The following is a 576,716-nucleotide window of genomic DNA, read 5'->3' as shown; positions in this document are numbered from 1 at the left end:
AGATTGGTGAGGAGGGTGATAGTGGGGTCGTCTGTATCGTTCCAATGGAGGTTAAGATCTCCAAGGAAGAGATTTTTAGAGTTAGATATTGAGGATTGTGTCAGAAGGTTAGATAGCTCATCAACGAAGGGTAGAGGGTCTCCAGGAGGGTGGTAGAAATTATGTAGGCGAATTGGTTGGGAGCCTTGAACTTTAAATTCAGCTTCGAGATATTCGAAGGTGGAGTGTTCGGAGTTATTAACAAGAGAGATCTGAATTTCGTCTTTGAAGATGAAGGCTAAACCACCACCTATTCTGTCATGTCTATCTTATAGAATATCCTGGAGGGAAGAGTAAGTCAAGGATGCTCGTAGAATGATCGTTAAGCCAGGTTTCCGTTAGGAACGCAATGTCGATGGATTCACTAAGGATAGTTTCAGAAATTTCGGTGGCATGTTGGACCACGGAATGACAATTTACAAGCATGCATGTGAGAGGTTTGGGGTTACATTTGGCAGGAGGGCAAGAGTGGATGGTGGTTAGTTGAGGAGGGGGTCTGGGAGAGCCCAGAGAGGGGACTTCTCTTTGTCCCCAATATAACAGGGATGTTGGAGTAGGGGGATAGAAGATTATTGATTGGAGAGTTGGGGCAGTAGGAGTTGCATAGGTCAGTGAGGTCGGCTAGGGAGAGATGGCTGGAGGTGCGGAGAGTCTATGCAAACGGCAGTGGAGGGGAGTCGTTCTCCAAGGTTTGTCGTTAGAGGTGTTTTTTGGGCCAGTCCAGTGGGCGTTGACCCGATAAGGGAGGGTTCTGGTCCTATGGGCATTGAAATCTAATCTAAGACGAGAAAGATCTCTAGAAAATGTGGAGATGACCCGTTCAATGTTGAGTATAGATTGGGATATAAGAGTGAGATGGGACATTATCGGAATGGAGGGGGGATGAGGGTGTTCAGTATTGGCTTGGGAGGGGGTTGTTAATAGGAATTGGTGAGAGGGCGGAGGTGGGGCAGGAGGAAAGCTACGGTTGGAGGGTGAGAGAGGATGTGTGACGGGGACAGGAGATATGAGACCTTAGGGGGCGAGGGAAGTGATGTTGGGAGGGTATGACTGGTAAGGAGAGGGATATTCTCAGGGGTAGGGGGCGATAAGTATTTCTGTGGGTGAGAACAGACTTTCGTAGGGGGAGATGAAGGGGCCGGAGGTGGCATAGAAGTGGAAGGGGATACATGGAGGAGAAGAAGGCATTTATGTTGGAGTAAAGGAGGGAAGGCAGGGGGTAAGGAATTGGAGTATTAGGGGAGGGGGAGGATGGGATGTTAGAGTGCATGGGGGATTGGGAGCATGGATAAGTAGTGGGGATAACAGGAAGAGGAGAGGTCTATAGGGGGTGGAAAAATGGAGGGCAGCGAAGGAGTGATGTAGGCAGGGGAGATATCAGTGGAGGGGGAGAGTGGGGTTAGTGCATGGAAGATGGTGTAATCTGTAGGGTAGGAAAGGGGGGAGGGGGGTGTAAGATGTAGGGGAGAGACCGGTAGGGCGTTGTGTGGAGGAAGGGAGGGAGTGTTAGGAGCGGATTTGTAAAGATCGAGGGTTAAGGTACTGAAGCGGTGTTCAAAAGTAATGAGGTAGAATTCAGCAGCTTGGTTGCCCGTTTTAAAAATGGAGATCTCTATTTCACCAGGAAAGTCAGATGAGGAGGTGGTAGATAATTTGAAGCCATAGGGAATTTTAATTGAGTAGGTGACTAGGAGATGTTGTAGGAAGATGCTTTTCCATTTGGAGGGGCATTTAGAGTAAAAGATGTAGGTGGTTTTAATGGTGGAAGTGAGGCTGATATAATTATCAACGATAAGTATTTCCTGGTTTTGGATGAGTAATTTGTGTTTAAAGTTTTTCTTGGCGTTTTTTGATAGATTCGGGGGGTGACCTTCTTTGTGGGTTGCCGTTGCCAAGGATTGTTGGTGCTCCAGTCGGACACTGGTCCCTCAGCACTGGACATCCTTCGTGGGACAGCTCGTATCCAGCTCCTGGTCGTCCTCGAAGTCTCCTGGTCCCCATAGCTGCAGAGTCAAGCACTCCATCAATGCACCTGAAGCACCCAACATCGGTGGGCATTCGTCTACCGAGCCCCTGGTTACTCCTGAGTGACCCAGACTCTGCCCCCTCTGCTTTCAGGTACTCTTCAACAAGAATCCACCTTTGGATTTCAACTGACACTTGTCTTCCTTCCAGCAGCAGCTCTCCATTGGGTTCGACAGTTGTTTACGACGCCACTTCAGTCCTATGCACCTGGCTTCTCTGGGATAGGTAAATTGGGTTCCTCGGTATCCATGGGTGGGGTGGCTCTCCAACCTTCTATCTTCCATGGAGTTTCTTCAAAGTCCACTGGCAAGGGTCCTTAAACTCTAAAACACCAACCCCAACTTTCCCATAGAATTGTATGGAGCAAGCGGACGTGTTCCCACACTGCACCCGTCCTTTTTTGGGTCCCTATCTACTCACCTTGGGTGGTTCCTTGGGGTCCTAGCGATTCTATGTCCTTTCGACACTGTCTTGACTCGAGTCGTTGTTCTTATACCATTTTCTTAGTATATGGTTTGGTCCCCTCCTGGAGCCCACTGTGTATTAGTGCTATTTACTGTCATTTCTGTGCTTAAGTATTGTGTGCTTTGTGATTATCTCCATGTGGGAGATACTGTGTCTTACTAGATAGTGTTATATTAATAAATACATATTTTTATAACTACTGTGTAGTTCTCTTTTCATTTAACCAATACTATAAGATTGCATTCTGGTAAAACAAGCTGCTTAACATTCCTTCAAGATTAAGCCTGAAGGCTGCTCTCCAGAGCTACCACTTGTATAGCTTTCTAAAGTTATCTTTGACCTCTTGAATCACCGTAAGGGTTGTTTGGACCAGTGCAAGGTGCCCACTTTTATTAGTGGACAGCATATACCAGGCCAACTTTTCACTTTAGTGTCCAGCGGTTGGGATTCAAGCCTGCATTGTTTTACCTCATAAATCTTTGCATTGATTAACTGAAAAACCACTAGTACTAGGTGCATATAATACTAGCTTATAATAATTAAGTTCTACTGAACTTAGGGTCTAGCACACCCTTTCTCCAACCTCAAAGAGTTTAGTTCCCACTAGGCTAGGTAGGTGAAACACCTTTCCACACTTAGTATGTCTGCAAAAGGAGATGCCAGTGGCTCTCTGCCTTCTAGATACAGTGAGCTTTTGTTCCAGGAACTGAAAGCCCTGTATGCCTCTAGAAAGTTGAAGACAGGGAGGATTGCCAACAATCAACGCCTGGTAGAGGTGTTACTTCTAGATGACTTAAAGAAAACCCCTGGGTCAGATGAACAGGAGAGAGTGGGTGGGACAGGGAATGAAGACAAGTCAGGAGGTGACACCTTTTATGACCTAGACTCTAACCCTGACCAGGGAGAACCTGATGGTACTCACCTGGATAACTCAGATCTTCAAGAGGAGAATGGAAGAGGCCATGAGGCTCCCCTCTTTACTCCTCCTGGAAGAGTGCAGAGTTTACCAAGGAGATCTAGATCTCCCTCTGCAGAGTCTAATTACTCAGGACAGTCTGTAGGGACATCTGTATCTAGCAAGAGGGACCACTCTTATGAAAGGGAATACCAAATTCTTGAACTTGAGAAAGCTAGACAAAGGCTCAGGCAAGAGCAGTTGGCCCTTGATAAAGAGCCCCTAGAAGTCCAGAAAGCTAGAAAAAAGTTGGGACTAGAGTCCCATTGTGGCAGCAACAGTGTCCCTAGAGTTAAGGACATTCCTTTGATAATTGGAACCTGAGCAAGATTGTCGCTCCCTACCATGTTGGGGATGACAGCCACAAATGGATATCTGCTTTAGAGAGGGCCTGTAAACTTCAGAGGGTCCCTTAAGAGCAGTGGGCAGCTATCTTGTCGCTCTTCTTGGCTGACAAAGGTAGATATAAGCTCCTCATTAATAGAGAAGAGGATGCTGACAATTATTCATTTCTGAAGAGTGCTCTCATTGATGGGTTTGGCTTAACCACTGAACAAGACAGGATTAAGTTCAGAGACACCCAGAAGACACAGAATCAGGACTGGGTAGACTTTGTAGATAGTGCCATTAAGGCTCTGGAAGGCTGGTTGCTTGGCAGCAAAGTGAATGATTTGAAGGCATTATACAATTTGATTATGAGGGAGTAGATCCTTAATAATTGCCAAAATCAGTTATTGCGTCAATACCTGGTTGACTCTGATCTGACTTCTCCCCAATAATTGGGAAATAAGGCAGATAAGTGGGTCAGAACCAGGGTGAAACAGAAAAAACAGCACAATGGTGGTGATCAAAAGAAACAAGATTCTAAACTCCAGATAAGGGTGGGGACAAGGGTAAAGATCAAAAACAGTCTTCATCAGGGCCCCAAAAACCTGCCTCTGGGGGGAGTCACTCTCCAACAAAGGTAAAGGCAAAAAGAAACATTGGTGTTATCTCTGTAAATAGAAGACCCATTGGACAAGAGATGCTGATTGTCCAAAAAGGAAAATCCTCCTACCACCACTGCCCGAAGGCAACTGCGCCCCCTAGCACAAGTACACATGGTGGTACAGGGATCAAGGGATTACTAGGGTTAACCTTGGGTTCTGAGATGGGTTCTGGTAGTCAGAACTTCAACACAGGCTGTCCTTGTCTGTGATGGTGGCATGGATATTGCCACCCTATTTGTCAGTCCCGGTAATCTGGGCAAATAAAGACAACAGCCTTTAATCACTGGTGAGGAGGCCATGGCATACAGGGACATAGGTGCAAGTGTCACTATGGTGACATAGGATCTTGTGGCCCCTGAGGGGTGGGTGGTGGTGATTCTTACTGCTCGGTTAACATATCCCCCGTCTAGTGCACTACTGTGTGTGACGTTGCTAGGGAAGGCAAGGCAGAGGCATCAAGTATATATCATGAATATTACTTCTCGTTAAGTACAGTCAGTTGTGGGTTGTACATGTGATGACAGACACTGCTTGCCCCTGGTGTGTACACACACCCTTTGACAGCTCACAGGTGCCTTTTTTAGCTGACAAGGCCTCATTGAGCAGACTGGACTGGCAGAAGAACCGGGGAGGAGGCGAGCAGGCACCAGTCACACTGTTCCTTGGCAGAGGTGCAAGGAAAACTCTCACGAGTGCGCTTGATTGACATAGTTGTATGAGGTCGTTGATCTCGAGAAGATTGGTGAGGAGGGTGATAGTGGGGTCGTCTGTATCGTTCCAATGGAGGTTAAGATCTCCAAGGAAGAGATTTTTAGAGTTAGATATTGAGGATTCTGTCAGAAGGTTAGATAGCTCATCAACGAAGGGTAGAGGGTCTCCAGGAGGGTGGTAGAAATTATGTAGGCAAATTGGTTGGGAGCCTTGAACTTTAAATTCAGCTTCGAGATATTCGAAGGTGGAGTGTTCGGAGTTATTAACAAGAGAGATCTGAATTTCGTCTTTGAAGATGAAGGCTAAACCACCACCTATTCTGTCATGTCTATCTTATAGAATATCCTGGAGGGAAGAGTAAGTCAAGGATGCTCGTAGAATGATCGTTAAGCCAGGTTTCCGTTAGGAACGCAATGTCGATGGATTCACTAAGGATAGTTTCAGAAATTTCGGTGGCATGTTGGACCACGGAATGACAATTTACAAGCATGCATGTGAGAGGTTTGGGGTTACATTTGGCAGGAGGGCAAGAGTGGATGGTGGTTAGTTGAGGAGGGGGTCTGGGAGAGCCCAGAGAGGGGACTTCTCTTTGTCCCCAATATAACAGGGATGTTGGAGTAGGGGGATAGAAGATTATTGATTGGAGAGTTGGGGCAGTAGGAGTTGCATAGGTCAGTGAGGTCGGCTAGGGAGAGATGGCTGGAGGTGCGGAGAGTCTATGCAAACGGCAGTGGAGGGGAGTCGTTCTCCAAGGTTTGTCGTTAGAGGTGTTTTTTGGGCCAGTCCAGTGGGCGTTGACCCGATAAGGGAGGGTTCTGGTCCTATGGGCATTGAAATCTAATCTAAGACGAGAAAGATCTCTAGAAAATGTGGAGATGACCCGTTCAATGTTGAGTATAGATTGGGATATAAGAGTGAGATGGGACATTATCGGAATGGAGGGGGGATGAGGGTGTTCAGTATTGGCTTGGGAGGGGGTTGTTAATAGGAATTGGTGAGAGGGCGGAGGTGGGGCAGGAGGAAAGCTACGGTTGGAGGGTGAGAGAGGATGTGTGACGGGGACAGGAGATATGGGACCTTAGGGGGCGAGGGAAGTGATGTTGGGAGGGTATGACTGGTAAGGAGAGGGATATTCTCAGGTGTAGGGGCGATAAGTATTTCTGTGGGTGAGAACAGACTTTCGTAGGGGGAGATGAAGGGGCTGGAGGTGGCATAGAAGTGGAAGGGGATACATGGAGGAGAAGAAGGCATTTATGTTGGAGTAAAGGAGGGAAGGCAGGGGGTAAGGAATTGGAGTATTAGGGGAGGGGGAGGATGGGATGTCAGAGTGCATGGGGGATTGGGAGCATGGATAAGTAGTGGGGATAACAGGAAGAGGAGAGGTCTATAGGGGGTGGAAAAATGGAGGGCAGCGAAGGAGTGATGTAGGCAGGGGAGATATCAGTGGAGGGGGAGAGTGGGGTTAGTGCATGGAAGATGGTGTAATCTGTAGGGTAGGAAAGGGGGGAGGGGGGTGTAAGATGTAGGGGAGAGACCGGTAGGGCGTTGTGTGGATGAAGGGAGGGAGTGTTAGGAGCGGATTTGTAAAGATCGAGGGTTAAGGTACTGAAGTGGTGTTCAAAAGTAATGAGGTAGAATTCAGCAGCTTGGTTGCCCGTTTTAAAAATGGAGATCTCTATTTCACCAGGAAAGTCAGATGAGGGGGTGGTAGATAATTTGAAGCCATAGGGAATTTTAATTGAGTAGGTGACTAGGAGATGTTGTAGGAAGATGCTTTTCCAATTGGAGGGGCATTTAGAGTAAAAGATGTAGGTGGTTTTAATGGTGGAAGTGAGGCTGATATAATTATCAACGATAAGTATTTCCTGGTTTTGGATGAGTAATTTGTGTTTAAAGTTTTTCTTGGCGTTTTTTGATAGATTCGGGGGGTGACCTTCTTTGTGGGTTGCCGTTGCCAAGGATTGTTGGTGCTCCAGTCGGACACCGGTCCCTCAGCACTGGACATCCTTCGTGGGACAGCTCGTATCCAGCTCCTGGTCGTCCTCGAAGTCTCCTGGTCCCCATAGCTGCAGAGTCAAGCACTCCATCAACGCACCTGAAGCACCCAACATCGGTGGGCATTCGTCTACCGAGCCCCTGGTTACTCCTGAGTGACCCAGACTCTGCCCCCTCTGCTTTCAGGTACTCTTCAACAAGAATCCACCTTTGGATTTCAACTGACACTTGTCTTCCTTCCAGCAGCAGCTCTCCATTGGGTTCGACAGTTGTTTACGACGCCACTTCAGTCCTATGCACCTGGCTTCTCTGGGATAGGTAAATTGGGTTCCTCGGTATCCATGGGTGGGGTGGCTCTCCAACCTTCTATCTTCCATGGAGTTTCTTCAAAGTCCACTGGCAAGGGTCCTTAAACTCTAAAACACCAACCCCAACTTTCCCATAGAATTGTATGGAGCAAGCGGACGTGTTCCCACACTGCACCCGTCCGTTTTTGGGTCCCTATCTACTCACCTTGGGTGGTTCCTTGGGGTCCTAGCGATTCTATGTCCTTTCGACACTGTCTTGACTCGAGTCGTTGTTCTTATACCATTTTCTTAGTATATGGTTTGGTCCCCTCCTGGAGCCCACTGTGTATTAGTGCTATTTACTGTCATTTCTGTGCTTAAGTATTGTGTGCTTTGTGATTATCTCCATGTGGGAGATACTGTGTCTTACTAGATAGTGTTATATTAATAAATACATATTTTTATAACTACTGTGTAGTTCTCTTTTCATTTAACCAATACTATAAGATTGCATTCTGGTAAAACAAGCTGCTTAACATTCCTTCAAGATTAAGCCTGAAGGCTGCTCTCCAGAGCTACCACTTGTATAGCTTTCTAAAGTTATCTTTGACCTCTTGAATCACCGTAAGGGTTGTTTGGACCAGTGCAAGGTGCCCACTTTTATTAGTGGACAGCATATACCAGGCCAACTTTTCACTTTAGTGTCCAGCGGTTGGGATTCAAGCCTGCATTGTTTTACCTCATAAATCTTTGCATTGATTAACTGAAAAACCACTAGTACTAGGTGCATATAATACTAGCTTAGAATAATTAAGTTCTACTGAACTTAGGGTCTAGCACACCCTTTCTCCAACCTCAAAGAGTTTAGTTCCCACTAGGCTAGGTAGGTGAAACACCTTTCCACACTTAGTATGTCTGCAAAAGGAGATGCCAGTGGCTCTCTGCCTTCTAGATACAGTGAGCTTTTGTTCCAGGAACTGAAAGCCCTGTATGCCTCTAGAAAGTTGAAGACAGGGAGGATTGCCAACAATCAACGCCTGGTAGAGGTGTTACTTCTAGATGACTTAAAGAAAACCCCTGGGTCAGATGAACAGGAGAGAGTGGGTGGGACAGGGAATGAAGACAAGTCAGGAGGTGACACCTTTTATGACCTAGACTCTAACCCTGACCAGGGAGAACCTGATGGTACTCACCTGGATAACTCAGATCTTCAAGAGGAGAATGGAAGAGGCTATGAGGCTCCCCTCTTTACTCCTCCTGGAAGAGTGCAGAGTTTACCAAGGAGATCTAGATCTCCCTCTGCAGAGTCTAATTACTCAGGACAGTCTGTAGGGACATCTGTATCTAGCAAGAGGGACCACTCTTATGAAAGGGAATACCAAAATCTTGAACTTGAGAAAGCTAGACAAAGGCTCAGGCAAGAGCAGTTGGCCCTTGATAAAGAGCCCCTAGAAGTCCAGAAAGCTAGAAAAAAGTTGGGACTAGAGTCCCATTGTGGCAGCAACAGTGTCCCTAGAGTTAAGGACATTCCTTTGATAATTGGAACCTGAGCAAGATTGTCGCTCCCTACCATGTTGGGGATGACAGCCACAAATGGATATCTGCTTTAGAGAGGGCCTGTAAAGTTCAGAGGGTCCCTTAAGAGCAGTGGGCAGCTATCTTGTCGCTCTTCTTGGCTGACAAAGGTAGATAGAAGCTCCTCATTAATAGAGAAGAGGATGCTGACAATTATTCATTTCTGAAGAGTGCTCTCATTGATGGGTTTGGCTTAACCACTGAACAAGACAGGATTAAGTTCAGAGACACCCAGAAGACACAGAATCAGGACTGGGTAGACTTTGTGGATAGTGCCATTAAGGCTCTGGAAGGCTGGTTGCTTGGCAGCAAAGTGAATGATTTGAAGGCATTATACAATTTGATTATGAGGGAGTAGATCCTTAATAATTGCCAAAATCAGTTATTGCGTCAATACCTGGTTGACTCTGATCTGACTTCTCCCCAATAATTGGGAAATAAGGCAGATAAGTGGGTCAGAACCAGGGTGAAACAGAAAAAACAGCACAATGGTGGTGATCAAAAGAAACAAGATTCTAAACTCCAGATAAGGGTGGGGACAAGGGTAAAGATCAAAAACAGTCTTCATCAGGGCCCCAAAAACCTGCCTCTGGGGGGAGTCACTCTCCAACAAAGGTAAAGGCAAAAAGAAACATTGGTGTTATCTCTGTAAATAGAAGACCCATTGGACAAGAGATGCTGATTGTCCAAAAAGGAAAATCCTCCTACCACCACTGCCTGAAGGCAACTGCGCCCCCTAGCACAAGTACACATGGTGGTACAGGGATCAAGGGATTAGTAGGGTTAACCTTGGGTTCTGAGATGGGTTCTGGTAGTCAGAACTTCAACACAGGCTGTCCTTGTCTGTGATGGTGGCATGGATATTGCCACCCTATTTGTCAGTCCCGGTAATCTGGGCAAATAAAGACAACAGCCTTTAATCACTGGTGAGGAGGCCATGGCATACAGGGACATAGGTGCAAGTGTCACTATGGTGACATAGGATCTTGTGGCCCCTAAGGGGTGGGTGGTGGTGATTCTTACTGCTCGGTTAACATATCCCCCGTCTAGTGCACTACTGTGTGTGACGTTGCTAGGGAAGGCAAGGCAGAGGCATCAAGTATATATCATGAATATTACTTCTCGTTAAGTACAGTCAGTTGTGGGTTGTACATGTGATGACAGACACTGCTTGCCCCTGGTGTGTACACACACCCTTTGACAGCTCACAGGTGCCTTTTTTAGCTGACAAGGCCTCATTGAGCAGACTGGACTGGCAGAAGAACCGGGGAGGAGGCGAGCAGGCACCAGTCACACTGTTCCTTGGCAGAGGTGCAAGGAAAACTCTCACGAGTGCGCTTGTGTGAAGAGGACCGGAGATGAGCCCACTCGCAGGGCTCCAGATGAACCGGCACGCTTGGCAAAGGCAGGACAGCACTTCTTCTCCAGTGCTGGCCGGTGCGTGAGCCCACATGTAGGCCCAGGGACTGCGGCTCTGTAGATGGCTGCTAGGTGTTGCCACGACATTGTGGCAAGTTGAGACATGGCACAGAGAGGCAGTGTGCGTGCTAGTGGAGGGGCCGTGCAGGCTGAGATGTCAGGCTCAGGAGCAGAGGCAATGCGTGGTACAGAGGGGCCGTATGCTTGCTAGCAGAGGGGCTGCACAGGTTGAGATGTTGGGCTCAGGAGTAGCAGTAAGGGTGCAGGACACCAACTTTGAAGGAGCGGGCACCTCTTCACAACTCACAGCTGGGCCCTCACTCTTGACAGAGAGCGCTGCGCAGGGCCACAGTGCGTCAACGATCATGCAGTGGCGGGCGCTGCAACTCAGGGCAAAGCACCGGCGGTGTGAGTGCGTTGCTGCACATGTGGATGACAGACTACCCTCATCGCCAGTGTGAGGTCTGCATGCACCTCGTGGCATAGGCCACAGTGCGTGACAGTAACCAATATGTACACAGAGGGTTACTGGGTCACCAAAGAAACCACAAGCGTCCACTCTGCTTTTATTTATACCTTTGGTCCATGCCCGGCCCTCTGGTTGTCTATATTAAACATTGTACCATAGAGGACGGGTGGCACTCGACAGCTACGTCCCTCATACTTATCCCAGTCATTACTAATAAGGTGGCTGCCACCTTGAGATAGGCTCAAAGTAGGAGGATTCTAAAAATGCAAGCCCCACCCAGCCAAGCTTAGTGCCATATAGGGGCTGGCATTTTCAGGATCCTCCTTTTTTGTGTTCTATTCGTCTGGGGTGAGAAATGCAGGAGGTCTTTGCCAGGCTGAGACAGTTTCTGTTGAGGTTTTTGTTACCTTCTCTGCTAGGCATTGAGCATACAATTACCACTTTGTGGGATTATTCAGGTGAATGAATTTGTTACTTACAGGTAATCTTCATTATGCCAATTAAGGGTCCTCTTCATCCCAGTCCTTATATATGAGGGTTCCCCCCCGACAGGTGAAGCAGGCTGTGTATAATGTTTCTTCTATTTTTATTACTTTTTTTACTAAATAATCCCCCCCTCACCTCCTCCTGTTATGTTACCATGCTGCAGAAAACAAAATTGAGGTGCAACCAGGGATGGAGGGAGAAGGGAGGGAGGGAAGTGAACTGAAATGAGGAGAACCACTAATCAGGATAATGAAGATAACAGGTAAGTAACAGATTCATTACCCCTATTGGGGTACTCCTCATCCCAGTTCTTCTATATGAGAATGTATCAAAGCTGAGCATAAAGTGGCACCACTCCATACAGATGCGAAACTGTTTATTGAAAACGATTACTTCATTGCTGTAGTAAGAACGTATGAACCAAAATTACCATCCACATCGTCAGAGACAGAAAGGCCTTCATTTTAATTAAGGTCTTGTGTGACAACCAGGTTGCCGCCCCTAGATCTTAAGCAAGGAAACTCGCCCTGCCTATGCCCAGGAGAGGGAACCCGCTCTTGTGGAGCATCTTTGGACATCAGCAGGAAGGAGCTTTCACACCGAAGAATATGCTTGATGTTAACACCTCAGCCCTATAGTGTTCTTCCCCCAAACTTTTTACCTTACTCCATTTGTTTTGCTGATCTCGTTTTTGTTGGCCTTAGGACTATGTGTGCTTTACCACTGCTAACCAGTGCTAAAGTGCACATGCTCTCTCCTTAAAAAATGGTAACCTGGCTTACACCCAGTTGGCACATTTAATTTACTTGTACGAACCTAGTAAAGTGGTTGTGCATATACCAAGGGATTGTAAATTAAATGCTTCTAGTGGACCTGCAGCACTAATTGTGCCACCCACTTAAGTAGCCATTTCAGAAATTTCTCAGGCCTGCCATTTCAGCCTGTATGTGCAGTTGCAACTGCCTCTTTGGCATGGCAAAATAAACCTTTTGCAAGAAATCATACTGTGCCTTCAGATTTTGAGAAAATTACTCAAAATAAGCAGGTTAGGTGTGCTGGTCTGTGACAGAGCCTGCCCGTCTGCGTGAAATGTCTGCAAAACAAAGTTACCAGAAGTTGCCTAGAGACAGAGTGCTCAAACCAATGAAGCCTGTAGGCAACATTTCAAGACATTAATACATTCTTCTCAAAAGTAAGAAATAACATTAAAAAAAGACTCATGTGGATTCAAAACAAATCAAATAGTTTATATGTTCAATCTCGTTTATAAACAAGGTCCATTCAAAACTTCTGATGGCAGCTGTATGTTGAATCAATCCCAATGAATTTCGGGTGTCATGCACCCTTCGTCAGGTGTAACTGAAAGAGCAATGTTTTCCGTTCATCTTTGGTGAATTGTTGCATATTTATACACATTGTACACTAAAGAAAATATCAGTAGCTGTACACATGGAGATGAAATCAAGACCAAGACGATATAAAGGCAAAAAAGAACCAACATCAAGGGAAACTGCTCACAGTATAATGCGGCTAGCTGCATTATACTGTGAGCAGTTCACCCCTGAAAGATTGAACAAATAAATGATTTGATTTGTTTTCAATCTAACCTGAGAATTGTGAGTAATTTTAGCAAAATCTGAGTGCACAGTATCATTCCTTGCATATTTAGGCTTGTTCTGCCCCCACAGGATACTGTGCACCACACCCAGGATGTGTTTTGAAGATATATCTCACTTAATCAATAATGCAGACACCAACGCATACACACAACAGGAAGCATCAGATATTTACTCTTTAATCCAAGAAACCAGGACCTTTGATAAGTCACCAGGCACAGTCACACTATTGTTAAGAATACATCATGAAGAAAGCAATCAATCAGCGACTCAATGCTACATCACTCATTCAATACCTCAAGGCACAACGTACACCCAGGGGTTTAAGAAAAGAACTGAAACCCATGTGCTTCAAATTTAATAAAAATGTCATGTCGCGTTGGTTTGTGATTTTAAACAAATGTTCACTGGATCTTATGTCATTGAATATCAAAGAATTTTCTATGATTTTGAAAGATTTATCATCTGAGATTTAGGACTTAAACTTAAAAACCCGATTGGAAACCAGGGTAGAAGCAGACACCTGGAAAGTCACCTTAGATGAAATCAATTAAAAGTTAGCATACCAAAGAAATTCAAGCCAAAAAACTTTGCAAATGTAAACGCGATACAATTGATTACAAGCTTGATGAGGTTTACACATGGGCAGAAAAATATGTGCAAAGGAGGGTGTTTACCAAATTCAATGGAGCCTCATCAGAGGAGAGCTCAGTATCTGACAGGGAAACATTGTCTTCTCATCATCCTATTACACAAATCAGTCAGACAGTGGAGAAAGCATCCACGGTTTCCAGAGATCCTACACAACCTAGAGTGTCTGTTTTATTGAATAGCCAGGCTGCAAATCAACCACCAGAATCAACTCCAGAACTACAAATTCTAAACGTAGGACCCGTAGAGGACTGGGCAAAAACAGGTTGAAACAGAGAAACACACTCAGTAGCCAGTCGAAAACCTAGTCATAAACATCTCATCCACTACATTGAATTCTCAAGAATTAGCTGTTCTCAACAAAGGGACCTCATTCATACCCACATATCATACCAACACATTGGAATGTGAAATAGTACTATTCAGGTTCCTGCGAAAACTCTGATTACAATACTTTTTTCATAATCTACCATCACCGGATACCACCATAGACATGAATATGAAGAGTTTAAGCCCAAAAGCAGCTTTATGTCTTCCATCACTCATAAAACACTGGATGTATTTGAATCCCTCATGGAGAAAGACCTGTAGAACCTCCAGAAGGAAAAACTTAACACAACAATAATTGAAAGTGTTAACCAGACTCAGTAAGAGGACAGACCTCTTTTTCCAGCCAGCTGATAAAGTGGGAGCACTTGTGGTTTTGGATCGCATATACTGTGAACAAAAAGTCAGCTCCATGTGATAGACCAGGATACTTATGTGCAACTTAAAGACCATCCCACCGAAGATTTTGTGAAGACACTTTTCACTGTACTCAATCAGGCTTTAGATCACAGTTGGATCACCGAACGGACTCAGAGATTTTTGCAGACGGATCACCACAAACGACCACCGCTGTACATGCTGCCCAAAGTACACAAAAATCTTGAGGATCCACCCTTCAGACCTATTGTGGCAGGATGTGGGTCGTTACACAAACCCATCGGCTAATACTTGGATAATTCTTTTACAACCCATCGAACAATCCTGGAGGTTCTACATACAAGAAACTACTGATTTTTGGAACGAATTACACTTGGTGCAATTATCTGATATATCAACACATTGGCTGTGTACTATTGACATAACAGCTCTGAATACCTCCATTCCACACCAAGAAGGACTCGAGGCAGTAGAATGGATGTTACTCCAGCTTGAAGATATCAGAGCTAACAAAGTTTTTCTCACGGACTCCTACATTTTAGCCTGTTCTACAGCTACTTCACCTGGAATGAGGACTTTTTTTTCCAGCGTACAGGGACGTCCATGGGCTTTTCTTGGGTCCCCTCGTATGCCAATATTTTTATGGCTGTGTTTGAATACCAACCTGTTTTTGAAAACAGGACCTGGTCCGACTGTTTGTTGATGTACCACTGGTATATTGATGACATATTTTTTATTTGGAGAGGTAATAAATCCACATTGGAAAACAACTACTGTTTAGAACACATGCAATCCACGTATCCAATTTACACATTCCGTCCAATATTGATTTTTTAGATGTCCATATCGAATTAATGACTAATGGTTTATCCACCAGTGTTTCCAAAAACCTTCTGACAGGAGCAATGCATTACATGTCAATAGCTTCTATCCTCTCCCCCTCAAACAGCATTTACCTGTCTCCCAATTCATGTGAATCAAGTGCATCACATCGGATTAGCAAGTCTATTTGACCACTATAGAAATGTTTTGCACCCAATATGCTCAACGAGGTTATCCTGAACATGTGCTTGATGCAGCCACACATCAGATGAGCACCATAAAATGTAAAACACTGCTACAACCGGGCACAAAGGTTTCTAAAAACAGGGAGGTGAGTGTACTCAAAGTTTCCACAAAATCACATTAAATTAAATGTTTTTTTTTTATTGGGGACCTGGGGAGGGGAGGCATCTCCCGTATTTATTGTACACTGATCAACAACACACCTACTTCCTTAGACCGACTGCGGGCTCGTTGGGAGGACTGCGTTGGCCCCTTGGAGGAGGAAGACTGGCGCGATACCCTTATGGATCCTAGAACAGTCACCGCATCCGATAGGCTGCGCCTGGTGCAGCTCTATTATTTGCACACTGCATATCTCACTCCGGAGCGCCTCCATCGGACAGGGTTTAGTTCGACCCCAGCCTGTACTAGGTGTGGTCACGACCCGGCCGTCTTCCTGCATATGGTGTGGGCCTGCCCCCTCCTGGCTCGGTTCTGGAGGGAAATTGAAGAACTCACCGAAATCCTGGGGTGGGAGGTACCCCACCGACCCAAAACGCACGCTCCTGGCCATCACTGATGGGCTGGATGGGTTTCGGAATGAGAAGGTGTTTTTGACTACAGCTATGGTGGTCGCCAAAAGAAACATCGCGGTCTCCTGGAAACGCCCTGAACCCCTGAGTGTCGGGCGATGGCGGACTGGGGTGGACTGGTGCGCCACACAAGAGAAAGTTATGTATGAAGCTTGTGGGTGTCCCAAGAAATATCGCAGAGTCTGGGGGACGTGGCTGGGGGGGGGGGGTCTAGTCATAAAAGGGGATTGTCTATTTTTAAGAAATTGCGTTTTAATACTGTCTGTAAGGTGGGTTGTACAAATTCCTATATGTAACCCTGGATTTTCATGGGGTAGTACTGAATGGCTGGTGTATTTCTTTGGTAAATCAATAAAAATTGGTTTATCAAAAAAAAAAATGTTTTGTAAACAGATGTTGGGAGTTGTCACAAACTAAACCTGATTTTAGAAATTTGTTTCTGGAAAAACCTTTATTTGCTTACTCTCGCTCTTGTAATCTCAAAGAGTTTCTCTCAGCTCCCAACAACAAACAAGAACAGGAATTTAAAGGTAGGCGTAAATGCTATAATTGCACCCATTGCGGGAATATGATCACAGGCAAGACACTGTCTCATCCATGAACAAACAAACCCATAAAAACGTGTCAAACGTCAGATTGTAATTCTGAGAAACTTGTTTATTGTATCATATGTCCTTTTGGTCTGGTCTATATAGGGAAAACAGAGAGAAAGGTGAAAATCAGAATTACAGAACACAAAAGCATGATCCATACCTAGAACCGCAATTCTAATTTGGTAGTTCACTGGTTAGATTATAAACACAACATTTTACAATTGTGATTCACAGTTTTAGAACAAATCACTAATAACCTCAACACTAATTTATCTACCACTTTAGCACAAAGGGAAACATTTTGGATTAAGTATTTGGATAGTTCAGCATCCAATGGGCTGAACGACAAAATGGAAATGTTATGGTTTTTTTTACAACAGAATGATACCTACTGAGTCCTTGGTATATAAATATTGGTTTTTGTTGTCTTAAAATTTATTATTATTCACTACTGCTTTTATTACCATTATCATGCTTCACTATTTGTGTTTTTCACCTTCTGTTGTTCTCCACTACAGGTACTATATGTCAGCTTATCAATGATGCCGATACCGGCGATAATGATTGTTATGAGGTTCACCAGCCATCTTCAGCATGGTTGATACATGTTTACATCCCTTGATATTTCTAAGCACATATCTGCGTATCAGATGTATCATATGATTTTTATTGTTGTCATTTATAGCGTACATTGACATGACATGAACAAAAAATAACATCGCTATAGGGTCACGGGGTCTGTGTTTCATGTCTATTTTTGTTTACGCAATGTCGGACATGTATTATAGGGTGGGTACCTAATCGGGTTGCACATCTTGACGAGCACAAGCGTGACCGTGAGTGTTTCTTCATTATCCTTATTTAGTAAGTAAGGGTTTCTATTTTATTTTTAAGGACACTTTTTTTCACATCCCACTACTTTTTATAGTCAGTGTATATTTTTACATTTCTGCATACTGTAGACCGTTTGGTCTAACAGGACAAACTCCCGCTTGGTGAATTCTGGGAGGCGTAGTGGCAGTTACACCCAGCATCACAAACTAGATTGTAAGTAATATTCTTTGTGTGCATGTTCGGATTCACGGAGCAGATTAATTGCCATTTGCTGACTGTCATACAATTTTTTTTTATCACATGCACGAGCACGCAGGTGGCTGCTTTCAAGTTGGTTTCTATGACCCGATTGTTTTATCAAGCTTCAGTAAGCTATCGCCCCCTTCATCTCACTGCGTCTTCACCATAGAGTAACTCCCTTTCACGGGTGATATGATTAGTTTGATTCACTTCATGCTCCTTTTTAATCACATGCACTTCACTCGTTTTTGACATGGGATTCACTTGTTTATCCTGTTTTCTGAGTGTGCTTCGTACTACACACATGCATGTTTTGTTATAAGCCGGCCACATTATACTGTGGTAATAGGTAGAAAATGCCTGCAAGGAGTTTTATTTAAAGAAAATTAATAATTGGTTGTTCCGAAATTATTTGAAAGGTGAGTCTAGTTAGATCATACACCCAATAGTCATCTGACTACACCAATTAATGAACATAAAAAGCACAAAAACATGGGAATATCTTTTGATGAAAATGCAATATTATTTATATAGATGAATCAAGTTAAAAAAGGGGGGTACAAATGAACAATAAATCATGAAAGAGGTACAAATAAAATTAATCCTTCAGTTCATGAAAATGACATCTATTCCAATGGAATCAGAAATGACATATCTCCTAATGAGAATAATAATCACTTGCAAACAAAAATTGTTTCGGAAATAGATGGAGGAGTCGACGTTTCGGTCTTTTAAGGCGTCAGTCCATCAGACTATCTTCAGGACAATGGAAATTGCAAATAAGGAAGTACCCCTATATAAACATAATACAATAAGTCACAGGAATGTAAACATCATTGCACTATAAATGTATAATAAAGCAATACAAGATACCTGTGTAGAACCAAAAAACTCAGAGTTATTACTCTTGTGACAACCCAATTGTACCAGCATATTATATTATATGATAGTTTTTGCACTTTCAGGGTGAAAGAAAAATAGCGTACTTCATGACCATCACCACCCTAAATTAAAAGGACATTGCTCAATAAACTGATCGTACTTACTTTTTCTAGTCAAACTCAACACGATTAATCCTAGTAGTGGAGATTAAGTCTGTGCCGCTTATATAGATGGCGAAGCTATCACTAAAAAATCAAAAAATATATCAGGAATTGATTAAACTTAGTGATGTCTACTTCATATATCAATAATTATTTATCGGTGAATTATTTAAAAACATACCTGATCAATGGATCAAGTATAGGCCCAATTTTAATGGCGATAATTTCCAAGACCGTCAAAATTAATGGCGTCAATGTCAGAGGGTGGTCATTCATCCAATGCCAGATTTGTCAATAATCTCTGCAGAATATAAAAACATTTTATATAGATGATAATGATAACCATACGTTATGTGGCTCAGATAATAAATACCACCATCTGTATTATAATTCTTAAGAATTCTGACATATCTAGATGTTCAGACTATAACTGGAAAGGAGTGAAACCTTCACCAAGCACATCATGGTTACTCATGTTATTTTAATTCTGCTGATTTAGATATTATGAACGTCTTGCAGATGTCCTGGCGAGCTGGTGATAGCTATTGGCAGACACTCTTAAGCGTGGGTTGATATCGACCACTTAAAACCAAAACGCATATGGTTACCCAATTTATTTAGAGCACGTAGCTAGTGCAAGGCTCTAAACGATATAGTTAAACACATTTAGCAATTTATAATTATAGTGGAGAGCGTACTAGCTGAGGATACATTAAGAAACCTCCAATTTGCAGTGCGTGAATGACGTAGATTATTAAATCTTAACATTATTGATTTATTAAAACATGCCTTGTCGTTCTTTTTTAAAAAAGAAATGTGTAAAATAACAATCAACTTCAGTGAACATCGCAGATTTGTATCAATGTGTGTTTACTGCCACCAATACACTTATCACAAAGAGACCGGTACACGTTTAAGAAAAAAATCTAACGAAATATTTCGCTGGACTCAACAATGATTGGCATTAACTCTGTGCAGCAAAATCTCTATCAAGTGCAATTCATGCGCGTTAGAATAGGAACCTTCATGCCATGCAAAATTGGCAGGACAAGGTAAAAAATAAATGTTAACGCTAGATAGCAGTGATGCACAATGAGTCTACTTACTTCCACAGGGAGAGGCGTTATCGGAAAGCGAGCGTCAATCCTTGAAAGCACACGATGAACCTGGGCTTAGCACGTCGACGTCTATTTGGGCTACATGAACCGGAAATAGACGCGTATATGACCCGGTGCAGAAATACGGGCGGACTTAGAGAGGAACTTATGACTAGTATGGCGGCCATTTTGAACTACCTGAACTTACACTGTCGAGATCTAATCAGTGATAAACTGTCACTCAAGGTACACTTTATTTATCATTCTTTTCACCAAAAATGTGCACAAAGCCAAAATAACACTAACGGTGCATTTTCCAAACAAATATAAAACGAACAGTCATAAGTATAGCATGTTTGGATTTGTAGCACAAATGTCAAAATCATGTATATTAGTGTCACATAAAACATTGCAATATAATATTAACAAGATAGAAATTACAATGTGCATGTATAATGTTTAAAAACACTATTGATAGGTGACATGTAACACATAATCATCTGTAACAGTCAACTTTCACTATCTAGTTACCTGTAGTGAAAAAATGAATCAGAGAACCATTATGTGGTCCCTGGTAATATTATCAATGACATGCTAAGGTATGCCATTCAGTGGCAGAATTCAGGCCCTCTTTGATGCTGTCAGCCTGACACATTCATCAGTTTTCCTTCAACATGAGGGCCTGATCTACGTTGGATTGTCTGATAGTGGGTTTAACCACTTCCAGTACCCACCACAACATGTCTTTCTCTGTGTGTTTTAAACGCACATAATGTTCGACAAGGGGTGCATTTTCAACCTTGCATCGAATCCTGGACTGATGCTGCAAAATCCGTTTCTTAATCATTTGCGTCGTTTTCCCGATATACTTAAGGCCACACGGGCATTCTATGCAATAGACAACGTTACTTGTGTTGCAGTTGGAAAAGGACTTGAGTGTAATCTTTTCACCATTTAATTCAAAAGATTGTAGATTTGTCGTGCTTGGACATGCTACACAGCTATTGCATTTGTAGTGTCCAATTACTGGTACGAGCTGTCTCATGTTATCCACTATGTTATGTTTGGATGTCTTATATGTATGGACCAACCGATCTTTTAAATTTGTGCCCCTTTTAAAGGAAAACAATGGTTTCTCCATCAGTTCTGGAAGTGCGGATAGAAGAGTCCAGTGTTTTTTGACTATTTTTTTGATACTATTCGTGGCTGGCCCAAAAGTGGTTACACATACCAACTGAAATGAATGAAATTTAGACAAAAGCTCACTATTGCCTTTCCAAATTAGAAAAGTGAGCTTTTGTTTAAATTTCATAGTTGGATCAATTCTAGGAATGCCAATTTAAAATTCACTTTGAATTCCGACAATCAGAGTATGGACTTTTTAGACATCTCGATAAAAGTTGGTGCTGACAATACACTTTACACCACCTTATTCACAAAACCAACAGCAAGGAATACCCTTTTAAAGTATGATAGTCACCACCCGCAGGCACAAAAGGATGGCCTTCCATTTGGGCAGTTTCTCCGCTTGCGGAGGAATTGTTCAAGGAGGGAAGACTATTTTGCTGAAGCGAAGAAATTGAAAGAGAAACTACATTCACGAGGCTACCCTAGTAAACTTCTTAAAAAATCTTTGAAAAGAGCATGGTACAACAATCGGGATTCCTTTTTTGCAGGTGAAACAGAAGATAACACAACCTCAGTTGGTATGTGTAACCACCTTTGGGACAGCCACGAATAGTATAAAAAAAATAGTCAAAAACAATGGACTCTTCTATCCGCACTTCCAGAACTGGTGGAGAAACCATTGTTTTCCTTTAAAAGGGGCACAATTTTAAAAGATCGGTTGGTCCATACATATAAGACATCCGAACATAACATAGTGGATAACATGAGACAGCTCGTACCAGTAATTGGACACTACAAATGCAATAGATGTGTTGCATGTCCAAGCACGACAAATCTAAAATCTTTTGAATTAAATGGTGAAAATATTACACTCAAGTCCTTTTCCAACTGCAACACAAGTAACATTGTCTATTGCATAGAATGCCCGTGTGGCCTTAAGTATATAGGGAAAACGACGCAAATGATTAAGAAACGGATTTTGCAACATCAGTCCAGGATTCGATGCAAGGTTGAAAATGTACCCCTTGTCGAACATTATGTGTGTTTAAAACACACAGAGAAAGACATGTTGTGGTGGGTACTGGAAGTGGTTAAACCCACTATCAGACAATCCAACGTAGATCAGGCCCTCATGTTGAAGGAAAACCGATGGATGTGTCTGGCTGACAGCATCAAAGAGGGCTTGAATTCTGCCACTGAATGGCATACCTTAGCATGTCTTTGATAATATTACCAGGGACCACATCATGGTGCTCTGATCCATTTTTTCACTAAAAGGTAACTAGATAGTGAAAGTTGACTGTTACAGATGATTATGTGTTACATGTCACCTATCAATAATGTTTTTAAACATTATACATGCACATTGTAATTTCTATCTTGTTAACATTATATTGCAATGTTTTATGTGACACTAATATACATGATTTTGACATTTGTGCTACAAATCCAAACATGCTATACTTATGACTGTTTGTTTTATATTTGTTTGGAAAATACACGGTTAGGGTTATTTTGGCTTTGTGCACATTTTTGGTGAAAAGAATAATAAATAAAGTGTACCTTGAGTGACAGTTTATCACTGATTACATCTCGACAGTGTAAGTTCAGGTAGTTCAAAATGGCCGCCATACTAGTCATAAGTTCTACTCTAAATCCGCCCGTATTTCTGCACCGGGTCATATACGCGTCTATTTCCGGTTCATGTAGCCCAAATAGACGCCGACGTGCTAAGCCCAGGTTCGTCGTGTGCTTTCAAGGATTGACGCTGGCTTTCCGATAACGCCTCTCCCTGTGGAAGTAGGTAGACTCATTGTGCATCACTGCTATCTAGCGTTAACATTTATTTTTTAACTTGTTCTGTCGATTTTGCATGGCATGAAGGTTCCTATTCTAAAGCGTATGAATTGCACTTGATAGAGATTTTGCTGCACAGAGTTAATGCCAATCATTGTTGAGTCCAGCGAAATATTTAGTTAGATTTTTTTCTTAAACGCGTACGGGTCTCTTTGTGATAAGTGTATTGGTGTCAGTAAACACACATTGATAAAAATCTGCGATGTTCACTGAAGTTGATTGTTCTTTTACACATTTCTTTTTAAAAAAGAACGACAAGGCATATTTTAATAAATCAATAATGTTAAGATTTAATAATCTACGTCATTCACGCACTGCAAATTGGAGGTTTCTTAATGTATCCTCAGCTAGTACGCTCTCCACTATAATTATAAATTGCTAAATGTGTTTAACTTAATCGTTTAGAGCCTTGCACTAGCTTCGTGCTCTAAATAAATTGGGTAACCATATGCGTTTTGGTTTTAAGTGGTCGATATCGACCCACGCTTAAGAGTGTCTGCCAATAGCTATCACCAGCTCGCCAGGACATCTGCAAGACATTCGTAATCTCTAAATCAGCAGAATTAAAATAACATGAATAACCATGACGTCTTTGGTGAAGGTTTCACTCCTTTCCAGTTATAGTCTGAACATCTAGATATGTCAGAATTCTTAAGAATTATAATACAGATGGTGGTATTTATTATCTGAGTCACATAACGTATGGTTATCATTATCATCTATATAAAATGTTTTTATATTCTGCAGAGATTATTGACAAATCTGGCATTGGATGAATGACCACCCTCTGACATTGACGCCATTAATTTTGACGGTCTTGGAAATTATCGCCATTAAAATTGGGCCTATACTTGATCCATTGATCAGGTATGTTTTTAAATAATTCTCCGATAAATAATTATTGATATATGAAGTAGACATCACTAAGTTTAATCAATTCCTGATATATTTTTTGATTTTTTAGTGATAGCTTCACCATCTATATAAGCGGCACAGACTTAATCTCCACGACTAGGATTAATCGTGTTGAGTTTGACTAGAAAAAGTAAGCACGATCAGTTTATTGAGCAACGTCCTTTTAATTTAGGGTGGTGATGGTCATGAAGTACGCTATTTTGCTTTCACCCTTGAAAGTGCACAAACTATAATATAATATAATATGCTGGTACAATTAGGTTGTCACAAGAGTAATAACTCTGAGTTTTTTGGTTCTACACGGGTATCTTGTATTGCTTTATTATAAATTTATAGTGCAATGATGTTTACATTCCTGTGACTTATTGTATTATGTTTATATAGGGGTCCTTCCTTATTTGCAATATCCATTGTCCTGAAGATGGTCTGATGGACTGACGCCTTAAAAGACCGAAACGTCGACTCCTCCATCTATTTCCGAAACAATTTTTGTTTGCAAGTGATTATTATTCTCATTAGGAGATATGTCATTTCTGATTCCATTGGAATAGATGTCATTTTCATGAACTGAAGGATTAATTTTATTTGTACCTCTTTCATGATTTATTTCTGAATTTATTGTTCATTTGTACCCCCTTTTTTAACTTGATTCATCTATATAAATAATATTGCATTTTCATCAAAAGATATTCCCGTGTTTTTGTGCTTTTTATGTTCATTAATTGGTGTAGTCAGATGACTATTGGGTGTATGAACTAACTAGAATCACCTTACAAATAATTTCGGAACAACCAATTATTAATTTTCTTTAAATAAAACCCCTTGCAGTCATTTTCTACCTATTACTATTTGATTTGCCCAAGCCTTCAAGGGTATATTGGGTTTACCCTACTTCTATAATACATTATACTGTGAGCAGTTTCCCTTGATGTTGATTCTTTTTTTCTTTTAAATGGTCTTGGTCTTGATTTGATTATCTTGTGTACGGCTACTGATGTTTCATTAAGTGTACATTATGTATGAATTTGTCCAAAAATAACTAGAAAAATGTATATATTCACAGAAAAAACCCAGAGGTTTCAGGGACGTTATAGTTAGGAATTAGCATTTAGAAAACCTTAGAAATTCACTGAAAAAACCACAGGTTTCAGGTACGTTATAGTTAGGCTGACATTTCACTTGTACAAAACCAGATAAATTCGGCCGTTATAGTTAGCTGAGCTAACTATAACTCGCGCCCCCGCAATGCACTGCTGATGATGTCACATATTACATCACTCATGATATGATATGGTCAAAGATATCACTGATGACATCATGGATGACATCTCAAATGACATCACTGATATCATCCAGTAACTGAGTGTTTCTGATAAGTTTAAGAATGTTATATATATATATATATATTACCTACTGGCGGTCGCCAGTAGGTAGTTATAGTTAGGACCACGTTTCCATAGGAAAACCTCAACATTCTATTTTGAATAACTTTGGCGCCGGTCGACGAATCCTCGCGAATTTCTCAAAATAGGTGGGGCGCTACGCTCCGCTCCTACCCTGAAAGTCTCGGGGGGATTCGTCAAGCGGGGGCTGAGATAAAAGGGGGGTCCCAAAACGCGTTTTTCCCATGCATTTTTCCATAGGACCTTTAGAACGAGCTACAGCCCGAACGGCTGAACAGAATTACTAGAAATTTGGCAGAGAGGTAGTCCCTAGGTCAAGGAAGTGCCTTTTGTAGGTTTGGTGTAAATCTGTTCAGTAGATTCTGAGAAAATAGCCTTTAAATCAATATATATATCTGAGCCCGCTTACGGTACGCTTACCGTACGCTTACGGTAAGGGTACGGTGGCGTGCGCGAGCGCGATTCTGATTGGCTCTTAGATCTTAGTAAACATTCGAATCGGCAGAAACCAGGAAGCGGCGTCCGCCATTTTGTCTACCGCACTGAGTGTTATGTATCAAACATGATGGCCAAAAACATGTTACGGGGATGTTTTGACAACTCCCTCTCACATAGTCATGTTGAGGGAGTCCCCAAACATCCCCCAAGAGCAAAAACGGCATTATTTTTTTTTCGGCAATTTCGCGGGGTACGCTTACCGTACGCTTACCGTAAGCGTACGGTAAAAAAATAAAAATAAAAAAAACACTATCCACACTTTCTCCACCCCTTGTGCAAATGGTGGCCGAAGGCCACCATTTGTGCATGGCTTATCAGAGCACAGAAATTTCCCAAAAAATTTCAACAGATTACCTATCACAAGGAAGCGCATAATATGTCCTCCATGTGCGCACGGTGCGCGAAGCGCATCGTGCGTACATGGCCCATCTAGCATAACGTGGGCACGGCACTAACTGCGTAAAGTGGGTGCGCGGTGCGCGAAGCGCACCGCGTGCTCACTGTGCGCGCACGGTGCGCGAAGCGCACCGTGCGCGCACGGAACGAACTGCGTTAAGTGGGCGCGCACGCCACGAATGGCGTAAAGTCACTTAGCATTTAAAAAACCGTACAAATTCACTGAAAAAACCATAGGTTTCACACACGTTATAGTTAGGAATTAGCATTTAAAAAACCTTGCAAATTCACTGAAAAAACCATAGGTTTCACACATGTTATAGTTAGCGGAAATTTTACTGATAAAAAACCAATGAAATTGCCCCGTTATAGTTAGTGCTGGCAACTATAACTCACGCGACCGCAATCTTCTGCTGATGACATATGTGTCTTTATGAAAAAAAAATATTTGTAATATATGTATAGCTAAAAATGTATGGAAGAAGACATGGGCAAATAAGTGTCTAAATACAGTATTAGCATCAGCAGAGGATTGCGGTCGCGTGAGTTATAGTTGCCAGCACTAACTATAACGGGGCAATTTCATTGGTTTTTTATCAGTAAAATTTCCGCTAACTATAACATGTGTGAAACCTATGGTTTTTTCAGTGAATATATATATATATATATTACCTACTGGCGGTCGCCAGTAGGTAGTTATAGTTAGGACCCTGTTTCCATAGGAAATCCGCAACATTCTATTTTGAATAACTTTGGCGCCGGTCGACGAATCCTCGCGAATTTCTCAAAATAGGTGGGGCGCTACGCTCCGCTCCTACCCTGAAAGTCTCGGGGAGATTCGTCAAGCGGGGGCTGAGATAAAAGGGGGGTCCCAAAACGCGTTTTTCCCATGCATTTTTCCATAGGACCTTTAGACAGGGCTACAGCCCGAACGGCTGAACAGAATTACTAGAAATTTGGCAGAGAGGTAGTCCTCAGGTCAAGGAAGTGCCGTTTGTAGGTTTGGTGTAAATCTGTTCAGTAGATTCTGAGAAAATAGCCTTTAAATCAATATATATATCTGAGCCAGCTTACGGTACGCTTACCGTAAGCTTACCGTACGCGTACGGTGGCGTGTGCGAGCGCGATTCTGATTGGCTGTTACATCTAAGTAAACATTCGAATCGGTCGAAACCAGGAAGCGGCGGCCGCCATTTTCTCTCTCGCACTCTGAGGGGGGGGCTGTAAACAAAGGCAAAAAATATATAAAGGGGCTGTTTAGACAGCGCCCATGCACATAGCCATGTTAGTTGAGTCCTCAAAGATCCCCCAAGGCCAAAAACGGTAAATTTTTATTTTTGGCAAAATTTCGCCGATTACGCTTACCGTACGCGTACGGTGCGCTTACGCTAAAAATTTTAATAAAAAAAAAAAAAAAACACTCTCTGTGCTTGGCATATTATTGTCATCACTTACAAATTAAATTTAACAGATTACCTATCACAAGGAAGCGCATAATATGTCCTCCATGTGCGCACGGTGCGTAAAGTGGGCACGCGGTGCGCGTAGCGCACTGCGTGCCCACCTTGCGTGTACGGCACTAACTGCGTAAAGTGGGCGCGCGGTGCGCGAAGCGCACCGCGTGCTCACTGTGCGCGCACGGTGCGCGAAGCGCACCGTGCGCGCACGGAACGAACTGCGTTAAGTGGGCGTGCACGCCACGAATGGCGTAAAGTAACTTAGCATTTAAAAAACCGTACAAATTCACTGAAAAAACCATAGGTTTCACACACGTTATAGTTAGGAATTAGCATTTAAAAAACCTTGCAAATTCACTGAAAAAACCATAGGTTTCAGACATGTTATAGTTAGCGGAAATTTTACTGATAAAAAACCAATGAAATTCCCCCGTTATAGTTAGTGCAGGCAACTATAACTCACGCGACCGCAATCTTCTGCTGATGACATATGTGTCTTTATGAAAAAAAAATATTTGTAATATATGTATAGCTAAAAATTTATGGAAGAAGACATGGGCAAATAAGTGTCTAAATACAGTATTAGCATCAGCAGAGGATTGCGGTCGCGTGAGTTATAGTTGCCTGCACTAACTATAACGGGGGAATTTCATTGGTTTTTTATCAGTAAAATTTCCGCTAACTATAACATGTCTGAAACCTATGGTTTTTTCAGTGAATTTATATATATATATATATATATATATATATGGTATATTGTCTGAAGTGCCCTTGCAACCTCAGATATGTGGGGAGCACCATCAACCAGGTGAAAATGAGGGTCCTGGAACATCAAAGGGCCATTGCCACCAATGATACAAACTATCCGGTGGCGCGGCATTTTGCCAGCCACCATATGAGGGATAGATCGTTGCTGCAGTTTCACTGCCTAGACCATGTCCCCAGAGATGTTAGAGGAGGGGATAGGGAGAAGAGACTCAGGAGGCTTGAATCTAGATTCATTATTGACCTCCAATGCAAATTTCCAGGAGGCTTGAATGGTGGGGAGGAACTTGTCGTACATTTAGGGACGTAACTGCTCTCTCTGATTAGTTGGGGCAATCATGAAAGTATTGAAAGGACTGGAGCAAGCATGTCATCCTGTTTGACAACAATAGGCCCATTCAGGGCGGTATATAAACAATGTATGACATGGTAAGGATTAGGAGAGTAGAGTGTAATATCAACTCTTCTCCACAGTCGGATCTTATCAATTTTGACAACATTAGTCATTCACTAGCCCACCCAGGGCGACATTTAGCTTTCAGGTCCGCACTAGGCGCAAGAAGTATAATGAGTTGAACAGCCCCCCATAATAATTACTGTGTAAATATGTACATAGCAATATTGCAGTTAATGTATATAATGTAAATGTTGTACATAGGATGCGCTTGAATTAAATTTAATTTACACTCTATAATTTTGATTGCATTTATGAGATGATTCCTTGAATGAACTTCGTATCTGAACGAGTAATGGAGTTTCTGAGAGTCTAAAACTGTGTCCCATAACATGTTCTAAGATGGCGCCCATAGATTTGTACTATGAACTTGTCCGTTTTCTAATTAATGTAAGAATCATGTGTTTCAAGGTCGCTATGACGATGGGGCCGCCGACATTGACGTAGGCAGGATTGCCGAAATGCATTTGTTGTGTTGATTTCTTTTCGCCAAATAAATCTGCAATAGATGTATAGTAACGCGAGTACTGGTCATTTCTACTTTGTGGGGAGCTGAAATATATATATATATTACCTACTGGCAGTGGCCAGTAGGTAGTTATAGTTAGAGCCTAGTTTCCATAGGAAAACATTTTTTTGTTTTGCCAATAACTTTAGCGCCGCTTGACGAATCTTCACAAAATTTTCAAAACTAATTGTTCACTCAGGTCAGCTCCTGTCTTGAAAGTTTCAGGGTGATTCGTCAAGTGGGGCCGAGAAACAAGGGAGGCCCAAAACCTGTTTTCTCCATGTTAATTTCCATAGGAAACTTTAGACACGGCTACAGCCTAAACTGCTGAACGGAATTACACCAAATTTGGCACAGAGATAGCTCTTGGTCCAGGAAGCAAGCTTTTTAGGTCTCGCCTGAGCCAGCGCGCATGCGCTGCTCTGCTAGGCTTATAGTAAGGACTTCTATCTCCCACATCTTTTCCTCATGTTTTTTTTCCTGCCAAAGGCTCGGGTATATCCTGCCGTATCTATTTCCAATTATCGCTTCAGCACTTGTTTACATTTGCATGTCTCGCGGTCGCGTTAATTGGAAACAGATGGCGTTCACTTTTGCGGCCATGCGTTTCTTCTTTCCTTTTAACTTTGATGCCTATTTCCCACTCCCATCCGCACCTCAGCAAAGTACTTGTTACTTTTTCTTCTGTTTTTACCTTCTCGTTGTTTCCTTTTCTCTTCACTTTTCTCCTTTCTACCTTCCCTTTTCTCTTTCAGACTGGATTTCCTCGTTTTCCGTTTCGGGTGGCTTGCTTTTAGTCGCGACTGATGCACTGTGTGACCGTGGGAACATCCTTTTCCTGTATGCTATTGAATCGTATTTAGCATTATTTTCCAAGTCAGGCTTGTTGAGTTTCGTGCCCTTACTCTAATCTACCCATGGGCGCAGACTTTTCCTAAACTAAAGATGTAAACAGCACAACTTGCAGCCGCATAGCTATTAGACCCCACCTTGCAAGGGAGGGGTGTTGGTAGGCACGGGGGGAGTATTAAGGTTCCAGAGAGGAGGAGGGGTCATGTGTATGTGGTTCCCTGACTCCACCTGGGGTCCTCACATGGTCATTTTGCCTCACTTCACGTCATTGCTTCGGAGATTAATCCTCAAACTCGCAGAGGAAGGAGCAACCTGTGCCCGGTAGCCCCTCCTGCATTCTGCTGGAGGTGCCCCCTGCTTGCATACAAGTAATTTCCTCCCTCGGTGCACACACTGTTCATCATTCATTGCCGAGGAAGATGAGTCCTATTTCTCCATAGATTATATTTTATTTATTGGGGAAGGATGTCTGTGCCTATTGTGACTCCTTTCCTTTTCTGTGCACATAAATACTTGAATTCCAAATGAACATTTCATTTATACACAACTACTCATTTAGCCTCAAGGAAGAGGAGTCCTACAGATTCCCTGTAACATAATAGCGGAGGACTCCTGTGTCAATGCAGACTCCACTTACTTTCTGCAGACGTCCACACTTTACTCTTGAATAGTTCCTTCTTTTTCTGTGGGATTTTCATTTAAACTCCTGGGAGATGGCGCCTGAATCCCCAGAGTTTACATTACCATCGGCTAGTGAGTCTGCCTCCTTGCTCACTCCATCGGAAGTGCTGGAGTGCTAATTCTGTGTAACCAGCTGAGGTATTTTACCGTTAGGAGACCGACACGCCACCTTTCCAGAGACGTGTCTCCAGGTTTGGCAGGGCCACTGGAATAATGGGGCAGAGAAGGGACAAATTACGCGAGAGGTTTTCTCTAAATCATGTGTCAAGAAATTGTGTGGCGTAATGTGGCACGTTATAGTAGTACTACTTTATTATCTTGCCGTTGTTATACTTGTTAACAATGTCAGGGCATAGGTTGCACCTCATTAATGCAAGTTCAGCTCCCAAGTATTGTAATAAACAACAGAAAGGTGACCAATAAGCCTTTGCAAAGGGCATTCTGCGCAGCCACACGTGTTGCTGCATTTTCAGTGACCTTTAAACCGCTTGTGCTAGAGACAATTTCTTTGTTTGTTAAAATCTGCAGATTATGCAGCAGATGATGGATTATGCGGCAAATGCGGCAAAGGTATACTTAAGCGAAAAATACTGCTGCTGCACAATCGCATAATTCAAGTGTTGGGCAGTGCCTGGTGGGTTGGTCCCACAGATGAGTTTGTGAGCCTGTTCTAAGGCCAAGCGGGTAGATTTTTACTGTTTATTTCTCTAATGTTAAAACAATCATTACCTGCAGCAAGCACAAATGCATGCGTTCTCCCATACTTTGAGAAATACACATAGAGCGTGTCTTCACAAGTTCAGAACTGGACAGATTTACAAATGTGGCCCACTTTCTAAAGCTCTCTGGTTTGCCAAGTGCATGTGCCTTATGAAGAAGTGCAGGTACTCAGTACTTGTTAGTACCGGTCCATTCTAAGCACTGCGCATTATGTGCTGATGCTGGATAAATATATTGCATTTGTACTGCTCTCCGGTTAAAATAGGGAGTTCCCAGCCTGTCTCAGATTCCCTCTGCAGCTATATAGGTATATATTGCAGGGTCTGCAAAAGTCATGTCCTCCTCAGGAAACCCCCAGGTGCCCGCCTTAGAAAATCCCCCAGGTGCCCTTGTGTTTTCCTGGTACTAGAGCACATGTCCTGGTTTAAAAAACGGCCCATTATGCACTATGCTTAATTTAACCTGTTTTTCATTGGTACATGCTGCCTGTACCTTGGGGAGCCAGCACAGATCCAGGCTGGCCGGATCCATGCCACATCTTCAGGGAGTCCTCTAAAGATACATTTCCATAGGTGCGCACTGACATGGGAACAGTCCACAGTCACGCACGTGACACTGGACCGAGTGTGCACAAGTCACTGGACAACGGTGTGCCGGCAGGGTCACTTTATCTGACTATGGTGAAGGAGAAAAGCCCGTGTTCATCCCAGTAAGTGCTGGTTCGTGGTCCAAAACCCATGAAGTAACGTGTTTACCATCCAGAAAAAGCGCTATGGCACCTTCTCGGGAACATGAAGCACTGCATAGACACAATGCACGGCACTGCACCCCGCTGCTCAGCGTCCCCTACCACAAACAGGATAGATCCACCGGACTGAGTGCTGAGGACACAACCCACACATACTCCCTGGTCGATACAAGGTGTGAGCTTGGCCATGTTGTAATGCCAACAACTCCTTTGTTCTCTCTCCTGCACCGCAACAAACAGCCGTCCGATACCCCTCCCCATTCAAATCCAGGTTATCATCTGTACCCCGATGGGCAGATTTATCATAGTGTGGCATTTCCCTTGAGTCACGGAAGGTAATGCATGGGCAACGCAACATTAAGTCAGATTTACCAAGCAATGCGAGGCCACCTTGCGTGCCTGTGGTGCTTGGCACATCTGGAGTAACGTACAAGAGCACAAGTCGCTGTCATGTGTTACTGTGCCCCAAGGAGGCATTCCATGGATGCAGCGTGGGTGTTCCCACGCATCCACCCATGAATTTGAGTGCAGTCCCAGATTTATGGTAGACCTGGAATGCATCAAAATGCTACGCCTTCCCAGAAGAGGTGTAATGAGGAGAAATATGTTTATTTGTCCTTGTTTTTTCCACTGTCTGCATGTGCTGCATTCTACAGCACAGATAGAAAGAGGAAAAAACCTCTGAGGATTGTTTTTGTGCAGGAAGGTGTTGCTTCCTAGATAAAACCAACCCTGCCTACAACGCAGGCACCCTTACACCACGGCATAAGGGTGCCTGAATCGGTGCGAGGCAGCACATTGTGCAGCAGTGCAGAGAAAGGACAGGAATGCAGCATATGATGTTAAATAAGGTGCATTCCTGCCCTCTCCCTGTCGCGCAACACAACATGGTGTCTTGCTGGTTTGCATGAAAATGTGATAAATCTGCATCTGATCAGTGGACTGCGATTTGCTTATGATAATATACTTAAGCCCAGATTTCCAAAGCCCATGTATTGCCACTGCTTCATGCAAGGGGGGTATGCAGCGGCTTCAGTGAGGTTTACTGAGCCACGTGGAGTCCCTTTGTGTGGCTCTGCGTGGCGTAGTGAATCTGGAGTAATGTGAGGCAGCGCAAGTCACTGCCTTGGGTTTCTCTACCCTGGGAAGGCGCTCCATGGGTGGAGGGTGGATGTTTCCACGCACCCACCCATGGATATTGTGCATTCCCAAAATTGCTAAGACTAGTAAACCTGGGAATGCATCAAAATGCCTTCCCAGGTGTGGCGTAATGGGGAGAAATATTTCAACTTATTTCCTCTTTCCTCATTCTGCCGCACATCTGGAAAAGAAAAAAAGCCTCTAAAGATTGTTTTTGTGCAGGAAGGTGCCCCTTCCTGCGCAAAAACAATCCTGCCTGTAACACAGGCACCCTTGCTGTGCAAGGGTGTCTACGTTGGTGCCAGGCTGCGCTCAGTGTGCCAGTGCAGGGAGAGGAATGTGCACAAATCTACTTGTATTGGCCATAAATTACCTCCATTTCAAGTTCCCCATAAGAAGTATGAATTACAAAATATTTTAGTACTTTTGCAAGATTCAGCCTGGTCCTCTGTCATCACTGCACACCACGGAACCACGTGGGGAGGAGGATAACTTTCCACCTGCAGCAAATACAACAAGCATTGGCATAGCCAATAGGTCTCGCCTTTAAGACCTTATAAGTGTTTAGCCATGCAACAGTTGATGTTTTTGCACCAAGGATATTGTGCTGCTTAACTAAATACTTATAAGGTCCCAAAGGCGAGACCTTTTGGCTATGCCAATGCTTGAGATATTTAAAGATTTACAGATATTGATATTTGAGAATTGTGAGATCTTATTGGCTGTGCCCTCCGGAGCACTAGCTTGCCTCTGATTGGCTGCCAACACTTCATACCAGGAAGTGTTGGCAGCCATCTTGGCCTCAGACCGAGGGAGAGGTAAAAAAGTAAGGAATACTTTAACAAACATAAAAGGGGGCAGGGTAGGAACACCCTGACCCCCCAGGCCCAAAAAAGCACATATTTCTTTTTTTTTTTACATTTTCAGCCGGGTTGTGCTGGGTGCGCGAACCCGGTCGAAAATGAAAAGAAAAAAAAAAAGCGCGGGCTCCTGCACTTCGCTTTTTAAAGCCCCGGGTGGGCCATGTCCCGGGGGCATTTCTTAATTGTGTAGCGGGGGCCCCCGCAGCCCCGGGGACCGCCACCTCCCTGGGGCTTTAAAGTATATGCATGGGGGATCACGCAGCCCCCCGCAGCTCCGGGGACAGCCACCTCCCCAGGGCTTTATTGAGGCCCCCCCAAGCCCAGGGGACCGCCACCTCCCCAGGGCTTAATTTAAATTATTAAGGTGTGGGGGGCTCCTGCCCCCCCACACTACCCCAGGGACCACCACCTCCCCGGTGCTCCAATTAAATGGACCACCACCTCGCCCACACTTTTGAAATGTAGGGAGGGGGGCCACGCGGCCCCCATCCTGGAGCCTTTGATGGCGCTGGGGACCGACACCCCCAGGCCGGCTCCTGCAATTTCCTGGGGTGCCCACCCCCAGGACATTGCTGTTTGCTATGGCAGGGTGGCAGCACGGCTCCTGCCCTGTCATAACAAACTCTGCTTCGGTTTTTGGAAGCAAGAGCAGTAAACCTGCTCTCGCTTACAAAAACCGAAGGAGAATTGCTTTTGCACAAGGGAAGCTGCATGTCAGCAGCTCCCCTTGTGCAAAAGCAATGCCAGCTCCTGCAGGAGGCATGGAGCCAGCGGGACCGTGGGGGCACCAAAGGAGAGGCTAAGCCCCGGGGGATGTGGTCCCTGGGGCCAGAAGTGGCCCGGGAGGGGGCCGCGAGACCCCTCCCCTCCCCTATAAGTAAAAAAAAAACATGGAAAGGCCGGCCCCAGGAGATGGGGTCCCCGGGGCTGTAATTGGCCTCTGGAAAGGGGGCCACGCAGTCCCGCTCCCCACATTTTTTTTTTTTTTAAACCAAGGCTGCCAGGCCCTGGGGGATGGGGTCCCCTGTGCCAAAAGTGGCCCAGGGAAGGTGCGCCACACAGCCCCCCTCCCATAAAAGAAAAAAAAAGAAACCAGCAACGTGCCAGATGCCTGCCCCTCCCTGCACCACCCTGCGAACGCGCCCCCTGGCCCGTTGTAAATTGGGGAATTCATTCCCCTTGAATACTTAGGGTCCCTGGGGGCCAACTACACCACCAGGTACCTCCAGTAAGCGGCACAGAGCTGGATTGTAGAGAGGTGGTCCGAGGCCACACCCCTTTCTACACCACTCTGCAAACGCGGGTTCTGGCGCACTGCAGGTTAAGGATGAGCTCCACTTGTGTCCTAAGGTCCTCAGGACACAACAGGACCTCATCGCCCCACCAGCAGTGTGCCAAGAGGCGCATTTGCAGAGTGGTGTAAAAAGTGGCGTGGCCTCGGACCACTTCTCTGCAATCCAGCTCTGTGAAGCTTACTGGAGGTACCTGGTGGGCTAATTGGCCCCCAGGGACCCTCAGTATTGAAGGGGATGTAATCCTCCAATGCAGAACACTCCAGGAGGTGCGCCTGCAGAGTGGTGGAGAAAGGGGGCGTGGCCTGGTATGAAAAGTTAGCAATCCTGCTGTGTGGGACTTACTAGAAGTAATAGGAGGGGTAGTTGGCCCCCAGAGTTGACGTTGGGGGCTAACTACCCCTCATGTTACCTCCAGGAAGTCCCACACAGTGGGATTGCTAAGAGGTGTTCGAAGGCCACGCTCACCTTTCTCCACCACTCTGCAAACGCGACTGCTATGTTATAGTTAGAAATTAGCATTTAAAAAACCTTAGAAATTCACTGAAAAAACCATAGGTTTCAGGGACGTTATAGTTAGAAATTAGCATTTAAAAAACCTTAGAAATTCACTGAAAAAAACCAAAGGTTTCAGGGACGTTATTGTTAGAAATTAGCATTTAAAAAACCTTAGATATTCACTGAAAAAAACAGAGGTTTCAGGGACGTTATAGTTATTTGGACATTTCACTTGTACAAAACCAGAGAAATTCGGCTGTTATAGTTAGTAGAGCTAACTATAACTCACGCCCCCGCAATGCACTGCTTATGACGTCACATATTACATCACTCATGACATGCTCAGTGACATCACTGATGACATCTGAAATGACACCACTGATGACATCATCCATGTGATCATCTGATGCACCTCCTCACACCCTAATAAAACCTTTCATACACCCACTCTAAAATACAGACTACCAATATCGAAACCATAGACACACCAGTAGCAGTTAGTACATACCCGCTCAGTGATTCATATGTCTACATCCACCCACTAACCCATGCAGTCACTCATATACACAGTCATTCATCAATACAGCTACTAATATAATCACTCATACACCCATATAGACATGCACACACTGCCACTCACCCAAAGAGTTACTCAAAAACCTAGTCACCCAAAGAATTATTTACACTGCCATTTACTCACCCATACAGTTATACATGCACCATGTCACTTATTCATACAGATACATACTGTCTTCAACAATTTCTGACATAAGCACACACTTATCTATGTAGCCACTGTCACAATCACTCCCTGTCACATATGCTCACTTATACGTACACCTATACATACACCCACTCACCGATACACTACCTAACACAAGCACTCATAAATGCATCCACCCAGTGAAAAACCCACTCGCACATCCATGCAGGGAGTCACACACCCCCTTACCCACACAGACACTCAGGCACCCATACAGGTTCTCAGACAACCAATCATTCTTCAATAAACCTTGACATATATAGATATAATGTTCTTGAAATTTTTAGAAGCACTCAGTCACTGGATGATGTAATCAGTGATGTCATTTGAGATTTCATCAGTGATATCACTGAGCATGTCATGAGTGATGTAATATGTGACATCATCAGCAAAGCATTGCGGGGCGCGAGTTATAGTTAGCGCTACTAACTATAACAGCCGAATTTCTCTGGTTTTGGATGAGTGAAATGTCCAACTAACTACAACGTCCCTGAAACCTATGTTTTTTTCAGTGAATATATATGTATATATATATATATATATATATGCCAAGGTGTATTGAAGAATGAGTGGGTGTATGAGTGTCTGAATGGATGATTTAGTGGGTGCATGACTGACTGTATAAGTGAGTGATTGGACGTGTCTTAATGAATGTACGGGAGAATGACTAATCTGTGTGAATGTCTGTATCAGTCTGTCAGTTGGTGTGTAAGTGGCTGCATGGGTTGGTGAGTAGCTATATGAGTGTCTATATGGGTTAATGATTGGTTGTCTGAGTACCTGTATGGGTGCCTGAGTGTCTGTGTGGGTGGGTGTGTGACTCCCTGCATGGTTGTGAGAGTGGGTGATTCACTAGGTGAGTGCGTTTGCGAGGGGCTGTATGGGTGAGTAAGTATGCATATGGCTGTGTTTGTGAGTGAGTGGATATCTCAGTGGTATATGTGTGAATGTGTGAGTACATATGTGAAAGGCAGTATAAGTAAGGGTTGGAGTATATAAGTGACTATATGTGAGAGTGAGGATTGTGAGAAAATGTATGAATGAGTGTGTGCTTGTATCAGTGATTGTATAAGAGAGTAAGTATGTGTTAGTATCTGTATGAATAAGTGAGGTGGTGCACATATAACTGTATAGGTGAGTAAATGGCAATGCGATTGATTCTTTGTGAGACTTACTATGTGTGTGAATAACTGTATGGGTGAGTGGCAGTGTGTGAGTGACTTTATGGGTATATGATTGCATATATCAGTGGCTGTATAGGTGGGTGACTGTGCGAATGAGTGTCTGTATGGGTGAGTGAGTGGATATGTGTACATCTATGAATCAGTGAGTGGGTATGTACTAACTGAAATTGGTGTGTATGGTTTTGAGAAGGGTAGTCTATATTTTAGAGTGGGTGTATCAAAGGTTACATTAGTGTGTGAAGAGGTACATCAGATATTAAGTGGATGATGTCATCAGTGGTATCATCAGTGATGTCATTTTGAGATGTCATCAGTGATGTCACTGATCATGTCATGAGCTATGTAATATGTGACATCATCAGCAGTGCATTGCGGGGACGCAAGTTATAGTTAGCTCAGCTAACTATAACGGACGAATTTCTCTGGTTTTGTACAAGTAAAATGTCAGCCTAACTATAACGTCCCTGAAACCTGTGTTTTTTTCAGTGAATTTCTAAGGTTTTTTTAAATGCTAATTCCTAACTATAATGTCCCTGAAACCTCTGTTTTTTTCAGTGAATTTCTAAGGTTTTTTTAAATGCTAATTTCTATTTATGCCTACATAGGTAGAACGTGTGCAGAAAGAGGAAGAAAGGCACAGAAAGAAGCAAAAGAAGCGCAGAAAGAGGCAAGAGAGGTACAGAAAGAGGAAGAAAGGTGCAGAAAGAAGCAAGAGAAATGCAGAGATAGGCAACAAAAGTCCAGAAACAGGAAGAAAGGTGCAGAAAGAAGCAAGAGAAGTACAGAAAGAACCAACAGAAGTGCAGAAAGAGGGCTACTTTGACTGTACCTTACAACAGACTCATACAAAGTAGCCTAATCACAAATCCTTCTCTCAAGATGTCTTAACCCTCACTTGTCTCTTGAAGGTTCACTATTAATCGACTGCTCAGAATGTTAGGCCTACCAAATATAAAACAGCAACCCTAAGCATATCACTGTTTTAAGTCTGACCAAGTTTGTGATGGTATGCATGTGTGTCTCTGCTTTTACCTAGTAACATGTTATATTTTAAAATAAACATACAAATACTTGAATACCTGTGTTTCAAACAGCATACTCTGTAAAAGTGTGTACAAAAATGTGTATGCATTTCTTTCTGATCACAATACAGGGCACATGGGTATTCAATATTATATTTGAGGAGGTCTTTAACACATATATACATAAGACATGTCTGCCTGTGCAACCGAATGACAGCAGAACTGAGAAGATTTGACCACCTATAGGAGAAGTTATCTGCTTTTTAAGCCTATTATGCATCTTCAGATGCATAATACATGTAAGAATACATGTACAAGTAGGCATATACCTCAGTCACAAGAGCATTCAGACCTTTAAACCTGACCGCTTGCACTTCCCATTTGAGTGCAGAAAGAGGTGAGAGAAGTTCAGAAATATGCAAGAGAGTTGCAGAAACAGGCAAGAGAGGTGCAGAAAGAAGCAAAAGAGGTGGAGAAGGAGGCAAAAGGGGTGCAAACAGAGGTAAGAGGGTAGAGGCATGCAGAAAGAGGCAAGAGGGGTACACAAATTTGCAAGAGAGGTGCAGAAAGAAGCATGAGCAGTGCAGAAAGAAACCACAGAGTTGCAGAAAGAGGCAAGAGGGGTACAGAAAGAGGCAAGAGAACTGCAGAAAGAGGCAAGAGAGTTGCACAAACAGGCAAGAGATGTGCAGAATTGGTAACGGGTGCAGAATGAAGCATGAGAGGTGCAGAAAGAGGGAAGAGAGGTGTAGACACATGCAAGAGAGGTGCGGGAAGAGGGGTGCATAAAGAAGGGAGGTGCAGAAAGCTTAATTTGGCTGCTGCTACTCCAATGTTCTCTACAAAGTCTTAAATGTATTGACTCCAATACTCCACCCCAAGCTGCACATGTATCAAGTTCAGTCAGTGCCAGGGACCCCCACTATACCATCTCCCTGAGACTATATTTTTGTGGGATCTAGTTACACAACTGCAATGGGAACAACACAGAGGATACTTTCTGAGTACTCCAACGTTGGCCACCTCCCACGCACAACTGATCTTGAAGCTCTGTTGCACATGATTTCCCTTCAATGAATGTTGAGAAGAACGACCTATGGGCCCTATTATGTATAGGGCGCACTTTGCCTGTTTGCGCCCTGGCATACCTTAAAACAGGTGTGCTGGGCACAAACAGAGAAAGTGTGTTCCATTACATAGAATGCGCTGCCACAAGGGCAGCCGCAAACTTGTGCTGCCCTGGGGGCAGCGCATTCAAGTCAAATATAGAGTGGCTTTGAAGCAAGCAGCCGCTCCATAGTTCACTGTGCAGGTGGCAACCCGTCTGCACTTTTAAAGGGGATTAGAGATCCCCTTGAAGGTGGGTTCAGTGAGTGACTGCACCCCCTGCAAGGGGAAGTCTGGGGAATCCATAGGACCCCCAACCCCCCTTCAGAGGGCTGCAATCACGGGACTCACAGACAGTGTGCTACCTGAGAGCTTCTTTGCCTCTGCGCTCACATCTGTAATATGCTGCGGGCGCAGAGTCAAAGTAATTCCCTTGTTTTCATGGGGCACACTCTCATGCAAATGAGGGAACACCCTCTTGAAAAACACTGTATGTGTGCCAGCACATTCAGTATTACAGAAAGGGCCACACAAGCGTCTGCGGCTCTTTCTGTAATACCAGGGCATGCAAAGCGTGCGCAAATGCCCATTGCGCCCCCGGGAAAATTACTGTAATACGGCCCCTGGAGTATTGTTCCTCCATTTTTGTTTGTGCAACCTTCCAGATCGACTCCTTCCCATTTTATTATGTGCCCCCAAAGATAATCCTGTTGATTGTGCTATTTATATTCTACATGAAACAACTAGAAAATATGGCAGACCACTCACAAATCTTCATGAAAAACATAGTAAAGAAAAACAACCTTATCTAAATGGGTCATCCCTTGATAACTTCTACCACAGTTAAGGGCTGGATGGCATTGTAGTACTAAAAAATTGACTGTATTATACAATAATCCCTCCTGTTACCTCAGCTTCATTTCAAGCACTCATTAACAATTGAATTCCTGATGGCTTCTCAAATAGTTGTATTTTATCGGCCAATTCCACAGTCACTGACACTATACTGCCTTCAATGTTACGTTAAAGTTTGCAACTCCGCTGACTGCTTAGTTCAACAAGGTAAATAAATGATCCCTAAAAGTGTGCTGGATTTTCTTGGAGGTTCTATCCACTTTAGAATTAGTTGCATTACCTCTAAAGTGCCTACAGGGAAACCGCCATCCTACCTGATCTCCAAACTCTGATGTTCTATAGGATAAAACTACTTTCTTCAGAGATGACCTCTTTATTGCTCATTCAGCCTAAATCCAAAATAGCAGCTCTCGCCTTTTCAGATAATGCTCATTGGCTTAAAATACTCTGCTTCGCACACCTTGATCAACCTTATATCGTGGTGTAGGCATCTGCATTGTAAATGGTCTCAATGTATTTGTCTTTTCTGAATGACACATTAAGGGTATTTCTTTTGTTTTGTGTATTTATTTGTTCAAGCAAGTGTTTGTTTAAAATGAGTAAGCAGAAAATGAGGTTTGAAGGAAATGAAATGCACTGCCTTCAAGAAATGAGTGGAAGTAAATGAGAATGTGAGGGGAGAAAAGACCAGAGCTAAAGAATAGGTGAATGGTAAGAATTATGGGTGAGGTAAAGTGGAAAGATGAGGGAATAAATAAAATGGTGGGTCTGAATGAGGCAAATAGTATAGGAGGCAAAAAAATATTAAATGATGAATGAAGTAATGTGAGTAGCAAAGAGGTAGGCGGGAAAGGGAGGAAGAGAGGAGAAGGAACCTAAAAATGTGGATTCTGGGGGCGAGCCCAACCACAATAGTTGAGTGGGCGTGATCCACAGAGGCTCCGCTGCAACATCACAGAAAGTCACGGCACTTAAGTCCCTACCAACTTGATTGGAGGTTACAAACACTGTAACCATGAGGAGAGTGAGGGGCACAGCAGGGGGTGCCTATTAACCCCCCCAGAACAACTAATTGCATAAGATTCTGTGCTGGCCTCTGGGAGTAGAGTGACGGCCCTGTCGTAGAGCTCACGACCTCCGCAAGCAGTGAGGCTCGCATCTGCGAAAGGATTCATGCTTCCCATCAGTCGTGGCTCACAATACTTGTGGTTGGGGGAGTTGGGGGGGACGGGTGGATGTTCGCACGAGTCCCACAGTTGGCGTTTTCCTGCTCCTGAACAGAAACAGGCATGCTCCCTACCCCCGTAAGCCAATCACAACGCTGCAATGGCAGCATTGTGATTGATGCGGACAGCACCCAGCCGGGCACCTTTAGGGAGGCCATGTTCTCTATGTAGGCTGCATGCAGCCTATATAGAGAAAATATAGGGTGCGCATGACTGGTTAGGGCCGACCAAACAGTCAGGGTGCTCAGAGTGGTGCAAGCCACACCTCCCAGACCCGCCCACCCACCCGCCCCCAACCAGTTATACCCTCCCGCCTGCCCCCAACCAGCCATACCCTGCCTTCTGCTTTCTCGCATGTGTGAGAAGCAGAAACATAAAATGGTACTTAAAATACCATTTTATGTTTCTGCTTCTCGCACTGCGAGAAAGCAGTGGTGCAACGCTCCTCTGCCCTAATGGAGGAGCCGCCCCTGCTCTCCATGATGCCTGGAATGCTGGGAGGTTGGTCGAGAGGGGAGGAGATTCCCATGAGATATTTACAGTAATGGTAAGATCAACAACATAGCAACGGAGAGCCCGCGATCCAGCCTTGCAGCTTGGAGCCATACCTGGGGGATTCGTCCAAGACCCTCACCATGTGAGTACTGGGGCAGCCCACGGGGGGGGAAGGACTGTGTAGCCGTGGGAACCCCCGAAGTACTTACCACAAGTACAGCAAAACAGAAGCTACCAGCAAGTGGGACCCTGCCTGACTTTAAGATGGCAGCTCTCACTGAAGGGGTCAGAGGTTCAGCTGCCTGGCCCTAACATGGAAGGCCGCCATGTGGTGAGCGACAATCACCCTGATAGTGACCTACGACCACAGGGCAAATCCGGTGACACCAACTGGCTGCTTTGAAGCATGTACCTAACCAACACGCTCCTGTACGACGTTATTCCGCCGCCTTTTTCCCCGCTTGGAATCACAACGCGGTCGTTACAACGCCCGCGTTGTGATTCCGCATACCATTACTCCGCAAGTCGGAAGAACGACTTGCGGAGGGGGGGCGCTGGATGTTGGAAAAGTATAATTTACTATTCCAACTCCAGTCTGTGCGGACACTAGGGAAGGTGTTGGATTTTAAATCCAACACCTCCCCCCCCTCCGCAAGTCGTTCTTCCGACTTGCGGAGTAATGGTATGCAGAATCACAACGCGGTCGTTGTAACGACCGCGTTGTGATTCCAAGCAGGGAAAAAGTTTTGTGGTAAATGTTGTTTACCCGCCCAAAATATCTCTCAGGGCAGTTCATGAAGCGTAGGTGCTAATACTCCCATGGAGCGAGTGAGAGGATACACGAAGGTCTCAACCTTCCTCATCGACTTCCAGCGCCTACAGAGAACACCCCCATATTCGTAGACTGGACTATGCTAGGGGTCTGGGGACTGAGCAAAGTACACCAAAGCCTGAGGGTTGATCAAGCCCAGCCCAAACATTGACAGTCTTGTGGCTCCTCCCACTCTTTGAAGTGTGCGGCTGGGGGTGGACACCAAGAAAGGAGATCAACTGTCAACAACAATGCGAGGGAAATAGCGGACCCCACGGCTGCGCCTCAGTTTCACCAATTGAAGGGCTGCTTCGTGCTCATTACTCTCCAGTTCCACTGTTTAATCTAAATTTGAAGGGACTGGCACCACCTGCTTGACACACTTCTTCCAAGCAATAGCACCTAGATGAACGACACTTCTCTGGCACATAAGTAGTAAAAACTTTCACTTCCAGGTCGCAGTCTCTGGTTGTGCATGCTGTCTTTATGTCTCTGAAAAAGCACCAGGTGAATAGAGTGTCTAGCTACTTCACACCAGGAAGACACAGGACGCCCCACTAGTGACACCTTAGAGCTCTCACAAAAGAGGACCGCATCTCCTCTTTAAGGGACTTTAAATGGGATCTCCAAGAGGAGCTAAAGGCTAATTTAGCCTCTTCACTGGATGGCCTCAAATCTGACATTAATGGTGCAAGAAGTAGACTCTGTGAGCACCCTCACTTTAGAGCTCAATACTAAAGTACAGGACCTAAAGCAATGAACTGTCCAGATAGAAGACTCAAACCAATTCTTCCATGCACAGCTGCAGGCCTCACGCTTAAAATGTGAAGTCCTCGAAAATAAATACTGCCGCAACAACATTTGCATCCGAGACCTGGACGAAAGAGCAGATGGTCCAGACTTAGAGGCCTTTGTAATGGGCCTGTTCTCAGAACTGCATGGGAGTGACCCGTCGAAGATCATGATCAATAGGGTCCATCGGGTGGACCTACAAGCACCTGGAGTGGCAAGCACGTACAAGCAGTACAGAAGAAGGAAGAAATCTCTTTTCAAAGCTCTACTTGCTTCCTTTTTCAGGATATAGCCCCTGCAACACTGGCCCGTTGGCAACAGTTTCAACCACTGCCAGATAAACTGAGGCGAGGTCACATCAAATATCGCTGAAACTACTGATTCGGACTGGCCTTTGACTTCCAAAACAAAACCCACCACTTTCCGGAATTCTCGGAGGAAGTGGCCCTGTTGAGCATCCCAACTCCAGAAGCCCAGCAGTTCGAAGAGGGATTGAAGTGCCCGAATGTGAGCTCTAACTGAAGTCTGGGCAAGGGACAATGGCTCTCCCAACGTCGTCCAAGACAGCAAAGGAAGCATAGAACTGCTATCGCTAACTTCCCTCTTCAATAACTTCCTTACCACGTACAGCCTATCGGACGAATCATCTGGCTACCAGCTATTCCCATTGGGGCTGTCCACCTCAAGGCTTTCCCTGACATTTGCTTCTCTCCTTCGGAGAGGTGGTGACCTCCTTGATATGAACATATGGGCTATGAGATGACAGATTCACATCTCTAAGTTTTTATTTCAATTACACACGCCATGCCTTGACAATATTATGCTTCTCTTGAATTTCACTAGTGGTTATTGACCAACATGCCTGATAAGATGTATTTCTACACAAACACTGTCTTTGGTTGGGGACTAGATGTCCCATTTTTTACTGTTTTGGGGTTTATGTTTATGTGTTCATTGGTACATGATGGAAAACTTTACTGGTGATGCGGGGGGAGACAAAGGTGGGAGTCAATGAAGAGAAATGTTTTATTATGGGGGTGGGGAAGAGAAGGAACACCCGAAGGGTGTTACACCCAGGGAGATGCATTGAGGTTCAATTAATCTTTTTTGCTCAACTTGACCCTATGTACCCCTGCCATGTAAACCTTAGTGGGCACCATCCCTTTTCAGTGGACTAAAAAAGAGATCATCCATTGGTGTATTAAAATCACTCCTAGAATATCGGACCTGTATCGAGCTAACTACCCACCACTCCTACAGCAACTAAAAGCAGACCTCAGGCGATAGGCACCAATTTATATTTCATAGCTCAGCCGCATACATGCCATCAAAATGATTGTCTTACCCAAGCATCTCTACCTCTTTCAGGGACTCCCCATAGAGTTAGATTGTGGATTCTTGCCGACCTTTCGCTCACTAGTAACATGCTTAATTTTGGCAAAATTGTAGAGCCCACCTACCATACAAAATGTTTAGACCATCGAAAGACTCAGGTGGTTTAGCCCTTCCGAATTTACATTTATATTACAAAGAAGTACAGTTGAGAGTGATCTCTGAGTAGTCGCAATGTGAATCAGATAAACATTGGATGCACATGAATAGAATGGTGGTGGTGCGATACATATGGGCTGTATTGTAGGAACCAAAGGCAGATCATCCCCCAGTGCATAATTGAGTACCCTAACAAAAATGACTCTTAAAATTTGGAATGAGGGGAACAGATCTGCAGAATGGCCCACTTTTCCTTCCCCTTTGTTGCAAAGTCATCCTGTGCCCTGGGCACCCCCCAACATTTTGTGGACTGGTTCCGGTGGTGGTAACTGACTCTGACTGACCCTGGGCTCTGCCTAAACAGGTCCAGGGCCAGTGCTATGCTAAAAGACACTTAGAATACAGTGAAGACACCTACATACACTAGGGTACACTATGGGTTGGGGTACCCCTGTGATTGGCATGACCTACCCTATAAGGCCCTGGTACATAATAGGGCAGGGGATAGGGCATTGCAGTTTAGAGGCCAGCAGCCCTTTCTGCACTTGCATGTGTGCACTGCTGAGCCTGAGGTCAGTTTAAAAGAAGTCCTGTTTGCAAGACTGATTTTAAAAAGTAAATTGTGCCCAAACTCGACTTTGGTGTTTGGGGCACTTCAAAATGGATAACCTACAATGTTTGGGTATATTAGGTACCCCCAGGGTCTCCCCTAGGTGTCCCAGGGGTGGGGGTCATGTATTTATAAGGAGGACCCTCATAAAAGGAGTTTTATATGCTCAGGGTTAAGTGAAATTGCACATTTCACTCCCCACATTGTGATTATGTTTTGCACAAAATCGACTTTGGTGCTAGGAGCCCTGTGGAGGGAGGGTCTGCAATATTTCTGCTTATTGAGAACCCCTAAAGTCTTCCCTAGGTAGACCAGGAGTGGGGGTCCTGTAGATATAGGCAGAGTACCTAGAAAATGTGTTTTTATAAGCCCTGGTGCTGGAAAAATGGCCTAGTCATGTTTCCCATTGCAAATCCCCTGCCACATAGGTTAACATGGAAGGAAGTTATTAACTAATAACTCTTGATAGGAGAAGGCTACAAGTACCATTCAAAGACTTCCCAGAATGGTATTAATAAACTCAACAATATGATATTGTTGAATTTCTCCTAAAATGTACATACAAGAAGTTATAAGACTTTCTTGTTTGTAAGCCCAGATTCAGCCTTCTAGTGGTCTGTCCTGATTGGTCAGAGTTAAGAGGATTAGCTAGGCTTTTTAGGTCTCACTGAGTCAGCGCATGCGCTGCTCTGTGAGACATTTTGTAGGTGGGTTTTAAAAGTGCTGCTACCCCCACGCTTTGGCTGGCCTATTGCTTGCGTTCACGCGAGCGCGCACGCGCGCAGCCGCCATATGTCTTTCACGTGCCATTATCGCGGCACCCGCGCTTCACTTTTAATGTTAAAAGTAAAGCGCGGGTGCTGCCATTATAGCAAAAGATCTATTTTTATACTTTTGCTATAATCGCGGCACCCGCGCTTTACTTTTAACATTAAAAGTAAAGCGCGGGTGCCGCGATTATAGCAAAAGTAAAGAAATAGATCATTTGCTATAATCGCGGCACCCGCGCTTTACTTTTAACATTAAAAGTGAAGTGCGGGAGCCGCGATTATAGCAAAAGTAAAGAAATAGATGTTTTTTTCTATTTCTTTACTTATGCTATAATCGCGGCACCCGCCCTTTACGTGCTGCGATTATAGCAAAAGTAAACATACTTATAAGCTCCCAAAAGCGAGACCTATTGGCTATGCCAATGCTTGTAAACAATATGCAATCATGAAAATATCTGGACTAAGAGTGCTCAATTCCTGTGAATACCCTGGTCATTGATAATACAACCAAAAGCCTTCACAAAGGCAGGCATTATATAAAAAAGAACATGCTGGGATTTGGAAGGATGGCTAAGAGCCGCTGTGCACCTGTACACAAACCCCTATTTTGAGGGACAAGCTTTGGTTTTCAGCAACTGATGTATTTAACCTTTGATGACTTATTCGATGAAAAAATAATTTCCGAGGCGCCTTCTGTCTTCCTCCTCTCCGAAGAGACTACAAACACTTCTGACTTGGCTTTATGCTCATTCACAAAACATTTTGAGGGGAAAGAATGCATTTGAGCCTCATTCCAACGCGGGCGTTTTTCCGTCACTCCCATTCACACATTCTCTCTTTCCGTGGCCCCCTCCCTCTCGCACAATGCGTGCCTATTAGCATCCAGGACACGCTAAAGCTCCAATTAGGAGATCAAAGGGACGCGGGGAAGAGCTGATAACAGACCTTATCATTAAGTGCGCAGAGAGCTGATCGCCGGACAACATTCTCCTCAGACAGGATTGCGCCGCCCCAGAGCTGCTTTAATATTTCACCCATTTCTTTTGAACTCCTTGTGCAGTTTATTTATCCCTTCGCGCACCAGAGGCAGCCAGCCTATGGTTGGTGTTGTTGTTATTGAGAAAGCATTCACTCCCCCGCTCACCCCCCCCCCCGCCCTGCCCACTCACCCCGTTCTAAAATCCTATTGTCTATCACGGAAGGAGGTAGGCTTGTCTGGTAGAGGGTTCTTGAGAGGGCGTGGGCGAGGTCAAGGGTCAGCTATCTTCTTCCTTACTGCTGTTCAATCTATCCTATCATGACAAACGACCCCCATGAGATATTTGTTGGTGTTGTTGAACAGAGGAAAAACAACCCCCGTCACCCGTCCTTCCCTCGCGCCTTCTCACATTCGCCTGAGAAAATTGTGAGGATTGTAAAAACCCAGTAGTGTAAGGATAGGATCTCAGCCTCGCCGTGGGAAATGAACCCCATAAGGCATTCTCTACTGGGGTGCTCCCAGCTGTCTCTAGGACGAAACCTGCAGGCTGCTGATAGCACGCATCATGCTTTTTTGCATCGGTGCGGGCATGTTGCTAACCCGAATACGTCAGGTACCTGACTAAAGGTCAGTGGTCGAAGTGGGCGGGAACGGCGGGGCACGGCGTGCCCCTACTTCTTAAATTCTAAAGAATAGGTTCCCCTACTTTTTTTATTTTGAACGTGCATCCCGGGACGTAAAAATTATCCAAGGCCTGCAGAGAAGGCTCGGCATTAGTGGCTGTTCGGGGACGGGCAGGGAGCAGAGAAGGAAAAGGTCTCCTTCTCTTGCTTCCTGCCCAGACAAGACAAGGAAGGTGTACGCTTCTGCTCTGCCACTGGCAGCTGCCCTGTCACCCACCCTCTTTCTTACCCTTATTCCCTCTCTGTCTGTCTAACTCCTCCTCACTTACCATGACTCAAGAAATGGTTCTCACCCTCTCTTTCTTCCTGTCGTTCATTTGTTCCCCTGTGAAATGGATGCAAACAATAAAACAACTTTTGCTGGAAATGCCGTTTTGACATTTTTATATTCCAAAGTGCAGCTTCGGAAATAAAAGGGTTCATAATATGAAAAATCAATAACTAAATAAAGCAAGATGGAGTGTTCTTAAAGTGGCCAGATTGGTTTTATTCAAACTCTCAAAAACATTAGCGTCACTTTACCGAGTTTGCCATACCTGGTTGATGGGTGGATTGGAAAACAAAATGTGTACGGCGGCTTTGTGTTCACGAATGTGGTCTTTTTAAACCATACTACTTACGTTTTGTAAGCATATAAGCAGTGGACATTGAAATGTGTCCTTTCTGGGCCCTGTAGTTTTCAGGCAAAAATACTCGTTGATTTCTGCATAAATGTAAAAGCGTTAAGTTCACCATGTTGTTCCTGCTTACATTTCACATGCTTTATTTAATCTTTCATTCCCTATGAGTGTTTGCTTTTTCCAGGGTGTTGTTACTATTTCCTTTAGGCAGCATATTGCTCTTGCCTAGTGCGTAATTTGAATTTAGTCGAATCTGGTTGTTTATAGCAGGTCAAATTGGATTGTAGTTGAAGGCAGTGTGAATTTCTCTCAGTGGGGCAGTATGGTGTTCAGTGAGGGAGCGGGTGTAGCACTGTGGGCACAGCTGCCTAATTTAGAACTGGGGAACCAGGTTCAGCCTTCATGAACAGTCCCACATTCCCATGCTAGACCTTACAAGGCCCCGGAAAAGCCATGGTGTCTTAGCACCAGCAGGTGGACCCTAGCAGTGGCAAGTGTGGGTTCACCTTGAAGGCTTGCCCACAACAATCCATACTGAAGTTCACCTCCAGTCTTGCAGGCAGGCCTACGAGGTAGCAGACCCTAGACCAACAGTGACTGTCACTGAGGTCACAGGACCCCTGAGAAGAGCCGTCTCTAGGGCGGTGCGACCGGTGTGACTGCAACGGGTGCTGACTTTGAGGGGGGGGGGTGGGGGGGTTGTAAATTATGGTTTTAAGAGCACTTGCTGCCTCCTTCCTGGCCTACAGCAATTTTCGGCAATAATACAAATTTCATGAAAACTCCAGTGAATAAACTTCTTCCTAGAGTGAGATCGGAGTTTTGTCTAGTGGAAGTTTTGACTCATGGAAAGATAGCGCAGAGGGTTAATGTGCCTGCTGCAAAGAAAATGTACCATGCCCATCACAAAGTGCACATATTTAAAATAGGTCAGTGGGTTACTGCTTTTGTCAGTAAGATCCTTTTGCTACTTGCAGTTTATAAGTTAAAATCCTAACAAAGAACAGTGAGCTATTAACTTTCATCTAAGAGCTGCATACAAACTGCAAGGTATAAACTAGAGCTTTATGTTTTTTTCCCTAAGCCTTTGATTATCCTAATGTTGCAAAAAGTGCTCATTTGGATAGAAATCAATAATGATTATTAAAGAGAACCCCCAATCATGGTATTAAGTTGTAAATTCTGAGTTTGGGTTTCTCCAGATCAATCACTATTAAACTATACTGCCTACTAATATGGTTATCATGTGACTCCTACACCTTGTAGTCCTTTGTCTTATGTAACATTTCCTATAAAGTGATTTACACACGTAAAATTGATTGTCCCTGTGTATATTGCTGACGACAGAAACTCCATGGCTCGGAAACAAATGGCTGTGCTTCCACTTTTAAGCATATTTGGGACATTCTGTGATTAGAAACATATCCCACTTTGTGAATTTATTTTAATGTCAATAACTCATATTAATCGTTAAATAATCATGTGTATCCATTGGTTGTATTACATAACATAATAAGCTGTCACTGGTCAGTGAAATGCCAAACAAATACTAAAAATTGGGATGTTTTGCCAATCCTGGCCACACCTCTAACTCCGCCCACTGATCCAATCCTCAGTTTATTCCCGCCCTCTGATTCTCCGCCCACAGTTCCCCTACTTTTTTTCCCCCACTTCGACCACTGCTAAAGGTATAGCAGGCGAAGCAAAGCTGGTGCTGGCGTCTGCTTGGAAGAGGAAGGGGGTGCCATCACTGTCTCAGTGGCACACCAGATTCTGGCAGGCTTACTTAAATAACTACAGAGACTTTTAGTACATTTGGGATCCCTTGGTGATACATCCCTCCAGAGGCCTGCTGTTATGTACATGCCCCACTCGTTCGAGGGCACGTTACCTCTTTTGATTCGAATAGTGTTGACCACTGCTGAATTAGCCGCGAGCCGGTAACCCCTCCTCTGAGCATGGTACTCCCACTGACCTGTCTCACCGCAGGCCATTTCCTACAATGCAAATTATGACTCACCCATGTACCTTAGCTTTCAGGGTTATTTGTTGGGGGGAGGTTTGGGGGAAATATTTGTTCAATGACACGAATGGCTTGACAGCAATATAAAAAGAATCTGTATTGCTCAATAGAATATTCCCTTACAGTAGAAACTGATCATTACAATAACTATTCTGTGACATGATGATGGGATTTGAGATGCATAATCTGCTGTTATCTGATATATGCATAAACCACTAAAGAAAGTTTTCACACAAAAAAGTGCATTTTGGACAAGATGGAGGGTTGGAGAAAAACAATGTTTTGTTAGTGAGAAGAGAGCAGGTAAAGATGAATAATGAATGAGACGGATCTGCAAGGTTGTTTTGGTCTGGTATGAACAAGGCTGAAGACCAAATATGAAGATTAAGGGGCATATTTATCAAAGGGCTGCATCACCCTTGCGCCCCACAATAGGGTGCAAGAGTGACGCAACGCTTAAGTTAGATTTATCAAGCCAAGCAAGGCCACTTTGTGTGGCCCTGCATGACTTGATAAATCTAGAGTAAAGCACCGCAGCGCAAAACGCTGCGTTGCGTTACTCTGCCCCAGCGAGGCGTTCCATGGGTAGAGGATGGTTGTTCCCACGCGCACCCATAGATTTTGACGCAATCCCAGATTTACCATTAGTGGTAGACCTGGGAATGCCTCAAAATGCTATGCATTCCCAGGGGAGGCGTAACAAGGATAAATATCTTTACCTCTCCTCGTTTTTTTTCTTTCCTTTCATTTTTGTGCAGGAAGGTGTGTCTTCCTGCACAAAAACAATCCTGCTTACAACGGAGGCACACTTGCACCATGGCGCAAGGGGGCTTGCACTGGAGCTAGGCAGCACATTGTGCGCCAGAACTGGGAAATGCCAGGAATGCACTGTATATAGTTGGATACGGTGCATTCCTGCCCTTTCCATATCACGCGTTACAATAAACAAATGATGGACGGAATGCTGACAATACAGACATTCTCCCCCAGTCAAGAGATCTGGGTTAAATCCATCGTTCTTTTGCCCACTTTGAAGACATGGCTTGGCAGTTCGGGCTGGACTGTTCCCATGAGGCACAGGGTCAAGACTGATTTGCATATGGCCATGTCTGAACTGGGGTGGCGTAGTGGGCAAAAGAACGATGGATTTAACCCAGATCTCTTGACTCGGGGAGAATGTCTGCATTGTCAGCATTCCGTCCATCATTTGTTTGTTGTAACGCTTTTCGCCCTAAGTGGGATGGGCATTCCCAGACGTGGGACCCGTGCTCACTACGCCACAGGAGTCAAGCTATCCTGGCTGATGACGGCTGATAGCCAGAAACCGGTCCTAGGATGCTTGATTCCGGTCCAGGGAAGACATGGCTTGGCAGTTCGGGCTGGACTGTTCCCATGAGGCACAGGGTCAAGACTGATTTGCATATGGCCATGTCTGAACTGGGGTGGCGTAGTGGGCAAAAGAACGATGGATTTAACCCAGATCTCTTGACTCGGGGAGAATGTCTGCATTGTCAGCATTCCGTCCATCATTTGTTTGTTGTAACGCTTTTCGCCCTAAGTGGGATGGGCATTCCCAGACGTGGGACCCGTGCTCACTACGCCACTGGAGTCAAGCTATCCTGGCTGATGACGGCTGATAGCCAGAAACCGGTCCTAGGATGCTTGATTCCGGTCCAGGGAAGACATGGCTTGGCAGTTCGGGCTGGACTGTTCCCATGAGGCACAGGGTCAAGACTGATTTGCATATGGCCATGTCTGAACTGGGGTGGCGTAGTGGGCAAAAGAACGATGGATTTAACCCAGATCTCTTGACTGAGGAAGAATGTCTGCATTGTCAGCATTCCGTCCATCATTTGTTTGTTGTAACGCTTTTCGCCCTAAGTGGGATGGGTATTCCCAGACGTGGGACCTGTGCTCACTACGCCACGGAGTCAAGCTATCCTGGCTGTTGACGGCTGATAGCCAGAAACCGGTCCTAGGATGCTTGATTCCGGTCCAGGGAAGACATGGCTTGGCAGTTCGGGCTGGACTGTTCCCATGAGGCACAGGGTCAAGACTGATTTGCATATGGCCATGTCTGAACTGGGGTGGCGTAGTGGGCAAAAGAACGATGGATTTAACCCAGATCTCTTGACTGGGGGAGAATGTCTGCATTGTCAGCATTCCGTCCATCATTTGTTTGTTGTAACGCTTTCCATATCACGCAGCGCAGCCAGGGGGCTTGCTGCGCTGCGTGATTATTTGATGAATATGCCCCTCAAGATATTGCACGCCCGTACTGAGAAGGGCAGAAGAGTACCTTTTTTTAAGTGAAACATTTATCGCATGGGCACTCTGAAGTCTTAACCATCACATTCCCATGAAAATCAGAACGTATCGCTTTCTTCATTCCTATTCAAAGCTAACATTTAACATCCAAACATATATTAACTTTTTGACTGTTGTAAAAATTCTTCTGAGGGGAATGGATTACAGCTCGTGTTTGTTTTACCTGCCTTTAAGTAACTAACTGCACTTTTCCTGATCCCCTTGGGCCAGGCTTGCTTACAATTGTATCTGCTGGTCCTGGTATTCAATTTCGAGCCATAGTGATTCATTAATTAGCTTCTCTCGCTGTTCTAATGCTTTTATTTCATTGAAATATTTCATGGATTCTGACAATGTCGTGATGGTCTCAGTGATCCCAAACCTACTGCTAATTATTCTGTTTTACTCTCTAGGAAGGGTAGATGCTCAGAGATACCCCATGTTCATGTCAAATCCAATGAATACACACTACTAAAAACTGGAAGAGGAAAGAGATCAACGGGAATAAGAGGAGAAACTGAGAAGGAGGGGTGGGGAGATGGAGGTTAAGAGGAAATCAAGTGTAACACATTGAGTGATAATGAGAAGGCTGAAGAGGAAAGCTGATATAATCTGAGGGAGATATAGAAGCAAACAAGCTCGAGGGACATCAAGGTGTGCGATTAAACCACAAAAAGGGGATAAAAGCAAAGAGTAGGAGAAAAAAAACAAGAATGTAAATAATTTGAGAAGGAAAGACGGGCAATTCACGGGAAGAAATACACAGAGGAGAAAAGAGATATATATTTCAGAGGGTGACGAGACAAAGAGAGGTGCCAGTGAGCATAATATTGGCCCATGTCCCCAGATGCTTAGTATAAACAAATTGTTTTACGTAATCTTTACTATTTGTTTTAATCATTTTTTTCGTTTCTTACTTGACTCCACTGCGGACGCTTAAACTGAATTTCTCACACTAAGCTATAAAAAGGACCTTTTGCTAGGGCAGACGCTCTCAAACTAATTAGCAAACGTTCAAGAAGGTATTCAATCTTCTCAGAGCCCTTGCGGAATTAATTTATGCACTGACAGTAATGAAGTGTGACATTCATCACAAATTGCACGGAAAGGAAGCAGCAGCGTATCTGTACAGTGCTTGGAAGAAAACTAAACACCTCTTCACTTTGCAGCCCTTAAACATGCTATTCGATGGGAAATGTGTCAGTGATGTATGGGGATTGACCGAATATTTCCTGAATATGTTTTTTTTAAATTAAAACCCTCATCAGTAGAAACTCTAGAGCGCCCAAGTTTAGGAATATAAATGTCAATCGTGTCTGCTTTCAAATACGTTTCAGGGAATTACCTGGGGTGGCAGTGAAGTTTCTAGTGCTCATTTAGGTTACGGTGTAAATAATAAAAAATTTGTGAAAAAACATGATGTCCCCACATTTTACTGGCTAGGAGGATTTTAACTTAACTAGTAAAAACACATCATTTTTACTCACTAGCAAAAGAATTGAATGGTAAATTCTGGCAAAACACGTAATGCCCACTGTTGGTTTTAACCGACAGATGTTTCACAGTGGCCCAAATGGGCACAGAAGAGTACTTTGGGGATAAATGGGCTATTTGACACTGGGTGCTTATGGAACACACTATGGGGCTCATTTATGAGAGCCCTGCATCATTATTGCACCACAAAGTGGTACATGCATGACGCAGGGCTCGCATAAAGATTTATGAAGCCATCCAAAGCCATCCAAAGCCATCCTGCGAGGCGTTGAGTGGCCTCATAAATCATGAGTAAGGTGACGTAGCACAAATCGATGCGTCACCTTACTCTGCGCCCGGGAAACGCTCCATGGGCGTTGTGGTGGGTTTTGACACTGCCCCAGTTTTACAAAGCGATATCAACCTGAGGAAGCATCAAATCCATACACTTACCGAGGTGAGGTTTAATGAGGAGAAATATGTTAATTTCTCCTTATTTTTCCTTCTTTCCATATGTGCTGCATCCTGCAACACACATAGAAAGAGGAAAACGCCTCGTAGGATTTTCTTTGTGCAGGAAGGTGTTCCTTCCTGCACAAAAACAATTCTGCCTGCAACGGAGGCACCCTTGCATCATGGTGCATGGGTGCCTACGTTGGCACAATGCTGCCAAAACGGCACAAGCGCAGGCAGAAAGGAAAGGAATGCCCCGTATTGCTTAAATATGGTGCATTCCTGCCCTTTCACTTTCGTGTAGGGCAGTGCAGCAAGATGCCTCGCTACGCTGCCCTACACCAAAATGCCATAAATTAGACCCTATTTGTCTGCAAAGGTTTGGAGATCTTATATGACTCTCACCTTAGTACCAACCCTGCTCCTCATGAACAGTCCACCCTGAACTGCAAGGCCCCTTTCAAGAGGGACCACAAGCAACAGCAGATGTTTTTGTCCTATTTGAGGCTCATCAGTAGGGTGTAGCATGATTACTATGGCACCGTGAGCATGGAACTCACTTTTGGGAACATCGGCTGGATTTAGGGAGACAACTGCAGCAAAAGCAAGGTGATGGATGGGATGCTTGAATTAATCTTAGCTGCTGGCAATTGCTCAGAGTTGCAAGGGTCACCAGAACAGACCAGTTCAGAGGTTAGCTAACCATGGGTTGCGTAGCACATCAACATTACCTACAACAAACAACAAAAGTTAAGAACTCAGCAACTGCTTCTAATGAAAACAAATAACTAAACAAAACCACCATGAACACATGAACAGACAAGAACCGTGTGGCACTATCCAATCCAGACCAAAGAACTGATCAAACCATCTGTCCTTCTAACTACATGGGGGCTCTTAAGTTAGCCATTATTAAGCGGGGAGGAATGTGGAGCATTAACATAAACCATTTTGATGGCACTCTCTTGGTAATGGTTTATGCATGTGAGTTTCTTCATTAGACGACTACGCCACCAACATTCCAAAAATCCCTCGCAACTTTGTGGCCATTATAAGAAAGCAGCATCATGACCTGTGGACAAGATTGAGAATGAATCCTGGTCACAAGAAGATTATTTTGTTGTAGTTGATTGAAGGGGGGCTGCATTCACCACTTTATTATTTCACTTACATATGTGACTGTCCAAGTATTTCAACAGATGCCACCTGTACTCACCCAATTGATGCAAATTCTTTATCTCCGCATTATACTATGCTGATGAAAATGTACTCAGTGACCTAACCCTGTACGTCTTCAAAGTGGCTTAGCTACCCTCAACCAGGACTCAATGAAGAATTACGTAGTAATAAAGTTGATGAATACACAAGTGATGACCTTGACAACTTTTGATTAGTAGTGACACTCATTGTTGTGGTTGAAGTCGGTAAGTTAACAGGCATGTCACAATAGTGTTATTTGAAATCACAAATAAAGTTTTAATGAAAAAAAGTCGTAAAAAGTGTAATTAGTGCCCAGATCTCTCCATCTGGGCACTACTAACTCCCTCCTAAGTATACTAGAGAGAAGCTAGAATTGAGTACCGCAAATGATCTTCGATCGCAGTCCAAGCAAGCATTAGCAAAGCCAGTCGGTATCGACCTATGCAAGATCAATTGACTTTGTCAATATTGTTTCAGCCATGTTTTACTACAGCGTCTCTAAAAGCAACGAGTGAAGCAGCAAACTGGATGGGATGGGGAAGAAGGGTGTGGCACTACAGGTAGAGCTGCCGTCCTCAGTACTTGGAAACCACTTTCGAGTCTCGGCATCAGCTCAACATCCTATTATTCTGGGCAAACCACTTCATCTCCCTTTCCTTCGAAAAATAAAGAATTTGAACTTGTGGAATTTAATTTAAACCTTATACCTTCGGGTCTAATTCATGCTATTAAAAAAATGCCAAAAGAAATAGTATGTCAATAACTGCGCAAGCAGCAGATTTGATACTAATTAACATTAATTAATCTGTACTTGGTCCATGTGCTCGCAAACAAAAGTGATGCCTCACATATTCTGCCAAATTAGAAGGCAGCATAGAAGAGTGATAAGGATGCCAACAAATGGTAAGTAATGGTTGGGCTAAAAGAAATTAAACACAAGAAAATGTCTCCATAAAGACAGTGCAGGCTGCCTACAGGTGATCCACATATCGAACCAATCCTACCTGTAAGACCCTCTTCTCTGATATGTTCAAACAGAACATCTGCAGTCCTCCAATTCAAGAAACAAATTCAGAGGAAGGTGTTCCTCATTCCAAGATTAGAGACTCCAGAACACTCTTCCACATCTTTTGATCGAAAATAGGAAACATCTTGCCTTTAGGAAAACACCTAAGACATCCGTCTTCAGAGAAACGTCATCCGTCTTCAGAGAAACGTTCTACATAGCGCCCTCATTTCGTGACACAACTGGTGCTCCAAGTGTTGCTATACTCACTCATAATAAGAACAATAACAACAACACCATTACTACTACTACTACTACTACTAATAATAATAATAATAATAACCAAGACTGAAGTGCCCCTTATTGTATTGCTGTAAGTTCTGTATGTTGTATTTGAGATCACACTTGACCAACTCCAATGGCTGTGCTTGAGCTAATTGCAGCTAAATAACCTTTGAATATATATCAGGCAATGCCTATTGGTAATTTGTGAAAGAACGAACATTTTAATTGGAGGAGAGTAGGGCTAATATTTATGCCAACAAAACAACTTACCCCCTACACTGGGTGAGTGGACTCTTGCCAAGCACTAGGATACAAATAATAGCTATAGTTTCACTAGCTAATCCCAGCCTTACAGCACTTGAGCTGATCAAAGGGGTGAGGAATGCCCTTGGATTTAGGGATTTACTCTTATCATGCACACGTCAGGGGGTAGTATTATTTCGCAAGCAACATTTATGGTGGTTTTGCCAGTGACTAAAGGAATGCTGTGGAGGGGGAGAAAATGTCCTGGAATTTCGACCAGGTTTAGTAAAAAAAACTAATTTTGTAGTAATTTCAGGAAAACATTTTCACTTGACTACTTTTCCAACTACACATCGAAAAAACACACAAAGAAGGTATTTGGACTGAGTAACTAAGACGTTGAATGTGGGAGCCTCGTGTTTAAAATGCCATCTAACCTAATTGTGTTTATCTTTGATTCATGCCTGTTGGAGATGGACTGTAAAATTTCCTTTAATCTGGTTTTTATCAAATATGGCGTTAAAATGACCTCAAGTGTGAATATAGTCACCAGGCTGCTTGGTTTTATGATTGTTTGGCAGTCAACATGCTTGGACAAAACAAGCGAACTAAGAGAACAGCGAGTGATATTTGGGAGGGAGGGGGGGGGAGCAGACCACAAACCATTTTGTTGTGTGTAAAAGGCTGCTTTATTGAAATAGGTGCACATAACATTAAACATCCTTTGCAACTGCCTTACAAAACTGAAAGGCTCACTAATACATCCATATACCTGACCCTTACCCCGCCCCGCCCCTAAGGTCCCCGAACCCGCCCCCACCCTGACATTACAATTTACACGACAATACAAAGCATTGCATTAAACTTATCCCCTTTAATTCTACCCTTCACTTAACCAACATCCTCTGCCTGCCTCTCTACAACAGTAAATCCGCAAACTTGTCTAACTGAACTTAAAATAACCTGCCTACCCTTTACCTGTCGATAAACCCAACTTCAACACTGACCAAAAACTTCTGCCAACCCTGGCAAACTTTCAATAACCCCACACTGCACCTGTTTCAAGCGACAATACATGCTACCCCTTGCTCACCTGTCCCAATGAAAACCAGCCAAAGACAAAAGGATAAATGAAAAAACTATATCCCAATAGAAAAAAGGTTGAGGGAGGGAGGGTGGGGATAAACTAAACTACCAAAACGCTCCCAGCCACCAGGTCACCAAACCTAAAATCAGTGGCGGCTGGTGAAGTTTGAAAGTGGTGAGCTGTAGGGAGCACAATGTGGGGTGTTGCGACATGGGAGGGTTAAGGGGCCATACCCCCATGCAAATGTTTTTAAATAAATGGAGTTAAATTGTGCATTTTTCATTAGAAGGCATCACTGCACAACTCAGTCGGTATCACTCATGTTTCTGTTCAAAAACAATTAAAGAGTACATTTAGCTCCATGAAGTGTCAAATGATTCTACAAATTAAAGCCTTTGCTGGCTCCAAGCAGCTTTTTCATGATTTCTACGGAGCAGCAACACCCTTCCTGACTTCCACGTCCTTGTCTTCACAGTGTAGGAGGCCCCCCTCTTTCCCTTACAGTCAAAGGCAAGTCATTAACCAGTCAGCAGTCTGAAAGGAATGCAGGCTGTGGGGAACATTAATTAATCTAAGGCCTACCCAGAACAGGCAACGGCCTGTCAAAAGCGTATTTTGTTCTTTCTACTGCTGTGTGACGAAATTACATGGGTTCACACTCTTAGACACCAGTTCTCTGCTGCTGATCCCTGGTCCCGAGCAGCCGTCACCGGCGTAGGTTGAGGGTTTCTACAGGACAGCAAGGAGAGTCGATAATGGGGAATAAGCAGGTCACAGAAGCTCCTGATGTCAGTCTCCAGGTGAAGACAGAGGGAAAAACAGCCTGCACAGCGCTGTGCCTGTATTTTGCTCTAGGCACACCCTGTACCCATGAACACAGGTTCATAGCATGCACACCTAGCACAACTCATTCACGGTTTTCCGAAAATGCCCGGTGCTGCTTCTATTTTTCGACACTGTACAATGTAGGACTGTTGGGACAAAGTGTGTCAGTTTATTCACATTTGGGCGTCCCTCTGCAACTCTTTGCTTGTGCCATGTGTAACCTCCCTTGGAACAACCCTCGGCAGTTCCACCTCGATCCTGTGACTTGTAGTCCTAGGCATTGTGGAGCTCCCATGCCTTCTCCCTTATTAGGAATGATGGGAATTTGGCATGCCGCGTGACCAGGCCGGTATGTACCTTGGAACTGAAGCAAAGTTACACTGCAAAGATACACGGGTGCCGAAGGAGGGAGAAATGTCATACTAAAGGTTTTTTGTTGCTTTCGGATTTTGTTTACCTTACACAGAGGTGGTAGCTCAAGCTAAGCTACAAGCTCCTTTCTTGAAACCTGCAGCAGCATAGTGACCACACCGTCATCCGCTTCAGTCAACACGCATACACAGACGTCACCCAAAGATTACACTGACACTTTATTTGTGGGTGAAGAACTGCTGCAGGTTTATTTCATACAACACAGTATGATAATAAAATTGGGTTATCTTACGGGCGATCCAGGGCAGGCAGCCCCTTGCTGCTCCGCCCGCCTGGTGAGCCAGCACACACGGTGGGTCGATGCCCGGCAGTGTGGCACATAATTATTTACAGATCATCCACTGGGTCACGTGATCTGTCTCCTACTCCCGCCCCTTCCGACAGGGGCGGAGCGTGTTGTGGCACACCCCCGGTTGGTCAGGCCCCCCAACCGCCCGAAGGACTAACGGGGCGCCGTCGCGGTCTTCCCAGAACCCCCTTCGGCTCCTGGACCTTGGCTCGGGCACCCTTACTGTGCCGGACAGGGGTACCCTTACTGTACCACCTGTCGCAGAGGTACCCTTACTGTACCCGTCTGCATCCAGATCGCCCTGTAACTCCGCCTGCAACGCAAAAGAAAACATTAAAACATTCCAACTAACGCGCTGTGCCTGACACGTGGGGTAAGTGGAAAGGGTGGGAAATCGCGTGTCCAGGCTGGAGCGGCGCAGGGAACAGAGGAGGAACTGGGCGAGCGGGCCTCCTAAGTAGGGGGGGGTCAATCCGCGCCCCCCGCCCCCAACGGCCCGCCTCCAGCTCCAAACTATGGGAGTCATACCTAGGTGGGCGTAGCCTCGCGCGCGAGGCAGCAAAGGGGAAGGCTCCGACGGGCGGCCACTAACATGCTGCCCTGCTGATGTCCCACTGCTTGGGACGCGGGCAGCGGCATAGTGACCACACCGTCATCCGCTTCAGTCAACACGCATACACAGACGTCACCCAAAGATTACACTGACACTTTATTTGTGGGTGAAGAACTGCTGCAGGTTTATTTCATACAACACAGTATGATAATAAAATTGGGTTATCTTACGGGCGATCCAGGGCAGGCAGCCCCTTGCTGCTCCGCCCGCCTGGTGAGCCAGCACACACGGTGGGTCGATGCCCGGCAGTGTGGCACATAATTATTTACAGATCATCCACTGGGTCACGTGATCTGTCTCCTACTCCCGCCCCTTCCGACAGGGGCGGAGCGTGTTGTGGCACACCCCCGGTTGGTCAGGCCCCCCAACCGCCCGAAGGACTAACGGGGCGCCGTCGCGGTCTTCCCAGAACCCCCTTCGGCTCCTGGACCTTGGCTCGGGCACCCTTACTGTGCCGGACAGGGGTACCCTTACTGTACCGCCTGTCGCAGAGGTACCCTTACTGTACCCGTCTGCATCCAGATCGCCCTGTAACTCCGCCACAGCTCTGGGGAGGCTACCGTCGCTGCCAGAGCCCCCCTTCCTCCCTTTGCTGTTATATGTGCCCTGCGATCCAGCTTAATGGGCTAAATTAGGGGTCCTGTTCTGCAACCCGTAAAAGACGGCATTAATGTGCAACTTTACACAGAAGCCCAGGGCAGACGAACAAAGGATGTCTTTTGGCCCCACTGCCGTAAGCTTAGACGTGACTGGTGTTCCTAACCTTCTAAGCGAAGCCACAGCAGATCGTCCTAACGTCTTTATGGGAAGATCTAGTACCTGCATATGGAGCCAGAACTGAACCAAAACTGAATTCCTCAATCCTTCTATTCCCTTCATATCCTAGCACGAAGGTTTTAATTTCCACTCTATCTACAAAGGTGATGTATTGATAGCGTCATGGTTCCTGAGTTGCTACCGCGAGGGTTGCATGATTTGTCGGCTGGGCAAAACATTTTTAACGCAACTGCTAATCGGCGCCGTTTATCATGACTCCGGATAAAGCCAATTTGACTGACTGAGCTGCCGAAGAATACATCTCTCAGCTCGGGGACCCAAATATGTGAATGATTCCCAACTCCCTGGCTCCAAGAAAGGCATGAGCGGGAAGGGCAACACCTAAATCTGTTTCTCAGGCTGGGAAATATGGCATTGGTAACAAGGCATGGTGAATTAGCCCCTATGGACCTGGAATCCTATTAAGATTCTTCAATTGGCCAAATTAAGTGCCTTCCTGGCTTGTAATTGTGTTCCCAACAGCTACATCCCAACAAGCAGGGTGAAGGTAGCGTGCGAGTCAGCCACTTTACCTACGTATATAAAGACAAGCTGACATCACGGGTATATAAATTTGTTTCCTTTCACATGGTATTATCCTATTGTGTACTGCAAACTGACCCATATCTTAGCAACATTTCCTCGTTTTAACCTTTCTACTTGCAAATTAAGTTACATTAAATTGGACGATAGAGTCTTATACTAGTCCCGCTGTCCATCCCAATCTTTTCTTGCTCCCCACTGGGCAGCGTATCAATTGCCTCGCTTGATAAATAGAAGCTAGCTTCGGACTTTATTGCTGCTGGAAAGGGTCAATAGGTGTGCCTATAGTCCTTGTTATACCGGTGTTGCTGTGCTATAGGTAATTCGTGGTGCCGCCATAGTGGCTTGAAAATGAAACGTCTATTTTATCAAATGATTTGTTGTGAGCCCCAGTTATGATTTCGTTCATATCCTCATAGTTGACAGTGTCTCTATCTTGCCAATACCTGGGGCACGTCCGCCATAAATGACGACATTACATCTGGCTTTTCCGCTAGCCTTGCCCATTAACCTGTCAAATGTCTGTGGAGGGCAGCACTTCTCTGGTCATGCTCATGGTCGCTCTCTGCTCTCTCAATTATTACTATGTAGCTGAGGGCATGCCATACACGGGTGTCTGGTTGAAGTATGCACAGGTCATTGACTCTCTCCCACGTGCAGTGCTGTGAACCGTTTGAAGTAGTTCATCAGATTCCGCCAGCCACCCCCTAGGTGGAGGCTTGCACTCCCAAACTTCTGCTCGTGTAACACCAAGCCCACCTCCAGTTCAGTGAAATTTAGTAATTCACGACACTGACAACCCCAGGGGCCAAATACTGGGCTGTGTAAATGCAGCCCGAAACCACCATGAACAATTCAGCTTGGAGTGGCTGGGCGTTAACCTAGGCTGGCTGAAGGCGAAACCTTTGACCATCACTCCTGGCAAGGTGTGCCAATGCAGGTAGAATAAAGAGTTATCCAGCCCTCCTTACTTCCTTTCCCAGTTCGACACAGGTCGAAGAAGAATGCCCCTTCCAGAAAGGTCATGGCCTTATCCCTGAAGCCTATCCATACAGCATTCTACCAGAAATCTACAGCATTGCTTTGTAAAGCGTTTTCTGGTTCCCCAATTGTTTGTGGTCGATAATGTGGCCCTGCACTGAACCTCAATCTGGCCCTGGCGCCTATCAAACCACAGTGACAGCCTCTGTCACCTTCATACAATACATAAACAAACCTCACAAGGTTGCAGCAGCGGCAAGCCAGGCTAAGTCTCGGTCAACCATGTCACTCCGTGCTTTCCCTGGCCTCCCCGTGGAACAGGGAGAATAACCTCAAAGATGTTAAGTATGATAGACAAACCCAGGCCTTCCGCCTGTCTCAAAACAGCTCATGCTGCTGCCTTTCCTGTATAGACTAAGCTGCCACTATGACTGCCGTAATTGCTTTTTCGGCCATTGACTCCCTACTTTTGCTTCCCTTCACATTGTATTACTATCCTATTGTTTACTGCAAATTGACCAATATCAACATCTCCTTGTTTTAGCCTTTCTACTGGCAATAATGACCTAGCATTCTTGGGATCTATCGTAACTAACCAGGTAATACAGGCTTAATGAATATTTTTGCAAATTAAGTTACAGTGAATAGGTGATGAAGTCTTATTCTAGCCTTGTTGTTCAATGGTTCATATAAACTCAAACCAAGATAAATATTGTTGAAATATTTCGGTTCATTCCTACTTTTTAATTTACTTATAATTAAAGTTTATCACCTGAAAACGATACCCACAAACTGCCCAGGCTAAAGCGCGGGGGATAGGTCTTATTGAGGCAACCCGGCCTCCTTTTGGTTGCAGGGGCTTGCCCCCCCAGTGTATATCTGGACCTGTTTCTATATGTTGCCTTCAGCTGATACTCCTGCAGGCCTAACCCTTGGCTTCGATGCCCGGCTCAGTGTGCTGATGGCTGGTGTTTGATCAAAAGCTTGATCAACCATAAAAATGTATGCCTGTGTAATATGTACCTTTCACGCACAGTTATTACCAATAAATTGTAACATGTATTAGCAAAAAAAAAAAAAAAAAAAAAGGGGGGGGCCAAGTACTCTTGGTGCTGAATAACAGGTGGTTATTGCTCTCCAACTCAATGGAACTCATTTTATCCATCTCCGAATGATACCAGGCTGGAAAGACCCACATGGATCAGAACAGTGGCCATGAGGTCAAACCCAGGCCATTATAATCCCCTAGGCCACCAGGCCCGACTCTACAATTTAGCACCCTTCTGGCACCCTTTGCTGTACACGTTGCACAAATGAAATCAGTATTGAAAGTGGGAGCGCTTAGCATAGAGCCAGTCTAACTACTTGAGGAACCATGAACCCTAGAGAAAAATTCTTGTGACAAAACAGGTGAAATCCTCTTTTTTCCTACGCGGTAACCCCCACGTGGAAATCCTCTCTTCAGCAATGCAGGCGTCTACACGTATCTGGGATCCAACCCCCCCCAAGCGATACACTAACATTTCAATGTACCTACATGAGCTGTATGACAAGCTGCACTCAATACCTTAGCATTCCTTATGGCAACTTGACTATTCACGAGGTGCACATAACACATTAATACTATTTCCCAACTACACCGCTCCTTACAAAGGGCAGAAAGTTCATAAACAGTCCATTGTCAGCTCCCCCACTACAGTCCTCCGCTCTATCCACTGAGCTATCGAAGGCTCATGAGAACTGAAAACAAACAAAGCCTGCATATCCCTCCACATCCTGTGTACAAAAGCGCCACCTTCCAAAACGCAGTAAGCAAGCAATAACGTAGTCCTTTAACAGGACTTAATTATGTATTGAGGGTTGCATGATGGTGTCTGCGAGAGTTTAGCTTTTTGCTAAAAGCAGCCGTGCTGTTAGTACGCATATGCATTGGGGGGCAGGCAATAGTAAAGCACACACCGCCCCCTTCAGGCCTCGTCAGCATCTCTGCCCACCTGTGTACCTAGACGCCAAAGAACATGCCCTGACCCCACCGGGGGCCGCTGGATGCAGGCGCTGCACATCACCACCTAGTCACTCAAACACATCCGTTCAGTGGCATTCCTAGCATCAAAAGCTGAAGGATGAAAGTCTGTATATGAAACATCGCATTCCAAACCCAAGGCCGCAAACCATGATCAATGGTAGTGAAAGAAACTCAGCGCTAGTGAGCGGGTCGTCCATAATAGTATAAAAGAAAATGGAAAATAAATCGTGACGCTGTCTGAAAAAACGGAACACAAGGTCAGCAATCCGCCCACCGACCGCTACCACAACTAAAGCAGACCAAAGGTAACATGCCCATGTACTAAAATAACTATCTAACGTCCCTGCGCCCCGCTGAAATACAATGCCCAACAAATACATGCAGCATCTTCCCCAAACTGCGGCGGGAATACTTACACTCCGCTTGCTATCGGGTGCAGCCAGTGAATGAAGCTTCCCGCAAGTAACGCGCTGATGCCCCCAGCCGTTAGGACGAACGCAGACCCAATGTGGATCAAGCTGCCCACCAGCGGAGCCTCCGAATGTAATCCGCCGAAAAACACACATAGCAGGCGCAGGCGTCTATTTCGAGACTGGATACCGTTCCGTTGCGCATTACTAGCGCCTCACTTGCCGTGACGATCACAGCCTGTAGGACAAAGAACAATTTAAAAACCTTCTACGCGAGGACACCGTCTTCCAAGACCTCTTTACGGACACCGATCCGCCCATGGCTCCATGCCGATTCCTGCAAGATAAAGACAGAAATAAAACTACAGCCTCCTACCGAGGCTGTTGTCCTTAAGGGGGCAGGCTGTGGGAGCGGCGAGCAAATCATTGGTGCATCTAATATGCCCACCAAGTCGTTTAGAGAGAACCGAGAGACTGGGGCCCTGATCAGACTATGGCCAGAACCAGTGTATACATAAGTGCAGAACGTACTCTCCTACATGCAGACGGTGACCAGTGCCCATGAAGGCATGAATTCCTCTGGCAATCTCTTGTTACGGACATCTAAATGACTGCACACAAACCAGTGCGCCGATTTAAGCAAGAAACAAATCTCAATACCAAACAACATTAGGGTGCAAGAAATATGCCCCATAATATGTCAATGCAAGGATGGTTCGGACTGAAGTGTCAAGGCCCAACACCAGCAAAAGTAATTAACGTCTGGGTGCATTTTAGCATGCCCCAAGATGTACCACAATTTAGTGTGGTCTAGGTGCCCACACATACCCCATCCCCAGAAACAGAAGTGTCTGGGTGTAACCCAGTAAATAAAAGCAGGGCTGGTTTGGGCGCAAAGCAAAAGGGCTGTTAGAGTTGCAGAATTGCTGCCCTGGCACCGGGAACTGCAAGAATAGATTGAGATACACTGAACATGCCCCAGCTCAAGTAAAGGTAAGCAACATAAGCCCAAAACATTACACTTACAGATGGTGCAACCTTAGATCCCCGACGGTCTGAATCCAACGATAAAACTAAAACGTATGCTATCACGGCAAAGACAATGCGTGCAGGCAGCAGGTCAGCATGGTAAACTAAATATGCGAACTTGGCTTTTAAATATAATGCTGCATACTGATATATCGCGACTCGAATCGCAGGTATTGGAAGTCAATCAAGCCACATATACATCACGGTGCCCAGTGACTGCCACCTCTCGCGCACCGAGGGGCCACCGTTCTAACTCTGGTGCATGTGGCAGGGGGGGAAGGACGCTACAGTTCGCAGGAGCGAGGACGCAGGGGGGGGGTGCGCTGCACGATCGCGGGTGTGCCCAGGGATGCACGACGCCGCCCGGTCGCGACCCGAACCCCCCGCCTGCAGTGGGCATCCAGCGCGGGCACTAGAGCGCTCCACCCGAGCACCGATCACACCCAGGCACGGGGAGACTAAGTGACTCGCCCCGAATCACATGACGCCAAGTCGACCCCGAGGCTCGAACCCTGGTCTCCCGCACCACGGCCGGAAATCTGGCCGTCAGACCCCAATCGCTCCCCACGAGTAGAACAAGCGGGCGCCCTATCGTCGCGGACGCGGTCCCGAGACTCCAAAAGCCCGCACCCGTATTGAGATTGAGGACCTGAGCCTCGGCCCCCCCACACGTTCTGCTCTTTATGCCTCCACTCCCCATGTAGCGGGAACTGGACCGGAAGATCCCGGAGCGCGTAACACCGCATCCACATACATATTTAGGCGCGGGAAGATCCAGTGACTTGCCCCGAATCACAGCATGCGGCCCCGAGACCTGAAAACACCAACCACATTGCCATTGAGGACCTGAGCCTCGGTCCCTGCACATGATCTCCTCTTCATGCCCAAATGCTCCATCTATCTGGAACTCGACCCGAAGGCATTGGGGCGCGCAGCACCGTATTTACAACCATATTTAGGCACGGGGTGGTTAAGTGTATTGCCCCGAAACACATAATGCGGACGCGGCCCTGAGACTCGCAAACACCAACCAGATTGCGATTGAGGACCTGAGCCTCGGTCCTTGCATATGATTTCCTCTCTATGCCTATCTGCTTCATCTAGCGGGAACTCGACCCGAAGGTATTGGAGCGCGCGGCACCGTATTTACAAACATATGCAGGCACGGGGAGATTAAGTGATTTGCCCCGAAACCCACAATGCGGACGCGGCCCCGAGACTACAAACACGCCGACCAGATTGCGATTGAGGACCCCAGCCCCGGTCCCCGCACATGACCTGCCCACCATGCCTACAAGCTCTATCTGGCGGGAAATCGATCCGAAGGAACTGGAGCACACAGCACCACCAATGGTCAATGTGGCACCGGAGAGCGGGGGGGGGCCTTCCCACGCACGAGCCAAAGGGGGGCTCACCGCGCACCAATGCTGCCCTCGCTCCATGGCGGGACCCCCGGCAGGCATGCCCCACGGTGCTCACACACGGGTGAAAACCCACCCAGAGCTACAACACTCCGAAGCAACCGGAAACAAAGACACAGGGAGGCTCCGGGCTCAAAAACCCCACCAGCTCACGCCGCAACAGCCCTCCGGTTGCAGCCCTTGGAAACGGAGGACATGCCCCAACTCATGGCTGGCAAGAGAGGGGCCACCGACGCTCACCACCATGCGCGCGATTCCTGGCAATTACACCGTCCGAGCCCACGCGGCGGGCGATGCCCCAGCACACAAACATCCCCCTTTCCCGCCACACGAACGACCCCGTGTCCTCCCAGCGCTGCAAATCGCGCCTCTCCTACAAGCCTGCCCCGCTCCATCCTCCCGCCACAAAACCCCGACCGCGGCGCTCCACCGACGCGCGTGTCCAGGCTGGAGCGGCGCAGGGAACAGAGGAGGAACTGGGCGAGCGGGCCTCCTAAGTAGGGGGGGGTCAAGCCGCGCCCCCCGCCCCCAACGGCCCGCCTCCAGCTCCAAACTATGGGAGTCATACCTAGGTGGGCGTAGCCTCGCGCGCGAGGCAGCAAAGGGGAAGGCTCCGACGGGCGGCCACTAACATGCTGCCCTGCTGATGTCCCACTGCTTGGGACGCGGGCAGCGGCATGCTCGCTGTCTGCTGTGGCACTGGAACTTAATGGCGAGCCTCACTAAATCTAGAGCGGAAAGCAGACCCCTCGAGTCTGCGCAGTGTGTCTTTAAACCACTGCGCAGACTCGATTTCTGTCTTCTTGCCTGCAGCCTCTACCACGCCCTTTCCCACCTCGTCACAGGGTGGAGTGAGTGGTGTACACTGACCCTTCCCTGCAATGAGTTAGGAAAGGGTGGGGTGACATGGGCTCCACTACAAGATTGACGTGAAGCTCTGGCGCTACAGGGCTTCAGCCAGAAGCGCCCCGGTCTAACTTTACCTACCACGTCATTAGGGGTGGAGATTATCCATGAGCTTCTGTCTTTGCTGAGCTAATGACCTCACGGAACCCCGGGCTGTGAGATCGTCAGCCCAGCAAAGGGTATTGGCTATGCAGGCACCAGCTTGCACAGAACTATCTCAGGGGAGAGTGCAACAGCCATCAGGCAAGCCAGCAGGATCGACGGACTCAAGTCAGTATAGATGTGGTGTTTTTTTGTAAGTAGTATTTTAAATAAAGCCTGTATTATTACTATCTCAAAATATGAATTTAGTTCCCCCAGTGCCTCGGAAAAAATAAAGGGGGCTGAGCCCCTCCGCCCATGACTAGAAACCACCCCTGCCTAAAATGGTGGCTAGGAGCCGGAGCCCAAAGCCCTTATAGTTGGGCTATAATTGGGCTATAAAACTAAGTAGCCCAATACAAACAAAATGGAGCATCGCTGCCCGCCCCCCTGCCCCTCCCAAAAAGCCCGGGAGGGGGGCCTCACTGCAGTTGGCTAACTCCCCAAACCCCCCATGCAGTGCAATCCCCCCTCAAAAAAACACACCATAAACACAGAGCAGTAAATGTGAAAAGAAATACTAATTCCATAAAATGCAAGTATTTGTAAATATATATATATATATATCACCAAAACCTCCTGACGAAAGAGCAGAGGCCACGCAGGGGAATCGTGGAAGCACTTTTATTAAAACTACGGCCTTATGCATTTCAGTCCAACCGGCCTTCTTCAGTGCCAAAGGAATGATGAGGCTGCCACCCACCGCATTATACAAGTCCTGCCATGTTTCCATTGGTGGAAACCCGCTCCACCCCCTTCAGGTAACTGCTCACCCATTCACAGTTCACGGAATTCTAGTGATCTGCAAGTCCCAAGATGCACTTTTGCTGAAGTAGGTGGTGCGTGGGGTCTGTACTGCCAAGTGGTCAGCGGCAAGCAGGATCGCGGTGTCAGTGAAAGCCAATTTCCTGTTTAGTTAAAATTCAAGAGCCTCCTCGGGTCCCCAAAACCGCTGCAGCCCCCAAGCTCAGGATGCGTTCAGGCGGGGGCAGAGATGGCAATCCACTCCGCCCAGCATGAAGTCAATGACCTCAATGCACCGCCCATTCTTCTCCCAAACTCAGAGGCGGGCTGAGACCATTCCAACACCTTGGAGAACAACACGAAACCGCTGCAGCAGGAACCAGTGATGTCCCAGCCAACTTGCGCAGCAGGGGCCTCTTAATCGCGTCTCTGGTTGACGTGTACCAAATCACCAAAACCTCCTCCTTTTAAAACACTGTAACCTCCGGTCACATGATTCTCAGTAACAATCGCAACTGAAAACAGACTAATGTTTACTATTCGCACGGGTGATTTTCTACAATTCATCAATCACCCCGGTTCGGAGAAGCAGCACAATTAGGTGCACATTATTCCCATAAAAAAATAAATTATAAAGGTCAGTCATAGATAGAAATAAGATAATTTTACCATCTCCTAAAGCATTTATGTTTTGCTTATTTTCAGTTGCTGGTCATTAAGAACTATACAACATTTCGATGAGGACTTCAGTTATTTAACAACATAAAGTGCAAGTGCAAAATTAAATTAAACAGGATGTAACCCTTACTCAAGGTATTTCTCAAGTATAAAACTAATTTCCGAATAATACTTTCACCCATTGTCCACAAGTAGTGAGTCATGTGCAAAACTGCGTACTAAGCAACTAGAATGAAAAGTGCAAGTGCAATACTTTTCCTTACAAATCGTCATTTGTTCAATGACAGTGATACTAACCAAGTGGCTTCATTCTCTAAGTGAAAAGTGCAAGTGCCTATTCCACTATGACGTTTATGTAAACATACAAATTACAGGTTAGATCAATAGTATAAACACAGTTAATTCACTGACATGGAGCTCATAATTTGACCAGATTCTCTCTCAGAGATTGGTTAATTTTACTATATGCTTGACTGCCTCATTTCTTCATAAATTCATAGGGTTCAAAAACTGTCAAATGCATTTCATTACATTGATTATAAACAGTTTGCCTCATCAATGCATGTGCTGATAACAAGAGGTTCCTTCATCAAATTCAAATTAATCTAAAAATGGAGCTCAACTAGTGGGAATACCTAGGTTCCTAAATGTACAAATAAATCCTCTTCTGAATTAAGACCAAATGGGATTTTGGTATTAAAAAGCAAAATGTATCTTGATTCCAACTGTCGCAGCCTTTGTTCCCGGTTCCCACCTCTTCTCATTTTGGCCACCTGGTCAATTGCAAAATGTACTAGATCATTTACAATGCCCCCATGTACTTCATTTACATGTCTTGCCGCCGGATAGCTCTTGTCGTTATTCCTCACTGCTCTCACATGTTGCAATATCCGCAAATGTACCGTGTGAATTGTGCTGCCCACATAGGCCTTGGGTCATGTGCATTGCAACATGTAAACAACGTAATCACTTTTACAGTTTAGGAAAGGTCTTATATTCCTTGGGCTTTTCAATAGGGGTGACACGACCCCTTCATATTCCGTCCTATCTTACATGCCTTGCACCTTGAGCATTTATAGAAGCCCGTGCTGGCCCTCAACCATCCTTTAACACTGCCTACTTCTAGGCTATTATTAACCAGATCCTGCCTCAAGGACCTGGCTTTCCTGAAGGTAATTAATGGCTTACGGGAGACTAGAGCACTCAATACGGGGTCTCTCTTCACCAGGTGCCAATGCCTACTTAGGCAGTCTCTCACCCTGCTGTGGTAGGCATTGCAACCGGTGATCATGCGTATATCATTCTTAGTTCTTTTCTCCTCCCTAGCCTCTTCAATGGGGTGCAATAGTGTTGTTCTCTTAATTTTACTCACTTTAGTTAGTGCTTGGCTGAGTACCTGAGAATTGTAGCCTCTCTGCATGACTCTGCTGGTAAGATTTTTTGTGCTAATTCTAGGGTTGATGTCTCACTACAGTTTCTCTTTATCCTGAGGTGTTCTGTGTATGGGATACTGTTCTTGAGTTTCTGGGGGTGGGAGCTCCTAGCATGTAAGATGGAGATCCCAGCCATAGGCTTTCTATAGGTACGTGTGTGTAGTGAATTGCCTTTAACATAGACCTCTAAGCCTAGAAAGCAAACCTGCAAGCTGCTGATGGTGTTGGTGAAGGTCACGTTCATAGAATTATTGTTCAATTGCCGGACAAACTGCTCGGCAGTTTCCCTTGTTCCTTCCCACACCAAAAAGAGATCATCTATAAATATCATCCAAAAGATTATATTGTTTTCCCATTACTCAGCATATTGTACCTGGAGCACCTGCTCCTCCCACCAGCCCATATGCAAATTTGCATAGCTGGGAGCGAAGCAGGTGCCCAGGGCATTCCCTCTCACATGTCTATATGTATCTGTGCCATACATAAAGAAATTGTTCTCAAGACATAGGCTCCCCATCTCAACCAGCATGGCAAAATGTTGATATAATGTTATGGATCTTCTTTTTAAGTAATATCTCATTGCCCTCAACCCATCCTTGTGGAGTATGCTTGCTTGTATATAGGGATAACACATCAAGTGTGATTAAGAGAAATGTGTCCCTCCACACAATATTCTCAATTTTCCTCAGGAAATCCCTTGTAGGCCGGGAGTTCTTTAACGAACTCCTGAAGAAAGTAGTCAAGGAATCTGGATGTAGGTTCAAATAGGCTACCTATAGCTGAAATAATGGGTCTTCTGGGGGGGACCTCTGCATTCTTGTGTATCCTTGGAATGAGATATAACATAATATAGGTGTTACTGGGTTGTCTACCTTGAGAAACCAATACTCTTCTTGTGAGACCATGCCTAACCCTCTCCATCTGGCTAGGTCTTTATGAAACTTATTCTTAATCTCTACCAGGTTACTGTTGGGAACTTTCTGATAGCATCTAGTATCCCTTAATTGAAGCCTAACTTCCTCGTTAGACATGTAAAGCGGCCAAAGTACCACGTTACCCCCCCTTGTCAGACTGACGGACTACTACGTCCTTCCGGCTTTTGATCTTTTGCACAACCAAAGCATATCTTTAGTCATTTTGGTTGTTCCCCTTCAAGAATCCTTCACTGGATTCAAGTGATAATGCTTTTTAGATCTTTCACCACTAAGTCTGTGAATACATCAATTGAGTCTTTGGGTATATCAGGGACAAAAGTGGATTTTGGCTTGAATCGGGTATTGATGCTATTGTAAATGCCCAACCCCAACATTCCGGTAGTGTAACCTACAGAATCAGGTAGTCCCATGTCTTCACATTCCCTCTCTAGTTGATGTAATTCATGCAGAAGGTTTAAATCCTCAGCTTCAAGGTTGATGGCTTCTCCCCGGTCTGGTTCTCTTTCTGTCCGTTTTTCTGTTCGATTGTGGAAAATTTCTTCAAATTTACATTTCTCACATATTTAAAGAAGTCTAAAGGGGTCTGGCTGTAATTGAAATTAGTTCTTGTGCAGAAAGACAGTCCTAATGACAATACATTCTTTTCGTCATCCGAGAGATGTAAGTTGGACAGATTGATTATGGTGGCTGGGTCATTGTCTACTTCCATCGGTATGAGTCCTTAACTTTGGAGCCCAAGCGTAATTCCATGCCCTCCCCTTTGTTTCTTGCGTTTCCTTGTTGCTTTTTTCATTTCCACTGGGGTCTCTGCTGGGTGCTCAGAGTCCTGTCCAAGTGTAAAAAACACAATTCCTCGATGACTGAAGGGGGTTCTTGTGGTTCCATGCTCCTGCTTGAGCTTCCAGCCCCATTCTCCGGTTCCGTGTCAGGCTCCGAGCTTACTTTGGGGCTGGCTTCCGAACTGTAATCTATGGTTGTGTGCCGCTCACGTGCTATTTTATCCTGTCCTATACTACTTGATAGTCTCTGACGACATAGGTTGTCAAATCGACGAGCAAAGGTATATATCTGACCTCTCTCGTAGTCCAACCTATCCCTGATGAATTCCGTGGCTTTCTGTCTCTAAGGGTCTGTTCACGCTTTCTTAATTTTGCATCCAGTTACTTTTCAAACTTAGTTAGGTCTTCCGGTTTCGCCATTTTGCTGATTTCTTTTTCCACTATTTTGATTTCGTCCAAGATTTTCTCACGGTCCTGTTTGGACTACTTTACTAAAATTCTCATCATATTGTGTGATGATTCAGGCACTGTTGACCTCCCACTCCTGTAACATTTCAGGATCTGGGTTTTCGAAGGTCGGGGCTATTAGCACTCTCAAACCCCTCGGACGACCTGAAAGAGCATACACAAATATGTCTAGAACGGAGAATACACCCAACGCTTCTTGCAGGCTATGTGCTCAGGAAACTCACCCTAAAGCACCCAGTTATTAGTTTCCTTTGAAAAATCTAACCTCAACATAGATGTATATTCTACAGTAAAACCTGTTAATATGAAGCCCGCCATTAACATCTTCCACCTCAAATGTCAGTTCCTACAAAATCCATAACTTTAATGCCCTTATTCTACTAGGAAGTCAGCATGACCTGTTTAGATCCTCAGGGTTCATCATAGAGATTGTTTTCATTGCCCTTTATGGTTACCCGCTTGCTCCTTAGATGAATGAACCACATTGTCAGAATATTTACTGATGCGGATGACTTCTAAATCCTCCATTGACTAGATACAAATCATAACGTCACGTTATCACATCTCAGATCCTAAAATGAAGTTACTTCGAACTGAATGAAAAAAGATAAATGTCTCAGTTTTCACATTTAGAAGCAATCTGGACCTCAGTTTGTGGGATGTTATTCTGTGTCCAATTTGAGGTGCACTGAGATACGGTGGAGGGAGCAGATGACCTTACAAGAAAATGTCAGAGGCCCATGATAGAAGCCCCATTTCATTAAGCTACAAGTATTTCAGTGTTCTGCACCTGAACAAACCTTGGAGAGATTGACATATCTTCCTCTTTGGCTATAACCCATTGTTAGTACAGCTGTTTTACCAGGCTTGGTTATTGCAATGACATTTATAATGGAATGCAGAAATTCCTGCTTCTGGGCCTTCAAACTATGCATTACTTCAACGCCCATCTAGGTAGTCTCCTAAAGATGAGCCATATCTACCCCTTCAGTGGCAACAGAACTGTGGAATTCTGTTCAAGGCTCTTTGCTTAAGCCACAAAGCAACGCGTTTCCTCCTGTTTTGGTCCCAGCAACCCTTCTCAGAGATGATGCTAGACATTGGGAAGACGAGGTCCAGAGGATGTTCTTTTTCCTTTGCTGCTGATAAGCTGTGGAAAGCCCACATGATCCCTATCTGGGTAAGCAAGAATCGCTGTGGTTTTTGGCGATTTCCTAAACCAAAGCTGTTCCCTAAGTTGCAAACAGCCTCCTTGACTGACAATGAACTGGGAAGTCACTGGGTGGTGATAGAGTGCTCTATTTGTGAATTTGTAGCATAGCAAAAGTAAAAAATTAGATGAAATTAGCTAAAATTTCTGTGATGGTCCATACTTCAGTGACCCTGTTCCCTAGGAGTCCTGCCTCCAGGTGCAGTAGCATTGGTAACTATCTCAGCTCTCCTGACCGACACTGCTGATTAGAACACGCCATCTTGGTTCCGCTTCTGCACCTCAGCCCCCTTTCACACCTCAAGACCCCACGATTATATCAATCTCAAGCTTGGGGTTCCAAAAAGTGTATTCAGCCTGTGAATGAGGATCTCAGACAACTCTCCCCAGAGGGTGGGTATGACACGCAGACACTGCCGGTACACTGCTTCAAAGATGCTGCAATCCCAGTCATTATCCCAATAAAAACAGTCCGAATGGAGCTGCCACCTCCACTGTAGAAGACCTCTTGATGCTATAGAGATCCTAAAATATGAACGTAACTGTGATAAACCCTAAGAAGTACAGAGGCACATGAAACAACAAAGTTTTAATAATTTTTCCAAAATGTGAGAAAATGATTCACTGCTTTAAACTGCAGGGGCAACGAATCCAAATGTCTGGACTTTTATATTCATCTGCTCTCCCACCTCATCGAGTGTGGAGAGGAAGCGCAAGGAGGCTAACCGTAAATTATGGGATAGTAAATATTTGGATAATATATTTCCCTGAACGAAAGGGACTGAATTATGGAAGATCCAACGTAATAAACATAAAATCTTAGAGGCTATCATCTAAAGAAACCATCAGCCGACCCCACCGACCTCAAGAACTACCGCCCCATCTCGCTGCTCCCGTTTCCTGCCAAAGTCATTGAGAGGACCGTCAACAGACAGCTGGCCGCCTTCCTCGAGACGAATGGATCCCTCGACCCCTCGCAGTCCGGCTTCCGGGCGAACCACAGTACCGAGACCGCCCTCATCGCAGCCACTGACGACATCCGAGCCCTGCTCGACAACGGCGAAACAGCGGCCCTCATCCTCCTGGACCTCTCCGCGGCGTTCGACACTGTCTGCCACCGCACCCTGGTGCAACGCCTCAGCAACGTCGGAATCCAAGAGAAGGTACTGGAATGGATCGTCTCCTTCCTCGCCGGAAGGACACAGAGAGTCCGCCTCCCCCCGTTCAGATCAGAAGCCACCGAAGTCATCTGCGGCGTACCACAAGGATCATCACTCAACCCCACGCTGTTCAACATCTACATGAGCCCCCTTGCGGCCATCGCACGCCAACACAACCTCAACATCATCTCCTACGCCGACGACACCCAGCTGATCCTCTCCCTCACCAACGACCCCGCCACCGCCAGAACCAACCTACACGAAGGGATGAAAGACGTAGCCGAGTGGATGAGGAACAGCCGCCTGAAACTGAACTCAGATAAGACGGAAGTCCTCATCCTGGGATCTTCGCCCTCCGCCTGGGACGACTCTTGGTGGCCCCCTGCCCTGGGCAGCGCACCCAAACCAACGGACCACGCACGCAACCTGGGCTTCATCCTGGACTCCTCCCTCTCCATGACCAGACAAGTCAACGCAGTCTCCTCGTCATGCTTCAACATCCTACGCATGCTACGGAAGATCTTCCGGTGGATCCCCACCGAAACCAGGAAGACGGTCACCCAGGCCCTCGTCACCAGCCGACTGGACTACGGCAACTCCCTCTACGCCGGAACCACTGCCAAACTCCAGAAAAGACTTCAGCGGATTCAGAACGCCTCAGCACGACTCATCCTGGACATCCCCCGACACAGCCACATCTCCGCACACCTAAGAAACCTGCACTGGCTCCCCGTCAACAAAAGAATCACGTTCCGACCCCTCACCCACGCACACAAAGCTCTCCACAACCAAGGCCCAAGATACATCAACGACCGCCTCAACCTCTACACTCCCACCCGCCAGCTCCGATCGACCAGCCACGCCCTCGCTGCCGTCCCCCGCATCCGAAGAGCCACAATAGGAGGAAGATCCTTCTCATACCTGGCTGCCAAGACGTGGAACTCCCTCCCCACCCACCTCCGCCTGACCCAAGACCACCTCGCCTTCAGGAAGCAACTCAAGACCTGGCTGTTCGAGCAGTAGCAGGCCCCCCCTCCTCAAGCGCCTTGAGACACTCCGGGTGAGTAGCGCGCTATAACAATGCTTGATTGATTGATTGATTGATTATGCATTTGCAGCCAGTGAAGCTGTCTGATCTAGATGTTGTCACATTGTCTAATAACAAAGAGGACTTTTGCCACCACTTCTAGAAAAGTTTGCATTCTACCTACAGCTTTTACTGGGAGGCCTAGATAGACTGCACTGCAGGAGCCTAAGTGTGAGTTAACTACGCTTGCCACCATTACCTCTTGTAAATTTCACACAAGTGGGATTTTAGACCTCTGCACCTGGGACAGGGACACCCTCTTGGCTTAGTTGTGGTCTTCCCACAGTCATCAACACAGAGCCCCTTAAGAAACACTGGATTGGTCCTTAGAGAACATCAACAGAGTGAAGAAATGGCGGGACTTATATGTTGTGCCACAAAAGGCATGCATGGATTTTCCTAACACCAAAGTTCCTACAACCACATGTTTCTACAACCATAATCTACTTTACTCTACCACCCCTTAGAAAACTAATTGCCATCAGCGCTGCTGCTATCAATTCAATGTCAACATTTTTTTGATTCTTTAGATCATAAAATATCTATAATATCCACCTACAAGACGAATTCATAGCACAGTCAGTTGTGATACCAATCAGTTAAAAGTGAATTTGGGAAACACTGTGTGTTCGAGGAAGAATTTCAAAGTCAACCTCCCATTGCATGCACAAATGCTGTGATTCAGAGTTAAGGTGAAGAGGTTGCATTGGTACCACCGGCCATAAGCATAAAGGTTCACTTTCAAGTTGGGGGGATACATGAGCCTCATCTTCTGGACTAATGAAAGAGGATAAACCATCCAGCGGCTCAAAGATAGTGTTAAAGTCCCCCGCAATTAGTTGCGGGAAACTAGCTGCTTTCGTGGCTAGCTAGTAGGCAAAGTGGAGTAATGTGGGAGATTCCTTGCTGCGAGGTGTTGAGCGATTGTAAACATTATATAGGTCGACATGGCATCCATTACTGCCCCTCAAAGACAAACCCAGGAGGTCATTACTATTCATTTCCAGCGTTTTACTATGAAACCTAGTATGTTCTTGACCCATACAATGAGACAATCGGATGGCGACTAGCTTTAGCTAAATGCTGAAATTGGAATGACCTAGTCTAAATGTTTTTTCTATGGGCCATGTTTCCTGAAATATGATTATATGATGTGTATTAATGAATATCCCACACTCAGGGCCCATAATTTTTCCCTTTAGACCTGCGATATTCCAAGACAACAATGAATACTCAGGCTCTAACCATGCAGCACTGGGCATAACAAGAGAATTGGGTAGGGAAGGCTGCGTTAAAGTGAAATCAGAGGGAAGTGGATGTAGAGGTGAATGGACTCAAGAGTTTGTGCACCTAAGATACAATGCGGTAGAGGTGGTAGTGTGAGTAGGAGCAAGGGGAGAAGGGTCGTTCACCACTGGTAATGTGTTTGTGGTGGTATAAGCACCCCCACTGCCTGTTACATCTTTGCTATACCCATGCATGTTTTGTAAAGGGTCTGCTTGGGCTGTCTCTGCATGGAGACTGCCAAGGCGTCAATCATTATTATCGAGACCTGAGAGTGGGCAGAAGTATTGCTAACTGGGAAAATGGCATTGCTGAGTTCCATTGTCCTGTTTTGGTCAAGACTTGCCCCGGTAGTCATTTGAAAGGAGAGGAGAAGAATGATTGTAAAAGGACCACAGAGGAACAATATCTATACCTGTTTTGGCGCCCCTTCCCTTGAACTCCCCCCACCCCTCCCCCAGCGGAGGTTGATTCTAAAGTCAGTATATTCCAGACAGCCAGTGGCAGACTTTGTTCTTTGACTGGCCTGTGGTTTCCTCGTGGTCAGAACAAAAGTGTGGCACATTAGTCATTATTGCCACATACGAGCTACAATCAGGGGGTAGATTAAGATGGCCCTGGCTAGGGCGAAGTTGTGGACTAGCTGTAGCTTTAGCTGGTTCTACGGGTGCAGTCTTGTGGTCTCTTGAATTAAACCTTCACGGAACCCCCATTGCCAAACCAACAGTCCCCCTTTTGTTGGTGGAGTTGAGGGAGGATTGAATGGTGATACTAGAGGTACCAGGGAGACAGGATGGATCGACCAGCCTGATGTTGGCCATGGGCTGTTGGAGGGGCAGGGTGCAAACTATGGGGTGGGGCAACAGCCTCTGCTGGGACTTCATTGGGAGCCTTATGTCCTTTTGTGCAGTTGTAAAGAGTCAGGAGCTGGGACACAGTGACTTCCATTTTGGTGAGTCTGTCGAGAATCGGGGATAAACTGGCAGATAAGTAAGTTGGGGGTGATAATCACGATCGCAGGGCTTAATGTAGTGGGTAACACCTCCCTGTTGTGCATCCCTCTAGTTGTCTCCTGTGACGCCAAGTGGGGTTCGCCCAGCTCCCCCATCTCCAGGTGTAAACGTCATTCTGCTAGAATGGTTTCTTTAACAATGACCCCCACAGCTCGCACCAGAAAATAATCAATGGCGGTGCCCTGGGCTGTTTTTGAAGGAACTTCCTTCTCACCTGGGAGCTTGTGTTTGGCTATTTCCTATGGCCTAGGATCAGTAGCACACTTAAAGCTTTAAGAGAGCACTCACCGCTTGCAGAAGGAGAAACAATAGCCATGGGGAGTGGCCCAGCCTTGCCTCCTCCGGGCGATGACGGTCGCAAACCTGGCCTGCCCTGGGGACGTCCCACCCTGCGGGTTGAGGCAGCAGGCTAATTGTACCCGATGGCGTAGTGATGAAGAGACCCCACCTCCTGGCAAGGTCACAACAAGCAGGGAAATCTGGGACCTGTAGTGCCTGACTGGAATGTGTCCATCGCTGAAGGGTGAGGTAGCAGGTTAAATGCGCCCTATGGCACATTGGTGAAGAGACCCCGCCTCCTGGCAAGGTCACAACAAGCAAGGCAATCTGGGACCCGTAGCACCTGGCTGGAATGTGTTGCTATCAATAGTGCAGCGGCACTGGGGCCCACGGATGTGTGAGTCCACTTCACCAAGTTAGTAGCCCTTTTTCCACTACCAAGCTAGAGGGTGGAGGGCATAATGTCCCTGCTTGCATTAGGGCCCCTGGCAGTGTTGCTACTCCACAGAATGTCATAGATGCACCCAAACAGGTATGGATGGACACAGAGCGATTAATTTCATGGTTCAGAAGATGCCATCAAAATGGAGACCTGCAAGTCATACTTCTGTTTGGGCAACATTTGCTGTTGCTTCTAACTCTTGTGTATAAAATGATGGTAGCCTAAGCACAGACATTCTGTATAGATCTTGTACGCAAATCCACATGAAAGCATGACAGTGTCTCTCCCTCAGCCGCTACCACCTTGTACCTGTCAACCATGTACAGGAAACATTGAAAAGGGAAGGTCGCCCTGGTGGGTTGATAAATTGGCTGCAAAATGGCTCAGGCACGCAAAGCATGAACTATCCACTGTGGGGTGGGCAAGACAGGAGTGTCGCAGTGGTCTGTGAGACCACATGCAAACCACGTTTTCTCTCACCAGATTTGTCTATTGGTGGATGTAGATCCGGATATATCTGCCTCCACATTCAGCAAACAGAACAAAAATAATTTTACCCGCGCCCGTCTGTGGTCTGTAATCTCTCTTAACTCTTTTATTGTTTTGACTTAGGCAGAAAGTGCATAAGGACCACATCATAATTCCATAGTTTTTTAATTTCTTCTCTTTTTTACTGCAAGTATTAGTATAATGAAGGCCAGTGTGATACTGTCTTCTATTAGAGTGAATGGAGCAAACTTACATCCAAGAGACAGAGAATCACTGTAATTAGCAATTTCGAAGTACTGGTCATAATAACTTTCTTAATAACAGAACATACTATTGACATCTTACTGTACTGTATTGGTAGATGTGACATTAGTCAAGACCTTTTGTTTCATAAATACAATTTTTATATAAATATATATATGTATATATGTGTGTATGCATAATATACTTATTTAAAGGGGCTTTCAGCCAGCTGTCTTCATCCATTGTTTTGGTGTTGTGTCACTCACATGTTGTTTCCATACACTACAGCATACAGCATGAGGAAGTGGCTCAGCCCACTTAAGCCAATGGCTAACTTCACTTTGAGTGACTGCTTTTTGCTCGTTACACAAGGAGCAATTCCACACACAAGAGAGCTCTGTTCAGGGCCTGCCTGAGTCCTGTAGCCGGCCTGCCTCCAAAGTGGTCGGTCTGAATTTTGCATTTACCCCGGTATAGCGCACTCTCCAGTAACCTTTTAGCGCTGTTGACTCATAAGCACCATCTTAGGTTTACTCTTCAAAAATTCATAACTCCGGTTCTACTTACTATTTTTGTTGTTTTGGTCTTGTTTTACTCAGATATTCTCTAATTTTCTTAACCTGTGCAGAGTTTTTTGTGATGTTTTCATTGTGTTACTGTGTGTGTTGCAAAAATACTTTACACATTGCCTCTTAAGTTAAGCCTGACTGCTCTGTACCAAGCTACCAGAGGGTGAGCACAGGTGTGGATCTAGCTTACCCTGACTAGCACTGTGGTCCCCTCTTGGACAGAGTGCAAACCACTGCCAACTAGAGACCCAATTTCTAACAACAACTCTTATCTATCTATACAACCCAATCTATCTGTCTATCTATTCAATATGATCTATCTAAACAACTTAAGATATCTATCTATACAAACCTATCTATCTATCTATACAAACCTATCTATCTATCTATCTTTACAAGCCTCTCTATCTATACATCATTTCAAGACTCTCTATCTCTATTTGTTAGAAAGGTTTATACAAATTTTTACGAAAAGCATTAGCGAAGGCAGGAGGTGGGCAGCCAGCACCAAATCAAATGGCTCTTTTAGGTCTGGTGTTAGCCCAGACCTTTTGATTTCACTAACATTATGTGCATAACATATTTACTTATAGGAGTTTTCAGACAGACTTCATTAATCAGCTGTTGTGTCATTCACATTTTTCATCCACCATCATGTGGCAGCGGGACAGCACACTTCAGCCACTGGCTAACTTTACTTTGAGTTACAGCATGCTGCCATTTTACAAGGAGCGCATCCACACACAAAGTAGTCCCCTTCTGTGTCAGGTGCTACTATGCTAATGCATGTTTTTCTAAACAAAATAAATATTTTTCACTTCATCCAGAAATATTTTTTTAGAATGATGAGAGCCCGGGTGCTTCTCCAACAATAAACATTTGGAGAAACCACGACAGAACAAAAGCAAGCCAGGCCTATTGGCTTTGCCAATGCTTGTATTATTTGTAATGTCCAAACAAAACACTGCATCAATAACATTAGGAGATACCAATTAAAATTAAGTAATCAACATGAAGTAAATGCAGGCAAGCAGTTATGTACATTATCTAAATACTCTTCCAAAGGATGTGCAGGAGAGTTGGCACTGCAGGGATCCACACCTGCCTGCTGTGTATAAATCTCTGCAGCAATTACTTAACCACTGAATTATTTTGTACTGCCAACGTCATGAGGCCTACACGTCTTTTATCTTTAATGTGAAATTTAATTTCTCACAGCATGTCTCTGACAGTTAAAGAAAATGTAAAACACGACGACTCAGGACTCAGAATGTTTTGAAAGGGGTAAACAAAGGAGCACTTAGCAGGCAATCACTTTAATACCGCGTATTTTAATCTAGGTAGTTTGATGTTTTCAAAAATTGCAATTTGTTGTTTCTGCAGGATTGCTACTGTGTTTATTTGGGTGTAGTGTAATTCAAATTACTAATAAACAGTGATGTATTCAAAACATCAGTATTTTTACTTTATGAGTTTTCAGGTTTTGTGTCAATACCAGGGCCGTACTGGCTGAAGCGGGCATTGGGCATTTCCCCGGGAGGCTGAAAGGGTGGGGGCCAGTTTTGCAGTGGTGGGAGCAGGGCTGTCTTAAGGATTTTAGGGGCCCTGGGCTAAACATACTTTGGGGGCCCTTGTTCAGAACAGTTTTAAGTTTATGATCCAGTTTCATCTCTTTCATGCCCTTTATGGGCAGGTGACTGCCAGTGCACAGGCACACTGGTCCAAATTCTTAATGCGTGTACATCTAATATCCAGGGGTAGTGATGTATGTTTGCAATATTGTGACACAGCAGCAGCTCACTATATAACTGCAAATAACCTCTGTGACACCCTCCAATTTCTCATATGTGAGGTTCTGTTTTGATCTAAAAGAACCTTTTTTTTATGAAAGTTGCATCAAACATAAACACACTATTTGTCTGAAAAATCTCTGTAATAGGCTCTCACACATTACCCACATTAAAAATAAATGAAAGGAAAACGCTTTTGACAACAATCTGTTTAAGAATTATTCAAGGTCACCAGGGCAAGACTCGCTCAGGGGGTCCCCTGAAAGGCTGGGGCCCTGGGCAAGAGCCCACTTTGCCCATGCCTTTAAAACATCTCCTGGTGGGGGGGCCTGTTTTTCTGCGGTGCTGCAATATCGCCCCCCAGGAAGAAAAGCAGCAGTGCTTCCGAATTGCACCCCTCTTCCCGGGGGCTGGTCCGACATCATTTCCAGAGTTGCTTTGGGTTCCCAGTCCGGCCCTTACAAATACCATTGACTTCGGCTCACATCAGACACAGAGAAGCACTAAGGGAAGCCGCTTTCCTTAGGGTAATCCATCGACCATGCCAAAGTGGAAGCCAGCTTCTGAGATCAGCTGTAAAACGAACGTACCCGATCCCAAACGCTAGAAAGAAATATGCCCCCGGACATCCATTCGGTAATAAAAAAAATAAGTGCCATAATTAGACTGCATTGGGCCCCTCATGCCCATATGTCTTGGTGCGACTGCACGTGCTGCACTACTAATTGAAACACCCCTGCCTACGCTCATCCTTTTCCCCACACCCATTCTCACCTCAGCCGCGGTGCGTCCATTGGGGCGTAGGGGCGTAGCCCCACCAGCCCTGGACCCGCGTTAAAGAAATAAAATAAATAAAGTTTTAAACTCGAAATAATTAATTACTTACCAGGCATTTACACGGCGCCGGGCAGCACCCGACTTTATCAGGAGTGTGCAGGGGGGGGGGGGGGGGGGGCGGGCCGGGCTGGCTGGTGATGTCTGTGTTTTATCCCCGCATGTATGCTTCGGGCAGCAACTTGCCCGAGCATGCGCACCCAGGCCGGCCCCATTAGCTAGGGAGGGGGGGGGGGGGGTGCAGGACCTGCTGGCGGCAGCGCTGGCAGCAAAAGGGCGACAGGGCGAGGAGTCACTGTGCCCTCCAAGCCAATCCTGGTGCTGCATGCAGCGCCACTGCGCCAGGATTGGCCGGTCACCGCAGGGGCGGGCAATCCATATTGGATGCCGAGAGCGTGACGTAAGTAACGGTCGGGTTGGTTCACTAACTTCACTCTGTCTCCACTCTCGACAGGGACGGTGTGTGTGCTGTGGCTACTGCTTGCGCAGGACCTTCATTAGTTCGTTGAATCGTTCCCATAGGTAAGATACAAGTATTTAGTATAATACTATATTGCTGAGGGCCCCCGCACATTAATATTGCAGGAGATGAATATTTCAACATATCAGACTGACACGTGGCTCTTTCTCCAGTCTGTAATAGATTAGTATGTGCGCAGCACAAACCATCGCAATGACGTGACCTTTTTGAGTTTTAACTTTTAAAATGTCATTTTCTAATTCTATCTGCTCAGAGGGAGCCACTTGCGTCTTGCTGATGCGGCCCTGTCTGCCGCGGAAGCGGCGTCCAGTCCCGGTGCATTGTGGGGCCGTGGCGCGCGGGCAGACTGTGTGAATCCGTGGCACGGGCAGCCGCAGACTGTGTGAATCCCTGGCGCGGGGTGTGTCCTCAACCCGGTGCTGTCTGTGCACGGCTTGTTAGCATCAGACATGACCCCTTCATGCCTCACTCATGTTATCTGGCCTGGCAGTGACATTGCATGCTTGCGGGAACCCCCCCCCCTCCCGACCCTTTAAAGTGTGAGACGACGCCAATGTACAGGCGATTGCTTAAATACCAACCTGTAAAATTCCTTTATTAACTTTTATTATTCCACTGTGTAGCAGCCCTGATTCATAAAGTGTTTTTTTTTTTTTTTACAAGTAAGCATGTCTTGTTCGCGAGTAGGTCACGTGTGGGTCGGTAGGAAGCACGACTATCACATAACAACGCTGTCATTCCGGCATCCGAATTCAAGAGTACTCTGGGTCGAACTGAAAAATTAAAATCGGGCCTGCTAAAAAAAAAGTGTTCACCAAACCATGAGGACTTTACCAGACTAGGGCCATGGAAGCATGGTTAGAGCATGGCAACTTATTCTTCTCTAAAAACAACCCCGAGTCCTGCAGCCCACTGGTAAACGTCAGCATGGCAGAAGGCAGGCCCTGCCATTAAACCACTCTGTACCCAAGAGAGGCTTCCATGACTTCATACTCACAGAAAAAGTTTTTGTGTATCTGGCTCATAATTACTACCAGGTGGAAGGTATCCGATCTGGAAAGTAGTCCTTCTGGGTCAAAGGTCACTCCCACAGGGCAGAGTATCTCAAAGCCCAGAGTTAGCCCCTCATCGGGGTTATAGGGGGCACCGCCACCTACTGTTCCGTGCCAGTGTGGATAGAGCTCGTGGAACAACAGGTAGCCCCGAACTTTCTTATAACAACATAGAATGGACCATCAGTAGCGAGAGACCCCCAAGGTGGTTTTACCTCCCAGAAGCCCAACTGTTTGCAAAAACTAATATAGAAAAACACATGGTGTTCCTGAATAATCCTTTATAGTCTCAGTGAATAAACGCGCCACCAGGCATTTTAAAATGGGCCCTGCATACTATCTGGGATGGATCGGAGCCCTGAAGGTTGGTCGCTTCCCCCAGAATGAAGACCGGTTGGGTGTTCGGCTGCATGCAGCAGCTTTGTTTCGCTCATACTGCTTTATATTTCTGCATTGAAAGCAGTCTGGGGTCCTCACCAAACAGAAGGATAAGACAGGCTTGCATTTACAAGCGGAACTCAGAGGCAGACCATCACAATGACTGGTAGTGCGCAAGGCTTTTCTAAATATTGTCTGCAATTTCTATACTATGCCAAGCAAAGAACTGCACAGAACACAGAGATACAGCTTTCACTTTGTGACATGCAAACTGCAGCATTAGGTGAAAAATGAGATGGAAGGACAAAGGACAATCTCCTCAAATTCAGCATTCTTGTGTACTTGTACTTATGCAGTTTCCGCCAAGTGCGTAATCATCTTGCTGGAGGGCCAGCTGAACTTTGGTTGTAGTGCTTTTTGTGATTCCACCCCTATTTTACCTAAAGTGAGTGACACTTGTGTAAATCAGTGCAGGGGTAGTTTCTCCTTCTACCACTGAGCGACCATCCAGCTCCCCAGAGCTAGAGAGGAGCTATATATATGTGACATTAACAGTGTGGCATGACTTCGCACTGCTGTGAGATACTATTGACATTGTGAGAATATACAACATTGTACCTTTTAGACAAAAACATACCCTCCCCGTGTTTATGGAGGGTTTATTTCTAGCTGTAAGTCAACAACTAACTACCAGGCATAATTAATGATCACATCCTTACTGTTTATCAGTAGGATATGAGTATATTTTGGATTACCAATTTAGACTAAATGTGACATTGATTTAATTGCCATTACTGATTTGCGTTCCAAGAAATCAAGGCTCTTTCCAGACAGATCACATAATTTACTGCAGAACAATAGATCAGAAAAAAAGCATAATGTCGCGTTGTTACTGCTTAGTCCAAAACTTAAACAGAAAAGATGACTTTGCCCGAGTAATTGTTCCGGTGAAATTTGACTCACGCTCAAGTAACTTTGAATGTTTGATGTTATTGCTGATTAAGGGCACTACATGCTAATATTTTATTTTAATATGAATTGTGTGCGTCCTTCTTTCCTCCTGCCCCAATACAATAACCCAGATGCACACAGTAAAGTTCATTGTGTCCTCAGGAGGACTGGCCCTTTTACTTCTGTTGTTACACGGTATGTCTTATTTAGTCTGTAAGCACTATTTTCTTTAATGAATTTCACCTACTGCAGGCACGATATGCTTTCCTGCAACATTCAGCGCGCACTTTCCAAGCAGCCCGGGACAATGGCGTCCGTTTCTTTGAAATGCAATAGGTCTCGCATTTACAGGACTTTGAGTTATTGGCATTGTAAATGACAATGCCTTTTATGTGTTAATTATCAAAACAGATAAATAAAAGGCATTGTCATTTACAATGCCAATAGCTTATACTCTCGCAAATGCGAGACCTATTGCTTTGCAAATGCTAGTTAAGAAGGACTGTAAGTCTGTTATTTCATCAGTGTGATTGCTTCTGAGCTGCTGCCTTTGTCGTCATCCGCCATTTCAAACTGCCAATGAAATTGAAGCCAACAGTCCCTCCTATGCTTCTAACTCCTAAACACATTTTGTGATCATTTTTCGAAGATAACATTTGCCATGGTGCAAATGTGCCTGTGCAGGCGTATGGCAGCAGTTTGTGCGCCAGCACAGGGGGAAGCACAGAGATGCAACATATTGTTGTAAATATGTCGCATCCCTGTGCTTCGAAAGTGACTCAGTGCGGCGCAGCCAAATGGCTTGCGACACACAGTCAATTTTCTTGCAAATCTGCCCCATGGAGACAATGATTCATACGTGTAAATCAGTGTATAGAAAATGTTACATAAGGCAAATGCGACTACAGGGTGTAGGATTCACATGTTATTCATACTGGTAGGCATTTTTAAAGAGTGCTTGGTCTGGAGAAGCACAAACTCAGGATTCAGAACATAACAGTGGTTAGCATTGACTTTAACAATAACAATGTATTTCCACCCAAATAAACCTTTTTAGCAGGATTAGGATAATGAAAGACTTGAAACAAACATATGTTTCTAACTTGTATCATGCAGCTTGCAAGCAGCTCTTTGATGACAGTTTATAGGTCACTGTGCTAGATTACGGTTGTCACTTATGAACTGCACAGTAACAAAAGAATCTGTGACTAAAGCAGTAACCCACTAACCTAGGCACATAAAAAATGTTTTTCAAAATGCATGGTACACGTTCTTTGCAGTAGGCATATTAACCCTCTGTGCTACATTAGATAAGTCAAAGCTGCCACTTGACACAACTCTCATCTCTCTCCAGCAGGTACATTAATCACCGACGTAATCTTGACACTTTTATTGTTGCTGGAAAACTGCTGATTCTACAAGGAACTTTTTTGTGCTTTTAAAATTACTGCCTGAGGACCCCCCTGGGAATGTGACCACAGTTTGGGAAACACTGCTTTATACCATTTATATTTGGGGTACTTGCGTGGACCTATGTGAAGTGTGTGTACAAAGTTCAGCTCAACCAGAATCACGGTAACAGCGCATTGCGCTGCCTCTTTTATATTCAGTATATTGTAAGACTGTTTTTCTTCCCCCGCCTTTCCTTGTTTTGTTTCCCTGTTTTCCCCTTGCTTGCCATTCGTTACTCTAGAGTCTTATTCAGTATGTTGTTTGTAAGACTGTTTTTCTTCCCCCGCCTTTCCTTGTTTTGTTTCCCTGTTTTCCCCTTGCGTGCCATTCGTTACTCTAGAGTCTAATAGAGTCGGAAGGCCGTAGGGGAAGACTGTGGACTTTTCTTCAAGTTCCTGACGCTCCTGCGGAACGAGCCTGGCAACCATTACACTGCTGTGCAACTTCTTCTACTCTTAGAGCTGAGATTTCCATGAGTCTTATAGTCTGAATTCAGCACCTGAGCATAATAGGACAGAATGTATGAAGCTCTGTGGTAATACTGAATAAGCAGCTACCTATGTTATGCCATCTATTAATGTAATAACTGCACTTTCACAATTGCTTTATTAACCTTCCTGCTTTCTCAAATTTGCTTGAAAATGCACGATTTTTCTTCTTTTTTTTCAAAATTTTCTTGGGGGGGGTTATCCCCCCAAACCCCCCTTTTGGGGTTCGGGATCGCTCGCTGCGCTCGCTCGCTACGGTGCTGTATGCTAATTCGTTTGCGCCCCACCACTTTAAAATCTCACCCACCGCCCCTGTCTCACCTGCGCACCATCTTTGGATCAGGGCTCATGGTCTTAAGACCGCAGAGCATACAATGGTCATCCTAGCCCATGGGTCTATGAAACAGCAGCAGAGACTTCAATGCACCAAAGTGTAACACAAGTGACATCACACACAAGTTTGTGCCCGATGACATTACAGGAAGTGCCATTATGCAAGCACTGACCTTGTTGAAAGCACAGGAAGTGACACCAGACCAGCATTGACCTTGCTGACTTCACAGGATCTTACCTTATTTGCCTCGCTGCTATCATAGAAACTGACATCACATTACCAGCAAAAAAAAACATTTAGTTAATGTTTCTTAAAAAGACATTTTCAGTGCCAATTACTAAAACACAGAAAAGACACAAGATTATGGTAGCAGGTGCGAAAGGGCTGATTTTAGTTGAGATCGCTCACTCCCTCTGCATGTGACATGTCTGTATAACATTCTGCAGTCAGCAAAATAATGCTTATAATTTGATGGCACAAAAAACACATGATAGGCCAGCCCTTGACTGCATTGGAATCTGGAGCTTATTTCGAGAAGAAGAGCACTGTGTTCAGAAAACAAAACAGGCAGGCCTACCATTAACCGTGTCAGGATTTGGCATACTTCAATGGTAGAACAGCACTCAGTATAAAAAGAAAATGACACTGCATTGCTAATCAGTCTAAAAACATGCCTCTGACAAATATTACACTAGCTAATCTGATGCTAAAGGTTGATTGTATACCATAAAACCTATTTCCCTACGCACGTTTATTTAAAAGGAGAGTTCTTACAATCTTATATGTCTGGCTGGACAAAAACAAAGTAACTTGTGTTTGGGTCTCATGTTTCCAAAATTTGGAATGTTTAATTTGAATGAAAGCTAGACCAGGGGTCACTAACCTTTCCTATAACAAGAGCTTCTTTTGATCAATGAAAATTGGCCAGAGCTACGTATGATTCTGATCACTGTTGATGTAGTGACTTAGGGCCTCATTACGATGGCAGTGGGACCGTAGGCGGCCTTCTCACCACCATCAGACCCAGCTTTACCGCCCGCTCCATTATGATGGCGAGCGGATGGTTGGCGGTCGGAGAGACCGACCACCACGGATCCAACGGGCTCCTTGAGCCCGTCGGAGGATTTGCTATCTCCCTACAATGGTGGCGGTGCCTGCCGGCCACCACCATACAGATTATGAAGTCCCTTCCTGCCAGACGTTTCATGGCGGTTTACCCGCCATGAAAAGGCAGACAGAAAGGGATATTGGGGGCCAGTAGCAGGCCCCCCTTGCTCCCTGGGCCTCCAACAAGGGTCCACTGGCACAAAGATAATACTATAATTCTGCCAAATACACTATGGATTATCATTCAGAGAGCAGCTTTAAATATGTTTTTAATTTTCATCCACATTGTTTTCAAACATCAGCATATCTTTCCAAGAACATCTGGTCTTTTGCACACACATTGTATGGCTGTTAAGAGTGGTCTTGAAAATTGACAAATCTGCATATGACTTGAGATTGGAGTCCCTCAGACTGTTGCAGTATCTATGTGTGTATGCATGGGACCTTGACATTGGTTTGGCCGGCTGCCACAATAAGGGTCTGGAGACATGTGGTTATGCCTTCTTCAATGTGGCTAGATCCTCTAAAGTACATACTGGCTGGGACTGCACTTCAAGGAGCTAACATACATATTTAAATTTGATTCACTGAACCAAGAAGGTTAAATGTGGACAATGAATTATATGTATTTCTCTAGATGTTATTTTTTCTCTAAAGAATTCAGGGCTTTGATTTGTTTTTAACAAGCACTAATTATCTGATTTAATTTTTGTGAGTTCAGGTCCATTGTAACAAATATACTCACATGGGAAAGCCTCATGTGAAGAGTGTAGGGCAGAGAGGATATTGGCCTGGTTGGGTAATTTATTATTTCATTTTGTTATTTAATTTTTAGTGAACTCTCTGCCTAAGTCAATGGACTATAGCCCTCCTGGGCGTGACTGTATGGCATGCTGGGTTTAGTTAGCTCACTTGGGCAGAATTGTTTATACTGTATGTCACATTACATTGCTGACCACAACATAGAAATTTAGCTCCAATTTATTTAATTCTAAATTCATTATTTTTATTAGGGAACATATTTAAATTTGATTATGTGGTGAATACGTAGTTCTAAAAATATAAACCTCGTTATGATTAAAATGACTTGCTTGTAGGCAATTTACCCATGTCGAATTAATTTTGTTAATTAAAAAAATATTGTTATGTATAATGAATGCTCTTTGCCGTTTTGTGCATCACACCAGGTGACTGTGTATGTAAGAACAATGGGCCAGGATAAGATTGCCGCTGTGTTAAAGTAGGAGAAATATTTGTTCAATGGTCCTCTGTTGACGTTTACCCTTTTTCGTTTGATCACATGTTTAATTACAATTGTCTGATATGACCCCGTATACCGTGAGCAAAGTCCTGCCTGGACTGAAACGCTTAGGAGCTCAGATATTACATCTTTTATTTAAGCACAATAGCTGGGAGTGCCAGCTCTTTTTTGACGAAAAGGATTCCTAATTTGTTTAAAAAGAGCGCAATGGGGGTCACGCTCCTGCCGAGCACCAGCGGTGGTTAGGTGCATTCCGTCACCTTCCGAATTTGTGTACTTTGAATGTCGCCAAGCCCCATGCTTTGCCTAGTCTCCATCTGTGTGTCTTGTTTTCGTCTGTCAGATGCCTTCTGACAGTGGAGTTTTTGGATACCGAGGCGATAGCCTCATTACTCCACATTCATTTTGAGTTTTTTAGTCGCTGTTTAGGTTGTCTTATTGATGTGTGACGCTTTGTCACAGTTGAGGTTGGATCACAAGGTCAGCGCTGTGATAGGCCGTGGGTTGCGGTCAATTGGGTTTTGCAGAAGTGTCTGCAAGTTTTATCGCAGAGTCTTGTTTTCGTCTGTCAAATGTCTTCTGATGGTGATGAGCTTTTGATGGCTGCCGCGGCGGTTGCCTTCTGACAGTGATGAGTTTTTGGATGCTGTGTTGTGTTGCTGTTTCAGTTTCACAAGGTTAGCGCTTCGATGGGCCGCGGGTAGCGGTCAAATGGGTTTGTAGAAATGTCTGCAAGTTTCCTGATCAGTGGGTTTTCTTTTTGATCCAATCCTTTGTAGAATGTCCTGTTTTGTTTGCGGAGATGGTTGTCCAACATCTCAACGCCTAGGTCTCTGTGGAGGTCTGCTGTTCTTGTGAAGATAGGAGCACCTGCTGCAATTCGTAAGTCCCTGCTCTGTAGTCTCTGTAGGTCTTTCTGATGCTGCGGGCGGCAGCCACTCCAAACTGGTGAAGCGTACGTCATGGTTGGTCGAATTATTGCGATGATTGCTCGCACCTTGCTCTGCAAGGGCATCGACTTGGTCTTCAGGAGTGGGTATAATGCAGACAGTTTTGTTGCTGCTTTCTGGCAGGTCTTCTCTATGTGGTTTCTCTATGTGAGTTTAGAGTCCAGAGTCACCCCCAGATAAGAGCTGCTGTTTTCCCATTTGATCTCTTCCCCATTGAGGAGGATCTGTGGGTCTTTGCCTAGTGTACGCTGCAGTGCTTTAAATGGGGAAAAATAGAGCAGCTGCTCATTTAAATGGGGCGTGTGGGTGGGGCTAGGGGCAGGGCTAAGATCAAGACATGCTGATACTTATTGACTTCAGTACTAGTTACAGCACGTACCAAAACACATGAGAAATGCGTTTCTATAAACAAAACAGGTTAACTCTTAACACAAAACGAAAGCCAAACGCGGTGATGTTTTAACATCTCCTAGTCTTATACTACGTGAAGTTTCCATACTGTTATTTGCTTGGCACAATCCTATATATTCCTGAAAACACACACACACACACACACACACACACACACACACACACACACACACACACACCACACACACCACACACACCACACGCACACACACAAACACACACAGACACACACACACTCTCTCTCTTTTATATACCTCCAAAGAGTTTCTCGATTCTCCCCCCTTTCTCTCACTTTTTTCCTCACACAAAAACACCCACAGGCAAACCAGTCACTGCTACAGAAGTCTAGCAGCCAATGCGCCTACTGTTTCATGAGTACCGGTACTTTACTTGGCAGCAGAGAAGTGCCTGTACTCAGAGTGATAAAAATAAGTTGTGCCGGTACTCAGTACCTGTGAGTACCGGCCCATTTAAAGCACTGGTACACTAAGAAACGTATGCGATACCAACAATGTGGACAATGGAGTTGAAGGACGCTCTGGAACTTGGAGCTGCATGTAACATGGGAGAGGAAGCGGGAACCACAGTGGTGAGTAGCATTTGTGCTGTTGGGATTTGTTCAGTACATGCTCATTACGCAGAAATGTTTTGGCGCTAGTAAAGGCCATGTGCGTAGATTGAAAACCGTGGATGAGGATGAATTTGTGGCAAGAGGGGAAACAGCAGAGGAGCTGTTTACAAACTTTGCAGATGGAGAGACAGAGAGAATGATAACAACAATGAACATTGGTATCTCACTGAAACAGTAAATTCCATCATTGGAAAAGTTGTCTAGACCGGAAGTCTCTAAATGGTGGGAGTCCAGATCATTACAAAAGTATGTGGAAGTTGAGAGGGTCCCAAAAGGCTTAAAAATAATGATAATCCCTAGTTATGAGTGCCCTAACCCAACACTTATTAAGGAATGGGCAGAGCACAACAATACAAGTTTCCAAGGAATGCTGAAAATACTCATGGTATGCAGAGATTGACAGGATGAGCCTGTTAAAAGAAATGTGGACCTTAAAAGAAAATATTGCAAAGACCACTGCTACAGAGACAATTTCTAAGCTTAACAAATAAATTCAAAAAAGGCTAAAAAAAATAAACATGGATGAAATAAAAATGAAAAAAAAAAAAGAACGTTTGACCATGACCGTCTAGACTATGACAGGGGTCAAATATACACGTTGGCAAGGCGCTTAGAAAACCTCAGGAAGCCAGGAAGTATATCCAGACTTGCAGATTACCAATGTTGTTGAAGCAAACCAGCCAGTGACCATTCAGAACTGGTGTAAGAGAGGACCCAAGCAGTGCAAGAATCATCCTCATATTGTTTTCAGTGAATCGAACTGGACAAGGCAAGAGGTCTCCTTGAATGACGTCAGCTCAGATACAAGTTCAGATCCGGATCAACCGAGTACCAGCAACGGTATGGATGTCCATCTTCAACCATCAATCTCAGATGAGTGTGAGTTTTTAACGTTGGCCAGATGGACCAATCATTGACTTGGGAGAGGCAGAGGAATCGCAAAAGGCAACAAAGAAGAGGGGGCGAAGGAAAGCGCAAGTATAGGAGGGTCCAACACAAGGCAAACACTGAACCTCATATGGCAATAAACTTGACAGGAACTACTCTGTCGCATGCAGAGTTACAACTACTGACTCTAGGGCTATCCTTTTGTCTGGAATAAAACTTTGATTATGTACAGTCAAGGGTAGATGTATACATATTCATTAGAAAACAAGCGGAGGAAACATTTTGAAGAACATAAAAGGAAAGGCCTTGCTCCCAAAATCAAGCCACGTAGTAATCCTGAGGATATGAGAAATCTGCTGGTGAGGATGAAGAACTCCATCCACAGCTATTAGATCTAGAAAAAGAAAGTAGTGGAAGGGGAGGAGAACCTTGAATCTCTGAAGTAATTGATAGCAGTTGATCTATCAGCAGCGGGAGACTCCCACTTTAGAGCCAAATCTTCCTTCGCACCTCCTGTGATGTGTGATAATATTAGCCTTTTTCAGAGGCGGAGGCTTTGGTAAAAGATTTGAAAATCTGCATGGTAGGAAAAAAATGACAAGGTGAACATCCAGAAACAGAAAGAGATCAATACATTGTAACAAAATTATCTAACAATGTTGATTGTGTGGTAAGGAAAGCTGAAAAGGGTGGTAATGTTGTCCTTTTGCCAAGGAAATGGTACATAGAGGAGGCATACCGTCACTTGAATTATGGAGTGTGTTATAAAAAAAATCACTATGGCACAATAGAGGTATTTCAGAGCAAACTTAAAGGCTGGCATTCAAGAGAGTAACTGAATGATGAGTTGACATGTTTTAAAAATATTACTCCCAAGCTTCCCATCTTTTATTTAATACTTCAATTCAAAGAATGCCACTAGACCTATCATTTCTGCGCAGTGGAGTTTTTTCTAAATTATTGATTTTTACTTGAGACCTTTTTTTCTCGAGCCTCCCATCGTACTTTATGGTTCAATTCTTTTTATTCTTTTAAGCCACCCTGCAGGGTAAATTTCCAGCAGTATACAACTTAAACATCTGGTCCACCAGGCTGGATCCCTGCATGTAAAAGTCATCAGGTAAACAAATATAACACTCTATCCCACTCCCCAACACACTCATTGCACGTCATGGCTTGTTCAACACAGTTATCAATTGGAATCTTGGGGTCACCCCTGAGCAGAAGTTACAGAAAGCCGCAGAGGATAACTTGCTGTTCGTGGTGGTGAGTGTGATTCTTTCCATTCCAATGATGTACCATAAGCGGTGGAGCCATCCTAAGTGGTTGGGTGTGTGTTTTGTTCCCCAGTGTGAGAGAATGTTTTGCATGGCTGCCCCAACGCAAGTCCAATTTGGCAACCTCGCAATGATTTCAGGGGGTAGGTGAGAGGATTAAGGAGGCCTAACAGTCTATAAGAGGGAATTCTGGGGAGCTGGGTGTCTAGATGACGATCGATATCATCAAGTATTTGTGTCCAATATGTCAGAGTCTGCGGGCTATCCCACAGCAGATGTGTCAGGGAGCCCGCCGTCCCGCAACCCCTCCAGCAATTCTTTGTTTTGGATGAATCAATCCTATGTAATCTCTCGGGTGAGGTACCAGTATATCACTACTTTAGCGAATGTTCCTGTGAGGGTGGTATGGCGAGCCGTGTGACGGGCTCTTTGATACATCTTCCCTAATCTATTTCGGACAGTTGGTTCCCGATCTCCCTCTCCCATCGCATTTGATTGGGCTTGTATGTGTGCCTTGAGGGTTGGAGTAAAAGGCATACAGGTCAGAGATTGTCCAAGGTTTTCGTGATCAGCCATTTTTCATAGGCCGTGAGGTGCTTCTGAGTTGTGGCCTTATTGTCAGGATGTAGAAGCCAGTGACTGAGTTGCAGGTAGTGCAAGCGTTCTGACTCCAGAAGACTAAAGTCTGAGTGTAGCTGTGTGGAAAGGAATCACCCCTTCTTCATCTATCATATGCCCCATGGAGCGGCAACTGGTCTGTCACCAAGCCATGAAGGCACTTGGGTTATTCCCAGGGGAAAAATCAGGGTTATCAAATAAGGGGGACAGCGGAGAGGGAAAGGATGACAGTCCATAGTGTGTACTACACCGATCAAAGGTATCAATAGTCACCTTAGTGATGGATGAGAGATTTAAGTTCTGGGGTGGTGCGGTTTCTTCAGGAAAGGAATCTTCCACAAGGCCACTGCCCGGTCTTGAAATAGCCAGTGACGCTCAGATTCATCCCTATTCCATTCAACCAGGTATTCTAGTTGGGCAGCGTGGAAATATAATTGGAGGTTAGGTATGCCCAGACCCCCGTCGCGTGGTGAGAGGTAGCTGACCTTTCTTCACATCCGTGGCTTCTTTCCAGCCCACAAATAGTGGTGGAATTCTGCCTGTAACTTATGGAGCATCCCGGTTGGAGGCGGTAAGGGAAGTGTTTGAAACACGTAGAGAATCTTAGGGGGGATAGTCATTTTAAGCGCTGCAGTTCTTCCAAGCCATGATCTCTGGAGGCGGCCCCACCAGGATAGGTCTAATTTTATGTGCTTATGTAGGGATTGGTAGTTAATATCTATAGTTTTCTGGAGACAAGGCGCTAGTTGGATGCCCAGATAGGGATCAAGGTCTTAGTCCACTGTATAGGAAACTGAGCTGTGAGTCAGGATTCTGTCTCATGAGATAAGGAGAGACTTAAGGCCTGGGACTTTGAGACGTTGACTCGGAAGCCCGAGGCGAGGCCAAACGCTTCAAATTCAGTGAGAAAAGCGGATAGGGCCGTTACTGGTCTGTCTAGGGTCGTCAACACATCATCGGCATAAAGGCCGATTTTATGTTGTTCGCCTCCAAACATTGTGCCAGTAGTTGCAGGGTTATTGCATCCCTCTGGGCCAGGGGCTCCATGTAAAGAGCAAAAAGCAGGGGAGAAAGAGGGCACCTCTGCTGTATCCAGGGGGCAAAATCTTTCAGCAATCAAGAAGCGCATCAGCACCTGTTCTAAAAAGGGCCAGTGGACACTGTCAAACGCCTTCTCGGCGTCGACCCTCAGGAGCATGAACTCGTCCTCTGTGCGAGAGGCCTTCTCTGTAATGTGCAAGACCCTTTTTGAGCTATCGCTTGTTTGGCATTGTGGAACAAAGTCTTTTTGGTCTGGATCTATGAGCTGACATGTAGGGGCCTAACCTAGCCGCGAGAATGTCGGTGAATAGTTTGAGATCCACGTTCAAAAGCGAAATTGGGCAGTAGGAGCTGCACAGCTTCCAGTTCTTGCCGGGTTTGGGGAGGACTGTCAAGAGGGCTGTCAGCATTGAGGTGGGGATAGCACCTTGGATCGAGAAGGAGTTAAATAATCGGGTCAGAATGGGAGCCAATAGGGGGCAAAACGTTTTATAAAAAGGAGTGAGAACCCGTCGAGTCCCTGATATTTCAACTGTTTCCGTCGAGAAATGGCTGTGATGACCTCCTCTAACCTGATATCTTGTTCCAGGGCCCCTGACTGCTCTGAGGTAAGCGATGTGATTTGACCTCCTTCAAGATAGGATGAGCGGACTGCCGGATCCAACTGCTGATCTGTTTATAAATCAGCGTAAAAGTCTCGGAAGGACTCAGCAATCAGGGCATCCTCTCTGATATTGGTCCCTTTTGTGTCTCAAGGTGAGCGAACCCCCATATTTTGCTGTCTAATGCGCAGTTTGTGAGCCAACAGGCGGCCGCATTTACTCCCTCCCATGTAGTAATTGCGACGTAGTCGAAGTGCTGAGTATTCTGCTTTGTCTAGATCGATGTTCGCTAACTGGGCGCGCGCACTTGTCAATTGCCGCCAGATTCTTGGTGCCCCCGTATGTCGATGAATGCCCTCAAGTTCCGTCACTCGCCTCGTCAGGGCATCTCTCTTTTCTTTACGGATTTTGTTATCCGCAGCTGAGGTAGCGATGAATTCCCCACGAGTGACCGCTTTTATGGCCTCCCAGAGTGTTGCAGTGGATACCTCGGGGGGAGTCATTCAACTCTAGATAAGTGAAGATGGCTTGCCCCATTTGTTTCACTACTTTGGGATGCAGGAGGAGTGCCCCGTAACTGCCACGAACATGTAGGACAGCGAGTGGGTGGAGAGTTGAGTGTCAGTGAGACTGAGGAATGGTCTGACAGGGCTGCCGGAAGCATCTCAACATCAGAAGTGAGGTTGAGGACTTACTTTGTACCCAGGAAGAGATCCAGTCATGCACATGTTTTGTGTGCATGTAATAGGTAGGAATATTCTTGAGCCTGTGGACGGAATTCTCTCCAACTATCGTGAAGGCCCATCTCCCTAAGTTCTCAGTGTCCCTCCTCAGAGAGTGCTTCAGTCTGCCCAAACCTGGATGTGGACCAGTCAAGGACATTATCTAGCACTAAATGTAATTCTCCGCCCACGAGAACAGATCGGTCGTGGCAGGAGAGGATCTCTGTGAGTGCAGCTTGTATGAATATTTCTTGGTCCTCGTTTGGAGCATAGATAGATGCCACTACTAGGGACCAATGCCTAAGGGTCATGTGGAATGTGAGGAGGCAGCCGTCCCACCTCAGCCACTTTAGTTCCTATGGTCACTTGGAAGGTATGTGAGAACAGGAGTGCAACTCCTGCTGTTTTGGTGCGTGTGGAGAAGTATTGGTGTGGAAAAGAGCAGGATCTGAGCCTGTGATAGCCCTCTGGGAGATGATGCGTATCTTGGAGCAAGTACAAATCAGCCCTGTGTTCTTCAGATAGGACAAAACCACCCTGCGTTTGATTGGGCTATTGAGACCTTTAACATTTAGGGTGATTACCTTAAGTGGGCGAGCCATTGAGGGAGCCAAGTGTAGGCGGAGCATTTTCAGCCATTGAGATCAAGTCGCATCTCGGGCCTGCATCAACGGCCCAGGGTCTCATAGGCAGTATGTGCGAGGTGGACTGTGTGTACGGTGAACGTGAGTGGATCCCCAATACAAAAAAGCCGTCCCACAGCTGTGTTAACCCAATAGAAGTAAAAAACATTAGGACAAAAAGTGAAAGCATAGGCGCTTATTTACAAGCCCCTTGCGCCACCCTTAACTCACTTTTCCCATGTTAAAAATTATGCAAAAGTAGCGCAAGAGGCTTGTAAATAAGCCCCTTAAAGTCTACAGTCCAAGAGTCCAATTTGGGGGTCGTGTTGTGGCCAATCCTCCCAGCCACCTCACCCTGCCGCCTAGCCGCCAGCATTGCTAATTGTCAATTTGTTTGCCCAACCACATTAAGAAGTGTTGGGTTTCGCCAGTGCACCAGGGATGGAGTCAATGGCAGCCTGCTGGCCCTTTGCGATGGTATCTCAATCTGGTCTAGTGAAACGTTGCCCTGGACTACGGGTGCACCAGCGCAGGTGTCCGGCGGCCAGGCGTGTTGGCGAGAATCGGGGGTCGGCATTAGCTGGTGTCAGATCAGTGCCTAGTATCTTGCATGTTTCTTCAAAGGAGCAAAGTTGGTGCATCCTTCCCTCCAGCCGGAAGATCAAGCGAAAGGGATGGTCCCAGGCATAAGGTATCCCCCATGTTCGGGAGATGAGAAGTCGCTGGTCTGAAAGCCCATCTCTTTTGTAAGGAAGATGTTGCCAAGTCCTGGTAGAGAGTGAGCAGCTGGTCGTGGAAGGTAAAAGGATGCTTCTCTCGAGCTTTACGTAGAATGTCCTCTTTCAACTGGAAGTCCTGCAAGCAGACCAGGATGTCCGCTGGTGGGGCTAAATCCACTCGTTGGGGGCCTACTCTGTGCTCCCAGTCAATTATTATCTCAAGAGTCGGGGGAGCATCTATCACGAAGTGAAAGAGGTCCGACACATAGCCCCTGAGATCCGTGCCTTCTATTTTGGGTGGTGCACCTCTGATCCGGATGTTGTTCCACCGGGACCTGTTCTCCAGATCGTCTGCGTGCACCTGTAGGTCCAGCTGCTGGTCCCGGAGCCACAAGACTTTTTTGTTATAGCGCCTCAATGTCTTCTGCGTATCTGGTGCCTTGGTCCTCCAGTGCGGAGACCCGATCCGCTTTTGAATCCATGTCTCTCCTAATTTCCAGGATGTCTGAAGAGAGGTCTCGTTTGACCTCTTGCAGGTCATCTCTAAGGGTAGTAAATAGGGATTCCAGGAACAACCACCGGGTTACGAGCTCCTCTGGGCCTTCTTCCTCCTGTGTGTGTTGTGTGGACGGCACAGAGGAATGCTCACTGGCCTGGCCTCCTGGTAGTCTAGACAGCATTTCTTTAAAGGTGTGATGCTTTTTGGCTCTGGCAGCAGCCATCTGGGCAGAGAGGGGACAAGTGCCCCCCGGGTCCGATTCGTACTGCTCTGTGGTGAACCTCAGGGGAGACTCCTGGAAACATTACCGCCTCTTGTGTCACTATTGCTCCAAGGAATACTCCGATATGCCAACTGATCAATGCTGAGGAGGGGGCCCAAACTGCTCCCTTGTGCCCCTCATTGCTTCACATGGGCCGATCCCCGGCAGGAACTACTAGAGGCTCCTGACCACCTACTGTAGTTAGAGAAGAGGTGTATGTTTCCCCTGGGTCATTGTTGCACCGCGGTGCACCCCATAAGCCACTTGAGCAGAGCTGATGGGAGCCCAAGCTATACCCCGTGTCCAGTGCAGTGTCCCCCCCGAGGCCGACCCCCTGCCTGGACCGCTTGGGGTTCTGACCTGATGAGGATGATGTTGCTGCTGCAAGCCCGGTGTGTGTTGCTCTTTGGACGATCCACTGAGGTGGGGCGCTTATTCTCCCTTTCGTCCCCCTCCCTGGCAGGGACGTTCTCTAGTGCCTCTTCGCCGCTGAATCAGCAGATATCGACTAGGCTTTCAAAGAGGGCTGTGGGCCCCAGCAGCAGCTGTGTTCCAGCGGACTCTCTCCAAGCAATGGGTGGGGGCCCCTGAGACAGCCACAGGGGCCTACCCCTCCTCTTCACCTCCCTCGATCCACCTGGGTCATGGTGAGTTCCGCCTTGTGGGGCCCTGTGTGCCTCTACTGGGCCCGGAGGCCTGTCCCAAACGTTGGCCCCGGACTGCTTCCAATGCGCTGCTCACCCAAGCCTTAGGCCTCAGGGTCTGCGGCGGTCAGAGAGAGCGGTGACTCAGCCCCCTCCAGGCGAAGCACAGCCAGACTGCCGACGTGTCCGCCGGGCGTGGACAGGCTGGAACTTCCTCCGCTGCGTTGCTTTCCTGCAGCCTCACTCTCCCCGCTAGTCTAGAGCCTCATGCGCGGCCTGGATCTGCACCCAGGCAGGTGCCGCTCCACCGCCTCAGAGACCGCACAGGACCCCACCAACGCACGTCCCACTGCCTCAATGTCAGCCTCCAGCCCGGGGCCGCACCACGAATCACGTCTCTCCCACAGTCTGACCCACGCTTCAGGATCCCGCATTGGCTCTCGGCGGGCACCGGGGCTCAAAACCGGGTAGTTAACATGTGATGGCTGTGGGAATTAGTGGCGGGCTGGAGAGACGAGAAGGTACGTCTCACTAGTTCGTCATCTTGGCCACGCCCCCTCCCATCCTACTGATTCAACTGACTTTCTGAAAAGAATCTTCGATATTAAGTGGGAGCAGAATATGCTAATGATGACACTTGACGTCACCTATTTATACACTAGTATAGACCTGAAGGATGGGCTCCCGGCCGCCAAACATTTCGTAAAGGAAAGACCAATCAGGTTTGTGAACATAATGCAATGCTGATTGAAAGTATTGAGTTTTGCTTAAAGAAATTTCTTTGATGTGCATATTTTGGACTATAACAGGTGACGGCGATGGGCACCTGCTTCGGCCTCAACTATCTGAATTTGCATATGGGCTGGTGGGCAGGAAGAGGTGGGTTTTGAGTAACTAAAAAATTGGACAAAACATATCACACTATGGGTACGATTCATTGATCTGTTTGTGATCTAGAATGGGGATACGGCATCAGTACAGGAGTTTGTTACAGTCATCAATAACAATAATTAGAATTTGGTATTTACTAGCAAGATCAGCAACACCTATAATGAATTTCTAGATGTGGCACTAACCATTGAGGATGGTAAAATCCAGACGAATATCTGCATGAAACCCACCTCAAACATGCCTCCAGTTGCCATTCTGTGAATTTAAAAAATAGTATACTGTACAGATAATACTTGAGAGCATGTAGAATCTGCAGTACAAATGAGAGCTTTAAAAATAGTGCAGAAATGACAAAATGATTCAGACACAGAGGGTACAGCAAGACGCTACTAAACACAGCACTTTTAAGGGCATCTACACTTAAACATGAGGAGGTACTTTTCAAGAAATACCCTGAGAAAAGACACACAAAGGAATAAGACTGTGAGAGTTATAACTGCATACAATATGTATCTTTTCTCAGTAGAGAAAATAATGCAGAAACACTGGCACCTACTAAGCAGTGACAATATAATTGCAGATTTGATCCCCACCAAACCTTTAATCATGTACAGGAAAACCAAGTCCTTTAGGGATAGGCTGGTGGTAAATACATCAGGAGTAGTAATACTGGGTGGTTGAAACCAAGAGCAGCCTTTTTTAGGTGCGATAAGTGCAAAGCCTGCAGCTATTAGAAAAATATGGCATCAATATCCACTCCCTTCTCATCAAAATTGAGACACACTTAACTTGCAAAACTGAATTTGTGGTTTACATGCTTAAATGTAGTTGTAACAAGATTATACATAGGCAGCACTCTCTTACAAGTGCACAAAATAGTCCTACACCACCAAAGGGCCATAAAGTACAGAGAAAGTATTTAACCTGTCGTACAGCATTTCTGAAAGACACATCAGCGGGACCTTGATCAGTTACAATACTGTGTAATTGACAATGTTCCAAGAAATCCAGAGGAGGCAATAGGTAAAAGTCTCGCTGCAGGTTGGAAGCAAAATAACTGTTGACATTTGATTTACCTGAACCGAGAGGGTTAAATGTGGATAAGGAATTATATGTATTTCTCTAGCTGTTGTACAGAAAGAAAAGCAAAGAGAGGCGATCTTTCACGCTCCCGCCAACACGGAAATAGTACTATTCCCGTGAAAGATCGCGTCCCCCCAAGCGTTTCTTAACCTTCGCGTCTACCATCTGAAAATTCTATCTATATTTTTCTACTTACCACAGTTGACAACTTAGTGTTGTTTGGGATTATACGAATGATACACTTCGAGTGCCTCCCATACTTCAGCAACTTTAGGTTTGACGAATTTCTTCATCAACTACGCAGTTAAAGAAACTATATTCGACCGCAGTACAGTTGTTTATTGCCCTGAGGAAGCCCTATTCAGGGTGAAACGCGCTGGCTGCATTGGTGCATTATTCTTTTGAACAAAGCAACTATTAAAATATCGTGCTTGACGACATTGAAGAGTCGGGAAAAATCCTTTCTCTCTTGCGGACCTTGGAGGTGGGCAACAAAGAATTCTGTGCCTTATAAAATCAGAGTGCATAGTAGGTTAGTGCAGCGTTAATTATCCCTTGCTGCCAGTCTCTCTCTTTCTAGTATTCCCCAGCTGTTATTCTATCTCTAAAGAATTTAGGGCTTCGATCGGTTTTCAACAAGCACTAACTATCTGCTTTAATTTTTGCGATTTCAGGACCATTGAAACGAATATACACACATCAGAAAGCTTGGTGTGACTAGTGTAGGGTAGAAAGGATATTGGTCCGGTTGAGCAATTTATTATTTCATTTCGTTATTCAATTTTTAGTGAACTCTCTGCCTAAATCAATGGACAATAGCCCACCTGGGTGTGATTGTATTGCATTCGGGGTTTCGCTAGCCATATGTCATATTAGGTTGCTGAACTCGACATAGAAATTTATCTCAAATTTATTTAATCCTAAATTCTTTATATGATTATGGAACATGTTCAACTTTGATTATGTGGTGAACACGTAGTTAGGCATTGTAACACACCAGTCCAAGATGGCAACATATTATTTGTAACATTAAGCTACAGCCGCAGGTCCAGTCCTGCTTCACTGTCTATGGTCACTTGTTAAGCACATATGATTGTATATAGGTGTTTGGTTTCACAACCACCCCATGCTTGAGCAAGGCTGTCAAAGCCGAAACACGTAGCAGGGGCTGGAGAACTCTTACCATTAAACTCCACTAACCTCCTTTTCAATGCGCGCGACTGTTCTGGGGTGTGTTTTTGATATGCATACATATATGTAGTCATTAAAAAAACAAACGTTAAAGTAATGTTATAGTTATGTGTTGGAATGAGACACGAGTTAATGTTAAGAAAAAGAAAACATTGAAATTCACCAGTTACAGTTTAGTCTAAAACAATAACTTGCACCCTCATCATGTACTGGCCTTCAGCCATCCCCTGCATACATTCCTGCACAAATAGCCAACACACATTCTCGTCCTTCAGCTGTGTGGTGTGGTGTGGTGTTTGCCAGGCCCTGGGTGAAAAGGCACGTTCATCTTATGGAATTTGAGCTACTTTTTAATTTTCGGTACCGCAGGACTCCTGTGAAAATCGCAAACTTTTCCCGTTGATTAACCTCTTCATGACCATGAGCCCCTTTTAAAATACAAATTTCTCGAAAAACTACTCAATTAATTTACAATAAATAAAGAAAAGCACACTCTCAGTAAAGTTCTAACTTTCAGCCAAGTTTTGTGAAATTCTGTTCAACACTTTTTTCTGTGTCAGAGAGCAGAATTTCCTATGGGAACTAAAGAGGGCATCAATGTTTTGAGACCCCCTTTTTTCTAGGCCTCCCACAAGACGGATCTCAAATAAAACTTTCCATGAAGGAGCCAAAGTGAGTAACCTTTTTTTTCTTTTGCAAAGTATTGTGCAGATTCATCGAACAGCACCAAATTTACTAAAGAAACAAACAATGCATTTCCTATCGACAATCAGACCTAATTACAGCTACACAAGCACTGCCAGTGTAATACATATATGTGTGTGTGTGTGTGTGTATGGAAACACACTTATGTGTATGGTGCAAGGGTGCCTGCGTTGCGGGGATGAATATTTTTGTATAGGAAGGGAAACCCTTCTGTACAAAAATAATCACAAGAGGTTTTTCCTCTTTGTATGGGTGCTGCAGAATGCAGCACACATAGAAAAAGGACAAGCATTTGCAATGCAATAGGTCTCGCATTTACGCGAGTTTCAGCTATTGGCATTGTAAATGATAATGCCTTTATTTATGTTTTGGTTTTTAAAACATAAAAAAAGTGCATTGTCATTTACAATGCCAATAGCTTAAACTTGTGCAAATGCAAGACCTATTGCATTGCAAATGCTTGTTTCTTTCTGGTTGATACCGTCTCTGGCTGATTACCGTGACAGGCATTAAAGTGGCCAACATTAAAGTGAAGTCACGCATTTATAGCACCTCCATAACTGGCCAGGGTGCTCATAGCACTGTGTGCCTGAGCAAACTGATGGCAGCACGTGGTTTGCACTGCTTGCGGCAGGTTCGGGGGCTGGCTCAGCTGAGCTTGAAGCTCCACAATGTAGCCAATTTACCCAACACACCAGTGGCACCAGCACTGACGTTAGGCGGGTCAGTCTGATTTTGCCCAATCACAGCTAGTGTGTAACACAGAGACACCCTTATAGGCTGGCTTTGCCGCGCTAGTGGGTGGGGCACTGTAGTGCAAACGTTTTCAAACAGCTAGCAGCTCCTGCCGCCGGCTCGCACCGTGCCTCCTATTGCACCGCCGGCACCCACGAGTAGTGTGCCTCAACTGATACTGAGGCTGCACTGCAGTCAGGCAGCCAGTGCAGTGCCATTATGCCACAGCGAGTCAATAGTTCTGGACCTCGTACAGGGGTAAGTCAGTCATGCAGCTGGCCGGCCTGCTCATCGAGCTCCACAGACCAGTAAGTGTCACTGTGGAGTGTGTGTGTGCAGCTCCAGCCTCAGCCTCGGAGTCTCTCAACTGAGGCGTGGCTTGCTCTGTGCTCCAGTCAGTCCTAATTTAATTTACTTTCGTTGTGTGTGCACTGCAGCCAGCAGCCCTGCTCCTTTGACTCTGAAAATACAAGGTAAGCAGGCGCCCATTGTGGTGCAGAATGTGAAAGGGCTCCTCCTCTTAGGAGTGCCTGTTAATGGGACCTCCCGGGGCGTGCTGATGATAGTGCCATGCTGTGTTGAATTAGGTTTGAAGTGCCGAGGGGTAATCAGGAAGGGCAAGTGGCCTCAGGATGACTATCACCGAGTTATATTTAAAGGCCCCTCCCAGCCAGGCACACTGCTGTAATAAACCAATCTAGAAGTGAACCCCACTGTCATTACAGCTGTAGGCCCCCAAAAAAGAGCACTTGCCCACCTGTTCAGTGTCATTACACATACACGCCCCAAATTGGAAATAGCCTGTCCCCAAGTGACATTAAACCTGAGAGGCCCCACACTTAACAGCCAGGGATTTCAACTGTTGCTAAAACTAAGGCCTTAGGCGCTTGCAAAAGGCTATACGCTCCTTCTCACTAAACAGAGCGTTGCAGCCAAGAATTCAAATGAAGATAAAGATGAATTTATTAGTACATAGTGTTTAAAGACACTGTATTTTCCATTGTAGCTGTAATATGTACCGCCACTATTACTAAGTATGATGTTATTCAGTGTATTTAACTACAAGCTTTGGCAAAGGCTTGTCTAACTATTGGCTTTGCCAATACTGTGGAGCAGCAGCAAAAAAAAAAAATGCAAAAACTGCGTGATGACGTGTAATCATCAAGGTTGCTGTGGCGGCCCAGTGTGATGACGTATGCACGTGTATGCCTTGCCTTTTTTTTTTATTATTTACGATTTCAAGATGTCGAATGTCACCTTTAGCAGTCAATTTATTTTTGAAAAAGACAGGTAATTTCTGATGTATATGTTTCCCTCGTCTTCATTTTGCTTGCAACAAAGTGTCACCCATAATCGCTGAATGCCACTCAGAATTAAAGTGAAGTTATGAAAATGTCATACACAAGCAATATGAAACCTTGGCATCTATGCGTCTCCGCTGATGCGGTCTGAAGGTGGCGTGGGGGGGGGGGGCTGTTGCGGCCTCTCTGCTGATGCTGTCTAAAGGCGGGGTGGGGGGCAGAACACAGCTGGGCTGCGAGGCCTCTCTGCTGATGCTGTCCGAAGGTGGTGGTTGAGGGGGCAGAAGAGGGCTGTGCTGCGTGGCCTCTCTGCTGATACTGTCCGAAGGCAGCATGGGAGGGGGGCAGGGGGAAAGCAGAAGGCTGAGCTACAGAGTCCTCTCAGCCGATGCCATCTGGGAGGGGGAGGCTGACTCGGGACTGTTGTGGCCTTTCTGCTCACGCTGTTCAAGGGGAGGTTGGAAACAACAGCGGGCTGTGTGACAGGCGAAAGTGAAAGACGAGTGCTTTCAGGCTGCCAAATGGTGCGCGCGCCCGGCACACATGCACAGTAGTTGGCGGCCTGAAAGCACTCGTTTGCACTTCCAAAAGTGCTTACTATAAGTCTCGCCAGAACAGCGCTAAAGCGCTGTCTCAGGCGAGACCTAAAAAACGAGGAGAAATAAAGATATTTCTCCCCGTTGCGCCTCCCTTACGCCTCCCCTGGGGAGGCGTAAGCTTTTGGCGCTGCCTCAGATTTACGATTTCTCGTAAATCTGGGGCAGTGTCAAAAGGCCATGGATGTTGCTGGGAACGCCCCCAGCAACACCCATCGCACGCCCCTTTAACGCAGAACACTGCGTAAAAGGGACTGATATTTATGAGGCAGCATTAAGCCACAAAAAGTGGCTCAGTGCTGCCTGATAAATATCACGCAGGCTTCTGCGCCACGGAACGTCACAAAAAGTGACGTTCCGATGGCGCAACGGGCCTCATAAATCTGCCCCAAAGTATTTAAAATCGATATTTGTTTGGCAATATTTTTGTCACCAATATCTTTGTTGGTGATATTTCATCATACAACCAGTGTAGATGAAAGTGTTCACGTTTGCACAGCTGTTGCTCCCTTTCTGAGAAAAGATTGAACGCTGCCAGCTACCAGTTGAACAAGTAGACCAGGATGTACCTCAGGAGGAAACCATTGGGGTCAGCAGCGGCAGACTCCTGTCATTGGGGCTACGTTATCATGTTGAAGTGTTGTCTCTCTTACATTGGGATATTCGTCTTATAATGATCAACAATCTAATAACAGTGTTTGTCTGCTGACTCCTTGCAAGTCAGGTGTGGCACAAGGGATGGGGGGGGGGGGGGGGGGGAGAGAGTGAGGGCTCACCGAGACATGCAACCAATGCCCTGAGAATAGAGCTATAATATTATATACCCAGGTTCTGTGGGACACAGAGCAACCCCATTATTTTTGATGGCTGAGAATAGAACCGACGCTGTTGCAGCTACATATGGACATGGGACAGAAATCCAGCTCCTCCAGCAAAAAGACCCTATAGTAATAGTCATTAAGGTCAGCAGTGGTAAGCAGCTATCTTTGGATTAGAGCAATCCCCTCAAGTTAGGTGCTGACCACAAAGGTAAATTTGTTTGAACTTGTCTGGTATTCCCAAGCAACTTGTTGAGGCCACAAATATGTCCCAGTGCTTTTCAACCAAGATATCCAAGTTTACAAATTTTTAGCATCCACCTACTAGTTTGGCAAATCCTAACATAACATTAGTATGGCGTATCAACGTTACCATGGGCCATAGTGAAAGCAATGAAAATGAGCACCCTCACTGCCTGACGGGTAGAAAAGTAAAGCAATAATTAGGGTTCAGTAGGCCCTTCAGGACTCTTTGCCCTGATGACACTGGACCTGCTGCACTATTAATAACTATGCCCCAGAAGAGCAGCGAGAACTTATCAGTTGTTTCACTTCATCGGGTTTGGAGCAGCGGTGTAGGAAGGGGGGTGGAGTGGCTGCGGGCCATCCCAGGTGTCATCATTGAGGGGGGTGACAAAATGGCAAACGTGTGTTTTTAAAATGAACAAATTACACTTGCAACTGTAAGTATCTTATTTTTCCTACTTTCTTTAAATAATTTCAAGAAGGGGGGGGGGGGGGGTTTGGGTTGACAAGAAATTCTCCGCACCAGGTACCACCTGACCTTGCTACGCCACTGGTTTGGAGCTCAGAAGACAAAGTAGCAACAATTGCCTGATCCTTTACCAACATGATATCCTTCAAAGGATCAAAGAAAGGATCCAGTCCAGACAAAAAACTGTGTGATAGTGTATGTTTACATCTTCTTGTTTCCATCCGTTGAACTTGGGAGCTGTGATGAAATAAGCTAGACACCAGCAGCCCCTTTTATATAACGGTGGATATTTGTTCTAAGTGCCCACTGGCCACAATCTCAGTAGAATCCTAATTTCTCCTTAGGTTCAACGTCTGTGGTCTACATTAAGTTTTAGGGCATAGAATTGTGGCCCCACATGGGGAGTGCAGAGCAGACGGCCACAGGAGGATAGCATGTTCCAATTTTACAGCAGAGACAATTTCCAAAGTTCCTGGAGGAGGCTGAAATGTACAGCCTAAACTTTGACATGTCTTGAACTGACATCACCAGAAGTAGAAGTATAAAGTTGAGGCCTTGATAAAAATGGCATTGCTGGAGGTTAAATCCAATATGTAGCACTGAGGAAGCAACTGCACCTTTAGGAAACCAGTTGACCTTTTGGAGCACTATGACAAAGCTATCACAATATCTAATAGACTCAGCTCTCTGCAGCCAAAAGTCACATTCAGTTTTCCTGTCTCTCTCCCTCCATCTCTTTCACTCTCTGTAGCCTGTTCAATAAGCCACTAATGCCAGGGTATTACTGATGCTAGACTGGAGCTGTGATCTGAAGGATACAGAGGCCAAGGAGCAGGTCCTTAACCAACTAAACTATCTTATTGGGTTGGATTCTATAACCTGAAGGTTTGTGACATGTTCTTACCTCTCCACTATTACCACTGCCTCAAACTCTGATTACAACAGGCAGAGTCCTCAAAGCGTGTATACATAGAAAGGGATGAAAGAATAGCTCACTGTTCTCAGAATTGCCCTCACTCGTATCGCGTGGTACTAGTACCGCCAGCCTTCCCAAATAATACCCCCGAGTTCGGAGTATAATTTCACAACCTAGAACATCCTACTCCATTTACTTTAATAGTCTTCACTAGCATGGGGAGGCAGGTCGACTCTGGAGAGGCACACACAATTTAGAAATGTATGGCGAAGGGTGCTTCACTGATAGAGGTACAATGGGTGTCCATGCCAAGAAGACATCTGGTTTCCTTTCCTGTTCCAGCCTTTAAAAAATGATTGTTGTGAAATGTGACAGTCTAATGAGTTGGACTGAACTAAACTAGACTACAAGCCCCACAATGCCTTGCAGTGGTACGGACAGGATGTAGACGACCTAACATTGTGATATAGAATCCAATTCTTTGGCTATTACTTCAGTGAATAGTGCCGAAGAAAATTGGCTATAAACTTTTACATTTTCAATATGAAAACACAATATTTAGGAAGACGGGAATAAAACATGTCCAACTTTAATGGAGATGTGCAGTGTGAAGTCATTTTGTTTTGGGCACCCATGCCAGCGGCACGGGCGGGTTTGCCTTTGTTTGGCGACATTTAAAAAAATGCGAGGAGTAATCTAAATTCATTAGGGGCAAGTTCTAATCTCTATTTCCTCTAGCGATTTTTAGAAAAAGATTTTAAAAATATAGATGCTGACTAATTTACCCGATACATAATAATGCAAAATGTTTTAAATAGCGCTTGCTGACATAGTGTTGTAGCACTGCAGAGGAGGGTAAGACACACTGAAATGATAACAAAAAAACATAAGTATTTTCGTCTCGTGCGTTTTATGTTTCCATGGTGCCGCGACTGATTCTAAGAATGGTTCCTTTGGGAAGTAATAACGTCTTGTTAGTACAAACAACCACAATCACTGCATTACCTTTTATATTCTGACTTTGTATTTTTACCGACCATTCACTCAACATATAATGTCTACAAGTATGGATGTTATGCGATTCCTACACCATTGTCTTCTGTAGTATTTCCTGTACATTGATTTAAACTCTTGTATGATTTATTGTGCCTGTGTGTGTGATGTAAAGCGCTCTGACACTGGGATGAGTAATGCTATAAAAAATACATAAAAAATGAGGTGATATTTAAATCAATATTTGACTAATTACTCAGACAGATAAATCTTGCATTCTTACAGTGCAAGCACATCCATTACACAGGGAGCTGAACAAAGTTTAAAAAACTGCCTCCAATAGTCTCTCTTAAGTATTAACAAGCTGCAAGCCTATTTTTCCTTCCACTATATGGGTGTCTAGGTGTTAGGCTCCAGCCAGGATGGTATTTGAACAAAAGGCGTGCTGACATCCCTTTAACCCCTTCAGCGCTCATGACGGAGCCACTCCGTCATGAGCCTCGAGTACCGTGTGCTCATGACGGAGTGGTTCCGTCATGCTGCGGCCGTTGGCCGCCGCTCCTCCCACGCTGTGCTGATTCCCCGCCTGTGCGGGCGATTAGCGCAGTGGGCGGAGTCATGACGGAACCACTCCGTCATGAGCACAGCTCAACCGTGGCTCATGACGGAGTGGCTCCGTCATGAGCACAGCGCCACCGCGCTGCCCCCAAACCCCCCCAGCGCTGCGGCGGAATTCCCGCCGCAGCGAAGGGGTTAAACCAGGCCTTCCTCTTGGCCCAGCTGGAAGTTAAAATAAGAATGTGCCCCCCCCCCCCACCCCTACGTTGTTGCTTTGTATGCAATGCAGACAACATGCAGGCGATGTGGAATTACGTCTTATTGTTGGAAAATCACACCAGGACAAATTAAGCATGTTTTATTGGGTCGGCCGGATCTCAGTTCCAGCCCAGAGATAGCTGCCGGAACGGGATCCAGTCTGAACCCCACTACTATCCATCACTGGACAGCAGTCATTCAATTACAAAAGAGTTAAGCTCATGACATGGGCCCGGTCTCTCTCGGTAACCCCAAATCCTCGCCACAAACCCCTCCACAAATAAATAAAAAGAAGGCTCCTGGAAGGCATTAACAAAAATATCTGAGTAAGCAGCATCTTACATTTGGACTCTGGTGCTATTGCACTGGCTGCACCACTGATAACTATGCCAATGCCTCTCCTCACACCCAGCCACTTGGCAGTGGATTCATTTGGTTCAGATAAACTGGTACTTTGCTAATCACAGGAGTGGTAAAGAACAAGTTGCTTACCTTTGGTAACGCCTTATCTGGTAGTGACCATTTAGCCACTGATTCCATACCTTAGAAGTATCCCCAGGTGTCAGACTGGATCTGCAATTTTTTCAAGAGCAGTACACCTGCACGCTGCTAGGTGGTGTCATTCGGCCACTTGTGGCGACGGTGGTGTAATCCGCACCGGAAGTGATGTGTGCTGTGCCTATACAGGCGCCACCTCCCTGACGTCAGTTTCTTTTCACAACTTTCTACATAAGGAGGCATGAAGCACACTGACCATTGGTGTGAAAAACAAGGGACCTGATGGGAGAACAGTCCTGTCTCTAGAAATCCATTCACACAGCAGGGAGAATGAGTGGGTATGTCGGCCAGTAAAAAAATATGCAGCTAGATAGTCTCTACCAGATAAGGCGTTTCCAAAGGTAAGTATCTTGTTCATCTGATAGACACTTCTAGCCGCAGATTTCTTACCTTAGAATATATACTCAAGCAATACTTCCCTCGGAGGTGGGTCTGCAAAACAATTTCACACCAAAAAGTCTGTCCTGCAGGACTGAACGTGCAGAGTGCCCGACCCAACAGACCTGACTGTCCAGGCAGTAGTGCCTTGTGAACGTGTGCAGAGACGCCCAGGTTGCTGCTTGGTAGATGTCTTGGACCGGAACTCTGCATGCTAACGTAGTGGTCGCAACATTTGCTCTGATGGAATGAGTGTGCAAACCCTCAGGGGGTTGCTTCTTTTCCAATGCATAGCACAGCTTAAGGCAGAGTTCGATCCATTGGAAGATAGTACGCTTCTGCACACCCTTCCCTTTCTTGGCTCCGACATACTTCACGAAGAGTTGGTAGTCCACTCAGAACTCTTTTGCCTGGTCAAGGTAGACCAACAATGCTATTTTTGGGTTCAGTCGGTGGAGTCGCTCCTCTTCCTTAGAGGAATGTGGCTGAGTGAAAAAGGTAGGCAGGGTGATGGATTGGCCTACATAAAACGGAGTGACAACCTTCGGAGGGAAGGAAGCTCTAGTGTGAAGGACAAGCTTGTCTGGGATGATGTTGAGGTATGGAGTCTTAGGTGACAAATCCGGAGCTTACTGACCCATTGGGCAGATTTTATGGCCACCAGAAAAGCCTTGTTTGATTGTAAGGAGCCTTTTAGGAAAGTTGTGTAACTGCTAGAAGGGAGCGCACATGAGAAAGGGGAGTACAACATTTAGGTCCCACTGAGGCATGATAAAGGGTGAAGGAGGGAAGGTTTTAGAGACCTTTCAAAAACCTATGTATAATAAGGGATTTGAAGAGGGATGGCTGATCTGGTAACCACAGACATGCCAAGATGGCAGAAAGATAGCCTTTAAAGGCGCCCAAACAAGAGACCTGCTCGGCAACAGAAAGAATAAACAGAAAAACCTGAGAAAGGGCAGCAGAAAGGAGGTCAACCTGTTTTTCTGCACACCATGCCACAAACTTGCCCCAATGGCCGGTTTATCCCGTCTTGGTGGAGAGACGCCTGGCTACCAAGAAGACATTGCAAACTACAGGTGGAAGGTCGAAAGCTGTCGACCTTCGCCGCTCAATCTCCATGCATGAAGGAGGAGCAATGACAGGTTTGGGTGGAGAACCCTTTCTTGTTGCTGCAGCAGAAGATCCTCCCAAAGGGGAAGCCTGATTGGAGGACCTATGGCCATGCTCAACAGCTTGAGATACCAAAATCTGAGCCCAGTCCTGTGCCACAAGGATGACTTGGGCCCAGTCATTTCTGATTTTCTTGAGAACTCTGGGCAAGAGTGGTATGGGCAGAAAGGCGTACTTGAGGCCTGAGCTCCACTTGAGACATAAAGTGTCTCTGAGCCATCTTGGAAACTTGAAAACCACTGACATTGTGAATTCTCAGCAGTGGTGAACAGATCTAACCAAGACTCTCCCCACTGCAGAAAGTGACCTTGAAGGCACCTCCGGATGGACATGCCATTCGAGATCCGTTAGTCCTCTTCAGCTGAGTTTGTCTGCCCTGGCTTTCATAGAGTCTGGCAGGTGTTAAACCACCAAGGATATGATCTGATGTTCCAGCCACATCCAGAGGCACAGGGCCTCATGACAAAGGGTCCCCGACGCCACCACGTCCTGCTTGTTGCAGTACCACATGGCGGCTGTGTTGTCCGTAAACACCTGCACTAACCTTCCCTTGATGGAGGGGAGAAAGGCTTTCAATTCTAGACAGATTGCTCAGAGTTCCAATAGATTGATGTGGAGTCCAGATTTGGCCAGAGACCAGAGGCCACTGATCTCAACCTCTCCCAGTTAGCCACACCATACCAGGAGGACACATCTGTCCCGACAGTCAGATCTGGTTGGGGAAGGAAGAGGGGTCTACTGCTGACCCAATCGCGGTTCGTTAACCACCACTGCAGTACCCTCTGAGATCTAGAACATGCTGGAGAGATCCCCTGATGCTGCGCCCACTGGAACTTCAGGTCCTACTGCAGAGCCCTCATATGCCATGTGTAACAAGCAGGATCAGTAGGCCATGAGGCCCAGAAGCCTCAGAGTCAGTCTCATAGAATCCCAGGATAGGTGTTGAAACATCAATATCATAGCCTGAATGTCCTGGACTTGCAGTTCGGAGGATAAGACAAAAACTGCAGTGTCCAGAACTGCTCAGATGAAAGGGAGAGTTGGAGAGGGACACAGACGTGACGTGAATCCCAGCAAGTGCAGAAGGTCTGGCATAGGCTGGAGGTGGGATACGAGTGCCTGGAGCAACCCTGCTTTCAACAGCCAGTCGTCGAGATAGGGGGAAGATTGGAAGCCCTTGATCGCCGAAGATGAGCTGAAACCACTGCCATCCCCTTGGTCAACACCCAATGGGCGCAGATAAGGTCTAAAGGGAGCACGGCAAACAAAGTGCTCATGGCCCACTGTGAACCGCAGGTACCGTCTGTGTGCAGGCAGGACCGAAATATGGAGGTATGCGTCCTGTAAGTCCAACGCTACCATCCAATCTCCTGGGTCGAGGGCAGACAGGACTTGAGGGAGCACAAGCATTTTGAATCTTTTTTCAAGAAGATATTGAGAGAATCGAAGTCTAGGCTAGGATTAAGGCCTCCGTCCTTCCCGAGCACCAGAAAATAGCGGGAATAACGAGCATGACATACTTCTGGCATTGGCACCCTCTCTATGGCTCCCTTGTCCAAGAGAGCCATCACTTCCTGGTGGAGTAAGGCGAGATGGCCCTCCCTAAATTTGTCGCAAGTGGGTGGTATGGGCGGAGGGGTAGTCACAAAGGGAAGGGAGTAGTCCCTTCAGACAATCTGGAGAACTCAGTAGATGGATGTTATCAACCTCCAATGGTGCAGGTAATGATGTATGGGCAAACTAAAGAGCTTGGAGGCTGTGGCTGCCGGTTGCGGAGGGAAGAGTGAAGGACTGGCCCGACCTGACCTCTGGCTGACCAACCCACAGGGTCTGTGAGTACCACCACATCCTTGGCCACGCAGAAGCTGGGAAGCTTGCGCACCATGGTGGGAGGGCAGATAGAGATGCAGCTTGAAGCCCCTTCCATGACCATGAAAGGACTGAAAGGCAGACTGGGGTTTGCAAGGGGCCATGGAAAGGCTCAAGGACCTGGCCATAGCTCTGCTATCCTTGAAGTGCTCCAGTGCTGAGACCGCCTTATCTCAGAAGGGACGGGAGCCATAAAAGGGTATGTCCATAAGCAAAGCTTGGACATCCCCTGAAAAGCCAGTCATACTCAGCCAGGCGTGGCGCCGTAAGATCACCGATGAAGAAACTACTCTACCTAGCAAGTCAGTTGTGTCCAGCCCACATAGCTGCGTTTTTCGCATCTGCCATAGCCTGGGAGAGTAAGGCCTGGGCCTCTTCTGGGACCACAGACCGCACCTGTGCAACTGAATTCCAAAGTGAATGGGAGTAACCGCCCAAAAGGCATGCAGTGTTCACTAATCTCAGTGCCAGGCTGGCGGAAGAAACATTTTCTTGCCTAAGGCGTCCAGCCTTTTGGATTCCTTATCTAGTGGAGTAGTAGGGAATGCACCAAGATTTACTTGGGAAGTGGAGGCTTAGATCACCAGGCTCTCGGGGTGCTAGGTGAGAAAACTGGGGTCCCCTGGGGAAAGCGATGGCAGTGTGCAATTGTCTTGTTCAAAGGATCCCATGTGCAGGGCTTTCACTAGGCCACGAGCAGGACATTCATAAGGGCATCATTATATGGGAGAAGCGGTTCGGAGAGGATAACTCCCAGTTGAAGCGCCAGTCCAGAACCTCAGCTGGCTGTCTCACCACCATTGCAAATGAGACTCCCTCCTCTGGAGCCACTGTAGGAGGAGAGACCAAACCACTGGCATCCCCCAAAACCTCACACCAGTCCATATTGGGGCCTAAGGGCTGGTATTCTTCAGGGTCCAGTGGCCCCTCCCAATCTTCTCCAAGTACTAGCCCATAGGAATAGGGCTCTGGCTCAAGTCGGCATTCGGTGATGCTCCTCTGGCTCCGTGTTGGTGTCAGGGATAAGGATGCAGACACACGCCGCTGGAAGTGTAGACAACTGGACCATCGCTGGGGAAGGTCAAGGTGGCTCGATTGGCGCTGGTCCAGATCCATCCGTGGATCCACGGGGCCTGACTGGCACCAAGGATGGACCGCCGCCGGTGAACCAGTAGGGCCTAAAGGTGCCCCAGCAAGGATGGACCGTCCAAATATGAGCTGCATGGCCTCATAAAACTCTTGGACTTGGGTGGTCGTGCCGGCACCCAGAAACTCAACGCGAAGCCATGCCTCAACTAATGATGCTCCCTCATCTTGTCAGATGACTTTCACGGACTAGGTGAAGTCAAAGACCTCTTTGACTTTTACTCTTCTTTTTTTTTTGGGACTTACTGGAGTGGGACAACTTTGAGTGCGACGAAGATCAAGGTCTCCGCTTCTGAGCCAAGGACCTTCTTAACGGGGATCAAGACCGTTGCGGCGTTGCACGTTCAATGGCAAGGAGCTTGAGGGATCACTTCCTCAAGGCCTGGGCTCCATGGAGTGACAATCGACGCAAGTCTTGGCCCTGTGGTTGCACTGCAGACACCAGAGACGGATGAGGGGCGGATGCGCCACCAACATTTGATAGTGACAGGTGCCTCAGGGCTTGAATCTAGCCTTCCTTGCTGACATCCCCGCCACACCAGGAGCCAAGTCTAAAAATACTTAAGACACAAAGTTACTAATAAAAATGACTGGGGGTAGCTCTCTCTGGATTGCGCTGAATGGTGCATAAAGAAAAGAACTGATGTCTGCATGCTGGGGTGGCGCCCATAAAGGCACTGCGCACATCACTTCCGGCATGGATGACGCCATGTGGAGCTGAATGACGCCACCTACCGGAGCACAGGTTTACTACTCACACAAAAAATTCCCGATCCAGTCTGACTCCTGGGGGTAATCCTTAGGTAAGGAATCTGTGGCTAGCAGTCTTTCAGATATGTGGAAACTTGTAGAAGGCTAGATTCAAGCCCTGAGGCACCTGTCACCGTGAACTGTTGGTGACATATCCACCCCTCATCTCTGTCTGGTGTCTGCAGTGCAACCACAATGCCAAGACCTGCGTCGATTGGCTGTAAAGGGATTAATATTTAACTGGTAGTTGGGGCCCTTAAAAACGGCCCAATAGGAGTTCATCATATTTTCAGGTGGTGATTACACACTCCTGGATTTACCAATACTAGGAGTTCTGATAGCTCAGCGGCGTGGAATTTCAGGTGGAACCTGGAGGTTCTCCTGAGAAATGAGGCTTAAAGGAAGAAGCTCTGCTGGAGACAGAAGAGGAGAAGAAGCGAAGCCAGCTTCAGGTTGTTCCGTCCCCTCACGAAATGGTCGCCTCACAATTGCTGCTAGGGATAGTCCACTCTTGCCAGAGTCTAGCACAGAGGGCACCTACCTGGAGGTAGCACCAACTCCACTTTTCAAAACAACAACCACAACTCTACCAGCTATCATGAAGAAGACACAAAGAGCTGGGGAAATATGTCCTCCTGATAGATTTGTGCGCTCACTATTTGTGCGCTCAAATCCTTCAGCAACCATACGAATTTGTGCACGGTTAAAAAGAGCCGTAGCTGCGAGTATGGCAGACTGCAGCAATGATGAACAAAGACCACATGGCCGTAAGTAAGCAGGAATTTTGAGACCAATAGACACAAAATTCAACAGCTTCCACAACTGTGATGTGGAATGCGGGTCAATCTGAGATATCAAAGCCAATCTGGAGCAGCAGTGAACATGACTCAACCAGCATTACTGTTATTTGGTATGAGTTGAAAAATGTGTGCAGCAGGTCGTATGATCAACATAGCGTGCTTGGGTGGTAGATGGGCCTCTTAGTAGACAGACCCTGAATGCAGGATGGGCCACTTAGAAGAGCCTGAGTGCAGGATGGGCCACTTAGAAGAAAGAGCCTGAGTGCAGGATGGGCCACTTAGAAGACAGCTCCTGGGTGCAGGATGGGCCACTTAGTAGACAGACCCTGAATGCAGGATGGGCCACTTAGAAGACAGACCCTGAGTGCAGGATGGGCCACTTAGAAGAAAGAGCCTGAGTGCAGGATGGGCCACTTAGAAGAAAGAGCCTGAGTGCAGGATGGGCCACTTAGAAGAGCCTGAGTGCAGGATGGGCCACTTAGAAGAGCCTGAGTGCAGGATGGGCCACTTAGAAGAAAGAGCCTGAGTGCAGGATGGGCCACTTAGAAGAAAGAGCCTGAGTGCAGGATGGGCCACTTAGAAGAAAGAGCCTGAGTGCAGGATGGGCCACTTAGAAGAAAGAGCCTGAGTGCAGGATGGGCCACTTAGAAGAAAGAGCCTGAGTGCAGGATGGGCCACTTAGAAGAAAGAGCCTGAGTGCAGGATGGGCCACTTAGAAGAAAGAGCCTGAGTGCAGGATGGTCCACTTAGAAGAAAGAGCCTGGGTGCAGGATGGGCCACTTAGAAGACAGCTCCTGGGTGCAGGATGGGCCACTTAGAAGAAAGAGCCTGGGTGCAGGATGGGCCACTTAGAAGACAGCTCCTGGGTGCAGGATGGGCCACTTAGTAGACAGACCCTGAATGCAGGATGGGCCACTTAGAAGACAGACCCTGAGTGCAGGATGGGCCACTTAGAAGAAAGAGCCTGGGTGCAGGATGGGCCACTTAGAAGACAGCTCCTGGGTGCAGGATGGGCCACTTAGAAGACAGATCCAGGTGCGATCATATTTGCCTGTCAAATGTATAAGAGGGGCATGTCGGGATCGCACAGATTGTGCTGCATCTAATTAAAAAGTTTGTCCCAGAATCGGACACATTTGCACGAGGCCTGAAGAGGTCGTCTCGGGTACGAAGAAACTGCAAAAATTATGAACAAAGGCAGGAGCTTTTGGGGGGAAAAGATCCTCCCTTAAGTGCAAAGAATGAATACTCAAAGAACCAAAAAGCCTTTCTGCATATTGGGTACGGACTCTCACATCTATTAGGAGGTGTCCCGGAATACTTTGCAACACTGCAGGGAATGCGAGAGTCAAGTAAAATGCAGCGGTCTTTTCACTTTCACGCTCTATTTACGGCTTGCATCATCCTAAAACATCTTCGTAGTTGTGGCGGGCAGGATGGAAGCCTGGATGGGACAAGCGGACACGTGTGAGTCTGGTTCTACAGTGCCCTAGGGAAAGGAAAGGAGGAATTGAAACACTCGGAGGAGCAGAGGGAGCGAGGACCAATGACTGGCACTGCTCGCGCTGAATCCTATAGTGAGAAGGCCTCAGGCTGAGTGAAGTCTGCCTTTCATTCTCCACGTGGTACAAAGATATCTGCTGTGCACTTTTTTAAATTTTATTTATGACAAGCATTCCTGGTGGTGTTTGAGGGAACAGCTCAATCGCTGTGAATTCCTCTGAAGAGAAAAAAGTTCCCATACTTTCAATGTTATTAGTGTGGTTCTAATAAACTGGTCGTTTTTGGGTCTGCGAAGTAGCTGAGTGGATGAGTCCATCGTCCAAAGCACCTTAACTGTGAGCAAAGTCCATCCTTCTGTTCTAATGAGTGGGTGCCTAGCATTTTAAGGGAAACCAGGGGCTTAGTAAAGGTTCCACAGCCTCTAAATACAATGAAGAGAAATGGGCCCCCTCTCTTCCTGGTTAGGGTAAAGAGAGCCCCTTTCACCTCTGGAATCCAGGGCCACTGCACCTGCTGCACCAATGACGCCACTGACACCAGCTCTCTCGGGTAAAATGAGCTCATATTCTTGCATAGCCCACGGCAGACAAGTATCTCTGAATGGACAGGTGATAAGGCTCCAGTTCAGAGCACGAATGCAGAGAAGGAAGCAGAACTCTAGGCAAGCACAGAACTGCCAAATCTGTGGTAAAGGACCTGGTTGAAGGAGCACAGGATTGATACCCACATAGGCATGGATTACAAGTGGGTCAGTGTTTACTGACTCCTGAGTAATCCCGTTTGTGCAGGGGTCCGAATGACGAGTTGGGCAGTACTTACCGCATCCGGTAATTACCGAGTGCATTAAATCTATCACCTTCGGAAAATGTTGGCAGATCAAACCTGGTGGAATTCAACAGTAGAAAATTATACAATACCGTGCAGATTTCTATACTTTAAGCACCAAAACCCACAGACTGTTCACCAGAAACACGAAATCGGTGTCATTGAGAGCACCTGGTGAATAACGTTCTGTAGGGCATGGGTATTTATCTGATTAAATAAATGCACCTGGATTCCAACCCCCCCCCCCCCCCCCCCCCCCAGTTAAGGGAAGAGATGTGAAGGAGGGAATATCTTCCTGTCCATCACGTCCTCATTCAGGGAACTGCCACAGCTCATTTCCATGGCTTTGTTTGTGAGAAAGATTATCTTGTATTGTAAATAATAAAAATGTGTACAGATTAACTAGCACGCCACACACGTCATTCAGCAAGTCGTGTAATGTCAAGGGGAGCAAATTATATTAAAGCATAGTCCTCTATGAATGTTTAATGGCCGACTGACTTAAAAATGCCACAGGGCCTTTGGAAAACATGCCAAGATAATTGAACACGTGAAATACCTGGGGCTAGAAAGGGCCTTCAAGGTTTGCGCTGAGACACTCTGCAACACAGCCTATAGATCGTAGTCCAGCGAATACCAGAGCATTTGAGCTTGTTTAAGCGAGAGTTGGAATGAAAAACAGTATTTCAAAACAAACTGCGCATAAAGCTCTTAGCGTTCGCTGTTGCTGCAGAACTTGCAGGATGTGTTTATTTACACTCTGAAGGAGTTGAATCTGTACATATGTTGGCATCCGCAAGCATGTGCCCGCAGATGGTGGCAGCTGCACTTGTCTTTCATAGCTTTAGTAGAAAAGGAATCCAGAAGGCTGATAATGGTGTTGCATTTGCAGAGGTCAGGAGGGCCCGTGCAATCTGTGGACCCATGCAAGCAAACCAATGAACCCCAGCACAACACACACGCACTGCACAGTTGTACAAATTCGGAGTCAAATACTGACTTTATGGAAGCAGAAAATATGATTTATTGAGTATATTTTACTTTACACATTTCTGGATTTGAAAGATGTCGTCAAAGATATGGGTGATCGTGGTTATTGATGCTGCGCGGGTACAATGGGTGTGTGGTAACCTCGCAGCAGCCTTACAAATGTCTACTAAAGGAACTTTTCCCAGATAATCAGTAGTGATTCCCTTCTTGAATGCGGATGTGCTCTAGGCTGTACATGTAGTGTACTCTTGGCGTTCGTATAGCATGCGTGGATACATTTAACATACCATCAAGCAATGCCTGCCATAGAAATGGAGTTTCCCATGTGAGGCTCTGCGAAAGTCATAGCGGCTTTGTCTTATGGATGGATTTGATCTAGTCAAAGAAATACATGAGTGCCCTCTTAACAACTGAAAAGTAAATTGCCCCTAAAGATGGGCAGGCCAATGGTCTTGTTTAAATGAAAAGGGGAAACCACTCGAGGTAGGAATTGTGTTGGTTCTCAAAAATCACCTGTCCCTATAAACCTGAATGAATGGTTCCTCTCTAGACAAAGCCTGCCACTCACTGATTTGATCTGCCATGACAAGAGCTGAATGCCACAAGAGTGAAGTGGTTTGAAAGGAGGACCCATCTTTCTGATGTAAACTACGTTAGGGTTCCAATCAGGTGCTGGAGGCATCCTTAGAGGAATGACTCTGATGTTGCCTTCCACGAAGGTCTCGATAACAGGGATTTTAAAAAGAGGCAAATCTTCCCTATTCTGGTTATAAGTTGCTACCAAGCCCGGATTGGCGGTACCCGGCACTGGTTCTTTTCCTGGTGGGCTGGCAGGGTGGGGACCAATTTCACTGCTGGTTAGGGCTCGTTCTGCTGCTGGGGGCCAGGTTGACTGCATTTTCGGCCTGCAGTATTTTGGCACTTAAACACAACAAAACAAATAGATTTAATGTGTGCCAGTCAGACCAGACTCGCTTCAAAACAATTTGTTTTGGGAACTTCATTGGTTCCCGTCTCCTGTAAGGTTGTCACAAGCAGTGCTGATCTTCATAGCTTTAGGGAGAAGGTGGGGAGGGTTCTGCTGTTGCGTGGTTCAGAGAGTCCAGTTCATATATGATAAAGACTCTTCAAAATTCAAATGTTTATTTCTTTATAATGTGATGGCTGCAACGCATTACGTTTTGGAGTATTGAGAGGCAATTATTAGAAGTGATTCTAACCATGAACTGAGAAACATTCAAGCCCCTCAGCCTGCTCTTCCGACGGTGCTACTAGCAAAAAAGAAGTAAATCGTCTTTTGCACCAATATGTGCCTGAGGTCTGGGTGTCTGAACCGACTCAGATGCCGAGTCAGAAAATACAGCCTCAGAAGTAATTTTTCTCCAGAAGCATGGTGTACCAAGGTTGTCTGACCCACGGTGGTGCTATTAGGATGAGGGGCATTGACACTTGCCTAATTTTCCTCGCCATGTATGGGATATGAGGTAGTGGATGAGAAGGGTACGCAAATATATTAGACTAGCTCATCAATAGTGATTTCCTCAAGGGAGTGTGGATGTGTTTACCTGGAAGCAAAGTTTTGGCCTTTTGATTTTTGCACAGTAGCGAACAGATCGATGGTGGGAGTGCCCTATTGGCAAAAGTGCTATTGGAGTACATGGGGATTCATCTCCAAGTCGTGGACTTGTTGATGAGCCCTTACTTAGCTGGAGAGCTTAGCTTAGCAAAGTCACTGTCTGCACCCAGCAAATACTTCACTAGGAGCTGACTGTGGTGCTGAATGGCCCAATGCTAGATGTCCTGGGCTAGTGCAGACAGATGGGGCATGTGAGTGCCTCCCTGCTACTGGATGTAATACATTGTTGTCATGATGACCGTCATTATGCGACCCATTTAGTCTCAAAACTATGAGAGCTAGTCAGATTGACTTGAAATATACGTAATTGCTAAGGTAACTGCTATTATGGCATCTGGGTACCCTGTATAGTCATGCGGCTGAAGTGTGCTCCACACCTCAACATTCAGTATTTCTGTACCTAGCATTTTATCATGGTTTGCTTTTCCTAATCCTATCACTCAGCCACAATATTCAATGGCTGCCCCTGCTGATGCCAAGAATTACCTCTAGTATGCCAGCACCAGCATTTTGCCATAGGTTTTCCCTTGTTCTAAGTATTCATTTCATTATTTCAGGGTCAGCATTTTGCCATGGTTAGCCACCACTATGCCAAAGATTATCTCCAATGTCCCAGCATTTTTTGCCCCAGTGCCTGTATGCCAAGAATTACTTCTAGCGTGTCAGGGCCTGTATTTTACGAGGGGTACCCTCCCAATACCCCAAGAATTACCTCCAACGTGCCAGCTGTAGCATGTTACTTTGAGTGACTTCCAGAATCATATCGAGTATGCCATTGGCCTGATTGCATGACATACGTGGCTGCATTCTGGACATCTCGAATGGTCTGTGTCAAGTTAGCTCAGAAGTCTTGTGGGCATGCTAGCAATGTTTTAGAGACCATGTCCTATAACGCATGGGAGTACCTACCCAGCAAAGAGCTGGCATTGACTGACCTAAGGGCAAGGCTAACTAAAGAAAACATCCTCTTCCCAAACCTTCAATTCTTTTTTTTACTGTTTATAGGGGTCATGTGAAAAGAATTGGGATTAATCATGTTAGTAGAAGGTTGTACTACCAGGGTCTCAGGTGTGGGTTGCTGCATAAGGAATGCAGGTCCCTCTGTTTGTGATGTTGTGGCACCTGTCTGTTCACAGGTGGGCAGGAGCGGAGTTTAGCCCAAGTGGGTGTTGATCAGGGCTTTGTTGAAAGGCAGTAAAGGTTTAGATGAGGTCTGTCCAGGCTGTAAAATATCTGTGAGGATGTTGGTGTTCACCTCAAAAGAAAGTAACTGTAACTAGAACCCCAGGAGCTAGAATGAAGACTATGACGAATGAGCAGGACTCTTCCATGTAAGTCCCAGAGAAAAACCCTACAATTTGTCAAGGGAAGTGTCCAGCCCACTCACATCTTGTATGCCCAGATAAAATTGTCAATATATTGTCAGGAAAATGCCTTCACACCATCACCACTAAAAGCTGGATGACTCTGCTCAGAGTCTGGTCCGAAAAGCTGTTGGAGCACTGAAGGACAGCTCCTAGACACAGTGTAGGAAAGTAGGATCTGATTCTATGGTCAACCCCACTTCTTGCCTGGTGCTAAGCTGTATTTGACTAGTCTGACTGGGATCCTGCTAATCAGGACCCCAGTCGATTTGCTTTCTCCCTAAATTGTTATGTTCAGTACTTAGGTACACCCCAGATTGGATACTGGGGTACCCTTGTAAGTCCCTAGTCTATAGTACTCATGAACCCAGGGCATAGGTACCCCAGAGGTCTCCCATGGGCTGAAGCATGTATTATGGCACCCATGAAAGACCATTCAAAATGGAACTACAGGCCTGCCATTGCAGCCTGTGTAAGTTGGTGCTTGCACCGCTTACTAAAGATATGGGTTTCCTATAACTAGGGTCACTGCACTTAAAACTTTTAAGTCACCCCTCTAGCAGGCCTTTACAATCCTGAAGGCAGGGTGCTTGGTTCTAAGTGAGAGGGTGCCCCTGCATGAGCAGGACACCCCTGCAGCCTACGGAGTCCGTTCTCCTGGGTTGTCAGTGAAGCAGCCACATACTAGATAGAGGGGCACCGCATAGTTACGTGATGACCATCTTGAAACAGGCTGCAACAAATCCTATCATGCTTTGTATAAAACATGTGGAATCAGGTATGATTCCAAGAACTGGAAGAGCCCTCCTTTAGGCTCTCAGTGTTCCCTGTACCAGCCTTCTTGACCAGGACAGCACAAAATTGTTGCTGCTAACCAGAGACACGATTCTGCCCTCCTGCTGCTGAAGCTCAAGCAGGGGAAGGCAGAATAGGCATCCTGTCACAAGGAGGTGTGACCACCTCCCAGACAGGATTTAGTGTATTGGGGTGGGGTGGGTGTGCTTGCCAGCGCCACTTAATCTGCATGAGGGGCACATTTGGTGTCCCTGTACATAGTCCAGTTCAAACCAGTCCTGGGAGCCGTTGGCTCCCGTTCTGGTGCAAAACTGGACAAAGGACATAAGAGCAACCTCCCACTGTCCAGACCCTCCCCTGCGAGGGTCCCCTAAACCTTCCCAACCCTTTCCCTAGGGTACTTAAGGGCTTACCTGGGTGTAGGTCCCTGGATTCGTCGTGGGATAAGATTCAGATCAGACACCACTTCTTCTACCGTCTGGGCACTCTGCACTTCGTTTGGGCCTGACTTAATCTCCCTTCCAGTCTGCTGCATCCTCTGTGCCTGTGTATTATACTGAAACCTTTCAAGGCCCGTGAAGCATCAAAGACACTTGAAGGAATAACCCTTGGAGTGAAGGATTCACTCCCCTGCATTCGCAGGCAACGCAACTAAGTTGACCGGTATGCTGAGCCTGAGCTCCTTCGGACTCCGTAAGGGTATGCAACACAGGTTATGGTTTTCCACAGCTCCCGAGGCCTGCCCTCTCACCAAGTTTGAGGACAGTCTCCCTCGTGGGGGTTGCAATAACCAAACCCCTGTGCACCGCGTCAACTTGCAGTTGCAAAGGCTTGTTGGCTTCCTTCCAAGAAGATGTTTGGGCTCCAAGTAGCCCCAACCTTGAGCACCTCTAGTGACCAGAATCTTCAGCCACACCGCATCGTGTGTATCGTGGCCTGCATCTTTTGGTGAGCTGCTTGAGGTCCTCGTGCGACTCAAGTGCCTCCTGCCTGTGGATCCACTTGAGGGTCACTTGTTTCATTTGGGCTCCCCTGATTGCTCTGGGCGTGCCCTGACTCCAATGCTTGTGGCTAGTCCCCTGGACCTTGCTGGTCCCAACGTTACTCCGTCTTCACTTCCTGCGTTGGTTAGGTTTGCCAAGGCTTGTTGGTGCTCCCACCGGACAACAACCCAGTGGCGTCACTAGGGGGGGTGCGGACCGCACCGGGTGACACCCTCACGGGGGGTGACACCAAAGGGCCGGTCCGGTCGGTGTGTCTGTGGTGCACTGCAACCGTCCGTGCAAAATGTTATTGAAACCAGCACCAGCAGTCCAGAAACCGAAACGCAACGACACACGCAACCTAACCTTCTATTCAGCAGGAGGTGCCTGTGCGCAGCACGCACTGTCTCCTGCTCCGCCGCGTCTGCGCGCCTCGGCAGTGACGTCACGTCGTCACTAGAGGGGTGCAGTCGGCGATGTTGTTACGGGAGGAATCCGAATCCCGTATGCGCATTGGGCCCCAAGTGCGCGTGACTTGGCATCACGAGGGACGAGGAGGTGAGGAGGTCTCAGGTCGGCCGCCACACTGCCACTATAATTAAATTTTATTCCAAGCAAGGATAACGGCCGCGCCGCTGGCCGCCGACCAAGGTAGTTCTCCCCCCCCCCCCCCCCCCCCCATCTGCAGTGCCACCAACTCAGCAGGTGAGTGGCCTATTGCCTATTCAGTGCAGGGCGGTGGGCGATTCCATGTGTTTCTGCGCTGTAGGTTCAAGCACTGTAAGGCATGGCATGGGTAAATAGAACCGGTCTCTTGGTGGGATATGCATTGGCATTGCCAGTACGTTACTAACTCGGATCCAGCCGTGAACCTATAAAAAAGACCCGTTTCTACCTCACATAACATTCTACATCAAAAATCAAATGTTCTGTTTCTCGCTGATGCGGTGGGGGCCTCCCCTATGCAGGCTCCGGTATCATAAACCCTGGGTCTCAGTGACATCAAACTGAAGCGCCTAATGACATTCGTTACCCATACCAAGGTTCCTTTCACAGACTTCTGATTCTAGCGCTGCTGTGTAATGACTTACGGAACAAATAAATGGTTCAGGGGGGTGGGGGCGGGAGAGACAAACGGAAGGTCAGTTCACGGGGTGGGGGGCTTGAGAGACAAATGGAAGGTCAACTGTATTGATCGAAGTCCATCAAAATACCACATCTGGATAGCATGCAAAAATATATTTTTTTTAATCAAAGAACAAAAGCAAGTCACATCGACATGTAGTCACACAGCACTCAATATGTGCATAGAACGTAACGACGCAAGCAACTGAATGGTGCGACCGGTGCCGCCGCACCGGACGCCAAGTTAGGGCGCCATTTGGAACCGACAAGTGCCGGGCCGGGCCCGTTACTAATTTTCATTTTCACAGGTCCACGAATAGAAGTCAAAGGAGGGAGGCTCCGTCATCTTTTCAGCAATGCCAGTGTAAAATATCACGCCATTTTATTATCTTAGCTCGTGCACCCTTCTCTTGTTAATTCTGCCAACCGCAGACATAATTGTTGTGATAAAAAAAACTAAAATAATAGTGCATATTTATACATAGGACTGCACGATATGTCTTAGACAAGACTTCCTAACCAGATCATGCTAGTTGCAGGAAAAAAACTGCTGAGTATTTGGGTGATGGCATTGGTAGCGCATGAATCCTAGAGCCAGGCTGCAGGCGTGCTGTAGCTAGCTAGCCCTGGCCTTCTTTGGCCGCCCATGGCAGTCCCTTATTTTGCCACCATGCGTACGGAGTGAAGAGCATGGGGGGAGGTGGGTGCTGGTGAGATATCCGGGTTGTTTGTTTGCCACGGTGGCCAACTGAAGAGCGGGGGAGGGAGTGAGGTGCCTGTCCCGAGCCAGCAGGTAAGAGCTCTCCCTCGCTCCGTGTGAAAGGTACTTCTGAGTGCCCGGCGTGTGCACTGCTCCATGTGCTTGTTTATTTAACAATTCATTCTTGGGCCAGTACAACCGTAAGTCTGTAGAACATGTTGGCAGGCCGTGTCCTACAAGTAATGCAAGCAAGGGCACTCTGTAAAGGACATGGTCAAAGAATAGGCCCTGCGAGTAATACCAAAAGAGACTGGTTACAGATCAGGTGCGATGTCATAGGGCCCAGGGACGGCTTTAGGGCGGTGCAACCGCACCAGGCGCTGACTTTAGGTGGGGACGTGTGTTTGCAAGTTAATAATAGTTTTAAAAGCACCTTCTGCCAGCATTCTGGCCTCCAGCAGTTTTCAGCAGTCAATAAAAATGTCGAGAACTCCGCGATTCATTTTCTTCCTACAGAAAGATCGGAGGTTTGTCTAGTGGAGGCTTTGAGGGTAGCGCAGATGGTTAATATGCCTACTGCAAAGAACCTGTAACTGCAGATCACAAAAGAACCTGTACCAGCAGATCACAAAGTGTGTGCTTCAAGTTCTCCAGACCAAGCGCTATTAAACTATACCTTATAGTCCTCTGTCTTACGTAACATTTCCTATACACTGATTTGCACACCTATGATTGATTGTCTCTGTGTTTTGTGCGTGTTATGTAAAGTGATCTGACACCCTACACTGGTATAAGTGGCGCTATACAACTAATTGTCTGAGCGATGGAGTGATTATGGAGACTTGAGGGGCACTGTTAAAGGGTGATAGTGTGGGAATGCATGGCTGAGGTGATCACTGGGGGGGGCGCCAACAACCATTGTCGCACTGGGCGCCACCGGCGCTAAAGCCGGCCCTGATAGGGCCAGTCTCAGAAGTTGTAACGCCCTTTTGTATTGCCGCATGGAAATTTTGAGAAGTGAGAATGCCAAAACCTAAGTCAGAACGTGATGCCTTGACTACTCTGTATAAAATTGTAGGAAGCTTTGTCGTGCTATATCTCCTACCATAACTGTAGGGACATGTCATGCCTGTTGACAATGCATCACATTTACTGGGGATAAAGGTACCGAAAACGGAGCTGGACGGACCTATCTCTGGTGTTGGCACGGATTACAGCAAATTAAGTGAAATGCACATGTATTTTTAATTCCAAATACACATTCTTTCATATACTCATGGATTGTCTGATGCAATGTTTTAACTATGAAAAATACATGGATTTTAATCACACCCAAACATATTAGCGCTACTTTACAGAGTTTGCCAGTGAAGCGGTACTTTTCTTGTCTTTTTTTCAACAACATTGTTTTCCATGGTGGGGAAGTGCACCAATCGTGGGGTACTGCGACGAGTGATTGATCGGTGGATTGGTAACTCTAAACCATGTTCTTACTGCTTACATTTCACATGAGGGTGGGGTACCGCCTGACGCCTTAGGGCCGAGTTGGCGCTATATAAAACTGCAAAAAAAATAAAATGCCTTTATCGGATTCGAAATGCACGACGAGGCACTTCTCTACATGTGAAAGTACACTTGGCCACAGAGTCACCAGTTGGATCCAATCCCCAAGCGCATTGCCCCCAATCCCCACAGCATTGCCAAAGCCAATAGGACAGGCCTCCATGTGATGAGGAGCACTCACAGTGAACCGGAGGAGATCCCAGGCACAAACAGCCCAACATATGACAACCGACAAATGCAGACCACCCTCCTACCAAGGGGCCTGTGCGACACAGTTGAGGGAACCACAGCATCCCAACAAACCCACGTGAACTAGTCTCTCACCTAGCATACAGTGCACCACACTGCTCCCAAGAAACGGCACTGCAGGAACGCCAACGACTGACAATGCTGCAAGCAGGCACCGCAGGGATGCCATCGACCCACAATGCTGCATGCAGGCACAGCAGGGACGCCAACGACCCACAATGCTGCATGCAGGCAGTGCAGGGATGCAAACAACCCACAATGCTGCAAGTGGGCACTGCAGGGACGCCAAATGTCATGAAAGTCACAGCTTTTGCAACATTGCTTGAAAAGCTGTTACAGATGCCTGCTGATATGTGCCTATGACGCAAAAAGACTTCTGAAATGGATCGGAATGTTTTAATCGCGACTCACTCATCAGCCTCATTCTATTGACTGTGACGTCTATGTTGTGGAAATTGGCATGGGGTGCTCTTAAACTTTACGTTGGCTATCAAGATGAGCCTCCTTTAAGCTCTTTGCTAATATTTTGCTAGGATTGTTGAGGAAAATGACATGGACATTGCAAAGATTTTTCCACTTCTCTTCCAAATTATTGGCAAAATCAAGTATTGTGAAGATCGAAAGAGCAGTGTGACGCAATGATTGACAAAGTTTGCCTACATTTACAAACGTTACTAAGGATTTTGTATGGTCCCGTTATTTGCCAACTGTGTCCACTGGCGGACTCGGAGCGGAGGAGGTCCATGCGGTAAGTCGTGAGGGGGTGACCCCATGAGTTACCCGCACCGGGTGACACCAACCCTAGTGACGCCACTGCAACAACCCCTCAGCATCGTTCGCGGGACAGCTCGTGCACGGCTCCTGGTCCTCCTCAGCGTCACCTGGTCCTCACAGCTGCAGAGTCAAGGTCATTGTCACCCATCCTGCAACAACCGACATCAAAGGGCATTCGTCTTCCAAGTCTCCTGGTCACTCCTGAGTGACAGACTCTGTCCCCTCTACTTGCAGGTACCTCATCTCGAATCCACCTTCGGATTCCACCGGACACTTTCTCCTTCAGCAGCAGCACTTTCCTGAAGTCCTCCACTGGGCTCGACGGCGGTTTCTGACACCACTTCACACGTATGCACCCGGACTCCCTGGTGTAGGTAACGTGGGTACTAGGGTATCCACTGGTGGGGTGGCCCTCCACCTTCTGTCTTCCACGGGGTTTCTTCAGGTTCCACTGGGAAGGGTCCTTAATCTTTAAAACCCCACCCCGACTTACACGTAGAGTTGTACAGAGCACGCAGTCACGTTCCCACTCTGCACACACTCTCCGAGGGGTCCCTATCTACTTACCTTGGGTGGTTCTGTGGGTCCCTAGCCCTTCTATGTCCTCTCGACATTGTCTTGACCCGAGTCGTGGTTCTTATATGACTTTTTTAGTATATGGTTTGGTCCCCCTCTGGGTCCACTGTGAATTACGTGCTATTTACTGTGTTTCTTTGCTAAAGTATTGTGTGCATTGTGTTTATCTCTGTGTATGAGATATTTGAAAGTACTAGAGTATTATAAAATATATACATATTTTTATAGATATTTGGTGAGGTTCTTTTCACTTAATCTATACTATAAGATTGCATTCTATTAAAACAGGCTGCTTTACACTCCTTCTGGACTAAGCCTGAAGGCTTCTCTCCACAGCTACCACTTAGAGAGCTTTCTAAGGTTGTCTAAGACCTCTTAAATCACCATAAGGGTTGTCTGAACTGGTGCAAGTTGCCAACTTACATAAGTGGACATCATACACCAGGCCAGCTTCTCACACATAGATAATGTCATACAAGTGTCAAAGTGCACTGGGCACTACTGGACTGGTCCTGGGATGCATCTCCGGCCAAGGTCAAGTCAGATTCGGTTTGGAGTTGGACATGCCAATGGGATATTAGTCTCTCTAGTGTCGGCAGAGTCCACAACTGGTGGCTCCGTGTATCTGTGGGGCCGTCGGATGCAGAAAATTCCAAGCATGGCTTCTTAAAGGCCTTAATTTGTTGTGGTGTATTCCACGGCTTCAGAATATCAGGGTGCATCGGAATCAGCTGTGGATTGGCTCCTCGGTAAGGGCCAAGGGGCGAGACGCGAGGGTCACCCTGACGTCCTTGCAACTTCTCAGAGAAAATTGGTAGGAAGGAACGAAGCCCGCTTGGACTTCTTGCACTTCCTTTTGGATTTGGACTTACAGGTAAACTTGGATGAACAGGTCAGTGTCCTTGTCTTCAATCATGAGTGGCCCTTGTGTGACTTCCTGTAGTGTTCAATGACATACAACTTGGCTTTGCCTTCCCAGATTGCCTTCAGATGCATCAGGGCACACCCCTCTTGCACATCTTGGGATCGTGACCCTAAATCAAACACCAGACACACTCCGTTTAGGTATCGCTCATGGACATCTGTTTGTGACAGTCCCTACAAGATTTAAACACTATAGTTTTAGGAAGGGACATGTTCCCTTTGACAGTGGAAAGATGTTTTTTTTAAATTTTTTAGAAGAAACATTTTGCAGCTAGGTCTGCATCCATGTCCGAAGTTTGGAAAGAAAGGAACCAACGCCTGCGCTAGGGTAGCACCTATATGCAGCTGCAGCCATCACTTCTGGGGTGGAACGGAGTGATATGGAGCTGCACGATGCCACCCAGTAGGGTGCAGGGAGCTAGGCTATCTTCCTGATCCAGCCTTGTGCCTGGGGACATTTTAAAGGTAAGGAATCTACGGTTAGAAATATCCATCAAAATAGTAAATACAAAAAAGCTCAGCACCTACCCAAATGTAAGAATTAGTTACAAACAATGTGATACAGTATTTGAATAGACAAATAACAAGTACAGGGGGGGGAGGGGGGGGAAGAGAGAGGGTATGATCGGTGTCTGAGGGATTGTCCCCCACGAGAGTCTGAAGATGAAGATTCCATCAAAATAGTAAATTAGTTGCAAATGATCAGTGTCAGATTCCCGTGGGCAAAAGCACATTTAACACCTAGAATACAGCTTTTGCTAAATGAGCCCTATGTGACGTGGAATAAGCTGCATCAGATATACTACGGTTAAAGTTTAACAGGCATGAATAGCAGTATAATGTCAACCAGATCGGGACTAATGCCACAGTAAACAAAATAGCTGCTGTCAATGATTATCTATTTTCAACTGGACTGACAATGTTAGAATATGTTTGATAACTATGGAAGACACTGATAAAGCATTTTCAGGACACTTCAGGGAAGCCAAATTCTGGGGTGGGCGAAAAGAGCAAAATCGGTCACATTTGTTTTTTACATGTGTTGTGGCACATGTTCCCATTAGGAGATGAGCACAAATACCACATGTGGCTGTGTGTTGAAAGGGCACTTAGAACAAGGTTCTACCCGCTTGAAATGGCCCTTGCAAAACTCTGCACTAGGAGTAATAACTAGCACACAATTAGGCGCACATATATTTGCACAATTCATTCCACATTTTCCACACAACTAATTAGCAGGTGCTAGTACACATCTGATACTCAAACATTTTTTAAGTAAGGGAGTTTTCACACCCCATATTACCTCCAAACAGAAAGGCCTTATCAGCAAATAGATCATGGTAAATAAAGCATACTGTGTCCCACACTGGACAACACCTAAACATATTTACATGAAGATTGACCAATGAAGAGTCTGGCATGGTTAGAAATTATGTTTCTGGTTGTCATAGGTATGCACCCTGTCCAAGCAAGAACCACAATCCTAGTCATGGTACGCTAGATACACACTAAAAGATAACCTGTGCTCACCCTCTGGTAGCTTGGTACAGAGCAGTCAGGTTTGTCTCAAGAGGCAATGTGTAAAGTATTTGCACAACACACACACACACACACAGTCACAATAAAAAACCATTAAAAGACTCTACACAGGTTCAGACAAAAAGACAATCATTTTGTAAATAAATCAAGACCAAAATGACAAAAACCCAATAAATAAAAGTTGAGATATGAATCTTTAAAGGATAAGTGTTTCTAGTGCTTAGAAGTAATGAGTCTATGGGGGTTATTTGGTCACGCAGGACTGGGTCAAAGTCAAAAGTTAAAGCCGCATGCGATGGAGCACAGGCCGGCTACAGGACTCACGCAGGCCTGGTGAAGAAAGTACCTACATGATCCTTAGTCGCAAAGAGATGCGGGGTGCAGACGAGCGATGCATTGATGTCGAGCCCGCAGTTGAGGTGATATGTTGATTTTCTTAGTGCAGTGGTGGTGATTTGTGGTTCCGTAAAATGAAGCGCCGAGTTTCTCAAATGCAGTTGAGGGGATGCATCATTCTCTCCACACTACTACTCCGGTGATGCGTCGGGCTCCCAAGGTGATGCATTGGTTCCAAGAGCGATGCGCCGATTCTACTCCTGCAATAGGGTTGATGTACCGGTTCTGCTACACGCAGACTGGAGATGCGTCGATTTTTCTGGTGCAATTATCTGGGTCCACACTCCAGAGAACCCGGCACAGGAGGAGGTGTGGAGACTTTGATAGTCATGAATCACAAGAAACAGAAGGCCGCAGCTAGAAGTCATGGTTGGATGACCCTCAAAACATATAATCAGCTGAAACCTCAGAGCTATTTATCTATCACCTTCAGTGCACGCACCAAGCTCTGCTTTTTAAAATTGAGAATGGGGGTGAACCCATTGACTTGTCATTTCCCCCAAATGGAAAAGAGACCATGCCCTGGAATCATGTCGGCTTTGTGCCTATCATAGGGAAGATCTAATGCATGTACTGTGTCCGTGTCCTAACCTCTTGAAGGAAAGAAGGGCTCTTCTACGGAGGGGCTGGAACGACAAGGAGGTCAGATCGTGCAGAGGCGCAGCACTGGCCTGTTTTGATCCCCGGAAAACCAACCTAAATTGTGCACTGGTCAGGTTTATGGACCATGCAGCAAAAAACAACTAGCGGAGGGGAACTGCTTAACGGTACCTCGGCCGGAGATTCAGACCCCTGGCTCATCGCAATAGCCGTTGAATAACTCTTTTTGCAGGGCAGCCAGGCACATGAATAGTTGTCGGAAACACCAAAACAAAACGACTAACGGAAGGGGAACGGCGCATAGGCTAGCTAAATCTGGGACTCAAAAGCTATTTCAACTAGGACTACAATTGCCCCTTAAATCCTAATGGATTTAGGGACAGTGCACTTACAATGAGAGTTTTGCAATCTGGATGCTGGGTGCTTTTATCTACAGGAACCGGGGTTCTTTTTAACACATTTAATAAGTGCGATATTTTTATTTTCTGTATTTTGCAAAGGTTTTATCAAATCATGCAATAAAGTTTTCTTCACACATTTCTTCACAAGAGACAAAAGGCAAACATACAAGTCCTTGAAGATCACTTCAGCTGCAAGGCAGATTCTAGCTCTCCCTCCGCAGGGTCAGAGATACACAGGCAGTAGGGCAGCACAGTAGAAAAATAGGCCTTCCAGGTCAGCAGAACAACAGCATGTCAGTCCTTGATGCATCACAGCAGTTTTTCTGACAGAGTCCAGTTGTAGGTCTAGAAGTGTCCGATTTGGCGGGGTCAGAGACCCAGTACTTATAACCAAACGTGCCTTTGAAGTGGGGGTGAATTCAAAGAAGGGTCTTTGAAGTGCACAAGTATCTTTTCTTCCTCAGTCCTGGCTCCAAACTATCTTTGGGGGGTAATCAACCCTTTGTGTGGGGTCCGGCCATTACCTTATTCAGATGAGTCAGCCCTTCCCGCCAAGGAAGAGCCATCAGAATGCAGATAAGTACTCAGACACATATAACCGTTCTGTGTTTATGGCTGCCTAGAGGGAATGGACAAAGTGTAGCTGTCACCCACCCGAGACATATATTGGAGACAGGCTGCAGGCACAGAGAGCAGTAAGAACAAAGAAATGCCCACATTCTAAAAGTGGCATTTCTAAAAAAGTAATATTAAATCCAACTTCACCAGTAAAGAGGATTTATTATTACCATTCCAAATATTTAAAACATGATAGAACTGCTACTCTCTAATCAGGAATTTCAACTTAAAAGTTTATTAAGGAATTCCCAATGTTAAACTAGGAGAGGAGTAGGCCTCACAGTAGTGAGAAACAAATTTAGCGGTTTGTCTCTACTAGGACATGCAAAGCTTAAAAGTACATGTTCTACCTTTTATTTACAGGCCACACTGCCCTTTGGGTTACCTAGGGTCTACCTTGTGTAATAAGAGGGGAGTTTAAGGCTTGGCAAAGGGTTTTAAAAGGGAAATCGAAGTGGGAGTAAGACTGTATACACAAGCTTTACAGTGGCAGGCCTGAGAAATGTTTGAAGGACTACTTGAGTGGGAGGCACAATCAGTGTTGCAGGCCCACTGGTAGCATTTTATTTACAGGCCCTGGTATATGGTATACCACTTTATAAGGTACTTACAGATAAGTTAAATATGTCAATAGTGTATACACTAATGTTATCATGTTTAGGGGAGAAGCACGTGCAGCAGTGGTAAAATGCTCTGAGTCTTAAGGCCAACAAAAAGATAAAGCAAAAATCTGAGGTAAGCAGGCAAAAGGTTTGGGGGGAGACCACCCTAAGGATGACAGGTATAACAAGCACGTTATGTGGAAACGGTACGTTTTAAAGCAAAGCAAGCAAGTGTGCATGACTAAAAGAGTTTGAGAACTCTACAGCAAGAAAAAATTGCTAAATCAGTAAATATTATTACATGCATGAAACACATTGACTCTGCACCACTGGTGAAAACTGAATAATATTTAAAGATCCTTTTACAGGCAAGCGCAGGTTCTGCCCAAGAAATTTATAGGGCAAATAGTAGCAAGCAAATCCGTCAAACAACTGACCTAGCTTACAATTGTGTATGGTAAAAAACATTGTATTTTTTAAAAAAGTTAACTATTACACTTCAACCCTTAGGGTAAAGCTATAACATTTCCACAAACAACTTTACTTTGTCTTGTTGTTTGACAGTGTATCAGGGTTGGCCAAAATGTGTGTACTGTATGACTTGGTTCATGGTGCTTACTAACCGTGCATTCGGGAGGCTTTCAATTCAAGGAGCCAGACTTTATAGTCAGCAGGCAGTCTCTGCTGAATGCAGCCACGATTACTCATCTTATTCACAAGTTTCTCATGATGAAAAGGGTCTGCAGGTATGGTTACAATCTAGTAGTCTACTTCTTCACAGTGCCACAGCTACACAGTGGAGTTTAAAAAGTAAGACAATGCTCTTATGCTTAGAAACATGGGGCCTCAGTCACCTTTCACAAAGTAAAGTTCACCACAACAGGAGTTTCTGCTAGTGTCACCAAGACAGGCAATACATGTCTGACATGACTGGGGTGCAGGATGGGGTTTGGTCCCTGAATAGCCGCATTCCCTTAACTGGTGAATACTCTATGGTCACAAGACACACAGGCCACCACTTCTGCATGTGGCTATAGGCAGCATATGGCCCCTGAAACATAAGAGCCCTTTTGACAAATGTAGCTAGAATAAAAGGAGACAATTTTAATGACAGCAATGAAAACTGCAAATGTCTGAACTAATTATCTTAGAGTTGAGGCTGATGTACCTGAGCCAGAACTATCAGGGCGTGATAAGATAAGATAATCCCTCTTTATAAAGTGCTCACTCTCAACCGAAGCAATATCCTGGGGCTGATGAAAGATGTGTATTGTTACCCAAACCAGTGGTGCTAATTTTATCATATTTGAACAGATTAAATCCTGAGTTGTCCTGCTTGAATTTAAACATGCAATCAGACCACATGCCTGCTCCGTGGAAAACTGCACCCACTCCAGGGACCTATGTTTGACTCCCAAGGTCTTAGGTTCAAGTTCATGTGGAGCCATTCCCGCCATTCATCATTCTGCAGTCAATAAAATGAGTACCACTGAGTTGTGTAATGAAAAATACTAGCTAAATGGCACAAAGAGATCTTTACGAATGCACATTTAGTTAGTAGTAAATAGAGGCTCCTCCAATCATATACTGCATCTAAAGACTGGTAAGATGCCATACAGAATGAATAAAGTAAAAATCATCAAGTGGAGTCATTCGAGGTTTAGCAACCACAATAATATCTTATGTTAATAACATAAGTTAATAACAACGCCTTTTGCACAGCGCCCAATAAATGTAGGTTCTAGGCGCTGTGAGTATGTGGTGTTACTATTACATGGTAAACAGAGGTGTTTAATGATACTCAAATCATCGACCTTCGAAGGATAAAAGGCTATGATGGTGCTGCCATCAATGCGAGGATGTGACCTGCAACTGCACAGCAAATCTGATGAGGCTCAAGGTCTTTACAGACATAGAAAGAAAGGCACAATACTGGTTGCCTCGAGAATCATCTGCTCATACATAGAATGAATAACTAAGGTCCTTGCCTGTACTCTCTACTATTACATTAGTTCTCACTGACTAAGGAGAGATGAGAGTGAAGCTGATGCTTTGTTGAATGATGTATTATCTTTCACATTTATGTTCAATCCAACTTGGGTGCTGCATCATCATGTCACCTCTTATACCTCATATTTGAAGGGACTTGAGCTTATATCTGTGGTGTCTCTGGTGTGTGTACACCGACTGAAGACATTGTAAAACTGCTGAGCCATCCCTGTGGGAATGGTTTAGACCAGGGTACAGCAATGCAAATATAGGGCTACCCTAGTATTTTACATCTACAACTACATAAAAACATCATGAAGACGGCATGCGGAGAACAATGCTTATTAAATTAGTAATAAGTTAAGGTGTGTCGGTACACATACCATCTTGTTTGCGCACCATAGAAAGATCTTGTTGTCTTACTCAATATCCGGGTTAACCTAGCCACAGTCAGTATAGCTGTGAAAATATGTCACAAAGTAAGCAACTTTACAAAGCCCTCAATTTGAGCTGGACCAGCTACAATATGGCTTGGCCCTGCTAGGCTCATGTACATTGTGTGAGGGAAATGGAGTCACCTCCAAAAGTATTACTTTTACAAAGGGGAAAGTGGGAAGCGAAACCAGAGTACCTCCAAACGTTGCTACAGTGTTAAGGCTATGGCCTTAGAGAACCCTCTAAAGCATGGTGTAGGTTCTACCTTTTGAAAGCAACAAGAGAACAATCATTATTGATTTTGGCAAGCACAATATTCATATATTTCCTGCCCCCAGGCACAGCAAGGCAGAGTGAAGAGATGAATAAGATCAAATAAGGTTTTCTAACCAAAAGCGTGAGAGCAAGGGAGAAAGAGTATCGCTTTCAGGATCCTTGAAGGACAATCTTTGTTGGACTCTGTAGACCTCATTCGGACCACTCCTTGGAGCCCCATGGACAATTTTGCATCCGTTCTGCAGCTCAGCTGTGTAATTTAAAGGAGAGAGACGAAGGTTGATGCTAGTTATTCTCATCGATTGGCTGCGTGTGAGTATCAATACTTGTAATTCCAATTGTGTAGTCTAAGTCGAGTTGGAGAGGATCCATCTAGTGATTTGATATTTTGATTTGTATGAACAGGAACACTTAATAAGGTACATAAAAAAACAAAAAGAGAAGACCACAGGGCTAGGAATTCCCAGCTTTTAAAAGCTACAGGCGGCAAGCTCATAGTCAATGAACCAAGAAATGCTGATTTTAATTTTTGCACTTTGAGTACTTATAAAAAAGAGTTTCAGTGTTTTCATACAGGAGTTTAATAGATTTCTCAGACAATAATACATTTATATGCCAATGATTATTACTTGAAGTGCTACTGATAAAACGAACACATACACAACACATAAAAAATTACTTAAAGGGCTTAAAAGCGACAGGCAGACTTTAAAGAGGAGCACGGGATTTAGCATGAACAAGTCAAATGAATCAGAAGAAGTAAGATTGTAAAATAATATTATTAGACATAAGACAGAAAAAAATCGCCTCTCCCCTGCTATTAACATAATGACCAAATTAATTGTATCCAACAAACCACCTACGTTTAGTTTCATAAATCTTTCCCTAGACAGTCAATCTTTTCGATTTAGAGGGAAAGTTGAAATGCTTGGCTAAACGATGTCAAAACCCTGAATAAAAGCAGCAGGGTGAATTTCAGGATGCATTATCAGTAAATAATGTTTATTCTAACCACAAAAGTTCTTCCCAGTATGAAAAAAATAACAATTAGTATCTCTTATACTCTTAACTTCACAAATATGCTCCAACATATTTCACAATTTGTATATCACTTCCTAAGAGATGTTACTGTTTGATATTGTCAAGATTAATACTTGAAAAAACCATGAAACCAAACAATGCAATGCTTAATTAGAAATTCTTCAAAACAAAGTTCCAAAAAATAGTTTAATAATCAAAATCATAGGAGACTAAAATTATATAAACCTTTTATTTCTAAATGCATCTAATAATGTTTATGCCGCTTAAAATAAAACTCTTGCGACTTACTGCAGGTTTCTTAATACACAAATAACCAGGTTAAACAGTAGCTCTGGTGAGCCCATACTTTTCATACAATTTCGGTGTATAAAGTATGTATGGCATAGGCTTGTACATACATGTACTGAGTACAAGGGTTTTGCCATAATGTAGATGAACCAATCTTCTGTAACTTGTAGTAGTGCAACACGAACGGAATTGGAGTGATTTGTGCATAATGACAATCTTTTTAAGTGTCTTAAAACAGTGTATTAGGTGTATTTAAAATTACAAATAATTACAATTCCGATTCCCTATATTGTTGTTCATGAACCTGTTTTTGGAACTTCATTTTGAAGATTTAGATTTTCTAATGAACGAGCAATGATGTGGTGATGAACTGCTTGGATTTGATGTGTTTTCTAGTGTGGATCATCACAATCTTAGTAAACTCCAATTGAGCTACCCTGAAAAATCGAGATACAAGTTGTAAACACTGTTTGGCACATTTGTAAAGTTAAGAATATAGGAGAATACCCGTTACTTTTTATTTTTAAATGTGGATAATAGGTATAATTCAATGATATAATATGAAGTGCTTTCTACTGTCTTGAAGACATTGAAACTACAAGTGTCCCGTGCTGTTGATGTGAGAAACCTACCACATTCGATTTGCACTCTCGATCTGCAATATCCAGCTTGGCAAGAGTCACTGCTGTACTGTTCCAGTTTTTTCCAGGTTGAAGAATGATCGAATGTGCACATACTAATTTAACAATTAGAAGAATCCTTCGGCGAACAGTAAGGCCACACAATAATTTGATTCTGTTGATTGTAGAGGCACAGCTAGCTTCCAGGGAGTTTCCCTCACATTGGGAGTTTGAAGGACGATTTTTGTAAAGTTCCGATAAAGGAACCAATAGATTACATATGCACTTGCTTCATCTGGTACGTCCAATATTGTATGCAAATGTTCATCAACCAAGAAGTGCAATGAAAAATGGCACCCATCCATCTTTTATCCAAGCCACTTGAAATCAATTATTTCAACTAATGTGACAATGTATCTGCAGTACTCATGGATGCAAAAAAAAAAAAAAAACTGCTCAAGATTGAAAAACGTTCGACTTTAGGGTAATGAACTGAAGACTTACTTATGGACTAAGGGAAGAACACTGGACATCAGTTAGGAAGTTTTTAGTTTAGGCTTTTCTAACAAAAATACATTTGATGACCACATACAATTGTATTAGATCCGTTTATCATTTCGATTTGAAAAAGTCTCTCGATGAAACATTTAAAAATATTTGCAGCTCTAAAAAAATACACTAAATCATTTACGTTTTAATTAGCTTTAAAATATAAATGCTCCTATTAAACAGTTTTTGTGCATTTTGGTTGATTCCTTCTGTGCAGAGTTCAGTGATGTTGAGTATGATCTTTGGTTACTTTGCTCCTTATTTTCTGTTAAAGAGACAAAAATGAACAAGTAACAATGAAAAACATGTGAACAGTAATTCAGTAAGAATCACATTCAACTAACGGCAATGCTGTGCAAAACAGATAAAAGAAGCAAGAGGTCACAACAAGAGTTTAAACATCTGCAAAATTCAGGTCACCGACAAAGTTTACCTTAGGGTAGAAGCAGATCTCTTCTTAGAACAGGCCATTCACCTGTTCTGTCACAGGATCCAAGTCAATATCATAGAAACATGGCCGTGTAGGGAGTCCTGGCATCGTACTCATCTAAAGACAAAAATAATCAAACAAGGAGGTAAATCATTCACTAGATACATAAATGTCGTGGTGGGAAAGCTTGGACCTAGACAGTTACAAACCAATCTCAGAAACAGTTTTAATGAACTATACTGACCTTATAATGTGCTATGGTCACACTGGTTCTTGTGGACACTGCCACACAATGGGAGCAATTAAGAGCCAAAATCCCACCACACTAAAGCAGACAATGCAAGTGATTACATACTGGGCATATGAATTAGCAAACTAGTAAAATATCAGACTATCTCAAAATGGCATGCCAATTTCCATGAATGTCCTGAAGGGAAATTAATCCAAGGTAGGAGAGAAGCAGGGTAGGAATTAATAAAATGTACCATAGCATTGCTTTGAGGGTATGTAAAGATTTCTAAGATGTATCATCTTATTGATTTAATCCAAATAGTTTGAATGATACCCTAAAAGAAGATTCAGCATATCTGATGTTGAGACCACCCTTAAACTAAACAAGTCTGGGATACAAGCAGCACTCCTTTGAAATCCTTTATGCAAGTGTGGAAGGGTCCGCAATATGCCAGTCTGCAAGGGTACCTTTTTTACTATTTTCTGCTCAAAAGTTTGAATAGTGGGCAGCATAATGTGTTATAGTATTTGACTATTATTGAGGGTATCTGGAGGTCTGAAATTGGAGCACAGCTGTAAAATAAAGTGTTTGTTCCTTTTTGAGTTCGACCAAAGTTGAAATCTTCTACATCACTGTAGTGTTTTTGCGGGTTGGAACATAGTTTACAATTTTTTTTTAAATAGATTCAGAACAGCCCATTCACCAGACAAACAATTGTTTAGTAGGTAGATAAGAGAAGTGAGTTGCATAGCTGGCTGAGGAGATGGCAACTCTGACTTCCAAAAGGAACTAGAAGGCTTGCCACAGATGTGGCCTATATCTCAAGAGGTATTCCAAACACAGGGGGTTACATGTGAGGTAACTCCTGGGGAGGAGATAGTCTAATAAAGTATGCGAAAGAAATCCACTTGCGCCTATTTGATCTGTGTCACGGACATGTTAAGTGCAAGGGGCAGTATGGAGGTCAATGATTTGGAGGCTGACTGCTCAATGAGCTTATGTCGTAGAACAGCTCATTTTGTGTAAATTGCAGGCAATGCATACCACTATCAATGGGCTACTGTAACCAGCCAAAACTGGGCAACTCAGGGTCCAGGGGTCAATCAAGGCTGTGGCCACAGTTGACAACAACTACAAGGATGGAGTGGCCCAGTTACCACCAGGAATACAAAGATGTGGCTACCTCTGGAAGATGCACTGGCTATGACATCACAGGAGAGGCACCGAGAACTCTAAATGCAACCAAAGGAAGGCATTACAAAGTATGTTAAACGGCATCAGTAGCAGAATGATTGCAGGACACTAGGCATGAAATACCTGATCTTGAGACTAAAACAGAACCCCACAGCAGTCTCATCCACAAGCTTTGTGACATGGAGCAAGAGATGCCAGGGAGTGCACAAAGAGCAAATACAAAACAGACTGGATGGAGGTAACCTGGGCAGCTCAAAGAATCATTCCAAGGAGGCCTGGTAGGGCGAAACTAGTCCAGGATGTACTACCAAAGCCAAGAGTTGTTAACAAAAATAGGGCAGTGTAAGGAGGCATTGATACAGATGACTGAAGTCTTCAAAGTGTATTGCCTCCTCAATTAAAGAAAACATGATCCTTACCCCCCTCCACCCAACTGCGAACATGTCCACGCTTTGGCCATGTTCATCATAACAGGCCATCGATACGTGAAAGGAGGCCCTTTCGAGACAGTCATGGAGGGCCTTTTTTTTAGAAAGCCCTGTATCTGCTGTACCTACAGGCTTGGTTTTCCCCACTTTGCTACTCAGGTCACCTGAAGTTATAAGGGGCGTCTTTTCACTGGTGTGACAAACTTGGAATAATATAAGCCCAAGTGATTCTAATGGGCTATTACGTCAGATATGAGATGAAAGCAGATGTTAAAAAGTATAAAGGGCTGTGTGTACCATTAGGAATCCTCCAGCATCAGACAAGAGGGGTAGTAAACACGCAATGGAAAAAAAAGTTTGCCCTCCAGATAACACATGCCATTCCGTTGCTGCTCATATAATCCCACTAAGCTATCTTGCTCAGGCTCCCTTAACAATGACGTCAAACATTCCTGACGCCCATACAATTAAAACAAAATTGTGATCTAAACCTAGTGAATGCAACTCCTGCTAAAGCGGTTTTCAAGGGAAGTGCAACTTTGAATGACAGAGAGCTTCCAGATGCTCAGGATGGACTTGCACATACCCGTGAGTACCCTTTCTATAACTTTAGGAAGTAAAGTGGCCAGTTCTTGGACTGTACTCCTGTCAGTACCTTTAACAATGCAATGTTTACTTGCAAATCCAGACTACGCTATTCCAAAGGAATTAAAACTAGTAATTTCTGTATTTTATAGTAAGGAATGCAGCCTCCAAGAGTAACAGTTTATACATTGCGCTATAGAAATACAATATACTTACATACATGTTTAGATGCTCCGCACAGAAACATTTCACCTCGGGTAAGGAAACGTATTTGTTGTAAGGAGGGCAAAGCAATCGATATGTTTATTAGGGTCTTCTGAAATACCAAAGCCTATATTTTAACTCACTACTTAAACAATTAAGTTATTTTCATCACTAATTTGAGAAACATTCCTGAGAAGTCTACAGTCAATGAAAGTGCCATGCTAAACGTGCGTTATCTCGAAGTAGATTGTCGCCGACATAGAATTAATTTGAAAGAAATAAAAAAGAAAAATTATAAAACCAATTAAACAGAAACACCACTATGCCAAACATGTGCTATTTTCAAAGTGTGAAATCCTACAATTACAATTGTTATGTCCATATTTAAGGATTCATTACACAATAATAAGCACAGTTTTAGAGTGCATGGTCTGAACTGAACATTTTCCAGGTACCGAAAAAGGGTCTTACTGTCAAATTCAATAGTACTTAATTTGTCGACTTCAAAGGATGAGAGACTCAATAGGCTGCTCAGGACCCAAACTGCCAACCTTGAAATTACACACTGATCTCTGCGGTAGATGCATTTGTAAAGTATGCTATTTTACCAGCTTCACATGCCAACTACAGCTCTCAAGGCTGAGGTACTGACCCTTACTACCAGCAGACTAAAAAACATAGGGGCCCCTGTTCTGAGTAACTTCGATTTATTTACCCATTTTTTCGGCAGATTTAAGCCCATTATGTCATACAATATTTAACATTTCGTCAGTGATATCTATAAATCCAATTAAACTATATATTTAAGACAGCGGTAGAGAAATAGAAGAGAGACAAAGTTCACTTTCACGGGGCTCCTTGTGAGGTGGGGGTCGCGGGTAACAGAGTACTTTGCCAACGCCTTAAAATTGTCCCTGTTAAGCTGCATTACATTTGGGCCTATGTTTGGGAAAGAACTATCAGGACGGCTGGTTGGAGATTCACGTGCTCGCTGGTTTACTGATACACGGAGAAGAACTCACCACAGGTGGCTTATCAGTCCTGTGCATCCACTCTGAACACATTAAAGGAAATTATAAATACAGTCACGTTTCCAAAAGCCTTCAAAAGCTCACCGTTCCGACTAATGGATAGAGGAACCCTGCCCCCACGCTGGCTCTGACGTCACGGATTGGCAGCACAAAGCCCGTGGGCACTCCTTTCCTCTCCGGGTCATGGGACAGCGACAAATGAGTTTTAGCCATGCAGATTGGCAGGTTTCCAAAGCCCTGGGGACAGGGAGAAGCAAAGTCCTCGACGTTAAAAGCAGCTGGGATTTAATTGGATCAATAAATTATTGGTCTGGCTTCGCTGCCCGATTCGTTAAAATGACAGTCTCATCTATAACTTGTGACACATTGAATGCATCTCTTAAATTAGTTCCCAAAGAGATTGGCAATTTCCAGAGCATCCACATAACAGAAGTAGAAAAGTGCAAGCTAAAGGTTTAGAATAAAAACAATTGAAGAATAACAGACTTGCGGCAACAATACAACAAAGACACACACGCTTCCTAAATAAAGATTGTCAAAAAATACCTTTCGTACATAGTAGTGGGTCAATGAACTGTTCAGGAAGCCCAAGTCCTTGAAGGAGTTACCGGCAGACATAAGACGCGCCCCCTTCCCTGAACACCTTCAAGAAGACCCTCAAGACCGGGCTCTTCGGCTGAACGGAGCTGCATCCCCCCTCCCCCCCAGTGCCTTGAGACCCTCACGGGCGAGTAGTGCCCTTACAACTCCCTGATTGATTGACTGGTAGTGTACAAAATACCACTCGAGCAAATATTTGGCAGAAAATCTGCTATTTTTGTGGCATGAAACGAAACGGCAGCTCCCTATTTGAATTTTTATTAGAATGCTAGTATGTAGGAAGGAACCCTCGATTAAGGACAGTGGCAGAGGGCCAACAATGCAATGTATATGTCTTCTGCCCAAACTTTTTGGGCCTGATTCACAAAGGTAAACTTACACTTCAGTGTAAGTTTAGGATTGTTTGGTATTCACAAAGGGATTTCGTGCCCAATTACAGCCACAATTTCAATACACTGACCACTGTCATACCTTATCAACACAGTAGTGGAAGTGAGCCCGAGAGAAACAAACCCTAGCTGTTGCTAGTAGATACATCTTTTATAGTCTTTAACTAATTGAACATTTGGATATATTGGGCCATAAATAGAGTTCAATGTAATGTTCTACTAGAACTAGTTCACGGATGTTGTCAATTCTTCTGGTTGCCTGTTTTACTTCTGCTTTTCACCTGAGCTGAGCATAGTTAAATCATCCAGTGGTAAACCACTCATAGGACACAGTTCCTCTTTAGAGGTTGACTCTGCTGTACATTGTTCTCATATACTGACTCAATGATCCTTTATATTTTCTTATGTTTTCGTTTCTGCCAGAGACTAATTTGGATCCAGACTGTACTCTGTGCTAACTGTAGAAGGACTAGTATCCCCCTTTGTATGACTAGCACCGGTCCCATCCGCAGCGACTTGTCTTTCGCTGTTTTTGAATGTCACTATAAGCATATTAAATATTGAAGTTAAGCTTTTACAAAGTACCTTTGCTGCTTTGGAGGCTTACATGTCAAGCGCATACAGTTTGATGGAGTCAAGATCTTCAAATTTGTAGTGTCTTTCATTGCTAATGATTGTGACGTTTTGAAATGCTATTGCATTTGCTTTTTGAGTGTGCCTTCAGATGCAAAAGGCCTTTCAAATGTAGCTTGTGGATTTTTGTGTTGTCTACACGATGAAGTGTCTTTCAGGGTCATGGGATGTTCTGCAGGCAGTGGCATAGCTAGGCCTTATGCCGCCCGTGGTGGCCCCTGCGTTTGCCACCCACGACAGCTGAATGTTAGAGCGGGGGCGGGGGGAGAGAGGCAACATCCCCCAAAACTCGTGCCACCCGGGGTGGACCCCCCCCCCCACTGTCTGCAGGGTGATGATCATCACAGTAGCAACCATTTTATCGATTATACTGTATAAGTCATCAGTAGATTCAAAGCCATCCTTCAGGGTCCGTAAATACTTAGATTCCTCACATGGCTTTAAACCTCTCCACTCATGTTATAGAAAACAAGTATCTAAAGTACTACATAAACCCATGTTTCTGTGCTTCATCCTGCCAGTTCAGTGGCACCAGAGGACAACAGCAAATTACAGATCTTTCTAGAAGAACCAGATCATCAGCTGTCTACATAAACAGAGTAGGTTGATTACAAGTCTAAAGCCGATAGGAAGATCCTTCCGTAACTTGAGTGGGGAGTTACAGAAGCGCTCCTTTCTTGGCTATGTGAATTTAAGGGTCCACAGGTTAAGGCAGAGCACCATAATGCAGTGTGTGAAGTAATATATTGCTTTAGTTGTTATTTCATTAACCATGGAGCGATACTGTGCACAGCATGATGCGTTATACACATCACCTTAACTATGCACCACACTTTTATGGGCAATCAGTGCGATCGCATTAACGGAGGTGCAGCCAAGTGAAATCTTGGAACCTTTAAAAAACAATCTAGCCTCTGCTTTTTGAATGACAGATTATCTGTCCTTAGACCAGGTACAGGTTTTTGCCATGATCAATGCTAAAACTAATAAGAACTGTGACTACCAAACATTCACTATTTGTTGCCCGATACGGAGGGATTTCTTTTATTCTTAAGAGATGCAGTTGAAAGAAGCAGGCAGGTGAGAGCATGTTTACCAAAGGCATCAGCGATGGCTCTAAATTCAACCTGAAATCCAAGTTGTGCACTATGTGCTCAAGAACTGGACACCTTCCCATTTTAAAAGACAAGAGACTGTGCTACCAAGATTTCGTGGGGACCCCCGCCATCATGCCTTCTGGTTTCAACGCATTCAGCATAAGCAAATTTGATCCCATTCAGAAGAGGATGTCTTCCCTCTGTTGTGTACTTATGTTTTGAAGGCTCCATCTAGACTTGGATACCCAAAATCCCAAAGAGATGCAAATTTGTACAAAACCCAATGTTTCTTCCTGCAATCTCAAAATAATTTCTTGAAATCAGAATGCTCACTATAAATGTGTTTCTCATCTTGGTCCTGAGGCAAACCCTGGTTATACACTCATTTCTTTGTATTTTAATTCAGGCTTAACATATGCAATGCTTTCTCTACAAGTGGGCAGTGTAAACTCCAAGAAAACCCCTTATTGAAAAATCTTTTGAGAACAATGCTGCCAACTCTTTTGAGGGCTAGTTTTCTCAGTGGGTTTTGTTGTAAAAGTTCCTGCTCCTCCACCTCAAATCGAACCAGACCCTAAAAAATACTGTCTGATCAGAGGATGGTGCAGACGCCGGAGCATTCTGGTGGTTGATTACAGTCACACCCATGCAAACATTTTTTTAAAATGTAAGACAATTAACTGAATGTTCCTGGCTTTTCACTAAATGGTAGAACTATACACAACACGTGTTTCTATACCAGATTCGTGGAGCTTGAAACAGAAGTGCAGAGTTAAAGAGTAACCACCTACCTGCTTTGTGTAAATTTCTACTTTTTGCTGTGCTTCCGGAAGGAGTTCAATATCGTCAGCTCCATAAATCTTCTGTGCAATAATTCTGATTTTATCTGCAATTGGAAGCTAAAATAAAAATAGAAAGTGGTCGTAATGCTTACTATTGGATTACCCAGCAATCCCTACAAAGCATTTGAGGATTACGTTGCCATGGACACAAAACTCTGTTATGATGCACGGAAATGCAATTATAGCTAGTGTAACTGGCTGAGAGTCAATGTGTTAAATGCTCCATGTCACAAAAAGAATATCATTACACAATTTATTCAGAGAGGAAAAAAAACACCAAGCATATGTATTTGAGCAATGGTGTCGCAAGCGAATACATTAGTATGCAGTTAACAAGGGTATTTTATTATTTATCAAAGGCCTCGTTGAACAAAGGATACTGTAAAAATGAGAACGGGTTGCTTACCCTGTAACAATGGCTGTTGCCCATTAAGCCACATAATGATTTACTGCTATTACTGGCAGGATCTTAGATCACGTTGTAGCAAACGTTAAGGTAAACCTAAATGGTTCTGCACATGATCAAACGCTTTCCAGCACAGGTTGAGACACCCTCTACTTCTTGGGCAAACAAAATGGAGTCCCTCACTTATTTCTCATCCCAGAATTATGCGGACCAGCTCAGGTCAAATCTCATAGGACCGGGGAGGGTTATGTGACTGTAGGACTAGGTATCAATTGAAAAATCTTTCTTACTGACCAAGTAATACCTTCTGTCCTGTGGTGCATCTTACTGGGATAACCACAGATTCTAGACACATATTACACGTGGGTTAACAAGGATTTGTCACAGGCTGGAGGAAAGTGGGCTTTGTCTTCTGCAGAAAATAGAAGAACAAAGCGGCAGCTATTCGAAGCGAGCCTCTCCCAGGTGCACGCGCATTAAACGGCCGAGTCCCAAGTGGGCTCAGCACACATCTTCAGAAATAGCATTTCCTGCCAAATTAGAAGCAACCAGATTTAAATAAAGTGGACGTTTTGTTACTTTGTACTCATTAGAGAACTTAAAAGTGCTTTGCATGTTGTACCCTATGGGTTGTATGATAGAAGCACGAATGGTTTTACCACACGTGCCTCTACCACAAATGCGTCTAACCACGCATTCCTTTACCACAAACGTTCGTGGTATAGACATGAATGGTAAAGAGGTATGTGTGGCTCAGGTCGCCAGTACCCCGCCTCCCCCTTGACTGCGCCCTAAAACCTACCCCAACCCACCAACACTAAAAACGACCCCAACAACTAATTCTCCTCCCACTGCCCTCAGGCGTAAAAACGCTACACCCTAACTTACACTAACCCCGACCCCCTGCGCTGTTCCATAAACTATCCCAAACCTTTGCACTGCCCTAAATCCTACCCGACCCCCAGCCCTAAAAACTACCCCAACTACTCATTTGTCTCCCACTGCCCTAAGGCCTAAAACCCTACACTACCCCGCCCTGTGCCATCCCTTAAACTACCCTAACCCCTACCATTGCCTTAAAATCTACCCCGACCCCCCTGCTCTAAAAGCTAACCCAACTACCCATTCCCCTCCCACTGCCCTAAGACCTAATACCCTGCACCCTAATTTACACTACCCCGTCCCCCGCACTGTCCCTTAAACTACCTCAACCCCTTCTACTGCCCTAAAATCTACTCCGACCCCCTCCCAGCCCTAAAAGAAAACCCCAGCCCCACTTACCTCACCGTGTCTTCCTCCTTCCATCTTCCAGCAGCTAGACTGCACACGGCCTTAACCACGCATAAGCGTGGTAGAGCTTGTGTAGTCAGCACACACGTGGTTCAGACCGCGGTGTTCCGACGGTTTCCCACCTTATTTCTTTATTGTAAATAAAATGAGAAAACTGGAACAGAATAAACATTTCTGTAAAATATTAAACGAGCTGTTAGTTGTAGGATTATTACCAAAAATGTTTTTGTTTGTGAGATTTGAATATCATACTGCACCCAAATTAGTTCAAATTTTCAATTTCTATCCTGCGTCATATAGACTGCACTTTCAATGATTAATTCCTTGAAAAATGTACTATCTCGAGCTTCTGATACGAGTAGGTCACTTTCCTTACAAGTGCATGAGGTTTATCATAGAGGCCACCGAAATGGTCCAATACGTTTCTCACTAACTCTGAACACCAAACATCATGATCATAATAGTGGATTCAATAAGATTAGTCTTCTTTAATATCTTCATGCATCTCCATCCCTTAATGACTTTACATGGAGAGTGCAGTGTTTCTGCCTGGACAATCGAGGATTGTGCATACAACCAAGCAGAATGATCCTGTGGTTTAGATGAGAATCATGCATACACAATGAGACAGCGAAGAAAAAGAGGGGCACGTCCTATTCGCCTGGAAACAATATAAAGTAACAATAAGAACGGGCCCTTGGAGGAAATGCAACTTCACTGCATCAACAGGCCACAAAATAAGGAAAACCCATTGGGGTTTTAGAGGAACCCTCATTCACCAACATAGTTGGTGGCATGATTGATCATCGGGTTCCCACCTAGGGTGCAGAGTGCATCCTAGGTGTGCTTCGACGCCTGATTATAGCTGAGCAGGTGTTTTTTTGTGACAAACGTGAGGTGAGTGTACAGGTTAAAAATGTCTCTAGGCTCCTCCTCCAAACTTGAAGTACTTAAATGCTTAGGTCCTAGGACAAGGTTAAAAAAGAATAAGGCGGATATCTTTAAGACAAATTTGGTCTGAAATATCCTGATGATAGTCTACATGTTTCAGCCTTTGTACCGTAATTAGATAGGCTTTCTTCAGGACCAGAAGTTATTTGAGGACAAAAGGCCTAGTGAAATTCTAGTTCACGCACTTAAGTGTGCCAACAATGTGGAGGTGATCCCGTTACTTATGTTTTTTCACCACATACGCTGTATATCAGCGCAGCTGTTAGATAGCAGCATGGATCTCGGCAGGGGGCGGTGCCTGTAGTCACACATGCATCAAGGTTGGCCACCCGCGTGGGAACCTATTGCGGTCCTGTGGCGCAGGATCCCGGAGATGAGAATCAGACATAACCTTACATACAGGTCAACAATGAGGATGCTGGACTAGATTGTTAGAGTAAACAGAAGTGTACTGCAAAATATCTAGGTCACGCAGTTCACTTATTGTAGTGTTATTATAGAAAATAAGGCTCCACCGGAGGAGCAACTAAGCTCTCAGGAGTATTTGCTGCCATGAACTGAAACATATTAAAACATTTTTCTTCAAAATCAACGATTCGTATTCTGTCCAAAGAAGGAAAAATACTATGACATCAGCGGTAGGCCAGACACTTCCTCACTAAGAAAAACATTTCAGTGGTATTGAGCTGTTTGTGTGCTGGCTCATCCCTGAGCCACTTTCTCTCAAGGAAGAAGAGCATTTAGCAGGGAATCTTCTGTGCTTGATCTTTATCTTGTTTATGTGAGTGAGGTGGCCTTCATCTACCCGAAAAAAGACTCCTTTTAGATTTCTCATCTCCTCCTCTAAAGGAAACTAAGATATGCACCCTCTGCCTCTGTGCATGCTTAGCAAAACCTGGCCCACTGTTACCCCAATTAACTTAAGGTGCATTTTTTTACAAATATCCATAGGCTTCTTTTCTGTCTTCCAAATTTAAGAGCCCCGTGTAGTGCTTGTGGTAGTACGAAAGACTAGACCTACTCTCCCCGTGTTCTTTGCAGGGCTCAAACCTTGAACTACAGTGTGCAAACAGTAGCAAACTATACTACAAAAATATTGACAAATATTGAAAATGATTCTTCAGGGATAAGTACCAATGACCATGTATAAATAGTGTATAGGATAATAAACAAAATAATACAACTAATCTAATGTTGTCTATTATTGTTGCCAGCAATTACAAACTACTTTCAGAATTGCAAGGATGCATAGTTACATTGGAGTAACCTTTGGTACAAACCACTGGCAGTGGGAAAGTAGAATCTTAATTAAAGCCAGAACATAGAAAATAATATCTTAGACCTGTTTTTCGTAAACTGTGGGGCCTGTTGGGAACTGCTTTTTGATGGGTCGAAAAAAGTCAGAGCAATAAATAAAAAATGCCTTTAAATTCTGTATTTAACTTGCCACATTTGCTGATGATTCAAAGACAGAGGTCAAATGTCAGGCTGCTATATTCAGTTAACATGGGGATTGGTGTTTAGTTTTCTTTCTGTGACTGCAAAGGGAGAGGAGTTTTTAAAGTGAATTATATGATTGTGTAGGATGCTGGGTTTTGGAATACATTACTAAATGGAAATACCTGTAAATGAAATGCAGACATCCAGCAGTTAGGAAAGCAAAAAGGAAACACTTTTTGTAATTCTCGAGTATGCTGGAAACAGAGATTTTAATAGGATCAAAACAAATCAATACAATTACTTGATGATGTGCAAATGATGAATATTCACAGAAACCTGATTTCCACACATTACCATTTGTGTGCTATATAGTTTTATCAGTCAAACCGTATGTCTGTGCAAATTTTGTGGCCATTTCAATGGAAATTATGCTGTCTGTAAATGACAATGCACTACCGCACAATGCTTTAGTTACATTAAAAAAAACACCTTATGTCCATTAAAGGTAGGTGGGTCTCTAAAGTTTGCTGTCCAAAAAAGTGGGCCATGGTTTTAAAAAGTTTGGGAACCACTATTTAGACTATAATCAGTATTCGTAAAAATAGTCTGAATATTGAATCTAGTTTGTCTAAAGTTCACACTGTATTGCTTAGTATACCACTTTTAGTTTTACTGATGCTGCGCTCCCTTGCAAACCCCAGTGGAAATACCAAATTTGCATAAAACATGCCCGAGGGAATAAGAGAAGACAAGCTGTGAACAGACTGTTCACAAAACATGGCCACCTGTGCGAGCTGGAGAAAAACAAAATCTGTATACAGTTTTTATAGTTTCGAACACTTCAAGTGGCTCTGTAATGTGTTAATTTTTATAAAACTCAGAAAATGATATTTATTCTACCACACATAACATGCTTAAAATTACTCACAGTCCATATTAGCCCAACACAGACATCACTATAAAATGTCAATATCTAGAATTGAAGGAATAACCTTCCAAAAAAATGAAACCGAAAACAGTATGCTGATATCCAGTTCAAGCATTACTTTCCTGGTATTATAGTTCCTTAAAGCCACATATATAAATAGGGAGAGAAAGATAAATTAAGTCACCGGTATGATACAGTTTGGCCAATTTGATGTCAAGCACGATATTTTAGAAAGGCAAATACTACTTACCAGTATGCATCTGTTCTTGGCATGTAGAGCTGCAGATCCACACACTAAGCATAGATCTCCATCTGGTGTTGGGCCCGGATGTTTGCACTTGTTTTTGTCTTGGAAAAGTCTTTTGAAGTCACGAGGTAGGAGACTCCTCCTTTGGATGATAGTGCGGGAGGTGGGTGGGCGCGTGTGGATCTGCAGCTCTACATGCCAAGAACAGATGCATACTGGTAAGTAGCATTTGCCGTTCGAGGCATATGAGCTGCAGATCACACACTAAGCATAGATTTTATAGAAGTACCCCTCCTTAGCGGCGACCACCAGTATCTGTTGCAGTAGTTTGAAATATTGTTTTGAGTACCGCCTAGCCCACACTAGCTTGCTGTTTTGTTTGCACATCTACACAATAGTGCTTTGTGAATGTGTGCGGCATAGACCATGTGGCTGCTTTGCAGATGTCATGTAAGGGAATGTTCCCCAAAAATGCCAGTGAAGCCCCTATCTTTAGGGTCGAGTGGGCTTTAGGGCGAACTGACAATGTGCATTTTGCTTTGTGATAGCAAATCTGTATGCATTTGACAATCCACCTTGCTATCCCAGATTTTGATATGGGTTTGCCTTTATGTGGTGGTGAGAAGGATACGTAAAGCTGTTTTGTCTTGCAAAAAGGTTTTGTTCTTTCAATGTAATAAAGCAATGCTCTTTTGACATCCAGAGTGTGGAGAGCTCTTTCTGCGACTGTTTGAGGTTGCGAGAAGAACACTGGCAACTCTACAGACTGATTGAGGTTGAAGGGAGAAATAACTTTAGGGAGGAATTTAGGATTAGTTCGTAGAACAACCTTTTTATGATGTATTTGTAAGAAAGGTGCCTGAATGGTTAGTGCTTGTAGCTCACTAACTCTTCTAAGAGAAGTGATGGCTACTAAAAAAGCAACCTTCCACGTTAAAAACTGTAGCTCAAATTTATGTAGAGGTTCAAATGGAAGACCCATTAGTCTTGTGAGAACGATGTTTAAATTCCACACAGGTGAGGGTGGTACTCTGGGAGGAAGTATTCTTTTGAGGCCTTCCATAAATTCTTCGATGGCAGGTACTCTGAAAAGTGATAAGTGTTGCCTATTGTGTAGAGGATTGATCGTGTTGTTATGACAATATATAACAAATCTTTTCCACTTGGCTGCATAGCAGGCCCTAGTGGTGGGACGTCTAGCCTCCTTAATAACATTCATACAGTCAGGGGGAAGGTTAAGGTAACCAAATTCTAAGACCTCAGGAGCCAGATCGCAAGGTTGAGCTGAGCTGGGTCCGGGTGTCTGATCTCTCCACAGTTCTGGGTTAAGAGGCGTGGGGAGAGGTGCAGTTTTTGGTGCGGAACCACAGATAGTTCCAGTAATGTGGTGTACCATGGTTGTCTGGCCCAAGCTAGAGCAACTAGAATGAGTCAGTGAGTGTTGCTGTAGCTTTCGCACCACCAATGGAATGAGTGGGAGAGGCGGGGAAAAGCGTACGCAAATCTGCCTGACCAATTCATCCATATCGCATTGCCTTTGGACAATGGGTGTGGGAATATGGCGAAGAAGCTTGGGCATTTGGCGTTTTCGTGTGTGGCGAAGAGGTCTATGTGTGGTTGGCCCCATATTTGAAAAAATGGTTGAAGAACTTGCGGATGAAGTTCCCACTCGTGAATCTGCTGCATTTGACGGCTTAACAGATCGGCTATGTTGTTTTGGACTCCCAGGACATGTTGGGCTAGGAGAAAAATGTTCTACGGTACAGCCCATCTCCATATGCTTTGTGCTAGATGAGAGCTGTAGAGAATGTGTCCCACCTTGTTTTTGTATGCAATACATTGCTGTCATGTTGTCCGTGCGGACTAGGACAGCCTTGCCTGATATTTGCTTTTGGAATGCCTTCAGGGCTAGGAATATGGCTAGTAACTCCAGGTGGTTGATGTGGAGTAATTTCTGTTGAGGAGTCCACCTGCCTTGCATGGGGTGATATAAAAGATGAGCTCCCCAGCCGGAGAGCGATGCGTCCACTGTCAGGACAATTTGTGGAACTGGCTCTAGGAACGGTGGCCCTTTGGAAAAAATTTTGGTGTTCTACCACTGCAGAGAGCGGCAAGTGCGACCGTCTACCAACACCAGATCTGTTAACTGACCTTGAGCCTGGTTCCATTGGCGTGCTAGGCACTCTTGGAGAGGACGCATCTGGAGTCTTGCGTGAGGCACCATGAATATGCAAGAGGCCATCATCCCTATGAGTTGCATGAACACTCGAGCTGGAAGAGAGTGTTGAGGCTGAAATTTGGTTAGAAGGGCTTGCATGCTTGCTATCCTGGCTGGACTGGGATAAGCGAGTGCTTTTGAGGTGTCTATTGTTGCCCCTAGTCACTGTTGTATGTGGGACGGTTGTAGATGAGACTTGTGTGGTTTACTGTGAACCCCAAGTCGAGGAGTAGTTGAATAGTGGCGTGAGTGTGTTGTACACACTGACTGTATGAGCTGGCTTTTATGAGCCAGTCGTCTAGATATGGGAAGACGTGAATTTGCGGTCTTCTTAGATGGGCTGCCACTACCGCCAGTCACTTGGTGAATACCCGGGGTGCTGCGGTGACTCCGAAAGGGAGTACTTTGAATTGGTAGTGTTGACCGTCCACTACGAACCTGAGATATTTCCTGTGAGCTGGGTGAATGGGAATGTGCAAGTAGGCGTCATTGAGATCTAGAGTGGCAAGGAAGTCGCCTTGTGAAAGAAGAGGAAGGACCTGTTGAAGTGTGACCATGTGAAAATGGTCTGACTGTATGTAGAGGTTTAGGGATCTGAGATCCAGAATAGGTCTCAGAGAGCCGTCCTTTTTTGGTATGAGAAAATACAGAGAGTAAACTCCTGTGCTTTGTTGGTACAGGGGAACTGGTTCTATTGCACTCTTTTGTAGGAGGGAGATGACTTCCTGTTTGAGCAGTAATAAATGGTCTAACGCCATTGGGCGCTAATTAGGTGGTATGTTTGGGGGGGGGGGGGGGGTTAGAGGTGAGTTCTAGACAGTAGCCCGATTGAATGATTTGTCTCACCCACCTGTCTGTGGTGATGTTGGTACAAACAGGCAGGAACTGTTGTAATCTTCCCCCGACTGGAGTGGAATGGGCCGGGGGGAATGGTGGGAAGTCACTGGGTAGGGGTGGAGGCAGAGCGGGTGTTGTTTGTCTTGCCTCTACCTTTGTTATTGTTGCTTCTGTAGCCTCCTCTTTGGTAACCTCTGGTGAATGTAGACTGGGTGGGAGTCTTATAAGAGGTGGAGGGGTTGTCAGAGGAGTTGCCTCTGGAGGTGCCCTTGTAAGAGGGACGACAAAAGGAACGTCTGGGAGCTTGCGATTGCAAGGCTCCCATTGATTTAGCTGTGTCTGTGTCCTTCTTCATCTCTTCAAGGGATGAATCAACATTAGGGCCAAATAAGTGTTCCTGATCGAATGGTTGGTTTAAGATGGAACTTTGTACTTCAGGTTTGAAACCTGAAATGCGTAGCCAGGCATGTCTACGCAGGAGAACACTTGTGTTGACAGCTCTGGAGGCGGTATTTACCATGTCCAGCACGCAACGAATTGAGGTGTTAGTAATGAGTTCCCCCTCTTGTATAAGGTGATTGGCTTTGTCCTTATATTTGTCCGGGAGGTGTTGCAATAGGGTTTCAAGTTGGTCGTAATGTGCCCTATCGTACGTAACTAACAGTGCTTGAGTGTTGGCGATACGCCATATGTTAGCTGCCTGTGAAGCGGTTTGTTTGCCAGAGGCGTCTAAGAGTCTGGACTCTTTATCGGGGGTGGAGCGTCCCCTGATGTTTGAGAGCTGTCCCTCTTTCTAGCCATTGGAGACTACAAGGGAGTCTAGTGGTAGGGGGCCCTTAATGTACGCTGGGTCTGCTGGGGCAGCCTTGTATTTTTTCCTCGATCCTGGGGTTAATAACCCTAGCCAGGATCTTTAAATACCTCAGGTGCATGCTTGGTAACTCCTTTTAGCATGGGCAGAATAGTGATGGACCTTTGTGGGTTATCAAAGGTGTCCACAAGGAAATCCTCTTCCACCGGGTCAGTATGTAAGTCAACCCCGTGGTATTGGGCAGCTCTATTTAGAAGCTGATGAAAACCCATTGTATCCTCCGGAGGGGAAGGCCTGGAGGGGTAGATGTCATCCTGTGGAACATTAGGGACATCTGGCGTACTATAATCGTCCCAGGGGTCAGGGGAATAAGGTGGATCCCATAGTGGCTCATCATCCGCACCCCTTCCTGTGTCATCATAGGTGTCATCATCATGATCCATTGGTGGAGGAGATGGTGTAGGAGAATGGTGTGGTGGGGTGGAGGTGGAGGAGGAGGTGGTGGAGAAGGGACCCTGAGGGGAGATGTGGCAATGTCCCTTCTTTTAGGTGGTGGAGCCGGCACAGGCGTATCCAATGGTCTCTTCTTTGCACTTAAGGTCAGCTGACCAGTTTTAGGGTCTTTTAGAAGAGTTTTCTGTTTAGGGTCTGGTTTAAATAGCTCTTCTGATGGAGGTTGGTCTTTCGGCGCCGACAGTTTCGGTTCGAAAGACTTGCGCGGCACCGACTCTGGAACGGTTTTGTGCTCCTTTGGCTTAGAACTGTGATGTTTTACAGTCTCTGTGGCCGCTGGTGGAACCAGGTGTCTTTTCGGATCCGAGGCTTTTTTCGGTTCCGAAGGTTGTGGATCCTAAGCTTCAGGGATCGGCTTTTTGTTCGACTCAGAGTGTTTTTTCTGAGTCGATGGGGCGGTGCCTGTAGATTTCGGTGCCGAGTGCTTGGATGTGGAGGCAGCAATCGGCAGGGAGGAGGAGGGCAGTTTCTTTTTCGGTGCCGGTGGTAGTCTGACTCGAGCCCGAGTCGCCTGAAGGCTTAGTAGGCTTCTTTGCCGGGCCTGAAGGCGGGGCATGGGAAGCAGTCTCTCGGTGTGCACCTGGGCCCGAAGGTGAAGGTGTGACCAAAGCCTTTTTCGATGGTGTAGGGAGGGGGTCTACGTCTCTACTTAAGACCCGCTGACCAGTAGTGATGTCCTCGATGTTGGAGTCATCGACTTCTGAGGCGCTGACTGGGCCTTCTTCGATGCGCTCCTGTTCAGGTGCATAGACTGCCTCCTGGAAAAGGTCATCGGGGATGGGCACCGAGGAGCAAGCCATTTTTCTTCTGGCTCGACGATCTCAAATGGTCTTCTTCTAGCGGAAAGAGGCACAAGCTGCACAGTCTCTGGCCTCGTGCTCTACAGACAAGCAGAGGTTGCACACCTAATGCAGATCGGTGTGGGGAAATTTCGACCCACATTGAGGAAATTTCTTGAATGGCGTCCTTTCCATGAGCCAGATACCAAGGCCCAGGTAGGCCCGAAGACCTTTGTCGACGACGGAATCGAGGACTTTGATGTTAAAGAGATGCGCGACGACTAGGGATCGCGATCGAAAACAATACCCGAGAAGGGTGAAGGATTGCGCGTCGAGAGTGGAATCGGTGACGGTTCCGAACTGGAGCGCGAGAAACACATCCTAGCCCGATGGCGGGAAAAAACAATCTGAATATGGAGCTGATACCCATGTGCAGTATCATCCAAAGGAGTCACCACCTACCTTGTGACTTCTAAAGACTTTTCCAAGACAAAAACCAAGTGCAAACATCCGGGCCCAACACCAGATGGCGATCTATGTTTAGTGTGTGATCTGCAGCTCATATGCCTCGAACATAGTATTTCTGCTTAATCCCTTTTTGATGCGATCCTTTGAAGTTGATGTTGGCTTTTGTGAAGGACATTAGTACTTTCAGTAATGAGGCAGTGAGAGACGTGAACTAAATATAAACCAAAGTAAAGGTTTCCTTAATGTTAAATGAACTGATGTGTACAGGATTTTGAAAAGAATGGCAAAGCAAGTTCATGTTGACTAGGCAAATGTCTTGTGATTAATGGAGGTTATAGATTTTTCAAAAATTTAGTCAGTCTACAATGGAGATCCTTTTTTGAGCCCTACGATGAAAATCAGGCACCAGGTGAGGAAATCCATATTCAGGCTCCTTTCAGTGCTTAAAGCACATTTATGAATGCTGGCTCTAGAAACTCCTGGCCTCAGAACTCCATCCCAGACCATGAAAACCTATTCTCAGGTATCCTACTAATATACTGTAGAGAGGGCCCACATATTGAAACTGCACTTTATGGGGCAATTTTTTCTCATTCCTCGACATGGATGAAGGAATGGTATTCTGAATCAAAGACATAGCATCTTAGCTGTTTTAAATAAACACCCCCACACGCTAGGAAAAGTCACATGATTATCCACCTCCGGCATATCACGGATTGCAAAGTACCACCAGGGATGCACCTATATACCTCAGGATTTGAATCCCTATGCTTTAGATTAATGCTGAAATGACTAGGAGTAGTGGATAATATGTTTTTTCCATAGAAATACATATGGAGCAGCCTGAGGATAAGCCAATGCTTAGGTTAATTAAGAAACCAAAACTACAAACAGTGGTAAACATGGTCCGTCAGGTACATATCAAAGTTCCATTTAAATTTACAACATTACCTCCACATCATAAAGAAATTTGAAATCACTGGGTGCCACAGACGCCCTCTGCACTGCCTCAGCCAGGGCGACGGCTCCTTTCCCTCCTTCCGACCAGTGAGAACATTTCACAGCATCGAAGGCTCCAGCTTCTTTGGCAATGCGGCAAACCAGGGCTAATTCAGCCTCGGTGTCCGATCTGTGGGCGAGAATGTGTTAGGCAAGAAATATTGGGACCTGCACAAGCAGCAATGGCTGTGGAATGCTTTATGTTCGTGGAAGGTCCTTCTGCCTCTGGTCACTAGTTAACCCTGTGAAGCGTCAACCAATGAGAGGGGGATTTTTTTTTTGATAATCAAATTTATTGTATTTAAAGGACAGCAACAAATTCAGTGGCAACAAGGCAGACACAATAGATACGCACAATACAGTTCTTAAGAATGACAGATCTACAAAAAAAGGTCTTGCGGTAGGTGGACCACCAGCCTATCTATATTCACCTATGAGAGAAACATTGCAACCTCAAGCCCGCAACAAATGAAACCATTTGCCCCAGATCCTGCCGAAGAGTTCAGGGCAACCTCTAGCCTCGAAAAGAGGCTCTTCTTGGGTACCGCACCAGTCCACCCCTCTTCTCCATCTCTGAACTGTTGGGGGTGTAGCTTGGGACCAGAGTGCCGCGATGTCCCTCTTGGCCACCACCAAAGCCGTACCCAAAAACCGTTTATCCGCCCGGGAGCCATCTAGGCCGTCAAACACCCCCAGGAGCAAGCACAGCGGGTTATGGGGTATCTCCCACCCAAGGGCCTGTGTGAGCTCAAGCTCCACCCCCGCCCAAAAGGATGTAAGGGCCGGACATTGCCATACCATGTGGTAGAAATCAGTCGGGGCTTGATGGCAGTGCGCGCAGGATGGGGAGGGCCGCAAGCGAGCTCTGTACAGGCGCGCGGGGGTGAGGTATGCCGCGTGGAGATAGAATAGCTGGACTAGCTGCAGCTTGGAGGAGGTCATCAGCAGCTTGGGGGCCATCAGGGCGTCCCTCCAATCCGCCTCCTCCAGGGGACCCAGCCACCCCCCCCAGCGAGCACGAATGTGGTCGAGGGTCGCAGGGCCATTGTTTACTAGGGAGCGATAAATAGGCGATACCCCCCCTCTGCCCAGGTGTCCCATCATCACTTGGGCCTCCAGGGGGCTGAATTCAGGGAAGGATGTGGGGGAGGGAATATGGACCTGGAGGGCGTGCCGGAGCTGTAAGTACCTATAGAATTGGGAGGAGTGGAGGGAATGCCGGTGCTGTAGGTCTGCAAATGATATGACATGGTCCCCCACCCAAACGTTACCCAGGAGCGAAATCCCTATAAGGTCCCACCTGCGAAAGTCCTGGGGTGAGGAAACCTCCGCAAGCCACGTTCCACTCCACAGGGGTGTCTGCCTGGTCAGTTTCTGGTTCCACCCTACATGCGGCAGCGCGGCACGCCAGGCCACAAACACCGCCCTGGTGACCGGGGGAAGATCTTGCGGCACTGGGCTCCCGTACAGGTAAGCTTGGAGCTGTGGAAACTCCAGTGCCCCGAGTTCCATTCTGTACGTCGGGTCGGACCAGCCGCCCGCGAACCAATCGTGGATCACAATGAGCCGAGTGGCGAGGTAGTAGAGGTGAAGACTAGTCACCCCCATACCCCCGTCGTACGGTGGTATGCGGCAGTGCGCCAGAGACATCCATGGCCTCTTCCCTCCCCAAGGACCCCATTCAACTCCCGGAACCAGCTCCCTGGGAGGTACAGGGTAACATTCTGTGGTATGTATAAGAAGCGGGGGAGGACCATCATTTTAAAAAGGGCACTTCTTCCAAGAGGGTTGAGAGGAAGAGATTGCCACTTCCTGAGGTCCGCCTTTGCCCTAGTAACTAAAGGTGTGATATTCAAGGCCTATTCAAGCTCCGGATGCAGAGCGATCCATACCCCCAGGTACTTGAAGGACTGCACGCGCAGGGGGATGGATGTTTGCCAGTCGAAGCACACACGTGAGGGGTGCAAGGGGACCAACGCGGATTTTACCGAGTTAACTGGAGCCCTGAAACGTGCTCAAAGGCCTCAAGAGCTTGCAGACATCTCGGGCCGGAGCCCTCGGGATCAGCCAAGAAGAGGAGAACGTCGTCCGGGTACAGGGCTATTTTGTCCGTCTGGGTCTGATCCCAGGTCCAACCCCAGATGAGGGGGTCCTGTCGAATGAGGCACGTCAGGGGTTCCATTGCCAGGGCAAATAGAAGCGGGGAAAGCGGACCGCCCTGGCGAGTGCCCCTCTGGATAGGGAATGGCTCAGAGAGCACGCCGTTGATTAGGACTCTAGCCCGAGGCGCAGAGTAGAGGACCCGGATGAGACGTCGAAACGCGGGTCCGAGACCCATCCTCTCCAGCACCTCCGCCAGATAATCCCAATCCACAGTATCGAAGGCTTTCCCGAAGTCTAGGAAGAGCAGGGCCAGATATGGGGTGAGACAGTTACAGTGGGCCAGGGCGAGGTGAAGGCGGCGTATGCAATGCCTAGTGCCCCGGGCAGGCATAAAGCCGCATTGATCCGGGTGCACCAGCGTCTGTAAGTGGGGGCGAAGTCTCTGAGCCGCCACCGTGGCAAAGATTTTGATCTCCGTATTGATGAGGGAGATAGGGCGGTAATACGCGCAGGCAAGGGAAGGCGGCTGCGTTTTTTAAGGACTACAATTGTGGCCACGTCCGTCTCCGGTGGGAATGACCATCTCAATGACATGGTTGAACAGCTCTAGCAAGTGCAGAACCAGAGTATCCCGGTAGGTCGCATAGTACTCCTGGGGGTAACCGTCTGGCCCGGGCGTTTTGCCAGAGCGCAAAAGTGAGATGGCTCCCTGTATCTCCTCTGCGGAGATAGGACGGTCAAGAGATTCGGAATCCGTCGGGGAAAGACGGGATAGGTGGGTCCCGGTGTCAGCCAATAGGGCCGCCAGGGAAGATTGGGGAGCTCGGGCCTTGTAGAGCTTCGCGTAGTAGTCGGCGAACGTGTGGGCAATAGCCAGGGAGGTGGCGCAAGGAGCCTCCTCCCTTCACCCCAGATCTCCGGAATAATACGGTTGGCCCTAGGATAGGACACCAAATTATGCAACAGTTTGCCATTTTTATCGCCCCAACCATACACGCGCACGACCGAGGAGCACCAGAGCATTTTGGCGGACTCCAATGACAGCTGGCAGATCTCGCCTCGGATCAGAGTAAGCTGTTGAGTGGAATCGGCATCGTTGTGAGCAGTTTGGGCGCCCTCCAGCCATGCCGCCTGAGCTTCCAGCCGAGCCAGCCGGGCAGATTGCTCCGTACGCTTTGCGTGAACCAGACCTCTACCCACCCCTCGTATCACAGCCTTGCCGGCCTCCCACAGGGTCCCAGGCAAGGAGACCGAGCCCACATTGGCGGTGAAGTAGTATTTCAGTTCCTGCCCGAGGGATTCAACAAAAGTCACATCCTGCAGGAACCAGGCATTCATCCGCCATACCGTGCGAGTGCCACTAAAGGAGGTACCGAGACGGAGAGAGACAGGGGAGTGATCGGAGATGCCCCTCAGTAAGATCGCGGCCCCAGACATCAACTGACAGTCTATGGCAGGTAGTAGAAGCAGATCGATACAAAAGTGCGTGTGGTGAGCCACTGAGGTGTGCGTGTATTGTTCCCTATGGGGGTTCCACACCCTCCAGGCATCACAGAGGCCCAGGGTGGAGAACCAGTCAGATAGTCGCTTTGCAGAGTACAAACGGGAAACCGAGGGGGCACCTGTTGTGTCACGCGAGGGCTGCAAAACCGCATTAAAGTCACCCCCAACCACCGTCAGACCCTCCGGAAGGGAAGCGATCACCGAAGTTAACTGACTAAGGGTAGAGACCAGGCTGGCGGGGGGAATGTAAACACACAAAAGATTAAGGGGGTGACCCTCGATCATGCCCGTCAGGGCCACGTACCGGCCCTGTAAATCAGATACAGCCTGCGACTAGGTAAAAGGAAGTCCCTTCCGGAGCAGTATGGCCACCCCCCCTGGAGCCCCGCGCGAACCCAGAGTGCCAAACCCTATCAAACCCGTATCTGGCGAGGAAATGACATTGGGAACCCAAGTGGTGCGTTTCTTGCAGGAGCAAGATATCTGGGGCGTGTCGCTGGGTGCTGCGAAGAACCGCGGTACGTTTGATCCGGTCCAGTAGGCCGTTAACGTTCCAGGAGAGGATGTGTAGGGTTCTATGTAGAGTAGGTGCCATTGTGTTGAATAGGGTGTGGGAGGGACAAGGGTTGCGCGGGCACCCCCAGATCCCAGGAGATATCCGAATCCGTGCCTGGGGCCGCTACGGCGGGGGCGCAGGGGCTGATGGATCTCTCGTCTACAACGAAGGCGGCTGTGCGTGGGTGTCTGCAAATAAAAACAAAAAACTGCGGCCCGCGGGCGGCCAAAAACAACAGGAACAGCCCCCCCCCCCACCCTATACTTCTGAACGTGAAGCATCTGTCGCCCTGGAAAGAAAACAGTGCAAAAAACAAACAATCTAGGAGCTAAGATAAAACGGTTAGCGAAAATAGGACATGGTGGAGATGGACCCCCCTTTCCCATACGGATACACATATACCATCCGTTGCCAGTACATCCACGACCACCTATAGTAGAAGTTGCACGAAGGTCCCGGGGGTAGGATGATCGTTTTGTGTGGGCCCCGGGACCAGAGTACCCCCCCCCCCCCACACCCCCCAATACAAGGGGAAGAAGGAGCATCAAGAGCTGCCCAGGGTCCGAGACCAGGTCAGAAACGGGGTCCCAACATCAGCAGTACTCGCAGGAACCTACTGCCCCTGCCAGAAAGGTTGAAGGAGCGGTCATAAACCGGAGGTTTAGAGGCCATTTAGGAAGTGTTTGATGCCAGAGCCTGTCATGCTGCTTCGTCGTCCCCAGAACCTTGGAGTGCTGGGCTCCTGGATAAGTCTGAGTCAGATATCGCTGGACGTAAGGCCTCCTCGGAGCCCGGCCCTCCGCTCAAGGCCGGCGGAGGGGTAGGTGGGCTGGGGGAAATCGGAGCCCCGGGGCAAAGTCCAGGCACAGGGCCGCTCAGACGACACACTCGGCGACGGGGATGTCCCCCTTCGACGCTCGTGCTTCCTGTGGGATCTGGTCCGACGTCTCTGAGGCTGCCGCGCAGTCAGGAGTGGCCGTGAAGGGGTCCGATGCACGGGGGAAGAGGCAGACCGGGCCAGGAGAGGCCGCTCCTCCGTGAGCCAGGTCCAGGCCGCCTGAGGAGTATCAAAAAAGAGCGTTTGGTTTTGAAAGAGGACCCTGAGCCGGGCCGGGAAGAGAAGGCCGTAGCGCAGACCCAAACACCGGAGTTTTTGTTTTACCTCATCACAGGTGCGCCTCTGAGCCTGCACCTCCCTGGTGTAGTCCGGGAAGACCATGACTCGGGTGTTTTGAAACTGCAGCGGGCCCCGTGCTGTGGCCGCCCTAAGATAGCGTCTCTGTCGGGGAAGTTGAGGACCTTAAGGATTATGGGACGGGCAGGAGCTCCTGGTGGGGGTTTGGGCGCCAGGGAGCGGTGGGCTCGTTGGATGACAAACCAGGGCGAGAGATTGTCCTTAGGCATCCAAGAGCGCACCCAGGTTTACACAAATGTGTCCATTCGACCCTGTTCCACCCCCTCCGGAAAGCCCACGAGGCAGAGGTTGTTGCGTCGCGACCTATTTTCGGCATCCTCCGCCCGGCGGTGGAGCTCCGAGGTCTGAGACCTAAGTTGGCCAATGTCGTCCTCCGCTGTAGAGAGGCGGGCCTCCGCCTCCGAGACACGAGCCGTCGCGTTGCTTAGATCTTGACGAAGGAAAGCCGTGTCGACCCGCACCTCACCGATCTTATTTTCGACAGATGTTTGCGATGCCCCTATCGCCTGCAGGATGGCTGTGAGGTTGCTCCCGGGGGGGACCCGACTCGCTGGGTGCCACACCGCCAGAGTCCCTGTCAGACGTGTTGAATCGGTCCATTTTCGTTTGGGTTTGGGGGGCCGAAGCCTGCTGGGTGCGACTCTTGCCCATGGCCACCAGTGTCGGATCCTATCGATTCAGGCCCGGTGGGCCACCAGTCCGCAGTGGAGGAAGGGGGGCCACCAGCACCCGGACCGTCGATACTCAGGACCGGGCGCCCAAGATCCCCCCCCCCCCCAGCCCCGGGGAGACAGGCTCAGCTTGACGACTCAGTGGCTGGATAGGCCTCAACTGCAACTCAAGGGCACCCCCACCCAGGCGGCAGTTCCAAAGTGCTGGGTGTTACCTCTAGGGTCTAAGGCACACCTCCCAGCTGGTTGGTCCGGGGTCCTGGCGAAGGTCAGAGCCGCGCAGCCCCGCGTCCACGGTCCCGCGGACTGGATTCCAACGAAGGTAGGCCCGGGGGAGCTGCGGTCCAGTAGGTTGAGTCCAAAGATGCCTGGGCCCCCCAGCGCACAGCCACGCCGCAGCGAAAGGGGTTGCAGGGAGCCCACTCCAGGTGTCACTCGGCCCCCGTAAGCGTCATGGGTGCTGCACCAAACCCTGAGAGGGGACACCAGGCCGGTCGACGCCGGGCCGCAGGATGTCCAGAATATGAAGGGGCAGCCTGTGGATTCGCAGCAGTAGCACCTCAGCCCCCAGGCAACGCAGGGAACAGCAGCAGCACGGCCTGGGGTCCGGAATGCAATTCTGGCCACCGCAGCAGAGTTTGAGGGCTAGGAGGTGGCACTGGTGTTGCAGGCGCGGCCCAGTCCGGCCCAGCAGTGAGTCACGTAAAGAGAGTGCAGGGCCCCCCACCCGGTGTCCCCGCCACGCAAACGCGCAGCAGAACCCTCCTCTAATAGCCTGCAGGTATGGCGGTGTCTTAGGTGCAGTTCACAGCCTGTAATTGTCCCAGAGGCCCCACCGGGGTGCCGCCGGACGGAGGTCCGGTCATCACACACGGGCCTGGGGGCGGTAAGAGAAGAAGCAAGCAGTGCTGGCCCGCCGCTGCCTGAGATGGCAGCCGAGTATCCCCGCCCTACCGCCGCCACCAACATCACAACACTACCCCGGCTCTCCGCAACCAGGGAACCGTCATAGCTGGGAACACAGGTGGCAGGAAGGCACCGCTACCGGGGCTCCGACCCGGTCTCCAGGGCCGCGACGCCAGGGAGGGGGGAGCGCCCGCTCCTGCTGCACCCCGCTGCACGATCCGGCAGCCGGTCCCCGCGCCCCACCTCCACGCTCTCTGTACCGCAGACCCCCGCCGCAGCCCGTAGCAGTGAACAGCGGGCGGGGTCCGCACCCGGGCGGCACAATGCAAGGCCGTGTCCTGGGTCGCCTGGAAGTGCGGATGCGACGGCACCCCGCCGCAGCCGGTGGAAGCGCCGCGGCGACCGGCCGCCAGGATTCACCGTTCCGGAGCCAGGGCGGATCCTGTGGGCTGGGAGAGAGAAGCCGCCATTTTGGGCCCGGATCCTGGTGAAGGCCGCCGCCGGGATTCAGGTGTCGCAGGCAGCAATCTGGATTTTCACCGCTCGTCTGGCAGCCCCAGCATGATCAGGAGCACTGGCGACAGGTAAGGGTGGCTGGATGTAAGCGGATGGCGACGGATCTGGGAGCGGATGATAGAGGGGTCCGGAGCACTCTGTGTGCGACCGCCATCTTAACGCTCCTAGCCACGCCCCTGAGAGGGGGATCTTACCCTCAACTCCACAGTGTTGAGTTGGGAAAGTGAGACTTGTTAATCCCACTCCACCCCACCTTGTGACGAGTTTGGAAAGGGTCATATCTGGGCACTTCAGGCTTAAACCTAAAATGCCTTGGGCTGACTTTATGAGTAATGTTGCCGTATGTCATCAGGGGAGGACCTTCGCTGTGGGAGGCCATGGCTTTGCCAGATTGAGGATAATCATGGCTGTGATAATTTCAGCCTGTCAAACCTTGGCTAAGTGACACGTGCATTAGCACATGAAAAGCACCAAGCTGCTTGCCTGACCCCACCATGATGGATGTTTTAGGTTGATCGGCGCTTAGAGCCCGCAGAGTTAGCCTGATAGGAACCCCCACTAGCAAAGACATTGAGGAAGAGAGTTACTTATCTTTTGTTACATTTTTTCCGATAGATGCCCTCTCACGAATTTTTCATCTACCTTGTGCTGGTGGTTGCAAATGGGGGAACAGCAGCACTTATTTTTGAGGGCCGGACCTATTTTTCATCTTCAGTCTCACCCAGAGGAAGATACAGAAAGTAGAAGTAGCAAAAAGAAGGAAGAGAAAGACAGGACAGAAGGACTCATTAAAGATCTATATATGTGAAGCTGTGGGTTAAAGAGACAGAAAGGCAGCAGTGGAATCAAGACTGGAAATACTTAGTATTCAGAAACTTTGGCATTAGGAGTGCTGGCAGCAGGCAGCTAATTAAAACTTTGGGCCTCTGCACTTATTGATTTTACATATTAACCAAAAGATAGATGGGTTTTTCAAACACTAGATCCAAAAAAATAAGGATTTAGATACGTATTGGGCAGATTTTTTATTGCCTAAGCTTTAAGAGCCAGTCATTTCTAGTGCTCTGATAAATAACATACTTTTTAACACTTTTGGACTGTAGTAAACACCGCCTCCTCCCCAATCAAGCCAAGATACCACTTCTATTCTTACTTTGCCAGTCACATAGTTGGTCTAATTTAGTGGTAACAGACATGCAGAACTTTGATTTTACAAATGACATGTTGGACTTGCCTCTTTTTGCAGGGTTCTCCCCAAACTGGTGGGAGATGGAGTGGAGAAAGGATGCGATGCACCTGGGGCTACCACCCCCCCACGAGAAACCACAGAGGCGAGAGACGCCTGGGGCCTGGCTCTAGACGCTGACAGCTGTCGTGGCCGCTGTTGGTTGTTGTACTTATGGACAGAGCTTTCCTTGGGTGGGGAACAGAAATCAGACCCAAGGGGTGGATTAGGCCACATCACTTTGTTGGCCATGGTGGTACCTTCTACCTACTGGGATGCAGCAGTCAACAACATAAAGTTAGGCATGTCACAGATGGGGTCCACAGGTGAGGAAAAGGATTCCCCATGGGTTAGCTTAGTGGGCCCTGAGAGTATAGACGGAGAGATCCAAATGAGTTCAGAGAGGCGTAGAACTGAAACATACCCCTGCAATAGCGAGACATGGTTTATGTTCTATTGGCCAAGCAAGGAAGCCAATCAAGGTATTGGTTAGTCTACCCTGGCTTTAGGCTGGAAGGGGGTGTGTTGGAACTAGCCCTTTTTGCAGGGTTATCCTTAAACTTTTTGCATTCCTTTGTCTATTTTCTGACCTTCTTTTTGTTGGCTTTAGGACTCTGGGCTCTTTACCACGGCTAATCAGTGCTCGAGTGCACGTGCTCTCTCCTTTAAAACATGGTGTGATTGGTTTGCACCTGTTAGGCATATTTCTTTACTTATAAGTCCTTTGTAAAGCAGTATCCCATATATCCAGGGCATGTAAATTAAATGCTACTAGTGGGCCTGCAGCACTGCTTGTGCCACCCACAGACATACCCTTTCAAACCTGTCTCAGTACTGCTACTGCAGGGCTTGCATGCACAGTTTACTGCTACTTTGACTGGGCATTTAAAACTACTTGCAAGCTTTAAAACTCCCCTTTTACTACATATAGGTCATCCCAAAGGTAGGCCATATGGGCAGGGTGTTGTGAAAGTAAAAGGTAGGACATGTGCCTTTATTGTGTGGAATGTCCTGGTAGTGACAAACAGCCTTTTTTTCTTCCCACTACTGTTAGGCCTACTCCTCTCATAGGCTAGCATTGGGAATTCCCTTATATGTGTTTAAGTGGGAATTCCTGATCTGAAAGGAGTAGCGTTGCAATGTTTGGTATGTTTAGAATGGTAGTGATAATTCCAGCTTACGTGTAGTTGGATTTCACATTACTATTTTAGGAATGCCACTTTTAGAAAGTGCAGAACACAAAACAATGAACCCGGCTCCGTACAACCGTAGACTCCTACTACTCATGGAGTAACAAACAGTCAACTCTTATCTGTCCGAATGGAATTTTTATTAGACCATGCCGGTTTCCTATTGATTTAAAAATTGATCAAAACAATTTTTTGGACTGAAAAAGAAACACAGACTTACACGTATATACAATTCACATTAACATACACTTAAAGGCAAAAATGGACTTAGACACTGTGAAAAAATCATTGGCAACAGCTTGCAACATAAAAGCAGCAAATGAATTCATACATTAATCTGATGCAAAACACATTTTTAGGAAAATTTACATCATGTACAAAATTTAGTAATAAACATGAAAATATCCAATGGTATGAACCACATGTGTTATTCCAACTCCAGCGTCAAAAGTGTGTCTGAATAGTATATCAATCCTTTATCCAATAATTTCCTTCAACTATCGCCGCATTCAGAATTAACTAAATGCCTCCCAAAATGCCAACCCGTTTCAAGACCCAGGCGAATAGTACTGGGATTATCATCAGGGCTTCATATAAATGGACCGGATAGTCTGTTTTCTAGAGATGGAGCGGCCGCTCCAGCTCGTTTGCTCCAAGAGTTTTTGGCTTTTCTGCCACTGGACTCGTTTATGTTACTGCCTACGAGGCTCCCTTAACACTTTGCCAGTATGAATTTCTTTACTGCAGAGTATGGGCAGGACTGAGTTCCTTGAAGACTCTTTATTTTTACCGCATCTTCACCAATTCAAAACTCTGAATGTAATGGACTTTCCTTTTGCTCAAATACAGGCGTGCTTTCCCTCACAGGTATTATTTTTCACTCAAAAACGAGAAGGAATATTCAACTCGTGCACCATGCTGGTTGTAACTCAACTCTGAAATGGCGAGTTGAGTTACAACCAGCTTGAATGTTCGTTACTCCATGAGTAGTAGGAGTGTACGGTAGTACGGAGCCGGGTTCATTGTTTTGTGTTCTGAACTTTTAGAAAGTGGGCATTTCTCTGTGCTTAAGACTCTTTGTGCTTAAGACTCTCTGCTTTGCAGCCTGACTCCAATCCATGTCTGAGTGTCAACTACACTTTGTGCACACTTTCCAGAAAGCCATCACACCGAAATGGTTGGGTGTGACAGGATTAGATCTGCATATTGATGGTCTTCCTGATCTGAGGGATCACACTTTACAATTGGATAGGCTGTCTCCTGCCCTCACACAAAGGGTTGATTTACCCCCTTCTGATGCCTGGAGCCAGAGCTGGGTTGAAAGGATTGTTGCACACTTCTAAATGTTATTTTGCAGTGCACCTTTGAACAAAGACAATTTTGAGTAGAAGTACAGGGGCTTTGACCCCATGATTTGAGACACTGCATGGACGTGTAACCAAAAGACACACAATTGATGGACGGAATGCAGAAAAAAATCAAAACATTCACCCCCAGTCAAGAGATCTGGGTTAAATCCATCATTCTTTTGCTCACCATGCCACCCCAGTTTGAACCTGGCCATATGCAAATCAGTCTTGACCCTGTGCCTCATGGGAACAGTCTAGCCCGAACTGCCAAGCCAGGTCCTCCCTGGACCGGAAGCAAGCATCCTAGGACCGGTTTCGGGGTTTCACCCGTCTTCAGCCAGGATAGCTTGATTCCAGTGGCACAGTGAGCCTCAAGACTGATTTGCATATGGCTGGGTCCAAACTGGAATGGCACCGTGAGCAAAAAAACGATGGATGTAGGCCCAGATCTCTGTACTGGGGTGAATGTATGACATTGTTCTACATTCTGTCCATCACTAGTTCTTTTTGCATTTGTCACCCCGAGTGGGATGGGTATGCTCAGACGTGAGTCACGTGCTCTCCATGCCACTGGAATCAAGCTATCCCGGCTGAAGAGGGGTGAAACCCCGAAACCGGTCCTAGGATGCTTGTTTCCAGTCCAGGGAGGACCTGGCCTGACAGTTCGGGCTGACTGTTCCCATTGGGCACAGGGTCAAGACTGATTTGCATATGGCTGGGTTCAAACTGGAATGGCACAGTGAGCAAAAAAACGATGGATTTAGGCCCAGATCTCTGTACTGGGGTGAATGTATGACATTGTTCTACATGTAACAAGACACTGCTGACTCCACAGAATGCACATTGTCAGAAGACCGCTGTGCCACCAAGAGGAACCGCCATTTGGACTGCCTACTTTGTTGTGCTGGTCTGCGGTCTACTGATTGCTGGGCAGTAAAAGAGTCTGCCATGTAGCTACTTGCCTTATGAGCTGGTCTGCAGCCTGCCTACCTCTCTGTGTACTCCAGTAATCTCCAGGGGCTGGTCGGTTGCCCCCTCTGCCATTTCCCCTCTCACCCTCAGTTTGTTGGGAGGCTTAGGGATCCAAAGGGATTCCATTCAACACCCTAGAATTTGCTGTGGGACATGGGGTGCACCCATGGTAATTTGACAAGAACTAGCACATGGTGAGAGCTTCATCTTTCAAGTATCTGTTGTCAAAAACTAACGTAGGGTGAGCGCTTCATTTTCGCTCCTTCACCGTTTGACGATCGGGCTGCCCATCGCCTGCCGCACTACGAGAACCCCCTCCATGGGGCCAGTCAGCCAGATAGGCATACCGAATGTTGCATCGCATGTCGAGACCCCCCTCAGAGCTGCTCCCTCTCCTTGAGCATGCTGGCTGAGTGACGCTGGAGGAAGCCTACGACGATTGCCAGTCCAGCCGACATCTCTGAGATGTGTTCCTGCGGTCATGGATTACTTTGTGGAGGTTGGGCAGCTCAGGGGTCACAAAAGGAAGCTGCAGGGGAGAGAAGGGTGTCCTGCACTTCCTTCGCGGACGGCACTGTCCTTCACAAGAAAGGCTGCATTTCTTTGTCACACTGATGGCGGAAGGACCAAATGAGGCCACCTAGGGTGGATCTGGTAGTTTGTGCCTTTTCCTCCTTACCTGGTGTAAAAGAGTTTGGGGGCACTTGATCTTTAGGTGGCATAGTGGGGTAGAACCTTGACACAGGCCCCCGATCGCCTAAGGAACTGGCCTCATTTTGGACATTACAGTTACACTGGTAGCCGGCTCACCGGTGCCCCTGGGCCCTACGCTTGGGGTCTAAATACTATAAAAAGCGTAACAGGAGCACAGGTACGCCGTGCCCTAAGGTTTCTAAAGATTCAGGTGTTTTGTTACTGAATGACCGTTACCGATATGCTGATGGTAATTTATATACTACTGGTGATTTATGGTGACATGTGATGACTCGTGTGTTGTTCATAATCTGAATTGCATTCCATGCCCTGATGTTTTCTAACGTATGTCGTTTTTATTCCTGCATGGTCAGGATAACTAGTACTGACTCAGGATTTGCATAGTATGAACAGTATTTATGATTCATGTTGTTTTGGTCTACGTTATGTACAATATACTATAGATATTTTTTTATATAATTCTGTGTGGATTCTCTTTTGTGATGTATTCATGGTGTTGCACAAACACTTTACACATTGCATCTCATAATAAGCATGACTGCTCTGCGCCAAGCTACCAGACGGTGAGCACAGGTTATCTTTGGTGTGCAACTTACTTGCCCTGACTAGAGTGGTGGGTTCTGCCTGGCTTAGGTGCACACCCTAGCCAACCAGAAATCCCAGGTCTAACACAACTTAAAAAAACAAAAAAAACTGTAAAAACTGTAATCGTAGGATGATACCAAAATAACTGTTGGTTGATGGTACCTACTGGATATTGGAAAATAACTAATGGTGTCTTTCTTGCCACGGCAAGAAAACAAAAACATCTCTGTGTAATTAATAAGCAGTATCACAGAAACGTAGCTGTTCAGACGCCATCTAAACAGATATATGGCACCACGTAGAAGAAACTATATCAGGTTGGGAGTCCAAGAGGGTTGGGGAGATGGTACAGGAAGTAAAGTGGAGGAGAGACATAAATTTAGCAAGGCATTACCTTTTCCATTTACAACACTCCTGATAAAGGATGCATCTTAATAAAATGTGTAGGGAGCAGATGAGATAGACAAGCCCCAAAGAGAGCAATGGCAACACAATCATGTCGCAGGTCAAAGCAGCAGACTGCCTCTGATGTCGCTTGGCATGCTGATGGAATTATGGTGCTCCATTTACTTACTTGAAAGCGTTGACCGCCACTACCACTGGCACACCAAACTGAGTGGCATTCTGTATCTGCTTTAGCAAGTTACTGCAACCTTTCTCCAGCAGCTCTAGATTCTACCAATCGAAAGAATAACACAAAATGTTAGAGTCATATAAAATGAAGACACACGTCCATCAAAGTAGCAGAATAGGTCGACCATTGTACAGCAAAGGAAAAGTCCAATAGAATGCAGGAACCCCCATAGGTATTGTTTGCATCTACTACACCACAATCTTTCCTCTAATTCCAAGTGGCACATTTCATGTTACGCAGTTTTTATATAGCATTCACCCACCAATTACTTGGCCTCAGTAGCGCTTTTAATTGCAGACACGTCAGCGTTGTAGGCTTAACTTCGAGACCGATCATTGTTAGGAAGTACACATTGGGTATAAAATTGCCCACCTGCTAATTAGGTCTCGCCTGACCCAGCGCAAGCGCTGATCTGGCGAGACTTATTGAGAGGGCTCCAAAAAGTGCTACCAGGCCAGCCTAGAGCTACAGTGCATGTGCGCGTGCGCCGCGCTTTACCGCGATTACTTTCACGGCCGCTTTGATGTTTGATCGTGATCGGGATCACTTTCACTTACAGGGCCGCATGGCCGCTTGGCATAGCCAATAGGTCTCGCTTTTGGGACCTTATAAGTATTTATTTATGCAACTGTTGCAAGGCTAAACACTTATAAGGTCCCAAAAGCGAGACCTATTGGCTATGCCAATGCTTGTTTTTAGTTTTGTTGGGTTTGCAATGAGCTGCTTCTCAATTTGCGCCTATTATGACACATGTACCTTGGAATACAAAACAATGCATCAATAGTGCATGTTAATTCCTAGTTCCAGATCTCTTGACTGGGGTTGAATGTTTTATTCATTTAGCATTTGGTCCATCATTTGTCGCTGCAGCATTTTCTGCCTTAAGGTGGATGGGTAAGCCCAGAAGTGGGCCCCTTGCTCGCTGTGCCACTGGATTCAAGCTAGCCTGGCTGATGAGGAATAATACCCCGAAACTGGTCACAGGATGCTTGTTTTCAGTCCAGGGAAGACCTGGCCTGGTAGAGCGGGCTGGGGTAATCCCATGAGGTACAGGGTCAAGACTGTTTTGCATATGGCTGGGCCCAAACTAGGGTGTTGTAGTGAGCAAAAGAACAATGGCTTTAACCCAGATCACTGGACTGGGGGTGAATGTTTGATTCAATCATCATTCCGTCCATCATTTGTTACTGCAGCATCAACTCCCATTCCAAAGGACACAAACATCAAATGAGCACCATTTGCTCCTGCAAATAGCAGTAGAACACAATACGCAATTTATGCATAGACTGTTGGAAGGAAACAAGAGTTGGCGCCTAAAACGAGATTACTGGGCATATTTTTGTAACAAGGTTAAGTCCATTCTAACCTTCAAATAGTCAAAAAATTGGTGCCAGGTGCTGCGCCAGAGCAATGTGCCAAACAATCTAGTCAAACAATAAAACACAGCGCCAATTATGTGAAAGAGCTAATGATATACAAATGACATGAATGTGGTCATTTGGACACTTTTCGATCAGTGCCTATAACGCAGTCTTCAGTTCCCTGAGGTTCTTGGCGCGTTTCTCATTTCTGGGGCAGTGTGAAAACAAAAACAATTCAAATGCGCATCAAATTATTCACGGTTCAGCGTGTTCGGATAAAAACAGACGGTTTGCCTTGCTTCCAGTTCCGTATAACATTTCGGTAGGAAACACAAGAATAGTCCGCTACCAAAGCTTTTCTTTTTTTTTTAATTTAACACACAATCACAGTATGAGTAAAACGAACACCGACAGCTCTCAAGCTAATTAGGCAAAAACATTAGAGTGCAATGCAGCTCGGTTTGTCTGCATAAACTCTGTGGGCCTGAGTCACACAGCACAAAGGCCTTTTCAGGTGTAAAGGAATGCTTATTGCCGAAAATGCCTTACCCATCAGAAATTACCATTATAATAAATATATTTGGAGACCCCGGGGGTCTCTTGGCGCTAAACAGAGTGAGGAATGATTCAGAATACACATAAGTGGCAGTGGCGGCTGGCTCGGATCGGCGGGGGAGAGGCGCAATTTGAAAGGAGTGTGTGAAGAAAAAAAATGCACTTACCTCTTCACAGCAACCCCTCTCCTCCGCTTCTTTTCCCGACGAGCCCCGGAACGGAAGCAGGAAGGACAGGGGATCCCATAAGCCAATCACGACGTTACTGTCACCACAACAGCAGCGTTGTGAATGGTCTGAGCACTATGGTTTGGCGCTTAGACAGGGACTACGGGCCTGTGCATGTTGTCCACCAGCCTGTAATACTGCAGCCTGGTGGAGAACATGCAAAGTGCTCATCATGCGCACTTAGAAAGTGCCCCAACCACGTATCCCCTGTTCCACGAGCAGCCCCACCTCGCAAAACTGCCTCAGCAGGGAAAAATAAAATTATAATACCATTGTGTTATCTTTTTTGCACTGCTGAAAAGCAGTGGGGTGATGCTCATCCGTGCCTTGGCGGAAGAGCCGCCGCTAAGTGGGCGAGCCACTGAAAGCGCTCACCAGCTCGACCCTGAATCCTAGCTCTGACTCAGCTCGAGGTAGTAAAGGCATAAACGATTAAGAGCAGAGGCTGTCTGGTGTTTACCATCTGCTGTAAGAAATGGAAGAATCCTTTTCAGAAGTCTGAGATAAAAATACAAGCTGAAACCACCAAGCATAAAAATTCTTGCCAGGCACATTTTGTTTTACTACTACGCATTTCTTCATCAAGACTCCGAAGAACTTAATAGTAGTAATTGCCACACAAGGGTTGGGATCATGTGAGCAGATCAAGGTGTGGTTGACCTTGTATGTTTATGAATGACCACAAACATGTGCCTGTGTGGGCATTCACAACTATAATCTGGCTTTTTCCTCACTCTAGAAATTGCCAAAGATTTACTGAAGTAAATGGCTGGAGTAACTCCCCTTCCAGGATGGGATAGGAAACCAATCACCTTCAGAGTTGGAGCAGATGCAGGGAGAGGGATTTCTCCACAGGGAACAATGTTGTCCCTCATTGATCAGTCTGTGAGTCTTTCTGCAGTGATGAATCTGCCCGATCAGCTTACTTAGGCACAGCACCGAATCTGCTTTATTCGTTGGTCTGCAACATGCCGAAAGCAGACCTCTGTTGTGTTAGTCACCATGCAAGGATAGTAGTGCAGCTGTCAGGACTTTTCTGCAGGTACTGGTTCGATTAGCGCCTACTAAGCCGTATCCATGGTGGATACAGTCACGTACTGCTCGTTTTCCATGTCCTTGCATACAGTTTGCCCCTGGGTCAAGGTTTACTTTAGGAAGAGGTATGCATTTGGTACAGGGACATTAGGACTAGGGGTAGGCCTAGGCCTAACTTATGCAATTTGAGATAACGCGATAATGTGAGATAACACAGAATTATGTGAGGAGTCTAAACCAGCATTTAGTGCTTTTGTATTACTGCAAAATGCACCCTAGCGTCCAAAATGGACACAAGGATACGCTTTACATTAAGAAAATAGTGCTAAATGGAACAGAGCGTGCATTTGTTTTACAGTGCTACTCTTATCTGTGTAGTATCAGAGCACTTTACATTAGAACAAACTATACAGAGCCAAAGAATCAAACATGTGTAAATATATAGGAATTGTAACATAAGACAGTGAAGATTACATGATATAGGAATAATGTCATCAATCCTAGAAGGCAGTATATTCTGGGTGTGTTTAGTATGAAGAAGCACTTACTCAGGATTTAAAAAGTAACACAGTGGTTGGGGTTGGCTTTAATAGGAAGAATGTTTTCTACCAAAAATAAATCATTTTAGCAACATTAAGATAATGAAGTCTGGGGGAAAACAAACTCCAATCTTTCTCTAGCAGGAACATTAATCACCAGAGTTAGCTTGACATTTTTATTGTTGCCTGAAAACTGCTGGATACACAATGAAATCTGCATGCAGCAGGTACTTTTACACCCATAAGTTGGTCCTAAACAAGCCCCCCCCCCCAAGCTCAGCACCAGATGCAGCTGCACTGGTTGCACCGCCCTAAATCCGGTTCTGGATACAAGAATGTTGGGCACAGGACATTGTCAAGAAAACTGGAAGGCCAAGGATTTTTTCCAGAGAACCAGCTAAACAAAGACGAGAGGGAGATGGGAAGATAGCCAAACGTCTACAAAGGTGAATGAATAAAGCTAGTGTCGAGATGTATTTGAATAAAAATGGCCGTGGCCCATTCAAGCAATAACCCTTTGGTGTTGCCTGATCATTCCATGTCTCACATGACCATCCAAGCACATCACAAATGTCGGTTCCAAAACCTCTACCGCCAGCTGACAGAGGATTTACAAGGCATCACAATAATAAGTGGTGCAATATACATCACACCCATAATTACCAGGCGCGATAGAGTTCACGCCTGTTCGGTAGGTCAAACCTACTAGACGTAAACAGGGGGAAAAGGCCCAGCAGTTATCAGGGCATGCAAAGTTTGGTGCGTTAAGCACCAACATCTGCATGTTATTATGCACAAAGTCATAACAGGTGATAATTTTCGCATTCGATAAATTCTGAATACACCGGTGGCAGATTTTACAGGGTACAGGTAATCAGACCCTAAACGTTTTGTTAAAAAATACCCAAATTGTGGTTTTTGTCCCAGTACCAGTAATGAATGACAATCCATGTGGCTGATACAGGCCCTGCTAAGGTACAAAGCGCTCCATTTTCCATTTCCAAATGAAAGGCAAAACCACTGTGCAGCCATAAGCAACACAGAACATTCAAGGGGGGTTTTACAGATGCAGATGAATCAACGAAAATTAGGGCACATCGCCAGAAATGTAAACACTGGAACACAGCTAGTTAGCTGAACAAAAACTGCTCATTACAAATGAACATTTCTCAAGGCTCATTACACATGTAAGTGGTATTTGCAGATGTATACACATTATGCAAACAGTTCTACAATTTAAGGAATGAGCAAGCCAGTATTTCTACTGTGTAAATGTTATCCTGAATTTTGGCTGTCTCCACAGAGGATTAACATTTTGTTTTTCAGGGACAGAATAATAGATCAGTAAAGGTGTAAACTGAGTAGTCTTTCTCAGATGTCGCCTTCCATCAGACATTGAACCTTGGATTGGGGTTTTGGGGGGGCGAAGCGAGGCGGATTCTTCTGTACTTTATTTTATTCATTGGGGGAAGTCAGTCACCTATGTAAGCACCGATTTTGGCTTTAAAATGTATGGCCATTTATTATTAAAAAGGACTGGTTGCCATTCACGGATGACGGGAGGGATTATATTTGAAAGAAGTCCTCCTTGTAGACAGGAGGAGGCAGACAGAGACCCAGCCCCATATCTATAACAACATACATTATAATATAATCACTCGGTGAGAGAAACACATTCATCAGTAAGGCAACACATACATGCGTATTTGGGCCTGTCTTGTCGACCAGATGAAGATGTACATTCAGGCAGATTTTCAGAATGACTAACAAAATAAAAGTAATCGGGGGGGGGGGGGAGGTGTGTTTTGAACCCCCACCACACCCCTCCGCCCCAACACATCACTGCAATCGCCCCGAGAGAAAACACAGAAATCTTTAAAACCAATACAACTTTTTTTTTTACACATTCAAGAAATACAAGTGGCCCTCGGTGGCATTAATTATTGGTAAATTCACGTCATACATACTCATTGTACACATCCTGAGAATCTCATTTTACTATTTGGTGGGTTCCAGTCCTAAATGAATATACATAAGTTTACATATTTGCATGCATGCACACTACATGTTAAGTCAGAACAACGAGAATGCGGCCTAAAAACCTGATAGCAAGACAAGGATTAAAAAAAAAATGCTGGCTGCTCCTATTCATTTCATAAAGCTTCAAAAATAGATACATCTAGAGTCTAATCAAGAAGCCTGCAATGTAAGCTAATTTACGTTTGAGTGGGCAGGAAGATTTTTATACCTTGAAAGGAAAAAGATGTGCTACCCTCCTCCTAGGCAACAGGAGATGTTGGCGGAGGCTCACTGACAGATTGAAGCTGAAGTCGTGCATACAAGAAATGTTGTGCCTCTAAAGAGAACAGCCTACGTACGAGTGTCGCGAGAAGGCGTTGACGTGTGGGGGTCTGTAGACAACAAGACGACTCCTGCGCAGGACCTGCAGTGATGCTACATTAAAATAGAACAGCCTACGCGATGTTGTTGTGTCCCCATCCTGCACTGCGTCAGCAGAGGACAGGCTCATAGCCAGGATGAGTCAGTCATCACCTCATGTGGACAGAAACGTCACTTTATTCATCTCCAAGAACCATGAGAAGATGGCCGAACGGAAGTGATACAGAAGATAAAATATATCCAAAAACAGAACACTGAGCACATTTCATAGCATGACCTTTAACACGCTACGCTCTACATTTATTTAATGTTGTCATTCTCACAAAATGAATAGTCTAACATAATGATAGCCCCCTTTCGCTTTCTCTGAACTTGCGGGGGGTGGAGCGACACTATGGGCCAGATTATGAGTTTGTCGGTCCTGGAGCGGGCTGCCACACTGCCTCGCTCCAGGGCCAACAAACTGCACTACCGCCTGCCAGATTACGGGTATGTTTGTGGTCTAGCGGGCCGGCGGCATGGAGGTGCAGTTTAAAGGCTCTTATGTGAGCCTTAAATTGCAACCGTGGGACCGCCAGTGCACGGTCTTGCACGACAGGCTGTTCAGTCCATGCCGTGCAGGAATGGGGTGCATGCACGTAGGGGGGGGGGGGGGGGGCACAAAATGTACACCCCTGCATGCACCCCAGTGCACAGGGCCCAAAGGTGGCCCTCTAAGGCCTATTTTCTTTCCTCACCACCAGCAGTTTTATGGAGTAAGGACCTTCTTGGGACGCTGACGATGAGGAAAGTTGTAATATGCTTGGTGGTGCCACAGGGCACCACCAAGCATATTGCAGCCTCAAGATCACTGAGCCACCGCCAGGGATCTCGAATGGCGTTCTGACCACCCTAGTTGTAATTGAGCAGTCAGACCGCGGGTGCAGCGGTGGCTGAAACGCCACTGCAGGTTTGGAAAGCTTCGGATCTCCAAACCAGGCCCTATTACTCTCCCCTCAATACTTTTTTTATTCCATGCCCTCGGGCGTCTGCTCCCTACACCTCATGAATATGGTTGGTTGAAGACCCGATGGCACGTGGGGTTGATGGTGTTCGGAAGGGGACTCCAGTTGGGGTTAAAGTGCAGTTGTTCAATAGAAGAACCTTGCAGGATGCCAGCTTCAATGTTGTAGGGATTGGAACTTGATGTCTTTTAATAGGCGCAAACCTGGAGGCCATATGTACTTTGTTTGGTGCACCCGAGTGGCTCCTGACCTTCACCTCCTTACCTCTTGACCAGCGCTATGGGGGTACTGGTGGAGCACATGCAATTTCACAGAAATGCATGATGAAGGAATGTGTGAGACTTGAGTTAAGCATGTGAAGTCTGTGATTGGAAAATAAGATTGCTCAAAGGTGTAAAAGCTTGAAGTGTATGATCTCAGTGATGAAAGCATGAAAGAGACTGCAGAGAAGATCTGAAGGTAAATGATGGAGGCATAAATGAGTCTCCCTAACGCCGAAGGCATCTGGTGACAGGAGAATGAGTAAATACACTGACACAGTTCAGTGATGGGTACTGACGGGGAAATAAATTTGATGCCACTATGCATCTGCTGTCTCACAAAAGGACTCGAGCAATCTGCCCAGCTGAAGGAGAGCAAAATGTACGTGTGTGCAGACTGAAAGCACTGCAATTCCTCCATTTAATATATTTTTTTTCATTTAAAATCGAAGTAAATTTTGTAAATGTATATTTTAATGCTATCAAACATAACATTTAATAAAAAAATGCAGGACTGTTTTTCTTTTTTTATTTGGTCAATTTTTGAATTTTGTGAGATATACGTGTGCCAAGGGCCCATGTTTCATTCATCCCAGCCACTGCGCCACTCGAGATGTATGTCTTTCAGGCAATTATTTACGTTTGTTCTGATGATGATCCCATTATGTGTCTAGAAGGGATCGAAACGTCGTCGACTTTTTAAACCGTGTATACAAACTTATTCATATTTAATTTGTAACGGTTTTTGGTTGTTCATTACGCTTGTTTAACTTTGATTATTTAGCAACAAGCTTTTTTGTTTTGCCTGATTGTTTGTCCTTTTATGTCTAATGTTCCATGAAGGATACAGGACCGTGTCCAACTTTATTCATGTGTCGCTGAACATTTTTTTTAACATAATTACTGATTAAATCTCACTGTCCGGCTGGACAGTGAATAAATAGAAGAGATTGCATTCTATATTTATTTCTACTAATATTGAGACTTATCAAGGACCATTGTTTTTGTTAAAAAGGGCCCATGTTTTGGCAGGTTTTTTTTCCAGGTTGGTCTGTTTTAAACAATATACCTCTCAAAATAAAATATTTGTGGAACTTGGCTAAAATGCAGAGTACCAGTTCATAAGAAATTGTATGGGGAGACTTTTAAAGAGGTCAAAACTATAATTGAATAATAACCCTTCTATGTTTAAACCCTGTTGACTGTACCGGCATTCACCACATTTTCAATGCAGGACAATGTCACTCCGACCTCTTTTGTGTGAAAGCCAATAGGCCTCGCCTATGGGACCTATAGGCTTTGTTAATGCCTTTTAATGATGCTGTACTGCATCCTTGACATCGGAATCCAAGAACACACACACTGATGCATCCGCTCCTTCCTGAGTGGAAGGACCCAGTCAGTTAGCCTGGCACCATACACATTACATGCAAGTGACCTCATATGCGGTGGTCCCTAAGGATCCTCCCTAAGCCCTACCCTCTTCAACATGTTGATGATCGCTCTAGCCGGCATCATCCGCTCTCACAAAATCAACATCTTCTCCTATGCCACAATGACACACAACTCGTCGTCTCCCTCACGGATAAGATGTCCAGTACCTGAAACAAGTTCAATGCCTGCATGACTGAAACCGCCCACTGGATGAAGACAAACTGTCTAAAGCTGAAAACTGACAATACTTAAATCGTGATCTTTGGAAATATCAAATCACCATGGGACTTCAGCCGTCAGCAAACAGAGCTAGGACCGACACGCACCCTCACCACCCACGCCAAGAACCTTGGGATCATCATCGACAGCAACCTTGACGTGACTGCTCAAGTCCATGCCATCCCTGCCTCAGCTTCCACACCCTGAATGCGGAGGAAGATTTTCAAGTGACTTCCAATCAGCGCCTGGAAAACCATCACACATGCACTAGTTACAAGCAGGCTGGAGTACAGGAATACCTTTTATGCTGGGATCAACAAAAAACACTCACCAGAAGGCTGCAGACCATCCAGTTCTCTGCGGCCAGAATCTCTCAACTTCACATGCCACACTCACATCAAACCACACCGATCCACACCCAATCACAAATGAGCCAATATAAACTTCTAACCCACACTTTCAAGGCACTAGATAACATTGGAAGAGCATACCTCAACAATCGCATCTGCTTTCACAGTCCTTCTAGGCACTTCCCTACGCCCGGATGTCTAATTGCGCACAACCCACGCATAAGGAAAACCAGATTCAGCAGTCGAGCCTTCTCCTACATTGCTCTTAACCTCTTCAGTGCCCATGACGAGATGGTCTCGTCATGGAGCACGGTTGCGCTGTGCCCATGACGAGACTATCTCGTCATGAACCCCGCCCGCTAATGTAACGCCCGGCAAAGGGCGGGGAAAGGGCGTGGCACTGAAGGGGTTAAAGTGTAGACTGACCTGCCGCTATAGTGATCTTCCTCCTCACTTCTTGAATTTTGCAGGAAGCTTAAAACCAGGCTTTTTAAGTAGTCCCACTAGGTCCTAGGTGTGGCTAGACTCACACCTGCTCAGTGCCAGTATACGCTCACAGGTGATAGTTTGCTATACAAAACTGCATAACATGGAAAAATAAGGGAAAAAAGATGATTGTGCCATTTTGTTGCTGCGCACCTATAAAATGAAATGTCTGGTATTTTTTTTGCCAACTCAGGTGGCAAATATGAAGAAACAAAGGTGCAAAATAATTTTTTTTAGATTGCAAGGTGGGGGGAGCAACAGGGGTGGGGTACAGATGCAACATGGGAACAAAGTGGTTGGGGGAAGCAACACTAGACGGTGCACAGAAGCAACATGGGAGAGCAGAAGGGCTTAACCAACAAAGGGTTCCGGAAGCAACAGAGTGTGCGATGGCAGGGAAGCAACGCTGAGCCCAGGGGTGGAGCAAACAGGCTAACTATGTGTCTTGCAACATAAAATGCGCAAATTGTGTAGGAAGCAAGACCTAAAGAAACGAATATAAAAAAATGATCTTGGTGAAATCCTGAGAATTTGTTTCTAAATTAATGCACTATACAGCTTTATATGAAGATACAAACATACAAAGTGGTTAGAAATACCTATGGCGCTTACCTCAGCAATATATTCCTTAGGCAAAGGGACCCCTGCTGTCACCTGAAAAGTATTGAACAGCCTTATTACAACAAATTCTCACTTCGATCAGCGATATAATTTTATTTGCGCTGCTCTGAAAAATGTATGCTTCCTTTTTCTCACCATACAAATTCCACAAATTATGTTTCATGGAAAATAAATACAGATCAGTAAAACTAACAAGTTCATACTCTTCCCCCCCCCAAAAGAGAAAGGCAAACATAAGTAAAATTAGTCTTGTGGCATCTCTCAAAGCACCTACCTTGAAGAACAGAATATGTATTCTGTCGAAATTCACTTATACCAAACTTTAGGAAATCTAAAGCATCAAAAGATGTTAAGGCGTCAGGTGAAGAATGAGGCTTACGACTGAGGGTCAGAGCCGGTAATTTTGTTGGAATACTTGCCTGTCAATGCAGGGATCAGGAATTGACATTATGCAGTAATCAAAAATGATTGGTAAACACAGACATGCAAAATTTTATGTGGAAGAGCCAGCATTTAGTATGTATTTTTGCCATGCTCTTTGGGAATATTTGGAATACAAGTTATTTTACCACATCTAGTAAATACCACACTTCCAAGGATATCGACTGGGGGCAGCAAATACCTCACCCAATCTGGAACACTTCTATTCATGGCAGGGGTATTTGATTCCTATGGTTTAAATCAGTTACAGTGCTGCAGAACCTTTTTTTACACAGATTTACTCCTTCCAATCATGGATATAGAATTTGTGGGGAACAGTTTTGGGCTGTTGAATTACTTGGATCCTAGCTCCTCTCTAACTAACCAATTAAAGTGCCAACACTTTGGGCAGATCTGACACCTGTTTTCCTTGCCAAAATTCCATCTCTGGACAGGAGACATTTAAAAACTGGAGTATTTAACTACCTTATTTGGGAACTGAGAGCAGAATAATTTACTGGAGAGTAAAATAAATTGCTCATATTGGGGAAGGGTTAGGGAGGAAGAATATTTTTAATCACGTAAATAATTAAAAATTTATTTTTAATTTTTAGTCCATCATTTGCTTTGTTTGCAAGTTGAAATTCGGGTACACGAAAAGACATTTTTCAACTTACAACTGCCATTCAGCTCAAGCAGCAAGAATAGTAGAGCGCCCCCTTGAGGCAGGCCACTGATCCGGACATACTATTTGGCAATCTGGTTGGAACTTTGGTGGACTTCTGTGAGTCTGTTATTCACAACGATCAAAATGCATTAAAAAAAGTATGGGAACTGTGATCCTAAGTCCAATGGGGCAGTCAGTTAGCATGGGGACAGGAACAAAGGTTTGGCTAAAAAGAACAAAATATAATATATAATAATATTTTGTTATTTAACCTTCACCAAACTGCATATTAAATAAAACACACCATAAATGAAAAATACATGCAAGTTAAAATAATCAGTGAGAGATGCACTTTTTAGGTCGAGCATTCAAAACCTCTTGTATATGCTTTAGTATATACTTATATGTGTATGTAGTTTGTGGGTTCTGGAGATCAGCCCTAGGACTTGTCTGCTTCCGCTTAGAGGATTTTTTTCTATTTAACTGTCTTGATAGGAAATGACCAGTATAGGCCAGTAAAATACCAGAATTGCTTTCTGCTTGTTCAACTGCCTCTATTTAACGGCCAGTAGAGGTCAGTAAAATACCAGAATTGCTTGCTGCTGTGGGACTTTCTTTTTTACATTTTTCATGGAAACTGCCTCTATTTAACTTTGTTGATAGAAAACGACCAGCAGAGGTCAGTAAAATACCAGAATCACTTTAGCATTCTCTAGATTCCAGTCTATAAAAATTGTCTTCCATGAGCACTCTTAGACAATAATATTTTTTTGCAAATCTTGTATTTTCAGTGATATGACCACTGAAGGCCCTGATTTTATATTAAAAACAAAGCTTGGGACTATACCATTGCCCGCTGAAAGGCAATATTTCTCTCCATGTGTTCCCATACCTGGCATGTCATGCAGTTTGGTGCTTACTTTCCCTCCATGTTAAAGAACAGTAGATGTTTCAGCACCCAAGCTAATGTGCTGCATAGCTAAATACATATAAGGTCCCAAAGGAAAGACGGATTGCATTGCAAATGCTTGTTTATGTTGTGAAGCCTATTTATTAATGTGAACACTGCAGTCAGTAACTGAGTAATCATAGAGCCATAGAATTGAGTTCTGGTTTCAGTGGGGCATAGTGTCTTGTATGTTTTTAGTGTTACGCAGTCCCGGCCTGTGACAGAAAGCATTTTGATATGTAATATATTCACAGCACTACACAAACTAGAAGATAGGCTACCACAAAGTGTGTAAAAAGATTTAGGTTTAACACAAAAGAGTGCTTCCAAAATATAGATCTGAGTAATATACAGACTGTACCTAGTGCAAACATTTTTTATAACTGTCCATTAAAAGTACACACTCCATAGCTCATCAGTTCACCTTGCAATACGATCTCAAAAAGAATCCTCTTCAAGTTGCTCCATCAATTAAAGCAAATTCCAGCTTCCAAACAGCCTTCACATTTGTAGATTAAACAAATGTCGGCATGTACATTTCTTTCAGGTAGCAGACACCCTGGCAAGAAGGCCTGTTTCTTGTTCAGCTGTCTGTCTCTTTCTCGGCTTCACAGCACTGGACACCTGCTCCCCTTCTACTTCAGCTGAGGTATCTCAAATGTTGTAATTAACTGTGCCGGGGCGGTTTCCTTTTACCATAAGGTAAGGGGAAATGATTTTGTCACATGTAAAAAGTATGGGCACGTGATGCCCCTCAGATCCCACCCACTTCGACCTCTGGTTATTCAAAATGGTTGCTGTTAAGAGTCTTTGCCTGTTTAGAGTAAACAGGCCAATACATACCTGGTGAGCCAGACACCCCCATCAGTCCAGTAACGCTCACTGCTGGCTCCCAGTTGCTCAGAGATCTACCTTTAAAGCCTGTTGCACCATATTCGAATCCCTCCATGTGAAAGAACCAGCTTTCATAAATTCCCGCACCCAAAAGTGCATCCCTAACAGAAATTTAAGATTTACCCACCTGCACTATTTATCAATCCCTCAATTCCAAAAGAAAAGGACAGGTGGGCTCAGATTCTCAGTTGTAGCCCCCCCACATTTGGAATGACTTACCCCTGAAATTTTGGATGGCTCCCACCTATGGGAAATGTGGGAGCTCCTAAAAAAGAGGGCTCTTCAAGCAAGCTCATAATGAATGCAATGATTGCCCATTGGGCTGGGCTACCTCAGCGCCAAGAAACCGTCCGGTGTACGTGCGCTAGTGACAGTAACGTAACATAACTGCTGACCAGTTATTTACTCTATAGTACTTCATTTCCTTTTACTAATAATAATTAGTGTTTGATAAGTTGTACATAACAGGTTCTGCCATTAAACTTGAAAGGATGAAGAGCTGAGTTGGCCCAGCTCTTTACAATACCCGTGCAGTGCAGTTCACAGATATCAGGAGTGAGCGCTGAACTTGACAACACTACTAGACCTTTCTTGTAGGTAGAAACGGAAGGAGACACTAAACTTATATTCGCTTTAGTCTGCGTTTACGGGACAAAAATGCAACTGGAAGAAGCAAGAAACAAAACATTTTTCAATGCATACCTGTAAACGTGGATTAAAAAAAAACAGAAGCTTAAAATATTTGTGGTGAATAAATCATAACAAAAACAGCAGAAACTAAATAAAGGACAGCAAATACTTAACTAATGTTTTCCTGAAAAAACACTCTGACCGAATCAGAATGTCACAGGGCAAATAATTAAAAAAAGAGGACTGCCACCTATGGATTTTAACAAAATTTCAGAGCTTCGAAACTGAAAACAGATTAACATCTCAGGCCTGAGAGACGTTACAAGAGGTTTGTTGACGAAATATGCAGTTTAGCCGGGCACCCGTCACCTGTGAGCACCCAGTAAAGACCCTGTAATGCAAGTGCGGCTCTCTCTCCCATTTCAGAATAAGGCGAAAGGCCTCGGCAGACTGGTCACTGCGAACCGTCTTCCAGGGGAGGGTAAAAGTCTGCCCCCCTCCCACGACTAAGCATTAAGTTGAAATCATTAAACATATTCATCAATGTCTTCCTTCTAACAAGAACAAAACTGAATTAAGCGCTCGACCTTTAAGCCCCGGTCCTTCAGCGTGTTATGAGCCTGACAGAAAAGTGCGCTCACATCCTACAGTATTTTATTATTTCGAAGACCACTTAAAGGGAACAGGAACACTGGGCAAAACAATTATATTTTGCATGATATAATTGAATTACATTTCTGCTTTGTTTTTTTTATTTCGATCATAGTAAATTAGAATTGCTGTTGATTTCAAGTCCCCCATTCTGCATAATTGTTTCTGCCAATTACGTCACTCGCACTTCGATTAATCAAGCACTAAAGGTAGTATTGGATCAACTCAGTCTAGTCCTCCTGCTTTCACACCCTCCGCCTCCTACGTTAGACCTTCAAATGGATCCCCATTCAACACAGAAAGACCGTCACTCATGCCCTGGTCACCAGCAGACTGGACTACGGCAACGCACTCTATGCCGCAATGAACAAAAAATCTCACCCGCAAGCTACAGAACATCCAGAACGCCGCCGCAAGACCGGTCCTCAACCTGCCAGAACACTGCCACATCTCCCAGCACCTGCGCACACTGCACTAGCTCCCCACTGAGGCAAGAGTCACCTTCAAAATGCTCACCCACGCACACAAAGCCCTCCACGACACCGGACCAGCATACCTGAACAACCGACTCAAATTCCACGCACCCCAAAGGAACCTACGATCAGCCCAGCTCTCCTATGCCGTGGTCCTTTGCACCAGAAAAACCAGATCAGGAGGCCGCTCCTTCTCCTTCCTCGCAGCCAAGGCCTGGAACGCCCTTCCGCTCCACCTCAGACAGCATCACTTCCCATCTTCGTAAGAAACCTCAAAACCTGGCTCTTCGACAGAACCCCTCCTTGATGGACTGGAGCCTGCAACCCCCCAACCCCCAGTGCCTTGAGACCCTTACGGGTGAGTAGTCGCGGTAAATAAACGCCTGATTGATTGATTATTGGAGAGAAAGGGGTGTATTACTATAACGTCATGAACAATCATTAACTCACAAAATGGCCACTATACCACAGAAACATTCAGAGTTGTAACTGAGGCCAAACTATACATTGCACACAAATTTCAAAGTAACGATAACAACAATGATTATTTATGTTCTATATAGCGCTTGCTACAAAATTTGCTACAGCTTGTTATCGCTGACACTAGAAGGTATCATCTTTAGCCTCTTCAATGAAACTGATAAATATTGAAAATAGAAGGCTGGTAGGCTAAGTCAGCCATTTTGTTCCTTGCATGTGACAAAGATTTCAGCAGCATTTGCCGGTCTCACATACGTTTCTGAAAACTAGAGACATACTTATTGTTGGATTTTTGCCGAATTGAGATTCGGCATACATTGTTACTCACTATTCCCATTCGCACTTCGATTGCAAGGAACAAGCTTATGTCTTGATGCACCAGCACTTTAAAGTTACACCAAAATGAAAGCAACGGCAGACTTTTAAATGTGTACTTGTATCACTGAATTTTAGATTCAAATTTTTGAAATCAGTTAACAGTTTAACATAACGAAATCACAAAAACGACTTGGGCAACATACAGACTGCACTCTGAATGAACTTATTTTATTAATGATGAACTGCTTTTACAACTGGTGTTACGGCAGTGTTCAACACCGGCTTTTTATTGCTGTCATAAAATTTCATACGTGATGTCTACTTGCAACTAGCACTTTATTATTGAACTGAACCCTATGTTGAGATTTTGTTTTTATATGTTTCTATCAATTTGCAATGGCTTTTATTAGCTGAGCATAAATAAATAAACTTGAAATTTGAGATGAACTTAAGTTACTCAGCAAACATGCCAGCATTAAGAGAAACTTGTCAAAACAGCTCATGATAAAGTACTGTACAACATATTACTTTTCTGTACAGTGTGCCCACTTTGGCACGCTGATTCATTTTTTTTTTTTTTTTTAAACTACTGTACCACTGCTTGTGTTAACTCACCGTAGGACCTCCGCCATGCATCTTGAGAGCTCTCACAGTGGCAACCAGCACCACCACATGAGGACGCAGACCCGAATATCGACACTTGATGTTGAAAAACTTCTCCATTCCAATATCTGCCCCAAACCCCGCTTCAGTGACTGTTGGTAAAAGATTTGTACATCAGTAGGTGTCTGACCCAAACATGCATGTCTAGCTGAGGTCTCGTGAAGGAACTTACCAACAAACCCATCGGGCCCAACAAGCTTCAAAGCAATTTTGTCTGCCAAGATGGATGAGTTGCCGTGTGCAATGTTAGCAAATGGCCCAGCGTGAACAAACACTGGATTTCCCTGTAGAAACAAAATTTTAGATTCAATATGCTTTTTCTAAAAACATAACTATGACATCAGTTTTTATATGAATGTTTGTGGTCGGTAGACATGTCTGATAAAAAAATATAACAAACCCTTAGATCTAATGCAAATATAAGAAAAACAAAAGTGTAACACATCAGAGAGCGCAGACGTAGGGCCACACTCTCTGCCTCACTAATATCGCTACCAAAAAGACTTGGCATCTGGCTAGTATACTTTAAAAGGTTGGTAGTATTATTTAAGATATTATATGAGAGAGAAGTATAGTAGTGGTCGACCTGATTCATGATGATTTATGATTCAGAGGGGAATTGTAACAACATTTGTCCCGTAGAAAGAGGATATACATCTAAAGGGGGATTACCCCATCCCCCTTATTTTTAGGTCTCGCCTGGCATTAGCAGCGTGCATGCGCTGCCTTCGCCATGCGAGGACCTTTTGGAATCAATTCAGCTTCGCTATGGACTTTAAGCCCCGCCCTTGTTTTCAATTGGCGCGCGTCATCGTTTATGTTAAACGCTGGCGGGTGATTGAAAATCTGGCTTTTCGGTTACCGCCTTGTCCACTTTTAGGACGGCACATCTGGACAGGCCGACACCATCTTTGTTTGGCGTGACATAGGGGGGGTGTGCTCCTAGCTTGTTTCATGTCTCTCTCCCATTGGCAAGGCTTACACGAGGTAAGACATGCTGCTGGGGCATAAAAGGATTTATTTTTTCAATGTTTAATACAAAAAATGCCTTTAGCAAACCGGTCATTAGCTTGTGATGGAGTTGCCATGGTTATAATATGTCCACCGTGTAAGAAATCTTCTCCTGTCATAACATACTGACAGCAGCAGCACGAATGTTGAAGAGAAAAGAAATATGAGGTAGAGGAAGACATTTCCCTTGCACGGAGCTGTGAGTTGTAACATCTAAAATATTAACTGATAAAGCCATGGGTGCGCGCAGTGCAAAAAAATCGAGTCACAGATATATACCCTTCAACGCGGGAAGCTGATATGATGGAGTATTGCAAAAAATGGCTTCTACCAAACCGTGCAGCCACATTGATTTCCTTTATTGCTTTACTCCTTGGGAGTTCGTGCAGGACCTCATTTGAATAGTACATTTTCTGCCCTACATGTGCACTGTATTGCTCTCTCTCATTTTCTGTGTGTCGATCAATCTCTGTCTCCCAATCAACAGAAACCGCGACAGGGAAGCGCAGGCAAGATAAGCTCATTGTTTTGAATGTTACGCTTTTTCGGTTTGTGCGATTTGTCGGTTTGCGTGATTTGTCGGTTTGCGTGAAGGGTTTTTTCGTTAAAAGTTTTAGATACTGGTAAAGGCCTGAGCACTTTAGAAGAGAACTGGCCTTTTATTGGTCTGCATCGAAAAAATTATGAAACTCCTCTATGCGTGTGATTGACCAAAGGATCTAAAAAACGAAATGGGGTACAAATTACATAAATTTCACTTCTATTGTTTACGTTGGCCCCACTCCATACATTTCACCGATCCCAGACTTTTGATGTCGTTCCTTCCAAACTCTCTTTTTTCACTGTTCATTCTGAAGCTGGCCTCTTATAGTACATGAGGGCTCCAATGACAATAAAATAAGTGAAAGTATGCTTAGGTGTAATTAAAGAGACCATGCCTTGGCATGAAACAATTCCTTAAATCTAGCTTCTCTAGTTAGAAATGAACTATCAATTTGAGCTCGAAACATTGTTTCTAAGTTTAGTTGTGGACCATTTGCTCAGTGAGGTCATAATATATTTGACATTATACACTGAGGTAATATTGCATGCTGAACGATTTTGCATTATTCAAAATATTCTCCACCCATCCAACTATTTCAATCATTCTGTATATGTAATATGATAAAGTCTGGGTTGGATTGGGATTAAAAATCGGCCAGGGCACACTAAAAACACGAGTGGCCCACATTTGCAGATTGCCTTTCTGCAAAAAATTGCTTCGGCAAAGTTTTATGAAAAAAAGGGGGCGGGGGTCTCTGACACAGGAATATTTTCTTAGCTTCACTTAGATTTAAAACAAGCATTGGCACAGCCAATAGGTCTCGCTTTTGGGACCTTATAAGTATTTAGTTATGCAGCACAATATCCTTGGTGTAACAACATCAACCGTTGCATGGCTAAACACTATGCCAATGCTTGTTTCTCTATTTTAGTTGCCTCTTTTGTGGTTTTACTTTTTTTTTTTAATTAAATTTTCAATTGACAGAAATGTTAACGTGACCCTTGTATATAAGAAATGCTATTTTTAATTGCTATGTGTTTTATAGATATTACTCCAAAATGAACACTTTAAATGGAAAAAACAATAAGCGCACATGCTTCAACCCACTCATGTGGAGGACATTTTAGGCCAAAATATGATAGCTTATTTGCCATTGATACCAGGATCAAATAGGTGAGGCAGCCCAGAAACAATGTGCAATCGCCCAAAATTATGATGATGATTTTTAGAGGCTAGGTTTATTCAACAAAATTTCCGAGGGATACCATTAGGAATTGTGTTTAGTGAGATCCAGGCACTCAAAATGGTAGTGGTGACTGGAAAAATGCCTGCATGTGCTTGGGGTGGAGGCAGAGCATGGGTGTGCGTAAATACGCAGATCTGCCTCGTAAAGGTTGTGAGGAGGTGTGTTCGGGAATATGGAAAAATGCATTCTGAGGAGATGTGAAAAGGGGTAAACATTTGGTAAACTAGCATTTGTTGCTGGATAAAATTCATTTGCAGAAAGAGAGGAGATTAACTCATGAGATTTGGGGATTTAAAATAAGTCTGCAAGTGACTAGTGGGCTAACATGCTTAACTCAGAATGGTAGTAGTGATAGGTTTCAACACTGGTGAGTTACAATGATGCACAATTCAGGAGGTTGAAACGACTACTGCGAGCAAGACAGGAGAGTTGGACACGATGCATGAATAGATACGTCTTTCAAAGGATGAACGAGGGCGTGATTGTAAAATTACACATGCTTCTACTAAGGGAGGAGACTGACAAGTGTGCACAAGGCATAGCTGGACTAATCTTCGCAAGGGTGTGAATCGAGCATGCAAGGACACATACAACTGGTAAACTGATGCAGACACTTGCCAGAGGGAGAGACTGATGTGCAAGCTTGACAGATGGGGGGGACTGATGTGGATGCTTGCAAGGAAGATACTCATCTGCCAGTTAGGCAGGATATGGATATACAAGTTTGGAAGAGGTGAATACAGATCCATTTGCTTGGCAGACAGATATACTGATGAGAGGGTCTAGCAGAGAGACATACGCATGTGCATTTATGAAAGAGGGGGATGTGGATGTGCATGCTTCCTTGAGGAGAAAACAGATGAATGAATAAGTGAGTCTGATGGAAAATAAAACGTAAAATCAAGATTTACATTCTTCACTAATAAATAAGGAAGCTATAGGGCATTGAGATTATGGGTCTGATTTAGAGTTTGGCAGACGGGATACTCTGTCACAAACATGACGGGCATTTCTTACTCCTCTTTACAAGTGCAATAGAATAAAATGTGCTTGTTATGAGGCATACAACATATCCTTCACATTTCCTATGGAGTCTGCTCTCAGTGCACACCATATTGTGCTTTGAAAGGAAGCTATGCACAACAGATGTTCCAATAGGGCACAGGCAGGAGCCAGTGCATTTTAGACAATATTTCATGAAAAACAGATGTATGAACAATGATGGTCTAAATCTTTTCAAAACAAGTTTCCAGACATTTCCATCTGTAGGTCTCAGGTTAATACACAGCAACGTCAGACGGAATTGTTACAGAAGCTGCCAAACCACAATGCTCACCTCCAGCGTCTGCATAAGGTTTGGTTTCACTGCATCTTTCATGAGAACACACAGTGCTCCACTCACACCCTGTAAAAATAAACATTACAAATATAACACAGGTATCTTCTTCCCCACCACCAAAATGTCAACTATCATCTTCTGGCTAATATCACTTGCTTCAGGCCTACATATATTAAGTCACAGACTTTCTAGAACATTCCCCGGCCTGGGGTGCATTTTTATAATCACCTGATCCCAGCGCTTCAGACTTCTCTCATTGTCTGCTCTTGGTCCTATTACTCCACTCCTGCTACCCAACCTCACTGACTGAGCTTCATGGTTTCTCAATTGTTGTCCTATTTTGATCTACAGGAGCAGTAAGCATCACTGAAACTTGTATGGTTAACAACCCCACACTCCTTCAGCTGCCCTGTCCACCCTCATCTTCCTCCCATGACAATAAAAAGACACGAACAAGCAAGAAAATTAAGTGAAACATAGCAAACAAGTGTTATAATTATGCTTGGAACTTGGTTGAGTTTTTGTGAGGTTAAAATTGCCTAACTAGGTGGCAACGGTTTTCAACGAACCGCGCTTAACTGCAGTAAACAAATACAAAATAAGTTCAGGAGACTAACGTTTTTTTTAGGAGGAGGCCATTGGTGCTTCCAAATGCCAGGACTGCGGACTACCAAGGTTGTCTAGTCCTGGCTCCACCTTTTACCCCCGTCTTCTACCACCCGACACTTCCTGTCTCTTTATCTCACACTTTCCAAATGTTTTCATCCCATTCTTACTGTTTATCCCTTTCTTACTGTTTCCTTCTTTCTTCCTTTATCTCTCTTTCTCAAGGTCAATGTCTGACGATGAACATTAAGCCTCTGTGCCCACCAAAATGAAGCACTGCCAACACATCACTAAGAACATCCAAATACCAGACCCATGCAATAAACCTCAGATGATTCGTTAGGCAACAAAGATTCTTCGAAACACAGTCTAATCTACTGAAAGCAAAACATTTAGGGAGATTTGTAGGGGGCGGGGAACATTAGTGAGCACTGGGGTCCAGCCGTGCCCTCAGCTCTTACTAAGTACAGAGCTGAAGGCTTGTGCCCAATATTCACGAAGTAGACCGATTGCTCCCAGCCACTTGCATCCCTGTTGTCTAAAGTATACAAAAAGGTGATGGATGAATGCTTGAATTTATCTCAGCCACTGGTAATTACTCGGGGTGCATCCTAGTCCACTGCTATTTTGCAGATCAGGTCACCCCAGTTTGGTCGCCATCTCTGATTTTTTTTTTTAAATATCTTTATTGCATTTTTTTTTCCTTTATATTATACATTCACAACAAATTATTGCATACGTTATGTTTACAGAGAATGAGATGCCGCCATGGGCTCAGGTGTATAAAATTGGGCATTGTCGCCAAGCAGTCAAAGCGAACACGTATCTACAGCACACATGGCAATATACATATATGGGATACCATAGGTTCTGTGTCCATATTCTGTTGTCTCTGCTGGTATATCAATGTATGTACCCTGGGTGTGTAACACCTAATCAGAAGGTGCCTGCGCGTGGGCGCGTCGGGCAGCTGAGAGGTACCTGCGGCGCTCCCAGCATCATGTATGGTATGGTATGCACGTGTATGGTCCCCATCTCTGATAGCATGGCTTCTTCCAGATGTGCGGTGATGGAGTTATTTTAAAGAGATCAACGGAGGTTAAGAAAAAGAACTCAAAACAATTTACACATTTTTAATGGAGCAGAAATGGTCGATTGGGTCTGGAGAAAGTGAAATGCTTTTAACCAACCGGGACCCACGCATTAAGGAGCGCGCCGGATGTCATCAGTGTGCTTCTTCCGGAGCGATCAGGCTGACGAGGCGTGGGACGCACCTGTGCGCCCTGGAGTGGTACTCGATCTGATGAAATGCAAGCAACATCTCAAGTATCCGAGATCTGAAGAGCCACTTTCTGTCGAAGATGGGCAGTCACCCGGAAACACATGTCCCTGTCCGGGAATGCACTTGAATACCAGTACTAGCTGTGCCCACTGATGGCGAACACTTCATTACTTGTGAATTATGGAAAGTAAAAGTTTCTAATGACTCACCCTCATCATAGCCCCTAGCCTGCAGCTTGCGCCCATTATTCCGGAGTGGTTGATTACCAGCCGTTACTGCCCACAGGTGCAGGCAATGATGCTTAATTATTACACATTTGAGAAACAATAAATGCTCAGTGTCAATATAAACCGGATACCCTGTTTATGTGTAATTTAACATGGAGCTTCCAACACTAGAAAACGTTCGAATGGATAAATTCTGGTTAAATCATCGCCTAGAAAAAGTATGAGAGCCTGTAACTAGGGGATCACCTAGATTGAGACATATAGTTAATTGCAAAAGAATATAATGCTTTTACAGCATTCCACGCGATAAAAACAAGGATATTCATTGGGAGGTACCAAACATTGAAAAATCTGTTCTACTCCAGTCTTGATTGGATCCTCGGCAGTCAGATGTTCAATTATAGTATTAACAAAGCATCTAGCACCTCATGTACGACCGTTTTTAGGGGTCGCAAGCAGAAAATCAGACCGCTAAAACGGGTTATAGTATGTACAAACCCGATTTTGAGAGTCGGTAACCTATTACGAAGGGGCGTGCCAAGAGCATCCCTTCCTAATAGCGAGTCACAGGGGGATGTACGATTGTTTTGCGATGGCAAATGCGGTTGCAAAACAATCGCAGTTTACCACCTACTTCAAGTAGGTGGTAAGCCAGTCGCAATCGGGAAGGTGTCCACAGAGGAACCCTTCCCCTTTGTGAATGTATGTGAAAATATTTTCTAAGAGCAGGCAATGGTCACAGGGACCACTGCCTGCCCTTAAAAAATGAAAAGAAAAGTTCTATTTTTTTCTTTTAAATGCACCTTATTTTCCTTTAAGGAAAATGGGATGCATTTGAAAAGAAAAAAGTTGCTTTATTTAAAAAGCAAACACAGACATGGTGGTCTGCTGTCCCCAGCAGGACCCAATCCCTGTGATTGTAGCCCATTCCCAATGAGCCGCAAATTGAAACCTGCCTCATGAATATTAATGAAGCAGGTCATTTGCGACCCCTTTGGGAATCACTAAATGTGTCTGAGACACATAAGTACATTCCGTTATGCAAGTCGCAAATTGTGGAATGGCTGCACATCTGGCCCCTAATGGGCATTATCATAAGATAACTGCATTACACTAAAGTTAAGCATCCTGAGTAGAATGTCATGACACAGAAGGAGGTTGGAGAGTGAATATCTCATGTATAATCCCTCTAGGAGGATATTCTTTAACACCACTGGACGGCACCATGGTATGCTTTGCTGGGAGCAGTCAAGGTTTGATTTAATAGAAAGCTCTCATGATCCATGTGCTTTCAGTGGCGGCAAACCCCGTTCTCCATGCAGGCTGCATTACAGCCTGCGTGGAGAACATGCCCAGGCCCCCAATCCCTGGTTGAGCGTCGAACCAGGACACTCAGACCAATCACAACGCTGCATTGCAGCTTTGTGATTTGTCAGTGGGGGCTGCTGTGCTTCCTGTTCCAAGAGGAGAGCAGGAGCAGAGACACGGGACCCGGTGGCAAGGTGAGTTCATTTTTCATTTATTTTTTTATATTCAACCCCCGCGCGAACCCAAAGCCCCACGCCCCGCCACCTGCGGGCCATGCCAGCCGCCACTGTGTGCTTTTTAGAGAAAGTATTTGTTATGCAATTTAAAGGCAATACACATTGATTGTGCAGTCATAATGAGAAATGGCAGACTAGCGAAGCAGCAGAAAGAAAACATGTAGGAGCCGGATTCTTATTGTCTTGTGAAGCATTAGTACATCATATAAACGGCGAAAAAGAAGGAATCCTTCATTACTCCTATACTGTCCTCTCTATGAGGAAATTGACAGCCCAGCGCAGAATGAATTCACATTCAAGTACGTCATGGGAAACCATAGCAATTCAAGGTTATCAACTTCAGGACTGACTGGAAATGCCAGCAAAATGCAGTCAGTTATACTACCATAGTCAATTGAAAAGACTGCCATAGAGGTACACAGAACACCCTAGACACAACCTGAAATGACTAACCTCCATGAAGGTTGTACTGTGTTAAGTGGTCTGCTCAGGTCCTGATCTGGTGAAACCCTGTCATAACTGGCACTACATTCAATTATACCACGCTATGCGACCTCACATATGAGAAATGCTGTAATGAAGGACGTACAAGGCCATTAGGCACAGCTCCTTGCAATCTGCATTAATGACAAACAGTTTCAAGATGGTGGATGTACCCGACCATGGGGTGAAAAGTGGGGGATCTTCAGTGAAATATGAAAGCAGCGCAAGATTGTAACAAACTCGTTTTTGGGAGCAGCCATTTTTGATAAGTAGTCAAGCATTATGTGGGAGTTTATTTTACTGTACCAAATCTTCTGCCGTAACGGGTTCCCCTTGTTTGCTCGACGCCACCACCATCTTCCCCAGACGGCTCCGCATGTCCTCAAGGCTGTCCGTGAGTGCCAAGACTGCCATGATTTCACTAGCCACAGTGATGTCAAACTGAGCCTGAAGAGGACAAAATGAAACATTTCTTCACCTTCATAGCAGTGGATTCCTTTCCTTTTAACATGAAAAAATGTATCACACTCCGAGTACACAACACGTTCTCATAATGGAAGTGCAGTACATAACTGAGGAACAAATGAAAATGATTTAACAGTAATATGCTCACCCCTAGGGCAGCCCAGGGACACCAAATGTTGGGGAGATGATCGGTCCACTGCTCTAACAACCACAAGGGCCGGACTGGGATCGCATACCAGCCCTGGCAATTTCATCGGACCGGCCCTGGTGCTGCACAACCGGCCCCCAGTAACAAAAAACTGCCCTCACGGTCTAAAACCAGCCCCCATCCTTCCGGCTCACCGGGGAAACGCCCGTTGCCCGCTACGGCCAATCCGGCCCTGTCAACCACCATCTCTTCTCCCAACCTAACAACCTCCATTCCTCCCAAGTATACATAGTCTTCCTCTCTGCTTCCACAAAGTGTGAGAACAGAAGATGATGCTATGGCCGATGGCCCATGATAGCTCCTCTGGCTATGGACACTTAACAGCCCTGCACTCGGTGGCCCAGACAGAGGACCAAAATAGGCCTACTCACACTTTTCTAAGGGAAGGGAAGGGAAGGAAGACAGACTGCTACTTGGGTCTGCACAGTGTGCAAGTGCTACTGTTAAAACTCCATATTGCTAAAAATGTACTCAGTTTATCACAACTTATATGAAGGGCCACTGAAATTATGTGGTAGGGAAGGACCAACTCATGCAGCAGGGTTGACTAAATTATGCAGAAAGAAAAGGCAAATTATGCAACCTAATTCGGCACATTTTGTGATAGCAGTACCCCATTATTTTGTCATTGTTACACATGGTATCACTATATGGGCAGAGGTTTCACTTTATTAATACCAGATTGACACAAACAGCAAAAGCAGTCAAATTTATGGAAGGCTTTCCACTGCTCAGCAACATGTGTTGCACCGTTTTAAATAACTTTTTGATCCATTTGAGGTAGAAACCACTGTTTTTGTTAAAATCTCCAGATCTCCACAAAGATAATTACATTTGAGAAAAAAAGTAAACTGTATATATGGCAGCTAGGCAATAGTAGAATGGAGGTTGTGTCCTCCTATAAGTATCTGGGCATGACATTTATCAGCTGAGTTGGACCTTACATAAAGAATTAGTGGAGGCAAGGGCATTAGCTGTGACAGGGGGACTTGTCCACCTCAAAAAGACTTATGTCGGCCCCTCCTGGTCTCCCCTCTTAACCACTTATAGTGCAATGGTCCCCACGCAATGCCTCTATGGGGCTGAGCTGTTGGCCATCAGTACAGAGGGAAGGTGGGATAGGTGCAAAAATATATGTTTAAAAAAATTGTAGGCCCTCCCCAAAGGTGCAATGTCCCAGGCAATACGATTAGAAGCTAATTTGCAAGCCTGGAACTTCCTAGCGTATAAATCAACTCTGCGCTTTTGGGATAAGTTACTGGCCCCAAATACTCAGAAGATATCACCCTGTTGTGCCACTGAAATTGAAAGAAGTGAATTGCAGTGGGCAAGGAAGGTGAAGAAAAGATTGGAAGACATTGCAGGAACCTTAAAACTAGAAATAAAAATAGCTGACGCCCCAATCACTAAAGCAGATTTATAATCAGCACGTAAAAGAGAATCGAGACTGGTGGACTTGGAATATGTAAATGTTAGAACTGGGGGAGAGAGGCCTTTGCCTAGTCCAAACCAGTTCTGGTCAGTCCTGGAGCACTTTGTTGACAAGGCTCCTTCTCTCCTTTCACAGTGCAGGGCAGAGACATCAGACGCACCACAGGAGGTGGAGCCAGCATTGTGGAGGGAAGGCACAGCCCTAGTCAGGTCCCAGGTGCAACTCCTCCCACCCATCTACATGCAGATCTTCCAATTCAGCCCTGTGCTGACTCACCCTCTCTCCTGGAATCCCCCAGCCCCTGTCACTCACAGAACCAGACACACAATACACAACCTGGCAGAGGCAGGCTTGGACAGTTAAGCAAGAAAATACCTACTTTCCAAATGTGGTATTTTCAAACACAGAATGTTAAAACCAACTTCACAAAAAGATGTATTTTATCATTCTGAGTTCAGGCATACTAAACTAGAATTTCTACCTAGTTCCCCGAGTCAGTTAGGATTATAAGATGTAATAATCAAACTGCCCATTCTGGCCTATGGGGGAACAGGTAGCCTTGCAATAGTGAAAAACGAAAATGGCTGTAATTCACTATTAGGCCATGCCACACACACCAGGGCATGCCCTACCTTATACTTACAATGCACCCTGCCCGTGGGCCAACCATAGGGGTGTCTGATATGAAGATAAGGGAATGTTTAGGGACTGGCAAGTGGGTGCACTTGGTCAGTCAGCACGGCAGTACCAGACTGCACATAGGTTCTGCAATGGCAGACCTGAGACACACTTTAGAAGCTGCTTCTGTGGGTGGCACAACCAGTGCTGCAAGCCCACCAGCAGCATTTGATTTACAAGCTCTGGGCACACATGGTGCATTGTACTAGGGTCTGACAAGTAAATCAAATAACCCAATCATGGAGTCACTAATCAATACATCAATTTAACATAGGGAGCACTTGCACTGTATGGCAGTGGCACAGTGCCCAAAGCATCTAAACCAGCAAAACATATCAAAAACAGAGGAGGCAATCATAAAAAATGGAAGGGAGACTCACGCCAATGGTACCAGGTCTAATAGTAAGGAACAAACCCTCAGCAAAGTGCATGTTGGGTTCATGGAACGATAGGATTGTATTCCCGTATTTATCGGCATTACCAGATGCTCGGCTACGTTCATTACTATTAAAATTCTGGGCAGGATTAAATGTACATTACAGAAGAGCTGAGAAATTTGAAGCCCTTTTAGATCAAGAGAATAACTGCAAAGGTGGACTGCCATTTCATAATCTCAATGTTCTAATTGATTGTTGTCATTTTTATAGGCCACGTTGCTTGATTTTAAAACCTCTTTTACCAAAATATACTATCAATTGTCGAAATGATGCACGCATAGTGTTGACAAAGTCTTCTTAACTACACCACTATTGCCAGACACATCATGGACAATGCTTTCCAGGACTGCACCCTGCAAGGAACAATTTAAGATCAATCCCATTTTGAGGTGAGAAGGTAACTGGGTAGTCTGATTGAAGACAGCGGTCCCTTCTTGAGCACTGCTCAATATCTTCAAAATGGAGGCAAGAGTACACATCTACATCTCTATTGTTGTTGACCGCCACAACTGTATAAGTAGATTACGAAAGTGAGAAAGTGCAAGGAACAGCATCCCCATAAGAAGCAATTAGGAAGGAAAAGTGAAGCATTCATGTTTTAAGAGGGGGGAAAAGTAGAATATTTACCGTTCTGGTGAAACCCCGCTCAGTTGAGGCCTGTCCTATGGTAATTTTCCGAAGAAATCTGTCATTGGTATCCAACACTGCAGGCAGAATAGATAAACATCTTTGAGTCATGACAGACATGTTTTATCAGGAGCCACGCCCTCCCTCATCGAAGGTGTGCTCTTGATAAACTCATCAGACAACATAATATGACCATGCACGGATTAGAGTAAGATTAATACGTACAGCACCAAGATTTTTCTTGGACTTTTCCTCACCTCCAATTTGTCTTTAACATTTGTATATATTCTCAGAGCCCAATCCTATTTCTAAGCAGGACCAGGAAATAGAATAGGAAAGGAATAACTGTTCCCCTGAGGATTTCTGAGTTCAAAGGCCGCTGTTCATTACATTCCCTTTTTAAACCATGATTGAGTTTATATTGAAAATAAACCAAATAAGAACCGACAATTGAAATGACAGAGATTTGACACATGCTGTGATTTTGTTTACAAACATCTGGTATTAATACATTGATAGATCATCGTGTCATATTAGATGCTAGCCTCTGGTAGTGTATACCCCGACTCCCTGGATTATAGTAGTCCATGGACCTCAGACTATTACCCCCCAAACGTTATTATATTTCCTTGGGTATCCCCTACCTTGATATGCTGTCTATTCGGACACCATGCACCAGCACATGTTGTGGCACCTGTCCTTAACAGCTAGTGGTTGTACACGTCAGCATACTGGTATGGTGAATTCATCCCATACATCTAAAAGCATTATCTTACCTTCCATGCTGGTCCTCGATTAGTGGGCAGTTCCATCATGTGTGTAGGAAGTACCTTCTTTTGCCACACCCTCGGAGACATTGGTCAGAACTACTGCACCAGTAAGCCTTTAATTGAGATAATGAGCGGTACACTATGCAACTGTTTAAACTAGATCACTCGAAAACATGCCTTTATGACGGATGGTCTAGGTGTCCCCTTTTTTTTCCTCCTCCGATTCCATGTCATTTAGGCTACCCAGATCTCACTCTCATTTATCTCTTAGCCGCCCATACCATCAGAAGTATTATTAATTGTGGTCCTGTCCATGAGTAATACTACTTTAGCTATTATGGCTTCTGCAAGTAGTCTGTTCAGGGGACACACACCTGCACATACATCAATCTCTCCTTGTATTAACATAGGGCAGGTTTGACCTGTAAATATCTAAACACATGGGTCTTGGCTAATCAGAATTCATCTTTTAATTCCTTCATAACATCTCAAACCTATTTTATTAACACCTTACGGGCGTCGGACAGCCGGGAGCCGTACGACACCACAGTGGGCTTGTGCATCGGACGGCTCCCGGCCGTCCTAGCACCCACACACGGGGGAAGCACTGGTGCTTCCCCGTAGGCCGCCCTTCCAGTTGCCCCCACAAGGGATGGCAGCTGAAGCCCTTCCACTGCCCCCCTGACCCCTCCACGTCATCTAATGACGTCAGCGCACGCCAACATCATTAGATGTTACCGGACACACTGGAAGCCATTTGCTTCCAGCGCGTCAAGGGAGGAGAGTTTCTCCCTGAACACAGGAATGGGGAGGTTTGATCTAAAGAGGTATCGGGGGTAAGGAAAGGGTTTTCTTTTTCTCCGGAGTCTCGCTGGAGCATTCCTGCTGCACGATCGCGCATGGGGCCCGATCGTGCAGCAGGAATGCCCACTAGACACCATCATCAAGTTCATTTTTTTAGTAGCCACTAGGCCACCATGGAATTATCGATTTTTTGGGATGTTGGGGGAGGGGGGTAGCCTTGGGCAAGGGTTGCTCCCCTCTATTGGGGTGAATGTTTTGGCCATTTCTGCCCCTCTTAGTGGCAGATCGACATATGTTTTTAGGCCCATTTGTCCCCAGTGGGTAGACTACACTAGACACCAGCTATTTGATTTCAGAGATGTGGGGGAGCGGCTGCTTGGGGATGGCAATTATGTTGGCAGTTTCTGCCCCTCCTTGGGGACAGATTGGTCTAATGTTTTTAGTCCCATCTGCCCCCCAAAAGAGGCAGAAGCCACTAGACACCAGGGTATATTATTCAATGTTGTTGGGAAGCGGTCCTTTGGGCAGGGGGTTCTCCCCTTTTAATGGGTGATTATTTTGGCTGTTTCTGCCCCCCTTGGAGGCAGATCGGCCATATGCATTCAAGCCCACCTCCCCTCCAGCTTGGCTGGTGGATTGTGTGTGGACTGGTGCATTATTTGCATATGTGATTGTACTGTTTTATTTATCCTTTTTATTCTAGTGCAAAGGTTTTGATTCCTGTTTGTGGTTTCGGCAGTGGTTGATTTGCAGCTTGCGTAGTTGCATATATTTGGCAAGGAAAGTTTTTTGGTTGTGTTTACTCCAAATGAGTATTTATAAGTGGTGTCATAATAGCATATTTAGCTTATGTTTTGAGAGTGAAATTCATTTTGGATTTGTGTATGATGTGTATTGCGTTGTCTAATGTGTAATTTTCTTTTTCTTTTTTAGTGGGATATTGTTGGTCCTTGCTGCGTCTGTGCAGAGTAGGTGGTGGTGAGCCTAGCTGTTTCTGGCAAGTGAGTGGTATCGTTTTGGAGTACAAAGGTCTTTATGATAAAGCCACATTTTGTTTATTACTTCTTTGACAAAGTGTTTGTTGTTAACTTGTTTGTCAAGTTACCTTTATTAGTAACGATTATGGCTAGCCGCAGGATTACTGCTCAGCAGGTGGTTGGTACACTTTTTGAATCTTCCTCCGACCATGATTATGAGACTGACAGTGTTTCTGAGGAAGTGCAAGATTCTGGGAGTGAGTTTTCAGTCCACGACGAATCATCTGATGATGAAGCTACTCTTAGAGCAGATGAAGTGCCTGTTTTAGAGGAGGAGTGAATTGTGAAAATGTTTTGCCTACACAGTTTTTTCAGTTGTTTATGGATGATGCATTTTTGGCTGAGATTGTTGAGCAGACTAATTTGTATGCTGAACAGTATTTCAAGGACAACAGTGCCAGACTTAGGCCCTGCTCTAAAGCTACCGGTAGACTTCCACAACTCTTGATTAGATGAAGAGGTTTTTGGGTTTAACTTTTTTGATGGGCTTTATAAGGAAGCCGTCCCTGTCTTCATATTGGTCTACCAGTCCCTTGATGGCAACAGCCATATTTCCTGCAATTATGAGTCGTGATCGGCATTTAGTTTTGTTTCGAATGCTGCATTTTGTTGATAATGCTTCGGCGTTGCCACAATATCATGCAGACTGTGACTGTCATTTTAAGATTTGGCCTGTCCTTGATCACTTTGTAGATCGATTTCCAGAGATCTATACTCCAGGGAAAGAAATAGCTGTTGATGAGTCTTTGGTCCTGTTCAAGGGCCATTGGTTTTTAGGTAGTACATTACTAGCAAGAGGGCATTTTATGGAATTAAGATGTATATGTTGTCTGAGAGTAGGACATGATATGTCTATAATTTCCGAGTGTACACTGGTGGGGATTCCACTATTGCCCCCCCTGATTGTCTGTACACTTTTGGAGTTTCAGAGAAAAAGGTGTGGGAACTTTGTAGAGGACTTTTTAACAAAGGTCACCATTTGTAGCTGGATAACTTCTACACTGCTGTGCAATTGTTTAAGGAATTGTTCAAAGTGGACACTCTTGCTTGCTTGTGGCACAATACGCTCTAACCGTAAAGGTTACTGTTTTCAAAAAGCTTGAGCGGGGGCAGTGCAGTGCCTTGCTTGGTGATGAACTGCTAGCTGCGAAATTTGTGGACAGGAGGGATGTCTACATGCGGACTACCATACATGATGAAAGTAATTCACCTGTGACTGTTTGGGGTCAGGTTGCTGAAGTGCGCAAACATGTGTGCCTTGTAGACTACAATAAGCATATGGGTGGTGTAGATAGACTAGATCAGAGCTTGGTACCTTACACTGCTGTTTGTAAGACTTATATTTAGTATAAGGAGTTGGCCATTCATCTCTTCAACTTAGCAACTTTTAATGCTTTTGTTGTGTTTAAGGCGTGTTCTCCAGCGTCAAGGATGACTTTGTTCAGTTTCAGGAGTCTGTGATAGGCAGCCTTGTTGTAGTGGAACAGGCAAGTGTTCCTAGAGTTGGAGTGGCGGGGGATGTGGCTAGATTGAAAGATCTCCACTTTCTCAATTTAGTTCCTCCCACTCCCAAAAAAACCCAATCCATGTGAGAGATGTAGAGTCTGTTTGCAAAGACTTATGTGGAAGGATACTCGTATGCCCTGTGCTGATTGTCCTTCTAATCCTGGGCTGTGTGTGCCCACATGTTTCAGATTGTCTCACACTCAAAAGAGTTTTTGGGAGCAACCGTGAGTCTAATAGTGAACTTCATGGTCTTTATTGTTTTATATTTGTAGTTCTGTTTCATGGTTAACATTAGAATGATGGATTTAGTTACTGCTGTTGTGTTTGTAGTTATAGTTTTGTATCTAGTTCCAATTGGTTTGTAATTTCTTTCTTGTTAAAAACAAATGTGATGACAGTGTGTGCGGACTGGAGTTTGGCATGGAATGAGCATGGCCTGGCGATTGGCTGGCGGTGTGTATGGACTGGCGCAAGGCTGGCGGTGTGCATGGACTGACGCTTGTCTGGCACTGTGTGTGGACTGGGGCTTGTCTCGCAGTGTGCATGGACTGGGGCTTGTCTGGCAGTGTGCGTGGACTGGCGTTTGGTTGGCTGTGTGCTTAGAGGGGTGTTTGGCTAGCTGTGTGTGGGGACTGGTGCTTGGCTGGCGGTGTGTGGCTAGTGACTTGCTGCTTGTCATTACACACACTGCTAGCCAAACGCCACTGCACACACTACGTCAACCGCCAGCCGGTGTGATTGCTGTGTCAGTCATGTGGGCATATGAAAGTGATGGGCCCTTGAATGTCGCGATCTGTTGATGTGAATGTTGTAATGTGCTGGGCCCACAGCTGGTGGTGTAAATGGTCTTGTGTTGGTCACGTATGAAAGGTGTGTGACTGGCCTGTAAAGTGGTTGATGCCTTGCCGTGGCTTTACAGCTCACAAGCTGCGAGGCATTGATTCTAGGTTTTAACCTTTTAATTATTAACAGTGCATTTCCTTTTTGTGAAATCTCTTGTTAATAAAATGTTACACTCTCCTTCGTACCAAATCCAACCAATATGTGTGTGTACTTATGGAATAGTTAGTTCCAAAATAATATTGGTCTTTTCTGTCTTTCTCTGCCAGGGTGTACATTGTCTCTCCACTGTCTGTTGATGTGAGTGTTGTAATGTGCTGGGCTCGCGGCTGGTGGTGTGAACATGTGTGTCAAGTATGAAAGGTGTATGAATTGCCTTTAAAGAGGTTGGTGCCTTCACGTGGGTTTACAGCTAACGAGCTGCAAGTCATTGGTTCAGGTTTTTCATTAAAAGTGAATTTCCTTTTTGTGAACTCTTGTTAATAAAATATACATTTTTAACCTTTCACTCACCCGCGTGCCAAATCCAACCAGTATGTGTGTTTACTTGAGCAACAGATGGACAGGCAGTAATATTTGTCTTGTCTGTCTCTCTTTGCCAAAGTGTAATTTGTCTCAAGGGAAAATCTACGGTTCGATATTTTTGTAAACTAAAAACTTTAGGGAGTTCTGGGTGGTGTGCCTCTCATGGAGCCCAACAACTTTTCTTACCCACAATGCCAAGCTAACCTCAAAATGTGACTATAGTCACATTTTCCTTGCATTACTGTGCCATAATCTTCTGGAATAAGAAAATCCACAATTTTCCTACCACCAAGCGTCTCCTGATAACAATGGCACCTCACTTGAGTGGGTGTCCAAGTACTTGCGACATGGAAGGGCCCAACACGTATTGTCGAGGCATCAAAGCTATCCATCACAAAACAACCTGGTTTTGCAAAGATGTCACCTGGGTTTTTGGCCCCAGGCTCGGCAGACATCTAGGGAAATCTACCAAACCCAGACATTTCTGAAAACTAGACATCGGGGGAGTCAAAGGGAGGTATGGCTTGCGTGAATCCCCCAATGTTTTCCTGCCCAGAATCCCCTGCAAACCTCAAATTTAGCTCACGTTTCTGTGTGGGAAAGCTCTGGGATCACCGGGCTGACACAAATTTCCCACTACCCGGCGATCCCACAGGTTTTCCATTAGAAATTGTACCTTAGTTGAGTGGGTGGGCCAAGTACCCGTGGCAGGGAAGGGCCCAAAACTTATTGGAGACATCAAAATTATCCATCACAAAATTACCTGGTTTTGCAAGGGGGACAGCTGCGTTTTTGGTCCCGGGCTCGGCGGCCATCTAGGGAAACCTACCAAACCCAGACATTTCAGAAAACTAGACACCCACAGGAGACCAGGGAGGTATGGCTTGCATGGATCCTCCAAAGTTTTCCAACCCAGATTCCCCTGCAAACCTCAAATTTAGCTAAAAAGAAATAATCACATTTTCCCTACATTTCTGTGTGGGATCATCGTGCCGGCACAAATGTCCTACCACACAGCGTTAACCAGAAAAAGCATTATGTCACCTGTATAGAGCTAGATTCTAGAGTACCACCTTTCCATCAACTGTAGGTGCCTCACCAGTGTATCTCCTCTCATTCAGTATGCCAGAAGTTCCACAACCAGGTCAGAGATAATTGCAGGAACTATGGTCTAGTGCCCCATGCCAATAAAAATGCACCCGATTACCGGCCAATAACCCACAGTTTGTCCAGGGCAGTAGAGGTACAACTGCAGGTTTGTATGTCTTGAGGTCGCTCATTTATTAAGGGTCTTTTGAGACAGGAGTTGAGTTTGTGATGGTCAGGTTTTTTCCATTGTATGTATGAGCATTTGTTTTTCTTGGTTTTTGGTATCTTTGAATTGTTGCCAATGATAGGTGCATTGATCTTGAAGGTGAGGATGATGTGCACCGTTCAGCTTACAAGTGAGTTATCTGTAACTTAGGACTATCCTAAGGGGGGCAAATATGACATCCAGAGTGTGACCAGCAGAGTGAGTTGGGACGGAAAGAATCTGTTGGAGGTTAAAGGCCTTGTGATAGCTTTGGTTGTGGTTAGATTCTTCTTATCCAACCATACGTTAAGGGCTTGTAGAATGTAAAAGATTGGGTGTTTCCAAAGGGTCTTTGTTACTATATCTAGTAAGACATCTTAAAAATTTCCATTGATGCGCGGTGGTAAGAGGACTGAGTAAGTGATAGTTATACTGTGGTGACATCTTGTCATCAAGAACACAGTCATCCACATTGTGGATTTCGAGGAAAATTATTTTTAGAGATTTTCTTATGGATGATAGCTATGCCTCGCTCAATTTTGAAAATATGTTTTTTCGTTCATGTGAAATTCTGGTGGGATGGCTTTGTGGCATGTGAGTGTAAAATCTTTGCTGAGCCATTTTTCTGTAATGACGGTGAGAGCTTGTGGGGTTTCTGAGAGTAGATCAACAATGTTTCTCTTTCCTCTTCATGTCATCGTGCTTTGAGGGGGGATGTGTGGTGTAGTACGAGGGGACTAATAGGGGCACAAGGGAATTTTGGCGCTGGGGGTTACTGAGTAAAACTAGTTGAAGCTTACAATGGAGGTGAGGTTGTTGGGTTCGAATTTTGAGGTCTTTGAGGTGTGTACATGTATGTGGATTTTTGTGGAAGGTAGAAATGTAGCTGCTGTGTTAAGTGGTTTGAAGGAATGGAGGGTCATGGAGAAAGGTGCAATCAGCAACGTACTGACCATATACTCAAGTTTTCACTTGATCTTCATTTACATCCTGGCAAGTGACATTGTCATTAATTTGGGTTGTGGTTATACAGTCAGTTCTGTTTCTGATAGGTTAAAAGTGTAGTGGTTGGTTTTGTTGTTGAAGAGGTTACATGGGTGAAGTGGGTAGTCCAGGAGTAGTTATGGTCACCTTGAAAATGTATTTGAGGGGTGTGCATTCAGGATTTATACCCTAATCGTTGGTACTAATAGCAGGCCAAGCACTACAACAGAACCCCCAGCCCTAGGAGCCAATAGGGAACAAAGCCCTAAGCGCTACAACCAATAGAACCCCTAGCTTTGGGAACCAATATGAAACCAAGCCTTAATTCCCACAGCGAACAGAAATCCTAGCTATATAAATCAGTTGACCTAAAGATAAGGGGCTGCGCAAAGTGGTAGGGGAGGCGGAAGACTTGTTCTGGTGATTCTGGGCACAGCCCAATCACTTAGCCTGCACCTGGTGTGTTGAGCTCAGCTCACAATCTCCTTGGTAGCAGTGTGGCCTAAAACAAACTCTTCAGTTCCTGTTCAACATTGCAGGTAAGTCGCCAAATTTAAAGCCACTTGAAAATTCTATTGCACACGTTAAACCTCTTCCCTAACCACCCCCCAAAAAAATGCTAAGCAGACTTCCAAACACAATTGGACACATACGAAACAAATTAGGCCGCTTTTACACACCTAAGCTAGTTTTTGTGTTAACTTTTTTTTTGGGGGTGAGGGGGTTGGTTGTTTGACCTTTTAGTATAGTTGTTTACAGCACAAAACCTTAGCTGACATGCACATACTAACAGATTCAAATGAAAGAAATTGCACAGTAGAAAGCCACCTGCTCTTACCTACTTTTTTTATGGTATTGCTTTCTGGGCTGCTCATGGATCACAAAAACTGAGGGTGGGGCAAAAACTTAAGATGGCTACCTTAGGGTTCCCTTTCCCAAACTTAAGGGGCTGTGTTAGGTGGGAGGGGTGGGGGAAAGCCTGTTTAGGTGACAGCATCCTAAAGACTTATGTCCCTACGCCAAAGCTTTTTTTCCAAATGCTTTACAGTATCAACAAACGCTTGATGTTTTTTTTTTGCTGAGGTTTTCCATAATCAGCAACAAGTATCACCAAAGCCAAACATCCGGTTAAAAACATAGCCAATTTGTTTCCCCTTCTCATCTCCTCGCCCATCTCTAAGGCTACACTACCAGAAAAGACTCATATTACAGAACTTCAAGAAACCGATTGGGCCCTCACCCCCCAAGATTAGCCACAGACTCCGATTCCTACCAGCCTGTACGGCTTATGAGAGGGCTGGTGATGGGTTAGTTCTATTTACTGGCAACATAAATGAGGACAGAGAGCCACCCCAGGAATACAAACTCCGGTTTCAATATGGAGAGTATTTCAAGTTGGAAACAACTACAAAACAGATATTACGTGTTCAGGCAGACGTTATCAGGAGCCTTCATGAATTTCTCTTTACACTGCCAGTCAATTAACAAGCATTGGCATAGACAATAGGTCTTGCTTTTGGGACTTTGAGTGTTTAGCGAGAGCTACTGGATTTGCAAATGTCTTTAGGCTCTGTTGTAGAGCAGCATGGCTGCTATGCAGCATGTTGAAAAGTTATAATTAATCAATCAATTAAGTGGCTTGTAAAATGAGACTACTTACCCGTAAGGGTCTCAAGGCGCTGGTAATAATAGAAAAGTGTTATAAGCATTTTAGTTACCTTATATATAACCAAGAAAATATTTACAACTGAACAATCCTTTAAAAAAAAAAAAAGAAAAAAAAAAAAAGAATTAACAAAAATGTCTTCTAGATTTTTTTTGTCCATCGAATGCTGGCAAAGTCATCCTGCCTGTTCTAATGCTAGCTTGTTATAGATAATTTTTGTTAGGGGGTGGTGAGGGGTTTGGGGGTATATAAGTCTGGAGGCTGGGGAATAGCACCTGAATTACAACACAAGCAGTGGACAGACAATACGGGAGAATCAACAGTTGCCAGATTCTGATAGCAGACTGAGGTGGTGCTGAGTGATGTTAAAGTGGTGGTGTGCTGGTGCGGAGGTGATGCTGAGTTATACTGAGGTGGTGCTGAGTGATGTTCAGGTGGTGCTGAGTAATGCTCAGGTGGTGCTGAGTGATGATGAGGTGATGTCGCTGAGCTGGTACTCAGGTGGTGCTGAGCTAGTGCCTAAGTCATGCTGAGTGATGTTGAGTTGGTGTTGTGCTGGTGATGCTGCGCTGATGCGGTGCTGATGCTGAGGTGGTGCTGCGCTGATGCTGAGGTGGTGCTGCGCTGGTGCTACGCTGAAGCTGAAGTGCTGCTGTGTTGGTGTGGAGTTGCTGCTGAGGTGGGGCTGAGCTGGTAGTGGTGCACTGCTAATGGTGAGGTGGTGCTACACTGGTGCTAAGGTGGTACTGTACTGATGCGGAGATGCTATAGCGGTATTCAGGTGGTGCTATGCAGATGTGGCGCTGAGTGATGCTGTGGTGGTGCTGAGTCATATGGAGGTGGTAGTGCCGCACTGGTGCTCAGGTGGTGCTGAGTTGCTGCTTTGGAGGGGCCACACTGGTGGTGGTGCACTGATGCGGAGGAGATTCTGTGCTGAGATTGTGCTGTGCACATGTTGAGGTGGTGCTCCGCTGGTGCTGCACCGGTGGTGGTCCACTCATGAGGATGTGGTGCCGTGCTGAGGTGGTGCTGTGATGAGGTGGTGCTGCACTGATGCGGAGGTGCTACTGCGCTGATTCTGAGGTGATGCTGCAATGGTGCTTAGGTGGTGATGTGCTTGTACGGAGGTAGTGCTGAAAGATGCCGAGTTGGTGCCGAGTGATTCTTTAGTGATGTTGAGGTGTTGCTGAGTGATGCTAAGTTGGTGCTATGCTGGTGCTGAGGTGGTGCGGCGCTAATGCTGAATTGCTGCTGAGGTGGTGCTGTGCTGCTGCACTGAAGCGGAAGTGGGGCTTTAGTGGTGTTGAGTGGTGCTGGGTGATGCTGTGCTAGTGGTACACTGATATAGTGGTGCTGCGCTGAGGTGGTGCTGCACTGGTAATGAGGTGGTGATGCACTGGTGCAGTTTTGGTGCTGCACTGGTGAGGTGCTGTGCTGGGGTGATTGATGCTGAGGTGGTGTGCTGGTGCTCAGGTGCTGCTGCAGTGGTGCTGCTGAAGTGGTGTTGAGGAAAGCTGGCTGGTGCTGAAGAGGTGCTGCACTGATGAGATGGTGTTGCACTGTCTACTTGCAGGATATATTGTTAAGTAACATCAAATTACATGCCTCGTTTGGCGAGCAACAGAGGAGGAATCTCTTTATATTGTCCTTATTTCACCAACGAGTCAAACCTAAAAGAAAGCATCAAAAGTTGAGAAAGTGCGCAACTTAAAGCTGCTTCCATTTTCATAAAACAGAGCAATGACAGCTTGTTTACCTCTTTAATTGTATTCAAATAATCACACTGTCAAAAGCACACTGTCAATAGGTTGATCCTACTGTTGGCCATCTTCTAAAACTACACTTTTATTAAGTAAGTATTTTATTTAAGAATTGGACATCTGAGCAAATGAAACCAAAAATATTTAGGATGAAAGGCAACATAGCCTTCAGCTGAAAAAGTGCTTGTTAAACCGCAGACAGTGGAAAACAAGATAAGGACATGATTTGCAGCCCTCTACTGAGCGCATTCAGAAAGCCAAATAACTGGAGGCAAAAGAAAAAGTAGTGCGCCAAAACAAACATACGGCCGATAGTGAAATGATCCATGTAAAAGGGCCAGTCTCCAGGATGTGACCAAAACAGCAAAAGGAGGGACAAATGTAAACTATTCACCAATGAAAACAAAGGAATTTCGAGAGGCACATGAAGGAATGAATAAAAATAGATGGGTGTGCTGAAAGCCCATACAGTGGATACAGCATGTCTCAATAGACCGCGCATATGCTGCCTAGGCAAGATCTAACAAGCATTGAAAATGCAATAGGTCTCGCCCTTGTTTAAGTTAAAGCAATTCTGTTTGTAATTAGGTAGTTTTTTAGCTTTACTTTTATTAGTGTCTTTCAAACTTTCATGTACATAACATGCATATGTATGCATATATGTATATGTATGCATGCATTTATATTTGTATTTATGTAGATATGCAGATGTATATATAAATGCATATGCATATGTGTGCGCTTAGAGAGGTAGAGGTAGAGAGGTAGGTAGAGAGGTAGGTAGAGAGGCAGAGAGAGAGGTCAAGCAAGAGGTAGCTAGAGAGGTAGAGAGGCAGAGAGTTAGAGTAGAAGAGAGGCAGAGAGGCAGAGCTAGAGGTAGCGTGAGAGGTAGAGAGCGGTAGAGAGTAGAGTGAGTAGTAGAGAGAGTAGTAGAGAGTGAGTAGTAGAGCGTGGTAGAGTAGTAGAGTGAGTCGTAGAGTAGTTATAGAGATAGTAGCAGAGTGAGTAGTGGAGAGTAGTAGAGAGTGAGTAGTAGAGTAGTAGAGAGTGAGCAGTAGAGAATTAGTAGAAAGTGAGTAGTAGAGAGTGAGTAGTAGAGAGTGAGTAGTAGAGAGTGAGTACTAGAGAGTGAGTAGTAGAGAATTAGTAGAGTAGAGTAGTAGAGTGTAAGTAGTAGAGAATTAGTCGAGAGTGAGTAGTAGAGTGAGTAGTAGAGAGTAATTAGTACAGTGATTAGTAGAGAGTGATTAGTTGATAGAGTAGCAAGCGAGTGAGTAGCGAGCGAGTATCGAGTAGGAGAGAGTGAGTAGGAGAGAGTGAGTAGTAGAGAGTGAGTAGGAGAGAGTGAGTAGGAGAGAGTGAGTCGTAGAGAGTGAGTAGGAGAGTGAGTAGTAGAGAGTAGTAGAGAATGAGTACTTTGAAGACACTGACAACCTTAATAGAAGTGGGCCGTACCGTATTTACCTCCCTAGTAAAAAAAACACACTGCCCGGGCTGAGGTATGCATCTTGTATGATTAATACCTCCTATTCCAAGTTTTTGATTTGGAAATGAGTCTTCACACTCCGAATCGGTGTGTAAAGTGCGAAATTCCATTTGTTTTGTATTTTTTTCCAAGGCCTTTTCCCCTGTTAAATTCCATCAGATTAGACATGCTGAAATCTGCCAGGGTAAAACATCTGGAGTGGGATTATCATCGCACAGCTATGCACTACAATCCCTGCGCAAACTCCTGATCGCAGAATTAAACCCGAGTTTGTCATCAGGGCATTAATCCTGGCATTTAAATAATGTCTAAGCCCTTCCAATTCAGATTGATGACAGAAATGAGGTTCAGAAAGGTAGAGTTAACGGCAGAGGATCACGCCATGTGGACAAGTGAGGTGAGGGGAGGAATATAGTAAAACCCAGGTCTGACCATAGCAATCAAGTCACTGGACCATGTCAGATCCCAAGTCGGGACACGCTGCACTTTTGTCATAAAAGAAGACTTTTTCAACACGCCAATCTCTTGTGTGTACTGAGGTTTTATTTAACTGCGCTGATGTAACACCTCCTACTCTGGCTCAGCTGTGTCCTATACGGTACATGTAAATCCACTGATTTCTTTCTTAAACTATGCCCAAATGAAGGCATGTGCGACATGTTAATCCTGGCATTTAAATAATGTCTAAGCCCTTCCAATTCAGATCTTCCGTGGCACCGACATGGCAGAGAGGAGGCCTGTGGCATCGGGCAGCAACACCCAGCTACAAAGACACAGGGGTCGCAATGTGTGACCGTCCCATGCACAGACATCGCGCCACTTCTCACACGAACACCACAGACCAGAGACACATACATTGACGCCAACACAAACATGCTCTCTATCTCAAACACACCCTGGCAAAAAAACTTATTGGCCAGGCAGCCGCTGTAAACAAGCAGCTGTGTCTCAGAGAGACAGACGGAAGGTGAAACAAATAGTGCTTCCCCGGTAAATAAAGGCACTAGTGTAACGCCACGGGTAAAAGATCAAATCCCGCAGGGCGTAGATAAAAGGAGACAGGGTGGCAACAATAAGGGAGTGACATGCCTGCAGTGCAATTATTGCACTGCCTTTGGCACAATTTGTGACGCAAAACAACGCGCACGAATCAAAAGTTAAAGCGGAGCAGGGACGAGGCTTCTCAAATCGTATCGATTCCAAGAAGCCTCGTATGACGAGGCAGCGCCTGCGCTGCCTACGTCAGGCCGAGAACTAAAAAGGAGACGGACTTGAACTCAGCATTTGGTACGATTACTGAGCTATTTCCACACCTGTAAGAAAAGAATGCACAGCTACGAGTAAAATGACTGCTTGTCCCAAAGGATTTCTATCCTTGCCAAACTCAAGCATTTCACAGAAGATCAGTCACCAGAAGAAACATTCTGCTCCACTAAGCATTTCATGCTTCATCTACTAAAGTATGTGGTGTTTAAATGCCAGCTACAATCAAATTACACACTATTCACTAACAACTGTTATTTTCTCACCCAGCGATTGGATGAATCATCGTTTACCATTGTATACCTGGTCAAAAGTGAACAAGAACACACCATCAAAAAACGAACTACAGAAAGCAAATGATCTGGTATACAGAAACAGATTTGGAAAGCATATTAGTTTACCAATTAGACATGCCTCATTCTACGCTAAGTCCTAATCGTAATGAATTCCTCAAACTGAACGCAATGTGAGAAATAAAACTTGCTGGGAACAAACATGAAACAGTTACTTACCTGTAACAGCGTCTGTCGAGAAAGAATATCTTTACTCATTTACAACGTACAATGTATATCAGAATGACGTGGAGGAGATAAATGCATTTTAAGGACTTTTCTACACACAGCTTTTAGCTATCTATTGTTGTAAGACCTCTTGTGGACTATACCGCAAACTTACAGCCCATGCTTATCATGGCTTTGGCTTTCTTCTAACTTACTTTCTTCGTATTTGATGGCTTTCTTTCCTCTTTTTATGCATGTCCTGGAGCATCGCCTCTTCACCATACTTTTGACTGGATGACTTGCATCCTTCCACGGCTCACATCAGCGCTGCATTGGTGTCAACGTGTGGCCTTGCTCTCTCCCCGTGATGTTTCCCCCTCGAATCCCTGCCTCACAGTTTTCTTGGTGTTGCCCCCAACCCTCCCAGCTGGTCGGTAAAAGCACAATTACAGGGATGTTTTGGCTAGTGTATGACCAAGCAGGGCCGCAGGTGTGACCTCTGGCCTGCCCTTTGCGACCCCTGGCCTTAAAGGTGTCAAAATCAGTGCAGAGAACATAGGGGTACCGCGCATTATCAGCATTAAGCACCGACCTCCAAGCTGTATTCTGCTAGTTTGTATATTACATTATTAGTGAATAATCGTCCAAGAGTAAATGAGAGAGTGTGAATCAGTGAGTCAGGTTAAGACTGAGTGAAAATAAATGAGGGAAAGTGAGTGCAAATGAGCAAGAGTGAGTGGGAGTGGTGAGAATGAGTGTGAATAAGTAAATGTAAGTGAGCATGAGTGAGAATGTGTTGTTATGCTTGCAAGTCTGCTGCTGGACCTAGCATGCTTCTTGCTCAGAAGCACCCAGGCAAAATGCTGGCACTGCCATACTTCAGGCAATACTTGCCCACAGCAAAATACTAGCGCTGGCACACTGGAGGTAAATCTTGTTATGGGGCACACATTGAAAAATACTTGCCCTGCACAATGGAGGACATTTTTGGAATAAGGGAGGGCAACATATGTCCAGGGGCATCCATGACAAAGAGCTATCCCCAATATACTAGGCATAATTTTGACATAAGGTTCACCCACAGTACAAGGGCAGTGGTACTGGCAAAAATCTTGCATATTGTATGTAATGTTTGGGCAAAGGAGGCACCGGCGACAGAATGATGGCCCAAGCAAAGGGGGTAATTTTTGACACAAAGGGGGTACCCATAGGACATTTAAGAAACACAAGGATGCCAACTCGTGAGGACTGTCAGGTTTCATTAGCTTGGCACTCCTTGACAGACTTGAATATTCAATGAGTCTTTTCAGAGCCTTTTTTTTTATTTTAGCACATTTCCTTGAAATGAACTATTAGAGCCCATTTCTGCCACAATATCCTCAGTGGAGAGAATCCCACCTACTGCACGAGCCCCCTAGAAGATGTCAGACTCGCGTAATTTGCTCATTTACTACAATTCAGGTAAATGTTCTCTTGACAGATCATGTCAGCACCTTAAAAAGGATTATATCTAAAATAGACATTTGCCTTTGGTGTGTTATATGAATCATGCAGGTGTCCTCATACTACAGTGATGGTCATAGTGAGGTCATTAGGATTACTGATCCTGGTAAGAATCCGGGTAAAAGGTTGTGTGATGTCATTAATGTCGGAGTGTATGAGGTCACTTACTCTACCCCTGGCATTTAGGTGAATTGACATCCATAAAGAAGTGCGGGAACGAGGGAACAAAAAACAAATGTGGGTGGTACGAGAAAGGCCAATGGGAGAGCTTGGGCAATACATAAGGGACAACCGTGCACTCCTATGGACTGCTGCAATCAAAAGCAGTATCTTGCCGTGGAGCCGTGGAAGGATAAAAGTCTCCAGTGAAAAGGATGGTACAGAAACTATGCTCCAGACTGTTGTTCGCTCTTATTGTCCTGGCTATCTCCACTGTAACAAATGACTTTTTAAAATCGGATTGCGTTTACGACATACGCTGATCTCCTCATTCATCTGCTGTCGTCGTCAGACGCATTGCACAGCAGATTGTTAATCGCGATCATCTTAAAAATAATCAAATCAGGCAGCACCAGGATGAGCATTGAAGTACACTCTGACAGGGGCATTAGCGGTACATGCGCTTTTCTGTAAACCATTATCAGGAGATGCAGCAGAGATCCTGGTCTTAGATTCCCAACTAGGACTGTTATCCCCTCACACAAGCTGGTGGATCATTCTTTTTAAAGCTGGCACCGCTATTTTTATCTTCCCTCCTCAATGCGGTCAGGTTGCGTGGCAATGCGCTTACCTGCCTCCCTTAAAAATAACTAGTATTGCCAGGGGAGGCGACAGGAAGGCAAGCGAGAAGTTGACAAATGTCAGGCCACACATACTCCCGGCATTGCTAGGGATAGGGCCTGAACAAAGCCAGCCCGAGGATTGTACACATTGGTCCTGCAGCCAGGGGAGGTCAGTTAGGAACCCGGAGGAGTTTCATTGGCTGATCGCTGCCTGGCAGTCACCTGCCAAGACAGTCACAATCATCCAAAAACCACAGATGGGCCGTGCTGAGGAAAGCGAGAGGGGTTTCTCACTGGAGTGTATCTGTTGATCCTATGTCACCCGGCCTAGGCCAGCAAGTAGAAAAAATTACAGCAGCCCTGTGCTTGGGCGTCCTAGGAGTAGAGAACATTCCCAACCATAAATCGGGGTCTTCCCTGCCACGGGGCAGAACTAGGAGCAGGGATCCACACATGCCCTCTACCAAAGAATCCCAATGACTTTCAATATATGGACCATGTACATTTTAGGCTTGTACGAACTTATCACTTCTTTCACACTTTTTTGTGGTGGATTGATTTACAATCTTCGATTTCTTGCCTGGCTCATGTTTTCTCGTTTTGCCAGCTTTTCACCCATACCGTACAGGGTGGATATTCACTGAATACCAGCTGCGCTGCTATAAATTTTTTTTTAATGCATCTGCGTGTTTTAAACATTCGCATGTGTTAAATGTATTTGCATTTTACTCAAAAGTACACACTTAATATTCGCAGCTGTAATAATTCCGCGACACAATGCATTATGGACTGAAACATCCTACCTACAACCGAAACTGTAAGAGAATTGACTGGGTCAGTGGCACTTCATCCACCGTCTAAATGTGACTTTATCAAAGTCCTCAGTTATGCTGCCCATTTCTTTGCAGATTTTTGAGGACAACAACTTGCTTGGTTCTTCCACTATTGTACACTTGTCCAAGCCCCACAACCACTTACCCCAACTCCTGAGCCTCCCTCTCAATCCAATGTTTTGCTCCGTCTTGTTTACAATAACATCTTCCAAGATTGGCAGCATTTTAGTACCTCCAGCCAATTGCACCGTTCTGTTTTAGGCATGTTTTGCTTTCCCTCTGCAAGGAAGGCGGTGATTGGCTAACATTTCTTTCACAGCAACCACTGTGTAGCTTCCAATTCTGTGCACCTGACACGTTTACTGTTCTCTCTTTTGACTAACTAGTTTGAACTTCCAGGATGTTGCCTCCACTACTCCCACTCTTCACAGTGTGACTTTTGTGGGTTTTTGTGCTCATCACTGTCGCAGGCACATTACACGGAGGAGGGGGGTGGTTGTGCAGGAGAGAGAGGAGGTTGTGAAGTAAGAATTCCTTTTGGTCATATGATCGAATTAGAATCCATGGTATATTTAGAAAGTAAGCATTTCATGTTGTCCATCTGAACAGCTGTTTACAGAAGACACAGAATGGAAATCAACACCCATCCATTTTTACCTGTTTTGCCGCCCTCTCTGTCCGGCAAGCATCTTCTCTGCGGTGTGCACCCACCAGCAGCTGAATTGTGGGCAACACTTTCTCAGACTTCCCTTACCCTCAATGCACTATCCTTAGGGCTTCCATGCCATGTAACAAAACTGCTCTCATCCTAAACTGGCTAGTTTTCATGCAGGGAATACTGATGGATACTGCTGTGATGCCAAAGGGATTCTGGAGAATACACCGATTTCTGGGAGTTAAGTGCACACCACAAACAAGGCACGTGAAATGAGAGTTGGTTTTGTGGAGCACACGGAACGGATGTAAATGGGACTCCTTGTGAGTTGAAATGAGGCCAGTCTAGCCAGTCTCCCAGCACACATTCGGGGACAAGATGATACGTTTACTTTCAGCATATTCTTAGAGAATAATTGGCCACACCCTTCACTTTAATGTATTTTGGAAACACATACGTTTAAAAGGTTTTTCAGATTTTAGTACACATTTGCTTTTTCTACCTCACTTTAAGGTTATCAAGACTAAGTCTTGGTCTACTCATATAGCAACCTTGAGTACTTCTGCAAGTTCACCAAAAGTTCTTAGTATTACAAATCCTCCTGGACTATAACAAAAGCAGACAATCTACTGCATCATGTACATCTCCATATGCACCATATCAAATGGATATCGTCCACAGGAAGACTTAGCAAAGTAATGAAGGACAACAGTACTATAAACACCAAGCCATCCTCCCCTTAACTGACTGATACAATCTCCTACTGGCTTTCAAATGAGCAGAACTGTTGGATTAGCAAAAACTGCCTTGTGGATATTAACCTCTGTGGACAGCTCATCTTTGTTTATTCATCGACATGGAGTCTATAAATGGGGACCAATTGATGTGTGCAACCACCGTAACAGTTTTACAGATTTCAAATGTTATTGCCTGTCCCAAATTCTTATCAAATGACTAAGTACAAACTCCGATTCCGACAAACTTAAAAAACAAACTGGATCATCAATAATAATGGAGTGCGTTAGTAGAGTACTGTAGAATTCACACAGCGTCTCATACCCCTCGTGAGACCCTGAAGCGCTTCTAGGTGTTAAAGAAGGGAGCTACCTAGTTTGTTGTGCATTGTTGCTATTGTGGATTTATACAGTGACTCACATGAAAAGACTTGTGTTGTACGCGAGCATGTGTAGATCATGTCCCACATATAGCTGTGTTTTTTTCCCTGGGTTCAAGAAAGGTGTGAAGCAGAGAGCTAGAGATGTGTTTTAGAGCAAGAGGCTACTGCGCTTCTTAAGCATGGATGCTAGAGCGTAGGTTTAAAGAATGGCTTATGTAGGACTCGTTTTGTTGTGTGTGAGAAGTTTGGAAGAGCCCTTCAATGTTACAGTGGCAGCATGAAGGATAAAGTGAAGCAGACTGATGTGCGAGATGGGCCTGTGTTTGCGCACACTGACCTTCGGACAATTGGGTTTGAAGCTATCTTAATGTACGTGCTTAGTTAGCAAGGTGTGAGTTTGTAGTGGGGTGTAAGTGGGCAGTGTTGAATGATGTGGATGAGATATGACAATCTGCTCAGAGGTCCAGCCAGGCGGCAGAGGCGCAACCCAGTAGAAGACGCTGCTTTCCTCCTGAACAAGAGTACTGCAAGTCCACTGGTCCACCAGGGACCAGCAGAAATGCAGCCTCCCTACCCGAACAAAAGTAGAGAGCCTAGGAGACCGTCCGTGAATGGCAAAGGTGTAACCGACTGGGAGGCGAACACTCCCATCAACAGCATTAGCCCTGATACCATCCCAATCTACTTCTTTCTCCTGTTTTGATACTCTTGTATACCATTTGTTCAAATTGTATTATGTTTCTTCCCGCGTGTCCTGTTGATCTATTGTTCTGCTGAAATTTTACAGGTACCACTAGATTAGCGGACTCCCCGTGCCCCCCTTTGACCTTGTGGGTGCCCCCCTTTGACCTTGTGTTTGTTAAGTTACATCATTTGTTAGGTCGAGCCTATGGCAGCGCACATGCGCTGCATAGGAAATCCACCTCTTGGAATCACTTCAGCTTCATTAGAAGCTTGTGCATGTGGTGCTCACACGCCATTGGCGTTTGCGTCTTGCTTCAGCATACAATTGACCAAAGGCATGTGGATGTCCCAGTTTTAAGGCAAATGTTCACTCCCAGAGTGTTTTGCTCTCGGGAGCCAGCAGCGGCGCGCAGGGGCCATGTGGTTTTAATAAGCATGTGCACGCTTTGTTTAAATGCAGTCTCTCTCTCCCCTCTTCACTTCTGCTTGCTCGCACTGGCTTGTCAGTGTTGTACTCATTTTACTATTGTGTACGGTTATTGACTTTACATGTACATTCAGTTAACCTCAAGTTTGTCTCCTAGCGAGGTAGGAAATGAGTGCTCACGTCTGGGAAGGTGAGCCACGTGTGTGTCCCTTGCCTCCCTCTAAGCTTAGAAGCCATCACTTTGGGTAAGAAGCCACCTGTAGACAGTGCCAACTGCAAAGGAATGCTCCGAATACCACACAGAGTAGAACGAATGCCACACCAAACACCCAAAGAAAACCCTGCGTCCCAGTGATTTACAACTGTGCATCATTTTACAAGCCTATGGTGCCAATCACGATTGTAAACGAGGGGCTACCAAACATACTGACATAACTATAACAGCGACCAAACAGGATGACACGATTCTGACCACAAGGCATTTGGAGGGATCAGCCCTTGGCTCGCAGGATTAATCACACGAGGGACTTTTTAAAACTAGAATCATTCTTCAGTTTGAGCCAGGTAATGTAAACGGGAGCCTGCACCCCACTCTTGCAGCTGAGGAGCCCGAGGCTAGGAGGAAGGAATCCCCTCTTAGCTCCCTTACGTAACCTAAACAGGTCCCGGGCAGACAGGGATATTGTATTTAGTTTGAGGCGACAGAGTGCTTTGAGCTATAGCGCCTGGGGAATAGAGCGCAAGGCAGGCGGCGGGGTCAACATTCTCGCACACACAAGCTGCGTCACTGGAGGCACGGTGTGTGAACACAATTGAAACTTCACACTGCAGAGGAAGGTTCCTTACTTCAAGCAAGAGATAAGGGAGAACGCCACAGGGATGCCAGGCCCAGCAGAGACAGGGTGTTAACTAAAGGAGCGCAGGGGTACTATTGGCCCTGGGAAGAGGCATCGACAGACACGTGGCACCCGGGTTCTGTGATTGACCGCAAGCGGGTTGGTGTTTCAAGTGTCTGGGAATGGTTCAGTACCACTCACATACTTTGTCTCTGTAATATTTTCAGGTGAAGGGGAGAGGCCCTGCTGGAAACCCTTTTTTATTCCATATGCATTTTTGGATTATATTCACATATGGATCTGTATTTTTATTTATTTGACGTTAAATGGTGTAGAGCAAACAATTCCTATAGTATATAGTAAAGGCTTTAACTAGCATTACATATCGCAGCTCAGTCGCTTCTAAGGACCCACAGGCAGCTGTTATTAGGCAAATGACAGACGGCTGGACCCCCTGCTCATGTTTTGTCCACTTCACGCATAGAAGTGAAAATATCTGGCCTGTGGAAGTCCTCTAGTGAATGGTCAACTGGAGGGCCTGAGGGGAAAGCGGAGGGAAGCGTGAATACTTGAACGTTATTTACACTTAGGAAGCCATCATTTTTTTGTGTTTGGCGAATACAATCTCTGTATATGGGGGCCCCTATTCAAGGTACCGCTCTTTAAGGGGTCTTCGTAGAAATGGTCCCTAACGAAGGGACCCTTAAGGAAAGGACCCTTGAAGGAGTACTTTTAGAAGGGGTCCATCCGGAATACTGCCGGGGGCCCATATAGAGAGCAGCCGCTGTTAAAAGGACCCTTGTGGGAGGGGCCCTATAAAGAAAAATTACCTCTTATCTTGAGGTGAAAAAAGAGCAGGAGCCTGTGAATCTACAGCCTTCTACTACGTAAGAATCGTCGCAGCACAGATTTCACAGGCAGCAGCTTGCCTCAAGACCCGCACGTCTTCAGGCGCTCGCTCTTCAACTTGCTTCCCTGCTTCGAAATTACCATATTTGCAGAAAAGGTGAAGGCGCAAGTGTCAAAAACACATCTGCGCTGACAGAATATATATATATTTTTTTCACACTCTGTGCAGAGAACGAACCGCACACAAATGAAAAACGTGCGAGTTGTGGCTTCGCTTTACACTCCGCGCTCATCTTCTTGACTAACACTTTTCCCGAGAGGAATAGCATTCTGCATTAATCCTGGTCTGTTTTTCATTTACATACCTGTGGCAATTCAAGCAGTAACTGCTACAGGGAAGCACTCATGTGCAAGACACGCGCGTGGCTTTTGGGAAGTTTTACGAAAAAGTGTTGTTTTCGTACCACTGTTCATCCAAAACAAGGGACAAATCAGTAAGGAGAAGTGGAAGAAATATTACTGAAAACTAGTCAGTAATGTGGGCTGTAGTGTCTCTGATTGAAAAATTGTCAAGCCAGATAATTTAAAATTACTGAACACAAAGTCAATTAATTAAGCCAATTATTGAACCTCGCCTGGCTAATGGACCCGCACCTCAGGACGCTCCTAAGGAGGTATAGGCAGGGCCATTGGAATTATGTTGCATGTAGGGCCAAATTATGTGGCAAGGTTGGCTAAATTGTGTAGCAAGAAACGGCCAATTATGCGGCATAATGCAACACATTTTGTGATAGTATTACTAAGTTCGTAATTTTTGCTCATGGTAACACTGCCTGGGAAAAGATTAAGCCGGTTACTAACAATTTAACCCACAAATACAGAAATAAGCAGTTGACAAATGACAAGTCTGCAAAGGATTTCCACTATGCTGGAAGCTTGTTGTTGGTTGCAATGAGGATGCAAAGGCAATAGGTCTCGCCTTTGGGATCTTATAAGTGTTTAGCCATGCAACAGTTGATGTTGCGCCAAGGATATTGTGCTGGATAACTAAACACTTATAAGGTCCCAAAGGCGAGACCTATTGGCTATGCCAATGCTTGTTCTATTTTGTTGTTGTACTCATGCTTTTTTTTTTTAGGTCTCGCCAGGCGTTAGCAGCGCGCATGTGCTGCTCTCGCCATGCGAGGTCCTCTTGGAATCAATAAGGATTCCGAAGGGGACTTGACGCCCCACCCCTTCTTTCTATTGGCTTGCATCATAGCTTATGCTAAACGCAGTCTTTCTTTTGTGAAGGAGGCTTTTTAATCCCTCCTTGTTGCCGTTCGGTCCGCTTTTAGCCCCGCCCACCGGGACTGGATGCTTTACTTGCGGCGTGTTACTATCTCCTTTAATTAGAGGGTGAGGGCTTTTTTTTGTCGTTCCGGCTGGAGCGCGGCGCACACTGTCTACTTATTGTCATTCCGGCTTGTTTAGTGTAAGCGGCAGCGTGTTATCAGCTGCGCAGTGTTGTTAAAGTTCTTCTAAATGCAAAGAAGATCCCTATCTGGCAAGGAAGATTCTCATGACTAAAAGGCAGTTTGCGCGCGGCCTTCTGATGATTACAGGAGTATCCTCGCCACTGCGAGTGAATAGACGCCGTATCAGGGTCATTAAAGGGGGACAGAGAGTGATCGCCGTCCATCAGTCGAGCAGTTGAAGAGGAGGAGTGTACAAAACCGAGCTAATGACAGCCCCGGGTTGAGTGTAGAGTGATGCGGGAATTTAGACAACTGTAGAACCAATCAGCATCTGGACGCTGGACAGGAGCAGACCCCATCAAACAGCAGGGTGTGATGGGCCTCACATCGTGCCCCGTACAGCTGTCCTGAACCGGCGCAGTGCGGGTTCCGCACTGGGGTGCTGCCTTGCTCCTCTCCCATGGCCACTTTGCGCCCCTTGAAAGACCCAAGAGTGCCAGGGAGGAGGCGAGAGGATGCGCCCACGTGATGGTCCTTATCTCCACTGATCTCCCCCTCTCCCTCCTAGCTCCCTATTGGCTGGCTGGTCAGTGAAGCCCCCCTCTCCACCCACCCTCGGCTTCTCTCTCTGGCTTGTACGGCGGGGGCCGATGAGACATTCACTGCCCGCCTCCATTCTTCGCTCCATCTGTCACTGTGCCCTGCTCCCTGCGGCCTGGCATCTGGCAGAGCTGTGTCCCGGAAGGAGGGACCACAGCCTTTCACCCATTGAGGCTGCCGCCAAATTCGTCGATACTTCGTTCCGGTGGTGCCTCGCTCAAATCCAGGTTTTAATCCATTATCGACCTGAGCTTCATTTTTTCATCCAATTCTCTGTCCGTTGCCCGTGAACCTATATTTATACACATTTTGATCATTTATTTATTTGTAAAGAGGACGAGTCTCATTTTTAAAATATTTATTTATACTTTGCGGGACGCCCGGCCAGGAGTCTGGCCCGAGGCAGCAGGAGGAGCCATGCTGAGGGGCCCGGCAGGCGCTGGACATTGGCCAGGCCCCCGCACTGCTGGCCACCCTTCTGGGGGATCAAGCCAGGTCAGGTGGCCTGTGGCGGCCGCTGAAGCTGCTGGCCTGCGCCGAGCTGCACCCTCTGCTGCGTAAACCCAGCGGCTCAGAGGAGCAAAATCAGTGCCCGATGAACCACAAGGTGCATCATTTTCAGGTAGGCGCTACGCACGTTGTCCCCAACTGTCCCTATGGGCCATTGATTGTGTGGCCCCACCCCGTGCCCCGGACAGCTGCCCTGAACCGTCGCAATGCAGGTTCCGCACCAGGGTGCTGCCTTGCTCCTCTCCCATGGCCAGATTGCGCCCCTTGAAAGACCCAAGAGTGCCAGGGAGGAGGTGAGAGGATGCGCCCGCACGGTGGTCCTTCTCTTCGCTGATCTCCCCCCCTAGCTCCCTATTGGCTGGCTGGTCAGTGCAGCCCCCCCCTCTGCTACCACCCTCGGCTTCTCTCTCTGGCTTGTATGGCAGGCGCACACACAGCCGCACCTGAGTACTTCACAGGTCGGGGGCTGTTTTCCACGCAAATAAAATGCCTAGCGTGGAGGACTGCAAGGAGGTGTGTTGCCACCATCCTTCCCTCCCCCACCGCTCCCATCATACCAAGTAATTTGGCTCTCACCTTCCATAAAAACAATGTGTAACCTGAAACCTCTTCCTCCGCCCCCACCCTTTCCTGGGGGTCGTAAATATAAATAAGGACCGTATACATTTCACAAAGGACCCTCGGCAGCGGCAATTAACTGCCCAGTCGCGTGCTAATGCTAGCAATCACTGCCCTTTGTTATTTACTGCCCTAGGGTTGGTGCGACAGTGAACAATGTCGTTTTTTGGTGATTGGGGTGATTCTGAAGGCTGTCTTAAACACCAACCCTTCAAATGGAATTCTTGAGGCGACCTATACATCAGGGTAGAGCGCCTCAAGGAAGATGAATTAATTGCCAGACTCTGCCCAGGATTCTTCAGTCCAAGCGAAGGCCGCTGTAGACAGTGTATCTGCGGGCGGGGGAGAGTGCTGTTTGTTGCTCAAGTGGATGAATAATGCTTCGTTTATCTTCTCAGGTTGCCAGCAGCACCACCACGGGGCAGAGTTTGAGTTTTCAGTGATTCGTACAGCGCCTTGGTGCAATGCTTCAAGCCACACGCTCCATGCACAAATTGCGTGCTGATAAGCCGGAGTACGGGCATTACTATAAGCCTCCTTTTAAATGTGTTTCTCTGTAAGCATTATCTGGTGATCGTTGTCTAAGCGTTTTTGTAACCATGGCCATCTGTTCCAGCCTGTGTAAATTGCCCCATACAATCCCTGTGTTATATTTTAATGCACAGATCTGTTCAGCGCACGTTCTATTGTTTGCAGCATTAATACAATGTTAAACCTTCGCATTTATACAACTATAAACTGCACTGTCTGTTCCACGCTAACACGTCTCCGGGTACTACCAAACAACTTAAATAATTTCACTAATACAATGACATTGTAGTGTGTATTGTGTATCATGTACAGTACGTCATTAGAATGGTCTTCATTAAGCTGGTCTCTGGGACGCAGTAGCTGAGACAGCGATGCCACAGCTAGGAGGCAGGCCCGGGCAGGGAGGGTTTCAAACCCATTTAAAGACGTGGCACATTCTCACGACAGGATTTTGACTGAGTTATTCCGAGTTAGCACGATTCTTCTGCGCTGTGTAAACGCTTTTATTATTGAAGCAGAAACCTGCTGCATCTGCTCTTGGACAGCTAGCGTGCATTATATTTAGCAGCTAAGGTGCATTATATTTAGCATGACGTGTCAGTTGTAAAACACAAATGGTACTCAAAACGAGCAGACATTATACATTTTAAACAAGCATTCCACAGCCAATAGATCTTAACTACGAGAGCGCTATTGGCTTTGTCAATGTGTTTTAGCCATGTTGTACAGCAGCGCGGCAGCTGTGCAGCATGGTTGAAAGTTCGTTTTTTTTCTGGGTGGACAAGCAACACATTGCATAAGTGTTCAGGGAAAACACCACAACAAGGCAGGGCTGCAACGGGAAGGGGTGGGCCCAACATGGACAGCGAGAGGAGGAAGGAACACCACGGCCAGTGGGAGGAGGACTGGATGGAGAAAGGAACACGATGGACAGTGGGAGGAGTGTGGGAAGGGGTAATAACACTATGGACAGCGAGAGAGAACAAGCAACATGCACTCTTATTAAGTGCTTCCACAATAAGAACAAGCATTTGCAATGCAATAGGTCTCACATTTAACGAGTGAGCTATTGACAATGAAAATGAATGCTTTTTATTTATGTTTTAAAAGCCAAAACATAAATAAAAGGCAGTGTCATTTGCAACGCTAATAGCTTGAACTTTTGAAAATGCGAGACCTATTGCATTGCAAATGCTTGTTTCTCTCCTCATTGTACTTACGCCACTTTGTACAGCGCTCTGATACCCGTATGGGTCATGTCCGCGCTTTATAAAACTTTTCAAACATAATGAAGCCACCATGTGAATTGTGAATTATCATCCACCAAGGAGTTCCGAATTATGTATGTTCTTCTAAAAGACACACAATCTATACTTTTACTAAGCGGTGGTCATCCCCCTCCCGCCAACCCCTCACCACGTTTGGTAAGACTTGCATGAACTACATAAAGACATTTACAGGCGGCAGAACCCCCCCCCCCTCCCCCCCCCCCCCCTTGAATTAATGTAGCTCTCTAGTACCTCTTTGCCACGTTATGGTGTCCGGATCAATATCCAGCCGCACAAACTTGCTTATTTCCTCATTCGTCAACGCTGCCGGGTCTGTTTTTTCAATGCCCAATCTCTGTAAACAGAATTACACGAGAACCGTAAGAGCTACATTGAATTAATGGTTATTACATTTACTTGCTTCGTGCTAAGGGTGTGAAAACGGAAGTAACAAAGGAAACGCATGGCCTGACCGACGGCCCCCGAGCAGGGAAAGAAGGACGGAAAAAAGACGAGGCCTGCGTTCAAGTTCTTTGCAGGCGTGTTGTGCGTCACAACATTCTCCAGAACATAATTATGGTTGTTCGTCACATAGTCTTACACAGGAGTTATTTACACAGGAACAAAATGGATAGCATCGCTTTTCAAGGCTTTTTTTGTCCTTTGCAATTACAACTTGGTAAGAAAATAATACATGGCTCAGGAAGTGCTACTTCTGTTAAATGATATTTTCAAGCACCGAAGCTTTGAGGAAAAATAGCTGTTTTAATTTTTGTTTTAAAGTTTTTAATTCGGATAAATGACCATACATTCACAGAGGTCACACATTTGAGGTAGTGTGGTTTGTGGTATTTGAAACGCCACCCACCAGAGCAGTTCTACGACAAACCCTTCTGGTTATTCACTGGGAAAGTAACCTCGACCGACATTCCATTCCATTTATCAAGCCACGAGGGTGTTCAGCGTTAATAAATGCACTGGTCTTGGGATCGGTCTACGTGACTGACTGACTGTGGAGAGGCTACTCATACAAAGATTCTCTACCTGAATAGATCAATAAGCGCTATACGTCGCAAATTTATAAACACCAAAGAAGCTGACCGACTGACAAAAAGCATGCCACAATCAAAATATCAAAACATTTCAAAATTTATTGATGGTCGATTTACATTATAGTTTATTCAATAAGCAACACATAGAAATATAACACACCCCAGCCCACGTTTCACTCAAATATTCAAACAAACATACTCAAATCCAAACATACTCATACGTCCTGAAGGTCAGGAGTCCAGTCATACTCGAAACAAACACGAAAACACATTGACAAATGGACCAAAACAGACAATTGATGCTGACATTGGTGGTGGTATTTGTAGAAAATATAAGGATTATGCTACTTACCAGTATGCATCTGTTCTTGGCATGTAGAGCTGCAGATCTATACACTGTGCATAGATCGCCATCTGATGTTGGGCCCGGATGTTTGCAGTTTGTTTTTCCTCTTGGAAAGTCTTTGGGAGTCACAAGGTCGGTGACTCCTCCTCTGGTTAGTATTGCGCATGGGCTTCGGCTCCATCCTCAGATTGTTTTTCGCCAGCAGGGAAAGATGGAGCGTAGTAGTAACAGTAAAGAAACCCATGTGTATTGTATCTAAATAAGATAAGACTGGAACGGATACAGGGAGGCGGGTGGGCGTGTATAGATCTGCAGCTCTACATGCCAAGAACAGATGCATACTGGTAAGTAGCATATTCCGTTCGAGGCATATGAGCTGCAGATTATACACTGTGCATAGATTATATAGCAGTACCCAACCCTAGCGGCGACCACCGGCATCCGTTGCAGTTGTTTGAAACAGTGTTTTTAGTACAGCTTGGCCCACACTAGCTTGTTAATTGGTTTGCACATCTACACAGTAATGTTTTGTGAAGGTGTGCGGTGTTGACCATGTCACTGCCTTGCAGATGTCATCTAGTGGTATGTTCCCTAGGAAAGCCATAGAAGCCCCTATCTTCCTTGTAGAGTGGGCTTTAGGGGGAACCGATAGCGTTCGTTTTGCTTTGTGGTAGCAAATCTGTATGCATTTTACAATCCACCTAGCTATCCCTGATTTAGAAATAGGGTTGCCTTTGTGTGGTGGGGAGAAGGAGACAAATAGCTGTTTGGTTTTCCTGAAAGGTTGTGCCCTCTGGATGTAGTAAAGTAAAGCCCTTTTAACATCCAGTGTGTGTAAAGCCCTTTCCGCAACTGTTTGGGGTTGCGAGAAAAAGACTGGTAATTCTACCGACTGGTTTAGATGGAATGGAGAAATGATTTTGGGTAGAAATTTGGGGTTGGTGCGGAGTACAACCTTGTTGTGATGCATCTGGAGAAAAGGTTCCTGTACAGCGAGTGCTTGTATTTCACTAACCCTTCTGAGGGAAGTGATGGCCACCAGAAAAGCTGTTTTCCATGTGAGAAATTGCAGCTCGCATTTATGTAATGGTTCGAAAGGGGGTCCCATTAACCGTGTGAGAACTATATTCAGGTTCCAGACAGGTGAGGGTGGCACTCTGGGTGGAATTACTCTTTTGAGGCCTTCCATAAAGGCCTTGATGGCAGGCACTTTGAAAAGTGAGAGGTGCTGCCTGTTCTGTAAATAAGCGGCGATTGCAGCGAGGTGTAACCGAATGGAAGTATATGCTAGGTTACACCTTTGTAAATGGAGTAAATAACATATAATGTGCTGTATGGATACATTTAAAGGATTGATTGTGTTGTTGTGGCAGTAAACAACAAATCTTTTCCACTTTGCTGCATAGCACGCTCTAGTAGTAGGGCGTCTAGCTTCCCTGATAATGTTCATGCAATCAGGGGGAAGGTTAAGGTATCCGAATTCTAGGACCTCAGGAGCCAGATCGCAAGGTGGAGCTGAGCTGGGTCCGGGTGCCTGATCTCTCCATGGTTCTGGGTTAGGAGGCATGGTGAGAGGTGTAGCTTTTGGTGTGGTACCAATGAGAGTTCCAGCAGTGTGGTGTACCACGGTTGTCTGGCCCATGTTGGAGCTACTAGGATCAGAGTTAGGGAATGCTGTTGTAGCTTTCGCACCACTAATGGAATTAGTGGGAGAGGTGGAAAAGCGTATGCAAATTTGTTTGACCAGTTCATCCATATCGCATTGCATTTGGACAATGGGTGTGGATATCTGGCGGCGAAGCTTGGGCATTTTTTGTTTTCGTGGGTGGCGAATAGGTCTATGTGTGGATGCCCCCACTTCTGAAAGAACGGGTGAAGAACTTGTGGGTGAAGTTCCCACTCGTGGATCTGCTGTATCTGTCTGCTGAGCAGATCTGCCACGGTGTTTTGTACGCCTGGGACGTGTTGGGCTAGGAGAAAAATCTTTTGTGAAATTGCGCATCTCCATATGCTCTGTGCTAACCGAGAGAGCTGTGGAGAGTGTGTGCCCCCCTGTTTTTGAATGTAGTACATGGCAGTCATGTTGTCTGTGCGAATGAGGACTGCCTTGCCTGAAATCTACGTCTGGAAGGATTTTAGGGCGAGGAAGATCGCCAGTAACTCCAGATGGTTGATGTGGAGTAACTTCTGTTGTGGCGTCCATATGCCTTGTGCTGTGAGATGTAACAGATGAGCTCTCCAGCCAGAGAGTGATGCATCTGCTGTTAGGATTATTTGTGGGGCCGGGTCCAGGAACGGTCGACCTCTGGAAAGGTTTGTGGTGTTCCACCACTGCAGAGAGCGATGGGTGCGACCGTCTACCAACACCAGATCGGTCAGTTGTCCCTGGGCCTGGTTCCACTGGCGTGCTAAGCACTCTTGGAGTGGACGCATTTGGAGTCTTGCATGGGGCACTATAAAGATGCAAGAGGCCATCATCCCTATGAGCTGCATAAACACTCTTGCTGGGAGAGAGTGTTGACATAGGAATTTTTGACGCAGAGCCTGTATTATTGCAATCCTGGCAGGATTGGGATAGGCTATGGCTTTTGAGGTGTCTATAGTGGCTCCGAGATATTGTTTTGTGTGTGATGGTACCAGGTGGGATTTTTGATGGTTCACCGTGAAACCTAGCTGGTGAAGTAATCGGACTGTAGCGGCGGTATGTTGCACACATTGTTGGTAGGACGTGGCTTTTATGAGCCAATCGTCCAGATACGGGAAGACGTGAATGTGCTGTCTTCTGAGGTGTGCAGCCACTACTGCCAGGCACTTGGTGAAAACCCTTGGTGCTGTTGTTACCCCGAACGGGAGCACCTTGAACTGGTAGTGTTGTCCGTCCACCACAAATCTGAGGTACTTTCTGTGAGACTGGTGTACTGGAATGTGAAAGTATGCATCTTTCAAATCCAGAGTGGTGAGAAAATCGTTCTGGGAGAGGGGTGGAAGAACCTGTTGAAGGGTTACCATGTGAAAATGGTCTGAATGTATGTAGGTGTTTAGAGGTCTGAGATCTAGGATAGGTCGTAGAGTCTCGTCCGTCTTTGGAATCAGAAAGTAGAGGGAGTAGACCCCTAAATTTTGCTGATTTATGGGGACCTACTCTATTGCTCCTTTTTGCAGGAGGGAGATCACCTCTTGTGTTAGCAGCGCAGTATGTTCTTGAGACATAGGGCGGTGCCTGGGTGGAATGTTTGGGGGGGGGGGGGGTAGATGTTAATTCTAGGCAATACCCTGACTGAACAATTTGTGTCACCCATCTGTCTGAGGTTATTGTCTCCGAGACGTGAAGGAAATGTTGTAGTCTGCCCCCGACCGGAGTGGAATGGTCTGGAGGGAGCGGGGGAAAGTCATTGGGCAGGAGGTGTGGCAGAGCAGGCGGTATTTGTCTTGCCTCTGCCCTTATTATTATTGCCTCTTTATCCGCCTCTTTGATAACCCTTTGTGAAGGTAGATTGAGGAGGGGATTTGTAGGGCGTGGATGCACTATCCGAGGAGTAGCCTCTGCCCGTGCCCCGAAAGGAAGAGCGGCGAAAGGAGCGCCTGGGAGTATGTGACTGCAGGGCTCCCATGGATTTGGCCGTGTCTGTAACTTTTTTCATTTTTTCGAGGGCTTTGTCTACTTTGGGGGCCAAATAGATGATCTTGGTCGAATGGGTGGTTTAATATAGAGGCTTGTACCTCCAGTTTAAACCCTGAAACTCTGAGCTAGGCATGGCGACGGAGAAGGACACTGGTGTTTATGGCCCTGGAGGCTGTATCAACTGCATCTAGGGCACAGCGTATCAAGGTATTAGTTATTGTTTTCCCCTCTTGAATCAGTTCATTAGCCCTAGTCTTGTACTTTTCAGGGAGATGGTGCATGATGGTCTCTAGCTCATCATAGTGCGCCCTGTCGTATCGGGCCAGCAGTGCTTGGGTATTGGCGATACGCCATATATTGGAAGCTTGAGACGCAGTGCGCTTCCCTGACGCGTCTAGGAGCTTGGACTCCTTGTCAGGTGGGGGTGCTTCGCCTGACGCCTGAGAATTTGAGCGCTTCCTATCTGTGGATACCACTAGGGAATCCAATGGTGCAGGGCCTTTAATGTAAGAAGGGTCTGTGGGGGCGGCTTTGTATTTCTTCTCTATACGAGGATTTAGGACCCTGGCCCTGACTGGGTCTTTAAAAACCTCAGGGGCATGTTTAATTACGCCCTTTAGCATAGGTAGAATGGCAGTAGACCTATGTGCATCGTCAAAGGTGTCTAGGAGAAAATCCTCCTCCACTGGGTCAGTATGTAACTCCACCCCGTGGTAGTGTGCCGCCCGTTGTAACAAATGGTGAAAACCCAAGGAATCTTCAGGTGGGGATGGCCTAGATGGGTAAAGGTCATCCTGTGGGACATCTGGGATGTCCGGATTGTTATAATCATCCCATGGGTCTGGAGATCCAGTAGGGGTGGGGTCTTGTGGCACATCTGCTGGGTCATAATAAGGGTCTCCCAAATCGTCTGGGACAGGAGACAAGGTGGGGGAACGATGAGGTGGGGGGGTGGAGGTGGAGAGGGTGGAGGAGGTGGGGAAGGCACCCTGAAAGGAGAAGTAGCAATGTCCTTTCTCTTTGGAGGTGGAGTTGGAGCCGGCTTGTCCAAGTGTCTCTTTTTTTAAGACAATGTCAAGTGTCCAGTTTTTGGATCCTTGGTGAATGTTTTTTGCAGAGGATCCGGTGTGAAAAGTTCCTGCGACACTGGTTGTTCGGTCGGCGCCGAAGGTTTCGGGGCAGACGGTCTTTTAGGCTTATTGAAGCCGTGCTTCTTTGGAACCTCCGATTTTTTGGTCGGTGCCGAAGAAGGTCTCGGCACGGGAGTGTCGATGCCGAGGGCCTTGTGATGTTTGGTCGGCGCCGGAGGAGCAGGTTTCGACACCGAAGATTTCGGTGCAGAGGTGGAGGCCGATTTTTTCTTCGGTGCCGAAGGGTGTTTCTCGGCACCGGTGGTCGGCTGGAAGGCTTAATAGACTTCTTTACCGGGCCCGAAGTTGGGGTGTGAGAAGCAGTGTCCTTGGTCTTGCCTAGGCCCGGAGGCGAAGGTGTGACCGAAGCCTTTTTCGGTATCGGCTTGGGCGTGGGAGGGGGAATTGTACTCACGACCGGCTGCGCCGGGGTGATGTCCTCCCCATCTGAGTCGTCGTCCTCCTGTTCTTTGTCCTGCTGTCCCGGAGCTTCGACGTCGTCCCCGAAGATGTCGACAGGAGCGGAAGTCGAGGAGTGCGCCATGTTCCGTCTAGCCCGTCATGTTCCGTCTAGCCCGTCAATCTCGAATGGTCTTTTTTGAGCGAAAAGACTTGCAGGCGGGACAGTCTCGGGCCTCGTGTTCTGGGGAGAGGCAGAGGTTGCACACCTCATGAAGATCGGTGTGGGGAAACTTGGACCCACATCGAGGGCACTTCGTGAAGGGAGTTCTTTCCATCAGCCGAGACCGGAGCCGGAATAGGCCCGAAGGCCGCCGTCGACGACCGGAATCGAAGAAGTGGCGAAGAGAAGACGAGTAAGATGATTTATTATCTTTGAAGAAGCTCGATGAGCGAGGATTTGTGCGTCGATCGGTGAACTGGGAAGTTCGGAACCGGAGCGCGTAGTATTCCATCCGAGCCCGATGGCGGAAAAAAACAATCTGAGGATGGAGCCGAAGCCCATGCGCAACACTAACCAGAGGAGGAGTCACCGACCTCGTGACTCCCAAAGACTTTCCAAGAGGAAAAACAAACTGCAAACATCCGGGCCCAACACCAGATGGCGATCTAGGCACAGTGTATAATCTGCAGCTCATATGCCTCGAACATAACTTTTTCAAAATGACATAATACATAGAATCAACCTACAAATTCAGATCAGTATATAAAAATAAACAGAATAAATTATGGATTTTATCTGGTCCACAGGAGAGTTGTAACGCCGACGCGCGTTTCGGTGTTTGACCCTATGTGGGTCTCACCTTCCTCAGGGCGAATATATTTAGGGCAGTGAACATGGGGCGTGCCTGAGCTTCTGGCTGTGCTGAAGGATAATAGTAGTTGGACAACTTTCCAAAAACGAATATAGAGAAATGAGGGATCCACGATGGGACCGTGAAACGCGAACAGAATTATGTGTACACAACGGAATAGATAAAAACAGCGATGTAGGAAAAAAACAGGGCAGGGCGCAAATTTAACCTCCAGACGGCTCCACGGGGTCTTTTTGTCAGTCGGTCAGCTTCTTTGATGTTTATAAATTTGCGACGTATAGCGCTTATTGATCTATTCAGGTAGAGAATGTTTGTATGAGTAGTCTGTCTAGTTCCCCTGTTATTCTCTACCTTATTTGTTTTCAGCGCCCCCCTCTGTTAGAGTGGATCTTGATGACTGACTGTGGAGACCTCACTGAATGCAATATTTCCAGTTGTCTGACTGGCGGTAATGTGGCATGGAGAATACGAATCCTTGTATTGCACTAGTCTATTAGAGGTGGTCGAACTTGCAAAATTTTTCCTCGATAGTATGTGTAATTTTGGAGGAAATTACACCAAATTAATTGTTTTGTGCAAAATGCGTTTAGCCGGTATCGTGCTTGAAAATTCAACGCCGCTTGTCCCCACTTAGTATACAAAGTCACATAAGATACAAGAGACTCGTCTCAATAGGTAATGTCTCAGCCTCAGCAGACATCAGTTTCACAGTTCCAGCAAAATATGTTGTGCTTGAACCAGTCTTCCATCGGAGAAAAGTTCTACCACAGACAAAACTCTATACACTAAGGCCTAGATTTGCGAACAGTTTACATCTGGTTTGTGTTACTTTTTTAAACACAAATTGTTGTGGTGGGTTTCTACAATCCTATGCAAATCACAATTTCTGTTAGATTGTCACCCAAAGTTACGCAAAACTGCTTAATTTACTGAATTGTGTTACTGTGTGTCAAGAGTGCGTTCCAATTCAGCCACCCATGGGTTGTAATGCAAATCCCTATCTAGAAAGGACTGTGAACAGGAATTTGCGCCAGAATTGTCTGTGTCCTCGAGGCAGGCATACAATAACAAATGTTTTTATTTCTCCTTGTTTTTCCCACTGTGTATGTGTGCCATATTGTACAGCAAACATACAAAGGTGGCAATGCCATTAAGCACTCTTTTTGTACTGGAAGGACAACTTCCAGCAGAAAATCTAGGCTTCCTACAATGCAACACCCTTGCACTATGGGGCATGGGCGTTTGTGTTGGTGCCTGGCAGTCAAAAGTGTACCAGTGCAGGAAGATAGCAGAACATCGCCACATCTTAATAGATATGGTGGTGTTCTGCTCTCTTTTTTTCATGCAACGCAGCAGCATTACTGGGCTCCCTTGCTTTAGTGCTATTTAAATCTGGGCCTTTGATATGTGTAATATTTTTTTTTATTTAGCCGTAGTCATCATCCTACTTCAAGCATTATCTCAGTCGAAAATGCCTCCAATAATAATCGACTCACAAAATAACCGGGAATTTTAGGAGGCATTGTTACACGCCTAGAAATCTGCAACATGTCAGAGGAGACACCATATTTCATTTGTCCACTTCAATGCATTATACAGTAAATATTATTCTATTTGACGAAATTAATTACAATGTGAATGCTTGGGGCATTGTGTCAGACTAACTGCATATCTTACATTATTTTAAGGTAGGTTTAAAAGTCCAGCTATGGTCGGGAAAATATTTCAAATGTTTAAGAAGGTCATTTTGTGGATGTTCCCAACCTTTAAAACATCCTAACGCGAAACAGTCTTAAATACACCTGTATTCCACTTATGGGAGGCACTTGTGACAGTGGGAAGTCCACTCGTCTGATAAGATTTTCTAGTGCCGAAAGTGCAATTGCCACTAGGAAAAATGTTTGGCGATCCTTTTTTTGTAATTTGGATAATGCATTCATAATAGTAGAGTAGAAATATGTAAAGTAGAAATATTTAATTTAGTATTTTTTTTTTAATGTTTATAACATGTCATTTCTTTTTTATAATCAAAAATACCGACATTTAACATAAGGGGTAGCATGACGATAGGGAAAAAGGGTGAAGGGTATTCAGAGATCATGGCCTGGGTGACTTTTAGGATTATGGTTTAGTCTAAGTATTAATGTTTACACTTCTGGATTACATTCTGGGCATCATGACCAAAACTGTGGTAACTTTATTTTTTATCACAACAAATTTTAGTAGGTTTTTGTGCACATACATGGCTCGAGTGACCCAGGGTGACATATCAAATGATGAACGTAACATAACAGGTATGTCGGAAAAAGGAAAAAAGAATATTAAAAGAAAACTAGCAACTTGCAAAGACCAACCCACCCTTTCACCACCAATCTCCACAGACTGTCGGTGTGATCGCCAGTGTTTAGTTCACTGCATTCGGGCTCCTACCCTTGTTGCCCAGGCCACATTCCTGTAGAAACACGTCAATCCCAGAGCCATGAGATTGTGTCAGTTATAATACAATGCCTCTATAGCCTTCCCATCTTTGTCAAGTTTTGAATTGCTTCGGAGGGCAGCCCCTCGCCTGATAGACAGCTACTTCCAATGCCCTGCAGTTATCCATGCCTCTTTTCCATACTGCCAGTGGAAGCTGAGTTTCTGCCTTCCATGTCTTAGCTATATCTCGTTTGGCAAGAGTAAGGCCCAAGAATAGAACTGCACGTTTGTACCTATTGTCCCCAATACCCTCTGTGCTGTGTAGGAGGATACGTTTGGGATCCTATGGTATGACCCATGAGAGGACTTCACCCAAACAGAAGATCAACTCATCCAGTGCCGTACAGCTCCACACCGAATGCAAGACGGTACCCTCTGCCATACTACAGCGGAGAAGTATAGGGGAGGCTACCAGACCCATGCGCCATAGTATCGCGTATAGTAGATCCTGTGCAGGTATTTAAATTGAATAAGGTGGACCGAAACTGCAGCCTTCCCAGGTGCCCCCAGGGCCTCTGTCCAGTCGTCATTGAGTTATGTGTCTAGGTCTCTCTCCCAAGCTGCCCGAAGAGCGGGTAGTATGTTGGTATTATTGGTGAATAGGGTTCGATATATTTTGGTAATTTTATGGTATTCCAGATACCCCAGAAGGAGTTTGCCCTCAAGGGAATAGAATTTCGGGAGGGGTGTGATGTGCTGTATGTATGAGGTGAGCGTGTGGCGGAGTTGGAGGTAGCGGTGAAATGGACTACGGTGTAGTTAGTATTCTACCTGCAAGCCGTGGCATGATTTCAGCACTGTGTCCTGAATCATGTCGCCCAAAGTGGAGATCTTGTGTGGTAACCTTATTTTGGGTATTTAAATGTCGATAGTCTGCTTCCAATAAACTTTTTTTTTTTTTAGACATTACATGTTAGGTATTATCATTTACAGAGTTATGATTTTTTAATTCTGCCTAAAGATGGCAAATTTTCACCTGTACCTGACACCACAGACATGTTCACACACTAGCCTCAATAACACATTGTTTTTAAACAGTGTACGCTGCTAATGCTTTGCTGTTTGCAATCATTGTAAAGAACAACTGCTACTATTGGTCAAAGAAATGGCACTAATTTTATCCACTTTGGTAGGGAGAAATGGCCAATTAGCCCTTCTTTAGCACGGTTATCTATGCATACACTAACATGATGACGGTTATAGTTTTCTCTCTCTCGCACTAAACAAACACAATACAAAACATTAGCCAACTTCTCCCACAGAACCATCTCTCAGAATGAGAGCAAGAAGACACCAATAGCGGTGTCACCATAATAGAAAAGTCATATGAGGCAAGGTGATCTCCCTCAAGACATTCTTGTTAAGGTATCAAAGTAATCAGGAGCGCTCTCTTAGCATTCATTACTACACACACACAGACACAGGATCTATAAAGAGGGGAAGTTTGCAACGTTTGGGGTTACAGTCACGTCGCAGAAGTTACTTGTGTAACGATAGATCTGTAGTAGACATTAGTTAGTGATAGATTCCTTACCTTAGAATATCCCCAGCCGTCAGACTGGATCCGGAAAGTTTTGTCAGCAGTACCCCTGCGCGTCGGTAGGTGTAGTCATGCGGCTCCGCGTACGTCGCTGGCGTCGTAGTCGCCAAGATGACGTAGTCGGAGCTACTTCGACGTGCCCACGCGCGCCGACGTCAGTTCTGTACATGACTTTTCCGCGCCAGGAACGCAGAGCCATGCCAGAGACCGATTACTGGTGCAACAGAACTAGGGCCCTGAAAGGGATGACCTGAACCCTAGAGAACAGTTCGCAGAACGGAGTGGATGGGCGGGCGGTAAGGAATCTATCACTAACTAATGTCTTACAGATATATCGTTACACAAGTAAGTAACTTGTGTATCTGAAAGAGACATGTTAGTGATATATTCCTTACCTTAGAATACATACCCATGCACTACCAACCCCGGTGGTGGGTCTGCGAAGTGAGATTACACCAGAAAGTCACAGAGAACTGAACGGCCAAAGAAGCAGTCTCTCCGGACTGGACTGTCAAGGCAATAGTGCTTAGTGAAAGTATGCAGCGAGGCCCAAGTGGCTGCTTGACAGATGTCTTGCACGGGGACACCACGTCCCAAGGCCGTAGTAGCGGCAGTCGCCCTGGTAGAATGGGCACGCAGTCCTACCGGAGGATCCTTTTTAGCCAGAGAGTTACAGGCTTTAATGCACAGGACAAACCATCAGGATATAGTCCGCTTGTGCACAGCCCAGCCTTTCTTGGCGCCCACATAGCCAACGAAGAGCAGGTCATCCACCCGGAACTGTTGTGTGCGGTTGAGATAGAACGAAAGCGCACGTTTGGGGTCCAGACGGTGGAGCCTCTCCTCTTTTCTTGAAGGGTGCGTACGCGGAAAGAAAGTGGACAGATTGACAGTTTGCCCGAGATGAAAGGCTGAGACTACTTTGGGTAGAAAGGAGGGACGCGGTCGAAGCACAACCTTGTCCGGATGAATCGCCAGGAAAGGAGGTTTACAGGAAAGAGCCTGGAGCTCACTCACCCGCCAAGCGGAGGGGATGGCCACCAGGAAGACAGTTTGCAAAGTTAATAACCGCAAAGCACAGTTATGAAGAGGTTCAAAGGGAGCGCGCATCAAGTATGTGAGAACCAGGTTTAAGTCCCATTGAGGCATTACAAAAGGAATAGGGGGGAAAAGGTGAGTAATGCCTTTGAGAAATCTATTGACAACTGGGGACTTGAAAAGAGAGGGCTGATCAAGCAGCCTAAGAAAGGCCGAAAGAGCAGAAAGGTAGCCCTTGATAGTGCCCAGAGCAGAGCCCTGCTGGGTCAAAGAGAGAAGGAACAAAAGGACCTCAGAAAGAGGGGCAGAAAGGGGATCCACAGCTTTCGCCGTGCACCATGCCACAAACTTCTTCCACTGGCAGGCGTATACAGTTTTAGTTGAGCAACGCCTGGCTGCCAGAATCACATTACAGACTTCAGGTGGCAAGTCAAATGGAATCAACCGTCGCCGTTCAATCTCCACGCAAGGAGGTGGAGGCTGGACAGGTTCGGGTGGAGGACCATTCGCTGTTGCTGCGACAGGAGATCCTCCCGAACAGGCAGTTGTATCGGGGGATCCACACTCATACTGAGTAGCTCGGGATACCAAACTCTTCGAGCTCAGTCCGGTGCCACAAGAATGACTTGGGCCCGGTCGCGTCAGATTTTCCTCAGCACTCTGGGTAGAAGTGGTATAGGTGGACAGGCGTGCAACAGACCGCAACTCCACTCGCGATGAAAAGCGTCTCTGAGCGAGTGCCGCCTTGGAAACTCCAACGAGCAGAACTGCTGACATTGCGCATTCTCGTCGGTGGCGAATAGATCTAACCAAGGTTCTCCCCACTGCTGAAAGACACCTTGTGCCACCTCCAAGTGAAGACGCCATTCGTGTTCCAACATGCACCTACGGCTGAGTTTGTCCGCCCTGACGTTCCAGCCATGTCCAGAGACGCAGAGCCTCCTGACATAGGGTTCACGACCCCACCCCGCCTTGCTTGTTGCAGTACCACATGGTGGTGGTGTTGTCTGTGAACACCAGCACTACTCTCCCCTTGACAGAGGTAAGGAATGCTTTCAGTGCAAGTAGGATCGCCCTGAGTTCCAATAGGTTGATATGGAGCTTGGACTCCACCGGAGACCAGAGGCCTCTGATCTCCGCCTCTCCCACGTGGCCGCCCCATCCCAGGAGGGACGCGTCCGTCACCACTGTGTGCTCCGGTTGGGGAAGAGAGAGGGATCTGCCGCTGACCCAAGGCTGGTCCGTGAGCCACCACTGCAAGTCCTGTGCAGTGCCCTCCGAGATCTGGACGTAGTAGGACAGGTTTCACCGATGCTGCGTCCACTGGAACTTCAGGTCCCACTGCAGAGCCCGCATATGTCACCTGGCATGATTGATGAGCAGGATGCAGGAGGCCATGAGGCCCTGCAGCCTCAGGGTCTTCCTGACCGAAACCCAGGACCAGGGCCGAAAGATTGGAATCATAGCTCGAATGTCCCAGACTCGCTGTTTGGGAGGTTAAACCCAAAACTGCGCCGTATCCCGAACCGCTCAGATGAAGAGGAGCTTCTGAGAGGGAATTAGGTGCGACTTCGGCACGTTGATGGAAAACCCCAGCAAATGCAGGAGGTTGGCCGTTGTCTGGAAGTGGGAGACGACTGCCTAGGGCGAGCCCACCTTCAACAGACAGTCGTCGAGATGGGGGAAGACTGAAACCCCCGATCTGCGCAGATGAGCTGCAGCCACCGCCATCACTTTCGTGAACACCTGAGGGGCGCTGGTAAGGCCAGAAGGGAGCATGGTGAACTGAAAGTGCTCGTGGCCTACCGTGAACCGTAGGCAACGCCGGTGGGCCAGCAGGATGAGGATATGAAAATAGGCATCCTGCAAGTCCAACGCTACCAGCCAGTCTTGCGGGTCTAGGGCAGACAAGACCTGAGCAAGCGTGAGCATCTTGAACTTCTCCTTCCGGAGGAAGGGATTGACGTTCCAGAGGTCTAAGATAGGACGCAGGCTCTTGTCTTTCTTTGGAACCAAGACGTAGTGGGAATAACAACCACGACCTACTTCTAGCGTTAGACCGCGCTCAATGGCCCCCTTAGCCAAGAGGGCCACAACTTCCTGCTGGAGAAGTGTCAAGTGATCCCCCGACATGCGGTGGCACTGAGGTGGCATGGCTGGAGGGGTAGACTCGAAGGGGAGGGGGTATCCCCTTCAGACTATCTGGAGAACGCACCTGTCCAAAGTGATGGTGAGTCAGTGGGGGAGGTGATGGCGAATCCTGCCGCCCACTGGCGTCCGGTGGGCCTGAAACACCGGACAGGGAAGGTTTTGAGGCAGTGGTGCAGGGGTGTTGGTGGGTTGACCCGCCCGCTGGCCCCGGGACACACCACGGCAGGCCCCACGACCGTGGCAGCGCTGAGGTTGCGTTGGCCGGCGGTTCTGAAAGGAACGCGCTTGGGCGCCTCGACCCGGACCTCGAAAGGAGCGAAAAGCAGACATCGAGGGAGCGCGTGTGGAGGCGAGACCGAAGAATTGGTCCGTAGCCCAAGAGTCCTTAAAGCGTTCCAGGGTGCTATTCGCCTCGACACCAAAGAGGCATGTGCCATCAAAGGGCATGTCCAACAGAGTGTTCTGGACATCCCCGGAAAATCCAGTAGTTCGGAGCCAAGCGTAACGGTGGAGCGCCACCGTTGTGGAAAGAGCCCTGCCGAGGGAGTCGGCCGTGTCAAGTCCACAACGGATAGTGAATTTGGCAACATCTCTCGGTAATGGCCTGGGAGAGCACCGCCAGAGCTTCCACAGGGCACTGAGGCAGCACCTGTGCCACGGTGTCTCACACAGAATGTGAGTTGCGGCCCGACAGGCACACAGTATTCACCGCCTGCAATCCAGAACTGGCAGAAGTGAAGATCTTTTTCCCAAATTGCTCCAGTTTGTTAGATTCCTTGTCCGGAGGAGCAGAAGGGAATGCGCTCGGAGAGGCAGGGGCCTGGACAACCAGACTCTGAGGCGTCGGGTGTTGTGTGAGAAAGCTGGGGTCGCCAGGCGATGGCGGTGTGCTACACCCTTATCCACAGGAACCCCTGTGTTAGGTTTGTTCCAGGTGCTTACCAGGATGTCAGTAAGGGCGTCGTTGAAGGGCAGCAGCGGCTACGCAGAGGAGGATGCTGGCTGCAGCACTTCAGTCAGGAGATTGGTCCTGATAGGCACAGAAGGGAGCTCGAGGTTAAGAGCCTGAGCTGCCCTTCGCAATACCAAAGAAAAAGTCCCAACCTCCTCTGTAGACACGGAAGAAGGGGACAGGGTACCAGGGTGTGGAGAGAAATCCAAATTGCCTGGACCTTCCATATCACCCTCCCAGTCCGGCTTCCTCCTCGCATTGAGCTGCGAGAGGGTCCTCAGACCCCTCCCAGTACTCCCCTTCGTCCGCCGGCTGTGGAAGAGGCCGGTAAGGACGAGGTGCCCGGAGAAATGGGAAAAACTCCCCACCTAGAATTGGAGGGTAGTAGACCAATCCAGGATCACCGCAGTCCGGTGTCGTGTCTGGCGCCAAGGCCGGAGGCGCCGCAGGGGATCGTGCCGTCGTAGCCGGGGCCAAAAGAGGCAGCACGGGGGCAGAACCACCCAACGGGCCCATGGGGCCCGAAGGCGCTCCGGAGGGACCCGATGGGGCGAACAAGCGGCACATGGCCGACAGGAAGACCTGCATTTCATCCGGAGTCACGTACGTGCCCGGGAAGGGCAGGTAGGCCGCAGGCTCCATCAGAGCCGCAGGGGAGTGACCGCCCTCCACCGCGTCTTGCGACCGGTGAGGGGTAGACCAAGAGCGACGTCGCTTCTTCGATTTCTTAAGGCGCCGTGACTTACCTGTCCCAGAATCCGACGAGCAATGGTGTCGGCTTCGCGACCGGTCCCTCGACCTCCCACGTGAGCGGGACCTTGAGCTGCGCGGAACAGATTGTCAGACCTCCAACAACTTTCGGGAATGCTCCCGCAAAGCTTTCGGCGCCATGGACTGACAATCGGGGCACGCCTCAGGGTCATGGGCGTGCCCCAAGCAGAAGAGACGCACGTCGTGCGGGTCTGCCACCGACATGTTCCGACGGCAGGCCCTACAGGACTTAAACCCAGGCATCCCTACTGCACCAGGAGTAGAGTATTCGAAAAAACAAGAGAAACAAGTGCTCAGAAACCAAGTTAATATATTAACTAGGGGTACCGCTCTCTCGGATCTGCGCTTGATGGTACGGAAAAAGAAAGAACGGACATCAGTGCGCGTGGGCGCGTCTAAGTAGCTCTGACGACATAATCTCGGCGGCTACGACGCCAGCGACGTACGTGGAGCCGCATGAAGCCTACCGACGCGCAGGGGTACTGCTGACGAAAAACTTTCCGGATCCAGTCTGACGCCTGGGGATATTCTAAGGTAAGGAATCTTTCACTAACATGTCTCTTTCATATATAGCAACATTTAGAAGAATGCGCCTCTTTCTGGAACAGATTTGGCGTGCTACCGAATGTGTTGAATAGACTCCATTTTAATGTATTAGGTAGGCAGACACCAAGAACAACCATAAGGCTTTACTTTTTATAAAGGTATCCAAGAAAGGATTGCTGTCAGAAAGCACAAATTATACGTATTCAGGGTGTCGTCTAATGTCTGTCTTGAATGGTGGTCACTTCGATCGGATATATAAATGGTGTCAGGGCAGATGATGGCTGGGATTGAACATCATGGTCTACGCCATCCCCTTGGGAGTCATGTCCAGTCTGAACATGCACTGGCGATGCCAATAGTTCTGGCTTTAAAGTGCTGCTTCCTGCACTCCATCTGTCATACCACTCCACCTGAATGCACATATTTGCACCTCTTACCTTGCACACACGTGGCCCACGCTGTCCTCACACAAGCATGCCGGTGTATTTTGGGCCCCAGGGTGCTTGAGGGTACGAGAGCTCAGCTGGAACTGTCCTGAGGCCATATAGGGTACCCAGGTATCTTCTTGTGGCCGCCTGCCTCATACCATGCGGCTGGTCTCTTTTGCGGCACAGACAGGCTCTATCATCCCCCTTCTCTCTTCTTTGTTGAGGGGTAAGGGGAGGATTGGCACTACTCCTGTTGCCTGAGTGGACCCTACTGGTGAGGCTTCCCTGGAGCAGGGAACAGCTAAGCTGTGGGTCATGAAGGACCTGCACACGGTTCCTCCTCCTCCTTTAAAAGAGGGATACCAATGAAACGTCCGTGCCTGGTTTAGTGTATTTAGGAGTGCTGCCACTCCAAAGGAGTCTCATTAGCATCGACTGGTTTCAGGATGACTTCTTACAGTGCCACCAGTGTCCCTCCCCTCTGCCTCCAGGACCAAGCCCTTAACTCTGAACTACTAGATGAGCACTGCCATGTCATGAAGTGTATGGTGGACCTCGTTTACACACGGATTTTGCAGGAGTACACAACTATTTTCCAATCAAATACTTGTAGAGAAGATAAGCAGCAAGTGAGCAGAGCCAGAGCCCCACTGAGTTTTACTTCTTAATGTTTTTTTCTGGTGATAACATAAGCTCTGCCAGACAGCTGTGCCGCCAAACTAAAGCTAAAAATATTTTTAGGGGGTTCCATTTTAGAGCCAAAACTTAACCTTGAATTTATGGAAAATATTATTCTTCAGCTGGAGGGTTCAAAGTTAACTGTAATGTTAAGTATTCCTATAGCAAATTTTTCAATCAATACTAGAGTGTGGACATCCACATTGTTAACAGAACATTTCCACCACAGGTACAGTCCAGAATTGGCTTCAGAATCTAGCCGCTCATAAAGGTCCTTGAATTCTCGTTTACCTGAGTCACTGTGGTCTGTTGACAGTATATTTGGTTGTGTGTCATACTATTTAGTGGTTACTTATGTTGAATAGGAAAAATGCTCAAACAGTGGGGGACTAACAGCCCTGGAAACCTGGAGTAAGTCAGCAGCAGATAGCTGGCAAAGTTAGACTGGGCTAACACATTGTTTAGTGATGGGCCATATTAAGTAGTGCAGGACAGTTCTAGTTCCGGAGCTCTGTGTAGCCTATTTTATGCATGGGATAATATGCAGACACAGTACAGCTAGCTTGAATAAATTAGCATGTTAGCAAAGGAAGCAACTGCCTGGGCTGCAATTCTGTAAAAAGATATTACCAAACAAGCCACACAAGGAATAGCAAGCAACACATTAAGGTAAAGTGTCACTGGTATGATGATTCTTGCAATGTCAGAGCGCATACTACAATATTCCATCTACACCATCCCCATCCTCCCAAATGCTGTATCCTAAATTTGCTTAACTATTGGGTCAGATTAGACTCAACTTCATTTAACTTTGTTTTCCCCAACAAATATTTTATTGTTTTTATAATTTTAACTCTCCTTCCGGTGCTGCAGTTCCGACAGTTATAACAACATAACATCAGCCTGTCTACAATTGACATTTGTAGTTTAAATTAACTACCCGTGAACATACAAGAAGTCAATAGAACACAGTTTGATGGTAATTTCTCGAGTATACTTTGAGTCAGTATTTGTCAAGGGGCTCCATATGCCGGTCCTGTGCTTCACTGTACCATTTTTAATGCTCTCCGTGATTTAGGGAAACTAAACACCATTCTTTAATCAACAAATAGTTCATTATAGATGGCCATTGTTGGTCAAATTTGTGGTCCCTACCAATGAGTGACCATGTCAATTTCTCTATAGCCAATGATCTCCACAGGATTCCTTACCCATATCCACATTGTTGGCAGGTTTGGAGATTTCCATTTTAACACGATTAGTTGTTTGGCAGCCAGAGGTATGTTCAATATGAGTCTGCAGTCACCTTTTGTCATGTGGTGTAACTTTGGAGGTTGAATACCCAGGATGATCACCACCGGGTTCATTCCCAGTGAATACCCTACAACTCCTTTTACATGGCTAAGGACCTCCATCCAGAAAATGTGTAATTTTGGACATTGCGACCAGACATGCAATGCTTCCCCTTCCTCTCCACATTCCCTGTCGCACAGACCCTCGACGGAGTCGTACATTTGTTATCAGTGAACTGGAGTGACGTGCCAGTGCATCACTATTTTATACATCGATTCTCCAATTGGTACACTTTTTTTATTAGCTGGGAATGTCGGACCACAGTTTTGCCCATTGTGATAGCAACGTCTGATCAGTGAAAATCATTATGAGCTACTGAAGGCTAAAAAACTCGTTCATGGTTTCCAAATAAACCCATGCACATGTTCATTGACTTGAAGCCTAATATCATTAGAGCCAGATACTATGGTTTGAACAAAATACTTTGACTAGGGACACTATGACAGGGCTGTCATGTGTGTCAGTGGGAGCGTGATCTTTGCGGATGTTTGAACATGCATACGTATAATTGGGATATATATGTATGGGTGACTGAGAGCCTGTGTCATATGTACTTGCGGCATAGAATATACCTTTCGCTATATGTGGCACGTTACAAGTATAACACAAACCTACAACCGTTTTTTTAAATGGGAGAAATTTAAAGTACAGAAAAAGGTTCTGCAAAAATGTTCAAAATATGGATCATTTTTCTGCACTTTAAATTTCTCCCACTTAAAATAATGTGTATTGTGAGAAGTTGGCCTGATGTATGATGTCACTAGTTCTAGTGTACACCTTATATCAGTCCAAATACCCTTATGGTGATTGGTTGTAAAGTCAACCTTATAGACCAGCTATCCTAGTGGTAGCATGGACAAGAGCAGTCTTAGGCTAAACTCTGAATGGCATGTGAAGCCAGCTGTGATACCATATATAATCCCTTGAATACCAAATGAAAGGACACCACAACAGATATATATATAAAATAAAGTGTATTTATTCTAGACAAACCCTCAGCACTCTTTATGAGATTAGAGGTAAGTACAACACAGTCTTATTTAAGCATACATTAAATCACACAGGTAAGTAATACAGTTAGGCCCTAGGGGCCACGCAAACCATATACTAAGTAAGTGGTATAAGAACCACTGTCACGGAAATAGAATAGGCCTAGGCCTAGGGAATCGCTGGGGCTACACTACACTAGCGTTAGTTAGGAAGTGGGAGGCCCACGGGATTCGTGTGCAGAGTGGAAACACTCACGCGTAATGCGTAAAAGTCAATAGCAATAGTACAGTTTAGAAAACGGTAGATTTAGGACACTTCCGGAGTAGCTAGGAAGTTGAGACTTGAAAACTAGACACTAGGATAGTCACTATCCTGATGAGCACCGGAGTACCCAAGTTACCTAGCCCACAGGCTGCGGGTGCATAGGGGTGAAGATGCGTCGGTTTTCGTCGTCGACTCCTATGGATGCCTGAAGAAAGATGCTGACAGGCAGTCAGTGAAGAGTGTCCGGTGGATCCCAAGGCTGGGATCAAGAAGAGAGGAAACCTGCAAGCAGAAGGGACAGAGTCAAGGTCACTAGCCAGTGACCACGTGGAACCAGGAAGGAACCAGGCGATGTCGTGAAGATTGCAGGTGAAGGTGAAGCTTGTCGCTGCAGCCAGGAGGACCAGGAAGCGTCGAGGACGACCAGGACCAGGAGGCGAGCTGTCCCACGAAGGCTCTTGCTGTCGGCGGCGTCGAAGTTGGACTAGGACTCACCAAGCCTTGGCAAGCGGAACCCACGAAGAACGGAGGACTTGCTTCTGGTGCAGACCAGGAAGGTCTGGGGTGCTTCTTCTTTGCAGAGAAGCGGGAGCCAGTCTGGAGGAGCCAAACCAGCGCAGAAGATTTCAGGGTGCGTCGTCACAAAGGCCACTAGCCAGCGGGCAAGCAACCGGACAGACGCGGCAAGCAGGAAAATGCTGAAGGGCCCCACGCAGGACTCGTGGAGTGTGGGGGGCTGATCTTCGGTGCAGATGGTGCTTGGGGTTGGGGCTTCTCAATCCCCGGTGCACAACTTCGAGGGTACCTCAGAAGCTGCGCTTTAAGTTACTAGCCACTTTTTCCAGGTAGCCGGTCCCACGTCGCTCGTCGCCTCCACGGATCTCAGCTTTGCTGTGGATCAGGGTCGGAGAAGTCTGGAAGTCAAGGCTCTGGTCAGGCTCTGCAGTCGGTTCCTCGTAGAACGTGGGCAAAGCAAAGGGTAGTCTCTTGATGGTGCCTGTTTGCACAGGGTAGCCACTCCTTGGCTACAAGGGAGATTCTTCAGTCTTCTTCTTTCGTCGAATGTCGAAGGTCCAGAGTTTCTGTTCAGTTTTGCAGGTTCAGGATAATCTAAAGTCTTGAGGCCCAACTCCCACTCTTATACTAATCTGGGGGGCTGGGATACCTGCTAGGTCACGCCTTATGGGTGGGACCTGGGAGGGGGTGGTTACACCCACTTCCCTTTGTCCAGTTTCGCGCCAGAGCTGGGGCTGGAGTGCCTCAGCGCCGGTTTGAACTGGACTATGCAAGGAACACCTTGTGTGCCCCAGGCATGTCTCATTCCTTTCAGCCCACCCTGCCCCAATACACTAAAGGCTGTCTGGGGAGGTGCTAGCACCTCCCCTAGCAGGAAACCTATTGTCCAGGCCTCCCTGGCTGGGATCACTCCCAGCTGCAGGAGGTCAGACTTGTGTCTGTGGCAGCAGCATCCATTTTGTGATGCTGAGGCTTTGGTTAGAGTTAAACAGCAAAGTAGGATTTTAACATGTCTCTCCCTCTAGAAGGGAGGAATAATATCCTCATCACCAGAAATGGTATGGGGGTATTATTCCAAAGTGTTAGACACCTTACACGACATGTTTTGATAAAGCCAAACCATAGTTACCATAACCGTTTAAGATTATAAGGCACTTTAAGAGTATATGGTAGGCTATATCATAGAACAGCTATAAGGACATGGTTCCGAAAGCTGCAGACAGGCTCAGCTCATGCTAGAGCACCATCTCACATGTTACCAAGCACTCTGCCTCCAGGATTGTTAAGGCCTGCCATAGGAGTGACTGATAGGTACACATGTGTCTATATATAAGGGTAGATATAGGCATACTATATCTAAGCAAGGGGTGATTACACTACCTTGCCCCAGCTGAGTGATCAGTCAGTTGTGTCTGATTGGAAGGCCAGACCAGGGGTGGCATAATACATGCTGCAGCCCCTGGGAGGCCTAGGGTACACCTATGCCCTGGGTACCTAGGGTACACTGTACAGGGTCCAATAATGTGATCCTTACCAATTGGTTATGTACCTAGGGTACATGGAGTCCATTTTAAAGAGAGAGCAGACAGCCTGAGACCCTGAATGGCAGGATCTCAGGCCAACTAAGTCGAAAAACCAGCTAGACACTAGGCAAAAAGTTGGGGGTAGCCATAGTCAGATATCCACCTTCCTACACAACCCCCCCCCCCAAACGAAAGGAGATAAGGCTGGCCTTGACAAGGTAAGCCTCTATTGCCTAGGTGGCCATATAAGGAAGAACCAGCACTGGCATGGTTACCCCCTGTCTCATGGTCCACTAAGCAATCCCTCATCCTAAAGGTATCATAGGGTCTCCACCATAGGGAATCTCTACCTTGGGTGTGTCTTTGCAAAGTAAAAGGCTGGTGTTGAGATGGAGTACTGAAGTGAGTGTCCTCAAAGTGAGGCCTCAGCTTCCTCCAATCATCCTCCACCATGGATGCCTTTCTTTCTTTCACTGAGTTGCACTGTGCTCTCAGGGTCAGCCTCTGGCTACCTAAAGCTGGAGGCTGGGTCCCTTTTGTGGGCTTACTGGAGGGACAGGTCAGGTTTGGGGCCCTAAGGTCCCAGGTTTGCCTGTGCCCAACAGAATCCCTCTGGGGGAGGTCCCTAACTACCTGTAAAGGGGATCCCTCAGGAATGTTTTTACCCATCACCTGGCTAGGGCTACTAGCCAGGCAATCCTCATTCTTTTGATTGGGGGGTTCTTGTTGACAGGGGCCCTCTTGGGGTCCACTGGCCTCCCTGCCCTCTGCAGCCCTGGGCTGACTGAGGCAGGGTAGAGAGAGGCAGGCTACCTGCACCAGACTGGGTCCCACCTTGGAAGGGGCCACTGACATCAGAGGCTCTGCCAGGCCAGGCCTGGCTACCTCTGGGGCAGTTCCTTCACAAGGGGTGAGGTCAGATCCCTGAGGAGGCTGACCTTTTCCTAATGTCTGGGGAGAGGGAGACTTTTCTTCCTCCCCACTACACCTAAGTCAGTCTGAGTATGGGCTGAGACCATTACAGCCTTGCCAACCTTTTCAGGGAGGCACTCAGTTTGTGTTTGAGCTGTGACTGTCACAGCTCTGCCAATCTCTATAGGGAAGTCTGTCTTTGCCTGGGCTGTGGCTACCACTGCCCTTCCAACCTTTCCAGGGAGGAAATCTACTTGGACAGGGGTTGTGACTGGCACAACCCCACTACGCTTTTGTGAAAGGCCTACCGTTTTAGAATGGGTGTCTTGTTCAACTCCAGCCCAAGCTGAGAGTTCTAAGTCATTCCCCAGTAAGCAGTCCACAGGCAAGGTTGGAGACACTGCCACCCTTTTGGGGCCAGTGACACCTCCCCAGCTGAGACATACCTCTGCCATGGGACGACTGTTCTGTTTGCCATCAATGTTAGTTACCTGGTATGAGAACCCAGGCAAAAGCTGCTCAGAGGGAACTAGCCTATGGGCCACCATAGTGATGCTAGCTCCAGTGTCTCTGTAGGCCTCAGCTTTTCTACCATTGATGTAGGGCTCCTGTCTGTACCTACCCAAAGTGTTGGGACAGGCAGTGAAGTTGGCAAACCCCATGCCACCATCACAGACAAGAGTAGCTGCTGTAGGGGAATTGGCTAAGCCAGGATCCCCCTGTGTTCCCCAAGACAACCCAACCAAATTTTTGGGGGCACTCCCACCACCTGGGGGATTACTGCTGACAGTAATAGGTGGTGTGACGGGAGTAGTTGGAGGAACAGTTTTGTTTTTAGCCCTTGGGCAACTGCTGTCAGTTTTCCAATGCCCAGGAGTTTTACACTCATGGCAGTGAGGCTTTTTAACTGTGGTAGAGGAGGGAGCTTGGGACCCACCACCCTGTGTGGAGTTTTGGGGCCCTGAGGAAGATTTCTCTTTTGCTTTATCCCCACCCTTCTCTTGAGGCTTGGTGGTATCTTTCTTTTGGTCACCACCCTGATTTTTAGGCCTAATCCTGGTCCTGACCCATTTATCTGCCCTCTTTCCCAATTCTTGGGGAGAGGTCAAATCTGAGTCTACCAGGTGTTGATGGAGGAGCTGGTTTTGACAATTACTAAGGATCTGCTCCCTCATAATCAAGTTGTACAATCCTGTATAGTCCTGCACCTTGCTGCCAGTTAACCAACCTTCCAAAGCCTTAGTGGCACAATCCATAAAATCAAACCAGTCCTGTGTCTGTCTTCTGGGTGTCTCTGAACAACAACCTATATTGCTCAGTGGTTAAGCCAAACCCATCTATCAGAGCACTCTTCAGGACTTTGTAATTGTTTGCATCCTCATCACTGACTGTGAGGAGCTTGTCTCTACCTTTGTCAGAAAAGGAGAGCCACAAGATAGCTGCCCACTGACTCTGGGGAACCTGCTGTACTTTGCAGGCCCTCTCCAAAGCAGTCATCCACTTGTGGATGTCATCCCCATTCTGATATGGGGGGGACTATCTTGCTTAGGTTTCTATGGTCATAAGACCTATCCCTATCTCTAGGAATGTTGCTGCCACCAGTGGGTTCTAACCCACTTAACTTTTGTTCTCTAGCCAGAGCAAGCTTCTCTTTGGCAAGGGCAAGTTCTTCTCTCTGAATCCTCAGATTAGCTTCCCTCATTCTGGCTTCATGCTCCTTTCTCTCAGGGGAAGTCATTCCCCTGTGAGAGGAAGCATTAGAGATGTTAGAGACATGGGAGTGGATGGATTCCCTTGAAGGGGATCTGTCCCTCCTGCTTCTCTGTGTAAGCCTACTTGGGGGTCCGTATGGGGGGGACCCCATCCAAACTCCCATGTAAGCTTAGGTTAGCCTGGCTAAGTCTTCCTACTTGGCCCTGGCTGTCTACCTCTTCATCTGAAGTCCCATCTGACTCCTCTGTGGTGGGTAGACCCTCCTCTGTACCTAGGGTACCTGCCTGAGATGCCCTAAGAGGATCATACTCCTCTAGGAGTTGTCTTAACTGAAGGAGGGTAGGGTTTGCACCCTGTTTTATTCCTCTGGAGGTACACAAGTGTCTCATCTCCTGGAATGTTAAGGTATCATATCTAGAGGGGGTCTTTTGCAGACCTGATCCTCCTGAGAGAGCATCTACTTGATCTCCTCTCAGAGACATGATCTAGTGAGGGTGTGGTGTGTGCACCTACCTACACTAGTTGTTTCTACTAAACCTCTCTAGTAGTTGTAGTCAGGGTGTGTTACTCCCTTCAACCTACAACTACTAAGTCCAGTAGGACTTAAGTATTATAATCTATGTTATATGTACCTAGACAATATCTGTGTGATCTTTCAATTTAGTATCTCAAGATTACAATGGTATTACAACAGCAAGCTCAGATCCCAACCGCTGCTCACCAATGTGAGAAGTTGGCCTGATGTATGATGTCACTAGTTCTAGTGTACACCTTATATCAGTCCAAATACCCTTATGGTGATAGTGGTAGCATGGACAAGAGCAGTCTTAGGCTAAACTCTGAATGGCATGTGAAGCCAGCTGTGATACCATATATAATCCCTTGAATACCAAATGAAAGGACACCACAACAGATATATATATAAAATAAAGTGTATTTATTCTAGTCAAACCCTCAGCACTCTTTATGAGATTAGAGGTAAGTACAACACAGTCTTATTTAAGCATACATTAAATCACACAGGTAAGTAATACAGTTAGGCCCTAGGGGCCACGCAAACCATATACTAAGTAAGTGGTATAAGAACCACTGTCACGGAAATAGAATAGGCCTAGGCCTAGGGAATCGCTGGGGCTACACTACACTAGCGTTAGTTAGGAAGTGGGAGGCCCACGGGATTCGTGTGCAGAGTGGAAACACTCACGCGTAATGCGTAAAAGTCAATAGCAATAGTACAGTTTAGAAAACGGTAGATTTAGGACACTTCCGGAGTAGCTAGGAAGTTGAGACTTGAAAACTAGACACTAGGATAGTCACTATCCTGATGAGCACCGGAGTACCCAAGTTACCTAGCCCACAGGCTGCGGGTGCATAGGGGTGAAGATGCGTCGGTTTTCGTCGTCGACTCCTATGGATGCCTGAAGAAAGATGCTGACAGGCAGTCAGTGAAGAGTGTCCGGTGGATCCCAAGGCTGGGATCAAGAAGAGAGGAAACCTGCAAGCAGAAGGGACAGAGTCAAGGTCACTAGCCAGTGACCACGTGGAACCAGGAAGGAACCAGGCGATGTCGTGAAGATTGCAGGTGAAGGTGAAGCTTGTCGCTGCAGCCAGGAGGACCAGGAAGCGTCGAGGACGACCAGGACCAGGAGGCGAGCTGTCCCACGAAGGCTCTTGCTGTCGTCGGCGTCGTCGAAGTTGGACTAGGACTCACCAAGCCTTGGCAAGCGGAACCCACGAAGAACGGAGGACTTGCTTCTGGTGCAGACCAGGAAAGTCTGGGGTGCTTCTTCTTTGCAGAGAAGCGGGAGCCAGTCTGGAGGAGCCAAACCAGCGCAGAAGATTTCAGGGTGCGTCGTCACAAAGGCCACTAGCCAGCGGGCAAGCAACCGGACAGACGCGGCAAGCAGGAAAATGCTGAAGGGCCCCACGCAGGACTCGTGGAGTGTGGGGGGCTGATCTTCGGTGCAGATGGTGCTTGGGGTTGGGGCTTCTCAATCCCCGGTGCACAACTTCGAGGGTACCTCAGAAGCTGCGCTTTAAGTTACTAGCCACTTTTTCCAGGTAGCCGGTCCCACGTCGCTCGTCGCCTCCACGGATCTCAGCTTTGCTGTGGATGTGGATCAGGGTCGGAGAAGTCTGGAAGTCAAGGCTCTGGTCAGGCTCTGCAGTCGGTTTCTCGTAGAACGTGGGCAAAGCAAAGGGTAGTCTCTTGATGGTGCCTGTTTGCACAGGGTAGCCACTCCTTGGCTACAAGGGAGATTCTTCAGTCTTCTTCTTTCGTCGAATGTCGAAGGTCCAGAGTTTCTGTTCAGTTTTGCAGGTTCAGGATAATCTAAAGTCTTGAGGCCCAACTCCCACTCTTATACTAATCTGGGGGGCTGGGATACCTGCTAGGTCACGCCTTATGGGTGGGACCTGGGAGGGGGTGGTTACACCCACTTCCCTTTGTCCAGTTTCGCGCCAGAGCTGGGGCTGGAGTGCCCCAGCGCCGGTTTGAACTGGACTATGCAAGGAACACCTTGTGTGCCCCAGGCATGTCTCATTCCTTTCAGCCCACCCTGCCCCAATACACTAAAGGCTGTCTGGGGAGGCGCTAGCACCTCCCCAAGCAGGAAACCTATTGTCCAGGCCTCCCTGGCTGGGATCACTCCCAGCTGCAGGAGGTCAGACTTGTGTCTGTGGCAGCAGCATCCATTTTGTGATGCTGAGGCTTTGGTTAGAGTTAAACAGCAAAGTAGGATTTTAACATGTCTCTCCCTCTAGAAGGGAGGAATAATATCCTCATCACCAGAAATGGTATGGGGGTATTATTACAAAGTGTTAGACACCTTACACGACATGTTTTGATAAAGCCAAACCATAGTTACCATAACCGTTTAAGATTATAAGGCACTTTAAGAGTATATGGTAGGCTATATCATAGAACAGCTATAAGGACATGGTTCCGAAAGCTGCACACAGGCTCAGCTCATGCTAGAGCACCATCTCACATGTTACCAAGCACTCTGCCTCCAGGATTGTTAAGGCCTGCCATAGGAGTGACTGATAGGTACACATGTGTCTATATATAAGGGTAGATATAGGCATACTATATCTAAGCAAGGGGTGATTACACGACCTTGCCCCAGCTGAGTGATCAGCCAGTTGTGTCTGATTGGAAGGCCAGACCAGGGGTGGCATAATACATGCTGCAGCCCCTGGGAGGCCTAGGGTACACCTATGCCCTGGGTACCTAGGGTACACTGTACAGGGTCCAATAAGGTGATCCTTACCAATTGGTTATGTACCTAGGGTACATGGAGTCCATTTTAAAGAGAGAGCAGACAGCCTGAGACCCTGAATGGCAGGATCTCAGGCCAACTAAGTCGAAAAACCAGCTAGACACTAGGCAAAAAGTTGGGGGTAGCCATAGTCAGATATCCACCTTCCTACATGTATATTTTTCAGTTGTATCTGTGGCACAGTGTCTACCAGCCACTGGGAGCAACAGGCCTGCTGTATGTAAATGCGACACTTTGAAACTGGAGAAAATTAAAATGAAGAGTTAACTTAATCGTTAAGGTAACTTTTCATTTTAGTTTTCTCCAATTTAAAAGCATTCAGAAAATCATTTTGTTCTCACGCTCCAATATTGAGTGGGCAAGCATGTTTATTTAAGAGTTAAATACCTCAGTGCTTCAGTTCTTCACCTCTGTGACCCAGCTCGCGATCCACTGGTTCGAGACACCAGTCCCATTCGAACACGGCAAGCAAGGAGCAAGCTTGTCTTCTTGGCTTACTCATAGAAACTTTGCCGCAAGAAGAGTAGTGCTTTCAAAGACCGTTCAGTAGCCAGGAGGTAGTTCTTCCCGGTCAGAGAGACATGCTACCACATATCTTTAAGGGAACCTGTCGGCCTATGGCGGTCCGTCGCCGCTGTGAGGTTGGCTTCTAGGGAGGTTCTGATTAGCATTGCTGTATGAGGTATCTGCACCTTCTCTGCAATACATTTCCCTTGGATAATTGCATTAAAAGCGTCCCAGTCCATGCTGAGGGAGGTCTCTTCCGCCGCATTCACCTCAATATTTTGGGTGATTGCCTCACTAAGCGCTTCTCTCGAGGGTCTGTTTAAGTGAGATTTGTCAAATTTCCAACTCAGGCATGTGTTGTAAATGGTACGTCTTCTACTTTCCTAGCAAATTAAGGTCTAGTCTGACACAGTTATCGGCCATGGGTTAATGGTCAAGATGTTATCTAATACGTCTTGGGTCGCCACATCAGGTCTGTGTAGGTATATGACCTATGAACGTGTGAGAAAAGTTGAATTCCTGAGCGTCAGGGTGATTAGTATGCCATAAGTCCACCAAACCCACCTCCTGTATCCCTTGTAATAATGTTGGTGACATTGAACTGTGTAGTCATTGATCTTGTGGGTGTCTATTTAGTAGGGCGTCTGGGGCTAAATTGAAGTCTCCCACCTACATTAGGCTAGGTGCGTCCCATTGTCCTAGCTCAGCTACCAGACGTGTCAAAGTGTTCCTGTCCTTGGTTGGGGGCATATATATCCAGGATGTGTCAAGGAAATCCCTGATGTTTCCCTTCCAAGTAAATACAGCGACCTTCGCTTGTGTCTCTAATCACTCTGGCTTCGTCAAAGTGGAAATCTTTGTGGAGCCCTATAATAACTTCCCTCTTCTAGGCCAATGTGGCGCCAAAATACTGGGTTGGATAAAGCTTATTTGTCATTAGGCGGATACCAGAGTTACTGTTGAGAGCAATCTACTCGCCCCTCACACTCAGTTCTTGGTAGTAATAAGCAAAAACAAATGTGATCATTCAGCACAAGCACACCCTAAACTTCCCCTCTCCACACACACCCTTCTGTGTCCCTCCCAAATGTGGCCCGAGACATTCTTGTCTTAGGAGTAAGGGGATGATACTTCCCCAACAAGAGGATGCTTCGCGCTTTGGCCGACATACCCCTCCTTGGGCCACCCCAGAACCAATAGTAAGTCACCTCCATTATCGGGTAGTCCCAGTGGTATGGCATAGGTTGCAATGAAGATATAGGCATGTCGGAGAGTCATCAACGTCTGTATTGATTGCGGTGCAAGCTAGTCGGGTCTGTTAGTAAATTCAGGAACGTTACCCGTATGGTGTGTGACTTTCAGGCATGTCCTTCCTCAGATGAGAGACATGGGATTATCTTTAGACGTCAAGTGTATAGATGCGAACGCTAGTCTCCTGTTTAGCGTGGTCTGGGAGAGAGCTTGCTAAAGGTCAATACTTTGGTCCATGTAGGTGACTTGCTCCACCTTCCTAGCCTTGCGCCTTATTCTATATTTCAACTGGGAGGATCCAAGTTTTGTGATGTCTCTTGGCCGTGTTTCCGTCTAGGGTCGCCTACCCTGTGCGCAAGGATGATCGGTACGTCGAAGGTAGAGTCTTCCTTGTAAATAAAGCTGGAGAATGCCCTGCAAAATAGTATCAAGTCATCAGCCTTTGCTGTCTCTAAGACGTTGTGGATACAAATATTGTCCCGACGGGACCGGTCCACCAGATCAGAGCATTTCTCCCATAGAGCTTTGATATCTTCCTCAGCTTTTACTGATGAGGCCTGCAAGTTCTCTATTTCTTGGCTAATGTCGATAATGTCATCCTCATTCGTGGCCACCCGTTCCCAGAGTACTTGGATTTCTTTTGTAACGTCTGCAAGGACAGTTGCTAAGTTCCATTTCAGGGCGTGTATTTAATTGGTCACCATATTCGCGATTTTACCATTGAAGTTGGTGAGACACGTCTGTAGGCCCTCCTTGGAGATATCCTGGCCGCGGTCACCCTTCGGTAGTGCCATGTCTGCCTTTATTTCCGGTAGGTGTGAGGAGACTGGGGTGGGCGTCTGCTGTTTTAGTGGTGGTATGGATGTGTCCTTCGCCTAGTACTTGCGCAGTTGCCTCTGCTGCTTGACTTTGTTCATGAGAGGTGCAAGGGAAATGGTCGCGGTGCATTAATCCCAAGGTGCCCGGAGAAGAAGTAATCCCTCTGGCTCTTATTTGACTCAGCACAGGGTAGATTAATGTGAGGCATGGGGTTGTTTCCAAGCTCGTATTGAGAAGATGTTGGTAGGCTAGGCAGCAGGGATCTTAGCGTGACACACATCCCTTAGTCATGGCAGCCGCTGCCTTTCTTTTGATTCGCCCGCTCCCCCGGGCCTTTGTTACTTAGATTTCTCACCTCAATTGTGCTAGGTACCTGGGGTCGGGGTCTCTGAGACTTTACCAATGTCCTGGAGTATTCATTCACGGAGACGGCTAGAGTTCCCTATCCGCTTACCTCTCCTTCCACCCGGATCGAAGATGTATTCGAGAGTCTGCCTAGTTTTCATCTGTACTGAGGGCATGCAGTCACAAGATGGTGGCTCGTGTTCCCTTCGGCATAGGAAGGCTTGAGGCACATTTTAAACAGTGACAGGAGGATGACAAATGGGGCTTCAGCAGTTAATGAAAGCCAAACAGATATGGAGCGAGGCTGATGTTGTGGCAAGAGTCCCATCTTGTGGGCAGGCTACCAAAAAGCCTTGACAAGAAGTTGCTTCCTTAGTGGTTATTGTGAAGGAGCAAAAGCATCCCTATGATATCAAAAAACTAAACCCACGGCCATAATGAATTTTTAAATAGCACAAGATTTAAATACAGAAGTCATAGTTGGATAGAAGTAATTTTATTTCAGACATTAGGAGTTAGGATTTTGCACTTGTGTTGTTCTAGGGTTTTATATTGATATTTGGGAAGAGAGGGATTGTACGAAAGAGCTAAAAGCAGGTATGATGGATGGTGGCAGCGATACTGGTATGGGGGAAAGGCCAACTGAATTTTGTCAGGAGGTATGAGAAGTGTGGATTTAGAAGTAATAAACCTGTTGTAGTGCGGTTGTTTTGCAAAAGGTGGGTAGAGATCAGTGAGGCAATTCCTCAAGAAAATATAATTTGGGGTGAAGTCAACTTTTGCTGAAAGTCCAATAGGCACATAACATTTTTCCGCTTTAACACGGGATCTACTCTGGTTCAAGACCGTAAACCAGATTTGTATGAAAGCCCACCTGACTGGAGAGAAGATACGTAGGGAAAAGGAATATGCTACTTACCAGTATGCATCTGTTCTTGGCATGTAGAGCTGCAGAGTCACACACTGAGGATAAGATCGCCATCTGGTGTTGGGCTCGGATGATTGCAGGTTGTTGTTGTCTTCGGAAGAAGCCTTTGGTCACGAGGTTGGTGACTCCGCCCCTGGACAACAGTGCGCATGGGCATCCACTCCATCGTCAGATTGTTTTTTCGCCATGATGGGAAAAGATGGAGTGTATAGGAATGAAAGAAAGGATGTCCATGTGTAATGTCTAAGTAAGACAGATGCTGGAACAGATACAGGCCCCGGGGAGGCGGGCGGGCGTGTGTGACTCTGCAGCTCTACATGCCAAGAACAGATGCATACTGGTAAGTAGCATATTCCGTTCGAGGCATATGAGCTGCAGATCACACACTGAGGATAGATTATACAGCAGTGCCTCCCGTTAGCGGTGGTCGCCTGTATCCGTTGCAGCAGCTTGAAATAAAGTTTTTAGGACAGCCTGGCCCACTGAGGCCTGTTGTTTGGCCTGCACGTCAACACAGTAGTGTTTAGTGAAGGTATGCGTGGTAGACCACGTGGCTGTCTTGCAAATGTCTTCTAAGGGAATGTTACCTAAGAAGGCCATAGAAGGCCCTATTTTACGCGTGGAGTGCGCCCTAGGGGAAACTGTAAGTGTACGTTTAGCCTTTAGGTAGCATATTTGGATGCATTTAACTATCCACCGGGCTATACCTGATTTGGAGATTGGATTGCCTTTATGTGGTGGTGCGAAAGCAACAAAAAGTTGTTTTGTCTTTCGAAAAGGTTTTGTCCTGTCGATGTAATAAAGCAAGGCTCTTTTGACATCTAAGGTATGTAGGGCCCTTTCGGCTACGGAGTCTGGGTTTGGGAAAAAGACTGGTAGCTCTACTGATTGGTTAAGGTGGAAAGGGGAAATCACTTTTGGAAGAAATTTAGGGTTTGTCCTAAGAACCACTTTGTTACGGTGTAGTTGTAAGAAAGGTTCCTCTAGTGTAAGGGCTTGTAGTTCACTTACTCTGCGTAGGGAAGTGATTGCGATAAGGAAAGCTACCTTCCATGTTAGGAATTGTAATTCACATTTGTGCATAGGTTCAAATGGGGGTCCCATAAGTCTTGTTAGAACCACATTGAGATTCCACACTGGGGCAGGTGGCAATCTTGGGGGAAGAATTCTTTTGAGACCTTCCATAAACGCTTTGATGGCTGGTACCTTAAAAAGGGACAGGTGTTGCCTATTTTGCAAGTAGGCTGCCAAGGCTGCTAGGTGTAAACGTATAGAGGAATACGCTAGATTGCATCTTTGCAAGTGTAGTAGATAGCAAATGATGTTTTGGATGGAAGCATCCAATGGATGTATGTCATTATTAGCGCAGTAGATGGCAAATCGTTTCCATTTAGCGGCATAACACGCTCTAGTAGTAGGTCGTCTGGCTTCCTTTATGATATTCATACAGTCTGGAGGGAGATTGAGGTATCCGAACTCTAAGACCTCAGGAGCCAGATCGCTAGGTTCAGTGTTTGAGGATCTGGGTGTCCGATTTTTCCATGGTTCTGGGTTAATAGATCCGGGGAGAGGCGTAGCCTTTGATGTGGAACTAAAGACAGTTCCAGAAGTGTGGTGAACCACGGTTGACGTGCCCAAGTGGGAGCCACTAGTATTAGTGTTAGTGACTGGTGTTTCAGTTTGCGTACCACAAATTGAACTAGTGGGAGAGGCGGAAAAGCGTACGCAAATCTGCCTGACCAGTTCATCCATAGGGCATTGCCCTTCGACTGTGGGTGTGGAAACCTGGCGGCGAAGGTTGGGCATTTTGTGTTTTCGGGAGTGGCGAACAGGTCTATGTCTGGTTGTCCCCATTTTTGGAAGAAGGGGAGTAGAACCTTGGGGTGTAGTTCCCATTCGTGGATCTGCTGTGTGTGGCGACTTAGGAGGTCGGCCACTTGATTGTGGATCCCTGGGAGATGTTCTGCTAACAGGTAGATGTTCTGGGGAATTGCCCATCTCCAGATTTGCTGTGCCAGTTGGGACAGTTGGAGAGAATGTGTCCCTCCCTGTTTCTGTATATAATACATTGTCGTCATGTTGTCTGTGCGTATGAGGACAGTTTTGTTCTTTAGGTGAACCTGAAAGGATTTTAGTGCTAGGAACACTGCTAAGAGTTCCAGGTGGTTGATGTGGAGCAGTTTCTGTTGACTGGTCCATCTGCCCTGAGTGGTATGGTGAAGGAGGTGGGCTCCCCACCCTGTGAGAGATGCGTCGGTAGTTAGCACAACTTGTGGAAGAGGCTCTAAGAACGGTCGCCCTTTGGACAGGTTGATGGTGTTCCACCATTTCAGTGAGCGAAGTGAGCGACTGTCCACCAACACCAGATCGGTAAGTTGTCCGTGAGCTTGGTTCCACTGTTGTGCTAGACATTCCTGTAAGGGACGCATTTGAAGTCGTGCGTGTGGGACTATGGAGATGCATGACGCCATCATGCCTAGGAGCTGCATGAACACTCTTGCTGGAAGAGATGGATGAGTTTGAAATTGAGAGATGAGATTTTGTATACTGGCTATCCTGGCAGTGCTGGGATAAGCAATGGCTTTGGAGGTATCTATGGTTGCTCCTAGATACTGATGTAAGTGGGAAGGTTGTAGATGGGATTTGGGGTAGTTGATAGTGAATCCCAAATTGTGGAGAGTTTGAATCGTGCGATGAGTGTGGAGAACGCATTTTTGGTGAGTATTGGCTTTTATGAGCCAATCGTCCAGATAGGGGAAGACATGGATCTGTTGTCTTCTGAGGTGCGCTGCCACGACTGCTAAGCACTTGGTGAACACTCTGGGTGCTGTTACTCCGAATGGGAGAACTGTAAATTGATAGTGTTGCCCATCTACCACAAATCGTAGATATTTTCTGTGAGCGGGATGCATAGGGATGTGAAAGTACGCGTCCTTGAGGTCCAATGTGGCAAGGAAGTCTCCCTGTTGTAACAGTGGGAGGACTTGTTGGAGGGTGGTCATATGAAAATGATCTGAATGTATATACTGGTTTAGCAGTCTGAGATCCAGTATGGGCCGTAATGTTTTGTCCTTTTTGGGAATGAGGAAGTATAGAGAATACACCCCTGTTCCCCGATGTTGAAGAGGGACTGGTTCTATCGCATGTTTTTGTAACAGGGATTGAACTTCTTGTTTGAGGAGAGAGAGATGATGTGAGGACATTGGACGTTGTTTGGGTGGTATGTTTGGGGGGATTGTAAGAGTTCTAGGCAGTAGCCAGACTGGATAATTTGTCTTACCCATCTGTCTGTGGTGATGGAAGTCCAGACAGGTAGGAATTGTTGGAGTCGCCCCCCGACCGGAGTGGAATGGTCTGGGTGGAGTGGTGGCAAGTCACTGTTTGGTGGCTGGGGAGGTGCGGGTGTTGTTGTTGCCCCACCCTCGACCTTTGTTATTGTTTCCCCGATAACCTCCTCGGAAATATCCTCTGTTAGGGGATGTTTGTCCAGAATTTTTAAAGGTGGACGTGGTCTCAGTTGCCGTGTTTTTGGAGCCTCCTCTATAAAAGGAGCGACGAAAGGAACCCCGGTTTTGAGGAGACTGCAGTGCTCCCATAGACTTGGCAGTCTCATTATCCTTTTTCATTTTTTCTAATGTAGTGTCCACTGCAGGGCCAAATAACTGCTCTTGGTTGAAAGGTTGAGCTAGAATTGCGGTTTGAACCTCTGGTTTAAAACCGGAAATACGGAGCCAGGCATGTCGTCTGAGAAAGACGCTAGTATTGACCGCCCGAGAAGCAGTGTCTGCCGCATCTAAGGCGCATTTAATGGAGGCATTAGATATTAACTTGCCTTCTTGAATGAGGTCAGCGGCCTGGGATTTAAAGGGATCAGGCAGGTGTTGCATAAGGTCCTCAAGTTGGTCATAATGCGCTCTGTCATACCGGGCTAACAGGGCCTGGGTATTGGCAATACGCCAGTGGTTCGCCGCCTGAGCAGCGACTCGTTTGCCTGAGGCCTCTAAAAGCTTAGACTCCTTGTCTGGGGGGGGGGGGCGTTTCTCCAGTTGTCTGTGAGTTAACGCGCTTCCTGGCATTTTATACGACCAAGGAGTCTAAAGGGAGCTGGGCTTTAATGTATGCAGGGTCCTGCGGGGCTGGTCTGTACTTTTTTTCGATGCGGGGGTTGAGAACCCTCGCTCGAACAGGGTCTTTAAAGACCTCAATGGCATGCTTTATAACCCCTTTAATCATGGGCAGTATGTGAACAGTTTTTTGTGACTGCTCAAAAGTATCGAGGAGAAAGTCCTCTTCAAGGGGGTCCGTGTGCATAGTGACACCATGGAATGTTGCTGCCCTATTTATTAGTTGGCCAAACCCCAAATGGTCATCAGGAGGGGAGGGCTTGGAGGGGTAGGTAGTGGGGTCAGGCATGTCAGGCATTGGATAAGACCAGTCATCTACTGGTGCTGTGCCTGGAAATGTAAAAGGGTCGTGTGGATCAACAGGATCATTAAATAAATCAGGGTCCGCCCCTCCCCCCAAGTCATCATCATCCTGTGGAGGAGGTGAATGATAGGGAGATGGTAAGGGTAAAGGAGAAGGAGGAGGAGGAGGAGGGGGGGACGGGTTAGGAGGTAATACAGGAGAGGAAGGACGAAGTGGTGAAGTGGCACAGTCCTTTTTCCGTATGGGAGCTGGGGGAGGTGTGATGTCCAGCTTCCGCTTTTTATATGGGACGGCAGTCACATGTCCAGTGTCGGGATTGATGTAGATCCGCTTTTGAGTAGGATCTGGGCGAAAAAGTTCATCTGGCTCCGAAGGTGGTGGCGGCGACGGCCGTTTCGGGACTTTATGAGCTTTTTTCGGTGTGGACGTAGTTTTCGGTGCCGATGAAGTTTTCGGTGCCAAAGGGTGTTTCGGTTCCGATGGATTTTTCGGTGCCGATGGAGTTTTCAGTGCCGATGTATGTTTCGGTGCCGATGGCTTCGGTGCCGAGGGACTTTTAGGCATCGATGTCGAAGAACGTTTCGGCGCCGGTGGAGACTTCGGTGCCGAGGAACGTTTCGGTGCCGAAGGAGATTTCGGTCTTGAAGCCTGTTTCGGTGCCGATAGTGGTTTTTTCGGTGCCGAGGGTGTTAAAGGCACAATCACATGAGGTTTGCTCGAGCCCGAGCCACCTACAGGCTTAGATGTCTTCGGAGCCGGGCCCGAGGGCGGGGCTTCTGAAGAGGATTTCCGGTCGCGACTGGGCCCAGCTGGCGGAGTCTTGACCACTGTCTTTTTGGATGGGGCAGGGGCAGGGGGGGTGGTACTCACACGCTGCCCTGGAGTGATGAGGTCATCGGAATCGTCGGCCTCGGACACGATCTCGAGATCTTCATGTCATCTTCAGGAACATCTTGAGCAAAGATGTCCTCCGGTTCTGGAGCTGGTTTGGCCATAATATGGCGTCGAGCTCTTCGGTCCCGGAGGGTCTTCTTCGAACGGAAAGCGGCACAAGCTGGACAGGACGATTCGTTGTGTTCCGGCGACAGGCAGAGGTTACAAACCTCGTGGTGGTCACTGTGGGGGAACTTCGCTCCACACTGGGGGCATTTTTTGAAGGGTGTCCTGTCCATCAGCCGCTTCCGGAACCGGTCCGAGTTGATGTCGACGTCGATGGAATGAAGATTAAAGAGTTAAATCGATTGCTGGAAGTTTTCTGCTGGAGCGGAAAAAAGTTCATCCGAACCCAATGGCGGAAAAAACAATCTGACGATGGAGTGGATGCCCATGCGCACTGTTGTCCAGGGGAGGAGTCACCAACCTCGTGACCAAAGGCTTCTTCCGAAGACAACAACAACCTGCAATCATCCGAGCCCAACACCAGATGGCGATCTTATCCTCAGTGTGTGATCTGCAGCTCATATGTCTCGAACAAAGTATTTCTACATTTTCTTAGCATCCACAACTTGTTCTTTTAAGTCTGTTCCTTTGCTCAATGAATAGAGGCCCTTATCCTCCTCAAGTCACGCCTGCACCACCCAGGAGTAGGACTCGATAACAGGAAATGAAAAGAAGTCCAGAGCAAGACAGACACAGAAAGACTGACCATAGAAACGCATCCAGCAAGAAACAAGAGCTCGACATCTTAGTCATAAGAAATGGTGGCACCACCAGAGGAAAACAGTTCAATTCCAAAGTGCACTGACTCACTGGGACACAGGCGCGGAGTCAGCAGTGCCTCTGGATCAATTACTATATTATCATCATGTAAGATGTGTGTCGTCTCCCCCCCCCCCGACCTATGTGCATGAAAAATCCTTTTCCTGGATCTTTGATAATGGACCTGATCAGAATAACTCACTAGGAACTGGAGTAAAGATACCTTGTACGAGACTTATTAATGAGATAGTGACAGTCCCTACTGGAGCAGCACCATGTCCGATTTGTATATGGCTGGGTCCTGCCCGAGGTGGCATGGTGGACAAAGAAGCGAAGGGCTGGGATACAGCAATGGGCAGTGGCTCAGATTATTTAAAGTATTAAACCCATTAATTTTTTGTATCCCTCAGTAGAGCGAGTGCCACGCTCACTGTGCCACTGGAACCAAGCTGCACCATACTGAAGAGAACAAAATAGCTCGAAGCCGGTCTGGGGCTGCTTGTGGTCTGCTTTGTGATGGCACTGGCATGGCAGCTTGAGTTGGACTGTTCAAAGGCGGATTTGTCCCAGATGGACTGGACAAGGCCGGTGTAATTACCAGTGGCTGACATAGAATGAAGCATTCCACCAATCAAGTGTTTGTATCCCTCAGGTGGGCAACCAATTCCCGAGTCCCTGCATTCACCTCATGGCCAATTCCTCTTCAACATAAAATGCTCCAAATGTCTTTCCCAGGTTGGGTTAGCAGGAGGTGAGCATCTGCAAAGTGATTGTGCTACAATGTACATGGCTTGAACTTGGACATCCTACTAGAGGCTACCCCAGCTTAAGAAAGAGAACGAAGCCGATCCACAAAAAAGACAAAGAACAAAAGTACAGTGATGTTGAGTATAGGAAAAGCAGACTCCGGTCCACACTGGTCGGCAGAGAAAAGGCAAGTGATTAGGAAACATATCAAAAAAGGTAAAGTTCGCATGGAAGTCTACACAGCAAGGCATGAATATGTGGCACTAGTCAAGCAGGCTTCTGCTTTACAAGCTTTGGAAGCTGGGTCTGGTCTCGCCACAAAGTGGTACATGCAGGTTTGGACCTGAAGAGACAAGTTTAGTGCAAAGATTCAGGTGGCTTCTAACTGTACATGTGGGCGTCATAAGCCATGAAAATATCAAATGGGCGGCACAGTAAAAAACCTCTATTCCAAAAACAATGCAAACTAAGGCAACTTATAAATAAGCCACTCTAATCCACCCAATTCCTTCAAGCACATTTTTAATTATTGATGGGCAAAATCAATAACTGTAGGAGTAATTGAATATGGGTATCTTCTGGATAAAGTCGATCAAAGTTGACATATATGGTAATCAAAGTATTAGTGGACTAGGAATTTCAATCAACATTCAACATGTATTTTTGTTGGGTTTCCGTTTAATTCTGGTTGTAATAAAAGTGTGCATTTTTCTTTAAGAATGCGATGAATGCGGAATTAAAAAAATATACGCTTAATAGCATAAATGTACGAAATGCAAATCAGGGGAAATTGAATCCAAGAGCCGCCGAGGCGGGAATTGAACCCTGGTCCCGGGCTAGACCTCTGCATCAGGGTCTGCCGCTCTAACCATTGAGCCACACTTCTCCATAAACGTTTATTGCTTGCTCTATCCACCTATGACAGGCGAGCTGACCTTATTTTAGACAGGTCTTTCACTCCTGCTTGGATTCTACGTTAGTGCATTCATGTAAATTGATGTATTAGACAGAACTCGCAGGGATATAAATACAAAAATTACAACATTCCTTATTTTGCGTGGCAGTCTTGCGATCTGAAAACACATCCACAGGAAAAAAAAACTGACGACTTCGAAAGGGCCCTTTCAAAACAAGAACATTTTGAAAGAAAAACAAGCTCTGCCAAGACAGCAGAGGCGGAGAGCGAATTAATCTTGGAAAATAATTTGCCAAACGCTAAGGAACAGAAAGGACAGAAATAGCTTTTAATGAAAAGTGCAGCCAAACGCATCCACACATTTTAATTCACATATGAGTCAGAGTTTCGGGTACTTACTGCTAATTTAACCATGAATTCAACATTTCATAAACGTTTCACTTAGGTAGGCAAGAGCCCTCCTAGTGCCAGCTTCAAATAAGAATTTGAATCAAGTGCCCATAAAGAGAGATTACAACCTGGACCAAGAAGGCTACCAGAACGGCCAGGTTCGATTTCACATGCACAATCACGAAACAATAGTTTTAAAAATAATTTAAGTGGTAAACAATCTTTTTCATATCATTTGATATTCTTAGAATGGGAAAGATTGCAATCTAGCGGGTAATAAATTCTGCTGCCTGTGCAGACCGGAGATTGTGTGCATCTCTGCAATGCCCCCTCAACATACAAAAAAAACTGAGGAATTACCCGGGACTGTGTGGAAAAAAGGCAAAACATGCAGATTTTGGTGGAATAAATACTGATGGTATGACTCATTCCCAAGGCAGAAACGTATAACAGGCATAATACTGCACTCAGTAGATAGCTCACAAAGGGTAATGGTATTTACGGGTGCGGTAAATGCCGCATTACTTCTGCACAGCTCGGAATCAGGTCCGAAATTTTGAAGTGCCTCACATTTTGATAACTACACCACTGTGATAGCGGGCAATAATTCCGAGCAGGCTTAGAATATACAAATTCCAGCGCCTAGACACCCTCGGGTATTTGTAGCCGCTACATAAATATTTAATTTCACAAATTCGAACAGGTGTTTACTGGATTCAGAACATGTGGAACCAAGAAACAGATAAAACAGCCTATCTGCAGTGCAGAGCTTGCCTATTTTTTTCAGACCTCGACCAACGAAACCTATGAGCTAGATACGCTTGCTACGTCTCTTATAAGAGGCTCTGGTGATTCATGGCATTAGGATGAAACACCGCCTGAGCTAGTCCATCACCAACAACATTTTTTTAATACACTTCTTGGGCTACACGTACGAGCCTTAATTATGTGGTTTATTAAATTTTTAATATGGCTATGCATTCTCCGTATCGTAATATTCAACTTAACAATAACTGAAAAAAGTTAAAGAAAGGGAACCGCGAGGCCTTTTTCGACAAACTCAACATGAGTAAAAGTTTTCTATAACGCTCACCTACTAGTCCTGCAAACAGCAGGTAACAGATGATGTGCATTGGGAGTAAATTCCAATGCACTCACTGATTAGGAGTGCCGCCCATGCACCTCTTCTACTTCTGCTGTATTCATCATTGCCCCAGAGACCCTAGAAATAAGGGTTGAAAAACAAGCGACTCACCTTCGGTAATGCTCTTTCTGGTGGATACTTCATCTAATCGCAGATTCCTCAACTTCTGAGTGTCTCCAGGTGCCAGACTGGATCTCGGAAATTCAAACCAGTGCCCCTGCGTCCCGGCAGCTGGCGCCATGCGAGACTGCCTCAACACCGGAAGTGACAATGGAGCCACATAGGAGCGCCACCCATGAACGCTGATGTCAGTTTCTTTCATGAACACTTCCAAGCCCTCAGACGAGGAGCCTATCAACAGATCGAACAAACCAGTGTGCACATTCCTAGATCGGGATCCTTTTAGATAAAATAACCCATACGAGAGAATGAAAATGTGGGGGGTGGTGAGGAATATACAGTTACATAGATTAACCACCAGAAAGAGCGTTAACGAAGGTAGGTAACTTGTCCTTTCAATTGATACTTCTAGTTGCAGATTACTCGCCTTGTAAATAAATACTAAAGCAGTACCTCTCAAAGTGGTGGGTCTGTGGAATGGCCCAACCTAAACAGTCCTGCGGGGATGACCAGGCAAAATGCCTATCTTGACAGACCTCACTGTTGAGGCAGTAGTGCTTCTTAAACATGATCACTGAAGCACACGAAGCTGCCTGACAAATATCCAGGACAGGAACTCGGTGTGCGCACACAGTGCTTTGGCTCTTGTGGAATGAACCCATAGGCCTTCTGGAGGCTGCTTTTTAGCCGATGCATAGGAGTTTTAATACAGAGGTTATCTATCCAGAGATGGTCCATTTCTGCACTGTCTTGCCTTTCTTTGACGCAGAGAACCTCATAAACAGCTGATCGTCCGCCCGATATTCCTTGGTGCGATCAATGTAAAAACTGAGCACTCTTTTGGGATCCAGATGATGGAGTTAGTCTTATTCTTTTGAGGGATGAGGCAGAGCACGGGTCGGCAGAGTGATGGCTTGTCTGAAATGAAAAGGCGTCACCAACTTTGGCTGGAACGCAGATCGACTCCTTAGCACCAGTTTATTGTCTGGGAAAAAAGTGGTATAAGGAGGCTGGACCGAAAGGGCATGATGTTTTCACCTGGTGTGTGGATGTTTTCACTATTTGAAGGTCGTTTTCCAGGTGAGAAGGCACAATGAAAAACTGTGCATTGGTATGACAGGGGTACACATCAGAGAGGTGAGGACTACATTAAACTCCCACTGTGGCATTTCGAAGGGTGTTAATGGAAACATATGGTGCAAACCTTTTACAAACCAAATCACAATCATTGATTTGAACAAAGACGGTTGGTCCAACAAACGTAAAAAGAGTGAAACAGCCGATAGGATACCTTTAACTGTGCCCAGAGCAAGGTTTTGCTGTGCCAAAACTAAGCATACAAAACATCCAACAATTTCGCCTACAATGGGTCTAGCTGCCGGGTACCAAGCCACGCAGAAACTTGTCCCAGTGCCCTGCATATATACAGATTCTGTGAAAGGGCGCCTGGTCGCCAAGATGACATCAATGACCTTGGGAGAGAGATCAAAAGAACTCAACTGCTGCCGCCTAATCTCTATGCACTGAGGTGCAGATTGCACAGGCTCCAGTGTAAGATTCATCCCGCTGTTGCGACAGGAGATCCTCCTGCAGCGGAAGACTAATTGGAGGGCAGATGCAGAAGGCCCAGAGGTTTAGGGTACCACACTCTCCTGCCACTATGATGACTGGAGCCTGATCTTTCTTGATCTTCTTCGAAACTAGGGGCAGGAAGGCATACAGGAGTGTCCAGCTCCAATCTATGAATAATGCTTTCTAGGGGGCTCAAGTGTACAAAAGTGCGGACATTGCGCATTCTTAGAGGTGCCAAATCGATCTAGCCCGGTTTCCCCCCTGTTGGAAGGTGCCACCTCTGGAAGCAACTACCATTCATGAAAGCTAGGTGCAGCTGACCGAGTTTGTCTGCTCTGGCAGTGAAAGATCCCGCCATGTGGTGCACAACCAGGAAAATCCCTTGATGAGCCTGCCAGCTCCAGAGGAGTAGAGTCTGCAGATAATGGGCTCTGGAACCCACACCTCCCTGTTGCAGAACCACATGGCAATGGTATGTTCTGTGAAAACCTACACTAGCCTCCATTTGACAGTGGACAGGAAGCTCTTCAATGCCAAGAGAATCGCCCACAACTCCACCAAGTTGTGGGAGAGGTGGGTCTCTGCAAGAGAAGAGTTCTCAAATCTCTACCTCTCCCAGATGACGCCCAACCCAACAGCGACGCATCACTACTATCAACTCTGGATGGGGATAGGAGAGGGGTCTCTTGCTGGGCTCAATTGCGGTTCTTTTGCAGTCTCCTCCGACACCTTGATGGAATCTAACATGTTCCCCTGGTGCGGGGTCTGTTGAGCCTTCAAGTCTAACTACATAACTTGCATGTGTCACCTGGAATGGTCGGCGAGCAGAATGTAGGAGGCTAGTAGGCTAAGAAGCCTCAGAGCCATCCTCAAAGAAACTTAGGACAGAGTATCATAGCCCGAATGTCCTGACCTCGCTGTTCCAGAAGAATGGCTGAAAGGCGCACTGGATCCAGGATGGCTCAGATGAAGGGGAGCCTCTGCAAAAGGAGCTATGTGCAACTTCAGCAGGCTGACTGAAAACCCCAATGATATCACGAGGTTCGCCGTTGTCTGGAGCTGGTCCTTGACTGACTGCAACAAGCCTGCTTTCAACAGCTAATCTTTCAGGTAGTGAAAGACTGGTACCTCTAACCTCTGCAGATGAGCAGTAACCACTGCCATCACATTTGTTACACCAGAGAGGCAATGGTGATGCTGAAATGGAGAACGGAAAATGGAAAGTACTTGAGGCTTACCTTGAACCACAGATAGCACCCGAGAGACTGCAGGACTGGGATCTGGAAATAAGCGTCCTGTAGGTCCAACACCACCATTCAATTAAGGGATTCCGGACAGATAAAACCTGGGCCAGGGTGAGCATCTTGAAGCTTTCCTTGTACAAGGAGGCGTTTAGAGGGCAAAGATCTAGGATAGGACGGAGGCCTCATTCCTTCTTAGGCACAAGGAAGTAGCAGGAATAACACCCAGTTCCCACTTCTGAAGCCAGTACCCTCTCTATGGCTCCTAAAACCTTCAAACCCTCCACCACCAAAAGGACAGTAAGGCACTTCTTGTTTTAAAAAGTAATTAAGCTGTTATCTTGTTTGATTCTAGCTTACAATTACTCTTCGGTTTTGTTACCACTGCCTCCCAGGTAAACAGAAATTATAAAGCAATTGAAAGGAGTGTGAAAAATGCTAGCATTCTAAAGGGTTGGCTACATAGCGCTTAACACTTATTATTCTTAGAGTCACAACTGATCCAATGACCTACACAAAATTGCATTAGACCCATTAGGACTTAAAGGGCGTACAACATCGAAGGAGACCTCAAAAAGAAAAAACATGGAGTTGAGTATGTGGTCATCAAGTTAAAAAAATACATATAAAAAGCTTCTATAGCCCTTACAACATCTTGATCCAGGTATAAAGAAAAGGACATCAAATGCAATGGCCCTGGGCTGTTTTGAGTGAGACTGCAGTGATCCTTAAGCAGTGTGTATTTGATCATCTTGAGATGGATTTTGCAGAAATTGAAAAATTATCAACATAAATGGGAAAGAGCAAAGCAGGTTTTATGTACACAACTATGGTGTCGCAAAACCCAAAAGGCTTTCTGGGGATTTCTGGTGCAGCACATTCGGGTGGCCAGATGGCTAGCGAGCCAAGATTAATTGAGTAACATTGAATGGAGCACAAAGGTGGGGTTATAGCAACTGTGTTTCAGTGGGCTCAGTAGAACGTTTTTTTATATCATTATGTTGGTTTGCTTTTTCTTTTATTTCGTATTGAGGCAAGAGGAATGATACACATGCCAAACTCAAAATTAACCCCACTATTTTGAGTAATAAGAATAAATGAACAAGCGGGAAGAACTAGGTCATACTCCCTTGGAAAGAGGACACAGAGGTGCCTTCCTTATGTTCACTGTGAGTACACTAGTAAAACATATGCTGACATCTCCCAGCCTTATATAGGCCTGGCCTGCACAGCTAAGCTTTCCTTTTCCTACTAGATGCTGGAAAACAAGATGACAGAAGGTGAGGCATGCTAATGTAATCATAATTGTCCGAGAAAACAGTAACACTTCCATTTCTTTGTCCAAACAGTGTGAGGAGCAAGTGGCTCAAATCGGTCCTTAAGTGCTATGTTTGGGGAGAACTGAGATGAGCTCTGTCATTTAGTCACTCCATTGCAATTTCACCACATTTCCAATTTGTATTGGAGTAATGTCAGAAACAGCATGCATAAAATGTTTCACAGCTCTTTTGAGTCAAGCGATACCGGATTAGCCTCTTTAGTGACCACTTGGCTCAGAGCGGATTAAATTAAATTGACCAGAAGCATAATCAATCTGCATTTTTTTTTAAGAGGATTTCAAAACCTATATTGGCAAAAGACTATTGCAGAGATTTGTAACATATTAAATGAATCTGAGTCACAGCAACTTGATTTTTAAAAGAGATGTTCATTCTGCATGTTCTGAAAAATGTATCTTATATAAGCTAAATAAAAAACTGTTTGGTTGCATTTAAAACAATAGACTGAGCAAAAAAAACTTACCTTAAGCCTTCTAGTTTGTATGTCGGAGAACGTCCTAACGCCATTATTTGACGGCACCAAACGACTAAAGAGAGCCTTCAAAAACAACAACAAATAAGCTGCTTAGCAATGTAGAGTTGACTGTGAAACATATGAATACAGGGTTCTGCAAGGAGTATATACAAAAAAGGAACTGTGTAACTTCCTACCTTATCAGACTGTGTATTTTCATGAAACATGCGAGCGTCAATGGCGGCAGCCACTAGGTTATTAGCGGCAGTGATAGCATGGATGTCCCCAGTGAGATGAAGGTTAAACTGTAAAATGAAATAAGGAAAACAAATATTTTAGATACGCAATAAAAAGGAAGGCACCTCATCTTTAAAGTAATTTGACCAAATCTCAGGTTTTCTTAATTTTACTACATGTACGGTAACAAAGCTGCTAAAATATGAATTCAACTTTCCATGAATATTGGTTTTTATAAAAAGCTGAACCAGGAACACTTTGTATCTTTGTAATGTTTCCCTCCTATTTTGAGGGTTTGAATTCTTTTTTTGAATTAGAAACTACTTCACTGAAATCGGACTTGTAAGAAGAAATGAATGTTTTCTGGCTATTTTATGAAGGAGTATACAGTGCTGCACTGAGGCATCAACTATAGAGACTGGACATATGGATTTGTTCAGAAAAATTTCAAACCCTGATGAAGTCCTCACGTACAAAACGCGTTGGCTGGGCTGATAAACTTATGTCCATAAAGAATATCAATAAAAGAGGAATTTCAACAGGAATATGCGACTGTGTGATATAAATGTTACCCATAGAATTGGGACTGATCAAATGATATTGTTGGGTATACTGTTCTATGTAATATCCTAAAAATAGGAAAGATATATTACAAAGATACAAATCGCTTCTGGTTCAGCTTTCTATAAAAATCATGTTTATACAATGATTCCCTAGCAGTGGGGTCGTGTACATTTGAGCGCCTGGATCGGTTTTGAATGTGTATGTTCATACTAGTGCCCATACTATAGAATAACCCACACTGCTTTGTTCATTTTGTTGCTAGTTTCCATGAATATCCATAAAAACGTACATCAATGAGAATTTCAATACAGTATAAAATTGCTCTAAAAGTGGTGACGTTCAATAACTAGCTTATGTGCCTCCTGAAGCCCACATGCACCAATCCAGAAATTGCTTTTCAGAACAGTTATAAGTTGTAGGACGGCTCCATCAATGGGCTTCATGATGTTTCTGTATCTAGGAACAGAATCTCTACTACACTCCGAGCCCAATTCTATCTCCCGCAAACTATCTAAATCACTTTGCGCCCTTTACACCAGAATGTCTTTGCAGGTAGTGCTCATTTCAAACCACAAGCCCTGTGAAGCACAGCAACTGCTCTGATTGAGGCCCAAGGAGTCCTAATCTTCTCTTAACATACAAATAAATGTCTTCTGTCTGCCATTTGTTGTCCAAAGGGGTTGAACACTCCCCCAGGCTTGATCTGTTTGTGTCCACTACTATTCCCTGCTCCATTTCTGCCTCAATGACCCTAATTTATCAGGACACCGCAAAATGTACCATAATGACACTAATCCACCACTGTGACACTTTATCCTCATGCGTTCACTTAAAGCTTGCACAGAAAAAAGCATTCTTTACCTCAACTAACCTAATTTATAACATTCTGCATGTAATGCTTAAAACTTTGGTGTAACCATTGTGCAATGCTATAACAACTAGGGCTTAGTCACCTGAAAATAAAACAGTTAACTTGCCTGATGAACTTTACTAGAATCAATGATATGGACTGACATGTGACCCTCTAACTTGTGTTAAGGAAGGGAGGTGGTCTTCACCTACAGGTGCACCAAATCAGCAAGACAGGGTCAAACATGTAAAGCAACTGCAGCTCAGAAACTCCTCTCTGGGATGCAGAATGTAACTTGAGGTCACAATGTAACGGTCACTGGAGCGGGTGTCAGGTTTGCTCACAAGATTAATTTTGGCTTCTGTTGGCATCCATACACTGGACCTTTACATGCCAGATGTGGCTGAAAAGGTTTTTGGCCCCTGGTGTAATATAATGAGACTGGTCACTTTTATCCTTTCTGTTGTTAATCATTCCACTTACTAAGGGCTATTTCGTGTAGGTGACCTTCATGTTGGAGCTAGAGGTCCCCTAGATGGCAAACCTTGCTGCTTCACTAATGAGAAGGGTTCTGTGTGCACACTGTCAGTAGACAAATCCGCATAACTTAAAATCACAGAAATGGTGAATAATCTACCAAAGTTTAGGAAAGGAAATGAAAAGAACAACAAATTGTAAAATTATTTGACAGAAAAAGTGTCCCCAGCATGGCCTGACTATGTGTGTTTGTTGTAGAGGGACATTTATAGCACATTTTAACTGGCATATTCACAGTTTCCAGTTCCAAAAATAGTTTTATTTGTAGCCAGCAGTGAGAAGGGAGAGCCAGAATGTTGGAGTATTAATGTTTATTTAAAAAAGGAATAATCTCTTTTGTTTAATGCAAGTGTATGGGGTAAACCCCAGTGTGTGCTCCATGTCCCTTACTCCAACCTCTAAAACCACTGTAAAATGTAACGCTAAAATAGGAAGCTAACCCACATGCTCCACATCCTTTAATAAACCATTTGATTTATGTCACCTATCATCCTTTAATTGAAATGCATACTTTAATGACTGACAATTCATGTTAAGCTTTTGAAACTATGATAGATTTAAAAAAATCCCACTTTTTAGTTAGTATTTTAAAATGTAAATATAAGTTTGATAGTTGTAGGAAATCTGATTTTCTGCAAGGTCATCCTCAATTTTTTGACTTTGCTGAACTCTATTTGTGTTGGTAGCTTTAGAGCTCTGTGTATTTTAATCCCGGTTGACAGTTAAAAACCTGCCATTTCAATATTAATAAGTCGCCACTATACATGCCTGGTAACCCAGAGGGCTGGATGCATGGTATTTAAAAGTAGGACACGTAGAAATGTAATGTTAAAATCTCCTTATAGTGACTAGCAACCAAAAGCTATTTTCAATATAGGAAGGATAGCAGGCCCATAGAGAAACAGTGGGAAGCAATATTAAGTACTAATACTATATCTCAGGAATGAGACCAGCTAGAAAAAAATTACCAACTATTTTTAATAGCTATTAAAAATTAAATTCAATGGTGAAATTTGAATTTTGTAATTATTAAGGAAAAGTGACTTTTAGAAAGTTACTTCTTCCTGCCTGAAGTTCCTGGGGGCTAATTTGCATTGATTCCACAACTTCTCCCAGCCAGTAATTAGCCTTGAATAGGCGTGAAATGTGTGTAAAATGCCTCCCAGGAGCAAATGACTAGAGAGATGACTCCTCTGCAGTCCACAGAATATGCAGGGTGTGGGTCTCATTTTGACAGGATACTGTAAATTCCTGCTTGACAAGACTGCTAAGCCACATGTAACACTTTGGGCACACTTTAAAGGGAGAGAACAGGATGACAAGACAATTCTTTTGTATCCATTGTCTGTTTGCTGGAGGACCCTGCTTTTGTCCTACAAGAGTTCTGTATCTAGTTTTTTGTGGGTACAGTGTCTGCCTTAAACTGGATTATAGTGTTAGATGTTGGAGAACACTAGGATTACCACTTTACATTTTCCACACAAACCCCAGGCACCCAGAGACCAAGTTTAGTGTGGCCAAAAGGCTTTTGCCATCTTGGAAATGCCACGACACATTGCATTTAGGGAATCTGGTTTGTAAGGCACTAAGAAACTGCTGCATAAGTAGGTAGGTTAGGACCTGGGAACTTTTACACCATTGGTTTGGTACAAGCCAGGAATCCCTCTACCCCCCCATCCGCTAGCTAGTGCCAGGCATATATGTGGCACCTCCAGGTACACACTTCTGTACAGTTTCTGGACCATCAGAAAATCCGAAGAGAACTGCATCTGCTGTCAGTAACCTGGGAGAAGCCCTGAAAGACTGGACCTGTCCCCCTTGTACCCAGGACAAAGAGTGAACTCCCAGGGTCAGCTGGATGACCTATGTGGCCACAGGGAGACAACAAGCTGCATGGGGCCTTTTCCTTAAAGTGGCCAGTTGACAAGTGGTAACTGGAGCTGGACTGGGCCCTGCTGTTGGGCTCTGCCTGACAACCTGTGAGTCTCTAAGTGCCTCCCCTGATGTCCTGAGGGGGTCTTAGAAGTGTACTCTAGCAGTGAATTGGGACTTAAGAGACTAAGGGCCATAGGGATCAAACTTTTCTGAGGTCACAAATTCTGTGTGCAACAGCGACAAATTATTTTGGTATATATTAAACCCAAACACTGATTCGGTAACACGTTACCAAATCACAACTTGGTTTTTCATCCAAATACCAAAATGGTATGTATTAATGTTTTGTGATGAAATTCTGGTAAAAAAACAGTAATAATTTACAGGCTACAGAAGTGTAGTGGTAATGCATTTGCAAACGGGATGGGGTCCCCCTGAGGACCCCTTACTGCTTGCGAATGTAAAAGAAAAAGAAAAAGTTTAAGAGGAAGCAGTGGTCTGCTGACCTTAGCAGGGCACTATTTATGTGATGGCACGGATACCTAAATGGTTGCAAATTGCGACCTACCTCAATAATATTCATGAGGTAGGTCCATCTGGGACCAACTGGGAATTGCTATTTTAAAAAATTAAAAGTCTCCTACATCATTAATTGCGATTTGGTAACAATGGCAATATGAAAACGGCAATTACTAATGTTGATGCATATGGCACTTAGTCAGAAGATAACATCTTTGACTGGGATGAACATGGTTGAGGTATTCGACCTGCACCCCATTGCAGTCCGTCTTAAATTGCACCTAGGTCGTGATCTACTACGATCATAGACTATCAGTGGCAAACAGCCTCGGTTTCTACTAAATAGTTTCAACTCTACATTGAATGCCAGTTAATATGGCAATATGTAGGTCCACATAGGAATATAAAGCAATTTAAATTTTAGTAAAGACTTTTTGCGTTCAGTTTTCTAGAAGCTGTATAATGACTTGATGAGTTAGTTTTGCAATTCGTAAGTATTGAATTTGACACAGAATGACAAGAGCCAAACTAGGTTAAGCAGGACGATTGAGAGAATGTTCCAAATGTCATGGTTTGTGCTGGGGTATTGCAGTCAAATACAGGGAGACGAGTGGATAGGAGCCCATTTCCTTCTAGTAGAATGAAAGCAACTAGGTACATGAAGCTTTGCAGTTAACGCGGGTAGTAACTTCAGGCTGAAGCATTTAGAGAGCATGCAAAAAAATTTGAATATAATGCTTTCTTGTATAGGATGTGTAGGACTTGGCCCTTTTTGCAGGTTCATCTCTGAACTTTTTGCCTTCCTCCTAGCCTTTTTTCTGACATGGTGTTGGTGGTTCTAGGACTCTGGGCACTTAAGCACTGCTGTCAAGTGTAAAGTGCGTGTGCTCTCTGTGGTAAACATGGTAAGATTGGTCTACACCTGTTTGGCATATTTAATTTACATGTCAGTCCCTTGTAAAGTGGCATCTCAGATACCCGGGGCCAGTGAATTAAATGCTACTGGTGGGCTTGCGGTGCTGATTGCGCCTCCCAAAAAAGTAGCCTTTCAAACCTGTCTCAGGCCTCTGCCATTGCAGGGCCTGCATGCGCAGTATTACGGCCGCTGTGACGTGACACCTAAAATGTGTGCCATGTCTGTGACCCCCATTTTACTGCATGTCAGTCACCCCTAAGGTAGACCCTAGCTAGCCCTATGGGCAGGGTGCATCGTAGGTAAAAGGTAGGACATGTACCTTAAGTGTGTGACATGTCCTGGTAGTGACAAAAAGCTATTTTGGTTTCTCACTGCTGTGAGGCTGCCCTCTCAAAGGAACACAACAGAAAGTTAAATCTAGAATTCTGCAACACCTTAGTAGGATCCGTTGCACCGTAGCAGGGGCCCCCTTGGTTGAGCACTGTGGTCTCATGAATCACAATCCTGAAGATTTACAATGGTTGGTGCTTGAGAAAGTACGGTTGGGACAGAGAGGTGGTAATCTATCCGCTATTCTGAATGTGAGAGAAGCCAAATGGATGATACGCTTGGATACAATAGCCAATGGGCTAAATGAATTAGATGGTAGCAATGCGCAACTAGCGCGTCTCCGAACCTAATTTGAGGGGTCTTGGTTTCCTTTATGTGTCATCTCTTTGGGGGACTTGGAATTAAATATCCCCCCCCCTCTTTCAATATCATTATGTATGAATATTTTTAGGGTTTGAGCATTCTTGATCTGAACATTTATGTATGAATATGGGTTATTATGACCTTTTTTCTCCAATTTATGTGTTCAAGCAACGCTAATTTGTTTTTCATCAGACTACCAATGTATATTGATTCCATTGTCAATGAATGGTATCTTGATCATTTAGCATGCATTTTAATATATTGCCAGTCTTTAAAATGATGTTTTTTTAATGCATTTGTTAATTGCGAGCTGGCCCGAGTCTTTGTCAAACTATTGTCTAGCCATTAGCTGACTTATGAATAAGACCCACGAGCTGGTGGTATCATTAAGGGTTTTCATACACAATTATTATGACCTTTTTTTCTCCAAGTTATGTGTCCAAGCAACCCTAATTTGTTTTTCATCAGACTACCAATGTATATGGATTTCATTGTTAGTGAATGATCCATCTAGCATGCATTTTAATTGCCATTTTTTAATGATGTTTTTTTCTAATTCAATTGTTAATTGTGAGCTGGCCCGAGTTTGTGTCTAACTAGTGTCTAGCTATGAGCTAACTTATGAATAAGACCCATGAGCTGGTGGTATCATTAAGGGTTTCCATACACAATACTCCCATAACTCACACACATTTACTAGCACCGAACGCGACCTCCCAGTCGTCTTTTTTCCATTGCACTGCCCAAACCGGCATCTAGCGGCAGCACGGTAACGTAGATCACGTGTTTTCTCGCGTCTTCCGTTAAAAACATTGGAACGGTGGGATCGCGCGCTCCTTCCCATTCATGAAGTGAGATCAGACAACGAGGGGGAGTCCTGCTCTCTCATCTTTTGGTAATGTTTTCTTTTAAATGAAAAATCCGTCAGGCTTTAACTTAACCATAAGCGATCTAGATAGCCTTATCGTGCTGACAGCGTAATACCCGAACACCGATACTCCGATCTGAGCGTGATTCTTTACCGGAGTGTGCTTCTGGAAAGCAACTCTCCCTAAGCACCAGTCACGGAGCGTTTATTTTGGGAAGCGCCAGCGTAGTATCTTTACTTTGACCACAGCGCTTCAGTTTCACCAACAATTCGATAACTAATCACCCTGAGCACAGGCTCTATCGAACTTATTTGGGGTAGGGCGTACCATACAACCGCTATGTGATATTCCCCATGACCTTTAATGACTTTTTAACTTGCTGCAGGGTCCGCAGCTTTGATTTTTAATGCTCCTCTTTCATATTTAGATTCATTCCCCCAGTGGGATTCAGCGGAGGCCCAGCCCCGTCTTTCGCCCCGATCCGTGTTTTATTGTCCACGGCTCCATCCAGGCTGATTTTGGACTGCTTCTGGATTATACGACAGGGGATTTGTTTCTCTGAGGCAGAGTAAGTTGATGCCAATTAAATCTCATCTATACTTTTTGGATCTCTTAGTTGTGGGAGACTGTTATATTAATGATTACCTTAATGTCTTTAGGTGGCCATCACTCTCTCCATTCGTACCGTTGGGAGGCTTTGTGACCCCCTTATCTTTGACGACACCTTGCGCCTTAGAACCCTGACATCAGGCAGATACGGTAATTTCTTGGAACTTCAAATTTCTTGTGTTCCCCCAGATGAGTTGAGATTAATCAGCCTTACACTCGTTCTATTTGATTTTTATAGGTGCCCTCCTTGTTTTCCACACGTACCCCAGTCCTAAGGAAGACCCCATTTTGTAAGGTCCTAGTGAACACCTACACGAATCAAGGGGTCGAAATGTCGACATAACATTACTGCCAGTATTATCACCAGTACATGGTGCACTGTGATTCTCATTATACATGGCGTTTTTTAAGTTGTTTGTACTGTATCTTGCGATTGAATCTATGTTTAACATGTGGCATGGATTTAATAATGCCGATCAATTTGATTGTTATTAAGTGGATATACTACTGTTTTCACTTTTCCCTTAAATTCCACACTCAATCACTGACCCCCCCCCTTCTTTCCCTCCTTCTCTGGGCACATTCATTGTATTCTGTTGAAAAGATTTTTCTTAATAGTTGAATCGAATATATGCCTATTATAGTTCAATGTGATTAAACAACATTTGAACTTTCTTCAGTTGTTCGTCCAAGTGTTTATTGAGGTTTATTTCATATGGTTTACTTTATGCTGGGACCATTTTGTCTATACTCTCAAAGGAATGCATTGGGAACTCCCTGATAAGTGTTTCGGTGGTAATTCCTGATATGAGAGGTCAAGTTTGGTATGTTTGGAATAGTGATAATAAATCTGAGTACGCCATTGTGCAGCATTTATTATCACTATTTTAGAAATGCCACTTTTAGAAGTTGGCATTTCTGTGTGCTATGTGTTTGCCTGCATGATGTGTATTGCATGTCTGGCTCTGGAGTGACAGGGGCTGGTGAGGTGTGTGTGGATCCAGGGAGGGCAGGGTTAGTCAGCGCTAGGCTGAATAGGGGATCTGCATTTGGAGTAGTGGGAGGAGTTGTCCCCTGACCCTGAATAGGTCTGTGCCTGCCTGGGTGAATGTTGGCTCTGCCCCCCCCTGTGGAGTGTCTGATGACCAAGCCCCCACCTCACAAAAGGGAAGAGGAGCCCTATAAACAGAGTGCTCCAATACCCCCCAGAACCAGTTGAGACTGGTTCCCCCAGCCCTGTGGGAAGGGCAGAACAAAGGAAAATGATGTATATATACTGGGGCTGTGACCCCATGAATTGTGCTTGTGCTACTTGGGGACTTGCTGCTGCTGGGCCCCAGGAGGAACCGCCACGAGGGACTGTCTCCCTGCTGGAGAGTCCTGTGTGCTGGCCTGCCTGGGCCCAGCCTTGCCCCTACGAAGTTTTTGGGTTCCGTGTGTGCTCCAGGTCAGAGCTGGGCCGAGTGGTAGGCAGGAGCCTACCCTGCATTGCAGGAAGCCCGGAGCCCAAAGAGGAGCGAGAGGCGACGGAGCCTTGCGGGCTCCATCTGCTGCATTCCAGCCTCCTCCCGCCTGGCAGAAGGGGAGGCAGGCCTGCAGAGATCACAGGTGACAGGAGGGAGACCGGAGCCAATATGGACGTCTTGGGGGGCCTAAGAAGCAGGGGCATGCCGAGGCACACTGTCGGTGCCTGGGACCTGCGTAGGAGAAGCCCCGGTGAGTGGGGCTACAATTGAACACTACGGAGCCCCGGAGTGGCACAGAAAGAGCTCCGGTTAAAAGGGCTCCCCACAGCATTTGTGGTGCTGTACGCAGCAACCGAAGAGCCCGGTGAACGAGGCACATGTATTGAAGTCCCGGAGTGGTGCTTTAGTGGCACAGTGCTGCCCAAGCGGATTGTGCACAGCTGCACCACTCAGAGCAGGCAGCTGCAACGATGGGGGCATGTTTGTTTCTTGACAAGGATGGAGTGAGATACACTCCCCGGCCCCAAGTGCATTGCGCTCCTTGGTTTTGCTGCTTCTGGCAGCCAGAGGGCTAATTGAGAGGACCTACAATTGCAAGCCCTGTCATTTTGGACAGAGGGCATTTTTAGCCCCAAGAAGGCCAGTTGGCATGTAGTCAGGGTGGGTACCTCAGTGTTGGTAGGGCGCACGACCCTAAGGTGATGCCTACCGAGATTGTATAATGTGTTTATGCTGATGGCTTATGCATAATGTGTTCTATGCCTGAAGCTAATGTGATATAATGCGGAGTACCGTATTTTGCCAGTAGTTACTAGCTGTGATATTATTACTACTTGTGCTTTGTGATGGTTCTGACAGTGGCCCGCTTGGTCCTGTCCTGTAAAAATTCCCCTGTGAATATTGCCTAGTGCCAGTTGGCACAGTGTATGTGTGTGGTTATGATCTAATGTGTTTTGGATAATACAAAGGCTATTTTTATATAACCTTTTGTGGAGTTGGTGCAATATAATTATATACATCAAACATACCTCTCCCCCAAAACACTAAATAAAATCTTTACAACCCGGCCAGCTGAATGCCCCAGATGTAACGAAGGAGAAGCAGACTTTCTGCATGTGGTGTGGCACTCTCCGGTTATAGCCTCCTATTGGACTGAAGTCATAGATAAGCTGGAAAAGGCCACAGGATGAACTATTGCTAAAGAAATTAAAATAGTATTGCTGGGACTACTACCAGCCCCCAAAAACAAAAAGTTAAGCAGGAGATTAGTAATGTTGGGGCTTATACTGGCAAAAAGACGAATTGTGATATCTTGGAAAAGCCCCAACCCACCACGCATAAAAATGTGGCTAGGAGACATGTGCGAGTGGGCGACGGCAGAAGGGGTAACGTATGAAAAAGGTCGGACACGACGAAAAGCTGGACGATGACCTAAGTGCATGGACGGTAATGGTGGCAGACATTAAGGGTATGCAAGCAACAACTTCAACACTTACTGTGAATTCCCCATAACATTATTAATAAATAGAGTTGGGAGGAAACTAGTTAACAAATTAAGATAGGAAAACTGGTGACACTATGGAGATTTAAACAAGACAAGTAGTATTGGGACGATAGGTCTACGAAGCTGAGCTGGGTGTGGGGGGGGGGAGCGGGGGAAAGGGAAAATATTAAGTTAAAGAATTGGGGGAAGTTTGATATGAGTAATCATTGTTGTATAAAGCTAACCCCCGATAGGAGGGGTAGAATGTTGTACTGTGAGTTACACCCTGGTTCATAAATATGTAAAGAACGATTATGTACTCATAGAACTTGCTGAGAACTAAATAATGAACCTATTACTTGTGCAAAAACACAATAAAAATATTTTTTTTCTAAAACCTTGTGTGGAGTTTCTTTTGTAGTGTGCCTAGTGTGTTGCTGCTGTGTGTGTGTGTTGCGCAAACGCTTTAGACATTGCTTCTGGGATAAGCTTGACTGCTCGTGCCAAGCTACCAAGGGGGTGAGCAGGGGTTATCTTCAGCGTGTAACTCCCTTGCCCTGACAAGAGTGGTGGTTTCTGCCTGGCTGAGGCGCATGCCCTAGCATAACAGGATGCTTGTGGCACAATATATGTGGGATAAAGTGCCATACATTATAAGGATATTGCATGTCACAGAGGAGTTTGATGACCATATAGAGGAACAAGGGCGAAGGCTGAGTTCCTTTATCAGGTTATGGAACTTCTCTGTGACTTTAAGGTATAAAGAAGGGCCCCCCGTAAATAATAGGTACTCCTAGAACGGGGAAATAGTCCAAAGACAAAATAACAAATCTAGGCAGTAAACATGGATTATAAAGTTACGAGGCAATATCAAAATTCTAATTTGATTGAGACAGTGTACTCCTACTACAGTAAAGATCATTTTAAATCATTTTATTTATGTTGCATAAGACATCAGACAATATGTACACAGAGGCAACAAGAATAACCACATAAAATGAACATTACAGGCACAAACAGTGTTTCCGACAAAATACGTGATGACAGGAAAAAAGTAATACATATGCTGGCTTATGAAGCGAAAAGCTGGGGGAAAGGTGGTTAATTTCAGTAGATACTCGCATCCTGTCTTTGACATCCTGAGATATATTTGTCTCTGCATGTCCATCAGGGACACAGTAGTAATTGTTTTGGCTTTTTCCTGAAGTCGGCATCTTAATGCCGAAACGCGCGTAGAAAATTACAACTCTCTACTGAAATTAACCACCTTTCCCCCAGCTTTTCGCTTCATAAGCCAGTATATGTATTACTTTTTTCCTGTCATCACGTATTCTGTCGGAAACACTGTTTTGTGCCTGTAATGTTCATTTTATGTGGTTGTTATTCTTGTTGCCTCTGTGTACATATTGTCTGATGTTTTATGCAACATAAATAAAATGATTTAAAATTATCTTTACTGTAGTAGGAGTACACTGTCTCAATCAAATTAGAATTTTGATATTGCCTCGTAACTTTATAATCCATGTTTACTGCCTAGATTTGTTATTTTGTCTTTGGACTTCTCTGTGACTTTAAATACTTGTATCTTGTACGACAGGGAGTATTTTATCTCATTACACAGCATCATCTTTCCCACAAACCACTGAAATCCTGGGTGCATAGCTATTTTATATAAAAGAGTGTGCATGCTTGCAAAAATGAATCAAAAGAATCAGTTTAATACAAGCCAGTTTATTTTTAAATAAAGAGCTGCAGTACCCCCGAATGTGTAGAGACATGCAAAAAGATTTCAACGTTTCATCATACCCTAAGGAGTGCAAAACATACACGTGTTGCCATAAATATCTCCTTTCTGCTCGTCACTGTAAGCTACAAAAACAGAGTAGAAGAAAGAAAAGCCATGTATAATTTTCTTCTATAAACTGCTGATTTAATTACGCCTCGTGACCTGGCCTGCCTTTTCCCCTTAGCAGCTGGCTCTGGCAACAGGCACTGTAATGTCAGAACTCAACTGTAATAAGTTATTACAGTTGAGTTCTGATGTGATTTTATTATAATTGGCGCTGGGGTGCATCACAAGTAACTGATTATAATGAGATTTGAGACCTGTTTTTATACCGGGATTACAAAGTACTATATATTATAAAGAGATATGATGTGGTGTAAGTGTAAGATTCATGTCATTAGTTCAGTAGCCGTGCTGAATACAGATTTGGAAAGGGCCAGGGGGTCTGGAACGAAAGTGAGTGGCACATTGTGGCAATTAGTGCCACAGAAATACATGGACTATACTGCCCACATTGGGGGCTGGGTGAAGGGTATCTTCTGCCAACAGTAGTAGTTGGTAAAGCAGCTTATACAGTATTGTTGCTGATGTTTTGGATTTGTGGAGCGTGGCAATCTTCAGGCAGGCACAAGAGCAGCTCATGCCAATGGGCAGCAAAGTTTGGGCCCGAGTCAAGAGAAGGGATTATGTTTGCGAGACTAAAGTCTGAACACAGTTCAGAGTCACACTAAAGACAGGAGGTGAGCAGTTTCTTCAGACCAACTTGAGTAACTGCCTTTTAATTGCTCATTGGGTCAGTAATTAGCTGGATATTATGCCTTAAAATGGATATAACTAGGATTTTGAGTGTATTTTAAGGAAGTCAGAGGACTAATGTTAAGTCCGGTGCTTTTGTCTTCTTGATGTACTGGGGAGACCATTAACACCCCAAGGCTTTAGGAGGAGAAAGCTCTGTAAACCATTACACTGCATCAATTAGGACCTTGATAATTACTGGGGACAAGAGTGAGCTACACATGAACACATTTTGCATGTAGTTGCCGTACATATATCTCATGTAGGTACACAAATGGAAAGTGCTGATGATTTCTCCTCAGAGCTTATGAATCGTTGGGTGTTGTCTTCAAGGAAATGTTTTTTTTTTACAAATCTACAAATCAACAGTTGTAGGCAAACGTGTGCAAAGAGGATCTACCTAGATTAACATCATTTACTCATGGGGAGCTGTTCATGAATCGTAAAGCACAAAACTGAATATAGAAGAAATGCTACAGGACCTGTGCAGTAAAATAAAAACACATTCACACATATATGTTCCTTTGAATAAAGGCATTTAAGGAATCAGATGGTGTGGCTATTCTAGTAGATCTGGAAATCAATCTACTTTACCTCTTCCATTGGGATGACCTGAGAATAGCCGCCTCCAGCAGCACCACCTACAAGAAGGTAGACATGACAACTAGTTAAAATAAATTAAACTGCAGCTACTACAGAAAGAAAATACCAATAATGAAATGTGGCAGTAAAGACTCCTTTGCAGAGTAGAAATAAATCCTCTTGTAGAAGTGCAATGATCGGAGAATCTATCATTGCTTTGCTCTGGAGTGCATTTATATAGTGCTTACGACCCTTTTTAACCCCTTGCCTGCTCATGACGGAACCACTCCGTCATGAGCCACGGGCACCGTGTGCTCATGACGGAGTGGCTCCGTCATGCTGCGGCCGTTGGCGGCCGCTCCGCCCACGCGGCACTGATTCCCCGCCTGTGCGGGCGAATAATGCAAGTGGGCTGAGTCGTGACGGAACCACTCCGTCATGAGCACAGCGCGCCCGTGGCTCATGACGGAGTGGTTCCGTCACGAGCATGGCGGCGCCGCGCTGACCCCGAACCCCACCAGCGCCGCGGCGGAATTCGTGCCACGGCGAAGGGGTTAAGCTCTAGACGCCACGCAGCATGCTGTTCCGGAACCCAAGGTTAGTGGTTGGTCCAGTGTTTAATGTTATTAGTCTTGCGCTCTCAAGGAAACCATTCCATGCGTTCCTACAGTTTTTCTGTGGCACATTACCTTAACAGGAGGTAGGTGTGATCATTAGTGAGGCAGAGGTCTGGAGGAATGAGAGTTAAATTCATATGGGTGGCAGGATTAATAGAGGAGCTAGAGGAGATTAGAATTTGGTAGGTTGCATGGGTAGGCTTGTCAAAGAAGGACAGGTTGTGATCTTTGAAATGAGGTGTGAGCAGTTTGCAGAAATACAATAATAGAGATTAAATCAAACATGCAAGTGACTTATAGTAGGCTGTGCTCTGAAAGGGCGAATGCAAAGGATGGAAAGTAAGGAAAAGGTTATTTGAAAGAACAGGAGAAGCAACAGTTGTACGTTTTAACTCAAGGTCAGTTTTTTATGTCAGGGTTTGGGAATTTAAAGGAGGGTTTTCTTAAGTAATACGCTACCTGAGAAATCAAAACAAGAAAGAAATATTATTAGCATCTGAGATAGTGCTATAATAGATATTTATGATAGGCACTTGAATCAGGAGAATATACAGCCCACTGCAAGCCTACCACTACACGCTTCAGCATGGAAAGCTGATCAGTCCTGGGGTTGGAAGCGTAAAATAATGGTTGGATGCATATATAGGGAAACCGCAACCTTTAGGCTGCGCTCTAATGAAGCAGTAACCTTATGATCATAGCAATGTGAGAGAACATATGAGCGAAATAATTCAAACATTAAAAAGAAGACTGCGAATGTTGGGGAGGGTAAAGTGATGCTTCTCACAATAGTGCAGTCTCCATCCTGGTTCACCCACAAAAGAGGTGTGATTTTTTTGCACCTGAATATCATCAGCCTCTCTTGAACAGTAAGGGAAAGACAAAAATGCCACCTCACCTGAAGGTTTCCTCAGCTTGCAAAACTGAGTAAGCAATCCTATCCCCAATCATGAACTTTCACCAAATGGCAGTACTCAGGAAGTCTAATCAGCATCTCCTTGATAACCAAAAGGTCTCTTAGAATATCTAAAGTAAAGCAGCCGTCTCTTTTCTCACTTCCACTTCTAGGTCTCCTCCCTCCAGCAATGCACTTCCACTGTCCGATAATCCCGCTCTAGTGCCATGCTAAACCAGGGGCATCCATAACAGATCCCACTTTGCTTCTGTAATTAATACTGTGAGACAAACTTTAAGGGTGAACATCAGAAGACACCTGTTCAAACATTTGTAGAATCTTCCTTTCAATGTTTGAATTATTTACCTCATATATTCCCTTGCATTGCTTTGATCCTGAAGTTAATGCTTCATTTTAAAATAAAAGTCTCATGAAGAGATGAGAGAGATGATGATGATGGAGATAAGGGCTAGCCTGGGATCCTGGTAGTACAGAAAGAAAGGAACTGATGTCAGCGCGTTTAAGTGTAGCGTATATGGGGATGCATGCATCACTTCCGGAGCATATCCACATGATTCTACCGACCAGCACACAGGGAAACTGTATGAAAAGTTTCCTGAGCTAGTCGGATGCCTGGGGAACAAGCAAAATGTGAGGAACCTGCAGTCAGATGCATCTAACAAATATTTACTTAAAGAAGCTTTCAGGGAGACTTTTTTTATCCAATGGTCTGATATTGTGTTACTCCCATTTTTCTTCGACCCACTAAAGCATACAGCAAGGGACAATGGGTCAGCCCACTTCAAACGGCTAACTTTACTGTTAGTTACTGTATTGTTCCCTTTAACAAGGAGCACATCCACGCACTAAGTAGTTTTCTTAAGTGACAGATTACTATAGCAATGTGTGCGTCTAGAAACCAAACAAATGTTTTTGCTTTTAGGCAATGTTTTTTTAGATTGACGAGCACCCGGCATCTTCCCTAACAATGAAGTGTTACAAAAAACATGAAGTAAGACGAGGTCAGCAATAGGCCTATTTATTTAACCATGCTTTTAAGCGGTCTCCATTTTCCCTTCTGCCACTTAACCTCTAAAAACAGCTAATATCGAATTTATCAAATGAACCTTTGCCAATGTCTTCATGTCTTCCTTCTGCTTCTGGGGTTACATGTTGAGGTGCTTATCTTGATACTTTGAAAACATTCCCATGTTCTATGGGACCAGCAGTCAAAGGAACATTCTAGAATGTATATGGCTCATGACTGTTTGTGATTTATGTTTTGTCAAAAATAACTTTTCTTTTCTCTTCTCTTCACTGATGAATGAACCCCTATAACAAGAGAAAATTAAAAAGGGGAAAGAGAAGGTGTGCTAGCCGGCATGGCAAGATGATTTAACAATTTGATAATGGATAATAACAAAAACTGTTTCGGATGACAAATTGAAAAGTTTTTTATTGACTTTACATCACATTGTCTCTTTGAAATGCTTCCAGTGAAATTCCTTGTTCCACTTAGGGTGGCCAACTCACATTGAGGAAGCGGATACAAAGCTAAGGGCAAATTCAAGTTAAAAGGTCTGGAAACTCTTTGGAATAGCAAAATTAACACAATAAAGAAAGATCCTGATAATAAGGTGAAAAAAAAGAGTATCCAGCATAAGACACACTCATGATAGAAGTATATTTCAAAAATTCATTGAATCAAGGAATGGAGTTGGATTTCTAAAGCACACGAATACCGCCTAGGTGTCTTGGCACTGCGGATGTCCTAGGTGAAATGCAGAAGTTAGGAAGGAAGGATTCATGCTTAGAGAGCCAAATCTTAAACTGTTTTCTGACGATCAGATAAGAGATCATCTTAAGTTCTTAATGCAGGGAACTCCAAGTCTTAGCAGCCAGGTAGAAGGTGCAGCCCCCAGGTCTGGCACACTCAAATGCTGGGAATTGAGAAGATTCTGAGAAGCCGATTGCCGGTTCCATGAGGAGATAGGAAGGGTGATTAAAGAAAGTGTTTTTGTGGGTGATGCTGAGAGTTTTAAAAACTATACACTTCTTCACAGGTATCCAATGAAGTCTTATTAGGACAAAGGTGGCAGATAAACAATTTGGGATATTTAGGATACGTCTGTCTGCTAACGTTTTCACCAACTGAAGGTGGTGGTGCAGAAGATGGGGTGCGCTCCAGATAAACGGATATGCAGTAATCGATTGTTGATCTAACAAGAGCCTACACTACTGTTTTTCTCGACTTGAAAGGAATAAAGTGAAATATTCTATACACGTTTTTCAGACTGCTGAAGCAAGTAGCTGCTCCATTCATGAACTGCCTTCTTAAGGAGAGCTTGTTGTCAAAGATCACCCCTAGATTTCTTGCAGATGAGATGTGGGCGGGGTATCCAAGTTCTCAGGCCTCCAATCAGATGACCAAGAATGAGCGATTGAGCCAAATAGAAGGATCACCTTTTTGTCGCTATCCATCACTTCAGTTACAGATGACATACTGTTTTAGAAATATTGTTTTGTATTTTCTAAAACTGGAACTATAAGCAGAGTGTCATCAGCGTAAGAGATCAGATTGAAACCAGAGTGTCTTAGTAGGTTTGGTAGCGGGGAGACAGATATATTAAAGAGTGGGGCTAAGTAAAGAGCCCTAAGACATTTCACAGTTAGAGGGAATTGGGAAAATGCTGGGAAAGTTAGGATGTGGCCAGTGCTGACGACAAGGGGCAGTATGTAATTCCCATAGTATGGGATTATTGTCTGCATTCACAAATAGATGTTTTCGGGAACAAAGCATTATAATACTTAAAAGTAAACCTACAATACACATTTATGAATCAATCTGTATTTAATGGGGTCAGGAAGAATGAGCTGAAGGCTCATGGTGCTTGGCAAAACAATTTAAGCAATAACAAAAAATAAAAATGATAACCGCAATCCCTAAATGGGTGCAAGGGCTGCAATCTACTTAAAGCGGTCTGAAGTTATCCAAAGCCAGAACGATCACAGCATGCCTGAGATATCTGAAACTCACAAATACATAAAAAGCACTCAAGGAAAGAAATTCCCTTGTTTAATTATCTTACCTCCAAGCTGAACTTTACTGTGTAGGCCTCACATGACGACTTTGCCAAAAAGACCATGCAGAGCAAGGAGCGCAGCAGAGTTAGCATTTTTCTAGCATCTTGAAACCTTTGGCAGGACGTTTGGGAGCTTTTTTTTTCCTGGCGGGATAGGACAGGACAAGCAATGAAGGGGCAGGGGAGGAAGAGGGGGTGGACCAAGCAACAATGAGGGAGGGTAAGGAGCACACCAGACATGCAATAACACAGGATTGGGGTGTGGGGGCAGGGCAGCAAGCAATAATGCGGAGGTGGGAAGGGAGGAACGCAAAACAAGTAAAAAGAAAAAAAAGTACCTCTGAAAGCGGGAAGCAGTGGATGGATAATAGGCAAGGGAAGCAGTACTTGGGTCATGCTCCAATGTAGGGACATACAAATGAGGAGGAAGTGGGGCCGGTACTTGCTAACCAAAGAGAAGCAAAGAAATGATGAAGGCAACCAAAGGTAAGCAACGGGCTGACCTACGTCACTTGTAAGTAAACAAAATGTATTGCAAGTGACAGCACATGCGCGGTTTCAGGTGAGTAGGTCATGGCAAACTACCAAAGAGTGAAAACACACAAGTTGGACAGTGGATCGAAAGTACAAGTTACTTACCTTTGGTAACTATGTATCTAGTAGAGATGATTCTAGCCGCATATTCCTCAACGTAGAATTATCCCCAGGCATGAGACTGGACCCGGAAAACTTTCTTTGCCCCAGCATCTCTGCGCGCCGGGGTGCGGTACCACACGACTCCGCCCAGACGTCGTTCGCAGGCATGACGTCAGCGAGGTCACATAAGGCCCACCCTGGCGCGCTGAAATCAATTTTCTTCAGAGAACTTTTCCGTGCCACAACACAGAGCCATCACAACACAAACTGTGGTGAGTATGGGAACAGAAAAGAGAGAAACGAAAGGTAAGGAACAGCACCGGTTGGAAAAGTGCCAAGCACTAAGGCACAAAAAACCATAGCGGTGAGAGCCACAGCAGTGAAAGATCAGAGCACCGCTCTGAGGAACACCCCTGCAAGCTAAGGCGACATCCTCCCTGGAGGCAGAAAGCATGTGAAAAAGACGCCATAGCAGAAGAAAGAGAGAGAGAGAGAGAGAGAGAGAGAGAGACTGCAATCACAATCCACAACAGTGAAGGGCAACAAGCCCGGAACAAAGGAGAAGCAGCAATTCACCCCCAGACGACACCATCAAGAAGGGCTGTATCCCCTGAAAGGAGCGAAAAGGCCAAGGTACAGGCAAACAAACCCTCAACGTAGAGGACTGCAAAGGAATCAGAAACCCCAAGCAAGTGAAAGGGAGAAGAGTAAAAGTAGACCCCTACCCTGGAGAAAAAAACAGGGTGGAGGGATGCAGAAGCACACATGAACCAACCAACCATGTATCATAAAGGAAGGGGTGAAACAATCAAGCAGAACTAAGCATCCTGTCCAGGAGGAAGCGAAGTGGACACCCACAGAAGACAAGCCACCCGGAGGGAGGCGAGTGCAGAACCAAACTGAAGGTATTCGCAGAATAGGGAAGGAAGGGCGGGCCGTGAAGGAATCTGCTGCTAGAATCGTCTCTACCAGATACATCGTTACCGAAGGTAAGTAACTTGTACATCTGATAGACTACTAGCTGCAAGATTCCTTAACGTAGAATAGATACCCTAGCCATACCCAGAGGGGAGGAGGGCCTGCGAGAGAGCCTCCCCAGTAGGAAGAAACACAGGGCCCCAGCAAGGCGAAGGGAAGACCAGGTGACCCCACGCCCATTCAAGGTACAACGGCCACAAACCCTCGTAAGGACAGACAGCCGCATAGGAGCACCCAGGAGGAAAGAACGACCCCAACTCCAGGGAGAGGAGGTAGAACCGGAGGTAGAGCCTGCCGTAGGAAAACACACAGCGACAGAGGACAGCCAAACATGCAGCAGCCGCAAGGAAGCAGGCAAGGCAGGAACGGCTCCACAGCCAAGGAACGCAGGCAGAAGAAGAAAGGTACAGGTGCGCAAAGCCCCAGCAGAACAAGAGGCAGGGGCACAAGGGAGCACAACAAGGGCCACTGTGGTGGATCGGCACAAGCAGACGTGCACAGCCGGCAGCGGACAGCACCATGGAGCAGTGCACCCAGAACAAGCCAGGCGCAGGCAAAGGTCATGAAAAAGCAGAACAAGCCCCAAGGGAAGAGCGTGCAACAGACATACACCGACCCACGAAGAGAAATGGGACCAGGCATAAGAGCAAAAGGGGAAAACACGGAGGACGGACCAAGCCGTCAACCAGAACACAGGAGAGCCAGGAGAAACCCCGCCCCCTGGAACACCAGACAGAGGACCAGGCCGAAACGCCGGACAGAGAGGCGGAAACGCCACAACACGAGACCGCAGCCAGCATGCCAAATGATGTAGGGGACACCGAGAATGACAGAAGCCGGAGCAGCGCAAGCTGCACCCGGACAAGATACAAGAGACCTCACCAGCGGCAGACAATGACGCCAAGAAAGGCAGGGAACCTGAAAGGGGGGCGACCATACCTTCCCAACACAGGACAGGGCTATGCAATAGCTACAAGTACCCCACATAGGGTATGACACGTCCCACTAAAACATGGGAACACCTCTTAGGGGAAAAACACCGCAGCAGAGGACCGGACCATAACGGCAGGGTATGATACGTCCCAAGAGAACATGGGAACACCTCTTAGGGAAAAAATCCCGCAGCAGAGGACAGAACAAAAAGGACCTGTAGATAGACCACAGACGGCTTGACAATCAGCCAATCAAAAACACACAGAAGGCCCAACCTGAGGACACATATGGGTGTACCACAACCAAAGAACCACAAAATCTGAAGGGGCTGTATCAGCAGCCAACAGCACAAAAGGGTCAATCTAAGGACCCAAAGCCAAGTTTACGGAAGGGGAGGAGGAGGACGGAGCCCCGCAAGGAGTCGCTGAATGGCAGCATCCGCATGGGTGTTAAACAAAAGCACCCCATCAAAGGGCAAGCTCCCTCACATTCTCAGGGAAATCGCTATCCCACAGCCAAGCATGGCGACGGAGAACTACTGAACTTGCCACAGAAGAGAATTATGGAGCGAAGCTTCGAAGGGAAGAAGCAGCTCCCGTCCACCAGAGCCCTAATGGAGAACCTCCAGCAAATGGTCCATAGGAAATGGGGTGGCAGGGTCACCCATGTGCAAGATGCCAGCGGCCGTGGAAATGGCCCGGGCAAAGGCCGCACACGCCTCCATAGGGCGTAGCGGGGGCGGGGAGAGCAATTCCTCCGTGGGCGACGGCTGTAAACTCCAGCTGGAGGAGGAAATGGCCAGCCCAGGAATTGTGGAAGATTGACGGACGAGTGGGGGACCTGAGGTGCCTCTGGGGAAGGCTGCAGCCAGGGGGGGGGAACAGCGAAGAGCCCTCCCTGAAGACGCTGAGGAAAAAGCCTTGCCACGGCGGCCCATCTCCAGGGAAGAGGAGACAAAAAGTTGACGAACCTCCGGGGAGGAGGGGGCCTCCGGAGACGAGTCGACGACCCGACGCCAGCACGGCGCCATGGAGTCTGCCACAGGCGCCGGCGTGAGGTCGACAGGATCCAGAGGGAACGCCGGGACGACCTCGTCCACCACTTGCACCCTAGGAGAATGGAGGAGGGCCGGCTCCGGGACGGCGAATGAACGATGCCAAAAAGGCGCTGACTCAACCTCCGACGAAGCAGCCGCCTGCGTGGAGAGACGAGAGGGACCCGGGGACACGCCCCGGCCCCTAGCCAGCACCCACGGCGTCGCCAGGGTCGACAGCCGTCGGCGCCTGAGCGGCCTCAGCTTGGCTTCTGGCAAGGCCGCCGCCTGCCCAGAAGACCGAGGAGGACTCTGGGACGAACCGCAAGTCCCGGCGACCTCCCGCAACACCACAGGGACCCCCTCGGGGGTTTGCGGCGAGGCAGAGGCGCCGTCGGCTGAAGAGGGGAACCCCGTAGGGCCGCACCCAGACGACACCACACCGCCAGAGCCTGAAGCCGAACCCGTTGGCGCTGAACCCGTTGGTGCCGGAGCCGCTGGCGACGCCGCGGAAGGCCCCGCACGTGCAAGGGATCCGCGGACGTCCCAGAAGGAGGAGGAGGAGGGGCCAAGGAAGCCTGCAAAGCAGCAGCATAGGCCTCCATTTGGGCCCTAGTCGCTCCGGCGCCGGGAAACGGCGGGTAGGGTGGCGGCGAATGAGGCCGCAGAGCACCCGTGCCCTCCGCAGAGCAGGGACCAGGCCTCGGAGACAAGCTAAGAGACTTACCGATGGGTGAGGGACGCCCTAGGGGCCTCGGTGACAGGCGATGCCAGAATCGGAAGCGGTGATTCTTGGACCCTTCCACGGGGGACAGACGCGGGGACAACCCAGATCTGGACAACCGGGCTGAGAGGAGCTTCAACCGGCACTCCCGCCAGGACTTAGGCTTCAGATGCTGGCAAGCGTCGCAGTCTGTGGAATCATGGTGCTCGCCCAAACACCACATACAAATAGGATGAGGGTCCGTCACCAACATCTGACGTGCACAAGACGAGCACGCCTTAAAGCCCGAAGGCATTCGCACACTGTCCCCCCCACGCAAAGCGTGAAAAGAAGGCCTGAAAACAGGACAGGGACACGATCCGGATCCGCGTTGCACGCGGAAAAGGAGGAAACTGATGTCAGCGTGCCGGGGTGGGGCTTGTGACCTTGCTGACGTCACACCCGCAGACGTCTGGGCGGGTCGCGTGGTACCGCCCCTCCCCCGGCGCGCAGAGATGCTGGGGCAAAGAAAGTTTTCTGGGTCCAGTCTCACGCCTGGGGATAATTCTACATTAAGGAATCTGCGGCTTGTAGTCTCTATCAGATGCAACTAATAGACACCAATCACAAAAAGTCACCAATTTAAAGTCAAGCAATACGAAGTAATCCTGTGTGCAATTCTCCAAAAGTACCCCCTGTCCAAGAGCACCCCCCTAATGCTAGGGGAAACAAAATGAAAAAGCTATATTGAAGCTGCACCACTTTTCAAAAGAGTTCAAATTCCTGAGAATAATAGATGATCAACGAAGAAATAAAGCAGTTGTATAAGGAACTAGTTGTTCTCTTCTTTATTAATTAATTATTTTAAGACAAACAGCCAACGCGTTTCGTCCTTAGGCACAGGACTTCTTCAGGGCAGTGAAGATACTATATGGACCAATAGGTGTAAATCAATGTGGTAGTAACCTTGGACACATGTATGATTTGGCAAAGGTGGCAGTTGCACTAATGCGAATATTCTGTTGAACGAACGGAAGATCCCAATGGATGAGGGAAATAGATCCGAATGTGCATCCAAACTCTTTGTATATATTAGGGGTAGGCAGCAGTTATTGAAATACGCGTAGAATGAGAGCCACAATGATGTACTGTTTATTCGCAATCTGCGCTCCCTTGAACATATACAGAGATTGACAAGTGTACCTTCGTTCATGGTGGCAACATCATAATCCAGCTCCTTTTCTTTTATGCTTGGTGTTTCTGGCCCCAGACTAGGCGGTAGTCGCTACTACATAGTTGGCCCCGTCACGGATTACGGGCGGAGCGGATGGCTGCAACAGCAGCCCACGTAACCAACACGTCAGCTCTGATGCGACTCTGCGTTGAGAGAAAATGCCGGCGGGGCAGGGTCTGCGCGCCCTCCTCAACTCAGAGAACGACGCTTTGCTCACTAGCACGGGCCCAGAGTAGAAAGAGAGCGCTTGTTAGGTAGGGAAGAAAAGAAGCCATCCGCCCCGCCCGTAATCAGTGACGGTGAAAAGTGGTGCAGCTCCGATGAACAAGTTACTAACCTTCGGTAACGATGTATCTGTAAGAAATATTAGTTAGTTAGATTCCTCACCTTAGAATATCCCCAGGCGTCAGACTGGATCCGGAAGATTTTTCGTCAGCAATACCCCTTGCGCGTCGCTAGGCGTCGTCTGCGGCTCCGCGTCCGTCGTCGGCGTCGTGCGCCGGGATGACGTCGTCGGAGTACTTAGACGCCGCCCTCGCGCGCTGACGTCAGTTCTTGTACATAGCCTTCCGCGCCAGGAACGCAGAGCCATGCAAAGACCGACACTGGTGCCAAAAATAAAATCTAGGGGCCTGAAAGGACAACCTTAACCCTAGATGTCAGTTCGCAGAACGGGGAGGATGGGTGGGTCGGTGAGGAATCTAACTAACTAATGTTTCTTACAGATACATCGTTACCGAAGGTTAGTAACTTGTTCATCTGAAAGTAACACGTTAGTTAGATTCCTCACCTTAGAATAGATACCCAAGCAATACCATCCCCGGTGGTGGGTCTGCGAACCAAGATCACACCAGAAAGTCCTGGAGGACAGAACGGCCAAAGAAGCCATCCCTCCGGACTTGGCTGTCAAGGCAGTAAGGCCTGGCAAACGTGTGTAGCGAAGCCCACGTCGCCGCCTGACAGATGTCCTGCAAAGGGACTCCCCGTCCCAAGGCAGTAGTAGCCGCCGTGGCCCGAGTAGAATGGGCGCGCAGCCCAACAGGAGGGTCCTTTTTAGCCAAGGAATAGCAGATTTTTATACACAAAACGACCCACCGATAGATGGTTCGTTTGTGCACAGCTTTCCCCTTCTTAGCGCCCACGTACCCAACAAAAAGCTGGTCGTCCACCCGGAACTGTTTTGTGCGGTCCAGATAAAAGGAGAGCGCACGTTTTGGGTCCAGACGGTGGAGCCTCTCTTCCTCTTTGGAAGGATGCGGAGGCGGAAAGAAGGTGGGCAAGGTGACAGACTGCCCAAGGTGAAATGGAGTCACCACTTTAGGAAGAAAGGAGGGACGAGGCCGAAGGACAACCTTGTCCGGATGAACAGATAGAAAAGGAGGCTTTGAAGATAAAGCCTGGAGCTCACTCACCCGTCTAGCCGAGGTGATGGCTACCAGAAAAGCAGTCTTTAGAGTTAGAAGACGAAGAGGGCAATTGTGAAGAGGCTCGAAGGGAGCGCACATCAGGAATGTCAAAACCAGATTCAAGTCCCACTGAGGCATTACAAAAGGGACAGGAGGGAACGTGTGTGTAATGCCTTTGAGAAAGCGTGTAACCACAGGGGACTTGAAAAGAGAAGGCTGATCAGGAAGCCGCAAGAAGGCGGAGATGGCAGCAAGATAACCTTTCAGGGTGCCCAGGGCAGAGCCCTGCCGGGCCAGAGAAAGAAGGAAGAGGAGAACCTCAGAAAGAGGGGCGGAAAGGGGATCCACAGCCTTTGCTGTGCACCATGCCACAAATTTGTTCCACCGGCAGGCGTATACCGACTTTGTGGAGGGACGCCTGGCTGCCAGAATGATATCACAGACTTCAGGAGGCAAGTCAAATGGCATCAACCGCCGCCGCTCAATCTCCACGCATGGAGGTGGAGGCTGGACAGGTTCGGGTGGAGGACCGTCCCCTGCTGCTGCGACAGAAGATCCTCCCGAAGGGGCAGACGTATCGGGGGATCGGTCAACAGACTGAGTAGCTCGGGATACCAGTATCTTCGTGCCCAATCCGGAGCCACCAAGATGACTTGGGCCCGGTCGCGCCTGATCTTCTTCAGCACTCTGGGCAGAAGTGGTATAGGCGGAAAGGCGTACAACAGACCGCAACTCCACTCGTGACGAAAAGCGTCGCCGAGCGAGTGCCGCCTTGGAAATTCCAACGCGCAGAACTGCTGACATTGCGCGTTCTCTTCGGTGGCGAATAGATCTAACCAAGGCTCTCCCCACTGCTGAAAGAGGCCTTGCACCACTTCGGAGTTCAGACGCCATTCGTGATCCATCATGCACCGGCGGCTGAGTTCGTCTGCTCTGGCGTTCAGAGAGCCCGCCAGATGTTGAACCACCAGGGTGACGCCCTGGTGTTCCAGCCATGTCCAGAGGCGCAGAGCCTCCTGACAAAGGGTCCACGACCCCACCCCGCCCTGTTTGTTGCAGTACCACATGGCGGTGGTGTTGTCCGTGAACACCTGCACGACACTTCCCCTGACAGAGGGAAGGAAGGCTTTCAGTGCAAGCCGGATCGCTCTCCACTCCAACAGGTTGATGTGGAGACGAGACTCCGCCGGAGACCAGAGGCCTCTGATCTCCGCCTCTCCCATATGGCCACCCCATCCCAGGAGGGACGCATCCGTCACTACGACATGCTCCGGTTGGGGAAGGGAGAGGCTCTTGCCCTTGACCCACTCGCGGTCCGTGAGCCACCACTGCAACTGCTGTGCAGTACCCTCCGAGATCAAGACATGGTCGGACAGGTTGCCGTGATGCTGGGCCCACTGAAACTTCAGGTCCCACTGCAGAGCCCGCATGCGCCGCCTGGCGTGATGCACTAGTAGGATGCAGGAGGCCATCAGCCCCAGAAGCCGCAACACTAGCCTGACCGAAACCCGGGATAGAGGCCGAAAGATGGGAATCAGGGCCTGTATATCCCGGACCCGCTGTTCCGGTGGATGGACCCGGAACTGCGCCGAATCGAGAACCGCTCCGATGAAGAGGAGCTTCTGAGAGGGACTCAAGTGTGACTTCGGCACGTTGATGGAAAACCCCAGCAAATGCAGGAGATCCGCCGTAGTCTGGAGGTGGGAGACGACTGCCTGGGGCGAGCCCGCCTTCAACAACCAGTCGTCGAGATAGGGGAAGACTGGGACCCCTGATCTGCGCAGATGAGCTGCGACCACCGCCATCACTTTCGTGAACACCCGAGGGGCACTGGTGAGGCCGAAGGGGAGCACGGTAAACTGAAAGTGCTCTTGGCCCACCGTGAACCGCAGGTAACGCCGGTGGGCCGGCAGGACGGGGATTGAATATGCTACTTACCAGTATGCATCTGTTCTTGGCATGTAGGGCTGCTGACATTCATATCTGTGCATAGATCGCCGCCTAGTGTTGGGTCCGGATGTTTGCACGTTGTTGTCCTGGAAGAGTCTTCGAAGTATCCTTGGATAGGTGACTCCTCCCCTGGACTACAGTGCGCATGGGCATCCTCTCCATCCTCAGATTGTTTTTCGCCATTGTGGCAGTGATGGAGTAGATACAGAAAGTGATGACCATGCTTGCAGTAATTCTGAGAGCTGCAGCTGCGACAGGCGCCGGGGAGGAGGGAGGGCGATATGAATGTCAGCAGCCCTACATGCCAAGAACAGATGCATACTGGTAAGTAGCATATTCAGTTCGAGGCATGTGGGCTGCTGAATTCATATCTGTGCATAGAATACATAGCAGTGCCCTCTATTAGCGGCGGCTACCCGTGCCAGCTGCAGCGGTCTGAAAAAGTGTTTTGAGAACAGCCTGTCCTACAGCTGCCTGCTGTTTTGACAGCACATCTACGCAATAGTGTTTTGTAAATGTGTGTGTAGTGGACCATGTGGCTGCTCTGCATATATCATGCAGGGGAATATTTCCTAGGAAGGCCATGGAAGCCCCCAACTTACGTGTTGAGTGGGCTCGTGGTGGAATAGTTAATGTGCGTTTTGCCTTTTGATAACAGATTTGAATACACTTAACTATCCATCTGGCTATCCCTGCTTTGGAGATGGCGTTACCTTTGTGGTGTGGGGCAAAGGCAACGAACAGTTGTTTTGTCTTCCTGAATGGTTTAGTCCTGTCGATGTAGTACATGAGGGCCCTCCGTACGTCTAGTGTATGTAGTGCCCTTTCTGCAACAGTTTGTGGATTTTGGAAGAAAACGGGCAGTTCAATGGTCTGGTTCATGTGGAACTGCGATAGTACCTTGGGCATGAACTTGGGGTTGGTACGTAGTACGACCCTGTTGGCGTGAACCTGAATAAATGGCTCTTGAACGGTTAGTGCCTGGAGTTCACTAACTCTTCTGAGGGAAGTGATCGCTACTAGGAAGGCCACTTTCCAGGTAAGGAATTGAATCTCGCATGAGTGTAGAGGTTCAAACGGTGGACCCATCAGGCGTGTGAGGACCAAGTTGAGGTTCCACATTGGAGCCGGTGGGTGACTAGGTGGAATGACTCGTTTGAGCCCTTCCAAGAATGCTTTGATGGCAGGCACTCTGAATAGAGAGAGGTGCTGCCTGGTTTGCAGATAGGCTGATATTGCGGTCAAATGGACACGTATAGAGGTGTACGCCAGATTGCATCGATATAGGTGTAAGAGATAACAGATGATGTTTTGGATGGATGCGTCCAGCGGGTTGATGTCATTATTACCGCAATAAATGACGAACCTTTTCCATTTGGCTGCATAGCAAGCTCTGGTAGTGGGTCTCCTGGCCTCCTTGATGATGTCCATACAGTCAGGTGGCAGGTTGAGATAGCCAAACTCTAGGACTTCAGGAGCCAGATCGCCAGATTCAGCTGTTGCGGATCTGGGTGCTGAACCTCTCCATGGTTCTGCGTCAAATGCGCGGGTTTGATCCGCAGCCTTTGATGCGGCACCAAGGAAAGTTCGAGGAAGGTGGTGTACCACGGCTGGCGTGCCCACGTGGGAGCAACTAGGACGAGTGTCAGGGAGTGTTGTCGGAGTTTGCGGGCCACTAGCGGTATCAATGGCGCTGGGGGAAAAGCGTACGCAAATCTGCCGGACCAGTTCATCCATATCGCATTGCCCTGCGACTGCGGATGTGGGAATCTGGCGGCGAAGCTTGGGCATTTTGCGTTTTCGCTTGTCGCGAATAGGTCTATTTCCGGATGACCCCACTGCTGAAAGTACGGTTGGAGTACTGATGGGTGTAACTCCCACTCGTGCATTTGGTGGCTGTGTCTGCTGAGCAGATCCGCCATCTGGTTGTCCTTGCCAGGGAGGTGTTCCGCCATGAGGAACATGTTCCTTTGAATGGCCCACTTCCACATGCTCTGAGCCAGATGAGACAACTGTGGAGAGTGTGTGCCTCCCTGTTTCTGTATGTAGTACATTGCGGTCATGTTGTCCGTCCGGATCAACACGACCTTGTTGCATAGATGTACTTTGAATGCCTTCATGGCTAGGAATATTGCCATCAATTCCAGAAGGTTGATGTGCAACTTCTTTTGTTGTGTTGTCCATAGTCCTTGCACTGTGTAGTGGAGTACATGAGCTCCCCATCCCTGGAGAGACGCGTCCGCTGTCAGTACTATTTGTGGGACAGGCTCTTGGAACGGTCGGCCCTTGCAAAGGTTTTGTGGATTCCACCAATGCAGAGAGTTGTATGCCCGACCGCTCACCAACACTAGGTCCTTTAACTGTCCTTGAGCCTGATTCCACTGACGTGCTAGGCACTCCTGAAGTGGGCGCATATGTAATCTCGCGTGCGGGACTATGAAGATGCAGGAGGCCATCATGCCTATCAACTGCATAAACACTCGCGCTGGAAGTGAGTGATTGGGTTTGAATTTGGAGATCAGCAGTTGGATGCTGTTGATCCTCACTAAATTTGGCTGAGCTGTGGCCGCCAGAGTGTCTATAGTCGCACCTAGGTACTGTTGTACGTGTGCGGGCTGGAGATGGGACTTTGGATAATTTAGTGAGAATCCCAGACTGTGAAGAAGGTGAATGGTGCGGGACATGTGGCTTGCACATTGCTGGGCTGACTTCGCTTGAACGAGCCAGTCGTCTAGGTAGGGGTAGACGTGTATATGCTGCCTCCGTAGATGTGCTGCCACCGTAGCTAGGCACTTCGTGAAAACCCTGGGCGCTGTTGTCACGCCGAAGGGAAGGACTTTGAACTGATAGTGCTGCCCCTGAACAGTGAACCGGAGGTATTTTTTGTGTGAGGGGTGGATGGGTATGTGAAAGTACGCATCCTTGAGGTCCAGTGTGGCTAGGAAGTCTCCCTGCTTGAGAAGCGGAAGGACTTGCTGTAGAGTGAGCATATGAAAGTGCTCTGAAAGAATGTACTGGTTCAGGGGTCTCAGGTCCAATATAGGTCTGAGCGACCCGTCCTTTTTTGGAATTAAGAAGTAGAGGGAGTACACTCCCGCACCCTGCTCGTGGATGGGTACGACCTCTATAGCGCCTTTTAGAAGCATACTTTGCACTTCTTGCTGTAAGAGCGTTAAGTGCTCTGAGGACATAGGACGGCTTCTTGGAGGTATTGTGGGTGGAGTGGAGGTTAACTCCAGACAGTAACCGTATTTTATAATATCTTTGACCCACCTGTCCGTGGTGATGGAATTCCACGTGGACAGGAACCTTTGTAGCCTTCCCCCGACAGGTGTTATGTGGTCGGGAGGAAGGGAGAGGGCGTCACTGCTTGTTCTTGGGGGAGGACCTGGTGTTGCCGTAGCCACGTCCTCTGCCCTTTGTGCTGGAGCCACGATATCCACCTCGGGTGTTTTTATCATAGGTGGTCTGTGTATTGCCTTTGTTATATGTTTGTTGTGACCCCTGTCCTCTACCTGCTCCCTTGTTTCCGGGGCGACGAAAGGAGCCGCTTTGAAAGGACTGAGTTTGTAGTGCGCCCATGGACTTTGCAGTGTCCGTATCCTTTTTTATCTTTTCGAGGGTGGTGTCAACCTCTGGCCCGAATAAATAGTCGGGGTTGACGGGCTGGTTCAGTATATTGTTTTGTACCTCAGGCTTGAATCCTGAGATCCGTAGCCAGGCATGTCGTCGCAACATGACGCTTGTGTTTATGGCTCTGGCAGCCGTGTCTGCAGCATCTAGTGCGCATTTGATGGAAGCGTTCGTTAGTAGCTGTCCTTCTCTGATGAGCATTTCTGCGCCTTCCTTGAACTGATCAGGGAGATGTTGGAATATTTGCTCCAGTGTGTCATAGTGCGCTCTATCATAGCGAGCAAGGAGCGCCTGAGTGTTGGCTATGCGCCATATGTTGGCAGCTTGGGCGGCAACTCGCTTGCCAGAGGTTTCTAACACCTTGGACTCTTTGTCCGGGGGAGGAGCGTCACCTGTTGTTTGCGAGTGTGCCCTCTTGCGTGCATTCGCTACGACGATGGAGTCGAGTGGTAATTGTCCTCTGATGTAAGTAGGATCCCCAGGTGCTGATCTGTATTTTTTATCAATCCTGGGGTTTATCACTCGTGCCCTGGTGGGTTCTTTGAAAATGTCCTTGGCTGGTTTGAGGACCCCCTTCAACATTGGCAGAGTCTTTACATGTCTTTCTGAGGATGCAAAGGTGTCCATTAGAAAGTCATCCTCGATGGTATCAGAGTGAAGCTGCACCCCATGGTTATTGGCAGCACGTTCGATAAGAGCATTGAACGCCGCAGTATCCTCCGTAGGAGATGTCTTTGCCCCATAGAGTTGTGGATCCTGTGCATCGAGAGGTGCACTGGGGTCTGCAGGGTCGCCCCAAGTTTGATCAGGGTCCTGCTGGTCATCAGGGTCCGGGTCTACATGGTAGGGGACTTGGTCAGCCATGTAGTCCTCCAATGCGTCTGTATCGGAGCGTGTGGGGGAGAACCGGTGTGGATCCTGGTAGGATGAATGGAAGGGTTCATAAAGGAGAGGTTCCGATTCTGCAGGCAACTTCCTTTTTAGTGGGATCCTGAAAGGGTCCAAAGGCGGCTCCGAAGTTATCCTTCGGTCCTGGAGAATCATCCTGCCAGTGCCGGCGTCGATGATACGTGCCGGAGACGTCTCAGCAGGTGTGACCGTAGGTTGGGTGACCCGAGTCCTGAGTTGGAACATTTTTGGGATTGTTGACGGAGGCAAGCCGAAGGTAATGTTGGTCGGCGCCGAAGAGGCTGCGGGAGCCCCGACCGAACCGGAGCCCGACGTGTCCTGGAGGACAGTTGTGGTTTTGCTGCCTTGCTTCGCACCAGGTCGTATTTGGGGCGCCTTCGAGGCTTTGGCACCGGCCAGGCTCGTAGAGGCGGCCGTAGATTTTTTCGGCGCCGGCGGGTCATCGAGTCGAGGTGAAGAGATCACCGTCGAAGTCTTCGATACCTGAGGCTTAGGTGTCGTCGAGGGAGCGATGTGAGACACAGCAGGCGGTACGGCCCTTGGTGTCGTCGGTGCCGGTAGCCGAGCAGGTTTGTCGGTGCCAATGGCTTTTTTCCGTTTGTCGACTCCAACGTCGCCCGCTTCAAGTTCGGCACCGAAGTCCCTCTTGGTGCGGTCGGTGCCGACGCGGTGCGCTGGCGTCGAAGGCCTCGATCCGACCAGCGCTACTTTCAGTTTCGGTGGAACCTGAGCAGCTTTCGGTTTCGGTTTTGTGGTAGGGAAACCAGCCTGTTTATGTAGTAATGGCTGCTGCTGAACGTCCGAGGCCGGGCCTGAGGGCGGGGCCGAAGAACTGCGGGATGGGTCTCGGGTAAGGCCCGAAGGCGATCCCTCGACCGGAGCCATAGGCTGTGGCACTGGTGTTTGAACGGTTTGAACAGGTAGGCCTTGTTCATCATTGGAGCTACTTTCTTCGGCCCCGAAGGCCTCCTCGTCGTCTCCTACCTCGGTGTCGTCTTCACCTCTGTGGAAGAGTGACTCGTCTTCCTCGTCCGATCCGGGTTCGTGTTCGGAAACGGGACTGGAGGGCAAGACTTCCAATTCCTCGACGTCTTCGGCCTCGCCAAAGATGTCTGTTGGGGCCGGTGCCGCGTGCTGCGCCTCAAGTCTCGCCGCTCGTCGATTCCGCAGAGTCTTCTTGGAGCGGAACCGGGCACAGGCCATGCATGTTGATTCGTCGTGGTCCGGCGAAAGGCATTTGTTGCACACCGGATGGACGTCGATGTGTGGGTACTTCGCATTGCATACCGGACACCTTTTGAATGGCGTCCTGGATTCCATCGTCGAAGTAGTCGATGGACAGGTAAATGCGAAAAAAGTCGGTGCTGAAAGTTAGTAAACTAACAAATTCTATCGAAACCCGATCGATAAACAGTACCGACGCGAACTAAAGGCCTTTTGGCCTCGAAAAAATATTTTCCTAACTTGAGCTAAGATAGCACATCCGAACCCAATGGCGGAAAAAAACAATCTGAGGATGGAGAGGATGCCCATGCGCACTGTAGTCCAGGGGAGGAGTCACCTATCCAAGGATACTTCGAAGACTCTTCCAGGACAACAACGTGCAAACATCCGGACCCAACACTAGGCGGCGATCTATGCACAGATATGAATTCAGCAGCCCACATGCCTCGAACATGGAAATATGCGTCCTGCAAGTCCAACGCTACCATCCAGTGTCCAGGGTCTAGGGCAGCTAAGACCTGAGCCAACGTTAACATCTTGAACCTTTCCTTTCGGAGGAAGGCATTGACGTTCCGGAGGTCCAAGATAGGGCGCAGGCCCCCCTTGCCCTTCTTGGGAACCAGAAAGTAGTGGGAATAACAACCACGACCTACTTCTGGACTCGGAACGCGCTCGACGGCCCCCTTGGCCAAGAGAGCCGAAACTGCCTCGCGGAGAAGATCCAAATGATCCCCCGAGATACGGTGGTGCTGCGGTGGCATGGCTGGAGGGGTCGTCTCGAAGGGGAGGGAGTAGCCCCTTCGGACGATTTGCAGCACCCACCTGTCCGATGTTATGGACCGCCAGTGGAGCAGGTGATGGCGAACTCTGCCGCCCACTGGCGTGGTATGGGCCTGAAAGCTCGGACTAGGAAGGCTTTGAGGCGGATGCTGCCGGGGTGGATGTGGGCTGACCACGTCGGCCTCCATTTCCGCCACGGCGGAAGCCACGTCCGCGACCGCGCGCAGGTTGGTTCTGCGGCTGGTGGCTTTGCGGACGTGAGGAGGCGCCCCTTCCTTGGCCACGAAAGGGGCGAAAAGCGGAGGTGTGCGCCCGCGGAGCCGAGAGGCCCAAGGACTTGGCCGTAGCCCGGGAGTCCTTAAAGCGGTTCAGCGCACTGTCCGCCTTCTCACCAAACAGGCGAGTGCCATCAAAGGGCATGTCCATGAGGGTGTTCTGGACATCCCCGGAAAATGACGTGGACCGCATCCAGGCGTGGCGGCGGAGCGCCACCGTGGTGGAAATCGCCCGACCTAGCGAGTCCGTGGTGTCAAGCCCACATCTTATGGCGTGCCGTGCTGCATCCCTCCCATCGGCCAAAGCCTGGGTAAGACGCGTCCGGACCTCCTCCGGACACAGGGGCAGCACGTCCTCCACCGTATCCCACAGGGAATGGGAATAACGGTCCAAGAGACAGGCGGTATTTAAGGACCGCAGGCCCAAACTAAGGGACGAGAACAGTTTCTTGCCAAACTGCTCGAGTCTCTTGGAATCCCGGTCCGGCGGAGCGGTCGGGAAGGAGGATTGGGAAGTAGAGGCCTGGATAACCAGACTCTCGGGGGTGGGGTGTTGGGACAGGAAACTGGGGTCGCCCGGAGCAGGGCGGTGGCGCCTGGCAACGTTCCTATCCACAGGAGGAACTGTGGAGGGCTTGGACCAGGTGCCCTGCAGAACGTCAGTGAGGGCCTCGTTGAACGGCAGCAGAGGCTCAGTGGAGCTTGCTGAGGTTTGAAGCACCTCAGTGAGGATGTTGGTCCTCACAGCCACGGCAGGCAACTCGAGCCCAAGGGCCTCAGCCGCCTTGCGCAGCACCACAGAAAATGCTGCACCCTCCTCCGAAGCCACGGTCGGAGGAGAAGTGAATCCAGCGTCTGGCGAGGTGTCCAGCCCGCTGGCCTCCCCCAGTTCATCTGCCCAGTCCTGAGAAAGCTGTGACTGAACAGCCAGAGGGTCCTCGAACCCCTCCCAGTCGCCCCCTTCTTCCGATTCCTGATAAACAGGAGGAATGATCGGAACCGGACTGTAGAGATGGTAGGACTCAAGCGGCGCCGGATGCGGCGTCGGCGGACGCCGCACCGGCGTCGGGTCCGGATGAGGGCTAAACCGGGGCGTCGGCGTCACAGGCGTCGGCGTCGGTGGCGCCGGTGACGGCGTCGGTGGTTCAGGCGTCGGCGCCGGTGGAGGAGTGACAAGGTCAACCGGCGTCGACTGGGGCCCAGGCAAGGGCCCCGCGGGGACCTGCGGCGTCGAGACCGGAGTCGTCGACGGCGCCGGGGCCGGAGCCGCCGGCACGCGAGGTCGCCCAGTCGAGTCCGCGGGGCCCGAAGGCGCGCCAGCGGGCGTCGACGGCGGGGCCAGGCTCCTCATGGCCGAGAGGAAGGCACTGATCTCCGCCGGCGCCGCGTCAGCCCCAGGGACCGTAAGGTATGGGGGCGGACGCGGCACCTGCGGCTCCGCCGGAGCCGCGGGGGTGGAACCACTTGGACCCTCGGCCGAGTCGCGCGACCGGCGAGGGGAGTCCGAAGAGCGATGTCGCCGCTTGGACTTCTTAGAGTGTTTGGACTTACCCGACGACTTGGAGCCCGACGATCGATGGTGGCGTCGGCTAGGGCTCCGCGAGCGATCCTTGGACCTCCTCCTGGACCGGGATCGCGCACGACGCGGAGCCGAGTGGCGAAGCTCGAGAAGCTTGCGGGACCGCTCCCGCCTAGCCTTCGAAGTCAGGGCCTGACAGTCGTTGCACGACTCCGCGTCGTGGTCGAGGCCTAAGCAGTAGAGGCACCGGCGGTGGTGATCGGTCACCGACATCAGTCGATGACAATCTTCACAAGACTTGAACCCAGGCATCCTACCGGCACCAGATGTCGACAGACAAGGATCAAAAATGATCAAAAAGATTTAGTCAAAAAAGACTAAAAGGGGTAGCTCTCCCGGATCTGCGCTTACTGGCGCGGAAAAAAGAAGAACTGACGTCAGCGCGCGAGGGCGGCGTCTAAGTACTCCGACGACGTCATCCCGGCGCACGACGCCGACGACGGACGCGGAGCCGCAGACGACGCCTAGCGACGCGCAAGGGGTATTGCTGACGAAAAATCTTCCGGATCCAGTCTGACGCCTGGGGATATTCTAAGGTGAGGAATCTAACTAACGTGTTTCTTTCAGATATAGTTTTTTCAAACTACCAAAGAGTTGCAAGTGCCACCAAACATACTGAATAGCATAAAACAACCAACAGTGGCCCCAAAATAATTAGAGGGGCTAGGGTGAAGCTAGGAGAGTGTTTAAAGAGAGGGCCATAAAGTTTCCTGCCTGAGGGGAAGCTGCCGTTACCACGCAGGACTTTTAAGGGTGGGTTTTTAGGGTTTGAGGGTGGGTAGAGGTAAAGGTGATTTTAGGATTTGAGTGGGTAGAGGTAAAGGGAGGTAAGGGTAATTTTAGGTTTATGGGGTGGGTGGAAGTAAAGGGAGGTAACTATGATCTATAGGTTCAGATGTGGGTAGAGGTAAAGGAAGGTGAGTTTTTTGGGGGGTTTAGGGGTGGGTAGAGATAAAGGGAAGTAAGGGTGATTGATGTTAGTGTTCAGGGTGGGTAAAGGTAAAAATGATTTTTGGCTTTGAGTGCCTTAAAGGAAGGTAATAGGGATTTCAAGGTTCAGGGTGGATATGGGAAAAGCGAGGTAAGAATTTTAGTGTTCAGCGGTGGTTAGAGATAAGGGGAGGCCAAGGCAAACCATGAACCTTTTATGAATAGCGTTTTTAATGATGAAGGACACTTCCTCTAAATGATGAGAGAGAGCTAACTAACAAATAAGTAAATGTGACACAGTGGCAAACAATTCAGGAAAAAAAAGTGTTGCAGCAACAGTATTGATCAAAGGGGGGGGGGGGGTGTTTACAGCTTCATCAACAAAAGAGACATGCGGCAGACATGCATGTTCCTGAAATTGGTTATATGCGAGATAGTTTCATTATTGCTAGTTGTTCCCATTTAGCATTGGGGGGGGGGGGGGGGAGGGAGGGAAACAAACACATGGAGGCAAAGTAAACCCCAAGTAAAGACGATTTGCACAGACACACGCTCACCAATTAAAAAGATGAAAATAAATGTAATAATGAAGCAGACCAATGGTAAGTAATGTTCAGGCTAAAAGCCCCTCTTTAGGATTTTAGTTTTTTTTTTTTTTTTTAAAGAAACAGATCTTCGCAAGCGAGAGTGCAAAAAACCACATACATAAATGTCTGTCATCACAGCACATCCTAAGTACGAAGTAACAGTTCAGGAATTCAAACTAGGTTCTCTTCCAACCAAACAATTAACCACATGGCAAACCTACCTTTTATTCCAAATGTAGGGCCTTGAGATGGCTGCCGCACACAGGCAAAGACATTCAGTTTAAGGTGGGCTCCCAGTGCCTGGACCAGACCTATAGTGGTGGTGCTCTTCCCTTCTCCTAGGGGTGTTGGGGTTATGCTTAAAGGAACAAGACACAGACTTTGATGATCCAGACACAGGATTTTTACTAGCAAAACCAAGCTGAGAGATTGCATGTAAAATTATTCCAAGGTTTTCAAGACCGGTATAAATTGTTTAATAAAATACATTGCAAGGCTTCATTAGGTCAAATTACCATACGCTACTTTTAGACATTTTAACAAAAGCTATGTGACAGCTTACCCAGTAACAACTACATATTTTCCATCCTGCTGGTCCTTCAGACGGTGTATTGTAGCCAATCGAATCTTCGCTTTCGTTTGACCATACAACTCTACTTCTTCTGAGAGTAAACCAATTTCTGCAGCCAGCTGTCCGATGGGTTTTGGTACACAAGACCGTGAAATGTCAATGTCACTTGCAAAAAGAAAAAAGGAAAGTATGCAATATAGATGTGGTGTGAACCCTCTTCATTGCCCCATCTTACATATCAATGAAGTGCACCTGAGAGCCCCATACCCTTGAGGGCCCTCACTTATATAGGATTCAGATTCTATCCTTTGCTTGTCATCTATAAAGACTCAAGACTGGCTGCCCTGGATGAAGCCATGAACAGTATAGGAAAATATGCTTTGGGTATGAAAGGATGAGCATTCATTTTTCTCAAAAAACTTAACTAACAATCCTGGAATTGCTGTAACTGATTAAAGATCACGGGGGCAGGGAGGACTGTTCAAATTAAACGAATAGTATGAACGTAAGGTATTGGTATTTCAGGGAACTGGTATGGACACCATTTTGAAGCTTGGGTGTAAAGCAAGCTGACATGCGAATAAAATACCTAAACCTCTGGGTACCAGGGCATATGAAGAAAAAAAAAAAGAAAAGTGAATCTACATCGGAGTTAAAAACACAGACAAGGAGAGATTGTAAGATGTCTCCCACTAAGGGAAAATCAACTTAATCTAAAGCATAATATAAACAACAACAAAAATACGTTTCATGGTAAGCTATTAAATCTTTTTCCGGAAAGTAAAGAAAAATGTTTATACAAATAGATGAGCTAGCAAGAACGTTAATAGGGGGAAGTAAATACCAAGTAATCGTGAAAATGAACTGCAGACAGACCACAGATTAATAGGGGCTTTCTTTACAGTCACAATTATTTTAATTAAAAACACACACATTTGCCAAACAAAAATCTGGTTTAGGAATAAAACATGAAGAGTGGCCTCTGTGGTTGATTAAATATTAAAATTAAAATAAAGTATGCACAACTAAAGAAGCCAACTTTAGAATTTGAAAACTTTCTATATTTGATGGTGTATTAAAGAAAATTATTTTAATATTTGACCATTTGTTTGGTGTATACTTGTTTTTGTATGTTTGTGTATTGTTTAGATGTTTAAGTAATAGAAATTGCTTAGGCCGGAGTTCCCAGCTTCCAATAACGACTTAGTGGGGGTCCCCAGATTCCAGTAATGATTCAGAGAGGTCTACATAAGTCAAAAGATTGTGAACCGCGGACCTAGATGACTAGGAGAGATGGATACAAAACCAATCGCAAACATTGCCTTGAAGAGCTAAATACATTAAAGGAAGAACAAGACTACTGCTAGCCACAGCAGCAAGAAATACATGAACACAAACAAGGAAGTTATTTGACATCCACTTCACTGATACATAAACATATATCTATGGAAAACCAACAATCTATGTTAATCATAAAAATGTGATAAGAGAATGCTGACAAGATCAAACTTTCACCCTCCACCAACACAGCTGGAGGAACTGAGCAACCTGTCAGCCCTAACACTCCCACAGGTTCCAGAGAGGCCTTCACTGCAACAACAGTACTGGGCCACTAACAGCCTGCCTATTAACCTCACTCCTGATCTGCAACACAGCAAACCCATGCTATTCCAGTGCTCACACATGAAGAATGCTTCAAATGCACCTCAATCATGATCAACAGGCTTTATTGTTATTCCAGTGTACTCAGACGAACATGCAGCCCTTCCAATGCACCTCCACCCAGAGAATAAAAAAAAGCATTAGAATGTTTATACGCTTGGAAAGCTAACACGATTTTTGACGAATGCACACTTTTATTAGCTTTTTATTTTTTGCTTTCTGTGAAGTTAGTGTTTTGTCACATCTACAGTACCATTCTCCTTGAAGCAGAAGTTTGGCACAAGGCAAGCACCATAAAACCCATGGGTTCTTCACCAGAGACCTGATCACTATGTGATGGCACAAACTGTTGGGAGTACTTCATGTGACAATCTAATGTAAAGTCATCTTTGATTTGCCAGGAGGGAGCATGCTAGTTGGCTGGGCATGTTTCACCCTCTATACTACCCAAGAGTTGAATTGACGAGTGGATGAAATAGTACCTTGTGGGTCTGTCTATCAATCTCTGATAGGTCCCATTTGCCTATGGCCAATGAGTGAGGAGTGAGTGTTCTGTCTGAACCTTGTTTCAGGGCAACCTTTCAGGCAGGGGGTAACGCAGACCACTGTAGTACATTCGGAGCAGGGGCCCCCAAACCTTCACAGGGACTGATACAGTGGAGCTGGAACAATTTTTAGAGTGGGGGTGCTGCTATTTATTTTACATCTCTCAAGTCAAAGGGAATGTGAAAGATTAAAGCATCCTGAAAGAAAAAGTGTAAGAAATGTGCCATGTCCCTTAGCAGGAGAGTGGTAAGGGGGTGGTGTGTTTTGGAGCACTGGTGTGGTAGAGCATCGTCATGTACAGAAAGCACATTTTCAGTTGAAACGACCAATAAATTTGAACAGATTTACTGGCAAGAACATATAGCGGAAAATCGAGTATGTGTGGAAATCGTGTTGCGGTGAATATTTAGCACTTGCACATCTCCAAGTGTCTAGATTTCTTTTGAATCTATTATCTGTTTCCATCACGCTTCAGAATTACAAGAGTGCTTTATTTTGTTCTTTCCCGATTGTTGACGTAATTTGAAAGATGTGTATAGTTCATTGCGCGATATTTAAATGTTGTGCGTTAGGAAACAAAACTGACCCCTTACACAGCCGTTCTTTCGTTTCCTGTACCCCAGCAGGATTGTCACCCAGATCACTTTCACAAAACCCTCTCACTTCGCTGTTAGAGAAATAAAATAATACTGCAGTTTCCCAATAAGCAGCAATTTGCCAGAAGATATAGCGTGACATTTGGCCTTGGTCGTTTGAACCTTCAGCAAATGATAGAATACACACAAACGTTAAAAGCATCTTTATAGCTCCTTCACCTTCTGAACTTCAGCATGATTATGTCTGGGGGTGCTGCAGGACCCGTACTTCCAGCCAGGGTTGGATTCGGATCAAAAATTGACCCGGGCGCGCGCACACAAAAAAAAGTGGCCCATTTTTGTGTATTGCCTTCCCGCAAAACACCTTTTCAGCAAAGTTTTATGAAAAGAAAGGGGGAGGGGGCATGTTTTATTAACTCCACTAAGATGAAAAAAAAATTCATATTAGTTCACACTGCTGAACCACACTTGAATGCAAGTGAGACCACTTCTGCTCAGGCCCCCAACACCCGCTCAATCAGCATACATTATTGGGCCAGCCCAGCAAGAGAGAGAGAGAGGGAGGGGGTGACAACTCCGCCCATCTGCCTCTAGAAAGGCCACCCAGGCGGCCGCGGGTGCCACCCAAACAGCACAGACAGTCCTCAGGCTGCCAAAAAAAGCAGCCCAAAGCTGGAACTCGGATACCGGCCCCTCGGCCATTGCCAGAGTGCCCACCTTACCAATCCGACCCTGCTTCCAGCGCCTTTGCCCCCATTCAGCGGAAGACCACTGGTAAGATATAGGAGACTCGTGGGCCCCCCATCAGATTTCTCGGAGGAACACCGCCATTTTGTGTCGTGCTACTGAGAAGAGGGGTCCCAGAGGCATTGAGCTTTGCGGACGTTTTTTGTTTTGCTAACTCTGTCAGCTTTGCTTCGACATCTGCACATGGGCCTCCGCAGAAATTCCGGAGGGGGCCTAACCTGGCAAATGGAAGGGCGTGGCTAATGTTAATCAATAAGGGCGGGGCTTAAATGGCAGACAATCAGGATCAGGTAATGCTCAGGCCAAGCTGAGAAAAAAAAAAGTGGTGAATTCTGCATTTGAAACTGGACAACAATTAGACCACACATGAACCCTACAATTACCCCCCCCCCCCCCCGGCCCCTTAATACTCATACATTCCCTGATCCCTAAAATTAGCCCCCTGGCACCCCAAAACCCATACCCGCCCTGAACCCTAAAATGTCTGCCCCTTGCATCCCAAAACCCATACCCACCCTGAACCCTAAAATTACCCCCCTGGTAGCCCAAAACCCATACTCACCATGAACCCTAAAATGATCCCCGGCACCCCAAAACCCATACCCACCATGAACCCTAAAATTACTCCTACCCCCCCCAACTCATACCCGCCCTGAACCCTAAAATTACCCCCTGGTACCCCAAAGCCCATACCAAGCTGAACCCTAAAATGATCCCCATGGCACCCCAAAACCCATATCCACACTGAGCCCTAAAATTACCCCCTGGCACCCCAAAACCCATACCCACCCTGAACCCTAAAATTACCCCCTGGTACCCCAAAATCCATACCCACCATGAACCCTAAAATTACCCCCCCCCCCCGGCCCCTTAAAACTCACATTCCCTGATGCCTAAAATTAGCCCCCTGGCACCCCAAAACCCATACCCACCCTGAACCCTAAAATGTCTGCCCCTTGCATCCCAAAACCCATACCCACCCTGAACCCTAAAATTACCCCCCGGTAGCCCAAAACCCATACCCACCATGAACCCTAAAATTACCCCCCCCCCGGCCCCTTAAAACTCATACATTCCCTGATGCCTAAAATTACCCCCCTGGTAGCCCAAAACCCATACGCGCCCTGAACCCTAAATTTACCCCCATGGCACCCCAAAACCCATACTGAACCCTAAAATTACCCCCTGGTACCCCAAAATCCATACCCACCATGAACCCTAAAATTATCCCCATGGCACCCCAAAACCCATAACCCCTGAACCCTAAAATTATCCCTACCCCCCCAAAACCCATTACCCACCCTGAACCCAAAACTTACGCCCCTGGCCCCTTAAAACCCATACCCGCTCTAGAACCCTAAAATTACCCTCCCAGTACCCCAAAACCCATACCCACCCTGAACCCTAAAATTATCCCCTGGCACCCCAAAACCCATACCCACAATGAACCCTAAAATTACCCCGACACCCCAGAACCCATACCCACCCGGAACCCTAAAATGACCCTTGGCACCCCAATCCCTAACCCACCATGAACTCTAATATTACTTCCCGGCACCCTAAAACCCACACCCAACCTGAACTCTAAAGTTACCCCCTGGCACCCCAAAAGCTGAACACTACAAGCTACACTACATTTGCATATTCGGAGGGGGCTGTCCTCCTTGATGTTTCCATGAATGCAAGTCTAGACCACCGTTCACTTAGAGTAACCTAGATATACAGCCAGTCGGTAACGCTGATGCTGTAGAATACACTAACGTTACTGGAACTTAGTTAAAAACTGCTGCCTGCTCTTCTGATACTATTCAGTGGAGCCCGGCTGATCAGCAGCACCGTCATCCTGGCATCCAGCCTCTCCCGAAGGTCTCACTGTGTAGATAGATGTGGGTCTAATGTCTCCTGATTTCTCCTTGCCAGGGCCTCCTCTACTTCTTCCTCGGTGCCCTTGGATGCAAAAAAGAGACAGATCCATGGCCCTGTTCACCATTCATCTGGTGAGCAGCACCGTGGATGTGTTTTCCACACAAGTTCACAGACAGCAGGGGGAAAGGGATGGCAGTGCAGGTGACGCTTTTCCTTTGTAAAGTAATTCCTGCTGGCGTCATAGCCCACGGATTGCTGTCTGTGCACTTGTATGGAATACAAATCTATACAAGTGCACAGACAGCAAACCCTGGGCTATGACACCAGCAGAAATTCCTATACAAAAGAAAAGCGTCACCTGCACTGGCCATCCCTTTCCCCCTGCTGTGCACATTTTCCCACTCCCACCCCATGCTCACATTCACAACACATCAAGTGCTTAGGTGAAATCCCTGCCTTCAGGCAAGAATATCGCCTCGGTGGCACCAGTCTAAAAGAAAAAGTGCGGGGCAGGGAGAGTCGCTGAAACCGTTCGGTAGCGGGCTGGTTCTGAGCCTCTCAGAAGGGGTCATAAAAATCACATTCTCGGATGCTTAGCATTCAACCATGGCTCGTTCTTAGCACCTGGTGGTGGCTCAGATCAAAGTCGGCGCTTTACAAGCATAATATGCTACACGGAAAAAATACAGAAACACAACATCCAGGAAATCGTTAACACTCAAAGGGAATGAAATATTAAGTAAAACGTCAAACACAAACAGTGACTAAATCGCTGACATGGATTGCCTTTTTACATTCATTATTTAGAAATCGATCTGTTTATGTCAAAATATAGTGCATGACGTTAGAGTCTGAGAAGGACCCATTGCAACGTCCTCTGCGACCCAGGGGGACCCGGCCCATTTAAAGCCCTGGCTGAGGGGTCACTTCAATGTGAGATGAAGATCAGCAACAAAAGGGCTCCCCACATCCAGAAGATTTCTTGAGAAATCCCTGTTCTAGAATGGGGGCAGAGCAGGACGTTTGTGGCAGGGAAGGAGGCTCATGGTTCCTGCATGGCTTGTAGCGTGTCTTTTCCCTGCTAGTGGAGGTGCGTGCTTCAGTCATGCTTCTGGGCTTCAGTCCTGTCCAGATCTGCGCATCCAAGCATTTCACAATGTAAGTACCATGGATGCGTTGGTGAATGCTTTGCAGACACGTTCGGGTGAACTCTGTACTTTTGGTGACGTTATGTGTGAACGCAGCGCCCCGAACTAAGTTCACCAGTTAATGTAGGGTGACCAACTGGCATGGTTGCAAATTCAGGACAGTAAGTGTAAAAATTCAGGACAAAGGGTCAAAATTCAGGACAAATCTTCGGAACAAAAGGTACATTTTACAGACACATCAGAGGAAGTTGCATGATAGTATAAAGTAAGTAAATAGACAACCACTTAAGTACAAGTCAAAATAAGTTTATATTAGGTTGAGAAAATCGTGCACTTCACGGTTTTTCGGTATGCATACAGATTTGAGCAACTATGCAGGTCTTTTTGAGGTATTTCATATGATAATCTATTTATAGGGTTACTGCACTGGGTTGTCCAGTCGGATATTTTGTTTACATCTCATGGTCATGAGCAGAGACATGTATGGTGAGAGAAGTGCTCAGGAAGATCTGCTCGGATAGACTTTGTTACTAGCATCTCATATCTGAGTGCCATTATGAGATGTAACGCAGCAAGCATAGGTGAACTAAAAGGAGGATTGCTGTGACGAACCCACAATAGGGAACGCATTATGGGTGTTTCAGCAAGTGGAACTTAAAATATGGAATATGACTTTGCTTATGGGGGCTTCCCAGAGAGTTGCACTAGCTGACGGAAGTCACAAAGGTGCTTTTCCCTGCAGCTTTCTTAAAGAAGGCACGGTCAATACACTATTACATAGTTTATTTTTGACACCTTGCCTATTGTTACAACCACAATATACATCTCAAGCGCAGCTCATGGCACTATGAGGCTCTCCCTAAAACCTTACACCTAAAAGAAAGCATGCAAACATTTACTAGTGTAACATTTAAGTAGCAGTTGGGTGTCACTCAAAATGTCGTATGAATGATGTATGGACCCCACACGTAAGCACACAGCAAATACAGAATAGTAATACATAGGCAAGGGTGTAGCCAGAAAATTGAAATACCTCCCACTTTGAACTAAAGCTCTTATGGCACCAAGAAAGCAAAGCAAGTCATCACAACCCTCCCCAGAAGAGCTCTCTTGTCCAAGGATCTAGCCATTCATCCTTCCATCAAACCTGACATCCACCATTTCAAATGTGCTGTTATCTGTTAATTTTTTCATCCACCATTCAGTCTGTCCTTCCATCTGTGTTCCCATCCATATCCAAACATCTTCAACCATTTGCAAACCTAACCAACGTCTATTCTTCCATCCATTTCACTCATCCATCCCACCATCCACCCTTTCACCCAATCCATCATTCAGCCATCCACCCTTTCACCGAATCCATTCTCTCATCCATCCACTCTTCCACCAATCCATCCATTCACTCATCCATCCAACCATTTAACCTTTCCCCAAGCCATCCTTTCACTCGTCCATCCACTCTTTCACTCATCCATTCACTCTTCCAGCCATCCATTCAACCACTTACCCGTTCACCCATCCAGCCACCCTTTCACTTATCCATCCATCAACCATCCACCCTTTCACCCAATCCCTTTCACTCATCCATCCTTTCACCCAATCCATCCTCCCTCATTTACCCACTCTTCCACTCATGAATTCCATTCACTCATCCATCCAACCATTTACCTTTTCACCCAAGCCACCCTTTCACTCATCCATCCACTCTTCCACCCATCCATCCAGTCACCCTTTCACTTATTAATTCAGCAATCCATCCATCATTTCTCTCATCCATCCACCCATTCACTCGCCCATCATCCACCCTTTCACTCATCAATCCCTCCTTTTACTGATCTATCTTTTATAATTGGTGGTGTGAAGGGTGGGAACCCCCAGGACAGCGCACACATGCGCCCACTACTGTTCTTTCACATCCGTTCCTTTCACACTACAAAATGAAATGGCAATGGAGTGTACCAAGACCTCACAATTTATCAAACACAAGCAGGTACATTTGTTAGAAGATACAAGTCTTCTTATGGGAGAAGGGCGAGATTATGCTTTCAACTGCACGGATCCCCTACTTGCCTTTTTTCCAGGACCGAAACCCCCAGGGTACCCCCACTTCCTTCACTGTGCACCCCAACTGCAAGAGGAGACTTATTTTAACCCCGCAGTGCTCTTCTGCTTCTCCTACCATTTGTGTCATATTTAAGCTTCAACTTTGAACTTTACCTTCCGCTGGGCTCCTCAGTGATTTTAAGCTAAGGCGCTTTAGAAGTTCAGGGTGGGAAGTATGCTTTAGCAGCTCAAACTGGCCATTGTCATTCTGTATGTGATAATCAGCCACAGACAGAATGACAATGGGCGGGAGGGCTGCGAGGAGGAGTGCGAGGCGCCCCATCAGGGAGTTGAGGTCTCCAGTAGGAAACAGCTCTGTTCCCAGCAAGGCCCAGAATTACGAACAAAAGCCATCCGTAAAAGCATGGGTGTCCGCAGGGGGGGGGGGGGGGGGCAAGGAGAGGCGCTCCGGGAGGGGGGCAAGCTCTCCTCCTTGCCCCCCCCCGCGCAGACGCCCATGCAGGCGGATCTGCACTCGTTTCATTCCAGCCCATAGTGGTCTGGCTGGATGCAGATGGGCAGTTTTTGTCTGATTCTGCCTTCATGGAGAACTTCCCATTTCACCTCTCCCAAACGCGGGCTAGGAGTAAAGTCGAAACTAGGAGCCGCTGTCGAGAAAGGGAAGCCATTTATACCAGCCTCAACTGTCGGTTCACTGTTTTGACCCGTTAAGAGACATTCACAACCACACATCAACTTTACCAAAATTTGGTTACGTTTGTAGAACATTTTCGGTTCCCCACCTGGACAGGATGCTGGCTCCCCTAGAATACCCTTTGTCGGCCAGGTATTAAGGGGCCGGCGCAGGGGTACTAGGTTTTTTGCATGTCTTCTTTAAGCATTCTGCTGCATGGAAAGCCATTTGCGGAGAGCCCTTTGTTAAACCGCAAAACCCCTTTCTGTCTCACACGGAACCCTGTAGTAAGGTGGTAGAAGGTGCTTAGTCTATTTACTCTAGTAAAATGCCTGACTGGCAAGGAACCACCTCTTAAACCATGGGAGCGCCTCGTACACCCCCCAGAACTGAAGCTTCATAGAAAAGGAAACTACCACAAGCCCTAAATTTGGCACCACAACAAACAGAAAGAACATCAGGGAAGCGATAAACAGTCCTACGCCCTACAAATCTGAGCTAAGTAATGTTTACATTACCTACCAATTAAGCATTAAATTGCACTATGCATCAATCTAGCTATAAGGCTGTGCTTTCATCTACCATAGACAACCAACTCCCTCCCTCTGCCCAACACAAAAGGGCCGTTTCTGTAAATGTGGACTACTGGGTAGTATTACGGGGGTGTATTTCAGGTCCTTCTGGCTGCTGAGTCTTGTGTTTGGCTGTCAGATGCCCTCTGACAGTGATGTGTTTTGGATACCGAGGCGGTAGCCTCCTTACTGCACATTTATTTTGCGTTTTTTAGTCGCTGTTTCAGTTTTCTTATCGATGTGCGACACTGTCACAGTTGAAGTTGGTTAAGGTCAGCGCTGTGATGGGCAGCAGGTAGCGGTCAAATGGGTTTGTAGAAATGTCAGCAAGTTACTTCCCTCATTTATAGAATGACCATAATGGAGACCATGTGGATGCTTAACACACATCAGAAAAAGAGAACATGTTTTTTGGGAGATTACAAAGGTTGTCTTTGCCCTTGTGAATCTGGCATGAATTTGTGCAGTGTGAGCTGCGCCATAACAACAGGCAATGCAAGACAAATGAAAATTTAGATCTTGGTCAATTTCCTTTCATTACAAGGGGTACAAGTAAGTTGAACACCACTTGACAGTCTGCAGAGTTTCATCTAAACAATGTTTATTTTTATGAGTTCTATCATATGTTTTGCATCATAATTTGTCTACAGATTTCTCCTACCACTTAAACTAAAGTTCTCAATTCCTAAAGTGGCTCCAGCCCCAGCTTTACTTTAAGTGCTACTGCTTTGTCATGACGAATCACAATGCCTGTAGGTTTGGGGGGGGAATAGGGGGTGTCAGCGAAGTGTGAGTAAATCAGTGTGTGCATCTTCGTTAACCAATTGAGCAGCCTTGTTAAATGGTTGGTCGTTTGAGACTCTAAACTGCATATCCTACTATTAGTAATTATCACTGAAACTTCTGTGTGGTGTTGGAGAATTTATTTGCAATCAAGCCTTCTCAACTATTCATCACCTAATTGTTGCAGTAAGGAACATGGAAATAATGTTTGAACGTGTATGTGTGGCATTTTAATATCAAGAATGTATTTATATAGATTCCTTAAACTTAAGAAAGTATTGATACTTTACTAAATGAATATTTTTGGAGTGATGATGGTCTGCAACTTCTGAATGCAAGAACCTAAACGTCTCCTACTTTAGTAGCTGAACTTAGGAGAAAGAGAATTTAATATACTTACATGTTAAATAATTTTCTATATAAACCAACCTCCTTCAATATGAATTATTTTAATGTTTTGTACCTTTTTAACCATTTCTCCTTTTAGCTGCACAAAAAGACAAGCAGTTTTGCCAATACGTTTTGTTTTCCCACTTTTTTTTATAAATTTGACCGAATAATTTATTTTTTCCCAAATTGGTTACAGTCTAAGCTCTAACTCTATAAAATCGGATATATAAAATAACTGAGGGACAAAGTGAAAAAAGCCATGAAAATAAAATGAAAATGCTAAATAATTACGTATATTGTTCATTTTTAATATCACAAGAGAATACTAGCAAGCTTATTCATGCAATACATTATGAGGAGACACCTGAAATTCAAGTTACAGCACAAACATACCATCTCCTCGTTGAAAGCAGGCAATGTTATGTTTTGGGTATTTGTAAAGTGCACTATCTCCCACAAGGGTACCCTAGTGCTAAGCAGGTGTGTGTGCCTAGAGAAGGTCGGATATTTAAAAAGTCAGGTCTTCAGCTTTTTGTGAAACTCAATAAGATAGGAGGTTCTGATGTGAAGGAGGGAGGTCGTTCCACGCTTTAAGAGCGATGTTAGAGAATGCCCATCCTCCTGATATGGTTCTGTGCATGTGTGGCATGTGCGCAAGTACAAGTCCTACAGGGTGGAAGAGGCAGGTGGGACCAGATATGACTGTTCAGTTACGCAGAGGCTAAATTGTGTAAAGGGAGGTAGAGAGAGAGAAGTTTAAAATAAGTGTTGGAGAGGAAATTTCATTTAAACTTAGTGACACAAGAAACTCTACCATGATACGTTCTGGGAGAAATTTATTAAACGTGTACCAGCTACACATTATAGAAAAGATGACAAAAAAGCATGCAGAAAAAGGTCTAGTCTAGACAATATCATTTGTGTAAATAACAGATTGTGATTTACTAAAAGAAAAGAACCATATTCTGTTAGTGTGTTAGGGAATGTGTAAATGGTGAACTCATGTAATGGAGTTTCTCTAATTATACTTCATCATTTATACGTTTGCACAACTAATGAAAATTAGATAATCAAGATTTAACCTGAATATGATGGCGTATTAAATTTAAATGCATTTTTTTTTGTGTAAACCTGTGCACTCAAATGACATAAGAAAAGTGGGTGCTACACATTCCTAATTAATGATGCCTTCATGAAACTTTCATAGAATGGAATTCAAACATGTACTAATAGCATATACTTGAAACAAATCAAATACGCTCGGATTATAAATGCATTTAGACGTTGGAAAACGTATAAGTGTCACACTGATCCATATTATTTGTAAACCATATTACCTAACTTAAAGTGCATCACAACTGTATTAGACTTATGACAATTCATATTCTCAATGCTTATATGCTCATTAATTATATATGTTTTACATTATATTCTCAATTTAATATAGGCCTGATGGCACATGTAAAGTCTTTAGCCTTGCTGAACCTACTGCCCGTGAGAGAATTACTCAGTATAACAAATTACATGAAAGTGTTTTCTTTCCGGAGTTCTCATGTACTGTACAAGATACTTTGCTACATTTTATTGATACAATCCTGAGCAGCTGGCTGGGACACAGTCCAGCCCCGGCAGTGCGCCACCTCTCCCCCCCGGTTCCAGGGGGGCCCCTCACCACAAAAACAAATTGATCTGAGAGGACCGAGTTTTGGGACGACGCTGACCATGGTCAACAGGGCGGGGGAATTATTTAAATTAGCAGCAGTGTCACTGAGTGACACGAGAACTGTCTGAAGCTCCGCCTCTGCGCACAGTCTCTGCGTCGCGTTTTAATTGCCTACCACCACACCTGTGCACTACACCTGCTGTATTATAGCCATAGGGTTGGGCAGCAGGCCATTATTAATGTAATACACGTGTCCCTGGGCCTGACTGGAGACAAAGGTTAGGCTCAGGTAGCCCCGCACACTCACATTTGTGCAAGGCATGCATGCAGCGCTGCACCGCTGCTTTGCGGTGACCACACTCACAGTGGTCTTCAGGGTGGGGCACAGAAGGGTGGGTCAGTCATGCGCGGATTGCGGTTGAGCGCACCTCACAGTGAAATTCGAAACTGTACAGGCCGGAACCAGCAACATGTCTACTCTGCGCCTGACCCTGGTAATGCTGCCAATGCCACGGTAGTAAGTGTGAAATAAGTGAAGCAGCACAATTGGTACTACTACACGGGCCACCAAGGTGCAGGTGTGCAGTATATTTTCAGGCACCTCACCCTGCTGTCACGACTAAGACCCATTGAATGGTGTTGGTGGCGTTGCAGCTTATCTGAAAAGTGTACCGATCAGGGGGCAGTACTATCGATGTTTAATTCCCTGCCCCTCCGGCCTCCCCCATTAACCCATTCCCTGCTCATGACGGAACCAGTCCGTCATGAGCCACGGGCGCCGTGTGCTCATGACGGAGTGGTTCCGTCATGCTGTGGCCGTTGGCGGGCGCTCCGCCCACACGCACTGATTCCCCGCCTGTGCGGGCGATCAATGCAAGTGGGCGGAGTCGTGACGGAACCACTCCGTCACGAGCACAGCGCACCCGTGGCTCATGATGGAGTGGTTCCGTCACGAGCATGGCGGCGCCGCGCTGACCCCGAACCCCCCCAGCGCCGCGGCGGAATTCGTGCCGCGGCAAAGGGTTAAGATCATGAAAATACAGCGGCACAAGACCGGCTGCTTTCCCTGTACAGTGCTCAATAACTGGCCAAAGGGCAGAAATGTGCTGCAGGGAGAGTCTTCCTTTCAGGCACATTGAGTTGTTTTAAGGCTTGGGCAAAGTGGACTCCAACCCAAGACCCCAGCCTTCCAGGGGCCCCCTGATAGAGCCAGCGCTGTTCTGCAGTCACAGATTATTGCCCCGATTACCTTGAATCATAGACAGATCGTTTTAAAAACTGTTTTCTTTGAATTTATTCTTAATTTGGGTGATGTGCGAGTCGCTTACACGCATTTTGCAGAGAAATGTCTTCATCCAACATCCATAAAAGTTTCTTTTAGATCAAAACAAGACATCACATATGCTGGTTTGATTTTTATGCTGCTGAACTTGTTGTTTCACAAGTCACTTTAAAATCTTTGCACCTTCAGAAGGGAAATTGTTAGTTTAAACTGGTTTTTTTTGCTGCTGAACTTCTTTCATTAGTCACGTTGAAATATTTGTGCCTTTAAAAAGGGAATTGTTATTGTGTTGACAGTCACTGAAATACTTGCACCTTCATGCACAAACCAAAGGGGATAGGTTGACTAAACTAGATGTATTTTTGTATGCTGCTGCCTGCTGTACTTGTTATTGTTTTAACAGTCACTTTGAAATATATGCACCTTCAATCACAAACTAAAGGGCCACAGTTTGATGAAACTGGTTTGATTTTTGTAAGCTGTTGCACCGGTTTTTGTTTGATAAGTCACTTTGAAATATTTGCGGCTCGATGCACAAACCAAAGGGGGAATTGTTTGACTAACCTTGCTTCATTTTTGCATACTGCTGGACAGTGGCGTAGCTAGACCTTTGGCCGCCTGTGACGTTGAAGATCAGGGGTGTGTGTGCTACTGATTGCTCCCATTGCCACCCCACGACAGCCGCATGATGCTGGCGAGTGCCGCCCCGAGACGGCAGGTGAGAGTGGGGGAAAGGCTGCCGCCCCCAAAACTCATGCCACCCTTCCCCCGCTTGCTGCGCCAATGCTGCTGAACTTGTTTCCATCATGCATTTCGAAAGTTTTTTCAACTTGATGCAAGAAAAGGGGATGGTTTTACAAAACACACTGGATTTTTGTATATTGCTGGACTGGTGATTGTTTTATTCTGCACTTTCAGCTGCTTCACAAACTACAATTTGTATAGATTCTGTCTTTAGGTACTTGCTAATATGGTTTGTTTTTTATTCTAAATTATGTGTTATTTACAGTGTTGTTTGCACTAGTCTAATAGGTGTGCCTTAAATCTTGTAAATTACCATTATTTACACTACAAGCATGATAAATACAAATAGAAAAACATCTGCATCAGTGTTCTGAAGCATCCAAGCACTTTTCATCCTCAGCCTCGTTTGCCTAGCTGTTTTTGTCCTGCTTACTAAGAAAGCCATGATGGTTGAAATTGCTCCCACAGCTCATTGTAAATACTATAGAGTGGTTATCATGCACAAACCCTGACAGACGCAAGTGTGTTGCATGCAGATAATTCACACCAGTTTATTTCTCTTGGAGCTGGCAAGATATATCTTATGTACTCCCTGTGTATATTGTCAGTCAAGTCTGAAATTGCAGGTTTGGTCTTTCAAATTTTCAAGTTATTTTCCATCAATGTCAATTCTAGTTCAGACCCTATGTAGTGCTTTGTTCCTCAGCAGTAGGCAGTTCCTGAGACAATAGGACCTCTCCGTGGCATTGTTTTGATTTCTGTCACAGTTAAATAATCTGCTCTGGACAATAAAGTTACAAATGGCATAGCTTATATGTTAAGAGTGTGTCTCACTTTAATAGAACTTTGAGCAAGACAATATAGAGGCGGTTTCAATTCAAAATATAATTTTGGGGGGGGGGGGGGGGGCAAAGTGATAGTTGGTGACCCGGGTGTCACCCCCAATTTGTTATGCCACTGGTCCTCTTGAACTAGCTTATTTGCTCTTGCGGAAGGAGCATTGTTCTACCCTTTCACACACTGGATTGCTCGAGGACTGCGTAATTGTCCCACCTATTTCTCTACAATTTGTGTCTTCTTTATGACGCCCTACATGAATATATGAACGGACCAATGGATTGAGTGATCTGACCAGATGAGGTGATTCAAGGAAGTGTAACCCTACAGGAACATTAAAAATATATTATTGCTCGAACAGATAGGGGAGCTTCTTCTTGCCTGGTAGGAGTGAGTGACGGACAGGTTGTTGGCTATATCCTTACTTAAGAACTCCTTTTCGGAACGTTCCTGGCCAACACTGAATTGCCCGGTGTGGACTCTCCTGGCATCCTTTACGAACTGACGCATGCGCTGTGTGCGTTGAGAGGCCTCTTCCTTCTTGGGAGAATGCTTAAACTGGCATGTTCCATGTCCCTTCTTGAACACTTGAGCTTTGGTATCCTATTTCAAATGTCTTATTGGAATTTGACTAAATTGTCTTTAATTTGATTCACACGCTTACATTAAATCCTGATAAATTAACTAAATTACCAATAACGACTCGCCCATCATGATTATTACCTTTTTACTGAGTGTGCATTCCTAATTTGGGACTAATAACCAGAGGAGATCACAGAGCGGTGCCAGAACATCAACTACTACTTCAGTTATTCTGTGTAGCTTTAACTGAGCTATTAGTGTGTATGCTTCTGGCTCGCCTACATTTCTTTAGGCGATTTGGGCTTGCTGTGATAATCTCTTTATAGTATTGTATTGAGAGTAATCTCATGAGTCTGATTTCTAGTTTGTAGTTCAGTTATCCAATTCCTGGTCCTCATTCGATGACTCAAAGAAGTCAGGTAGCCAGGTTCATGAATGGCGCCAACTGGATATTCAGGATCAAGTAATATGCTACTCAATTATTAGTATGGTGCTACAGGACAAAGGTTGGCTACCATACAACTTAAACACAAGAACCCCAAACGGGGTAAATGTAATTTTAAACAATAAGAGAGTCCTGGGCACTCAATAGAATCAATCATCAATTTCCAAAGTGTCCATACACGAGATATTCTTCATTCTTTAGGTATTCTTATTTCATAAACATTCGGTAGTACATGTTATGTTGATACAAGGTACAACAGCCACGGGCAAATAGCCAACACTTGTTTCGTCGTATGGCGAATAGGTCTGCCGACTTCCTCAGGGCTGCAATACGAAATCAAAGAACTGTGTATAAGAACAACTATACTCTTGTTTTAGAGATACCAACACCGACCAAAGAAAGGCGACAGTGCATCCCGAACAAACAGTGAAAATCAACTGAATCAAAAGATAGAATCATCAGCATGAAAAAATTAATCTAGTCAAATGCGACCCTTGGATCAGACAAAGTAATAATCCATATCAAAATAAATATAAATGGAGAAACTCAGTGAAAGGGAGTAGTACTCTCAAGAGTATACCCAGAAACTCTAAATCACACACCCCAGTGAATAAAAAGATATGAGATAATGTAAGAAAGCACTCCAAAATAACCTGTGTTAAAATAGCCATGTTGCAAAATCCAAATGAGGCCAAATCCAAAAGAGCCAACATTTCCAATCGTCCACAACGTCCCATTACTGTAACAAGATAAAACCAAATAAATAGCCACATTATTTATACATTCAAAAAGTTCAAAAAACCCGTATCACCACTCGCGTCCACCAATACATAATATAGTGCCAATCCAAAAAACTATACCCTCTGTAAATTACGCCTATAAATCCTGAAACCCCGTTCCATGTCTTACAAAGACACCCGCCATATATTACAAGGCAAATTAGAAAACATTCAGCACAGATATTTCACCTGAAATTATATAATGGTCTGCTTAACTGTATCCCAGTATGGTAGTCTTGTTTATACCATTCTCATATTCACAAGCACCCTGACAGTGAGAGTAGCTGCACATTAAGTATGAAGGTCTGCAAAAGAGTATCGCAGTAAGGTAGTCTTGATTATCTCAATCTCGTGTCCAGAAGCAACACCCGTCAGAGAATGTTGAGGATGTGTAAATATAAAAATATATTATCCCCACTTCTACATGTGCATACCAATGAGTTCCAACGTGGTATGGCCCTGTTTCCCCATGTAATAAGAACAAACGTGCCCCGGGCAGTATCAAAAGGTACCACCATGCCACTTCATGCTGGTTTAATCAGTGCGAAGTCTAATTATCAGCTCTTACATGCAACAGATTCCTTATGCGCACTCTCACAGAAAGAGTATCCGTAAAGGGTGCCATACATCTATTCGTTACTCTATCACTCACATCACCCCGTATTCCATCTAATCTCACACTACGCATCTTAAACCCCGCACTCACCAGTCCGTTAGCTTATTCAGAGAGTATTCCATCAAGTTATGGCATGCATCATAAGTGCTACCTTGTATGCCAAATACATACTAACAAAAGATCAAAACGGGGAGTAGGACAGTAGGAAAAATTCTGTGGGACCTTCAACAGCTATTTTCGGGCAATTGGTGTATGCTTTGCCGTCGACGTACTAATAGTTGATAGCATCATTATTGGGTCTCATTTCCTCAAACACAAGGTGATCCCTCTGGTTCGAGAGATTAGTTGAGATCCATATGTGGAAACGCGATCTAAAAGTACCTCCTATCTAGAGAACACAAATATAAACCTAGATAAGGGCGAGGTTAAAAATGAAAAGTGGATGTGGGATATATAATGTGTCCCTCACTTCTCATAGTGAAAACTAGATTACATGTTACAGCCCACCTGCGCCCTCTCAGGTTCGTTGGCTTTCGTCAGGACCAATAGTATACAGGATTCGTTTTTCCGGTTTGACTCTTTCCTGTTAGGTAGAGAACACGGTTCTTTGCTGAAATGAGAAGACCAAATAATGTGTAATATAGGCCAAATCTCATTGATTTGGTACATACAAGTGCTTATATATAGCTTGTTTGGGTGCCCCTGATGGCTATCAATCACATCCATATGCTGTATTGCCTTATTGTCATTTCTTTTAGCCATATTAACACATGAGCCTTTTATGTAAAACAATTTGTTTTATATCCGTATTTTTATTGTCTAGTGTGTCCAGCACATTATCATCCTCTATTACCCTGGATTTGAAATCTATGTGAGAAGATGGGAACATTTATGTGCCGGTTAGGTCTAAATTTCCGGTATGTGATTTTAGCATAGATAAAATGGTTTGTGTTATGCCCTTAGTGTCCCATATTGGTCATTATAAAATATCGCATAGATGACCATTATAAAAGTTAGACTGGTGACTAGCACTTATCAAGTGCGAAGCGTTCATCCCGTCTGTGCGTTTGTTATGTATACAAGGTAACGGACACGGTGTTATGTGCGCCCATACAAGAAGGTGTGACTTTTTAAAAAAAGTATAATACTTAGGTGACACATTTGTAAACAATATATTTCAAAATACCTTTATGTTGTAATATAGGGCCCCATAGGTTCCGGGGCAGAGAAAGTTGTAGCCCTCCTTAACTCAAGAAAAGAGGGAGAGAAGGGGAGGGGAACAGGGCAAAGTGAAATATTGCTGGTTAATATTAGTAATTTGGTTCAGATGTCTGTTAATCACACGTTTAGCAGCCAAGCGCGTTGTGATACCTGGCCAGCCATTGCCATAACCTCTTGGACGTGGATTTACTGTCAGTGTGGCACGTCCTCTTCAATCCGGTCCCGCCCGTACTGGATGGTACCTGGACGGGTTCTCAGTTCCACATTTATGGACTAACTGCGATTGGCTATAGACCGTGTGGAAATACTTCCCATGTAAAAGGATTATTTCTTAAAACATTTTCCCACAGTTATTTTTCTCTTTTATCAAAACATTAAATAAATTTCAAGTAAACAAAAGTTGCCCATTAATAATTTCTATTGCTGTGACAGTCTTAGGGTCCGGATTTCCAGACCCATTTTTTATGATACTGTAGGAGTCATCGTAAGAATGCATTTCTTGATTAAGTAGGCCAGGAGGCCAGTTTTTTTTCTTTTTTCGAAATTATCAATTAGTACTAATAGTTTCTTTTTATGCTTAATTTAGGTATTTTCTTATAGGCGAGGCATTTCTTGTGACCGTGGGCACCTGATCCTTGTGGTGCAAGTAAATTTACACGTGAATGACTTGTATTGAATTTTAGCATAACTCAACCAAACAATTTTATCTACGCTTAAATCACACCGAAAAATTAGACATCACAGGCACATAAAAGTTCCAGTCTTCTCACATAGATTTCAAATCAAGAGGAATAAAGGATAATAATGTGGCGAACACACTAGGCAATAAAGACAAGAATAAGGATATGGAGCGAACTTTGTACATAAAAGGCCCATATGATTGTTAATATGATTAAAAGAAATTACAATACAGCAATACCCTGTATGGATGTGATTGATTGCATACAGCTTGTTTGGGTGCCCCCTATGGCTAACACTTGTATGTACTAAAACAATGAGATTTGGCATATATTACACATTATTTGGTCTTCTCATTTCAGCAGAGAACCGAGTTCTCTACCTATCCGGAAAGAGTCAAACCGGAATGTAGCAAAAAACCAGGGGAGCGTGTTCCACCTGGCTTGGGAAACCAGAAAAAGGGATCCCGTATACTATTGGTCAGAACGAAAGCCAACGACCCAGAGACGGCACAAGTGGGCTGAAACATGTAGACCAGTTTTCACTACGACCAGTTTTCACTATGTGATGTGAGGGACATTATATATCCCAAACCCACATCCACTTTTCATTTTTAACCTAATCCTTATCGAGGTTTTTATTAAAGTGTTCTCCCTAGATAGGAGGTAATTTTAGATCACGTTTTCACAAATGGATCTCAACTAATCTCTCGTACCACAGCGATCACCTCCTAGTGGAGGAAATACGACCCAATGATGATGCTATCAACTACTAGTAAGTCGATGGCAAAGTATACACCATTGACTGAAAATAGCTGTTGAGGGTCCCACAGAATTTTTCCCATTGAGATCCCTCCAGTAGAAACAATTCCACTCCCTGTTTTGATCTTTTATTACAACTTACTTGGAAGCAGAGTGGGATTATAATCACTTGAGGCTTTTTTTCCCATCGTTGATCATTTTTGACAATATATACTAACACCAGTGCGAGCTACGTGAGGCACTGAGAGAACGGCGGCCACAGTGTAGTATAATCTGATCCATCTCATCATTTTACTTTAAACTACTTCCTGCGATAACATTTGACTATAATCCTATATTATCACCAATTTTCACAATCCCAATAACGGGTTCCCCGTCCTTTTAAGTAATAACTGAACAAAGGTTATCCGGAATGGTATAAATACCATGCCTGTATTGTAACCCTTCAAAAAAAATTGTGGGGAGAGAAAAATCAGGCGGCCATCTCGAAGAGCAGTCTAGTTTATTGCTTTATACGAACAGCACCATGATACCCTTACCAATAATATGATTCAATAAAGTGCCCCTTATCACATATAATCACCTCACTAAGACTCAAAAAGTATAGTTCCTACCATTTCAATGTATCCTAGTCACAAAAAAATTCCAATTGTAGACTGACTACCTGGTTTTGGCGGCCATCTTAAAGTAAAAATCAAAACTGGTCAACTAAATGAAGTCAATCGGACAGGAAAGCCAAGGTTGCCCTCAGCCCCACAATGACAGAAGAGTAAAGTTAACAAGCATTTGCAATGCAATAGGTCTCGCATTTATAAGAGTTTGAGCTATTGGCATTGTAAAATTACAATGCCTTTTATTTATGTTTTGGTTTTAAAACAAATAAAAGGCATTGTCATTTACAATGTCAGTAGCATAAACTCGCATAAAAGCAGTGTGCGGCGTGCAGCAGTGTGTGGCGTGCAGCAAGGTGCGGCGTGCAGCAAGGTTTCGTGTAGCAGTGTGAGGCATGCAGCACTGTGCGGCGTGTAGCAGTGTGAGGCATGCAGCAGTGTGCGGCGTGCAGCAGTGTGCGGTGTGCGGCGTGCAGCAGTGTCGTGCAGCATGCAGCAGTGAGTAATACAGCAGTGTGCGGCGTGCAGCAGTGTGTTTCGTGCAGCAGTGTGTGGCATGCAGCAGTGTTTCGTGTAGCAGTGTGCGGCGTGCGGCAGTGTGCGGCGTGCGGCAGTGTGCAGTGTGCGGCAGTGTGCAGTGTGCGGCAGTGTGCGGTGTGCAGCAGTGTGCGGCGTGCAGCAGTGTGCGGCGTGCAGCAGTGTGCGGCGTGCAGCAGTGTGTGGCATGGTTTGTAAACAACAAGAAAAGCGGACATCAAAGGAAGGATGGGAGGGAACGAGCATATGGGGTGTGAGTTATAACGAAAGTTAATTGTTGTAAGAGGGGATGCAGGAAGTGAGGCCGAGCGCGCGCTGGCGAAAGCAGTCTGCTGCTTTCAAGTCCGATGCCAGATGCCAGCTTCGCGCTTGAATGCCTCACATGCACTGGCCATAAACCGCATTCCTAAGGTCTTGTGCCCCTTACTAAATCTATCTGAATGCGTGAGGTGGAGCACGCGCAGGAAGTAGCTGGTGGCAAATGGAATGTGTGTGGTTGTGCGCGTAACCGCCACCCGATCCGCCTGGGAAGCCTTTGGGAGCATTTTCTGAAGCCCCTACATAAGTCTCGCTGAGCAATGGCTTACGCGATAGCCAGGCGAGACCTAAAAAGAGGCAGCAGAGACGCTAGGAAAGAGTAAGAGACAGAAAGAGGGCCCGAAGCAGAGTGGGCATACGAGAGTGTGTGTGGAGGGCGAGAGCATCTAAGCACAAGGCTAGGTCCGAGGGGGCATAGACTGGTTAGAGGACCAGTCCCAAGTATGTGTGGAAGCGGGGCTAGGCACCTGCTGGAGGGTGTAAGACTGGTAGTAGTGTGGGTCAGTGATAGACCACCAGCAGTGCAGGAGGGTATAAGATTGCCATCAGTGTGGGTCGGTGTTGGACTGCCAGCAGTGCGGGAGGGTGTAAGGTTGCTAGTTGTGTGGGAAGGTGTTAGGTGCGGCAGTCTAAAGGGATGGATGCTGTAGGGGTGAGCTGAGGATGCTGGCGGTGCAGAGGGTGTCTGCATGGGGGTAGATGTGGGACTGTCATACGCGGGGATCCCAGTCACGAGCCCTCAGGCCGTCAAACACCGACCCATGCAGGATTGACTCAGTGTCGCAGTGCATCATGGGAATGCCCGTGCTCCAGGGGTTAATAGAGGAACTGATAGCGCCGTCAATTAAAGACTGCGCGAACTGAGATCGGGGGGCGAGAAACGGAAGTAAAGAGTCGGAAAGATCAAGGAAGGAGGGAAGCGAACACGAGTGGAAGGGTGGGGGCGAGAGAGGAATCAAGGGACCGAGATACCAGACGAGGAGACATGAAACGGGAGGAAAGACTGGGTGTTACAGATGTGAAGTGAGGCAGATGTGAGAGAAGAGGCCTCAACATCACTCTAGGTGAAGTGGTAAATGACCCCCAAATACTAACATTGACCCCTTCTTCCGGCCTTCTATGGGAGGTATACCCGCCAGACAGTACACACGCCGCTGGAGCGCTCCCTTTATGAACGAGACACGGTCAGGAGTAGAGACTGGTGTGTGCAGGTGAAAGGAGGAGATGGAGACATCAAGTGAGAATGAAGGAGGGAGAGGTGTGAGAGAGAAACAGACTTCAGGAGAGCAGAGGTCTGAATGAGTCGAGAGACAGAGCAGCGAGAGGGTGAGAGGGAACCCGAGGGGTCTGACTGCTCTAAGGTATCGACGTGTGGAGTGTACTTCCGGTGCACAACCATGGCGCCATGGTAAGAGCTCTGCGCTGGAATGTACTCCAGCGGCACACATACATCACGTGTCACCCTTGCTCGTGCTACAACGCGCTTCATTGGCTAGCTAGGAGCATTTCACCCGCACACCTCATCCAGGAAGGAACCTTCGAACAATAACACTTAGACAGGACGGGTCCACTCCTTGGTCGTCCAGGGAGTGCCACAAACCCCGAGGTGCTTTAAACCATCCCCGACACCTCCCCCTAAAGCAGTGCTTCAGACTCCCCCCGCGTGCTGCGAAAATTCACCGCTACCTTCACCAATGCAGAGGATCACACGTGTGATCAGAAGCAAGGCGAAGTTTCAGCAAATCATGTGCAGCAGCAAAGGGCAAGCACATCGGAGCTGAAAGGAAAGGTGTTCACTCCAGTGTGTGACTCTAAGACCGTCTCGGCATCCCCCTCGAGCATGGAGAGTGTCGTATGTGGGTCACGTCAAGGTGAGTGAACACGGCTCCGGCAGGTGCACGCGGTGTCACGGTGATGTTTACACGTGTCACAACCGCTTGGCAGTTCCATATGACACGGGTGGTGACTTGTCAAAAGCAATTTCAAGAACCATGTTATTTGAATGTGCGGCTGTCAACACGATATGCTGTCAAGCAACACAAACATTTATTATTCAACAGCAACATTCTGGTAGCCCTCGTGCACGGCAGCGGGTGTGCGGGAAACATTGTTCATCACGGAGGAGAAACGGGGGCCCTCATTGGTCAGCCGCAAGGTGGCCGAGAAAAACGGCAAAATAACTTTTTAAAGTGGTCTCTAAGGGGAAAGCATGAAATGTGTCGAATACACAAGAAGAGAGAGGAGAGGGTGTTTGTGCGATGTCAACAACGAACAGAGGGTTACAATTGGAAACGAGTGGAATTCATTAAATGCTAGCAGCGTGATCTAGAGTGCAAACACGCCTAAAGTGCTGAATTGTGGCCAGTCGCACGATGCTTAAATGGGGAAGTTCTGTGTGTGTGGGACTCTCACAGTTGTAGCTCCACAGCGTAGTCACACACAATTACATCTCACCAGCTGGACAGGGCCCAAACATTACAAGAACAACAAGCCCTGCAGGTGTGTATAGAGGGAAGCGAGTTGAGACACGTCTCGCAGCGTCGACGAGAGACTCACCTTGAGACACGCCATGATGGTTTCTGGTCAGAGGGAGGCCGCACGCGCGCCTCGCGCTTTAAGTTTAATAAAAAAAAAAAAAGACAAGCCCGGCGGAGCGTGGCGCGCGCGCTTGGGGGCGGGGGAGCGGACCCTTTGAAGTGCTCCCAAAAGGCGGATTGCATGGCGGCACGATGCGCGTGATTGTGTGCATGCTAGCAAGGCAATCCGCGTTTTGGGAGCACTTTTGAAACCCGTATTAAATAGTCTCGCTTTGCAATCGCTTAAGCGATAGCAAGGCGAGACCTAAAAAGCATTTAGTGTAAGACATCTTTGACAGTACAGCTGGACTACCTCTCACATCTCATGAGAAAATGTATTATCAGAGTACATGGAACATAATACATTGTTCAACAAGTCTGTTATTCCAAAGTGTAATGTTGCGATTTAAGAATAAGGAACAATATATACAGTCATATACCAATATTCGTGAGTAATTTACGTCACTCATTGTTTTACTTCTAATACACTTAAGACCCAAATTTCTATTATATTTATATAATACACTTATAATAACCACAATAAATCTAACATGGGTAGAGCATCTTAAACTAAAGTATAATGCACAATAGGCTTATTTTCCATGTATGTTGAATCACAGTACCTATCAAAACAGTATTTAATCAATTATTTTGCTTTTTTCCATAGAGCTCCATAGAGAATTCCGATATCACAATTGGTGTTACTGCTCATCATCCTAAAATACATTCTATGTTCATCAGATGGCTCCGGTATCCCAAATCTGTTTTATGCATATAGATAGTAGGACCAGATAATCTAGTCACCTTGAAAGTATTGTAGTTCATTACCTATATTTAACCCAGTTCCACAGATCTGAGTTTCATGATCCAAGTGGCCTCACATCGTCTGAGCTGAAGTTCTCGATTGCCCCCTCTCAGATCCGATCAGATATGGCCAATCTCATGAAATCTGAAATTATGTAAACATCCTGGAGTATCACAGTAGAGAGTGTGTACCACTATGAGATATTTCAGGTCATTCTGTTTTTTAGCATGGAAATGATCAGACATACGTTAACGCAATTATCTGATCGTGCTACCCATGTTAATTTTGTGACACTGAAACAATCACATATACTACATATTTAGTGCCAGTCAATATGCATCAACATCTGATGTCTGCCATTGTCATTATAGTAAAAAAAGGATGTCTTATTCAGTGCCCATCTACAGACATTACAATGACCGCATTTATGAAAACCTTTTTTTATGGTCGCTCAACCAGTCGTTGTGTGGTGGTGTATGTGGATAACTAGGGCTAACCAAATTCGCCAGTGTCAAACCCCTTTTGTAAGTTATACCAGGCGTGGTTGTTATGTACTGAAGTAGAATCTTATCGGCCATCAAGTAATGCCAGTGATTCCTAAGGAGTCCAACTGTGGTATTCTGTCCCTTCTAAAGCCTAACAACTTAGTACATCCAGAAGACAAGCACGTAAAAAGTTAAAATACTAAAGAGGAGATTAGATGATGGTTCTGACCACCAGAGGTTTCCATTCCAGAATAAGAAAGAGATCCAAGATTGTATAAATGGTTTAAGGCAGCTTTTGAGGACTAAACATATCTGGGTTTTAAAATGACATGTTGGCTGCAAAAAGTATGCCTGGATTTTTGAGTCCATAGGAAGGTAGAAGTACTGTTAGAAAGTTTCAGATATGGGGAGGGAATCTAGACCAGATTTTTGCCTACACTCTGTGGCACGTTCCCATCCATAAAGTCCTGCAAAGGCTTATCAAGGACCTTCCCAGCATCTTTGGACATTCGTTTCAAGCGGTTGTGGAGGAGAGCAGCTTCAGACCAGAGTTTGGAGAGGAGGCTGAGAAGTAGTAGTACTGGGCAGCAGTGCTATCTCAGAAGGTTATAGGCTCGTGCAGCTGTCATGGACTTCTGCTTCCTAGAACATCTGGGACACAGCAACAAAAACTGCTTGGTCTGTGGGACGGAGGAGGGCTCAAGGCTGGCAGTAGCTGGATGAGACCCAAGGAACCAGAGAGAAGTGCTGGATGGAGTCGAAGGGATGGAAGAAAGCCATCACGAGGTCTACTCAAAACACGGTAGAGGGGCAGTGATGGAAGGAGAATGATGCACAAACGCTCACACCAGTAGAACAAGTTTCTTACATTCAGTAACACGGTTTCTGATGGATACACTAACCACAGAATCTTAACATTATGAATATACCTAGATGCCAGATTGAATCCAGAAAATCCAAACACCAGTGCTTCTGCATGCAGGTAGGTGGTGCAGTGTGACTCCATGATGATTCAGTTCCCGTCCAGAAATGATGCTAGCCCTGTGCAAAGTCAGTTTTTTCATAAGCTTCAGAGCCAGTGTGCAGATTCCTAAACAGTGACATATCTAGGTGAAAAAAGAGATCTTTCCACAGAGCGGGGAGGTGAAACGGTGGTGAGGAACCTGCAGTTAGACCGAATATCCACCAGAAAGAGTATTGCCAAAAGGTAATTAAGTTGTTCCTCTGATGGATACTTCTAGTCACAGAATCTTATCTTGTGAACAGATACAAAAGCAGCATCTCTGAAGGGGGTGGGTCTGTAGAATGGATAAGACTATATAGTCCTGCATGACTGAATGGCCAAAATGCTACTCCCAAAGGACCTGAATGTCAAGGCTTCGTGAAAGCGTGCACTGAAGCCCACCGAGCTGCATGAAAAATTCAGGACAGACACTGCGGTGGAGCAACCTTCGCTCTGATGCAATTAACTCTCACACCTTCGGGAGGCTGCATGTCAGCCAATGTTTAACAGATCCTAATACAGAGGACAATCCATAATGACATGGTAGCTTCTGCACCGCCTTGCCATTTTTTGTCCCAAAGAACCCCACAAAAAGATGAAATCCATCAATATTAGTTTGTGCGAACGATGTAAAAGCTCAGTGCTCTCTTGCGATCCAAATGATGGTGCCTCTGCTACTCTTGTGTCTTGGCATGTTTATTGAGATAATCAATTAAATGAGGTGATTTGCCATAGTCTGGAGGTAGGTGACATCTGCCTTCAGCAGCCAGTTATCAAGGTAGGGGGAAGGCTAGGACCCCTAAACTCTGAAGACATGCCATAACCACCGCCATCACATTTATGAACACCCGAGGGGCACTGGTGAGGCCAAAGAGGAGCACAACGACCCCAAAATGCTCCTACCCCACATGAAAGACAAATAGCAACTGTTGGCCAGCAGGACAGGGATGTGGAAATAGAGTCCTGCAGGTCCAATGCTACTAAACAGTCTCCAGGGTCAAGGGCAGACAATATCTTGGCCAAGGTGAGCATCTTTAATATGTCCTTCCCACAGAAAGGCACTGAGGATGCGAAGGCCTAAAATGGGACTAAGGCCTCTGTTTTTCTTCGGCACCAGAAAGTAGCAAACGTAACAAAAGCCCACTTCTGATGCAGACACCATCTCATCTTTGTGGCTCCTTTGCCCTAAAGGGCTTGAACTTCATACAGGAGGCGCAACAGATGGTCCACTGTCAGCCATTCGAAAGATGGTGGAAAGTGCAGCGGGTGACAATAAATCGTAGGGCATAACCCCACTGGACAATCTGTAGGATACACTGGTCTGATGTTTAAACGTGCCACCCTGACAGAAAATGTTGGACCTTTGAGAGGATGTCTGGGTGCCTAAAAGGACACACTAAAGAGGTTTAGAAGCAGCGGGAGGGGGTAAGATGTGCTGCATGCTGTCCCGGTTGTCCACATGGTCAGTGGGTACCCCTGCCTCGGCCTCAAAATAGCTGAAGGTTTTGCAGACCAGGTTAACCTAGATAGCAATATTGGAAGCCTCAACCATATCCACGGAGGGGGCAAAACTCTTTGTGCGGCTGAAGTGGTGAAGCAGACAGGCCCAAGGAGTGAGTCATGGCCCTACTATCTATAAAGCACTCCGGGGCTAAGTCTGCTGTCTCACCAAAACGTCAAGAGCCATTGAAAGGGCATGTATTTTAGCATGTACCGGATGTTGCTGGAAAACCTGTGGATCTCATCCAAGCATGCCTTCTAAATGCAACGGTGCCAACTACCCAGCCTATGCAATCTGTGGTATCCAAGACGCTGCGGATGGTACATTTTGCCACATCTCATAATAGCCTGTGTAAGAACAAAGAATAGTTGTCCGGGGGACCAGATAAGACTTGTGCAATGGAATGCCAACCGACAAGGGTATAACGCCATAGAAGGTACCTGGCATTGACTAAACGTGGTGTCAAACTGGCTGAGGATAACACATGGTCGATATGGATTTCCAAACAAGTTGTGCGGTAAGGTATAATTTAAGGTTGATTTCACTCATTGAGGACTGCACCACTCTTCTCTCAGGTATGAGGTGCTGAATAAAGAGGTTTGGGTCACCTGGGACTGGACAAGGGCGACGTGCTATCTGCCTGTTCACCGGAGGTTCAGGAACAGGGTTTTGCCCAATCCCCAAGAAGGGTGTCTTTGTGAGAACTTCCTTGAACTGAAGCATACGCTTGGCATTTATTTGCCCTGGACGAAGCACCTCAATGAAGACATTAGTCTTCACCTCCATCATGGGTAACTGGAGGTTGAGAACCTCACCCGCCCTTCGCATGACCATGGAGAAGGATGCACTTTCTTCGGTGAAGAGTTTGGGCTCTTTCTTGAAGCACATGCAAAGTGCTGGAATGTGATGGGTAGCCCAAAGACTGTAGCCCAAGTGGATCAGGATGCGACCTCAGCTGAGGTTGAAGTGGTACCGACTTAGGAGATAGAAAGCACAATAGGTTGCACTTCATCGCCCGACAGCACCTGTAGGGGAGTCAGTGCTGCACGGGCTGGTGTGGGTCATGGCGTCACAATTGGAGTCACCGCGAAGCTGGTATAGAGCCTGTAATTGTTTCAGAGGTCCCAGCTAGAGCCAATTATGCACCTTTAGGTGGAGTCCCAGGTGAAGGCTCTTGCAGTTCCTTGGGGCAGGGAGGCACACCAGTAATGTGTCAAATAGCCACAGCATGTCTTCACAGAATTTGTTGATTTGCTGCGTGTCACCAATGGCCCCAGAAATTGGGGCCTCTGGACAAGATCGCAATCTGCTCTGAAGGGGAACAACATATGGAGTGAGAACTGGAGGCATGTTGATGCCCAGATGCCTTCTACGGAGTTCCAGAGTAGCAGGAAGGGGTACTCTCGCTTGGACTTTCTATGCTTTTTCTTGGACTTGCAAAAAGGCTTTAAAAGGAATGGATGTCAGCCTGCGAGTGGCCCCTATATTTGGTTCTGCATGTCACTTCCGAAGCAGAACAATGTTGACGTGGAGCCAGCGAGAACGCCACCTACCAGCACTCAGGGGTACTTATAAAAAGTTTCTGGATAGTGTCTGACACCCGGGAATATTCAAAAGGTGAACCATCAGTGGTTAAAAGAATCTATCAGAACCCACATCTTTTGGAAAGAACAGAAGGGAGCCACCTTCTCATTTCGATTTACAGACTTAACAAGTCATGCCCAACTGGATATTCCTCCGTCAAATATCTTTGGATGCGCCCACGAGTTAGGATTCAGCAGGGAAAACATGTCAAGATAACCTATGAAATAAAAGAGAATCAACTTTAGGGAGTTTAGTTACCTTCCCATCCTGTTTTCCAAATGTGTTGCAGCAACCAGGGCTGCTGCATAACATTTACTCTCTGTAGGAGAGTAGCCATTTTTGACAAGGTCACCCCCACTTTTAGCCTGGTAACTGATGCGATTTTGACAGGAGGAAGTTCACTCTGCTCCTACTTAACTGGTCCGCAGTGCCTGAACTCTTTCCCAAAACTGTACACTCGTTTCCCCAATTGGCAAAACCTTTAGCAGCCTCTGTAAGTCCCTAGTAAATGGTACCCCTGGTATCCAAGTCATGAGGTACTAAAGAGGGTCCCTAAGGGAGGCAGCACAAATTGTGCCTTCCTAAGGGACCCCTCACTAAGCACATGCAAGGCTGCAATTGCAGGCTGCGTGTCTTGGTACACACACTAGAGAAAACACAACATAGCACACATCCCTGTGTGCCATGTCCCCCAACACTGCACATGGTATTTGTAAATCACCCCCTAAAACAGTCCTGACAGCCCTAAGGCAAGGTGCTGAATATTACATGTGAAGGCATACCTGCAGAAGCAGATATGCCCCTGTGCTGTCAGTCCTATTACTACCTGTGCAAGTGGAGAGGGAAGCCATTTTAAAACATGCTGGACACTGGTGAAAACTAGTTTATCAGCTACATGATGGCTTCACTGAATATAGGGGTGTTTGGTAACAAACATCTCATATTGATAAACCCACATTGATTCCAGTGATGGATTTACCAATACATACACCCATAGGGTACCTTAGAGGTGCCCCCTGAAAACATACCAGCATCTGGTGTGCTCCCTGACTGGTTTTTGCCAGCCTGCTGCCCAAGACACGGTTTTGACCTCCTAGGGTGAGCCTCTGCTCTCAGGAGGCCCAGAACAAAAGCCTGCCCTGGAAGAGGGCGCAACACCCCTTCTCCCACAGAATGACCCGCCGATTAGCCTTCTTGGGCCGGCAAGCTTCAAAGAGCTGCCGCCTCTGGAATGCGAATCTGGCTCTCCTACAAGAGAGAAAGCAGTCCACCTTTGTCCTGGACCCCCTTGGCACCTGGACAGCGGGGAAAATTAGCAAGTCAGGTAGGAGTGCCACCTAGAGCTAGTACCACCCCTAAAGTGAGCTACACGAGGTAGAGACGATTTTTCCTAAGTAGCAATCTTTGTGAAGGTATTCTTGGGTATTCTGGGACAGGGTTATGCCCCTTTCCCACAGGAAGTGGTCATATAGGGGGGCGTCGTGACCAAGGGTCAGTAGCCCATTGGCTACTACCCTACACTCCTCCCACACCCCTAAATTCAGTATTGAGGGGAGTTCCTGACACCAGATAAGCAGATCCTGATGAGCTAAGAAAGAGGACATCGAAGAGCCGCAAAAGCAGAGAGGAGAAAAGCAGCAGCTGACCTGGTACCAGCCCAGTCAGCCTGACTGCCTCCCTCACCCAAATCTGTGCCAAAGTCGACTCGTCCTGCAGCTGTTGACTCCTGGGAGGACTGCCTGCCTTTGATAAAGACTCAAGACCTCTGGTGAACAGCAGGCCTGTACTCCTGCACCCTGCCGGAACTCAAAAGCAAAGACTATGAGGCCTCGGGAATCGCCAAAAACTGACACTTTAAGCAACCACTGCACAGACGCCCCCGGCCTGAGTTAGCAGAACTTTTTCTTCCTTCCATAGGTTACAATGCAGAACTCAACATCTGCACTGTGTCCACTTTTTGAACTGAAAATAATTTATATTCAAAAACATTCTTACCAGAAAAATATTTCTCCGATGCCTAAATATATATAAAGCTACTTGCTATTTTTATAAATTGATGTTGAGCTCGAGTCATGTGTGTCATGTATTGATCATGGTGTGTATTTGCAGACGTCTTGCACTGGTTTGTGTTAAGCCTAAGGCTGCTCGACCACACTACCCCTAATAGAGCACTTCGGGTTTGCATAGCAAGCCCCCGTCCACTCATAAGGAAACCCCTGGACTCTACACTGTATATCAGATTTTTGATATATCACATAAAGAGCCAGCTTCTTACACTCCCCTGAAGCATGGCAATGAAGACATGATGGCCATAAAATATATCACAAGCGTAGGCATTTTGGGATTATATAAGCTCCCATGTTGAAGAAGAGCAGTTTAACTGTGCTGACAGTTGAAACTGCATTTCACCTGTATAGTAAAGGGAAGAACAGCCACCACCATGCCATCAAGATGTAATTTGCAAAGTGAGAATACAGAATAGAGGAAACCTATACTACAAATCAAAACCCTGAAGAACCTTTCATCACCCAGTGTACCCCAAATTGACCAGTGAATCACAATCCCAAATTAAACAACATTCCCCAACAACCATGGGCTGAGGAAAGTGATGCACCTTAAGGGTAAGGGGCACCTTCTACCCAAGGCCTATTTAAATATACATAAATAAACTAGCAACTCTGGCACAACTGTATTCATGTAGTAAAGAGAAGAGTCCTGTTTAACTAGGCAGTCCTCTGAGCAAAATATTCACCTCCTGTTATTTGTATATAATAAACGTCACAGAACACTGCAACAACTCATTCATAAAAACTGTAAAATAGATGAAATGTCAACATCAATCAGTTAATCATTGCAGCTATTGCCGCCGGTGCAAGTGCAGTAGTGGAGTCCTCTCTCTCTCTCAAAACGGAATTTAGCAAAACTGAACAAGTTGCTAGTATCAGCGAACAAGTAAGGTATTTCTCACTCCTGCACTTTGAAGAAGGAATATATGGACATAGACGCAGTGTAAAACACAAGTTACTCTCTTTTACAAGTCCATCTCAGTTCAGTGTCATGGCACCTATAAATCAGACATTTTTGCCATAAATGGTCACAGATGTGCACCAGGTCATCTTGGTCCCAAAGAATGATGCACCCTCTCAATGAGCATTTCAGAGAACTGGAGCCCACCAAACACATCTGTCAGAAATTTTCCAGGAATATTTTGGTTTTCCACATGGCCATAGATTAAGCAGTGCACGTAATTCTTATAGAATTTAGATCGTAAAGAGTCTCTATCTAAAAAGGACCATAGGCTCAGTCCTGGCAGGCAGGAATCCTCATTATACGGAGTCAAGCGAATGATCACTGCTGCTCTGTACACCCTTTTACAAAACCAATCTGTTGTATAGACTACCCAGGCCAGCCCCAGGAAGGAGCATTGGACTGGGAGGGCACCTGTTCAGGGGTGACGCAAGCAAGGGGGACATCTCCTCTCTGGTGTCCTCATGATCATCATCAATACTCTACCAGCAGAGGTAACACAACAGAGACACTATTCCAATCAGCGCATTCCCAAGGAGCAAAATGATACTGGTTCATAAATGTGCTTTGGTGTCTTTACAGCAAAACAAAACACTATATAAACGCTAGCGATATAAAGTCAACAGTGCCGTTCAAATTAACATCTTATGTATGCTGGTATTTCGCGTGTGCTGAAGTATATGAACAAGTGTGATACTTGGCAATACTGTTTACAATACTCTAAACTCAAAGGCTGAATGGTAGCGAGTTACAGATTCATTTAATGGGCATGTACTTCATGTTCCTCTCTAGTTGGGTTTGATCTTGGAATGGTAGCAGAAAGAATCCCCAACTAACAAACCATCTTTGCCTTAAATTCTAGGTAGAGAGCTACAAATTGCAGCTCTGTATTTTTACTCATGCTCTTGGTGTGGAGAAAAGCAGTGCTTTGCCTTTAACACTTCGACTATGTGGTGCTAGCCAGCTAGCTTTTGCTGACTTTGTAAAGGTAATTCCTTTACTTAGATGTTCAAAGACCCGATACACTGTTCTAGTTTACCTAAATGCATTGATCTTTTCCATTAGAACTCTCCTTAGAACTATAAAATCTAATTATTAAACAGCTTTATATTATAGGCAATTAAAGAAAGCTGATAGTACAATATTCTGATTTGAAATGGTGCCATGACAGACAAAAATCCTTGAAAGAGTCCTACATACATATTCATTTACTGTTGCCAGCTGGCAATGAGGCAAGCTCCTTTCGACAATAACTCTATAATTCTGCATTCATGCAGGTGTTTCAGTAGGGGCCACATTAACTTACTAGTATGTTAAGACACCAACTTGCAGACCAGTTTGGGAATAACTTTTTCTAATGTTTTTAAAAAAGCTTTCATGACAAATTCACTAAATAGGACTACATGTTCATTATTTTTCATAACTGCGTCTAACGCTGGCACGTATCCCACCGACGGTAGAGCAAACACAAGGTCTAAAAAGGAGAAACAACGATACTGTAATAAACTACTTCTCCAATCTCTTATCAAGGTGAAATGTGTTAGCGAGTGCCTTTATGCTGGCCACATGCATGTGTGTGACGCAGGAGTTCTCAGCCGGGACAACCCAACAAAACAAAAATTCTAATACACTTTTGGAGCTAGGCATGACAGTTTATCTTGAGCCCAAAGCAGCATCCATTTGGCTCTGAACTTTTCCCATCAAATTTCATATTCAGGATTTGACATATCTCTGGCTTGAACCTATAAAGTCTTACTCGGTTAGGCCTATAAATGTATCATTTCAAATATTCGATATCCTGAAGCAAAGGTAAAATTCTATTTAGGATACAAAGTTAAAGAATATGGTTTCTCTCTTTTTTTTTTATTTAATTTCATAGCAGCCATAGAATATAGTAACAGAAAACATCAACTACATTTCCCAAGACCAACAAGGAAATGAACGAAACAAACGTGATCTAAACAACAAATCAAGAGTTTCCATCACGCAGAAAGCACTAAACATCCTCCATCTGGTCCTCTTTCTTTGCCGAGATCAACTTTCATGACAGACTCTTCTGAATTAGTCACTTCACTCGAGGCCTTTTCTGCTCTTGCATCGGATTCACTTTGGTCACTATCGAGAGATGAAGAGACCATCAGTTCAGATATGCAGACAATAACACCATCATCGTCATCATCATCATCATCATCTAAACAAGCAACATCAACTTACATGGCCGGAAAGCAACATTAACTTATCCTTCTTTTACAGAAGGTTTCAAGGGGGAGATAATCCTCGCCACAGTGTCCTTAATAGCATCGAACTTTCCTTCACGATGGCTAGGAAATCTTAGATTCTATATAGGGACCGGCAGTGAGGGTTATTTTTGTTTACCGTACTCACCATCAATGAAACCATGTCCAACAGAGTTTTGAAATAAAACGTTTTCATTGTTGATGCCGCTCACAAAATGTACACCAGCACGTAGACCAGGAGGAAAGCCGTAGAGGCCAGTCTTCTCATGGAGTGAGCACCAAAGAGAAACAAATCCAGCTGTCTCTGGTATGATCCATCATACCCATCAAGCCAAAATTAGAGGAAACTGGAGCAAAAGGCTTCATAAAAAAAAGTCAACAGTTTTTGGGCATGGGAACTACCTAGTGATTTACTAAATCTCAATCACTGTACTATACCACCACCATCATTCATTGTTTATTGCAGATTACCAAAACTTCCTGAACACTATAAAGTAATAAATATGACAAAATAATAAAACATTAAACAATTCAATCAAAACAAGAGGCACACAACAGAATAAATACAAAAGTAAAAACACAGTAGGAACAATTAAACAGGAAATTAAAAACATACAAAATGTAGTTTAAAAGAGCCTCAGTATGACACACTTTATACAAACACAGAAGTGCATACCAGAACAAAATCCTAGTTAAAAGTCATCCATAAAAAATATATACATTGACTCAAGATATGCCTACCATTCTCTTGAACTGTAGAATAGCAAAATGTGGCTGCATCAGCAGCTCATTTTATAATCACCGAAAAGTGGGACTGGTGATAGAAACTGGGCAAAATAGTAAGAAGTGAACATGTGCCTCTATTGACAGTTGTATGTACAATATCCTCAAGCTAGTATTAATAATCCATTTGATTTAATCAGAGTACACGACATACAATCATACAATAACCTCATCTGCGGTGAATTCCTAAATTCCAAATAGAATCAATGCCTCAGACTTGTTTAAATTGTTTAGCGTCCCACTCATGGACAACTGAATGCCATTATACGCATCAGAAAAACTGACACACTGCCAAAATGTGGCCTTCACAACAACTCATCTTTTGCAGATGAGTGGCAGCCACAGATGTGGAAGATCTAGAGTATGGCAAAACCTGTGTGTGTGAATAGCAAGGCAAGAATGCTTCTCTGTCTTGCCAAGTTGGTCACTAGCAGGCTTAGAAGTGTCACCAATGCCAGATATGTTCTTGTATGCCTGACTTTAAAGGCCACTCAAGATCACTGTGGACAAAAGGAAAGACTAGGTCGCCCTCAGGTCCAGTGGTGAAAAAACCCATCCGCCACCATTGCTTCTCGAGCTGGCATCCATCCGAAGAACGTTTGATTCTGAGACTTCAATTTCGATTCAAACAGTTCCTTTACCTAGGAGCCAACCTCCAGTCACTGGAGCCTGTCAGAAATTTTAATTTTCAGTTGGCAGCCAACTCTGGACGTTCTTGGAAGGCATTCAAGACATATTTTCTATTTTAGTCAGATGTGCCAACAAGTCTTCTGGCAGGCTTGGACATCATGCCGCCAAGGTTACTGGTGGGTCTCAGCACAAACATGTTGTCCAGCCATAAGAGTATGCCACACCAGTCTGTCATCTAACATGCATTTCCCTTCAGATGAGCTAGACAGACACTCTAGGCCAGTGGTTCCAAACCTATTAGCTTCTGCGGAACCTCACTTATTACTGGAATCCAGTGACCCTCACTGAATCACTATTGAAATCCCCCCCCTCCTCACCCCACCCACCAGTAAGGCATCACTGGATATCTGAGGCTGGGGCCTAAGCAACTTTGATTTGTACAGCAAAGCAATACACACATGCAGATACAAGCATTCATCATACAAATACACAAATTATGAACTATATTATGTAATTGATAAACAAAAAAAGCTAGATTATATTCACTTCAATAATAGGTTCATTTTATTTCATTTTCTAAGTAGATGCGGACTCCCAGGCATACCCCGACCACTGTTTAAGAACAACTGCTCTAGGCTGCTGAAAAGTAAATTTAAATTGTCCTTAGGGCCACGTTTCTGTTGTACAGATATTGCCTTCCTAGGTAGGCTAGCCCAACCAGCTTGAAACCAACTCGATGACAATATCTACGACCGTCCCAACTATGGCGTTCCCATTTTGGGCTTCCTGTGATCCAGCCACCATTAGATTTCTTCATAATAGTCTGGAAAGTCCAGGTCATCTTAGCAGGGCAGTACCTTGTGAATGTGCTGCATTTTCAGTCACAGAAGGGAGCAGTAACAGAAATGGGACTGGAAAAATGGCTACAGTAAACGAGGTCAACAGTCCCACTCACTGACAAATGCTCGAATGAGACCTTCCAGGTAACAACTTAAGCTTTTTTTTTTTAAACCTCCAGAAGTACTAGTTACTTACCTTCGGTAATGATGTATCTGGTAGTGACGATTCTAGCCGCAGATTCCTTCACGTAGAATTATCCCCAGGCGTGAGACTGGATCCAGAAACTTTTTTCCCACAGCATTCCTGCGCGGGGGGGGATACAACATCACGCGACTCCACCCAGGCGTCGTCCGCGTATGTGACGTCAGCGAGGTCACATAAGACCCGCCCCGGCATGCCTACGTCAGTTTTCTCTGGAGAACTTTTCAGCACCACAACGCGGAACCACCAGATAAAAAACTGGAAGCATGGGAACAGTGTGCTAAGAGCAGAAAAATGGGAAAGAAACGGTGACTAACACCACCACCAGAGTAGTGCCAACACCTCAGAACCCAAGGGCAGGGAAAGAAGAACAAGCAGAAACCTGTGCAGTCACCCTGCCAGCACATAGACAGCCTCCCATCCCTGTGCCCGGAGGCAAAGAACATGCGTAAACCCATGGCACACGTAGTAAAACCACCCCCCCATCCCAATCAAGGAAGGGGACCAGTCCCAAGACAGAAAGGGACAAAAAACTTCCAAGCAACCCCAACCTAGAGGGCAACCACCCACAAGGGACAAAGGCAAGACCTGGCCAGATGACCCTTAAATCAGAGGATAGCAATGGAAGGAGGGGAGGGAGGACATGGATAGAAATCAATCCCCCCTCCCCCCCCCCCCCCCCCCCCCCAAACCTGGAGCAGCAGGACACGGGAGCACCGGAACCCCATCCTCCAAAGACCCAAAGGAGGAATGAACTGCCCCCAGATAGAGTCACCCGTAAAGAACAAGGAAGGCACTCACAGGAGACACAGCCCCCTACCGGGAGGAGAGTACCGAAGACCAACCCAAGGGTCCTCGCAGAATAGGAGAGGAAGGGCAGGCCATGAAGTAATCTGCGGCTAGAATCGTCTCTACCAGATACATCGTTACCGAAGGTAAGTAACTCGTACATCTGATAGAGCCGCAATTTCCTTCACATAGAATAGATACCCTAGTAATACCCACGGGGAAGGAGGGACTGCGAAAAGACCCCAGCAACCAATGCAGAAGAGGGCCCCACAGGGGACCAGATTTGTGGACCAGGTAAAACCTCACCCCTGCCAGGCCAAGGGAACCCCCACAAGCAGAACCACACCAACCCTAAAGAGATGTAGGAGGGAAATAAGGCTGAAGAGTCTCAGACACTCACAGCAGAGGAACCAAGGGCAAGGACTGAGAGGCCGAAGCACCCCACTAGGCAACACAGCTTCCACCGAATGCCAAAACAGGAAGACGGAAGAATAAGAAGCCTAGAGAGCACAAGGAAACTAGGGAGAAGAAGGCGAGCCCACTCCAGATGGAGAGCAGCCTGCCAGCCAGAACCATGATGGCAGACAAGGCCAGAAGCAAGAAGACCAGCTCGAGGCCCCAGGAAGGCCAAGTAGGAGACGCCTGGCCAGGGAGAACACAGGAACATCCCAGACCTCAGAACAGGAGCAGGGAGAGGAGAAGAGGCCCGGGCACCACTACAAGTGGCCGCGCACACAACCACAGGAAGCAAAAGCAACCCACATAAACACCATAGAGGAAAGGCACCCGAAGGCGACCAGAACCCTCTAGCAGAGCGCAAGCCATATGACAGCTACCACTACCTCACATAGGGCACGTGAAGTCCCAAGATATGGGAACCCTCTTTGGAAGAACTTCCGCAGCAGAGGAAGAAACAAAAGAACCACGGGGAAAAAAAGCACCCCCGCAGAAGGCTGGACAGCAGCCCAAGCAAGCAGAAGGCCAAATCTCAGGGCCAAGTCTGCACAACAACTCCTGCAGATCTCATACACAACAACAAAAGGGCCGTCCAGCAGCCAACAATGCCAAAGTCCCAAGGAACGACATGTGGCCAGAAAAACATACTCCACAACCATAACAGCCGGCCTAAGAAGGCCCAGAAACAACCCGAACTCATAGGTCACCGAGGAGGGGGCAGAGGAGTGGAGAGGGGGGGGGAGGGGGGGGGGAAGAGAGACAAAGCGGAGGAGGAGGACGGAGCCCCGCCAAGAGCCTCTGATGGCAGAGTCGGCCGGAGCATGGAACAACAAACTGCCATCAAATGGGAGATCAATGAGCCTCTCCCGAATATTTTCGGGGAAGACGCCGCCCCGAAGCCAAGCATGGCGACAGAGCAACCGAGGAAGCCATGGCGCGGCCCAGCGCCTCAGAGACGTCCAGAGGGGAGCGGAGAATAAACGCCGCAAGCTCCCAGCCATCCAAGGCATGATGCCGCAAATCCACCTCAGCAGGCTCCTGGGACGCAGCAGACCCCAGAGACGGAGCAGAGTCCCACAAACAGGAGGAGGCCCGATCCAGCACACACAAGGTGTTAAGGGCCCGCAGGGCTGCGCTGGTCGAGGCGAAAATGCTGCGTCCCCAAGTGTCCAGCCAGCGGGCCTCTCTGGGCGGCAGAGCCAACAGGGGCGGCAGGGAGGGAAAGGCAGTCCGCAAGAGGGGGCTGGCGGCTGAGGGGTGAATGGACAAGCACGCTGGGTCACGTGGTGACGGAAGGTGCCGATGTAGAAAAAGCGGAGGCACCAGGTCCCCGGAGGCAGGACGCCTCCAAGCCCCCATCATGGCAGAAAGGAGCGAACCTTCAAAGGGAAGCAAGATTTCCCTCCCACCAGAGCCCTGGTGGAGGACCTCCAACAGATGGTCAGCGGGAAAGTGAGTCACCAGGTCACCCATGCGCAGGATGCCCACAGCCGTGGACACCGCGTGAGCTAAGGTCGCACCCGCATCCGTAGGGCCCCAAGGTGGAGAAAGCAGCTCCTCCGGAGGTGACAGCTGCAAACTAATGCGGCCAAGTGGGGCCGGCAAGGGCCAGATCTGGAAGTCAGGGGGAGCCGAAGAATGAGGGACCTGCCAGTCCTCAGACTAACACCTCTGCCCCGGGAAGGGCGGGGAGCCGCCCTTCGATGCTAGTGAAAAGGACACCACACGGCGACCAGTCTCCGGGGAGGACAATACCAATATGCAGCCTGCCTCCGGAGAAGAAGCGTCGAAGACGAATCTGCGGTATGACCCCTGCGCAGAGCCATAGAGCCCGCTGCTTGATGGGGGACACCGGCGCCATCCAGCATCACCGGGCAAGGGACCTCCAAATCACTCCGCAACGGAGACCGGTGCGGGGACCGGAGTAGGGCTGGAGCCGCAGCGCCGGCCCGACCCCCGCCGAGGCAACCACCTGCGTGGGGGAACAGGACGGGCCTGGGGTGGGGCCCGAAGCCCTCCGCGGCCCAGAAGGAGGCGAAGTTCGCCCGGCAACCCCTGAGGCGGCGCCGGGGACGGTACAACCTCCGACTCACCCTCCAACAAGGCAGCTGCCTGTGAGGAGGTATGAGAGGGGCCCTCACTCGGCCTCGACCCGGAGCGGGACGAGTAGAGTCCACCGACCCCTGTGGCTCTGCACAGTCCAGCTGCTGCCGGCGCCGTAGCGGCGTCACTTCAGCCCTAGACAGGACCACCCTGCGACTCGAGCCCCGGCGACCTCCCGCGACACCACAGGGACCCCCGCAGGAGTTTGCGGCGAGGCAGAGATGCCGTGGCCTGAAGGAGGTGCCCCAGAGGAGCCGCACCCCAACAGCACCACATCATCCAAGCCTGGATCGAACCAGTCTGTGCCAGAGCCGCAGTCGGCGCTGGGGCCGCAGTCGGCGGTGGTGCCGTGGAGGGCCCTGCGCAAGGCGAGGGATCCGCCGACGCCTCAGGAGGGGAAGGAGGAGGAGACGTGAGCGAGGCCTGCAAAGTCGTCGCATAAGTCTCCATCTGGACTCTCGCCGCCCCAACACCGGGACACCGTAGAAAGGACAAGCGTGGCTGCATCACCCGCGGAGAGTCCACGCCGCCGGAAGCCAGCCCCCGGAGACAAACGGCAACACTTACCCACCGGGGAGCGATGCTCACGGGACATCAGAGAAAGGGGAGGATGATGACCACGGCCGGACCTGAAGCCGTCCGCCGAAGTAGACAGAGGGGAGGACGTCGACCTGGAGAGACACGCCGAGAGAAGTTTCATGCTGCGCTTCCGCCGCGACTTCGGCTTCAACTTTTGGCACGCCGCACAGTCTGTGGTGCTGTGATCCTCCCCCAAACACCACATGCAAATGAGGTGAGGGTCCGTTGTCGACATAAGACGCCCACAAAACGTGCAAGTTTTAAAGCCCGAAGGCATTCGCACACTGTTCCACCAAGGAAGCAAAATGGAAGAAAGGGGGGCCCTACATAGGCCCGTAGCAAGGAACGTATCCGCGTTGCATGCGGAAAATGGAAAAAACTGACGTAGGCGCGCCGGGGCGGGTCTTATGTGACCTCGCTGACGTCATGTATGCGGACGACACCTGCGCGGGGTCGCGTGATGTTGCCCAGCCCCAGGCGCGCAGGAATGCTGTGGCAAAAAAGTTTCCGGATCCAGTCTCACGCCTGGGGATAATTCTACGTGAAGGAATCTGTGGCTAGTAGTCTATCAGATGCCGGCGGATAAGGCTGGCGAGTCTACTAAGAACCCTGTGAATTCCTATGCTCCCTTCCCAATTAGATATGCATTCATCCATCTGATAAATTCCTGGTTCTGCAGATGTATTGCCACCCTGAAATGCGAACAAAGGTGGTTCTGCTCCCGAAACACAAATATGTCATCTAGGTAGACATCTGTTGGTATGGTTTGTAAATTCAATGCAAACTCTGGTTGTGGAGATGGGTGGCAGAAAGGAAGGGTTGTGAATTTCCATATTTTGCCCTGCTTGGTGACCTGAAATAACTTATCCTGACAAGCTTCAAATATATACAGATGGCCGTCATTGAGTCCTTGTTCAGAAGTTCAAGCAGAACCTGTGTGTTGATTACAACCACTCTTGAAGCACTGAGATATCTACAGTCCTTCGGGTTACACAATTTGTCCAGTTAAGGCATTTCGTAGCTCTTCCAGACTAAAATCCACTTTGTCCACTTTCTTAACTTGACTTCATAGTCCCGATAGCAGGTCTTCACTTTTCTATAGGACGGGAGTCATCTGCATGAGTATATCCCTTCTCTGGATTCCTAGAGGTGGAATTGCCTATAATGTCCTCATAGATGTCCTAGGAGTCACTCTTGTTGTGAATAAGCCAGCTGTTTGGCACTTCCTTCCTTGTTGTCGGGGGCTGAGAGATTCGCCATTCTCATTTTGATCTTTGTAGAGTACAAGAACAACCATGGGCCACACTGCGAGCTGCTTCCGGCAGACAAGAGAACCAGAATGCAGTCAATGAGATGCTCCACAGAACGAAACAGACATCTGTCATGGTTTGCAGAGCGACATTCTGAATTGGTGAAAGCCTGGGGTGGTGAGAAGTGGAAGTCTTCGATTGTCCCATCCTGATGGCCATAAGCCTCTGAGTCCTCAGTAGAAAAAGGGGGTGGGGGTAAGATAAGGATGAGAAATTATTGGGTTGAGGCACGACACAGGAGATACATTCCAGCTGATCCTAGACACTGTCCTGAGCAAATCGTTGCTACTACTGGCAGCTCCAGCTCAGTGGCACAATAGGTAAACATGCAGAAAAATACAGTCATCGGAGAAATAGAAGTGCTGATAAACTGCAATTTTAAAAGGGCAAATGCAAGAATATGTTGCACTTTCTACATGAAGAGTACACTGGAAGTGACAGTTGTGATTTTGTCTTTACCAGTTAATTTGCCAGCTGGCCTTGGGGAAATTTATCAGACAGTTTGCTTTTACTATATTGGTTCTTTCAGCCGCCGATTGAGATTCAGTAAAGGGAGAAGGCAAAGGGGAGAAAAGTCTAATTCTTGCCTCCAATTGTAGCACAGAACTGTCAATCAGCAGCATCATGCTAGAATAGAATACATACCTTTGACAACACCCTGTCTTTTTGAACTATTGCTCCGTCTCATTGCCAGTGTTCTTGCTGAGGATAGGTTACATTTCCACTGCCTAAAGTTTATCAAACTAAATAGTAATGATGCCCAATAGCTCTACGGAGCTTCACTGCAGCATTAGTATCAAGCTTTAACCAATCACTTATAAACTCCATTTGTGGTGGTGGACTAACAAAGTCAGTCAGCTTTTCCAATCTGTCCTAGATGCCTCTTAATGCACATTTAAATATTACGGTTGACTTGGTCAGCGGCTGATGTTTTTGTAATGCACTGGCATGGTCAACGACAATTGCAACAGCCACCACAGAGAATGAGAGGGTTGATGGTGGAGGTGAAAAAGGGAGGAGCTCAGGACCTAGGAGAGGAAATCCTATCAAAGAAAGAGCATGACATGGAGAGGTGAGCGAGCAACTGAGAAGGGAGGTGCTTTTGGGAACAAAAAGTGACAAGTGGTGGCAGCAAGCAAAGAGGGGTGGGAGAATAAAAGTGTTTAAAACATATTTAAATATATAATATATATATATATATATATACACACACACATACACATACACAAGCTGGACAGGGTACATCAACAGATGAGCTGTTTGGTGTGGGAGCAACAGGAGCTCACGGGGGCGGCGAGAGAGATGGGGAGTAAGTAAATAAACACATGCACTCCCATGAAGTATGGAGCAGTGAAGATTAGTCTTTCAAAAGCGTTACCAGAATTTTTAAACTTTGCCAATGCTGTTCTGTGGCGTTAAAAGGAAAACAAAAGTGAATGTTTGTTCATATAGAACAAAACCAACAACTAAAGTGGCTGCAGTAGGATTACACAAAGGCATGCATCATGACACCGCAGCCAATTAATTTTTTTACACCAATTTATTGCTTCAAGATGGCAGACGCAAATCCAAATGAGGTAAATAAAAAAAATATATATATGCATGAAAGTGCATCAGAGTTAAAGTACCAGGCAGAGTAAACGTAGCTGCCAGCCCCCCCCCCCCCAACCAAGAAAACAAATTATTTAAAAAAAAAAAAAAAAACAAAGAACAAGACAAGGAGGAGTGGATGGGGAGGTCAGTGGGGGTGAAGGACAATAGGTATGCAGGAAGTAAAGGGGGATGGGAGACGAACAGAGGAGACTGTGGGGTTTAAAAAATTAACTTAAATTAACAAAACAATAAAAAAATAATGCAGGACAGTAATGGGTGGAGAAGCAAAGTACAAGCTGGTGGTATCAATCCGATTGCTTGCTTTATTTGACAATAATAGTCATAAAAGCATACAATTAAAACCAGATATTCATGAAATGCAGAGTATATAAAACAGAATGCAATGTGATATAGGTAAAAATGGCATATCACTACAAAAATTCCATATCATTAGGATCTGAATAAAAAAAAAAAATATGGGAAATTGATAAGAACACTACACTTGAGATTTGCTAGAAAAGTCACAGTAAAACACAGAAAAAAACTAAAAGGGCTAAATACAATTTTAGACTTCATAACAATGACCCCATCCTTAAGAAATCCAAATGACATTCATACAAGAGTGACAATCACCACACATGGATTCATAGTGAGTAAACAGACAATAAGGGTAATAATTACTTATACAGTTGGGGAGAAGTTAATAGGGTTAAGCGATAGTTGTCAATGCCTTTGCGCATAGAACCCACATTTTGCCCAGAAGCTTAGCAACTGCACATACCTATGCCTGGTTGGGATCAGATCTAGGTATTCTGAGGGCTAATTGACTACTACGTGTCCCCATCAGTCTACATATAGCTTTAATGCATGTAGGTGATTACCATCATACACATGGCAAGTGAATAAAACATGTCCAACAGACTCGGGTGCAGCATTATATGTTGGGCACACGTCATCTTTCAGGGGCCCATCTAGCGGTAAATGTCTTGAGGGGCAATGTACCTGTCCTAAATTGAAAACATAATCTGTTCAAGGGTGGAGAGATTATATCCCAGTATGATTCTTAAAAAAAGTGTAGATTTAAAATCATAAAAACATCCGATCAGGGGATGACCAATGCTCGCTCTAATTACATTTTCATCAACCCACTGTCACTACTGTTCCTTCACCAACCTAACCGTCATAGGAGGACTTAAGAGCAGGCTGATTTAATAATCCCCAAGGCCAATAGCTAAGAGCAGCCATCAGTGGAACGGAGGAGAGCAACACTGAGCATGTGAGAGACTTGAATGGCTAGGGGTACAGCACACCAGGAAGAAAGAAAGAAAAAGAATGCCCTCCCATTGAGTATTTGAAGAAAAAAACAAATATTAGAAAAACCAATAGGTCTTGTATTGGCCGTCAGCCTTGTAACTTTCTCACCGCTTGTTTTTAGTCGTGGCTTTTGCAAAACTTTCTAGGGGGCACTTACTGGGCCCACGACAATCAAACAAGAAAACTGGATAAATGAAAAAAAGATTTTTGGTCTAAAAAACACATACTGCTATAGTGGTTCTTAGCACAGCAAGGAACTACACAATGTGTTTGTGTTTTTTTAAAGGGCAAAATGCTGTCGCTGACAGTCAATGGCTGAAATGGCGGATTCACTGGCCCATGGTGTATGCTATAGTGGACAGAAGAGAAACATGAATGATAGAACAAACCAATGGATGAAGAGGGCGTGCTAAAAGTCCCTAGAAGTGTATTAGACACATAATTTTAGGAAAATCAAATGGTTTTAGCTAATGGCAGACCTAAACTATAGTTATCTGGATGTAAGCAGTGGAACTAAACAATTCATCCAATCAAAAAAAAAAAAAAAAAAATTCTAAAAGTGAGATACAAACACACAAGGAGGAAAAAAAAGCCTGTGAGAAAGTGCCTCTTGATATGGTTAACCTTTAATTGTTGCCTAAAATTGGATGTAGTATTTATTAGTGCACAGGGTCCCTGCCAACCAGGTCTCCTGTGCCAGTGCCTCTCCCCTAAAAATGTTCCACAATTGGCCCTTCAGGGACCCTGTAATTTCCTAGTAAATGGTACCTGGGTACCTAGTGCATTGGGACTGAAGTGTCCCCAGGGATCCCACACCTAGGCCCTGCAGACTGCCACTGCAGCATGCATGGCCTGGTGCAGAAAAATGACAAAGTTGAAATGGCACACCAGCTGTGTTCCATGCCAACTTGGACTGCCTAAGGTATAGGTAGGTAACCCCTCTAGCAGACCTTCCAGCCCTAAGGCAGGGTGCACTATACCTCAAGTGTGGGAATATCAGCATGAGCAGATATGCCCCTGCAATATATTTAATTCCATTCTTGGATAATGCAAGTGCCAGGTAAGCCATAGAGTACATGGGCTGGAAACTTAACAACTAGTTCCCCAGCACCGTGATGGCTTCTATGAAACCAGGAGTGTTTGGTACCAAACTACTCCTCTTAATAAACCAGCATGGATGCCAGTGTGGGATTTATTGAACCATGTACTCAGAAGGCCCCCAAGAGGTGCCCCCTGAAAACCTACCAACCCTGGTATGGTCACAAACTGGCTGTAGGCAGCCTGCCACCACCATGCATGTTTCTGGGCCCCTGGGTCGACAGCCTCTGCTCTTGGAGACCAAAAACAATGTACATCCTGGGTGGATGGGTCATACCTCCTCCCTCAGGATGTGCACGGTGCTCGAGAGGGAAGCTTAAAAGCATGCTGCCTTTGTAATGCGACCCCCCCCAACCTCTGCTGCTAGCAGCAGATGGCAGCCCCGGTTTACACCCCTACTTGGGGCGGGAAAACCTAGGAAGAATTGGAGGTGTGCCTACCTCTGCCGACTCCACCCATAAGGCAAAGGAGGCAAGGGGAAGTACACCTTTCAGTCAATGCCATCTTGAAGATGGGGGGACCCCTCCAATCAGGGCTAGGACTATGCCGCCTTCCACAGGAGGGTGGCATAATTAAGGGTGCACTCGCCCCAGTTAAGGTGCCCATTGGCCCTACAGGACACTCCCTTAAAATTTCACTCAATTTAGTTTTTAGGTGGCTCCCCCAGACCCTGAAACTAGTTCTTGCTGATCTAAGAAGGACGAAGAGGAAGCCATGCAGCAAATCCTGAAGACGCCTACTGACTTGACCTCAGCCGTACAGGCCTGTCTCCACCTTCCAAATCCCGGCAAAAGAAGACTACTGTCCTGCAGCCAGCAACTTCCAGAGGAAGAGCCTGACCTTTGATAAGACCAGGACTCTCGGCTCCTACACATAGGACTGATACCCTCTGGAACCACAAGTCCTGCCCACTCAGCACCAGACACCTCCGCCCCATGTCCAGGTAGCCCACAGATCCAGAAAAGGTTCCACAGCAATCCTGTCCTCAAGTATAGCGTTGGCTGCCCCCACTTGGATTCCACATCAACGCCTGAAGACTGAATCCGGAGGGTCCCCCCAGACCGATTCTGGTAAGAAGAATCCGACGTCAAAGGACACCCCTGCCCCCGAAGCCCCTGGAGCTCGACTGACTGTGTCCCTAAAATCCTCAGCACCTCAAGTTAACCCTGCTGTCACTGGCTTTCTGCCTGCAGCCTGTTTGTCCAACCGAGTTTCTCCATTGAAAAGCATTGGACGCCCGATGCTGTATTTGCATCCTGCCCCTGGGTCGCTGGTGGTGTATGTTTGGTGCTGCCTTGTGCCCCACCCCCCCCCCTCCCTGTGCATACCATAACCCCCAAAGCTTGGCCCCTGCAACCGGTCTCAAGCACGCCAGGTCTCCACTAAAACACATTGTGCCTATCTTCTAATTTGACCCCTGCACTCGGCCGCCCCTGTGCAACTGGTGGTGCAGACTTTGCTCATCTAAACCTTGCCCCTTGCGGACCATAAACCCCAAAGACTGGAACTGTAAGTTGTGTACTTACCTGTGAAGCCGCATTGAACTGTTTGAAAATTGGACTGTCGGCTTTTAAAAGACTAAAGTATTTTTCCTGAAAAACACTCCTCTTTCTACGAAGTTCTTGGACTTAAAAATAAAACTCAAACAAAGCTTATTTTTATAAAATTGGTGTGGATCTCCTTAAGCCGCGTGTCAGTTACTGGTCAATGTGTGTGCAATAAATACAATAACATTTCTTACACTCCTCTGTTAGGCCTAAGGCTGCTCGCCCCCACACTACCATTAATATAGCACTTTGGGTTTACATTGATCCCTGTACACTTCTGAGGGAATCTCTGGACTCTGCGCATGGTATAACCACCTAGTGGTATACCATATACAGAGGCAGCTTCCTACAAAGCCTCTGAAGAAGCAAATCATATTGACACGAAAGCCATCTAGTGATAAGCAATTGCCCAACCGAAAGGCCACTACAAGTAGTGTCCATATGGCTCCTCTTAAACAGAAGGTTAACAGCTGCCTGCAGACGACAACAACCAACGTGGAAACCAGTCAATCTCCCCACCCATAATATCCATTAACAGTGCAGATTTAAAAAAAAGCATGCGACATCTGCCCACCCTTTTACATTGCAGTATGCATCTTCCGTTCCATAGCTAAAGTTGCACTCTGCTCACAATCTGGGCGGAAGGGCAGGAACCACATTCACTGTGGTTCGTCAATGTATCCTAAATTTTCTGTGAAACCGGTTCTGCACACTTCACAGCTGGTTGGGGAATGGTGGGTGGTGGCACTCTGAAGTAGCTGTTCGCTTTAGAAATGTATTGATTGATTGATGTGCTCCCGGCAGATCATCGTCTAACAAATGCTGTAATACATTTTATTTGTCATTCAAGATGCCTCCCTACATCTAGAGAAAATTCATCATGTTAAAATGTACTGCTCAGTATAATTACAGGAAGATCAAAACATGATTTTTTTGTTTTGTAAAGTAATCAAATGTTCTTTAACATCGGTAATAAAAATGGTTCCAGTGCTAAAGTTTAAATAATATTTATTTGGAAAAGGTCAATAAAAGCTGTGTTAGAATGAAATAAAAAATGACTCCCTTTATTGTAGTCCCATCGCATATGCTGTGACAGTCCAATAACGCGTGCATTTGCAGTAGAGGTGGGCAAGCAGGATGCTTGACTCTGGGTTCAGCTCAAGCTCCTCTTGGACCCTTGAGCCCAAAGCAAGCCGTGACTTCTGCCTGCCAGCCACACTGTAATGCCATGAAACACGAATTAAAAACAAGACATTAACCTCTAATATAAAACAGGGGAGAAAGATACTAGTTTAGTTGGTGGATTACACCATGTGAAACTGAAAAACCTGGGCTCAGTCCCAGCTTTACCGCCCAAATCATGTGATCCTAGGTTAATATTTTATTTCACCGAGCCTCCAGTTTATTCAATATCACATCTCCAGAAGTGACTGCACAAAACCTTGTGTTTGATTTAATAGAATATAATGTAGAATAAAAATCTTGGTCACTTGGTGTGCACAGGACAATATTCCTAACTTTTAGTTCACTAATTGCATTGTCTTCAGGTCTGGGTGGCATAAATGTTTAAACACCATCACTTATTAAATGCAAATCAATGCAGTGATATAATTTGATGTACTAAAGTGAAATGCTTCCACATGTTAAACATTTTCGGGGCTTGGCTTGTGCATAGGGTCTTAGAGCCAAGCTTGACCCCCAACCGGCGCTCCCTGTTAATGTTCCTGCTCGCCCAACTCTTAACTCGAGGTAAACGGTGAGGTACTGCACAACCAAACAGCACAGAAGATGAACCACAGTAAGTGCATTAAAGAAAAAATATATAACAGCACCATCTTCTCGAAGGAACTAAAGTTAGATTGAAAGTTCTGTATCAATTAACCCCCAAAGTCTGCCATTTTAGTCCCACATCCGGTTTATGTATTTTTCACACTTCCTATTACCTTGGAACAGGCGTCTTGAGATGGAGCTGGTTGTATTGCATATTCCATTTCCCTGACTGGGTTTGTTGCAAATGTCGTTTGGCACTTTCCACAGTGTTCTTAAAGAAACAAAACAATGTTAATTTGTATATACAATTCTAACACCTTGCATTTTAAAGCAGAATAAAGATCAAATGAACTCACAGGGTCGCCATAAACGCAAACATTTTTAGGGCTCCAACACCAGTAATTTATGGTATTCATTAGCAATTTCTGGGGATTGTTTGGTTAAAACAAAGACATTTGTTGCTACCCTAAATCAAATAGGGTAGTAGGAGACACAGACAGGCACACAAAAGGGGAGGGCACTGTATTGCTCAGATACACATCCTGAACCCTAACAAACTAAAATGGGGTGGCCCAAATAGGCAGGTGAACTAATTGTTACTGCTTACAAGGTCGTCACTAACCTGGTCTTGAAGTCAACAGTTCAAGATATAGAGTAGATGCAAAGAGCGATGAAAGGAATGCTTAAATAAATTGGGGGCACTGGTAATCACAAACGGCGCCGGGCTAAGAAGGCGCAAAGATTGTAGCCAGTCAGGGATTGCCTGTCTGTTCAGGCTGGACTGTTTCTATTGAGCATGATCAAGGCTGATTGTGAGAAATTTGGCCTATGTCTGAAGTTGCACACTGAGCAAAAGAACACTGGAGTGGTTCAGATAAACTGTCAGTGACTGATTAATGCAATCCTTCCACTCTCACTTTTATTTGGTTTTCTTACGAGCCTGAGACATGATGGGAAATTTAACAGCTCTTGCATTCAAACCGACTACCCCTGGCACGCAGCTATAGGTAATTGGGGGCAATTTGCATCCACTAGTCCCGAGAAACCCGTTATATAGAACACCACATTTCATTAGGATGGAATTAAGAGGAGAAAGGATGAAGGATGTTCATTCTCTTATGGAGTTGCAATGATCACCAATTGTCCTCTAACATCTTTGTTAGCGCAATACGGTTTTGCTACATCACAGCATTAGCATAGGGAGGAACACTGTTTTAATGCTTCATTCACTTCATTTCACAACGTCCACGTAAGCCCAGAAAACACAATTTTCTCCGGACATGCATTTCTCAGTTCTAAAAGGCAGTCACATGCTCTATGCAGGATTACTCTGAAATCATTTTCAACAACTTTGCATTTCAGCAATAAAAATTGGTTCATGTGACTCACTAAAGTACAAGGGAATGGCCTCAAGCAAATATTTAAGTTATGTGGATGATTTGTCATATTGCCAATTAGTCAGCACAATTCCACAACTTTGCTATGTCCATATGGTCACAAACAATACACTTTAATGAGGAGGAAAAAAAACATTTGGTGATTTACTGATCTAAATATTTAGACTGCTGCCGGAGTCTGAATGCTGCCTACTTGCTTGTTGGACCAATAATTCTAAGCTTTACTTATCTTATAAAGAAAGCCAAAAGAATGATGTGGATTGCTCTGTGTCTCAGGGCCATGTTGGATATGGCCATAACCAAGAAAAACCACCTTCACATAGAAAAGGATGCTGCAAACAATTTAACATTGATTTTCCTTAGCTCTTAACGGCGCTGATAGCAAAATAATAAAAAATGAACAGCATTAATTCTCCCAAAAAGTGTAGGCCCAAAGTGTAGGAGAGGTAATTTTACTAAAGAAAAGAGGCAGAAAATCCAAAACCCCCATGTCACTTCCTAAGAATCCAGTCAAGGCACCTTCCAGTTATTGCTGCACATGCATTTGTTTTTAGATTCCCCAAGATTATGAGCCAACACACCTCCATGAGCATCGCCACGGTCATGGGTCCAACTCCTCCAGGGACAGGCGTGATGTGAGAAGCCTTCTGCTTTGCTGCCTCGTACTCAACGTCACCAACTACCCGCTTCCCGCTGGCCTTCGTACTGTCTGAAAGAGATTAAGGGAACAGGGTAAACATCCCACAAAACCTAGGGTCGAAGCACTGTCAATCCTAAAAGCACAGCCACTGTACCTCGGCATTCTCAAGCACTAATCAACACGGTCTCATTTCCCCAGGTTGCCAACAAAATGAACAATATAGACCGCTTGAATGATGCACAGTAACAGTGTAGCTACGAGAAGCAGATATATTTGGGTTTCACGAAAAGGAGTCTCAATTGCTAAAACATTGGCCGCGATATGCTTGGGTAGTCTCAGAAAGCATTGGGACACCTCAGGTCTCTAGCTACAGTATTTACAAATGGCTTCAAATTAAAATAGCACAAAAGCTTACAATCTCAAGAGGCAGCTGTTCCATTCGGAGTGAGAGTTCCCTTCTACTTCATCCAAGATTTAGAATAGAAAAGAAATTTTAAAAAATGTAAAAAAGACTTCGTACGACCAAATGTTCTCAGGATCTGCCCCAGGAATCTGAAACTCTCTTCCGGTGGAGATTCAAACAAATATATCAACCACTGAGATCAAAAGAGGTTTGAAGAATCTTATTGGACAGATTCCTAACAGAACTGATTTGGTCCAGGGTGGACTCCTGGATCCTGGAAAAACGTGTTGCAACTGTCTGCAGTTTCACTACCAAAAGGGTAACCAAGGATGAGGTACTTATGTGGTTTCATACATTGTTCTGTATTGCGCGTCTGTGGCTTGATACACCAGGTTTTGTAATGGGAGCGGGTATTTCTATTTCTTTGTAGAGTGTTCTGATAACTTTGGGTCATGCTAGTGCTTTATAAAACTTTCTAAATAAATGAATAAAATCAAAAATATCCAGTCAATGGGACGGGGTACTGGACAAACGTGCTAAAATGAGTCTTCCTACAATATGTTGGCTCTCCGGTATAATGGTTCTGGGTGCAAGACTGAATTGCCTAGTATACTTATTTCTCAGCAGTCGAGTTTCCAATCACAAAAAAGTAGGGCAACACAGAACCCAAAAACCCACTACTCAAAACAAGGGACCTACTCAGTATCAAAGCGGAACAAAAGTGCAAAATCAGCTAAGGACTCATCGTGCCTTTAAGGTTTTCAAATGGGGGCAAAACTTTGCCCACGTACTGTGATGGACCTGTTATTACCAATCATTAGTAGCCTGTAGATGCTATATTCTCGATACAAGGAGCGAACTACAAATTAAACCGATGATCTCTTCAAAACTTACAGGGTTAGGAACTGGTTTAAAAAATTCTGAAATATGAAAGGGTAGTTTTTGCCAGTGGAACTAGACCTGCAGGGAACTGCAAATATAAGCTCACTCTGCTAGAAAAAGATCCCAGGACGCAAAGAAAATTAAGTGCAGCAATTTTCCCACGTCAAAAAAGAAGCTACGAAAAAAAGAAACGTTCAGTGAAAGAAAAACCCCAGAAAGGTCTAGGTTTTTCGGTTTTCAATTACATGAGGTTGGCAAGAAAGCAAAAGCTGTGTCTAGGTTGTACTTTAAAAAACAATCATTGTAAATAGGGAGAAGAAAAAAAGAAATCACGTGTAGTAGTTAGCACAGACCAAGCAGACATGATACACACGTGAGCTATGGATGCGATTGTGAAGAAGGTTGAAAGGTGAAGACAGACCAACATGCTACATATTTACTCTTTGGTTTATATGGGCTGAATGCAAAGAATAGGCCATGGAGGTGGGACATTGAGGCCTTGTGGTATTCTGGATTTAGGAGGTTCCTTTCAGGTAGTTTTCAAGATGGATTAGGTGGGAATGGCCTTAAGTTCTAGAAGAGAAGTGCGATGCAAGGGCTGAAGAGGTAGAAAGAAAGCGTCTTCGAATCACCACCTTGCCCCACAAAGAACCAAATCGAGACAAGAAAATAATTTTCTGGGGTCACATGATTTGGTGAGATCTCCGAAGATTGGATGGGGTGGTGGTGAAAGGGATCAAGAAACACATCGATGTATGTCTTTCAAAAGCACGAGCATGGGGATAACCAATATAAAAAGGCAAAATAAAAAAATATATAACTTTTGTGATTGTTCAAAAATTTCCAACATACCCAAGGAGAAAACTTTATCAAGAGTAATAACCAATAATACATTATAGAGTATTAACGTATTGCACTTAGTAACAGAAGCCTACCGCTTCAAAGCACTGTTAATATCATAACAAAGGCCCTTGTTTTTCTGATCTCAGAAGGAGCGGCTGGAGGCTGAGGGCACATGTAATAAGGTGCGATGGATGGTTTCGCAGGTCCTAACAACAAGCGCATGAAGGATTTAACTGACTAATTTAACATTTTTACTGGGAGAAGGAAATGTGTGCAATTACAAATCATTTCCTCCCAGAGAAAAGGAAGACCAACTGGTGTGAAAAAAAAAACTTTAAGCTGCAACACAAAAAAAAGGTAAAAGAGCGATGAAAGTGTCTGAATCCCACACGTTTATTTTTAACTTCCAATTAACACGTTTTACTAAAATCATCCAAGTGAGAAAGTTTCTACTAATGTTTAAACAGTTAATTTGACAAGACAACGAACTTCAACTGCTTAAAGGATATAGAGCGTGTGCCTTGCCTAAAATACCAAGTACATGCCCTTGCAACTGGCCGACACGATGTAAAGTGCACCTTAGAAGCAGCTCACTGGTGTAGAGGGATATCTGGCAATTCTTGCTTTCCAGCTTCCCTGAAAGCCAGGAGGCAATGTCAGCTACATGTCAGGCAATGCTTGACATGCGAGTAAGTAACTTACATCAGCACGTCAAGTTCAAGGGGGCAATAGATCAGACTTACTAAATGACAGCTCCCTGGGTTATGGACATTCATGTTCACCTGTGAAAATTCTGCAATAGGAGAACTCAATGTGAACATGTGAAGCCATGGGTGATCACTTGGGTTTGGAGCAGCCATATTCGTAGGGCAGCTCAAGAAAGCTGCAGAGCAGTGCCAAATTTGTCAAAATAATAAAACATATTTAAGTGCCAAGGCCCAAAGTAGTGCTCAGCAGTCCACTGCAGCTTGACCCACTCTATGCCCCTGCCAGCATTATCAAATGGCAGTACCAGTGCTGCCTACTCACACTCCCATAGATTGGTGAGTTTTGACTATTCCAGGCCACCCAAAGCAGTAAGAATGCACTGGACACACCAGTATTTTCTTTTAGGTTTACTGAATTACAAAATACTGTTAATCTTTTATGCTCAAAAATAGACAGACTGCGCGAACCTGCAGGGCAAACGCCTACCATAAAGACCCTTCCGCTCTGCCTGAGCGCAAAGATGTTTCCGATAAAGGCTCCGATTTGGAGGGACCGACAAAAGTGACGCTGGAAGATATTATGGCGGCTCTCGATAAAGTGCAATCAACGGTGGGGTCCATCTCCACTGATGTCTCCTTCCTGATGGCAGACTTTCAGAAGAGGACGGCTAGGGTCACGAAAGTATAGCACGTGACAAAATCTCTGTCAAAGGACACCACTGCATTGCTTCAAAGGGTCGGTCACTTGGAAGCAGAAAACAGACTTATGGCGGAGAAGCTGGACGACCAAGAGGGGCGCTCTCGGTGCAACAACGTCCGTATCATAGGTATTCCCGAAAACAAAGGGAGTCCAGCCATGGATCTGTATGTTGAGGATCTCATAAAACACAAATTCTAGCTCAGAGGAATTTCGGATTTCTTCTCTGTGGAAAGGGCACACAGAGTGCCGGGGGGTAGACCCAAACCGGGGATTCCCCCTAGACCAGTCCTGGCTCGCATTTTCAATTTTCGGGACAGGGATGCAATACTACAAACGACGAGGGTGGCTCCACCGCTCGCATCCAAAACTCAGTGGTGTCCTTCTTCCCAGACTACACGGCAGCAGTAACAAAGCGTCGCAGGAGTTTTGGGGAAATAAAGAAAGAACTTAGACGCAGGGAATTATCATACTCCATGCTGTTTCCGGCGAAGCTGCGTGTCGTGGCGGAAGGCAAAACCTGGTTTTTTGAGAGCCCGGATAAGGCCCATGACTGGCTCGAGGGGTGGCGGCGTGTGGAGGGACCCGGACGAACGGAGAAGCGGCAGCAGCAACGAATGTGGTGGATGTTGAGTTCCGCCCTAGGGGTATTTCAGATCACTCCCCCTTAATGCCAACGTACACGAACCATCACAAAGCGCGGAAGCTTGTCTACCCAGTGTTTCCGGGATATTTACAAATCCCCAAGATCTCAGAAGACCTAATCGCGACGACACGGCATTACTTCCAAGAGAATGCTTCTTCAGTCCAGTCCCCGGGTAGTCTTTGGGAAGCATATAAAACGGTGATCCGTGGACAGGCCATTTCATCTGTTGTAGGCTACAAGAGGACAAAACAAGCCGAATTAGATACCATTGAGTCCGAAGTGCGCACTGCTACAGATCAACATGCACAGAATCCTTCCTTAGAGGCATCCCGAGCATTACGCGCTAAACAGTGCGAGTTTAGGGAATATCAGCTGGAGGGGACTAGGGCTTGGATCCAAGCCACGCGGCACACCGTATACGAAATAGGTGATGAGGCTAGTAAACTTTTAGCCTGGCTTTATAAAAAGGAGCGAGCATAAAGAGCGATAGCGCAATTACGGACGCCAGATGGTTCATTGGTGACCGCACCGGAGGAAATAGTGAATACCTTGGCTGGGCATTTCAAACAGGTATACGAATCACAGACAACTATAGAGACGATAAAGGCTCAAGATTATATTAAAGATATTCGGTTACCTAAATTATCCCCGGAAGTAGCCCTCACCCTGGAAGCAGACCAAACGGTCGATGAATTGCAATTGGCTATCGGCTCCCTACAGTCGGGAAAAGCGGTGGGACCTAATGGTTTGCCCATTGAACTGTATAAAAAGACGGCCGCTATGACTGCCCCTTATCTTTTACACATGTATCTTGAGAGCCTGGAAGCAGGGGAGCTCCCGCGAGATCAACAAATGGCTACCATTGTGACGATCTCGAAACCCGGAAAACCCCCTGAAGAATGCGTCTCCTACCGCCCGATATCATTACTTAACGCTGAAGCCAAAATATTAGCCAAACTATTGGCGACACAGTTGACCCCCCATCTGGCAACCTTAATTCACCCGGATCGGTCTGGGTTTATGCCAAATAGCTGCAGGGAGTGCTGGCGCGCATGTCCCATATTCAGGAACCGCCGGTTATCCTTTCCCTTGATGCGTGAATTGCGTTTGATATGGTGGAATGGCCACATCTCTTTGCAGTCCTTAGGCATTTCGGCTTTGGCCCAAAATTTTGTGCGTGGATACAACTGCTCTACGCTAAACCAATAGCACATGTAGCGCCCAATGGACATATCTGGAGACTTCCCGCTGGCGCGAGAACGCGCCAAGGGTGTCCACTGTCCCAGTTGCTCTTTGCATGAGTGATGGAACCACTGGCGGCATGGATTAGATGGGAACCGATGATTCGTGGACTTAAATGGACACCACACTGGGAAGACCGCATTTCCCTTTATGCGGATGATGTGCTACTGTATCTGACATCCCCCGAACGCTCCAACCTAGCACTCTTAAATATTTGCGAAATATTCGGTCGGGTATCCAGATACACCATAAATTGGTCCAAATCGGTCCTATTTATATTGCACGGTTCGACGCCGTTGCTTTCCAGGGATTGCCTGTTGCAGGTCACAGAGGCGAACTTTAAATACCTAGGCATCCATATTACGCCCCAACCCGATGAATTTTATCGGAAAAATCTTGGACCTCTTGGAGCGGTTTCGGAGTGACGCGTCGGTATGGCGCGGTCTGCCGTTATCAATGCTGGGAAGAGCGGCACTTTTTAAAATGATGGCGCTTCTGCGCTTTTTGTATGTTTTGGAGAATACCCCGTTTCGAGTGCCACTGAGCTATTTTAAAACAATCGCTTCAGAAGTTTCTGGTCTGATTTGGGGAAATAAACCGGCGCTCATTGGGCAGGATAAGTTGGCCAGGAGTTGGTACGATGGTGGTATAGCCCTCCCTAATATACAATTATACTACTGGGCGGCCCAATTGAAAGTGATTAATAGTTGGTTGCACACTCCCCATGACGACCCAGCGTTTCAGGCGGATAGGCAGGGACTAGGAGAGGATGGAATCCTGTTGGTACTGTATAATAGAGCTAAATCCAGACTATTGATTGGGCCAACAGCACACACTGTTCACGTATGGTACGAGGCACATGCCAGGCTGGGATGGAGAGGGGTTATCACACAAATGACACCACTCTGGACGTCTCAACGGCTTGGACGATTAAAGAACAGTAAAGGCTTTGACAAATGGGATGCTATAGGCATATCAACGGTGGGTGATCTCTGGAGAAAGGGCGCGGTAGTCTCGTTTGAACACCTGCAGGCCCAATATGAACTTGCCCCGTCGCACATTTACAGATTTATGCAGGTGAAGCATACACTAAAGGCGGCTCTACCTGCAGGTACCATCTTGGCAGAGGCTACTCCCTTAGAGGATAGATTGCTGACTGAATATGTGCATAAAAGGGCCGCTTCCTTCACCTATCGTAAGTTGATAAATAACTTGCCTGACCCCATGTTGGCACTTAGACAGAAATGGGCTGTAGACTTGGGAGAATTGGATGACGAAGAGTGGCAGGAGGCACGGTCGTCTCCTCGGAGGTTGCAATACCGGCGCGCTTGCGGTTGATACAACTGAAAGTACTTCATCGTACGTACTACACCAGAGTGACCCTCTTCAAAATAGGGACACACCAATTTTGTCTGCGGGATTGTGGGGAAGAGGGTACTTTCCACCATACGATATGGGAATGTCCGACGATTAGGGCATATTGGGTCAAGATAATGAGGACCATATCTCAAACTGTGGGAGAATCGTTGCTTCCAGAACCGAAACGATGTTTATTAAATATGTGGGAGCCTACTGACCTAACCCACCCAGCGCAGGACTGGGTAACACTGGGAACCATGGTTGCTAAAAGGAATATTGCAAGGAGGTGGGGGTCGGGCGAGTCTCCTACGCTGCAGGAACAGTGTAGGGACATGGATGAAGCTATGGTAGCGGAAAATGCGGTATATGTGCATCGGGGATGTCCCCAAAAATGGGCAAGAGTCTGGGGAGACTTGAACAAATTCAGGAGGTATATCTGTGAACCACCAAGATCGGAAGCAGTCCAAATGTCAGATTAAGGGTGATGGATGGAAGGTAACGGGACTGATATGTTATAATGGTATTGTGAGGATTCCTGAAGTCCTGTATCAGTTTTGATGTAACAAGTTTAAAAAGTACTGGTGCTACTAGAGGCTAACTTTTGTATAGATCGTGTGAATTGGTGATACCCAATGTTTCTAATAAATTTTTTTTTTTTAAATAGACAGACTGTGCCACCATGTGTGGAGCGGTCACAAATAAACTGCTGGTGCAGAGTATTGGAAATCATCAGCACAAATTAACCTCTGTATAGTCTTATTTCACAGGAAAATTATACAGTATCAAAGCTCACCTTTGGCTTGCATCAGCTTAGAGAAGAAATGGATAAGCAGCCTTGTGGGTGTGGGCAGCATCCTATCTGGAGTTTTGGCCTCAGGGGAATAAGAGCTATCTAAAGGTTCATCTTCACACCGAACAGTCCCTGAGGTGCCCTCTCCCTGCCCCCTTCAGGAAAATGGCAGGTAACATGGAATTCATGGTTGAGCGCTTCTTGATTCGCTGAGAAAGTCAAGCAGTGCCCACTGGTTTATGGTTAACAACTTCCACCAATCAAAATCGATGGTAGTTCTCAACTACGGGTGTAGCTATGAATAGAAACAGGAGTGGATTTAGTGGCACTGGGATCCAGGGATGCGACACATCTTACTTTGAAACAAGGGGTGGGCGTATAGGGTACATATTTCTGTGCTTTACTTGCATCATTGCTACTCCATTTTTTCTCCACAAACTAGTGAATGTGCAGTGGACCTGCTATACCCAACCACATTTGGAAATCTAAGTTTTTTGCCTTCGATTTTCCGGATATGGTTCAAGGACAAATTGCATCATTTGACTGCAGCTTGACGTACACGGTTTTGACATCTTCAAAATTTAAGACTGGCGTGAACAAGCAAACCCCAAAAGACTGTAGCAGTTTCAAGGCTCTAATGACATGCCAAACGATGGTCTATTGTACTTCTTAATAAACACAAAAAAGGAAGTAAACCCAATAGATCTGCACATTTTAGCTTTGTCAGTGCTTGTTTTGAAAAACGCAATTGTTGAGAAGCTGTTGGGCTGTTGCAAAATCACTGGTTAAAACTAACTATTTTGTATGGTCTCCTCAAAAAGCACACATTACCATACAAGTGCCTAGCCCTAAAGAGGAGTGATTGGGTCTGGTTGTGCTCCCTGTGAGGGACTAATGCTGTCAAACACAGTGAAATTAGCCAGCTGCATAAGTGCAATGAAACATCGCTTTATTCTGCAGGACGCTGTAGGCAGCGCCGAAATTATATATATATATATATATATATATATATATATATATATATATATATATATATATATATATATATATATATATATAGATAGAGAGAGCACTGGATGGAATCCATTATAAGTATGTTATACATGTAGTTTTAGTTAAATCAAAAGGTCTTGGCTAATGCCAGACCTAACACTAATGCGCATTAACAAAGCCAGTATGTCTGGGGTTGTCTGCTAGCCTTTTGGGTTTGTCAAGGCTTTTATGAAACGTGTTTGGGATACTGCCCGTGATCATTAATCTTTATAATAATTTTTAAAAAGTTTAGAAAACACTGAACCATCACAGTATCATTGCCAAAGTGCTCCTCGGCACCTTTGGGAACTACTTTGTCAGAGAACGCGTTTCTTGTAAAAGAGCAGAATGCCATCACTCACAAACGTTAGCCAATGGCTGTATTGGGCTGAACCATTGCCCTTGCTATACACAGTGCTAGGCAGAAGAAAAACGTGAATGACAACAACAGACCAATGGATAAGTATTGTAATGTGATTGCATTTATTCAGAGCTTACCACCTCTGACGAATCGCTGAATTGCTTCACACCAGGCAGCATGGTGCTCCGAAACCCAAGGTTAGTGGGTGGTCCAGTTTTAGCAGATGTCGGAATTTGTCTTGGGTGCTTAATGTGATCACTAATGGGGAAGGTGTGGTAGGAAACTTTTTTGTTGCCCCCCCACCCCATTCATTTTTTCCTATTTGATGCAACTTTGACTGATCAGACGATATCTGTAGCATGGTACCTAGGGCATAGGTACTAGAGAGGGTACCCAAGAGATGCAGCATAGCTTGGGCACTCGAAGAGATCCAGCACCAAACTCATACAGACTGCCACTGCAGGGTGTGTGACAAGGTGCTCTCTAAAGTGAAGATACGACACACAACAACATTGCGTGCCATATCCCCTACATCACTGCATGTAATATTTGTAAGTGGTCCCTACAGCAGGCCTAACAGCCCTAAGGGAGGGTGCATTATATTACATGATAGGTCATCTTTGCAAGACCAGATATGCCCCTGTGCGGGCCAGTTCCATCACTGACAGTTCAAGTGTACAGGGAAGCCATCTTAAGGAATGTATTGGGAACTGGTCATAAGTTCTGCAGCTACAGAATGGCTTCACTGAAACATGGTATTTGGTATAAAACACCTAGCATTATTAAACCCACACTGATTCCAGTGATGGATTTATCAATACATGCACCCAGAGGGAACCTTAGTTGTATCCCCCGAAACCTACCCGCCCTCTATTGTGCTAGCTGACTGGTCTAGTCTAATCAACCACTACAGATGGTTTCTGTCCTCCAGGAGTGAGATCATTTGATCTCTGGAGCTCAGGAAAAATGCCTACTCTGGAGAGAGGAGTTATCACCGCCTCCTACAAGATAGTTGGTAAAATTAGCATTCCAAGGCAGGGAGATTTAAAGAGACCACCACCTTTGGTATGCTAATCTGGCTCCCCTCACAGGAGAGGATGCCGACCAACCCTGCCCTAGGCCATCTGGCACCAGGACGGAGGGTGACCATCTGGAAGTGAATGGGACTTTAGAGATTTCACCATCTTGCGTGGGTTAGAATTAGGAATTCTGGGACACAGTGATGCCCATCCCCAAAGAAAGGGGTCATCTAGGGGGTATAGTGACTCCAGGTATAAGTAACCCATTGGCTACTAGCCCTAACTGTCCTTAAGGCCCCTAAATTGAGCATATAGCACCCCCCCCCCCCCCAATACTAGGACTTCAGATTTCTATGGACCAAAAGGAAGAAGTGGATAAAGAAGACTGCTGACCAGAGAATCAAGGAGCATGACTTGGCACCAACCCTGCCGGCCTGTCTGTTGAACCCGCCCCTCGTGGAGTAACTGATTCATCCTGGAACTGGACAGACCTCAAGAAACCCAGAGGCCTGATAGTGCTGCGCAAATTGCCAACGGAACTCCCTTGGAGTAGAGGAGCTACTCCCCTGCAGCCACAGGCACCAAAGGGCAAGACCCGGTACAACGACCTGCCGCCTACAGGGCATACGATGCAGCAGCCATCCAGGAAGAGGTAGCAGTGCTCCTACTGGTCAGATGAGTCTTCCCTCCAAGTGTGGGGATGCCAGGACCGACCAGAGTGGCAAAGTACCAATCCCTGGGTACTGGATCCATTGCAGCAGTCAAGGCTCATGGTGCCCAGTCCTGACACCAATGCAGAGGAAGACCTAACTGCACGTCAAGGGACTTCAGGTACAGTGAGAGACATTGTGAGTGGCCTAGCTGTCCTGTTTGCCCCCTCTGCAGCAGAAACCAAGACAGTGAGTCTTCAACTGCCGCCACCGATGCCTCAAAGCACCTCATCACCTGCGCTCCAGAGTCCAAGGGAGGCAACAGTGTCAACAGGGTCCTAGACCCACGACAGCTAACCCCATCCTTGAGTTTGGCCCAGACTGGACTTCCAGTCGCTGACTGCAGCCTCTTTCTGCAGGCCCCCCTCCAACCACAAGAAACTTCAGCACCGGATCCGATGCCAAAAGACATCACTGCGCCAGAGCATCACAGCCCGAGAAAGTGGACCAAGGGTGTCCCTGTGTGCCCAGGGATCTCAAGAGTTGAGCCTTCCTCTGGGTTCCCCTGGACTGCCCCCCAGTCCCAGTCTGTTTCTGAAAGGTCATTCTCCCATTGAAGAGAATGGAACACCCAACGCTGTGACATCTCTGCACCCGGACACCCCAGAGCCTCTCTGGGTGACCTGTTGATGTGGCCATGGACCCCAAAAACACCCTAAGTCCTATGAGAACATTCCCATAAGTCACTGTTAAGTGTCCAAATGCAATTTTGTCCTCCATATAATGAATAAAAGACAGTCCAATCCATGTGGTTTCTTCCAAGTATATTTATTCAGGATAAGATGTTAAGTAGAGCCCCACTAGGAGCAGCCTTCTTGCTGCTCAGTCCATCCACCAACTGACACACACTCACCAACATTCCACTCACTAACATTCGGTCACCAGTCACACTGGCTGAGCAGCAGGTATAACACCAATCCAGAAAATGCACTGTGTCCAATTTTGAAAACTGAAAAAACTAATAACTTGAAAAGAACTTACCCAAATCCGATGATCTTGGTATCTAAATCTATATAAAAGTATGTGTATTTTTTGTAAATTGATGTCGGATTTCTTTGAGTGCGTCTCATTTACTGCCTTTGTGTATGCAATAAATCAGGGGTCTCCAACCTTTTCTGTACTAAGAGCCACTTCTGTTGAATGAAAATCATCCCGAGCTACTAATGCTATTACTCTTGTAATGGCGACAGTATCAGGGCAAGTTTATATCTGTGGCCATCATATGCAGGATTACAAGCAGTGATCACCTCGGTTCATCAGGCAGGGTCACCTGCAATAATGTAAAACAAGCATTTTCAGTGCAGTGGGTCTCATTTGCGAGGGTTTAAGCTATTGGCATTGTAAATGAGAATACCTTTTATTTATGTGATTAAAAGCAACAAATATATAAAAGGCATTGTTATTTCTAATGCCTATAGCTCTATCTCTCGCAAATGTGTTACCACTTTAATGGTTAAAGTGAGCAGCATCTAAAGAAAGGGGCATGGCCAACATTAAAGTGAAAGCGTGTATGGGGTGCTTTCAGCCAAAGCGGAGCATTTTTTATTAAGAATGTTTCTGTAAATTAAATAAGCGTGGCTGCTAAAGTTGAAGGGGACCTGTCCGTAAATTAAATAATTAAATATGTGCGGCCACTATAGGTAAAGCGGACCTTGCTGGGATTTAAATAAATACATTACTAAGAATATAAAAGCGAGCGGTGTGCTGTGGGTGGAATAAGGGAACATGATTAAAGAAAATATTGCTCACCGACTACATAAAGCAGACCGTGTAACACCACAAGTAAAAATACCAGTGGTTATGGGAGGTTACAAATGCAGATAAGGCGGTGCCAAGGAGGGACTACTAAGCCTATTCACAAATGTAAAGCAATGATTTTACAAGGACAGTAACCAAAGCCAATTGAAAAGTTGGGCGGAGCTTCTATGCCATACTTCAATACAGCATGCCTCACAGAGCAGCCCATGCGCTGCCTCGGTTCGACCTAAAAAGGCTTTGTCAAGGTGGAATGCTTCTACATGGGTAATACATAACAGCCATAGCTGCAGTTTTCTTGCTATCAAAGCAATAGTGTTGTTAATAAGTCTCCATAGTGCTGCATGATTGATCTGTAAGTATCGGCTTAAAATATATTTGGGAAATTCTACAATTTTTCTCCAAACACCAGCCAATGAGTTCTGAAAATACATACATTTTCACCTCAAAGACATGTGCTCCAATTTTGGTACTCATTAACTCAAACCAAGCAGAGCTTCTGATTTATTAGACTGGGCTGAACACAGGATAGCAACTCACAGGTAGCTGGTGAACTACAAGTAACTCAGGAGCTACTCGCTGGAGAAGCCTGCAATAAATGCTCATCTCTACCCTCCGATATGCCCAACTGCTCACCCACAAAAGAGAGCATTTGGGGGGGGGGGGGAGAGGGGGGGGGATTGTGTGCCTCTAATTCCTTTGGGGTTTGCCATAATTATTATTATTATTTTTTTTACACGGTGTACCATCTTTTTGGTCCACAATATAAAGAGACAGAATCCTACAGGGGGGTATAAGAGTTCATTCAGATTTTTGGTAGTGTTTGTAGGAGAAGCTAGAGAAATGTTATCATCCAGTTTGAAAGGTACGACTTTCAAAAAAGAAGAGTTTGTGATTGTTGAAATGAGCAGCTAGCAATTTACAGAAATAAAAATAGAAACTAAGGTAAAGATGCAAGTGACTTAGAGAGGCTGCGCTCCGAGAAAGGAGGCATACCTGGGATGGAAGGGAAGGAGAGCGCCAATTGAAAGAGAAAAACCAGACGTAACAAGTGTTAAGTGGGTCATTTTTTCATGTAGGATTTACAACTTTAGAGGATTTTTGGAGATAGGAAGTAATTTGAGGTTGCAAGACAGTAGAAAGAAACATTACTTGCATGCAAAGATATGGATATATTAGGTACTTTTATCGGCATTACAATTAGGTGAACAGTCTATTCACTGCTAGGCTTCCACTAGACCACTACGCCAGAAAGGAGTTGGACTGTGCTCGAAGAAATAAGTACACTCACGAACAAAGCAATGTAGGAAAATATATAGTTACAAATGCAAATATTGAGGCAATACTGCAGATGCATGCTGTGCTGCTCATCCTCAAGTTTTGGTCACAGTATTAATTATAAAAGCAAACTAGAATCCATTTGGATGTCCCTGGTTGTAGCATGGCACAATACGGAGGGTGAGGACAGCTTTCCCAGGCAACGCCAGTATATTAACTGCATTCCTGTGGTTGGGGGATCTAGAGACTGAGGTGAAGAGCATGGTGACTGGGCTCCCTTTGTTACATAGGGCCTGCCTATTAAATGTACTGAAGCACTGCCCCTTGGCAGAAGGGGAGGGCGGACAGGAGTGGCTGTCTGTGCATGGTGAAGGGGACCCAGTCAGGTGAGCCGGCCTTTTGTCCTTGATCATACCCAAATGGAGAAACTCTCATCCCTTTGTGCATGCCCCAGGCAGGAGACCACCACAATGTGAGGAGTATCATCACACAGGCTGTGCCTTGAGAGCAGCCAAAAAAACACATTTACATTCTGGTACAGGCGGGGTCGTTTTGTCACTCAAATTAAATTAGGGCTTAAGCTTCAAATTGTAGGATAAAGAGGAAAAAAGTATGTAGTACAGTAACAAGATGTTCAAAATGCAATATCTTGAAATAAAACACTGCAATGCTACATCCTGTCTGGCCGAAGGGTTAATAAAGTAATTTACATACGGTCCATCAATAAAACATGCCAAAATTAATTCCAATAGAAACCATTCATAATGGCCCACTGATGTTTTTACTAGAGTAGCTAAACATTTTAAATAAAGCTCCAAACTAGAGGATGTGTAAAAGTCAGTACTACTAGGCCCGGACGTGCTCTGATTAATGCATACGTTGGAGCGCTCTAAAAACAAAAGACATGCAAAGAATATTAAATAATATTAACTTGTTAAACGTGCTACAAAATGTTGGTTTCCAGAGCTGGTTAGGCTGCCCCTTTTAGAGACTAAGCGGCATGTAATTTTAACATGTGGTTATTTTCTCGTGATTTGATTTTATCACATGCTCCTTTGTTTCAGGGACTGGTGCTGGCTTACTTCGTTATCTGGTAATGCACACAGTGAGCAATCCTTTCCCAAATCCAATCATGTGATATATCCAAGCATTACACAAAGAACTGTCCATTTCCATACCGGAAGGGCCAGGGCATTAAAGAATCCTCATTTCTATTTCGTCATAGTCATATACCCTCATACGGTTCGTGCACACATCCAAATCAGTTAAAGAACAGCGTGCCTCAGGGTAAGTGCAAGGCTATGGTTGAATACTTATAGGCAGAATAGATGGACTTTCTCGGGGTCTATTTGCATGAAAATCAGAATGTATAAGTCGGCTAATCGACAGAGGCCTGATCCTGCTGGAGCATTTTAGAATATGGAGAAAAATATAGTTTTTAAAAATCTGCAAAATTAACGTGTAGGCTTTAATGAAAAATAAAAGTGTTTAAATCTAAAATTGTAGTAGGCAACCATATTTACTCGTACTAAGCCTAACTAGTCAAAACAACATTTTCCTGACAAGCTGACATTGTTAAAGAATGCTGAAGGCAAATAAAATGTTTTAATTTCGGATCTTCCCTTGGACATGTTTTTCATAATAAACAATAGATGCATAAATGTGCTCATCCAATTCTGCAAAGGTTTCTACTTAGACAATGTTTACGATTGATAAATGAACAGGTATGATATTTAGAAAAAGATAGATATGAAAGTTCCCTCATGGGTCAGTAGCTTTGATTCCGAAAATGAATTACAAGTAGACCAGATGAAACTGCTAGAGGAGGATATAGTTAAAACATTGAATACGGTTATGTAGAGTTATTGTGTTCCTGTGAGGAAGAGAAGCGCTCCTGTTCCCAAAAGAGCATCAAAAGACGGTTGACTGGCTGAAGAAAGAAGAAACCACAAACTGCAACACTGATAAAATGTGTTGTCAAAAAATAGTGGGGTGTTACTAGAGTAGATGACCCCATTACCCAGAGACACTTCCAGACCTAGACTCCATCACATACCTTTCACAGTGCTCTGAGTCCTCTTGGACCACTCTATGACAAATTCTGATTTGGATATTAATTGTTAGAAAATTGGGTTTCTGGTTGGCAGTGGAATGCACCCTGTCCATGCAAAAACCACAATCCTAGTCAAAGTCAGATACGCATCATAAATTAACCTTTGCTCACCATCTGGTAGCTTGGTACAGAGCAGGTAGGCTTAACTTAAGAGGCAATGTGCAAAGTATTTGTGCAACACTTCAAACACTGGAAACACCACACATAAAAGATACACCTGCATAGAAAAATGGAACCTAATTTAATGAACAAAACAAGACCAAAATGACAAAGATCTATCAAGTATAACTAGAGTTATTAATTTTTAAAGATTAAACTGAAATGTAATTCGTAAAAGCATAAAGCGCCATCTGGGGTTATCTGGTCATGCTAGACCGGGTCCAATCTAAAGATTCAAGCCGACCGCGGGTCGGATACAGGTTCCAGCCTTGTCCCGCTGAAAGTTGAGAACGCGTTGAGAACTGGAGGTGATGCGCTGCGCAATCGGTGATGTAATGTCTTTGTCTTTATGGCAATGACAATGCGTCAATGTGGAGGGAGATGTGCAGGTTCTGAGCTGTGCAACAATGGTGATGTGTGATTTTGGAAGTTGTAGCACTTTATATCCACTTCCATGGGCCCATGACTGGATTGGCATCACTTGGCAGGGCAGGATTCTCAGGAGGCAAAGTTCATGGGCTGTAGATGTGTGAATTTTAGTCGTTGATTTCCCCGAGACTTTTAACAGGAGGGAAGCCAGCAAGTTCTTGGATTCACTGTGGTTCTGGGTGTTAGAGATGCAGGTCTAGTCCTTCTCTCTACCAGGCAAGGAGGGCAGCAGGTCAGTGCATGAGTGCAACAGTGTGCCAGCCCTTTCAGGAGCACAGCAATCCTTCATAACAGAGTATCCACAAGTCCAGAAGTGTACTGAAGAGGTTGTGTATATGGTCCAGTACTTCTAACCAGTTGTGTCTGAAGTGGGGGAGACTTCAAAGAGGCCTTTGAAGTACAAGAGTCCTTGCCATGGCTCCAGACTCACAACAAGGGGTATGCAGACCTATGTGTGGGTACAGGTGTCACAAGAGAGAGTAGAGACCATCCTCAAGATGAACCCACCCAGAACACAGAGAAGTCAGAATGTTCCTGGGAATGGTTGGCTACTGTAGACAGCAAACTTTTCACTAATGGCTAAGCCTTTACTGAGGCTGACACACAAAGATGTCCCATGAAAGGGGATCATGCACGAGTGCTTGAATACTTTCCTAGAGCGGAGAGAAAGTCTGTTGTGCACCAGCACTAGGAATTTGATTGCAGTAAGATGTGTTTTGCAGTGAGAGGGAGGGCTGTGCTCACTCAGTGCTTACACTGATGCAGGGCGATTCACAAAGACCTGTGGATTATTTTTCAACTACCCTTGATTCAGTACCAGCAGGACTGCCGGCTACCTTAAATCAGTCGCCGCGATTTGTGTTAGTATTGAAAGATGTGAGAACATAGTGATGGGGCATCCCTTGACTATTATGGCCCCACACTCTGTAGAGCTATTACTCACTAACAAAAACCCAGTACGTGACAAACAGCAGATTTACAAAGTACAAGCAGCAGATCACTGCTGCCGAGATTATTCTCAATGGCACATTTTGAACCCGTCCACATTGCTACCAGTAAATGAGGATTCTAGTGGAGATGAAGATGAGCAAACTTTTGATTAAGCAGGATTACGTAATCTTTGTGGAAGTCTCATGTCTGAGAAACAATTAACATACTCTGAGAGAATCTTACGCTGACTGTACAGTTCAAGAGGTTGTGGAAGCGTCAAGGCTTCAAGATGTTACCTCAGCACAAATACCAGAATGAACTGTCCTTACAAGAGCTTGCAGTCCAACAGCCTATTCGAGACTGAATATATGAACAGATAGTCAATATGGCTTTGGTGTGGTCCATGACTTTGGACAGTTATTGTCACAAAGAGGTTTCATGACCTCACCTGGTACACCCATCCGAGATAGAGCGTGTAAGAAAATAGTTTGAGGCATTGCAAATGCCTACATAAGTCGCAGTTGTTAAATGTGCAGCTTACAGAAGCAGCAATGGATATATCACAGTTGGAAACAGATTTTTAGATAAAGTTTCACGGTATTGTGCACTAGTGGCCTGCACATTTAACGCGGATTGTACAAATGAATCTGAAAGACACTGCTTTCTCAATGTGGTTGTAAGTAGCTGATACATAGAAAGAGCTTAAGAGAGTGCAGGAAAATGTTTGAGGCAACAGCAGCATTTGATCAAAGCAGGATGTGGAGAAAACGCAAGCAGCATTTGGATTGGAGCAGATGGAAGACCAGCGCTGCCAGACAGTTTATTGTTTCACATGACATTTCAATAGCTAAACACATCTAGGGAGAGATGCAAAGGTGAGATTATTCAGGAAAAAAAAAAAAAAAAAATGTTTAACCCTAGGTTTAAGGGTGCTTGCTTCAACAATTAAATTCTAGGAATGTTTTGTGCAGCCTTGCAGACTGAGCAAAGATTACACTGTAGTCATCGTCTAGACGCCTCTGGAATTGTTGGACAGCTGAATGGAACCAGTAAGTCTTGGTTGGCAAAGGTGTGTGCCTCCACGTCATTTAAAAGACCAGATCCTTTGCCTTTGGTGTTGATGAGTCTCCGAAGTACTTCTGACAGGAAGACAGGATTATCCCCACAAGAGATATTGGTGGGGCCATCAATGAGACTGCCTGCTGCCTCTACGAATGCACTTTTGAAAATTACAGATGCCTTGATACTCGATTACTGCAGAGGACTAGCTGATGTGGCGCGCTCTGTCACTCACCAGGTTGAAGCTGCTACCTTAAATGTGCATCAGGAACAGTGCCACGACCTTAACCCCAGCGACTCAAATTGGTCAAGAAGCATGTGCGAAAGTCTTGTTTGGAACAGATGGAAAGAGACCTTCCAGGTTATTTGCATCACAAACTCTGCTGTTAAGTGTGGTGGAGTGCCAAACCGGGTTCATGCATTGTACACCCAGTAAGAAGTCCATATGAAGAAATAGTGTTCTGTGAACCTGAACAAAGCACTGGTGACCGAACCACCGCAGGCTGAACAATTGCAAGGGGCGATACTGCAAGAGACACAACAGCAGGTAGGAGAAAGTGGTGAAGAACTACAGACAGTCACACCAATCCAGATTCCTGTGATTTCAACAAAGTGGCATTGAAGCTTCTGGTGAAGGAGAAGAGATGATCACAAGCTAAGACAACACCAGAACTAGATCAAGAAAAGTTACTTATAATACTGAATGGCTGCAGAATTATGATTGAAAGAAATTGAGATCCAGTGTGTCAGTTGAAATCATACTGCCAATTGCAGAGGAGACAGAATCAAGCAGTGTGACACAGATGAAGAAAATCAATAGAATCCAAGAAGAGCAAAAAGAGCGAGAGTGCCTTGTCGAAGGTATTGTGCTCCTGAATGGACTTAATTGACCTGAGATCACAACTGTTAAAACCCCTATAACGTCACACTAAAGATAAGTTTGGACAAGGCTGTTTCACAAAGATTTCTGAAAAGAAAAGTGAGACACACTATTGAATGAGAAAGTGCAAAAGAAAACCCATAAAAATGTATACTTTAAAAAGAAATACGAAGAGTTCCCTAGGCCAAAAGACTGCTGTAGAAGAGTAGGGATAACATTTAGAAGACTGAGTAAGGATAGAGAGTACTATATGAAGACTGCTGTTAATAAAGCTGAAAGAACTGCAAAAGAAAATCCAAGAAGCTGCTTAAAGAAAGTCCGAAGGTAGACTGTTGAAGTATTGCAAATATATATTTGTGTAAGAATCTGACTAAAGGCAAATGTGTTTCCTGAACAGGGCTTGGTGCAAGCTCATTATGGGTATTATATTTTTTGGAGTAGACCTAGTAGTCATAACAATGTTGCTAGTGATTTATCTTACACCAGATAAATAGATAGAATAGATACTTTAACAATTATATCATCAGACAGAATTACACGTAGCATAGACAATGGAACACAGTTAGTTGAAGTCATTGTTTGAGCACTCATACCACCAGTGGGAGTTGTCTTAAATGATGAGAAGATTAGAAAGCGTTCAATGGTTGTGGATAATTTGGCAACCAGGACTTCTGGTGCTTTACTAGTTGCTAATAAAGAATTTGAGGCATTTAGATCAATGAGTTTATAAAAATCGCCTAGCATTAGACTATTTGCTCGCAGAGGCTGAAGAAACCACAAGCTGCAACATCAATAAAATGTGTTATCTGGAATAGTAGAATAGGTGAACATATTACCCAGAGACACATTACCAGACCCAGACTACATTCCTTTCAGTTGAATACACGGAGAATGTACTGAATTCTCTTGGACCTCTCTTTATGAGAAGTTCCGCTTTGATGGATTGTTGAGCTGATTTTGATGCTAAGCTTTATGCTTGTACTCTCACTCTCTCAAACTGGAACTCTATGGATTCTGACTGACACCTTTTCCCATTAATCCTAGAATAGAGATTCTTTCCTTTATCGCATTTTTAATACGATTTGAGGACTATTTTTAATTGACCAAAAAAGTGACTGATAGACAAATTTGTGATTCTAATAAATATGAAATACTAAAAGATTGAATTAATAAAACCCTTTAACTCTTAATCTCATTATTTCCTAAAAGTAGAACAGTTATTGTGATAATTACATGTGATGTACAGCTCCTGATTAATCTCATTCAAAGTTAAAGGTCCATCAACCTGAACAGGCGTAATTTTTCAACTTCTCTCTTAAACCCATAGATCCCTGCTCCCACAGTCTAATGGACCAATCACATATGGTGTCCAAAAGTTAAGCCATCACGATTAAGGAACCACTTTGAAATACTTTAGAAAACCTGCTGAGTGCTTCAAAGGGACATCAAAGGAAGTTCAGCTGGCAGCTGCATCAACAGATCCTTAACAGTTGTTAAGTCAATATGCACATTCGTGGACAATAAACATACGTGCTGAGCATGCTGAGTTACTACAGTTAAGGGATTGGAAAAAAGGGGTTCAGCGTGAAGGTGCCCATCTGATTTTAGTTGCGTGATAAAACAAGGTTAAACTACAAATCAGTATCTACCCGACAGGAAAGGAAGGAAGGGCAAATCTACAGCACAATGCTCCTAAACTGCGAACATTTTAAAAATACCTACAGAAAGCATAGAATTTGCAAGTATGCTGAGCAAATGCCTGTGATTAGTACTACATAGGCTGAGATGATACTGCACCAACACCCCAACACATTTAAAATAGGCTACACTGAAAAAAATATTCAGCAAACAAATACCCAATTTTCATTTGTGTTTACAATATATCTGCAAGTACATCGTGTAGAAGGCCTTTTCAGAAACAATGTAGGAGGGGGATGAGAGTTTCACTACACAAAATAACCCATTCTGTGCAATCACAACCACGGAGCTACACTGCACATACAGAATATACATAAGCTGATGCATATAGAAAGCATCAGTGCTTCTACTTCATACCGACCAATCATTCCAAAACTCAAAATGACATTACCATCTCCCCTAGGTTTGGAGGAAATTGTAAGAGCACTTTTTATATTTTTCAGGTGGTTTTATTTTGATAGCTTACAGGCAAAGGCAAGAGCTGTAGACTTTTAGTGATAGAGCATATATATATCACAGTGATGGAGTTAGTTAGGTCAGACGCATGTTGATAAATCTTCACAATAGAACAAAAAAAGTTAATCTCCCCCTGTGCTCTTTCCTGGAAAGTTTTGAGGGTGATCCTTCAAGCGTGGGCAGAGAAAAGGGGCGTAGGTCCTAAAAATATTATTGAAATAAAAATGTTGCCAATTTTCATAGAGAAACCCACACAATACAGAAAAAAATGGCTGAACAGATCTACACTAAAATTTGGAAAAATGCTAGATCTTTACACAGAGAACACACTTTAGTGATTTGGTGTAAATCTGTTCAGTAGTTTAGGAGAAATTAAAGTCAACAAAAAGAGATATGGTTTTGAATGAGTCTTTGTACCTGAAATTGCTGCAATGTTAATTTTAGTTGTTTTTTGTGTTTTCTTTCGGGAAAGCTCATGAAAAAAGTTTAAAATAGAGAAATATTGACAGCTGAACCCTTGGCTGTCCCAGGGAAGCGAGAGTTATATATATAAAAAAAACAAAATAAAAGTGATTGGCTGAGCAGGCTTTTTCTCACATGTGTCATTTTGCTCCTCCGATTGGCTCTCTGTCCCAGTGGTGTGAGAAATGCTTTACAAAAAAAATACAATTCAAGGGGCAGGGTAGCAGACCCCCAATCCTCCAGTTCGCACCCAACATTTAAAACACTTTGGGGGTCACCACAATCCCATGGGTTTCCAGAGGGACCAGGAAAATGAATTACAACAAATAAAACCTCCACAACTGGATGGGTGTTGGGAGAAGTTAGGTTGGTTGAAGGGCCTGGTACAAGTCGGCCATTTGCAGAAGAAAGTTGGCTGCCCATTGAAGTTGGGTATGGTAATAAAAGCTTACTTCACGTTTAAAAACAAACCAAAAAAAAGCCTAGAAATTTTAAGCTCAAAATTCACTAGCTATAGTTAACTAAGCGAACTAGAAATTGTGCCCTACCATACTCTGCTTACGACCCTACAGATTGTATCACTCATGACATGTTCAAAAACATCATTGATGACAACACTGGGCATGGTAGGGGCAAAAGCTCTAGTTAACTTAGAAAACAACAGGAATTTCAGTGGCATTTTTAGTTTAAAATTGTATGTTTTAAATGACATTTTCACCCAACTACAACGTTACTTTAACCTTTGCTTAATATAGCACATATTTGGTGCTCAAGTAAAGCGCTCTAATGCCTCTTGACTAGGTTTGAACCGTAGAACACTGTAAAAACATTCCTAGCACGTCAAATTAAAAATAAAACAATTACTCTTTCAACTGGAAAATCTCAGTCCGAAATACATTCAAATGCATGCCAAACCTTGCATGCAGCAGGGATAAAGTGCCACGCAGGTGTCTGCCAAAAAGTCAACTCTAAGTGCACTGCAGTCCCACCAACCCCAGATTAATGACACTGAACACATCTAGATGTGCCGACCACTCTACGGTGGTAATAGATCAATAGTTGAACCTGGGAGCTTACTTAATCCCAGTGCCTTCCTTTTGTGCTACATAGTTACAAGAGACTAAACTTGCGCTGTGTCTTCAACAAGGCTTGAATAAAGAACAATAGATTAGATGTATCATTTTAGTAAAATAATGTCTAAGCTAGTACCAGGGCTAACAAGCATTGGCAAAGCCAATAGGCCTTACCAACCGAAGCGATTGGCTGCGCCGATATGTTTTAGCCATGTTGTATAGCCCTGCCGTTGCAAGTTAGGGGGGCGGGGGTGAGGGGGAGGGGGGGGGGGAGAGCCAGCGATGGTGGCCTCACTGCTTTTTTTTGTGGGCAGGACTGAGGGATATTTGGTATGGACAAGTAAGAAGGTGGGACAGGGCAAGCAAAAAAGTGACACAGGAGAAGGGCAAGTGACAACACAAGAGTGGGGGCAAGTAAGAAACGCGAGACTAGGGGCAAGAATCAAATGTGGGAGGGCAAGCAACAACAAGGAGCACAGAGAGTGGGTGTGGCAAACAAGATTGGCAGTGGGTGAGGGAAAGCAACCACAGAGAGGGAAACAAAAGCACACAGGTGAGAAACCAACATGAGATGAGCGGGGGCCAGAGGCATATAAGGGAGACAGTCTAAAAACATATGCACTCTTAAAGAATGCTTCAATTAAAAGAAAAAAAGTATCTCGGAAAGTGTGAGCAGTTGAAGGACACACTTTGGTCATGCGCCAAGAGGGATTGGGGCAGAGAGGGGAAATGAACCCAGGTTGCACTACCCAAAGAGAAGCAAGCAAATGAGTGGGACAACCAAGCCAACCAATGATAAGCAATGAGGGGGTTCGAAGCCCAATGCCAACCAACCAAATGTGCAAGTGAAACCAAAAAAAAAAAAAAAAGGACTTGGCATTGCAGCTGCCTCTGCACATTTCAGAAATATTGATATGAGCTGCAGTCCTTACTGCTAAAGACAGGGGTTCTGCTTGGGAGGGGGCGGGTGGTTTGGGTTGTTACACGCCCCAACCCCTCCCCATACATGTATTATTTAGAAGACTGTTGGGTACAGGAACTTTCAGTCTGACATTGTAAGGGGCCTGTAGTATTTCGCCTGGGTTTTTTAAAAAAAAATTGAAGGTCTTAAAACATGGCTATGTTACAAATTACCGTATTTTAAGTATTCCGCACTCCGTTCCCTTTCGACTGGCCCTTAGATCCCTCTCATATAATGATTAAGATCATAGGTCAACGCAATTGTCGGCAAAACTGCAGCCCCCCACCCCCGTCTCACAGACCAAGCTACACCCATGGCTAAAGAATTACGTTGTGACCTTATCGCCTACTGCTCTACAAATGGAACACGCATGCCCTTTCTCTTCTGTAATCCCACTAACAGCAAACCGCATCCCACATTCCTACAGAAACCAGAGTCGCCAGCTCTGCTTCAGTCCTTTCTTCACAAGCAGAACCGTAACGCCGATGCTTTCATCCGTGAAAAATACTATTAGCCAAGTCTGGCTCTGCCTCGGGGCGGTGCGCGAGCACATGTGCAGGACTGCAGAGAATGCCGCAAGTACAACAGCATAACAGAAGAAACTTCAAAGAGACTACATTTGTGACATACAACTACTTAACTGCGACAAGTAGAGAACCAAAGTGTGCAGGAAACAATGCAAACAGATCCACTTCCCTTTAAATCATAATTATTAGCCAAGTGAAACAGGTCTTCCTACCCACGAGTAAAATAAATGAAAGTATTTGGATTGTAAAGAATTTTCAAACATCAAAGTGACTTTTAAATAAGGAGCGGTTATAGTAAACCACGTGGTGAGGTCGGATTTCTGTTTAAAAAAAAACCTTTTTCCATTTTTGGGCGAAATAATGTTTAAAGCTGCTTCCTGCTTCCTCCTGTACAGAAGGTGGAACAGAAGAACCCAGTACCAAAGACACGCAGTAACTTTACATACAATGCGTATGACAGGAACGCCAATCCGTCAAGAATTCCACGCTCGTGAAACTACACTTGACAACAAAGGAATATAGTATTCAACTAGCCGCCAATCCCACAGAACTCCGTGTATTTGAAAGGCTCTGAAACACCAACAAGTGGGTCTGGCAAAGAAAGCTGCTAACCCACTCCTCTACATTTAGGGAGATAAATATTTTAATAGAATCGGCCTCAGAAACCCATCTTCCGCCTCTGTGTAGGGTTGGGTTGGGCTGTGTAAATGCGATAATCTCCGGCAATTGTTGGCACAGGCCAAACACTCGAGACGAGCAATAAAACTCGATTGGCAGGTTACATTCAGTTAGGCAATATTCTGGTAAAAGGACACCCCAAAACCTGAGCTCCACATAAACAAGATGTCCAAACGCACACGTGGGAAGCCATTGTGAAATGTTTTGTAATCAAGTTTGACAAAAGCCGTTTACTGCTGGCTGCCTAGGCATGGCTAAGCAAGGAGTCGTTTTTACTTTTACAAAGGGCCTACTATGTATGTATAAGTACGCTTCTTCCACTGGTTTTTATAACAGAAAAAACGATCAAAGATATATAGACACATGCGGGAATTTTAAAACGTTCGAGTATTTATTTTTTTCCATGAAACGCACAAATTAGTCCAGTAATCGCCGGTACTGAAGGGGGACTACCTTTTGTGAGTAAGCAAAAGACACACAATTGATGGACGGAATGCAGAACAAATCCAAAAATTCACCCCCAGTCATGGGATCTGGGTTAAATCCATCATTCTTTTGCTCACCATGCCATTCCACTTTGGACCCAGCCATATGCAAATTAGTCTTGACCCTGTGCCTCATGGGATTTTAAATAAATCCAGGCGGTGGTGCATCTCAAAATAAATACCCAAGTGAAAAATATACCTAAAGTGACAATATACATATTTCAATGTCAGAATACAGTCCTCCAATGCCCATTTCCCATTATTACGCTCTTTCCTTCTTCCCTCTTATTTTACTTAACACTTTAGTCAGTTCTCATTCAAGTATTACCAGACTTATCCCTTCTCATCATTTCTTTGAAGATATGTATTGGAGTTCAGTTAGAGTGTCATGGCCATCATTGCAGATGTATATGGAGTGAGGCGTCCAGATAATGCCGAAAAGGTTGTTCCGTTCCTATCGCTAGGATATATCTGGACTCCATTTTTAGGTCTCGCTGAGACAGCGAAAGCTGTCTCTTTGAGACATTTTGTAAGTGGGTTTTTGAAAGTGCTTCCCCTGGCATAGAGCTACAGTGCACGAGGCGTGCACGCGCGCAAAGCAGCCATATGGCTTTAAGTCGCTCTCCCTCGTAGCCCCTCTCCGCCCCCTTCCCTGCTGCTATTTCACACCAGTTTATCTCACTTCGCCACGACGCCCGCTTCATGGGATGTGGCGATTTATTACAACTGTGGTCGCACCACTGTGCCCGCCCCACCCCCCCTCCCACTCCCTCCTCGTCAGCTTCAGCGCGAGCTTGTTTTTTCTTCCCTCTCAGTTGTAGATGATCTCTCCGAGCAACAATATTCCTGGTGAATCATTTCTAATTTTAAATCTACCGAACCGGCTAATGTTAATTGTAGTGAGCAGGTCGCTTCATGTCTCAAACTGCCTTTTTGGAAAGCAAAGTTAGGTTCTGTTTATACAAAGTTAGAAGTAACCGGATAGTTGACTGCGGGGCACTGAGAGCGCCTCTAAGTACGTCTGCATTCAGTGTAAGTGTCTGAACACTGGACTTAAAAGCGTTGGCTACGTGTAAAATGTTTCTCCTTAATTTGCAATAAATTCTTTTATGGTTCGAGCATTAAAATAGAGTTTGTCTCATCATATATATGTGCATAGGTTGTCAAAGTAATATCTGTAGATGGATTTCGAAAAAATATATATTGAAGACAGTACTTGCTTTTGAAATTAAATGCTTTTATACTGTGTGTGTTTATGCAGTACTCCGAACGTTCGCCACTTTCAGAAAGCAGGACATATATTTTACTTTGCACATTAAAATAATCACATGTGACACTTGGTTTGTTTTCAAATACATTTAACCTGTTCTATAAACTAAACACATTCTAAGTTAAAGGGAGTCTCCAGTGATAAAAGGCACATCATAAAAGGTGTGATTGGGACGGTCTCTCGCGAGGTTGTTTGGCTGTCTCCATTTCCTTGTAAACTTCACTTTTTAGCATTGCCACCATTCAGTCTGCTAGAAAAACAAACTGAGAACGCGCCATTTTCTGTTCTGATAACAGGCCATTAAACATCTGTTTTGTGATGGGATCAGCAGCAGACAGGACACATGTTGTGCTCTGTTATGGTCAAACTGCAGATTGAATCACTATCAGAAGAACTTCTACTACCAGTAAAATGTATTGTCCTCAATAGGCAAAGGGAATGTTTAATTTTAACGGAGTCCATGCTGTTGCTGGAGTTTTTATTTACATGCAATTAGGGTATTTAGCTTTCCTTGTGGGATAATGCACACAAAGTTAACAAGCATTGGTGTAGCCAATAGGTCTCGCTTTTGACACCTTCTAAGTGTTTAGCCATGCAACAGTTGATGTTGTTGCACCAAGGATATTGTGCTGCATAACTAAATACTTATAAGGTCCCAAAAGCGAGACCTATTGGCAATGCCAATGCTTGTTCTTAATGCCATTGTCCTAGTTCCACCTCTGCTTCCTGGATGCACAATTTATAATACCAAAGTATCTCAGGTCGCGATCATTATTAGAGTGGTATTCAGAAAAATGTTTTGCAATGGGATATGTAAAGTCTTTATTTTTGATGGCTCGCAGATGTTGAAGCACTCTTAATTTCAGCTTAATAATTGTGTTCCGAATATACTGTTTTTTATACGGACATTCAAATATGTAAACTACATATTTCGATTCACATGTAATATGGTCCACGATTTGTTCAATTCTCCCATCTTGTATTGTAAACTTTGTGGTGTTCTGACCATATTCACATGCCCTACAATTGGGACATTTCCAAAATCCTGGAGTAGTTAACCAGGTTGCTTTCTGAGGAGTCTTGATTTCAAAGTGACTGTGCGTTAATATGTCCCCTAAGGAGGCTGTTTTCCTATATGTTATGCTGGGAAATGGTAATAGCTTTTTCTTCATTGTGGTCTTCTTTAGTTCCTTGAGAATATATTATATATATATATATATATATATATATATATATATTACCTACTGTCGGTCGCCAGTAGGTAGTTATAGTTAGGACCCCTTTTCCATAGGAAATCCGCAACATTCTATTTTGAATAACTTTGGCGCCGGTCGATGAATCCTCGCGAATTTCTCAAAATAGGTGGGGCGCTACGCTCCGCTCCTACCCTGAAAGTCTCGGGGGGATTCGTCAAGCGGGGGCTGAGATAAAAGGGGGGTCCCAAAACGCGTTTTTCCCATGCATTTTTCCATAGGACCTTTAGACAGAGCTACAGCCCGAACGGCTGAACAGAATTACTAGAAATTTGGCAGAGAGGTAGTCCCTATGTCAAGGAAGTGCCTTTTGTTGGTTTGGTGTAAATCTGTTCAGTAGATTCTGAGAAAATAGCCTTTAAATCAATATATATATCTGAGCCCGCTTACGGTACGCTTACCGTACGCTTACCGTACGCGTACGGTGGCGAGCGCGATTCTGATTGGCTCTTAGATCTTAGTAAACATTGGAATCGGCCGAAACCAGGAAGCGGCGTCCGCCATTTTGTCTCTCGCACTGAGTGTTATTTATCAAACATGATGCCCAAAAACATGTTACGGGGCTGTTTTGACAACTCCCTCCCACATAGTCATGTTGAGGGAGTCCCCAAACATCCCCCAAGAGCAAAAACGGTTTTATTTTTTTTTCGGCAATTTCGCCGAGTACGCTTACCGTACGCTTACCGTAAGCGTACGTTAAAAAATAGAAATAAAAAAACACACTATCCACACTTACCCCACCCCCTGTGCTTTTGGTGGCCGTAGGCCACCAAATGTACAGGGCTTATTACATCAGTAAAAAAACTATATTTTGGCAACATGAAATTATAAAATCGAAATAAAAAAAACACTATCCACATTGACCCCACCCCCTGTGCTTTTGGTGTCCGAAGGCCACCAAATGTACAGGGCTTATTAATGTTGATAAAAACCGTGCACGGAACGCACTGCGTTAAGTGGGCGCGCACGCCACGAATGGCGTAAAGTAACTTAGCATTTAAAAAACCGTACAAATTCACTGAAAAAACCATAGGTTTCACACACGTTATAGTTAGGAATTAGCATTTAAAAAACCTTGCAAATTCACTGAAAAAACCATTGGTTTCACACATGTTATAGTTAGCGGAAATTTTACTGATAAAAAACCAATGAAATTGCCCCGTTATAGTTAGTGCTGGCAACTATAACTCACGCGACCGCAATCTTCTGCTGATGACATATGTGTCTTTATAAAAAAAAATATTTGTAATATATGTATAGCTAAAAATGTATGGAAGAAGACATGGGCAAATAAGTGTCTAAATACAGTATTAGCATCAGCAGAGGATTGCGGTCGCGTGAGTTATAGTTGCCAGCACTAACTATAACGGGGCAATTTCATTGGTTTTTTATCAGTAAAATTTCCGCTAACTATAACATGTGTGAAACCTATGGTTTTTTCAGTGAATATATATATATCGAAATCAAAGCCTGTTTCGCGATATCCTCTGCCTCAAAGGGATGGTGGGCTGCCGGCAAGGACGCGACCCTTATTATTCCGTCAATCAATCTTTTGCTCAAAAAAAGATTGCGCCGAGCCCCAATTTGTTCATAACAGCGTGTTTTATTCCATCAGGTTTGTGGCAAACAACTCCCGACGCGTTTCGAAACCCTCCGGTTTCTTGGTCACGGGTCGATACGATGTTGACACTCGTTTGCTCTCCAAGTGGTTCCCATTCACTTCAACTAATACATCTAAAAACTCTATAGATTTTTTATCTATTGTGTAGGTGAATTTCAAATTAAGACTATCGTTGAGTTACAAATTACACATGTCATACAATCATTGGACTGTTTTATAAATTTACACTGGTAATTATCATTTTGAAATTTCATTATATCAATTAAATGTCCAATTGAATTTGTTTAAATTTAAATGAAATGCTGTGAATTAACTGTTGAAACTCAGTATCATCTTATTATTTAAAGATGGCGCCTAAGCTAGCTATGTGAACCTGGCAGCAATGTAGTCCTTTGTTTATTTACACATTGTGTACTATATCATGTGACGAGTGTCAACATCGTATCGACCCGTGACCAAGAAACCGGAGGGTTTTGAAACGCGTCGGGAGTTGTTTGCCACAAACCTGATGGAATAAAACATGCGGTTATGAACAAATTGGGGCTCGGCGCAATCTTTTTTTGAGCACAAGATTGATTGATGGAATTGAATATGCTACTTACCAGTATGCATCTGTTCTTGGCATGTAGGGCTGCTGACATTCATATCTGTGCATAGATCGCCGCCTAGTGTTGGGTCCGGATGTTTGCACGTTGTTGTCCTGGAAGAGTCTTCGAAGTATCCTGGGATAGGTGACTCCTCCCCTGGACTACAGTGCGCATGGGCATCCTCAGATTGTTTTTCGCCATTGTGGCAGTGATGGAGTAGATACAGAAAGTGATAACCATGCTTACAGTAATTCTGAGAGCTGCAGCTGTTACAGGCGCCGGGGAGGAGGGAGGGCGATATGAATGTCAGCAGCCCTACATGCCAAGAACAGATGCATACTGGTAAGTAGCATATTCAGTTCGAGGCATGTGGGCTGCTGAATTCATATCTGTGCATAGAATACATAGCAGTACCTCCTATTAGCGGCGGCTACCAGTGCCAGCTGCAGCGGTCTGAAAAAGAGTTTTGAGAACAGCCTGTCCTACAGCTGCCTGCTGTTTTGATTGCACATCTACACAATAGTGTTTGGTAAATGTGTGTGTAGTGGACCAGGTGGCTGCTCTACATATATCATGCAAAGGGATGTTTCCTAGGAAAGCCATGGAGGCCCCTAATTTACGTGTTGAGTGGGCTCGTGGCGGAATCGTTAATGTGCGTTTAGCCTTTTGATAGCAAATTTGAATACATTTAACGATCCATCTGGCTATACCTGCTTTGGAGATAGCGTTACCTTTGTGGTGTGGGGCAAAGGCAACGAAAGGTTGTTTTGTCTTCCTAAAAATCTTAGTCCTGTCGATATAGTACATGAGGGCTCTCTTCACATCTAGTGTATGGAGTGCTCTTTCTGCGACAGTTTGTGGGCTTTGAAAGAAAACAGGCAGTTCGATAGTTTGATTCATGTGGAACTGCGATATCACCTTGGGCATGAATTTGGGGTTGGTACGTAGTACGACCCGGTTGGCGTGAACCTGTATAAATGGCTCTTGAACGGTTAGTGCCTGGAGTTCACTAACTCTTCTTAAAGAAGTGATCGCTACTAGGAAAGCTACTTTCCAGGTAAGGAATTGAATCTCGCATGAGTGTAGAGGTTCAAAGGGTGGACCCATCAGGCGTGTGAGGACCAAGTTGAGGTTCCACATTGGAGCCGGTGGGTGGCTTGGAGGAATTACTCGTTTGAGTCCTTCCAAGAATGCTTTGATGGCAGGCACTTTGAATAAAGAGAGGTGCTGCCTGTTCTGGAGATAGGCTGATATTGCGGTCAAATGGACACGTATAGAGGTGTACGCCAGATCGCATCGGTATAGGTGTAAGAGGTAACAAATTATGTTTTGGATGGATGCGTCTAGTGGGTTAATGTCATTATTATTGCAATAAATGACGAACCTTTTCCATTTGGCTGCATAGCAAGCTCTGGTAGTGGGTCTTCTAGCTTCCTTAATGATGTCCATACAGTCAGGTGGCAGGTTTAGGTAGCCAAACTCTAGGACTTCAGGAGCCAGATCGCCAGGTTCAGCTGTTGCGGATCTGGGTGCTGAATCTCTCCATGGTTCTGCGTCAAATGCGCGGGTTTGATCCGCAGCCTTTGATGCGGCACCACGGAAAGTTCGAGAAAAGTGGTGTACCATGGCTGGCGTGCCCACGTTGGAGCAACCAGGACGAGTGTCAGGGAGTGTTGTCTGAGTTTGCGAGCCACCAGCGGTATCAACGGCGCTGGGGGAAAAGCGTACGCAAATCTGCCGGACCAGTTCATCCATATCGCATTGCCCTGCGATTGTGGATGTGGGAACCTGGCGGCAAAGCTTTGGCATTTTGCGTTTGCTTGTGGCGAACAGGTCTATCTCTGGATGACCCCATTGCTGGAAGTACGGTTGGAGTACTGATGGGTGTAACTCCCACTCGTGCATCTGGTGGCTGTGTCTGCTGAGCAGATCCGCCATCTGGTTGTCCTTGCCGGGGAGGTGTTCCGCCATGAGGAACATGTTCCTCTGATTGGCCCACTTCCACATGCTCTGAGCCAGATGAGACAACTGTGGAGAGTGTGTACCTCCCTGCTTCTGTATGTAGTACATGGCGGTCATGTTGTCCGTCCGGATCAACACGACTTTGTTGCACAAGTGTACTTTGAATGCTTTCATTGCCAGGAAGATTGCCATCAGTTCCAGAAGGTTGATGTGCATCTTCTTTTGTTGTGTTGTCCATAGTCCCTGCACTGTGTAGTTGAGTACATGAGCTCCCCATCCTTGGAGAGACGCTTCCGCTGTCAGTATTATTTGTGGAACAGGCTCTTGGAACGGTCGGCCCTTGCAAAGGTTTTGTGGATTCCACCAATGCAGAGAGTTGTATGCCCGACCGCTCACCAACACTAGGTCTTTCAACTGTCCTTGAGCCTGATTCCACTGACGTGCTAAGCACTCCTGAAGCGGGCGCATATGTAGTCTCGCGTGTGGGACTATGAAAATGCAGGAGGCCATCATGCCTATCAACTGCATGAACACTCGCGCGGGAAGGGAGTGTTGTGGTTTGAACTTGGAAATCATCATTTGCATGCTGTTGATTCTCACTAAATTTGGCTGAGCTGTGGCCGCCAGAGTGTCTATAGTCGCACCTAGGTACTGTTGTACGTGTGCGGGTTGGAGATGGGATTTTGGGTAATTTAGTGAGAACCCCAGACTGTGAAGGAGGTGAATGGTGCGGGACATGTGGCTGGCACATTGCTGGGCTGACTTTGCTTGAACAAGCCAGTCGTCCAGGTAAGGGTAGACGTGTATGTGCTGCCTCCGTAGATGTGCAGCCACAGTAGCTAGGCACTTTGTGAAAACTCTGGGTGCTGTTGTCACGCCGAAGGGAAGGACTTTGAATTGGTAGTGCTGCCCCTGAACAGTGAACCTGAGGTATTTTTTGTGTGAGGGGTGAATGGGTATGTGGAAATACGCATCTTTGAGGTCCAGTGTGGCCAGGAAGTCTCCCTGCTTGAGCAGCGGGAGGACTTGCTGTAAAGTGAGCATGTGAAAATGCTCGGAGAGAATGTAGCGGTTCAGGGGTCTCAGGTCTAGTATAGGTCTGAGTGACCCGTCCTTTTTCGGTATTAGAAAGTACAGGGAGTACACCCCTGTGCCTTGCTCGTGGACGGGTACGACCTCTATTGCACCTTTTAGTAGCATACTTAGCACTTCCTGCTGTAAGAGCGTTAAGTGCTCTGAGGACATAGGACGGTGTTTTGGAGGTATTGTGGGTGGAGTCGAGGTTAATTCTAGGCAGTAACAGTGTTTGACAATATCTTTGACCCACCTGTCCGTGGTGATGGAGTTCCACGTGGACAGGAACCTTTGTAGCCTTCCCCCGACAGGTGTTATGTGGTCGGGAGGAAGGGAGAGGGCGTCACTGCTTGTTCTTGGGGGAGGACCTGGTGTTGCCGTATCCGCGTCCTCTGCCCTTTGTGCTTGAGCCACGATAACCACCCCGGGTGTTTTTATCGTAGGAGCTTTGTGTGTTTCCCTTGTTGTAGGTTTGCTGTGACCCCTGTCCTCTACCTGCTCCTCTATTTCCGGGGCGACGAAAGGAGCCGCTCCGAAAGGACTGCGTTTGGAGAGCCCCCATGGACTTTGCAGTCTGTGTCCTTTTTTATTTTCTCTAGGGTGGTGTCAACCTCTGGCCCGAATAAGTAGTCTGGGTTGACAGGTTGGTTGAGGATGTTATTTTGTACCTCAGGTTTGAATCCGGAGATTCGTAACCAGGCGTGTCGTCGAAACATGACGCTAGTGTTTATGGCTCTGGCAGCTGTATCTGCGGCATCCAGTGCACACTTAATGGATGCGTTTGTGAGGAGTTGTCCCTCCCTGATGAGGATCTCTGCACCTTCTTTGAATTGGTCAGGGAGATGTTGGAGTAATGTTTCCAATGTGTCGTAGTGTGCTCGATCGTAGCGAGCGAGGAGCGCCTGGGTATTGGCAATACGCCATATGTTAGCTGCTTGGGCCGCCACCCGTTTGCCGGAGGTCTCTAGCACCTTGGACTCTTTGTCCGGGGGAGGAGCATCACCTGTTTGCGAGTGTGCCCGTTTGCGAGCATTCACAACTACTATGGAATCCAGAGGTAACTGGCCTCTAATGTAGGTAGGGTCCCCAGGCGCCGACCTGTATTTCTTGTCGATCCTGGGGTTTATTACTCTTGCCCTGGTGGGTTCCTTGAAGATGTCCTTTGCTGGTTTGAGGACACCCTTCAACATGGGTAGAGTTTTTATATTCCTTTCTGAGGATGCGAAAGTATCCATGAGAAAGTCGTCCTCGACGGTGTCAGAGTGTAGTTGCACACCATGATTGGCCGCAGCACGTTCAATGAGGGCGTTGAATGCGGCAGTGTCCTCTGTGGGAGACGTTTTTGCTCCATAGAGCTGCGGGTCCTGTGTATCTATAGGTGCACCCGAGTCTACAGGGTCATCCCAAGCTTGGTCAGGGTCCTGTTGGCCTTCAGGGTCCATCTCTCCGGGGTAGGGGACGTGGTCACCCATGTAGTCCTCCAAAACGTCTGTTTCGGAGTGTGTGGGAGAGAAGGACTGTGCATCTTGATAAGAAGAATGGAGAGGTTCGTATAGAACTGGTTCCGAAGGCGTTGGCAGCTTTTTCTTGAGCGGGATCCGGTAGGATTCCAAAGCTGGCTCGGAAGTTATTCTCCTCTTGTGGAGCATCATCCTGCCGGTGTCGGCGTCGATGATGTGTGACGGAGACGTCTCTGCCGGAGAGCGTTCGGCAGGCGTGATCGTGGTGTGGGTGACCCGTGTTCTGATTTGGAACAGTTTTGGGGCCGTGGATGGCGGCAGGTCAAAAGTGATGTTGGCTGGTGCCGAAGAGGCTGTTGGAGCTGTTATCGGCTCGGAGCCCGACGTGTCCTGGAGGACTGCTTTGTGTTGGATGCTTTGCGCAGCAACTGGCCGCACCTGGAGCGCCATCGATTCTTTTGCGCCGACCGGTTCCGTAGAGGTGGGCGTGGACTAATTCGGCGCCAGTGGGTCATCGAGTCGAGGAGCGGTAGTGGCCGTCGACGAGTGTGCCTTTGGTGGTGCTGTCGAAGCGGTGTGAGACGCAGCAGGCAGTTTGACCTTTGGGGTCGGAGCCGATTGCTTCGGTGCCGGGAGCCGAGTAGGTTTGGTGGCATCGAAGGTCTTTTTCCGTGTGTCGGTGCCGACGTCGGCTGCTGCAAGTTCGGCACCGAAGTCTCGTTTGGTGCGGTCGGTGCCGACGGGTTTTGCTGGCGTCGAAGGTGTAGTGGGCCTCGATCCGACCAGCGTCACTTTTGGTTTCGGTTTCTGGTGAACCAATACAGCTTTCGGTTTCGAAGAAGGGAAACCAGCCGTTTTGGGTAGTAATGGCTGCCGCTGAATGTCCGAGGCCGGGCCAGAGGGCGGGGCCGAAGAACTGCGGGATAGGTCTTGGGTAAGGCCCGAAGGCGATCCCTCGACCGGAGCCATAGATTGGCGCACTGGGATATCCTCAGTCTGTACGGGTAGGCCTTGCTCGTCACCGGAGCTACTCTCTTCGGCCCCTAAGGCCTCATTGTAGTCTCCTACCTCGGTGTCGGCTTCATCTCTGTGAAAGAGTCGTTCTTCGACGTCCTCCGATCCGGAGTCGTGTTCGGAAGCGGGGCTGGAGGGTAGGTTCTCCACGTCTTCGACATCTTCGTCCTCGACGCTGAAGATGTTGGTCGGGGCCGGTGCCGCTTGCTGCGCTTTGAGTCTCGCTGCTCGTCGATTCCGAAGAGTCTTCTTGGAACGGAATCGGGCACAGGCCATACATGTCGACTCGTCGTGATCCGGTGAAAGGCATTTGTTGCACACCGGGTGGACGTCGACATGGGGATATTTCGCATTGCATACAGGACACCGCTTGAATGGTGTCCTCGATTCCATCGTCGATGACGGGGCGATGGTCGGGTAAGATGCGAAAAAGTTGGTTCTGGAAGTTAGTAAACTAACAAAGATACTATCGATACCGATCGGGAACAGTACCGACGCGAACTAAAGGCCTTTTGGCCTGGAAAAGTTTTTCCTAACTTGAGTCAAGATGAGCACATCCGAACCCAATGGCGGAAAAAAACAATCTGAGGATGGAGAGGATGCCCATGCGCACTGTAGTCCAGGGGAGGAGTCACCTATCCCAGGATACTTCAAAGACTCTTCCAGGACAACAACGTGCAAACATCCGGACCCAACACTAGGCGGCGATCTATGCACAGATATGAATTCAGCAGCCCACATGCCTCGAACATATATATATATATCTCTCTCAATTCCGATCCTGTAGTTGCAACAATTAATAACACAGCCAGACACAGACTCCACTGTTGATACGTGCTAGTTTATTTAAGTGATTTCACCATGACGCTTTTCGGCCGCCACACAGCAGCCTTGATATTTAGATATGAGGATCCTCAGAGGATCAGACAGTCCCCGTGCTTAAAAATGATTGGCTGGCAAAACTTCAACGAGGAAGTTGGGGGGAGAGGTGGACTCACAGGGACCTTGCCTGGGGGCAAAAAAAAAAGGACTATAAAAAAAATTGTCAAGAGTCGTGCTGGATCCACGGCTCCAGCTTCCATTTAGTCCCTGGGTGGGCAGGGCCCGGGGAGATGAGGTATTAATAAAAAAAAAAAGAGGGAGTGCACAGGGCCCCCTTCCAAGGCTTTTGTACCCCGGAGACAACCACCTCCCGTGCCTTATTTTCAATTTGGGGGAGGGGTTTAAGGACCATCCCCCCTCCTGGTGCGGGTTGAAATCTTGGGGACCACTATCTTTCGGGGGCTAAATTAAAGGCTAAAGGAGGGTCACGCCCCCCGCGACCCCACCACCTCTGTAAGGTGAATAACATAATAAAAACTGAGGGGGCTGCGGGGCCCCAGGGCCGTATATGGCCCTGGGGACCACCATCTTCCCGGGGCCAGGCCATGCTCCTAGAAGGAAGGGGGGGGCTCCTCCTGGATCCATACATTGCCCTGGTGGCTGACACCCTCCCTGGGCCGACTCCTATGTCCCGGGGTGCCCACCCCCAGGACATAGCTGCTTGCTGTGACTTGGCGGGGGCTTTGACACTTCCTGCCAAGTCAGAACAAACACTCAACTTCCAGCAAGTGAAAGCTGATAAACTCTCTCGCTTGCTGGATGCGTGGTTCGGTCTGTTTCCCTGCCCACTTTCAGCAACTCCCTCGTGCAGCAGCAATGCCTGCTCCCACAGGAGGTGGGGAGCCAGCAGAGACTGCGGGGGCCTTGAGGCTCCCCCTTCGGACCCGGGATGAAGGGCAGAAAGAGGCAAAATAATAGTGAAAAATCAAGCAGAAAGAGGTAGAATAGAAGTCAGCAATGAGCCGAATGAGCAAAATAAATGTGAGAAACAAGCTGAAAGATGCAACAGAGAGGTCAGCAACAAGCAGAAAGAGGCCCTCAATAACCCTCAGCAGCCAAGGGAACTTCATTCCCCAACCCGTAGTGTGCAGGATGGTTGATCAAGGGGGCAGGCCTCCAATGAGGTCTCAGCAATCCTGCTGTGGGGGACTTACTGGTGGTAATAGGAGGGATGCTTGGACCCAAACTACTCTCAGCATACAAGGGGACTTAATTAGGGGTGGCGGAGCAATACTCCACCTACTCACAAAACTCTACGCAATTTGGTGAAGTTTTTCAGTAACTCTGCAGAGTGAAACTCCACGAGCTCCGCCCAAGCCCAGCAGAAGGAAGAAAACTAAAAGGTCAGCAACAAGCAGAAAGAGGCAAGATAAAAGGTCATAAGTGATCAGAAAAAAAAGGCAGAAAACAAGCAGAACCCACTTAGGCACTCATGCACCAACTCACAGATCCAGTGAGACACACATGCACTCAATCACACACTCGCTCTAAAAGGTTAAAGTTGGGGAATAACAATAAAAAAAGTAGAAACTTACTGTATAAATACAAAGTTTACAGGGGTTCAAGTTAGGCTCAGATTTCACTTGTACAAAGCCATAGAAATTCGGTAGTTCTAGTTCCCTGAGCTAACTAGGACTTACGCCCCTGCAATGCACTGTTTATGACCTCACAAATTACATCACTCATGACATACATACATGTGGATTTAGATAGTATGACAATCAAAATGTCTTGGCCAATACCAGTCGTAAAAAGATCACCACGTCAGGTTTGTGTTTTGCAGTTTCAAAAAGGCCAGACAAGGAATGCTGAAGACCTTTCGGAGTGCATTCCACAGAGCAGCAAATGTTGTGGACTCTGACCTTTAAGACTTCGCAACAAACTGTTTACTCACCAATGCCTTAGTAAGTTGTCTATCAGATTACACTTTAAGTCACTTATTAGGTCGAGCCCACCAGACAGCGTAAGCTGTCTAGTTGCAAAAGATTTACTGTGAACTTAAGGTCAACTTACAGTCCACTGATTGCTTATCATTAGTTGGCTTTACCGTGAATCGTTTGCTTACCTTACTCTTCTTGCGTTTGCCCCTTGCCTGGAGCATAGCCTCTTTATGATCGTTTTGATTGGCGGACTTAATTCCCTAAATGTGAGAAGGGAAGGATACATTTTTCCTTTTTATTAAGCACTTGACAGTGCATGTTTTCTAGCTCTCTTCCTGGTATGCCAACTCCCCCCTCAAATACACTCCTGCACTGTGTTGCTCCCCACCCCTCACAACCAGTCTGTAAAGCAACAGGGGATATTTTTGCTGGGGTATGGCTGAAGAGCAGACATTAAGGGTTGTTTTTGTTTTGACGTCTGCATTCCACAGATTTGCATGAAAGCACGCGCTTTAACACAGAAATGTTTATGTACGGGGAGGGACATCTGTTGCACTTCCTTAGCTGGTGTCTGAGCCAGAAGGTGTACTTCGCCTTACACTTCACCTGGAAGCCCAAAATTCTCTTCCCTGGGCGTCTATAAAAGACCAAATGGTTCAATCCTTTAGGGAGGAAATTAGACTGTAGCATGCAGTTCCCTTCAAATTCCAATACTTATTTAAAAAGAGTAAATATGGTTTCTTTTCCTCAGCGTAACATTCTGAAAAATAAACCATTTTATTCATAATGACTGAAAAAAACGAATTCGATTTAAAGTTTTGAGATACCATAGGATATGAGTTTGCTTTTCATCCAGTATTTTGAAAAAAATGTTTTTCATTTCTTTTTTTAACCTCTTGGATGCGGAGGACGGCACCAGCACTTCCTGACACCTAAGGCAGGAAATCCGTCTGGCGCAAGCACCAGAGGGATTTATTTTTTCTATTTTCTAGCCTCAGCTGCTGGGGGAAGAGCTTCCCCAGCAACCACAGCTATGTTTTATTTCTTCTGTGCAAAGACAATCTGGTGCGAATGGCTCGCCGATGTCACTACACAGAAAGTTAAAGTCAAATGAGTCTATTGGCTGATTTACTTTTCACTTATATTGGTGCTTGGGGGAGATTAGAAAGCCCACTAGACACCAGGGATTTTTTTTTTTATGAGAATAAATGGGTGGAGGTGGCCCACCCAAGCATCGGACCTAGCCCCCACCCCTCCTAAATAACCTCCAGCAGTCTCTGTAAATTCCTTATGATAATGATAATGCATAATGAATGTAAATACATTAAGACTATGAATATATTTGAAATGGAAGGCTAAAAATTGAATTGATATTGCTAAATTGATTAGACGGAGCAGGGCAAGTACGATAAACAAGAACTAGTCTGGACGATTGGTGGACTCAAGTGAAGCACTGGTATACACCAACAAAAAGACAGCATGCTTTAGAAGCAAAAAAGAGAAAATGATGTACTAGTCTAGCATATCCCTTCGCCCCCCCCCCCCCCAAAAAAAAAACCTTCACCACTTTTATTCCGATGCCGCTTTCAGCAATTCCAAATTCAGCTGCATCTTAAACTGCTCACGTTTAAATGCGTTTATTGCACAAAAAATCTTAACATGCTTTTTAAACATAATGCAGTTGTATTTTATAAATGGGACAACCCTTACTAAATACTCTATAGGCAGAAACTTTTTCTATTAGACAGGCTCAAACACACAAATCTGTTGCACCAAAGAGCAAACTAAAACAGAATTGCAGCTAGTAAGTTAAACATATAGATGCAGAAAACTAAGTCATTGACGATGAGTGGCAGTCGAAAGGGCACTGAAAACAGATTATAATGTACCTACAGAAGAGTCAACACTTAAAAATGTTCTTTCACTTCCAGTTGGTTTCCCTCTGAACACTAAGAATTAAGCAGACACTTTATAAAGGACTAAACCCTTTTCAAACATGAACTTGATCAATCTCTTACCAGGAATATGGTTGATTCCACAGTCTATCACCACAGCACCAGGTTTTATCCAGTCACCCTTCACCATTTCTGCTTTTCCAGCTCCAACAACCAGGATTTCCGCTCTCATCACCTGTAAGACGAATTGACCATTTCAAACTGTATTCACAAACACAGATCGCTTATAGTGAATCTAGTGGGTAGCAATTTTAAACGCCCACTTCACTGAAGCACCACTAATTCTTGGTAAATGGGAAATACTGGTGGACGATTTAACACACGCTATGTTCAACATCCAAGGTCAATGAGGTACCCAGAAATCGGAGATGGGCTGTAAATGGTTAGGTCAGCTGCTCTCATTACTATAAACAGTGAAAACAGACCAGAATAAGCAGATTAATTTAGTATGCCACAGTTCTCTCCCTGCTGTAACACTTTCGAGCTCCAGCCCAATTTCCCGTAATAATTTGGTTACTTGGACTGTCTCAGGTGTTTTTTGAATGATGCCTCTATTGCTCAAGTTTGAAGGCAGTTCATGTTTTGCCATCCTTTTTGTCAAGAACCTCATGTTACTCTTGTACCTCACTCAACTTCTTGTTCTATAAACGGACAAAGGCTGGGTCATGCGAATATCCTCTACTGTATTTTTTACTTTGAAACTAATTTCACTGGGTACTAGATGCACAAGCTCTCAGAATTTGATGCAACCCTTACACAGGCATCTTACTCTCATTCCGCCTCCTGGGTTCCCGTACCTTTCAACAGGTGTGCAAAATATACATCCAGACTTGGGAGGGTTATTACGAGTTCAAAGTGACTCAGCTGTGCCAAAAGTACATTGTAAATAGGCGAATAAGAATTGAACAGGAGTTTCCAACTGTGGCCCGCCCACCAGTGTCTCAGGCTTCTCCAAGCTACTTGTAGCTCGCCAGCTACCTGGGAGTTGCTCTCCTGTGTGCAGCACAGTCTACTACATCAGAAGCTCTGCTTGGTTTACGTTAATATAGGAGTAACAAAATTGGAAAGCATGTCTTTTGAGGTGAAAATGTATGCATTTTCAGAACTCACTGGCTGATGTTTTGAGAAAAATTGTAGAATTGCCAAAATATATTTTAAGCAGATGCTGAGAGATCAATCATGCAGCACTGGGGAGACTTATTACCAACACTATTGCTTTGATACCAAGGAAACTGCAGCTATGGCGGTTATGTATTACCCATGTAGAAGCATTCCACCTTGACAAAGCCTTTTTAGGTCGAACCGAGGCAGCGCATGGGCTGCTCTGCGAGGCATGCTGTATTGAAGTATGGCATAGAAGCTCCGCCCAACTTTTCAATTGGCTTCGGTTACTGTCCATGCAAAATCATTGCTTTTCATTTGAGAATAGGCTTAGTAGTCCCTCCTAGGCACCGCCTTATCTGCATTTGTAACCTCCCATAACCACTGGACCTTTTACTTGGGTTGTTACATGGTCTGCTTTATGTAGTCGGTGAGCACTATTTTTTTTAATCATGTTCTTATTCCACCCACAGCACAGCACGCCGCTCACTTTTATATTAGTAATGTATTTATTTAAATTACAGCGCGATCCGCTTTAACTATAGTGGGCGCGCTGATTTTATTATTTCATTTACGGCGGGGTCCCCTTCAACTTTAGCGGCCGCGCTTATTTAATTTACAGCGCAGACCACGCTACAGAAACTTTAATAAAAAATGTTCTGCTTTGGGTGAAAGCGCTCCATACACGCTTTCACTTTAATGTTGGCCACGCCCCTTTCTTTAGACGCTGCTCACTTTAACCATTAAAGTAGTAACACATTTGCGAGAGATAGAGCTGTAGGCATTAGAAATAACAATGCCTTTTATATATTTGTTGCTTTTAAACACATAAATAAAAGGTATTCTCATTTACAATGCCAATAGCTTAAACCCTCGAAAATTAGACCTACTGCACTGAAAATGCTTGTTTTACATTATTGCAGGCGACCCTGCCTGATGAACTGAGGTGATCGCTGCTCGTAATCCTGCATGCGATGGCCACAGATATAAACTTGCCCTGATGCTGTCACCATTACAAGAGGAATAACATTAGTAACTTGAGATGATTTTTATTCAAGATAAGTGCAGAAAAGGTTGGAGACCCCTGGTCTAGATGAACATCTTACAGTCAAGACACAACATACTGGTGGAATTCAAAACCTTCAAAAGTGATTCACACACCAGTCTTTTGGATACCCTTGCTATTCATGCACTGAAAAATGGGTACATAAAATACATATACATTTTAAAGTATTCTCAGCATACATACACTGGTGGGGACCAAAACCCTTTAATGTATTTACCCAATACTCTGAACACCTGGTTCATGCAGCAGCCATCAAAATAAGTCCAAAGCATCCCAACAGTAGAAGGTAAACTATATTGAAGTTATGATACATTCTGAATCAGGCTCAACAGAATCCCTACCTACTGAATTGTTCTTGACGCAGCTACTAAACTGTGAAAGGTCAGATCTCTGTCGAGAAAGACAGGGTATCAAAAGCAAGTACAATTATACCATTAGTCGCACTTTAACAGCATTTGCGTTTCACTCCTTGCGTGCTGCTGCCACTGTATTATTCCATGCTATCAAAAGACCGATATATTACGTATACATTTTTTTTTTTTTTTTTTTTTTTTTTTAAGTGTGTGAATAATGCTTTTATGAATAAATACACTACAGATGCAGGATTGGGCTTTCTACTAAATATGTAGAGTGAAGATAAAGAAGCCACTCCCTGACCACATGACCTGAAACACAGATGATGCCCTCTTCAGGCTAATACTTTACTAAACTGAAATTGTCCCTTTAAGATTTGAAAAAAGAGAAAATCTCAATCCTAGTCCCCTCCAAGTACTTTGCTCTTGTGTGCACCAAAATTCCTTCAGTGTCATATTTGTGAATTAGCAGAATATAAAGAGGCAGAGCAGTTTGTCAGGCAGCTAACTCCTAGTGCCAGGCTTCGAGGCAAAGGGCAGAGTGCATGATGAGTGGAGAAGTCTTTATGAAAGCCAGCAGATTGGGTTTATCTTATCTTCATCCAATCACAGGATAAGGAATGGACCAAAGTCTAACTTACAGACAAGTTTCTTTGACCCCCTTTGCAGACTTGGTCCCAGAGTGAGTTCTCTTCCTTTAGATTCATATTGATTCAAAATCAGGTGGTGCTTGACATGTTCCTAACAGTCTAGGTTTTTTCAACAGGTATCTGGTACTGCCAATTAAGAACTGAAAAGCATTTTTGTTGAAGTGTTTAGAACTGTGGTTGTGAGGTTCTTACAGAGTTTGAGAAGGGATAGGCACGCTGTATTTTTCTTCTTCCACTTGCTTCCTGGTAACGCAAGAGGCACCACCAAAGAGAAAATTAGGACTGGCCATAAAACCTTTATAAATTGGGTACACTTGTCAAAAAAATAAGCACTGTAAAACTAATATACATGGCATTTTTAGTAAGTGATAGTCTTTCACTTATTGACATGTTCGTGTGTGTACAGTTAGCAAATATTTGGGCAGATTTCGAAATACTTAAAATCCACCTTTTGTTTCTGCCTGCAGAGCGGATTAGAAGAGGATCAATGGGCTCAAAAAAAAAAATTCAAACTCAAATGCATAGTTTCTTTAAGGAAATTTGCTAGGGCGAGGCAAAAAATTTACATTAAAGCTACCTGCATTAAAATAAATACATTGATCGAAAATCCGACAGGGCTCTTGAAATCAACTTCATCAGCTGGAAAATCTTTGTGTAGCGCCTTCCTGCAGGACCCTACTTTCGCACTAGCAAGCACGTGCCACACAATCTCGCATGCAGAGATAGGTGTTTTGAAGAGCATTGCCAATGCCCCGGCAGGGTAAATAACTTAATTTCAATTAAGGTAATAACAATGTCAGTGCTATATTGCTGGTGGCACTAAAATCCCTGGTTCCGTGCATTCCTCATTACATGAAATAAATTATTGTTCTGCAGGGGATACGATTTTTTTTTATCTGGGACACGTAGATACAAAACCATTAGGCACAATATATTTTATCAGATTCTTACATCTACTTCCATAGATTACAAAACCATTAGGCACAGTATATTTTATCAGATTCTTACATCTACTTTCATAGATTACAAAACGAAAAACACCCTCAACTGTGTGGCCAGCGCTATCAACTGTTGGGAGTGCCGAATGCCAAGGCTACATAGTTAATTTCAACTCACGTCTCGTTAATAAACGACCTGACACTCCCTGCCCCTTTATCTTAGTCTTTCAAGTTATTTTAAATCCCTGTTTTGTCACTGATTTTTTTATTACACTCTTCTTTTAACTCTTTTGTGTTTTTCGGTCTCCTGCTCTCGATTGCGGAAAAGTAAGAGCCTCACCAAAAATGAGCTGTGGTGGGCCCAACATGCAACAACGGGCTCAAATGATGCAACTGCTGGAATTCAAACAGTTAACCTGCAGGTCTTTGGGTAGAGTAAGGGGGTCTGGGGAGCGATTCATTGCACCTACCGTGGGGAGGTAAAACAATTATTTATGCCACCCCCTCCCTTCACTATGGCTTTGACACTCATTGAGTCTAAATGGTTGAATTCTGCACTCACCTCCTCATTGAGTGACACGGTCTTCGAGTGGCAGGTTGTCACAGTTGCATGATTCCACAGCAGCAAGTCATGCATTGGAGCCCCGACGATCTTACTTCGACCAATTACTACCGCTCTTTTTCCTGGGATTTGAATACCTAGGATAAAAAAAACAAAAATAAAAAAGTTTAGTAAAATAAGAGGATATGCATTAGAATTCCGAAATAAGTGCATCAAAAATGCGCCTCTGGCAATGTGCACTGCTACTATTAATGCAGTGACAAGCCCTAGTCTCAGGATCACGGGCAGCCATGAAAGGGACTGTGCACTAATATTTTTAAGGGGCACCATTTACAGAGCTTACAACTGTTATGAGTGCATACGAATACATCTTTGAAAGTAAAAATTGCACAAAATTGCTAAAGGAGGTCTTTTATAAAATAGTCTCGGAAAACCGAAATATCCCAAACTACAGTTAAAAGACTATGCTTCACTATTCATACTTCACCTGGTAAGATAACTTGGTCCATGCTTAGATTTACCAAGAAACGTGCACTTTGCAAGAAACTAAAGTTAAAAAACATTTATGTGAAGCATTCGTTATCTTACTAGCACACAAACACCATGTATTGGCCTAAAAATAATTCCAGGTTTTAATTTGGAAAAATGTATGGGTTTCGATTTGCATGCTACCCGCCGAAAGGTGCTTCAACACTTCATCAGGAGTACCAAGCGCTATATAAATGCAAGGCCTTCCCTCCTCCATCATTTTCAATCTAAACAACGGATTAGCATGTCCACTGCTCAAGTTAATTTCATATTTCCCTATACTAATTCACCACTAATCCTTTTTGGGTTCCGGAGTAGTGTGGCTACTCGCCGAAAAATAGCTTCGACACCTCCTATGGGGTAGTACGCGCTATATAAATGCAATTACAAATTTACAACAAGAGATAGGATACTACATCATATCAATGGGTGCTCAATAAAGTAACACATCTTTTCAACCCTATAAAGCACGGTGGAACCTTCCCCTAATCTAATGCCATCTCTTCTACAATAGTACGTCATGAACTTACACTTCTTGCAACTCCTCCTCCACAACCCGTCGGGCCACGTTCCCCCCTTCCTCCTGTACCAATTTATATGCCCCCGCCCCCTTTCCAACCCACTCCTCGGTGCAGGGGGGACTGCGTATGTCACTACACTTCACCAAGGTTGAATTGGAGCAGCGCCTGCAGGCACGGATTGGAGGATATCTCAGCGGAGCTAGTAACGTAAAATGGCTGATCAGCAGAGTACAACGTTTAAAGTCCTTACACGCCTGATGCACATAATACATGCAAGGCTATGCCACAAACTGTATCCACTGGGCAGAGCTGGTGGCACCTTTGAAAAATGGACCGCTATAAAAAAAAAAAATTGCCGTTCCAAAAGGTTGCCTCAGCAGGGCTTTCCTCCATCTGAAATACTATCCCGCCCACCATCAAGCAGAGGGTACCCAGAACCATCTCTACTTGACTAAGCACCTCCTTCCAAAATCTCTATACCAAACTGCAATCTCACAATAAGTGGGTCGTGCCTCTGTTTTAATCTTTGGAGTTTGAAGTACCAGCGCATTATGAACTGGAGGTTCAACACAGGGAAGGAAACTTCCCTTCACTACCGTTGCCTGGTTTCTTTGGGGATTCCGCCTTCCATTTCAGCATCCTATTGTGTCAGATATGCCCACCTACCCATAACTTTCTCATTGCTCAAGATAAAACAGTCTCGCAGAACCCTGGTCATCTCAAATCGAAGTATTTTTACACATGAATTTTTCGAGAGAGGCGAGCCATCAAATTGCTCATTCCCTAGTCTGGGGTTCCATGACCTAGTGTTTGGTTTGGGAATATTGAAGTCTGTCCTGTTCCGTAACATGAAAGGACCTTTCATCATCTGTCCCACGGCAAACCTCTCTTCCCCTGCCTCCCTCTTTCAAATGGATCTGCCTTTAAGTAATGCATGCTTTGCCTTGCTCTCAGCAATAGTTAAACCCGGACTGTTGAAAGCTCTAGTACACCTGCAAGAGGATGACCATTTATTTTTACGAACCATCTCATTTAGTTACTTCAACAGCTGATACGCTAAAAGACTTGCCACCCTGCAGAATTTGGCTGAGATGGCTATAGTCGCATGCTTAAGCGTCGATTTATATGTGTTCCAATTTATTTTGGAAAGAAGTCTTGTCCACAAAATAATTTTATATTGCTTGAATTATCTCGGCTGTATGTGCTGGGTCTATAATCATCCTGTGTCCTTTTCCCAACTTCTTCAGACCTTCGTCTGTCTCTTCCATCACATTTTATTTGCAGATCTCAGTAATCGGATATGAAGACTCATCCCACCCCCACCCCGCATGTGGGCTCCCCATAGCCTGTTCATAAGCTTTTTAGACAAGAAAAGATATTCCAGTCTAGTGCAGGTGTGTGAACGAAAGCAATAACCCCCCCCTCTCCTGGCTGCATGCATTGTTGGTATACTTCAAACCCTTGTTGCCCTTCTTGGTGAGCAGGGTCTCAGAATCCTTAATATGGCTTTTGAGCTCTGTTAAGTAGTGTACTGATCTATCCAAACCAGTCCCAAATTATGTTAAGATAATCACCCAATATCAGATTGCCCTCAGCACCCCTGTTGGAAGCTGGCTCTCCAACTGGTGCACTAAAACGAAGTACACTGTGTAGCGAGTCAAGGCGACGTTTATTGGTTTCCAGGGCTCTCTTCAAAAATCCCAAGTGCTCTATTTTGGGGTGGTTGTGGTCGAGCAGCTTAAGCTAATCAAAGAGAATGTTTGTCATTTGTTGTACACACAGTCAATAAATGGGACACACTCAGAAATCCAACTCCCTTCTTCTAGGTCATGGCATTTCCTTACCCATGAGGTCCTTTCAAAATGTGTTAAACCCTTAAATATTTCCCCCTTATTCCTTTCCTTCTTCAGAAAACTAAAATATTTTATATGTTTATTAGCATTCCTGACTACAAAATTAGTGTTCAGTTATTTAAAATATTTTAGGAAATGGATTAGAAGAATCAGAATGTTTCACTATAGAGATGTTCAAAGGATCTGAAACTTCATGTTGCCCTCCCAATACTTGGGAGCGCAAGTTCTCTACCTATGAAGCGGCAGCCTTATTTCGGCGGGAAAACAAGGTTTTGCTCACCTGTCTGTCTGATAAGTTCCATACATCCTTTCGGGGTGCAGGGGATGAAACAGTCTCCGAGGTCTCCTCTGGCAAGTTTCCCGGCATTAATGCTTGTTAAGCTAAATTAGAAAGCCGAAAGAAAACATTTTAAATACTTCCATAAGTCGAATTTCTTCATGGAAATATCAGCAATGTTAATAGCTATATGACAAGCCAACTAGTGCAAGGAAGAAGGGCGAGAGTTACTTAGAAATTAAGTACTTAATATATCACACACACACAAAAAAAAAACAATGGCGCGCAATGTCAGTGCTGGTTCTGTGACAACATATCTGTAGCAGGAGCTAACAGATTTCTTTACAGAAAATATATCAAATAAAGGGTGACCACTGATTTCCGTTGAAGAAAAGTTTGTGCATGGTTGGGTCTGCAAACAAGAAGGGATCATTTACCCATCAACATCTTTGTTGGGGGAGACCGCATTAGTCACTCGCTCTGTATCCATAGGATTATCCGAATCCAATGGCAACTGGACAATTAACCCATGAACAGTAGAATCTTCATTCAAAGATGTGATGCACTTCAGCACCTACCATGGAAACATTTTTTTAAAAAATAGTTAAAAAAACAAAACAAAAACATGAACATATTTTGTATCAATACAATTCTAAAACTATAAAGAAAAATCGTATTTTTGCAAAAATAATAAGGCAATCCAATATCATTTTCCCTTTAATCAATAAACCTGTAAAAACTACTACTACCATCCTTATTACTTGGACCTGAAACTTTAAGAACACCAAATACAAGCCTTGTTAATCTTGAAATACATTAAAATACAACTTCTACAACTTGCAAGTTTAAGGAGCTATGGTTCGACACAACGCAGTTCACCATTTAACATGTTACATTCCTAATGTCAATATTGCAGGAAATTTGAAACTACTAATGTAACATTCAGCTATATATTATATTGAGTTTCGCATTAGTAATTTATCAGCAAGCACCACAACTAGATAAGACAAAACAAAATTATGCCGGGAAGTGGGTTCAGTATGTCTTGCCATTGATATAGACTGGTAAGCCTTAGATGAAGGACTTGCCTCCTGAGGACCATGGGGAATGGCAACACTCAGGATCTTTAATGGTGGTGTTTCAGGACCTATTGTTAATTGTGTGGCACACCTGTAATCTTGCCCCATGAACCCATCTTTTGGACATTGCCAAGGCTTGATATAAGTGACGTGTTGTAGCCGTAGAAAAACTAATTTATAAAAACAACAAGAGCATCAATAAAACAGAACAACATTTTTAAATAAAGAAGAAAGGTTTTTGAAGGAAAATTATAAGATAACTTGGGGGAAAAGATGAACCTCAAACCTTGATTATTTTCAGTGTTCAATATACTGTTCACCTTCACTTACATTTGCTACTTACACACAGACCCAAAAGGACTTTACAAACACACATTCTAGAAAAGGAATGAAGGCAAGTTTGAAAGAGAACCTTTTGTCTCTCTTGCTAACCACAAAGCAGAATATGAATTTTGAGATAATGTACTATATATTACATGTCACACAATGAATCAACACCTACCTCTGTTTCTGTTGCAGTCTTTGGCAGTTTCACATGGTTAGCATTGATTCCGATCTACAAATAAAACAATCTTGATTGAAAATTCAAATACAAGTACCATAAGCATCACAAGCATGGAGCAAGTAGATCTTTTAAGTGCTCCTAAATCAAAGTGTGCCTCCACCCTTTAATCCTAAAAAGAAAGAGGTCCTGTTCGCAGGCGGCACACTGTATTAATAATACAATTACATTTAAAAACACACAGGTATGAATAACTTATCGGCAGATAATAAGTCTTTCCACCCCTTTTTGTACTCGTCGTTTAACAGCACTATACTGATTTACAGTCTGGTTAACAGAATACCTTTACATACATGCCAACATGATTGTCAAGCTTCCTTCCCAACTACAAACATATCTTTTGGGGAAAACAATGCTTAAAACTCCCCCCCTGGTCATTCCCACTCCTTTCTACTACCTTTTTTTCAAATTGGTAAATGGAGCAGTACATTTCATTCAACTGAACACAAAGTTTTTTGTTTTTTTTCGAAAACACAAACGTTGGATATAATGTGATCGCAAGATGTTACACTGTCATGCGCAGTAAAGGTTGGAGACGGGCAGAATCCGGAATTGCGATCATGAAATGTTTCCCTGGCTCTGCTTTTATCGGCAGTCTCCCAAAAAAACAAGCATTTGCAATGCAATCAGTCTCACCTTTGGGACCTTATATGTATTTAGCTATGCAGCACATTAGCTTGGGTGCTGAAACATCTACTGTTCTTGAATGTGGATGAAGGTAAGCACCAAACTGCGTGACACGCCTGGTATGGGAACAGAGAAATATTGCCTTTCAGCGGAAAATTGTATAGTTCAAAGATCTGTTTTGAATCTAAAATCAGGGCATTTCAGTGGTCATATCACTGAAAATACAAGATTTGGAAAAAATATTGTTGTCTACAGGTGCTCGTGGAAGACAATTTCTATGGACTGGAATCTAAAGAATGCTAAAGTAATTCTGGTATTTTATCTACCTCTGCTGGTCGTTTTTCATCAAGACAGTTAGATAGAGGCAGTTGAACAAAAAAAAGTCTAAGCGGAAGCAGACAAGTCCTAGGGCTGATCTCCAGAGCCCACAAAGAACAAAGTAAAAACTAAAGTACATACTAAAAGTATATACAAGAGGTCTTGAATGCTCGACCTAAACCCCCCCCCCCCCCCAAAAAACGTTTTTTTTTTTTTTTTTTTAAGTGCTGCTTAAGATCCCGTGCCCCATGGCATCTTCACCGGTAAGCGGCTAAAAATGCGACATTAAGTCCTTGATTACGAGTGCCTTGAAAAATGGACACCCCAGTTTCTTCAGATGACTCAATCAGGGATGGGGGGAGGGGGGGGATTTGTCAAACTCCTCCGAGTGTTCTACAAGTATTTATCGAGAGATCAAAGGAAATGGCTGTGAAATGCAAATGTTGGAGCAGTAATCACTAAAATGTTCATGTTATTCTCCATTTCGTTCAATATATTTTTATTTGGCGAATTTTGCCATAAAAAGTGCCACAATACAACATACAATTTAAAGGGCAGTTATACAATCAGCACAACCATAAAACTGTATAAAATTCAATAAAATCTTGGTCAAAAGTACAGTGGAAGAATGCCGCTCTATAAAAGAGTTCTCAATTCATCACCAAGTAGAAAAAGAGTCACATGCACATATACATTTCTCCGTCCGATCTTCCAGAATTCAAGAATATTCACAAGTCATATTAAAAATCATTTTCCTATCCCATACCCATTTCAAATTGTATTGCCAGTTCATTCATCGACTTCTGTATTGCAATTAAAAATCTTCCGATTGCTCATGACACATTAAAAAAACGCTCTATTTAAACAGGGAAAAGTCACAACTACTGTTGGTTATGGCACGTGATAACAAATACCCCTGGGATGTCGCTATTCGGCAGGTGCAATGCATAAGGAGGCACTCTAAACTGAGGCCCGTTAAGAAAAGAAAAAAAAATACATATAAACTCAAAGAGGTAGGTATGTTAAGGATGGGTGTGGGAGGGCGATGGTATGCTTAGACCATCGCTCTTTGGTCATGCCCTAGGGGATAAAGTAACAGTCACCTGAACAGACTATCAAATGCACATCACGAAAAGCATCACCAGATAGAAGTCAATAACAAACGTCTTACCAGTCGAAAATGAAGGCTTTTGTTCGCAACGAAAGAACCAAACCTGAAGCCCTCAGGGCTCCACAAGAATAAGTTTAAATAAAAAATAAAAAAAAGTCAGCTAAAAGCAATGTCTCTGCAAGGGCTTTAAGTTGGATGAAAAAAACTGAGGGCGGGATCTCTCAAAGGGACGTGGCTAATGTCTTTAGGGCGGGGCATAAAAAGTAAGCTAAAAATCTGTGCTTAGCATAGTGTGTTGCCCGACTTGTAATTTTCTGCTTCTGTCATTGCATCCAGATATATAATACAAGTAAAATGACATCTACAACAAGCCAGGACTATTGGCTGTGTCAACAACTATGGCTTCGTTGTATAAAATATTGAAATTGCTTCAGTTCTGAAATGACTATGAAAGAACTATACCTAGTCACTTTAAATTTATACCAAAGGCAGTAAAGAGTGGGACCGCTACAGAGTTCAGATTTATTTTTTCACCCTGAGGGTGAGGGCAAAACTGGAGAGCCCGATAGGGACCAGTTTCAGCACCTGCTTTTTAAAACTGCCAGTGCTGAGAACCAGCAAGACCCGGCCCACTTAAAGGCCTGGTCTCGGATTCTCATATGGTTTTGAAAATCTACAACTTGGCAAGAAGGCGGAGTGAGGACAGGCGATCCTTACCTCAGCGGCAGCTTTCAGCTTCATACTTATGTAGAGATTGGAGTCATCGCGATCCCCGACCTGCAGGGATAAACCAGTTTGTCACATATGATGTCACCACACCAGGCAGAACAACTCTATCTAGCTCCTAACACTAGACTTGCATGATGCGTTCCTTCGGTACAGTCTATATCTAGTTAACTTATCCCTTTCACGGACAACCATGGCCGTTACTAACATTTTCCTTTTTTTATTCCAGAAATATGAACAGCTTTATTTTTACTATACACACATTCTTACATTTTCATCACCGAGATCAGTTTGACTAAACGCTCAGCTACACAGGTGTGCTACAAGGACCATAAACAGGAAATTGCATTATATATACACACACACGCACACCTGGGACCCACGAATTGTGAGGGGGCATTAGAAGGGGGTGTGGAGTCAGGAAAGGCAGAGTTTTGTGGGGGCGGAGTTAGGGACTTTCAGCTTTAGGTCTGCAAGTGCACATGCGTTACATATATTATTTGTTTCCCCAACTGTGCACAGAAATAAACTGAAAGGGAAAATACTTATTTAACGATACTTCGCTTCCCTTCATGGTCGTCAATACACCACATTTAGATACTAAGGTGTTAGAGCACCTGCTCTAGAGATGCGGGCATGTCCAGCAGGTGCCAGAGTATCACACTGGTAAGATAACTCAAGTGGTAATGTCCTGGGCACAGAGACCCACTCGGGAACATCCACTCTACTCATAATGCTACAGCATCCCAGAACATTTCTATATAATCTAAGGCAGTGCTTAAAAATAAGGCCATCTTGACTCACGCCATCAACAGGGCAATACCAACACTGCCAGTGTTACATCACCAAAGATAATGTACTATTTTCCCTACCTGCTACTGAGAAAAAGCACAACTACACTCGGAAACATTCTACAGGCTTTAGTTAGTTGTTAATCCTCCCAATTGTAAAGGCCTAGTTAAAGGCATTTTTTAACTGATTTGTCTTAGTTACTTGAAAATGCTTTCTTTAGTTCTAGGGATGCTATAGTTATAGGAGATTACTGGATTTCTGAGTAGTGGGACTACAGTTGAGATATCCCTAGTGGAAGATCATGCTTGTCAAGAGCATCGGTAATTAAAGAGTACAAATAGTCCAGGGGTTCAATGTGTATAAGTGGCAAAGACGATGGACAACGTTTTATAGGAGACAAAAGCCATACTCTGAAGTGCTCTTCTGCTGCACTTAAAGGTGGGGATTGTGCACTCTAGGCAATGGGGTCTGAGGATTCCATGCAAGTGATGTTTACAGTATCTGACTGATTTGTGTTCCTGTAGTAGGCCCTTAGCCACAGCAAGTTAGAAGTCAAATATCTGCAGTAGAGGTCATTTGAAAGGGGCTGGGCTGGGCTAGTTTAGTCTGACATCCGGTTACAATACTGTTGCAAGAGTTGTAGTGCTTTCTTCACAACCTTGTGCAGGTGTAAACTGCCAGGATCTCAGTTATAGTTGACACTGTAATTAATTATTGTTTAGTTTTATTCCAGATGTCACATTCGCATAGGTTATTAACTTCCATAACACTGTACTGTTAATGTGTCATTACAACCTTTGGGTAGTCTCCATTTTGAATATGCCAATTGACCTTTATTTATAAGGAGGTTTAAATCACTATTACCAACTTCCATCCCAGGTGACAAGGATTAGTAGCATTACGTCGCTCTGTACGTCCCCGTTTATGTAGGGTCACTGGCCTTTTGGCCAGACCTGCACACGCAAGAACTGACCGTTTTTGTTTCTTTAAAAGGAGTTTACAGTTACCAACTTCAGTTCCAGGTGTTAACGCTATGGACGGATTACGTCTATGTTGAACATCTGTTTTTTTTTTAAAATAACGCAGTTTTTCTTGGGGGTCTTAGGCTATAAGGAACTGCCTCACAAATTATAAGGCTGACAAAACAAGTAATAAGAGGTGGACAAAGGATAGCATGTAGACAGTTTTGATATACTGTACCCAGCACAAAAGTGAGGTGTGTTCTCATTGCTTTTATGTTTCTTTCTCTAACCGTTCGCATAAAAAAAAAAAAACACCACTCCCCCGGGGAACTGTAAGTGACTGTGCTTGCTATATAACACATACGATTACAGGGAATTGTTCTGATTTCTAGACCAGGGATCTGTTCTAGGTCCTGACGAAAGACACATGACCCTACTGAGCAAGAACGGCTGAGATATGTACACCGTGATTTTTGTGGGATGTGAGGGATCATTATTTCGTCCCCTTTTACACCCCTTTCTGTTTTTAACCTTATCTCAACCACTGTAGTGTATTAAAATAGGCTATTAGAAGTCAGAGAGAATTGTAACTTTTTTTGCAGATCCAGTCTAATACAATTTGAAAATGCCCCATTCCTGGTGGAGGTTTGACCTACCCAGAACATAGGTGTTCGTAGTAGTGACCCGATGATGAAACATGCCACCAGGATACATCGGTGGTGATGAAATATGCCACTGTAATTGTGGGTAGGGTCTCTTAGAAACTGTGTCAGACTTCCAATTCTAATTGGCCTGTTCAGGTTACACTCCCTTGGTTTTCTAATTCGGTCTCTAGAAGCGGAGTGGACACACCTCCACTGCTCCCTCCCCCTTTTCTGTAATATTTGAGGCATCCAAAAATAGTAAGCATTTCAAGCCAGAGTCCGGCACTCCGTCCAAGCTCTGTGCTGCAAACATTACAAGAAACTTTTTTTTATTTTTATTTTTAATTGTTTGATTTTGCCATTTTCCGTTTGCTTTCTTTTTGCAAAGAACAGGACTGCCTAGATTGCACTCTTCCTACTTAATGTCCCTCTTTGATTAGCATGATTTCATGTTGACATATGTACCTTATCTGTGTAACTATGGGACATAGCAGCAGAATTAACCAATTGGAGTCACAATTGTTTGTGTAAATCTGCACCAGCAGTTTTACACTCGTGTGGGTGCAGATATTTGAATTTTAAAATTCTAACTTTTCCAAGTGTACTACTGAAAACCGGTAATAGTTGCTAGTGTTCAGAGGGTATACCAGGAAATGTTGCTAATTCCTACTCATCCCTATGTAAAGGCAGTTCTCGTGCTGAACTGCATGTGCAGTATGTGTGTGTGTGTGCGCAAAAATGCCGTTTTAGTTATTAAGAAACATAGTGCGCGCAGCTACGCCAGGGGGTTTCCAACCAACTCTGGCAAGGAAATTATATGTACAGATCAGATTTGGGACTCTACCGCTCCGTGCCTTTTCGAATAAATGGTCCAAAAATCTACCTGGAAGGTGCCCTACCTGTAATTATACAGAAGAGACAGTTACGTGTCCTTTTTTTATGCCCTGGCTATAAATTGCCTAGACAGCGCTGGCTTATTCAACTTTGCAGGAATCTAGGCTTTGTACAGGGTGCAGAGGCATTTAGAGTCCTAAAGTGAGACACTCATGCCACCATGGTCTTTGCTGTATCTCGTTTTCTTTTTACTTCAATGTGACATTGGATTTTTTTTAAACCAGCCATTATGACCCTAGCAACTTGCATGGTTTGAAATCTTTCCTCATTTTTCTATATATTCCTTCTTAAAGTTTTAATGAAAATATCTGTTGAAATAAGTTTTTAAACCCCCGACTACACTGTACCATACATGTTCCTGTACTAGTGATTCCCTAGCAGTCTGAGTTGGAATAGACGAGATGTGACTTGCCTAGGCGTATCCCCTGGAAGATCCCAAAATGCACTTTATTATTGCAAAATGTATCTGAACTAATTCTATGGTTATGTATTATTTATGGTTCACTGGTGTATACTCCCTTGGAAGAAATGTTATGACTAACCTTTATGGTCCATGAGACCAAAATAAAGTTATTGAATAGAATGGAATTTCAAACTTTTCCAAGTGCATTACTGAAAACCGGTAATAGTTGCTAGTGTTCAGAGGGTATACCAGGAAATGTTTTGCCAATTCCTACTTATCCCTCTGTAAAGGCCGTTCTCGTGTTGAACTGCATGTGCGGTATTGGTGTCTGTGCAAAAATGCCTTCTTTTATTATTAAGAAACTTCTAGTGCGTGCAGCTACCCCAGGGGGTTTCGCGCGCAGAGCAGAAGTAAGGGGGTTTCTGACTAGGGCCCTCAGAGCCAGGGAAGAGGTTAGACACTGATCCACACAGAGCTGCAGGTAAAAGTTATGACCATGGCTGCACCCAGTGATGCCGCAGATAAGAGATAATGGCAAAATAGATCTGAGAAGGATTTCCAGGTAAAGTCAACTGCCCTGGCAGATTTGGGGCTTTAAGTCCCAGTGCCCATAAAGCAATAAGAGCATGAAACAAGGATCCTTCCCTTGGTTTCAACAGGCATGTTTTACATGCAAGGCAGTTGTGGGGAAGAACAACAATGAAGCCGGAAATGGCAAAATGACAGCCCCTCATTTGTCCATTTTGATTTTCCTCTACAATTTGGGGGAGCATTCCCTCTTCCCCAGGAGCTACATAAATGTTGAAGAGGTTTTGGGTAGTTACTTGTAACCTTAAAATATGCTGACTAGTTTACCCACCCAATGGTTTATGCTTTGAATTTGATAGTGTCTCAGAGTTGTTTGGTGAGACACAGGCCTGCACCGTGAAGCCACACATCCTGTCATTTTGGCACAAGCCACACGCTATTAATTTACAACACAGGAAACAATCACACAAGGCTCAATTTTAACCAAATGCTAATATGAGACTACCCAAACGGATACACAATAAATATCCATGTATAAAGGGGTAAAGTCATCTCCCAGAATTGAAATGTCAGTAATAAAGCAAATATACCTGCAAAATTGCCAGACCTGGCCGGAAATCAGGTGCTTGCTCCTTCAGCGACGAGACTTCCTTTTTGAGTCGTTCCCTCACAAGGCTGGAAAAAAATGACTGTTTAAAACAAGTGTATGCCTTGTATTGTCACATGCTTGTTGGTGAGGTGTATACTCATGACTAAAGATCAATGCTTAGTATAGAGTTTAAGTAGACAGTATCTAAAGGTTCATATACGGCATGACAGACTTTCTTCACTTGTCATTGCTCAATCATTAGAATTTTAAAAATAAACCCAAAAGATGGGTCCCCTGTAACATTAATGCCCGATTCTAATGCTTGTAACCCATTTGCTAAATTGCTGACAACACCCCATCAGACAAATATATACTGTTGGTACAAATTCTATGAACTCTATTGACACCGCCAATGAACAACTGACTTAGAAAGGGCTCGTCGGAATTTGGTTCTGACCTACACTTAGGTGCCCCTTCTGAATGGGCAAAAAAAAAAAAAAAAAGCTATGCTTCTCCGATGGGCTCAAAGGAGAGGAAAAACGTGTGCCAGGGTCTGCTTTCAGGTTAGCATCAGCCGATTTTGTATAGCATCAGAAAGAAACAAGCATTTGCAATGCAATAGGTTTGCATTTTTCAAAGTTAGAGCTATTTGTGCTGTAAAATATACTGCTTTTCACCTAGGGCAGGTATGTATGAATGCGAGTACGGGTAAATATATGAATGGAATTTTATGGAAAATGTTGGGAAAATGCATTAAGATGCAAAAAAAAGCTTCACTCTTGGTATAAAATAGCCCACTCACCAACAAACATTTTCTGAAGAGTGCTCAATGTGTCCTGAAAAGTTGATAATGGAAAGTTGGCCACTATACATCTCCTCAAACCATGATTTCCAAATAATGTAACTCAAAGCTCCGATATAATCAAATGCATTAACCTGAAAACACTTACAAATGTCTAAGAAATATTTGCGTTTGAGATGTATTTGAGCATTTTTTTTCTTGATATTCCTTGTGTGATTTAGGTGCACATCTTGTGAATGATCGGCTCGTGCTTTGACTTTTAGGGTCACGCTAGACGCCTGCATCAGCTCTCTTCGTGAATCAGGGTAGGATACAGCATGGTCCCACCACCGACCCTAAACTAGACATAGGTAGACCTGAGGAAAGCAGTATCTGCAAGCAAAGCCGCATGAGCCTTACAGAAAAATGAAACTCGTATTCATTAAAATATACCAAAAACAAAGAACGAGGCGACTACTTCGGATAGTTTGCAATGAGAACATTCAAACACTGAGTAATCAACACAAGTTGCAAATCGTGTTATGTGAAATCTGCGGAGAAAGAAGCAGCTGCTACACAACGCTCTGTATCATGAGACAATATGAAGCAGACAAGATCGATGACTTGACAATTCAGCGACTACAAAATATTCACACAACATAGATATCCCCTACACAATAAAGAATTGCCAACCATCCGCCTTTAGATTAAAATACAAAATGTATAGCAATAGTATTTATACTAAGCATCTGCAATGGGTCTTGCCATTTGTGAAAGTTAAAACTATTGGCATTACTAATGGTAATGTATTTAAATTATGTTTTTTTGTTTGAAGTAGAGTAAATGAACAGGTAAAGCAGGGGACTTCGGAACAGAATTGAAAGCCTCACGGAGAGCATGCCTTGTGCTGGGGAACGGTGCGCCGCTTCTCCCGGAGGTATACTTGTTTACAGGAAACCTTCGCAAACACGAACGTATCAAAAACATAACTCTTGTGGTATAATAGGAGGCATTTAATGATTACTTTAAGCTCCCCGCATTTTAAATCTCCTTATGGGGACTCTAAGTATCCTAGGAGTGTCACCAGTTTGCAATATAAATAAGGTATTTTGGCCCGATCGTTTTTTATTTTTTATTTAGGGTTTAGTATGTACATGGCCGTGAGATAATCAGCCTCCTGGGGATTGTAAGCTGCATAAAAATAGATAATGACTCCGATCCGGGGACGAAAGCGAAGCGATTTTCGCGCCATTAACGAATAAGGGGCAGAGCAACCAACATTTCAAGCAGACGAGGCCGAAAGTGGCACTCTTATTAAATAAAGGTGCGCAGCCATGCTGTGTCGGGGGGTGGGAGGGGTATGCTTTGGAGTTAAGCCATCAAGGTGAGCAGTAGAAAACGGGCTTTATTTCGGGTCAGGCTCATATTCTGTAGCATGCTATCCCCAGAGCGGGAGGATGTGGTGCAGGAGACAGAGCAGCCGAGCTGGGGATAGTGTACGCGCCTCAGCATCAGCTCACCATCTTGGGATCTGTTGGCAAACAACGTATGAGCGGAAAACAGGCAGAGTTTAATGCCCATATCCTGAATATTCAGTCAGGTTTGACTTCACCAGTGATCTTTGGAAATAAAAGTCATTGGACGTTTCTTCAAGTTTGTTCACTTGTGTAGAAGTGAGAACGAATTGAGACATTGAAGGTTCATTGTATTAAGATCTGTGCGATTTTGAATAATCAGTATATTCGTTGTTTTCAAATTTATGTACACCGATTCAGTGATGTGTAGTAGTGCTCTTAGTAGTCTTGGATACTTATCCCGGGTTTTTCTTTCAATTTGAACGAGGTGGCTGGCAGAGCCACTCACTAGGTGCACACTTTATTCCATGAACTTTGGATAACTTGTTGATTATGTTTAAGTTCAATTGAGTGCATTCTAGCCATATCTATATTATTGCATATCCTGAATACAGCATGTCTCTAAGAGACAGCGCAACCGCTTCATAGGCGAGACCTAAAAAGGAGTGATGACAGCCTCTGTTGGTCTCATCATTTTCCGTTATGACATGCATCACCATGCATGGAGGAGCCTACAGAACGACGCATGAGCCATTTTTTTGGCCAATCTGAGAAGGCAGATAAAACTTCTACTATATCAAAATTTTATTTAACATGAACTGAAGCACTTTCTTTTGGCGGAGCACCAGGCAACAAATGACAGATCACTCCCCCAATAAAAAGAGAAGGAAATGCCCACGCGGGGTGGGCGAACTTACCGATAATGGCAAAAGTACCTCTCGAAAAGTAAGCAGTGGAAGGATACAAGTCGAAAGAATGGTAAAGAGGCAATACTCCAGAGGGTGGACAACAAAAGAAGAGGAAGGGAAAGAGATGAAAGTCTTAGAGAGGATGAAGCTAGACAGTGGAACCCTATAAACCACAGCACATGACCCGCTAAACTTATGTCATCATATTCATATAATCTGGAACTACCCAGAAATCCGTGTGCACACTGTAAAGCACCCAGTGTCACAATGCAATCCCAATACAGGAATATCACAGTTTCAAAAAGAAAGCAAAAAGGTGCACCACTAAAAGCCAAGACAAGGAAATAATTTTTTGATCCGTGTCCACAAATGTATTTCTCAAAGTTCTTCTTTTATTTGATACAGGTTTAAAACACAATCAACATGATCTAAAACAGCCCAGCTTTCTTTTTTTAAAGAGATTAAATTCATCAAATAAGAAGCAAGCAAATAAGAGTGATAATAAAAGTAAAGCAGGGACCAGACTGAGCTGATCTCATTTTTGGTATAGCCCACAAAAGGTATTTTGCAACCAACCTTTAAAAGCTGGCTACTAGGCAAGATCAAAAAAGATACTAGAGAAAAAAAAAAATAACAGCGCTGTTGAAAACACCCTCCAGAAACAAGAGCAATTTGCCACCTAAACCCAGGAACTAATTACAGTTCCTAGCATGCGATTATATATTTTATATTTCTTTTTTTAATCCGTGAACAATTTGCAAGAGCAGACATTTACACCCTTAAATATTTTTTTTGTGCAAAGTCAGATGGCACTATCTAATGCCCACTCCCATCAAGCCATTTAAACTTGAAACACTAACACACTAGCCAGCCCATTCCGACGTTGTACCACACTGTTTCTTAGGGCCTTGTACCGTAAATTAGTAAAATTAATAGTAAACATATTTCAGTGAATCATGTTTATTTACCTATGCAGATGCTCAAATTATTTTCAAAGTCCTATGGGTTAGAAATTGAATTGATTTGGAGCAGTGTTGTAAAACTGATCTTGGGCAGCACTGAACCGATTCCTTTTGTGGTTTGTTACATGTTCGTGTTGTGGCATCATAGTGCAGGTAAAAGTAGTTTCTTGGCACTGCAAAAAGTTGTTCAATCACTTCCTAACAGAGTATGTTGTGTCACAGTGTCTCTGATGACCAACAGATCACCACAGACAACAGGCGACCATTGGCCATAAACAGGTCTAAAACTCAAATCACACAACCATAAACTCATACTGGTCATTCAAATGGACAAGAGGAGTCAGCAATACTAACTAAGCGTCTGTATCGACCAAATGAATCTTAGAAGTAGCACAACAGTGATCCACCAACCACAGTTTAATAAGGGTGCTTGATTCTAAGACATCTTCCTGTTCCGGGTCAAAAAGGACTGTAGCAGCACCTGCTAGGGCAATCCCACACACACACACACGAGGATTTCGAGCTGCACTGTCGGCTTTCCAGAACAAAGACTCCCGCTAAAAATCGCAGTTATAGGCCAAGATGGTGACTATACCTTTCAGTCAGCTCTCCGAACAATAAAACCAGCTGGTGAAGAAGGGTGAGTGACTCTACTTACCTTTCATAATTGTACACACAGCTTCCTGAAATCGGAGACGGCCGAATCTTTTAGTCTTGATGAAAGCCGATCGACTCACAGGGGCAACATAGGTTGAAACATGTAGACCGACCTCTCATTAAATGCAATGGACCAATAAAGTATCCATATAAAGCCTGATCGCCTTATTTTAACATTATCCCTCCCCTGTAACAAAGATAACTCACACAGGAGAGCAGATAATTTGAATTTTTTATATTTTCATCCGATCGCACTTTTTCTACTCACAACTGCCGTACACCAGGCAGTCTCCCTCCTGGTGGAGGATAATGGAACACATGGAGAACGGGACACTTCAGTGCTAAGACCCAATGTTGATACATTCTACCTAAATATACAAGCGGAGAACCAAGATATACTGTCATTGTGATAGTGTGGTTGAGGGTCTCCACAATTTAAGAGACCCTGGAAAACAAACTACGCGATTAATTCATCCTGTTTACAACTTGATTCTAGGACATAGCCAACACCATATTCAACAAGAAATCTGCAATTCCAACACTACTGCTATACCAACCAGAGAGAGAATCACATGAAGGAGTCCTAGGAGAAAACAGTGATCATCAAGGGGAATATTCAGACTGCTTCTGAATGCCACCTTTGCCTGAAAAGAACTAACCTCAATCACAGACAACAAATACTACCTGGAATCATCAACCTGAACCTTAAACGTCCCAAGGTAAAATTTCCACCAACAGGTCCTACAATGTGTATACTACTAGACCCTAGAAAGACACGGGACCTAAACCCTCTCCAAGTAACCCTCACAGCTCTGTTTAAGCTCCAAACCATGGCAGGCCTATAAAGAAATTGACAGTGGCCTCCATCATAACCACATTGAAAAAGGGGGGGCACGGATGTGAAACTATGGAAAAAAAACAAAAAACATAAGCCACGAAAAACAATATAGAAAAATGTGCAACCAGAATTAAAAACTTCAGTTTCAAATATAATACTGAATAACCGGGACAGATATCAAGACAGGCAGAAGTCCCTATGACTAGTCTCAATCCACAGTTTATGTACCTCACTAAAGAGATGTCCAGAATACTTTCTCTATTCCTTTCCCCAGCATCCACTTCACGTGGCACAGAACATATTCAGCCCTTATGCAATGCTTTGGTAGACCACTTTGTAGTGATTGAGTCAGGTACAAGTGATGAGTTTCAGGTAGCTTTATTCAAGATGATACAACAGACCCCACCAGGAGCAGCCAGCATGCTGCCCAGCCCAGTCAACTGTGAACAATTGACTCATAACATTCTATGACATGTCATCACAGTAAGATTCTACAGGCAGGGCATGAATAGCATTGAACTCAGGATATAACATATCCCCTTTCTCCCAAATAAACAAAAGAACAATAATGAAAAAAGAAGAAAGATTAAGAGGAGAGGAAATAAGAACCACGAACCAATGAAAGAAGAGCCCAACCGAAAAGGATGAGAGGAGCAAAGAAGAGAGGAAAACAAAAACATAAGAACCATCCTCCCTTCAATACACAAAAGCAAGAAAAAACAGTCAGAAAAGAGGAGAAGAGGAAGCATGAACGACTGCCCCAAAACACACACACTGGCCAGAACGGGAATGTAAGGAGGCTGAAAAATGAAAAACCAACAGAGCAAGAAGACACGACAGAAAAGCAGGGGAAAGATCAGAAGCCACACGAGACACCATGAGAAAACATCACCAATAGAACAGAATGAGAAAAGAAAACAAGAAAGATGAGGAAAAGTATAAGGATATTCCTCACCCAAGAGGAACACTACATTAATTTTTCATTTTGTATTGATGATAAAGACAACAATGTAGATATGATATTCAATATAATAACAACACAAGATTGGGAGGACTATAGCCCAATAGCAACCCTTAAAAATACAAGGGATTATAGAAGTAACAGATGGGACTAAGACCCATAGAAACAATAGTCCTTGAAATGTGGACATCTTGAAAACTAAGAGGTTGAGTGATGTCAAAAAACAGATATGGGTAGGAACCATATGATAATGCGAAAGGGACTAAAACCCTCGCATAGCTCCAAGAAGGAAGACAGACTAAAATTGTGCACATGTGAGACGTATACAAAATAAACAGATATGGATAGGAACCCATATGATAATTTTGCAAAACTGAAACGGGTAGGAACCCATATTATGATGCGAAAAGCACTGAAAACCTTGCATAAAGACACACCCCGTGGAGAGGTACAAACAATGTGCACTGAGCAAATGGAATAGAACCCATGCGAGACACCTCGAGTGGAGGTAAAACGTTGGGCACCAGTAGTGCACTGTAGCAACAGGACTGGAACCCGTGTGACACCTCGTGTGGAGGTGAAAACATTCTGCACTGCAACTGTAGCAATGGAATGAGAACCATGCTATTCACCTCGTGTAAAGGTGAAGACAATGTGCACCGTAACAAAGGGAAAAATAACCCAAAGAACACACCTCGTAAAGAGGTCAAAGGACCGTAACCTATGCAACATACCAGTGTAGGGCAATGTGTGCAAGAAAGAACATGTGGGTGGGAACCCATGACTTGTTCTTGTATTGAGGAAACGCTGTGCATACATGTAAAAGAAAATAGTAAATTAGCTCTTTAGACGAGCAAGGCATACCACAAATGAGTACTTATCTAATTGTGAGTACTAAAAACACTAGAAAAGATGCACTGTCCCAAGAAAACAATAAGTTAAAATAAATGAAGTAGTCACCGTGGTCAAGAAACAGCTGAAGCTTGCAAAATGTGGGTTGCAGGCAGGGAAAGAAAGAGTACTTTGATTTTCGAAGATTGACCTTTGAAATTACTTACAGTTCATCCCATGTCAAATGAGGACATTGTTTAAGTAGTGACTCGCCGACAAATTGCTTAAAATCATGAAAACCGTGATATGTGTAAAGCTACATCTGTTGCCAAACTACATGAAGTCTTAACTGGTGTGCGTGTCACAGTTGAAGCAGTACACAGGAGAAGTGGTGGTAAACAGGGTCTTTGAAGACATGGTTGGCAAAATTCGAACGAGAAGAGAATAACGCCACCAATCACAAGATGGAGTCACGTTGCAGACGCCCTGCAGGATGGTTAACGGCCCGTCTGAGCATGCACCATGAAGAAACAGCAGAGGACACAGAACACGGAGGAAGTCACAAGGATACACGCAGTCTTGAAGATGCAGGTAAGGCTATTTGCACAAAGAGAGCACGCTGTTAGTTTATTTCGAAATTGAAGAAGGCGGTTTTCAAACGCCCATTTCCCAGGTGTCTCAAAACGTACAACAATGACGGACAAAATGTGCCTCACCATCTGGGCCGCTGAGCACTGCCGGTTCCATAATGTAAACGTCCACTGGCACCAATTTGAAAAGACCAAATGTCCGACTGCAGAGCTATTGCACTATGTGTGCTCGCAATCGTGCACTCCTAAACCAGACAGTCTCTGCACCTGACGGGCACTAATTAACTACTTGACAGACATGGTCCTCACACTTGGGAAAGTCTTAAGACCCAGTGAAACACTTCCCAAATGTTTTATTGTGCAGTAGAGCACTCTCCCCTGGCAAATACATAAAGTGGCAGAAAAGTTGATTCTTGAAGTGATTTATAAGTAGCGGGGACTGAGAGGCAGGTTCAGAAGATGCGTGCAAGAGCACAGAGACAGGCTCACCCGCACCTAGTCTGAAACACACGCCTCAGGCGGTAGATAGGGTCCCTTAAAAAGTAGAAGTACCTTGAATAAGCCAGTCACTTGGAGGCGTAGCAACTGTGGTTACAGTGCAGGAAGAGTGGAACAGGAAAATGTAGGATTGTAGAAACACCTAGGCTGGTGCACACAAGAAATAGCACAATTCTTCACAAGGGAGTATAGACAACGATGTGTGGTAATGAAGACAAGACGTTGAATGACCCTCACTGAAGGCACAGCACACAGAAGTCATTAAATGGCAGGCTTACCCTCACAGAAGACACAGCAGAGACGCGCTGAGATAATGGGGAGTAGACACCCAAAACTGAAAGGGCAGCTCTTGAAGTAGCACTTCCCCAGACGCACAGGAACACGAACAACTGGCACACTGCTGTGGGCGACCGATGTAGAGGTCACTGGTGGGGTCAGGGATGCCAGTTGCCTCAGATTAACTTGAATTGATATGTACCTTAAAGTTGCTTGAGGTTTGAAGAGGTGACAGAAGCAGGTTCTTTTGAAGCTCGTCGCCAAAAACGTGTAGTGATTGAGTCAGGTACAAGTGTTGAGTTTCAGGTAGCTTTATTCAAGATGATACAACAGACCCCACCAGGAGCTGCCAGCATTCTGCTCAGCCCAGTCAACTGTGAACAATTGACTCATAACATTCTATGACATTGTAGTATGCTAATTACATATCACTCGTCATATTTGTTTTACACTTTATCTGTTCCTTTAATTGTGTTCATTCTTTGTATGGAATTGTAATCTGTTAGGATTCTATGTTCTGTATCCCGGGACCGTTGGCTAGGCTTTTGGTTGCTGTCAAGTCCCCTGCCGTGGGCTCTTTCTATCTACTTACTGGAAAATAAACCTTCATGCTGAAAAGTTATCCCTGGACTCTGGGTTGTATCTAAATTTGGTTCCTGTTCCGGCACGCTACATTTTGGTACCAGAAGTGGGGTTTTCGCCAGCTAACAACGTGTCTTAACGGATCTCTTGGATCCCACCGGCTTTGTTTATTTGCGTTTCAACCCATCGGAACAATACGGATCTTTGAGGTGGGTCGGACGTCTTGCTCTAACATTTGGGACACGTTCTCAAAATTTTTCCTTAAACTTATGCGCTTTAACTTTCAAATTTCACCAAATATTACCTCTGCTTCAACGTTAATTGCTCACGCTCTTTGCCCCGCAAGCCTGCATTCTGCGCCTGCATCATAGAGACCTTCCGATTCGCATCCCGTGTCAACGGCGCATTACGTCAGCAACGTGGAGTGTCCAGACTCATTTCAACGTGGCTATACGGAAGACAGCAAGGCATTATGGGAGCGTGATGACGTCACGCGTCGGCGGCCATCTTGTGCAAGTTTTGAAGCGCTTGCTTGCCAGTTATTGATCTTTCGTGTGATACTCGTCTTCGGTGATTCACACACCTGTTGTGCTTCAAATCAAATTTTTCAATAATTGTCGTGTGACTTCCCTTGGTGATTCACACGCCTGGTTCGGCCTCATTTAACTCTTGAGTCCACTGGTTGTCAAGTTGTTTTTATTTCATACATAATTCATTCACAGCCTCTATCACCATGGCAAATGCCCAAGGAGCCATCCAGCCTACTCCTTTCCTACAAAAACCAGGCAAACCGGAACTGAAGTGGACAGAATGGCTTAAAGATTTTGAAAACTACTTAACTGCTATTGGTGCTGATGCCTACACACCTACCAGGAAGTTAGCATTGTTACTCAACCACTTGGGTGCTGCTGGACGGAGAGTTTTTGAAAATCTTCCGCATTATCCTGCGCCTGTGTCCGAAGACACTATTTGGAATGCTTTCATTGAAGCCAAACTACGTATGGGGAAACAATATCCAGATTCCACAAGCGTCCTTCTCGAAAGATTTAATTTTGCAATGTGTAAACAGTCATCAGATGAATCAGTAGAAGATTACATAGCAAATTTAAGAGTTCTAGCAGAAAAATGTGATTTTGGTGCAAATGTTGACACATATATAAGGGACCAATTTGTGTTTTATTGTTTCTCCAAGAAGATACAAGAACGACTACTCACTTCTTGCAATCCTACTTTGGCTGAAACAATCAATATCGCAAAAAGGATTGAGAGGTCGATTGTTACTTCCAAAGTTTTATCTAGTGTTCAACCCATGCAGTTTTTCACACAGGATAGTTCCCAACAAATCATGCCTCAAACTCCGAATTTTGTCCCTGAAGAAAACACTGTTTGTGCCATAAATCCGAAACAAAATTCCGACAGAAGGTATATAAGAAACCAAAATCCTAGAACACAACTAATTTGTTTCCGTTGTGGATCAAGAAATCACATTGGAAACAACCCTTCCTGCCCAGCTTTAGGAAAAATGTGTAAAATGTCAGAAATGTGGGCATTTTCAAAGCGTTTGCAACAAAAGATCAAACTCCACATCATATAACACCAACAGCAACCCTGGTAGAATCCGAATTTCTAATGTTACGGTTAACTCTCCCGAACTCCAAGAATGCACCTCTCAATTTTCTAATATTGTGGTTACCATTGATATACCAGAGTATTGTGATAAACCCATCAAAGGTCCATTTGTTGATATTTGTATCTCTTTAAACATACCTGTGACGGCGAGAGGCTCGTGAGGTCTCCTGGGGGTTCTGCTTTGCAGCGCTCGGCGTGGTCGAGCTCCGTGTGCTGTGTCGCTGCTGGAAACTACACTCCCCAGAATCCTGTGCGGGGCACTTCCGCCCATAGCGCGCCCGGAGGCGCAGAAAAGCCGCGAGACATCCCCCGCGTCGCGGGACGCGTGCGGGCAGCGCCGGGCTGAGCCCGGGCAGAGGGCGGGCCGTCTGTGGCCGTCAGGGGCCAGAAGAGGCCGGGCTGAGCTCCCCCCCTGGAAACCTTGGTACCACCACACTTGGCCCCATTCAGGTACTGTTGCTGACTGTTGTGATCATTCGCCTAATGTAGTGGTTGCAGACCGGGGTGGTGCCTACTGGACTCAATTTATGGTAACCTGCTTGCTGTTTGTAGGCATGATAGAGCCTGGGACTTTTTTGCCTTAAAATCGGACTGTTGGTATCCCTTATTCCCCATTGTAACGCATTATTTAATTTTGTGTAAGGGCTTTGTTGTGTTTTCTTCTATAAAGCTCTGTTTAGTAATAGTAATGTCAACTCGTTCTGGGAAAAGTTTGAGGGGGAAAGAGGGGGGTATGGCGGGCACTATGGACCAGTTCATTACTCGTGTGGCCAATGTTATTGATAAAGAAATTACCATGGCTGAACGGCGGCTATCCCAAAGCCCGTTTGCCGATAGACGTTCTTCGATTGGCCAGCTAGCCCAGTTACCCTCCCCGGACCGAACCTCGGTCTCGTCCCCTCATGCCCCCCACTCCTTGGACCACCCTCGAGTTGCGGCTTTGAGAGCCAATATAGAAGGCCTTGAAAGCCTGACGGCCACGGCACTTAACATCCAAAATGATGTGGCCCCTATCTTACCAGTAACCAAGCCAGCCACTTCTTCTTCTTCTTCACATTCGGCCGACCCTACTATCCTCCCAACATCACCCCCCACGGCGGTTATCGGGGTGCAGGCAGAAATCCATCCTGCCTCTCCGAAGAGGATAAGATTTGTCACACCCCGGAAAATCAGACTGCCTAAAAATTGTAAAAACAAGAGGCGGGTAGGTGTTGGGAGGGTTGTTTACAATAAAGTAGTGGGGAGGGTGATCAGTCCCTGCCAGGAAGAGAATGATGAGGACACTACTGGGGGGCCTGCAGATTCTGTGTCTAACAATCAGACTGCGGGTAGTGCGGTGACTCTCCCCCTAGATTCTCCTCTCATCAAAAAAATGGAGGATATAATGAAATCCTTACTCCTTCCAGTAATCGATAGAATTAGAGGGTTAACTGAGCGTGTGGACAAATTGGAACAGACAACCTTAGACAACTTTTTCTCATTAAAATCATTTATAAAAGTGCAGCCAAGGTTGAGGGAGGAAGGACTAGGGGGGGGGGGGGGGGGGGGGGGGGGGGGGGATATGATGGTAAGGCACTGTCTACCGTTCATCATAGTTTAGTTACCACCGTTGACAACTTATCAGTTGGGTTGGAAGTACCTAACTGTGATTTGTACCCTACTGTGTTGGCGGAGGACACTGCCAGTAATCCAGCCCACCCCTCCCATAGGCCTGCGGTGAAAATCAAGACCCCCAAGGCTCCCAGCCTCATCCCAGGCAAAAGGAAGACACGTTCCTTAGCCCCGGGTTGTTCAGGCATTGAAAACTCAACTACTATACTTGCCTCGCCAGTAGTACATAGCATACATGAGACCCCAATCGCCAGCTCAGTCCAAACCACAAAGGTCAACATGGTGCTGCCAGGTGAGGCCCCTTCTTGCATGCGGGACCTCAACATAAATCTCCCTCCTGATTGCCAGCCCTATGTTGTTGTGTTGACCGGTGTACCGGCGCTTAGTCCGGGCAAGAGTGAGCCTTATATCGATTTGTTTAATAAGACTTTATTCTGGCTCAAAGAGAATAGACCCTTGCCCGACTCTTGGGAGGGCCGGATAATCCGTGTACGTAGAGTTGGATGGATTGGTAGCAGGGAAAAATCCATTAATGGGGACTGTATCATAGTGAACTTTGAAGACCCAAGGATCGTCAGCTATATATGTAGGGGACCTAGGAAGGCACATAGTTCAGTAGGCAGTATGGGCTCAATTTATACTCGTGACCTTAGTTATTTTAATCCTCCAATCCCGCCTGTGAGACAAGCTGGACTCCATATGCGGGAGGGCTGGGACAGCTGCCATTTTCGTGGTTGCACCTCTAAATTCAGCTTATTTAATACTAACCTCAGCCAGCCGCAGGGCCGTCTTTGGCAAGGTTATTGACAGGAAATCTGCCCTAGACAGGAGTGCCATATTGAAGCATCTGGGGAATCTGACATCGACAACTCCCCCCCTGAGGAGCAATTGGGGAACCCTCCCACCCCTACACTCGCCCCCTTATCTACCCTTTGGGGACACCCACAGGCTGTGCCAGAGCCCAGTAGGGATCCACCCACTAAGGGCCTTCTGACCACTTATGATGTGGCACCACTTGTTGGCGATTTAAACCTTATTACTAACCCTACTCCCATTATAAGAGCACCAGCTCTAGGGCAGGGAGGGGACCCTAATACGTCTCTGAAGGTAGCTAGCTGGAATATTGCCGGTCTAACCCGAAACATAGGTATCCCAGACTGGAATGCACTTATTGAAACCTTTGGGATTTGCTTGTTCCAGGAAACTTGGAGCCTGGAACCTCAGCATAAGCTGGGCTTTACCACTTATTTTGTTCCAGCTGTTCGACCGAAGGAAGGTAAGGGGCGCCCTTCCGGAGGTCTCTTAATTTGGGTAAGCATTTCCCTGCGGTATTCTATCAAAAGTTTCGCCACCACTTCCCCGGACTTACAGAGACTTTTAGTTTGTGGCCCGTGTGGAGGGCGGGCACTCGAAATATTTAATATCTATGTCAGAGGCACTAGGGGTGGTGTATCTACCCTGTCCCCGACGGGCATTGACGAGGAACTTAAGAACTGTGGTCCAGAGTCCCTTGTTTTATTAGCGGGGGATTTTAATTGCACATTCGAACCTCTTGCAGTGGACGATGTGCTGGGCCTCAGCGACGACGACGCAAGGAGAGGCATCCCGCCGCTGTCAATTGCTCCAATCAAAAGATGGTCCCAAAACGCAATTGACCTCAATGCCCTCTGTCTGGAGTATGGCCTTAGAGCTACCAATGGCAGAACCAAGTCAGACCAAATGGGGGCACACACATTCAATAGAATAGGCCATTCCTCCAGGATTGACTACATTATGTTGAATTTTCGTTTGTGGTCTTTCTTGGTGGATATGGAGGTCCGTCCATCCATCAACAGTGACCATAACCCTCTATCCTTATCTCGGTCCCCCTTGTGGAAGGGAAGCTCCCCTCTCTCAACTCCGCACTTGTGGAAATCATCACACGAAGTGTGTCCGTCTAACTGTGGCAGGCGCCTGAAATGGAAGAATTTTATTGGCAATGAGACCAAGATGCGGGAGGCACAATCTATAATGGCTAATATTTTACCTCGCCTAGACTCCCCTTCTATCAGTGCGCCAGAGGTATCCGCAGTTTTTGTACAAACCACAAAGGCTATAGGGGAGTTATTCATAGCCAAGAACGTGGGAAAGGGGGCTAATATGAGAGATGGCAGGAAGGGTCCAGCCGGGTGGTTCTCAGGTGCATGTCGTGTGGCCAAATGGGAACTACTAAAGGCAGTAAAAGCTAAGAATAGAGCCCTGGTATGTGCTGCCAGGGGCAATTACAGGAGGGCCTTAATAAAAGCAAAGGCAGATTGGGAAGACCAGTTCTGGTGTGATCTCAAAGCCGCAAGCTTAAGGAAGGATGCAAAGGGTTTTTGGGACTTATTGAGATCCAGGGAGAAACCCGTGGACACAATGATTACATGTAATGTCCCCGAGAGTGCGTGGGTTGACCACTTCTCCCAACTTTATTCAACGGCTCAGGAAGTGGGGGGATAGCTTGAGTGTACGACACCCTTATGTATCTCCCCAGTTTAAGGACAAGCTTCTGTTTACATCTAAGGAAGTGGTAGGGGCGATAAATAGTCTGGTGCCCAATAAAGCAGCAGGTCTGGATGGCATTCCCGGAGACTTGTTACGCACCAATCCGGAAGATTGGGGAAAACTTATTTCTACCCTACTAAATTCCAGTTTTGAAGGAGCAATTTTCCCGACTTCATGGAAGAGTGCTGAGGTCGTCCCGATTTTTAAGAAAGGCTGTCGGAATGACCCAGCTAACTACCGCCCAATAAGTCTCCTAGACACTTCACAAAAGGTGGCTGGAAAGGTAGTCTTGACCAGGATACTGCAGTGGTGGAGGAAAAGGGCATCCTTTCAGACTGGCTTTAGATCAGGCACGGGGACAATAGAGCAATCCTTTCGACTTATGATGCTTTACTGGAAGGTTGTTGTATTGGCCAAGGGCAGTCTGTATCTTGCTTTTATAGATTTGCGGACTGCCTTTGACCTAGTTCCCCGCAGCCAACTCTGGAGAGTGCTTGACGAACAGGGTATTCCACCCTATTTGTTAAATCTGTTAATAAATCTCCACGTGGACAATTTTGCCCAGATCAGGTGGGGTAATCAGGGGCAAAAAACAGCATGCATCCCTGTAAATAGAGGGGTACGCCAGGGATGTGTTCTTGCTCCCACCTTGTTCTCCTTGTATGTCAATGGAGTGGTGGAGCACCTGCTTCAACATCCTGCAGACGCACCATCCCTGGCCGGAAGAAGAATACCTACCCTCCTATTTGCAGATGATACCCTCCTGATATCTAAAACCCCGGCAGGTTTGCAGAGTTTAATAGCAAACTTCAAGTCTTTCTGCGATACGAGAGGGCTAGTCATTAATACTGCGAAGACCAAGTATTTGGTCCTCAACCCCCCGAAAAAGTTGGCCAAACCACCGACTCTAGATCTTGTCGCCCTTGAGAGAGTCTCAGAGTTTGACTACCTCGGTATTCGACTCTGCGACTCCATGAGCTGGAATTGCCACCTCCAAAAGATGTTGTTGACCCACAAGAGGGTGGTGGGTGCCCTGCTCAAGGAACATCGTGCTTCAGCCTTGAAACCCATCGCTGCTGTTCTAGACATTTACAGGGCAAGGGCTGTTGGTGCTGCTCTATATGGGGCTGAACTTTGGGGGGATTCACAAGGTGGATCTTCTTTCCCGCACGGAAAACAAATTCCTTAAAGATCTAATGGGGCTCCCCTATAGCACCCCAACCCTCCCTTTGCTTCTAGATACGGGTATTCGCCCACTTAGCGATCAGGCAAGGGTCCGCCCTCTTCTCCTATGGGCGAGAATATGGAGAACCCCAGAATTGTCCAGCTACGTGTATGGCTTAACTGATGTGTTGGCATCTCCAGCCTGGGCCAAGATTCCTTGGCTGAGGGAGGTCAAGCGTCTTCTCTTCAGCCTTGGACTCGGCGAAGACTGGAATAACAGATCTGCACCTCCCAAGCCAGAGCTGAAAAAGATCTATTGGAGCTGGGTAGCTGGCACTAGAAGTAGCAATGCCAATCTGTGTAGGTCCTCCATGGATTTTCTCCTGATAAAGGAAGTGCATTTCTGTGAACCTTACCTGGACATTATTTCAAACCATAAGGACAGGGCTTTATATTTCCAATTCAGAGTAGGCTTACTCCCCGTTGGTGAACTGACATGCAGGTGGAAGGTTCCAATCCAGACAACTCCTTTTTGCCCCTTTTGCGAAAAAAGGTCAGAGTCTGTCCCCCATTTTCTGTTTGAATGCCCGGCCTATGCAGCCCCCCGGTGTAGATGGCTCAAGCCTCTTTGCAGAGAACTTGGAACTAGACTCCACGTAGAGGCCATGCGAATACTAAAAAATGATCCACGGCCCCTTTTTGCCTGTGGGTTAGCCAAGTTCCTAGGTTGGGCTTGGCGTATCAGATCAGCTAGGCTTTCATATCTTGTTTAATATGTTTTTTATTCCAGGTTTTTATTTAACTTATTGGCACCAGTTGCTGTTTTGAAATGTTTGTTCACTTCTTTATGCACTGGTTCCTTTTTACTATTTTATCGTGTATTATTGCAATCCTGCTTTTTAAGATATAACCATATCGAAATAAAGCCTTCTTGACTGACTGACTGATATTTGTATTGATAGCAAAATTATATTAACCATGGCAGATTCAGGCGCACCAGTCACCATCCTGGCTGATATTACATTTTATAAATGATGGCCTAACAATTTTTCCCTAGTCCCTCCTGACATTAACCCAAAAGCATACGGAAAACAATATATTGACTTAGTGGGTTATTTCTGGGATACACTCACTTGTTTGGGTTGTTCAATCAAAACTAAAATTTATGAAGCTGTCAAAGGCAGAAACATCATTGGTTGGAAGGACCTTGCATTATTAGGTATCATTTTACGCCCTGGTCACGATCCTCCTATTGTACTAGGAGATGTACCGTCCAACATTTTATCCATTTCTAATCAAATTCCCATCATTGACATGTTTGCACAAATGTTTCCAAATGTATTTAAGAATTGTGTTGGTACGGTCAAGGGGTTTGAACACACAATTGTTCTTAAAAAGAATGCTATGCCAATCGTACATACAGTAAGGCCTATCCCCATTAGCATCAGAGAGGATCTGAAAACACTCTTATCCAACTTGCAAGCGGAAGGCATCATTGCTCCACTAGATGCCTCTGAATGGATTTCTCCGGTAGTTTTACGGAAGAAAAAGACCGGCGATCTCAGGCTATGTGTTGACCTTAGATGCCTTAACCAGAATATCCTTGTAGATTGCCACCCTTTACCACATATCCACGAAATGCTCGCCAACATTGGTAAATCCAAGTAAATCCAACTATTGATTTGCATTCAGCATACCATCAGATTCAACTCTCACCTAATTCGCAACCACTTACTGCTTTTGTGACACCATTTGCTGCATTCAAATACTTGAGATTACAGTTTGGCCTAGCATCAGCTGCAAGTGTTTACCAAAAACTCATGGACAACCTCTTTGGCGATCTTAATCAGGTGCAGGCATTTCAAGATGACATTTTGGTCCACACAGAGACTGAGGAAGAACACACACTTATTCTTAAAAAGGTATTCACTATTTTACAAGACAAAGGTATGACTATCAAAGCTAGTAAATGCAAGTTACTAGTTCGTGAAGTTATATACTTGGCCATCTCATTTCTAATAAAGGCATCAGACCAAAATTTTGTAATGCTGAAGCTATACGCACTGCTCCCCCTCCCACTGATAAAGACGCGTTGCGCTCTTTCCATGGCCTTTGTGAATATTATGCCAGATGTGTGCCTGGTTATGCACAAATTGTGCAACCATTAAGGTCTTTACTTAAGAAAGGTTGCAAATTCACATGGGATGACACGCTTGAGGAATGCTTTAATTGAGTTAAACTTCTAGTCATAAATGCACCGGCATTACACCCTTTTGTCCCAAATGCCAAGCCTTTCATGTGTGTAGACGCTAGTCAAAAAGGTCTCGGTGCAGTCTTCGGCCACCGAATGTAACTATAGTACTATTGAACGAGAAGCACTGGCCATAGTATGGGCCACTGAGAAATTCAAAACATATATTTGGGGTATTCCATGTGAAATGTTTACCGACCATAAACCTTTGGCTTCCTTACTTTCTGGAAATGGGTTAGGGAAATCATCTGCCAGATTAATAAGACTCCTTTCCAAATTACAAGAGTATAACCTCAACATAAAATATATTCAGGGAGGGAAAAATGTACGAGCAGACTGTCTCGCTCGTATCGCTCTTCCTGATTCAAGCGAGGGTAAAAAAAACCTTTCCAAAGATTGTGTAGTTGGACTTGTTGATGCCGTTGCTCTGACAAAATTTCACAAGATGAATGGACATCTGCTATGTCAATGGATAAATCGCTAGAAAAAGTTGGAATTTTCATTAAAACCAAATGGCCCAATACAAAAAACCTGGATAACGAACTTAGATCCTATGCACAAGTTAGCGAAGAACTCTCATTTGACAATGGGGTCTGCATTAGAAATGGTCTTTTCATCCCTCCAACGGCTTTACGAGACAAACTCATAAATTTGGCCCATGAAGGCCACTTAGGCATCTCTGCAACTTGCAAGAAACATAGGAGCATTTATTGGTGGCCAAGTTTAGACAAACAAGTAAGATTATTCATAGAGAACTGTCCAACTTGTGTTGTATCTGACAAACACTGGAAAGTGCAAAGAAAACCTTTATATCCAGTACCATTTCCAGACCTCTCGTGGGACAAAATTGCCATAGATTTTTCAGGCCCTTTTTCTTTACTTCCTGCAGAGAAAATATATTGCATTGTCGCTATTGATTACCACTCAAAATGGATTTATTACTCTTTCGTAGATGCTCAAAACTCTGCCACAGTCATATCATTTTTAAAAAACATTTTCAAAATTGAGGGCAACCCAAATTATGTTGTCACTGACAATGGTCAACATTTTTTGTCTAATCAGGTTACTGAGTTCTTAACAAGTAATGACATACAACATCTCAAGGTTGCTTTGTATTGCCCTGCTTCAAATGGATTGGTGGAAGGAGCGAACTGCTTTATAAAAGAAGGAGTGCAAACTGCTATAGCTTCTAACATAGATGTAGGTGGTTTCATACAAAATAAGGTTTGGGCATATCTCAACACACCTCATTCTACCACTAATGTTATGCCTTTTAACGCCCTTAGAGGCAGAGAAGCTAAATCCAAATTGATGCCTAATTGGTTTAATAATTTAGCTACAGGTTCGGATTTGGAAAAGAGGAGGAACATGTCAACAGACCATCAAATAACAAGAGGAACTGTTGCTAATAAACAGCTAGCACAAAAAGAACGTTATGATAAGAATTTCAAATCACAGATTGAATATAAACCCAATGATTGGGTTCTTATCAAAAAACCGTTTAGAGTTTACAAGGGTCAATCTAGATTTTCTCTACCGGTTAGAATTATCAAAGTTAGTAAACCATCACTTCTATTAGAGAATAGAGGGTGATGGAGCAAGAACAGTGTTGTCAAAATCTCAAGTTCACATCTTCAACAAAGTGTATGCCAACAGAAATGATGAAAATGATTCTAATTTTACTTTTGGCCCTGATTTTGACACTTTCCCTTCTCATGCAAGTAAAAATACTTCATGCACTGTTAATCCTTCATCTATTTGTGAAGTTGTTGCTCCTACCACTGATGAGAGTGCACGTAATCATCGTGTTTGTAGATCACCTGTCAAGTTGAAGGATTATATTTTATATTGACAATTTTATTGCTGCATTTGTTTAGTTGTATTTAATCTTTAATTCCATTTTTTTTTTCTTTCTTCTTCTTTCATAGTTTTGTTTTGTTTTCTTTTATGATGGGAGGGGGGTATGTAGTATGCTAATTACATATCACTCGTCATATTTGTTTTACACTTTATCTGTTCCTTTAATTGTGTTCATTCTTTGTATGGAATTGTAATCTGTTAGGAATCTATGTTCTGTATCCCGGGACCGTTGGCTGGGCTTTTGGTTGCTGTCAAGTCCCCTGCCGTGGGCTCTTTCTATCTACTTACTGGAAAATAAACCTTCATGCTGAAAAGTTATCCCAGGACTCTGGGTTGTATCTAAATTTGGTTCCTGTTCCGGCACGCTACAGACATGTCATCACAGTAAGATTCTACAGGCAGGGCATGAATAGCATTGAACTCAGGGTATAACACTTCAACAAATAAGCAGCCCACCTCAGCTTCAAAGCAGGCATTAATAGGCCAGACTTAAAACTTTGCTCAATCTTGCAAACTCAACTCAAACTACACTTTGCTCTTTAAACTAACAAAAAACAAACAGATGGGCTGATCAAATCCCTAAACAAAGCAGTATCACCTGCAGATCTTCGCCCTCTGACAATATATAAAAGCCTTCTTAAAGAAACCTCTGCTGCCATATCAGAGACAGCAATCATCAACTCGTCCACTGGAGAGTTTCAAGAACGACCTGAAAAAAACTTAAATTTAACCCTCATAGTAAAAGAGCAGGAACTGAACAGCAGGACCCAGCAAATGCAGAACAATAGCCAATGGACCATTTATCAGGAAAAAAACTAAGAAGGCTGCATTCTCAATTAGATCTGTGACTTCACTCAGCAAAACAAACTCTTTCTGGCGGATAGGATTCAGAGCAGGAGGCAACATGAAAGCAGCGCTAATCGCCATCGGGGATGACCTCAATTACATCGTAGGCTTGAGTTGTTGTCGCAGCATCAGTAAGCCTTGTCCTACAGCTGCACATTAGACCACCAATTGCTGCTAAAAATAAAAAAAACTAACTGAAAAAACAAACGTACAGGACTGTTTTCAAGTGGATAAAAGCCTAACTCACTGACCTAGCTTAACTCAATACATTTACATCATTCTGCTAGTCACCATTCTCTTATGAGGTAGATGCCCCCCAAGGCTTAAAAATAAAATCACTTATTTCCTCTTTAATAAATGCCTACCCCCACTCCTGGTCTAGTCACCTCCTTTATACGTACCGGATACAACCCAGCTGATGACACCAAGTTAATCTTAAACTCACAAAACCACATACTTATACGCTCTAGTCTCAGCCAGTCAAAGCATCTGTGGATGATTAAGAACATTTTTACACTTAATTCGTCAATAACAGAAATTCTCTGCAGACCATGCAAAAATAGTGTTGTTGCTAGAAGCTTTAAGTCTGAAAATATAAACGGATCGGATAATAAGGCGGTACCGTGGGGGATAGATAAGAGGATTGAGACTAGCTTTGTTTGCATAAGAGAAAAGCATTCAAATGGGACAGATCGCTTCAGTAAAATCACGTGATCACACAATTTTCCCTTAACACACATCATAACAATGCCATTAACAACAAGATCCAAACTCCTAAATCCGCTTACGTAGCAACACCACACAATATACAACACCACACCCATTTCTCTCCATGAGGCATCAAGCTCCAACACCATTAAAAACAAAGGAAAACAAACAGTTTGGAATCAGCTCAAACCTTCAGAGCTGCAACGTAAAGAGACACAAAAGCATACAGATGTTATGTGCTCAGACAATGTCTTGTGAGACAGTGAGCCAAAAAGAAAGAAAGGGAAGACCTTGCAGAGTGTTATGCCATAAAAGAAAAGCACTGTGCTGAAAATCAATCCGGCATTCTGTCTTTCTATCTCACTAAAAACAATGGATGACTAAATGAAAATAAAATTTCATTTGGCAATTTCAGGCCTACCATTAAAACCACAATGGGAAGTAACATTTCATCTGACCTCATTCATACCGCTGAAAAAGTGAAGGGTGCACAGCTCCTGCCACCTATGCACTCGCCTTAAAAACTACTTCCACTTTAACATAGACCTAAAAGCAAATGCTTCAAATGCTCAAGCATGAGAGATAAGATCTAGACAAGTCATAAAAACAAAAAGGTAGCAAATGGCTTCTCGGTTTTATGCTCCGGTGGCACGAACACAAAAAAGTTTATAGAACTTTCTACATGTTTTTTGGGTCTGGCTAAGAGGCAGCTTTAGCTGTCTTCCCAGCCTGATTTTCTCAAAAAGAATCATAATAAAAACACATGTGCATTATGTATACAAATATATACATACACACAAAAATAAAGCTTCTGGTCTGCCCTCTTCAGCAAATAGTCTGTTTGCATGTCATTTACATTAGCTTCCATTCAATGCAGCTTATATCGTGGGGCAATGGGTCAATGCACTTCAGCAATTGACTCTTCACTGGGAGCAACAGCATTTTGGTCTTGCGCACATCTGCTTAGAAAGTAGTCCACTTCACTGGCAATCTGCTTTCATTTCAGGTTTCTTCACACATATTTTTGTGGTCTCATTTTTTTAATCTTACTTTTTTGCAAAGATATGAATCGCAATTGTAGACGGCATAGTTTTTACTTTATTACTTTTTGCACTTTTAACGTCTATCGCATGACTGCAAAAAAAAAAAAAAAAAAAAAAAAAAAGATACAAAAAAAAGTCACTTGTGTCCGGAGGCAGCAAGAGAAAAAAAAACATTCCGAGTGCTCGTAGGTGCTAATGTCAAAGGGAAAACAAACACTAGAGAACAAGATGGAGTTTCAGAAAATTTACATTATCAAGCAGACTGAAGAGGTGCAGAAACACCAGACTTCGGCCCTTTAGCTACACTCAACATTTCAGCTCATATCTAGTTTTTAAGCCAGGTAAATCTATACCCTCATGGTCTGGGTGATCACAGTAGGTGGACAATGGGACAGCCGTCGTGACAGACTAGTTTGAAACAGAGTGCAAGTGGGTGTGGTTTGAACAGAAGTATACATACAGATAGGCTCTTTTTTTGTAGTCGGAACATACGGGTATTTTATCTGTATCCTTTGTCAGACTTCTTGGACAATGAAATTATGCGATTCTATGCCCACCGCTTTTTACGCATAATGGATTCACTGCATTTGCCATATAATCCTACATTTGTTACAAAAACTGCAGATTTTAGCAAAAATAATTGTAGCTCGGATGATCAAAAGTTAATAACATGTAGAGAGGCGCTGTCGAGCAGTGGAGGCCCTTCGCAAAGGTTGCTTAACTTTGGTTGCTTATTGCTACTTTGGGTCTTAATTAGTAGTGAGGTGAAACCATAGCCCACATATATGTAAAAATTACATTATAATAAAGTGATAACACCACAATGTGCTGCATTAGGTCACATAATTTGCCTTACTTCCTGCATAATTTAGTCAACCAAGCCACAACATTGGTCCTCCTTAACCATTTCGACAATGGTATGTCCCAACAAGAACTAAGCCCAACTAACAGAAAGTCGCTTAACTGATTAAACATCTCCACCCATCTTCCAAAATCTTTTGGGGGGATAGAAAATGGTGCAATAAATGCCATCTTCTAATCTATCACTCTTTACAGATGCTCTACCGCAATCTATCCCTCCCCCCCTTTTCCGAAAGAAACGTGTTGCAACTATTATAAATGACACCTCATTGTGCGCTACTCTACAAAAGTGGGAAAACGGCCGGGTGAAGAGGTCAGAATATCCTAGAAAGTTTCATGCCAGCAGAGATCTGTAGGGGTAAATATTTATGGTGCCATTGGATATCATCTAGTTTTTAATATCTAGTGGAAATTGATTCCAAAACGTTGATGTACGAACAAAGAAAAAAGACTATTCCACCTCAAGTATTCAAATGAGGGGGCATCACGCACAGGCTTGGACGACAGCCTGGGCGGTCAATCAGAATTTTCCTGTTGATGTTGTGGTGAACACTCCCATAAAGAGACACGCTTATTAGTAGGAGTACTTTGTAATTTTCACGCTAATGTATGGAGGTCCATGTCAGCGAGATATGGTTGTCACTGCTAAAATGAGGCAGATGACAATTCGGTAGCAACTAGGTATCAAGTGAGGTAAATATTTAGTGGAACTAATAGGTGGGAAATAATCTGGTTTGGTTACAATGAATACTTATCCACTGTATGCACATTTGAAGGTAGGGCAACGAATGCTGGAAAAATAAAAGAGGAAGCAGATTCCGATAATGTGGAAAGATTTTCATACATTTCGGAGCTATTACATTTAACCAGATAACTCTACGTAGGCTATTATTCTAAATTAAATTACACTAAAACAGGTGATTCATTGTTTTTAAATAGAAAATGTATTCATCAACCTTTACTGGCATTTAGGAAATGTCTATAGTCGCCCGTAACGTCGGACTTAAGAAGCAGTGATTTCACAAAGTGTGGATTCTGTAACAAGTTAAGCACTGCTTTGCTTTGGCAATTCCAGATGCACATACTATGTGCCTGGAATAGCCATGCCATTGACATCAAGAGTCATTCAAATCACAGAAGTTGGGACTAAAGAATAAAAAACAAAAAGGTGGATATGAATGACCGCTGAGGGACTTACAAGAAACATGGAGTATGACAAGGACATGAGAGTATCTTCAGTTGGCACTCTTTCACAAGAGATTTAGTACATCAGTAGTTACTTAGGCCAAAGAAGAGTGCATTATAGTTCAAGGTCAGAAGCACCAGAGAAGCATCTCAGATCATCTGTCACTACTTGTAGAGCAACTTCTGCTTTGCTAAGTGGCCCGAAAGTCAACTGAACACGGCCTTATAGGAGGGGAAGGAGTACAAACTTGTGTAGTTGGTACTTAGCTACTTGCTTCAAAAGCTGTAACTAGGAAGGTTTGCGGTTTGGGACTTAGTACTGATTTCGTTCAAGCCAGACTAACTTCGGGGGTTTGGATAAACCGTTCCCTGTACAAAGTCTACAGAAAATAAATGCACTCGCAAAATGCCAGATAAATTCAGCATCAATGTACAAGTATTGAGACAGGCCAAGATTAGTATGGTAGGTACCATGATGTGTGGAAGAATGTGAGAAGTGTTGCAAGCTTAACTAAAAAGGTCATTAGAAAGACAAGTGTGCTGTTATAGGTAGTCTGGCATGTTTTAGCATGACCACAAACAGATTCCTGCGCTGAGATTAGTTTACTAGGAAGATCTTTTTGGCATAATTTTGATAATTTGCTGATTATTCAGCATCACTGTATTTGCCACTACTTCGAATGACATTTTCCTTATATTGTACCCTGATCTGAATCATCTGCCAGAAGTACTTCTATACAGATATTAAGTGTGGTATGGCAAAAATGAAATTTCTATATTTTTGAACCTCAAAACAATACACAAAAATACAAAAATCAAGTATACACTCAAAAATAAAACCACAAATATGGATTTTTAATTCACAACTGAATATAGAAAACGTTTTCAATTTTTCCATTTTGCTTATTTATACATATTTTATTAATTTGTGTATTATTTAATTTTGTAAAATAGTTGCAGACCCTCTGACCATGCCTTGCAGACCGCAGTCCACAGGTTAAGAACCACTGCCTTAATGCGAGGCGAAAGAGGTGGTTCGACTAGAAAATGAGATCACCGAGTTGGAGATCGATTTGGAGCAAGGTGTTACGGATGATAGACTGCATGTGCTGGGGCTTAAGCAGGCCGACAAGGCGCTGGTTGCTGAATCTGCTAAGAGTATGAGCAGGGAGCAACAGGGGCGTTTGTACGATATGGGTGATAAGGCGGGGAAGTTGATTGCCTGGTTGGATAAGAAGGAGAGAGCGAGTCGAGTGGTGCCGGTTGTTGAGAGGGTGGATGGTGTGCGTGTGACGGACCCCGGCGATATTGTTGATTGCTTTGCGGAGTATTTTCACGGGGTTTACTCTCCGGTCTCTGAGCGATCGGAGGAAGACTCTCGACTGCTGCTTAAAGACATTGCTCTGCCATCTCTATCTGATGAGGATAAATTATTGATGGATGCGGTCCCGTCGCCGGATGAGATTGCTTTGGCCATTCGCTCTATTGCCTCTGGTAAGGCCATGGGTCCTAATGGCCTTCCCATCGAATTATATAAGTTGCGCCCAGATAAGATTGCGCCGTATCTCCGGGACATGTTCCTTGAGGCACAGGCGGCGGGCTCCCTCCCCCCTGACCAACGTCTTGCTACTATTGTTGTTATCCATAAGGAAGGGAAGCCGCGGGATCGGTGTACTTCTTACAGGCCTATCTCTTTGTTGAACGCGGAGCCCAAAATCCTTGCCAAGGTACTGGCCAATCGCCTGATCCGGGTCGTGGGCGACCTGATTCATCAGGATCAATCCGGTTTTATACCCCATCGCAATACCGCTTTGAACCTGCGGCGACTGCATGGCGTCCTCGCCAGAGCGCCATTCATCCGTGAGCCGGCCATTTTGGCGTCCCTGGACGCTACCATGGCGTTTGACACCTTGGAATGGCCGTATATTAAGGCAGCATTGGCGAAGTTTGGGTTTGGCCCGGGGTTTATCGGTTGGGTGAAATTGCTTTATGATAACCCACTGGCACAGGTGGTGGTCAACGGACGGGTGTCGGCTCCCTTTGTTTTGGGTAGGGGCACGCGACAGGGATGTCCGTTGTCGCCTCTTCTCTTTGCGCTTTGTTTGGAGCCCCTTGCGGAGTGGCTGCGGTTGCACCCCTCGATGCGTGGCCTTAGATGGACGCCGGAATACGAGGATCGTGTCTCCCTATATGCGGACGATATCCTCTTGTATCTTGCATCTCCGCGCAAATCGCTCATTGTATTGGTGGATGTGTTGAGCTCCTTTGGTCGCAACTCCGGATTGGTCATTAACTGGGCTAAGTCTTGTGTGTACGTTCTCTCCGGGGAGGCCCCCCCCCTTCCGCGGGGGTGCCCTATCCAGGTTGCGCAGTCGGGGTTCAAGTATTTGGGAATCTTTATAACCCTGGACCCGGTAGCCCGGTATGAACGGAATCTGCTCCCCCCCCTTCAGCGCCTAAGGGCGGATGTGGCGGGTTGGCGGCGGCTGCCGCTCGGCCGGGCGGCGTTGTTCAAAATGATGTCGCTGCCACGCTTTTTGTACGCCCTACAGAACACTATGGACGTAGTGCCGGCCCGCTATTTTCGGGAGGTGGAGTGTCTTCAGCGTCGATTGTTTTGGGATGGGCGGCCGCGGATTGCTCTTGCCAAACTAACCCTACCGTGGTATGATGGGGGGGGGGGGGGGGGGGGGGGGTCGCTCTCCCTGACATTAAACGATATTATTGGGCCTCCCAGTTGGCTGCTGTCAACCACGGGATGTATGGGCCTGCTTTGAACCCGGCTTTTGAGATGGACAAATTGTTATTGCCAAAAGAGGATTATAATCGAGCACTATACTCTGGGTCCCTTGATGCGCGATTGACAGGCCCGACGCGGGTCGCGGTGCAGGTGTGGCATGCAGCAAATGCGGCGATGGGGTGGAGGGATCGCTTGACTCGGGCAACGCCATTGTACGCTTCCCAGCGTTTGGGTTATCTGTGTACTACGAAAGGCTTTGAGAAATGGGATATGATTGGTATCAGCAAGGTAGGGGATCTCTGGACGAAAGGGAAATTTAAGACGTTCGACATGCTGAAAACTGAATATCAGTTGAACGATAGGGAATACCTTTCGGTATGCTCAGGTTCATCATGCCTTGTGTTCCGTGTTCCCGGACGTGGCGGCTATTCCAGAGTCCTCCCCGTTGGAAGACAGAGTATTGGACGGCTATGTGCCGGATAGCACCATTTCGCTGATTTATAAGAAGCTTATCAATGATCGAATGGGTTTGCTGACCTCATTGCGGTTGACATGGATTGCCGACGGTTTGGAACTTGACGACGAGGATTGGGTGTCAGCGGTGGCCTCCCCGAAAGAGGTGGCTATCCCGGCCCGCTTGCGTTTCGTCCAGCTTAAGATACTTCATAGAGTGTACGTCACGGGGCCTGGTTTGATGCGTATGGGGTATTCGGTGGATGGTCTGTGTAAGCGAGGCTGTGGACTACTGGGGACTTTCCTCCATATCCTGTGGGAGTGTCCGGAGGTGACTCGGTTTTGGTGTAGAGTGCATGCGGTGTTAGAAGAAGTCACGCATGTTGCCTTGTTGCCGGAGGCACGGAGATGTTTGCTGAATGTCTGGGAGCCGACTGATTACAATGTGATGCAGACGCAGTGGGTGACTCTGGGCTATATGGTTGCGAAGCGTGACATTGCACAATTGTGGGGCTCCCAGAGGCCACCAACGGTCTCAGCGTGGAAGGAACACATGGACTGGTGTATGTTCAGAGAGAAAACGGTGTATGTGGCAAGAGGCAAGCCTGGGAAGTGGATTAAGGTGTGGGGTCCCTGGAACTCCTATCGTGGAGGTATTTGCGCCCCGCGCCCCAGACGCGTGAGATGGATGCTGCTCTGTCTCCCTAGCCCGCGCATTCCTATATGCTCCTGCGACATGCGCATTTGGTTTCTTCTGCCTGCCCCCCCCCTCCTTCTCCCTGGGTTTGTTTACTCCTTCGATACGGGGAGCACATGTTACTGCCATTAACCTCCTCTGCCTTGTGTGTGTGATGTTTTTCGTTTTCTTCAAAAATATGAAACCTTTCTTTGCTTGTCTATGGACTGCGGCTGCGGCTGGCTGAGTTGATTAGCACTCCAGTAGCTCTCTTATTGCTTCATCGATGTGGTTGTTCAGCTGTGTCTAGGCTTATAGTGTGCATTAGCGGCCGGCCTGTTGGTTGTAGGCCCATACTTGTATGTCTCTGAAACTGTAATAAAGGTTTTTCAAAAAAAAAAAAAAAAAGAACCACTGCTTTAGTACATCAGGTTATATCACTAGATTGACAGATAATTAGTAGTGGTAGTTTTGTTTTCAAACATGAACTTAAAAACAATCATGCCTCCTACCTGCCAACAATTTCATTAGTGAACCAAGAGGCAATTCGCGTGTTACATGCACCCTCTGAGTGGCCTTGGATGTTGTTACACTTGAAACAACATTATAGTTTATTAAAACAAAGACAAAAGAAGGCTTTGCGTGCTGCACATCCTGAACTCATGTATTTCTAGGTGATTTTTAGATATGTGATAATGACGAAAAAGGAGGCAAAATGAAATAAGATATTGTTTAGGATCACACAATTTAGTCAAGCTGGAATTGATCCCAGGTTTTTTGGTATCACATGGTGCAAGCCAAAGGATGAGCATCTCTTTCCCGCTCACATTTTACATCAGAAAGCTGATGCTTGACTTTAATTATTGGTACATGAGGCTACAGAGTAGGTGGCAGACAGAAGCTACATGAAGGCTGGGTTCATTTTGAGTGTGAGGTACCAAGAGCACCTCGAGCTGAGCCACAGCTATACATCTGGCTCAAGCTTGACTCAAACCTTCTGTGGCTCGCCCACCTCTATCACATAATGGCAATTTAAAGGACTAAGGCATAGGAAGAATATGATTAGACCCACAAAATAACTCCATGACTTACTGTCCACACCATGTACATGCTCCAATACCCCCTACATCCTCATTACAACATCCCTGACCCACACCCTGACGGCATCAGTGTGGTATTCAGCCATGCCACAGGTTGTACTTTTTGGCCCCTGGGAAAATGTTTTAGAGTACCCATGTCCTATAGCCTCACCTAAGTGAAGGAGTCTCCATTTTCAGCAGGGTTGTGCCTAACTGAGATGACTTTATCTAGGGGTTAAAGCTGCTGTTCCCCAATGAGGCTGAAAAGTGTTTGGGGTTGCTTGCAGGCCGATGCCAAAGACCTGCGACCTCGCAGTTGGGGTTCAAATATCTTCTGTGGTGTGGGACATCGTTAATGTAATACAGTCCTCCACCCACCACATCCACATAGGCAACGACATAGAAAAGATAAAAAAACAATGGAATGGTATGCTACATAGAGGTACTCCCAGTCGTTGAGATGTGTTGGCTCAAACAAATCATGCATCAATTTGTGACCGCAAATCTACATAATCCCTTGACTCACTGCAAATAAAACACTAGAAAGCTGGCCAATAAGCTTTCCCGTCTGTTATAAGTAAAATAAAGAGAACGACCTTCAAAAGAGCTACTGAGGGAAGATTATGCATGCACATTAACGAAAAAGGAACTAATAAAGATCAAAATAAGCAATGTGATAATAAAGGTATCAAACTGATTTGTATATAAACATGTTCTTAGTTGTAATATTTTGGTTTTTGAAAAAATATATTAAATATTAAACATTAAAAAAAAAATCCACAAAATGAGAATTTCACTAGATACTCAAACTCAGGTTTCTTTAAAGTTTCAAAGTGAAAAACGGTGAGAAATTAAGTGCAAAAACTGGTTGTGCTTTTCTTAATTTAAGAATTAAAACTGGTACATTTGCGCAGATATGAATGTATGTTTCTGGAGTTTTTTGAGGGGGCAGGTCCATTGCCCAACCAAGGTCGCCTCAGGAATGAACACTGTAAAAGGAAGACCCTGTTCAGCTTTGTTTAGAGATAAGTGGCCTTTCAAAGCTGCCTTACCGAAGCTTGAGATCTCATGTTAGTTGGTGTCAGTTCATAACAAACCCGAGGGCTAACTCGCAATGTCCCCAAACATTTTCAAGGGCATGCGACCTTTACTTTGCTGGGAAGGTTTAGTATTGGCCCTGAATTGTTTACCTAATCTTTGCAACAGCAGACCTTGAGCAGTGGGAGAAGAGACTGGGACAAAGATATGCTGTCATTTGCAGAAATGCAGTGGGCGCTTTGCCAAATTGCACAAGCAGACAGTATTTTTTTTTAAATACACAATAAACCTGGGATGCTTGACTGCAACTGTATGGCTTTATTGCACGTTCTCCAACTGGAATGCATTACACTGATACAAATCGCTTAAATGCACTAGAAGTATATAGAAAAAAAAAACACATTTGGCGACAAAGATCTCCATTTGTGTAGTTTTTTCTGTCTCTCTTCCTCTGTCTTTGCGATGCGTGTATTTCCCTCTTCCTCTCGGGAAATATCTGGTACGTAAAAATAAGTACTGGTGGCAACAACAGACAGCAACCGGCTCAAGTTGAGCACTGTCTGCAACCCCATACTATCCTACTGCCCTCTTCACCCCACTCAGGCGACAGGGGTTGTGGACTATCCAAGTCCCCACTAGTAACATTTTTGGTGTAATGCCAGTACCATTGCAGTGCTCACAGCTGGCATGGGTTGCCACTGATGGGTGTCCTGGATTGGAGGCTTGGAGCACCTAGCCCAAGTATATGCCAGGATTCAAGCATAACCATCACGAGGTAGTGAAACGCACTCCCCTGATGACCGCATTTGAAGCAGCAAGTAATTTCTAGCTACTTCAAGCACTAAAGGCGCTAAATGTATGGAAAGGTCGTACAAGTGGTCTCGAGAAAGCATTGTGTGTGTGTGTGTATGTATATATATATATCGCAGCGAGTTAGGTGTGTATCTACTAAACCCTATCCTCCTACCAGAGTTGCTGAACTTGAAAATGGGGAATCCGGCTGCGTCGTTTCAACGTTCTTTGATTCAGGGCAAATCACTTAATCTCCCCGTGCCCACCAAAAATGAATGTGTCCTTGTGTAACTTAACTGGTGCTCATGTAAAGCGCTCCACTACCTTCTGGTCAAATTCGCGCTATATAAAACTGCAAACAAAAAAATCCCTGCTACTCAACCCAACTCTCCTCTCGCCTCCTCCTCCTGATGCTTGCTCCTCTGCTTTCCAGCTTCTATTTCACAATTTTCCTTGACCCTCGATCCAAAGCTCCTCCGTTACACCCCTCTGTGCTGCTTAAAGAGAGTCAAAGCGGGCACAGATATGGAGCGTGGCCTCACTTTGACACCACTATGAGTACGTGAAATGCACTTCATAAGAAAGTAAAGTTACGCAGTGCCCCCGCTGCGAGCAGTAAGCCTCAGCTGCCTTGCCCTCTTCTGCCGGCTCTGGCATATGACTGTGCAAAAAGATGGTCCCCAATCGTATGGATCTGATGAAAGTTACATTGGGAGGAAAGGCAGTCTCCCGAACACGGGTTCAAACGTGCACTCCTCGAATGTGCTCAGGCAAGTAACACAGCCGCTTTCAGCGGGAATGAGCAAGACAGCGTGGGCAAGGCGTGAGACTCGAGTTTTTCCGTTCGCTAGATTTACTACATTTATAACATCTCAACACTTTTTTTCAATGGGAACCAAGGTGCTCCAGGATGGAGGGGCTGGGGCTTGTTCAACTTACAAAAACAGACACAAGGGTGTGGGACAAGACTCGTTTGCAGCAGTGTGCACACGGTGAGTGGAGCATTCGCGCTTTGACGGTTGCAGTCTCAGCTTGTACCTCGCTCCCTCGTAGAGCGCTCAAGTGGGGGTCAATGCGGTCATAATGCGTGACTATGCATTTAAGGGCGTTGATGCAGACCACCACACTTAAACTCGTTAGTCTAACCACCCATGCATAGTAGTTGGCAAGGCTGTTTAATTACCCCAAATAACTCATTTACAGCCCTGCCCGCCACAATTCTTAAAACAGGTGCAGGTACTCACGCAGAGACTGTCTTGCCGCTTAGCACCGCTGCTGTAGACATGGCTGGGTAGAGACTGTTGAGAGTCACAGCGGCTGCTCTGCTCAAAGGCTTACCGATCCTGCAACTAGTCCCCGCTTCTGCTTACCCTCGTGGTGTTGATCCTAAAGTTCCTGAGCTAAAGGCTGTGCGCATGCGCCAGCCTAAGCTAAACAAGCAATGGAAACGTCCTTTCGGCTGCCATGATAGGGTCAGGAGAATATTTAACTTCCCCAACTAAACGCGGAACGGAGTAATTACTCGAGCGCCTGACCGAAACATGGCCACTATTGAATGCGCATGCTTAATGTCCAGATGAAGCGCCCTTCAGAAGAGTGCATGTTCTACTCATGGCGCCAACACGGAAGAGGCGGGTCCTACGACTCCTACCTGGGACTGAAACTGAAACTGGAAGTAGAAATAGTTAAAAGTTGTATTTTCTCAGGGCAGGCGCAATATCCCCCCGCCCCCCCAACGTAGGCTCTGGGTGTAGAGGTATATAAAAAAAACTTATAACGGCTGCATGCAGAGCAAGCACTTTTTTGTGTGGAAACCTACAATTTATGCTAATTCCAAACATGTACTCCTGACTTTCAACGTGGGCGGAGCCAAACTCCATTACGTTCTGTTAAACCAGACCTTCAAACTGCAGGAACGAAGGGGCGGTGACATCTTCAGGAGTTAATACCGAGATTAATTACCTAGCTTGTAGTCGTGGCTGCTGAGGATGAACCAACCGTTTCCTGTCGCTCAGGTTCTCACGCTGGACGGATCCTTCTACAGCGTTGCTTTACATTTGAAAGATAGCACAACTTCAGAGAGCTTGCTACTGTAGGAGTGGCAGCGAGCCAGTGGTCATAAAGAAAACCTGAAACATACCTGCAAGGTGCTTTAGCTGCTGCGTCGTTTGACACTTTGCTGTATGCAGAAACTAAACTAAACAGGTGGCTGGGAGTGCAGGTGACCAGGCCACTAAATTTGACTGGCTTGACCCAGTCATTTGCAGATTATGCAATTCATATATAGATTGACTGACTTAAATTGTAGAGATCTTAAGTTTCCCTGTTTTATGTTCGCAGTACTTCTCCAGTCTATGGATTTTCTTCAAATTCTGGGACTTGTCTTTGGCCTGTATGCTAAACAGGGCGTACTTTGCAGTGGTTGAAGTGTATTGATAAAAGTATGGGAATGTGATGATGTGCGGGGACGGGATGAGTGAGCGTTGGAGCAAGGTCAATGGTGTGCCTGAAAAAAACCAAAATATTTTGTAACTTTTTTCGGTCTTCACCTTCAGGTAACTAAATATATAATAACGCACAGCTTAGATTAAAAATAAATGCAAGTTAAGTTAATCAATGGGGAATGCATTATCGTATATCATGAAACTTATATTAGTTAATGCACTGCAGATTTTTGTGGCTCAAACCAGAAAGCTACAGAACTGAACCATGCTTGGTGCAGTGAATAATAGTTACTTATGTATGTTTAGTGTTAAGAAGTCCCAGTCTGTGACATAAAGCACTCTGAATATGTAAGTCATTATTTTAAACTTGCATTACACATACTAGAAGACAGACTGCTATAAAATGCTCAAAAAGGCTTAAGATTCCTAAATATATATTTTAGTAATACCCAGATTGTATAACTGGTCTTTGAAAGGACACAGCTCAGCTGGTACTACCTTACAAAACCACCCCCCAAAAAATTAGTGTTATCAGAAAGATTCAAGCGATTCCATCAATAAAGCTAATACTGGTTTCTAAGCACCCTTTTTGCAATTACAGATTAACCAGTTGCGCAGATTTATATTTCAGGCAAGGAGGCACCCTGGCAAGACCGCACATTTAGCTATCTGCCCCACACTAGGTTTCACAGCATAGGATACTTCCTGCCTTACACTTCAGTTGAAGCATTTAAACTCTCTTAATTAACTGTTCTGGGACAGTTGGGTTTTCATAAAAAAGTAGGTGAACTATCCTAAATTAAAAAAGGGGACGCGCATCGCTGCTGGAGGATTATGTGAGCTGCAAGGGACTGCAAGTCCCAGAAACCTTGCCTTCATTGCCTGCACCTGTGTGACCCAGTGGGGAGGCTACATTACCGCTCGCGGCACCCGCTTCGTGGGACGCGCATCGCTGCTGGAGGATTACGTGAGCTGCAAGGGACTGCAAGTCCCAGAAACCTTGCCTTCATTGCCTGCACCTGTGTGACCCAGTGGGGAGGCTACATTACCGCTCGCGACACCCGCTTCGCGGGATGCGTATCGCTGCTGGAGGATTACGTGAGCTGCAAGGGACTGCAAGTCCCAGAAACCTTGCCTTCATTGCCTGCACCTGTGTGACCCAGTGGGGAGGCTACATTACCGCTCGCGGCACCCGCTTCGCAAGAAGCGTGCGGCGAAGCCTGGGCCAAGGGCGGGCCCGTTTGAGCCCGTTAGAGACCGGGTGACGCCGGGCCGGGCCCCCCTTCTAAATCCATCTACAGCTTAAGGTCAGTCTGTATTAGTCTATTGTTTGTCTCCCTGAGGGCACTCACATCTTGGAACTCTGTTGCTATTGTACCCAGCCCAGGATGAATATGCGAGAGGGAAAGGGGTGAGGTGCGCCACCTGGCCCAAGTGTGGCGGGGACGCTGGACCAATTTCTAATTAGAGCTAGCTCGGTCATCGCCCACGAGATTGCATTAACCGCGCGCCGCCTATCCCTAGATTCCCTCCACTCTAAACGATCATCATTGGGTGAACTGATGTCTGCTCGTACTCCTGAACAATGTTTGGCCACAGACACCAACTCCCATGTGCTGGCAGGAGCTGTTAGACAGTCCCCGAATGTGCTATTGGATACATCCATTGTATCGGAAGCTCCTAACATCTCATCGTCTGCTGAGTTGGCACAAAAGGGCACAGCAAGCTGCTCATTTCCACGTATTGTTACAAGGTCTGTGCCTCAATCCAAAAACCAAACTCTTAACTCAATCCCAGAGCCTCCAACAAAGAGGAAGGGGGGGGGGGCCCAAACGCAAAAAAATGCAAAATTGCCAAGACAAATAAGAATGGAGGAACTCCATCTCCAATACCACTAACTATAGTAGAGCCTCCGACTGCTACCTCTTATGGACCGATCTTAGACTTAGTAGGTGTTCCTTCACCAGAAGCATATGAGGCTATGTGGAATAAAATGGGGAATTTAATTTTAACATCTTTATCCCCAATTCTGGAAAGACTGATATTGATTGAGGAGAGACTAACTAACTTTGAACTGAATGTTAAGTCCAATTTTCGTACTATTAAGGGTTCTTTGGCTAAAATTGATCGGTCTCCTGTAATTACAACAAACGAGCTGTATAATCGTGTAATACCTAAACCCACACCCGTCAATCCTCCAACAAAAAGGCCAACGCTTCCAACACTTAGGAGTAACGGCGTGGCAGCTATTGATTCTGATGCTGTGGTAATGGGTGGTAATATGGGTGAGACAGGGGATATGTCTGGCGAATTTGCTCAGCTAATCCCGAGTACTCCGAGGAGGGAGGGAAGTAGATCTTGTGTAAGGACAGTAAGCGATACTGCACATTTCCCCACCACCACCCATGACCTTGCAAATCAGGCCAGTTCTGTATCTGCGCCAAATGGCAGTGATCCCTCTGCTAGGCATGTTAGATTGGTTCGCAGTTCAGCCCCAGAACGATCTTGAGCTTTACACCTCCCACCGGCCGCCGCCCCTTTGGCGGTGGTCTTGACGAACGTTCCGGCCCTACAGGCTGGGCAGACTGAATCCACTGACCAGTTAATGGTTAAAACCGTGCACTGGCTTTCCACACAATTGAAGGAAGTCGGGGCATGGGACTGGGATATCTGTAACCAGTTGATAATGGCTAGGCGTTCAGCATGGATAGGATACTCCATGAAGCACGGGGGGGTGATTGTGTTGTTGCTAATTTCAACAATGAGCATGCTGCCAGATTTCTCTTGGACCTTCTAGGTAATAGAAACCAAGGGCACCATCTTGGGAAAATCTCCCTTTTGCCTTTAGGGTTCTTTTATAGACCCAGCCATCCCACATTGACCGGGGGAGGGGGGGGGGGCGTTTCATGCATATCCCATACATCCATACATAGACCCTTTGACCTAAACTTAGTTAATAGATTCGCCCCCCTGTCCGGCCTAGATGCCTGTGACTGACAACCATCTGTAGCTATATCTGGGATAGTGATTCCTGTTATTTAGCCCGCTTTTTCCCCCATGGCTGATATAAGTCCTCAGTTAGTAGCATCTATCCCTATGGAGAATACTGGGAATCTGTCACCGATAGAAGGGGGAGGCGGTACAGTTTCTAGCTTACTAAGTATAATATCTTGGAATATTGCAGGCCTTCTACCAAAGACTATTTCTTCTGATTGGTCAATTTTCATAGAGAGCCATGACATCATTGCCTTTTAGGAGACTTGGTCAATGAGTACGATTTTTCGTCCAGGCTATTTGGCCTTTGGTAAACCAGCAATCGTAAGATCTAAAGGGAGACCATCTGGGGGATTGATTATCTGGGCCAGACAGCAGGTGGGCTTCCAGGTAGAAGAGCTAGTGATTGATAATCCGGATATTCTGGCTATTAAAATACACTGTGAATATGAGCTAGAATTTGTATTTGTCAATGTCTATGCAAGAGGGATGGTGGGAGGGAAATCCTCACCAACCATTTCTAGCCTGGACTCTTTTATTAAATATTTAAAAGGGACAAGTCATCGGGTTATCGCTGGTGATTTCAACTGTACGTTTGAGCCACTTGGACTAGATGACGGAAGTCTTACCAGTGATGAGGATGAGAGTTGGGGTATACCATCCTTGACGCTCCCCCCAATTAATAAATGGACAGAGGCAGTCCTTCAAATGAAAAGCCTATCTCTGGAGAGGAGCCTCAGGGCTGTTAACGGGAGGTCAAAATCGGACAGCGAAGGCTCCCATACTTTTAATAATGGGTCAAGAAGTAGTAGGATTGTCTACTTTTTTATTAATTTAGAATTATGGACAAGGTTAGGGGATATGGAGGTACGTCAAAGATCAGAGAGTGACCATGATCCCCTGATATTGACACTAGAGGCAAAGGGCCACCCACTGCCGAGGGTAGGAACGGAAATTGCAACGGCAGATGTAATTATGTCCCAAGATTGCCGTAGATTAAAATGGGCACAGGTCTCAGAAGATGAGGGCACCATGGTCTTGATAAAGACAACTCTTGAAGACACTCTTTTAGCCCTCTCTCATCTTAAAATTGACGAGGCCACTTTCCCTGCCCGTACAAAGGCCCATGAGGACCTGTTTACAAAGTTGAAAGCTGTTTTTACAAAAAATAAAAAAGATCTTATAAGCAGCCTATTCAAAAATCTGCAAAATGGTATGATGGGGAATGCAGGCTAGCTTTTAGGCACCTCTCCCAAGCTATTAGGTTGGGAGCACCCCAGGAGGTTAGGAAAGCAAGATCTGAATATAAAGAAACCCAACAAAAGGCAAAGAAGACCTTCGATGAAAACAGATGGAAGGATTTGCTATATGCAAGTAATGGGAAAAACTGGTGTCGGTTCTGGCAAATAATGAAATGGGGTAGTGGTGATATCGGGCTGGTACCAGTTAATAATGTCCCAACAGAAATTTGGGTTGCGCACTACCAGACTCCGTTTTCATCCTCCACAGATAGTCCTAGACATTATCCACAAGCAATTTCTGATTCAGTCCTAACCTTTAATCTAGGGGAAATTGAGAGAGCTTTGGATGGTGTCGCAGCAGGTAGGGCCCCGGGCCCGGATTGTATCCCGGCGGATATATTTAAAGCCGATAGGCAGAATTAGCTTAAATATATTCTTATTCTAGCCAATGGTTTTGCTAGAGGTGCCCCCATACCACAATCTTGGCGTGGGGCAGAAATCATCCCTATTTATAAAAAAGGGGACCGTGCAAGCCCAAGTAACTATAGGCCTATAAGCCTTATAGACACCTTGCAAAAGATTGTGGCTAGATTAGTGCTTAGTAGGGTAAATAGGTGGATAGATGATAAGGAAATTTTATCCACCTATCAAGCAGGATTTCGCTCCCACGTTAGCACTATCAATCAAGTTTTTAGATTCATGATGATATATTGGAACACAGTGGTTTTAGCAGGGGGGACTCTTTTTGCAGCATTTATAGACCTTAAATCTGCATTTTATTTAGTGCCCGCTCCAAATTGTGGGACACACTTAAGGAAGTAGGGATGCCCCCTGAGATTTTATCATTCATTATTAACCTTCATGAGTCTACTTACGCCCATGTTCGGTGCGGACAAGAGGGTGGGAAAACAGATAGTTTTCCTGTGAACGAGGGAGTTCGGCAGGGGTGTGTTTTGGCCCCTACCTTTTTCTCGTTGTTCATAAATAATGTGATCTCATACTATACTGAGTATCCAACGTACGCCCCTACTCTTGCTGGCTCGAGGGTTTCGCTTTTAATGTTTGCGAACGACACCTTAATTCTGTCCAAAACACAATCTGGTCTGCAACGAGCCCTTGAAAGATTCACTATATTTTGCAACGACCATGGCCTGGTAGTCAATGTCGACAAGACCAAGTTCATGGTGTTGCATAAACACAAAATAGTGAAAGCCAGAGTACAAATGAATAACGTGCCTTTGGAGAAAACAGATTCCTTTACGTACCTGGGCGTTACTATGGGTAAAAAGATGAATTGGAAGCCACAGATAGAGTTATTCGTTTTAAGGCACAATCAACTAGCAGGGGCCCTTTTAAAAGAACACCGGCTATCTTACACCAAACCAGTTGGACGGGCACTCACTATTTACCAAGGGAAAGTTAGGGTGTAAATAATCTATGGTGTGGAACTCTGGAGTTTTGAGAACTTTGGTCCTTTAGTCCTAGCCCAGAATAAGTTCCTGAGAGCACTAACCGGTCTCCCTCAATCGTCCCCTCTTAAACCTTTACTTTTAGATTTGGGATATATTTCTTTTGAGGAGGCTGCGGGTTTTAGACCTCTTGCCTATTGGCGAAGACTATGGACAACCCCGGAGCTAGCACCTTATGCTAAAGCACTTAAGCATATTAGAGAAGCCGACAAGTCCTCAAAAATTATATGGCTACAAAAGATTAAGGGCACTCTAATTGATATGGGGCTCAGCCACCTGTGGGAGGACCCAGAAGGGAACATGTTCCCAACTAAAAAAGGTTTCAAAGCTTTATATAGGGACATGGCTTGTCAGAAGTCCCTGTCACTGGTGAATAGTGCCTCCTTAACTGGCCTTTTTCTAGATCATAAATACGAGCATAGGCAGGAGGCCTATTGGAACCTTATTAAGAGACCCGGTGACAGGAAGCTTTTTCACCAATTTAGAGTGGGTTCTCTCCCTTTAAAATAATTGACGGCTAAGTGGGGAGACGATTTAGACACAAAATGCCATAGGTGTCCATCCCAGGAAGAGTCTTTAACCCATGTCTTGTTTGTGTGCCCTGCATACAAGGGCCCATGTCACAAATGGCTCAAGCCGATCTGTCAAAAATTTGGTACAAGATCATGCCAATCGGCTTTACGAATTCTAAAGACAGATACTAGTGAAGTCGTAGTTATAGCTATGGCTACATTTTTGAGTTGGACATGGGCCCTCAGAAGGGATATTTTACAAACAAATGTAGGTTTGCAATGCACTAAGTAACCTGTTATATAGTGTGTGATGTCCTCTTCTCGTTGCCACCCTAGGTAAATTGTTCAAAAAAAGAACGTATTGTCCAAACCTTGTGCCATAATGGTTTTAAATGTTCTTTCAAAATTCTTCTTTTCCTTATAATTATACATTTTTATCATAAGTATTGTTATGGTATGGAATTTTGATGGAAGTCTTTCTAACCAATTTTAAATTTTATTGACCTTGTCTTTTAAAACATTTTATGTCATTTTATCATATTGTATGCATATTATATGTCTTTTATGATTGAAAAAGATCGAATAAAGACTAACTTGAATAAAAAAAGTATTGGCACGTTGTGCCACTCAGATCCTGCCCACATTCGCCACTGGCACTTTGCGCCACTGTGCACATTTCAAACGGTATGCCTGGCGCAGACAGGGCTAGTGCGCCCTATGAGGCAAGAAACGCCCATTAGGCTGAAAGGGCTTTAGGCCCTCCCTTGTCTGCTGTAGTCCAGGTAGTGGAGTGCACAGGCAGTTCTGCAGCTGTCGTGGGCTGGGCCTGGTCAGGGGCTGACGATTCTGCCTCAGCCTCATCCAAAGTACTTTGCAGGTCTTCAAAAGACCATTCATCAGTTCATAGGTCTTTGTGTGATTTAATTGCCACTGCCCCCCTGCTGTCCCTGCTCTTGTAATGGACTGTTGCTGTCAGAGTGGGAGAAAGGATTTCATCTACAGTACAAATGTAGGCGTGTTGCACATTAATATAAGGTGCCCAGCCATTGGCCTGGTTTGCCTCTAAGCTCCAAAACTGGAATTAAGGCCTCTGCATTGTATATAATTCATCATTTAAAAACGTGCCAAATACTCACATTTCAGAAAATGTATTTCTTTAGCTTCGAAGCGCTTCACTTAAGTACACTAAAATGGATTTCTGCATTGACTGACATTTATCAGAACAAACAGTTTGCAAGTGCAAACTTTGAACATTCATGTCTGCGATGAGGATGCTATTAGCAGGGCCACTGTATTATGTGATTCAATCGTTTGCCACATAATCCTTATTGTGCTGCATAATCTGTAGATTTTGACAGAAACAATAGTTTCTAGCTCAAACAGATCAACATTTACTAAAAACATGGCAATGTGTGTTCCTGTGCTCTGGAAGACCCTTCCAAAAAGTTGTATGCTCATATTTCAGTTGCTTAATGCTGTATTTAGATATTACATTGGTATTAATAAGGTGCAATATTTCAGAAAGTGTTTTACCATGTGTAACAAGCATTGAAAATGCAATAGGTTTTGCCTTTAATTAAGTTAAAGCCATTTGCTTTGTTAATGGTATTAACTTAATGAAAGGCGAGACCTATTGCATTTTTAATGCTTGTTTAAACGGGGTTTCTTTCGTCTCTTTATCATCTTTTCTTTTTTGTACTGTTGTTTCCTCATCTTGTTTCCTTCTCTCTCTGTTTAATACCGCTCACTCCCCATCTGTCCATTTCCTCCCTTTCTTTTGTTCTGTTTGCGCCATTTTTATTTATTTGTGTCTTTTTTACTGTTCTCTCCCCATCTTTTTTGCTCTGCTCTTCTCGCTTGCTACGCTCTCAATTACTTTTCTGCCTTCTCTTTTTTGGAGCTGTAATTTCATGCTCTGTATGTTTAGTGCTTTGAATGGAAATATACAAGTGGTGGTAACTGGGAGCCCTAATCATGATACACATGTGCATAAAGACACAGCTATGCTGTTTAGCATGGGCAATTTTTATTTTTTATTTTTCTGGTTTGAAAGAGCATTGGCAAAACACATTTGCAGAGCCAATAAGTCTGCATTAGCAAAGCCAAGAGGGAAGCCCTAACAATTGGCTTTGCTAATTCTTGTTCTGCTGGTGACTCCCTCTGTTGCCGTCTTCCCACACATCTCTCCATCTCCTTTCACTATTCATGCCTTAATCTCTCATGCTGTTCCTATGTTTTGGTGTCTCTTTTCCAGCCTTTCTTTCTTAACCCGTCTCCAACTCTTTCTTTCCAGACGAATCTCTGCCTTTTCCTATCTCACTTTTCCTATCTCTTGCGACTTGGCCTAGCTCCTCTTCTCCCTATACCTGCGCATTTCTCTGATCTATTTTATTTTCATTATTTTGTCTCCCTCCCTCCCTTCATCGCTGCCTCTTTCACTTTTCCTGCCTTGCTTATGTCTCTAGGAATCTCTCTTCTTGTCTCCCTCGCTTCTCGGGTCTTTCTTCCTGCCCCACCCCTCTCTCACATTAGGGTTTTTTTCTTGAAGTCCTCTTCCATCCTGCGCTTCAGTTCTGTCTCTTCATGTCAGCTTTTCTAGTTTTACTCATATTTCTTTCTCACGTCTTCCTTTTTTTCACCTTTCTTGTCTCTCTCCCTGCTTTTGCCTCGCTCTCTTCATGTCTCCTTCACCTGTGTCTCTCGTTATGTACCCTCCCCTCTCTTATCCTGTGTCTTTTCCTCCTCATGCTCCCTGTCTCCTTGCCTTCATTTCCTCTCCTCGGGTCCCATCTCTGCCTCCTCTTACTCTACTCCCCTCTCTCCAGGTGTCCATCTCTCGCTTTACCTCTAGCTCTGTCTCTCTCGCGCTCCTCTATATTCATATATATTCCTTACGCTGCTAACACCTCGCCTGCGGCTAGCCCATCACGCACAGACCGAGGAACTCGGGGGGGAGGGGGGGGGGGGGGGGAACGACGACACAAAACACGGTATCCCATTTCACGCTCTGCCAAAGCGGAAGTCAGGCAATAACGGGCCAAAACGCAGGTGGCCAATGGGACGCCCACATTTAGGAAGGAACGATCCTGACAAACGCATGGCTTCAGGATGTAGATATGAATTATAGTTTGTAAACTCTGGAATTCAATGAAAGCCATGCAAATTGTGGCGATTTACGCTCATTTAGAAAAGGCCAGCAGGTGTAGTGGTACCAGGGCACCACAGCTACAGCAGTGTTTGCACAAAAGACACAGGAAGGAAGAATTTCCTCCTGGTTCCACTTGTTTGCACCCTTGCTAATCTGAGCAGGCATTTGGCCAACCCGAAGAAATTAATTTTCTTACTATGCCCGATCCCACGTTAAGATGGAGTTCCTTTTGGGTGGGAAGCAGCCTGGCTCCTGCAACTGCCACTCTCTCACTATGTGAATGAAGCAAGAAGTCTCACAGCGTGTGCGCTCACACTTTGAGTGCCAGGGGTTCTCTCGCACTTAAGAGTATCAAGGATTTATCTCACACTGCGAGAGTCAGGGGCTCCCTCACAATCAGAGTATAGGGAGTTCTCTCACACTGTGAGAGTGAGGGTCCCCCTTTCACTGTTAGTGTCAGGTCAGCGCGGGAGGTTTGTATCAGGCTCTTCTCTCGATCAAAGTGCGTCTGTGGGGTCCTGCCCACAGCCTCCTGTGGCTGTCTCTTTGGATGCAGCGGGTGTCTCTTTTAAATCGGCCACGGTGAGCTGACGTCTCTCTAGGCTCTCTCTGACGGTGGATGTCTCTTTCAAGTTGTAGGCAGCTAGTCACCGGGTGTCTCTGTCCAGTTGTAGGTTGTCCGTCTCTCGCAGTGGGCGTCTAGTCTCGGTACAGCTGTGAGTGGCGCGTCTCTGGCAGGGAGAGTCTCTGTACAGCTGCAAGTCGCCCGTCTCTAGCAGTGTGTGTCTCCGTACAGCTGTCGGTCTCCTTTCCCTGGTGATCAGTCTATAGCGTGCTTAGAGTCTCGCCGTAGCTGCATGTTTATTTTTCGGTGGAGTTGTGCTGTCTCTGCCAGTCTGCTCTCTCCGTACATGCCTGCGGTCTCGGCTGGCAGTCCATGCGCCTCTCTTCATTACCTACCGCCCCTGGCCCCTGCGGGCTGTAACCTAACCCCTGGGAGGCGCAAAGCCACATTTTGGCAGCCACCCGAGCCTTGTATCAGATCCCAGCTTGTTTATAGTAGTGAATCCGAGTGAATTGCAATCTCCAGAGAATGTGCAAGAAGAGGCTGGCGCAGAAACTTGGCTGGAATCTTGCCATCGGCTAAGCATCGTGTGATTCTGGGCGAATCACGTAATCTCCCCGTGCCTAAAACCCCTGTTTAATGTATCTGGTGCTCACGCTCCAATACCTCCGGGACCATTTTGCTCTAAATAAAACTACAACGGGAGCAATACATTCGTGCTGCCCATGTTTTAGCGCTCGCTAGTGAAACCGAGTGAAATGCAATCTCCAGAGAATGTGCAAGAAGAAGCTGGCGCAGAAACTTGGCTGTAATCTCGGCGTCGGCTAAGCATCGCGTGATTCTGGGCAAATCTCTTAATCTCCCCGTGCCTAAAACCCCTGTTTAATGTATCTGGTGCTCATGCTCCAATACTTCCGGGACCATTTTGCTCTAAATAAAACTACAAAACAAACTAAAAACGGGAGCAATACATTTGTGCTGCCCATGTTTTAGCGCTCACCAGGCAGCTGATGTAGACTTTTCTGTTTCTGCCGTCCCACTTGGACCGCCTGCTTTACTTCTGAAGTAAAATGTTTATTATCTTTATGGGGCCATGTGTTGCTCATAAAGATAAGAAACCTTTTACTTCAGAAGGAAAGCAGGCGAGCCAGTCCAAGTGGGACGGCTCAAAAAGAGAAAAGTGTACGTCACGAAGAGCTCTTTACCAATGGCTGGCCACCCTTTACCATAAACGGTGACGCCGGCCAATGGGAAAGAGGGGCGGGGCTTAAAACTCGATAGTCAAAGCCCCTTAATATCCTAAAATCTCGCCAGCGAGACTGCGCATGTGCGCAGCCTACGCAGGCAAAACCTAAAAATGACAAAATAATAGTATCACAAAATGTGGCACATTATGCCACATAAATTGCCTTTTCTTGACACATAATTTAGTCAACACTGCTTCATAATTCCAGTTGCCCTGGCTTGTAGTGAACCAAGAGACAAGTCAGTTGTCATGGGAACTTCGCTTAGATTTTTTATAACGTATGGATTAATATTAAAGTCTATTAAAACATAAAAGTGAAGTTTTTGCAGAGGGCACATCCTAAATTGAGTTTTTTAAGGTACTCTTAAAGGGATGATGGAAGACAACGAGGCTAAGTAAAATAAGGCAATTGCCTAGGGTAAAACAAATTTTGTCTGGGAGGTAAACTATGTTTGAAATCAGGTTTCCTGGTTTTACGGTGCACAATTTAGTAGCCACTAGATGAAGGGGAAGGGGCTTGGTGACTGATGTAAGGGAGAGGGTGGCAGAATCCACAAGAAGACTTGACTTGAAGTTCCAAGAGGACTTTCTCCAGAGCTCTGCATCTGGCTCTGCCCTTCAATGACTCTTCCACCTCCTAGAAAAGTCACTTTTGGTATGTCCAAAAGGCTGACATTTGGTTGCAGGATCAGTATTAATATTCACAGTTCAAGTAACACCTGAATCCCCACTTGCCAACTGCCAAGGATAAGATAAATTACTTAGAGTGTCTAGGGATACACCATCCTGCATTCACACAGCTCGCACCACACTCACACAGGTTCATGAGTCATCCTCCGCTCACACAGGCACACTTCTTACTCTCCCCATCCACTCACAAGAGCATGCTGGCCACTAAATTCTCACATGGGCACAACACTAAACCTGCACTCACACCTCTCACACTGCACTTATACAGGCATTCCTTTCACCCGGCACTCACACTGCTCACCATGCACTTGCACCACACACTGTCACTCAGCACTTCCAGACCTCACATCTAATACAGTTCACATTAACCTACCGAACACTTGTGAATATACACACATGTACAAAATGCAGTCACAGAATATCTGTCCTTCCAGCAATACTATGTTTATTCTGTTCAGTGTTATTCGTAACTACAAGTGCAATACAAGAGGGGAGAGTATACTAAGACTGTGTGATGGTGTGGGGAAGGAGCTTGAGCTGTGGCTGTGGGGGCTGGTGTGGGAGCCTGGATCAGTCTTAGGCTGTGGGATCAGCCAAGAGGGAATGGTGAAAGCAGGCAAAGGCAGGAAGATGGGGAGCAGCACAACAGGCTTAAGACGACGCACTGCAACTGATGCTATCAGCTGGTTGTGCAAGTTGACTGGGACTGCAGGCTTAGGGTGTAGTGCAGGTGGGGGAAGAATTTGTAGCTCATGAGGTACTTGTTGGCACGGCACTGAAACCGATTGGCCTTCATAGCCACTATGAAGAATGGTGGGGCGGTCACCTGTAGCCAGACATGTTGTTTTTACTGCTTCTGAAACCATGATGTAGACCTACATCTGGGCTCTTTTGGCCGGGATAGCAGTAGTGCTCTGCTTGCTGGGGTTGGTGGGGAGAGTGTGCTAAGACTTCAGCTAATATGTGAGATGAGAGCAGTCGGTGGAGGAGCCAGTAAAGTTGAGGAGAGTGAAGTGAGGTTGTAGATTGGTGCAGGAGCAAGAACTGTGAGGAGGCTGTTGCGACACAGGACAGCAAGCTAAGGCTGTAGTGAGTAGCACTTCTGGAGTGCAAGTAAGGTTGTTTTCCAAGCAAACATTTTTGTTTTGAATGTCACTAATGCAAATGGAGAAGAAAAACCATACAGGCGCAGATGCCACTGCGTTATCATGCTGGACATAGCAACCATTTTGGGAAGCTCTATTCACCAATCCTTCTACCATTTAAACTGCTGCTTGCTCATAGAGCAACATTCTTAGCCAATGCCATCATATCATTGTGAAGGGGCTGTGTTCTTGCACACTGCCACATGATTGCATTTTAATGGGGTAGCCGTGTTAGGTGAGGGAACACCACTCAGGAGCCAATAGAGGTGCGACAACCACTGCACTTTTTCTCAACGGCAACACACAAGTTCTGCACAATCAAATGTAAATATGTGGGAGGAGCCAAAGTCTCTCTGACGGTTGTGTTTATTAAAGCTTTTTTTCCTGTTGATCACACACGGTATGGCAGTAGACATATCTAAAAAGTACATCTCAGAAGCATTGAAACACATTCAATATTGAGGTTTAGAACTCACATCATAGTACTGTACATTAACAAGTACATTAATGCTTCAAGAAAAGCACACGGAAATTTGTCAAGCGTTGTGGAATATTAGTGATTATACAAAAGTTGTGAAGTGGTTCTTAAAACAGTATTAGTTTTATTTGAAAAATCTTTTTAATTCTTTCCCTTCAATACCTTTAGTGTTTCTTGCACCACAGCTACCTGAAACCATCCTACCTTTGACTCCCATTGAAATCATAGTATTAAATGAATGACACTGGCTATATAGACTTAGGTGGCATACAGTCTATAGTTGATGACTCTGAATACATATCTTTTCTGGCAGGGGGCATTTGTCAGATCCAGCTCAGGGAGCATGGGGCAAGCAAGAGCTACTGGGCCTCAGCCGGGGGGCCAGGGGTGATGTAACTCAAATGTCCCAGAGACTGTACTTCTTTGGCTTCACAACCTGTGCCACATACAACCCCATCAGCATTTGACTCTCAGTGGTAGCACATTGGAGCATTCACACATTTCTCAGGGAGGTAGTGTTAGTATATGGAAACTCAGATCACCCAGCAGAGCAATATCTGTTTGTCCAGCCCTGTGCTTTATTTGAATAAGAAACATACTTTAATAGACACAATTAAAATGGTTTACTGCCGCAGGTACAATATTATGCACTACCACTTAGGCTACTGAACCTTGGGGTACTGCCTTCCTCTTCTCCCTTTCACATAAGTCCCTCCTCTTGTGATTCTAGGCAGGTCCCTGTTAGGTTAGTTTTATGAGGCATTAATTAAAGCTTAGGTACCCCAGTTCAATCATGGTTGTGCTCAGTTCAGTAAAGTCTCCTAGATACAGTCTCACTACAATGCAGGTCTCTATGTGTTTCAGCATCACATGTCTCCGATCTGACCCGCTTCTAGGATGAGACCGCATGGTTACAGCAGAAGCCTTCGGTTTGGGTAGGCCACAGCAGGTTCGGGCAACCAGAGCTGCAGTCGTGAGTCCCTCCGTGAATGCAGGAAATGGAAGTCAGTGAGGTCTCATGGCAGGCCAGACCTGCTTGTGGGTCACTGGGCAACAGATTGGTCACCACTTACACAGGCATCACAACAGCACAGTAGCATCCATGGGATACAGTTTGTAAATAATGCAGTGGTGACCGTTATACACACAAGTCTTGGCTATGACGGTGATAGTTTTTGACTTCAGTGGCAAAGTCAGCCACAGGAACAGCTCCTGGTTTGGATGGCTACATTCTCCATGTGCACAGTTATTGACTTAAGCAGCAAGATCAACCATGATTGTTCCTATTGCAGGGTCAGCTGCCTGCCCGTGATTTCCTCTTTGAACCATACTTCTGGAGAGACTGCACCGACCCTGTTCGGACTCACAGACCGCTTTCTGCAGTCTTCTTTATCCCGATAGACCCTCCACACTAGAGTGTGGAAATTTCTGGCACTATCTGGACAGTCACATCACCTGCGGCTTTGCAGGCTATTTCACCCTCTCAGCAGGCAGGCTTGCTTCTAGGCACTTCAGGGGTACAGCTCTTCTAGAAGGTAATGACTCCAGTTGAGGTACCCTCTCCTCTGGGAAGGTGGCTGTCACACAGTCAACAGTTCTGATTGTTGGAAAGCAGTCCTCAAAATATTTTGCAGAATACTCCCTTGGGGAAAAAGGATTTGGAACTGGAGCAACAAGGATGTAAATAGCTCAAACTTTTATACAGTCAAAGCAGATAAGGATTGTGGATGTTCTGTCTGCAATCTCAAAACATGTTTGCGGTGGTTCTTCTGTTAAGTGTCCTCTCTAGGCTATTCTCCAAACAGAGTCTTTATGTAGAGTGAAGCTCTTCACAGCAGGGTAGTCTCCAGCCTGGAGTGCTCACAACTGAGGCCCAAAGAGCCATGGAGTTTCTGCAAATGGTTTTTCACTAGCCGCACTGACCAGTTATCAGGATCAAGACAGAAGGCTGGCTTCACTTAAAGATCTCTCACCCTACACAACAAAGATGAGTGTCACAGCCCGAATACCTACCAAATGACAGTACCAAAGGAAAACGAATCAGCAGCTCCACTCAGCTGGAGCTGCATAAATTAATTTTAAAGGAGCCTTGTCGTCTCTCTCCATTTTCAGGAATGACAGCAATACTCTTCCACTACTTCACCTACATCTTGTTCGCAGGAGCAGGCTAGGGGCATCCAAAATGGGATCCACAGGTCTCCATTACTCTGGCTCACTAATGCACAAATTGTATCTACTACACAAGCCACAAACACACAATCCACTTGGATGTTAGTAATAGGATCTAGGTTACACATTGATTCCAAACTTTACACAAGTGGGGCCGGCTACAGAGAGAGAAGGTCTGATAACGAATGTGAATTCAAAAAATACGGTATGCTGAAACCACAGTTGTACTTACTAAACCCATGAAGAACGGTAGTTAACTGTTAGCAAAATGAGAACACAATTGGTGCACAACCTCCAGGTCACAAGACAGTTGCAAGATCTTATTTGTGTCAGGGACAGGTATATGTGTGAACCTAGAGCCAGCATCAAAAACTGGAGTATACATGATTCAAACACTCAGAACATGACAATATGACTACATAGGGGACATCTCAGTCCAACAGCATGTTCAGGCAATATTATGTTTACCTAAATTAATATGGCTTATATAACAGTCTTTTCACTGCATATATGTTTACTTGACTCCTGTAAATATGCTATTTTGTAGATACTAAACAAGTGTATATTTGTGTCTCAAAGTATCATCATTGTTGTAAATATACATTGTCATTGAATGTAGGTATTTTCCCAAAGGAACTCTAAATGCCTTACATAAATCCTCCCTAAACAAACAGGCTTTCAGCCAAGAGATCCTTCTAACCGCTGTCCAATAATAGACAGCTTTTAGTAAACAAGAAAGAACGATTGAAAGGTTTGCGTCTTCATTCAAAGAAAATGACCGACTTTAAGATTACCAGTATGTCTGAGACAAAGAAGCAGCTGTGATTTCTACATGGGATGAAACTGTGAATTAAAACTGGAGTACAGTGACACTTATTACTTGAACTCTCCCGTGCTTTTGATACTATATACCATCCCAAGCTTCTACACACACTTGACAGAATCATAGTGCAGGACTCATAACTGAAGAAGATTGCATTTTTTCTATCCGACAGATCTTCATCTCACTGCTCCCTTCATGCCAGCTCCATTAATTCACAACTAATGTACCAAACATCTTTACCCCCTCTTTAGCCTTTACCATAGCTCAATATTGCACCAATCGTCTCCTTCAATTTCAAGTATTACTAATAAGCAAAAAATAAATAAATCATATTTAAGTATGAAAACTCATCTGACTTTGACTCTTATTCACTCAGACAATATCTCTAATTCAAATAATGGATGATACATAACCACAGCAACATAAACACGTCAGACATTGAAATATCCATATGCACTAAATGGATCAACAATCTGGCCTCAGCAATTAGACTCGCCACCAAACAAGTGAGTAATCTAGGGATAAATACGGATTCCAGCCTGTCACTCATAATAAGATTGTGTTAGTCTAATACGTTCAAACTGCAGTTTGGCACTTCTTTCCCTCATATTGGCTATAAAAATATCTCTGCCTACATTGCTTGAAATGGTTGCCCCCCCCCCCACTTACTGAAGTTAGCCCACCACGAAAGTTGGGTCTAGTTGCGCCCCTGCAGCCTTTTATAAATGTGCTGTCCCCAGGAATACAGCAAACCCTGACCGGGGGGGGGCAGCGCTTTCAGCGAAAGACAAAGCACTGTTTACAAGTTGCTTAACAATTTTTTGTGCAGGTGGCATCTGCCTGCACTTTAAAGAGGGGACAGAGATCTCCCTGCAGGCATGTGCAGTGAGGGACTGCACCCTCCTCGGGTGGGGGGAGGTCCATGAAACTCTCTTTCCCCTCTCCTCTGGGCTGTCCTCAGGAGCACACTGTCATCTTCTAAGGGCCTCTGTGTTCAGGTCTGTATTAGGACAGAGAGGCATAGGATCCCCTAATTTGAACGAGGCATGTACCGATGCAAAATACAGACCCCCCCCCAGGATTTCGTGATTTGCAAAAAAATCACAAATTCAGCACTTTTGTAAAAAAGCTGCTATATGTACAAAAGTGCCTGCAAAATATGTTAAAAAAAACTTGTGTTCACCCTCTCTTTATTGGCACTGTGCTGCCACTGAGTCATTAAAGGGAGAGTGAGCAACAGGCAGGCAGCAGAGGTGATACATTTCTCTGTCACCTGCCTTTGAAATGCACAAGCCCCCCTCCTGAGCAATTAGCCTGCGGGCCACCTCACACCTTTGTATGCCCTGCGGACCCTGCAGGCCATTTGAAAGCACAAGCATGCAGTATTTTTGTGGCAGGCACATATTTTGCCCACTGCAAAAATAGCACGAATTGTGAGGTTTTGGGCCGCAAATTTTGCTTTTTTTGGCAGTGAAATTCGCCACCCAAAGCCACAAAATCAAGGGGGAAGGGGGGGGGGGGTCTGTAAAGAGGGAGTGTCATCTCAAGATAGCGCTTGTGCCACATGTGTGCCAAAACTATCAGTATTACAGAATTGGCTGCGCAAGTGTCTGAGCTCCTTCTGTAATACTACAATGCCGCAAGGGCAGAAAAAACAGCTGCACATTACCATTGCTCTCCCAGGGCACTGTATGTAGTTTAGCCCCTGATGTTAAAATGTTATAAACAGGCCTTCAAATCGCAGCATGCAATGATAACAACTTTGACTGGTTGAGTTAGGCACACATGCAACCGTGTAACCTGAGAGTTCTTAAGTTAAAGAATAATAATAGCATCAGTTACTTAGAAACCAAAAAAGTGCAGTATGTAAAGCTATGTAGTGCAAAGCACAGTATGACAGATTCAACTTTAGGATAGTGACTGCACCTAAAATGGTAGTTATGCACAGCTGCATCTATTCAGAGTCCACACCGACATATGCTTATGTGCAGCAGTGCTAAATGCGTTGGGTTTGTAAAACGTCATGCAGCCTCACCAAGCACTTCTCATATGGTCCAAACTAAATTAGTCAGGCCCTGTTTAGGAGCCACAGACAGGGGCTACTTGAGGTTGATGGAGTCTGGTAAATGGGGTCTGTCCTACTTTGGCTTTGCCAATTGGGTCAAGTTCAACCTTTTCCACACTTGGTTCTCAAGGTAGCAATTGCAAATATTCACAGGCATCGCATGGAGATAGTCGGGGGCACAAGCTCAGAACTAACTCAACCAACCGCCACGATAATTTCAATGCCCAGCCACAGAAATGTCAATGCCCAGCCCAATGGTTGTCTTTTTAGAAAAAATAACTGCATTAATTAGTACTACACAATTCAATTCAATATATACAGTAGTAATCCTGCTTCTCCACCCCATTCCCCCTCCATACTATCTACACCCTGGTCCTTCCCGGGTGTCCCTAGATGAACATATCTCCCAGAAATCATGGCTGATGTATGAAGTAGACTCAGGTGATGATTACTGGTGCCTCACAAACCAAAACAAAAGCACAATAATTTCCCTCGCTTGTTCTTACTCCTGGTGTTGCAGATGGTAGAAACTGAGGACGCGATTTATATTTTTGTGGTTTGTCTGTCCATCCTCCCTGATGGATGTATCACTCCATGTGTTATGCTGGCAGACCTTATCCCACCCATTTTATATGTTTGATGGAAGAACCTCTATCATCCTTGACCGAGATTTATTAATTCGACCTGCTATTATTCTTCCCCTTTGGCCTCTAGCAGTCTGGCGTCACTTAATATACCATTAGAGTGGTGGTTTACTTCCCACCAGATTCATATGTGTCCGTCATATCGGTGGCCTTGCAGGAGCGTACTGATGGAGTGATTACATTGCGGACATGTTTTTCTTGGCATAGCCATCCGTCTTAATGACAGACGCTTATGTCACATACATGAGATTAATGTGCAAAGCAATTACACCTGCACACCATACAATAAAACACACTCCATTTGAAAACCATGATCCTTTTCCTTTCTCATTTGGAAGCTGGAGATATAGGATACTAATTACTGTTGTCCTGCTCCATTTTGTATATTTTTTAACCTTTATTTATCTTGTTAATTTTCATTTTTCTTGTTAGCACCATGGCTGGAAGAAGGAACCCAAGATTTTCAGACACAGAATTAAGTATGATGTTTAATGAGAATATTAGGGCAGAACCCCAGTTGTTTGGTGTCCTTGTTCGGAATACCGCTATTGTTTATAAGAGGCAAATGTGGGATATAATTGTCATGAGTGAATTCAGTATCTAACAGCAGCCGCTCACAGGAGGAAATTAAGAAGAGAGAAGAATGTGTATGGATTCATCCACACTGAAGGTTTTGCAGGAATCCATAGTGGAGTGGTGACCAGTAAGTGAAATCACTGTATGTCATCATGTAAGCGTGGCATCATCAGATTTATGCTTCTCTATGTATAGATCAGTGTTGGAAAGTGGATTATTAGTAGGGGTAAATGTTCATCTACCACTGGCAATAATCCCACTAACACAAAAAAGGTTCAGAATAGGTCTTAGAAAATGATTCCCATGCTCAACCCTTGGTAGCGTGGCTGTAAGCAGGTAGGCCTAACTTCAAAGACAGGTATGTACAGCATTTAAAAACGCCAATTCAGTAAATAATTAAGACACAACACACAATTAAAATCCAACACCATTTTATAAAAATAGGAAATGATTTTATCTTTAAAATGACACCAAAACCAAAAAAATACAATGTAGGAAACCGGAGATATGATTTTTTAAAGATTTAGCACTATAACATAGAAACCTATAGCGCCTATTGGGACATCTGGTCGTGGTAGACCGGGAAAACGTCAAAGTTTCAGGCTGATTGCAATGGAGCCCTGCGCTGCCACCCCTCGTGGTAAGTCTCAGTCAAAGTTTTTACCTTCGACTTAGAACATTTTCTGGAGCTTTTCTTCCCGGGGTCCCTCGAAGCTCTCAGCCAGTTCGGATTCGGAGAGGGTTCGTTGGTATGCCTTGCGACAAGCTAACGGTTAAACTTATGGAAGTCCAACAGCCGGATCTTTCCAGCAGGACGAACCAGAGTTCCAGGCCGGCTCGTGGTTGAAGGTGGGTGGCTTGACTCTCGCAATTGGTCCCGGTCACCTTTTCTACGTTCGGACTTAGAAACGTTTCTGGAACTTTTTGTCACGGGGTCCCTCGATGCTCTTCACTAGGCTGGATTCGGTGAGAGTTCACTGGCTTGAGTCTTGACTGACTCCCGGTCAAACTCTGGAAGTTGGACCTCCGGAGCTTTTCACCGGGACAAACTTGAAGGGCGGGCTGGCTTTGCAGTTGAAGGCTGCTGGCTTGGCTGGCTAGGTCGAGTGGGTCCACCTATGGAGCTTTATTCCAAAGTTGTTCTAAACTTCTGGAACTTCTTCTTAAAGCTCCTTTGAGGGTCCCAAAGTGTCCAAAACATAGTCCATGGGTCTGGAAGCTCCAAGATGGTCCTTGAAAGTTTGGGACTTCAATTCCCACAACCCACTTGGACAACACCCTTACAAATCTACTAGTAGTACTCCAGGCTGGGGATTCTTGTTGGTGATGGTCCAGGTGAGCTCTGTTAACCTGTAGCTTGCTGGGAGTCCACTCTTTAGTCCTTTTCAAGCGGTTTGATCCACAGGGCTATAGTTCCAGATTGTGCAGCAGATACAGAGTGCAGGTCCTGGCTGGTGCAACTCAAATTTCCAGCATGGACCCTTCTTCTGTAGTTTCAAACAGCATGTCTGAGAGACCCTGCCCTTCTCAGATATTTATTCAGTGTTCTCTGGGGTCACAATGGAGGGCACTCCTGCCCAATGAGGTGCAGGACAACACCCCAGAACATGACCATTTCCTCCAAAGTGTGGCACAATGGTCTCCCAGAAAGCACTATTTCTTCAAAATTCAATATGGCTGAAGTCCCAGCAGAGAGTCAGGAGCTGTCTAAACCAAACAGGTTTGCTCATCTCCATATTCTCCCTCCCCCTGGCATCTGCACATTCCTTCCTTAAGCCTGCCACCTGGCTGGGTTCAAAGAGTAGGGATGTAAATGAAACTTGTTTTTCCTGCCTGTCTCCTCCTTCTATTGAAGATTATTGTTTTCAACCCCTCCCCCTGGCTCTGGCATTCCTATGTAGCAGAACTCTCTCCTCCCAGAATGTCTCCTTCACCCCAGGGCTACTTATCACCTCATCAAAGCAGCCTGGCTAATCCATTTAACTCTCACCAATCAGGACAGAGCGCTGGAAGCCTTAATTTTGGCTTACAGACAAGAAAGTCTTATAACTTCTTGCCTGTACAATGTAGGATAAATTCAACAATAGCACATTGTTGGATTTATCAATACCATTCTAGTAAGTCCTTGAATGATGTCTTTTATGATTCTCCTGGCGGGAATTACTAGTTAACAACTTCTTGTCATGGTAACCTATGTGGCTGGGGATCTGCAATGGGAAAAATTAACTGGGCAATTTGTCCAACTCCAGGGGTTATAAAGCATATTTTAAAGGGACCTTTCCTATATCTACAGGACCCCCACCCTGGAGAACTAGGGGAGACTTTAAGGTTCTGAACATGTCAAACTATTGCAGATCGTCACTCCACAGTGCTCCTAGTACAAAAGTAAATTTGGGGAAGCACTTTACTATAATGTGGGAATTGAAATGTACAATTTCACTAAACTCAAGGCATATAGAACCCATTTTAAAAGGGTCTTCCTAAAAAAAACCTGACCCCCCCCCCACACACACACACACCACTGGGACACCTAGGAGAGACCCTGGGGGTACCTAGTATGTCAAACATTGTAATTTATTAATTATTAAGTGCCCCAAACATCAAAGTCGAGATTGGGCTCAACTTGCTTTTTAAAAGCAGTTCTGTAATGCAGGGCTGCTTTTAAACTGGCCTCAGCAGTGCCCACTTGCACGTTCAGAAAGGACTGCTGGCCTCTAAACTGCCATGCCCTATTATATACTAGGGACTTAAAGGTTATTGTGATCCCCCAATCCTATTATTTGGTAGGGTCTTATAGGGGTGGCCAGGCCAATCATAGGGGTACCCTAACACATAGTGTACCCTAGTGTATGTAGGTGTTTTCACTGTATTCTAAGTGTGTCTTCAGCATAGCACTGTCCCTGGGCCTGGTTACACAGAGCCAAAGGACAGTCAGAGTGAGTTACAACCAGTCCCAGTCAGCAAACAAAAATGGGGGTTGCCCAGGACACAGGATGACTTTGCAACAATCAGTGATGCTCAAAGTATGGCCAGGGGGCCTCATGCGGCCCTCCTGACCTTTTACATACAGCCCCTGGACGGCAGCAGCAGAACTGGGCTGCTGGTTACTCTGCTCAACACTAACATTACATTTTTTTTAAATAAACAGCAAGCACTTATTTAAAGCTTAATAGCAGTTAGGGAAAGGAAGTAACTAGGCTCTTAACTTTAGCAACACCTTCATTTTTAAAGACCGCAAACGTGTAAAAATATGATAGTCTTGTCAAAATCAAAAAAGTGTTTTTCATTAACCTGTAAAACTATTTCACCTTACTAAATCAAATTACAGCAGTGCATTCAGAAGTAGTTTTTTAGAAGTGATAATTTTCTAACATGCTCCCCCCAACAACACCATTAGTGATTATATCCTAACACAGGAGAAGGTTTTGTTCCACACGCATCCTGAAGTCATGTATTTCGAGGTCCTCTTATATCTGATAATGAAGACAAAGGGAAATTGAAATAAAACAATTTCCCGGGATAACACAATTTGGTCAACTGCGGAAGCCGGGATTCATCCCAGGCTTTCTGGTTTCACATTGCTCAATTGAGTTCGGCCATCAGATGTACATGCTTTGCTTTCCCTACATCCACCCCCCCCCACCGCTGTCATCAGTGTGGCACTTGGTCACATCAAAGACAAAACTTTTCGGCCACTAGGAAAATGTTTGCGAGTACCCATGGTATAGAGCCTCCTTTTCATTATTTTTTACACATTTTTTGTTTGTCCTAAATAAAGTTAGCTTTTTCACTTTCGTAGAAATAAAGATTTTAATTTGAGATGGTGTCTCTCCCTGTTCATGCTCATGATAATCAATCAATCAGGGGGTTATTAAGCGCGGCTACTCACCTGTAAGGGCCTCAAGGCGCGGGTGGGGGGGGGTCAGGGGACTGCTGATCCGTCTGGGTGCAGGGGTTCAGTCGAAGATCCAGGTTTTGAGATCCCACCTGAATGAGGTCAGCCATGGGGATTGCCTGAAGTGGAGAGGCAGGGTGTTCTAGGTGTTGGCCGCGAGGTAGGAGAAGGATCTTCCTCCGACTCTGGTCTTGTGGATATGCAAAGGTGCTTGGCGGGTACGTGGAATGAGAGGCAATGGTTCAGATATGCTGGTCCTGCGTTGTGGAGGGCTTTGTAGGCATGTGTGAGGAGCTCGAAGGTGATTATTCTATTGACTGGGAGCCAGTGCACGTCTTGAAGGTGTGCAGTGATGTGGCTGCGGCGGGGCATGTTGAGGACCAGTCTGGCTGTGGCGTTTTGAATGTTCTGTAGTTTCCGGAGGAGTTTCTGGGTGGCGCCAGCGTAGAGTGCATTGCCGTAGTCGAGTCTACTGGGGATAGGTGCGTGGGTGACCATCTTTCTGTATTCGATGGGGATCCATCTGAATGTATTTCGAGCCCAGTATGATGCTGAGGTTACGTGCATGGTCCTTGGGGGTGGGGGTTCCCAATGCGGTAGGCCACCAGGACTGACCCCCAGATGAGTGCTTCAGTCTTGTCCGAGTTCAGTTTGAGGCAACTGTCTTTCATCCAGGTGGCATTGGCCTTCATACCGCTGTGAAAGTTGATTCTGGCTGCAGTGTGTTCGTTGGTGAGGGAGAGGATCAGCAGGGTGTCGTTGGTGTAGGAGACGATGTTGAGTCAGTGGTTCTTGACGATGGCAGCGAGGGGGGCCATGTAGACGTTGAAGAAGGTGGGGCTCTATAATCTGTGCAGCCATGTATCTTTACTCATTTGTTAGTAGCTAAGAAATATCCATATGATTTATCATCAGCATCTTCTTTATCGTTAAACTACCTCATGTTGTCTGGTTTTTTTAATGGTTTTAGTTAGACCTGGCAGCCTTGGCCTGCGTTTCCCCTGTATGTTTGCCTTTGCCACCTGTGTTTTTACTGTGTGTTGGACTTCGTTGTTGCTGGTCTAGATGCTTTGGGCACTTTGCCACTGCTGTTCAGTGCCAAAGTGTAAGTGCTCACTCTGTAAATTGTTGTCATGGATTAGTGTTTCCATAATTGGCTTATTTGGTTAACTGTTAAGCCCCTGGTATAGTGCACGGTGTGTGCCTAGGGCCTGTAAACCAAATGCTGCTAGTGGGCTTACAGCACTGATTGTGCCACCCACACAAGCAGCCTTGCAAAAGGGTCTCAGACCGGCCATTGCAGTGTCTGTTTTCAGTCTGGTTGACCAGGCAAGTGCACCCACTTGCCAGGCCCTAACCTTCCCTTTTCTTGCATGTGAGTCACCCCTCTGGTAGGCTCAAGGTACCCCTGTGGGCAGGGTGCAGTGTATGTGAAAGATAGGACACGTCCTGATGTATGTGGCATGTCCTGATAGTGAAATACTGCCAATTTCATTTTCCACTATTGAAAGGCTATTTGTCCCTTTAGGATAGAATGGGAGTTCATTTATAACATCTTATAAATATAATGTCCCATTGGGACAGGATATGAAAGTACATTTTATTATGCCTGAACTCAGAATATAAAGATGCATCTTTTAGTGAGAATGATTTTTACATTCTGTGTTTGAAAATACCACTTTTAGAACGTAGGTATTTTCTTGCTTAGCCATCCTATGTGCCCCTGCAAGGTTTCTGTATTGACTGTCTGGCTTTGGAGTGACAGGGGCTGGAGATATGCATTCTCTCAGACAGCCCCCGGGGGCCTGCCTTTCCTGGAGGAGTCGGGGCTGGGCTGAATAGACCTGAGGTGCATTTAGAGTAGGGGGCCTGAATGAGCCTGGTCTGCCTTACACAAGGGTGTCTCCACCTCCTGACGGGAAGCTGGATCAGGGAGGACAGAACTGGTTTTGACTGAGCACAGGGCTTCTCTGCCATCAGAGAACAAAGAGAATGCTGAATAAATATTCGGGCCCAGACCCCAGAGCTTTAGATTACTTATGGAATTCAAGAGGAAATTTTGCCAAGGAGAAGAGCTGGCGAAACTGAAGGAGAAGTACTGCCCCTTTGCTATGTGGTTGGCCTGCAGTGGCTGTTTATGCCAAGCAAAGGACAAGGACTTTGCTGTGGGCTGTGTCCCCTGCTTAAGGAAGATCTCCAAGGGCTTGAATTAGAGCCTGCCTCCTGTTTTTGAAGTCTTAGAGATATAAAGACTTCACCCCCAGATCCCCTGAATTTCCTTGCTGGGAGTTCTGACCTGCCAAGAGGTGCCTGTTGCTGTTCTGGGCCTCTGGAGCTTGTTCCTGCTGTTGGGAGCTGGAAAAGTAACGCAGTGATGAGAAGCGCAATGCATCCGTACCTGTTTCTGATGCATTGCTGAAGAAACCGACGCAGCGCCTGCCCGCGGCTGGAGAAATCTCCTAACGCTGCATCAAGTGCACGATCTATAAAGTCTGAGATCACCACACCAATTCTAACGCAGACCCTGCTGTGCGGCTGCACGAACCAACACATTGTGGAATCGTGACTGGAGAAACCAACGCAGTGCAGTTGCTGCCACCTCATCGAGAACCGATGCATCCCCGATCCTCACGCATCGCACCGGGGTGTCAAGTCTACAAGGACACCGGGACCGCAGTAAGAAACAGACGCATCACCTCCCCGCACAGTAAGAAACCGCCGCATCACTTGCGCTTCAGTAAGGAACCGATGCATCACCTCCCCTGCGTGGCAGTAAGGAACCAACCAATCACCTTCCCTGCACGTAAGGAACCAATGCTTCACCTTCCCTGCGGCTGTTCTTTCTTTTGATTTTTTTGACGCATCCAAGGTACTTTGTGTTGAAAGTGTCGTATCTATAATTCGCTACGGACAGAACTGATTCTACCCTTTAAAAGTCATATTTTGATTACTGTATTGTGGATTTTTGTTGTTTTGGTCTTGTTTGGTTTAGATAAAGATTACTTATCTTTTTTAACTGGTGTGGTGTCCATTTTTAGTGTTTTCACTGTATTACTGTATGTGTGCACAAATGCTTTAAACACTGCCTCTGAGATAAGCCTGTATGCTTGTGCCAAGCTACCAAGGGGTGAACAGTGGTTGTTAGAAATGGGATTTCTGGCTGGCTAAGGCGTGCGCCTAAGCCAGGCAGAAACCACCTTTCTAGTCAGGGCAAGGACGTTACACGCCAAAGATAACCCCTGCTCACCCCCTTGCTAGCTTGGCACGAGCAGTCAGGCCTATCCCGGAGGCAATGTGTAAAGCATTTGCGCACGCACCCAGTGACAACTTCCCAGGCCCACCACAAAAGAAACTCCACACAAGGTTATATAAAAATAGCCTTTGTATTATCATAACACATTAGAATAGTAAGCACATATTATACACTGTGGCAACTGGCACTGGGCACTATTTACAAGGGATTATGTACACATGACAGGGCCACATGGACCACTGTCAGAACCATCAAAAAGCGAACTTAGTAAAAGTACAGCAGATCATAAACATACAACCTGCAACCACTGGGAATCACTGTTCTTAGCATCCGCCTGTAACATAAACTACATTATGCACAGTATCACATTAGGCGCCAAACGCATTGTACGCCAACCTCATCAACATAACCACATTATGCAATTCTCTGACAAGTCTAAACACATTAGACCCTAATCTCCTAAGTATAACTACATTAGGGAATAACTCTCACTAGCATAAACCATTATATGCGAACCAACCTCATAATCATAACACACATTTAGAGGTATAACACAGGGTGCGTAAATCATCCTAAATGAATAACATTTCCTAGCACACACTCACGTTAGAAGTCTAACGCATTAGACACTGAAATCTTAATCATAACTCACAGTAGGCATAATCACATGAACATAAATCACATTAGGGCCTGACGCCCTACACAACTCAGTCTCCCCCTGGCCAACCAGCCATCTCAAACAGGGCTCAAATGCCCTAGGTCCCAAGAGTCAGGGTTGCTGCCTAGGCAGCGAAAGTCAAGGGTGCGCCACTGCGCCAACCTAAACGTGGCAGCTGCCCACTACTTGCTGGGCAGCTGGGAAAGTGTGGGCAAAGGAGCGCATCTGACTCCTGACTTCACAAGACCCCAAAAGAACGGTGCGCCTAAACAATGCAGCTGCCCACTACTTGCTGGGCAGCTGTAAATACTCAAATGCGGCCTGGGCTTTCAGTAGCCCTTAAAACAAAGGTGCCAAACATTGGAGCCACACGGGGCTCTAAAAATAAACATGCCAAGGTTGGAGCCATCTGGCTCGGAAAATAAGCACGTCCCCAAGCACAGGGGGAAAGGACACGGGCCCCTCTGGCCCTTAACATGGGTCTGCCACACAGGGCTCGGAGGATTATGGGGCCAAACATGGGAGCCACGTAGGTTCTGGAAACAATTATGCCCCCCTGGAGGGCACTGGCTCCGTAAATGAATATCTCCCCAAGCGTTGGAGCCACTGGGGGCTCTAGAACAATAATGGCTCCCTCACGTTGGAGCGGCCCGCTACGGCGGGCCCGCTCTAGACTAAGGAATCCAGCTTTGTGCCTGACAAGGCACCATGATGTGCACAGGGAGCTTCCCCCTCTCCACCACAGGGACTCCCAGCAAGGCTGCCTCCCCCTCGGCTCCACTCACCGGGCCTCGGGCAGGACTCCTCATCACTCGCGGTGGGGGCAGGCACCGGCAATGTGCCTCGAGCCCCCTCCGCCTCTCCTTTGTACTCGTGGGCGCCTGCGGGGCTCTCCCAGTCATGGGAGCCCTGCACGAGTCGGCACCCGGCTTCACCCTGTCCCCTCTCCTCGGGACCGGGACTTACAGAGTGGAGCCTAGCGAGGCTTCAGGCTGCCGCCTCCTCCTTCCGGTCCTGCCGTGGCCCCGCCCCCGTCACAGGCGGACTTGCCTGACTTCCGGGGTGGCCGCGGCAGGACTACAGCGGCAATCTCGGCGGCAGCAAAGTCGCGAGGTGGGCACCCGCGCACATAAGCACTGGCGAAGTCACGGGGTGGGCACCCGCGCACATAAGTAATGGCAAAGTCGCCAGGTGGGCACCCGCGCATAACAAGGCAAGCAAAGTCGCGGGGTGGGCACCCGCGCATTAAGGATCAAAATAAGCGGAAAAAGAGCAGGGTGGGCACCCGCGAGCCAATAACAATGGACAGCGCAGACGCAGGGTGGGCACCTGCTTAATCAAATGAAAATAAGCGGAGTGGGCACCCGCGCTCACCAGGAAGGGGAATCCCTATGCTGGGGATTCCCTCCAAAAGGGCTGCAGCACATTGCTGTGCAGCCAACATGCTTCTCTGGAGGAAAACAAAAGAAAGACAGCACAGCACTCCCAGGGCGCAAAAGGGCTGCCAAAGTCTCTGTAGGGTCCTGGAATAAAAGCCAGGCAGAAGGGTCCCAAAAAGAAGTCCTCTAGGCATCCAGGGGCAGGGCAGGGGCCAAGGAGCCAAGCCTTCCCCTGGACCCCAGCAGCAGCACGCCCCTCGTAGTTTCAAGTCAAGAACAAAACATTTACTTGGGGTCACAGCCCCATATTTATACAGCTAAATCCTTTGTCTAAAACTGTAGGGCGAGGGGAGAACCAGATACAACTGGTTCTGGAGCACTTTGTTTTGCTCAGCTCCCCTCTCTATTCACAGGACAGGCCAGGGACATCAGACGCACCACAGGAGATGGAGCCAGCATTGTGAAGGGAAGGCCCAGCCCTATTCAGGTCACAGGTGCAACTCCTCCCTCCCATCTACATGCAGATCTCTCCATTCACCACCGGGCAGACTCACCCTGGCTCCTGGAATTCCCCAGCCCTCCCAGCTCCTGTCAATCACAAGCCAGACAGGCAATTCATCTCACACAGCACACAGACATACCAACTTCTAGAAGTGGCACTTCTCCACCAGTCACAATAAATCTGCTCACACCATTGCACAGCATTTATTCTCACGAGTTTGCACATACCAAACTCGCCCCTGCACTCCTCTCACATCAGGAACGACCATGGACACACATATCCCCCATGCACTCCTATGGAAGGGCAGGCCAGTCTCACTACATGTAACACAGAGCGCACGCACTTTACACTGGGACACAGTGCTAAAGTGCCTAGAGGCCTAAAACTACTAACACTACATAGGGAAAAAGGCCAGGATAATTGCAAAAACTTTAGGGGTGAACCTGCCAAAAGGGCCAGGTCCAACAGTGGTTATTTTAGAAGTGTAACCCCCTTATCCTGACTAGGAAGAATGATCCCTACTTGGACAATGATGCAAACCATTGCCAACTAGAGACCCCCATTTCTAACAGTTTTCTTTAAAAAAAACGGACGTTGTTTTGTGCTTACATGTACTAATGTGCATCATTTTTCACAAGCATCTGTTTATATACCTTTTGTAATTTTTACTTATGTCCCACATCTTTGAAGACCGTGTTAGGGGTCAGTGGCTACATCTTTCATAATACAACATCGTAGTGTAGTGTAGTTCCTATTTCCCTAATACGTTCTGTGCATTGGAATAATATACCCTATAGATTTGCATTGGACTGAGGTCAGTATGCCTCTATCGAGTACATTAAACTTAATTAATTTGTGCCAGCTAACTCAGAGACCACTAGGAACTCCTTGTAAACAAGAAGGGAGTCGTTTCTGGCAACCGAATAAACATGACAACTTTGTTTTCCTTTAGAATCGGAACACTCTCAGAATCGGGGAAACAACAGATAACAGTTTCACTCAGCTAATGGTGCATACTTAGTTTCTGCAAAGTTACACAGAAAGAATAGACGGGCGTTTCAATAAAAGGATTTATTGAACAGTCTTGTTTCTCGTGTAAGAGATATGAGCTGTTACAATCGTAAGACAGTATGCGAGATATATTATTTACAGCGTAAGCAGTAGAAAGGAATAATACTGCGCTAGCATTATCTTTTAGCTATGATACATATATTCATATTCACTGAAAAAACCATAGGTTTCACACATGTTATAGTTAGCTGGACATTTCACTCGTACAAAACCATTGAAATTCCCCCGTTATAGTTAGTTCAGCTAACTATAACTCGCGCGACCGCAATCCACTGCTGATGACGTCACATATTACATCACTCATGACATGGTCAGTGACATCACTCATGACATCACTGATGACATCTCAAATGACATCACTGATGACATCACTGATGACATCATCCAGTGAATATGTGTCTTTCTGAAAAATAAATATTTTTTATATCTGTATATCTAAAGGTTAATGGAAGAATAAATGGGTAAATAAGTGTCTAAATGGATGTTTTTTTGTAAAATTAATTGTATAACTGACTTATTAACAGTATCTTAGTGAATACAAGTATTAGTGAGTAATGTTTAAATATTTAAATATCTGTATCAGTGTCTCACTTTGTGTATAAGTGGCTGCATGGGTTGGTGAGTAGCTACATGAGTGTGTATATGGGTTATTAGAGTATCAGTATGAGTGTCTGTATGGTTCAGTGGGGGATGTTACTTAGCGTATAGATGCATGAATGAGTGACTCATTGTTTGTATGTGTTTTGAAGACAGTATGTGAGCAGGACAGTATGGGTGGATGAGTGTGTGTATGGGTGAGTAAGAGAGTGAATGACTGTCTCCATAGTGTCTTTATGAGTAAGTCCATATGTTTTAAACTAGTATATGTGAGTATTGATGTATATAAGTGAGGATATATGAGAGTGAGAGATTGGAAGAGTTCCTGTATAAATAAGTATGTGTTTCTATAAGTGATTGTTTAAGAGAGTAAGTATGTGTACGTTTCTGTAGAAGTAAGTGTAGTGTTGTGTGTATAGCTGTATTTGCAAGTAAATGGATGTTTATTTGCATGTGTGAGTATGTGTGTGAGTAACTCTATGTATGAGTGTAGGTGTGTAACAGGATGTATAGGTGTATGAGTACATATGATGACTGAGTACATGTATGAGTGACCATATAGAAATGTTGATGAATGAGTGGATGCGTATGTAGATTTTGGAATTGCTGAATAGGTTGTTCTAACTGGTATTGGTATCTCTATAGTTTTCAAAACTTTAGTTTGTATTTTTCAATGTGTGTATCAAAGTTTATATTAGGATAAGAGGAGGTCTGCCACTCTTACACAAGGATGATGTCATCAGTGATGTCATTTGAGATGTCATCAGTGATGTCATGAGTGCTGTCACTGACCATGTCATGAGTGATGTAATATGTGACGTCATCAGCAGTGGATTGCGGTCGGGCGAGTTATAGTTACCTGAATTAACTATAACGGGGGAATTTCAATGGTTTTGTACGAGTGAAATGTCCAGCTAACTATAACGTGTGTGAAACCTATGGTTTTTTCAGTGAATTTGCAAGGTTTTTTAAATGCTAATTCCTAACTATAACTTGTGTGAAACCTATTGTTTTTTAAGTGAATTTGCAAGGTTTTTTAAATGCTAATTCTTAACTATAACGTGTGTGAAACCTATGGTTTTTTAAGGGAATTTGCAAGGTTTTTTAAATGCTAATTTCTAACTAGAACATGTGTGAAACCTATGTTTTTTTAGTGAATTTGTAAGGTTTTTTAAATGCTAATTTATGTATGTATTATTATATTTTTTATATATTTATTTTACAATAAACTACCTATGTATATAGTTATAGATTGACTGTATCTTGTAATATGGAATGGCTCAGCTCTTTTTTTTTAATTTGGATAAAGTTGAACAGCATAGTTAATATCTTCTATAAACTTATAAACAGTTTAAAATGTTTTTTTTTTAAGGGTTTTTCACACAGGCAATTTTTTTTATTAAAGAAAATGTTTTTTTTTTATTTACGAGGTCCTTTAGGGACCCCCTGAGAAGGTCTAGGGGGTCAGGGAGTGTCTTCCCTGCCTCCTTTTCATGTTTTAGAAATCGGGTTAAAAGTAATTCATTTCTGATGCGTGCGTGCACCGTGCGCGCATGCGTGCGAGCACCGTGCGCGCACCGGCAATTTTTTTTATTAAAGAAATGTTTTTTTTTAATTTACGAGGTCCTTTAGGGACCCCCTGAGAAGGTCTAGGGGGTCAGGGAGTGTCTTCCCTGCCTCCTTTTCATGTTTTAGAAATCGGGTTAAAAGTAATTCATTTCTGATCCGTGCGTGCACCATGCGCGCATGCGTGCGAGCACCGTGCGCGCACGGTTCGCGCACAGTGCGCGCATACGTGCGAGCACCATGCGCGCACGGCAAGTCATGTGATTACGAAACAACACTTTTCATTGGTTCATAGTAGTTTCTGTTCCAGAATCTTCAAACACCACACCCACTCCCCTCACTATTTCTTCTTATTTCCTGGGACAAGGATCTGAACAGCTACTCTAGTAAAACTTTACTAGAAAATGGCAGAACAGCAGTCTACTTCAGGGAGTAAGGAGGAGACCTTTGTGGTACCACCAAGGAAGACGAAACAAAAATACTCTTTCATCTGGAAATTCTTCACCTTTCCAGAGGGCCAAAAGAAGGTGAATGCCCCGAAGGTGACATGCACTATTTGTGGAACTGTCTTATCCAGAGGAGATCCCAGCAAGAAATACTCATTTAGTATTTATTCAATGCTGAGGCACTTCAAGACAGTGCATCCTGTACCTTATGCTCGAGAGACAACTAGAGCCCTAAGGGACAACCCTCCACCTGCTCAGCCGAGCACATCATCTGCGGCCGCAGATTCACCGTGTACCAGGCCACTGGACATCCGCCCACTTTTCCAGAAGGTGCACATACATTGTAATGTGTGCAATGCTGTTCTTTGCTACGGTGAGAGCAGTATTAACTTGATTGAAAACAGAATACAGCAGCACACATGCTCCAGCCCATAATTTTTTTCATTTATTGTTTTTGTTCCTGTTGAACAGTTTTTCATTACCAGTTTTTTTCGGTGCTCTAAAAAAATTTAAAAAAATACAAAATTGTTTAAAAACTAAAAAAAAAAATACAAAACAAAAAAGACAAAAAAAACAGTTCTTTTCATAACTCACTTCACTTCTCGAAGAAGAGCTATATTCCTAATATACTGTGTTGTAATTTTATTGAATGAATGTGTAGTGTATACATGAATGATTGAAATGATTGAAATGACTGAGTGAAGAGGAGGAAAGGACAGACAGAATGAGTGAGAAAAGGAAAGTATGATCAGTCATGAAAGGGAAGTGAAAGACTGACTGCAACAAAAGGACTAAGGGTAGAGGGTACAGGTAAGAAGAGTGAATGAGTAAGGGAATGGCAGTGAGTAATGGAGAGTGATGGAGGGGGAGTGAGAAAAGGGGAGTAAGGGACGGAGATAGGAAAAGGGAGTAACAGATGAAGCGGATGAAGTACAGCAGGGTAAACGGATTGAAAGTAAGAGAAGTGGAGTGATGGTGAGATAAGGGGTATGAGGATTAGAAAAGGGGGTAAGGGAAAGTGAGAGATGGGGAGTGAGGGGATGGAGGGATTTAGGAAACTGGAGTGAGAGAAAGGGAGTCAGGATTTCAATGAGCAAAGGAGAGTGAGGGAGAGTGAAGGAAAGAATGCGAAAAGATGAAGGGGTGTGAGATACAGACAGGAGGAAGTGAAGTAGGAGATTAGGAGTGACTATGAGTAAAGGATAGTGACAGTTAGGGAAGGTGAGGGAAGGAGAATGACGGAGAAGGTTAAAAAATTAACATAGATGGAAAATGAGTGATGGAGAGAGGAGGAGTCGTAGAAACAGAGATGTTAAGGAAATTAAGGGTAAGACAGACAAAGGGAGAGAGACAGAAACAGAGACAGAGAGCAAGGAACTGAGAAGGAGTAAGGCAGTTAGAATGACTGAGACATATGGAGACAGGGAGAGAAACATGGTTGAAAAAATAGTGATGGAGGCAGTAAACCTAGGGGAGTGAGGGAGTTACGAAAGAGCAGTAAAGGAAGAAGAGAGTGGGAAGGGGAATGAGAAAAGCAGAGTGAGGAGAAGTGAAGAAAAGGGAGCATGAAAGTGAAGGGGTGAGAAATACAGATATTTTAAACTTACCTGACCAACAAAATAACTTAATTAGAAATATATATATTTTTTTTATTTACAAGAAAAATGGATTCAATTTCCTAAATTTTCTTTCTAGATCTGAAAAAAAAGAAAAAAAGTAGTAATATTTAACAATACATTTTAGAATACAGTACACATATTTTCATATTTAACAAAGTAATTTTTTGCCCTTTTTTTGCTGTTTTCAGAATATATTGAATTTCACTGAAAATAGTGATATCAATTGTATTCATCACTTAACAGCGGGCAAAAAAAGAAACAATCTGAAAGATTGTTTAAAAAAGCCCTGAATCTATCCTCAGTAAAACATACCTTGATAGAAATGTAACATATATATTAAAAATATCTTCTAAGAACAATAACTATTTGCAATAAATAACGTCTGTAAATCTTGTTGCTTAAGCACATACACCAAAATATTATCTGTCAAAGAAGTCCACAATAGAAACATTTACCTTTCCATGAGGCCAAATGGTAATTTTTAAATCCTTTTTAGGTGAAATATCCAATGGTAATCCTATAAAATCGAAATAATGGTTTCTTCAGATGCTGCAATTTGTATCTAAAATTTTGGTTTTAGAAAAATTAAGTAGGAATTTGGTAATTCTGCAGGCAAACGTTGCTTGAAAATCAATTGAGAATCATTTCACAGTGTCCAGCCTTTTTCACATTTTAGATAAACTGTGTAATGACTAGAAGTTATAGAAGGTCCATCATGGAAAATTATTGCAACTGCAACAAAAGTCTTTCCTGATATTGATAATTGATTTCCTACAAACTTCTTTATTAAAGTGTCCAATTTTGTTCCATCAGCTCTACAACGTTGCATCATTAAAATTATATACTGTCCATATTTATTTAAAAATAACGTTGATAACATTTCTGATTTACATTGAGAACATTCCATGTTGTGATTTGCATCTTTAACTAATTTACTAAAAGTCACTGATTTACTCTCTGGTAATGTTAAACGTATGAACCTTTCAGAATCAACATTAGTGCTGCATGGTGTTCATACAGTTTTCACAACAATGTTCTCATTTATAAGAGAGACCAAACATATTTTCTATTTCTACCCCTTCATCTTCCAGTACCATAAGCATATACATTAAGAATTCCTGTGCATCTTGCTGGACATTTTGTGTAAACTGTGTACATCCAGAACATACATCTAAAAGATTTCTAACATCAGAAGCACTTTCTATTTTAGTTTTATCATTACTCAACTTCTCATAAAGGAAACTCAGCAGAGAACAAAATCTTTTTTCATGATTTAGTATTATCTGCTCTTGCAAACTTTCAAGATAAAATACAAAATTCAGCACTACATTAGCGTAGCAGCTGACACCAGAGCTATTTTCAAAATGACAACCAACAACCTCTTCAACATTGTCCTTTTTCTTTTTGCTTGCAATCAAATCACTCTCCTTTTGTTTTCTCTTCTGTACATCCTCATTACAGATATTCTCAATTCTCCTTTTCCGACAAACAACACGTTTTTCAAACACAGGATACTGACCTAAATGAGGAGCATAGCTTCTTCTTAATCTATTATTCTCCTTTACACAATTTGCATCAGCACTAACTTTTGAGTCATCAAAGTCTATCATGAATAAACCAGATAATTTTTTCACTTGTGAAAAAGCAACATATGCCATACCTTCTTTAAACACACTAGATCCAATGTTTACAAAAGCACTATCTACAGTTAATCCTTGAGATTTGTGAATAGTTACAGCATATGCTAGAGAAAACGGAAACTGCTTCCTACGTACATATAAGTCTTTCACAAGCAAAAAACAAACTGAAAAACGACTAATGTCTTTAACCTCTTAAATCTGATCAAATTTTATTTTAAAAAATTCAATTCCATCTTTTTTCTGGTAATTAACAAAACCCATAACTTTACCCATAGCTCCATTCACTATACCTTTTTCTACATTTAAATTACGTCTTAAAATTACTCGACAGTTCATACATACATAAAGATTCTTTTCTAAACCAGCTGTTTTCGATATGTTTTTCTCTAGAGAATCCAATTTAGTTTTCAATTTGCCTGTCAATATAATAGTTATTCCTTCATGCTGTATTTTATCCACGGCTTCCATTCTCATAATCTCTTCATTTTCCAATTTCAAAAGTTCTTCATTGAATATAGAGCATTCATGTAGTGTTGGCATTAAGCAGATTACAGTATTTTTCTCTGTAATTTTCTTGTATATTTTCTCTGGAACTATTTGTTCTGTTGGAAACAAATTACATAGCAATCGACTCTGTAAAGCTTTTCTGCCATGTTCTGTGAGTAGTCCAATTCTGATATCTTTGAGAATACTTGCATAATCATCATCATTTGCTTGCCGCATATTGGTAATGAGTTCTTTGTACTCAAAGTATGACCAAATATTCACATTACCTATACTTCCTAATGACTTTTTCATGTCTTCATGTGCAAGAGTATTAAATACTGGTTGTCCTTTAACTGGAGTGAGTTGCAGTAGATCCCCAAAAACTATAACGTTTTCCTCCAAATAACACGTCATAGTCTGTCTTTAGAATTTGCTGCATTCTTAAATGCACAAAGGGAAGCATTAAGTTTGATACCATGCTTACCTCATCAATAATGAGAACTTTCATTTTCTTCAACACTCTTGAAACTTCAAAACATGCTTCTCCTGTTAACTTGTGGTATTCTATTTTGTTCTCATGCTCTACTGGTAACATTAGCAAACGATGTAAGGTAATTCCTTTTATGTTATATGCTGCTAACCCAGTTGAAGCAGTAACAACACAAGACAAAGTTGAATCAGTTTTTTTCTGTAGGTAGCTTCTAATTACTTTAATTAAGAAACTTTTTCCAGTTCCAGCTTGTCCACTCACATACATTCTGATTGGTTCAAATGATGTGCATGAGGACTCTTTATTTTCATGTAGTAATCCATGATCAATTGTTTTTGTGACTTCTTCATAAATTTGTTGTTGTTCATCATTCAGTTGTTGTTCCAAATTTGGTAAGTCTATTAAATCTTCCTGAGCTTGATTCATAGCTGTTTCCACTTCAGTCATGGCTATTGCAGCTTCATTTTCTACGATTGGTTGTCCTAGGGGATCTTGACTGAGCGTACCAGAACTTTGACTGTCTTGAGAACTGTCTCTAGCTACTTCAGCTGCAATTGTAGCTTCTTGTTCAATTTCTTCATTTAACATTTGTACATAATTTGTGAAAGTACTGCATTCTATGCTATCTTTACATGCATTAAAGGAACCTTCATAGCTCTGAAAATCTCCAAGTAATTCATCCTCTGAACGCCATGGTTTAAACAGCTGTAAAAGTGCTAAGTAGTAAAATTCCTTTTTGTCAGTAGTGTCGCAACTCAGCTTCCTGTGATTAATCAAACTTCCTTTTGTTTGTTTCACCAAACATCATTCCTCACCAATGACTTTATATTTTCCATTGTTGATGTCTTCTGTGGCATTCCGTGTAAAAATGTAGTTCTGCAGCACTTCATAGAGACACATGTTCTCAAGATGATGACTTCTGTTTGGGTAATATGTGTCCAACATATTTGTTTTCAAAATGTCTGTACTTTCTGGTTCGTTCTCTGCTAAATATTAGATTTCTCGAATAGATTTCAGTACCTGATTTCGCATTCCTGCAAGGCCTAAACTTACCCAAATTATTCTTCTGGATTTGGAGTACAGACTTGCAGATGATAACCTAACTGAGCATTCGTATGACCCAATTTCCCGATGCGTTTACATCTTTAAACTGAAACTGTATAGCTTTTTACTGACAGTCTTCTCGTGAGAAATCTCTTCCCACATTTCTTTCAATTCCGTTTTCTCAGATTTAGTGATGTAAGATGTGACATAGCGAGCAACAGCAATAGAATTGTCAGCTACATACTGAATATCCATGTTAGCATTCCACATGGATAAAATGACTGGGTTGTAGTCATTTATATATTTTGACTCTTCTTTTCTTCTTAGGTTGTGGGTATTTTTCGGAGATTTTCTTGTAATGGTATGTCGCACAGCTAACATAAAACTGTTTACTCTTCCTTTTGAAAGAACAGGTTGTGGAAATCCAAATCGACATTTTGTGTAGAATTTATCTTTACTCTTGTACTTTCGTCGACAGTATTTTCCACACCGATGACTTTGGAAACGTAAAACTTGCTCTTTTAAGTTTTTTCTTCTGTGCTTTTAGGTATAGCACATGTTGCATATTCTTCAATGAAAGATAAAACTGCATCATCACAATCTGTTCCAAATTTTGGGGCATCCTTGATCCACAACAGCATATGAATATGAGGAGCACCTCTTGCTTGGTACCCTTTTCTCCAAAAGAAATCCACAACTTCTCCAAGAGGTGGATTTTTTTTATTGCAGATGAAGGACATCATAGCCTCAAATCTATGATTGAAATATCTGCAAACATTAACCGGATCCAATGAGCACAATTCTCCTGCTGTCTTGTATTGGATGTTTTCAATATTTGAATTTGCCTCTCGAAGAAAATCCAGTAAATCATCCCAAGCATACTCCGCACAGCTTAGGGTAAGGAACCATGTAGGAGTTCCTAAATTCCGTAACATACATTTCAATTCTCCATGGCGTCGGTACCAATATTCATTAGTTCCACGCTCACAAGCCATCAGATTAATCAATTGAGATTCCAAATGATCATCTCGCTGTTGCACTTTGTTCATAAAATCCTTTGCAGACACATTATGTAGATGTACTCCAGTTTTTAAAATGTGATTTACTGCATAAGATAGTGCAGACAAGTCACTTTCAAATAGAAGATGGAACAAATAAGGAATACTTTGACGAAATCTTGGATCTTCTGCATATAATCTTGTAGTCCGATACTCAGAAGCAGGAATCTGTACTAGACGTTCATCATATCGTCCACCTTTTCCTGTAGGAAACAGCTGGGGAAAACAACGAGCTTCCAAGCTCTCCTCCCATACACTCACGGGAGTTCCTTTTGCTTTTTTCATCTGAAACAGATCAATAGTGTTTCCCATAACTTCTTTAGAATGAAGAGGATGTATGCTGAAATGTTCATAAATTTCTTCTTCTTTTGACTTATCCACTTTTTCAATTTGCCCAGTTGGTATTCCTGTGTCTGCTAGTAAAACTTCTTCATCTTCATCCATATAAATTGATTCATAGTACTTATTATTTATTTTCAAATATAAATTAACTCTTTGTACTTTTCGTACATCTACTAGCTCCTGCCAAATTTTCTTATTCTTTGTAGGTACACCATTAACCAGAATAACTAATGTTTCAGTTTCCAAACTATCTGCATCAATTGTTTCAATATTTTTTTTCAAATCTAATGGCAAATAGACAACTCTTCCTTTTAAACCTCTTTGTAAATCTGAAGGAGGTAATTTACCTGTTTTGGGCTCCATACGAACTATAGTCTGAAACGGATGGACACATTGAATGAGTATAGACTAATACGTATTTAAATCACTAAGTTCTGCAGGAATATCAACCAATTCTAAATTATTATGTACAGCTCTAGCTGGCATTTTATTTTCTTCTAACTTGTTATAACAGTATTTACAAATACGCTGATCTTCACCCAAATCAAAACAATTTTCCAGAAACAAATATGTAGCAAAATCCTTCCACTCATAATTATTTTCTTTTTCACTTTTTTATAGAGATCAACATTCCTTGTTTGAGTTTTATAATGGCTTCTCCGGCAACAAATACAAGTAATATTTGGTCTTTCATTAGAGATGATAGTAAATTTTGTCATTTGATCTTCAAAACTTTTACTAACAGTGGGTTCTACATTCTCTTCCACATTTTCTTCAATAACTTTGTCATTTCCTGCACTTTCTTGTTCTGGACCAAAGTAACAAAACTGAATATCATCAGTAACCTTCTCTACATCTGATACAGATCCACGCAACAGAGCACTATTCAACTCATTTAACTTTAGTGCTGGACTTTTAGCAAAATACAATCTTCTCACAAACTTTCTCATTTCAGTATGATGTACTGCTAGCATCCTAAAATGGTGAAAAACACTTTGACAAACTTTCCTAGAAAGACAAGCCAGAGAATGTCCTTGCAAACCAGTATTCTTTCTCACTCTGCATGGATCCAGTCTTTGAAGCACCTTAATCTTCTGTTTAACACTTTGTTTTTTACTATATTCTCTTAGAAAGTCACGTAATTTATCCATAGATTCTTGTCGTACAGTACAAATACTATTACAATTCCAAGTGTACACTGGGGCTTTAGGACGTTTCCCCATAACCTCATCAGCTAACACTTCTTCCTCATTTCTTGGAACCATTTTCTCCTTTTCCATTACACAACTTCATTACTTCGACCACTGGTGTCAACTGCATGCAGCAAACTATTACTTTGAAGATAACTCTCTTCATTAAAAAATGGTTCAGTACTTGAACTATGCTTCCATTCTCCTAAGAACACATTACAAAAGTTATTTTTTTTCACTACTCTTTTCCTTTTGCTTTTTCACTTAATTACATTGACTATTTTATCTAATGTACGGATCCTGTTCAAAATTAAAATGAATAGTTTTCTTTTTAATTCCAAAGCCTTTGCAACAATTGATTCAATATGTTTCTTTTTCTTATAAAATATTGCTTTCTTCCTATATTTTTTCACATCCTTTAGCAAATTGAACACCACTCTTCTCTGAAACATTTTTTTACGAATGTTTTGAAATTCTGTTTTTCTTTTTAAGTCATTCTTTTTTGCTTCTGATTGTACATTAGCATTTAGTATTTTCTTTCTATTGTCTTGTTGTTTTCTTCTTGAAACACTATTTGCAGTGGATATACTTTGTACATTTTTTCTATGTTTGAGGATATTTTAAAAAAAATCCTTAGTCTGCTTACCAGAAGACTTTTTCTTTTTTCCAACATGAGGTTCTTCAACTAATTTCTGTTGTCCAGTTGTCTTCCAATATAGATGTTTTTGCTGTTATTTTCTCTTTCTTGATTTTATAGTCATGTTTAATTTATTTCAGTGTTGTTCAGCAATACCTAAAGGAAACTAAAAAAAAATACCTTTATGTAATTTAAATATATTACTATATTTTTTTGAGCTTTTCAAATCCTATCATAGGAGCTGCCCCTCTCCTACGAGTGCAAGTCTTACAGAACAAGAGCAACCCAAATTAAATCTCTGACAAGAATTCCTGTGTGCAGACAGACTCATGGTGTGATTCTAGGCAGAAAACGATATTTGATTGGCAATTTCAAAGCACATTTACGACTGTGGTAGAGCAAGTGATAATTACTGTAACAGCCTGACACATTTTCCTTTTATGTTAGAGAGGCATAAAAGAGCACATGTCCTAACAGCTACTTGAGACCATGAGCATGTGGAACCTGGGTGAGTGATTAGACTAGAGCAAAGGAAATGAGCCTTGGTGATGTTGAATGTGTTAGCGTTACACACTGCTATCTGAAATACCACACAGTGCTGAATAGTAAGCATGGGAATGCAGGAGAAGCAGCTGCCTGTGTGCCAAGAGTGTGTTTCTGGAGACTGTGTATTGTCAGGTGCAAGAGAGATCTGCATGGACGCTTGCACAACTGCATGAAGACTACAGAGATGTATGTAAGATCAGCTGTGGTAAGGGTTAATTGGAGTTTTGAACATGTAGGAACTACCTCACTCATTGCAGGAGTGGAAGGAAAACCTACCCTGTTGTTTTCAAATGTGTTAGCATTTGCCTCTCATCTGTGAGAAAGTGATTTGTGCCGAATGCTAACCATCACAGTTCAAGAAAACAAGCTGCCCCTTTCATACGAGTGCAAGTCTTACAGAACAAGAGCAACACAAATTAAATCTCTGACAACAATTCCTGTGTGCACACAGACTCATGGTGTGATTCTAGGCAGAAAACGATATTTGATTCGCAATTTCAAAGCACATTTACTACTGTGGTAGACCAAGTGATAATTACTGTAACAGCCTGACACATTTTCCTTATAGTTTAGAGAGGCAGAAAAGAGCACATGTCCTAACAGCTACTTGAGACCATGAGCATGTGGAACCTGGGTGAATGATTAGACTAGAGCAAAGGAAATACTAGAGCAAAGGAAATGAGCCTTGGTGATGTTCAAATGTGTTAGCGTTACACACTGCTATCTGAAATACCACACAGTGCTGAATAGTAAGCATGGGAGTGCAGGAGAAGCAGCTGCCTGTGTGCTAAGAGTGTGTTTCTGGAGACTGTGTATTGTCAGGTGCAAGAGAGATCTGCATGGACGCTTGCACAACTGCATGAAGACTGCAGAGATGTATGTAAGATCACCTGTGGTAAGGGTTATTAGGAGTTTTGAACATGTAGGAACTACCTCACCCATTGCAGGAGTGGAAGGAAAATCTACCCTGTTGTTTTCAAATGTGTTAGCATTTGCCTCTCATCTGTGAGATAGTGATTTCTGCTGAATGCTAACCATCACAGTTCAAGAAAACAAGCTGCCCCTTTCCTACGAGTGCAAGTCTTACAGAACAAGAGCAACACAAATTGAATCTCTGACAACAATTCCTGTGTGCAAACAGACTCATGATGTGATTCTAGGCACAAAACAGTATTCCTGGGTGATACCAGTACACCTTAACTTATGGTGAAGACATAATCCATAATATCTTACAAGTTCAAGGCAGTTAAATATCTTCCAAAACATAAAATGTAAAACACAACTTTAAAAGAAGAAACAAATTTCTAATATTTATATCAAAATACACCACATACATCCCCTCTCAAATTCATAACTCACCTTTAAAAGTAGTTAGTTGAGAAAGAAATGTGCCACTCACACAGCAGATTATCAGAGCCAGAATCTCTGAGCTGTACTCCTCTCACCAAAACCACTAACATTTCCCTCTCTTTTTTCACACATATACATGTTAACTTCAAATCACATTGCTTCCCACATTTTTTAAATGGAAACACACATTTATTTTCTTTGCAAATTTCAACCCTTTCCAAACGATTCCTACCCCCAACATGACTTCTGCCTGCTACCATAGCAACAGATCATGGAACACTGGTGTGAGCACAGAGGTCAGAACACAATGTTTCTAATCCAAAGAGCAAGAGTGCTTGACTTTTCAAACCTAACAGCATATCCAAAGTAATCTTCTGTGGGAACACATTTTTCTGAACCAATACAAAACATGCTTTTAAAAATGTAAACATACAGCCTAGTTTTTAGTGTTGAATGGTCTGAAACAGCCAATGAGTTATTTTTATTTAAAAAAAAAAGTATGTAAGCCTCCATTTTACAACTATCTTTCTTTTCATATTGCCATTCTACTGAAAGACACCTTCTGAGTGCATCCAGATCTCCTTGAAAGATGTTCACAGTGTGGATTGTAGGTCATAGCTATGTCTACTGGAGTGAAAAGTATGCAGAAAAAAGAGGTATTGTGAAAGAGAATGCTTTGTCAAATGTAGACATTAAATGGATTGGTCAGAGAGGGTTAAAGTGGCACCAATTAATGCCTTTGGTGAAATCCTTTCTACATCTCCCACAGCCTGACCTTATAATTGTGCACTGTGGTGGAAATGACCTAGGCACTTTAACTGGGGTAGGTCTGGAAATGCTTGTTAAGGACACCTTTGTGCAATTGATGTCACTTTTTCCACAAACTACCTTTGTATATTCTAATATATGCCAAAGGCAAAAGTGGAACTGGTCCAACCAATATTGTCCGCAGTTTGAGAAAGCAAAAAAGCACGTCAATAAGTCTGTTTCTGCTTTCCTCAGAGACTATGGTATGGGTTCTCTATACCACAACAACTTGCGTTACAACATGCAAGGCATTTATAGAGGAGACGGTGTTCATTTCACAGATGACGGGAACAGAGTCTTCCTCTTGAACTTTAGACTCTGCATCGGTACTTACTTGTAGGTACAAAAAACACTCAATGAACACAATGGCTCTTTTTAGAGCCAACCAACATCTAAACACTTAAACTTGAGTTTTGATTCTATTTTTGTAATGAATTTTTTGCCACCCTGCGCGCACCGCGCAATATTTATAAATTTGATGGTTTTTTTGGGGACCTTAGGGGTCTTTCATGGTCCCCCTGAGAAGGCCTAGGGGGTCAGGGACTCTCTACCCTGCCCCCTTTTCACGTTCTCCATTTGTGTTTTTAGCTCTCTTCTGCCTCTAAAACTCAAAATGGTGGCTGTGGGGTGCGCGCACCGTGCGCGCACCCCGCGATTTTTTGAAAAAAAATAAAATGTTTTTTTCACCCTTCGGGGTCCTTCAGGGACCCCCTGACAAAGGCTAGGGGGTCAGGAACTCTCTACCCTGCCCCCTTTTCACGTTCTCCACCTTTCTTTTTCACTGCCACACACAAAATGGCGTCCGACACTTCCTGATTTCGACCGATTCGAATGTTGACTGACATCTAACCACCAATCAGAATTACGCTCGCGCACATTTGGTGCACTCACCGTGCGCGCACGGTGCGCGCATATAGATATTTATGTACTTTTAACTGCGATTTTCTCAGGAACTACTGAACAGATTGACACCATATATGCAAAGGCACATGCCTGACCTGAGGACTACCTCTTTGCCAAATTTCAAGTAATTCTGTTCAGCCGTTCGGGCTGTACCTTCGACTAAAGGTCCTATGGGAAAATGCATGGGGAAAACGCGTTTTGGGACCCTCCTTTTTTCTCAGCCCCCGCTAGACGAATCACCCCGAGACTTTCAGGGTAGGAGCTGAGCGGAGCGCCCCATTAGTTTTGAAAATTTCACGAATATAAGTCAACCGGCGCCAAAGTTATTCAAAATAGAATTTTCAGATTTCCTATGGGAACTCGGTCCTAACTATAACTATCTACTGGCGACCGCCAGTAGATAATACATAAATAACATAAGCTAAAAATGTGAGTACTCATGTTAATGTTAATAAAAATTTATAGAGCGCACGTACGCCGCGTTGCTTCATGGCGCTAAGGCTCGGAAAGCTTTCAAAAAAGACATAAAAATTAAACCTGTGCAAATAGCCACGTTTTCAGGGATTTCCTGAACTGCAAAAGGTCTGTGCAAGACCGTATTTCTTGCGGAAAGGAATTCCACAATTTAGGAGCAAGGATGCCAAGTCTGCGGCCTCCTTGACGTACCCGTTTGAACCCCGGGATAGAGAGGAGTGAGAGATGGGCGACCTTAAGTTGCGCGTGGGGGTATGCCTAAGTATCATGCTGTTAATGAACTCAGGACTGATGCCATGCAAGGATTTAAAAATGAGGCACCCCGTTTTAAAGGCACAGCACTGGGAAATGGGGAGCCAATGTAGTTTCCTCAACCGGGGGGTAGCTGATTGCCATTTAGGTTGTCGATAGACCAGTCGGGCTGCGTGGTTCTGGACCATCTGTAAGCGCTTAAGCAGGTAATGTGGCATGCCTAAATACACAGAGTTGGAATAGTCCAGATGAGATAGAACCGTGGATATCATGACCTGAGTCAAGGCATCATGAGTGAGAAAGCGATGTATTTTCCCGATTTTGCGCATTTGAAAGTCCAGAGAGACTCCTAAGGTTTTGGCCGATGTGGAAGGAAGGGTTGGAGAACCAAGCTTGGGTGGCCAATAGTGGGGGCCCCAGTACTTATGGCTATCCCCGGTGAGAACTATCTCTGTCTTACCAGGGTTTAATTTGAGATGGTTATGATCCATCCAACTTTGGATGTATAACATGGTGGCCTGGAAGTCAGTGACAGAGTTGTGCGAGCTGTCGACTTTGAGAATAAGCTGCAGATCATCTCCGTAGTTGAAGACCAACACATTCCTGTCTTTAAGAGACTGGATCAGGGGCGCCATATAAAGGTTAAACAGATGAGGAGAGAGGGCCGAGCCCTGTGGGACCCCACAGATGGTATTGCGTGGAGGCGCTAGAAACTGTCCCTGACGAACAGCCTGAGAGCGATCCTCCAAGAAGGAAGTGAGCCAGTGAGCCGCCGTCCCTTGGACACCAGCATGTCTGACACGGTCAGCCAAAATAGTATGGTCGACCATGTCAAAGGCTGCGGAGAGATCTAACAGGACCAGAGCCTGGGGGTAGCTTCTATCAGCGTTGTCCCGGAGGGTGTCCATGACCGCTAGGATCACGGATTCGGTAGAATGGGCTGGCCGAAAACCAGCCTGATGAGGGTCCAAATATTTAGAAGCTTCTAAAAAATTGGAGAGGCATTTAGCTACGTGTCCGTCTAGAACCTTAGCCAAGAACGGTAGCATGGAGATCGGGCGATAGTTGGATAGGAGCGCGGGGTCAGCTCCAGATTTTTTCAAGAGGGGTACCACTACTGCTTTCTTAAAAGCCAGGGGGACTATGCCAGATGAAATAGATTCATTCAATAATGCAAGTGCAGGGCCAGAATGGATTGCGAGGCAGTCTTTCAGTATATGAGGGAGGCAGCTGTCTGACGGAGCGCCTGATTTGATTTTTACTAGCAGATCTTGAAAAATCTCATTACTGATAATGGGAAAGCAGCTAAGAGTCCTATTGTTTCGATGTACCACAAAGGAGTGGGGTGAAGAAAGGTGGTTAGGGATGCTGGCCTTTATAGTGATAATTTTATCAATGAAATAATCATTTAGCGAATTACATAATGCTTGGGAGTGCGTGGCCTTCAAAAGAATTCGCTCAGGATTAGATAGTTCGTCAATTATGGCAAAAATGTCTTTAGAATTTTTATTAGATTTAAGAATACGATTGGAGAAATGGGCAGCTTTGGCGATGAGGGTGCTTTTCTTGTAGTCTTTCCGGGCAGAAGTATATGATAGTTTTTTTTCAGGGGAGTACTTCAAACGCCACTGCCTCTCTAATTGGCGTAAGGCCAATTTCTGGGTCTTGAAGTCATTGGAAAACCATCTTTGTGCATCCGCGCGACATGCTAATTTAACTTTTTTTAATGGTGCATGCTTATTACTAGCATCAAGTAACCATTTGGATACGTTCATTTCCATGGTATTAACATCATTACCAGGGGGTGGGACTGTATGAGATAGTGTATCAAGAAAGTCTTCTTTATTGATGGAGTTCCATCTCCTGGCAGGACCTCCTTCGGCCACATTGATTTTCCTGATGGATAATCGTGCCAGAGTGAATTTTAGCAGATGGTGATCGGACCAAATACAGGGCGTAACTGTAGGAGTAGAGGTGGACAGACCACTCACCCAGATCTGGTCAAGGATCCGACCCTTCAGCTGGGTAGGGGATAGAACCTGCTGAGAAAAGTTTAGGTTTCTGAGTAGATCAGACATCTCCACAGATTGTGGCTCTTCCTGAGGGTCATTATACCAGTAATTAAAATCACCCACGAGGAGGACCTTGGTATGCTCAATCACAAGCTTAGCCATCTGTTCGCTGAGTGATAGCGGAAAGTGAGACATCTGATTAGGTGGCCTGTATAATAGAACACAGACAAAGAAGTCGTTGGCAGATTCCAGTTGTAGGAAGGTGGAATCTGACTGCATGGTTGCCCCCACTTTTTTCCTGGTGTTATTATGGTTTTTGACTAGTCTGGCTGGGATCCTGCTATCCAGGACCCCAGCCTATCTGCTTTCTCCCTTAAATGACTTGGAGTACATATTAGATGCACTAGTGATTGGATACTGTGGTACCTTATGAGCCCCTAGTATATGGTACCAAGGGCCTAGGTACTTCACAGGCCTACCAGGGGCTGAAGCATGTATTATGCCACCCCTGGGAAGCAGACTAAATCTGACACCACATGCCTGCTACTGCAGCCTGGGTGAGGTAGTGTTAGTACTCCTCACTGAGGTATAGGTTCCCTATATCTCACCATACAGCCATAGACACTGCTCTCGCTCTGTGACTGTTTGTTTGACCTACTGTTCTTTTTGCTCATTTAAACGTATGCTAAGTGCGCTTTGTGTGTCAATGTGATTTTAGGGATACATTGCCTCATCGTTTTTAGACATTTTTTAAAGAAATATTTCTACCTGCTGCTTCTGCTCTGTTTTGTACAATTATATTCATCCTGCTTGGCTGGTCCCCGTTCCCCCACGGCTTGTGCCGGTTGAAGCGGAGGGATGTGAGGCCATTCCCGGGGTGCTCTGTGGTGACGAGCGACCTCCGGTTCACCGGTTAGCATCCTAGTTGCTCGCCCCGCCCACTCCGCCTACATAAAGCAGATCAGGGCGCGGACGCGCGCAGCCAAAGACACTGCTCTCGGTCTGTGACTGTTTGTCTGACCTACTGTTCTTTTTGCTCATTTAAACGTATGCTTAGTGCGCTTTGTGTGTCAATGTGATTTTAGGGATATTGTAATTTTAAAAAACATTGCCTCATCGTTTTTAGACATTTTTTAAAGAAATATTTCTACCTGCTGCTTCTGCTCTGTTTTGCACAATTATCTTCATCCTGCTATGCTGGTCCCCGTTCCGCCACGGCTTGTGCCGGTTGAAGCGGAGGGACGTGAGGCCATTCCCGGGGCGCTCTGTGGTGACGAGCGACCTCCGGTTCACAGGTTAGCATCCTAGTTGCTCACCCCGCCCACTACGCCTACATAACGCGGATCAGGGCGCGGACGCGCGCGGTGGCGCGCCGGCGGCGTGCCGAAGGCAAGCCCGTCTGCGCCCGTCCACGCCAGACTGCTGCCAGACGCCCAGATTCTCTGTATAAGTGTTTTAGACATCAGCTTGGCAACATGTTGCGCTATTCCAGTATGGAGCTGCATTTTTTAAATCCCCTTAAACCCTCTATGTCTAGCGCACAGCCACACTTATCCGAGTTCTATAGGAAACCTCATCCTGTAATCCATAGTAGAGAGGCGACAAGTATCTGCCCTCAGAAATCAGATAATCTCTGTTCTAACGCCACTAAAACTGCTCCGAATTCTTTGTCGGCCTTATATTTAAACGCTAGGTCTATACCTAAACACGCGATTGAACTCTGGAGTCTTCTAGATGAAGAGAAGCCTGGGATATGTTTTATCACGGAGACCTGGCTCCACGGTTCTTCATCAATGAGTGTTGCCACAGCGTTTCCCCCCCAATATCATCTGACACGGCTTGACAGAGAATCGGGCAGAGGTGGCGGCATTGCAGTTGCAACCGCGGCCCCCTCTGGGATCCGAGTATTAGAATCATTCTCCTCCACCATGTTAAAGATATTGATTTTCACAATAGACATTTTAGACTCAGAATCATGGAATGGGGCCTTGATATATAGACCTCCGGGTCTTAAGACGCAATTTGTTAACCAGCTGCTAGAAATTATCGCGCCACATGTACTAGCCACAGATAATTTTATCCTACTTGGAGATTTTAATTATCATGCCGAACTGCTGCTAGACTCTGACTCGGCTCACCTAACCGGGGCAATGCTCACATTAGGATTTACACAGAAGGTGATCGGGCCCACTCATCTAGCAGGCCACACTTTAGATTTAATATTCACGAATTCCCCTAAACTAAATATTGAATGTTCCTGCCCGGTATTATGGACGGACCATTCCATTCTTAAATTTAGTATGCCCATAATTATACGTAGGAAAATCAGCTTAAAGAAAAGTATCTGGATCCGACCATGGCGTAAACTCTCTATGGATACCTTTCTATCAGACTTTGAGCCTTTATTATTAGGTAAGAAGGCCGATACGGTAGATTCCGCTGTCAGTAATTTGTGTAGAAGAGAGTATGCAGTTCCTCAAAAGAAGGGCGGGGGGGGGGGAAGTGCTAAAGGAAAGAAGAGACCGTGCAACAGAGGAATACCTCTATTCGGAACTAGGGTCCTCACACACCCAGCAAGCTAGGTGTCATGCTTCATCATATGGACCTGCTCCTCGTCGGGCCGGCGCTGCAATGCCCGACGGGCACCCTAAAAGGGGCTCTTTGGCGGAGATCTTCAGTTCCTGGCCGTATGATGCAGTGTGTGTGAGAGGGACCTAGTGGTGTAGATGTGAGTGCAGGTAAGTGAATTAAAACAAGTTAGAGAGTCCAAAAATAGTTTTATTGGGGATGGCTCTCTACCTGAATAAAAATGTGTGGGAACAGAATGGCAGCTAACTGATGTTAAGATTCAGTTTGGCTATGCTCATCTGCGCTGGTCGACATGTTTCTTGCCTATTGGTCCTAGTGATCCGTGGCAATTCCTCAGGACCTAAAAGCTGTCAATAATCTACACTGGGTGGTAAGTACAACTGTTACCTACTACCTGATGTAAGGGAACGGTCTCGCCATCTGCCTAGGGAAACCTAAAAAGAGAGAGGATCATAAGCAAGGCATCCCAAGCAAAGGCAATGTAAAAAGTGGATATATTACACAAGTCTAATTCACAAAGTGATATAAACCCCCTATTGGCTATGAGGTCTAACATGACGTCTATATATACCAAGTGTCAGTGACTCCATACAGTAAGTGGTGATAGACCTACAACTAGTGAAATTAAAAACCAATAAAGATTAAAAAACAGAAGACTGTAATTCACACGTTATCCCAAATGATACTAGGATAGAGTGACTAAGGTGTTCTAGAGGCTCAAGGTGAAACTCAAGGGACACTCACCTAATATGGTTTAGTACCATACTCCTATCCGTGGCCGTGGCGCCACCTGGACACCAAGACTCAGGTGTCCTATTAAAGATAAAATGATACATGGGGTGACAACAACTGGTCCGGCAAGTAATAAGGGTAAATGTACACATAAACTCTAATGCCCCTTTGTGGTCCAGTAGCATGAGCTGCTGTGATGCAATTCCCAGCCCGCTGGGGGTAATCAGATGGTAGGAGTGCACCACTGAGCAAACTAAAAAACAAATAAAGAGGAAATCACAATGATTGTTAATGCCAATGTCGGTCAGGGTATCTGCCAGTAGAAACCGCGTGACCGTGAACTAAAGGCACCAATTTACACTCACTCGTACCACTCAGAGAGTCCGGGGCAAATCCGGGTCTGCCGTCAGCGTTTAATCGGCAAAATGTCAAGGAACCACCAGCTCTGCCCAGTCTCGAGTGAGACGCGTAATTGTGCCCGTTGTGTCTGTCCAGTGTCACTCGCTAGCGAGATATCGTAACAGCATCTAAAACGGAGCAGGCACTGACAGCAAGGTGTCCAAATCATATATTATTAGTTTGGCGGTGGAAGTCAGAACACCAACAGATAGCCCAAATGAGGTAGAAAGCGCACACACACCACTCACCTGGCCAGTCCGTAGCTACAGAGCGTGCAGTCATCACACCGATCTACTTACTTGGAGGTTGTTGCAGGAAATGCTGTCAACCTACCCTCGCGCCACTCGACCCGGGAATTCTGTTTGTCGGTGTAGTGCCAGAACAGATATACCGGCTGGGACGCGTAACGGAGGGCATGACGCGGGGGGCGTGTCTACTACCCAGAAGTGTGTAGAGAGCGTGAGCGAGGACACCGCCTCGCATGAAAGTATCAGACAATGGCGGCCATCTTGGAATGGTGTCTAAGTTCATTGAAGTATACGTGACCCATGTAGAACGAATCTGGTGATAAAAATGACAAGCATGGCCGTTGTACCTCATAGGGTGTCAATTGCAGCGGCCATCAAGGACTCGTGTCTGTGTACATACAAGACTAGTAAACCATAGAAAACGAGTATGGTGGTTAAGTAGAATAGCATGGCTGGAATCCCAAAAAGGGTATCAAATACAGCGGCCATCATAGAATGGAGTCTGCATACACTTGAATCTAAGGGACCCTCTAAAAATGGAGGTAGTAGTAACCAAGTGGAGACATAGAGAGCGTAGGTTACTAAGAGCCGTGGAAGGCTGCCTTATCTGTCCATAAGTGCTGCCCACGGGATCTGATCATTTAAGCCTACTCTGTCTGTCTTAAGGCGATGCACCCAACGCTGTTCGATCTTGAACAGTGCTCTCTGTGTAATCCTAGGATGTGCCTCAAGGATTATCCATCTAAGGGAGTCTGGTGTGTGGTTGTTTTCTTTGCAGTGGGTGTACAATTTACAGGGGCAGGTAATTAGATAAATACACTGCATCGTGTTGCAATTGGTATGCCGTTGTAGCCTCCAAGTGAAAGATTCTGAAAAGACTACCTCTTTAGTCACAGTAGTTTGATGGCATACAGCACATGATCCACAGGGGTAGTGTCCTCTCACAGGGGGGAGACCCCAGAGAGTGTTTTGGTCATGGTGGTGAGTCTGTCTGGGCCTCGTGTTGATAAGAATATCTTTCAGATTTTGTGTGCGCTTGAATGCAAAGCGAGGGGGCGGGATAGTTGCTTTGGATCATGTGCTGTATGCCATCAAACTACTGCCCCTGTGAACAGAGATATATAGGCATGACCATGCGATCAGTAAAAACACGCATGACTGAACACAAGAGCAATGTGAGATGTCAGAGAGTCACCACTAAATTGTACACCCACTGCAAAGAAAACAACCACACACCAGACTCCCTTAGATGGATAATCCTTGAGGAACAGCGTTGGGTGCATCGCCTTAAGACAGACAGAGTAGGCTTAAATGATCAGATCCCGTGGGCAGCACTTATGGACAGATAAGGCAGCCTTCCACGGCTCTTAGTAACCTACGCTCTCTATGTCTCCACTTGGTTACTACTACCTCCATTTCTAGAGGGTCCCTTAGATTCAAGTGTATGCAGACTCCATTCTATGATGGCCGCTGTATTTGATACCCTTTTTGGGATTCCAGCCATGCTATTCTACTTAACCACCATACTCGTTTTCTATGGTTTACTAGTCTTGTATGTACACAGACACGAGTCCTTGATGGCCGCTGCAATTGACACCCTATGAGGTACAACGGCCATGCTTGTCATTTTTATCACCAGATTCGTTCTACATGGGTCACGTATACTTCAATGAACTTAGACACCATTCCAAGATGGCCGCCATTGTCTGATACTTTCATGCGAGGCGGTGTCCTCGCTCACGCTCTCTACACACTTCTGGGTAGTAGACACGCCCCCCGCGTCATGCCCTCCGTTACGCGTCCCAGCCGGTATATCTGTTCTGGCACTACACCGACAAACAGAATTCCCGGGTCGAGTGGCGCGAGGGTAGGTTGACAGCATTTCCTGCAACAACCTCCAAGTAAGTAGATCGGTGTGATGACTGCACGCTCTGTAGCTACGGACTGGCCAGGTGAGTGGTGTGTGTGCGCTTTCTACCTCATTTGGGCTATCTGTTGGTGTTCTGACTTCCACCGCCAAACTAATAATATATGATTTGGACACCTTGCTGTCAGTGCCTGCTCCGTTTTAGATGCTGTTACGATATCTCGCTAGCGAGTGACACTGGACAGACACAACGGGCACAATTACGCGTCTCACTCGAGACTGGGCAGAGCTGGTGGTTCCTTGACATTTTGCCGATTAAACGCTGACGGCAGACCCGGATTTGCCCCGGACTCTCTGAGTGGTACGAGTGAGTGTAAATTGGTGCCTTTAGTTCACGGTCACGCGGTTTCTACTGGCAGATACCCTGACCGACATTGGCATTAACAATCATTGTGATTTCCTCTTTATTTGTTTTTTAGTTTGCTCAGTGGTGCACTCCTACCATCTGATTACCCCCAGCGGGCTGGGAATTGCATCACAGCAGCTCATGCTACTGGACCACAAAGGGGCATTAGAGTTTATGTGTACATTTACCCTTATTACTTGCCGGACCAGTTGTTGTCACCCCATGTATCATTTTATCTTTAATAGGACACCTGAGTCTTGGTGTCCAGGTGGCGCCACGGCCACGGATAGGAGTATGGTACTAAACCATATTAGGTGAGTGTCCCTTGAGTTTCACCTTGAGCCTCTAGAACACCTTAGTCACTCTATCCTAGTATCATTTGGGATAACGTGTGAATTACAGTCTTCTGTTTTTTAATCTTTATTGGTTTTTAATTTCACTAGTTGTAGGTCTATCACCACTTACTGTATGGAGTCACTGACACTTGGTATATATAGACGTCATGTTAGACCTCATAGCCAATAGGGGGTTTATATCACTTTGTGAATTAGACTTGTGTAATATATCCACTTTTTACATTGCCTTTGCTTGGGATGCCTTGCTTATGATCCTCTCTCTTTTTAGGTTTCCCTAGGCAGATGGCGAGACCGTTCCCTTACATCAGGTAGTAGGTAACAGTTGTACTTACCACCCAGTGTAGATTATTGACAGCTTTTAGGTCCTGAGGAATTGCCACGGATCACTAGGACCAATAGGCAAGAAACATGTCGACCAGCGCAGATGAGCATAGCCAAACTGAATCTTAACATCAGTTAGCTGCCATTCTGTTCCCACACATTTTTATTCAGGTAGAGAGCCATCCCCAATAAAACTATTTTTGGACTCTCTAACTTGTTTTAATTCACTTACCTGCACTCACATCTACACCACTAGGTCCCTCTCACACACACTGCATCATACGGCCAGGAACTGAAGATCTCCGCCAAAGAGCCCCTTTTAGGGTGCCCGTCGGGCATTGCAGCGCCGGCCCGACGAGGAGCAGGTCCATATGATGAAGCATGACACCTAGCTTGCTGGGTGTGTGAGGACCCTAGTTCCGAATAGAGGTATTCCTCTGTTGCACGGTCTCTTCTTTCCTTTAGCACTTCCCCCCCCCCGCCCTTCTTTTGAGGAACTGCATACTCTCTTCTACACACATGACTATGCTGGGCATGTATGCTGGACCTCCTTGAATAAAAGCCCTTCAGTCCCTCCTTTGTTTACATAGCTGTCAGTAATTTGGAATCTTCCATTTCAAAGGCTTTGGATAAAGTCGTTCCTCTTACGAGGGTCCAAGTAAAAAATAATGCATCACCATGGTTTACTGCTGCATTAAAATCCGATAAACAACAAAGCCGGGCTGCCGAACGCCAGTGGATGAAATCTAAAACTGATGAACATAGTAGGAATTATAAGCACCTTCATTTAAATTACATAAACAACATCAAATTAGCAAAAAAGGCATACCTTACTCAGGGCATTAATAATGCTGCACATTCGAGTAAAGAACTGTATAAAATATTGAAGGAATTTACCACTCCCCAGGTCGAACAATCTTCCTTTGCGCCTACACAAGAGTCTGTTTCTCTGTTTTTTTATAACAAAATCAAAACAATATACGCTTCATTTCCTTCTCAGGTTGATGATCATGGTTGTCATATCACTAATGTGAATGAACTCATCTCCTCACGAGAATTTGATAAGGCCCCCTTATTAACAGAGTTTGAACCCATAACAAAAATTGAAGTTATTGAAAGTCTAAGAAGGATTAAATCTGGTTCTCCAGCCGACCCCTTTCCTCCTCGCTCCTGTGCTAAAATGTTATCACTGCTTGCTGATGTTTTAACCACTATTTTTAACCTGTCACTGAACCAAGCTACGGTCCCACAAAGATGGAAACTTGCGCAGGTTAAGCCCATTCTTAAAAAACCCCTAGCTGACCCTAGTGCACCTGTAAATTACCGCCCTATTTCATTGCTTCCCTATTTTGGGAAGGTACTGGAGCACTTAGTCAACAAACGTTTCACTGCCCATCTTGAGACCTATAGGCTCCTTGATCCCTCTCAATCAGGCTTCCGTGCTGCTCACAGCACGGAGACCGCAGTTATTGAAGTAGTGGACAATATCAGGATTGCATTGGACCATCAAGAATCTGCAATCTTGGTCCTTTTGGATCTGTCTGCAGCATTCAACACCATCTCCCACAGAATTCTCAAACACCGTCTGTGGGAGGTGGGTATCAGAGGGAAGGCCTTGGATTGGTTCGAGAGCTATCTGGCTGATCGTTTCACTATGGTTTCTGTGGATGAGATTGTCTCCTGTACGTATCCAGTAAAAGTCGGGGTTCCGCAGGGTTCTATTCTTAGCCCCATGCTGTTCAACGTATATTTAACACCTCTAGCGGACATCATCAGGTCATATGGATTTGAAACCTTGTCTTACGCCGATGATACCCAGCTGCTTGTTACTTGTGATTCTGACCAAGATGACGTTCAAGCCCGTTTTAAGAACTGTATGATTCGGATCAATGACTGGATGAACCTAAATATGCTCCAGTTGAATGGCGGTAAGACGGAGGTTATTCTATTTGGGAAAGTGGAACAGCTCTGGACCTGTGACTGGTGGCCGTCAGAGCTGGGTACCTGTCCCTCGCCCAAGCGAGCAGTCCGCAATTTGGGTATTACAATTGACAATTCCCTGTCCTTGAATGCTCATATTAACCAAGTGCTTGGAACCTGTTTTGGGATTATGCGCAAGCTGCGAAAGATCTTTAAATGGTTACCCATTGAAGCAAGGAAACCATTGGTCCAGGGTCTTATTATTAGTCGCCTGGACTATGGTAATGCCCTGTTCACCGCACTTAATCAAGACTTACTTTCCAAGCTCCAAATCCTTCAGAACACGGCCGCCAGACTGGTTCTCAATCTCCCTTCCCGTACTTCTTCTGCTCCTACTCTTAAAACTCTGCACTGGCTCTCGGTCCGTCCAAAGAGGGCGTTTTAAAATCTTAAGCCTTACTCAGAAGATGATGTATGGAACTGGGCCACTATATCTGGCAAAAAAACTCCAATGGTATGTTCCCGGACGTTCTTTGCGGTCAAGCACTAGATTTCTTCTTGTTCAACCACGTATTCGGACGGTCCGCAATGGTGGCCGATCCTTTTCATATTTAGCTCCTTTGCTTTGGAATAAACTTCCATTGGAGCGGTTATCCATAACGGACCATCTACACTTTCGAAGAATGCTGAAGACTTTGCTTTTTTCTCAATAAATTTAGGATTTTGAGCATTTCAGTCACTGTCCGTCTTTTTTGTCTTGGCTGCTAGCGCCCTGAGACCTTTTGGTGATTTGTGCGCTTTATAAAAATATTTGACATTGACATACACACACATATAAACCTATCAGTCACGCCTAAGGCAGGCCCTATCAATCCTGAGGGAAGGGTGCTTGGTTTACAATGTGAGGGGGTGCCTCTGCATGAGCAGGACCCCTCTGCAGCTGGCAGAGTCTATTCTCTGTGGCTGTTTGTGAATGCGGTTAAACCATATACTCTTAAGTGCATTATAACCTACCTGTAAATGCTAACTTTGGAATGACTGCATCAAAACATGTCGTGTTTGGTGTCAAACAACTTGGAATCATACCCCCACACCAGTAACTGGTGTGGGAGTATGATCCCACCCTTCTAGAGGGGACGACAAGTACCTACTGTGGTAACACGTTAGAAATCTGAAAGAGCCCTGGCATCACAAAATGGATGCCACCAGCACAGACACTGGGCTGCCCTCCTGCTGCTGACCAAAACTCGCAGTGGAGGAGGCCCAACAATAGGCATCCTGTCACAGGGAGGTGTCACCACCTTCCAGACAGGATTTAGTGTATTGGGGCTGGGTGGGTGCACTTCTAGAGTGCTTTGAAGTCCTGCACTGGGGAAGCAGTAGGCTCCTCTGTGCATATGCCAGCTCAAACCGGTTCAGGGGCTACCTGTCCCTGCTCTGGCGCGAAACTGGACAACAGGAAGTGGGTGTAACCACCCCCTACCCTGACCCTCCCAGAGGAGTGGTCATAGAGCTAGTCCCTCCCCTACCTTTAGTATAAGATAGGGAAACCTTGCCATTGCAAGTTAGATATCCCTGGACGACGCTCTACAAGAAGAATCCTGGCCCTTCGATGTTCCACTACCTTTGGAAGACAGAAGAATCTCCCTTGGAGTCAAGGAGTGACTCCCCTGCTTGGCAGGCACCAAAAACCCTAATCAACGGTCGCAATCTTTAACGCTCCCGTTGGAGTCCGAAGGCCCTGCAGCCACAAAAGTGGATTTCCTGACTTCTTGATGGCCATTGTGAGTCCTCAGCAAAGCTGTGGCGAGTGGACCCCACGAGTGACGAGGAACAGCAATACGCGGGTACCATGCACTATTGTCAAGTGCAACTTCTTCACGACGTTCTACGAACTTGTGCATTGGACCACTTGTGGCCCAAGCCTCCAGCAGGTTGTGCACCGAAAATCAGAGGCCTACCCCATCCCGAGTGACCGTGGGCTCCTGTAAAGTATTTCCTCACGAGGCGTCTTCACAATCCCTTGCCCGTTGGCTTGTGGGTCCCCTGAAGACTTTCTTATCAAACCAAAGGGCTCCCTTGGTTGCTCCAGGCATGCCCTCACTTACCCTCGCTGGGTGAGTCTCTCAGACCTTGCTGGTCTGCACTGCTGACTTTCTTCAAATTCCACAAGACTTGCTGTTGCCAAGGCGATGGTCATCATCGATGCCTCCTGGACCTCGTGAGCGAAGAATCAAAACACCGTTGATCACCTGAAATCACCCGACTTCCGTGGGCATCCATCTTCCTGGCCCTGGGTCACTGGCAAGTGACTGTGAGCACTGTCCCTTTTGCTTTCAGGTCATCTTCATCTTGAATCCAGCCTGGTATTCCACCGGCCACTTCTTCAGTCTTCGCAAGCAGAAAATCTTCTTCGGCTTCCATAGAAAACGACAACGCGACCCGACACCTATGCACCCGGCTTCCCTGGGTGAGGTAACTCGTGCACTCCGGTGCTCCAGTGTGTGTTGGCCCTCGAATTACTTACCTTGTAAGTGGCTTGCTTGTAGACTTCCTCGAAGTACCCTAAAACTTTAAAAATCCCACCGCGACTTGCTCCATTGAAATCAATAGGGAACCCACAGCTGTGTTCTCACACTGCACGCGTCTCCCGTGGGTCTTTTACTTACCTGCCTTGGGTGGATTAGTGAAGCCCCAGCGATTCTACAGGCCCTAGGCCTTGTCCCCTTGCAAGTCGACTTTCCTAAACCTCTTTGTTAGTATATGGTCTGGTACGCCCTTAGGGCCCCAGCCATATTTGTGCTTAACTTATTGTGAAACGTTGATATTTGTGAATGTCCTTGACTTCTAATCTCATAAAGAGATTAGTAGAGTATGTCTAGAAATAAATACATATATATTTGATATATATACCTGTGTGGTGTCCTTTCATTTGGTAATTCAAGAGATTATAAGGTAAAACAAGCTGCTTTACATTCCTCTGAGACTTAACCTGAAGGCTGCTCTCCACAGCTACCACTAGGATAGCTTTCTTTAAAAGGTTGTCTTAAACCTATCTACCATAAGAGTCGAATTGGACTGGTGCAAGGTGGCCACTATAACTAGTGACCAGCATAGGCCAGGCCAACTTCTCACACCAGTTTTATGACTATGTTCTCGGTGTCTATGAGAGAGGGACACGTCAAAGAGCAAAACCTAAAATTAGTATGGATGATGGCTGCAACTCCCCCTCCTGATTTGCCAGAGCATCGATTGGCATGGATGATCTAGTAGTCAGGGGGAAGTGCTGCCAACATGTCTGGGACAGAGTCGTCGGTAAGCCAGGTTTCGCTCAGTGGCAGGATATTAGATTTGTCGGTTAGCAAAAGTAGGAAGATGTCCAGCTGATGTTTAACCAGGGAGCGCGTATTGAGATAGTATATCGATATAGGCGCATCCCTAAGTTTGTTCCCATGAGGCACAGGGTCAGACTGATTTGCATATGGCCATGTCTGAACTGGGGTGGCAGAGTGGGCTAAAGAACGGTGATGGATCAAACCCAGATCTGTTGACTGGGTGTGAGTGTTTGATTGGTTCTGATGCTCCGTCCATCACCACCCCCTTTTGTACCGCTTTGTTCACCATAAGTTGGCAGGGTATGCTCAGACGTGAGTCCCTTGCTCACTTTGCCACTGGATTCAAGCAGGCCTGGCTGAAGACGGCTGAAATGCCAGAACCCGGTCCTAGGAAGCTTGTTTCCGGTCCAGGGAAGGCATGGCTTGGCAGTTCGGGCTGGACTGTTCCCATTAGGCACAGGGTCAGACTGATTTGCATATGGCCATGTCTGAACTGGGGTGGCAGAGTGGGCTAAAGAAAGGTGATGGATCAAACCCAGATCTGTTGACTGGGTGTGAGTGTTTGATTGGTTCTGATGCTCCGTCCATCACCACCCCCTTTTGTACCGCTTTGTTCGCCATAAGTTGGCAGGGTATGCTCAGACGTGAGTCCCTTGCTCACTTTGCCACTGGATTCAAGCAAGCCTGGCTGAAGACGGCTGAAATGCCAGAAACCGGTCCTAGGAAGCTTGTTTACGGTCCAGGGAAGGCATGGCTTGGCAGTTCGGGCTGGACTGTTCCCATGAGGCACAGGGTCAGACTGATTTGTATATGGCCATGTCTGAACTGGGGTGGCAGAGTGGGCTAAAGAACGGTGATGGATCAAACCCAGATCTGTTGACTGGGTGTGAGTGTTTGATTGGTTCTGATGCTCCGTCCATCACCACCCCCTTTTGTACCGCTTTGTTCGCCATAAGTTGGCAGGGTATGCTCAGACGTGAGTCCCTTGCTCACTTTGCCACTGGATTCAAGCAAGCCTGGCTGAAGACGGCTGAAATGCCAGAAACCGGTCCTAGGAAGCTTGTTTCCGGTCCAGGGAAGGCATGGCTTGGCAGTTCGGGCTGGACTGTTCCCATGAGGCACAAAGTCAGACTGATTTGCATATGGCCATGTCTGAACTGGGGTGGCAGAGTTGGCTAAAGAACGGTGATGGATCAAACCCAGATCTGTTGACTGGGTGTGAGTGTTTGATTGGTTCTGATGCTCCGTCCATCACCACCCCCTTTTGTACCGCTTTGTTCGCCATAAGTTGGCAGGGTATGCTCAGACGTGAGTCCCTTGCTCACTTTGCCACTGGATTCAAGCAAGCCTGGCTGAAGACGGCTGAAATTCCAGAAACCGGTCCTAGGAAGCTTGTTTCCTGTCCAGGGAAGGCATGGCTTGGCAGTTCGGGCTGGACTGTTCCCATGAGGCACAGGGTCAGACTGATTTGCATATGGCCATGTCTGAACTGGGGTGGCAGAGTGGGCTAAAGAACGGTGATGGATCAAACCCAGATCTGTTGACTGGGTGTGAGTGTTTGATTGGTTCTGATGCTCCGTCCATCACCACCCCCTTTTGTATCGCTTTGTTCGCCATAAGTTGGCAGGGTATGCTCAGACGTGAGTCCCTTGCTCACTTTGCCACTGGATTCAAGCAAGCCTGGCTGAAGACGGCTGAAATGCCAGAGACCGGTCCTAGGAAGCTTGTTTCCGGTCCAGGGAAGGCATGGCTTGGCAGTTCGGGCTGGACTGTTCCCATGAGGCACAGGGTCAGACTGATTTGCATATGGCCATGTCTGAACTGGGGTGGCAGAGTGGGCTAAAGAACGGTGATGGATCAAACCCAGATCTGTTGACTGGGTGTGAGTGTTTGATTGGTTCTGATGCTCCGTCCATCACCACCCCCTTTTGTACCGCTTTGTTCGCCATAAGTTGGCAGGGTATGCTCAGACGTGAGTCCCTTGCTCACTTTGCCACTGGATTCAAGCAAGCCTGGCTGAAGACGGCTGAAATGCCAGAAACCGGTCCTAGGAAGCTTGTTTCCGGTCCAGGGAAGGCATGGCTTGGCAGTTCGGGCTGGACTGTTCCCATGAGGCACAAAGTCAGACTGATTTGCATATGGCCATGTCTGAACTGGGGTGGCAGAGTTGGCTAAAGAACGGTGATGGATCAAACCCAGATCTGTTGACTGGGTGTGAGTGTTTGATTGGTTCTGATGCTCCGTCCATCACCACCCCCTTTTGTACCGCTTTGTTCGCCATAAGTTGGCAGGGTATGCTCAGACGTGAGTCCCTTGCTCACTTTGCCACTGGATTCAAGCAAGCCTGGCTGAAGACGGCTGAAATGCCAGAAACCGGTCCTAGGAAGCTTGTTTCCGGTCCAGGGAAGGCATGGCTTGTCAGTTCGGGCTGGACTGTTACCATGAGGCACAGGGTCAGACAGATTTGCATATGGCCATGTCTGAACTGGGGTGGCAGAGTGGGCTAAAGAACGGTGATGGATCAAACCCAGATCTGTTGACTGGGTGTGAGTGTTTGATTGGTTCTGATGCTCCGTCCATCACCACCCCCTTTTGTACCGCTTTGTTCGCCCTAAGTTGGCAGGGTATGCTCAGATGTGAGTCCCTTGCTCACTTTGCCACTGGATTCAAGCAAGCCTGGCTGAAGACGGCTGAAATGCCAGAAACCGGTCCTAGGAAGCTTGTTTACGGTCCAGGGAAGGCATGGCTTGGCAGTTCGGGCTGGACTGTTCCCATGAGGCACAGGGTCAGACTGATTTGCATATGGCCATGTCTGAACTGGGGTGGCAGAGTTGGCTAAAGAACGGTGATGGATCAAACCCAGATCTGTTGACTGGGTGTGAGTGTTTGATTGGTTCTGATGCTCCGTCCATCACCACCCCCTTTTGTACCGCTTTGTTCGCCATAAGTTGGCAGGGTATGCTCAGACGTGAGTCCCTTGCTCACTTTGCCACTGGATTCAAGCAAGCCTGGCTGAAGACGGCTGAAATTCCAGAAACCGGTCCTAGGAAGCTTGTTTCCTGTCCAGGGAAGGCATGGCTTGGCAGTTCGGGCTGGACTGTTCCCATGAGGCACAGGGTCAGACTGATTTGCATATGGCCATGTCTGAACTGGGGTGGCAGAGTGGGCTAAAGAACGGTGATGGATCAAACCCAGATCTGTTGACTGGGTGTGAGTGTTTGATTGGTTCTGATGCTCCGTCCATCACCACCCCCTTTTGTACCGCTTTGTTCGCCATAAGTTGGCAGGGTATGCTCAGACGTGAGTCCCTTGCTCACTTTGCCACTGGATTCAAGCAAGCCTGGCTGAAGACGGCTGAAATGCCAGAAACCGGTCCTAGGAAGCTTGTTTCCGGTCCAGGGAAGGCATGGCTTGGCAGTTCGGGCTGGACTGTTCCCATGAGGCACAAAGTCAGACTGATTTGCATATGGCCATGTCTGAACTGGGGTGGCAGAGTTGGCTAAAGAACGGTGATGGATCAAACCCAGATCTGTTGACTGGGTGTGAGTGTTTGATTGGTTCTGATGCTCCGTCCATCACCACCCCCTTTTGTACCGCTTTGTTCGCCATAAGTTGGCAGGGTATGCTCAGACGTGAGTCCCTTGCTCACTTTGCCACTGGATTCAAGCAAGCCTGGCTGAAGATGGCTGAAATGCCAGAAACCGGTCCTAGGAAGCTTGTTTCCGGTCCAGGGAAGGCATGGCTTGGCAGTTCGGGCTGGACTGTTACCATGAGGCACAGGGTCAGACAGATTTGCATATGGCCATGTCTGAACTGGGGTGGCAGAGTGGGCTAAAGAACGGTGATGGATCAAACCCAGATCTGTTGACTGGGTGTGAGTGTTTGATTGGTTCTGATGCTCCGTCCATCACCACCCCCTTTTGTACCGCTTTGTTCGCCCTAAGTTGGCAGGGTATGCTCAGATGTGAGTCCCTTGCTCACTTTGCCACTGGATTCAAGCAAGCCTGGCTGAAGACGGCTGAAATGCCAGAAACCGGTCCTAGGAAGCTTGTTTACGGTCCAGGGAAGGCATGGCTTGGCAGTTCGGGCTGGACTGTTCCCATGAGGCACAGGGTCAGACTGATTTGCATATGGCCATGTCTGAACTGGGGTGGCAGAGTGGGCTAAAGAACGGTGATGGATCAAACCCAGATCTGTTGACTGGGTGTGAGTGTTTGATTGGTTCTGATGCTCTGTCCATCACCACCCCCCTTTGTACCGCTTTGTTCGCCATAAGTTGGCAGGGTATGCTCAGACGTGAGTCCCTTGCTCACTTTGCCACTGGATTCAAGCAAGCCTGGCTGAAGACGGCTGAAATGCCAGAAACCGGTCCTAGGAAGCTTGTTTCCGGTCCAGGGAAGGCATGGCTTGGCAGTTCGGGCTGGACTGTTCCCATGAGGCACAGGGTCGGACTGATTTGCATATGGCTATGTCTGAACTGGGGTGGCAGAGTGGGCTAAAGAACGGTGATGGATCAAACCCAGATCTGTTGACTGGGTGTGAGTGTTTGATTTGTTCTGATGCTCCGTCCATCACCACCCCCTTTTGTACCGCTTTGTTCGCCATAAGTTGGCAGGGTATGCTCAGACGTGAGTCCCTTGCTCACTTTGCCACTGGATTCAAGCAAGCCTGGCTGAAGACGGCTGAAATGCCAGAAACCGGTCCTAGGAAGCTTGTTTCCGGTCCAGGGAAGGCATGGCTTGGCAGTTCGGGCTGGACTGTTCCCATGAGGCACAGGGTCAGACTGATTTGCATATGGCCATGTCTGAACTGGGGTGGCAGAGTGGGCTAAAGAACGGTGATGGATCAAACCCAGATCTGTTGACTGGGTGTGAGTGTTTGATTGGTTCTGATGCTCCGTCCATCACCACCCCCTTTTGTACCGCTTTGTTCGCCATAAGTTGGCAGGGTATGCTCAGACGTGAGTCCCTTGCTCACTTTGCCACTGGATTCAAGCAAGCCTGGCTAAAAACGGCTGAAATGCCAGAAACCGGTCCTAGGAAGCTTGTTTCCGGTCCAGGGAAGGCATGGCTTGGCAGTTCGGGCTGGACTGTTACCATGAGGCACAGGGTCAGACTGATTTGCATATGGCCATGTCTGAACTGGGGTGGCAGAGTGGGCTAAAGAACGGTGATGGATCAAACCCAGATCTGTTGACTGGGTGTGAGTGTTTGATTGGTTCTGATGCTCCGTCCATCACCACCCCCTTTTGTACCGCTTTGTTCGCCCTAAGTTGGCAGGGTATGCTCAGATGTGAGTCCCTTGCTCACTTTGCCACTGGATTCAAGCAAGCCTGGCTGAAGACGGCTGAAATGCCAGAAACCGGTCCTAGGAAGCTTGTTTACGGTCCAGGGAAGGCATGGCTTGGCAGTTCGGGCTGGACTGTTCCCATGAGGCACAGGGTCAGACTGATTTGCATATGGCCATGTCTGAACTGGGGTGGCAGAGTGGGCTAAAGAACGGTGATGGATCAAACCCAGATCTGTTGACTGGGTGTGAGTGTTTGATTGGTTCTGATGCTCCGTCCATCACCACCCCCCTTTGTACCGCTTTGTTCGCCATAAGTTGGCAGGGTATGCTCAGACGTGAGTCCCTTGCTCACTTTGCCACTGGATTCAAGCAAGCCTGGCTGAAGACGGCTGAAATGCCAGAAACCGGTCCTAGGAAGCTTGTTTCCGGTCCAGGGAAGGCATGGCTTGGCAGTTCGGGCTGGACTGTTCCCATGAGGCACAGGGTCAGACTGATTTGCATATGGCTATGTCTGAACTGGGGTGGCAGAGTGGGCTAAAGAACGGTGATGGATCAAACCCAGATCTGTTGACTGGGTGTGAGTGTTTGATTTGTTCTGATGCTCCGTCCATCACCACCCCCTTTTGTACCGCTTTGTTCGCCATAAGTTGGCAGGGTATGCTCAGACGTGAGTCCCTTGCTCACTTTGCCACTGGATTCAAGCAAGCCTGGCTGAAGACGGCTGAAATGCCAGAAACCGGTCCTAGGAAGCTTGTTTCCGGTCCAGGGAAGGCATGGCTTGGCAGTTCGGGCTGGACTGTTCCCATGAGGCACAGGGTCAGACTGATTTGCATATGGCCATGTCTGAACTGGGGTGGCAGAGTGGGCTAAAGAACGGTGATGGATCAAACCCAGATCTGTTGACTGGGTGTGAGTGTTTGATTGGTTCTGATGCTCCGTCCATCACCACCCCCTTTTGTACCGCTTTGTTCGCCATAAGTTGGCAGGGTATGCTCAGACGTGAGTCCCTTGCTCACTTTGCCACTGGATTCAAGCAAGCCTGGCTGAAGACGGCTGAAATGCCAGAAACCGGTCCTAGGAAGCTTGTTTCCGGTCCAGGGAAGGCATGGCTTGGCAGTTCGGGCTGGACTGTTACCATGAGGCACAGGGTCAGACTGATTTGCATATGGCCATGTCTGAACTGGGGTGGCAGAGTGGGCTAAAGAACGGTGATGGATCAAACCCAGATCTGTTGACTGGGTGTGAGTGTTTGATTGGTTCTGATGCTCCGTCCATCACCACCCCCTTTTGTACCGCTTTGTTCGCCATAAGTTGGCAGGGTATGCTCAGACGTGAGTCCCTTGCTCACTTTGCCACTGGATTCAAGCAAGCCTGGCTGAAGACGGCTGAAATGCCAGAAACCGGTCCTAGGAAGCTTGTTTCCGGTCCAGGGAAGGCATGGCTTGGCAGTTCGGGCTGGACTGTTACCATGAGGCACAGGGTCAGACTGATTTGCATATGGCCATGTCTGAACTGGGGTGGCAGAGTGGGCTAAAGAACGGTGATGGATCAAACCCAGATCTGTTGACTGGGTGTGAGTGTTTGATTGGTTCTGATGCTCCGTCCATCACCACCCCCTTTTGTTCCGCTTTGTTCGCCATAAGTTGGCAGGGTATGCTCAGACGTGAGTCCCTTGCTCACTTTGCCACTGGATTCAAGCAAGCCTGGCTGAAGACGGCTGAAATGCCAGAAACCGGTCCTAGGAAGCTTGTTTCCGGTCCAGGGAAGGCATGGCTTGGCAGTTCGGGCTGGACTGTTCCCATGAGGCACAGGGTCAGACTGATTTGCATATGGCCATGTCTGAACTGGGGTGGCAGAGTGGGCTAAAGAACGGTGATGGATCAAACCCAGATCTGTTGACTGGGTGTGAGTGTTTGATTGGTTCTGATGCTCCGTCCACCACCACCCCCTTTTGTACCGCTTTGTTCGCCATAAGTTGGCAGGGTATGCTCAGACGTGAGTCCCTTGCTCACTTTGCCACTGGATTCAAGCAAGCCTGGCTGAAGACGGCTGAAATGCCAGAAACCGGTCCTAGGAAGCTTGTTTCCGGTCCAGGGAAGGCATGGCTTGGCAGTTCGGGCTGGACTGTTCCCATGAGGCACAGGGTCAGACTGATTTGCATATGGCCATGTCTGAACTGGGGTGGCAGAGTGGGCTAAAAAACGGTGATGGATCAAACCCAGATCTGTTGACTGGGTGTGAGTGTTTGATTGGTTCTGATGCTCCGTCCATCACCACCCCCTTTTGTACCGCTTTGTTCGCCATAAGTTGGCAGGGTATGCTCAGACGTGAGTCCCTTGCTCACTTTGCCACTGGATTCAAGCAAGCCTGGCTGAAGATGTCTGAAATGCCAGAAACCGGTCCTAGGAAGCTTGTTTCCGGTCCAGGGAAGGCATTGCTTGGCAGTTCGGGCTGGACTGTTCCCATGAGGCACAGGGTCAGACTGATTTGCATATGGCCATGTCTGAACTGGGGTGGCAGAGTGGGCTAAAGAACGGTGATGGATCAAACCCAGATCTGTTGACTGGGTGTGAGTGTTTGATTGGTTCTGATGCTCCGTCCATCACCACCCCCTTTTGTACCGCTTTGTTCGCCATAAGTTGGCAGGGTATGCTCAGACGTGAGTCCCTTGCTCACTTTGCCACTGGATTCAAGCAAGCCTGGCTGAAGACGGCTGAAATGCCAGAAACCGGTCCTAGGAAGCTTGTTTCCGGTCCAGGGAAGGCATGGCTTGGCAGTTCGGGCTGGACTGTTCCCATGAGGCACAAAGTCAGACTGATTTGCATATGGCCATGTCTGAACTGGGGTGGCAGAGTTGGCTAAAGAACGGTGATGGATCAAACCCAGATCTGTTGACTGGGTGTGAGTGTTTGATTGGTTCTGATGCTCCGTCCATCACCACCCCCTTTTGTACCGCTTTGTTCGCCATAAGTTGGCAGGGTATGCTCAGACGTGAGTCCCTTGCTCACTTTGCCACTGGATTCAAGCAAGCCTGGCTGAAGACGGCTGAAATGCCAGAAACCGGTCCTAGGAAGCTTGTTTCCGGTCCAGGGAAGGCATGGCTTGTCAGTTCGGGCTGGACTGTTACCATGAGGCACAGGGTCAGACAGATTTGCATATGGCCATGTCTGAACTGGGGTGGCAGAGTGGGCTAAAGAACGGTGATGGATCAAACCCAGATCTGTTGACTGGGTGTGAGTGTTTGATTGGTTCTGATGCTCCGTCCATCACCACCCCCTTTTGTACCGCTTTGTTCGCCCTAAGTTGGCAGGGTATGCTCAGATGTGAGTCCCTTGCTCACTTTGCCACTGGATTCAAGCAAGCCTGGCTGAAGACGGCTGAAATGCCAGAAACCGGTCCTAGGAAGCTTGTTTCCGGTCCAGGGAAGGCATGGCTTGGCAGTTCGGGCTGGACTGTTCCCATGAGGCACAGGGTCAGACTGATTTGCATATGGCCATGTCTGAACTGGGGTGGCAGAGTTGGCTAAAGAACGGTGATGGATCAAACCCAGATCTGTTGACTGGGTGTGAGTGTTTGATTGGTTCTGATGCTCCGTCCATCACCACCCCCTTTTGTACCGCTTTGTTCGCCATAAGTTGGCAGGGTATGCTCAGACGTGAGTCCCTTGCTCACTTTGCCACTGGATTCAAGCAAGCCTGGCTGAAGACGGCTGAAATTCCAGAAACCGGTCCTAGGAAGCTTGTTTCCTGTCCAGGGAAGGCATGGCTTGGCAGTTCGGGCTGGACTGTTCCCATGAGGCACAGGGTCAGACTGATTTGCATATGGCCATGTCTGAACTGGGGTGGCAGAGTGGGCTAAAGAACGGTGATGGATCAAACCCAGATCTGTTGACTGGGTGTGAGTGTTTGATTGGTTCTGATGCTCCGTCCATCACCACCCCCTTTTGTACCGCTTTGTTCGCCATAAGTTGGCAGGGTATGCTCAGACGTGAGTCCCTTGCTCACTTTGCCACTGGATTCAAGCAAGCCTGGCTGAAGACGGCTGAAATGCCAGAAACCGGTCCTAGGAAGCTTGTTTCCGGTCCAGGGAAGGCATGGCTTGGCAGTTCGGGCTGGACTGTTCCCATGAGGCACAAAGTCAGACTGATTTGCATATGGCCATGTCTGAACTGGGGTGGCAGAGTTGGCTAAAGAACGGTGATGGATCAAACCCAGATCTGTTGACTGGGTGTGAGTGTTTGATTGGTTCTGATGCTCCGTCCATCACCACCCCCTTTTGTACCGCTTTGTTCGCCATAAGTTGGCAGGGTATGCTCAGACGTGAGTCCCTTGCTCACTTTGCCACTGGATTCAAGCAAGCCTGGCTGAAGATGGCTGAAATGCCAGAAACCGGTCCTAGGAAGCTTGTTTCCGGTCCAGGGAAGGCATGGCTTGGCAGTTCGGGCTGGACTGTTACCATGAGGCACAGGGTCAGACAGATTTGCATATGGCCATGTCTGAACTGGGGTGGCAGAGTGGGCTAAAGAACGGTGATGGATCAAACCCAGATCTGTTGACTGGGTGTGAGTGTTTGATTGGTTCTGATGCTCCGTCCATCACCACCCCCTTTTGTACCACTTTGTTCGCCCTAAGTTGGCAGGGTATGCTCAGATGTGAGTCCCTTGCTCACTTTGCCACTGGATTCAAGCAAGCCTGGCTGAAGACGGCTGAAATGCCAGAAACCGGTCCTAGGAAGCTTGTTTACGGTCCAGGGAAGGCATGGCTTGGCAGTTCGGGCTGGACTATTCCCATGAGGCACAGGGTCAGACTGATTTGCATATGGCCATGTCTGAACTGGGGTGGCAGAGTGGGCTAAAGAACGGTGATGGATCAAACCCAGATCTGTTGACTGGGTGTGAGTGTTTGATTGGTTCTGATGCTCTGTCCATCACCACCCCCCTTTGTACCGCTTTGTTCGCCATAAGTTGGCAGGGTATGCTCAGACGTGAGTCCCTTGCTCACTTTGCCACTGGATTCAAGCAAGCCTGGCTGAAGACGGCTGAAATGCCAGAAACCGGTCCTAGGAAGCTTGTTTCCGGTCCAGGGAAGGCATGGCTTGGCAGTTCGGGCTGGACTGTTCCCATGAGGCACAGGGTCAGACTGATTTGCATATGGCTATGTCTGAACTGGGGTGGCAGAGTGGGCTAAAGAACAGTGATGGATCAAACCCAGATCTGTTGACTGGGTGTGAGTGTTTGATTTGTTCTGATGCTCCGTCCATCACCACCCCCTTTTGTACCGCTTTGTTCGCCATAAGTTGGCAGGGTATGCTCAGACGTGAGTCCCTTGCTCACTTTGCCACTGGATTCAAGCAAGCCTGGCTGAAGACGGCTGAAATGCCAGAAACCGGTCCTAGGAAGCTTGTTTCCGGTCCAGGGAAGGCATGGCTTGGCAGTTCGGGCTGGACTGTTCCCATGAGGCACAGGGTCAGACTGATTTGCATATGGCCATGTCTGAACTGGGGTAGCAGAGTGGGCTAAAGAACGGTGATGGATCAAACCCAGATCTGTTGACTGGGTGTGAGTGTTTGATTGGTTCTGATGCTCCGTCCATCACCACCCCCTTTTGTACCGCTTTGTTCGCCATAAGTTGGCAGGGTATGCTCAGACGTGAGTCCCTTGCTCACTTTGCCACTGGATTCAAGCAAGCCTGGCTAAAGACGGCTGAAATTCCAGAAACCGGTCCTAGGAAGCTTGTTTCCGGTCCAGGGAAGGCATGGCTTGGCAGTTCGGGCTGGACTGTTACCATGAGGCACAGGGTCAGACTGATTTGCATATGGCCATGTCTGAACTGGGGTGGCAGAGTGGGCTAAAGAACGGTGATGGATCAAACCCAGATCTGTTGACTGGGTGTGAGTGTTTGATTGGTTCTGATGCTCCGTCCATCACCACCCCCTTTTGTACCGCTTTGTTCGCCCTAAGTTGGCAGGGTATGTTCAGATGTGAGTCCCTTGCTCACTTTGCCACTGGATTCAAGCAAGCCTGGCTGAAGACGGCTGAAATGCCAGAAACCGGTCCTAGGAAGCTTGTTTACGGTCCAGGGAAGGCATGGCTTGGCAGTTCGGGCTGGACTGTTCCCATGAGGCACAGGGTCAGACTGATTTGCATATGGCCATGTCTGAACTGGGGTGGCAGAGTGTGCTAAAGAACGGTGATGGATCAAACCCAGATCTGTTGACTGGGTGTGAGTGTTTGATTGGTTTTGATGCTCCGTCCATCACCACCCCCCTTTGTACCGCTTTGTTCGCCATAAGTTGGCAGGGTATGCTCAGACGTGAGTCCCTTGCTCACTTTGCCACTGGATTCAAGCAAGCCTGGCTGAAGACGGCTGAAATGCCAGAAACCGGTCCTAGGAAGCTTGTTTCCGGTCCAGGGAAGGCATGGCTTGGCAGTTCGGGCTGGACTGTTCCCATGAGGCACAGGGTCAGACTGATTTGCATATGGCTATGTCTGAACTGGGGTGGCAGAGTGGGCTAAAGAACGGTGATGGATCAAACCCAGATCTGTTGACTGGGTGTGAGTGTTTGATTTGTTCTGATGCTCCGTCCATCACCACCCCCTTTTGTACCGCTTTGTTCGCCATAAGTTGGCAGGGTATGCTCAGACGTGAGTCCCTTGCTCACTTTGCCACTGGATTCAAGCAAGCCTGGCTGAAGACGGCTGAAATGCCAGAAACCGGTCCTAGGAAGCTTGTTTCCGGTCCAGGGAAGGCATGGCTTGGCAGTTCGGGCTGGACTGTTCCCATGAGGCACAGGGTCAGACTGATTTGCATATGGCCATGTCTGAACTGGGGTGGCAGAGTGGGCTAAAGAACGGTGATGGATCAAACCCAGATCTGTTGACTGGGTGTGAGTGTTTGATTGGTTCTGATGCTCCGTCCATCACCACCCCCTTTTGTACCGCTTTGTTCGCCATAAGTTGGCAGGGTATGCTCAGACGTGAGTCCCTTGCTCACTTTGCCACTGGATTCAAGCAAGCCTGGCTGAAGACGGCTGAAATGCCAGAAACCGGTCCTAGGAAGCTTGTTTCCGGTCCAGGGAAGGCATGGCTTGGCAGTTCGGGCTGGACTGTTACCATGAGGCACAGGGTCAGACTGATTTGCATATGGCCATGTCTGAACTGGGGTGGCAGAGTGGGCTAAAGAACGGTGATGGATCAAACCCAGATCTGTTGACTGGGTGTGAGTGTTTGATTGGTTCTGATGCTCCGTCCATCACCACCCCCTTTTGTACCGCTTTGTTCGCCATAAGTTGGCAGGGTATGCTCAGACGTGAGTCCCTTGCTCACTTTGCCACTGGATTCAAGCAAGCCTGGCTGAAGACGGCTGAAATGCCAGAAACCGGTCCTAGGAAGCTTGTTTCCGGTCCAGGGAAGGCATGGCTTGGCAGTTCGGGCTGGACTGTTACCATGAGGCACAGGGTCAGACTGATTTGCATATGGCCATGTCTGAACTGGGGTGGCAGAGTGGGCTAAAGAACGGTGATGGATCAAACCCAGATCTGTTGACTGGGTGTGAGTGTTTGATTGGTTCTGATGCTCCGTCCATCACCACCCCCTTTTGTACCGCTTTGTTCGCCATAAGTTGGCAGGGTATGCTCAGACGTGAGTCCCTTGCTCACTTTGCCACTGGATTCAAGCAAGCCTGGCTGAAGACGGCTGAAATGCCAGAAACCGGTCCTAGGAAGCTTGTTTCCGGTCCAGGGAAGGCATGGCTTGGCAGTTCGGGCTGGACTGTTCCCATGAGGCACAGGGTCAGACTGATTTGCATATGGCCATGTCTGAACTGGGGTGGCAGAGTGGGCTAAAGAACGGTGATGGATCAAACCCAGATCTGTTGACTGGGTGTGAGTGTTTGATTGGTTCTGATGCTCCGTCCACCACCACCCCCTTTTGTACCGCTTTGTTCGCCATAAGTTGGCAGGGTATGCTCAGACGTGAGTCCCTTGCTCACTTTGCCACTGGATTCAAGCAAGCCTGGCTGAAGACGGCTGAAATGCCAGAAACCGGTCCTAGGAAGCTTGTTTCCGGTCCAGGGAAGGCATGGCTTGGCAGTTCGGGCTGGACTGTTCCCATGAGGCACAGGGTCAGACTGATTTGCATATGGCCATGTCTGAACTGGGGTGGCAGAGTGGGCTAAAAAACGGTGATGGATCAAACCCAGATCTGTTGACTGGGTGTGAGTGTTTGATTGGTTCTGATGCTCCGTCCATCACCACCCCCTTTTGTACCGCTTTGTTCGCCATAAGTTGGCAGGGTATGCTCAGACGTGAGTCCCTTGCTCACTTTGCCACTGGATTCAAGCAAGCCTGGCTGAAGACGTCTGAAATGCCAGAAACCGGTCCTAGGAAGCTTGTTTCCGGTCCAGGGAAGGCATGGCTTGGCAGTTCGGGCTGGACTGTTCCCATGAGGCACAGGGTCAGACTGATTTGCATATGGCCATGTCTGAACTGGGGTGGCAGAGTGGGCTAAAGAACGGTGATGGATCAAACCCAGATCTGTTGACTGGGTGTGAGTGTTTGATTGGTTCTGATGCTCCGTCCATCACCACCCCCTTTTGTACAGCATCCCTAAGTTTGGCCTGATTCCGGGGACTATGGTTAGGGATGATTGAGGTCTGTAGTTCAGGGAAGCTGCTCCGTTTGATGTAGAGGTTATGAGCAACTATAGGAGGCAGAGTTTCTTGTGCGGGGCACCAATTCATGGAGTGCATAGTTTTCAAAGTAGCCCGTGAATTCGTGATCGATTGGGCATGACAACTGGCCCCTGGGCCCGGAAGGGCGCGGACGGGATTGCCTTTGGCGCTCCCGCTGCGCTCCCGCGCTGCATTTCACTTCCGTTCCCCGCCCTCAGCTCCGCCCTCTCGCAGCGTGATTGGCTGCTACCGGGGGAGTCACTCGGAGCACTAGGGGAGCCGGAACCAGCAGCCTGACGCGTAAGAGTGAGTGAAGAGTAAGTATCTAGTGCAAGTTTCAGTGCAAAGTACAATTTTCAAGTTTCATTAAGATTTTAAAAAACAATGTTTAAAAAGCGGTCACAGAGCGTTCTAGCAGGCCTAAGATTGCGTGTGCGATTCTAGCAGCAAGGAAAGCCTAATGGGGAACTCCCGCGCTGTGTACTGCTTTTCACCTACGTTCCCCGCCCTCAGCTCCGCCCTCTCGCAGCGTGATTGGCTGCTACCGGGGGAGTCACTCGGAGCACTAGGGGAGCCGGAACCAGCAGCCTAATGCGTAAGAGCGAGTGAAGAGTAAGTATCTAGTGCAAGTTTCAGTGCAAAGTACAATTTTCAAGTTTCATTAAGATTTTAAAAAACAATGTTTTAAAAGCGGTCACAGAGCGTTCTAGCAGGCCTAAGGTTGCGTTTGCGATTCTCGCAGCAAGAAAAGCCTAATCATAAGATGCTTCTCTAACTAGTTCTACCCCAGTGTACCTAACCTAAGTGTAGTACAAGGTAAGAAGTAGGTGATGTATGCTATAGTATACTATTCTATAGTATGGTAGGCTATAGTATGGTATGCTATAGTCTGGTATGCCAAGTCTGGTATGCCAAGAGTCCCTCTAGGTTCTAGTCAGCTCCATACCTTGAGAATGAGAGAGGTGGGAATCTCTTTCTGGGTCTCGAACTCTAACACCCCTTCGAAGGGAGTCAGAACAATGGAAGCTGGATTCTCTGCGAGCAGGGATGACAGCGTCTCTTGTCAGTGCGTCAGGCCGGGACACGGGCTCCTCTAAAGTCGAGGTCTTCTCCTACTTGCTTGGGCACGGGAAGGTATATTTATACCTGGTAGGTGCCTTGGAATGTTAGCATTGACGTAAAGTCGGGCAGAGGAAGACGTCAGGAATGAACCCTTTAGGAATAGCGGTTCATGCTTAATAAATGAGTTCCTGGAGAACTCAATAATCCTGTGCTAGGGGAACTACCAAGAGCTTAAGGGTCTGGTTTCTAAGAACTCGTTGTGGTGTTGGGGTGGACAGATGTAGGTGACCATGCCTGTATTTGGATAGCATGGCTAATGCCTAAATAAGGACTGGGATCTTATGCCTATATAAGGGCAATGCGAATTGTGCCTATATAAGGACATGTTTCAGGAAAACTTATATACGTACACCTAAAGAGGAATACAACACCCACTTCACTTTCAAATGAATGATAATACTAAATGCTAAACATTAAATGCTAAACATTAAACGGAGTACCCCATGTTGCAAAATAAAAACATTTGTAAAAGCATACTAAAAGAAGTTTAAAAAATCTTTTGCTAAAACATGTAATGCAAAGGTACTGTACATTTTAAAGCAGTTTTGCATTCTATGCATATATAGGAAATAAATGGAATATGAATGAATAGAAATATATACATATGACGAAATGGTCGACCATTATTCAAAAACCAAAGCCATTTCATAACATGGTACTAAAATGAAATAGTGGTAAATAAGGTGACAATGTGTCCCTGGAAGTATTCAAAGATGTCAGTTCTCTATGAATAGTTCTACTGTAAGCAGATTGAATTGCCATGTATTTTCAAATTTAGAAAAAAGTCAATTTTAGAAAGAGTTCCAAGTTTTGTTCTGTTTTGAAAATATGGAGGCCAAATTCATAGCTTCCCTGGTACACTGTGCGCCGAATCAGCCAGTATATGGGTCTGGTAAAAACATGAAATCATCTACTCCTGTAGACAAAAGATCGTCTACCGATGTCGGTGACAGTTGGAACACCTCGTTTAGAAGGTGAACTGTACAGAGATGTGAAGCATCGCCTTCAGCATGGGATGCCGCAGCAATGTTCGCGCCTGTTGTTACCTGTGTGCCTGTTGATCCATCTCGTACCTCAGCAGCAGCAGGAAGCGTCTGTGAGATCTCAACGAATGCCGTCATCCGGATCGGTTACCTCTGGGGACAACACAGAGCATGGGCCGTAATCGGGTCCAGCAGAGTATCGATATCCGTTGGCATGACTGATGGGAGTGTTAGACAGATGTCTAGCACGCATTCTTCACCGCAAAGCAGGCAGCGTAGAACAGGTAAGATGCAATCTTGCCAGATTGGTCTAAATGACATAAACCGTGTTGTATTAAGTTCCCGTAGGCGAGGTATGCCCAAAAGTTGCGCTCACTGTACTTCCGTTCTAGGAGAGCTTTCTCCAAGTTGCTGGGAGTGACGCCGGTGGATAGGCTTGCCATAGCGTAGAAGTAGGAATAGAAACAACATTCCGTCAACGAGTGCTAGAATTAATGGCAGACCACCAAACACCGGGTGCACGAAGTTTGGAATGATTCCGAGGACTGCCTGAAAAGGTGTTAACAGTCCCGAACATATAGTCTTAAATACATGTAAAAACCCGCTTGTATCAGACATGTTTAAGATACGTCCCATAATTTCTACGAAATGTATAGGGCAGTTTGTACGTATTAGAGCCTGTATTTCAGCCGAAGTCCTTGCAATTTGAAGATCATAGGTTTCTTTGGCCAAGGTCAAAGGCACTGTCTGTTGCAAAAGCATGGCTTTCATTCTGCTGAAAGTATCAAAACGTATAAAAGAAACATTCAATGAAGGCCATAGAGGCGACTCCCTGACTGTGTCTATTTGGGGGAACAATACTTGCATACAACAAGTAACCCTGGAGCTAACTGTTACCAGATATGGGATACCTGGCAACATGCCACAGCAACTTTGATCATTCAACATAAGGTAACTCCTGTTAGAAAGTTGGCCAAACGTTGGATTAATCACAGCAGCTGGTGTACCCTGCAGGTGGCAGGACAAGTTTGCCACAGAACCATTACAAGCCCTGTGTAAAGAAATGTCCTGACATATGAGTGATCCGCTCAGTGCATTTTCACAGTGTGTACCACTTAGAAACACTTCACGACCCCCACTCCAACATCTGTATTCGTAAGGTAAATCCCAGGATGTCTTAATGTATTCTTTACCCAACCTTTCATATTTGCCTGCTTGCATTTGTTTGAGGCAATACTGAAAATGAAAAGTAGTGACCGGCAGAGTTATTTTGCCATGGATAAGCCATTCTGTAGCTGTTTTTTTCTGCTACCGTAAATGGTAATTTTTCCAGTTTTTCAATGCTCAGCACTGTATACTTTTCTCCCCTTTGTGCCAGTTCAGTCTGTTTATCCGTGAGATTGTATTCCGAAAACAGAGACGACGTGTCGATAAAACGCCAAGGCACATAGCCTGCACGCAAGGATTGCAGCGTCCAGCCTAATAATATAATAGAACGTAACTGATTTTGGCCTTGTTGTAACATTGCTAAATCTTGTTCCAGTATATCAATAGCAGAGGATACAATGTTGTCTAGTGAATATATTCTGGATGACAAAGTTGTTAATCCATTGTTGACCACAATGAGAGATTTCTCTAAGTTAATACGATCAAGCTCATGTATTCTTTCTGTGGCCTCTTCCTGTGAAACCTTCCATATTTCATTATAAGTAGCATAATTGCCGGCATATATGAAACATTTTTGACGTGGTTTTCTTGGTCCTAGCAAGAAATCCCTAAGTTCTGCGTCTTCTTTAAGTAAAGATAAGTGTTGTTTCACATCCTCAAGTGTAGATCTTTGTAACCAGTTGAGGCACAATTTTCCTAAACTGTATGTTGTTACTATCCCCGGGTTCTGTCATTGAACATAACGAGGGTCTGGCCTATGGATAGTAAAGCCATGTAATCTATTCAGGAATCTTTCTTGACAGATGTTTATGTCTGCGGGCCATAGCAACCATTTTTACCAATCAGGATCTGATCTGTTGTTTTTTAGTATTGTGTCTATTGTGACCACTCTCTGTGTACTGCTATTACTAGCAGGTGGTGTTACAGAAGGTGTGTTCAAGTCTTTGATCTTGGCTAATCCAAGGCAAGAAGTTTGTTGCACAGTGTCATTTAAAAACATTATTTGCTGTGGGATGATACAGGCTCTAAACAAAGCTTCTATCCCCTGCACTTGCCAATCTTTAGATCCCAGACAGATGTTGTGTCGATTGTGTCTTTCCAAAAGTCAAACCCTTGTCTAGACAGTTGGGCAATAAAGGCTGCAGAATAAATCTGTTTTGTATTAGTTAACATATTTTTCTGTCCTGTTTTGTTTACATTTCTATAGAAAAATGTTTCTGGATCAGATGTATCGTACCCTGAAAAATATGTAATTTGTTTTACAAACGTTCTTGAACTACCCTTTGGTGGTGTAGGACAATGTTCCCAATGGTTAAACATAAACACATTTCTAGGTGTTGCAGATTTATGCAAGAAATGATGACCATAGTGGTTGTAACAATAAAGGTCTTTGTAGTCTGATGAACCCTCTTTTTCATTGTTAGAGAACGCAGCAGACCTCTCTAGATCAGACATCATGTTATTAACAGTCTCAAAGTCCCAATCATCAGAATAGGTACTGGAGGTAATAAAGTCACTTAATGAATTTTTTTTAAAATGTAGAATCTTCAATAGTTCTGTCGGGCCGAATATGTCGAAATCGGTTTTGTCCCAAACTATACCATCCTGTATAGGAATGGCTGTGATGTTCACTGCTGACAAATCTCTTGCTTCACGATGAGAAGATTTGTATGGCTTTAACAGTAAGTTCACATTTTTACTTTCAGTGTCCAAACAAATGTATCTGCCATACAGAAGCATGCTAAGAGTCATTATCAAAGCTAGCCAAAGCAGAAACAAAAATATTCCAGAAATAATCCATAGTTCAATCCATGGTGAAACCAGATAAGTCTCTTTCAGAAATTGAAAAAAGTCTGGTACTTGTTGTTTGAAAGTTTTTAGGGCTGGCGTCGTTTCAGGCTCACTTGGATCCTCAGAAAACGTATCAAAGTGAATGAAGTAGCCAGAAGCAGTTCGGTCAATTGTTGGAATTGCATCATGATTCGTTGAAATCGCTGGAACCAGTTGATCACGTGTTACCTTGGTGTAGACAGGTGTATCTGGATGAACTGTTACTTGAGTTTCAAGAGGGATGAGTTCCATAGCATTGTTGCTTAGTCCTTCATCTCTTACTGCTGAATTCTCGATGGATAGTAGCGAGAGGAGGGTATCTGCTACTAGGTCGGAGTCCACGAGGCCTACTATTTAGTATCGGCCACATAGTGTGGTTTGATGAGGTCGATTGACACAAATCCTTTCTCCTTTTTTCCAGCAAGGGGTGGCAGAAGTACTGTTCTTGTTCCGTGGACGGCTAGGACAGGTACTGGTTGTCTGTAAGAAGGTCCAAATTTCTTCTTGTCAGCAATCTTCTCCCTGACTAGATCCCCAACTTTTGGGATCCAGACAGGCCTTGCTGGGACTGCTGGTTTTTCCCCAGTGGTGGTTGGCTTCAGGGACACGTTGCTTTGTTCCGATCTTAGTTCATTTAGATCCTGTAAAACAACCAAACAATCAAAGGGTTTATTTTCCACCACTGTGCCTGTACATTCGAGATCAGGAACCCACATACCCACATTCTTGTCCCAAACAGGACCTCATATGGAGTGACCCCCCCCCCCCAGAGAACTTCCTGGCAAATTATTTAATGAGCGTTGGACCCCATAAAGATGTTTGACCCACCCATCACCCAAACCTAATACTCTAGCTGTTATAGACTGCTTTATGTCCCAGTTTTTCCTTTCCACAACAGAATTTCCCTCAGGATGAAATGGAGAGGAGTATCGCAAGGCTACGCCCAAACTGGCCATGGCTTCTTTGTAAGCCCGAGAGCTAAACGCAGGGCCCTGGTCAGAATGCATATGTGCGGATAAAGACTCGCAAATCTTTTATAACAGTTAGAGCCTCAGCCCGAGCGCTGAGGCCACATCCACAGGAACCTTGAGCACGAATCTACTGCGACCATTATATATTTATAGTTACCGTCCCTTTGCATGGGACTGCAGTGGTCCAGGTAAACACAAGCTAATGGTTTGTCTGAAATCAACAGGGGTGTCTGCGCAGGACGTTCCACAGTGGAGACTTTCATCTGTTGGCATATTTCACATGCCAAAACATAGTTTTTGGTCTGTTTCCTAATGCCAGGCCACCAATATCTTTGTTTTAGTAAAGATACTGTTGCAGAAACACCTGCATGGGCAGAGGCTATCCCTTCATGTGCTGCTAGGATCAGTCCTAATCTTTGTTCCATGTTTGGAATGACCCTATCCCCCACTCCAGGGATTCGAGCAAAAGGAACGTTGTTCGCATCAATTACATAAGAGTACTTGAGTGGAAATTTATTTGGTAACGCTGCACCACTGCCTTTGCTTGAAGCATTGACAGCCAACAATATCTCACTGTCTATTCTCGTTTTTGAATGAGTGATCGCAGCTACGGAAGCCGTCTGAACAGTCCCCTTTGCAGCTTTATCACCCAATGAAGTCCCTGCAACGTGAACGCCATCACGTTGATGACTCAGCGTGTGTATCACGTGAGATTTTGGAAGTTCCTTTCTCAACTAAACTACTTGTTCCCAAAGCGTTTTATGCTTTATTGTGCCACCTTTTGCATCTTTGAATCAGTTTTGAAGCCAATTCTGTAAATATTAATTATATGACTGAACACAGTAAAAGGAATCGCACACTATAAGTGTGGGGAATTTGCGATCTGTACTATTAAGTGCCAGTTAGAATGCTTGTAGTTCAGCTCACTGAGCTGTACAATCTCCTAGAGATTGAGTTTTTGTGACCATTGGTCGAAAGTTACCATCGTGCATGAGACCTTTAACGATTGCGCACGCTGCACTGTAAGCTTGCCTACTCCCTGTAGCAGGTTGTGCTGATCCGTCAGTATAAATTATAAATTCGTACTGATTGAGAGGCAGAATTTCAGTGGTCAGAGGACATTCATATTCATATTGCAGGAACGCTTGTGTTTTTAAATCAGGATCAAAAACATATTCAACATCTGTTGCAGCAAGAGAATTAACCCATTGTATCCATCTAGGATGTAAAGCTTTTGCATTTGGAATGCTCACTTTTGTAACCGCCTCTAAGGCTGGTACTGAAGTCACGACAATAATGCGTTTCCCCTGAGCTAGTGCTCTTTCTTTTGCTCCAGCAGTTTGAACTGCAGTCAGTATTTTTCTGTTGAAGTGAAGCGCACTGCTGCTTATGTATACAAATGGGATTTGTACGCTATTGGTACTTTTTCACCCTCATTAAATGTTAAATAGGTGAATCCGCATTGACTCAAAATTATTCGGATCACTAAATTGCGTTTATTTACGCGTGTTTGTAAGTGCTTTGTTGCTAACATGTTAGCTTGGAGTGAACGCAGAATGTTTGTTCCTGTGTCCAATGTTTTGTTGAAAAATCGGCTTTGATTAATTTGTAGAGAGGTTTAACCCTTTCTGCGTAATTTAGAATGTAAGCTCTTCCAAAATTTAGGAAACCCAAGATTGATTGTAAATGTTTCAGCGTTTTTGGAGGTTGGAGCAGCGCACACTTTTCTAAAAAGTTAGCTGCTAGGCTTTTTCCTTCACTTGAAAGCTCATATCCTAGGAAAAGGACATTGAGATTGGCAATTCTGGATTTTTTAAAGTTGAATTTAAAGCCCTCGGAGGCGAAGCCCAGTATAATGGTACTCACCCTGTTCAAGTTCATCATCTGTCAGATAGATGTCATCGACATATGACAATGCTTCGTTATCATAAATTTGTAGTAACTCTGTTACCCTTGCTGAGAATAACCCCGGGCTGTTTTTAAACCCTTGTGGGAGTCAACAAAATTGACTCTGGGTCCCCATTATTGAGACAACTGTTAAGTACCTGCTTTCAGGTGCTATGTTTTGACAAAAGAAACCATTTGAAATGTCCAATGTGGTTTTATATTTTTTACACACAATGTTATTCATTAATGCTGTACTATGTGCATTTTGCACTGCAAATGTTTTGGAACAAGTGTTCAAGTGTCTGTAATCCAATACTTGACAATATGTATTGTCTGGTTTGGATACAGGAAACAAAGGATTCTTCATTGAGGAGGTGCATGTTTCAATCACCCCTTGGTATTCAAGTTGATCTAAGATCTCCCTGACCTATTTTTTAGCTTCTTGCTTTATTGAGTACTGTCTTTGTGCAATAGGTTGATTTATTTAGCTGTATTTTGTGGTGAGTCCTCATCCCATCCTACATGATTTTTGTATAATGTTGGGGCCTGGGCAACTGCCCATTTCCTAGCATAAGTATATTTTAGGTGAATTGGAATATGGTTGGAGAAGGCTGTCATAATGATGTACTCGCCATGTGGACACTCCCTGACAATGTTTGGTGGCTAGTCCTGTTCTGCTAGAAGTATATCATAACCCCTTGAAATTTTCTCCCAAAAGAGTGCGTTCACTTTTCTTGGTATGCCTCCCTCCATCCGGAGTGTTATTTCAAATAACTTTTTTTGAGTACTAACCCTGGTGTCTACAGTCTCTACTGCGATGTACCCATTCAAGTCCACTATCTCCAGTAGTTCCTTCAGGTTTTGGTGAGCTATTGTTACTTCTGCTACATGACCAGCATTGTCTGAGCCCATTCTACGTTCTTGAGCTGTGTTCTCAGTAGTTTCAGGATGTCTGATCTTCAGACTCTCGACCTTCTTTTTGGTGAATTGAGGTTTTGATTTATTTTTCTGAACGTGTTGATTGTCTTTGGACTTCAGGCGTTCTTCTTTGTGATCTGACCGTCCTCTTCTTTCTGATGTCTGTGATGATATCTGAAAGGTACAAGAGGAACGTGTATCAGTATCCTGATACCTGTCAGTTTTCTTAAATTATCCCTATTCCTGAGGACGTTTCTCTTTTGAATTTTGTTTATTAATTTCACACTTCTTTTTAGAAGATGTTGGATTTGATTTTGTTTAATAGAGCCCTTCTCAGGATCTTCAGATAGTTTGGGCTTCAAAGGTTTTCCACCAAAACTGTCTCTGTCTAATTCTGCATAAGATTTTTCTATTATTCTGGGTAGTTCATGTTGATGTTCTGTTACATCAAATTCCCTTAAGCTTTAGCAGATCGCCACTGATGCTGCCTCTCCTTTAATATTAGATAATATTATTGTTGAGACCTGGTCGAAGTTTTTCAGTAATTTCATACCTAAATTCAGAACAGGCTCTGCCCCGTATTTGTTTTGAATTTGTTTCAGGACATCTGGTATTACTGCAATTGACCGAACACTATGTGTTTTAGTATAGATGGCAGCAAAGACTGTGCCCCAAGTGGTGCAGTCTTCCAGTTGTGGTGTGATCCCCATTGGTAAACAGATTGTTAGGATTCTGTGTTTCTCATAAGGGCTAGTATTTGGAAATACTGCTTCGATTTGAGTAATATTTTGAGCTATCCAGAATGGAATTTGTTCACGTTTTGTGGGCATTTTACCCATGACTGCGTCTAAAGTCTGTGGAGTAATTTTTAGTGTATACCCCTATTGAGGGGAAAGTCCGCATGACATATAGGACTAATTGTCTGTAAATTTTTATTAACTCTTGTAGTTGAGTAAGTAATTCCTCGTCTGACATCCCTTCGATGTCAGGATGAGGTGTGTAGCCGGATAAAATCGGCCATGTTGCTCCTGGTCTATCTAGTAGACCGAGCCTGGTAATGTTTTTGTGATGTTTTAAGGCGCCTTTAAACCAGAGGCGGTTTCGGACCAATGGTACGGTCCAGGCAGCAGCTGTGGAGCGGGTGAGGTGCCTGCTTTAGAATGCGGCGATTTCGAATGCCACATTCTTTTCTTCAGTTGAAGGGTGCTAGCTGAGGTAGGCGGAGCGTTTTTTCTTCATTGCTTTCTTCGTTGCCGTTTGTTTAATTGCTGGAAGATCTGCTTATTTAAGACTCGGCCGCTCCTAATTTCAGTTATGGCAGAGTCTTCTGCTTCAGTTAGGGAGGCACTGAGGCTCCTGTGTGAAGCGGGGCGGGAGGATTTGTTCGTCCTGGGTGTTCTTGCGCAAGCTTGGACGGGGTTTGAGACGAGGAGGAGGGCGTCAACTGACGGCGTTTCTGCCGCCGTGCTGGCATGTTCCTCAACTGAAAGCTCCCCTATTAAGACGCGTGGGTTAGCCGGTAAAGGAAATTGGAATGAAGAAGCTCCTCTTACTTCTAATCGGCAGCCTGCCTATCCCGGTCTTGAAGAGAGGGAGGGGCAGATCACGCACACGCACTGTGAGAGGCAGGCTTTTGGGGAACGGGAAATCCCTTAAAGGAGCTTGTGGTATTAAAGGCGAGGAGAATTTTGTTGAAAATGTAGTGTTATTGCCATCTAGTGGTGATTTACATACAGAAAGTGTTACTAATGAGCAGGATGATATTTTGAATGGAAATAATGAAAAAAGGAATATTCCTATTTTTGGATGAAAGTCACAAATAGCTCAAAATGTACTGGGTTTAACAGGTGAGAGGTCATTATCCCCTATTGTTTCTGGTGAGAGAGGTGATATAATGTAACATCATAATAAAATACCAAGTCAGGAGGCTTCCATAGAAATAAGAGGAATGCAATCAGGTTTACAAGCAGTTAAAGGGAATCAGAATAAAGAGAATTTGCGCGCTAAGCCTGAGTTTATTAAGGATACAGTTGGGTATGGTCAGGAAGGTCCAGGTAAATGGGTGTGGGTTCGTGATGGGGAGAAAATCAATGAATCAGTCAGGGGAATTGTAAGCGTGCTACTCACCCGTGAGGATCTCAAGGCGTTGATGGGGGGAGGGTCCGCAGTTCGGCTTAGCCAAAAAGCCAGGTCTTGAGAGTCTTCCTGAAGGTGTTCAGGGAGGGGGGGCGTCTGATGTCTGCAGGTAGCTCGTTCCAGGTCTTGGCTGCAATTTGAGAGAAGTATCTTCCGCCTGCTCTGGCTTTGTGGATCCGCCAGAGCAAGGCTGGCAGATCGGAGGTTTCTTTTGGGTGCGTGGAAGGTGATTCTGTCGTTGAGGTAATTGGGTCCGTTGTTGTGTAGGCATTTGTAGGCATGATTGAGGATTTTGAAGGTGACTCTTTTCTCTACGGGAGCCAGTGGAGTCTAAGTAGGTGTTGGCTGATGTGGTGGTGTCGCAGGATGCTGAGGAAGAGTCTGATGGCGGAGTTCTGTACTGTCTGGAGTTTGCGGAGTAGGGACTTGTTGATGCCGGCGTAGAGTGCATTTCGGTAGTCAAGTCTGCTGGTGATGAGTGCGTGGGTGACTGTCTTCCTTGACTCAAGGGGGATCCATTTGAATGTCTTGCGAAGGATGCGGAGGGTGTTAAATCAGCTGGAGGTGACAGCGTTGATCTGTTGGTTCATAGTGAGTGACGAGTCGAGTACGATGCCGAGGTTTTTGGCATGGTCTGTGGGGTCAGGGAGGGTTCCGAGAGCAGTCGGCCACCAGGTGTTGTCCCCTAGCTGAGCTGGTTCCGAGGACAAGGAGTTCTGTCTTCTCGGCATTGAGCTTTAGGCAGCTGTTGGTAATCCAGACCGCGACGTCTTGCATTCCTTTCTGGAATTTGAGTTTGTCGGTGGTGGGGTCTCTGGTGAGGGAGAGGATGAGCTGGGTGTTGTCGGCGTAGGATACGATGTTGAGACCGTGTTGTCGGACGATGGCTGCGAGGGGGCCATGTAGATGTTGAAGAGGGTCGGGCTCAGTGATGACCCTTGTGGGATCAGCAGGTGATTTCCTTGGGATCGGAGCAGAAGGATGGCAGTCTGATTCTTTGGTTTCTTCCGGTGAGGAACGATCGGATCCAGTCCAGGGCTGTTCCTCGTATGCCAGCGTCGTGCAGTCTGGCGATTAGTGTGTGGTGGGATACGGTGTCGATGGCCGCTGACAAGTCGAGTAGGATGAGGGCTATGGAGTGGCCTTGGTTCAGGAGGGTGCAGATATCGTCTGTGGCGACGAGTAGGGCGGTCTCGGTGCTCTGGTTGCTTCGTAATCCGGATTGAGATGGGTCGAGGACAGCGTTCTCTTCGATGAAGCGAGTCAGTTCCTTGTCGGTGGGGTCAGCTGTGAGCTTCTTGAGCAGGGGCCTGACTTCTGCGCCCTTCCAGACATTGGGGAAGGTGCCTGTTGTGTCAGTGGTGTTGATGGTGCATTGTAGTTCGGGTGCAATGCCGGCCGTGGCTCTGTGGTAGGTGTGGGGGGGGCAGGGGTCGGTGGTTGCTCCAGAGTGGATTTCTTTCATGGTCGAGGCGGGTTCTTCGGTTGTGATTAGAGTTCAGTTGGAGATGGTGGACTGAATGGTGTCTTCGGGGGGGGGGTGGTTGTGGCATCTGGTGGCTGGTCGATGAAGTTGTTGTAGAGGGTTTTGATCTTGAGGTCGAGAAAGGGATCGGCATGTCATCAGCAGTGGTTCCGAAGGATCCTGTGTCAGCAAGATTTGGCGACTTGCAGGCCAACGCGGGAACGATGCTGCAAAAGGACGAGAAGCACAGTAAAAGAATACTAAGCAGGTCTAAAGTGTCCTGCGGAATTTTGGAGCACGAAAGGGAGAATTTTGATGCAATTTTCCCAACACCTTTGGAAGAAAAAAGAGTTTCACATTTTAAAAAGGCTGTTAATTGGAGGGTTTATGATGGTGGGTGGTGTACAGCCAGGCTGTAGTGAGAAATGCAAGAATGTCCAATTTGAATACGAGTGCTGGTATGATGACTCAATGGAATTATAAGAAGGGGAAATTGGGGATGATGAGGATGAAGTACTCTCTGGTGTTTTCAAATCGTATAGGGGGGTCTCTAAAAAGCTGGCCAAGGCTCATATTTTTCACGAGAAAGACGCAGAGAATAACTGGAAAGACTGTGATAAACGCAAAGGATATGAAGAAGGTGACAGAAGAAAGAGGACATCAGTTTGGGACAAACCTTTATGAACAGGTGAGAAGCCTGTTAATGATAATTGCAGTAAATCAATTTTAAAGAAACAGAAATCACATGAGGTCATTATGGAGGATAAGGGTGTGGGGACTGATGGCAGTTCTCATTGTGAAAAGTCTTTAATTTTTTTTTTGTTTTTTGCAGATTTTTATATAGCGCGAACTTGACCCGAATCAAATCAGGTATCAGAGCGCTTTACATAGCACCAGTTACGTTACCTGAGGACACACATTCCTTTTTTTTTTAGGCACGAGGAGATTAAGTGATTTGCCCAGAATCACAGGATGTTTAGCGTCATTACCGAGACTCGAACCCAGTTCCCCCAAGTCCGAGGTCGAGCGCCCTAACCGTTAGGCCAACTCCTCTCCCCGAGTTCTGTTTATAGTCCCCTCCATTTTATGAAGATCAAGTTTTGTGATTGTGGAAGATCTTGTTTTCGAAGAGATCAAGAGACTCTTGATATGTGAGGTCAATCACTGCCTTTTTTTGTTAGTCCTCTTTCATGTAGGCCTGGTTGCATACATTTCTTTCATTTAATGCATCTACTTTGTACTTTATCTGAGCACAAGTATGAAGTAGGGAGTGATGTCAGGACTGTGTATTCCAAAAAGCAGAAATCAGAAGCGACCATCCATACCCCCAATGATCTGCTTACACCTCGTAAGTTTCCAAATGAGCCAGAAGCAATTTTACCCGAAAAAAAATTATCATCTGACAATGTTAAAAATAAGGGCGATCTGTCAGAATCAAAAAACCTAATCCCATAGAAGAAGCTCGGGGTAATGAGAAGGAAGAGAAATCGAAAGTTGAAGGATTAAAAAGGCTTCCTTATATGGGTTATCTATGCCTCTAGGTTTCCATTTAAGCAAAAATACAAAGACGAAAATCTGGCAAGAGGAGTTCGTAGATGTTTTTAAGCTTCTTCACAGAGAAATCCAGTCCAAGGAGGGTTCTAGAGAAGAAGCTTGGGAGCTAGCTAAGAGCCCAAGAGTTCCCACAACTATAGATTCTTGGACCTCAGCCTTTCTAATCTTCGCAAGTGTTATTTACGAAAAACTTCCAGATAGATCGGTATCTATTTTTAAATATTTGGATACAATCAGAAAGGCTCATACTGAGTTTGGGGGTTTTGCCTGGCTTCATTACGATGAAGAATTCAGAGCAAGACTGGTCCTTATTCCTGAAAAACCTTGGGGAGAAGTTGACAATGAGTTATCAGTCCAGTGGATGTATCCCCAGAGGCCTCCTCCTACTATGCATACAGCGAGCGGGCTTGCAGTGTCACACCGTCCGTTTCTCGGCAGACCCACCTTGGGAGGGGTGGGTAATTGGGCTAAACCACAATCAGTTGTTGCAGGGCATGCTGGAATTTTAACAGGGGGTATTGCCAGAAGAATCCCTGCAGATACAAGCACAAATGTTCTAAATGTGGTGGCAAGCACACCATTTCACCCCTCTTCAGCCAGGATAGCTTAAATCTGGTGGTGTGGTGAGCACGGGACCCACGTCTGGGCATACCCTTCCCACTTAGGGCGACAAATGCAAAAACAACAGATGATGGATGGAATGCTGAGCCAATCAAACATTCACCCCCAGTCACAGATCTGTGTCTTTTGCTTTCTCGCCCTAAGTGCGCCAGGTATGCTCAAACGTCGGTCCTGGGCTCACTGTGCCACTGGAATCAAGCTATCCTGGCTGAAGAGGGGTGAAACCACGAAACCGGTCCTAGGATGCTTGTTTCCGGTCCAGAGAGGCGTTACAACAAACAAAAGATGGACGGAATGCTGACAATGCAGACATTCTCCCCCAGTCAAGAGATCTGGGTTAAATCCATTGTTCTTTTGCCCACTACACCACCCCTGTTCAGACATGGCCATATGCAAATCAGTCTTGACCCTGTGCCTCATGGGAACAGTCCAGCCCGAACTGCCAAGCCATGTCTTCCCTGGACCGGAATCAAGCATCCTAGGACCGGTTTCTGGCTATCAGCCGTCATCAGCCAGGATAGCTTGACTCCAGTGGCGTAGTGAGCACGGGACCCACGTCTGGGCATACCCATCCCACTTAGGGCGAAAAGCGTTACAACAAACAAATGATGGACGGAATGCTGACAATGCAGACATTCTTCTCCAGTCAAGAGATCTGGGTTAAATCCATCGTTCTTTTTCCCACTACACCACCCCAGTTCAGACATGGCCATATGCAAATCAGTCTTGACCCTGTGCCTCATGGGAACAGTCCAGCCCGAACTGCCAAACCATGTCTTCCCTGGACCGGAATCAAGCATCCTAGGACCGGTTTCTGGCTATCAGCCGTCATCAGCCAGGATAGTTTGACTCCAGTGGCGTAGTGAGCACGGGACCCATGTCTGGGGCCTGATCTGTGTGACTGGATCACTGAGGCTTCCCCCGCAGATACTCCCGTACCTGGATAAAGGCTGCACGCCGCTTCTCTGTTCCCCTAATGTCCGATTCCCTGGGGGCACAAATCGGCAACAGCCGTCGGGACTGTGCTGTGACATCAATTGGCCCACTGGGCCAGGACCGGGTCTATTTATTTTTCCAGGTCGCCCGGTGCGGGCTGGCTCTTCACCCGCACTTGTTCTGTGACAGACACAGCAACGGCCACCTCTGCTGTGTTGAGTTTCTATTCTCGCTCGCCAGGCCGTAGCGACTGCACCGGGCGGCCGATGATTTCCAGTTGTCTCCCTCGAGGTAGCTTCGAGCGCCCGAGCAGGCACCAGCAGGCCGGCGGCGCAGTCAGCACTCCCATTTGGCAGAACGAGCCCTCCTTTTCTCTCAGTGCACCCGTCCTGAGTTGGCCACACATGGATCCGCACAATCCCACCGCGGCGGCCGATGGTGAGTGTGTATTTTCAGGCCGCTCACTGCGTGCCTCAGGCCTCCTGGGTCATTTGCTCTAGTCTGTTTCTTTGGTTTCAGGCATCAACCGCCCGCTTCACTCGGTCCAGGGGGTTGCCTGGGGTGCCAGACAGCTTCGCTTCAACTCACATTACCGGATTAGTATGCAGATTCATTTGATGCCGGGCGTGGGTGCCGGAGCCGCGTTAGTGTACAGCCATCTTCCTCGCTAGTTGGCCACGCCACATCAGTCCTTTGCTTCTTACTCAATTATAGGAAACGGTACTGTTTGCTGATGTCCCCCCACTTTTTGCCCCCATTTGAACTGATGGATGCTGGTTTTCGACTCTGACAGTGCACCGAAGCCTGCTAACTGTGCTCCAGGTCCAGTGTTCTTTCACCTGAAGTGTTAAGGGTAATTGGCATCCCTAATTGGCAAGAGCTTAGCTCCCTTATACATCCCTGGTAATTGGTACTTGTGGTACCCAGGGCATGGTTAGTGAATGGGTACTCAGGGCTTGCAGCGTTGGTTGTGCCACCCTGAGTGACCCAAGTAAACGAATGACAGGAGGCCTGCCATTGCAGACTGCAGGAACAGTGTTCACTGCTCCAATTCAAATTTGTCCTCACCATGTGAGACAAAGTCCCAGCACTGCTTTCAGTATAAGTCAATCACTGGCCTCTTGAGCCCAGGAGGCAGAGTGCAATATAGGCATGTGAGTGCATGCTTACATGTCTCTATAGTGACTTTACCATCAAAATTCACTATACGTGATAGGCTGTCCATAGGATAACATGGGACTAGTACCCAGTGATACCTGGGTTGCTAGCACCCTTATAGTATCATCTAAATATGTCGAGTTTGGCGTTAAACAACTTGCCTTCTCTCCCCTGACATGAATCTTGTGTCAAGGGTAGGCTGACTAGGACCCAGGTGGCTACCCCAGAAGTCGCCCACCTGGTCACTCCAGCTGACGTGTGCTTTGGCTGGCAGGCCTGGATTTTCCTGCCCCAGCTGCCACCAAGACAGAGTTCTGACCTCCCACAGGTAGTATGCACACTCACCGGAGGTAGAACAAAGGTTTAGGCAGGAAGGATGTCTCACCTCCTGAGTGGGCTAGTGAAGTGATACATCAGAGCGCCGAGCTTCAACAGCTCTTACCACCTCTGATATGCAAGAAGGCTGTCTCCCAGTGGATGACAAAGCCCCCCCCCCTTGCCCCCAGGTGTGCTGGACCCGATGATGAAGCATGACACTACTATAGTGTGTAAGGGTTATTTAAAGAAGAGGATTTTTTTCCCTTCCCTCACCAGGTAGCGTGGAGTCTAGTTGTGGCAAGCACTTCTTCTCATCACGTATAGTGTCATGAGCCTAGGTGGGATACCTTTGAGTGTTGTACATTTTGTTTGGGAGGACGCATCTCCCTCTTCTTTCCTAGGGTAGAAAGGATCTCTCCACACATCAGGACTGGTCAGTGTTCGTTACACTTTCAGTTCTCTGTTTACAATGTGTTCTTAACTCACTCTTGGCCTTCATCATGTTAGCATGTAGTGCTGTGCAACGCATGTGTGCACTGTGATGTATGTGTGCTTGTGACTGGTACAAACAGGAAGGCCTGTGAGGAAACAGGCTTTTTGCATGTTTCTCTCAACATTTGGCCCCCATTTTGCCTTCTAGCCACTGGTGTAATGTCTCTGAATTTCCCTGGGCCCTGCTAATCAGGACTCGGTTCATGTGCTCTGACCCTTAAAAGGTACGTGGTAGATTGGCTTATACCCAATTGGCATAGCTTAACTTCCCAGTCGTCCTTAAACTGTGCACTTTACCACTATGTGCACTTTATTACTGCTAACCAGTGCTAAAGTGCTAGTGCTCTCTCCTTCAAACACAGTAAAATTGTCATACACCTAATTGACACATTTAATTTACCGGTAAGTCCCTAGTAAATAGTGCTACATGTATTCAGGAGCTATAAGTTAAATGTTACTAGTGGGCCTAGAGCACTCTTTTTGACACCCACTAATTTAGCCCTTTAAAGTATGCCTCACGATTGCTACTTCAGCCTGTAGTGCAGTTTTAAACTGCCATCTTGACCTGGCAAAATAAACATTTTGCCAGGCCTAAACCTTCCATTTTAATACTTATAATTCACGCCTCATGTCAGCCCTAAAGGCTCATAGGGCAAGGAGCATCATATTTAAAAAGTTGGACATGTGTGCTTAAGTTTCACATGTCCTAGCAGCAAAACATTCCTTAAGTCGCCTTTTACTGTTGAAAGAGCGATCTGTCCCATCAGAGGCCTAGCTAGGGGGGGGGGGGGGGGCGCCAGAGGGGTGGTGCCCCAGGCGAAAAATTCTTAGGGGCATTCTTTGAGGGACAAATTTTAAAAGAAAAGTAGAAGGTACTTGCCTTGCCCCAAGTGCTGCCAACCCACACTCAGCCGCTGTGTCCCATTGACTTATTACATTTAGTAAGTGCTAACTTTAGATGGGAAGCAGGTAGAAATACTGTTTGCACGCAAATGAATTGTAATTTAAAATCCTGTTTATTGGAGAAGCTGGATTTTAAGGCACAGTTATAAAAATCTCACTTTTAGAAAATTGGCATTTTCTTTCCCTAAACGTTTGTGCCTTCTACCAGTGTGCTGAGTCCCATGACTGTGAATGGCTCTGCTGTTTATGTTTCTGTATTGCTTCCAGACTGTAACACAAAAGGGGTTTAGGTGTTGACAGTTCGGGCCATCCTGGCAGTATGATGGGAGGACATGTACCCAGCCCCACTTACATTTGAAAGGGCTTTGCCACCTCAACACACAAAGGAACCTGACACCAGGCCTACCCTGTCTCGTCACCCCAGATAGTTTGGAGCCTTGACAGGTGTAGAGGAAGAACTTTCCAGAACTAGATGTGGGGGTAGGACAGGATGTCTCCAAAGAGAAAGTCTGGCAGCAGTGTAAATATTGGACCACCAGATCCACTCATTAGAACCCTGTGCGCCTTTAGAAGTTACAGATGGACTTTCCTGCTGCTTGAGGGACTGCACTGCTGTCTGAGAAGAAAGACTGGACCTGCTTAACTTTATCTATTGACCTCACTCCTGCGGAATTAGAATAGTTTATATTGTCAAATAACAGACCAATTTTGAACCAGACCATCCAACATTACTTTAATAGGTCTGTTTCCTCTTCTCTGGGTCTTTTGGCCCAACAGTTGAATACTCTTTTCTCCTTACTACCTGTTCGTCAGACCCCAGTCAATCCTATGCCGGGCTCTGAAGGGAAATAAATCAATTCCAAAGTCAATATGCCCTCTAAGGCGACTGCCTTGGAAAACTTGAAAAAGGCCTATATAGATTATTTGCCCTTTAACACACCAGAAGAGGATGAAGAGGCATACTGAGATGCTTCAGAAGCACAAGACCTTGACGAAGATAACTCTGACACCTCTAACGATGATCTAGGATGTCCATGGCACCCTGTCTACATGCAAAAAGATATTAGAGGAAGCAGGAGAAAGCCAATAAGCAGAACTTCCTAATAAGTCAAATATTCTTGAGAATACTTTTGATCCAGAGGACATAATCCACTCTTGTTCTGCTGACTGCTTTCCTTCTGCAAAAACTGCAGTATATATCCAGTATAGGCATAGAAAACCCTTCCCTAGGCAGTATGTAACCGCCTCGAAGCAGAATGCCTTCGCCCACTACTGCATGGCAAAATCGCAGAGTCGTGAATTTGACCCATAGTTAGCCTCTTTTTTAGGTGAATACATTAAGGACCCTAAAAAAGGAAATGACAGGTCCTGACAGAACTCTCAGGCTAGACTCCTTGATGTGTCAGGCCCCTTTTACAACATTCTGGATTTATCCCCCTTGGTCAAATAGCACGATACCCTATGGACCCAGATCTCCTTGCAGGATGGGCTCAAAGGGCCATTCGCTTTCTAAGCAATGCAAACTGCGGTGTATCTACTGAACGTCTGCAGATCTATTCTTCTGCGAATAGACACTAAATTGTGTGACCTAGCCACCAACTAAGCAGGCCAATCAGCCAATGGTATGCAATCTCGCCAACCTTTTGTGAAAGATGTAACCAAATTTCAAGTGGCCCTGAATAAAAATCTTCAGTCAAGGCCATTCTAACAATGTCTGAAGAGGGCGCTCTGCTTGCCGTGCTTCCTTTCAGGCCTTTTTAGGTCTCGCCTGAGCCAGCGCTTTAGCGCTGCTCTCGCGAGAGCTTTAGTAAACGGGGGGATTTGGAAGTGCAAACTAGTGCTTTCAGACCTCCAAATACAGTGCATGTGCGCCGGGCGCGCGCACCATTTGGCAGCCTGCGTGATCATTTCGCGGCCGCTTTGATGTTCTCAGTGAGCCGTGCGGCCCCTGAGAACATCAAAGCGGCCGCGAAAGTGCACACCATTTGCCAGCCTGCGTGCCTCTCTCCCCTTAGAGGGCGCGTCGTGCCCTACCCCCTCCCTTATTCCACTTCCTGCTTGTTTCTCTTTCTCGCTCTGGTGTATTTCGCCCTTTTCCACGCGCTGTCTCGTCATTCTATTTTTATTCTCTTGCTTCCCTCTTCCTCATATTCTCTCACACATATCATTCCATCTCCTCTCCTCGCGGTCTCCCATCTTCATGTTCCACCCTCTATCACACCCATCGCGCACTGCCCCCACGCTCCTGCTCTTTGCGTTCTGTCACCCCTCTCCTCCTAGCTCCCCTCTCCCCGCTCCCCCCTTGCACACACCCCTCCTTCCGCGTCTCTGCACATCTCCCCGTCTCATGCTTAACTTCCTGTGTCACTCCTGCCCTGTCGCGCGGACAGCGATGAGCTGCTGATATCCCTGGCCCTATCTCTCTCTCTCTCTCTCCAGCAACCGCAGCCCTGTTGGAGCCTCACCCCCTCCATTGCTGCCAGTATTATTGTCCTCACAACGAATGTCTTCTGTGTGTCCTGCTGCAGTCTCGCTGTCTAGTTTTTAAACACTGCTTACGAGATGCTCTGTTGCAATCTCACTATCACCCCTCTGCCTAGCTGTTTACAAACTGCCCCCCGTCTTTTAAATGTCTCTTTTGGAAGGTGTTTTTAAAGCTGCTCTACAGCCTTCCTCACTAACGTCCTCTTCTTTGATTTCTCCCCTCAGACCTTCCTATAAACGCTTCTCCTGCCCATCTGCTCCTTTCCATGCGCATCTCTTCTTCGTCTCCCCCCCTCAATCCCTGACGGAAACTCCTCACGCGACTCTCTGAACCTCGCTTAGTGCACTGCTGCTTCTTTCTCTCCTCCACATCACCCCCGTGCCCCCCCGGACTCCTGGCTCCCCATCTTCACCTTTATTTCTATAATCCTTATTCGCCTTTCGTCTCCCCCTCTCCCCCTCACACCCCACACTGTCCGGTCAGCCAGCTGCTCTTCGTTCTCTCCCTTCTTCACGGCCCTCCCCAGAGCTCTCACGATCCTGTATTCACTCACACCTACCCCTGTACCCACGCACCTCTTCTCCTCAACTGTTTCTTTCCCTCACTCTGGATTCCTCAATCTCCCCATTGCACCCCAAGACACCCCTCCATTCACCTCATCTGCTTGCTCCCCCCCCACGCTGTTTCCCATTCCCTGGAATCGTACTGCTCTATAAACTGTTCTTTAGCAATATTTGTATTAAGCATTCTGGCTCTGAGCTGTTGGCGCACTACAAATAAAAGCAGGCAGTAATTATGCAAGTGTGGTGGGGCATCGACAGGGCATGGGGGATGGTGGGGGGGGGACCAGGGGGGGCAAGGGGCAAATGCAAGAAGGCGACGCTAGGGTTTTTTTATTGCTCATGGGTTTTGTCTCTTCAAGTGGGCAGTCGCCTTTTTTTTTCCAGCTTTCTTTGCAGGCTGTGTCCTTTGACACATGTGCTGTTACTAGCAGGGGGCTAGTTTTCATGTATTTTCTACTCATTTCCCCTTTCGTATAAATTAAGTTATCTCCCTTTCGCACTTCCTCTGTCACTCTTTCTCTTCTTCTTTCTCTGCTCCTCTGTGGTCTCTCTTTCTCTGTCTAGCCATCACACAGGCACTCAGCCTCTATTTCTTTTTATCACTCCTGTGGTCACTCTCTTTGTAACACACACTATCTGTTTCCCTCTCTGTTTCATTCCTTCTCTCTCTTGCTTCCTCTATCTCTCGCTCAAGCACACACACGCACGCACGCACACGCACGCACGCACACACACACACACACACACACACACACACACACACACTTTCTTTCCAAATATCACTGGCTAAACACTTATAAGAACCCAAAGGAGAGACCTATTGGCTATGCCAATGCTTGTTCAGATGGTATCCGAGACATCACAGTGGATAGACGAACTATCAACTAGGAGACATTTTCTTCCAGTCTAGGTCCAGGTCTTTAGGAGGGCTGTGGTTACTGAGGACAGGGTAGAGGAGTTCCTGCAGCCGCCAACTTCACTGGTGAGACCCCTGATTGTTAGCCCATCAGAGCTAGGTGGCAGGAATGCTCTTTTCTACCTAAATTGGTCCACCCTCACACAGGATTTCTGGACTCTCTAAAGAATTCAGGGATTTGATTTGAAATTTAACACACCATATCAAAGCACACTCCCACATACAATATGCTTTCCTCTAGAAAAGCAATCTTTCATAGAAATAAAGATTCAAGCTCTCTTACAAAAGAAACTGATTGCTCATACTTCACACTCCTAAACGTGGCTAACATCAACATTTTTCTTGTGAACATAAAGGAAGGAGGATACAGGTTAGTAATAAACCTCGAATGTTTCAACACCTTCATTCTTGAAGATGGAGGAAATCCATCCATTACTAGACCTGTTGAGAAAAGGCAAATTTCATGGTCCGACTGGATTTGAAGGGGGCATATCTGTCAGTACCCATCTTTCTTCCTCACAAGTGCTTTCTCCAGCTTCACTGTACGGACTGTGTGTACAAAGTCTTGGCGCTTCCCGTTGGGTTATCATCTGCTCCTTGGTGTTTCACCAAACTGATAACTCCAGTAGCTCAATTCCTCTGGGAACAGGGAATTCAGATTATCAAATATCTGGACGACATTCTGATCATGGCACGGAACCCAAACCTTCTTCAACCCCTTAATTTAACCATTTCTCTCCTACAAGACATGGGATTTGTAATACATCATACTAAATCCATTATTTTGCCAGCTACACAATCCAAGTTCCTGGGATTACTAATAGACTCAGTGTCTGCATCCCTTTCTTGTCTGAACAAAAAGATCAGAGGCATCAGTAACGGGATCCACAGAGTAATGGCAACATACTTGATTACTCTTTTAATGAATAGCTTAACTAGTAGCTCTTCTTTCTTCCTCCGTCCAAGCAATATTCCCAGGATTACAGCCCTTAAGATCCAGCGTCTTCAAAAAAGTATGTGTTCCCAAACAGTCCCACTCTCTCTGAAGGTAAGACAGGAACTTCAGTGTTGGTTAGACCACATAGAGGCCTGGAATGGCCGATAAATCTTTGATATAGGCCAAGAAATGATGATTGAATCAGATGCCAGCAACCTAGGTTGGGGGAAAGAAGTGGCAAGATCTCCACTGGAGACAAATGGTCGCAGGAGAGAAGCAATTACACATCAATTGTATAGAGGTTTTAGCCGGATCATTTCAAATCTGAACTTTGGCTCCCAAAACATAATTTTGTGGCATATTTTGCCATCTTGTCAGTGTTGAAGCAGTTAGCTACATCAACCGCTTGGATAGAATGAAATTTCGAACCCTAGAGAACATTGCAATGGAGTTTTGGCAATATTGCCTGAACAACAATATCTCAGTCCTTGCGGTTCACCTTCCCAACAAAGACAATCAAATTGAACTCCAGATTCCTTTGTGACTCTGGCGAATGGAAGCTCCATACTCCTCTGTTCTCCACATCGATAGGTCATTTCAAGATGGACCTCCTGACTGGCCTTTCAGATTCCATGTTTTTACAGCTGGAGACCAGATCCTCTGACAGTAGCCACATATGCCTTCTTCAAGCATGGATGGGACACAACTATGCGTTTTCCCCTTTGCTATGATCTCCAGAGTAACATGGCAAACCAGGAGACAAGTAGCAAAAGCCATGCTGATAACACCACTATGGAGCGTGCAACCATGGTTCATGATCCTCCTAGAGCTATCATGCCACCCACCCCTTCTCCTCCTTCCAAACTTAGTCCTGGACCCTCAGGAGCAGCCTCACTCTTTAGTTCTCCTCAACCAACTACATTTGAGAGCTTTGAACCTTATAGGAAACATTGACAAGTGACAAACCTTTAGAGCCAAGCTCTCTTCTTCATCCTCAGCGCCTGGTTAAATTGGACTCACAAGCGCTGTAACTCAACATGGTCTAGATGGTAATGCTGTTGTTCTGAACAGGATCTTGATCTAATGTAACATTTGTGGTCAGCGTTGTGGCTATGCTGCAGCAGAAGGACTGACCTGTAGAACAATCAATTCTGACTGTTCAACTATTTCAGACGGACACACTCCAGTGGCAGACCGTCCTATAGGTGAACATCCTTTGGTCTCTAACCTCCTCAGATGCACCTGATTTGCGTCATCTCCTTCGTTAAAATAATCAACCCTTTGGGATTTATCAGTTGTATGCCACTTTTTTCAAAATTGACCAGAAAGCATATCCTTATCTAGGGAGCAGCTTTCAGCCAAACTTGTCATGCTTTTGTGTTTGGCATTGTGTTGGAGAGTCTCTGATATGGTCGTATTGGATTTGGCAGGTAAGCATTGCAATCCAGAAGGGGTGACGTTTATTATTTTGAAAAGAAGCAAAACTGACTTAAGATAAATCTCTTACCCAGCCTTTTCCACAGGTCTCAAACTGTGTGTGGTAAGTTGTTTACCTTCTTAGAGGAGGCTACAAAATACTTAAGGTCATACCGTTCCGGACAGCTTTTCCTTTCTCTCCTTAGTTCATATAATCCAGTGTCCATTCTCACTCTTGTTAGATGGGTTTGATGGAATTGATATTTTCATTTTTGGAGCACAGTCAGTTAGATGCGCTATGTCCTCCAAATCATTTACACTGGACGTCAGTCTACAAGATATTATACATTTGGCTGCCTGGTCATCGGAATCTACGTTCAAATCCTTGTATTATGAACAAGTAATCCCTATGAATCAGCTTTGAACTGAGTTACTCGGAGATCAGGAAATGATGCTTCCTGTCTCCTTCTAGGAAAGCAGAGTTATTAAAGTTTCTAGGCGTAAAAAGAGTAGTATCTTTTTACTTAGGCAAATCTAAGTCTTTCAGGAAGTCTGTGAATTTATTTATGACATTTGGAGGTTCTGGTCAAGACAAGAAGGCTTGAAATGGGTTGATCAGCAGGTGGATTTGTTCAACTAATACTATGTCTTTGTCTCCAGAACAAACCCCTATTCCAGAAATGTTATCAGGGAGCTCGACTGTGGTGTTGTTGCCTAATGGGCTGAAATACTAATAAAGCAAAATAGGAATTACCATAGTGCAAATTGTTTATCCCCACAGTTAGGGTGGATCACCAACACCAAACCACTTAAGTAACATGGTTTCATGTCACAAAGTACCGGTCTACAAGCTTTAGTACATTGAAATAATAATCCATCCTTACAAGCCTATTGTCTTTAACACATGCTTTCACAATAAGTAGGCCACGCCTACTGGCTTTTTAAAAACATTCCATAATAAACAGATTAAACCTATGAAATCCCAATGATGCGAAAAGGCCTAAATCCTTTACCATTGGCTTTAGAGCATACCCAACACCGGCCTTCTCAAGTTCACATAAACTGGCAACCATTATGCATACAGTTATAAAAGTGCCAATATGTAGGAAAATACAGCTTGCAAAAAAATATATACAACCCCGCTCACAAGGGCAGAACAAGATTCATCACTGTGGAATTCCCCAGGCTTTGTCAGATTGGGTGACAAACGCCGAAACCATTGTCTTTTGTGGTGAAATACCTGTCTATATCCTGAAACACAATGTGATAACAACCAGCTGTTGAAGGCTTACTGGTTTTAACAAATACTTTTCTCAATTAATAAGCTAGACCAACTCCCTTTCTTATAACGTTGCAGAATAAGCTGACCAGACCTATGACATCAGCCATAACATTTACCAGTAAACCAATCAGGGCTATAGCTTGTCACCATAACCAACCCGGACCTACAGTTTTGAGTGTAAGCTTTTCTACAAGGTAACCACCTGACACAATTACAAAATTAAAACTGTGTGCAAAATTACAATTGACTAAGTAAAATACTATTTCTCCTAAGATGACCCAAAATGAAAACCATCTATAGCCAAGCTTTCTCACATGTGGTAACTAAAATCTAAACCATTGCATACTACACTTAGCTGTGAGATTCTATGCAATGAAATACCTTTTTTGTAGGCTTTATTAAATAGTATTAACAACCTCCACTTAGATGCCTATTTACTTCAACATATGGTTTTCACAATTAATATTTCAGGCATGGTACCTTTATTATAATATTTCACAGTAAACACTCATTGCCATGCCATCATAACCCACTCAGTCCTGCTGTGTCGAGTATATGCTTTACCACAAGCAAAAGATTGCAAAACAAGCAGTCTTTTTAGTGTCAGCACACACATTTGGTCCAATCACAGAACCTGCAAAAGAAAAAGGACTGCTACACCTACAAGTTGAATTCAAGCAATAAAAAACAAACAGAACACTGCACTCTAGTCCTGCACCATTTATCATCCTACCACCTTACCATAAGAAGTCCGTAGGAGGCACTACTTTCTGAGTACAAGCTGCCAAGATCTGGAACTCACTACCAGCCAGTATTAGAAGCACTCAGATGCATATACGCTTCTGAAGACAGATGAAAACGTGTCTATTTCCTAAATAAATTAACCACCCGCAGCCAGGCAGCAGAGTCCAGAAAACAGAGCAATCCTCAGCTTTGAACCCACAAATTGCAAACAATTCAACCAGCAAACTGCTTTCATTATGCTGGTAAGCAAAAAAGGGCTGGCATGTGTCGCCTTGACATTATATAGCTATGTACTTCCATATATATAACTGTTATGGCCCAGAATATTACTAAAACCATGATGCACAGTGGTTAGCAACAAATGAAAACTTATACATATTAAATTCACATAATATATATCTCCTATGAAGATTGTCTAGCACAAACACTGTACAGACAAAAATCAAACATTGCCAAATGGACAGGAGTGGAATAACTGGAATAATCTGTCACCCATTACTGGACAGTTTTGGAGGATTTTAATATAGTCAATTCACTGCCGGTCCCAAATTTCTATACAATCTGACCGCTTCATTACATCTCACATAGACACTCAGATTTGAGATGATAATAAAAAGACCCATCCCTACAGAGCGCTTCACTTCTCTCCCTCCAACCATGCCAGTTTAGGACCACATCTCTACGCAAAATCTCAGATTGAACAACCCAGTGCAGTAACCAGCGAATCAGACTATATAATTTGAAATACCTAACAGGGACCAGATGAGCTTTTGAAAGCTAACAACATACTGAAACCATAAAAGTTTTACACTTTATCATCCAACACACTGCTACTTGCTGCATTCCATAACACAGTAACAGCACCTCAGTGGGCACCATGCACGACATGGAAACACTTCTCTTATAGTATCAAAACAGATGCAACTTTCTTCCAACCACACACCCTACATTGTGTAGCATGCTAATCATGTTGGCAAGCCCTTCAGTGCCCCACATGGTAGTAAGCGCTATATAAAAGCTGCAATACAATACAATCAAATTCTGTACTTAGGGAAACCAATATGTAGGTTGTGCCCTAGCCCCAAACTCAGTAGTACTCTGAAAGCTATTTTTTGTTGATCACATATGGTAAGGTGACAGTTAAACTTTCAAGCCAGACCTAAGTATTCAGGTAGGTTAGTGTAGCTGTCAGCATCTCATACTACTCTCAAACACAAAACTACACTCTGAAGTTAACAATGGCATGGGAGGGTGCTAGGCCTCATGACTGCCTCCTGCCATATGTGCCTTTGCCACAGTAAAGTAAACAGTGTAAATGATTTAGTTATCTTAGACACTTTAATGCATTACTATGTCATGTTTGTGCCCCTGAAAGTTCAAGTTCAGGCAGCTGGATAAATAAACAAAATACAACTGTGTGGAAGGGAAACTCTTTTCTGTGGAAGCACACAACTTCAGTAAAATTAACACCTGTACTGCTGGCTCCCAACATGTGGACGGAGCCAAAGCCGTTCCTTGACTGTAGTGCTCAAGAAAACTCTTTTTAGGTTTCACTTGTATTCAATATAAATCTTAAAACGGGCTTGCATACCACCCTCGCTTTTCATTGGTTCCTGTGCTTGCCTCTTACTTTCCCTCTGTTTCTATTGGCTGTAGCATAGTTCCTCTGTGTCTTTTTCTTATCAGTTTCCCATTGGCTAAGTACTGTGTTCATCCACTTTGGTGAAACTTCTTTTAGGCATCTAAGCCTGCTGTCACTACAAGAGCTACACCCTACCCTTGCTTTAAAGTTACAGTGCTGCCTGATTGCCGTGGGCTCAGCCTGCTGTTATCATTTTGTGGGGATCCTCCTACTGCCTTTCATTCCTTCTCATGCTCCCGACGAAGCATGCACTATCTGGGACCCCGAGGCACAAGCAGGCACCCACTTTGTGGAAACGTGTAATATTTTACTTAGCATATGCAACAGCCACTTTGACTGTGGTGTCCATTTCATTTCCTTCGTAATTCTTTCGTAGTCTGCTGTTTGCCTTTTCACTCTGCTTGTGTCATCTATTTTAGTTGACCTCTTTTGACATGGTTAAGCAATGTACGTGCTCTGGGGTTTGTAGCTGCCGGTGCACATGGTCTTAGATGTTATCTGTTGACTGTTTACTGCTGCCATAAGCACTCCTGCTCCCCCTCCCTATTTGCTGACCAAGTGGTTATCCATCTGCCCTTGTTTGCTGATAGCTATTTCTAAACGTGTTCTTTCCATTTCTGTCCACATGCTTACATTGCAGAAAACCAGTATATGAGAACGATGGTTTGTGAGTTTAGTGTACTACCTCCTGCAGCACATGAGAGTGTTGTGTGGATGTGGTCAAACTCATGAGTGATTAATAAACTTGATTTATTTTACTTCAACTCCAGTGCCGATCTCTATTTTGTTGGTCTTTGGACCTGTGGACAAGAGGGTGACCCTGCACCAGTGTGCTCACTTTTGGGTACATTTTCACAGTTGGCGCCCGACACATGGGGCCCCATCGGAGACGCGGCCATCTGAAGCAGTGGTCTTGACAGATGTTCGAAATATTACAGAGGATGCACACTGCATGAGAAGACCCTTGTCTTTGCAGGCCGACGTGACTTTTCCGGTTTTCCTGATTTGACCCTCCGGGTGGTGGGCGGTCTCGACTGGGACTTTCTTTGGCATATTCTGCAGTGACCATTAGGTCGACCAGAGATCGGCAGGTGGGAGTTGTAGACTTCTGTTTGGTAAGGTTGCTGAAGAGGCACTCTTGATTTGCTTTTTTTTTTTTTTGGTTTAGTTTTAGTATTCATTCTTTGCAAAGACTGAAGGCAGGTAATGTGGAGATTTTTCTCCTTTTGGAATATTTGTTTGGAGTAGTAATATTTTACATATACTTGTGAAAACATGCCTGTTCTCAGCACACTCCGTAAGTGGTGTTGCTGCTCTTGTGGTACCAAGAATATTTTAGAGCAAAGTCAGCCGACTCCTCTGGAAGGGACCCCAAATAGAGAGATGTATATTAAATATGGTATTTGTCCTATAATGTATGGTTCATTGTGGAACAAATACACAAAGAAAGAGTCCGATTTACTATGGCCAAGTGAATGGGTCATTCGATTCTAAAAAGGTTCAATATGTAGAGCAGTGTTTATTTAAAAGAAAGAGTAGACAGGATATGTTTGATTGTGTACGTATCTGGGATAAAGAATTGCAAGAGAGAGCGAAAAGAGCAGAAGCTATAGCAGAAAAAAAGCAGCAGAAAACGATATATCAAAAAGCGTTGGAATTAAAAGACAAAGAAATGAAGGAAAGAATAGAAAAGGAAGATAGAGAACGTCGATTAGAGGTAAATGGCCAGTACCCTATTAGACGCCCTATTTATCCGATATTTAATAAGCCTCATGATGATTCTATTTTATTAGATCGGCCCCCACCCCTGTATACATTTCCCACTCCAAGTGCCCCTGAGGATGAGGCTTCTGACGAGGAGCTTTCTTCTTCAGAAGATAAAGACAAGCAAAGTGGGCGACAGACCCGCTCTACTATGACTAAAGCAGAAAAGATACATTAAAAACCACTGCTAGAGAGGAAGCTCATCTGAATAACACTGCATCGATCCTTGTAGCTATGGTTCAACAGTGGAAAGATATAGAGCAATTTTATTTCGTAGAAAAATTCTCTTGGGAGGTAATATATGGTTGGTGGCATATTTCTAATGAAACAGAGCCAGATGATATAAGTACTGATTATAAACAGTTAGTAGATGGGATTTTCCTTTTTTCGAACCTACCTGATATGATTAGACGAGTGGTCGAATTACAAAATGAAACATTGCGTTTACGAAAGGAGCAAGAATTAGCTAGGAAAAATAAAGTTGCAGAAGCAGTTCAATCTCAGGCAAACAAAGTAGATGCTTCGGTAGAGGCGGACAAACCCAGTAGTAGTGAAGCTGTTATAAAAACCAATGCGTGATGCTGCACCCCTGTATGTTCCTCCGATGGGTACAGGAACAAATGATGATAAAACTTCAGATGATGCAAAGGGATATTTTATATATAATTGGGTTTACACTCCTTGGAGTAGAGCAAATGTTATGGCTCTTAAAGCTGCTTTGCCCGACCTTCCGGAAAAATCCTGCCGCCTTCTATGAGGAGGTGGAAGGAGCCATTAGCTCCTGCACTATGACCTTGCCAGATATTGATATGTTCTTTTGGCTTATTTTGCCTCCTGATATGTGGAGAACAATACGTAAAATAGATGAAAATGTGGCATTTGGTGATACCTGGGAACATTTAGAAGAAATAGATGAAGAAAGGAAGCTTGCGCAGAAACCTCAGAAGGGGATATTAGATCTTCCTAAAGCTATTGTGACTAAGTTGAAGACTCTCATACCCCCTATGAAAATAGACTGGACTACGTTAGCGTCCTGTAAACAGAAAAAGGATGAGTCCGTTTCTGATTTCTTTTCAAGATTTGAGGAGACATTCCATGATTTTAGCAGCCAGTCATTGGTCGATGATACGGGTAAGCATTTGTGTGTCAACAAATTTGTCGCTAATATGTTACCAGATATAGCTAGTCGCTTAAAGGCTAGTGAGAGTTCTTGGACCACGTCTTCCCCGTTTCCCTTTTGACTATGGCCCAATATTATGAGCGACAAGAACAGGAAGCAAAAGGCAGGGAGGATAAGAAGGTTAAAGAATTAAAGACAAAAGTTATGTTGGCCCAAGTATATGGTCCACCATTTAGGGGAGGTGGAAGAGGCGGATGTGCAATGTGTACACCTGGAGCGCTTCCGCTTCCTCGAGCAAATTTGTCTCCTGATCAGTGAGCCTATTGTAAAGAGACTGGGCATTGGCGTTCTGAATGCTCTCTTGAGGTGCCAGTAGATCAAAGGGGTCCGTATGTTGACGCAAAAGTCTTGGGATCTACACAGGGGCTGCCCGTAGTGCTCTGTCTAAAAAAATTGGTTACTAGGGCTCCCCTGTCCGGCACAATGATAACATCGATATGGTTCAATGGAACACTTACACCTAGCCCGCTTTCACAGCCACTTGATTTCGGACTTGACAAATTCACTGCAGCATGTCCATTTTTGCTTTCCCCTACCACGCCGGATAAGATTGTGGGTATCGATATGCTTAAATATTTTCGTGCTACAATATGTTGTTCTCGGGAAGGTGTGCATGTTATTTTAAATGACAATTATCCAATGGTTGAGAGATCCTGTCTTATCAATGAGGATGCCGCTCTGGTGTCCCTACCTTGTACTTTGTGGGCTAGATCAGATACTGATGTGGGTCAAATGGTTATTCCACCTGTGCATATCCAAGTAAGGAAAGGTGTTTCATTGCCTCGTCTGTCCCAATACAAAATATCCCGAGAAGGTGAAGAAGCATTAGCGCACATTGTTCAAGAGTTGATCAAAGTGGGGGTAGTGGAGAAGTCCCCTATAATATTTTCAATAGCCCTATCCTTCCTATTTCGAAAAAAGACACTGACACTAAAATGTATAGATTCATTATTGATTTGCAGAAGGTTAATAAAATTGTAATGCCACAATACACGGTAGTTTCTGATATCACAACTCTTTGCACTATGGTCCCTACCACTGCCACTACATTTTCGGTGATCGACTTAAAGAATGCATTTTTCTCAATACTCATTCACCCAGACAGCTGTTATCTTTTCGGATTTACATTGAAAAATAGATCATTCCGGTTCTGTAGAGCTCCACAGGGCTATACAGAGAGTCTTAGTATTTACAGTCAAGCATTAAAAAGACAACTTGATTCCTTTCCTGTACCAATAGGGGTTATCCTTATCCAATATGCCGATGACATCTTTTTAGCTGCAGATACCCCTGAGGAGTGTGAAGAAGGAACACTGTTATTGTTATCATTTCTTGCATACAAAATCACAAAGTCTCTAGAAAGAAATTGCAATTTTGTAGACAGCAGGTTACCTGTTTAGGTCACCTCCTGTCTAAGGAGGGACGTGCACTCACACCAGATCACATTCAGACCATTTTAGATATTCCTGTGCCCCATACTAAGAAGGATGTCCGTGCACTAATTGGCCTTACTTCCTTTTGTAGGCAGTGGATCCCCAGTTTTTCGCACATTATTAAACCTTTGTTAGCGCTTTTGACCAAAGACACTCAGATGCCCCTCCCATGGACTACTGAATGGTAGAATGCCTTCCAACAGTTACATCAAGCTCTTTGCTCTGCACCAGTATTAGGAACTCCAGACTACACTAAGACTTTCACACTATATGTTCACGAGAGGGAAGGTTGTGCCCTCTCGGTTTTAACACAGATGTACGGTGATAAGCAACGTCCTTGTGCATATTTCTCAGCTGTCCTTAATCCAGTCGCTCGCGCGCTGCCTGGATGTTTCCGAGCTGTGGCAGCAACGTTTGTATCTATACGTCAGAGTGAGGGAATAGTTTTGTCACACAAACTGCTTGTGTTAGTACCCCATTCAGTTGTCGCTTTGCTAAATCAAACGAAATCACAGCATTTGACTAGTGCTCGCTTGACAGGATATGAATTGACACTTTTGGCCCCTCATATCACATTGAAAAGGTATTTGACTTTAAACCCTGCTACACTATTACCATTTCCAGCTACTCAGCCTCAGTCACAAGAGTTACATGATTGTATATTCCTCACTGAAGAGCAAACAAAGGGTCATGTTGACCTACAAGATGCACCTCTCTCTAGTGTTGATGGGGAGTTATGGGTTGATGGCTCATGTCTGAAATTACCCGATGGCACTACATCTGCTGCCTATGCTATTACGACACTTCAGACAGTAGTTGAGACAGCTCGTATCCCACAGAAGTCGGCCCAAGCGGCTGACCTGATTGCACTGATAAGAGCATGTGAGCTTAGTACAGACCTATTTGTCAATATATTTACCGAAAGGCAGTACGCATTCGGGGTGGCATACAATTTTGGTTGCTTGTGGAAAGAAAGGGGCTTCCTCACATGGGACACAGATAGTGCATGGAGAATTAGTGCATAATCTTCTTACTGCCCTAACCTATCCTAAGAAAGTGACAATTGTTAATTGTAGTGCACACAAGAACGTGACGGATAAAATAGGAGCAGGTAACTCCTTTGCGGAACACACAGCTCGTGAGACCGCAAAGCAGCGAAGTACCACATCTATGTATGTGGTGAAGTCACAAGCTGAATGTTGGCATGATGCGAGGCAGGAAGTGCTGGACATGCAACAATCTGCCGCTGCTGATGAGCTAGATCAATGGTCTAAAGAGGGAACACTGGATGAGGGCTGCTGGAGGAATAAAGATTTGACCAAATGGAGGTTACCTACAGCATACTTATACCCCTTGATTCACATGGCTCATGGGCCGGCACATATTGGTGCATCCTCAATGGCAAAACAACTCATGCAAGTTTGGGATCATCCGGATATTGCCGGCACTGCTAAAAAGATAGTCCAGTCTTGTCTGGTCTGTCTCCAGTATAATCCTGGAAAGGGAACGCAAACTCCAACAGGAGGGTTTGCGACACCAACTGCACCTTTTGAGGTCCTACAAATGAACTACATTCAGTTTGAGCGTTGTAACAATCTTAAATACGTCTTAGTAGTAGTTTGTGCCTTCAGTAAATGGGTGGAGGCATATGCTACTAAAGACAATACAGCTCTTACGACAGCGAAAGTTCTCCTAAAGGAGTTCTTTCCTCGATTCGGCTTTTGTCGGGTCCTATGGAGTGACAACGGACCTCATTTCATTGAGCAAGTTGTAGAATATGTCATGAAAGGGTTGAGGATTAAGCAGAAATTTCATGCCGCTTTTCACCCACAATCAGCAGGCCTGGTGGAGCATTATAACTCCACCCTGAAATTTAAATTGGCTAAAATATAGGCCTCCACGTCTTTGAAATGGCCTGACATATTGCCTTTAGCATTGCTCTCCATCAGATCGATACCACATACACGATCTGGCCTTGCGCCACATGAGATTGTCTTTAGGAGGTCCATGAATATTTGGGGGGGTCCCTAAGCCTCGCCCTATACATGTTGTTCCCCACGTATTGATGAGTGATTATTTGTCCCAGTTGACTGACAGCTTGTCTTCTATTTATCAGCAGGTGCGGGAAGCTCTTCCAGACAGGTCGCAGGGTGATGGACACAATCTGCATCCTGGTGACTTAGTTCTGACAAAAATCTTCCAGCGGGCGAACATCCTGGCACCTCTCTGGCGTGACCCAGAGCAGGTCCTCCTTGCTACCAGAACTGCAGTGTGAGTAACCAACAGGAAGAACTGGGTCCATGCCAGCCATTTCCAAAAAGTTCAGTTCGCCTTGGTGGATCCTACTGTGCTGAAAGATCACCGCGACATTCTGGTTACAGAGAAAGGACGAGCTGCGTCACCTGAAGGGCCTGAGGAAGTCTTCCTGGACCGCACGATCCCTGGAGCACTAGATATCTGCTTCCATCCAGGAAGAAAGAGACTTCATCGCAGAAAGAGACTGTTTGAGCCACTGTCCTGGGTGGTTAAAGATTGACTACAAAGGGGGGTAGTCTTTTAGTGACTACTCGTCTCTACATTAGTGAAGAAACCAATGCCCGCCCAGGACCTTAGGGCATCATCTGTTTTGTTGTTTGCTGATGAAATGAACATGCCTGAGGAAAAGAAATCGAGTGCTGCAAAAATCTGTAGCAAATGCACAATGGTCATCACTGGACTAGCTCTGACTGCTGTCATCATTGCTAGGATAATGTGGGTTGTAGAGGAAGTAACTCCGGTTCGAAACTTACTGACTGCTACTACTCCTGTCCCCACAGAACATTATTACCTCACTCTTCCCTATCATGAAAAGAAACACCAAATGTCATATCTCAATAACACTTTCATACAAATGTTGCATCATACTCATAATACTATGAACACTACCAATTGTTGAGTATATGGAATGATGCCAGGCCCTCAGAAGGGAGTAACGCCTTTCATTCCACTGCCATTCTCGCATAATGGCTCCTGTAGAGCCTGGTTTGCGCTGTTGTGGGCCTCTGAAATTAGTAACATTACTCTAGCTGATGTAGGAGGACTCAATGCACAACTTAATAAGATTTGTTACCCTGATGAGGAAGGGGACCCACAAGCTAATGGAGCTGTATGTGAAATGGAGGAGTATCGCAAAGGAGATTTCTCAGCAAGCGATGTTTTCCCCAATACTCGAACGGCCAAGGGTATCGGGTCTCCTGTTATCGCTGTTACTAGAGCCCGAGCAAATCTTTGTATGAGTAGTTTTGGCAGTATTCCAGTGGGAAAAAGTGACTGTACTACAGTATTGAATATCACTGGAACGAACAATAGCAGTTTTCTATCCTCACATAACACTTATTTCATTTGTGGAATTAAAGGTTACTATCATCTACCAATTGGATGGTCTGGAATATGCTATGTGTCCTTCCTGCTTCCTCCTGTGTTCTTATCACCTGCATCTTAACATAAAGATCAAAAATTGTTTAATGGCATTTCCTTGAACCGATTCAAAAGAATTATAAATAATGATAAAGTGGATCAAACTGACATTGCTTTACAGCAATATGTTGACTTTAATTTGGGACTCTTTTTCTTTGTTGGTGCAGCTTTAAATAGCAGGAAAATAAGACGCTTGACCCGAGTGGTAGAGGCAGTGACCAATCAAACAGCAATGCCTCTTGGAAATATTACAGAAGAACTCCAAATTACGAAAATTGTGACTTTACAAAATAGAATGGTATTAGATGTGATCTTAGCTGATCGTGGCGGAGCATGTCGCATTATCGGGAGTAGATGCTGGGTTTTTATCCCTGACCACGCCCCTTCTGTTTATGATGCCATTTCCAAAATGCATAAAATAGCCACTGAGATGCATCAAGACTCAGGAACATGGACTTGGACTGGATGGTTCTGGAGCATATTTTCTGTATGGGGTCTGAAAGTATTGTCGGCCTTATTCATAATTATTGCAATTTTCTTCTCTTGTTGTTTATGTATTCAATGTGGGCCAATGGACTGTTCCCTCTGTATTTCCATTTGTACTACTTGTGTACCATCTAAATCGAATGTCCAGAATGCAAATGCCCGTTTAGCAATGGAACGAGAAATTTGTGAAATGATGTCAATTGATATTCATAATGTATATCATACCCCTTTGAAGGGATAAGAAAATGTCTTAGCTTATGCTAAAAGGGTCGTCTGTGGAATCGTGTAATATTTTAGTTAGCATAAGCAACAGCCATTTTGACTGTGGTGTCCATTTAGTTTCCTTCGTAATTCTTTCGTACTCTACTGTTTGCCTTTTCACTCTGCTTGTGTCATCTATTTTAGTTGACCTCTTTTGACATGGCTAAGAAATGTACGTGCTGGGGGTTTGTAGCTGCCGGTGGACCTGGTCTTAGATGTTATCCGTTGACTGTTTACTGCTGCCATGAGCATTCCTACTCCCCCTCCCTATTTGCTGACAAAGTGGTTATCCATCTACCCTTGTTTGCTGATAGCTATTTCTAAACTTGTTCTTTCCATTTCTGTCCACATGCTTACATTGCAGAAAAACAGTATATAGGAACGATGGTTTGTGAATTCAGTGTACTAGCTCCTGCAGCACTTGAGAGTGTTGTGTGGACGTGGTCCCACTCATGAGTGATTAATAAACTTGATTTATTTTACTTCAACTCCAGTGCCGATCTCTATTTTGTTGGTCTTTGGACCCGTGGAGGAGAGAGTGACCCTGCACCAGTGTGCTCACTCTTGGGTACATTTCCACAACTTGAGTGAGTTTGTGATCGGGTGCACTCCACGGTCTCCCCAGAGCACAAGCAGGCATCAACTTCAGTACTGGTTCAGTGAGCAACTCTGATATGCACAAATGTATCTGTTTATATTCTGTCAGTCGTTTGAGAGCAAGTGCAATTTCTTTGCACAAATACAAATGTAAATATGTCCAACTTGCTACATCATAGCACTCTTAATAAACCTTATTTTGTACCTTTGAGGTAAAGGCAACATGATTTGCTGCGTGCTCCAGAACACGGCGGTGTCTTGCTGGTTTCTTAGACCAATTGGTAAATCCCTTGGTTGGACAGTGTTCTTATGATGCAGCTGTGCTTCCTGCTGAGGGAATGAGAGCCTCGGAGATCTGCTGAGGTGATTATTCTCAGCAGCAAGCAATAAGAGGCTGCTGTAAACCACAGGAAGATAAATAGCCGTCTCCTGCAGACTTTTGCAGTGTGTCGATGGTCAGAGATGACCGATCATTGTCAGGTTGAAGGAGTTGCACTCTAAAGAATGGTGGTGGTGTGTAGCTTCATATCATGGCATCCCTGGCAAATAAAAGCATTTCAATCACCTACTGGCAGTCGCCAGTAGGTAGTTATAGTTAGGACCTAGTTTCCATAGGAAAAGCGTTTTTTGTTTTCCCAATAACTTTGGCACCGGTTGACGAATCTTCGCGAAATGTTCAAAACTCGTGATCAGCTCCTGTCTTGAAAGTTTCGGGGTGATTCACCAAGCGGGGGCCGAGAAAAAAATGGGGTCCCAAAACGCGTTTTCCCCATGTTATTTTCCATAGGAAACTTTAGACAAAGCTACAGCCCGAACTGCTGAACGGAATTATACCAAATTTAGCAAAAAGGTTGCCCTTGGTTCAGAAGGAGTCCTTTTTAGGTCTCGCCTGCGTTGCAGCGCATGCGCTGCTCGCCTTGGCAAGATCTATAGTGGTTGGTTTTCTGTCTGTCTTCTTTGGAAGCAGGGTTTGTGTCCGCCCTGTCTCCTTTAGGCCCCGCCCACACTGACTGGTGATTCTGCTCGCGCACGGCATCAGCGCAACACAGGACCTGCGCAACACAGGACCTTCAGGCAGTCTTGTAACACGGTCCGCCGTCACGCCCGCAGCCTGCCCAGGCTGCCGTACACTCACTGCTGTGCCCAGCCAAGTCCTCCGGCAGTGCAGCAGGTCAGCCGCCGATGCCCTGGAGCAGCGCTTCCGCCGCGTCTTCGTTCGGCGTTCCTGCCCTGCACGCGCATGGACTCCTCTTTGCTGTGCCTGCACGTGCCCGGAGAGGGCATGTGCACGCGCCTGGACTCCTCTTTGCCGTCTCCTCACGTTTGCTGTGCGTGCACGGCGCTTCGGCACGCTTTCACTTTCTATACGGCATTTCGGTAGCGGGTGTAGGTCTGGCGGCCTCGTTTCCGGTCTGCCCCTGAAACAAACAGCATTTTTTTAAATGTAAGCATGCTATATTATCTTTTTTGTTAGTACATTAAATAACGCCCTATCCGTTGCTTTTTAAAAATGTTTACAGTGCGACATTTTGCCAAAAACGAAATAGTGAACGAAGGCGTTTTGTACCCCCTTGTCAGGCAGAGTTTGTGATTTTTATACTTTGATGTAAGCAGTTCTATTTGCCTGCGTACAATATGTGTGTGTGTGTGAAATGGTGTGTGTGCGTGCAATGGTGTTGTGTGCGTGCAATAGTGTGTGTGTGTGCGTGCAATGGTGTGTGTGTGTGTGTTGGACTCGGTGTGTCCCGTGAGAGTGCGTGTGTCTCTATCAGGTATCCCAAGGCCTGCTGATAAGACTCCCCCAGCCAGTTGAAGGGCTTCATGACAGTCACTGTCCAATGAATCACAGATGCTGCCTCAGGGCTGCTTGTTCTCACAGTGAGTCTGGCATTCTTAGTACTCAGACTGAGAATAATAAAATATTTCCGTCGCCGTGCCATTACCTTCCACAAAGCTCTCTGTGCACCCAAACCCCAGCAGGGCTCGGTACACCTAAGCATCATTCTAATGGAGCACAGTGCGCAAAACGCTCACTAGGTCTCCGTGCACAAATTATCTCTAGGAATACTGACCGTCCCACTGACCTCTGCACACCAAAGCATCTCTAGGGATCCGTGCACCCAAGTATCCACAGGGCTCTGCACGTCTAAAACACACAAGCATATTTATAGGGCTTCTCAATCTGCAAGGCCCTCTTCTGTGCACCAAGCAGCCACGGAGACTATGCACAAAACACACACGTTCATGTACATCTAAAAGGCTGTCCGCACCAACATTTCTATTGGGCTCTGTGCGCCAAAATAACTACTATGCACTCGTCCCCCTGAACAAAAAAACTACTATAGAGCTCTGTATGCCTCGGATCTATGGGGATCCACACACTTGAAACAATCATCCATAAATCTCTGTAAACACACATAAATATAAATCTATCTATAATGTACACCAACATATCTATAGGGCACTATACAATAAATATCTATAGGGGTCTTGTCTTATACACCTGGCCAGTCCAAGGGCTCTGAACCAAAATATCTCTAACAGAGAGTAGTGTAGACTTGCTTAACCCAGTGCTTACAATCCAGCACATTTCACCAGCACCAAAAACAAACTACCGATTCACAGAAGCGCCTAGTGGCCATTCAGTTGGCACTGTATGGTACACAAGTCAACTCACTCAGAACCAACCCATTTACCCACCACTTATTCCTCACCCCACCCACTGTCCTCTCACACATCATCTGTCTCACACACCAACCAACCATTCCATGATACATTCACTCATTGATCCATCAACCCACCTCCTCTCATTTACCTAGCCACTCATTCACAACCTGCCACCTCATCCACCATCTCACTAGCTCTCTCACACACCAACTCACTCATTCATTTTCTCGTATACACTTTTTCTGGACGGTTTTTCCTTAAAGGAGTGGAAGGGGCTTGTTCTAAATTAATCCAAAGAGAAAATGTGAAATATATATCCAAAGACACTGATGGACAGGAATGTCTGTTGAGCTCAATGTATGCCCACTCCATGGCACATTGCACCACTATAGACCCTACGTTTCCAAGCAGGGTCAGATTGGGACCGAAAAGGCCCAGGCACCAAAATAAAAGTGTCCGCCAATACTGTAGTAGAAAGCTAAAAAATGTGGGTCAGCCAAAACAAGCATTTGCAATGCAACAGGTCTCACATTTGTGGGAGTTTAAGCTATTGCCATTGTAAATGACAATGCCTTTTATTTATGTTTTAAAAAACATCACATAAATAAAAGGCATTGTCATTTACAATGCCAATAGCTTAAACTCTTGCAAATGCTAGACCTATTGCATTGCAAATGCTTGTTGTTAAATGGTGTAAATCCATTCAGTAGTTCCTGAGAAATTAAAGAAAGAAACTTTAAGATATCTGTGGCCGAGGAGGGTTTGCGAACCCTCCCGACCATGAGCCTCACTCTGATTGGCTGCCAACACTCCAAACCAGG

The 576,716-nt window shown here is 45.4% G+C and overlaps 1 protein-coding gene across 1 annotated transcript; it reads right to left on the bottom strand.

Moving 5' to 3' along the window:
- Positions 1–141,611: 141,611 nt before the first annotated feature.
- Positions 141,612–460,475, bottom strand: MTHFD1 (methylenetetrahydrofolate dehydrogenase, cyclohydrolase and formyltetrahydrofolate synthetase 1). Its single transcript, XM_085626208.1, has 28 exons — positions 460,293–460,475; positions 427,349–427,433; positions 422,527–422,586; positions 419,694–419,747; positions 418,550–418,686; positions 418,116–418,216; positions 414,934–415,070; positions 410,327–410,438; positions 369,613–369,740; positions 367,808–367,905; positions 317,274–317,447; positions 316,933–317,069; positions 293,339–293,385; positions 279,743–279,850; positions 279,555–279,629; positions 233,340–233,442; positions 205,983–206,059; positions 202,442–202,582; positions 197,991–198,059; positions 194,026–194,137; positions 193,806–193,945; positions 187,700–187,741; positions 177,158–177,258; positions 163,051–163,228; positions 151,161–151,268; positions 147,735–147,887; positions 143,980–144,093; positions 141,612–143,811 (listed from the first exon to the last, which is right to left on the bottom strand). Exons 1-27 carry the CDS (start codon positions 460,331–460,333, stop codon positions 144,004–144,006), a joined length of 2,808 nt encoding a protein of 935 aa, XP_085482334.1. The 5' UTR covers positions 460,334–460,475; the 3' UTR covers positions 141,612–143,811; positions 143,980–144,003.
- Between the last annotated feature and the right edge of the window lie 116,241 nt (positions 460,476–576,716).

The sequence above is a fragment of the Triturus cristatus genome, chromosome 9 (genome assembly GCF_964204655.1).
Source record: "Triturus cristatus chromosome 9, aTriCri1.1, whole genome shotgun sequence".
NCBI lineage: Eukaryota > Metazoa > Chordata > Amphibia > Caudata > Salamandridae > Triturus > Triturus cristatus.
The sequence above is the reverse complement of the archived record's forward strand: the minus strand, read 5'-3'. Positions and strand labels throughout refer to the sequence as shown.

Excerpts from the sequence above, each read along its gene's own strand:
- MTHFD1 (XM_085626208.1), bottom strand. The coding sequence starts at position 460,333 with ATGTCTACAGCAGCGGTGCTAAGCGGCAAGACAGTCTCTGC. Across the intron at positions 233,443-279,554 it reads TACAAACTAGAAGGCTTAAG|AGATTGGGCATTGAAAAAAC; the intron begins GTAAGTTTTTTT and ends TTCTGTTTACAG. Across the intron at positions 177,259-187,699 it reads CTAAGGAATATATTGCTGAG|AATCTAGAGCTGCTGGAGAA; the intron begins GTAAGCGCCATA and ends TTCGATTGGTAG.